This window comes from Oncorhynchus nerka, linkage group LG12 (genome assembly GCF_034236695.1).
Source record: "Oncorhynchus nerka isolate Pitt River linkage group LG12, Oner_Uvic_2.0, whole genome shotgun sequence".
In the NCBI taxonomy this organism is placed as follows: Eukaryota; Metazoa; Chordata; class Actinopteri; order Salmoniformes; family Salmonidae; genus Oncorhynchus; species Oncorhynchus nerka.
In genome coordinates, this window is record NC_088407.1 from 18,549,491 (window position 1) to 18,955,441 (window position 405,951).

The following is a 405,951-nucleotide window of genomic DNA, read 5'->3' on the forward strand; positions in this document are numbered from 1 at the left end:
TTTCCCTGTCTGTCCTCTCTTCAGTAGCACTTCAGTGGCGTTTGTGTCCTAATGAATATAATTATCATGTCAATTTGGCTATGTCACATTATAACAGCCGTTTGTATGGTTTGTCTTTTCTCTCTCTCAGCCCTCCTGGAGTTTAACCAGTCAGTGTTGGTAAACAGGAAGAATCCAGAATCCAGGAAACGGGCCGTCGTTCAGATCAAAGAGAGGCTCACCTCCAATGGCTACTGGCCACAGGTAAGCAGGGATCAGAGGGCCGGGGTCAAAGATCAAATTAGGCTCATGGGGGAACTGGTGTAACGTAGAAGCCCTGCCTGAGACATGCAAACCCAATTGTTGCTAGCAGACTACAAGGATTTCCTCTTGGTCTAATGGTTAAGACAGAAGACGCTAGTTCACATCCCACCAGTTACACATGAACCTCACTGCATCAGTCTTGCGTCATATAGCACTACAACTTTTTTGACTTGCAATACCAGTATGTCATGTTCGAATAATGTTACTGGCGGCCAACAATGAACTTTACTGATGAAGGGACGGCTTTCATAAAACTGGTTTAACACACCTCTTTTCATCAGTTCCTCCTCCGAATGAACCTTCCTGATGGGACAACATAGAACTGGTTCTACGAACTCCCTTGCTTTCTAAATTCCCATCGCTCTCATTGTCTCTCTTCATCAAACAGTCTCCCTTTCTCTCATGGCCAGATGCTGATGTTCCCAGAAGGCACCACGACGAACGGCACCACTCTCATAAAGTTCAAACCTGGTGAGATTTAGACCTGGGTTCAGATAATATTTGAAATCTTTCAAATGCTTTTTGCCTTTGCTTTATCCTGCCTAGGGTGCCAGATGGGCGGGGTTTGCACTTTTGTGACTATTCTACTGGTTCCATTGTGCCAGTCAAGCTCAATCAAGCCCAGATAAAGTAGTTGAGATAATTTAAAATAGTATTTGAACCCCGGGTTGGTGAGAACATCATAAAGAATGTCACTTGTTCTACACCTAAAGTAATGGATGGTATGTTGTGTTACATAGGGGGGTGAGCTGTCTGGTTTGCTGTTCTGTCTCCCTCCTAGGTGCCTTCCTAGCTGGAGTCCCAGTCCAACCTGTCCTGCTGCACTACCCCAACAAACTGGTGAGTAGACTGGACTGCGTCAGTATTGGGATACAGCAGAGAAATTGAGTGTCAGAACGGAGGGATGGGAGCGCTGGCTCCAGGGGTGCATGTTGTCAGGGGGAAGCAGCACTGTCACTCGTAGTTTACACACCGACGCAGCGGAAGGTGTAGGGTGAAGTCATACATACATTTGTACTGACTCTACACACATCCCCTCACATACAATCGCTTCTGCTACTCTGTTTATCATATCCTGTTGCCTAGTACCTTTACCCCTATACATATCTACCTCCATCTCTCCAGTATTCCTGCACATTGTAAATATGATATTGGAACTGACCCTGTATATAGTACCTTTACCCCTATACATATCTACCTCCATCTCTCCAGTATTCCTGCACATTGTAAATATGATATTGGAACTGACCGGGCTATTTGCTACAGTTTTTTAAATGTTCGTACAACAACAGACTGATGTTTGGGATTGTACAATAATTATTGATATAGTACCTTTACCCCTATACATATCTACCTCCATCTCTCCAGTATTCCTGCACATTGTAAATATGGTACTGGAACTGACCCTGTATATAGTACCTTTACCCCTATACATATCTACCTCCATCTCTCCAGTATTCCTGCACATTGTAAATATGGTACTGGAACTGACCCTGTAGATAGTACCTTTACCCCTATACATATCTACCTCCATCTCTCCAGTATTCCTGCACATTGTAAATATGGTACTGGAACTGACCCTGTAGATAGTATGCTTACTTGCTTCTTGTGTTTATATCTTGTTTTGTTCTACGTTGTTATTTCTAGTATTACATTGTTGGGGTTAAAGCTAGCAAGAAAGAAAGACTATGCACTGTACGTGTGCATGTGACATTGGCACTAGATGCTCATCTTGGGTCAGTTTTGCATTTCCCCCCCACTAATGGCTAAGGTTGGGCTTGTGGGATTTTAACCCGGAGCGCATTGGAATTGTGACTGAGAGCACCCTACCTTGTCGTATAAAAAAAATAATAGCATGTGGTTTCTAATCATAGTTAATGTTTGGATGTTGGAACTCTCCTGGCCCCACAGCATGCCTGTACAGTCAGACGTAGGCCCATGGGTGATATACTGTCTGCACATGGCAGTTCACCTTCTAGAGTTATTATTTCTATGCCTTTTTAAAAACATGCTTACTTTCTAGGATACTGTGCGCTGGACCCACAGGGGAACTACCTGGTAAGACACCATCTATATGAAATAAAAAGGTCTAATAATCATTCAAATCAATCTTTATTTGTTCCATGCGCCGAATACAACAAGTGTTGACCTTACCGTAAAATGTTTACTGACAAGCCCTTAATAACCAACAGTGCCGTTCAAGAACTAAAGTAAAACATAATTAAAAAATAAAACAAAACGAGGCCATATAAAAAAATAACAACGAGGCCATATAGAGGAGGTACCGGTACCGAGTCAGTGTACAGGTTAGTCGAGGTAATTTGAAGTGACTATGCATAGATAATAAACAGCGAGTAGCAGCAGTGTACAAAACAAATGGGGGGGGGGGTGGTGGCCATTTTATTAATTGTTCAGCAGTCTTATGGCTTGGGGTAGAAGCTTTTAAGGAGACTTTTGGACCTAGACTTGGCGCTCCGGTACCGCTTGCCGTGCGGTAGCAGAGAAAACAGTCTATGACTTGGGTGACTGGAGTCTCTGACAATTTTATGGGCTTTCCTCTGACACCGCCTATTATATAGGTCCTAGATGGCAGGGAGCTTGGCCCCAGTGATGTACTGGGCCGTACACACTACCCTCTGTAGCGCCTTACGGTCAGATGCCAAGCAGTTTCCGTACCAGGCGGTGATGCAACTGATCAGGATGCTCTTGATGGTGCAGCTGTATAACTTTTTGAGGATCTGGGGACCCATGCCAAATCTTTTCAGTCTCCTGAGGTGGAAAAGGTTTTGTCGTGTCCTCTTAATAACCGTCTTGGTGTGTTTGGACCATGATAGTTTGTTGGTGATGTGGACACCAAGGAACTTGAAACTCTCGACCCGCTCCACTACAGCCCTGTCTATGTTAATGGGGTCCTGTTCGGCCCATCTTTTCCTGTTGTCAACGATCAACTTCTTTGTCTTGCTCACTTTGAGGAAGAAGTTTTTGTCCTGGTGCCACACTGCCAGTTCTCTGACCTCCCTATAGGCTGTATCATCGTTGTCGGTGATCAGCCCTACCACTGTTGTGTTGTCAGCAAACTTACTGATGGTGTTGGAGTCGTGTTTGGCCACCCAGTCATGGGTGAACATGGAGTACAGGAGGGATTTAAGTACGCACCCCTGAGAGGTCCCAGTGTTGAGGATCAGTGTGGCAGACGTGTTGTTGCCTACCCTCACCACCTGGGGGCGGCCCGTCAGAAAGTCCAGTGCAGAGGGGTGTGTTTAGTTCCAGGGTCCTTAGCTTAGTGATGAGCTTCGTGGGCACTATGGTGTTGAACGCTGAGCTGTAGTCAATGAATAGCATTCTCACATAGGTGTTCCTTTTGTCCAGGTGGGAAAGGGCAGTGTGGAGTGCAATATAGATTGCATCATCTGTGGATCTGTTGGGGCTGTATGCGAATTGGAGTGGGTCTAGGGTTTCTTGGATAATGGTGTTGTGAGCCATGCCTTTCAAAGCAATTCATGGCTACAGATGTGAGTGCTACGGTTCGGTAGTCATTTAGGTAGGTTATCTTCGCATTCTTGGGCACAGGGACTATGGTGGTCTGCTTGAAACATGTTGGTATTACAGACTCGGTCAGGGAGATGTTGAAAATGTCAGTGAAGACACTTGTCAGTTGGTCCGCGCATGCTTTGAGTACACGTCCTGGTAATCCGTCTGGCCCAGCAGCTTTGTGAATGTTGAGCTGTTTAAGGGTTTTGCTCATATCGGCTACCGAGAGCATTATCACAGTCATCCAGAACAGCTGGTGCTCTCGTGCATGCTTCAGTGTTGCTTGCCTTGAAGCGAGCATAAAAGGCATTTGCTCGTCTGGTAGGCTCGCGTCCGGGTTTCCCTTTGTCGTCTGTAATAGTTTTAAGCCCTGCCACATCCGATGAGCGCCAGAGCTCATTATCAACTTCATTATCAAATCTCAATTTAACATACATATTATTGGAAACAAGTTGTCAATATATGATATTTCACTGATTGGTGGGGGTGTTTTTCCCTCCAGGGTTGAGGCATTGTGGCACACCTGCTCTCAGCTCTACACTAACGTTACTGTTGAGGTAAGGCCATATTGTCCATAATCAGAATGACCACTCACCGAAGAAGAATTTCCTGTTTTCTCATTGGCTGTAATACCTGTCAGTAAAAAATGTATGTTCTCTTATTGGCTACAGTACCTGCCAGTATACACCCCCTCCCAGGAGGAGAAGGATGACCCTAATCTGTATGCAGACAATGTCCAGAAACTCATGGCCAAGTGAGTCTACACAGCGTTTGTGTGTAGTTTGTGGACGTTTCCCACTGTTTGGCATGTTGTGGTCAATTTTGCCTCTGTATTTGCATAATGTATACTTGGCTATCTGTTTGCTTTGGATGCATGTATTTTATGAATGTGTGTAGATGATTCTAACATCTGTAACCTCTTGTGTCTATCAGGACCCTGGGCATCCCGGCGACAGACCATGTGATGGAGGGGCGTGTTCCTACCAGAAAACTGGGAGGGCTCTCCCTCCCCCTAGAACCACCTGCCAGAGAAACTCTCTCTCTGCTGCATAAAGACGGGTAAGAGACGTGTGTGTGTACACTACATGACCAAAAGTATGTGGACACCTGCTCGTCAAACATCTCATTCCAATATCATGGGCATTAATATGGAGCTGGTCGCCCTTTGCTGCTGGGCCCCTCTCTCTCTCTCTCCTCTCTCTCTCTCGCCCCTCTCTCTCTCTCGCCCCTCTCCTCTCTCGCCCCTCTCCTCTCTCGCCCCTTTCATCTCTCTCTTGCTCGTTCGCTCTCTCTGCTCCTCTTATCTCTCTCTCCCCCCTCATCTTTCTCTCTCTCTCTCCATCCTCAGTCTCAGAGAGTTCGAGGTGGAGGCAGCACTGAGTAAGATAATTGACAGGTGTCAGTCAGAACAGGGTTGGAGGGCTGGTGTGGATGAGCTGGCACCACTCCTGGGACTGACAGACAGACAGACTGCTGCTAAGATCTGTGGACTCTACTCCAAGGTAAACTACTCCAAGGTTAAACTGGCCACCACCAACCGGCGTCAAGTATGGTGTGTGTGTGTGCTTCTGTGTCGAGTACTGAAGTAGTAGATTTCCATAAGTATTCCTTGGTGTTGTGTACTTTGCATACTCTGTGTATGTGTTAACAGTACGTGTGTGTGTTCCAGGATGACAAGGTGGACCTCAGACAGATCTATTTAAGTGTGACATCAGTCTCTGGGCTTCTGGGATTTAAGTCCCTCCTTCACACTGCATTCACTGTAAGTTCTGCTCCAAGTGTGTGTAGAGTAGATGTAGAACCTAGTGTTTGTGTTTAGTAGATTTAGAACCCCAGTGTTTGTGGAGAGTAGATTTAGAACCCCGGTATTTGTGTTTAGTAGATTTAGAACCGCAGTGTTTGTGGAGAGTAGATTTAGAACCGCAGTGTTTGTGGAGAGTAGATTTAGAACCCCAGTGTTTGTGGAGAGTAGATTTTGAACCCCAGTGTTTGTGGAGAGTAGATTTTGAACCCCAGTGTTTGTGGAGAGTAGATTTTGAACCCCAGTGTTTGTGGAGAGTAGATTTTGAACCCCAGTGTTTGTGGAGAGTAGATTTTGAACCCCAGTGTTTGTGGAGAGTAGATTTAGAACCCCAGTGTTTGTGGAGAGTAGATTTAGAACCCCAGTGTTTGTGGAGAGTAGATTTAGAACCCCAGTGTTTGTGGAGAGTAGATTTAGAACCCCAGTGTTTGTGGAGAGTAGATTTAGAACCCCAGTGTTTGTGGAGAGTATACATGTTAAACTTGGTATGTACGATATGAAGTTATACGTTTGAACCTATAACTGTATGTACTATACGTAGCCTGGATCCCAGATCGGTTAGTGCTCTTGTCAACTCCAACATGTTTGGAATGACAATTCAATAAGGAGTTGGCAAGGGAGTAGAAATAGACTGGCACCCAGGCGGTATGTCCGGTTACTACGGTATAAAGAGGAAGCTTTAACCTATATACTACATGAATATATTTTACATAGACAGTATATAAATGGTGTATATTTACATAAATGTATATATTTGAACCCAGTGTAAACTGTCTGCAGCTGTATGACAGAGAGTGTAGTGGCAGTCTGACTGCAGTGGACGTGTCTGACCTGATGGGGGCGCTAGTGGGGAGTCCTCAGTACCACACAGAGGAACTGTACACTGAACTGTCCTTGAGAGGAGCGCCCACCGAACGTAAGCCCAGGCACCCATCCACTAACAATGTTGACATTCAAATACATGAATAACTTGAAACGTATCTTGATTATTAGTGGTGTGTTAGAAACTTCTCCGCCTGTTTGTTGGGCCCAAACCAAGTCTTGATTTGACCCTAGTTATGGCTGTTTTTCAATTCGTCTTTCTGCGATCCCTCGCAACCCATCTCCTCGCCTCCTTCCAAGGACCTTTTTCTCCAATGAGAAGGAGGCAAGGAGAGCAGATGCAAGGAATCGAGGAAAGATGAATTGTGAAAGCCATGTCCTGTTGTTCGTCCCACTGTCCCTTGGAACTGCACTGCAATGCTATGTGGTTGTATCTCTACAGAAGACCTGTTCAGTGTGCTGACCACCCACCCCACCTATCAGAAACTGATCAGTGAGTACTTCACACCTGAGGGGGTGGAGTCCACACCACCATCTTCTCCTCTGACCAAAGGGAAGGCAGGGAACAACAATGCAGGATCGCCTAGCGACAACAGAGCGGCCTTGCCTTACAAAACGGCTGATAACGGCTCTCCTCTGCCCAGTAAGAAGAACGACTAAGTGAAGGAACTCTGAAGCATACTGATAGAATTCCTAGAACGGACTGGGCAGTTATTACAGATTAATCTATATGGGTGGGCTTACTTACAAAATGGCTGCCGGTTATACATCGACTTGAATGGGGAGCCCCTTCTAGGAATTCTATTTCTAATGGGGCTTACGCCATTTTGTGAAATTGAAGAAAAACCTAAGGCAGCTCAACAGTATCGACAGTAATGCCAATATAACGCGCTGTTCTCTAAGAAATCAAAGGGAACGACTCCTAGTGAACTAGTGTGTATGTCTTTCAGATGGGTTATATGTGGTCTTTTAAGACTTGTTTACAATGTCATAGCTACATAGCTAGCTATGATTGTTACACAATTCTCTGGATCTGCCTGTCAAGATGCTGGGAAAATAGTATCACGGTAGTGTTTATTTATAAATGTAATACGATTTTAATCAAATTAAGAGTGTCTGTCTTATTTTGTACTGCTTGAAATGGGATGTGGTATGTGAATTTGTATTGTTTTAATGAACAAAATATACAAACCAAATGATTATGTAAATTACTATTCTCAGGATTTTGTATTGTATTTTACATTTAATCTATTAAACTGAACATTAAACATTGGACTCCTTTTGTTTCATTGTAGCCTTATTTTAAAGAGGCCTTCTTCCTTTTCCTTTGAAGTTTGTTTCTCCCATCCTTCCGCCCTCTCTTCTCACTCAGTCTCTGTCTTTTACCCACTCTCTGGCTCCATCTCGCTCTGTCCATCTCTGGCTTTCTCTTGGGTTCCACTTTCTCTCTCTTCTCCTCAGATGTGTGACCCTCTGCCTGTGTTGGTTCATCCTCCTCCACTTGACTGAGCTTGGCTGGGATGGGAGGATGAATGGTCTCTCCCTTTCTTTTTCCTCCCTCTGTTTTTCCTGCCCTCCGTTCAGTTACAGGGGACAGAACTATCTCCCTTTTCCCTTCACTGTGTTTGGTTCTGGATGCTGGAATGGTCTTTACCTCCATTTTGTTTTCTGTTGTCCCTCTGTTTCCTGTTATCTTAGCATCGGTTTCTACCGTCTCTATTTTTCCTTTGGAGGAGGTGGATTCCTCCGTTAGTCCTCTCCTGTTTTTAGTTTGAAGCTTTTTGAATCCTAAATGGCTCCCTTCTTCAGATTGAACCACTACTTGTCTTTCCTCCTTCCCTCCCATATCCCCACTCTCTCCCGCCTTCCTTTTCATTCCTTTACGGTTTAGACCCCTGTTGGTTACGAATGCATCATTCTCGATAGTCCCTTCCCCCTCGATAGTTTTACTTTTCAGATTTTCTGTCACTTGCTCTTCCACCTTGTCCCCTTGTTTCCCCGTCTTGTCCCCTTGTTTCCCCGTCTTGTCCCCTTGTTTCCCCGTCTTGTCCCCTTGTTTCCCCGTCTTGTCCCCTTGTTTCCCCGTCTTGTCCCCTTGTTTCCCCGTCTTGTCCCCTTGTTTCCCCGTCTTGTCCCCTTGTTTCCCCGTCTCCTCCTTTGTCTTGTCCCCTTGTTTCCCCGTCTCCTCCTCTGCAGTGTTTGTGGACTGTTCCTTCTGCTCCTTCCTGTCCATTACGGCTTTAGCATGCCTCGTTCTTGCCATGGGACTTGGAATAGGAAAATACTTTTCAGTCCTCTCCTCCTTTGTCTTGTCCCCTTGTTTTCCTGTCTCTTTCTCTGCTGGTTTTGGTTTATCCTCTTTCTTTCCCTCTACATCCTTCCTTCTTGCTCTAGTCACAGGACGTCTAAGACTAGGCTTCTCAATCGTCTCTCTCTCCTTTTTCCCCATCTCTCCATCTATCTCCATATTTGCTGTGCTCGGCTCCTTCTCGTCTTTCCTTTCGACGTCGTTCTTTCCCCATTTCCTTCTTGTCATAGGACTGAGCCCTCTCCACGTCACCTTCCCTGAGGTTGGCACGTCCTCCCTCTCTTCTCTCCCTCCCTCTTCCCTCTCTTTATCAGTGTAGATATTAGGGGTAGTAGCCAAGGACTCTTTTTGAGCTGTGTGCGGATTCTGTTCTTTCTTACATTCTTCAGCTCTCCAGTTCCCTCTAGTTGTGATCATACGGCTTGTCGCAGTACTAGTCATGGGACAGGGGTTTTCAGTCCTCTCCTCTACCTCATCCCTTTGTTTCTCTGTCTCGCCACCTGTCTCTTTCTTTGTGTTTGGCTTCCCTTCTTTTTTCCCTTCGGCATCTTTTCTTTTCTTTCTTGTCACAGGAGTTAGAGTTCTGGGCCTTTCAGGTCTTTGCTCTTTTCCCTCGCCGTCTTCTTCATCCATCTCTACAGATGTCACTTTATTCATTGTGTTTCCTGGTTTGGGCTTCTCCTTCTCTGCTGCTCTGCTCTTCCTTCTTGTGGTTATCATAGGACTTGGGATAAAACGGGGCTTTTCTGTCCTTTTTGCCTCATCCTCTTTCTCTTTCTTCGCCATTTTGGACGACTCCTCTTTCCCCTTCTCTGCAGCTTTGCTACTCCTCCTTGCTCTTATCATAGGTCCTGTCATGGTACTTGGCTTTTGTGTCTTATCCTTTGCCTCGTCCCGTTGTTTCAACGTCTCTCTGTCTGCCTCCGTTTTCTGGCCTTGACGCTGTTGAGGCTCTTTCAGTGTCACCTTCACTCTGTCAGTGTTAATATTAGGAGCAGTAGCAGCCTTGAACTCCGTCTGCACCGCTCTGTCACTCCTCTGTTCTTTCTCTTCAGCCTGTTCTCTATTCACAGCTTGTCTCTCTTGTCCTTTCCTTGACGGTCTCTGTTTCTTTTTCTCTGTTTTCTCTTCCATCTTGTTTTCGGTTGCTATTACTTCCCCCTCTTCTTCTTCTCTAACTGCTACTTCCCTCATTTCCATTTTCTCTGTTTTCTTTACTACCTCCTTTTCATTTTCTATTTCTTTCTTCCCCTCTTCTGTTTTCATGGTGTCCTTCCTCCGTCTACTATCTCTCTGTTTCTGATGTCTAGTTGACCTCTTGCTGTTTCTGCTTGGATTCGCCTTTGACGTCTCTTCAAGTCTTCCAACGATCTCGTTCCTCTCCTTCATTCTCTCTTCGTCTTCTTCTCTTTCTCTCCTCTCTGTATTCCCTCTATCTGCATCTGCCCGTTGACCGGTTTGGGTGGTCTCTACCTCCGACTCAGTCTCTCTCTTCTGCTGCTTTATCTCTTTCACCTCCATCTCCGCCTCCTCTGTCTCCACCCCGTCTTCTCTCTCTATCTGTCCCTCGGTGCCACCCAAAACGGTCTCTCCCTCTGTCCTTCCACGAGACGCTGGGGTGAGGGAGTGTTCCACCTCAACCTGCCCCAGGGTGAGGAGGGTGTGTGCGGTAGAGATGTTGGCCGTCTCCCTCGTGCTGTCCCTGGGCGTGTATGACTGGAGCTGGTCGTTGTTGACCCCTGTAGCCTCCAGACACAGGGGGAGTGGAGTGGACTCATCCCAGGCAGAGTGAGGGTGGAGCAGCCCAGGTATGGAAGCCTGACTATCGGACATAGACTCATCCAAGTTCACCCCTTCTATAGGCTGGTTCCATGTTTCCTCCATTCTAGGATAGGCTTCTTCAACGGTCTCACTCATACAGTCTGACAGTAGGGTTGATCCAGGATCTCTGCTGCTTATGGATGGCGGTGAGCTCTCTATGTCTGAGTCCACCTGAGTGATAATAGGAACTGTACTGAGGTCAGTGAACTCCTTCACACAGTCAATAGCAGGAGAGTCTGGCGACGGTTTGTTGCCACCAGCTGAACCACATGACTCAGTGATACCAGAGGCTTCGGTGGCTGTGATCACGTCTGTTAGCTTTTCGTTGACAGTGGCTGAACTTCCAGAGTTAGTAACGCAAGGTGCTTCAGTGATGCTTGTGTCTGTTGCTTGAACAATTGCACTGTTAGTTGCCTGAGTGTTGACATTGTCTGGAAGATTTGTTTCAGACACATTTGTCACCTTAAGATCAATTCTATTTAATGCTTTAACGTTGGCACGGTCCAGTCCTGAAGCTTGAGGACTGATACACATGTCTGAAGCTTGAGAACTGACACGCATGTCTGAAGCTTGAGAACTGACACGCATGTCTGAAGCTTGAGGACTGATACACATGTCTGAAGCTTGAGGACTGATACACATGTCTGAAGCTTGAGGACTGATACACATGTCTGAAGCTTGAGGACTGATACGCATGTCTGAAGCTTGAGGACTGATACGTATGTCTGAAGCTTGAGGACTGATACGTATGTCTGAAGCTTGAGGACTGATGTCTGAAGCTTGAGGACTGATGTCTGAAGCTTGAGGACTGATGTCTGAAGCTTGAGGACTGATGTCTGAAGCTTGAGAACTGATGTCTGAAGCTTGAGAACTGACACGCATGTCTGAAGCTTGAGGACTGATGTCTGAAGCTTGAGGACTGATACGCATGTCTGAAGCTTGAGGACTGATACGCATGTCTGAAGCTTGAGGACTGATACTCATGTCTGAAGCTTGAGGACTGATACGCATGTCTGAAGCTTGAGGACTGATACGCATGTCTGAAGCTTGAGAACTGATACGCATGTCTGAAGCTTGAGGACAGATACGTATGTCTGAAGCTTGAGAACTGATACGCATGTCTGAAGCTTGAGGACTGATACGCATGTCTGAAGCTTGAGGACTGATACGTATGTCTGAAGCTTCAGCTTTGTTGCCATCTGAAGCTGAACTATTCACACAGTCTAACGTTTTAGCATTGAAACTATCAGATGTTTCAGTGTTGGGCCCGTCAAATGACGAAGTGTCTATCACCCTCCATTCCTCCTCACCTCCCTTGTCAGATGCCTCCACCTCCATTCCTCTCCCAGTCACATCCAGTCTAGGACCTTCCTCCAGCTGAGGCCTGTGTTCCAGACTCCCTTCCCCAATTTGAGGCTCCTCTGTGGGGTCTGAGAGAGAGGCAGTGGCCCATAGAGGTAGAGGCTCTGGATCTCCCTCACCTGCCGGGTTCGGGGTGTCCCTAACCCAGCCTGTCAGGTGAGCATCCAGGAAGGGGTCGCCTCTGGGGGTGGAGCAGGAGACAGCCATGATGAAGGACTGGATGGGTACGGTGCAGGGGGTATCCCCATCCCCATGGCCTGAAGGGGGGGTGACCCTGTCCCTGTCCCGGGCAGGGTGAGACAGCTGAAAGGGGCGAGGATCCTGGGGCTTCCAGTTCAGTTGACCCTCATCCTTGTTGTCGTCTCCTTGGCCCTCCGGGGGCATTGAAGAGACAGAGTGGATGAGTGCAGCCATGGCTAGGAATCTCAGGTTAGGGGGGCGGAATGGTGGGTTTTCCGTCAACATCCTCCTGCCTCCGTGATAAGCCGCCAGAGGGAAAGGGCCGGGGGATGCAATCAGAGTAGGCGGGCCTAGACTAGAGACAGGAGGAGGGGAGGGGAAAGGATATGTCTGGATGGGTGATAGTACTACTCCTTCTTCTCTTCCTCCCTCTTCTTCTTCTCTCCCTCCCTCCTCTTCTTTCTTTTCCTCCAGATCCTCCTGTTTCGGCACGTCTCCCACTTGCCCCGCGGTGGAGTCGCCCGAGTCCTCTTCTTCTTCACTCATTCCCTCCATCACTCCATCTTCCTCTCTTTCCAGAGGCAGGATTGTGAAGGTTAACCCATCTTTACTCGTATTTAAGGGGACAGACAAGTTTGCCTCGTTCCGGGGGTTGTAGTTTTGTTGATCGGACTTAATCCGTTGCAGGTTGTTGAGTACCCCAGGCGTGGTTGAGGATGTGGCGGGCTCGGAGACTAGAAGATCCCCTTGCAAAGGACCGCCCTGGAGGTCAAGGACTGAAGTGATTGAGAGTGGGTCTTTTGATTCCTGAACCACAAAGTTTGAGGCTGAATGTCCTGTTCTATATTGACCACTGCTGCCCACAACAGGCAAGATGGCGGCGGGTAGTTCTATTGACGAGCTATGACCATGTGACAATATAGCTTCATAGGCTGTATTAAGCCCAGTTGTTATATAAAGATTCTGATTGTTTTCATTTTCTACAGGCAAAGCTCCTGGGGGATAGTAGACATCAGTCACAGCAATAGTATTGTTTGGATAATGATACTGTGTCTGTTGGGAAGTCTGGTTACTAGGAGTATAACTCAGGATTGGATGTTCAGAGAAAGGAAATGGGGAGGGGTTCATCATCATCGGAAGTGGTGCATTGTGGGGGACGTAATCTCCCATAGGAATAAACATGAAGGGTCCACCCTCAGGGCTGTCCTCACTGAACACAAAGTGCCTGGAACGTTGTGGAGGACACATCTGAAATGCATCCTGGCCTGCCATAGGGTTAGGGAGTGGGGAATAGTTTTCCGGTAGGACGAAAAACCCTTGCGGTGGTGGTGCGTTGTGGTAGTTGTCATTTTTGTGACTAACGGGTAGAGGTGGCAGAGGGAAGGCTCGGAGGTGTGGTGTGGGCATTGGGAATGGTGCATTGTGGGAGTAGTTGTTCCCAGGTTGAGGAGGAGGGCAGGGACCTTGAAGCTGAAACATGCCGTCCTGTGAGGTTGCCAGTTGGAAAGTTCCAGACGGTGAAGGGGTAGGAGGGATGAGGTAACTAACAGTACAACCGTCCTGGGTCTGTATGAACAATGGAGGCCCGTGGTCAGGTGCATTGTGGTTATCGTAGTTTGAAGTTGAACGGCTCTTACGATGAATACTGGTGGACATAGACCTGCAGTGCCTCTCGAATTGTAATTCATATGATGTCATAGGTGGGCTCAGAGCTTCTCTGTGTTCTGTGAGCGACGGGGCCTGTTGTTGTGCAGTACAGCCTTCAGATGCAGTGTGGGTAGCGTAGTCCTCTGGGTCACTGCAAGTAACACTGGCAGGCACGTCTGGCATCTCCTGATCCACCTGTGAGGAGAGAGGGACAGGAGACACACCAATGAAATAGGCTACATCAAAGGATTTCTTTGTTTGACTTTTATTGAGAGATCGAGCACATTGTAACACCTGTGCCTCCTCCTGTGCTAGGAGGTCGATGGTATCGGGGTCTGAGGTGAGGAGAGAAGACAGGTACTGCAAATCCAGCACTGCTCCGACCTGCGAGGGAAACACAGAGGGGAGGTGGTATCAAAACCCCACATATCAACCACTGCAACCTACAGGAAACACAGAGGGGAGGTGGTATCAAAACCCCACATATCAACCACTGCAACCTACAGGAAACACAGAGGGGAGGTGGTATCAAAACCCCACATATCAACCACTGCAACCTACAGGAAACACAGAGAGGTGGTGGTATCAAAATCCCACATATCAACCACTGCAACCTACAGGAAACACAGAGAGGTGGTGATATCAAAACCCCACATATCAACCACTGCAACCTACAGGAAACACAGAGGGGAGGTGGTATCAAAACCCCACATATCAACCACTGCAACCTACAGGAAACACAGAGAGGTGGTGGTATCAAAACCCCACATATCAACCACTGCAACCTACAGGAAACACAGAGGGGAGGTGGTATCAAAACCCCACATATCAACCACTGCAACCTACAGGAAATACAGAGGGGTGGTGGTATCAAAACCCCACATATCAACCACTGCAACCTACAGGAAACACAGAGGGGAGGTGGTATCAAAACCCCACATATCAACCACTGCAACCTACAGGAAACACAGAGGGGAGGTGGTATCAAAACCCCACATATCAACCACTGCAACCTACAGGAAACACAGAGAGGTGGTGGTATCAAAACCCCACATATCAACCACTGCAACCTACAGGAAACACAGAGGGGAGGTGGTATCAAAACCCCACATATCAACCACTGCAACCTACAGGAAACACAGAGGGGTGGTGGTATCAAAACCCCACATATCAACCACTGCAACCTACAGGAAACACAGAGGGGTGGTGGTATCAAAACCCCACATATCAACCACTGCAACCTACAGGAAACACAGAGGGGAGGTGGTATCAAAACCCCACATATCAACCACTGCAACCTACAGGAAACACAGAGGGGTGGTGGTATCAAAACCCCACATATCAACCACTGCAACCTACAGGAAACACAGAGGGGAGGTGGTATCAAAACCCCACATATCAACCACTGCAACCTACAGGAAACACAGAGGGGAGGTGGTATCAAAACCCCACATATCAACCACTGCAACCTACAGGAAACACAGAGAGGTGGTGGTATCAAAACCCCACATATCAACCACTGCAACCTACAGGAAACATAGAGAGGTGGTGATATCAAAACCCCACATATCAACCACTGCAACCTACAGGAAACACAGAATTCAACTGTTGTTGGAATAGTAGCTTATCATGTGTGAAAAAGAAACAATAACATCATCCATGATGGATGGAGGACCACACTGGAAAACAAGTCTATTGACTTTATTGTGTTTCCACCAGAGGCTAGTGGGAGGAGCTATAGGAGGACGGGCTCATTGTATGGCAGGAATGGAACGGTGGCTAGTGGGAGGAGCTATAGGAGGACGGGCTCATTGTATGGCAGCAATGGAACGGTGTCACACATGGAAATCACATGCTTGATTCAGTTCCATGAATTCAATTCCAATGTCTGGAAAACTAAAGCTCATCCCACCAGCCTCCTCTGGTTTATACCCTTTATACAGTTGTTGGTAAATGTAGCTGTTGCCAGGTGTAACATGTTTTTTTAAATTGTCAAATAAAATAAAACCAGCACATTATACTATTTAAAAGACTATTAGGAGACAAAATCCACTACTGATCTGTGTAAGAAAAGGAAAAAAGTGACATCAATTATTTTAACTGTTGTTCATTCAAAATTCAAAAGGCACTTGCACATTTGAGCTATCTTTGATGCAGGTGCCTGGTAACAGTTGAATAAGATTAGAAGAAATAAGGAACCCGCACACTGCTCTTGCTAGTATCAGTTATTTATTAAGCTTTATGTTTCGGAAAGGGGGATACCTAGTCAGTTGTACAACTGAACGCCTTGAACTGAAATGTGTCTTCCGCATTCAACCCAGCCCCTGTATCGGCCTCAAGGCCTTTCGTCGGAGCTTTTGTGAGTGTTTGTAATTTGCACCCTTATGTAGACATTGCTCCACCCACATCTGTTCAATGCAGCGAATGGGGTTGGAGTCGAGGGAAAATGAGCAAGTGTTACCAACCATGTGTGTTTCATAAGTATTCTAATAAAGTGCGTACATAAAACGTATTAAACACGTCTGTAAGCCACAAGTACGTTTTCATAAATCACCGGGTACAGAGCTAGAACAACGTCAGAGTCATCTGAAGTGGAGGCATTCATTCATGTTCACACATGTTATAACATGACATACAGGCATTTCATCATTAAGTCCTTTAGGAATTAATGTCTGGAGGGTGGAAATCCTAAAACATTCTCTTTTTCTCAGAGTATTATTTATATCACCTTCCCTGTGTGATCTCTTAACTTTCTCTATGCCACAAAATCTAAAGTTAGAAATGTCATGTTTTAGGTCATTAAAATGTACTGCGACTGGATAATCCCTGTCGTTTCTTCTGATTGAACTTTTATGTTCACTAATTCTCTGTTAGAGAGAACTATTTTTTTACCTACTTAACACAGCCCATGTGGACATTTAATAATGTAGATAAATGGGTGGTGGAGCACATAATAATGTCATTTATTTGGAACCGTTTTCCTGTGTGTGGGTGGCAGAAATATTCACACTTCATCATGTTGTTGCACTGTGCGCCACCTCTGCATTTATAGCTACCATTCAGAAGAGGGCGTTTCTTTTGGGGTTGGCTGTTGGCATGGAACAATTTGTTGCGTAAATTGCTACCTCTCCTATATACAATATAAGTGGTGGGTTCTTAAATTCAGCTGGAAAAACTGGGTCCGGTGATAAAACATGCCAGTGTTTCTTGACAGCATCTCCCACTTTGCGCGAGTTCAAAGTATGTGTGGTGGTGAACATTCCAGAGTGTTCTTTAGCTCTAGTGTTTTTTTTTTTGTAGCAGTTGATCTCGTGTTTTCCCTAATGCCAAATTAAGAGCTTCATCCACACATTGTGGAGTGTAGCTTCTTCCTAGAAACCTTATACACATCTCCGCTGCTGTTTCTAGACAGTCCTCGGTGGAGTGGAATATAAAGCAAAGTCTGAAAAACTGGCTTCTTAGAAGTCCTCTTTTTAATGGCCCAGGGTGGAATCTGTCTCTCTGTATTAGAGTTTTTATGTACGTTTTGTTTCTGTACTGAGTGGTAAACAGGGTTCCATTTGATTTCTCAATCCACATACCAAGGTAATGACCACGTTTAGTGTCACATTCAATAGTGAATTTGAGATTGAGGTCAATGTCATTGAGTAGTGCCATAAAGTCTGACAGCTCTTCTTCCGTTCCTTCCCATATGCAAAACATGTCGTCAATATATCAATACCACTTCAGGACTTTATTCAAAAATGGATTTTCATTTTCATTATTAACAAAACGTTCTTCAAAAAGACCCAAATAAAGGTTTGCATATCTCAGAGCGAATGTGAAGCCCATTGATGTTCCATTCGTTTGGAGGTAGTATTCATCATCAAACCTGAAATAGTTATACATCAAAACATATTCAGCCAGCTCTAGAATGAAGTTTGTTGGTCGGTATTTGTTAGTATCTCTGTCTCTCAAATAGTGAGCTAGTGCTGCCAGCCCCCCACATGGGGAATGCTGGTATATAGACTCTCGACATCTAATGTGTCCAAAATACAGTCTTCTGTTAAACCCGTTATTGGTGAAATCTTGTTTATGAAGTCTGTAGTTTTTCACATATGCTGGCAATGCTTGCACGTGAGCTTTAATAAAAGAGTCAACAAAGTTCAGCAATGGCTCTAACATTGGGATTATTCCTGCAACCACTGGTCTGCCTGGATAAATCCCTAATTTAGGCTAAATGTACAGGCATGGACGTATGGCACATTTGTAGCAAAGGTATTCATATTCAAGTTGTGAGATGATTCATATTCAAGTTGTGAGATGATTCATATTCAAGTTGTGAGAGGAGGTTGTTTAATCGGGCTCCAGATTAGAGCGAATGTCCCTTTGGAACACCTGTGTGGGATCAACACAAATGTTCATTACTGAGTTGTCTCTGTCTTTCTAAAACAACCACAGCACCCCCCTTGTCTGCAGGTTTGATAACCAAACATGTTCTTCTGTCCTGGTGAGGTTCTTCTGAATACGGTTTGTTCGTCTCGTATATACTGACATGGCTTCTTGTTCGACTAACCTACAATAGGTATTAATCGATGAGTTGTTAACCATAAAACACCATTTTCTTTTGGGCTTAAAATGGGTAACAGTTCTTTGTTGGGTTTCTATGCCAGAAATAGTGTTTGGGGAAAACAGATGTTTAATTTTGCAAAATAATTTAAACAGATCTACTTTCGTATCAAATGGTTTGTCTGTACATGTGGGTACAAAAGAGACGCCCTTAGATAAAACTTTTTTAATACGAAGGCCTTGAGGCCGATATGTAAAAATAGCAGGGATACCAGCGAGAGCAGTGTGCAGGTTTCTTATTTTTTCTCAACTGTTGTTCGTTACCTTAAAAATCCATCATCACACTATACGATTTATAAGACTGAACAGACAGAATCCACCAGGAAATGCTTATGATTGTAAGAAAAATAGACATCACATCAATTCCTTTGTCTGTTCATTACCTTAGTGACAAACTCCTTCTGACTGCACAGCTCATTTAGGTACTCTGTGAACGAGCCTTCCCCATCTCCTCCTCCCTCTTCTTCCTCATCATTCTTCTTCTCATCCCCCTCTTCCTCTTGATTTCCGACCTCTAACCTCTCCCTGACCCCGGTGGGGTCAATAAGGAGGGCCTCCATGGCTGCCGTGTACTCCCCGAGGGCACGTTCCTCCAGGACCTTAAGGAAAGAAGACAAATTGTTTGCCTTTGTTTAACATTCTACACGGCCATGCCAAATGAATAAAGTTTAACTGCAACTAAAGCATCTGACAAGAGTGACTGGGTCCTTTTGGGACAGTCTCTATATCCTACAAGTGTAGCTTCCAGTAACTTTTGTCAATACCTTGATGTCCACTTTCCCTAGTCTGCGACCACGGGACACTCTAGGACCACTGCCACTCTTAGTGGCCCTCTGAGTTTTGTCTTTGGCTTGGTTAACTCTTGTGTTGCATTTGGTTTCTGTCTCTTTGGCTGACGTGGTGGCACTGCTCTTCCCCGTGTAACCTGCCGAGAGGGGAGAGAAAGAGGAGAGAAAGAGAGAGAGAGAGGGGAGAGGGAGAGAAAGAGAGAGAGAAAGAGGGAGAGAAAGAGAGAGAGAGACCATCATAAAGTTGCCACACCATGTGGCTTCATTTGTTGATACAAATGATTAATTCACTTTTTGGTTAATCACTTTAACTATATATATAATTCACTATACACTACCGGTTAAATGTTTTAGAACACCTACTCATTCAAGGGTTTTTCTTATTTTTTTAAATGTTCTACATTGTAGAATAATAGTAAAGACATCAAAACTATGAAATAACACATATGCTAAACAAAAAAGGGTTAAACACATCTAAATATATTTTATATTTGAGATTCTTCAAATAGCCACCCTTTGCCTTGATGACAGCTTTGAACACTCTTGGCATTCTCTCAACCAGCTTCATGAGGTAGTCACCTGGAATGCATTTCTTAAAAGTTAATTTGTGGAATTTATTTCCTTCTTAATGCGTTTCAGCCCATCAGAAGATAGCCCTATTTGGTAAAAAACCAAGTCCATATTATGGCAAGAACAGCTCAAATAAGCAAAGAGAAATGACAGTCCATCATTACTTTAAGACATGAAGGTTAGTCAATCCGGAAAATGTTGTGAAATTGCTGGTGACCTATTGTGACCTCTCAGTGGTAGTTAGCATGCAGGAATCCTGACCTTTCAACTCAGCCTGGGCTCCACTCTGACCTGACGGTGACCTTTGTATGACCTTTGACCTTTCCTTAGCTGTCACCTCCTCCACCTCAAGCTCCACGAATCTAGAGTTGATCAAGCACACACACACACACACACACACACACACACACACACACACACACACACACACACACACAAGCACACACACAAGACACCTCAAATGACACCCTATTCCCCAACATACTTTATCGTGATCAAAATGTATGTGCACTACTATATTGGTCAAATATTATGAGAAACAACCAGAAACCGAGCATCAATTACCAGGTCGTCCCATTCTCATGTTTCGCATGCATAATGCTCTAATTTTGACTGGGCCAATAGGGCTCTGGTCAAAAGAAGTGTATAGTATGTACTACCACTTTATAGGATATAGGATGCCATTTAGGAAGCACCCATGGCATTTAGGGCCACAAACAGCATGTTTTGACAAGCTATGTGACAAGTGTTTGTAATCTAATTACATTCAGAGATACTAGAGAAAGAGGAGCTGATCGAGGGTGGAGCTAATCGCAGACGACAGGAAACAGGGGGGTAGAACACGCCCCCATCCACATTGACTGGGCTGCAGTGGAGCGGGTCGAGAGCTTCAAGTTCCTCTGTGTCCAAATCACAAAGGACTTAAACTGTTCCACACGCACACGCACAGTCGTGAAGAAGGCGTGACAGCGCTTCTACCCCCTCAGGAGGTTGAAAAGGTTTAGCATGGGCCCACAAATCCTCAAACTTTTACAGCTGCACCACTGATAGTATCTTGACTGGCTGCATCACTGCTTGGTATGGCAACAGCACCGCCCTCGATTGCATGGCGCTACAGAGGCTGGTGCGAACAGCCCAGTACATCACTGGGGCTGAGCTCCCTGCCATCCAAGACATCTATATCAGGCGGTGTGAAAGGGAGGCCAAGAAAGACTCCAGCCACTCAAGTCATAGACTGTTCTCTCTGCATCTGCACAGCAAGCAGTACATTAAGTCTGACACCAACAGGCTCCTGAACAGCTTCTATCCCCAAGCCATAAGACTGCTAAATATCTAACAAAATGACTACATGGACTATCTGAGTTGACCCTTGTATTTACATTTTTCATTGCACACTCACTGGACTCTACACACACACACACACACACACACACTTAATTTGCTCACACACGCACACAATTTGCTCACACACACAACATTCACACACATTTATACTGGCTCTACACACACGCACACGGACTCACATACAATCATCATATATGCTGCTGTTACTGTTTATCATTTATTCAGATGCCTAGTCACCTTACCCCTATACATATCTCCCTCTATCACTCCAATATCCCTGCACATTGTAAATATGGTACTGGAACAGACCCTGTATATATATATATATATATATATATATATATATATATATATATATACTGAACAAAAACATAAATGCAGCGTGTAGGCTGTATCACATCAGGCCGTGATTGGGAGTCCCATAGGACAATTGGCCCAGCGTCGTCCGGGTTTGGCCGGTGTAGGCCATCATTGTAAATAATAATTTGTTCTTAACTGACTTGCCTAGTTAGATCCCAGAAATGTTCTATACGCACAAAAAGCTTATTTCTATCAGATTCTGTGCACACAATTTTATATCCCTGTCGGTGAGCATTTCTCCTTTCCCAAGATAAGCCATCCACCTGACAGGTGTGGCATATCAAGAGGCTGATTAAACAGCATGATCATTACACGTCTGACACCAGCCACCCGGACAGCTGATGAAACCGAGGAGTATTTCTGTCTGTAATAAAGCCCTTTTGTGGGGAAAAACTCATTTTGATTGGCTAGGCCTGGGTCCCCAGGGGGTGGGCCTGATCCCTCCCAGGGTCCCCCATGGCAGAGCCCCTGTCCAGTCATGTGAAATCCATAGATTAGGGCCTGATGCATTTATTTAAATGAACTGATTTCCTCATATGAACTGTAACTCAGTCAAATCTTTGAAATTGTTACATGTTGTGTTTAGATTTTTGTTCAGTATAGTTTAAATACTTCTCGTGTTCTTATTTTTTATTTCTCATGTGTTTTTGTTCTACCTTGTGTTATTTTCAGTACTACATTGATATTGATTACAGCATTGTTGGGTTTAGAACTCGCAAGAAAGGTATTTCACTGCACTTGTGCACGTGACATTAAGACTTGAAACTACTAATGTAAATTGAATCTAAATGGATAAATAAACTCTTTCCACATGATTCATATCTTTATATCTTCAGTAGGGTATCTTTGTTAGTAGCCTTCAATGTAATTCCACAATGATGCAGTTACCCACTTATTTGATCATCTAATCAAACATTCCATCTTTTATGAGAACATTCTGTTAACGTTAACACGAAAAGTACATTTAAAGGAGCAATCTGGGGGATGGAATCAATGGCAATATCCGTATAGAAATGGATGAACCAATCCCAGATTGCTCTTTAGGTGCAGAGCTATGGGAGTTACAAAACTGTACAAACTGTGAGGGTTAATAATTGGATGGTATGTCAGTGTTAACACTTCTTTCAAAAGTTGTTTGTGTGTCTTAAAAAACTGTGCCAAAGTTGAATGACATCTTGTGTTTTGTGAGGACACACACAGACGCACTGACTGACTGACACTCACCACACACACACACACACACACACACACTGTGGACTCACTTCTGGGCCAAGTGATAGTACTCCATACGGTCGTAGTTAGAGAGCTTCCCCCATTCTCCCACCGCTATACTGATGCCCTGGGTGAAGAGGAGCGAGGGGTACTGGAGACAGAGGGAACGAATCACTGGACTGAAGAGAGACACACACACACACAGGGTTAGGGGTAGCACGGTCAATAACTATGTAGCCAAAACTGTAACAAAACCCTCTACAACTCTCACTCGCAGGTCCTCTACTCAGAGACTATTAGTTTTCAAGTTTTAATGTCACATGCACAAGTACAGTGAAATGTCTTTCCTGCTAACTCAAAACCATGCAATGCAGTAATCAATAACAGTGTAATACTATTAATAACAAGGTAGAACAAGAACACAAGATATAAAAATATGAAGAACACAAGTAGCAAGTAAGCATACTATATACAGGGTCAGTTCCAGTACCATATTTACAATGTGCAGGAATGCTGGAGAGATGGAGGTAGATATGTATAGGGGTAAGGGTACTATATACAGGGTCAGTTCCAGTACCATATTTACAATGTGCAGGAATACTGGAGTGATGGAGGTAGATATGTATAGGGGTAAGGGGACAGGGATACTGGAGAGATGGAGGTAGATATGTATAGGGGTAAGGGTACTATATACAGGTTCGGTTCCAATATCATATTTACAATGTGCAGGAATACTGGAGAGATAGAGGTAGATATGTATAGGGGTAAGGGTACTAGGCAACAGGATATAAGATTAACAGAGTAGCAGCAGTGTAGAGTGTGTGTAGAGTCAGTATAAATGCATATTATGTGTGAGTGAGCAGATGATGGTGTGAGTGTTTGTGTGTGTTGGAGTGACACTGTGTGTGTGAGTGTGTAGGGCCCTGTGAGTCTGCATAGTGACAGTGCAAAATTTTTAATAAAAGGTCAATAAGATACAAGGTTTCTATTTATATTCAGTTATTATGTAGTAATAAAGACTGTATTACCAAAACAATACACAGCACCAAGTCACTGAGCAAGAGTCTACATAAAAACTAGCTAAACAAGAATAGTTCAGGGAAAGGGGGATGGAAAGTGCCCTATAAGAGTGCACTCATTTTTGTCCAGGGCTCTATGAAAAATAGTGCATTACATAGGGAAAAGGGTGCCATTTCAGACGCAACCTCAAAACTCACATGAAGAAGCAGGCCAGGGCCTCTGCGTCAGGTCCACTGTCGGGGTAGATTTTGCTGGCTATGTCTCGGAGGTTCTGCCACCACCTGTAGTTCTCAAACATCCCCCGGGAGGAGGAGCCCTCGCTGAGACACCAGGCCTGGGGAGGTGGGGGCTGGCTGGGGATAGAACCAGGGATGGAACCAGCCATCCCAGGGAGATGACCGGGTAAGCCTGGGCCGAGCTGGAGGTCCGGTGGTGGTTGGAGGTGGTTCGGGCGTAGCTGGGGGGCCAGTGAGAGGAAATTAGTCCTCGGTTGGGGGGTCAGTGAAGGGTGATTAGGGCCTGGTTGAGGGCAGTTGTGGTTCATCTGGGGGTGATATAAAGGAAAGTCTGATGGGAGATCCAGGGGAGGGCAGCTGGGGATAAGGATTGAGTGACAGATCATCGGACAAGGGCCATTCGATATGGATGGAGTCTGCTGAGGCCGCATGGGTGAATATGTTGGCGATTGTATGGGTGGAAAGTATGGGAGAGACTGAGACTGTGGTTGGAGACATCGCAGGTGGGAACTTTCAAGGATTCTGTCCCTCCCCTGTGAGTCAGACTGCAGAGTCTCTACACCTGGTTCTTGTCTGATGTATGCTGCTGGATACAATATAGCCAGAGAAGAGAGACCGGGCTCAGTCTTGACAGTCAGTGAGACTGGGGCTGGCTGTTCTGGCTGTAGGCCTGTCTGTGCTGGGTCGGATTGATGAGGTGGCACCGGCTCAAATTCCTGCGAGTCTAGGTGAGGTAGAGGATCATTAGCCTTTATCTGGACCAGATCAGGACATTTTTCTATCTCTATCTGAAGTGGCTCTGAGGCAGGCATGGGATTTTCAGATCGCATCCCATTGCACAAGTCTGGTTGTCCAACACATGACACTGAACATGATACAGCTGGAGAGGCCAGGTCAACCTCCGATTCAGACATAGAGGTCAATGCTGTGGCCGGCTGCTCTGAAGGTATCTCGGCTGGGTCGGGCTCCCCTTGGAGCTCAGGCGGTGTCTCTGTTGTAGATCTTGGGTTTTCTGAGTCTGTGTCAGGGCTTGGGTCTGGCCACAGCTTCGGCGTAGCCTCTAGCTCTCTGGAATCTATGTGAAGATGAGGAGTAGGCCTGGGTATAGACGCCAACTCAGGGTCTGGTTCCACGTCTATCAGAGGTGGTTCTGAAGCAGATATGGGATCCTCAGAGCCCCTCATGTCATATGGGTCTAGTTCTGGTCCTAGACACAGTGCTGTCTCTGACACAGTTGGAAAGGAGAGATCAGTCAGCAGGATCAAACCTGGGACTGGATCTCGCTGCTCTGATGGTTTCTGTGCCGAGTCGAATTCCTCTTGTGTCTGACATGGAACTGAGTCAGAGTTTGTGTTTTCGGGGTCCACCTCAGGGCATGGGGCTGTCTCCAGCTTCAGAACTGACTCTGATTCCTCAGGGTCTATGTTAGGAAGTGGAGAAATAGACACCGTCTGTGCGGGGTGTGATTCCCATAGTATCTGAGGTGGTGGCTCTGACTCAGACATGGGCCTTTCCGAGTCCACCCCACAGTCTGGGTTTGCTCCCTGTGCCGTTACAGACTTTGATTCATCCGGGTCTGTATGAGGAAGAGGAGTTGGTATGGATGCTGTCTGTGTATCGCCAAGGTCCATGGGAGATGATCTTCCTTCTTATTCCTCCTGGGATAAAGAAGTGGGTTGTGGGGTTGTTTCCAGAAGTGGATCGGTCAAGAATTTGAATTTTTGCACCTGCCAAAACACACAGTATTTGATATCATGCTAAACTTACTGTAACTTTGGGAGTTTTTGTTTAGTGAGTGTCAGTGAGCGTCTCAATCTCTCCCTGAAATAGGACTATTACAACTAGTGGGGCGGGGAGAAGTATTGCTATTTTATAAATTAAATTCCTGCAATTCTACACATTTTGCCATAGGGTGGAGGCAAATGATTGCAGTTTTTAATATGATAACTGATGAATGATCAATGGGCCCCTGGTCGGTAATTCGACCATGCTTACTAGGTTACAAGTTTAGATAGCTGGCCGCTTGAATAATTGACCAATCTAAAAAATGCTGACATGGGCTAATTGAGTGACTGCTAACCAAATTTCGAAATTTCACCTTGTGTATTCTATTATTCTAACTAGCAATATTAAATTGAGACCCTGACTGAGTCGTCCTCGTCCCAGTCCCCCCGGTTGGACATCACTGATCTAGCTGCATCGAAAACAACTATGAAAACTATGTAATAAAACTAACTTTGTAAGTGTCATAAACTATCACAGACAGGCCGCCTCTTATGATAGAGACTGGCGAATCTGATGTATTTAAAGCCAGCATAATAGGGAAAATACATTGATATCCCACTGGGTAATTTGATTAATCATCAGAAAAACTTGAGAAGCTATATATATATAAAAACTCACCTGTTATGGCATTTGTTTTGGACGATGTTTTGCAATCTGTGCGCACACGCAAATTATAATTTTGCATTTTTCGTTCATTTTGTTTCAAAAATAAACATTTCGAGTTCTGATTCTAACTCAGATAGTTACGATGATCAAACATTATGGGGACAAAAAAAAACTATTTTATAAACAGAACATTATAATAATGTTGTACAGACTGTGTTTATAAACTATTATAATACGAAAACTCTTTCAAGTATGAGGACTGCAAATAAAACTCATTTTCCCGATTTGCTTTGCGGAAGAGCTATCCTTTTGCTTACGGATATCCGCTTTTTAGTTTCTACCAAATGACAAAAAGTTGCACGTGGAGCGCAGGAACGTTACAGATACATTTTCTGTAAAATAAAAGTGAACAAGTCCACTTTGGTCGGTGCAGTAAATTTGTTTATAACTTAAAAAGCACAAGTTATTTACCACGATGTTCCTGCAATTCTATTTGAACGAGAATGGGGAGAGAGTTTACACATTGAAGGTATGTTTAGCAAGCTACTTTTGATTTATTTAATTTAACTACTGTACTGTAACGTTTAGCAGTATTCAATGTGGAATAGAATCGTGTCTGCTCTATACACATTGGCTACATTTTCAGTATTTTAATGGATTTTTCACGGAACGTGTTATTACATTGTGTGTAGGCCGTTATATGGTGTTATTGTAACTAGGTCCTGATTTAAATAGCTAGTTAGCTAACGTTAGGGTTTTTATGTCCTGCTTAGATGGCACGTCAACTAATTACACAATTCATAATCTTCTCTAAGGATTGGTACACGTATCCAAATAACTTATTTTTCTGACCCTACAACTTGTATGTAGAAAATGTGCCTGTCCAACACTAAAATCCTAGCTATGTGACAAGTTATACAAGGCTACTTGTTCATACTATCTGTTATCTTCTCAACCCTCTTTCCTCACGTTCTCCCATGGCGTGGCTCAACAGAAGCTGGATCTATTGGGCCAGCCCACCAGCTCTGCCCATCCTGCCCGCTTTTCGCCTGATGACAAGTTCTCCAGGCACCGGGTGACCCTGAAGAAACGCTTCGGCCTCCTCCTGACCCAGCAGCCTAGACCCATACTATGATTGAAGCATGGAACAACACTTTCCCAATAACTTATGGCTGATTAATGCAATATGGCTGACCCAAACTGTAGGCTTGGATAAAAAAAATCTTCACGTTGTCCTTTTCAGCATGCTGTGATATGTAACCAGTACAGCTAAGCTTTGTCATGTATGTGTAAATCAGGCTTTGATTCACACATTATCAATTGATTTGAGAGGCTCGCTCCTCCATTGTTTGACAGACATGGGCCAAAGGGGTGCAGATGGCTATTGTTTGTTGACATCTGTTTAGGATGTTTGCCTTGGGGCTAGCCTGAGATATCTGCATGTGAAAGTCTCAGGCTGGCACCTATATAGGTTGTTTGATCTGCTAGAATGTATTTTAAAATTTTTTTTTGTTTGTTTCTGTCTTGTTTACAGAACACTTATAGTTTTGGACATCAAATTCTGCATTGGGATTCTCTTGTAATGTGGTTTCAGAGCTGTCAAATTGAGGTGTACTATTGTCAATATGTTCTGAAGATGTCTTGGAGATGGAGAATAAATTAAATGTGGAAAGTACATTGAGTTCTACTAGCTACTGTTTCACTTGCTTTCCCAACTCTTTTGGTTCATCTGGGACAAACCTTTTTGTCTAGAGATTTATTGTTCCACCCTACCCCGCATGCGTGAGTTCGAAATTACGGCAAGCGAAATAGGTATTGAGAGGCGGGGGCTGGCACGCGTTTCTGACTGTTGGACAAAGTGCCGACAAAAGGATGAGGCGAGTACATGCATGGAGCTACTATGGTTTCAATTCATTTTGAGGACCACTAGCAAGCCAAGCAGCTGGATATAAGGGACACGAGAGTACTATATACGCGCTATGTATATTCTTTGAAATATTTCCGTGAAGTTGCCGCAGAATTCTGCCAATTTCTAGCCGTTGAGCAAGGTACGTGGAGTTCTGTCACACGTTAGCGGCGTGGCTAACAGCTAGCTACTGTACCACTGTAAATTCAACGGACGACAGTCGACTGATACCGACAAGTAGCTAATGTACTGAACGAGTTGAAGGGATCCTTTCATGATAAACAAGACAAACGTAGTAGTGTGTTCGTCTAGTTTATTTCGATACCATGACTTGAAAGTTGACACAAATTACCATACACATTATGTTGTGTAATTCCAGAAAGAAAATGTTGTTTACTACAACGGAACATCTGCTTGCATACATTGATTGACATGCTAATACATTGTTGACATGCCGCATCGTTTTGCCAACAAAAACGCTATAGCTAGCTACCCATGCTAGTTGTAGTTTAAAAACATACTATTTTTTTCTAAATATATTTCAACCGCGGGATTGGAATATATTGATATGACAATTTTCCCTGACTGGTTCAAACTAGCTAGAAATTATAATTGGCTTAACGGTTAAGGGTAGTTACTAGTTAGCCAGCCAGCTAATGTTAGCATAACCGATACTAGCTAGCTCGTCGTACGATATTTCAAGCAAGTGCACCTAGGTGTAACGTTATCAGTATGTTTCATCTGGACAGTTGATGAGTCTTGCTCTGCGAACACAATCTTATTTCGCTTTACATATATATGCTCCAACTAGTTGCCAAGCGTTCATTATAATTTAAACGGCTGCAGTTCAATTCAACAGTCGCATACTGGCCAGTTTTACAGATGCTGGTCCTTGTCTCTACCATTTGTATAGATTCATGGGATGGCAATCAAGGTTCAAACTAGCTATGAGACTAAAATAATTTAATGCACTGTTAACTAGCTTCAGTTCATGTGTACCCCGCGAACTGACATGATTGCCCAAACAATTTGCCACCCCCTCGTCTAGCTAAAAATGTCTAGTATAAGACGAGTAGTACAACTCGAAATGTTGCGAAACTGATAAGCTACCATCCCATCTTTACATACGGGTAGCAGTCTACAATACAGCCACAGTACTGCACAAAGCCATATGAGTGCCTCCGCATGTGGCTCGGCTCTAGCTGCCGCTGGCCCAACCGGTTGGAACTGCTCTTGTATAATAATTAAATTATAAACCGCAACTACTCAACTGAACTACATGTAACTGCCAGAATAAAGGAAACAATTTAGTTAAATGGGGAAACAAAGCAGGTGCATCCACACAGGTGTGGTTCCTGAGTTAATTAAGGAATTAACGTCACATCATGCTTGGGGTCATGTGTATATCTATGAAGACACTTTATGTTGGTGTTTCCTTTATTTTGGCAGGTACTTGTACCTCACATAATTGAGTCAGAGCAAGGAGACTGTTTATCATTCAGTGTTCTCACCTGGTTAACTTTGCAGTTTGCTCCCCTGAGCTGTGTTTGTGAAAGCACATGATACTGTTCTGCTCTTTGTCAGGTTAGGTTACTGAGTGACCTACATGTCATCACTCATTAATCAAAACAAATGCCTTTTGTGTACTGTCACCTACCATACATAATTGAACTCTAATAGCAGCTATCCTCCTTTGCTCTTCTCCCTTTTTTCTCTCCTTTTGTCTTGGTTCTTACCCCTTCCCTGTCCCCCCAATCAATCCATCATTAGTCACTCATTGTCATCCATAGAGGAAATCTAAGCTATCACTGAGGTGCATATAACCACATAGAAAAAAACAAACCCATGTTTACTTGGGAATACGAGAGGAGAGGCAGATTTGAGACTAGGCGTACATATTGATAGCCAGTATTAAGTTCATTGTCAGGTCATTTGGGCATGTACGAACTAACCGTACTAATCCAGTTTCTGAACAAGCAATGAAATGCAATAATATTAATCGAAGTGAAAAGGGAACGCTACTTTGCTTCCCTCTTTTTAAAAATATAACCTGACTTGAAAGCTGAAGGGGAAGTTAAAAAAAATATTCTTAGAGACACCATTTACTCCTCAACCTAATTCATTTGTTTACAATTTTAAAGTGTAGGCTCTATGTTAAACCATTACACATTCATCAAATGGAAAAAAAGGCACACATATCTCGTGACATTCATCCCATATGTGCCATTAAAACCAGTCCAATTCAATGGGGAAGTGCAGATTCAAGTCTAGTAGGTGTCTCTGCACAGTCACTTGAACGTTAGCTTAGCATAGGTTAGCCTAGCGTGGGTTAGCCTAGTATTGGTTAGCCGAGCTAGCGTAGTTGGTGACCCTTGACCTCTAACCCTTGAACCCCATTCCTCCAAGACCCAATAATGGCGTCGGTACGGTTCACGGTGACGCCCACCAAGGCCGAGGACCTCCCGGGGCTGTCAGACACCTCGCCGGACATCAGTTCCCGGTCCAGCGGCCGCGGCCACGTACGTTTTGGCTCGCGGGAGAGTGTGAACCGCAGTGAACCGCTAAGCGAGGGTTCGGGAGGGCTCACCACAACTGGTGAAAACGAGACGCCTGACAGGACCAACACAGATCAAGGTGACACGTCACTTTGTGTGTGTGTGTGTGTGTGCAACAAGTTGACAACTTTAGGTTATTAATGGGTTGTATTCATTAGGCACCAAACATAAAAAAAACAGACAAACAGCGATGGACTGTCTGGGCTTGTCTAATAAGCAGCCCTCATTTTTGTTTTTCACTGCAAAAAGTGTCCCATTGCATGTCCTAATGAACATTACCCTGTTTTGGACTGTTAGCCTATTTGTTCAACTGTTTGTGATGTCGCCCTCTAGTGGCATGGTACTCTCAATCATTCTTCTGGACAGAATCAGCTTCTATGTTACAATAATAGTCTCAATGTTAATAAGCAATTACTGGCTCCAGAAATAGTCTCAGGTGGGTTATCTCATTGGTGATGCTTTGGTTATTTATATCAAGAAAGGAGAAAAGAAACACAACAAATCAAACAGGAAATTAACTGGCACAGGCTGAACTAAAGAAGCAGACATTCACGCACACATTTGAAATGCTGGTGGTGAGAACACCTTTCTCACCTAAGTAGGTACCAGCTCGACAAGGCGGTCATGTCTTGCAATGTACATGTCTTTGTATGAACGGCAACAATTAACAACATGTGCAACAGTCTCCATTACATTTAACTCTGGGTGTAAAACACAGAAGGGATCATGGTTTGCAGGGTACCAGAGTGTTAGGTTGTGTTTTGTGAGTAGAACTTACAGCCTCGCCTTAACAGTAAGTGTGAGAATGTCCTCGTCACTGGCAGTATTCTGATACATGAAATGGAAGACAGAAAGGTCAGCACAGTCCAGAGCAGCAAGTTTCCCCAGCAGCCTCAGGCCAGTCCAGAGGTGCTGTTGCTGCATCTGTCTAAAACAGAGGAGTGTTGTCATGCTTGACAGAAGCCTCCACGACAACACAACTGCATCACAGGCACTCACAGTCTCAGTCCGCGTCAGTGGAGGCTGCTGAGGGGAGGACGGCTCATAATAGTGGCTGGAACGGTGCAAATGGAATGGCATCAAACACGTTGAAATCGTTAATTGAGCCCGTCCTCCCCAATTAAGGTGCCACCAACCTCCTGTGGTCTGTGTGTCAGTTTTGTGTCCGGTTGTACAGCTCCTTGAGGTCTGACCAGACTCCAAAGCCTGCAGCACGAGTGTCCAGTTTTCCATTGGCCTTCCTAATGAAGCTCAGGAAGTTGTCCCTTAGTGTCATTGGCCAGTGGGACCTTCCTAGTCCAGGAGGAGGGAGGCTCTGGCTAAATGTCGCGTTGACACTGTTGAGCATGTTCGACAGGTGAGTCAGTCTGGTAGCAGTGTAAATCCACTGGACATTCGGGACACCCAGACCTTTTAGCTCAGGAAGATAATGTTTTATTTTTTATTTTATCAACACTTGACAAGTTTTGTTATTAATTTCCCTTAGAATGTTCTGTGGGAGAGGTACAGTTGATGTCGAAAGTTTACGTACACTTAGGTTGGAGTCATTGAAACTTGTTTTTCAACCACTCCACAAATTTCTTGTTAACAAACTTTAGTTTTGGCAAGTCGGGTAGGACATCTACTTTGTGCATGACACAAGTAATTTTTCCAACAATTGTTTACAGACAGATTATTTCACTTATAATTCACTTTATCACAATTCCAGTGGGTCAGAAGTTGACATACACTAAGTTGATTGTGCCTTTAAACAGCTTGGAAAATTCCAGAAAATTATGTCAAGGCTTTAGAAGCTTCTGATAGGCTAATTGACATAATTTGAGTCAATTGGAGGTGTAGCTGTGAATGTATTTCAAGGCCTACCTTCAAACTCGGTGCCTCTTTGCTTGACATCATGGGAAAATCAAAAGAAATCAGCCAAGACCTCAGAAAAAAAATTGTAGACCTCCACAAGTCTGGTTCATCCTTCGGAGAAATTTCCAAATGCCTGAAGGTACCACGTTCATCTGTACAAACAATAGTACGCACGTATAAACACCATGTGACCACGCAGCCGTCATACGGCTCAGGAAGGAGATGCGTTCTGTCTCCTAGAGATGAACATACTTTGGTGCGAGAACAGAACAACCACAAAGGACCTTGTGAAGGTGCTGGAGGAAACAGGTACAAAAGTATCGATATCCACAGTTAAACAAGTCCTATATCGACATAAACTGAAAGGCCGCTCACCAAGGAAGAAGCCACTGTTCCAAAACCGCCATAAAAAAAGCCAGACTACGGTTTGCAACTGCACATGGAGACAAAGATCGTACTTTTTGGAGAAATGTCCTCTGGTCTAATAAAACAAAAATAGAACTGTTTGGCCATAATGACCATCGTATTGTTTGGAGGGCAAAGGGGGAGACTTACAAGCCAAAGAACACCCATCCCAACCGTAATGCACAGGGGTGGCAGCATCATGTTGTCGGGGTGCTTTGCTGCAGCAGGGACTGGTTCACTTCACAAAATAGATGGCATCACGAGGGAGGAAAATTATGTGGATATATTGAAGCAACATCTCAAGACATCAGCCAGGGAATTAAAGCTTAGTCGCAAGTGGGTCTTCCAAATGGACAATGACCCCAAGCATACTTCCAAAGTTGTGGCAAAATGGCTTAAGGACAACAAAGTCAAGGTATTGGAGTGGCCATCACAAAGCCCTGACCTCAATCCTATATAATATTTGTGGGCAGAACTGAAAAAGCATGTGCGAGCAAGGAGGCCTACCAGCTCTGTCAGGAGGAATGGGCCAAAATTCACCAACTTATTGTGGGACGCTTGTGGAAGGCTACCCGAAACATTTGACCCAAGTTAAACAATTTAAAGTCAATGCTACCAAATACTAATTTAATGTATTTCTGACCCACTGAGAATGTGATGAAATGAATAAATAAAATCTGTAATAAATCATTCTCTCTACTATTATTCTGATATTTCACATTCTTAAAATAAAGTGGTGATCCTAACTGACCTATGACAGGGAGTTTGTACTAGGATTAAATGCCAGGAATTGTGAAACTGGGTTTCAATGTACTTGGCTAAGGTGTATGTGAACCTCTGACTTCAACTGTACATTGGCAAACCGATGTTGAATCTTTGCAAGGGCCATCTTTTTCACAGCCGCTAGCTTCATGACCACAGTCGGATGGGAAATGTCAATCATATCAAGCCTGCACATTTGGTGTCTTTCACTTCCAGCCCAGACCATTTCTAAAAGTTGTCTGTGCGAGAGAGCATGTTTTTGATCTGAACATCATCACCATTCCCCTGTACTGGGTTCAGTGACCACACATGGGTTTGGGTACACACACTGGCATAGCCATTTCAGCCACTGGATGATGGCTAGGATGAAGTTGACAGCAGTCTGTTTCTATGCTAACCCTGAGTGGGATTGGTTCGTTTTAGCTGCTTCCCACAGGTAACTTGGAGAAAAGAGCCTTTGTACTTATCAGATATAATGTCTACATAAGCCAGTGGTATTTCCTCAATGCATCTCTAAAGTCCAGAAACACCGTGTAAAACCTTGTGGATTCATGCTTGAAGCCATCAATTCCAAATGCTCATTCATGCCCTGTCTGTCTAATATACACAACATGACCAAAAGTATGTGGACACCCGCTCGTCAAATGTCTCATTTCCAAGGTCATGGACATTAACATGGAGTTGTTATTTTTTTATACACCTGTCAGTAATGGGTGTGGCTAAAGTAGCCAAATCCACAAATTTGAAGGGGTGTCCACATACTTTTGTGTACATATGGTGTATATGCCTGTTGTTTGGGAGAGGGAATGCCTGTATCTATGAGCCATGGTAGTGTGCAGGCGAGAAAGCATTTCATGAACACTTTATAGACCAAGGGTGACACTTTGGTTATTTATATCAAGAAAGGAGAAACGAAACGCAACAAATCAATTAGGAATTGACTTGCACAGGCTGATCTACCGAAGCAGACACACACACACACTGCTGAGACGATGCAGTGTAACTGGCTGAGCAGCCATAACAGACAAAAGCAGTGGAGAGAGTGAGGCAGCTGTGTTATTTCAAGGAAGGTCAAGCGCGAGATGGTTATTTTTAGTCGGTCTTGCCCACAAAGCAGTAATAGAATTTGACAGACTGGATCCATTCACATCACACATTAACTCCTGATATCACATTCTGCTCCATCAGACACACGCACATGCAGGGATACGCACGCGCACATGCACACACACACCTCAGGTGAGCACTATCTGGAGGGAGGGAGAGAGATCCCTACACCTCAGTTGAGCACTATCTCACCTGTCGTACACACATAAGGCTACCTTTGTGTATTGCTGGGGAGGATGTGCTTGCTGTGACGGTTGTGTTTGCCGCGTAGGCTGTACAAAACATTAGGAGACCTGCTCTTTCCATGACAGACTGACCAGGTGAATCCTGGTGAAAGCCATGATCCCTTATTGATGTCACTTGTTAAATCCACTTCATTCAATGTAGATGAAGGGGAGGAGACAGATTAAAGAAGGATTTCTAATCCTTAAGACTTTTGACACATGGATTGTGTATGTGTGCCATTCAAGGTGAATGGGCAAGACAAGAGATTTAAGTGCCTTTGAACAGGGTATGGTAGTAGGTTCCAGGCGCACTGGTTTGTGTCAAGAACTGCAACGCTGCTGGGTTTTTCATGCTCAATAGTTTCCCGTGTTTATCAAGAATGGTCCACCACCCAAAGGACATCCAGCCAACTTGGCACAACTGTGGGAAACATTGGAGTCAACATGGGCCAGCATTCCTGTTGAACGCTTTTGACACCTTGTAGAGCAACAACTCAATATTAGGAAAGTTTTCCTAATGTCTTGTACACTCTGGATAAGAGCGTATGCTAACTGATTAAAATGTATTTGTTTACTCAGCAAAAAAAGAAACGCCAACTGCGTTTATTTTCAGCAAACTTACCGTGTAAATATTTGTGTGAACATAACAAGATTCAACAACTGAGACATGAACTGAACACGTTCCACAGACATGTGACGAACAGAAATTGAATAATTTGTCCCTGAACAAAGGGGGGGAGGTAAAAATCTAAAGTAACAGTCAGTATCTGGTGTGGCCTGTAGTACTGTAGTGCATCTCCTCCTCATGGACTGCACCAGATTTGCCAGTTCTTGCTGTGAGATGTTACCCCATTCTTCCACTAAGGCACCTGCATGTTCCCGGACATTTCTGGGGGGAATGGCCCTAGCCCACTCCCTCTGATCCAACAGGTCCCAGGCATGCTCAATGGGATTGAGATCCGGGCTCTTCGCTGGCCATGGCAGAACACTGACATTCCGGTCTTACAGGAAATCCCGCACAGAACGAGCAGTATGGCTGTTGGCACTGTCATGCTGGAGGGTCACGTCAGGACGCGCCTGCAGGAATGGTACCACATAAGGGAGGATGATGTCTTCCCTGTAACGCACAGCGTTGAGATTGCCTGCAATGACAACAAGCTCAGTCCGATGATGCTGTAACACACCGCCCCAGACTATGACGGACCCTCCACCTCCAAATTGATCCCACTCCAGAGTACAGGCCTCGGTGTAACGCTCATTCCTTCAACGATAAACACGATTCCGACCATCACCCCTGGTGAGACAAAACCGCGATTCGTCAGTGAAGAGCATTTTTTTGCCAGTCCTGTCTGGTCCAGTGATGGTGGGTTTGTGCCCGCAGGCAACGATGTTGCCGTTGATGTCTGGTGAGGACCTGCCTTACAACAGGCCTACAAGCCCCCACTCCAGCCTCTTTCAGCAGCTGTGTGTCCTGTCTCCCTGTAGTGCTGTCTTAGGCATCTCACAGTACAGACATCTGCAGTCCTCATGCCTCCTTGCAGCATGCCTAAGGCACGTTCACGTAGATGAGCAGGGACCCTGGGCATCTTTCTTTTGGTGTTTTTCCAGAGTCGGTAGAAAAGCCTCTTTAGTGTCCTAAGTTTTCATAACTGTGACCTTAATTGACTACCGTCGGTAAACTGTTAGTGTCTTAACGACCATTCCACAGGTGCATGTTCATTAATTGTTTATGGTTCAATGAACAAGCATGGGAAACAAGCATGGGAAACAGTGTTTAAACCCTTTACAATGAAGTTTTGGGATTTTTACAAATTGTCTTTGAAAGACAGGTTCCTGAGAAAGGGATGTTTTAAATTTTTTGCTGAGTTTAGATGTTTGTGTGTATGTGTAGCAATGAATGAGACAAGGATGTCACAAGGATCATCCCTGTGTGTTTGTTTTCAAGACGCAGTGTGTTTGTAGACATGTCTGTATTTAACTATGCATGTCTGAGACTGTCACGTGCGTGCGTTTTGTGTGTCCTCCCTGGTGGTAGAGGAGAGGGAACTGAGAGTGCTGATTCAGGGCCCTGCTGACAGAGGTATATCTTTTCTCTCCTTCTTCCTCTCTCTCTCCCTTGTCTCCTTTCTGTCTCCCCTCTTTCTCTCTCTCTCTCTCCTGCTTCCTCCCTCTTTCTCTCCTTCTTCCTCTCTCTCACTTTCTCCCTTCTGTCTCTCCTCTCTCTCTTTCTCACTCTCTCCTTTTCTGTCTCTCTTCCTCCCTCTCTTTGTCTCTGTCTGTGTGTGTAGGAGATGGCAATGCCAAAATGTCCAATGTCTACATCAACAACAGTCATGGGGTGGACGATGATGACTTCTATGACCGAAACTTGGCTCTCTTTGAGGTTAGAGCATCAATTAATCAATAAATAGTGTTTGATGCACTCTGTTTTATGAGTGTCTCGTCATGTCTTCATCTCTTCCTATTTTCTCTCTCTGCCCCCCCCCCCTCCTGCAGGAGGAGATGGACACTAGGCCGAAGGTATCTTCTCTCCTCAACCGTCTGGCCAACTACACCAACCTGACCCAGGGGGCCAGGGAGCACGAGGAGGCAGAGAGCATAGGAGAGAAGAGAAAGGCCCACAAGGTACACTCCACTCTGACCCCTTTGCTCCCTTTGCCTGGCATGGTACTTTGATCCCTGGCAGTAATATCTAAGCGCTGTGATTCCCATGATGCTTTTAGGTTGTACTTTTGACTCCCTTGTTACTGACGACTCCACCCTTACTGCACTGACTTACAGCACCATACAGGTACTGTAGAAGAGAATAGACCCAGGGATGTAAGATGTCTGACCTAATATAATCGCACCTAGCACGTCATGGATATGATCAGGAGTTTTTATTTTTTGGAAAATGCTTTGCTACGGTGTTCACTAATGAACAGGACCCTCATATCTAATGCCATTTGTGTCTCCCAGTCTCCCCAAATGGGTACGTTCATGGGGTTGTATCTGCCCTGTCTGCAGAACATGTTTTTGTTACGTTGTGCATTAATGATCACTATTCTCCTGTGTGTCTATCCCAGTCTCCCCAAATGGGTACGTTCATGGGGGTGTACCTGCCATGCTTGCAGAACATCTTCGGGGTGATTTTGTTCCTGCGTCTCACCTGGGTGGTGGGAACTGCCGGTGTGCTGCAAGCTCTCTGCATCGTCTTCATATGCTGCTGCTGCGTGAGGATAATACACACACACACACACACACACAGAGTTTTGAGTCCACAAATCACATTACTGTCGAGAAGGATTCAAACATTTCCTAGGTCATGGATATATGGACACTTATGGATACAAGACGCACCTTCCTCTGACCTTTGCTGTATTAACAATGACCGTTACAACAGGTGGGCTTAAGTTTTATTTTAGTAGATTGCCATGTTTTGGTACAGAGCTGCAGCACACGTCTACTCCTGGCAAACACACACACACACACACACACACACAGTAGAGGCAACACACACGGACAGATGCAGACACACATACACACATTTTTACATTTTGGTGATTTGGCAGACAATTATCCAGAAAGTGTTTAAGATAAAGAGAACAGGAGATAATTGGAACAGGCCTGTTAAGAGCAGTGCCCTGTAGATCGTGATTAGTGAGTATCTTTATGTGTATCGATATATGCATGATACAGCTACTGCTCCTCTCTCATTCTGCAGACTTTACTGACTGCTATCTCAATGAGTGCCATCGCCACCAATGGAGTTGTACCAGGTATTCCCTCCATCCATCCATCCATCTCTCCCTACCTCCATCCATCCATCCATCCATCTCTCCATCCCTCTCCATCTCTTCATCCCTCTCTCATCCATCTCTCCCTACCTCCATCCATCCATCTCTCCCTACCTCCATCTCTTCATCCCTCTCTCCATCCATCCATCTCTCTCTTTCTCTCCATCCCTCTATCCATCTCTCCCTCCATCCCTCTGTCTTGTTGTCATCCAAGTATATGTTTAATGTTTGTTATTGTTTAAAAATGCTGGTTACTTTCTCCAGAATTCCCAGGTTTTCAGGAATTTTGGAAAAGTGATCTGAATTTTGCAACTCTGTCTCAGTGATGTCTGTATGTGTCAGACCTGGGTATTTAAAAATACTTGTAGCTTTTGGTTTAGTCTGCCTGAACTGCCGGGTGGGCAGAGTCTGGCAGTTTCCCAACTATTCTATCGCTTCCACTGCGCCAGGCAGGATAAAGATAAAATATTTCAAATGATATTTGAACCCGGGTCAGGTTTGTCTGTTCATTCTAACGTCTGATTTGCCTCTCCCCTCTCTGACTGTACACATTGAGACATGGTGTCCTCACCCAGAAATACCATTCACCACTAGTAAAACTATAGACATAGAATGAGTAATTATACACACATAATAAAATCATTCTAATTCTGAGTGAAACAACATTCACGCCGGAAATATCCCAAATGTCAAAGTTGTCATTGAACAATTCTAACATTCTTGTGATATTTGAATATGAAGCAAATCAATTTCAGTTGATTTGAACTATTCCATCTGATAACATTGTAGTTAGAATCAGTAAGGGGCTCTATGTCAAGACAAAACCCTTGCTTCTATCTGCAAAGTTACATTTCCTCCATTGATCTCCTCCCTCATCTATGGGCCTGGTCAAAAGTAGTGCACTGCATAGGGAATAGGGTGCCATTTGGGACCTATGCTTATTGGTACAATCTTAGTGTGTTGTCTCTCATTATCATAATACTGTACTATTCTACTTTCTTTCTCCTTCTCTCTGTTTTCCTCTTCCATAACGCCCATAATGATACTAACACCCATTCTTCTCTTTACTTCTCTCCCTCCCACCCCCTCCTTCCTCCCACCTCCTTCTCCCTCCCACCCCCCTTCTCCATCCCTCTCCTCTCTATCTCTTCCCCCCACCCCTTCCCCTTCTCTCTCCCAAACTTCTCCTCCCCTACCCTCTCTCTCCCCCCCTCTTCTCTCCTCTCCAGCGGGTGGTTCCTACTTCATGATCAGTCGTTCTCTGGGGCCAGAGTTTGGGGGGGCGGTGGGGCTGTGCTTCTACCTGGGCACCACATTCGCTGGGGCCATGTATATCCTGGGAGCCATCGAGATCCTGCTGGTGGGTGGGAGAGCCTTCGTTGCCCGCTCCTCTTCCTCACCGTCATCCTCATTATAACCATCATTTATAACCGCCATCAAATTACTCTGACGTTCATTATCATGGTTATTGTCATGTTCATGTTGTCTGTATAAGTGTTCACTTGACATGCACAGTTTTGTCAGCATGGACCTTCATATATATATATATATATATATATATATATATATATATATATATATAATATATATATATACACCATATGAAACTCCAGCATCAACTCACCCTCACCAATCCAATATATCGTTTGATTTTGATTGTCTGTTATCTTACCCTCTCTCGCTCTCCTCCTACTCCCAGATGTACATTGCCCCGTGGGCGGCCATCTTTGTCTCCGGCAGTCCGGACGGTGAGGGAGCAGCCATGTTGAACAACATGAGGGTCTACGGATCAATCTTCCTCCTCCTCATGGCATTACTGGTCTTTGTCGGCGTCAAATATGTCAACAAGCTGGCGTCAGTCTTCCTGGCCTGTGTCATCATCTCCATCCTGTCCATCTACACCGGAGCGCTGGTCTCCGCCTTCAGCCCGCCCACTTTCCCGTGAGTTCCTCCATTGTGATCGTAGAGCGGTTTGATTGATAGATTAATGGTGTAATTGGAATTGATTATGGGTCGCAAAGAAAAAAGAAACTAATCTGATGTGTTTCCATTGGCATGCCTGATTTACACTTTCACCACCGGTAACACCAGTGAGAAACCTGAGAACGTTGTAACCACTCTCATTGAGATATACACGTACCCGTATTGACCCATTCTCAAGACTTTCACACCACTCTTACTGCCAAACACTTCAACTTGACTGATGCCCTAATTGACCATCCGTTCACTGTCATCTCTGTGATTGACCAATCCCGTGCTCTAATCTTCTCCTCCGTCCTCCTCAGGGTGTGTATGCTGGGTAACCGTACCCTGTCAGGACACATCCTCCATGATGGTCCCTGTGCCAAGACCACCCTGCCCAAAGAACCACCCAGACCTGTGGATACCAACCTCACACTCGCTGGTAAAACCGTCAATATTACCTTTCAATTTGGAAAAATGACAGTCAATTATAAAGAGATTTTTTTATTTTATGTTAACCCTCATGTTCTCTCGGTCCATTCTGTTTCACATCTCACTATGGGACATGCCCACTTGCGGCTCATTTTCTGAAGCCTTAATCAATCACACCTAACAGGCCAATCAAGGCTTTGAAGGTGTTAGATCTGCCTGCCATTCGACCACTGTTAGAATTCCTCATTCTCCACCTCTTTGCTCGCTTGTTCATTATCGTCCCCAATATCAACTAATCAACCAATTCTTCTAGGAAATGGCACTGTGCCGTCAACCTTTGATCTCTCCCTGCCCTCCTCTGAGGCGACCACGACCCTGTGGTTGCAGTTCTGTGAAGGCCCAGACCTCAACGCTTCCTGTGACTACTACTTTAACCTCAGCAACATCTCTGAGATACCTGGCATACCAGGCCTGTCCAGTGGAGTTATCACAGGTACATTCTCTGTCTCTCACACTCTCTCTCTCGCTCTCTTTCGCTCTAATAATTAGTATTCTCTCCATAGAGAACATATGGAGTGTTTACCTCAGTAAAGGGGACGTCCTGGAGAAAGGGTCACTCCCCTCGCCCAGACCCGTCCACCCACCCACCAATCGGCTGCCCTATGTCTTTGCTGACATCACCACCTCCTTCACGCTATTGGTGGGAATCTTCTTCCCCTCAGTCACAGGTATATTTCCTCCTCTTTTCGTCTCTCCTGATCCCAGTACCTCCCGATCCCCTTGGACCTCTTGATGTTGGTAGATCTGAATCGGTAGAAGCAGTGCAGTGGTGGAGCTCCCACCACGGTGCTTACAGCTCTGCGGAAACAGAGACGAGCTGTAGGGAGAGATTTGGGACAGGCTGATCCAGCTGTAAAATAATTTGTCATAGATTCATACACCAACTCTGTCTCGCTCGCTCTTTCTTCCCTCCTCACAATTCCTCCCCCTTCTCCCCCCTCCAGGTATAATGGCTGGTTCTAACCGGTCTGGGGACCTGAAAGACGCTCAGCGCTCCATCCCCATAGGAACCATTATGGCCATCCTCACTACCTCCCTCGTCTGTATCCTTCACTGTGGACAATAAAGCTTTCAGATTTTTAATTGAGAATCTCTTCCATACTAACTCTGTTTGCGTCCGAATTGACACCCTAATCCCTACATAGTGCACTACATTTGACTAGGGCTCTTGTCAAAAGTAGTGTAGGGTTTAGGGGGCAATTTCAGACACCCAAGGACAACAAAGCTGTTGTATTTTTAATTGAAAATGTCACATGTAAACTCTGTCCTAGTCATAGAATTAGAATCATTCTAGTTACACACACCTGCATGGTGCTTACTGTGTTGTGGTTCAGGTGTGATGTGACTAGTAGGTTATTTACCTGAGTGGCCTGGCCAGACCTGAGCAGTGTGGTGCTGTTTGGAGCCTGCATCGAAGGAGTGGTGCTCAGAGACAAGTTAGTATATTGTTGTCTCTCTCTCTCTGTGTGTGTGTGTGTGTTTCAGGGTGGCGTTCATTTAAATTGAGTCAATTTAGGAAGTAAATTGAAATTGGTGTGTCTTGGCCTTCTTAGGACACATTCTGTGGTCACACTAACTGACCTGTCTGTTGTTCTGAAGGTTTGGAGACTCTGTAAAGGGAAACCTGGTAGTGGGCACCTTGTCTTGGCCCTCCCCCTGGGTCATTGTGATTGGCTCCTTCTTTTCGACGTGCGGCGCTGGCCTCCAGTCACTGACGGGTGCTCCCCGCCTCCTCCAGGCCATCGCCAAGGACAACATCATCCCCTTCCTCAGGGTGAGATAAATAAACAAGTGTTGTAGTATATATAGCTCTTTTTTCTCTCATTCTCTCATTCCTCTCTCTCCCTCTAATGTTCTGTTCTCTCTGTCCAGGTGTTTGGTCATGGCAAGGCTAATGGAGAGCCTACCTGGGCTCTGCTCCTGACAGCTCTGATAGCTGAGCTGGGAATCCTCATTGCTTCTCTGGACCTGGTTGCACCCATCCTCTCCATGTGAGTGTGTGTTTCTTGGAGAGAGAAAGTGTGTGTGTGTGTGAGTGATTGTTTGTTGTCTGAGTGTATGGATGCTGATTCAGTGCAGCCTGAGTCCCACATCTCCCTCTCTCTGTAGGTTCTTCTTGATGTGCTATCTGTTTGTGAACCTGGCCTGTGCTCTGCAGACGCTGCTGAGAACTCCCAACTGGAGACCACGCTTCTCCTACTACCACTGGTACACACACACACACACACACATTGCACAGCTAACCTTGTGTGGACATACGATTCAGTCCCATTCAAAATCCTATTTTCCTTAACCTGTACCATAACCTTAACCTATCCCTAGCTCTTAAGCCTAACACTAATTCTAACCTTAAAACCAGTTATGCATTAGGGGGCGCTATTAAAAGTTTTGGATGAAAAACGTTCCCGTTTTAAACAAGATATTTTGTCACGAAAAGATGCTCGACTATGCATATAATTGACAGCTTTGGAAAGAAAACATTGTCTGTGAGTGACACAGAACTGATGTTACAGGCGAAACCCAGATAAAAATCTAACCAGGAAGTGCCGCATTTTTTAAAACCGCCTCATGCCAATGACTCCTTATATGGCTGTGAATGAGCTACGAATGAGCTTACGTTTTCCACGCATTCCCCAAGGTGTCTACAGCATTGTGACGTCTTTTTAGGCATTTCCATTGAAGAATGGGAAAGTTTGGCGTTATAGTTGTAGCATTTTCCGGTTGATTTCTCAGCCAAGCATGATGAAGAAACGGGAGCTATTTCGCCTACAAAAATAATATTTTTAGAAAAAAGGAACATTTGCTATCTAACTGGGAGTCTCCTGAGTGAAAGCATCCGTAGTTCTTCAAAGGTAAATTATTTAATTTGGTTGCTTTTCTTATTTTCGTGAAAATGTTGCCTGCTGCCAGCATAGCATTATGCCATGATAAACTTACACAAATACTTGTCTAGCGTTGGCTGTAACGCATATTTAGAAAATCTGAGATGACAGTGTTGTTAACAAAAGGCTAAGCTTGTGTTTGAATATATTTATTTCATTTCATTTGCGTTTTTCATGAATTAGGAAAAGTTTCTAGGGGTATTTATGTCCGCTGCGTTATGCTAATGCGTTTGAGGCTATGATTACGCTCCCGGATACGGGATTGCTCGTCGCAAGAGGTTATTAACCCTAAACACCCTAGAAATAGCATTTGACCTCGTGGGGACCTCGTCAAATTTTTGTTTGTTTACTCTTCTTGTGGAGACTTCTGGTCCCCACAAGTATAGTTAAACACGTCCACACACACATTCCGTATACTCTATTTACATATCAACGTTTTATAAATAGAGAACTTTTCAAGTATGATTATTTTCTATTTCTCTCAAGTCTGAACTTTTTTAGCCACTTTTTTAGTCACAAATGATGTGGTCTGTAACAAGTGTTTTCACATCAATGTTTGATGCAAGGAACCACTTTACAAAATAAAATGTGTTACTTTTTGCCATAGACAATCGGATATAAATGTAGGCTACACTCTGTCCATTGGCTTCTCTGCATATTCTAGCCTGTCTCAAAACCCAACCCTGGCCATTTAAGACTCTCCTGCCGGATGGTTGACCACCCTTGGTAGCCTATAAAATATTACAATTGATCCCATTCTGATCAGTCATTTTTGATTTTGTGATTATTGTACTATATTATTATTATTTTTTACTTGTCTATTCTTCTTGTCCGACAATAAAAAATAAAATAAAAACTTGTCATAATGTTATTTTTCTTGTCCCGGACAAGAGGGCAAGCATTAATGTTGAGCCCTGCGTGATGATGGATTATTTTCTCTCTCTCGCTCTCTCTAGGACCTTGTCATTTCTGGGTATGATCATCTGCTTGGCTCTGATGTTCATATCGTCATGGTACTATGCTATTGTTGCTATAGTGATTGCTGGCATGATCTACAAATACATCGAGTACCACGGGTAGGTTTCCATGGGGATCTACTGGAACAAACCAGTTGTGTGTGTGTTTCAGATTTTGTGGTGTGTGTGGGCTTGTGTGAATGGAGGTCACAGAAATCCAATTATATATTTTGTGGAGGTGTTCATAATTCAAAAGGAAGATGAATATATTTATACAAAGTGTGTGTGTATGAATCTCTGAGTTGTCTTCATGTGTGTGTAGGAATCTCTAAGTTGTCTTCGTGTGTGTGTTCCAGGGCAGAGAAGGAGTGGGGAGATGGTATTCGGGGTCTGTCCCTCAGCGCTGCTCGCTACGCCCTCTTGAGGTTGGAAGAGGGACCACCACACACCAAGAACTGGAGGTAAAGTATAGCAGTATACCGTTAACAGCGACTCATGCACAACCACCCATGTATATACACCCAATCTCACACCTTTACAATCTCTCTCTCTCTCTCCCCTCCAGACCCCAGCTCTTAGTTCTATTGAAGTTAGATGAGGATGCCTATGTCAAGTCTCCCCGCCTGCTAACCTTTGCATCTCAGCTGAAGGCAGGTAAAGGTCTGACCATTGTAGGGACCGTCATCACTGGAAACTATCTCCACAGCTACGGAGAGGCACTGGCTGCAGAACAGGTTGGTCTCTCTTTTCTCTCTGTCTAGCACTCTTGGTGCGTTTCTCTAGAAATGTTTTTTTTTTAAATACCTCTTCTGATTTTCGCCCCTCTTCCTCTCCCTTCTTTCAGGCGTCTAATTTTGTCTTTCTCCTTCAGACTCACATGATGGATCTGTAGGTGTATTGTGTTATAACATCTCTCTCTCTCCATTCCCTCTCACTATCCCTCCTCTCTCTCTCTCCCTATTTCCCATCTCTCTCTCGCTCTTTATTCACCCCCCCTCCTGTAGACTCTGAAGCACCAGATGGACAAGGAGAAGGTGAAAGGGTTCTGTCAGTGTATTGTGGCTAACAAGGCCAGGGAAGGCATCAGCCACATGATCCAGTCCAGTGGGTTAGGAGGGATGAGGCACAACACTGTGGTTATGGGCTGGCCCCTGGCCTGGAGGCAGAGTGAGGATCCACAGTCCTGGAAGACCTTTATCAGTGAGTACAGGACAGGAGAGGTGTGCATGTGCGCTTTCTCATCAGGCTTCAAGGCAAAAGCCATGATGTGAAAGAGAGAGGGGGGGGGGGTGAAGCAAGAGGGAATCATTGAATGGTACCATTACTGCCATCTGTTTGTCAAACATTGCAACTGGCCCTTTGAATTTGACTACCTGCCATCTAACTTTGAGACGTTGTGGTTTGAATAAACAGCGCCCCCTCTCTCTGTGTGTTTCCTCCAGACACGGTGCGTGTGACGACAGCGGCCCACCTGGCCCTACTTGTGCCCAAGAACATCTCTCTGTTCCCCGGCAACAGTGAGCCGTGCGCGGAGGGATACATTGACGTGTGGTGGATCGTCCACGACGGGGGCATGCTCATGCTACTGCCCTTCCTGCTGAGGCAACACAAGGTCAGAGAAATATTTAGTCATATCATGTCATCATCTTCTCGTAGAGAGAAAGGTTGTGTACACATGTAGCTGACGACGTTGTCGTGTTTCCGTCCCCAGGTGTGGCGTAAGTGTGCGATGCGTATCTTCACGGTGGCTCAGATGGAGGATAACTCTATTCAGATGAAGAAGGACCTGGCTACGTTCCTCTACCACCTCCGCATAGAGGCTGATGTTGAAGTGGTGGAGATGGTAGGTTTCTGCATAGACCCAATAATAACTTGAGGCCCACGCACTTTACTCAAACGTTCATGTAAAAATGCCGTAGTGTACTGATGATCAAGAAATATCTTTTGATTTCAATATTGACCGCTAGCTAATAGCTATGTGTTAGGCTTTGTTCATTTGACCCATGAGAAACTGTCGTTCTCTCCTCCCTTCTCCTTTCTCCCCCTGCTCTCTCCCCTCTCCTCTGTACCCCCCTATTCTCTCCCTCCTCTGCTATCTCCATCTCCCCTCTCCTATCTCCTCCCTCTTCTCTCTCCACCACCTCCCCCCCCTCCTCTCTCTCCACCTCACTCCCCCCTCCCTATCTCCTCTCCTAGCATAACAGTGACATCTCAGCCTACACCTATGAGAGGACTCTGATGATGGAGCAGAGGTCTCAGATGCTCAGACAGATGAGGCTGTCCAAGTCTGACCGGGAGAAAGAGGTGCGGAGGCCTCAACAAGTGTGTTTGTTTCATAGTTCTGTTTCCATATGTGCGTGTGTGTGCGAAAATGAGAGCGAGGAAAAAGTGTGTGTGTGTGCGTTCATCTTCACCTCATCTGCCTATTGTTGTTTTCCTTAGCGAGTTCGCTGGAGTATAGATGAAGTAAGTTTGCTGTCTGCTCAGTTAGTAATTGACTCCGAACTGTCTCGTAGACTACGTAGTCAACTTCAGACGTAATGCCCTACTCTATCCTGCAGCCTACATATTGCTAATGTTGCTAGACGTAAGCTGTCCTGTGTTGGAGAGTGTATCAGGGTCATATTCATTAGGCACCGAACGGGAGAAAGCGGACTGAAACAGGGAGGGGATGACCTAAACTTGTCTTATAAGAAACATCCGTTTTTGTTTTCCGTTCCAAAATGTTTTGCTACGGTGTGCCCTAATGAATATGACCATATAATAGGGCTGGGCGATATGTCCAAAAAATTACAGCTACAATTTGTTCAAACTTCTGGCTGATTCACAATATATACCTCAATATTTTTTACAGTTTCTCTAAATAGCCTTTCTTTCACAATTAAAGGTCAATACACATCATTTCAGACAGTCAGGAATAATCTTATGAATTTTGGGTTTGTAAAATTATACCTAGGCTAAATATAAGCCTTCCACAACCATAAGACCCATTCATAATTGAATGATTTTATCAAAATAATTTAACCTGCTTTTTTACAATAGTTACTGATCTGGCTTTTAAATCTGTATATGAAAATGCCAATTTTCATTTTTACAAATGTAACCATGCACAATGCACGTCCACTAATGGTATCAAGCATTCTAGAAAATAAACACCGGTCTCATCTCTCAAGCACAAAACCACGTGCTAGTGAGTAACCAGGTGATTTTAATATTTAAAGTCTCGTCAACTTAGATCTATTTGCTTGCTAACAAGGTAGAACAGTCTAACTGTTATGAATGCACCTTTCAGTCTGTCTCCAACTGTTTGAACAACAGCCTGTTCACTTTTAGATATTTCAGTCAAGTAGCCTACCTGGATAAGATGCTTATTTTTCAGAATGAGGACAAGTTGCCAATTCCTTATATAAATGTGTTTTTTTTATGGTCATTGCACATTTCTAAAACCCAGACTAGGCAGCTAGCACATAACAGTCTGTGGTCATTTCTAAAACCCAGACTAGACAGCTAGCACATAACAGTCTGTGGTCATTTCTAAAACCCAGACTAGACAGCTAGCACATAACAGTCTGTGGTCATTTCTAAAACCCAGACTAGACAGCTAGCACATAACAGTCTGTGGTCATTTCTAAAACCCAGACTAGACAGCTAGCACATAAGTCTGTGGACATTTCTAAAACCCAGACTAGACAGCTAGCACATAACAGTCTGGACATTTCTAAAACCCAGACTAGACAGCTAGCACATAACAGTCTGTGGACATTTCTAAAACCCAGACTAGACAGCTAGCACATAACAGTCTGTGGACATTTCTAAAACCCAGACTAGACAGCTAGCACATAACAGTCTGTGGACATTTCTAAAAACCCAGACTAGACAGCTAGCACAGTTCAGTCTGTGGTTAAAATCCTGCTAGCGGTATGTGGTACTGCAATGCTGCACGCGACAACCTGACCATTAATTTTCCACAATCATGTTCATTGATACTCTCGTCTTAGTAGGGTCTGCTCGGTTCTACATTTTGGGAGTTGAGACATAAAAAGGGTATCGTTGGAAATGAAGTCTATTACAGTAAAATAATGTCTCTTAAGTGTTTAGGTGTCCATGTGACCGGTTCTGTTGGACCAAAAACCTCAAATGCAAATAGCGAGTTTAAACTGCTTGTTGTCAGAGAGGAAGAAGTGATCTTTAGGATTTTGTTGTTGTGGGAAGGTGCACAGAAGGAGGGGCTTTGTATCTGCAAGTGGGAAGATTCACAGAAGGAGGAGGGGCTTTGTATCTGCGAGTGGGAAGGTGCACAGAAGGAGGAGGGGCTTGGTGTCTGCAAGTGGGAAGATTCACAGAAGGAGGAGGGGCTTTGTATCTGCGAGTGGGAAGGTGCACAGAAGGAGGAGGGGCTTGGTGTCTGCAAGTGGGAAAATTCACAGAAGGAGGAGGGGCTTTGTATCTGCGAGTGGGAAGATTCACAGAAGGAGGAGGGGCTTGGTGTCTGCAAGTGGGAAGATTCACAGAAGGAGGAGGGGCTTGGTGTCTGCAAGTGGGAAAATTCACAGAAGGAGGAGGGGCTTTGTATCTGCGAGTGGGAAGATTCACAGAAGGAGGAGGGGCTTGGTGTCTGCAAGTGGGAAGATTCACAGAAGGAGGAGGGGCTTGGTGTCTGCAAGTGGGAAGGCACACAGCACAGAAGGAGGGGCTTGGTGTCTGTGCGAGTGGGAAGGCACACCGCACAGGAGGAGGGGCTTGGTGTCTGTGCGAGTGGGAAGGCACACAGCACAGAAGGAGGAGGGGCTTGGTGTCTGTGTGTGGGAAGGCACACATCACAGAAGGAGGAGGGGCTTGGTGTCTGTGAGTGGGAAGGCACACCGCACAAAAGGAGCGAAGGAGACGAGACCAAAAAGACAGAATGCTCAAACATTACAAAATAACCTTGATGAAGGCATTTGGAACATCACGTTAAAACAAAAATTCTAATCAATTGGATATATCGCCCAGCCCTACCCTGTACTCAGTGACTAAGTGTCTTTTGTAGGTGTATCTCTCTCAGAGGGAGGGAGGGGGAGAGAGGGAGGATTTCTAAACGTGTGTTACACATTCTCTCCCCCAGGCACAGTTGGTAAAGGATCGTAACTCCATGCTTCGGCTAACCAGCATTGGTTCTGACGACGATGAAGACACCGATGGGGGTGGAGGCCCCACAGGAAATGCCGAAAAGGGAGGAGGAGCAGCCGCCGGAGGAAGGGAAAGGGATGGAGGGATGTCAGCCTCAGAGAACAGACGAGTCCACATGACCTGGACTAAGGAGAAAGCCCTGCAGTACAGAGCTACACACTCCGGCTGTAGTACGCCAGAGGGCTTCAGAGATATGCTCAGTATCAGGCCGTAAGTCACACACACACACATGCATGGACACACACACACACACACACACACACACACTTGAATGGAGACACATACAAACGGATGACTGTTGATGGTTGTTGTTATTAATGATGTCTCTCTCCCAGGGACCACTCCAACGTGCGGCGGATGCACACGGCCGTCAAGCTCAACGAGGTCATCGTCAACAAATCCCATGATGCTCGGCTGGTCCTGCTCAACATGCCGGGACCGCCACGGAACCCAGCCGGAGACGAAAACTGTATCCTTCACTTCCTACTTCCTGTTGACTGTGCTTCTCTTCCTGTGTACCAGGGTTGGACTCAATTCCACTTCAATCGATTTATTTTTCACCTCCTTAATTGAGTGAATTGAAAATGAACCAATAGCTGTGTGTTCTGTCATAGCTATAGTAGACGCAGTTGTAGTAGTTACAGTATTATGCTTTTTATTGTTATTGAGAAAACGTTTCCAGACCAGTCCTTAACCGATGGTCAGATATGGAATTTCTGGAAGTTCTAACTGAGGGATTGGAACGCGTCCTATTGGTCAGGGGTGGAGGAAGTGAAGTCATCACCATCTACTCCTGATTTGCTCACACAAACCAGCTATGTCAGAGCAGCCAATCACGTGGAAGAGAATGCTAACGGAGGTGGGGCTAAGGAGCCCTGGGGGTGTGGCCCCTCTGTCAGACAGCGCAAAGATGGACTGTCATTGGCTGCATCTTGGATAAACCCTTCCCATCTCTCCGCTGTCAGTCATTATTCCTAGGCTTCCCCATTCCACTAAAGACAAGCTACAAATAGCCAACACGATTCCTCAAGTGAACATTGAGCGAAAGTTCTCATAATGTGTGTCTGTGTGTGTCTAAGTGTATGAGAGATATTCATCTCAACATATAATACAAAAAGGACCAGCCCACGTGACTAGACCAGGACAATTCCTGGTCCTGGTTATAGCTGATAACTAGGGCCCTAAATATTCCCCCTGATCAGGTCACATGGTCAGGAAAAACTTCTGGCCTCCCACATAATGCACAATAATATACAGCAGTTGGATCAGGGACCAGTGTTTATGTCCCAAATGGCACCATGTTCCCCATAGTGCACTACTTTTGCACTAAATAGAGAATAGGGTGCGATTTTGGACTTACAATGTGTAGTATGAGCGTGTATGGACCAATGGATGATAGTCATAATCTAGTAGACAGACAGACTATATAGAATCTAGAACATCGATATAAAATCGAGATCATTCTAGAACATTTATATAGAATCTAGAACATTGTAGAACATCTAGATAGAATCTAGCACATCCTAGAATATCTACATAGAATCTAGAATATTGATATAGAATCTAGAACACCCTGAAACAGTGAGTGTTCCACTGAGTGACTCAGGGTTTAGTTATAGAAAACGACAACAGGCGCGCTCTTCCAAACTCTACATGTCTAGCATGCTGGAGTGAAGCCGTGCATTCTACGTTGTATGGATTATTGGAACGCAGACCTGATGATGAGTGGATTGTGTGGTACGAGTGTGAGAAAATGTGTATGTTATGTATGTACAGTATGTATGTACATTGTGTAGGCTAGAGCTAGACAGAGAATGGACTTAGGTTCATATACTATTTGAAATCATTTTAAATACTTGAGCTATGCTTGATGGAACCAAAAGAATAGTGCCAAAACATGCAAACCCAACGTTTGGTATTGGTGTCTCCAACCAGGCAAAGCAGACAGACGCTCAAGAAGAAACATTTGAAATAGTACCCAGGTTTTGTGATATGTTATAATAGCCTGCTGGTCTCTGATCTGTATTTGGGTCATTATCATTAAAACGGTTTTAAAATGTCTGTACCAAATTGAGTTACAAAACCAGGATACATCTTAAAAAATCAACTATCATTCTGAGGAATAAGATGTCTAGTTTTGGGGAAAGTGTCTTATTTGAAATAAATTTCACATTTTCATCCAAATTCTCATTACCGAAATGCGTCTGGATTAAATTCTCTGGTCTATTAAAAAATAATCTTTACAAAAATGTAACCTATTTGAATAAAACACCAAATATGTTGCCATAGTTTGTCCATAAATCATACAAATGGTATTCTAGTTGGAGTTTACATTAAAGTATAATATTTATTAAGTACAAACAGTGTCTGTGGACTTCTCATTACTTATTCAAGTTCCTGTAAAACATTTTTAATAAAGTTTTATTCACCCATGATGCATCATCTAGAGGAGTAATCCTTATATGGGCACAAGTTGTTAATTTATTAGCTTGTATGCCTTCAGAATAAGGTTCTTATTCTCAAACACCCCCTTTACCCCACTTGATCTTCTCATTACTGAAATGGCTAAAGAGCTCAAATAGGGGGGGAAACTAAGATTTTATAGTAATTGTATAATTTTATTTTCAGTGTTATGTTTAACTCGGGCATTTTCATTAGGGAAGACATTTTTAAACAATATCTAAATATTGATTTGTTTATGACTTTTTTTTTTACTTTTAAAACTTATGGTAATGAGAATTTTGTGAAACTGTTGGTAAAATGCATAATATCTGATCAAAAAACATAATAATTATGAAATAGATAAGCACATATCCTAATCTCAGTGATTCAAGAGGATATTATGTGAAAAATTACACCATTTTTGGGGGACAGTTTTGTGAGAATGACCCATTTGCTATAGCCAACTCCTCTAACAATACAGCCATAGGAGTTGGTTACAGCATAGACAGATCTGGGACCAGGTTGTCCTTGAATAGAGAGAGGTGTGAGTAAGACATGTAGTTCAGGACTTGGACTGCAAAAAGGTACATGTGTTGACAGCAATGGCTCCTAGTTTAGGTGTAAACATCCCCTAGATGTGTTTTCTCAAGGCAGGGTGCCAAATCAAGGCCTACCAAGTCAATATCAAGGGGGTGGTTCACTTTAAACACAACGGTAGTCAATTGAAGCCAAATTATTTCAGGCCTGCCCTGCCTGGTAGGGGAAAACTTGAGTGAGAGAGGTGTGGAAGGAAAGGAATGGATTGAAGTATTGTGAATGAGTAACAGTGTTGTAGGTAGCCATATTAGGTGTGGGGGGGTGTTATTGTTGCACACTGGACCACTGTTGTAAAGAGACCATTACCCTGCATGCTGTTTAACATTTTTTTTTACATTGCACTGTCAGTGAAAGGGAGGGATTGGAAGTTTGCGTGTGCGCTTGTGTGTGTGAGAGAAGGAAAAAGGTGATTTAAAAATAAAATAAAAAACATCTTACGAGTTATCCTCCCCCTCACTACCTACCTATTAGTACATGCCTGTGCTGTTCCGTCAGCTTCTGCTGTGCTAACTGCCCATGTATTTCCCAAATGGCACTCTACTTCCTTTGTAGTGCACTATGTAGGGAATTAGGGTGCCATTTGGGGGACAAGCTGGCGGTATTTTATTCCACAATGCTTGTCTTCGATCTTCTCAATGTATTGACTTTATTGTACAGGGATGGATTATTTGTGTTCAATTGTTTTTCCTCCACCATTTGTTTTTGCTTGTACATAAAAACTAAGAGAAATCCCACGTTTTTTTTTTTATTACATGAATATAAAACAATTTTAAAAAATGTTGCTTGAGAAAATGTGAATAAAAACAATTTTCAAATAAAGATATCACCACTTGTCATGTTCTGTGTCTATTCTGACATGGATATAGTAGAACATGTTCAAATAACAAATATAATTCTCTATCATAATTGATCAATTGTAGTTAAAAAATAATAATACACACTTAACTTGACTCATTTGCATATTTGAAACTTGAACCCGAGCTACGTCAACGTGCTCACGTCGCTCCGTGGAAATGATGTCACTTCCTCATGTTATCCCGGAAGCCGGTGCCATGTTGTGATTTTTGACGAAAAACAAAAAAATCATCACGGGCGAAGTTCAGAAAAGTGGGACAGAGCACATTTCGGGGTGAGAATGGAGGTAAGAACGAGAGTAGAAAGTTTTCATTGGGGAATCACTTGTGTGGTCGGCATATCCAACCCTGTACAGGTTGGATCGCACAAGTGTCAACAATATTTGGTTTTCAAAACACAGCAATGAATACACGCTCAGAAAGCCTGACATCATTCAGACCTAGCAAGCTAACTAGCTATTAGCCAACTCTTTCCTAGTTTGTCAGCATTGAGTAGAGAGCTTTAACCTCTGCTTTCTAAAAGTCCCTGAAGATTGAGATTAACTAACTACTTTATATGATCTTTGTGAGAAAGCTTGCTAGTAAACAGCAAGGTGACAACAGGAAAATCATTTCCTCTGCCACTCTATTTGAGTTGTCTCTAAAATAAACGCGTGACAATTGCTGTTTTTCAATGTTATTATTGACAGTGGGATTTTCCAAAGATGTGAAAGGCAGTTAGTAGTGGTTGTTGTAACATTTCTTTTAGGTTTTGTCCAGAGAATAAACGGTTAAAGCCTTTAATTTGGCGTGGTCTTTACTAGGCCATTGGGATAAACCATTTGAGAAAAGTGTGAGGGAGTGAAAGTCCATGTTGGATATCAGATGTTTATTTAATTCAATAATATATTGGTTTGTTTGTCATAATTGAGCCATATGTGATTTTTTTTTAAATACATCGATTGTTACATGATGACAAACCGCTTTGAAATAAACTGTTTCTAAGCAAAATTCCGATATCCTACACCCTCCATTCCCAAACTGAAACCCGCCCCCAAGATTATGGCGATTCAATTCCAAATCCACAATTCTGGTTCCATTGATCAGCCTTGCTCGAACGCAGAGCAGCGGTGAGAAAGAACCGGACGAGCTAAATTCTTAAATGCATCAAGACAAGTCAAACTACGGTCATTTGCGGGATTCCATATATCGTATAATATTAGCCTTACGCTAGCTTGTGAGGTTAAGATAGTTTGAGTTTGTTCTAGTGTAGTAATTTAGGTGTATAAATATAGCTAGCACAGGATTCGGTACCACCGCCTTGCGTCAGCATAGTAGGATAGCCACGCTAGCTAGTAACTAGACGGGTTATTTTTGGTATGAGTGACCGAGCTCTGGCGTGCACTGAGAGAATTATTTCGCCATATGCATAGCAAACGTCCGCTTCGTTTTATACCTTGAAGTCGCTATGAATCCTGCATATTTCATGACAGAAATCTGAAGTCTGGGCTGTAGCCATTTTTGATTTATTCTTCATTGTTTGTACATTTTGTGATACTAAAACAGTCAGTGAGTGGTACAGTAGTTTTCGTTTATAGATTTGTTCCGCACTTCATCCAATTGCATTGTTTGAATGTCATACGAGGCGCCCTTAGAAAATGGACCTGAATTTTTACTCTGATCTAATGGATGGGACTGGGCAACACGGAGATCCAGAATTCCTGGACCCGGGGTCTTTCAATGGATTTGACAATAAGGTGACCGACAACAAGAGCTCTGTGTGTGTGTGTGTGTGTGTGCGCTCAATGGAGACATCTATGACCCCCACAAATACTCAAAGTCTTATAACTGCATATTAGGGCTTGGTTGAATATGTGGTAGCTACAACACACGTGTAATGTATTGGCTGATATGGCGAGGTGAGCTGTGGTCATTGGGATGTTTACTATGTGAAAAGTATGCCTAGCTGGGTGTGTGGTTGTTGTAAGGTTTGATGAGGTGTTGTTGATGCTATGCATGATGTCATTGACTTTATAAACATGATGATGATGCTGCTCATTGTTATGTGGTGATGATGGTTTGACATGCGTGTGTGCTTTGCGTTTCAGTTCCCTGGAGGCAGTGACAACTTCCTGACCATCAGCGGGGCAAGCCATCCGTTCCTCTCCTCCTCTGAGGTAGCTACTCAAACCTACCACTTCACTCTCTTTTCTAAACATGCTTTCCCTCTCTTTTTCCTCTCCCCTATCCTGTTTCTCTGTCTACAAATCTTCAAACAATCTGCAGTTATTCACACACCACTAACATACAGTATAGCAGGTGAGGACATCTCATACTTGACATTGTTTCATACTTACAATGACATACTTCTCCCCGCCCTCTTTCCTCTCCACCCCTTTCTTCCTTACCATCTCCCCCATCCCTTACCCTCTCTTCTCCCCCTTCTCATTCCTCTCCATTCTATCCCTCCCCTCAACAGACATTCCACACCCCCAGCCTGGGCGATGAGGAGTTTGAGATCCCCCCCATCTCCCTGGATCGGACCAGGCCCTCACTGTGTCTGATGTAGTGGCCCACTTCGGAGAGCTCTCGGACGGGGAGCGCGGTGGCCTGTCCACCCCTGGGAATGCGGTGGTGGGGGGAGACGACCCGTCCTTCGCCATGACCTTTGTCAACCCACATTCGGGGTCACAGGGGCTGGAACACCATCTTAGTCTGGGGGTCATCAGTCAACCTGGTGGAGGAGGGGCCATGCTGGGGTCTGCTCTGGGGATGGTGAGAACCATAGAGATACATTTCAATGAATAAATATCATCTGACCAATATGGCCGTCCTGTAGTGTCGTTGCCCGGAATTCCAATCACCATTCTAGTGTTTTATTTAATTCTGTGAGGACTACAATATTTTATTTAGCTCGTAATACTCAGCCCTTGTCTGTTTATGAACCCCACCTCTTTTCCAGGATCTGGGACACCCCATTGGTTCCCAGTTCAGCAGCTCCTCCCCAATGACCATAGACGTCCCGCTGAATGACATGGGCCACGGCCTGTTGGGCCACAATCAGCTGACCACCATGGACCAATCAGAGTTCAGCGCACAGCTGGGGCTCAGCCTGGGGGGCGGGGCCATCCTGGCGTGCTCGCAGTCGCCTGACCAACCACTATCGGCTGCTGCTTCACCCGTTGGTTCACTACAGGATGACGACATGGACGACTTCAGACGGGTCAGTCTTATTGGTCAATCTTTCTGTCACGTCTGTCTATTAGTGGATTACTCTCTGTCGGTCTTGTTTGTTCGTCTTTCTGTTGTAATGCAATTCTGCACACACTATCCCATAATGACATTTCAGCAAAAACAGGTTTAGAAATGTAGCAAAACTATTCAAAATAAAAAATATATTACATTAACGTAAGTATTCAGACCCTTTACTCAGTACTTTGTTGAAGCACCTTTGGCAGCAACGACAGCCTCAAGTCTTCTTGGGTATGACTCTACAAGCTTGGCACACCTGTATTTGGGGAGTTTCTTCCATTCTTCTCTGCAGATCCTCTCATGCTCTGTGAGGTTGGATGGGGATCGTCGCTGCACAGCTATTTTCAGGTCTCTCCACAGAGATGTTTGATCGAGTTCATGTCCGGCCTCTGACTGGGTCACTCGAGGACATTCAGAGACTTGTCCCGAAGCCACTCCTGCATTGTCTTGGCTGTGTGCTTAGGGTCGTTGTGCTGTTGGAATGTGAACCTTTGCCCCAGTCTGAGGTCCTAAGCAGGTTTTCATCAAGGAACTTTCTGTACTTTTCTCCGTTCATCTTTCCCTTGATCCTGAATAGTCTCCCTGTCGCTGAAAAACATCTTGACAGCATGATGCTGCCACCACCATGCTTCACCGTAGGGATGATGCCGGGTTTCCTCCAGACGTGATGCTGCCACCACCATGCTTCACTGTAGGGATGGTGCCGGGTTTCCTCCAGACGTGATGCTGCCACCACCATGCTTCGCTGTAGGGATGGTGCCAGGTTTCCTCCAGGCGTGATGCTTGACATTCAGGCTAAAACATTCAATCTTAGTTTCATCAGACCAGACAATCTTGTTTCTCATGGTCAGAGTCCTTCAAGTCCCTTTTGGCAAACTCCAAGCGGGCTGTCATGTGCCTTTTACTGAGGAGTGGTTTCTATCTGGCCACTCTACCGTAAAGTCCTGATTGGTTGAGTGCTACAGAGATGGTTGTCCTTCTGGAAGGTTCTCCCATCTCCACAGAGGAAGTCTGGAGCTCTGTCAGAGTGACCATCAGGTTCTTGGTCACCTCCCTAACCAAGGCCCTTCTCCCTCGGTTGCTCAGTTTAGCCGGGCGGCCAGCTGTAATAAGTCTTGGTGGTTCCATACTTCTTCCATTTAAGAATGATGGAGGCCACTGTGTTCTTGGACCTTCAGTGCTACAGAAATGTTGTTGGTACCCTTGCCAAGTTCTGTGTCTCGTCACAATCCTGTCTTGGAGCTCTACAGACAATTCCTTCGACCTCATGGCTTGGTTTTGGCTCTGACATGCACTGTCAACTGTGGGACCTTTTTATATAGACAGGTGTGTGCCTTTTCTAAATCATGTCCAATCAATTGAATTTACGACAGGTGGACTCCAATCAAGTTGTAGAACCCTCTCAAGGATGATCAAGGGAAACAGGATGCACCTGAGCTCAATTCCAAGTCTCATAGAAAAAGGATCTGAATACTTATGTAAATAAGGTATTTCTGTTTTTTTATTTCTAATAAATTTGCAAACATTTCTAAAAACCTGTTTTCGCTTTGTCATTATGGGGTACTGTGTGTATATTGATGAGGACATTATTTATTTAATCCATTTTAGAATATGGCTGTAACGTAACAAAATGTGGAAAGGGGGAGGGCTCTGAATACTTTTCTGAATGTACTCTATATTCAAGTACTTTGATCAATGTATAGGAAACTGTTTTTCTGTTTTCTCTCTGTATTTCTCGTCTTTCTCTCCCCATCTCTCTCGCCTCTCTCTCCCCATCTCTCTCGCCTATTCTAATTCAGCAGAGTGTGTTGGTGGAGTCCCCTGTCTCTCTCGGCGTCATCTCCCTCGATCCCTCTCTCTCCGATTCCCCCATACCTTCCTCCGCTCCGTCCTTCAGCACCCCTCCTACCCTCGTCCGGAGAGGGGGAGCGGTCGGAGGAGGAGGAGGGAAGAAAGGGAAGAGGAGGAAAGACCTCAACGAGCCCCAGAAGCCAGTGTCGGCCTACGCTCTGTTCTTCAGGGACACACAGGCAGCCATTAAGGGACAGAACCCTAACGCCACCTTCGGAGAGGTGTCTAAGATAGTGGCCTCCATGTGGGAAAGTTTGGGGGAGGAGCAGAAACAGGTACACATTCACGTGCAAACGAACACACGCATGCAGACATTCAAACGCACATGTTCACATTCACTATACAAGAACATATGTAGATATGAATAATGTATACTGAACAAAAATATAAACGCATCATGTAAAGTGTCGGTTTCATGAGCTGAAATAAAAGATCCCAGAAGTGTTCCATACGGACAAAAAGCTTATTTCTCTAAAGTTTTGTGCACAAATTTGTTTACGCCCGTTAGTGAGCATTTCTATGCTATAATCCATACACCTGACAGGTGTGGCATATCAAGAAGCTGATTAAACGGCATGATCATTACACAGGTGCACCTTGTGCTGTGAACAATAAAAGGCCAGTCTAACGTGCAGTTTTAACACACAACGCCAATGATGTCTGAAGTTTTGAGGGAGCGTGCAATTGTCAAGCTGACTGCAGGAATGTCCACCAGAGCTGTTGCAAGAGAATTTAATGTTATTTTCTCTACTATGTGCCGGCTCCAAAGTGATTTTAGAGAATTTGGCAGTACGTCCAACCGGCCTCACAACCGCACACAACTTGTAACCATGCCAGCCCAGGACCTCCACATCCATCTTCTTCACCTGCACAAACTGTCAGACCCACTCAGGGAAGCTAATCTGCGTGCTCGTCGTCCTCACGACAAAGCCTATTCCCCCTCAGGAGACTGAAAAGATTTGGCATGGGTCCTCAGATCCTCAAAAGGTTCTACAGCTGCTCCATCGAGAGCATGGTTGCATCACTGCCTGGTTTGGCAACTGCTCAGCCTCTGACCGCAAGGCTCTACAGAGGGTAGTGCGTACGGCCCAGTACATCGCTGGGGCCAAGCTTCCTGCCACCCAGGACCTCTATACCAGGCGGTGTAAGAGGAAGGCCTTAAAAATTGACTCCAGCCACCCTAGTTATAGACTGTTTTCTCTTATACCGCACAGCAAGCGGTACCTGAACGCCAAGTCTAGGTCCAAAAGGCTTAACAGCTTCTAACCCCAAGCCATAAGACTCCTGAACATCTAATCAAATGGCTACCCAGACTATTTGCATTGTCCCCCCCATCCCCGTTTTATCCTGTTGCTACTCTGTTTATTATCTATGCATAGTCACTTTAACTTTACCTACATGTACATATTACCTCGACTAACCTGTGCCCCCGCACACTGTATATAGCCTCCATATTGTTATTTTACTGCTGCGCTTTAATTATGAATATTTAAGAGAATTTACTCATCTATTTTTACTTAACACTTATTTTTCTTAACTGCATTGTTGTTAAGGGCTTGTAAGCATTTCACTGTAATTTTTACACCTGTTGTATTCGGGGTATTAGTATTTATAGTTTTTCAATTGACTTTTTGAACAGTTAAAATCTTCAAAATGGTTGCATGTTGCGTTTATTTTTGTCCAGTGTACTATCATCGGGTTCACACATTCTCTCATGATATCCCTGTATGTATTCTTCTCAGGTGTACAAGAGGAAGACTGAGGCAGCTAAGACAGGGGATCTCAAGGCTCTGGCAGCCTACAGAGATAATCAACTTCCTGAGGTGAGACAAGACTAGTGTTCCTAGAGAATGATATTCAGTTGTACTGTGTGTGTTCTTAGGCTTATTACGATGGCCAGTCTTTGTCAACGGGGTGCAGGTAGCCTAGCGGTTTAGAGCATTGGGCCAGTAAACGCTGGATCAAATCCCGAGCCATCTAGGTGAAAAAACTGTTGATGTACCGTTGAGCAAGGCACTTAACCCTAATTGCTCCTTTAAGTCGCTCTGGATAAAAGCATCTGTTAAATGAATAAAATGTAATGTGTAAACTAAATGTCCACTTTTACCTCTACCCCTCTAACTTTCTCCTCCTCTCTCCCAGCCAACCATAGAGCTTCTGGACACTGCTCTGTCACCTCCCTCTCCTCCTTCCCCCACCCTTCTCCCCACCCCCGTCGCCCACCATCCCCGCTCCACTCGTTCCTCCACCCCCACCTGGCCCCCGAGGAGAACACCATTACCAACATCTGCACCTCCAACATCATCCTAACAGGTGGAGATCTCCCTCAAGTCACCACCCGTTCCCGTACAGGGGCGCACAAACCGCCCGCCCCGGCCCCCAGCCCCCCCACCGTCACCAAAATCATCATCAAGCAACAGAAGTCTCCCTCAGGGGTGACGGTCGTGTCCAGTAGTACGGTATTGTTGTCCCGTCAACCACCGCCACTCCAACAGATGCAGAACACCCCTCCTCCCCCCCGTCTCCAGCAGATGGTACATGCCCAGGCCCCTCCGCCACTGCAGGCCAAACCAAGAGGCGGGGGTGCCGTTGGTACCACAGCACCACCCCCCCTGCAGATCAAGATGGTCCATCCCTCAGATTTGGACTCTCCAATTATCGTGACTGCTGCAGGGGGTTTAGCTGCGGCGGGTGGGTTCAATCCGAACTCGGGGAAGGTGGTACAGTCCTCTGCCATAGTAATGGCCTGTTCAACGGAGGCTGAGGATGGGGCTGAAGGAGAGGAAGGGGTAAGATGCTTCCTAGATATGGTGATGTCATAATATATGCTTGGTAACATGCCTGCTAATTCTATAAATCTAATATTTGCCACTCAACCCCCCCCACCCATCTTAGATGCAGGTAGAGTTGAATGTGTCTTCAGGGCCAGTTGTGATCCAGGCCTCCAGCCCTAACCTGTGCGTCAGAGCCGGCTGCACCAACCCAGCTGTCGAGAACAAGGACTGGGACAGGGAGTACTGCAGCAACGAGTGTGTGGCCACACACTGCAGGTACGGACGGATGTATACGTACACACACACACTGACATTACCACGTGAAACGCTTGGGAGTCAAGATAGATCATGTTCTTCCCAAAGAATGGAAAATGTCGATAAACCAAATTTCTGCTCCCAATTGTGATTTTAAAAATTGGTGTTGATCTATTGACGATCTCTATAGGGATGTCTTCATGGCCTGGTGTGCGATCCGAGGGCAGAAGTCCACCTCCGTCACGTAAGGAATGGACAGAAGAGAGGAGTGAGAGAAGATTATCATGATATAGACATGATAGAGGGAGGACTAGGAAGGAGAGAAGAGGAGTGTGGACTGAACAATGGACATGGTGGAGGAAGGAGAGAAAGGAGAATAGATTTGGCTTTTATTCACAGCAGACTTTGTCCTCTTAAGAAGAATCAAGTGGAAGACCAATACTCCTGTGATGTTAAATTATGAAGTTTAAATAATGAGAGTATTTTATATGAAATGTTTTTAATCATTTTAAGATGTTGGTGAAAAGTAATATAACGCTGCAGGGTACTATTGGGATGTCTTGCATTTCATAGCTTGGATGTTAGAGTTGGATAAAGGGTAAGATCAGGAGTTTCTTTTTCCTGATCACGTGACACAAGGAAAAACTTAGCCACGATGACCATATTCTTCTTGGCTAGGTCACGTGATCAGGAGAAACTCCTGTCCCTATCCATCAACCAATGAGAAGGCATGTTTATTTCATGTGTGCGTCCTCTCGTCCGACTTCCGTTGAAACGGAGATCACGGTATCAATGTTGTCCATGTTATCAATGTTGCCTGCGACTTAAAATCATTCTCACCCTCAGCCCTAGTGGGAAATTCCCTTCAGTCTAATCGTTAAGACCGTTGGTTTCCCAAGCAGACCTGGTTTCAGATCCCACCGTGACATACAAACCTCTGGGCTGCGTTCAGGAGTGTGAAAAATTCTGAACGTTGCTGATAGACAGGCCATGTATAGAATTGACATGATTCCTTTCTCTAGAACATGACAAAGAAGCATGTCTGTTTACATGTTGTATTTCTATCAGAATGGTTGTTCCACACTGAACATGATTGCCATTGAATGGGAAGGTTTCACGTATGCATATTACAAACATTCAGGATTACAGTTTGTTTTTGAAAAACCATCATGTTGGTGAAATAAAATTGTAGGAAAAATATATTTGAAAGAAAATACATAGTAATTTAAGTAACGCACAAAACAACACTAAACCAGCTTTTATTTTGACACTACATGACCAAAAGCATGTGGACACCTGCTCGTCGAACATCTCATTCCAAAATCATGTGCATTAATATGGAGGTGGTCCTCCCCCCTTTGCTGCTAATGTGGGAACATGGCTGCGGGGACTTGCTTCTATTCAGCCACAAGCGCATTAGTGAGGTCGAGCGCTGATGTTCGGCGATTAGGCCTGGCTTGCAGTTGTCGTTCAAATTCCTCCCAAAGGTGTTCGTTGAGGTCAGGGCTCTGTGCAGGCCAGTCATGTTCTTACATACCGATCTCGACAAACCATTTCTGTATGGACCTCGCTTTGTGCACGGGGGTCTTGTCATTCTGAAACAGGAAAGGGCCTTCCCCAAACTGTTGCCACAAAGTTGGAAGCATAGAATCGTCTAGAACGTCACTGTATGCTGTAGTGTTAAGATTTCCCTTCACTGGAACTAAGGGGCCTAGCCCGAATCATGAAAAACAGCCCCAGACCATTATTCCTCATCCACCAAACTTTACAGTTGGCACTGTATTTGGCCAGGTAGTGTTCTCCTGGCATCCACCAAACCCAGATTCATCTGTCGGACTGCCAGGTGAAGCATGATCCATCATTCCAGAGAAAGTGTTTCCACTGCTCCAGAGTGCAATGGTGGCAAGCTTTCCACCACTCCAGTCAACGCTTGGCATTGTGCTTGGTGATCTTAGGCTTGTGTGCGGCTGCTCGGCCTTGGAAACCCATTTCATGAAGCTCCCGACAAACAGTAATGTGCTGACGTTGCTTCCAGCGGCTGTTTGGGACTTGGTAGTGAGTGTTGCAACCGAGGACATATGATTTTTACACGTTACATGCTTCAGCACTCTGGGGTCCCATTCTGTGAAGCTTGTGTGGCCTACCACTTCGCGGCTGAGTAGTTGTTGCTCCTATACGTTTCCACTTCACGATAACAGCACTTACAGTTGACCAGGGCAGCTCTAGCAGGGCAAAAAAATTGACTTACTGACTTGTTGGAAAGGTGGCATCCTATGACGGTGCCACGTTGAAAGTCACTGAGCTCTTCAGTAAGGCCATTCTTACTGCCAATGTTTGTTTATAGAGATTGCATGGCTGTCAGCATTGGGTGTGGCTGAAATAGCCAAACCCAGTAATTGTAAAGTGGTGTCCACATACTTTTGTAGGTATATATGGTGTGTTTCTGGAGAGGAAAGGGAGAATATATATTTTTTAAATGTTTTAGTGTCTCGGAGTAGGAATGCTGATTTAGGATCAGGTCCCCCCCAATTGTGATCGTGTTAATTTGGATCTAAAAGGCTGAACTAATCCTAGATCAGCACTTCTACTCAGATGCTTTATGAAGACTGCAAATAAAGAAATTAGTATTTTAACCATTGAAATGTAATTACGAGAAAGGACATCTCCATTCACTAGTGTAACAATAAAGGGAATTCTCATTTAATATAAATTCTATTCAATAGTAATTATATTGATATGGTTTTACCACGTGCATCCATAGATTTACTTGGCATTGCATTAGTAAAAGGGAAATTATGGGTTGTGAATTATCACTTACTAGTTGTCATCACTACATTATGCATGTGGAACAAAAATGACATTAACATGTTAATGTATATATATAAAAAAGGAAATGAATGAAAAGGTAATTTTTTTTGTAGATAATTTTAACTAATGATCATAAATGTTTTATGGAAAAAAGTATGCTTTATGTATCATTAGGTAAGATTTGTGTGTGTTTTGGTTTATATCCCTAAAAGGTAAAACAAAAAATAAGGGGGAAAAATGGGGGAAAGTTGCAGAAAATTAAATTAACTAATCCAGTTAATTATTTTTTAAATCACTTTTTGCAAGAGCCATCCCTGCACATCCCATTTCAGCGGCAAGAAGAAGTTTCTGCAGTGATGTCAAAAACTTGTTTTAAATATACGTTTGTTTCCAGCGTGACGTGTCAGCAATTTCGAATTCTGGAGGTGGCGGGAAAATATGCAGTGGCGGGAAAAAAGCGCATGGTCACAGCCATGATCCGACGGAGGCGGGTTTTCAGATGTACCTTGGGAGGCGCTGTCGAGCAATGTAAAACAAATAAATGATACACTATGTGTAACAACACACGAGTACTGTCTTTGGTAACAATATGCATGAAATACACCAAATAGAACCCCCCCATCACGATTTTATGCACTGATATAAAAATAAACATGTACGTTCAATAAGGATAGAAATCAAGGCATGGGTCAAGAGAAAAACATAAGCAAACCACGTGTGGCATATACATTTTATAAAGCATTTTATAAACACATGGCGCTATTTTATCAAAATAATGTGGTTGCCTTTATAGGGGCGGGTGTGGTAATTGACCTATCAAACATCAACATGCACGACAGACTAACAACGGGGAGGGAGGGGGGGAAACTGAGAATGGGGGAGGGTATTCATTATTTCGAGTAGTTTATGCTTGGCACCAGTGTGGGCAACAAAACAGCTAGATGTCACATAATTCTTAATCAGAAGAAAAATTATGCATTTTATATTTGTATCGATTTTTAACAAAACGGGTGTATTTTAATGTGTATATATATATATATATATTTCAAAAAATATATACAAAAAAAAAAGGTAATATATCAACCATAGAGGCACATCTTGAGGAGAACTGAACGTAACCACCGTGCATATAACGAGAAGGAAAGAAACATCTCTTTTGATATAGGTTTCAAGGCGTGGAAAGTGCGAGAAAACAGCAACCACACTCATTCGGCCTGTGCTGCTCTGAGAAGCCAGGAGCTGGAGTTTGAAGGTGTAAAATACTCGTTATGGCGGTAAACTTGGACAAGGAAGCGTACTACCGCCGAATCAAGCGATTATATGGCAATTGGAAGGTAAGTAGCACGATATAAATATTTGTAAATCAAACTAGTAAAAGCTGGATGCTGGCACGGCGGGGAGCCACGTTTTTAAAGTGCGTTTTTTGACTTTGTTTTCAGCATGAGTGAGTGCTGTGGTTGGTTTTGTAGCTACAGAAGCGCAAACCGCAATGATCAATTTGATTATATAGACTTACATGTAGTTATGAAACACTTGTAGATTGAATACATTCAGGAGACATTACACATCCTAAAAATGATAGTTGCAACATGGCCACTTATTATGCATTATATATTATCCACCATGTCAGGCTGTTAACGTTAGCTATGCTAATATATAGTTAACTAGCTAACCAGCACTTTGTGGAACAACCACTTTAGCACGTTGCCAGTCCAGCAAAATATTAATTCATTCTGAAGTTTCACCAAAATACGTTGTCAGAAAGTACCATGGAATGTTTTGACAGATTGCTAACTAGTTGCCTCTTGTCCACATAACTAACATCGAAGTTTGACATTTTCAAGCTAGCATGCTACTGTAGCTAACTAGCTTTACATCGCGCCAAGCAGGCACGGATTTGTTGCATGCACTTCTTTCTTTTGAGGGCACAACGATTGATCTCATCATCTGCATTTGAATGCCAACCAGTAGTTCACTAGCAACTTTCTCTCAATCTTCATTGAGATAAAGCAATAGATATAGTTATCAACTTTAGCTAACATGTTCTTAACTGGTTAGCTAACTTTCCATTTATTCATACTTATCACCTGCACTTAAAAAGAACAAGCAACGTGTCGACCACGACTGTGGCTAACTGTACCTTTTTGCTCACTGGTTGGCTTAGAAATGTTTCACATTGTTCAAGCTATGTTAATCAACAAGTACCTATTTTTCTCTATTAGAAAGGAGAAGATGAGTTTGGCAAAGTGGATGCCATGGTGGTCTCCGTCGGGGTGGACGAAGAGATAGTGTATGCCAAATCCACTGCCCTGCAGGTAAAATTCATGGACTTAACCCTATCCAGGAGTTATTCCTGACTGAGCTCATCAGGGAAAATTGTGTGCACGTGTATAAGTGCATTCAGAAAGTATTCAGACTCCTAGACTTTTTTTTTTTACATTAGTCTTATTCTAAAGAATATATTTTTTAAATTCCCCCTCAATCTACACACTATCCCATAATGATAAAGCAAAAACTGGTGTAGAAATTTTTGCAAATGTAAAAACCGAACATATTTACATAAGTATTCAGACCCTTTTCTCAGTACTTTGTTGGAGTTCCTTTGGCAGCGATTACAGGCTCAAGTCTTCTTGGGTATGACACTACAAGCTTGGCACTCCTGTATTTGGGGAGTTTCTCCCATTCTTCTCTGCAGATCTTCAAGCTCGATCAGGTTGGATGGGGAGCGTTGCTGCACAGCTATTTTACAGTCTCTCTGGAGATGTTTGATCGGGTTCAAGTCCGAGCTCTAGCTGGGCCACTCAAGGACATTCGGAGATTTGTCCCAAACCACTCCTGTGTTGTCTTGGCTGTGTGCATAGGGTTGTTGTCCTGTTGGAAGGTGAACCTTAACCCCAGTCTGAGAACCTGCTCCAGAGCACTCAGGGCTTCATCAAAGATCTCTCTGTACTCGTCTCTGTTCATCTTTCCCTTGATCCTGACTAGTCTCCCAGTCCCTGCTGCTGAAAAACATCCCCACAGCATGATGCTGCCACCACCATGCCTAACCATGGGGAGGGTGCCAGGTTTCCACCAGACATGATGCTTGGCATTCAGGCCAAAGAGTTCAATCTTGGTTTCATAAGAACAGTGAATATTGTTTCTCATGTTCTGAGAGTCCTTTAGGTTCCTTTTGGGAAACTCCAAGCAGGCTGTCATCTGCCTTTTACAGAGGAGTGTCTTCCGTCTGGCCAACACCATAAAGGCCTGATTGGTGGAGTGCTGCAGAGATGGTTGTCCTCCTGGAAGGTTCTCCCATCGCCACAGAGGAACTCTGGAGCTCTGTCAGAGTGACCATCGGGTTCTTGGTCATCGCCCACACAAGGGCCCTTCTCCCCCGATTGCGCAGTCTGGCTGGGGCGGCCAGCTCGAGGATGTCTTGGTGGTTCCAAACTTCTTCCATTTAAGAATGGAGGCCAGCATGTTCTTGGGGACCTTCAATGCTGCAGACAATTTTTGGGACCCTTCCCCAGATCTGTGCTTCGACACAATCCTGTGTCGGGGCTCTACAGACGATTCCTTCGACCTCATGGCTTTGTTTTTGCTCTGACATGCACTGTCAACTGTGGGACCTTTTTATATAGTCAGGTGTGTCCCTTTCCAAATCACATCCAATCAAGTTGTAGAAACATCTCAAGGATGATCGATAGAAATAGGATGTACCTGAGTTCAATTTCGAGTCATAGCAAAGGGTCTGAATATTTACGTAAGTAAGGTATTTCAGTTTTTTACTGTTTTTGCTCTGTGTTGATTGAGGGTTAAAAAAAATGTAAATCCATTTTAGAATAAGGTTGTAATGTAACAAAGTGGAAAATGGGGGAAGGTGGTCAGAATGCACTGTATGTTATGGCTTCTGTTCTGAAGAAACCTCGGTAGTTTACACTCCAGCATAAGCATATTGCATGGAGTAATTCATATACCCTCTCATCCTTCCTTTCCAGACATGGCTGTTTGGTTATGAGCTGACAGACACCATCATGGTGTTCTGTGAGTCTAAGATAATCTTCCTGGCCAGCAAAAAGAAGGTGGAGTTCCTTAAACAGGTGGCTGTAACCAAGGGCAATGAGAACGCCAACGGGGTTCCACCAATCACACTGCTCATCAGGGAAAAGGTAAGCGTTGATTGGTAGACTCGGGATGTTCTATCCCTGATTCGCTGTCAATGCGTATTCCCCCATTTCAGGACAGTTCTTTAATGTGTGTGGCACAAGAAGTTGGTGTGACCGTTTGTGTGTTTGAAAGAGTGTGTGTGAGTGCATGCACTCATGTCAATGTGTTTGAGCAGAAGGATAACGCTTTAACACTCCTCTCCCCCTCCTTCCCTCAGAACGAGAGCAACAAGGTTAACTTTGAGAAGATGGTGGAGGCGATCAGGGCCAGTAGGGAGGGCAAGACTGTGGGTGTGTTCAGCAAGGACAAGTTCCCCGGCGAGTACATGAAGAGCTGGAACGACATGATCACTGCCGAGGGCCTGGAGAAGGTGAGCGGAAGGAGGAATGTGGGGGAAAAGGGAGGGAGGAAGGAAGGAAGGGAGGGGTGAGATGGGTTGATAATAAAATATCATTGTTTCCATGCGGTATCAATTTGCAGAATGGTGGGTAGCTGGTCTGTGGCGGGAGGCAGTGTTGCATTAAAGAGACTCGCATGTAGCTAGTTATTGGTCTGCAGCAGGTCACAATCCTTATGGGCTCTCCCTGCCTCCATCACTTTCTCACCCCCCCCAGGTGGACATCAGTGCGGTGGTGGCCTACACCATTGCCGTGAAGGAGGATGGGGAACTGGCTCTGATGAGGAAGGCTGCAGCCGTCACCAGCGACGTCTACTCCAAGTTCTTCAAGGAGCGGGTCATGGAGATCGTGGACGCAGACGAGGTAAGCTTTGTAGTCACACTCATTATCCGCTCCTCCATCGCCTGTAGACGGGTGCAACATCCCAGCAACCACATTCATATGATATAGCCATCCTGGAAAGCCACTGTTTTCATTCAGACAGGTGCAGTCAAATTGGGCCAGACTGACCCACTACCAATTTAAGATCTAGACTGCATGTCCAAATAGTTTTGAACCATCTCATTTTGTCCCCAAGATGACAGAAACAAAGCATTGCTTCCTGAATGTGTTCTCTCCTCTGTTCCCTAACAGAAGGTGCGCCACAGCAAGCTGGCTGAGTCTGTGGAGAAGGCAATCGAGGAGAAGAAGTATCTGGGGGGAGCAGACCCCTCCACGGTCGAGATGTGTTACCCCCCCATTATTCAGAGTGGGGGCAACTACAGCCTCAAGTTCAGCGTCGTCAGGTAAGCAGCTGCCTCCTGTTATGTTCATGTTTTATGTATATCCCTATATTTCTGTTGTTACGGTGCTGTCACTCTGTTATTAGTGCTCCTGCACAGGAGTCTCAGTTGATGGACCTGAGTGTAATGGCGACGATGTGCAGTAAACGTTGTTCAACTGGAGCCTAGTCGTTGTCATTTGGAGTTAACATCGGTAGCAGATGATGGCTAATAACTGCGATGTTGGAGGGAAAAGCGAGAGATACAAGCAATGTAAATATTAGTGTAGGGTTTGAACAAGGATGGCGGTATGGGGGCTTTGATCAGAGCACTGGATTCTGTGTGTAAAGAAGAGAAAGGCCTTCAAGGCATATTCCAACGCTGACAGTGTAGAGACATTTCGGGTTGCGATGACGGACTACATAATTGATTTGGAACAGAGGTACGATAGGATGCGCAAGTACGACATGGTTCTCCCGGATGCAGAGTCAGCTTTCAAGTTGCTAGATACTACTGCCTGTCTGGATGGTAGGGGGAACAGTTGGCTTTGACTGCTTGTACTGTGCTGACCTTCTGCGTCATTGAATTCGGCACTAAAAATGATTTTTGATGGAAAGAAGGATGGAATGCAAGTGAGGGACGCGGAATATTACACTGAGCAGCAGAGAAAAGGTGCCAACAAGTCACGTTCTCAAGACAACCAGGCGAGGGCGCCATCGCCTGGCACAAATCCACTGGACAGATATGAAAGGAGATCAAAATATGCTATTTGTCAGAGCACTTATCATTGGGTTAAAGACTGTCCTCATAAAAATGAACAAGTTAAACTAACAGAGGAAAATGTAAACACAGAGCGAGAGAGAGAGCAGTGTACCATTACACTGTTTTCAAACTAATCTGCTTTTGAGATAGTATAGTTTATATCTTTATAGTTGAATCCTTAGGTTCCGCTGTGAGTGATACTGCATGGACACGGACAGTGTGTGGCGCAAAATGGCTTGATAGCGTTGTCAGTGAACTAATAATGAAAGAAGTACAAAATATGACTGACACACTAAAGCAACATAGCTTTCAAATTTGAAGATGGGATAATTGTCCATTCTACCAAGAGTTTAAGATACCAGTAAACATTGGTCAGACTAAGAGACATTGAAACAGAGGTGGTCCCTACAGATATCCCCTTACTATTAAGCAAAGCTTCCCTCAAGAAGGCAGGGGCTGTACTAGACATAGAAAATGACACGGCAGTGATGTTTAAACAACCAGTGACCCTTGAACTTACTACATCGGCCCACTATTGTGTAAACATTTTAGACATACGTCAGAGTCCATGTAAAGAAATTAGATTGTGACGGACACAGAAACACAAAGTATTGTTAACTTCACAAACAGTTTGGACATGCTACAGTTGACAGACTTCAGAAATGACTCCACAGTTCAGGGAATAATGATGAGATTATTTCCATTCTACTGCAGATAGTTAACAGTTGTGAGACATGTCAGAAATACAGCAAACCTAAGCCCAAACCAGCTGTTGGTTTGCCACTGGCTTCCAAGTGCAATGAAACAGTGGCCGTAGAACTACATGAGCCTGGACCAAGTGTGTGGTACCGTCACATAACCCACCACTTCACACGCTTCAGTGCTGGTAGCCTTGTGGATACATAGAAACCCAGTGAAATGGTCAAGCACTTCATTCATTCCTGGATAAGTGTGCACGGCCCGCCCCAGAAATTATACAGTGACACAATGGAGGAGAATTCAATAATAATGAAATAAGAGAAATGGCAAAGAAATTCGACATGGAAGTAAAGACAACTGTTGCATACAGTCCATGGAGGAATGGACTTGTGGAGAGACACAATCAGACACTCAGAGATCATGCTGAAAGTGAAGCAAGACAATGGATGTGACTGGAAAACACCCCTAGATTGGACTTTGATGGCAAGAAACTCAATGCACAATGTTCATAGTTACAGCCCATAGCAACTAGTGTTGGGGCAGAACCCTACTCTTCCCTCTGTACATGCAGCGAGAAAAGCGTTCACTGAAGCTGAGTGTTCAGAGAATTCACAGGGCTCTGCGTAAACCGCTATGTCCCGCAGATGAGTAATACGAGACTGGAAACAAAGTACACTACAAATGAGTTGACTGTCAAGAGTGGAAAGGGCCGGGACTAGTCATTGGCCAAGATGGTGTGGTGATATTTGTGAGACACGGAGGCACCATTGTCAGGTTGCATCACTCAAGATTGCGGAAAGTAAATGATCAACAAGATGTAGGAGCTGTTGCTGAGAATCAGCCTCCCACTGAAAATAACAAAAAGGATTCATTAACAGACACAAACCTACCAGATGTCGGATCCAATGATACGGACACTGAAACTGACACAGGAAATGGAGCAGAGAACTTCAACCATGACAGGTAATACTGTTGGGTTCAAATTAGGAAAAACGTTCATCGACATATGTGTTAAGACAACGTGGTTGTTCCAGTCTGAAAACTGGACAAACTGTTAAATACATGGACAGAGAAAGTGGTATTCCACACACAGCAACAGTCATTGGACGAGCAGGAAAAGCCAAAGGAAAACACCAGAACTGGTACAACCTGCAGTACTCTGAACCAGCTACACTTTCTGGTATAGCAGGGTCAGCTGACCTGTCACTTGTAGATAATCTGATTTCATCCAATAGAAAATTGAGAAACAGAATGACATTCAAAATGATGTACTTGAAACAAAAGACGTGTCATTTGACTCGGCTAAACTATATGAGATCAGTAATTGGAGTGTTTTGAGGAAGTCAAAGACATTGGACAAAAATGTCTCAACAAGGTGGGTGTGTACCCTTAACCGGAATAGTGCCTAAAGCACATCTGGTGGATAGAGGTTTTAGAGGAGCTGGCTGCTAAAGAACTCCCAAACGACTCACTGGCATGTGCCTCAGTCACTCAGATTGCCGCTGACGGAGATCTGCCAGAAAAAATGGAAACTTCATTCCATAGACATCAAATCTGCGTTTTTGCAGGGAACGGAGCTGTCAAGGGACAGTCACATCTGACCTCCGCCTGAAGCTAAGAGCGAAGGAACACTTGAAACTTTTTTTAAAAAGTGTGTGAATGGCCTGGCAGATGCATCTATCAACTGGTACAACAAAGTGAAGGCAACCATGCTGAGTACAGGTGGAAACATGTCAAGTGGATCCTGCAGTCTTCTATTGGCTTGATCAAGACTGCAATGTGACTGGACTACTTGCCTGTCATGTTGATGACTTCATCTGGGATGGCTCACAGACCTTTGCTTCAACTGTGATTCCACACCTCAAAGCTGTTTTCCTGGTCCACCACAAAGGAACAGCCTGCTGACTGTCAGACTAAAAGGGAGCATCCGGTCTTGTGTTCCTAAAGTAATGGAAAGTGGCAACTTGAGTAATACAAATAAAAACCTTGTCACTCAACCCATTTGTAATGGGGAACTTAAATAATACAGGGGACATTTTAATTATTTTGTTTTATTTGTCTAAAGAAAAGTGGGAGATTGTTAAGTTCGTGTTTTAAGGATGCCTATATTTCTGTTATTACGGGGCTATCACTCTGTTGTTAGTGCGCCTGCGCGGGTAGTCTGTTGAAAGACCTGTCCTGAGTGTAATGGCGACGATGTACTGTGGTAGTACGGTGAAGTAAACGTTGTTCAACTGGAACCTAGTCGTTGTGTCACTTCCATGGCGACGTCTTCAACGACCGTCCCCACTGTGATGTATATTTCTTTAACCTAGTTTCAGTGCTCAACCATAACATGCAAAACGTTTCTTTTTATTAACGGGTTAATCCAAAATGTGACCCATTTTGATGATAAAGACCAACTTCTTTCTGTATCACACATACAGTACCTGTCACTGCAGACTCCTAAAACGTTATAACACCTTTTTATAACACTGCTCTAACTCTTCAGCGATAAGAACCACATGCACTTTGGGGCCATCACCTGTGCCATGGGGATCCGCTACAAATCGTACTGCTCCAACCTGGTCCGGACCCTGATGGTGGACCCCACACAGGAGATGCAGGACAACTACAGCTTCCTACTGCAGGTGGAAGAGGAACTACTCAAAGAGCTCAAACACGGTGAGGGATGGAAGGGAGATGCAGGGGGTTTGTGTTTTACGGGGTAGAGTACACATGATTTACGTAACCTGACTTTATTTCAAGTTCTTTCCCTTTTACCTTGTTCTCTGTAGGTATAAAGATCTGCGACGTGTACAATGCCGTGTTGGACTACGTCAAGAAGGAGAAGCCCGACCTGGCGGCCAAATTCACCAAGAACCTAGGGTAGGACACACGCACTTACCTTCTCACACACATGGCCTCCTGTATTGATCATTAGGCTTGGGCGGTAATCCAGATTGTCATACCTTCGTACCGACCTTGTGCCATTCCGGGATATTCTGTAATACCAGCGATGAACACACAGGACACTACTTTCAAACCCCACTGATCCTCTTCAATCCGAAGGTTAGCTATGCTAACAAGTACATGTGAAATCCCATAGAGAATGATAACTTAATGCTAATGAGCGCATAGCGTACATTTTATACAGTCTCTGACCTAGAGTATTTGCAGTCTAATAAAAAGCATGAGCTGGCGCACACCCCAAAAATGTTGGTCGATGTGCTGACTAACGGCGGGTCAGCTGTAGGCTATGTGGTCAGCTGTAGGCTATGTGGTCAGCTGTAGGCTATGTGGTCAGCTGTAGGCTATGTGGTCAGCTGTAGGCTATGTGGTCAGCTGTAGGCTATGTGGTCAGCTGTAGGCTATGGGGTCAGCTGTAGGCTATGGGGTCAGCTGTAGGCTATGGGGTCAGCTGTAGGCTATGGGGTCAGCTGTAGGCTATGGGGTCAGCTGTAGGCTATGGGGTCAGCTGTAGGCTATGGGGTCAGCTGTAGGCTGTGCCGCCTTCAAGATCACCCTGAATCTCAGTGCAAGAGGCGTCACTGTAGTACCTGTTTCGAATCCAGGCTGCATCACATCCGGCCATCATTGGGAGTCCCATAAGGCGGCGCACAATTGGCCCAGCATCGTCCTGGGAAGGCCGTCACTGTAAATAAGAATTTGTTCGTAACTGACTTGCCTAGTTAAATAATACAAATAAAAATAAGGTACAGTGATGCGAACACGTTGGTGGTTTACCCAATAAATGACTGTGAGCTTGTGTATATACAGTCTGCGACTCTTATCTGAAGTATTTGCAGGACAGACATCCCAGCTAATACACTTATACAAGTAACTCAAAAATGCTACTCAAGGCCTCCCGGGTGGCGCAGTGGTCTAAGGCACTGCATCGCAGAGACCCCAGAGACTCTGGGTTCGAGCCCAGACTCTGTCGCAGCCGGCCGCGACCGGGAGGTCCATGGGGCGGCGCACAATCGACCAGGTCGCTAGGTGTACTGTGTTTCCTCCGACACATTGGTCCGGCTGGCTTCCGGGTTATCATATCGACACCTAAACAAACATTTAAACGCAGGATGTTGTGTTGGTCCCATTTTTCATGAGCTGAAATAAAAGATCCCAGAAATGTTCCATACGCACAAAAACCTTATTCGTCTCTAGTTTTGTGCAGCAATTTGTTTACATTTGACTGCAGGTATTTACTTAAAGATATACAAACGTATTTTAAACTTCAAAGAAATAGATTCAACAGTATTGGAAAATACCATCCTGTGGCTATTTTCAAACAGGGTGGGACATGTACTTTTGGTCCACCAGCCGCAGTAGCTGGTGAATACCCTTATTTTACCAGTCACATTTCATTCTGAAAGAAATTATAGTGAAGATTAATCATAGAACACAGTACCTGCTTTCTCCACTAGGTTAGATATTTTCTCTTCCAGAGCTAACACTGTATTGTATAGGGAAGAAAGAAAAAAACTGCTCCCAAATGCTCTGTGTAACCACCTGCCAATTTGTCTGGTAAATATTACGGTATACTGCCCAAGCCTATTGAGGATAGAGTATGTATCGTGTTGATTTTGTGCGTCCCCTCTCCCTGCTGTAGATTTGCCATGGGGATAGAGTTCAGAGAGGGTTCCCTGGTCCTGAACAGTAAGAACCAGTACAAACTGAAGAAAGGTGAGCACTCAAGTCACTGTAGTGTCTTACTGACTATAAGTAGGATACTTTGTAGACATGGTGTTTTGTGAGTGTCTCATACAGAGGCCATTTTAAATGGTGTGTAGAGCGGACACTCATCACTGTGTGTTTTACAGGCATGGTACTGAGCATCAGCCTGGGGTTCGCTGACCTGGTGAATAAGGAGGGGAAGAAGGAGGAGCAGAAGAAATACGCCCTGTTCATAGGAGACTCTGTACAGATCAACGAGGTAGGAGAGGGGAAGGATGGGGGTGCGGTGGGTGGAGGGGAGGGGGCGGGCGATGAAGGATGAGGGGGAAAAGGAAGAAATGCGCCCTGTTCATAGAATATACAGATCAACAAAGTAGGATATATTTCAAACTCTTTTTTTTTTTATTTTTTTTTTACTATATGTTTGACAGTCACTTTATCTATCAATCACATTTGGGTTGTGATATTTGCTCAGTGATGGCAGTAAAGAAACACGTATAATGTATATATTTAAGGATGATCCAGCGACAGTTCTCACTCCGGTCAAGAAGAAGATAAAGAACGTCGGAATCTTCCTAAAGGTACGAAAGATGACCGCCGTCTCTGCTTCTTGATTCATTCTCTCCCTAACAAACCCTGAAAGATGCATATCCATTTTAAACGTTTAGTTAGGGCTCTGTCCCCTGTTTATATTTAAGCAACAAGGCCTATGGTATATTGTCTGACATACACAGGGCTGAAATACTGTTTCGGCCAATCAGTATCCAGGACCCAATTTACCCCCCCAAAAAATACGATTTGTTTCTACTTGACAGAACGATGAGGAGGAAGATGATGAGGAAGATGCTGACGATGCAGAGGAACTACTGGGAAAGGGAGCGCGTGGACAAGCTTTACTCCAGGACAGGACTAGGGTGGGTGTGTGTGTCTGTGTCTGTGTATGTGCTTGAGAGAAATTCACTATACTTACACCATCTCAGTTTGTGTGTATGAGCTGAAACGCTGTCTTTTTGATTGGTCAGAATGTGAGAAACTGTTATTTATTTGGGCAGAACGAGATGACGGCAGAGGAGAAGAGGCGGGCTCACCAGAAGGAGCTGGCCAATCAGGTGAACGAGGAGGCCAAGAGACGTCTGACGGAACAGAAAGGAGAGCAACAGATCCAGAAGTGAGTTAACGAGGAGAAAAGGGGAGGAGAAGGGATGATGGTATAATAATGAGATGGGAGACCAGAATGAGAGGAGGCTGGTGACTGTTAAAGGAGTGGAATGGAACGGAGGAGGAGAGGTGGTGGAATCTACATGATTGGGGAGAGGTGGAAGAACGAGAGAATTATGAGATATTTACAGTATTTATAGGAAGAACGAGATTTCTAGTATGTTGGTCTAAATTATCTTTCGTAGAAAACAACTAGAACATACATTTGCATGATTAAATAATTCATGATTTCACTCCCTATGTTTATGTAGATCGTCTTTCCAAAAATGTGTGACGTCACCAATGAATTAAATGATTAAATGCAGTGTTTCCTTCTCTTTTCCAGGTCCAGAAAGTCCAATGTCTCCTACAAGAACGGCTCTCAGATGCCTCGAGAGAAAGATATTCGAGACATGAAGATTTTCATCGACAAGAAATATGAGACGGTTGTTATGCCTGTCTTCGGTATCGCCACCCCTTTCCATATCGCTACCATCAAGGTACACCTCTCACACACACACACACACACACACACACACATCACAATTTGACTGAATTTGAGACTATACCTATCTGAGGATTTTTAAAAACAATTTCTGTGTCCCTCTGTCTGTGTAGAACATCAGTTCGTCGGTGGAAGGAGACTGGACGTACCTGAGGATAAACTTCTATGTTCCCGGCAGCTCTCTGGGACGCAACGAGGGCAACATCTTCCCCAACCCTGATGCCACCTTTGTCAAAGAAATGTGTGTCTGAGTGCCCATGTACTGCATGTTTCACTGTTGTCAACTATCAAGCAGATGGACTGATAGTCCGTGTGTGTGTGTGTTGTATCCATCTTTATCCACATGCTGCTGTGTCTGACGTTGCTCATATCCCCCCCACCCTCAGTACCTACCGGGCGTCGAACCTCAAGGCGCCTGGCGACCCAACAGTGCCGTCCACTAACCTCCAGAACGCCTTCCGCATCATCAAGGAGGTGCAGAAGCGCTATAAGACCCGGGAGGCTGAGGAGAAGGAGAAGGAGGGCATCGTCAAGCAGGACTCGCTGGTCATCAACCTGAACCGCTCCAACCCCAAACTCAAAGACCTCTACATCAGACCCAACATCGCCCAGAAGAGGATGCAGGGGTCGCTGGAGGCTCATACCAACGGTGAGGAAAAGGTTCCATTAACAAGGAATTGAGAGAGGAGAGGAATGGAGGAACGAACAGAGGGGAAAGAGAGAATGGTTGAGGTTCTTCGCAGATCACAGCGTTGCTGTAAAGACCGAGAATGCTGTGTGCTTTCAATCAACATTTGTCATTTAGCTGACTCTCTTACCCAGAGTGACTTACAGGAAATGCATCCATCTTAAGATGGCTGGGTGAGACAACTACATATCAGTCGTAGTAAGTGTATTTTTCTCTAAAAAGTGTGGTCTAGTAGGAAAAAGTGTGTCCCTCCAGCCTCAACGAACCTGGTAAATAACATGTCTGTCTTTCCTGGACAGAACCTGGTAAATAACATGTCTGTCTGTCTGTCCAGGACAGAACCTGGTAAACAACATGTCTGTCCAGGACAGAACCTGGTAAACAACATGTCTGTCTGTCCAGGACAGAACCTGGTAAACAACATGTCTGTCTGTCCGTCCAGGTTTCCGTTTCACGTCCGTCCGTGGGGACAAAGTGGACATTCTCTACAACAACATTAAACACTCCCTCTTCCAGCCCTGTGACGGAGAAATGATCATCGTACTGCACTTCCACCTCAAGGTGTGTGTGTAACCTTAGGCTAAGTACAATATGTCTGACTGCACTTCCACCTCAAGGTGTGTGTGTGACCTTAGGCTAAGTACAATATGTCTGACTGCACTTCCACCTCAAGGTGTGTGTGTGACCTTAGGCTAAGTACAATATGTGTGACTGCACTTCCACCTCAAGGTGTGTGTGTGACCTTAGGCTAAGTACAAGATGTCTGACTTTCTATGCATTGGTAATCAAGCTGTGGGTATTTGGGTCTATGCTTTCCCCCGTGGCACTTGGAGTGGTCTTGATTTAGTTTAGATGTGTTTGTGTCCATTTTGACCAATCCCTCCCCTCTCGTCCTCCATCAGAACGCCATCATGTTTGGTAAGAAGCGTCACACAGACGTGCAGTTCTACACAGAGGTAAATATGAGATTAAACATAGGATATCAACTTTATTTAATCTCACCTTATTATATTGTCTTGATATTGTCTCATCCTACCTTATCTCTTAGGTGGGTGAGATCACCACAGACCTGGGCAAGCACCAGCACATGCACGACCGCGACGACCTGTACGCCGAGCAGATGGAGAGGGAGATGAGACACAAGCTCAAGTCTGCCTTCAAGAACTTCATCGAGAAGGTGGAGACCCTCACCAAGGAGGCGCTGGAGTTCGAAGTGCCCTTCCGAGACCTCGGGTATGAGGGAGGGAGGGGGGGGGTGGAGGAAAGTGATCGGAGGGATATAGACAGGGTTAAGTCATTTTGAGAAAGTGAGTATTTAAAGGAAACGTTCACCCACTTTGAATTTTGTATACTTTTTGTGCCTCTTTGAGTGATGTTCTATTGATTCCCTAGGACATTTCATGTTTTAATGTGTATCTGAGCGATGGCTGAGTTTTGCATCATATGATGGGTGACTCTTTCCTTTAAGCACAGAGTTGGGTGTTCAAGTAATGAACTGTATGAAACTGTTGAAGTTACTGTGTGTGTTCAGGTTCCAGGGCGCCCCCTACAGGAGTACCTGTCTGCTGCAGCCCACCTCCAGTTCCCTGTGTAACACCACTGAGTGGGTGAGTGCCTGCTAGTACTGTTACCGCTCCTGCTGCTAGTACTGTTACCGCTCCTGCTGCTAGTACTGTTACCGCTCCTGCTGCTAGTACTGTTACCGCTCCTGCTGCTAGTACCGTTACCGCTCCTGCTGCTAGTACCGTTACCGCTCCTGCTGCTAGTACCGTTACCGCTCCTGCTGCTAGTACCGTTACCGCTCCTGCTGCTAGTCCCGTTACCGCTCCTGCTGCTAGTACCGTTACCGCTCCTGCTGCTAGTACCGTTACCGCTCCTGCTGCTAGTACCGTTACCGCTCCTGCTGCTAGTACCGTTACCGCTCCTGCTGCTAGTACCGTTACCGCTCCTGCTGCTAGTACCGTTACCGCTCCTGCTGCCGTTACCGCTCCTGCTGCCGTTACCGCTCCTGCTGCCGTTACCGCTCCTGCTGCTAGTACCGCTCCTGCTGCTAGTACCGCTCCTGCTGCTAGTACCGCTCCTGCTGCTAGTACCGCTCCTGCTGCTGTTACCGCTCCTGCTGCTAGTACCGCTCCTGCTGCTAGTACCGTTACCGCTGCTAGTACCGTTACCGCTGCTAGTACCGTTACCGCTGCTAATACCGTTACCGCTGCTAGTACCGTTGCTGCTGACCGTTACTGCTTCTAGTACCGCTCCTGCTGCTAGTACTGTTACCGCTCCTGCTGCTAGTACTGCTACTGCTGCTAGTACTGCTACTGCTGCTAGTACTGTTGCTGCTGTTGCTGCTAGTACTGTTACTGCTGCTAGTACTGTTACTGCTGCTAGTACTGTTACTGCTGCTAGTACTGTTACTGCTGCTAGTACTGTTACTGCTGCTAGTACTGTTACTGCTGCTAGTACTGTTACTGCTGCTAGTACCGTTACTGCTGCTAGTACCGTTACTGCTGCTAGTACCGCTCCTGCTGCTAGTACCGCTACCGCTGCTAGTACCGTTACCGCTGCTAGTACCGTTACCGCTGCTAGTACCGTTACCGCTGCTAGTACCGTTACCGCTGCTAATACCGTTACGCTGCTAGCTGCTGCTGACCGTTACTGCTTCTAGTACCGCTCCTGCTGCTAGTACTGTTACCGCTCCTGCTGCTAGTACTGCTACTGCTGCTAGTACTGCTACTGCTGCTAGTACTGTTGCTGCTGTTGCTGCTAGTACTGTTACTGCTGCTAGTACTGTTACTGCTGCTAGTACTGTTACTGCTGCTAGTACTGTTACTGCTGCTAGTACTGTTACTGCTGCTAGTACTGTTACTGCTGCTAGTACCGTTACTGCTGCTAGTACCGCTACTGCTGCTAGTACCGTTACTGCTGCTAGTACCGTTACTGCTAGTACCGTTACTGCTGCTAGTACCGTTACTGCTGCTAGTACTTCTACTGCTGCTAGTACCGTTACTGCTGACCGTTGCTGCTGACCGTTACTGCTTCTAGTACCGCTCCTGCTGCTAGTACCGTTGCTGCTGACCGTTGCTGCTAGTACTGCTACTGCTGCTAGTACTGTTACTGCTGCTAGTACTGCTACCGCTCCTGCTGCTAGTACCGCTCCTGCTGCTAGTACCGCTCCTGCTGCTAGTACCGCTCCTGCTGCTAGTACCGCTCCTGCTGCTGTTACCGTTACCGCTCCTGCTGCTGTACCGCTCCTGCTGCTGTTACCGCTCCTGCTGCTGTTACCGTTACCGCTCCTGCTGCTGTTACCGTTACCGCTCCTGCTGCTGTTACCGTTACCGCTCCTGCTGCTGTTACCGTTACCGCTCCTGCTGCTGTTACCGTTACCGCTCCTGCTGCTGTTACCGTTACCGCCCCTGCTGCTAGTACCGTTACCGCTGCTAGTACTGTTACCGCTGCTAGTACCGTTACCGCTGCTAGTACCGTTACCGCTGCTAGTACCGTTGCTGCTGACCGTTACTGCTTCTAGTACCGCTCCTGCTGCTAGTACTGTTACCGCTCCTGCTGCTAGTACTGCTACTGCTGCTAGTACTGCTACTGCTGCTAGTACTGTTGCTGCTGTTGCTGCTAGTACTGTTACTGCTGCTAGTACTGTTACTGCTGCTAGTACCGTTACTGCTGCTAGTACCGTTACTGCTAGTACCGTTACTGCTGCTAGTACCGTTACTGCTGCTAGTACCGTTACTGCTGCTAGTACCGCTACTGCTGCTAGTACCGTTACTGCTGCTAGTACTTCTACTGCTGCTAGTACCGTTGCTGCTGACCGTTGCTGCTGACCGTTGCTGCTGACCGCTCCTGCTGCTAGTACCGTTACTGCTGCTGACCGTTGCTGCTAGTACTGCTACTGCTGCTAGTACTGCTACTGCTGCTAGTACTGCTACTGCTGCTAGTACTGTTACTGCTGCTAGTACTGTTACTGCTGCTAGTACTGTTACTGCTGCTAGTACTGTTACTGCTGCTAGCACTGTTACTGCTGCTAGCACTGCTACTGCTGCTAGCACTGCTACTGCTGCTAGCACTGCTACTGCTGCTAGCACTGCTACTGCTGCTAGCACTGCTACTGCTGCTAGCACTGCTACTGCTGCTAGCACTGTTACTGCTGCTAGTACTGTGCTGCTAGTGCTGCTACTGCTGCTAGTCCTGCTACTGCTGCTAGTCCTGCTACTGCTGCTAGTCCTGCTACTGCTGCTAGTCCTGCTACTGCTGCTAGTCCTGCTACTGCTTGCTAGTACTGCTACTGCTGCTTGCTAGTACTGCTACTGCTGCTTGCTAGTACTGTTACTGCTGCTAGCACTGTTACTGCTGCTAGCACTGTTACTGCTGCTAGCACTGCTACTGCTGCTAGCACTGCTACTGCTGCTAGTACTGTTACTGCTGCTAGTACTGTTACTGCTGCTAGCACTGCTACTGCTGCTAGCACTGCTACTGCTGCTAGCACTGCTACTGCTGCTAGCACTGCTACTGCTTCTAATACTGTTACTGCTTCTAATACTGTTACTGCTTCTAATACTGTTACTGCTGCTAGTCCTCTTACTGCTTCTAGTACTGCTGTTACTGCTGCTAGTCCTGCTACTGCTGCTAGTACTGCTGCTAGTACTGCTGTTACTGCTGCTAGTACTGCTGCTAGTACTGCTGCTAGTACTGTTACTGCTGCTAGTACTGCTACTGCTGCTAGTACTGCTACTGCTGCTAGTGCTGTTACTGCTGCTAGTACTGTTACTGCTGCTAGTACTGCTACTGCTGCTAGTACTGTTACTGCTGCTAGTACTGTTACTGCTGCTAGCACTGCTACTGCTGCTAGCACTGCTACTGCTGCTAGCACTGTTACTGCTGCTAGCACTGCTACTGCTGCTAGCACTGCTACTGCTGCTAGTACTGCTAGTACTGCTACTGCTGCTAGTCCTGCTACTGCTGCTAGTCCTGCTACTGCTGCTAGTCCTGCTGCTAGTACTGCTACTGCTGCTAGTACTGTTACTGCTGCTAGCACTGCTACTGCTGCTAGTACTGTTACTGCTGCTAGTACTGTTACTGCTGCTAGTACTGCTACTGCTGCTAGTACTGTTACTGCTGCTAGTACTGCTGCTAGTACTGTTACTGCTGCTAGTACTGCTAGTACTGCTGCTAGTACTGTTACTGCTGCTAGTACTGTTACTGCTGCTAGCACTGCTACTGCTGCTAGCACTGCTACTGCTGCTAGTACTGCTGCTAGTACTGTTACTGCTGCTAGTACTGTTACTGCTGCTGCCGCTGGTGTGTAGTAGTAGTAGTAGTAGTAGTACAACACCTTCCCTGATATATCCAGCAGCACTGCTTGCTTACTCCCATGTGTTTTAAACCAAGTTAGGCCTTGAGGCAGATATTTGACTACAGATCTAATAATACAATTCTCAGTAGGTTAAAAGGGACATGCTCTCAGCAGTCTGTTTTCATTCCGTCCTCTCCCTCTCTCCTTCCCCTTCCCCGTCCTCTCTCCTTCCCCGTCCTCTCTCCTTCCCCGTCCTCTCTCCTTCCCCGTCCTCTCTCCTTCCCCGTCCTCTCCCTCTCCTTCCCCAGCCTCCGTTCGTGGTGACTCTGGATGAGGTCGAGCTGGTTCATTTTGAACGTGTTCAGTTCCACCTGAAGAACTTTGACGTGGTCATCGTCTACAAGGACTACAGCAAGAAGGTCACCATGATCAACGCCGTGCCTGTCAACTCACTGGACCCCATCAAGGAGTGGCTCAAGTAAGTACATCAATTAACCTAGACTAGTTTTTCTGACTAGATTACTAATCTACTGCCTTTCCTCAAAGTCCCACCCACTGATTGATTGATTGACAGGTTTGAAACCCTACCAACTCTGACTCACACATCCTGCCCCCTCATCTGAAAATTCCACCCACAGTGATTGACAGGCCTAACTCTGAGTGGTAGTTCACCCAAACTACAAAATGACATTGGTTTCTTTATCCTAGGTGTCGACAGCAGTAGATCCAATAACATACATCATTTTAAAGAACAAGCATTGTGGCAATTCATATTTTGCAGTAAAACTAAATATTACTTTTAATTTCAAGAGAATGGGTTTAATGTTAAAGGTTCTCTTCCTTACAAAATAGTCCTGATCATGTAGGTCTTGGCCTCTACTATATCCAAAACAAGTAACACACTGAATGCACACATTTTCAGTCATTTTAATTGTAGTCTTTCTACTGAATGCCACAACTCATTTTACCAATCTGGGAGGTAAAGTTGTTAAGCTATTTAATAATTTAGCTGTGCATTTTGGATGGAATCAAGGCATTAGAATGTACCAGATGCCACCACAAATGGACCTTGTTCTGCCCCTCAAATTCAGGAGACATACCCCCTCTGGCTGGCTACTTTTCTTCTGTTTGGCTGGCTACTCCATGAATCTACGGAAAACACGGATTAACCAATTAGTCAGTCCACTCACTGGACCCCATCAAGGAGGGGCTGAAGTACATCAATGAACTAATAAATACCTTAACCAATCAACTTATTAGCCGGTCTGTCAACTCACTCGACCCCATCAAGGAGGGGCTGAAGTAGATCAATGAACTAATAAATACCTTAACCAATCAACTTATTAGCCGGTCTGTCAACTCACTGGACCCCATCAAGGAGGGGCTGAAGTAGATCAATGAACTAATAAATACCTTAACCAATCAACTTATTAGCCGGTCTGTCAACTCACTCGACCCCATCAAGGAGGGGCTGAAGTCAACTGGATACGTGTGGCTCAGTTGGTAGTGTGGCACTCGCAACGCTAAAGTCGTGGGTTTGATTTCAGATCTGCAACCAATACGAAAATGTAAGCACATCTGTAAAATGCTCTAGATTGTGTCTGGTAAATGTCATATAGCCATCAATCACTTTGTGGATTTAGCCTCTTCCTTTTTAACTGTGAATTTGTTTCTGGGGGAAAGGAATTAGATTTTTAATTGTTTGTGTTTTAGTAGAGTTTTACCAAGTGTTGCTCCTCAAAATAAATAAATTATTTAAATACCTGTCTCGTTCTCCTCTGTGTCCCCCCTCTCTCTCTCCACCCCACATCTCTCTCCACCCCACCTCTCTCTGTGTGTCTCTCGATCTCTGTCTCTCTCTGTCCAGTTCCTGTGATATCAAGTACACAGAGGGGGTCCAGTCTCTGAACTGGACTAAGATCATGAAGACTATAGTGGATGATCCAGAGGGCTTCTTTGAACAGGGGGGCTGGTCTTTCTTAGACCCGGAGAGCGAGGTGTGTGTGTGTGTGTGTATGTTATTGCAAGATACAAAACAGTGTTAAAATGAAGATGTTGGACAAATGTATTTCTCTCTCCATCTGTCTCAGGGGGAAGGAGCAGAGGATGACTCTGAGTCGGGGGAAGACGAGACATTTAACCCCTCGGCAGACGAGAGTGAGGCAGAGGAGGAGGAAGACAGTGATGAAGATTATGACTCGGAGAGCGAGGACTCCGGTAAGGGTAAGAAGTCATGTTGAGACAGACACACACACACACACACAAATATACAGATACTTAGTAGTGTGTGTGACCGTGTGTATTTCAGACTACAGTGCGTCGCTGGGCAGTGAAGAGGAGAGCGGTAAAGACTGGGATGAGTTGGAAGAGGAGGCCAGGAAAGGTGAGTCTACTCTCCATTCTCCCCAAGGAGGGAGAAACCTGTCTTACCATCCCTGAAGCAAGAGGTACCATCGCTTGCTGCTCCATGGTAGAGGAACACTGGAAAATAATCCATCTCGGTTATCTGATGTGAATTGGAACTTCTTCGCTGACTTACAGTGCCTTGCGAAAGTATTCGGCCGCCTTGAACTTTGCGAACTTTTGCCACATTTCAGGCTTCAAACATAAAGATATAAAACTGTATTTTTTTGTGAAGAATCAACAAGTGGGACACAATCATGAAGTGGAACGACATTTATTGGATATTTCAAAAAAAATTAACAAATCAAAAACTGAAAAATTGGGCGTGCAAAATTATTCAGCCCCTTTACTTTCAGTGCAGCAAACTCTCTCCAGAAGTTCAGTGAGGATCTCTGAATGATCCAATGTTGACCTAAATGACTAATGATGATAAATACAATCCAGCTGTGTGTAATCAAGTCTCCGTATAAATGCACCTGCACTGTGATAGTCTCAGAGGTCCGTTAAAAGCGCAGAGAGCATCATGAAGAACAAGGAACACACCAGGCAGGTCCGAGATACTGTTGTGAAGAAGTTTAAAGCCGGATTTGGATACAAAAAGATTTCCCAAGCTTTAAACATCCCAAGGAGCACTGTGCAAGCGATAATATTGAAATGGAAGGAGTATCAGACCACTGCAAGTCTACCAAGACCTGGCCGTCCCTCTAAACTTTCAGCTCATACAAGGAGAAGACTGATCAGGGATGCAGCCAAGAGGCCCATGATCACTCTGGATGAACTGCAGAGATCTACAGCTGAGGTGGGAGACTGTCCATAGGACAACAATCAGTCGTATATTGCACAAATCTGGCCTTTTTGGAAGAGTGGCAAGAAAGCCATTTCTTAAAGATATCCATAAAAAGTGTTGTTTTAAAGTTTGCCACAAGCCACCTGGGAGACACACCAAACATGTAGAAGAAGGTGCTCTGGTCAGATGAAACCAAAATTGAACATTTTGGCAACAATGCAAAATGTTATGTTTGGTGTAAAAGCAACACCGCTCATCACCCTGAACACACCATCCCCACTGACAAACATGGTGGTGGCAGCATCATGGTTTGGGCCTGCTTTTCTTCAGCAGGGACAGGGAAGATGGATGGAGCCAAATACAGGACCATTCTGGAAGAAAACCTGATGGAGTCTGCAAAAGACCTGCGACTGGGACGGAGATTTGTCTTCCAACAAGACAATGATCCAAAACATAAAGCAAAATCTACAATGGAATGGTTCAAAAAATAAACATATCCAGGTGTTAGAATGGCCAAGTCAAAGTACAGACCTGAATCCAATCGAGAATCTCTGGAAAGAACTGAAAACTGCTGTTCACAAATGCTCTCCATCCAACCTCACTGAGCTCGAGCTGTTTTGCAAGGAGGAATGGGAAAAAAATTCAGTCTCTCGATGTGCAAAACTGATACATACCCCAAGCGACTTACAGTTGTAATCGCAGCAAAAGGTGGCGCTACAAAGTAATAACTTAAGGGGGCTGAATAATTTTGCACGCCCAATTTTTCGGTTTTTGATTTGTTAAAAAAGTTTGAAATATCCAATAAATGTCGTTCCACTTCATGATTGTGTCCCACTTGTTGTTGATTTTTCACAAAAAAAGACAGTTTTATATCTTTATGTTTGAAGCCTGAAATGTGGCAAAAGTTCGCAAAGTTCAAGGGGGCCGAATACTTTCGCAAGGCACTGTATGACATCTTTGTCCCCCGTGTGTTTTGATATTGACTCTTCCTGTAATGTGAAATCAGTTTCAAATGTTTTGGTATTGAGTGTCTGTCTCGCGCCTCCTCTCCTAGCCGACAAAGAGTCTCACTATGAGGACGCGGAGGAGACCTCGTCGGCTAAGCGGAAGGGTCGCTCGTCAGCCCCTCCTCCCAGCGCCAAGAAGAAACGCCGCCACTGAATGGCACAACCACCAGACTGTCTCACCTACGCACACACTGCCAAAAACATTGTTGATTCAATCCCCCTCTAATTCATCTTGGCTCTGTCATTTCCCTTCGTCTGTCTCTCATATACACACACACACGCGCTATACGATTTGTATATAGAGGTAGTAGCACCCCCATGCGTTTGTATTAGGCCGTGAGTGTCGTGATTAAATGGGCATATCGTACCTGACGGTAGGCGGTTCATTCCTCTCTCCATTCCTTTGGCAACTAATTTCCCTGTTTCCAAGGGCCAGGTGTGGTGTGTGTGTGTTGAAAGGGTTTTAATTGCAAACAATTGTTTTTCTGTTAAATTGTTTCTAAACCAATATAGTAAGCAGTGATGATACAGTATCTTCTGCTAAGCATTTTTACAAGATTTAGTCTAAACAAATAATCTTCCATTCCTCCTTTCTACCGTTCTATCCTTCTTGGACATAGTTTATTTGTTGAGAGCGATTGATGTGGGGGGGAGCAGATATCAATTCCGTTTTCCAATTCCTTTTTTTATGTGGGTTTGTACAGACTGACTGACGCTCAAGAACCTCACAATGTCTCTAATTTCCCCACCACTTTCCTCCATCTTTCTGTTAATCCTGGATAGGTAGACTGTTGAATTGTTAATTAAAAATCCTGATGTTTTTGTAATAAAAAAAAAAAATAGTGGTTATTTTGTCTTTTTCATTCATTTGAGTGTCACTGTCAATGGTGCCTATTAATAACTATGAGATTGATGAACCATTCTCTATGCTACAGTGTTCACTTCTGTGTTGGTCTAGCATGACCAGTCTTCTGTTAAGTTATTCTCATACAAAATGTGTATATAGTGCTTTGAATACAAGTAACAAAGTGCTTCACATCATGAAATAATGAACTGAAAGTACTAACAAATAAACACAGGACTGGAGAATGTTGTCTGGCTGCCATCTCTGCCAATAACCAGGTAAGTAACAATTGTCAGGTGGTATGAGGGGAAACTAACAATGAGACCAGGAAGTCAAATCTAAACTAAAGGAACATTTCCTTAATTCTTAGCTAACCCTCTTTAAGTATTTGGGCCACAATGAGCTCCACAGACAGAGGGGGTTAATTTAAATAACTTGCTGTAACTGAAGGTACACTACATGACCAAAAATATGTGGACACCTGGCAGTCGAACATCTCGTTCCAAAAATCGTGGGCATTAATATGGACTTGGTTCCCCCTTTGTTGCTGTAACAGCCTCTACTCTTCTGGAAAGGTGTTCCACTAGATGTTGGACTGTTGCTGAGGGGACTTGCTATCATTCAGCCACGAGCATTAGAAAGGTCAGGGTAATTGAGTCTGGCTCGCAATCGGCGTTCCAATGAATCTCCAAGGTGTTCGATGGAGTTGAGATCAGGGCTCTGTGCAGGCCAGTCAAGTTCTTTCACACCGATCTCGACAAACCATTTCTGTATGGATCCCGCTTTGCGCACAGGGGTAATTGTCATGCTGAAACAGGAAAGGGCCTTCTCCAAACTGTTGCCACAAAGTTGAAAGCACAGAATCGTATAGAATGTCATTGTTTGCTGTAGTGTTAAGATTTCCCTTCAGTGGAACTAAGGGGCTTAGCCTGAACCATGAAAAACAGCCCCAAACGTATTCCTCCATCAAACGTTACAGTTGAGAGAGACTGACATTTTTTCCCATTTCTCCTTGCAAAACAGCTCGAGGTCAGTGAGGTTGGATGGAGAGCATTTGTGAACAGCAGTTTTCAGTTCTTTCCACAGATTCTCGATTGGATTCAGGTCTGGACTTTGACTTGGCCATTCTAACACCTGGATATGTTTATTTTTGAACCATTCCATTGTAGATTTTGCTTTATGTTTTGGATCATTGTCTTGTTGGAAGACAAATCTCCGTCCCAGTCTCAGGTCTTTTGCAGACTCCATCAGGTTTTCTTCCAGAATGGTCCTGTATTTGGCTCCATCCATCTTCCCATCAATTTTAACCATCTTCCCTGTCCCTGCTGAAGAAAAGCAGGCCCAAACCATGATGCTGCCACCACCATGTTTGACAGTGGAGATGGTGTGTTCAGGGTGATGAGCTGTGTTGCTTTTACGCCAAACATAACGTTTTGCATTGTTGCCAAAAAGTTCAATTTTGGTTTCATCTGACCAGAACACCTTCTTCCACATGTTTGGTGTGTCTCCCAGGTGGCTTGTGGCAAACTTTAAACGACACTTTTTATGGATATCTTTAAGAAATGGCTTTCTTCTTGCCACTCTTCCATAAAGGCCAGATTTGTGCAATATACGACTGATTGTTGTCCTATGGACAGAGTCTCCCACCTCAGCTGTAGATCTCTGCAGTTCATCCAGAGTGATCATGGGCCTCTTGGCTGCATATCTGATCAGTCTTCTCCTTGTATGAGCTGAAAGTTTAGAGGGACGGCCAGGTCTTGGTAGATTTGCAGTGGTCTGATACTCCTTCCATTTCAATATTATCGCTTGCACAGTGCTCCTTGGGATGTTTAAAGCTTGGGAATTCTTTTTGTATCCAAATCCGGCTTTAAACTTCTTCACAACAGTATCTTGGACCTGCCTGGTGTGTTCCTTGTTCTTCATGATGCTCTCTGCGCTTTTAACGGACCTCTGAGACTATCACAGTGCAGGTGCATTTATACGGAGACTTGATTACACACAGGTGGATTGTATTTATCATCATTAGGCATTTAGGTCAACATTGGATCATTCAGAGATCCTCACTGAACTTCTGGAGAGAGTTTACTGCACTGAAAGTAAAGGGGCTGAATAATTTTGCACGCCCAATTTTTCAGTTTTTGATTTGTTAAAAAAGTTTGAAATATCCAATAAATGTCGTTCCACTTCATGATTGTGTCCCGCTTGTTGTTGATTCTTCACAAAAAAATACAGTTTTATATCTTTATGTTTGAAGCCTGAAATGTGGCAAAAGGTCGCAAAGTTCAAGGGGGCCGAATACTTTCGCAAGGCACTGTACCTCACTATATACCAATTAATGCTCTTTGTGATTCAACGTTCGTTGTAAATTCTGTATTTACAGATTTAATTGGTGTGGCAACTGAAAGGTTGCTGGATTGAATCCCCGAGCTGACGAGGTAAAAATCTGTCGTTCTTCCCCTGAACAAGGCAGTTAACCCACTGTTCTCCGGTAGGCCGTCATTGGAAATAAGAATTTGTTCTTAACTGACTTGCCTAGTTAAATGTAAAAAATATATATACTTTTACAACAAACTATATCCACTATATCAGCACTTATCTAAATGTTAATATTAGCATTTGTCCTGTCGCTATAGAATTATGATTTTCTTTAATGTAATAAAGGCAATAAACATGTTTCATACACAACATACATTTTTACATACACTACCTTTCAAAAGTTTGGGGTCACTTAGAAATGTCCTTGTTTTTGAAAGAAAAGCTCATTTTTTGTCCATTAAAATAACATCAAATTGATCAGAAATACAGTGTAGACATTGTTAATGTTGTAAATGACTATTAGCTGGAAATGGCAGATTGTTAATGGAATATCTACATAGGCATACAGAGACCCATTATCAGCAACCATCACTCCTGTGTTCCAATGGTCCAATGTGTTAGCTAATCCAAGTTTATAATTTTAAAAGGCTAATTGATCATTAAAAAACCCTTTTGCAATTATGTTAGCACAGCTGAAAACTGTTGTCCTGAATAAAGAAGCAATAAAACGGGTCTTCTTTAGACTAGTTGAGTATCTGGAGCATCAGCATTTGTGGGTTTGATTACAGGCTCAAAATGGCTAGAAACAAAGACTTTCTTCTGAAACTCGTCAGTCTATTCTTGTTCTGAGAAATGAAGGCTATTCCATACGAGAAATTACCAATAAACTGAAGATCTCGTACAACGCTGTGGACTACTCCCTTCACAGAACAGCGCAAACAGGCTCTAATCAAAATAGAAAGAGGACTGGGAGGCCCCGGTGCACAACGGAGCAAGAGGACAAGTACATTAGAGTGTCTAGAGAAACATACACCTCACAAGTCTTCAACTGGCAGCTTCATTACATAGTACCTGCAAAACACCAGTCTCAACGTCAACAGTGAAGAGGCGACTCCGGGATGCTGGCCTTTTTTAGCTAACACAACGTGCCATTGGATCACAGGAGTGATGGTTGCTGATATTGGACATCTGTACGCCCATGTCGATATTCCATAAATATAAAAAAACATTTACAACATTAAAACAATGTCTACACTATTTCGGATCAATTTGATGTTATTTTAATTGACAAAAAATGTACTTTTCTTTAAAAAACAAGAACATTTCTAAGTGGCCCCAAACGTGTGAACGGTAGTGTACATCCGTTACCATTTGGGGGCACTTTTGGAAAAAGTAACAATCACAGCAAAATATGATCTTATTTCTTTTCAAAACATCATTAGACATGAAAAATGACCAAAACATACTGTTATTTTAGCAAAATTGCAGTGAATTTGCATTTTCTTTCAAACAAAAATATGGATTTTTCCTTTATATAAAGTTCCGATTCTTTCCAAAGAACAATCTACATTACCATCATTTGATTATAGTATCATTTAGTTTTCATAATTTTGAAGAAAATATGAATTTTGTCATATGCATATGTCTAAGGTAATTTAAATGTTTTGCACTCATATCTAGTTATAAACAGTTATAACCAGACAAGTGCAAATGGTGCTCCATCTCTGCAGATGATCTATCTACCAGGTCAAGATCACTTCAACAGGTCCCCCTACACCAATATGCTTATTTCACATTAAATAAGAGCTAAATAAAAGCTTGTTAATAAATGTATTCTGTTGTGGACATCAGCTTGTTAATAAATGTATTCTGTTGTGGACATCAGCTTGTTAATAAATGTCCTCTGTTGTGGACATCATTCTGTTGTGGACATCAGCTTGTTAATAAATGTCCTCTGTTGTGGACATCAGCTTGATAATAAATGTCCTCTGTTGTGGACATCAGCTTGTTAATAAATGTATTCTGTTGTGGACATCAGCTTGTTAATAAATGTCCTCTGTTGTGGACATCAGCTTGTTAATAAATGTCCTCTGTTGTGGACATCAGCTTGTTAATAAATGTATTCTGTTGTGGACATCAGCTTGTTAATAAATGTCCTCTGTTGTGGACATCAGCTTGTTAATAAATGTCCTCTGTTGTGGACATCAGCTTGTTAATAAATGTCCTCTGTTGTGGACATCAGCTTGTTAATAAATGTCCTCTGTTGTGGACATCGGGATGCACTAACTGTTTTACCTCCTGTCCCCATTTACTGTAATGCTACATGTTTTATATACTATGAACTGAGTCCTAATGGCCATCTACATGTTTTATATACTATGAACTGAGTCCTAATGGCCACTACATGTTTTATATACAATGAACTGAGTCCTAATGGCCACTACATGTTTTATATACTATGAACTGAGTCCTAATGGCCACTACATGTTTTATATACAATGAACTGAGTCCTAATGGCCACTACATGTTTTATATACTATGAACTGAGTCCTAATGGCCACTACATGTTTTATATACTATGAACTGAGTCCTAATGGCCACTACATGTTTTATATACTATGAACTGAGTCCTAATGGCCACTACATGTTTTATATACTATGAACTGAGTCCTAATGGCCACTACATGTTTTATATACTATGAACTGAGTCCTAATGGCCACTACATGTTTTATATACTATGAACTGAGTCCTAATGGCCACTACATGTTTTATATACAATGAACTGAGTCCTAATGGCCACTACATGTTTTATATACTATGAACTGAGTCCTAATGGCCCACTACATGTTTTATATACAATGAACTGAGTCCTAATGGCCACTACATGTTTTATATACTATGAACTGAGTCCTAATGGCCACTACATGTTTTATATACTATGAACTGAGTCCTAATGGCCTCTACATGTTTTATATACTATGAACTGAGTCCTAATGGCCACTACATGTTTTATATACAATGAACTGAGTCCTAATGGCCACTACATGTTTTATATACTATGAACTGAGTCCTAATGGCCACTACATGTTTTATATACTATGAACTGAGTCCTAATGGTCTCTACATGTTTTATATACAATGAACTGAGTCCTAATGGCCACTACATGTTTTATATACTATATACCGACTTTGGAATGTGGTTGTCTCACCCAGCTATCTTAAGATGAATGCACTGACTGTAAGTCATCTAAAAGATTTAGATGCACTACTGTTCCACTGGATGTCATAAGGTGAATGCACCAATTTGTAAGTCGCTCTGGATAAGAGCGTCTGCTAAATGACTTAAATGTAAATGTAAATGTAAGTCGCTCTGGATAAGAGCGTCAGCTAAGTGGCTTAAATGTCAAATGTAATGCTCATCCCCAATGGTGTGGAACGTCAAGGATGACGTGAAAATACGCAAATAAGCACCTTCAGTTATTTACACCAAACCAGTTCTCTAACCCCTTCCTCCTCATCTGTGGAGTTATGGTGGCCTGAGAGCCCAAATGGGACGAAGAGGATAGTGGCCTTCCTTTCACACACTTAAGAGTTTATTCCAAAACGCTATATATCCATTTTCAGAAATGTTTGTAAATGAGCTTTTCTTGTTTAAATAAACTATGAAAGGGACTGGTGTATTTTTAAAACTATCATATCATGGCATCGGTTTGTTCACTGATGGTTTCATTTCAGATGCAAATAGTCATGTTTTTTGCTAAATGCTATACATACGCCCCGCTCTCAGATAAATAAGTAATTTTGCTAGGTTTTGTACACTCAAATGTAACAAATAACTATATTTTAATAAAGAAATGGACAAATGATACATTTGTGAAATCAATATTTATTTAAAAAATATATACATAATAATAATTCAATATGAGATCTGTATGTAAAAGATTTACATTTTACATTTTAAACATTTAGCAGATGCTCTTTTCCAGAGAACCTTACAGTTCGACTTCAGATAGCTAGATGAGACAACCACACACTTATTTTCACAAAATCTTAAGAGACGATTACTGTCGATCTTTGCAGACGATACTGTCTCATCATCATCACTGCATACTATATCTATTGGTTTACAAACAAAAACATGAAATTCATGTTGCAAACGCATGCGGCTGCAACCAATGTTCCCTCAAAATAAAAAATCAGCACTGAGAAAATGTCAGGTCTGCTGTGCGCAAACCTGAAAGTTGTGAAAATTCTGTGCAACTTCCAGCACGCGTTTACTGTGATAACTGAGGCTGTACCCGCTTTAAGTGTCACGCACTGATCAGTCCTTGTGCTTGTCTCCACCCCCTCCAAGTGTTGCCCATCTTCCCCACTTATCCCCTGGTTATTTATACCTGTGTTTTCTGTCTCTGTGCCAGTTTGTCTTGTTTGTTCAAGCCTACCAGCGTTTTGTCTCAGCTCTTGTTTTTCCCCAGTCTCTCTTTATCTCGTCCTCCTGGTTTTTAACCCTTGCCTGTCCTGACCCTGTACCCGCCATCCTGACCACTCTGCCCGACCCTGAGCCTGCCTGCCGTCCTGTACCTTGGCCTCTACTCTGGATTATCGACCCCTGCCTGCCTTGACCTGTCATTTGCCTGTCCCTGTTACAATAAACATGGTTACTTAACACAGTCTACACTTGGGTCTTACCTTGATTCCTGATACTAAGTTAGTTTTAACAGTGGTCAAGTAGGCTACTGTGGCTATTTGATCATAGTGTAGGCCCACCAGAGTAGCCTACCATTCTTTTTTAAACAATGAAGAAAAATCACCCCATAATATTTGAACATGGAAATTGCTGTTCTATCATTCAGCCTACAGTAGAATTCAATGTGTGGTGTTCAATGTAGGCCTACATTCCATGCGATATGAGGGAAAAAAACATGCAGGACTTGAAATGAACCTTTTTATTATTTAACCTTTGTTTTACTAGACAAGTTCATCCACTTTTCCTTTGGACAAAGAGCAGACAAAAATGTTTGTGTTTGATGCAAGAAACCACTTTACAAAATAAAATGCATTATCTCCATACCGTTAAGAGATTAAACAGGTCCATATATGACAATGGTCTATTTACATATAGGCCTACAACAGCTCTGATTGGTTATGTCGCACCATTATGGGCTGAGTCGTGCTCAATAGAGTCCTACTCTGAAGCATTCTGGTTACAGCAAAATATCTTGCATAGTTTGTTTTGTCTCGGTATGTTGCATTGAAAGTGGTTACTATTGTGTTGATTCGATCACAATTGCCACAGTAATGGGAAACGATAGTGACAACTAACGGCTAAATCTCCCGCTTCTCTCAGTGGGCTAATATTTCTTCTGTGCTCTGCAGGCAGTCCGGGGCGGCAGTCTAGGGGCTACTGCGCGCTAGCGCAAGCGCTCAGTTTAGAGGGAACATTGGGTGAAACCCATATGCACATTCTATAGTGTGTGTGTGTGTGTTCGTGTAATGAACTATCCCAGAATGTGACCATTAAACCTATTTTACTGAAAAGAAGACAAGGAAGAGAGGGGAGCCAGGAACTACAACAACAAAAGTGTTACTTCATTATAAGTATCTCCAAATGTCTGTCCTGCACTCATTTCAAATGATCCAGCTAATGGAGAGGATCTCTCGCCAATAGTTCTTCTGACACAGAGAATTGGTGGAAGGGAATTCAACTGTTAGATATGAAGAGGTGTGTGCTGTTCCTCCTGCTGCTCTCAGGTAAGCCTGTACACACACACACACACACACATACAGATAGTGTGCGCGCGTGCGTGCATGTGAAATCAAACTCCAATGGAGGCACTGGATTCTTGCATAGATTTCATTTTGTGTGTGTCCTGATGACCAAGGTAGTGGACAGTCTGATGACCAATGCAGTGGACAGCCTGATGACCAAGGTAGTGGACAGCCTGATGACCAAGGCAGTGGACAGTCTGATGACCAAGGCAGTGGGCAGCCTGATGACCAAGGTAGTGGACAGCCTGATGACCAAGACAGTGGACAGCCTGATGACCAAGGCAGTGGACAGCCTGATGACCAAGGTAGTGGACAGCCTGATGACCAAGGCAGTGGGCAGCCTGATGACCAAGGCAGTGGGCAGCCTGATGACCAAGGCAGTGGACAGCCTGATGACCAAGGCAGTGGACAGTCTGATGACCAAGGCAGTGGGCAGCCTGATGACCAAGGCAGTGGGCAGCCTGATGACCAAGGCAGTGGGCAGCCTGATGACCAAGGCAGTGGACAGCCTGATGACCAAGGCAGTGGTCAGCCTGATGACCAAGGCAGTGGACAGCCTGATGACCAAGGCAGTGGGCAGCCTGATGACCAAGGCAGTGGACAGCCTGATGACCAAGGCAGTGGACAGCCTGATGACCAAGGCAGTGGACAGCCTGATGACCAAGGCAGTGGACAGCCTGATGACCAAGGCAGTGGGCAGTCTGATGACCAAGGCAGTGGACAGCCTGATGACCAAGGCAGTGGACAGCCTGATGACCAAGGCAGTGGACAGCCTGATGACCAAGGCAGTGGGCAGCCTGATGACCAAGGCAGTGGACAGTCTGATGACCAAGGCAGTGGACAGTACTGTACAGTGATGAGAGACAATGGAAGGTGGAACGACGATCGTTGCGCAAACAAGGAAATCTTCTTCTGCCACGATGGTAAGAAATAACCGACTACATCAACCTATTATGCAGTTATTTTGGACGATACACACACCACTGGGCACACCAAGTCATTTCAATGTGGACAATTGGGTAATATTTGAAGATATGTTGATCAATGAGATTACAATTGATTTTCACCCACTCAAAAAGTTTGTTGAATTCCAAACATGTTTTCATGTTGCTTTCAACCATCTAAAAGAACCATCAAATTCCAATGAAAAAATAATGTCTTATTTTTGGTTTAGTTGTCACGTGTTACCACTGCACATTATAACAATTTAAAAGCGCAACCAAATTCAAGTGGGGTAGCAGGTGTCATTGGATACTTGGACCTTGTGACCCGTCTGTATTTATTTTCTTAGTCAACCTTGTGTTCTGTTTTCTTTGTGTTCTTGAACGTAGCCCTGTCTTTCATTTTTGTTCATTGATTTCACCTGTGTTAGTTACTCACCTGGTCTCATCAGCTCCTTATTTAGTTCAGTTCATTCTGTTTGTGCCTTTGTGAGGTACTGCTCATTTTGACTCTACAAAGCCGTTTCCTAGCTAAGTTTGTGAGAACCAGTTATAGCCTTCAGTCCTAGTTTGATTCACCTGCCTGTTTATGACCACGATTCCTGCCTTCTGCGAAGGCAAAATAAACACCTGCTGCGCTCTGCGAGCTAATCTACACCTTTTTCTCCCTCAGTATTCATTACAATGGGGATGGGCTCATTGGAATGGAATAAATGGACAGAGTGAAACATGTGGTTTATATATGTTTGATGCCGTTCCCAACTATTCCATTCCGATGAGCCTGTCCTCCTATAGCGCCTCCTCTGGCCACACACACACACACACACACACACACACACACACACACACACACACACACACACACACACACACACACACACACACACACACACACACACACACACACACACACACACACACACACACACACACACACACACACACACACACACACACACACACACACAGAGGTTTGTTCCCAATATCCTTTCCCAACAGGAGGGACCAATTCCTCAATTATTTCAGTTTGATTAATGAAAGCCAAAGTTGGTCTGAGGCGCAGAACTACTGTAGAGAGCATCACACAGACCTGGCCAGTGTGAGGAACCAGACTGAGAACCAGGAGATACAGGTTTATTGTTTTCTTCTATGTTTCGTCCCTAATATATGCCATTTAGCAGAAAGTTTTATCCAAAGAAACACAGTCATGCATGCACACAAACATTTGAACTTACTGTCTTGGCATTACAAGCACCATGCTCTACCAACTGAGCCACAAAGGAACAGAGGACCACTTGGGAGTCTTCCTGGCCACTGTGATCTCGCTTGCGCTTTGCTTTCTCTTTCGGGTTGTAGGCCGGGTTACAGTAAAGAAGTTACTTTGTGACAACTGCTGATGTAATAAGGCTTTATAAATACATTTGATTGATTGGTACAGACAGTGGCCAATGGTAGCAGCGTGTGGACCGGCCTGTTCAGAGACTCATGGAAGTGGTCAGAACAAAGCGACTCCTTGTTCAGATACTGGGTCGAGGGAGAGCCTAATAATTTCCAAGGAACGTCTGAGGGTTGTGTTGAAGTATGGATCACTAACAATGGACTCTGGAACGATATTATCTGCACTCATCCACAGTCTTTTGTCTGTTACTACACAGGTGAGTGACATGTGTGTTTGTGTACCCAAATATTATAGTAATAATGAGAGCATGAAAAGATTTGACATAGGTGTACAGAGGCCCATTATCAGCAACCATCACTCTTGTGTTCCAATGGCATTTTTTCGTTGTTGGGTTAACAAATAATCCAAGTTTATTATTTTGAAAGAAAAAATTTGTTGGCTAATTGATCATTAAATGAAAACCCATAGGTGTACAGAGGCCCATTATCAGCAACCATCATTATGTTAGCAGGCATTGCTGAAAACTTTTGTCCTGATTAAAGAAGCAATATAACTGGCCTTCTTTAAACTAGTTGAGTATCTGGAGCATCAGCCGTTGTGGGTTTGATTACAGGCTCAAAATTGCCAGAAACAAAGAACTTTCTTCTGAAAATCGTCAGTCTATTCTTGTTCTGAGAGATGAAGGCTATTCCATGCGAGAAATTGCCAAGAAACTGAAAATCTGGTACAACGCTGTGTCCTACTCCCTTCACAGAACAGCGCAAACAGGCTCTAACCAGAATTGACAGAGAAGTGGAAGGCCCCGGTTCACAACTGAGCAAGAGGACAAGTACATTAGAGTGTCTAGTTTGAGAAACAGACGCCTCAAGTCCTCAAGTGGCAGCTTCATTAAATAGTACCCACAAAACACCAGTCTAAACCTCAACAGTGAAGAGGCGACTCCGGGATGCTGGCCTTCTGTATACCTATGTAGATATTCCATAAAAAATCAGCTTCATCTAGCTACAATAGTCATTTACAACATTACCAATGTCTACACTGTATTTCTGATCAATTTTAATGAACATAAAATGTGCTTTTCTTTCAAAAACAAGGACATTTCTAAGTGACCCCAAACTTTGGAATGGTAGTGTATGTTCCGCCCCAATAAAGGTAAAATAAATCATTAAAAAATGACCATCCGCTCCAGAAACAATAAGCCTGCAACTGAATCTAGTTGATGATTCCTGATATACGCAGTTTAGCATACGATTTTATCCAAACGACTTACAGTCATGCATGCATACATTTAGATAGTCAGATCATGTGGTGATCCTTGTGTCTCTTAGCTACAAGATGAACTGAGACAGCGAGGGATATCCGACTCTGTCACCCTTCGATGGCAGAAAAATGACTGATTCTGACTGAGGTGGATGGAAGAAGGAGGGAGGAGGAGAAGGAGAGAGGAGAAGGATGGAGGAGATGAGTGGATGAAGAGAATGAAGAGAGATTCATGTATTTTTTGCATGGAAAATGTAGAGGAAATCCGGCACGGAAAGAAAGCTTTATTGTTCGATTTTTCCGACAAGGATAACAATGCATACTGAGTCCTTCACTAGGCTTATAACAAACTAATACCAATTAATTAATGCTATTTGTGATTGAAAATACACTGTAATAGCTGTAATCACTCATCTAATACATTTTTGAATATACTATATCAACTAAATCAACATTCTTCATGTTATTGCCATCTTATTATCATGTTATTGAAATGTTATTCGTCATGTTATTGAAATGTTATTCTTCATGTTATTGAAATATTATTCGTCATGTTATTGAAATGTTATTCGTCATGTTATTGAAATATTATTCGTCATGTTTTTGAAATGTTATTCGTCATGTTATTGAAATGTTATTCGTCATGTTATTGAAATGTTAATAGTCATGTTATTGAAATGTTATTCGTCATGTTAGTCATATTATCTAAATCACAGACAGTTTACACCAAGTTCAACACATAGGCAGATTTATTATTGAATCAGTACTATCATCAAGAACTACAGTTCTCAACAGACCAGAATCAATCAAATTACATGTGGCCCATTCCATCTTGATTTTTAACCAATCAGCCTGTCAGCCTCTATGACTGACAGGCAGAATGACAAATGGGGCAGAGTTCAAGAATCATAAAATACCATTTATGATATCGCATATATCATTACATTTGCATACTGGCAAACAGTTCAGCAGAAGCGTTTTTAGGAAGGACACAGATGGGGATGTTTTTTTGCAGGGTCTTAAAACAATGTGGCCTTTAATAAACGCATTTAATGCAATTCTATGTCATTTAAGCCTACATGACAGGAGACATTATCAGAATATTTTTTTATATTACCACACAAATGAACGAAATGAGTGGCTACTCTGACACTGTCAAACAGATGAATTAAAAATGACCTGGTCTTGACCTGGCCCATGGCTAATAAAAAGAAACGAGACAGATTGTACAACATTAGGAGGAAACGTATTATAGCAGGATTCTAAATCAACTTTCAACTGGAATTGACTCACCCAGTGATGAAGGTAGCATGAATATGTTTAGCCTTGTCAATGTACCGATGATCGTTTCAGGATAGGCCTTATCTACTTTAAAAAACAGTGCTGTTGGTCTGAGTTGGTAGCTCCGACAGACAGATTAGTCTTCTCTTTTCAGCAGTAGGCATTTGCTTTCCTAACATATTTCCCGCAATTGTATTTAGACATTTGCAAAAGGCCTTTCGCTATTCACCGACGGCAACGGAGAAAAAGAAAACCCATAGAAATACAATCCATAGAAGCACAATCCATAGAAGGAAAGTGTCCATTAAGTCAGGACTGGCAGCCATTTTAAGCTTACCCATGAGTTTACCAGTAAAATTGGCAAGGTGAGAATCCTTCTATGGATAATATCTCTATGGCCACAACTCAACATGCTGTTCAATATTTGGCGCACGTGCTGCACAAATTCAGTCAGTGTTCAGACAGAAGACATTATATAATTTTGGCAAAATTATTTCAATTTATCAGGGGTTGCGGCAGCCCTACTTCCCTTGGCTATGTCAAGAATCAGAGTTCTCAACACACCAGAACCAATCAAAATACATGTGGCCCATCCCATCTTGATTTCTAACCAATCAGCCTGTCAGCCTCTATGACTGACAGGCAGAATGACAAATGGAGCAGAGTTTTTATCATTGTCATTGACACTAGAGTTCAGGAAGGGGAAAAGTTTCTCATTGAAGGAGCACCCAGTGAAGGAATAGATATGAACCTTGGCTCCCGAGTCGTAAAAAGACACCAACCCTTCCTTGTGATCCACAAACACCCCCACCTTCTGGGGCTTCTCTCTCAGGGAGAGGAGGATGGAGCCAGAATCATCTGCAGCCCTGTACTCATACCTATTGGTCAGCCACAAGGTCCAGTAGCCAATCGCAGGGGTCGGGAGTGCCTTCCCCTTCCTGTCGATGGACTCCCTGGCCACTCCTAGGCCCCAGTCAGTCTTCCCAGAGACCTGCACCTTTAAGTTCAAATTCAAGTTTTAAAAAAACAAACATTTATAGTTATATTTTTGTCATTCAGCAGATGCTCTTATCCAGAGCGACTTACAGTTAGTGCGTTCATCGCTAGGTACGAGAACCACATCTTACAGTCATAGTAAGTACAACTTCCCTCTAATATACCCACAAAACTGAAACATCCCTACAATGATACTCTGAGGCTGATTTCTTACCTTGGAAACAATGATCTGAAAGGATTAGTGTGATTTTTTTGTCCAGTCTAATATGGTGGTATATATAAATATCTAAAAGCCCAAAAAGTCAAATATCCACCGATAATGTCAGTCAACCGATACATCCGTTTGGCTCTTCTTTATTGTACTGTATCTCACCTCGAAGTAGAATCTCCTGGAGGAGAACCCTGTCCTCCCAAGAACGCTGATACTGGTATTGAACCTCTTGAGGTTGAAAGGCAGGATCCTCCAATCGTTGATGTGTCTGGCCTGTTTCCCATCCTCAGACAGAACAAGGAAAGGATGAGCTGTGTCGGGGTCCAGAATCACGTTCACTATCGGAAAATAACAATAAAGCAGATATATCATTCATCCATTCATAAAATTAATTAATACATCCATCCATTCATTCATCCATCAATTGATTCGTTCATTCACCCATGCATTAATTCATTAATTCAGCCATCCATCCATCCATTAATTAATACATTCATTTATCCATCTATCCATTCATCAAAACATTCATCATACATTAATCCTTTCATCCATTCATTATTTAATCCATCCATTCTGTTAGTTGTAATTAGGGACAGGGGTCTTCCATGACCACCCTGTGGTGTCACCTGACCAGGCTATAGTTAGGATCAAAACAAGAACGGATAAATGACAGTTAAAATTTAAAATAATGAATTAAATGGTGTGGTAAATAATTCAATGGTGTGTTAAAAGGTTGAGAAACGAGAGATTAACGTGTGAATATGTGGATTGCAAATTGTAGCATGTTTTACCTGCATTAGTCTTCAGCAATTTCAACCCTGAATGAAAATAAAAAAACTCACAATTGAAAATGTCATTGTTCACGATGAAGATTTAATCTAATTAAATTATTGAAAAATCGAATGGGTCCAAATATAAAATTACTGTAAATGTGTAAAACACTGGTTGAATCAACGTTGTTTCCACGTCATTTCAACTAAATTACGTTGAAGAAATGTGGAATAGACGTTGAATTGACATCTGTGCCCAGTGGGTCATGATTCTACAGTATTTGTCAACTTTTATAAAATGTATCATTATAGATAAATAAAGAATAGTAACCTTTATCCATGACTTTCTTCATCTCCTCTCTGAAGGTATCCTCCAGTTGGGACACAATTCCCCAGATGGTTTTTCCACCACCGCTAGCACTGGTCTCAGAACAGATCTACACCAGAGGACAGTTGGGATCGAGTTTTACTAAGGACTGGTCTCAGAACAGATCTACACCAGAGGACAGTTGGGATTGAGTTTTACTAAGGACTGATCTCAGAACAGATATACAGCAGAGGACAGTTGGGATCGAGTTTTACTAAGGACTGATCTCAGAACAGATATACAGCAGAGGACAGTTGGGATCGAGTTTTACTAAGGACTGATCTCAGAACAGATATACAGCAGAGGACAGTTGGGATCGAGTTTTACTAAGGACTGATCTCAGAACAGATATACAGCAGAGGACAGTTGGGATCGAGTTTTACTAAGGACAAACTTCAACTAAATGTATTTTATACATTATTTGCATAAACATTGTCACAAAGTTTTTATTTTATTCATTTTTTATTTCTCCGTTATTTTACCAGGTAAGTTGACTGAGAACACGTTCTCATTTACAGCAACGGCCTGGGGAATAGTTACAGGGGAGAGGAGGGGGATGAATGAGCCAATTGTAAACTGCGTAACAGTAACCCAGCACAGAGCAGAAGAGAGAAAAACCTGATTCAAAGGAGTGGCTGGCTATACTGGATAGAGTCAGCTGAGTTGAGTTTTACTAAGAACTGATCCTAACCCTGGCTTCATGTCCACATCCCGTCTCAACGCTAAGCCTAATCTTAACCATAGCTTCAACCCTAACCATAACCCTAGCTTCATGTCCACATCCCGTCTCAACGCTAAGCCTAATCCTAACCATAGCTTCAACCCTAACCATAACCCTAGCTTCATGTCCACATCCCGTCTCAACGCTAAGCCTAATCCTAACCATAGCTTCAACCCTAACCATAACCCTAGCTTCATGTCCACATCCCGTCTCAATCCTAACTATAACCCTGTAGTCGACAACATTCAACTCGACCACAGAGAGAAGCAGTAGCACACCTACCTGTTGTGGGGTGGAACGGAGTTCCCCTTGTTTATTATTTCCACTCTCTAAATCTGCTACTTCCTGTTCCAGCTCCTTGATGAGACATTCAGCTTGTTTCTCCACAGCTCTCTGTTTCTCCTGGATCTCACCGACGACGTCAGCCTGGCTTCTCTCAATGGAGCGCAACAGCTCAGTGAAGACCTGCTCACTTTCCTCTATGTCTTTCTTTGAACTAGCCTGTGGAATGAAGTGAAATAGATTCAGACCAATTAATGTACTGTAAAAAATTACCTATTGTGAATCTGGGTCACAGGTGTTACTTTATGAGGGAATAAAGCACACAATCAGACCATTCAGACTGGGTGGCCCGGAACTATTTATCAGTTTTAATTTAAAAAATGCAGCTATGATGATGAAATTTAATTAATTAATTGAATTACTACAACTGCAGAAGACCTGTACCCTACATAGATGAGAACAACAGTCCGATGCTTATCAGGGCCTGTATTCATAAAGCATCTCAGAGTCAGGGTGCTGATCTAGGATCAGGTTTCCCCTGTCCATATTCATTATGCTGTAAAAAAGCTAAACTGATCCTATATCAGCACTTCTAAGACTCTTTATGAAAACGATCCAGAACTCACTCTGCTGATCTCCACTGAGTTTTTGATCTCCTCCACCTTCTTCAGTCTGGCCTGGATCTTCCTGTTCACTCCTCCATCTGTAGCATCCCCCTGTTCTGGCTATAGGGGGAATGGGTTGATTTGAACCATAATCACAATGTTGATGGACAATTGTTTAATTGACCATACCAGGTAAAACTCTGGGCCCTGGTTATAAGTTCTAAACAGGGCCTGGAATTTTCCTAGTAAGGTCACATGATCAAGAACAAAAATCTTCTAGCTTTTCAATTTTACTCAGCTGTCCCACACCACGTACCTCTCTCAATGGCAAAATGGTGTGTGGAGAAATGTCCTCCTGTGCCGATTTGAACTGGTTGATTATCTCGTTAATGAATGTGTTGACGTGGAGGTCAGGACGTTTCTTGAACGTCTCCTTACACAGAGGGCAGATGGCTTCCCTGATATCCCAGTAGTCAGAGATACAAGCTTTGATAGATAGATAGATAGATAGATAGATAGATAGATAGATAGATAGATAGATAGATAGATAGATAGATAGATAGATAGATAGATAGATAGAACTTTATTCATCACTTAGGGACAATTTTATGTACATCAGTGACAGACAAAAAATAGATACAATTTACTGTTTGAAACTTAATACAAAGTTAATATCCATAAAAGATGGCGTACATTTGCAGAAGTTGTGTCCACACGGAGTGGAGACAGGGTGGACGAAGAGATCCAGGCAGATGGAACAGCGCAACTGGTCTTCTGTCATGCTGAGAGACGCCATATCTACACACACACACACACACACACACACACACACACACACACACACACACACACACACACACACACACACACACACACACAAGGTTTACATTGCTTGAACCCTTTTCCCTTTGTAGTACATTTACATGTTAGTCTATTAGCTAGCAGACACTCTGATCCAGAGCGATTTACAGTCAGTAACATTGTAATAACCCAACCAACAGGATTGTATTAACATGTTGTTACATAATAGTGCAGAAATTGTCTTGACATAGTGTGTTCCTACCTTAATTCTTGAATGTTTTGCTGTCGACAGCGGAGAACAGTGAAGTGTAATCACCCAGTGTGTGGAAAGCAGACTATACCAACGGGTCTGGCTGTTCATCTGCCCAGATGAATTATTTGTAACGGTGGCGTTTACAAGAAATGGGGAGCTGGACACTTTCACTTTCACATAGAAAGAGGAGGGGAGCTGGACACTTTCACTTTCACATAGAAGTCCTCATGCATTTCTCCCTCAGTGCAATATAAATCTCTCTTAAAGGCACAGTGTGGGCTCAAATGTGGGGATATTGAAATAAAGTCTTCAAATCCTTCGCTAAGCACCTCATTTATCACGTAATTTACCAACAGGAACATTTCAGTAGGCAGGTCAATAGACAGGTCTCCACATTAGATGGCACAAATGTCATCCTCTGTGTGTCTCTATATTACTGTATAAATATTATTGGAATATTGCTTTTCTACTGGAAAAATAGCTCTTTCAACTAAAGTATATGTTTTTTTATTATAAAAAAAACAAAAGCAATTTTTCCAATTACAGTATGATTGAATACAAACAGTCCAGTTATGCCCTCTGTAAGGTAATACAACAGGCAAAACGTCAGTACAGAGACAAAGTGGAGTCGCAATTCAACAGCTCAGACACGACACGTATGTGGCAGGGACTCCAGACAATATCGGATTGTAAAGGGAAAACCAGCCACATCGCGGACACAGACGTCTTGCTCTAGGACAAGCTGAACACCTTTGCCCACTTTGAGGATAAGACAGTGCCGCCGACACGGGCCGCTCCTGAGGACTGTGAACTCTCGTTCTCAGTGGCCGACCTGAGTAAGATATTTAAGCATGTTAGCTCTCGCAAGGCTGCCAGCCCAGAATGCATCCTTAGCCCCGTCCTCAGCTGGCTGGCTGGCTGAAATGTTTACAGACATATTCAATCTCTCTCTATCCCAGTCTTCTGTCCCCACTTGCTTCAAAATGTCCACCATTGTTCCTGTACCAAAGAAAGCGAAGGTAACTGAACTAAATGACTATCTCCCCGTAGCACTCACTTCTGTCATCATTGTCACGAACCGGCTCGAAGTCCGTAACAAAAAGGGAGACCATGTGGCGATAAGGAATAACAAAAATATATTTATTTACTGAAGTAACGTAAATACAATTAACAATGGTGTGTGTAGTCAGTAATCAGTAGTGTAAGTGAATGGTTGCGTGCATAAATGTGATAATGAGGGGTGTTGAAAGGTGCCAAAGCAAACAAACAAAAGGGCCACAACCAAAATCTAACAGAGAGAGTTTCCTCGATGAATGGGGAAAAGGTGTATTTTTCCCGGGACACACCCGAACCCAGGGGTGTGCCATGGCGCTGACGATCCTCCCAGCTCCGCCCACCGACATCCTATTAAGGAAAACAAGAGCAAAGAGAAAGATTTCGGGAGACAGAGTGGGAGGGTCATCACATGAGAGGCTAGTTAAGGATCATATCACCTAACACTTAGACCCACTGCAATTTGCATACCACCCCAACAGATCGGATGATGCAATCACCATTGCATTACAGACTGCCCTATCCATCTGGACAAGAGGAAAACCTGCGTCAGAATGCTGTTCATTGACTACAGCTCAGCCTTCAACACCATAGTACCCTCCAAGCTGATCATTAAGCTCTGGGCCCTGGGTTTGAACTCCCTGTGTAACTGGGTCCTGGACTTCCTGACGGGCATCCCCCAGGTGGTGAAGGTAGGCAACAACACACCCACTAGCATATCCTCAACACAGGGGCCCCACAAGGGTGCGTGCTCAGCCCCCTCCTAAACTCACTGTTCACCCATGACTGCATGGCCACGTACACCTCCATCCAACTCCATCATGTTTGCAGACAACACAACAGTGGTAGGCCTGATTACCAACAATGACGAGACAGCCTACTGGGAGGAGGTGAGGGCCCTGGTAGAGTGGTGCCAGGACCTCTCCCTCAATTTCAACAAAATGAAGGAGCTGACCGTGGACTTCAGGAGACAGCAGAGGGAGCACGCCTCCATCCACATCGACAGGGCCGCAGTGGAGAAGGTCAAAAGCTTCAATTGACAATCTGAAATGGTCCGCCCACACAGACAGTGTGGTAAAGAAGGCGCAACAATGCCTCTTCAACCTCAGGAGGCTGAAGAAATTTGGCTTTGCCCCTAAGACGCTCCCAAACTTTTACGGATGCACCATTGAGATTATCCTGTTGGGCTATATCACCGCCTGCTACAGCAACTGCACCGTCTACAACCGCAGGGCTCTCTAGAGGGTGGTGTAGTAAGACCAACTCAGTTAATCCCTACCATTGTGACAATGAATCGTCATAATGCTGCATCAAATGTACATGATCCTAGGGGCATTGGCAAACACAATGTAAGTCACTTAATTTATGTGACCCTAATTGCACCGAATACCTCTGTTTATCCTACAGCTATTGTATGCAGTAATCATGAGCCTATGAACCAGAGTTATACTGTTAGCACTGAAGCGGTGTGCCCTAGTAGGAAGACCACTTTGTGCAGCTCACCCTGCACTACCAGCTCCAATGTAAATAACATGAGCGAGTCTACTTCTAATATGCTTCCCAGTAAAAGCATTAAAATCAATCAAGCAAACCAGAAAGGTGCTACTAATAGCTTATATTAACATATAAGAAACATCAGAAACAAGGTCCATGAAGTCAATAACTTGCTATTAACAGATGACATTCATATTCTGACTATCTCTGAAACTCACTGAGATAATACCTTTGATGTTACAGTGGTAGCAATACATGGTTATAACATTTCCCGAAAAGACAGAAATGCCAATGGAGGCGGTGTTGTGGTCTATATTCAGAACCACATTTCTGTAACGCTTAGAGACGATATAATGTTAAATACTGTTGAAGTAATACAGCTACAGGTTAATCTGCCTCACCTAAAGCCCATTCTGGTGGAAAGCTGCTATAGACAACCAAGTGCTAACAGTTAGTATCTGGATAATATATGTGAAATGCTTTATAATGTATGTGATATCAGAGAAGTATATTTTCTGGGTGATTTAAATATTGACTGGCTCTCATCAAGCTGCCCACTCAAGAAAAAACGTCAAACTGTAACCAGTGCCTGCAACCTGGATCAGGTTGTCAGTCAACCTACCAGGGTAGTTACAAACAGCACAGGAATGAAATCATCAACATGTATTGATCACATCTTTACTAATGCTGCAGAAATGTGCTTTAAAGCAGTATCCAGATCCATAGGATGTAGTGATCACAATATAATAGCCACATCTAGGAAAACCAAAGTTCCAAAGGCTGGGCCTAATATAGTGTATAAGACAGGCCTGGGCAATTATTTTCCATGGAGGGCCACATTAGAATATATTTTTGCCATTGCGGGCCAGAATCATATTACAGGATTATACATCATGTGTATGACTGTGTTGACATCTACTGTAAATCACGTCCAGATATGCTACTTATTTACATTTTTTGACATGCACAGAAATAAACCACATCCATGTTCTCCTTTTGGTAGGTATTTTCATTATTAAACATGCAAGGAACTACACAGGGGGAAAAGTACACTGTGCATTCAGCACCACGGACAGAACTCTTGCGGGTATGCACAAAAACACAAGAAAGAGAGAGAGCTCAACATGACATTTAAACTAATCAATCAGTGTGAGGAGTGAAGTCTCTGATGGGCATTGACTAGAGCAGTGAAGTCAGGTATAGTTTCTGACATCGATATGCGCAGGATTGCTGAGAGGTGAGTCAGTAAGAGATTGTATGTGCCTTGACTTGTTATATTTAATCAATTAACATTTCTGTTCACATACATAGGTTGACCCAAACTACAAACATATTCTGAGCATGATTCATAATGCATAGAATTCATAGAACCTAGTCAGTGACATTGTTTTGAATAGTTTTCCAATCACCGCATCAGACTGAAGATCGATAAACTCAAGTTGCAGGTCAGTGGGAGCGTTATCCACATTGAAGGTGAAAGGAGAGGAAACCAGCAGTATGTCATTTTCCAGCACTTTGAAATCCTCAAAATGACGAGAAAACTCACCGTTTAAAGCATGCAGCAGGATGTATACTTCTCCCGCGGGTCATCTGATAGGGAACAGACGAGTACAGTTGTTTCTCCTTTAAAAGTTGCATCATACTGCGACACACCTTCCATGCTGCCTCAGCATTACATGGCACGTCATTTAATTCTCAGCCATTTCTTCTGTTACTGCAAGTTTTTGCTAGTTTTACCACCAGAGGGCATATTTGAGAAGCATTTGATAGTCTTCCATATTCCAGAAACGCAGGAGACCGGGATTCAATCCCAAAAAGGGGAGGAAGGAGTAACTGTCCTTGTAAATAAGAATGAGTTCTTAACTGATTCCATATGTGTTATTTCATAGTTGTGATGTCTTCACTATTATTCAACAATGTAGAAAATAGTAAAAATAAAGAAAAATCCTGGAATGAGTAGGTGTACCAAACTTTTGCCTGGTACTTGCTTAATTAATTAGATTAATATTATGGTGTTTCTATTCCATGAAAAACGAAAAACCCTCTGGGTAAATTCAGACCGTTTCGCTCTCGGAGCTCACACTGGACGTTGGTGCAGAGGCAAGTCAAGCAACCAAGCTAACATTGGCTAGCTTGCTTGCTACTTCCAGACACAAATGAGACCACTCTGACCATTTTACTCTCCCTAGCAGACCTGGTTAGGCAGTTTTCGTGTTAACCAGAGCATTGGTGACTGTAATAGGCTGACCACACAGCTTGCGTTGCGTGCGCGAGTGTTGCAAAATACTTTTAGAAATCCATGTTATTAAATTATCGCACCCACGCTGCTCGTGCGCGCCAATGAGCGTCTGCGTTGCCAAGGGCTAAAATATAAATCAATTCTATTTCTGACTCAGATCGCACTGCAAGTCCTGCCTCCATCTCCTCATTGGTTTATAGAAGCAGGTACCCACGTGCCATCTCCTCATTGGTTATACCCATGTGGGTGATTGAAAGACAAACTGTTTTGCCGTTCGTCGTGGTAATGCTATGAAAGTTTAGATGACAATCACCATATACAGTGCCTTGCGAAAGTATTCGGCCCCCTTGAACTTTGCGACCTTTTGCCACATTTCAGGCTTCAAACATAAAGATATAAAACTGTATTTTTTTGTGAAGAATCAACAACAAGCGGGACACAATCATGAAGTGGAACAACATTTATTGGATATTTCAAACTTTTTTAACAAATCAAAAACTGAAAAATTGGGCGTGCAAAATTATTCAGCCCCTTTACTTTCAGTGCAGTAAACTCTCTCCAGAAGTTCAGTGAGGATCTCTGAATGATCCAATGTTGACCTAAATGCCTAATGATGATAAATACAATCCACCTGTGTGTAATCAAGTCTCCGTATAAATGCACCTGCACTGTGATAGTCTCAGAGGTCCGTTAAAAGCGCAGAGAGCATCATGAAGAACAAGGAACACACCAGGCAGGTCCAAGATACTGTTGTGAAGAAGTTTAAAGCCGGATTTGGATACAAAAAGAATTCCCAAGCTTTAAACATCCCAAGGAGCACTGTGCAAGCGATAATATTGAAATGGAAGGAGTATCAGACCACTGCAAATCTACCAAGACCTGGCCGTCCCTCTAAACTTTCAGCTCATACAAGGAGAAGACTGATCAGATATGCAGCCAAGAGGCCCATGATCACTCTGGATGAACTGCAGAGATCTACAGCTGAGGTGGGAGACTCTGTCCATAGGACAACAATCAGTCGTATATTGCACAAATCTGGCCTTTATGGAAGAGTGGCAAGAAGAAAGCCATTTCTTAAAGATATCCATAAAAAGTGTTGTTTAAAGTTTGCCACAAGCCACCTGGGAGACACACCAAACATGTGGAAGAAACTTTTTGGCAACAATGCAAAACGTTATGTTTGGCGTAAAAGCAACACAGCTCATCACCCTGAACACACCATCCCCACTGTCAAACATGGTGGTGGCAGCATCATGGTTTGGGCCTGCTTTTCTTCAGCAGGGACAGGGAAGATGGTTAAAATTGATGGGAAGATGGATGGAGCCAAATACAGGACCATTCTGGAAGAAAACCTGATGGAGTCTGCAAAAGACCTGAGACTGGGACGGAGATTTGTCTTCCAACAAGACAATGATCCAAAACATAAAGCAAAATCTACAATGGAATGGTTCAAAAATAAACATATCCAGGTGTTAGAATGGCCAAGTCAAAGTCCAGACCTGAATCCAATCGAGAATCTGTGGAAAGAACTGAAAACTGCTGTTCACAAATGCTCTCCATCCAACCTCACTGAGCTCGAGCTGTTTTGCAAGGAGGAATGGGAAAAATCTTCAGTCTCTCGATGTGCAAAACTGATAGAGACATACCCCAAGCGACTTACAGCTGTAATCGCAGCAAAAGGTGGCGCTACAAAGTATTAATTTAAGGGGGCTGAATAATTTTGCACGCCCAATTTTTCAGTTTTTGATTTGTTAAAAAAGTTTGAAATATCCAATAAATGTCCTTCCACTTCATGATTGTGTCCCACTTGTTGTTGATTCTTCACAAAAAAATACAGTTTTATATCTTTATGTTTTAAGCCTGAAATGTGGCAAAAGGTCGCAAAGTTCAAGGGGGCCGAATACTTTCGCAAGGCACTGTAAGTTCAAAGATGAAAAAGCCTGGAAGGAGGAGAGATGACTAGAAACGATTTGGTTGACCGTTTTATGTGTGGATTAATTGGCGGAGTAGAGGACCTTGTCCATTTCAGGTAAAATAACAACTTAGTGTTTATATCCCAGGACAAATTAGCTAGCAACAGCAAGCTAGCTAAATAGGACAAATTACCTAGCAAGTGCAAGCTAACTAGCTAAATTGCTATAAATGTTTAATGCTTTTCGACCTGTCCCCAAATTAATATAATTGGTTCAGAGTTTGTTTTGATATTTTAACCTGCGTGTCGTGATCGCGTTTGGTTTGGGGGGACAAAATACATTTATGCACGATGGCGCACGCGGTTTGGGTTCCGTTTTAAACGGAATTGAGTGTATGTAAACTTCTGACCCACTGGAATGTGATGAAAGAAATAAAAGCTGAAATAAATCAATATTTCTACTATTATTCTGACATTTCACATTCTTAAAATAAAGTGGTGATTGTAAATTACCTAAAACAGGAAATTTTTACTAGGATTAAATGTCAGGAATTGTGAAAAACTGAGTTGAAATGTATTTGGCTAAGGTGTATGTAAACTTCTGGCTTCAACTGTATGTAGCCTTGAGAATAAGTATAACTGGTGAATGTGATTGTGGGTATGTGGTTTAAGTCTCTCTGTGCACAACCATCACAAGAAACTGGGTGACGTGACAAAATCAATTACTTTTCAAAAACCTTTCAATTTCACATCCAGCAGTATATTTTAAACAAATGTTGTTACCTAATACCTCATCAGTGGGGTCTCAATGTCAGTGCTTCCTCTCGTTGGCCTTTGCCTCCCTGCCCTCGGTTGGGTTAGCCTGTCTGTCTATCATAAACGCTGGGACAGACAACGTCTCAGCCTTTCTCGTGTCCCTCCTCCTCACGGATACACTTGTAGCTGATTACCTCCCCTGTTATGTAACTGTTCTAAGAAGCATTATGGGTTGGTAGTATATTTGTTTGAGAGTTTTTTCCGGTCAAGATTCTGCGGTCTGTTTTAATCCCACCAAAGATAAATGTCAGAGTTTGAAGGTATTAGCAGTGGCCATGTCTACTTATTCATCAATAATACAACACCACAGGCCCTTGGACGGTTAGTTATGTTTTCTTCTACCTGCCGTGCCTGTGACCCATTACTGACTCTGTTCTGAGTTGGTTTGTCTTCAGGAACAGGGGATGTCCTGGTTGTCTTACCTACCATAGATGAATGCACTGACTATAAGTCACTCTGGATGAGAGCGTCTGCTAAATGACCAAAATGTAAATATATGTAGAGGCTAGTTGCAACTGAATAGCAGATGTACTTGTTTGTGATCCTCCTTGATTGGCCAACAAGTTTTCACTTTCTATCAACAACAGTTATTCTATTCATACTTTGGAAAATTGTGATGTTTTTAAAAAATGTTTTAAATATTGTAAACATTCTAATGTTCAATACCACATTGACCATAATTCATTCAACTATTGTTTACGAGCTACATCTTTTATTAAATGCTTTGGAAAATATCAAGAATAATTTAATCAGAACAAACAATCCAAGTCATAATAATATGACTAAATATTAACAATGAGGATGTAATTAGCTACAATAAAACCATTTTGGGGTCTTGATCATATAAACTTGATATCCTATATTTTCCTCATGAACATGTGAACAAAAAAGTAGTTTTCCTCACCATATCACATGTCCTTATTTAGGGCCTATAACAATACCATAAAGTTGGATAGAGGACACATCTTCACATCTTTGCAACAATGGCTTCTATGACAGCATGGACAGCGACATTGATCGCCATTGATGGTTACTGAAGGCTAATTGAGGGCTATTTGAAGGCAAATAATTATTTAAAGTAATAATAGCCCAATAATTTTAATCATAGAAAACAGTTTGTCTTTAATGTGTAACGGTAATGTTTTATAACTCTGGTCCAGGGTCACATTCCCAGTCCAGAGCTTTGGTCCAGGCCTCCAGGGAGTCTCACTCTCCTCCTGCTCCACAGTCACCTGGTAATGAAACATGACAGACAATAAAACATTAACACACTGCCCCCTACAGCTGAATCACAGGAACAACACTCAGAGATTGGTCAGTGTACAGCAGTACAGAACGCCGTTTGGGTCTTAAAGCACGTGGTCAAAACGCAATATTTTTAATGTTGAGTTTGTAAAGTAAGCAGATGCAGGCGCTAAATTAACGCGTGCTGGCGCTAAATTAACGTCTTCACGAGCTAAATTAACGCCCACACTCATCAAATAAGCACGTGCAAATGTGTTAAATAAATTGCTGCAAGTGGTCCTGCACACGTCAAATTAACACCTACAGCTGCTAAATATACACCTACACATGCTAACATAACGCATTCTTTAATATGATAATTTTACCAGCCAATTTCCCTAGCTCCTCCTTTCATTAAATCTGTGTACAGTCAGTTTGATGCAACAACACCACAATTAAAGATGGCGAGAAGGAACTTCAGCTAGCTAACATGGAGGACGGATATGTTTATGGCTATGCAGCTATGTTGGAGGCGTAGACACTGAGACAGCAATGCAAGTAACTTAGGCCTATGTGTCGCTAATATTGTAAGTCTGATTAGGCCAAGGGAGTATTTTATATTTAGCTAGTATATGTAGAATATATATATATATATATATATTTTGTTGTAATGAATGCTGGTATTTAAATGGCTGGATTGCTAAATTAGTTACTAGTTCGCTTGATAACGTTCCTTAGCCGCACACCCTGGCCATAGCCACAGTGTATGGAGCCGTCTTATAATATTTTTTATAGCCCTGCTTGTTACATAAAGGTGACTTATTATCGAGGAGTACTGACGTCAAACATGTTTGAGTCTTTTTTAATGAAAAACAACAACTGAAGGTCTAAAACTTCAGGCAGGCTGGCTGGCTATAATTTCAATGCTACCTAGCCTTAGCCGCACTAGCTCGCGATTAGCATGAAAACATTTACAAAGCTCACAAAGCTCATTTGACTTAGGACAACCCTGTAAAAATGTGTTAATATCTACAACATATCAGCTTTCCAACAGCACAGATATTACTTTTGAATACCTTTTGAAATATGAATATTTCATCTAAGCCTAGGATGTAGAAAGGAACAACTACATACATAAACCAGGAACGTTAACGTTAGTACAAGACAGTATGTTGTGCCTCACACTAATAATTTGATCTATTAACCACTCTTAATTTCGCCTACTATTCTGACTTGGTGGGGCACATGTAGCCTATAACCTATTTTAGAGAAATGTAATCATTGAATATTGTAAGAGTTTTCATTGTCTGCTTATATTCCCCCTTTAATTATCCTACAGTTCTGACTTCGTGTACAGGGAGAACACTGTAAGAACGGCCCATGTTCTGAATTCTGTTGCTGTACAAACAAATAGTTATATTGACTATGTCCGTCCTAGCTCGCTCATGAATGTCTTAATCGAAATCATGGATTGCCTCTTCTCCACTTGTCTTCCCCTTATGCCATAGTTTGTACAACTCAATTGTCATTAGAACCCACATTTGTTTAAGCAAGTCAGCCATATCAGCTATGTTTTCTTTAAAGGCAGAAAATGAGGCTGAATGAACTCTTTTGCTGCCAGAAAAGTATCCGCTGATAGCCAGGTGTAGAGTGGTAAGATGTTGGGACTGTTGTTGGGACAGCTTTATGTAGGCCCTAACAGTTTGTGGGCACCGTTTGTCACCGTTATAGTGCAATGCATGCATTGTTTAGGGTAGTGTTTTATAGTAGCATTGCTGGCATGCATCCCACAAATGTAAATTTTTTGTCCCACCAAGATTTTACATGCTAAAATCGCCACTGAGTAGGGTACTATGGAGCATTAAGGGAAGTGAGGGTATGAGGTCGAATCCCATTGAAGACACTATTTGGAATTTAGTTGTATGTGAAAGCACACTTTCTGTACTGTTGTTCAAATAATTAGTTTTATTTAGTATAGTATAAGCTTTTGTGTTTAGCGTTTTTGAAAAATAGTAAACTTGAAGGAAAAAACGGGAAGCATGATGTGAGATCTATTTATTGCTGACCAGCAGATGTCACTACTGTGCATTGTGAATGAAGCCCAGGGCAATGAACCATTTTCTGGCTCAAAATGATTAAAGCTCAAAAGCCTTCTGAAAGCCCCGGTTTCCCATTACGAATAGTTACTAGCCAGCCCACTCCAGACACAGCAAACGTTATCTGTTGAATAATACATGTGTGCTGCCATCCTGTTAGAAGGTAACAGATTATTTTATTACAATGGTTAAATTGGATTTTCATTGTGTTCAATGGTGTTATTTGCCCCCTAGTGGCGCTTTCTGGTACTTAGAAAGACAACGCAAACAGGAAGTACAGAATTAGTTTTGCACGCATAGAAGCAGCTACAAACAACGCTACGGTGCAGGTCTTTCAATGTAGTTATTTCTTGTCACGCTTCAGCCTTGGAAAAATATTTGTTTGTAAGTTCGATTCAAGCATTTAGCTAATGATGATAATCTTGTTATTGATAGAGTTTCTTACATATCAATGTTGGTTGCATTTACTCACAAATTGCAATGCCTTTAATGTATGTCGTTAGCTGTATTACTTTGCTCATGCGTCATGCAAACGAATTGTAAAATATACAATACTGTAGTTTTGTTACTGTTTCTAGTGTAATATGCGTTGTTATTCTACATAGATGGTTATACATTATTAGAGTAATGAAAGGAGCAATTACCATATGGTTAACAATTAGCTATATGGTTTGGCATCATGCCAGATGCATGGTACCTTAGCGCGTGCTTTGTATTTATGCAACTTCAAATGTTTTATGTACAGCTACAGTATGTCGGTGTGAATTGAACACTAAAGTATATTCTTTTCTGTATTTTGCAGTTTCACAACATAAACGTTTTCAATATATTCATTCAAGAAAAGTCACGCCTTGGGAGTTTTATTGAAGACTTAGTTGTTAGCTATCTGTCTAGTTTTGCATGGGAACGCAACTCAAGGGCAGAATAGTGAAAAAACATCATCACAGCGGGCTCAAGCACAAGAATAACTGCACACGGTGGTTATGTTTCTACGTTCATCAGCCAACAAAGCAAAGCCTCTTATCCTAGGGAAGACCAGCAGTCTACGATGCAACAACCAGAACCAGGTGTTCAACAGAGAGAGATGGAAGAGCCTCTTCAGCACATTGGGACCAAGTCTCAATCTACAAGATCAAGGTCATCAAAACAGTCAAGCAGATCCTCAACGGCGAGTTCTGCAGCCGTCAAAGCACGCGCCAAGGCAGACGCAGCACGCGCACAAGTCTCTTATGCTGAGAAGGAAGCTTCTGTGATGAAACAAAAGGCAGAAATAGAGGCCAGCTTGTTGAAGCAAAAAGCTGACCTCGAGGCAAGTTTATATGTTCTCCAAGTTGAGAGAACAGCTGCTGCTGCGTTGGCTGAAGCTGCAGCCTTTGAAGAAGTTGTAGGATCAGAACGCAGAGAGCTTCGAAAAGAACTAGACACCGGGACACAGCCCTTAAGTCCAGTCCAACGTACATGTGAGTATGTGCAACAACCTGCTAGGCCCTATTTTGCTGAACTTCCATTTGAAGTGGAGAAACAAGAGCTTAGTGTTGACCCAGCTACATGCCATAATCCAGAAAGTAGCAAACAACAGAACATGAGCAGAGACTCTCCGTTCAAAAGAAATGAACAGCAGCATGGTGGAAATGGAAAGCAAGCCCACTTCCAGTCACACACACACAACTTCCCTGAGTCACAAGTGGCACCAGACCTCACGAAGTACCTCCTACGACGTGAGATGGTGAGTTCAGGACTCCTGAAGTTTGATGATCGCCCTGAAAATTATTGGGCATGGAAAGCATCCTTTCTCAATGCGACCAGAGACTTGAATTTGTCAGCCAGGGAAGAGTTAGATCTAATTACCAAGTGGCTAGGGGCAGAGTCGTCTGAGCAAGCAAACAGAATTAGATCTGTCCATATTTTCAACGCAACAGCAGGGCTTAACATGGTCTGGCAACGACTAGAAGAGTGCTATGGTACACCCGAAGTGATCGAGAATGCACTGTTGAAGAAAATGGTTGATTTTCCAAAACTGGCTAACAAAGACAATCACAAACTAAGAGAACTAGGTGACATTCTTCTCGAATTGGAGTGTGCTAAAGTAGAAGGGTACCTTCCAGGCCTCGCTTATCTGGACACATCTCGGGGGGTAAACCCTATTGTAGAGAAACTTCCATTCAGTTTACAAGAAAAATGGATAGCACAGGGATCCAAATATAAGGAGGACTATCGGGTAGCATTCCCACCATTCTCGTTCTTCTCGCGATTCATCAGGAACCAGGCAAAAATTAGAAATGACCCCAGCTTCACCCTCTACACCTCAACTAACCAGGTGTCCATGAAAAGTGAGAAACCTGCCAGGTACAGCAGCAAGACACCTGTGACTGTATACAAGACAGATGTGTCATCTGAGGCCTCAGACCACCAAACCAAACCCAGTAAGACAAAGGTTGAAAACCCTGACCGTCACTGAACAATACATAACAAGCCTCATCCTCTTAAAAAGTGTTGTGGGTTTAGATACAAAACTCTAGATGAGCGCAAATCATATCTCAAAGACAATGGCATTTGTTTCCGATGTTGTGGGTCAACTCAGCACAGAGCTAAAGACTGTAAGGTTTCAATCAAGTGCTCTGAGTGCGACAGCGACAGGCATCTTGCTGCTCTGCATCCAGGCCCAGCCCCTACAAATACATACACCGCTGCAGCAGAGACAGATAATGGCGGGGAGCAAGGTGACGATGCTCTTCTATCTGTCACCTCAAAGTGTACAGAGATCTGTGGTGAGGCAGTCAATCCAAGATCATGTTCAAAAATATGCTTAGTCAAAGCTTATCCGGCTGGGAAAAGAGAGAAAGCTGTCAAAATGTATGTAGTGCTTGATGAACAGAGTAACAAATCTCTGGCCAAGACAGAGTTTTTCAGTCTCTTCAACATCAATGACATCTCTGCTCCATACACCATGAAGACGTGTTCTGGGGTAACAGAAACCACAGGCAGGAGAGCCGTCAACTTCATGGTGGAGTCTATAGATGGACACATGCAGCTCACTCTCCCTACTCTGATAGAGTGTGATATGATGCCAGACGATAGGATGGAGATTCCCTCCCCCGACATTGCGTATCATCATCCCCATCTGCAACCAGTTATGGACAGAATTCCAGCTGTGGACCCAGACGCTCCCATCCTCCTGCTCTTAGGACGAGACATCTTAAGGGTACACAAGGTACGAGAGCAAATCAATGGGCCCCACGACACTCCTTATGCACAGCGACTCGACCTCGGGTGGGTCATTGTGGGTGAGGTCTGTCTGGGAACGGCTCACCGACCAGCCAATGTTAACGTGTTCAGGACAAACATACTTCAAAATGGTCGCACATCCTATCTGAGCCCTTGCCCTGACATCATCCAGGTAAAAGAGAACTACAACAGCGTAGCTCAGAAACACATCTCTCCCTCTACAGTGCACTCGAGAGATCCAATCACAACTGTGAACACAGACAGCCTGGGATGTTCCGTGTGTGTTCGACAAAACACAAGACGATGATAAACCAGCACCATCAGTGGAGGACAAAGCCTTCTTGGACATTATGGACAAACAGGTTTTCCAGGATGATGGAAACAACTGGGTGGCTCCACTACCCTTTCGCCCCAATAGACGTCGCCTTCCTAATAACAGGGAGCAGGCCATGAACCGTCTCACATCACTTCGCAGGACTTTAGACAAAAAGCCTGACATGAAGCGTCATTTTATTGACTTCATGCAAAAGATGCTGGATAACGACCAAGCCGAACCTTCACAGCCACTAGAGGGAGACAAAGAACGTTGGTATCTGCCCATATTTGGTGTTTACCATCCACAAAAGCCTGAACAAATACGAGTAGTATTTGACTCCAGTGCTAAGTGTCAAGGCGTGTCACTTAACGATGTTCTGCTCAGTGGTCCAGACTTAAACAACACACTCTTGGGTGTCCTAATGCGTTTCCGCAAGGATTGCATTGCACTGACAGCAGATGTGCAACAAATGTTTTACTGTTTTGGTGTACGTGAGGATCACAGAGATTACTTAAGGTTTCTCTGGTATGAAGACAACAACCCACATAGAAACAACTGAGTACAGGATGAAAGTACATGTATTTGGAAACAGCCCTTCACCAGCCGTAGCCATCTACTGCATGAGACGAGCAGCGCTACAGGGTGAGAAGGAACACGGGTCAGAACCCAAGCAATATGTAGTGAGGAACTTCTACGTCGATGATGGTCTGACATCAGTAGCTACTACAGAAGAAGCTATCAATATTCTAAGAAAAACACAAGCAATGTTGGCGGAGTCCAACATGAAACTACACAAGATTGCATCCAATAGCAAAACAGTTATGGAAGCCTTCCCTATGGAGGACCGTGCAAAAGACTTAAAAGATCTGGACCTAGGAGTGGATCCTCTCCCCTTTCAACAGAGTCTGGGACTTTCCTGGAACCTGGAAACAGACAGCTTCTCATTCCAGGTGTCCCACAATGAGAAGCCTTTTACTCGGAGAGGCATCCTGTCCACAGTGAATAGTCTTTATGACCCCCTTGGGTTCATGGCTCCAATAACAATGCAAGGTAAAGCCTTAATCAGAGAACTCTCTTCTGATCAGAGTGAGTGGGATGTCCCTCTTCCAACAGAAAAAGATGAGAAATGGAAACAGTGGAAGCAAGTCCAGTGTCTCGCTGACACCTTTTGGAAAAGGTGGAGACAGGAGTACCTGACAACGCTGCAGAGACGCAGAAAATGGACAGCAGAAAAGCCAAATGTAAAAGTGGGAGATGTTGTCTTATTGAAAGACAGTCAGGCACACAGAAATGACTGGCCAGTCGGGCTTGTGGTAAAAACCTTTCCCAGTACAGACAAAAAGGTTAGGAAAGTAGAACTAAAAATTGTCAAGCAAGGAGCTGCTAAGGTGTTTCTGAGAACAATCTCAGAGATTGTTGTTCTTCTTTCTGAAGCATCCTAGAGACAAAAGATAAAAATAGAAAGGACATTATTTGTTTCTTGATATGTTTTATTTAATAGTGGCACAATTTCATTATACCAGGCGGGGAGTGTGCTGCCATCCTGTTAGAAGGTAACAGATTATTTTATTACAATGGTTAAATTGGATTTTCATTGTGTTCAATGGTGTTATTTGCCCCCTAGTGGCGCTTTCTGGTACTTAGAAAGACAACGCAAACAGGAAGTACAGAATTAGTTTTGCACGCATAGAAGCAGCTACAAACAACGCTACGGTGCAGGTCTTTCAATGTAGTTATTTCTTGTCACGCTTCAGCCTTGGAAAAATATTTGTTTGTAAGTTCGATGCAAGCATTTAACTAATGATGATAATCTTGTTATTGATAGAGTTTCTTACATATCAATGTTGGTTGCATTTACTCACAAATTGCAATGCCTTTAATGTATGTCGTTAGCTGTATTACTTTGCTCATGCGTCATGCAAACGAATTGTAAAATATACAATACTGTAGTTTTGTTACTGTTTCTAGTGTAATATGCGTTGTTATTCTACATAGATGGTTATACATTATTAGAGTAATGAAAGGAGCAATTACCATATGGTTAACAATTAGCTATATGGTTTGGCATCATGCCAGATGCATGGTACCTTAGCGCGTGCTTTGTATTTATGCAACTTCAAATGTTTAATGTACAGCTACAGTATGTCGGTGTGAATTGAACACTAAAGTATATTCTTTTCTGTATTTTGCAGTTTCACAACATAAACGTTTTCAATATATTCATTCAAGAAAAGTCACGCCTTGGGAGTTTTATTGAAGACTTAGTTGTTAGCTATCTGTCTAGTTTTGCATGGGAACGCAACTCAAGGGCAGAATAACATGCAAAACCAAACCAGCAATTATCTGCTGCATTCAACACAATTATGAGTCCAAAAACAGTATGAAATTATTTTAATAAAAAAAAAAGATAACTTACAATGTTGTGTATGAAATATACAAAAATTATGCGGGTTTGAGTGATGAAAGTTGGACAGAGGATCTCTAAATCTCTGCGCAAGAATAACCTGGATTAACATAAAAAAAAACTAATGTTAGTCTATTTTCTGCCAATAGTGATGTTATTATGAACCAAATGTTTAGGCTACAAATGGGCAATTTGCGAGATTGATTTATAATTTCAATAGGCATAGGCTAGAGACTAAACTCTGTGTTTATGATTGCAAACCTCATAGCAATTCAATTTTTTGTCTTTCAAATGTGAAAAATAGGTTTGCTCAGATAAAGACAGGCATTTACATACTAGCCTGGGAGGAGGAAATGGCCCCTGATTTATCAAGGCCTACATCTCATTTCAAATAGTCTATAGTAGCCTTGTGTTTTGACAAGATGCCTTCACGGCAAACAGTACAGATGTACAGACAGAACCATTAAGCTACAGCTTGCTCTTAATTAGCACTTCCAAACTTTCCAAATTTTTTTAACAGACTAATTTATTCAAAGTCTGGAGTTATGAATCAGGACAGATCTGAGGGTGATTAAAGATGGGCTTTGTTATTTTCATTGTGCTTTCGAGGCCAAACAACACCAGCATAGCCTGCTAGAATAGGCTATGTCGGCGCAAAACTGATCTTTCCTGTAATTTTTCATGTGTGAAAATATGTCCACAGCAAACGCAAAGTCACAAAGCCAGTTTGTGTCGCCTAGCTCGGGGAATTCTGAGGATGGGATGAATGATGCAGTGAAGTAAAATAACATCCTGGTCAGGTTTTCTTTCTTTATCCTTTCAGAAGCCCGATTTATCCTTTTCCAGTTAAATTCGATCCATTGCAGACATTGGCAAGTTTACACCAAGATAGCTTCATTTTCGATGACATAATTTTAATCACTGAATTAAATATTAATAATATGTAAACGAATATGCTTGTCAACAACAGCCAGTGCTAATTTTTTTTATGTGTTTCCCCTGCCTAACCGACTAATGTTACGATTCAATCTAATGCGTGAGCCTGCCTCACTGCCTGACAGTCAGCACCAGAGGGTCACAGTGAAAGGAATGCCATGGCAGCCGCTGTGTTCAACAGTGATTAGAAGTTATCTAGTTAATCCCTCGGATAAAAAAAATCTGCAATCCAGTGCTAGTGGCGACAAATATATTTTCAGTTCCACGCGAGGGACATTTTTCGTTTTCAAAGTGGCCCAACATTTTGCTAAAATGCCAGCAAATACTTGCCTTGGTAACACTGAAAAAGTTTTTGACTCTGTAAATTAGTTTGAAGCCCCTGAATAATATTGCATGCTTTAGCTGAAACTCCCCAGCTTCTTTTCAGAGGAACAGGGCAACTTTCCTTCTCTTTGGTCAATAACAATGTGGTCAACGATCCGGTCAAATGAAAGCATTGCAGGGAAAGGGGAAAAAAGGAGGTTTTACTATAATTTGGACAATGGGTTGAAAACCCTCCCTCTTGTTTAGTGAAATTTAAAGACAGGTTTGGCCCCTGATAGGCCTACATCTCATTTCAAATAGTCTATAGTAGCCTGGACATAAAACAATATTAATCCAGAACACTAAAATAAATTGACAAATATATTTTCACAGTACCCAAATTTTGTCATGAATATGGTAACACTGGTTTTTAGAGTTTGAAGCCCCTGAATAAATTATTAGGAAACCCCGTTTCAGAGGAACAGGGCAACAATAACAATTTTCAAAACAATATTAATCCAGAAACTAAAATAAAATTGTTTTAGCAAGTTGGAATTAAATATTAATTTTGAAAACCGAATAGCTTTTTTTTTTTTTTTTTTTTTACAGCTTTGAGATCAAATGACTGGCATTTAGATGCAGTTTGGAGTTTGGACATGTTAAACCTGAATAATTATCATTCATGATTGACAGGGATGATGGCCTATTTTGAAATAAGTATGCCTAACTTGGTATTTGAGGGTATTAAAGATATAATGATTTCTCGAGACAATATATGTGGGAATATGTAGACTTTGCAATGGACAGATGGTATTTTATGCATATTCTACAATGATATTCAATAGTCTACATCTATCTGTACAAACCTTGATTGAGAAATGATGATGTAATTGAAAAAAATATTTGCACTCCCACACCTAAAAAAAATAACACAACACCACTGATGTCATGTATGCCTGGGAAATGAACAATTGTTTAATTGACCATACCAGGTAAAACCCTGGGCCCTTAGCTATGAGCTCTAAACAATGCCTGGAGTTTTTCCTAGTCAGGTCACATGATCAAGAACAAAAACTCCTGGCTTTCCAATTTTACTCAGCTGTCCCACACCACGCACCTCTCTCAATGGCAAAATGGTGTGTGGCTAAATGTCCTCTTATGCCGAATTGAACTGGTTGATTATCTCGTTAACGAACGTGTTGATGTGGAGGTCAGGACGTTGGAGTCCCTGATATCCCAGTAATCATAGATACAAGCGTTTGATAGATAGATAGGGTATTTATTCCTCCCTGGGGGACAAATCAGTGTAAACCAGTGGCAGACAAAAAATATATACAATTTACTGTATGAGACATAATACGAAGTTGGGATCCATGGAAAGTTCCATAAAACATGGCGTACATTTGCAGAGAGTGGAGACAGGGTGGACGAAGAGATCCAGGCAGATGGAACAGCACAACTGGTCTTCTGTCATGCTGAGAGACGCCATATCTACACACACACACACACACACACACACACACACACACACACACACACACACACACACACACACACACACACACACACACACACACACACACACACACACACACACACACACACACACACACAAACACACAAACACATACACACTAATAATGTTAGGTATCAATTTACAGTCATTAACATTGTAATCACCCAACCAACAGGATTGTATTAACATGTTGTTACATAATAATGCAGAAATTGTCTTGACATAGTGTGTTCCTACCTTAATTCTTTAACTTTTTTTCTGTCGACCGTGGAGAACAGTGGAATGTAGTCCCTCACACAGTGAATGGAAAGCAGACGATACCAATGGCTCTCGTTGTTAATCTGCACAAATGAATTATTTGTAACAGTGTCACATACAAGAAATGAGGATCTGGACACTTCCACTTGGAGGTCATCAGCACTTCTCCCTCAGTGAAATATATGTATCTCTTAAAGGCTGTTTCACTTTAAACCCCGCCCCCAAACAATAATGAGTTGTGCATATACATTATGTATCAATCTGATATGTCACTCTTTTTCAATCCAACATTGTAAATTGGAGATATAATCGATTATATACTGTTGGCTGGAGTGTGTGCAGTGTGGGGAGACTGAAATAAAGTGAATTTTTCAAAGCATCCTAAGCACCTGCTTTATCAGGTAATTTACCAACAGGAACATTTCAGTAGGCGGTTCAATAGGCAGGTCTCCAAATTACATGGCACAAATGTCATCTATGTGTATATACATTCTGGAATGTTTTCCAGCTGGAAAAGTTTAAAAAATAGCTCTCTCAAATAAAGCGTATGTGTGTTTTGTGTTGAAAAACTGAACAGTGAAATGAAGAAAAAGTAACAGAAGAGAAAGGGGGAGATTGAGTGAGGGAGGGAGGGAAAGAGGGATATGTGGTGAGGTATTTTTCTAACCTCACATCCACTGAGAGAGACAGACAGACATACAGACCGACGACAGACAGACGGCCTTACCACAAAGGTTCATGCTGTCTGGAATGCTTGGGACATCCCTACCCCATTGAAGATTACATTTAAAATTGTTAAGGTAAGGGTTAAGGTAAGGTTTAAGGTTAGGGCTACGTAAGGTTTAAGGTTAGGATAAGGGTAGGGGTTAGGGTTTAGGGTAGTCCCGAGGATCCCGGACAGAACTTGCAGCAAATCTCTACACTAGAAACAGTTTCTCAGGCAATTCAGTTAAGTTCAAATATGACTAGTCATAGTTTGGAATTCAATATAATGTATGTAATATATGTAATTTTTCAAGAAAAAAAAAAGAATTAAATTTTTGCTTAATACTTTTCATGGAATTGAAAATAAATCTCACAAATGAGACTTTGTATTTTAATCTCACAAATGTCAAAGAAACAAAACATATATAAAATAGGAAAATCTCGAAGGGTGCTTATAATTTACACTTTCAATCAAGAATTCACTTTGTGTCAGTAATGGCCCACACTTGAGCACAGACTGTACCTTTAAGAGATATGTATAGTGCACCAAGGGTCATGTTTACAAGGGATCCAACTGTTGTCAAATTAACTTCAAAAGTTGAAATGTTTAGCATTTTAGCTAATATTGAATTCTCCTAAACTGCTGCATAAATTCTAACCTGCTACGAAAATGTTTATCTGACGTTCATTTGACTAAATCTGGATCCCTTCTAGGCGGGAGAAGTGCGTGATATCTCCCAAGTGAAAGCGAAAGTCTCCAGCTCCCCATTTCGTGTAAGTGACTGTTACAAATAATTAACGTGCGGTTACACTGGGTGAGACGACACTCTACTGTCGACTGCAAAAAGTAGAATAATTAAGGTAGGCCTAAAAACGCTAAACCCTATTTCAAAGCAATTTCTGCATTATTATGTAACAACATGTCAATATAAACATTACTTGGGTAATTAAACGTTACTTGGGTGATTACTCGCTATATAGTATTGATATCAATATAGTGTAAATAAATGAAATTATAATGTATTCAATCCCAAAACAAGACACAATCTGGAATATTTCATTGCAAAATATTTTGGGGGAATTGAAAATTAAACACAAATTGGAGATTTTGAATTTTAATCTTAGATAGATAGTGTGGTCGAGTCAAACTATAGTCCCGATTTTCATGACTTGTGAGTGGACTTGGATTGAAGCATTAGTGACTCAGACTTGGACTCGCTTTCTCGACCATTGGTGACTCGGATTCGCCTTCTCGTAGCTTGTATTTGCGCTTGGACTGGATAGGCTACTATGATAAACAGAATAGTAGAAGGACAGGGTGCGCGCAGCACAGCAGCAGTGGTTCCATTATCTAGCAGTGGAAAGCGCCACACCCTGCATTCGCAGAAAATAATGATTGTGGGCAGACAGGCAGGCTCTGCTCCGGATCCGCTTCCGATCATAGGCTAGACGTAGCGACTCTCTTACTTCTCTGTATCCACCAGCCTACTATTTAGCTTTTCCTGGTTAAAATGGTTAAGAAACACAAACTGCTTTAAGGAATTGAAAACAATACTAGTATTGAGTTTAATAGTAAAACAACGCTAACTTCTCTCTCTCCCCTTGAGTATAATGGAAAAGTAGATTGTCGCCGACGCTCGTTTAATGTGAGTGTGTCAAAGACGCAATCGGAGTGCTACGGATCTCGTCTTTGAGCAGTCCCAGACGTCCTGATATTTCCAAACAGGTTTGATTTTATCCGCACAAAATCTGTGATGCTCTTGTAGTGTGAGATGTGCTACAACAAGTTTTGAGAACGGTGATCAGCAATAGCCAATGAGAGCTCGCCAGAGAAGAAAACAGTAGGATCATAAGGTTGTTTCGCGTCACCCAGGATGAGTAGACTAGAGCAGGAGCGATGACTACTACAAGTATGCGTTTTTACTTGCCTTTAACCAAAGCCAAAGTGTCAAATCGTTACAGCTCTGAAGTTCACAACCAATGTTATTCAATTCAAAATGCTGGCTAGATATTTCAACTCTGTATGGCAAGCGTGAATATCTGACTGGACGTTTATGGGGCTGCTTTGAGCCACAGCTCGTAGCTACGTAAATCTAATCATATTATTGTTTTGGCGAGACAGCCTGGTATCGAGATTCCTCACGAACAAGTGAATAATACTGTAGTGTGTGATCCTCGTCTGTGCCACTACGTTGGCAACACAGAAAAGACGGTAGGAAAGACAGCTGTTTAATGTGAGAGGCTCAGCGATGTTAGGATTTTTGAAAGTCGTGTAGTGTCCACCTGGCTTCAGTGAAATATACAAAAAAATGTCAGAATCCGAATACCCATTCTAGAGTACTACATACAGTATTTAAACTGCATACTATGTACTCAGTGTGGCTGTATGGTAGAGTGGGTACAATTCCATTTTACTGTCCCTCCGGGTTATAATCTGTGGAAAGCATTGAAAAAATGAAGGTGGAATTCCACAAAAAAATATTTTCCATAGGGACTTATCATCAATCAATATTTAAGCTATAAACTATTTGCATTTCTAAACCATTAGCTGTATGAAAAACACAGTTTGTGTGTTTTGATGCGGCACTGAAACCCCAAAAAGTGTTTTCACACCACTCTCTTACAGAAACCTTCAATATTGTTTTCTTTTTTATGTGTTTTGTTTGTTTGCCAGTTGTAATATAAAAATACAAAATATCTCATTTGTGAATTTGATTTTTAAGTCCCCCAAAAAGTGGTAGCTGAGCACCTGACTTACCATTAATTTATGTAGTAAATAAGTATTGAAACACAAGTATTGAATAGAAATTCTGAGGTACTGATAAACAGAAATTGAGGTAGAGATAAACAGTAAATTAGTTTTCTAATGAGGGAGGGGTGGTATACTGCCATCTGATGGCGACCAAAAGCAACTGCGTAATAAAACCTATTATAAATTGATAGACTCGTGACTCAGACATGGACTTGACTCAGACTTCAGCCATATGGACTCGTGACTCAACACGGACTCGAGTACAGAGGACTTGGGACTCGACTCGAACACAAGGTTAAGTGACTCGACTACAACACTGCAAATAGCAAACAAACAAACACGAATAAAACAGAAACAATCCTGAAGGTTTCTTTAATTTTCACTATCAATCATGAAGAAAATGATGTAACATCAACGTGATAAGTTAGTGAAATTGACAGAAAAGTGTCTGTGTCCGAAAACCCATACTAGCATACTACATATTTAAACGGCATACTATATACTCATCACATACTATTTAGCAAGTACCTTTTAGTAAAAATTATGCAACATGCCACGGCCACAATGCAGTAGCAGCTCCTCACTGGCTGAGTAGGTGAGGTGGGGCAGGGCCAAGTGTGGTTGGATTTTTACAAATTCAACAGACATGCATCGCAATAACCAGCATGATAATAGCTCATTTTCAATTTGATTAGTTCCTCTAAACTTAATAGAATAAGAATGGAGTTGTAGGCCTACTCAGGCTGATTATAGGCAGACTACCACATTCGACCAATACTGTAGCCCACGTGTGAAATCCATTCCACGGAGGGCCGAGTGTTTGTCAGTTATCGCTCCTCCTTTGTACTTGATTGATTAATTTAGGTCACTAATTAGTAAGGAACTCCTCACATATGGTTGTCTAGGGCTTAATTGAAAGGAAAAAACAAAAAGCTGCAGACACTGACTAGGCCCTCCATGGAATGAGTTTGACAACCCTGCCATAGCCCATCTATCCTCTTTAAACAGGACTGAAGACAGAAACAGGTCATTTGGTTCCATTTCAACATATTTATGAGTGCAACCAAAGTGCTTTAACATATATACAGTGCAATAAATCAAATATCCTAGTACACATACCTAAACTTTTCAAATGTTCAAATCAAAAGACTATTGCACAGAAACATTTGTAAAGTCGGGTGCCTGACATATTCAGAACCGCTGGACAGCAACATACTAAACTAAAGCACTGATCATTGGGAACGAGATCAGAATGACTGCTACGGCTTTATCCATAAACAAAGTAATTAAATAGGTAGCCTAGCCTATAAAACTAAAACAATCCATATGTTCAAATCAAAAGGCCTGATTAACATGACATCAATAATGCAGGCACATCCAGAGTCCCTGGTGTTGACAGATTCACAAATCAAAAGATGAAGGCCAATAGAACAAGAAACACCCTTCAATGCGAAAACAGAAATCCACTCTAATTTTTTAAAAAGAACACCACCGCAGAAGCTTCACTATTTGGCATATTTCCAATTAAGTAACCTAGTTTGTTGTTTGGCTACTTCTCCTATCACTCGCAGCCCACGTCTTCAAATTAATTGAGTATAACATCCTGGCATTTAAACCATACTTGATTTTCGAAAAATGTACATGCTATAAAACATAATTTTCCATACTGAGAAAGCGTCATGCGCGATTGCATTGTTTCCCGGTATTCAATGACTTCTTCTTCTGTATCATAGCGTTTGCACATTTTGTTTGTGCAATCCGCCACCTAATGTGCGGTAGTGTGTATTAAATCACGTTACTTCAATCACGTTTGTATTTGTGATACAACATTAAAAAGGGGAAAACATTTATATTGCACCACCGAACAACCCTACGCCTATATACCACTATTTAAAAATAAAAATCTCAAAACATCTGAAATCTTCTGCAGTAATCTAGTACACCCAGGTACTTCTCTGCAGCTACCACCCTCACTCATTACATTTTTTTTTACCTTTATTTCACTAGGCAAGTCAGTTAAGAACAAATTCTTAATTTTGATGACAGCCTAAGTTGGTTAACTGCCTTGTTCAGGGGCAGAACAACAGACTTTTACCTTGTCAGCTCAGGGATTCGATCTTGAAACCTTCCGGCTACTAGTCCAACGCTCTAACCACTAGGCTACCTGCCACCCCCCTATATGCTCCTGTAACATGCCAATGACCTGGGAGGACGGGACACCACCCCTCAACACACCCTGTAACTCTTCTGAGGTCAAATCTCGTGTACCCAAATACTTCTCTGCAGCTGCCACTATATCTATTTTCTGTGATTTATGTTCAATTTCTATGGTACTGTTGATATCCATTGCTATGACTGCGAAGAAGCCAACCTTACTGAAGCATAAATCACTCGTTGGCCTATCCCTGTGTGCTGGCACAAATCTACTACTCACTGGGATCCTCTCAGGATCCCTCACCCTTGACCCATCTTCCTCTACAAAAGCTCTAACAGGACAACTGATATATCCTAACATGACTTTTTCGGGTAGAGACTCTGACTCAAAACTCAAAAGGACTGACAGTGACGTCGCACCAAACGGAGGGCGTCACAAACGCCAGGAATTTTCAACTTCAATTGCTCCACCACTTAACGCTACCCCAGGAATCACTCTTTTAAATGGTGCCCTGTTCATAAGAGCAAAGAAAAAATAGATCTTGACCCAAGATGCGTGACACGTGGCACCTGCACCCCCTGGTCAGAAGAAATACAAACAAATATCACAAGTCCAATACAGATTACCTTCACTGATTCAACTGCACCAAACCCCTTTCCACCCACCCTGAAACCACAAATGGATCTGCCAAAAGGAGAGGATCCACATTCGCCAAAAATGTCACTGCTACTGGAAAAGATTCTTCTTTATCATGTCCAACGATGCCAGGCTCGGGTTCCAAGCTCTTCACCACACCTTCCACTTCACTTAACTCTGCCTCATTCACTTCCATTTCCCCTACAGAACTCAGTCTGGTGCACAGCTCACTCTTTTTGCACTTGACACCAATCTTCTTCGACACCCCCTCTCCATCAAGCGCTATGATGAAACTGGCTCTCATGAGAACCGCCACATGAATGGAAGACCCAGAGTTACCTCTGCTGCAGAGGATAAGTTCATTAGTTACCAGCCTCGTAAATTGCAGCCCAAATAAATGCTTCACAGAGTTCAAGTAACAGACACATCTCAACATCAACTGTTCAAAGGAGACTCAGGCCTTCATGGTCAAATTGCTGCAGAGAAACCACTACTAAAGGACACCAATAAGAAGAAGACTTGCTTGGGCCAAGAAACACGAGCAATGGAAATTAGAGCGGTGGAAATTTGTCCTCTGGTCTTGAGTCCAAATTCGAGATTTTTGGTTCCAACTGCTGTGTCTTTGTGTGTATTTCCCAACGTAAAGCATGGAGGAGGAGGTGTTATGGTGTGAGGGTGCTTTGCTGGTGACACTGTCTGTGATTTATTTAGAATTCAAGGCACACTTAACCAGCATGGCTACCACAGCATTCTGCAGCAAATTCCATCCCATCTGGTTTCGGCTTAGTGGGACTATCATTTGTTTTTCAACAGGACAATGGTCTAACACACCTCCAGGCTTTGTAAGGGCTATTTTACCAAGAAGGAGAGTGATGGAGTGCTGCATCAGATGACCTGGCCTCCACCAAATTGAGATGGCTTGGGATGAGTCAGACCGCAGAGTGAAGGAAATTCAGCCAACAAGTGCTCAGCATATGTGGGAACTTCTTCAAGACTGTTGGAAAAGCATTCCAGGTTAAGCAGGTTGAGAGAATGCGAAGAGTGTGCAAAGCTGTCATCAAGGCAAAGGGTGGCTATTTGAAGAATCTCAAATACAAAATATATTTTGATGTTAACACTTTTTTGGTTACTACATGATTCTATGTGTTATTTCATAGTTTTGATGTCTTAACTATTTTTCCACAATGTAGAAAATATTAAAAATAAAGGAAAACCCTTGAATGAGTAGGTGTTGTAAAACTTTTGACCAGTAGTGTATATTTTCTAAAAGACTTCAAATAAAACTCACAAATGAGACAGTTGTTATTTTAATCCTACAAGCACATTACTCCTATTCACTGTTTATGATTGATCTCACATTTTTATGGTTAGGCTACTTGATAATAAGCATTTTAATTTAGACCTCCACTTGTAATACAGTGTATGAAGATTATGCAGAATATTTCAAACAAATGATGTTGCCCTATGTAGCATTTTGAAAACGTATTAGGTAGTAAGTAGTATCTACATGTATTTTCAATTTAGTAGCTTTACATTTACAATTTAAACATATTTTAGATTTAGAAAAATAACACAAGCTACTTATATGGCATCAATAAAAGGTTCCTCAAGCCCTGATAAATCTTTAATTATTCTCTTTTCCCTTTTTTTGTCACTTAGGAGACTGGGAATGTTAATTCTGCCCCCTAGCTTCAAGAGGTGAAAGAAACAGTGACCAAACACCACCATGGAAAACGACATGGACGATTATCCTCTGTATTCTGACGATGACCTTTACGTCCCTGAATCAGAGGATATTGCAGTGTCAGTGCTTCTTCTCCTTGGAATTTTCTCAATCCTCCCTGTCCTTGGTTGGATTATCTTGTCCTTCTATTGTAAGCGCTGGAAAATAATACCTGTCTCATTCTCTTTCGTGTCCCTCCTTGTCACTGACGCTCTGCAGCTGATCGCTTCCCCTTTCATTGTGGAAACTGTGCTAACCGGGGTTCCCTGTTGGCATGCTCATTGGTGGTGCATTACAGTATACACACTGTTCTCAGTGTCAAGATTCTGCGGTCTGTTTTTTCAAATAACGGTTGCTCTGGATAATATCTGCTCTCTGAAAAGGCATCTTCAGCAAGTTGACAGTCTATTGGTTCGTCGGTGGTGTTCCCTGTTCATGTCTGTCAGTGTGCATATTGTCAACAACTCTGACATGGTCACCTTCTTTATGAACTTCGGTGTGTGGTCCTTCTACCCTTTATTGACATGTTTTGCACATATATTTGATATGAACTACTTATTTTACTATGTTTTGAATACTTTATTTGGATTGGGTGCTGTGGTCACAGCTGCTGCAGCATGTGTGATAACCTTCATAACTGTGCCAGCAGTGAACCCCACCAAAAAGCAATGTCAGTGTTTGAAGGTATTAGCAGTGGCCATGTTTACTTTTATGATACTCTATGTTCCTGAGTTCCTCTACTGGATAATACAACACCACAGACCGGCTTGGATGCAGGGATTTAGTCATGTTGTCCACTATCTGCCGTGCCTGAGACCCATCACTGACTGTGTCCTGTGTTGGTTTGTCTGCAAGGACAGGGTGTGTCCTAGAGATCAGCAAACAACAGACCTAGCACGCAATTCACCTATCCTCGATTCCTCTCATCATGTCCCCTCGCTTTCTGAAAACACATCGGTGGTTTAGAACCATGGAGAGAAACCTCCAATACGGGAGGATGCGAGGAATCAAGGAAAGATAAATTGAGATAGAGCACAGTACTGAGGGCTAATAATCATATGATGGAGAGGAGGAGGCTGGTGGGAGGAGCTATATGAGGACTGGCTCATTGTAATGACTGGAATAGAATTAATGGAACTGAGTCAAACGTGGTTTCCATGTGTTTGAGACCGTTCCATTAATGCCATTCCAGCCATTACAAAGAGCCTCTCGTCGTATAGCTCCCCCCACCAGCCTCCACTGGTATAAAGTAACTTCTCACTCCTGTTTAAGAGTGTTAAGGGAATTTTTATCAATGATGACTAATTATGTATACATTTCAATCAGGACTGACGTGTCCAAATGCTATTATGTACTGTACTATATGAATTTTCTCTCTTATTCCCATTCCCAATTGTATATAATATAGTCAGGAGTTTAGAACAATGCCTTGGTACAAATGAATGAACTATCTCCAGATGGCAGGGACGGACTATCTCTAGACTGTCTAGAATGCTATCTACACAAACGGACCTTGGCTACAGGTGAGGAGGGAAGGCTCGAGAACTATAGGGCCTCTCTACCGGTGTCATGAAGAGATAGAACATTTAGAAAACGCTGACGTCATTTTCAGTTTATAACCTGTGGAAAAATGTGTATATACCCAGTACACTCTTGAATTAAACGCTGTTACCTGACCGGGGCTCTGTCCATTCTTATAAAAATATTGGGTCTTACAATCCCTTCGAATGCATTGACAGAGTATTTAATTCTGATTGGGAAACAATACAGAGGAATTTAGAATTCCTTTAACAAAGAGTCATTTGTAGGATGAGATTCAGAGGGAGAAGTGGGAGAATTGGTGAATTGGTGAATTGGGAATGGATGATACCTGTGTAAAATATGTAAAAAACTGTAAATATTTTATGAATGAAATAAAAACTCAATGTTTTGGTTTATTGTTTTGCTCTAAGGCCAGAATAAAATCAGACTGCAGGTTCTCTACAATGCAGCTTCGGAAGGCAATTTCTGATTGAGTCGACATATGCAGTGGTTACCGTGAATGAGATCTCCGTGACCGTGAGAACATTGAGTTATTAAAATCTGCATTGCTGATAATCTTGTCAGGATTTGGCCAGGGTTGTTCCGGTTTTTGTTCACTAGATGACCCCATTGTGCTTTTTGACCTTTTGTTTTCCCTTGATCCCCATTATTATTTGCACCTGTGCCTCGTTTCCCCTGATTGTATTTAAACCCTTAGTTTTCCTCAGTTATTTGCTCTGTGTTTGTATGTTAGCACCCAGCCCTAGTATTCTGTGAACTATTGTTGATCCCGGTGGACTCTCTTATGGAATTCTGTTTTTTTGTTCTTGTTTATTTATTTTTGAGTATCTTTTGAGGCTTTTTATGCTATACCTACCACCTTGTGGATTTACCTTTTTTGTCTTGGAGGATTACCTTTGTTCTTGTGGAATTCCTTTTGAGGTTGTGGAGTTACATGTTTTCCTGAAGGACTTCACTTTTTACTTCATTAAATACACCGTCTCAAGTACTGCTGTGTCTGCCTCATCTTCTGGGGTCTGTTGACTATTCGTGGCTCAGTTGGTTAAGTGACTGTTTCTCACTCCGGAGACCCGGGTTCGTAACCAGGTCCTGACAAATCTGAAGATAAATTGAATCCCGGGCCTAGCACTTGCACTTGTATTTTCACTGGGCTTTGCTGATAGCTGCTTTATTAGAGAACGTTTTTACTTTCAATGACGTTGATTTGTGGTTGTCTTACCTACAGTACCTTAGTTGAATGCACTGACTGTAAGTAAATCTGGATGAGAGAATCTAGAATGGGATTACAATATTTAAAAATTATAAAAAAGGATGAACAACATCACAATGTGTGAATAGGATAACTGTTTTTGATACAAAGTGACAAGTTATTGGCCTTCCAAGGAGGATTAAAAACAAGTACAGTTGAAGTCGGAAGTTTACATACACCTTAGCCAAATACATTTAAACTCAGTTTTTCACAATTCCTGACATTTAATCCTAGTAAAAATTCCCTGTCTTAGGTCAGTTAGGATCACTACTTTATTTTACGAATGTGAAATGTCAGAATAATAGTAGAGAATGATTTATTTCAGCTTTTATTTATTTCCTCACATTCCCAGTGGGTCAGAAGTTTACATACACTCAATTAGTATTTGGTAGCAGTGCTTTTAAATTGTTTAACTTGGATCAAACGTTTCAGGTAGCCTTCCACAAGCTTCCCACAATAAGTTGGGTGAATTTTGGCCCATTCCTCCTGACAGAGCTGGTGTAACTGAGTCATGTTTGTAGGCCTCCTTGCTCGCACATGCTTTTTCAGTTCTGCCCACAAATGTTCTATGGAATTAAGGTCAGGGCATTGTGATGGCCACTCCAATACCTTGACTTTGTTGTCCTTAAGCCATTTTGCCACAACTTTGGAAGTGTGCTTGGGGTCATTGTCCACTTGGAAGACCCATTTGCGACCAAGCTTTAACTTCCTGACTGATGTCTTGAGATGTTGCTTCAATATATCCACATAATTTTCCTCCCTCATGATGCCATCTATTTTGTGAAGTGTACCTGCAGCAAAGCACCCCCACAACATGATGCTGCCACTCCCGTGCTTCACGGTTGGGATAGTGTTCTTCGGCTTGCGAACCTCCCCCTTTTTCCTCCAAACATAACGATGGTCATTATGGCCAAACAGTTCTATTTTTGTTTCATCAGACCAGAGGACATTTCTCCAAAAAGTTCCATCTTTGTCCCTATGTGCAGTTTCAAACCGTAGTCTGGCTTTTTTATGGCGGTTTTGGAGCAGTAGATTCTTCCTTGCTGAGCAGCCTTTCAGGTTATGTTGATATAGGACTTGTTTTACTGTGGATATAGATACTTTTGTACCTGTTTCCTCAAGCATCTTCACAAGGTCCCTTTCTGTGGCTCTGGGATTGATTTGCACTTTTCGCACCAAAGTATGTTCAACTCTAGGAGACAGAACGCGTCTCCTTCCTGAGCGGTATGATGGCTGCATGGTCCCATGGTGTTTATACTTGCGTACTATTGTTTATACAGATGAACGTGGTACCTTCAGGTATTTGGAAATTGCTCCCAAGGATGACCCAGACTTGTGGAGGTCTACAATTGTTATTCTGAGGTCTTGGCTGATTTCTTTTGATTTTCCCATGATGTCAAGCAAAGAGGCACTGAGTTAGAAGGTAGGCCTTGAAATACATCCACAGGTACACCTCCAATTGACTCAAATGATGTCAATTAGCCTATCAGAAGCTTCTAAAGCCATGACATCCTTTTCTGGAATTTCCAAGCTGTTTAGAGGCACAGTCAACTTAGTGTGTGTACACTTATGACCCACTGGATTTGTGATACAGTGAATTAAAAGTGAAATAATCTGTCTGTAAGCAATTGTTGGACATATTACTTGTGTCATGCACAAAGTACATGTCCTAACAGACCTGCCAAAATCACAGCATGTTTTGGAACTACTGAACATAACATAAAATGAGATTTTGGGATATAAATATGCACTTTATCGAACAAAACATACATGTATTGTGTAACATGAAGTCCTATGAGTGTCATCTGAGGAATATCATCAAAGGTTAGTGATTAATTTTATCTCTATTTGTGCTTTTTGTGACTCCTCTCTTTGGCTGGAAAAATGGCTGGGTTTTTCTGTGACTTGGCTCTGGCCTAACATAATCGTTTGTGGAGCTTTTGCTGTAAAGAATTTTTGAAATCAGACATTGTGGCTGGATTAACGAGAACGTTATCTTTAAAATGGTGCCTAATACTTGTATGTTTGAGAAATGATTTATGAGATTTCTGTTGATTTGTATTTGGTGCCCTGCAATTTCATTGGCTGTTGACAGGTGGGACGCTACCGCTAGCGGAACCCCGTTCCCAGACAGGTTAAGCATGACGCATTGCGAAGTGCCTGGATACAGCAGTTAGATGTGGTATATTACCGCAAACCCCGGGGGTGCTTTATTGCTATTATAAATGGGTTACCAACGTAATTAAAAGAGTAAAAATTAATGTTTTGTCATAGCAGTGGTATATGGTCTGATATACCACGGCTTTCAGCCAATCAGCATTCAGGGCTTGAACCAGGTTTATAATTGTAAATAAATCCCCTTTGTGCATGTGCATAACTATGGATACATTAAACAGGAGGGTTTCAATGATGAAAGTTGGACAGAGGATCTCTAAATCTCTGATGAAGAAAAACCTGGATTAACATAAAAAACGAATGTTAGTCTATGTTCTGCCAATTGTGATGTTATTATGAGCCAAATGCTAAGGCTACAAATGGCCCATTTGCAAGATTGATTTATCATTTCAATAGGCATAGGCTACAGACTAAACTGGGTTTATGATTGTAATTCAATTTTGCCATGGTTTTCTTAGATAAAGACAGGTAGCCCATGGCCCCTGATAGGCCTACATCTCATTTCAGATGGTCTACAGTAGCCCAGACAATATGTAGGCAATATGTAAACTGAACCATTAAGCAGCTTGCTTAGTTCAGATTAATAGACTAATTTATTCAACAGGAATAGCGAGGCGATTAAGAGGTACGTTCTTGTGTTTCCCAATAGCCTGCTGGAATAGACTACTGAGGATGGGGTCATCATTTTAATCACTGAATTAAATATTAATAATATGTAAATGAATATGCTTGTCAACAACAGCCAGTGTTTATTTTTAAAATGTGTTTTCCCTGCCTAACCGACTACTGTTCAATCTAATGCGTTCTAACTGATCAGCATTTGCGAGCTTTGATCATTTCCAATTTAATTAACTAAACATGTCCATTAATAATTGCATAATAACACAAGGCTACAACAACAATAAACTGAAGTTATAGTATATTTATTACATTTGTTTGCCAACAAGTGGCACAAATTGATTTGCAATGACTCCAGTGATATCGTCATTTCAACATATTTATTGTATTAAATGGTAGCCTACAATGGCATATACATTAATAGGCTACTTGATGGCAAACAGAGGCGAATGTATCATTCTTCACATTTAGCCTAATGTCAGTTTCATTGAGAACTTTCCCCATAAAAAGAACCACGCCAGGGAGTCCCTTAACTTCTATTTCAAATTTCCACTCGGGCAGCTCCGGAGACCCAAGAACTGAGCATGCATATGTAACGGATGTGAAACGGCTAGCCTAGTTAGCAGTGCGCGCTAAATAGCATTTCAATCGGTGACGTCGCTCTGAGACCTTGAAGTAGTAGTTCCCCTTGCTCTGCAAGTGCCGCAGCTTTTGTGGAGCGATGGGTAACGATGCTTCGAGGGGTGACTGTTGTTGATGTGTGCAGAGGGTCCCTGGTTCGCGCCCGGGTATGGGCGAGGGGACGGTCTAAAGTTATACTGTTACACATAAAGTTTGCACTTCGCTTGATACCGTTTTCTTTAAGCAGTCAACATTCGAATGCAGTTTAAACCACCTCCTAACTAATTCATGTAATGCGCCCTAGTGCCCCCAAAGTTATTTTCGAGTGCTTTGTCGCCATTATTTATTCATATGCATCAGTTATAGCGTATTAATATGTTTTATGGAAAATGGGTTGGAAATAGGTGCCTCCGTATGACAAACTAGATAGCCTATTTACAACTGGTAAACAAAAAAACAAAAAAATTGTCACAACCTGCGCGCCTGCTGCTCTCGTCTCTCGCTCACGTGATTCAGCCAATATTAAAAACCATGAACTCTAACCACGCTGCATTTTGGTCCTCCTCTCCTTCGACGGAAGAAAAACGTTACAGAACCACCCACCACAACAGGACCAAGCAGCGTGGTGACAGGCAGTGGCAGCAGGAGCAGCACAAGGAGGAATGGACATGGGAGGTCGAGTTGGACGGAAAAGGACCCTGGGCACAGCCAGGAGAATATCGCCGCCCCAAAGAAGAGCTGGAGGCAGCGAAGGCGGAGAGGTGCTGGTATGAGGAGGCAGCACGGCGGCGCGGACGGAAGCCCGAGAGTCAGCCCCAAAAATGTATTGGGGGGTGGCACACAGGGAGTGTGGCGAAGCCAGGTAGGAGACCTGCGCCAACTTCCTGTGCTTACCAGAGGGCGAGAGAGACCGGGCAGGCACCGTGTTATGCTGTGGAGCGCACGGTGTCCCCAGTGCGGGTGCATAGCCCGGTGTGGTACATACCAGCTCCTCGAATCGGCCGGGCTATAGTGGGCATCGAGCCAGGTGCCATGAAGCCGGCTCTATGCATCTGGTCTCCAGTGCGTCTCCTTGGGCCGGCGTACATGGCACCAGCCTTACGCATGGTGTCCCCGGTTCACCTGCACAGCCCAGTGCGGGCTATTCCACCTCGCCACACTGGCAGGGCGACCGGGAGCATTTAACCAGGTAAGGTTGGGCAGGTTCGGTGCTCAAGAGCTCCAGTGCGCCTGCACGGTCCGGTCTATCCAGTGCCACCTCCACGCACCAGCCCTCCAGTGGCAGCCCCCAGCACCAGGCTGTCTCTCCGTCCTTTGGCTACAGGTGCTCCCGTCTCTCCAGAGCTGCTAGAGTCTCCCGTGTCTCCAGAGCTGCTAGTCTCTCGTCTCTCCAGAGCTGCTAGAGTCTCCCATCTCTCCAGAGCTGCTAGAGTCTCCCGTCTCTCCAGAGCTGCTAGAGTCTCCCGTCTCTCCAGAGCTGCTAGAGTCTCCCGTCTCTCCAGAGCTGCTAGAGTCTCCCGTCTCTCCAGAGCTGCTAGAGTCTCCCGCCTGTCCAGAGCTGCTAGAGTCTCCCGTCTGTCCAGAGCCGCTAGTCTGCAAGGAGCCGCCTGAGCCGCCAGTCTGCAAGGAGCAGCCAGAGCCGCCAGTCTGCAAGGAGCCGCCAGAGCCGCCAGTCTGCAAGGAGCCGCCAGAGGCGCCAGTCTGCAAGGAGCCGCCAGAGCCGCCAGTTTACAAGGAGCCGCCAGAGCCGCCAGTCTGCCAGGAGCCGCCAGAGGCGTCAGTCAGCCAGGAGCACCCAGAGGCGTCAACCAGTCCTGAGCTGCCCCTCAGTCTTAATCCTACAAACACATTATACCCATTCACTGTTTATGATTGATCATTACACATTTTTATGCTTAGGCTACTTGATAATAAGCATTTGAATTGATAGACCCCCACTTGTAGCACAGTGTGTGAAGATTTGGGAAATATGTCAAATCAATTACTTTTCAATTTCACATCATGCAGTATATTTCAAATAAATGATGTTGCCTTATGTAGCATTTTGAAAACGTATCAGGTAGTAGTATCTAAATGTATTCTCAATCTAGTAGTGTTACATTTACAATGTAAAACTATTTTAGATTAAGAAAAATAATCGGGTACTTACATGGCATCAATAAAAAGGTTTCCCAAGCCCTGATAAATATTTAACTATCCTCTTTTCTCTTTTCTTGTCACCTAGGAGACTGGAGTTAAAGAAACAGTGACCCATTGCCACCATGCAAAATGATGATGACGATGACCATTACCGCCCTGAATCAGAGAACATCGCAGTGTCAGTGCTTCTACTCCTTAGTTTTTTCCCAATCCTCCCTGCCCTTGGTTGGATTATCCTGTCCTTCTATCGTAAGTGCTGGGACAGAAAACACGTCTCAATCTCTTTTGTGTTCCTCCTCCTTGCTGACACACTGCAGTTGATTGTTTCCCCTTTCATTGTGGAAACTGTGCTAACCGGGGTTCCCTGTTGGCATGCTAATTGGTGGTGCACTACAGTATACCCCCTGTTCTCAGTGTCAAGATTCAACGGCCTGTTTTTACACCTGATGGTTGCTCTGGAGAAGATCATCTCTCTGAGATGTTCACGGGTTGTCATCCCACAGATTTCTGTTTTTGTACTTCAGTATGATGTTTTTCTACACTGGGTTTATATTTTTGGTACATGTGCTTGATATTTACTCATTTTCCTACAGAGTGAATACTTCCCTTGGAGTGGTTGCTTTGTGCACAGCTGCTGCAGCATGTTTGTTAGCTCTCAAACCATTGAACTGTCATTGTTTGAAGGTATTAGCAGTAGCCATGTTTACTTTTATGATACTCTATGTTCCTGAGTTCCTCTACTGGATAATACAACACCACAGACCTGCTTGGATGCAGGGATTTAGTCATGTTGTCCACTATCTGCCGTGCCTGAGACCCATCACTGACTGTGTCCTGTGTTGGTTTGTCTGTGTAGACGGGGAGCTTCCTAGAGAGCAGCAACCGACAGACATAGAATTCAATTCACCTATCCTTGATTCCGCTCATTCTGTCCCCTCGTCTTCTGTTAGAGGAATTAAATTCCTATATGTTTATTAACCTCTTAAGTCGACCCTCTACTTTTTTGAACATTCTGTTAAAAATCGTGCAACATTTCAGCGCCCTGCTACTCATGCCAGGAATATAGTATATGCATTTGCTTAGTCTGTGTGGATAGAAAACACACAGACGTTTATAAAACTGGTTAAATCACTGCTGTGGCTTTACCAGAACGGCATTTACATCGAAAAGCACAGGAAAAACTGATCACTGAAAATGGGAAAATATATCCATGCGCTACTTGAACCCTTTGATAAAGGTGAACCACAATTAATTGACTGAGGTTGCAGTACCTACAGCTTCCACACGGTGTCTAGAGTCTTGTCATTTCCCTTCGAGTTTTTTCTTGGTCAAACACATGCAGGGCACCGTATCTCCTCAGGTCTAGGACCGGATATTTTCGTTGAGTTTCTAGCCGGACATTTTTCCAGACGGACAGCTAATGATCTTTACATCGCCTCCTGATGAATTTTATCGCTTATTAACGTTTACTAATACCTAAAGTTGCATTACAAACGTATTTCGAAGTGTTTTGTGAAAGTTTATCGTCGACTTTTTGAATTTTAAAAAATGACGTTACGTTTTGAAACAATGTTTTTTTCGTTTATCACACAGTCTACATATAACGATATCTAGGCTTTATATGGACCGATTTAATCGAAATAAAGACCCAAATAGTGTTTATGGGACATCTAGGAGTGCCAACAAAGAAGATGGTGAAAGGTAATGAATGTTTTCTATTTTATTGTGCGGTTTGTGTAACGCCGAAATGCTAATTATTTTGTTTACGTCCCCTGCGGGTCTTTTGGGGTGTTACATGCTATCAGATAATAGCTTCTCATGCTTTCGCCGAAAAGCATTTTAAAAATCTGACTTGTTGCCTGGATTCACAACGAGTGTAGCTTTAATTCGATACCCTGCATGTGTATTTTAATGAACTTTTGAGTTTTAACTAATACTATTAGCATTTAGCGTAGCGCATTTGCATTTCCAGAGCTCTAGTTGGGACGCAAGCGTCCCGAGTAGAAGCAAGAGGTTAACCAATTCAATTAATACACTCAGCCAATTTATAAGGATTTGTAAGATACGTATTTGCAGAAAATGGGCAAAGACCAGTCTCAAAATCAAGCAATAGCATTTATTCTCCAGAGTACTGAACATGATACAATTTACAACAGGTTATAAACTGAAAATGACGTCATAGGTTTTAAACTGTCCCATCCCTCCTCCACTCCGATACAATGGCAGTATAGTTCACAAGCCTTCCTACATCGTCCACCACAGGTTTAGATCATTTAAGACCAGGCCATGGTCTCCCTGTGTAGATAAGCATTCTAGCCTGTCTGACGATAAGTTCATTCGTTTCTACCAAGGAACAGACAGTCTTTGTTCTAATTCTTGATTATAATTACACACATTATATTCAGTAATAGGATTAAAAGAAAATTCATACATCTATACCGTAACATAATAGTATTCTGATTAGTCAGTCCTGATTGAAATGTATACATAATTAGTCATTATTGATAAAAAAAATCCCTTAACATCTTCTCAAAACACATTGGAGGAGAAGGACCATGGGGAGGGACCTCCAATCCGGGAGGATGCGATGTCATTACATTTTACATTTCAAATTACCATAACCTCCCACAACATTGACCATAATTAATTCAACTATTGTTTATCAGTTACATCTTTCATTAAATGATTTGGAACATATCAAGACGTTTTTAGTCAGTACAAACATTCCCAGTTCATAATTATAATAAATAATGATGACATAATTAACAACAGGAAACTTTTTTATTTTGTTCTTTGTTATATTAACTTTATATCATATATTTTCCTCACACATGATCTGAGTAATTAGATTCACATTACTGTCTATAGACAATAGAGAGCAGCATTACTGTGAGGTGTAAATTCTAATCAAGTGAGAGAGACTGTCATTTCTTCAAACAATCAATCCTTATTTGATATTGATTAATTATTGCAATAATGGAGCTGGTCAACAAACCACCTGTAGGTGATTCAGTGAGATCCCAATGATTCTGAGTTGGGGCTTGCCTTTATATAGTGTCACTCCCTGACCATAGAGAGGCCTAGGTTCTCTATGGTGTTGTAGGTCAGGGCGTGACTCGGGGGTGTTCTAGTTTAATATTTCTATGTTGGTGTTTTGTATGGTTCCCAATTAGAGGCAGCTGGTAATCGTTGCCTCTAATTGGGGATCATATTTAGGTAGCGATTTTTCCCACCTGTGTTGGTGGGATATTGTTTTTGTGTGAGTGCATTCAGCACCACGTAGTTCACGTTCGTTGGTCTTTGTTGTTTTGTTAGAAGTTTCTCTATAAATAAATATGTGAAACTATAATCATGCTGAGCCTTGGTCCGTCTATCACAACGAACATGACATATAGCCTAACTTTGTAACATTTCCTTAATCCACCACAACTGTCTCAATGTGTCTAACCAACCGATATTTACTGGATGAGGTGACCAAATATTCTGTCCTCTGTTTTCTTGCGAGTACTAAGAACTGTTTGTCTTAGAATAGAGGATTATGAGAGACTTTGTTCGGAACAGAGATGCCTCGTTACGAATATGCAAGTTTCAGAGTACAGAGGGCGGGGGTAAGAACATGAGATGTGCACAGCTGTGGTGAATTAGGTACAGAGTTATGTGAAAACAGCAAATTACACAACCAGAGTAACAGGATTGTGCACGCATATAATTTATATAAACCTTAAAGTAATGCTAATACAATTTCCCTTACACTGGGTATCTGGGTTTTTACCTTTTCCTTTGTTTCTGTCCATTCCCTCTTCCTTCTGGTGAACGATCTGTCCATCCAGCTCCAGTGGAGTTGGAAATCAGACAACCCCTGTTTCATCATCTCTTCTTGCAGCTTTGAAAATAACAAGAATGGACTCTCTCTCTTTCATGCACACTTTAAGACCTGTTGATGGATGGTATGATTTGGTGGATCTTCATCCTCACCACAGCTCTCTTTCTCCCTGGGGGCTACAAGACACATCAGATCAGATTGACAAAACACTGTTCCTCTCATCACCACACAAGACAAAACACTGTTCCTCTCATCACCACACAAGATAAAACAGTCAGTGGAGCTCAGCAGACTAACTTATGATAAGCATCCTGACTGTTATTGTTCTCATCTATGAGGGGTTCCCCAGGGCTCAACTCTGGGTCCATTGCAGTTGTAATAAAGATGACATATTGGTTAGCCTGGTCCCAGATCTGTTTGTGTTCCTGCCAACTCCATTGCTGTCACTGTCAAGCCAAGTATGTTTGGGATGACCATGAGTGAAGGAGTTCACATGATGGCTCAACTATTGGGTCTACTGCAGTTATAATAACAACAGATTGGTGTGTTGTTACTCACCACCATGGCAAACAAAAGGTTATTTCAAATGACACAATAGACCATTCCATTTCCTTGCAGAACACAGCATGGCTGCAACACAGTTTCCGTCCCTGTTGAGATTGTTGGGCTCTCCCTCTATCCAGTATCTGAAGGAGGAGTCACTCTGGTCTGACCATTTCCAGGAGTCACTGAACAGGCCGATCCTCACGTTGCTTCCGTTAGCTTTTTCTGTATGCCTTGGTTCAGTTCTTCAGTCCTTACACTGGCCAGGTCCGTGTATCTGTCCCTGCAGTGGCTCTGAGCGTGTCAAGGCATGAGTTCTTATTAGGACATAACGACTGGTGTCATCTGCCTTTCCTGTAAAACATTATCATTAAATGTAATTCATACAACTGCGGAGGACCCAGAGTTGAGTCCTGGGGTACCCCACATAGATGAGAACAACAGACAGATGCTTATCATGGCCTGTTTTCAAAAAGCCTCTCAGAGTAGGAGTGCTGATCTAGAATCAGGTGCACCCTGTCCATGTAAATGTATTACTTATGAAATAAATGACACAACTGATCCTAGATAATTATTCATGAACACAGGCCCAGGAGTCGTGTTTAGAGAATTGCTAACTGTTTTCAGAGGAATGTCTGACATTTTCAGAAAATTAGAGAGAGAGAGAAAGAGAAAGAAAGTGAGTTAGTGAGAGAGAGAGAGATATCTCACCTTCATAGCAGATGAAAGATTGTGTGACACCGCATGGGCATTATTCCATGTTCCATTCAAATCAAGATAGTTTGGTTCTCCAGAGCCCCATCTCCTGAACCCAGCCTCTCCCTGTCCATAGGAATCTCTGTCTGCCAGAGACCACTGCCTCACTATGGTGTCTCCTCTCTCCAGCCCTATCCAGGCTGATCCATTATACCCACTGTCTACAGTAATGATCAGTCTGTTCATATCCTCCATGTTGTCTAATGTGACCAATTCAGTGTACTTATCTCTGCAGTATCTCTGTGCTTCAGTCCTGGTCTTAGGATCGTTGATCAAATCAAATGTTATTTGTCACATGCACCCGAATACAACAGGTGTAGACCTTACCCTTAACCAACAATGCAGTTTCAAGGAAATACCAAAAAATAAATAAGAGATAAGAAAAACAAATAATTAAGGGGCAGCAGTAAATAACAAAAGTGGGGCTATATAGGGGTACTGGTACAGGGGTACCGGTTCAGAGTCAATGTGTCAATGTGCGGGGGTACTGGTGTCGAGGTAATTGAGGTAATTATGTACATGTAGGTAGGGTTATTAAAGTGGCTATGTATAGATAATAACAGAGAGTAACAGCAGCGTATGTGGGTGGGTGGGGGGGGGTGCAAATAGTAGCCATTTGATTAGCTGTTCAAGAGTCTTATTGCTGGGGGTAGAAACTGTTTAGAAGCCTCTTGTGGTAGCAGAGAGAACAGTCTGTGACTAGGGTGGCTGGAGTTTTTGACCATTTTTAGGGCCTTCTTCTGACACTGCCTGGTATAGAGGTCCTGGATTTCAGGAAGCTTGGCCCCGGTGATGTACTGGGCCGTATGCACTACCCTCTGTAGTGCCTTGCGGTAGGAGGCCGAGCAGTTGCCATACCAGGCAGTGATGCAACCCAACAGGATGCTGTTGATGAAGTGATACTGTCTAGACATACATGAGGTAGGTAGTTGTGCATTGCCCTGTGGTACGAAAACACAAAGAAAAATATATTTAAATTACACAATTCAACATCATCAAAATTATATTGTCATATTTACCCACAGGATGAACAATGAATTGATGACTCTTTTTTGACCAGTAAAGGTGGTTTTTGTTATTTGGGTTACATTGGCTGACTTGTGTTGTTGTCACTGTAGAAGGAGACTGAGTCACACTATGTAGTTCTGCAGAGAGTATATGGGTAGACATTTATTGATTAATATATATATATATATATATATATATATACACACTGCTCAAAAAAATAAAGGGAACACTAAAATAACACATCCTAGATCTGAATGAATGAAATATTTTTATTAAATACTTTTTTCTTTACATAGTTGAATGTGCTGACAAAAAAAAACAAACACAAAAATGATCAATGGAAATCAAATTTATTAACCCATGGAGGTCTGGATTTGGAGTCACACTCAAAATTAAAGTGGAAAACCACACTACAGGCTGATCCAACTTTGATGTAATGTCCTTAAAACAAGTCAAAATGAGGCTCAGTAGTGTGTGTGGCCTCCACATGCCTGTATGACCTCCCTACAATGCCTGGGCATGCTCCTGATGAGGGATCTCCTCCCAGACCTGGAATTAAGCATCCGCCAACTCCTGGGCAGTCTGTGGTGCAACGTGGAGTTGGTGGATGGAGCGAGACATGATGTCCCAGATGTGCTCAATTGGATTCAGGTCTGGGGAACGGGCGGGCCAGTCCATAGCATCAATGCCTTCCTCTTGCAGGAACTGCTGACACACTCCAGCCACATGAGGTCTGAGGATCTCATCTCGGTACCTAATGGCAGTCAAGCTACCTCTGGCGAGCACATGGAGGGCTGTGCGGCCCCCCAAAGAAATGCCACCTGTGGGAGATATTGGTTATGTGGGAGAAATTATATACATGATTTTGGTAACACAAGAGAAAGATACACTAATGGGTTCATTTCCTGTTCTAGTAAAATGCATTGTCTATTGTATATGGCAGGAAGCAGATAAAGGCCATGGGGGTATGGGGCAGCTGGGAAACACTAAAAATGCAGACACAGACGCTTAGACCAGCTGGACATACAAAAGATCAGAGGGATAGAAAAAGGAGGGGGTCAGCCAAATGACCAACTGATGGATTACAGATATCAATTACATCACAGGGGAGACACAAGTCTGTTTGATCTTAGACAACCATATGAAGAGAAGGCGACCAGGGCAGCTAAACACACTAAAAACTAGAGATAAAGGACACATACAAAAGGGACACATGAAGTTAATTACAGGGTATAAACACAGGCCACAGGAAAAGGGGATGTATATTATCTTTAGGTCAAAGCAAGGGTCTTGTCATCATTATAATCTGGCCGAAAGCAGATGTGGGCGTTACTGGGCTGAACAAGCAGGATTGGGATGTAACTGTATTTGCATTGGGGGATGAACTGATGATGTATGGGTGGGTATAAAATGAAGAGTGAGAGCTCTGGAAAGGTGTGTGTTCCGCGGACCGCTCCGGCTTATGATACTGGTGTATTAAAAGTCTATATTGATTTTCACAAAGTTCTTGGTTGTGTCATATTTGAAACGATTGGCCACTACAGACTTGGCGAGCTTTTTCCAGGAGTGACGAGAGACCGGGGCGTTCCTGGCTGACGGCGGGGTCTTTTGAACGATCTGGCAAACAAGGGTGGCCACCTAACTATAACAAGGTAAGCAAAGAACTTACTATAGTTATAATGTTTGCATAGATTGTTTCGGAGATCCTGTCCCAGTAGGGGGAACGTCAAGTAGGTCTCTCTCTCTCTCAAATTTCCTAAAAACGATAGAAACGAAAGAACTTTTTGAAATTCAATGAATTTGCATGTGTGTGTGTAAGCTTGGAAATTGTATAAACAAATATGAATGTGCATGCATGTCTAGTAAATAAGTAAGCGGGGGCTGTGAACTTCGCTGGTGTCGGGTGCTCGTATGGAGGGCGCGGGCATTTGCTCTGGTCGGACTGCTTAGACGGACCTGTGTGTCTGGTTTGATTGGGGGAGTTGTTCCGTCTGATTCAGTTTGGCCGGGCTCGACCGTTTCAGGATCTGTTTTGAGATGTGCGTAAACACAGCTCATTCAACCTGAGCGAGCGACCCGTGTCGGGTGCGTGATTCGGACGGCCCCCCTCGTTGAGTCATTCATGCAGGGGACTGTTGTGTGAGCTGACTGGTGTGAGTGTTTAGCGCTCTCTGGCTGAGCGGTTGGAATCAGGCACAGGGCTACAGCCGTCTGCTTATATGTTTAGAAAATAAATAAGTAGTGAGATAGATAAAATATTCATGGCTACCGCTTCAAGGAAAAGGTCTGTACGGATGAGTATTTAGTAAATAAATACACATGGCTACCGCTTTGAAAAGAAGGTCTGTACGGGTGGATATTTAAAGCACAGGAAGAACGCTGGCCTGATTGTGTGACGTTCAACTAAAAAGGAAATCCTGCGAATATAAAACGCTCCGTCTAGCTAAACCGGGGTTTATAAATCAGTAGGTCGCGCCACGATATTGCACTAACGTAGAATAAAGATCAATACGGGGTGGATGAATAGGATATGAAGACAAACTGATCCGATTAGACAGTAGTTTTGTCATATCATAAAAATCTGGTCAAATTAGATTTATGTTGTGGAAGTGAATTAAGTCCAGAGGGAGAGACTGTTTTGTTTTTAGAGAATGCTTGTCATCCGGTCAAATTAGACTTATGTTGTGGGAAGTGAATTAAGTCCAGAGGGAGAGACTGGTTTCTTTTTAGGTAAAAACAAAAGTATTGAATGAATGAATGGAATTGAACGAATGAATGAGAAAGATGTTGTAATACAATTCTGTGTGAGGATAGAACCATAGGGACAATAACTTGATGTGGTTAGACCGGACGTCCAGAAGAGGGAGTGCGCAACCCTCCTGTGACAGAGTATATAGTTGACTTCTTCTGACTGGCCAAAAGTAATCCTCTATCACAGTTTGGTACAGTTACAGAGTGATCCCTATCATAGTTTAAATATTATTGGGTAGAGGGAACAAAAGTAAGGAACATCAAAATAAAATAAGTAATAAGCAAGGATAAAAACACTGATGTGATAAAGTGGTAAGCGAATGCGGTAAGAATAATGAAAAGGTGTTGAAACAAGTAATAAATAAAAATAATTAAAGAAGCACTACCCGAATAGTATAAAACGGATAGATAGAACAGTGTGTAACAAAGGAGAAAGCAGAATCACCAATAAACTGAAATGATACTATAACGTTAAAATAAGTCTAGGGTAATTAAGATAAAGATGAACGAATAAAATCCAAGACACATTAGTAATTCATAAAAAGTACGGGCGGTTTGCAGAGCTATAGAAAATATCTAAGCGTAAGAAGTTGTAGATCAGGGCTAATTAGTGTGGGGGAAGATGAGTGTAAGAACTTAATGTGGTAGCAGAGAATGCCGCTGTACAGGAATTTACACCCTTATCAAAAGAGCAACAACTAATCGTTTTAAGGTTAATACGAGTGGAATTTTCACCAAGCGGTGTATAGTTTCTGATTGGAAATAAGTGGTTTATATGTGATGAAATATGTACTAGATCACGTTTTACCTAATTTATAATAAGGTACCGATGTAATTTACAAATAGCCCTACTTTGAATCATTGTACATTAAAACAACAGTTTCAATGGTGATAAAATACGTGGAGAAGTTGTTATTAGCGTCAAAAGACGGAAAGTAAACGTATATGAGAATTCACAAGCGCTAGCAGAGTAAGAAGAAAAAACAGACGCTGGTCACTCTGTGTTCGCAGAGGCTACGGTCTAAAAATAGCCTAAAGGACAGAGGGGGGCGAAATATAGTGGACAGAGGAAGACAGAGAGGCTTGCCTCATTTAATAAATTGACCATAGGATCGAACAACTAGAATTTAGAGTAGAGATAAGAAGTATAGGTAATTATAACTAAATAAAGGTAAAATAAGACATTAGATATATTATCTTAAAAAAATAAAATTAAAAAAAGTTATTAGAACTGTAATAATAGAACAAACCAAACGAATAAAATGAATAAAACACCAGTAGAGATCTTAGGGGCAAGACATCCCTTGAGCAAAGAAGAAATAATAAAAACTTCCATAAAATGGGAAAAACGCACGAGAAAGCTAACCACCAAATGGCCAGCGGTGGGAACATTGGATGTCTCTGTGTGTGAGGAAATGGAGACACTGATAAAGAACTACAAACCAAAGGACAAGAAGAAAAAAAGGAGAGATAAACGAGAAAGAGAGAATGAAATAATAAAAATGTTCAAAGAAGAAGGAACGGGTTTGTTAACTCCTACCCCCTACTTTTTCGAACATTCTGTTAAAAATTGCGCAACATTTCAGCGCCCTGCTACTCATGCCAGGAATATAGTATATGCATATGATTAGTATGTGTGGATAGAAAACACTCAGACGTTTATAAAACTGGTTAAATCACGGCTGTGACTATAACAGAACGTGCGTTTCATCGAAAAGTGCAGGAAAATCTGATCACTGAAAATGGAAAAATATATCCATGCGCGACTTGAACCCATTGATAAAGGTGAACCACATTTAATGGGGCTGAGGTTGCAATACCTACAGCTTCCACATGATGTCTAGAGTCTTGTCATTTGCCTACTCTTTGTTTCTTGGTCAAACAGATGCAAGGCAGCGCAGTTCTTCAGGTCTCGGACCGGATATTTTGGTTGAGATTTACCCGGACATTATTTCCAGACGGACAGCTATAGAATATACTTCGTCTTGTGATTAATTTGATCGCTTATTAACGTTTACTAATACATAAAGTTGCATTACAAAAGTATTTCGAAGTGTTTTGTGAAAGTTTATCGTCGACTTTTTTAATTTAAAAAAATGACGTTACGTTATAAGACGCAATTTTTTTCCGTTTATCACACAGTCTTCATAGATCGATATCTAGGCTATATATGGACCGATTTAATCGAAAAAAAGACCCAATAGTGATTATGGGACATCTAGGAGTGCCAACAAAGAAGATGGTCAAAGGTAATGAATGTTTTATATTTTATTGTGCGGTTTGTGTAGCGCCGACTATGCTAATTATTTTGTTTACGTCCCCTGCGGGTCTTTTGGGGTGTTACATGCTATCAGATAATAGCTTCTCATGCTTTCGCCGAAAAGCATTTTAAAAATCTGACTTGTTGCCTGGATTCACAACGAGTGTAGCTTTAATTCAATACCCTGCATGTGTATTTTAATGAACGTTTGAGTTTTAACTAGTACTATTAGCATTTAGCGTAGCGCATTTGCATTTCCAGATCTCTAGATGGGACGCCTGCGTGCCAGGTAGGAGCAAGAGGTTAAAAAACATGAAAGCGTCAAGAGAAATGCTGAAGAAAGATGACAAAACAACGAAGGAAAAAGAGTGGGAGACTAGCCCACCACCTTATTCCAATGGCCAATTTCCAGTGATAACTGGACACGTGGAAATAAGGGGTGAAGTAGAACTGACTGAAGAAGGAGAAGAGGCTGTCACGCCTGGGGCAACATGTGCACCCTCTCACTCAGCGGACAGAAGAAAGAAAAGGAATGTGAAAAATCCAAGCACAGAAGAAGGTTTCAATTGTTATGCAGGCTTGAGAAAAGCCCTGGCCACAATGGAAACAGTAAAAAATTAAAAGGAAATGAAAGTAATGAAAGCAAAAGAAAGAAAGGAAGAATACTTTAGGAAAGGTTTGAAAATATTAGCAGAGTTCCAAGCAGAACAGAGTTTTAGTGATTCAGAAGAGGAAGAAGTGGAGAGCGGCAGATTGATAGAGGAAATTATAGTTGAAATGATTATTTATGTATACATTATTGATTAGAACCATTTATTCTAATACTATTATGTTATGGTATGAAAAGTATGAGTTCTTGGCTAAACTGTTGCTGAAAATGTAAGCAGAACGAATTAATTGTCTGTGCCTCTTGGGCATTTTAAGGGGGAGAGATGATATAGCTTTTCAGACAAAATAAGAATGTTCCAGATAAGAATGTTTGGGTTATGTTCCATTAGTGGGAGAAAAGTATATCTTTTAGACAGATTGGAATGTCTGGTTTATGAGTGGAGTAGAAAGCATCTCCGGACCTAAACAAAAAACAACGGGGCTATCGTGGGAAACTGATGATGTCATTTTCAGTTCATAACCTGTGGAAATCTGTGTATGTGGTTAGTACTCTCTGGAATTAAACGCTCTTACCTGGCTTTTAAGACTGGTCTCAATCTACTTCATGCATAATTAATGAACTTACAACTCATTAATGAATTAGATATGAGTGCGAATTGGTTTTGGCAATAAAACATACAGGAATTTAGAATTCCTCTATCACAGATACAATAGAAATGAAAAGGAGTTAGAAGATCAAAGGTCAAAGCTACAGGAGGAATGTGAAGGACCAGAATTTGAACTAGGAATAAGTGAGGGAAGGCGACAGCGAAGGGATAAGGATTCAGCCTGGGATACACATGAGGACATGTGTGAGTCTGCAGAAAACTATCTGAGGGCTCGTAGAAAAGGGTCGGAAAAAGAACCTGGTTACTATAAAAAACAGTTTCCGATTCTGATAAAAGGCACTCAGGGACACTATACACCATGGGCTACACAGGACCTGGAGGGGTTGGTTGCCCGTCTGCCAGATCTACATGAAGGGGCGGGTAAATGGATCAGAACCTTTGAAGAACATACTGTGGGGAAATTACTGGCGGTGGGCGACATAAGGGCACTACTGGCCAGGGTGACGAGCATGCGTACTATGGGTGAGATCATGCAGGACGGGGGCATCAATGGCGCAAATGGGGGAGTGATAACTGATGGATTAATGTTCAATGGATATAGACCAGCCATCTGGCGAGCCTTAAGAGCAGCATATCCAACAAAAGTGGATCCCAAAGCGCTACGGGGTGAAGCTATCGGGGCCACAGAAAACCCAGCCACCTACCTACATGGACAGTTGAAAAGGTGGCGGATGGAAACAGAACAAGACCCTGAGGGCAATGAACTAATGACAACTATGTTTCCGAAACTCAGTAATAGAAGCCATGCCTCAGCCAGTAAAGAGCAGGCTGGAGGATGTGGTGGGACTTACCTCAAAACCCTACAGGGAATTCTGTGACTATGTGGTCCATGCAGTAGAGAAACACAGAAAGGATGAACAGAGGCAGATGGATCAAGGAAGAGACATTCAGAGAAGACTGACCCAGCTGCAGTTGGATGAACTAACCAACAAAGGGAAGAAGAAAGTCCAGGCAGCTGTCACGACCCCTGAGCCAGAGATGGGAACAATGGCTGCTGTCTCCCCAGGAGAGCCACAGCTGTTCGGCCCTGGGCGGGCCCAAGTGTCAACTGCACCGCCAGTAGTAAATGTGTATACACAGCCTCCGAATTGGAATAGCGGGAAAAAACAACAGACAAACGTAAGATCTGATAAAGGCAAGGGATCTGTGGATCCTAGAGGGCCACCTGGCACCTGTTGGGGATGTAGGCAAACAGGACACGTCAGGCGAGAGTGCCCTACACACCCATGGCAGGATCGGACTGGGGGAAATAGAAACAGCAGACAGCCACCGGCGGGTAATACTCCAAATTATCAACCAAATCTGAATGGGTGGAATCCAAATAATGACTGGCGGGGCGACCCTAACCAACCTTCAGGCCCTGTGAACACATGGTCAGGGCCTAATCAACGAAACTAGGGATGCCCAGGGAATCCTAAAAGGGAGGGTCAGTTTCCAATATTAACAACAAAGGCTGACCAGGAACCTATACTGCAGGTTCAGATAGAAAATAGAGGCACGCCCATGATGATAGATACTGGAGCCACTTACACATGTGTGAGTCCAAATTATGCCTCTCATCTCCCCATGTCAGGTAAATATGCCAAAACAATAGGATTCTCGGGAAATACGCAGTTAATTCCAATGACAGCTCCAGTTCGTCTAACAACTTGCACTAAATCTGTCACAATTCCAATCTTAGTGTCAGATCAAACACCGATTAATCTGCTAGGAAGGGATGCACTATGCAATATGGGTTTACAAATCAAATGTTCCCCTGATGGAGTAATAATTGAAAGAACAGGATTACAATTACCGGTGATGAGTACAGAAGGAACGGCTAATGTATATTGGCTAGGAGGCATTGAATCAGATGTAGATAGAACTGTAAGGAAGTGGGGTAAATTCATCCAGGCCCAAATACCTAAAGCAGTTAGAGCTAAATCTGAATATCATTGCACACTGCAATTTGACCCACACCAGGACCCATTATTAGAACAACTTTGGGTTATGGGGGCAAATGGAAGGTAAGCACATATAATGTCTCAGTGTATAGTCATTGGAAAGCAGGGAGCCGCAATGGACGTGATGGACGGAGACGGGTCTGAATTTGTGCAGAAATGGTTTAATGTCTCTGACTCTGTCCCTCACATCACATTGCTGGTAAATCAGGGTTACACATCTAAAGATCTAGGATCAATGATGAAGGAAGTTAGGACAAAGAAATGGGATAAAACAGACAATCCACTAATCTTTCATTCAAAGGATAGATCATTTATCAAAATAGTTACTACTACTATGTTGATTGGTGATCCAAGGGAGGTAGAGGTTAGTGCAGGCCAGCAGGTTGTGTTAGGTGAGGGGTTAGGACTAATAAGTGATCTTAGAGAATAGATGAAGAAAATTATACCAACCAAGGTATGGTCGCAACACGATACAGACGTTGGATTAGTTAAATCTGCTAGTCCTGTTTGTGTAAAAATAAAACCTAATGCCAAATTACCATGGAAGACCCAGTATCCTATGAAGCCTGAGGCTGAAGAAGGAATAAAATTGACAATAGAAGGACTGCTCAGGGCAGGTGTATTGATAGAGATGCCCAGTTGTTGCAATACACCCTTGCTACCTGTTCTTAAAACCGATGGTAAAAAATGGAGACTGGTCCATGACTTAAGAGCAGTAAACGACATAGTTCAGGATTGTCCTGCTGAAGTCCCAAACCCTCACACGCTATTGACCAATGTTCCCCCGGATGCCGTTTTTTAGTGTACCCCTGGCAGAGGAGTGCAGACATTTGTTTGCGTTTAGATATAGGGGTAAAACTCTGTCTTATACAAGGACCCCACAGGGTTTTAAGGATAGTCCGCATTTTTTCAATCAGATATTGAGGGCTGATTTGGAGGAATTAATGTTAGATGGGACACTGATTCAATATGTGGACGACCTGTTGATCTGTGCCTCAACTTTGGAACAATGTCATTTAGACTCACTAAAAGTACTGCAACGACTAGCTGAGGGGGGACACAAAGTCTCTAGAACAAAACTACAGTACTGCCAACCTCAAGTTGAGTACTTAGGAAGAACAATAGCTCATGGGACTAAAGCAATAGCTCCAGGACAGTTAGAAGGTATTAGTAAAGCACCTATGCCACAAACAGTAGCTCAGATGATGACCTTTTTGGGAATGACAGGGTTCAGTTCAGATTGGATAGAAGAGTATGTAGTCAAAACAGCTCCCCTGAGAGAAATAATGAAAGAAGCTGGACAGCTTAATCTAAGAGCAAGACTAGATTGGAACACTGATGCGTTGGTTGCTTTCGAAACACTTAAGAAAAAGATACAAACAGCACCAGCTCTAGCAACCCCAGATTACACCAAACCATTCTTGTTATACGTAGCAAACAGGTGCAACAACTATGCAGCAGCTGTTCTTATGCAAGAAACATGTAGTGGTAGGAAGAAACAACCTATTGCCTATTACAGCTCTAAACTAGATCCGGTAGCCCAGGGATACCCACCGTGTTATCAAGGATTGGCAGCGTTGAATTATGCATATGACAAAGCGTCAACAATAACCATGGGATACCCTGTGATTATCAGCACTCATCATAAAATAGTGGAGTTGATAGAGCAGGGAAAATTTGTGTTAACTAATGCAAGGACGATGGATTATATGAGCTTGCTCACGTATCCAGATGTTCTCATTAAAAGATGTAGCACTGTGAATCCAGCAGAAAGGATTCCATTTGATTTTGAAGGAGAAGCACACGATTGTGTAGCCGAGGCTTTAACATTTACCAAATTACGCCCTGACTTAGAATCAATTCCTTTGATAGATCGAGAGGGAGATCATCTGGAAAGTTACTTTGTAGATGGGTCTTGCTTTAAAGATTATACAGGTAATCATGCAGGGTTTGCGGTAGTCAAGCAAAAGGGGAAAGCTTTCACGGAGGAAATATTAGAACATTGTCCTCAACCTTGCTCGGCCCAGCTAGCTGAACTACAGGCTTTGACTGCAGCATGTATGCTAGGAAGAGGTAAAACAGTTCATATCTATACTGATTCCGCTTACGCGCACGGCGTATGCCATTTGTTTGGTGCAGTTTGGAAACAGAGAGGATTTAAAAAGAGCGATGGAACTCCCATCCAACACCACGCACAAATTGTTAAATTAATGACAGCATTAATGTATCCTCGGAAACTAGCAGTAATCAAATGTCAAGCGCACAAAAAAGGCAATGATTTTGTAATTAGGGGCAATAATGCAGCAGATGAGGCTGCCAAAAAAGCATCCAAATGTGTTGTCCCAATTCTCATTGCTCCATTGATGGACATGGTTGCTATTGCACCTATTACATCTCCTGCTGAGCTAATTCAAATTCAGGCTCAGGCTGGAATAACTGAACAAAATACCTGGCTGCAGAGGGGGGCCTCTGTAGATAGACATGGGATATGGAGAACACATGATGGTGCCATATTAGCCACCACCACTCTCCTAACGCTACTTATTAATGATGCACATGATATTGATCATTGTGCAAGGGGGGAAGTGATGAGAAAAATAAAAAAACAAGGTTTTTGGTCACCTTATCTACAAGCAACAGTAGATGAGATTTTGTCAAAATGTGAAATATGTGCAAAAAACAACATAGGTAAAGGTATAACTACACCTACAGGTCACATACCAGTTCCAGAAGGCCCGTTTAGACACATCGTGATGGACTATGTAGACATGATAAAACCTATACGGGGTACATGTTAGTTATCATAGACAGGTTCAGTAGATGGGTAGAAGCAATACCATCGGTGGATCAGGGGTCAGGAACAGTGGTAAAATTCCTATCAACAGAAGTAATCCCCAGGTTTGGGATTCCGTCCGAAATTAGCTCAGACAATGGTTCAGCGTTTATACAAAAAGTAGTAAAAACAATAATACAGCAGCTAAGGATGAAACAAAGGTTGGGATGTGTCTATCATCCCCAATCGCAGGGGATGGTAGAAAAAGCTAACGGGATTCTGAAAAATAAGATAACAAAGATCTGTAGATCTACAGGACTCTATTGGGTGGATGCTTTGTCGCTTGCACTAATGAGTTGTCGCATTGAAACTAACAGAAACACGCACCTCTCGCCGCATGAAATGCTTACGGGTCGACCCATGCCAATACCAATGTTAGGAGGACTGTATAAAGGTCCCTCCTTAGATATATTGCAAAGTGAATTGAAATCATATGTGATGTATCTAACCAAAATACACAAAGCCATATACTTACAGGAGAAAAAGTCGGTGCCAGAGCCGGGTCCGGTAGGACCTCCCCCAGTGGTACCAGGAGATCTGGTCTACATCCGAGTGTTCCGGAGGAAGTGGGATCAGCCGAGGAGAGAAGGACCCTACGAGGTGGCAACAGCCACAAACACGGCCGTCCAAGTGAAAGGAAGCAAGACGTGGTATAATCTAAACCACTGCACTCGAGTCCCGACAGAGAGAAGGATACAACCATACAGAGATGAAGACACAGAGGATGCTGATTCACCAGGCAGGAGCCCGGAGGGAGCAGGAGCAGCGGAAACGATCAAAGCGCCAGAGAGGAATCAAGAAAATGGCAGACCAGATACAAGCCAAGGTACGACAAGTGCGCCAACTAACGCACTCAGAAAAAGCACCAGGGGAAAAGGGCCTGAAAAGGAAAAAGACAAACAACCAAAGTTTCCTCCAGTACGGCCAGAAAGCCCAGAAGTGGGGCGGGGTAACATGTCTGCTACTCCTGATGATATACCTGTTGGGGCAGACCTCTTTGACAGAAGCCCTCTACAGTGGGACCCCGAGGTATCGCCTAAAGAATGGGAACATCTCTTCCCTGAAATGGACGCCTTCCCAGATGGAAGCCCAGTTCAGCCTGAGGAGGGAACAACAGGCGAAAAAAGTGAAGGAGAAGCCTCACCAAGAGCAGAAGGAGAAATCGTGCAAGGAAAGACAGAAATTCACCAGGATGAAAGAGATGGGGATTTCCCACAATTGACTTTTCAGCTCTTACCTGATCTCCATAATGAACCATTGGAATTAGGACCACGAAAGAACAGTGACAATGACAGAGTAAGAGCAACTGAGGACAATACGAAGATGATGCACGCACTCACAATCAAGATAAATGATAAAAGCAGGAAGAGAAGAGAGGAACCTGTCGAATGAGGTAAAAAGACAGGACCTGTTGACAGGTTTATATTTCATGTTCCCCCACAACTTCTAACAGAACCAGGGTAACAGAGGACAGTTTCGGTATGGAAGAGGGAACCCCCACCAGGGGGGCCACTCTGTGGATGGACGCATCATATAACAAAGGGAGAAGTTTTATGGGACCCCAAAGGATGTGACCTGAGATTAACCAAATATGTGGAAGGCTGGGAGTTTATCATGAACAAGATAACACCAGCAGAAGATGAAGAATTTGAAATTGAAATAGCAAGAACAGGACTGAGTGAAGGAAACAGTTACGAATATGTTAAATTGGGTCCTATGCCAGCACCTGAACAAAAACAGCTGGTGACAACCAAAGTAATGACAACAATGGTGGCGGCTGCTGTAACGACCACAGCAACTACCACTGACACCAACTGCTCTTACCAAGCAGACCACGGCAATCACAAAGACACCTGACACATCAGAGCCAAAAGGATTCTTTAATGAGATTTGGAATTCTTTTTCAAACTCAAATGATCTACCTCATGACAAGAACATTGCCAAGATGACAGATATAGATGTATCAGACTCAGAATCGTTCAAAGACACCACACAGGAAGAAGAGGTGAAAAACGAATGGTACAAATGGGCTAAGTATACAGCAAACAAGCACAGAATGGACAATTGTATATTGTGTAGTAAATCACCTTTGTCGGATCTCATGATAGTTCCTGAACCAGCATCATTTAAAGACTGTGCAAATTGGAAAAATGATCATTGTACCAACAGAAAGTATTCTATTCCCTTGTGTGACATAGAATGTAGGATTGCCCAAGGGAGCATTAGAGGAAGAACCATGTTGAACGTGACTGGGTTGGGAGACAAGGATTGTGCTGCTTATAACATTAAAACTGAATTAAATGGACCTCAATTAGACAGAAGTACTGTGATTAAAGGAATATATGAATGTTTTTACAGCCATAACACCGAAGGTATTGATGTAGGTAACACCACTGTAGAATGTGATACTATTTGGGTACTAGAGACTGCAGGGGTTCGTAGAAATAAATATAAAGGGTTGGTGGCGAATAGAAAAGGGTTGTGTGGTAAAATAACTCAGGTTGCGCCATCTCTTATTATGCTAAAAAATCAGGACAGAGGTATTGCGGATAGTTTCTGGATGTGTGGAAATAACAAACTGTTGAATGTACTGCCAGATGGATGGACGGGTCTTTGTACCTTAGTTAGAGCAATTCAACAGGTAACCATTATTAAATCACCCCATGATGACTATGTTAACTCTAGAGTTAAGAGGGCGTATGAGAAAGACACTAAGGTATACCTTGATGCAATTGGACAGCCTAGAGGGGTACCTCGGGAGTTCAAGGCAAGAGATTAAGTTAAATCTGGATTTGAATCTATATTTTTGTGGATAACACCAAATAAGAATTTAGAGTGGATTAATTATATATACTATAACCAACAGAGATTCATTAACTATACTGACTCGGCTCTAACGGCGTTGGGGGAACAGGTACAGGCTACCAGTAAAATGTCTTGGCAAAATAGACAGGCTCTCAATTGGCTTTTGGCAGAGAAGGGTGGAGTTTGTGTTATGTTTGGGGATGATTGTTGCACCTTTATTCCCAATAACACTGTGCCTAATGGATCCTTTGCAATCGCTATGGCTAAACTTAAAGGGTTACGAGCAGAGGTTAAGGCAAATGCTGGAGTTGACTCTCATGTTTGGGATTGGTTGGATTTAGCATTGGGGAAATGGGGAGCTATGGTTGCCAGGATGGCCATTATGCTGGGTGGGGGGTTATTGGCTCTGGGTATTGTATTTTGTTGTGTTTTACCCTGGGTGAAATCACTTGTGATCCAGACAACGGTTAAACAGATGTTTGTGAGTAGAGCTGACCCTCAGGTGATAGTTAATCCTGTGCCGGGTAGCCCAGGCCACTATACTGATGTAAATGGACAGTTATGCAATGCGGTTGGTGGACCCCTTGACTGCCCCTTTGGTAATCCTAACTGCCTGTATGGAGTGGTCTCTGGAGGTGGTTACGCTTGCCATGGTTTTCATAAGGATGGTTTACATGTATATGCTGACATTCCAAATTCATAGGACAGTCAACTGATACGTATCCACAAAAAGGGTCACTTCCGTAGTAAGTACAACAGGTGCTATGTAAGGTTTTAATGTATCTACTTTTGCTCACGGCCTTGTGTTTTTGTATGTTTTGTTGAATGTTTTTATGGGTATATCAATGAATATATCTGGTTTCTTTTAATTAAAAGTTAGTTTTGCCTTCTGAATATTAGGTTAAATTCAAAAACACGTAGGTAACAGTGGGATGTCCCGGTTACAAGTGTCTACAGACCATGTCCTTAATCTTCTAACAGAGGTTGGTATCGCTGGTATCACAATTGTTGGAGAGGTGTCTGAGAGGGAGGATCATGTTGAAAGCCTAAATTTAGAATGATGTTGTGTCAATTTTATTTTGTAACTACATGGAGGCTTAGTGTTTTCTTTTATTCATTTTATTATTATACTCACTGCTTTATTATATATTTTTTCTTTTTACACATAACTGAGATAACCTCAGGCAAGGCTTTGTACCTACATGCTCATGCTTCAACAAAATGTTATGTATTTCTTTTATTGTTTCTAACTAGATCTTTTACTCTTATGAAATACTAGAGATGTTTGGTCTAAGTTAGGGTTTCTTTTATTGTTTCTAACTAGATCTTTTACTCTTATGAAACACTAGAGATGTTTGGTCTAAGTTAGGTGTTCTTTTATTGTTTCTACCTAGATCTTTTACTGTTATGAAATACTAGAGATGTTTGGTCTAGTTAATTAGGAAGCTTTATTTTTGTTAATCAACTGTTGATATTATGTTCCGTATATGTCCTTTGAAGTTTTTTGGTGCTTATTAAAGCACCAGAGGGGGGTTATGTGGGAGAAATTGGTTATGTGGGAGAAATTATATACATGATTTTGGTAACACAAGAGAAATATACACTAATGGGTTCATTTCCTGTTCTGGTAAAATGCATTGTCTATTGTATATGGCAGGAAGCAGATAAAGGCCATGGGGGTATGGGGCAGCTGGGAAACACTAAAAATGCAGACACAGACGCTTAGACCAGCTGGACATACAAAAGATCAGAGGGATAGAAAAAGGAGGGGGTCAGCCAAATGACCAACTGATGGATTACACATATCAATCACATCACAGGGGAGACACAAGTCTGTTTGATCTTAGACAACCATATGAAGAGAAGGCGACCAGGGCAGCTAAACACACTAAAAACTAGAGATAAAGGACACATACAAAAGGGACACATGGAGTTAATTACAGGGTATAAACACAGGCCACAGGAAAAGGGGATGTATATTATCTTTAAGTCTAAGCAAGGGTCTTGTCATCATTATAATCTGGCCGAAAGCAGATGTGGGCGTTACTGGGCTGAACAAGCAGGATTGGGATGTAACTGTATTTGCATTGGGGGATGAACTGATGATGTATGGGTGGGTATAAAATGAAGAGTGAGAGCTCTGGAAAGGTGTGTGTTCCGCGGACCGCTCCGGCTTATGATACTGGTGTATTAAAAGTCTATATTGATTTTCACAAAGTTCTTGGTTGTGTCATATTTGAACCGATTGGCCACTACACACCCCACACTATGACTGACCAAACCGGTCATGCTGGAGGATGTTGCAGGCAGCAGAACATCCTCCACGGCATCTCCAGACTCTGTCACGTCTGTCACGTGCTCAGTGTGAACCTGCTTTCATCTGTGAAGTGCACAGAGCACCAGTGGCAAATTTGCCAATCTTGGTGTTCTCTGGCAAATGCCAAACGTTCTGCACGGTGTTGGGCTGTAAGCACAACCCCCACCTGTGAACGTCGGGCCCTCATACCACCCTCATGGAGTCTGATTCTGACCGTTTGAGCAGACACATGCACATTTGTGGCCTGTTGGAGGTCATTTTGCAGGGCTCTGGCAGTGCTCCTCCTGCTCCTCCTTGCACAAAGGTGGAGGTAGCGATCCTGCTGCTGGGTTGTTGCCCTCCTACGGCCTCCTCCACGTCTCCTGATGTACTGGCCTGTCTCCTGGTAGAGCCTCCATGCTCTGGACACTACGCTGACAGACACAGCAAACCTTCTTGCCACAGCTCGCATTGATGTGCCATCCTGGATGAGCTGCACTACCTGAGCCACTTGTGTGGGTTGTAGACTCCGTCTCATGCTACCACTAGAGTGAAAGCACCGCCAGCATTCAAAAGTGACCAAAACATCAGCCAGGAAGCATAGGAACTGAGAAGTGGTCTGTGGTCACCACCTGCAGAACCACTCCTTTATTGGGGGTGTCTTGCTAATTGCCTATAATTTTCAACTGTTGTCTATTCTATTTGCACAACAGCATGTGAAATGTATTGTCAATCAGTGTTGCTTCCTAAGTGGACAGTTTGATTTCACAGAAGTGTGATTGACTTGGAGTTACATTGTGTTGTTTAAGTGTTCCCTTTATTTTTTTGAGCAGTGTATATACTGTGGGGCAAAAAAGTATTTAGTCAGCCACCAATTGTGCAAGTTCTCCCACTTAAAAAGATGAGAGAGGCCTGTAATTGTCATCATAGGTACACTTCAACTATGACAGACAAAATGAGAAGAAAAAAAAATCCAGAAAATCACATTGTAGGATTTTTTATGAATTTATTTGCAAATTATGGTGGAAAATAAGTATTTGGTTACCTACAAACAAGCAAGATTTCTGGCTCTCACAGACCTGTAACTTCTTCTTTAAGAGGCTCCTCTGTCCTCCTCTCGTTACTTGTATTAATGGCACCTGTTTGAACTTGTTATCAGTATAAAAGACACCTGTCTACAACCTCAAACAGTCACACTCCAAACTCCACTATGGCCAAGACCAAAGAGCTGACACCAGAAACAACATTGTAGACCTGCACCAGGCTGGGAAGACTGAATCTGCAATAGGTAAGCAGCTTGGTTTGAAGAAATCAACTGTAGGAGCAATTATTAGGAAATGGAAGACATACAAGACCACTGATAATCTCCCTCGATCTGGGGCTCCACGCAAGATCTCACCCCGTGGGGTCAAAATGATCACAAGAATGGTGAGCAAAAATCCCAGAACCACACGGGGGGGCCTAGTGAATGACACGCAAAGAGCTGGGGACCAACGTAACAAAGCCTACCATCAGTAACACACTACGCCACCAGGGACTCAAATCCTGCAGTGCCAGACGTGTCCCCATGCTTAAGCCAGTACATGTCCAGGCCCGTCTGAAGTTTGCTAGAGAGCATTTGGATGATCCAGAAGAAGATTGGGAGAATGTCACATGATCAGATGAAACCAAAATAGAACTTTTTGGTAAAAACTCAACTCGTCGTGTTTGGAGGACAAAGAATGCTGAGTTGCAATCAAAGAACACCATACCTACTCTGAAGCATAGGGGTGGAAACATCATGCTTTGGGGCAGTTTTTCTGCAAAGGGACCAGGACGACTGATCCGTGTAAAGGAAAGAATGAATGGGGCCATGTATCGTGAGATTTTGAGTGAAAACCACCTTCCATCAGCAAGGACATTGAAGATGAAACGTGGCTGGGTCTTTCAGCATGAAAATGATCCCAAACACACCACTGATTTTTTTTTTCTCATTTTGTCTGTCATAGTTGAAGTGTACCTATGATGAAAATTACAGGCCTCTCTCATCTTTTTAAGTGGGAGAACTTGCACAATTGGTGGCTGACTAAATACTTTTTTGCCCCACTGTGTGTGTGTGTATATATATATATATATATATATATATATATATATATACACACACACACACACACACACACACACACATTTGACTAATTTGATCATGACAATGCTACCATTGTGGATTCAAATTTAGAATGGGTCATTTGGAATAGGTGAATGAACTCTTGACTCATTGTTGTCATTAAAGGTGGAGCCTGACTGTTTTCACAGTTGAAGGAGGTGAAGTCACACTCTCTTGTACTGTGGATAGAATGTGAATAAAAATTATTTACTATTATTGGTCATGTCAATGCTACATTGTGGACATGTTTTTTTGTATTAAAGATTGAGTCTGTAATTTAGTTTACCTTGGCTGACATCTGTTGGGATTTTCACTGTATGAGGAGGTGGAGTCACACTGTAGAACTGTGGAGACAATGAACCAAGATGAGGACAGACATAAGGCAAAATATTTATTTTAATGGACAGTCTTTGAAGTAATGTCATTGTTTTTAACATGAACTAATTATACATCATACAATTTAAATGACTAAAAACACATTTAGTCTGAAAATGTTTGGATAAAAAAACATGGTTCTGCCAAGCCCTTTCATTTACAGACAAGTGCACGGGCAATACTTTTATAAGCCAATTCAAGTTATTGAATCCACCTTCTAGAGCTTGCTACACTTTTATACTTACTGTCGTAGAGGAAGCTGAGTGAGGCTGGGCATCTCCAATCATTCCTGTAAACACAGCGGTGATCGTTGTTATCATTAGTGGGTTGTGAAAGCCACCAGTATCTGAAGGAGGAGTCACTCCCATCCAACCACTTACAGGAGTGTCTGAACAGTTCGATCCACACTTTACTACCCTCAGACACCATCTTCTGTATCTCCTGGTTCTCAGTCTGGTTCCTCACACTGGCCAGGTCTGTGCGCTACTCTCTTCAGTAACTCTGAGCTTCAGACCAGTTCTCTTCTGTCAATGAAAACATGGCTGTTATTCTTACCTGAAAATACCATGGAAAATATAGAATGACTGCCTAAGACTGATGTTATATCTTATGTAGCTGTTATAAAGGCTTTATGAATGTATAAATAAAGGGCTACAGGAAAGTCTTACCGTCATAGCAAACAAAGAACATTTAATCAGAACATGCTTCATCTCTCCATTCTCCATCATCGATGATGCAAACACAATGTTGGGTTGACATGTTGTTGTTAGAGAGGATGGACTGAGTGGAGAAACCTATAGAACTCTTCCAGAGACCACCTCCAGCTATTAACATCATCATAGAGTCCTATCCAGATAGTGGAAGATACCAAGGACCCTAACTCTATGACCCTCTCCATATCCTCCATGTTGTCTATGGTGGACAGGTCAGTGTACCTCTCTTTGCAGTAGCTCTGTGCTTCAGTCCAGCTGGTTTTGTTAGTCAGAAGGATGTACTCTAGAAGACAGGAGGAGGAAGAACAGGGGCCTGCGGAGAACAAACTACATTCAATGAATACATGAATAAATGAACAAATGAATACATAAATGTATAACAAACAACATTAAATGGATACATGAATGAATACATTAATAAATTAACAAATTGATACATAAATGTAGAACAAACAACATTAAATACAAATGAATGAATGAATAAATGAATGACTAAATAAATAAACTGAATGGAGTACCTTCTGTCGAAGCCAGTGAAAGCTTAGCAGTGCCTAATCCTTCCACCTCACACAGAGTGAGAGTTTTTCCCTGTCCAGGGATGACCACAATGATGTAGCGACCCTCCATCTAGTTACACTGGAAAGCGTGGGTCTCTCTTTTACATTTATTTTGTATTTTTTTTAACTAGACTAGTCAGTTAAGAACCAATTCTTGTTTACACTGACGGCCTTCCGTCATTTGTCGGGATCCAGGAGATGATAGCACATCGGAAAGAGAGATCGAGGGCGAGGGAGAAAGCGAAGCGAGAGAGGGAGCGTAGGATTGGGGGATAAAGAGAGATGGAGTCGGAGAGAGAGAAAGAGAAGGGTTGGGGATAAAGGGAGATGGAGTCAGAGAGAGAAAGAGAGAAGGGTTGGGGGATCGAGAGAGATGGAGTCAGAGAGAGAAAGAGAGAAGGGTTGGGGGATCGAGAGAGATGGAGTCAGAGAGAGAAAGAGAGAAGGGTTGGGGGATAGAGAGAGATGGAGTCAGAGAGAGAAGGAGAGAGAAAGTGTGTGTGCAAGATAAAGTGAGAGAGAGACATGGAAAGCAAGATTATGATACTGTTTTGGGTTGATTCCTCACAAAACCAGGACAACACAAAAATCATGATTTGGGGGATTGTCATGACATTTAATTGAAAAAAATGCACCTTTAATTAACCAGGTAGGCCAGTTGAGAACAAGTTCTCATTTACAACTGCGACCTGGCCAAGATAAAGCAACGCTGTGCAACAAAAACAACAACACAGAGTTACACATAAACAAACGTACAGTCTATAACACAAAATCAAATAAAAATAGAAAAATCAATGTACAGTGTGTGCAAATGTAGTAGAGCAGGTAAGTAGGCAATAAATAGGCCCTAGAGGTGAAAATAATTACAATGTAGCATTAATACTGGAGCGATAGATGTGCAGATGATGATGTGTAACTTTAATCCATAGGATGGTCCTTCGGAGAAAGGATTGCTGACATATACTGAGTACATAAAACACCTGCTCTTATATGACATAGACTGACCAGGTGAATCCAGGTGAAAGTTATGATCCCTTATCGATGTCACTTAAATCAGAGTAGATGAAGGGGAGGAGGATTTTCAAGACTTGAGGCACACCATGGATTGTTTGTGTGTGCAATCCAGAGATTGAATGGGCAAGACAAAACATGTAAGTGCCGTTGAACAGGGTATGGTAGTAGGTGCCAGGTGCACTGGTTTGTGTCACGCTCAACAGTTTTCCGTATGTACAAAGAATGGTCCTCCACCCAAAGGACATCCAGCCAACTTGACACAACTGTGGGAAGCATTGGAGTCAACTTGGGCCAGCATCCAAATGGATGTTTTCGACACATTGCAGAGTCCAATCCCCAAAGAACTGAGGCTCTTCTGAAGGTGTTCTTAACGCTTGGTATACTCAGTGTATGCTTGACCACTTTGAATACATTTATCACATTCACTTTGTTAGTAATACTTACAAATGTGATCATAACTCTAAAAGTAGGCGAGATCCCACTCTGGAGCTTTGAGATCCCCGTAGAGTACATTATAAGACACATTAGTAGAAATCCTATGCAGCCATGTTACAAGTTCGAACCCTGGCATGTGTGATGTAATCTACACCTCGATTAGGCTGATATAAATCCTAATTACTTTGTAAAGAACATTTCCAGAGGAATTTGCCGCCCCTACTTCGATCATTCTAGTCTTAGAGCGGAAATGCTTGTTTAGGTTCCACCTCCGAATAATGACGCTGACTCACAAATTGTGAGTAGGAAGGAAAGTCATGGGGATTTCCTTGTGGAGTGGAGAAACATAAACAAATAGGGCCTTGACCGCTGTCAGTGTAGCTAGCTATCTTGCTAACCTTATCTAGCTAGCTATCTTGCAAACCTTATCTAGCTAGCTATTTTGCTAACCTTATCTAGCTAATCTTGCTAACCTTATCTAGCTAGCTATCTTGCTAGCTATTGTGCTAACCTTATCTAGCTAGCTATCTTGCTAACCGTATCAATCTAGCTATCTTACTAACCTTATCAAGCTAGCTAATGTTATACATTTTGTTTTACTACACCATATTCAAAAGATGGCTAGCTGGCTAGGCTAGTCAATCCGCCATTGAAATAGTTAGAAAGAATAAGATGAAGCTCATCTTATAATATAGATAACTATCGAAAGGTATGGGATAGAGATGCTTTTTTTCTAAATTTTAATGGACACAGTGCAGACTTTGGTAGGTAGGCTGATGGCAGGCTTCAGCTGCGGTACAGCAAAGCAAAGTCATCCCGTGCTCATGGTTCTCAAAGGGGAAGTGAAATGATAGGCTACAAAGACTTTGCTCACGATGCACACCGCAAATGACATGTAACAACACCCTGAGCGCATCAGACACAAAACACCAATATATCTGTAAAAACAACATAGATAAACAAGTTCCTTGAATTTTCTTTCGCGGTGCCTTTTCGTTCATTATAGGAGAGACACTTGTCGAGCGTGTAGTGTGTGGAGTGAAGCAAAACTTTAGTGGCTGTATCATGTATGAAATGCAGAGGGTAAAGTAAACATTGGACATTTGTACATTGACAGTATAGTTGTCAGACTCCCTTATTCACCCACGCATTTACGTGGTGTCAGAAGTGGGATTATGGCACAGGGATTGCGCTGTATCAACCACCTGGTTTTCAATGAAAACATTGTTGACAACTGGAAAAAGTTTGAGAAGGAATGGCGGATATACTGGCAAAGAAATGTGACTTTGGTCCACTAACTGACAAACTGGTGTCGTGGAAATGTCCTCATTACCAAATGATGAGAGCAAATCACACACCAGTCAGAGTTATGCTTAATCTTCACCTTTAATAGTAATTAAGCTTTTGCAATAGCATTTTGACTTTCAACATTTCAGTATCTCTAATGAAAAGTTGAGAGTGGTCAACATAATGGCAACTGAGATCTTTTATAGTAAAGTTCCACCCGCCTAGTCGACATGACAAACCACAGATCTTAGGAACATTACACAAAGAAAGACTTTACTTCAGAGAGGAGTATCCCCTAGCCAGACAGCATTGGCTATAAATTATCGTTCAGTTTGCCCTCTTAGACGAAGTTCTTATCTCGTTCTTGGTACCACTTAGGACCAAAACATTACCTCATCCAATGGCATATATCAATTATCAATCCTAGATACTCCCATCTCAAATACAATCCCTCCTGGACAAGCTCACGAAGAGGAGAGTGAGCCTCTAGGTCAAGATAAGGGCAACCTCAGAGGGAACATACAATGGTTCCAGACACTGCCATCCTCCTCTCCCCAATAAGTAAAGTAGGGAGTGACTGGCACACAGACATTGTGGAGCCAAGAGATAATTGGTTCCCCCTCAATCATCTCTTCACATGGTTTAAAAGATATGTTTACATATGAAGACAAGCCTGACCTCTCCCCTCTGTGTGGCCCCAGTAACTGAACCCTGACAGAGAAAGGATAACTGCAAACGGCCAACACTATAGTACAAAAAGATACATTCTAAATGACAAGTATCTCACAAGCATATTATGAAAATAAAACATCTTATCTATGTTACCCAACTAATTCTGATTCATCCCCCACATTGGTTAAAGACTGTATTGTGTGGTATACAAAGTGACACTGTGCTCAAGCAACTTCAACGTAAAAATAAATAAATAATCAGCTGTTAATCTGTGCATGCTAAATGAGCAGTAAGAAAGAGGTACAAAGGAACTGAGGAGGGAGGCAGAGGTTTTTGTCGTTCAAGGTCCTGATGTGCACATGTTGAACCAACAGGCCCCAGAGCTCCAGGAGTATAGTGACCTGTCTAACTACCAGTGGTATACCACATGAAACTGAACGAGTCAGTAATGCCCACAGTCTGTGCACCCAGAAAGGTGCCAGTGGCAAATGATTTGGAAAGGCACACACCTGTCTATATCAGGTCCCACAGTTGACAGTGCATGTCAGAACGAAAACCAAGCCATGAGGTCGAAGGAATTGTCCGTAGAGCTCCGAGACAGGATTGTGTCGAGGCACAGATCTGGGGAAGGGTACCAAAACATTTCTGCAGCATTTGAAGGTCTCCAAGAACACAGTGGCTTCCATCATTCTTAAATAGAAGAAGTTTGGAACCACCAGGACTCTTCCTAGAGCTAGCCACCTGGCCAAACTGAGCAATCGGGGTAGAAGGGTCTTGGTCAGGGAGGTGACCAAGAACCCGATGGTCACTCTGGCAGAGCTTCAGAGTTCCTCTGTGGAGATGAGAGAACCTTCCAGAAGGACAACCATCTCTACAGCACTCCACCAATCAGGTCATTATGGTAGAGTGGCCAGACAGAAGCCACTCCTCAGTAAAAGGCAGCCCACTTGGAGTTTGAAAAAAGGCACTCAAAGGACTCTCACACCATGAGCAACAAGAGACTCTGGTCTGATGAAACCAAGATTGAACTCTTTGGCCTGAATGCCAAGCGTCCCGTCTGGAGAAAACTTTGCACTATCCCTACGGTGAAGTATGGATGTGGCAGCATCATGCTGTGGGGATGTTTTCAGCAGCAGGTACAGGGAGACTATCGAGGGAAAGGCGAACAGAGCAAAGTACAGAGAGATCCTTGATGAAAACCTTCTCCAGAGCGCTCAGGACTTCAGACTGGTGTGAAGGTTCACTTTCCAACAGGACAACGACCCTAAGCACACAGCCAAGAAGGAGTGGCTTCAGGATAAGTCTCTGAGTGTGCTTGAGTGGCCCATCCATAGCCTGGACTTGAACCCGGTCGAACATCCCTGGAGAGACCTGAAAATAGCTGTGTAGCTACGCTTCCCATCCAACCTGACAGATCTTGAGAGCATCTGCATAGAATGGGGGAAACTCCCCAAATACAGGTGTGCCAAGCTTGTAGCGTCATACCCAAGAAAACTCAAGGCTGTAATCACTGCCAACGGTGCTTTAACAAAGTGCTGAGTAAAGGGTTTGAATGTGATATTTCAGTAGTTTTTTTAATACATTTTTTATACATTTGCAAAAGTTTTTTTTATACATTTGTTTTTTCTTTGTCATTATGGGGTACTGTGTGTAGATTGGAAATAATCAAAAAATATATACATCCATTTTAGAATAAGGCTGTAACATTACAAAATTTGGAACATTTGGAAGGGGTCTGAATACTTTCGAATGCACTGAATTTAAGGTGCCTTCGGGAAGAATTCAGACCCTTTGACTTTTCCCACATTTTGTTACTTTATATATTTTGTATATTATGTATTTATTGTTGAAAATCATGTTTTAATGGATGTATATGTTGACATGACAAGCTATATTCTCACTTGACTGAGGAGAAAGAAAAAGGCAACAAGTCCCTGCAAATAATCTGTTGTACTATCATTTATATTCGTGATTTTAGTTGAAGTTGCATTAGTAATGGAAGTTGTACTGGTAGTTGTGTTCAGTATGGTGATAACCAGATCAATTCAAAGTCTGTTGATAATTACTATTTGTGATTCAGACGATTTACTGAATTATACATTGTCATCCAATATTCACATGCAAATCCTCATTTACACTTTGTCATTTAGCAGACGATCTTATTCAGAGCAACATGCAGGGACAAATTACAGATTTGTCAACTAGGTGGCACTGGGATTCAAACCACCGACGCTCTTAACCACTAGGGTACTTGCCACCCTGTCATATCGTTGATAATAAAGAGATGTATAATAATGCTCACCACTGAAAAGTAGGGCTTTCCAACTCAACTCCTTGGGACTACAAAAAAGTGAGGTATGATGATGATTATGATGACTCATCCGTCTTTTACAGTTACACTGAAGAGACTCTTATCTTAAGCGACTCAAAGATCATTTTTAGAATTCTATCTAGTGGGAAACTCAAACTAGATCCTAAACTCTGTAAAAAATGTACTTTCTAAAATTCTCCTATCTACACTGTAAGGCAAAAGGAGGTTATCATCAAATCAAATGTATTAGTCACATACACAGTTTACAGCAGGTATAAAAGGTGCAGCAAAATGCCTACTATCAATACTTACAGCAAAAAATGTAAACATACCTGGATGCAGGGGGAGTCTCCTCCTCTCTGTCTGTGTCTCTCCTGAGGATGTCAAGTCTTTGTGGACACTTTCCAGGCCAACTACATTGCAAATGTTGCACTGACTGCATCAACCAATGGTTCCGTTCCACTTCATCAATAGCGCAGTCAGGCATCTATCCAGGCGTTGTGAGATCTGAGATCTGGTATTGTCTGCAATGTAGTCAGTCTGGAACGTGGCCAAAGTCTCAGGTATCTCCTCCTCAGCGTGCTAAATGTGTTCCTACACCTGTTTAACCCCAATATGAGTCCCAAATGGCACCCTATTTTGTATAGTGCACTACTTTGACCAGGGCCTTGTGGGCCTTGTGGGCCTTGTGTGCCCTGGGCAAAGGTAGTGCACTAAATATGTAATAGCGTGTAGAATAGCAGGGGATTAGCTTTAAAAAGGGAAAATTCTCTCAGCCTCATTACAAAAGATGTAGAATAGCAGGGGATTAGCTTTAAAAAGGGAAAATTATCTCAGCCTCATTACAAAAGATGTAGAATAGCAGGGGATTAGCTTTAAAAAGGGAAAATTATCTCAGCCTCATTACAAAAGCTGTAGAATCGAAGGGGATTAGCTTTAAAAAGGGAAAATTCTCTCAGCCTCATTACAAAATGTGTAGAGTAGCATGAGATTAGCTATAAAACTGCAAATGTTTATCTCTGCTCCATGACAGTTTGTGTGGAATTTCAGGAAATTAGGTAGTGCACTAATAGGGAGTAGGGTGCCATTTTGGTATGCAGTCGAAGGCTAGCATCAGCCAGGTGGTGTTTTTGGCTACTAATGGTCCATAACATAGGTGTGTGTCTATTTTCTCTCGCTGCGTGTGTCTGTATGTGTGAGTGTGTATTTGGTAATGTTCCACAAAGTCCCCCCATGGATTATGAACTGGTCATATGGTTACTTGAGGTCAGACCAAACCATCTAGATTAAACAAATTGTAAATGCAACAAGTACTGATACTGTATCATATAATAGCACTCAGCTTTGCAAAAAAAAATTATTTTAGACATTTATGGTGCTACATATATTTTAAAGGTTATTTATACAGCAAAATTTGTGTAAAACATGTATAATCTTTATTTATGATTATATGACAATATTTTAGGTTGACAATACTTATATAACACAATTTCTGATCAATTTTGTTTTATTTTCCTGTAAGTAAAATCAGGATTATGCCTCTACTGCCACCTTTCCCTCCTGTTCCCTGGGTGCCGATGACGTGGATGTTGATTAAGGCAGCCCCCAGCACCGCTCTGATTCAGAGGGGTTAAGTTAAATGCTGAAGACACATTTCAGTTGAATACATTCAGTTGTACAACTGACTAGGTATCCCCCTTTACCTTTTCCTTTCACTCCCCAGATAGGATATGAACACGTAAGCTAGGTCAAAAGTAAGTAAGATGGCGCCGACAAAGATGGTCGCCTTGCTTCGAGTTCTTAGGAAACGATGCAGTATTTTTATTTTTTATGTATTATTTCTTACATTGTTACCCCAGGAAATCTTAAATCATATTACATACAGCCGGGAAGAACTATTGGATATAAGAGCAACGTCAACTTACCAACATTACTGTTACGTTCCCCAGTTTCTGTGTTGTTGTGGGATTGTATGTGTGTGTATTTCAGGAAATGGCTTCCTGGATTCCTAAAGCAGCTGATTGGTCGGCCCCATCGCTGATTGGAGCTCTGACCCCTCCCTCTCGTCAGCGGATACAGCTGTCTTCAATTACCAAGTTCCTCCAAGAGGCGTACGTAACAATTACAACTTTCCTGAAGCGGATCCTCTGTTCGGACCACCACCCTGGGAAATGGATCTAATACCAGTAGTTGACCCAAATCAACGGCACCGCAGAAGAGGCAGATGAAGCGGCCACCTGTTCAATCTATTCTGAAACACATCCATCAGAAAATCAACCACTCAAAGCTCTGTCTTAATACAGTGCTCAGGGTATACCAGTGTTTTCATTTCCTGCTACACAAAGCAATGTAAAATAAGGTGCTAACAATGATACTTCCGGGTTGGAGCGAGCGGTCGCATCCGCACTCGGTCCGCAGGTAGTATTACATTTCATTACATTTCATTATAGTACAACGGTTTGATTTGTCTAATCTTAGCAATTTCTTCTTAGCTAGCTACATAGCCGTCTTTGTATCTTAGATAATTGCGTAATTATCGTATTTCGTCGTCCTAACGCAGTCTACACTGCTATCTGCCCTGCAGCTAGCCAGCTAGCTAACGTCCGTCTACCGATTAGCAGCACAACTATTACACTCAACTGAACGACTTGATTAGTGTAGTGTTAGCTAGCTACATAGTTGTCTTTGCTGTCTTCGTATCCAAGATAGTTGTGTAGTTTAGAGTGTGTAGTTTTAGAGTGATTATCTTAATTTACCGAGGTTAGCTAGCCAGCTATTTGTCGTCCTTAACGTAGGAGACACTGCTAGCTAGCCAACAGCTAGCCAACGTCTTCCGAACAGAACTTCCGCACTCAACAACCCGGTCGCATTTCGCTTCGCTCCACAGGTAGTATCACATTTTTCATTTCATTTCATTACAGTACAACGGCTTGATTTGTTTGATCGTAGCTAGCTACATAGCCGTCTTTGTATGAAAGATAATTGTGTAGTCTAGAGCGATTTCCTAGGTTAGCTAGCCAGCTATTGTCGTTCTTTTAACGCAACGTAACGTAATCAACACTGCTAGCTAGCCAGCTAGCCCCGAATAGCAGCACAGTAGAAACTATTACACTCAACGGAACGACTTGATTAGTGTAGTGTCAACAACGCAGCCACTGCCAGCTAGCCTACATAGTCAACAACGCAGCCGCTGCCAGCTAGCCTACTTCAGCAGTACTGTATCATTTTAATCATTTTAGTCAATAAGATTCTTGCTACGTAAGCTTAACTTTCTGAACACTCGAGACGTGTAGTCCACTTGTCATTCCAATCTCCTTTGCATTAGCGTAGCCTGTCAACTATGTGTCTGTCTATCCCTGTTCTCTCCTCTCTGCACAGACCATACAAACGCTCCACACCGCGTGGCCGCGGCCACCCTAATCTGGTGGTCCCAGCGCGCACGACCCACGTGGAGTTCCAGGTCTCCGGTAGCCTCTGGAACTGCCGATCTGCGGCCAACAAGGCAGAGTTCATCTCAGCCTATGCCTCCCTCCAGTCCCTCGACTTCTTGGCACTGACGGAAACATGGATCACCACAGACAACACTGCTACTCCTACTGCTCTCTCTTCGTCTGCCCACGTGTTCTCGCACACCCCGAGAGCTTCTGGTCAGCGGGGTGGTGGCACCGGGGTCCTCATCTCTCCCAAGTGGTCATTCTCTCTTTCTCCCCTTACCCATCTGTCTATCGCCTCCTTTGAATTCCATGCTGTCACAGTTACCAGCCCTTTCAAGCTTAACATCCTTATCATTTATCGCCCTCCAGGTTCCCTCGGAGAGTTCATCAATGAGCTTGATGCCTTGATAAGCTCCTTTCCTGAGGACGGCTCACCTCTCACAGTTCTGGGCGACTTTAACCTCCCCACGTCTACCTTTTGACTCATTCCTCTCTGCCTCCTTCTTTCCACTCCTCTCCTCTTTTGACCTCACCCTCTCACCTTCCCCCCCTACTCACAAGGCAGGAAATACGCTCGACCTCATCTTTACTAGATGCTGTTCTTCCACTAACCTCATTGCAACTCCCCTCCAAGTCTCCGACCACTACCTTGTATCCTTTTCCCTCTCGCTCTCATCCAACACTTCCCACACTGCCCCTACTCGGATGGTATCGCGCCGTCTCAACCTTCGCTCTCTCTCCCCCGCTACTCTCTCCTCTTCCATCCTATCATCTCTTCCCTCTGCTCAAACCTTCTCCAACCTGTCTCCTGATTCTGCCTCCTCAACCCTCCTCTCCTCCCTTTCTGCATCCTTTGACTCTCTATGTCCCCTATCCTCCAGGCCGGCTCGGTCCTCCCCTCCCGCTCGACGACTCATTGCGAGCTCACAGAACAGGGCTCGGGGCAGCCGAGCGGAAATTGAGGAAAACTCGCCTCCCTGCGGACCTGGCATCCTTTCACTCCCTCCTCTCTACATTTTCCTCTTTCTCTCTGCTGCTAAAGCCACTTTCTACCACTCTAAATTCCAAGCATCTGCCTCTAACCCTAGGAAGCTCTTTGCCACCTTCTCCTCCCTCCTGAATCCTCCACCCCCCCCCTCCTCCCTCTCTGCAGATGACTTCGTCAACCATTTTGAAAAGAAGGTCGACGACATCCGATCCTCGTTTGCTAAGTCAAACGACACCGCTGGTTCTGCTCACACTGCCCTACCCTGTGCTCTGACCTCTTTCTCCCCTCTCTCTCCAGATGAAATCTCGCGTCTTGTGATGGCCGGCCGCCCAACAACCTGCCCGCTTGACCCTATCCCCTCTCTTCTCCAGACCATTTCCGGAGACCTTCTCCCTTACCTCACCTCGCTCATCAACTCATCCCTGACCACTGGCTACGTCCCTTCCGTCTTCAAGAGAGCGAGAGTTGCACCCCTTCTGAAAAAACCTACACTCGATCCCTCCGATGTCAACAACTACAGACCAGTATCCCTTCTTTCTTTTCTCTCAAACTCTTGAATGTGCCGTCCTTGGCCAGCTCTCCCGCTATCTCTCTCAGAATGACCTTCTTGATCCATATCAGTCAGGTTTCAAGACTAGTCATTCAACTGAGACTGCTCTTCTCTGTATCACGGAGGCGCTCCGCACTGCTAAAGCTAACTCTCTCTCCTCTGCTCTCATCCTTCTAGACCTATCGGCTGCCTTCGATACTGTGAACCATCAGATCCTCCTCTCCACCCTCTCCGAGTTGGGCATCTCCGGCGCGGCCCACGCTTGGATTGCGTCCTACCTGACAGGTCGCTCCTACCAGGTGGCGTGGCGAGAATCCGTCTCCACACCACGTGCTCTCACCACTGGTGTCCCCAGGGCTCTGTTCTAGGCCCTCTCCTATTCTCGCTATACACCAAGTCACTTGGCTCTGTCATAACCTCACATGGTCTCTCCTATCATTGCTATGCAGACGACACACAATTAATCTTCTCCTTTCCCCCTTCTGATGACCAGGTAGCGAATCGCATCTCTGCATGTCTGGCAGACATATCAGTGTGGATGACGGATCACCACCTCAAGCTGAACCTCGGCAAGACGGAGCTGCTCTTCCTCCCGGGAAGGACTGCCCGTTCCATGATCTCGCCATCACGGTTGACAACTCCATTGTGTCCTCCTCCCAGAGCGCTAAGAACCTTGGCGTGATCCTGGACAACACCCTGTCGTTCTCAACTAACATCAAGGCGGTGGCCCGTTCCTGTAGGTTCATGCTCTACAACATCCGCAGAGTACGACCCTGCCTCACACAGGAAGCGGCGCAGGTCCTAATCCAGGCACTTGTCATCTCCCGTCTGGATTACTGCAACTCGCTGTTGGCTGGGCTCCTGCCTGTGCCATTAAACCCCTACAACTCATCCAGAACGCCGCAGCCCGTCTGGTGTTCAACCTTCCCAAGTTCTCTCACGTCACCCCGCTCCTCCGCTCTCTCCACTGGCTTCCAGTTGAAGCTCGCATCCGCTACAAGACCATGGTGCTTGCCTACGGAGCTGTGAGGTGAACGGCACCTCAGTACCTCCAGGCTCTGATCAGGCCTTACACCCAAACAAGGGCACTGCGTTCATCCACCTCTGGCCTGCTCGCCTCCCTACCACTGAGGAAGTACAGTTCCCGCTCAGCCCAGTCAAAACTGTTCGCTGCTCTGGCCCCCCAATGGTGGAACAAACTCCCTCACGACGCCAGGACAGCGGAGTCAATCACCACCTTCCGGAGACACCTGAAACCCCACCTCTTTAAGGAATACCTAGGATAGGATAAAGTAATTCCTCTCACCCCCCTTAAAAGATTTAGATGCACTACTGTTCCACTGGATGTCATAAGGTGAATGCACCAATTTGTAAGTCGCTCTGGATAAGAGCGTCTGCTAAATGACTTAAATGTAATGTAATGTAAATGTAAATGATCTTTATTGATTTTTAGTGCAAACAATGATCTGTAATGCTAACAATGATCTCCATGAGATGAGTCACAAATCCTACCAGTGTCACGTTTTTCCTTGTGTATATTGGTGGGTTTGGATGTCTCCTGTTTTAGCGAGGATGACGTTTCGGTAAACTTTGTTCTCATCTTTTTTTCCCCCAACCATTTTGTTATTTGGCGCAAGTGAGATTCGTCATCGTTCTTATCAAGACAGGAAAGAAGCCCAGGGAAAGTAAATGGCCTTTTCTTCTTTAAGCTTCTGGAGGGGTACACCTATTGCAGACTGAGTGTATAGGTGTGCATGTCACCACGTATTTGTGGTAGCAGTTCTTGACACCACTCAAAGTAATGTGGGTAATCTTCTGTTTCTGTCTTTGAGTAAGTCAGTTAATGGTTAAAAAAAAACTCCCCTCTCCCTCATCCCTGAGGTTGAGTGACTGTTTGTCCGATTGATGAAAAAGGAGTCAGCTGACATTTCCATGGTAAGGACCTTTTGCCAGTTTTTGTCGAGACAAGTGAGTCAAAAACAATTGTCAACCTGTAGATGACAGTTAAAGACGTGAGACTTTGGTCATAACATCTTGCATATCTGCTTCCTGATCATTTTCAGGAGCCCTTTGATCGTCTTTGAAAACCACAAAGGCGGTTTCTGCCAGTTCCGAAATGTCTTGTGCAGAGATGGGAAGAACTTGGACCCTGCTCTTCAAATGGTTGTTGATCCTGCTCTTCAAATGCTTATTGTATACGTGCCTGTCACGTTCTGTCCATCGTTCGTATGCGTTTTCCTTGTTTTAGTGTTGGTCAGGACGTGAGCTGGGTGGGCATTCTATGTTGTGTGTCTGGTTTGTCTATTTCTATGTTTGGCCTGATATGGTTCTCAATCAGAGGCAGGTGTTAGTCATTGTCTCTGATTGGGAACCATATTTAGGTAGCCTGTTTTGTGTTTGGTTTTGTGGGTGATTGTTCCTGTCTCTGTGTTTGCACCAGATAGGACTGTTTAGGTTTTCACTTTTCTTGTTTTTTATAGTCTGTTCATGTATAGTCGTCTTTATTAAAAACATGAATAACCAGCACGCTGCATTTTGGTCCGCCTCTCTTTCACCAGAAGAAAACCCTTACAGAATCACCCACCAACCAAGGACCAAACGGCGTGGTAAACAGAGGCAGCAGCAACAGCAGCAGCAGGAGAAGCGACAGGAGCAACAGCAGCAGCAGCAAAGGCAGCAGCAGGAGAAGCAACAGAGGCAGCAGCAGCAGTGGGAGAGGCTGCACTATTTGGATAAATGGACTTGGGAGGAGATCCTTGACGGAAAAGGACCCTGGGCAGAGCCAGGGGAATATTGCCGCCCCAAAGCCGAGCTGGAGGCAGAGAGGATGCAATTCCATGGATGGAATTGGAGTTGTCGGCGAAGCAGAGTGCTGAGTCTGAGAGTGTGGAGGATGTATTGGACAGAGTAGAAAGAAAGCTGTTGGTTTGGCATAGTATGCACGGCATGCCAGCACCACGCATCAGGCCTACAGTGCGTCCCGCCTGTCCAGCGCTGCCGGAGCCTTCCTCCTCTCCAGCGCAGCCAGAGTCTCCCGCCTGTCCGGCGCAGTCTGAGCTACCCGCCTGCCCAGCGCCGTCAGTGCCGCCAGTCTGCCCAGCGCCGTCTGAGCTACCCGTCTGCCCAGCGCCGCCAGTGTCGCCAGTCTGCCCAGCGCCGCCAGTCTGCCCAGCGCCGCCAGTGCCGCCAGTCTGCCCAGTGCCGCCAGTCTGCCCAGTGCCGCCAGTCTGCCCAGTGCCGCCAGTCTGCCCAGCGCCGCCAGGATCCGCCAGTCTGCCAGGATCCGCCAGTCTGCCAGGATCCGCCAGTCAGCCAGGATCCGCCAGGATCCGCCAGTCGGCCAGGATCTGCCAGTCGGCCAGGATCAGTTAGATCCGCCAGTCTGCCAGGATCCGCCAGTCTGCCAGTATCCGCCCGTCAGCCAGGATCTGCCAGAACTACCAGTCTGCCAGTCTGCCAGGATCCGCCAGAACTGCCAGGATCCGCCAGTCGGCCAGGATCCGCCAGTCGGCCAGGATCAGTTAGATCCGCCAGTCTGCCAGTATCCGCCCGTCAGCCAGGATCTGCCAGAACTGCCAGTCAGCCAGGATCCGCCAGAACTGCCAGTTGGCCAGGATCTGCCAGTCGGCCAGGATCTGCCAGTCGGCCAGGATCAGTTGGATCCGCCAGTCTGCCAGGATCCGCCAGTCTGCCAGGATCCGCCAGTCTGCCAGTATCCGCCCGTCAGCCAGGATCTGCCAGAACTACCAGTCAGCCAGGATCTGCCAGAACTGCCAGTTTGCCAGGATCCGCCAGTCTGCCAGGATCTGCCAGTCGGCCAGTATCCGCCAGAACTGCCGGTTGGCCAGGATCTGCCAGTCGGCCAGGATCTGCCAGTCGGCCAGGATCTGCCAGTTGGCCAGGATCAGTTAGGTCCGCCATTCAGCCAGGATCCGCCATTCAGCCAGGATCCGCCAGTCAGCCAGGATCTGCCAGTCAGCCAGGATCTGCCGGAACCACCAGCCAGCCAGGATCTGGTAGATCCATCAACCTGCCCGAGCTTCCCCTCGGTCCCGAGCTTCCCCCCGGTCCCGAGCTACCTCAGTCCAGTGGGGCCCGTTGTTAGGTTTCCTAGGCCAAGGTTAGCGGTGAGGGTCGCCACTCAAGGGACACTAAGGAGGTGGACTAAGACAATTATGGAGTGGGGTCCAGCGCCAGAGCCGCCACCGCGGACAGATGCCCACCCAGACCCTCCCCTATAGGTTTAGGTTGTGCGTTCGGAGTCCGCACCTTGGGGGGAGGGTTCTGTCACGTTCTGTCCATCGTTCGTATGTGTTTTCCTTGTTTTAGTGTTGGTCAGGACGTGAGCTGGGTGGGCATTCTATGTTGTGTGTCTGGTTTGTCTATTTCTATGTTTGGCCTGATATGGTTCTCAATCAGAGGCAGGTGTTAGTCATTGTCTCTGATTGGGAACCATATTTAGGTAGCCTGTTTTGTGTTGGGTTTTGTGGGTGATTGTTCCTGTCTCTGTGTTTGCACCAGATAGGACTGTTTAGGTTTTCACTTTTCTTGTTTTGGATAGTCTGTTCATGTATAGTCGTCTTTATTAAAAACATGAATAACCACCACGCTGCATTTTGGTCCGCCTCTCTTTCACCAGAAGAAAACCCTTACAGTGCCCCAGTGTATCAGCAAAAAATGAACTTTTAACTCGTTTTTTTCTTTCTCCTCTTCAACATAATCCTTCATCTCAATGTAAAAAAACGAGCAAGAGCTTGAGTGAAAAACGGGTTTGCATTAACTTCTCTGACGCTAATCGTAAAACAGACACACAATTTCATTTGGATCCTTTGGCTTCAATAACTTGAATCAACCTGAAACTTCCCACTTCTCCCGTTTCCCTTTTCGTTAGCATGTCTCTTCCAAAAAACAGTTTACAATCTGCGTTCTGACAATCATCCACAGTGATTTCCCTCTTAGTGTATCTTTGATGACGGCCAGCAAATATTGCTGCACTTCTTCTCCATAAGTTTGTCAGGAAGGTCCTTGCAGTATCACACCTGCCATAGCCAATAACACCACACACAGCTCTGCAATCAGTGGGTGAGCCATGCTGACTGCAGCAGACATTGAGACTCCAGAAGGTGGGATCCAGAGACGTAGGCATTCACCAGTGATAAGAAAGCAAGAAGTTAGTAGACCAAAAAATTCCTATTTTTCCTGACATCTCCCGAAAAGGTACACATTTTTTGAACATAATCTCCACTAAAATGTTCTCTCATTATGTTAATAAAGTCATGAAACCAGCAGTCGGAGCATAGTGTTCGGGTGGCCTTTTTCTGCCTGCAGTGAAAAGCTGAATCACCTGCTTGGCGATAGCGGTGATGTATGAGGTAGGGCCTCAGGAACAGCACATCTGAGTGTTTTCCTCATATCCCAGAGCACCTGCTTGGCCAGAGTGGTTCCTCCGCTGCCTGGCTGATGGAGCAGATTCATGGTAAAAGGCAGGTCACCCTTATGCCATTTCTGAATATTTTGTATCAACTCATCGTAACCATCTCTTTTGATAAAGGGTGTTGCTTTACAAGTTGACATTGCTTTTTCAGCCCAGTAGAGGTTAAGCCGTTGAGGTGGGGTTCCTCTGTATAAATCGACCTCGGTCTTCTTAGCTACTGCTGAGTCTATGTCCTCTTCTTCAAATGCATTTGAGTACAAAACATCCAGAAGTTCAATGGAATCCCTGATTTCACTTCCAACACACATTTCACGACCGCGGGCATTGGACAGAGATGACCCCTTGTTGTGTACCATCTTTACTGTGTCCCGCCTCAAGTGGAAACCAGAAATGAACAGTTTCCTGAATACTAGTTGTACCTTATGTGGTGGTATGGACTCTGATAAAGGAGACGGTAATGTTTCAGTAAGAATGTCGAAGGGCATTAACGGATATGAACAAAACGCTGATTTACAGTATATATTTGACTTTGTTGGGACTTTCATTGATATAGCTAATGGATTGACAATGGATGTCTCTGAAAATTACAGACTGTGTGTGTGCTTTTCTTCTTGTTGCTACCCTCTAATGATTAGTCTAATCTATTGTGCATTCGGAAAGTATTCAGACCCCTTAACCTTTTCCACATTTTGTTATAATACAGCCTTATTCTAAAATTGATTAAATAGTGTTTCCCCCTCATCAATCTACACACAATACCCCATAATGACAAAGAAAAATGTTTGCTAATTTATAAAAAAATAACAACTGAAACATTGCCTTTACATAAGTATTCAGATCATTTACTCAGTACTTTGTTGAAGCACCTTTGGCAGCAATTACAGAAGCGACTCTTCTTGGGTATAACGCTACATGCTTCGCACTCCTGTATTTGGGGAGTTTCTCCCATTCTTCTCCGCAGCTCCTCTCAAGCTCTGTCAGGTTGAATGGGGAGCGTCGCTGCACAGCTATTTTCAGGTCTCTCCAGAGATGTTCGATCGGGTTCAAGTCAGAGCTCTGGCTGGGCCACTCAAGGACATTCAGAGACTTGTCCTGAAGCCACTCGTGCATTGGCTTGGCTGTGTGCTTAGTGTCGTTGTCCTGTTGGAAGGTGAACCTTCACCCCAGTCTGAGGTCCTGAGAGCTCTGGAGCAGGTTTTCATTAAGGATCTCTCTGTACTTTTCTCCATTCATCTTTCCCTCGATCCTGACTAGTCTCCCAGTCCCTGCTGCTGAAAAACATCCCCACAGCATGATGCTGCCAAAGCCATTCTTCACCGTAGAGGTGATGTGAGTTTTCCTCCAGATGTGACGCTTGGCATTCAGGCCAAAGAGTTCAACCTTGGTTTCATCAGACCAGTGAATATTGTTTGTCATGGTCTGAGAGTCTTAAGGTGCCTCTTGGCAAACTCCAAGTGGGCATATGCCTTTAACTGAGGAGTGGCTTCCGTCTGGTCACTCTACCATAAAGGCCTGATTGGTGGAGTGCTGCAGAGATGGTTATCCTTCTGGAAGGTTCTCCCATCTCCACAGATGAACTCTGGAGCTCTGTCAAAGTGACCATTGGGTTCTTGTTCACCTCCCTGACAAAGGCCCTTCTCTGCAGATAGCTCAGTTTGGCCGGGTGTCCAGCTCTAGAAAGAGTCTTGGTGGTTCCAAACTTCTTCTATTCAAGAATGATGGAGGCCACTGTGTTCTTAGGGACCTTCAATGCTACAGATATTTTTGGGTACCTTTCTCCAGATCTGTGCCTCGACACTATCTTGTCTCGGAGCTCTACGGACAATTCCTTCGACCTCATGGCTTGGTTTTGCTCTGACATGCACTGTCAACTGTGATATATACAGGTGTGTGCCTTTCTAAAAGGTCCAATCAATTAAATTGACCACAGGTGGACTCCAATAAAGTTGTAGAAACATATCAAGGATGATCAATGAAAACAGGATGCACCTGAGCTCAATTTCGAGACTTATAGCAAGGGGTCTGAATACTTATGTAAATAAGGCATTTCTGTCAAACATTTCTAAAAGCCTGTTTTCACTTTGACATTATGGGGTATTACAGTATGTGTAGATTGAGCAATATTATTTAATCCATTTTAGAATAAGGCTGTAACGTAACAAAATATGGAAAAAGTCAATGGGTTTGAATCCTTTCCGAATGCACTGTGACTAACCATGGGACATACTAGTAACTGGGTTATTCACCATCACTTAAACCATCCACTTTATATGCATAGTTCTGCGCCCATATTTACAAGGCATCCAAGACTATGAGTGCTGATCTAGGGTCACATTTGCTTTTCAGATCTTGAAAAATAAGACACGGGGACCATATCATGAGTCTCAAAGTAGGAATTATATTGGATGCCATTAAACATTTTTTTTTAACAGTGATCTTTCACACAATGTTTTATATTTTACAGTTAGTCTAAATTCTGCATTTGAACGGATTTAGAAATCTGGGCAAAATTAAGACATCCCTTTTTTAATACTAGAGAATATCTGATCCTCAATTTCATTGTTATGTTCTTCTTCATAAGAAAGTTTAATAAGAATATTTGAATAATCGATTAATTGATTGTAATTCTTCAAAGTAAGATGTATTCTGAGTAAAAGCTCTTATTAAATAAACTACTGTTGACTTATTTCACCTCAGCGAGGGGTTAAGGTTGTATGAATGACTGATAATCAAATACACGCCGGAAGCAACACACACACACAGGGTGGTGGGCTACGGACCATTGCTAAACAAATACACCTCACCTTACCTTCCCCGTGTTTGGCTAATAGAGGGTTGTCTTCAACCCTGTGCTTTGGCAAAGTGGGTGGGGTTATATCCTTCCTGTTTGGCCCTGTCCGGGGGTCACCAATGAGAAATTGTAGGTAAAAGGAGGATTTTCTGAAATGCTGGACAGTAGCCGTAGTAACACAAATGATGGTAACACCAATGAGACATTTTAGGTAAAACAATTTCTGAAATGCTGGACACAAATGCTGAAATCTAAGGTCATCAATCATGAAAAAGTTGTTTACTGAAGTGATATGATTAATCATTTTACTCACAGTATTATTTCCCTTCAATTAATTTCACAAACACCAAATGACAGTTTGGATTTAGGCACACCAAATTATCAATGGAATCCACAATTAATGAAGTACGAAAAGGGTTTGATTAGCTAATAATTGTCTTGAATCTAGACCCCTCCACCGATAACATTTTGCCACTGGAGAGAATGCTCAAGGTCCTTGAATATATTTGGAATCAGTGATTTTTAAAGCAGTAACAACAATTAAATAAAACTGAGGTAAAAACCGGTATTTTAATAGCTTTCCATGTTTTTATTGATCCTTAAAATATAATAAATACATTTGTTCACTTTCTAGCATTCAAAATAGTAGATATCTCAAAATAGTAGATATCTCTAAATCCCAGAAACACACCTCTACAAATGACCAGTCGATCAAGACGATTTGCTAGTGCCCAGTCGTTTCTAGTTCATAAAAATATATGTTTTGCTGTATAAAGGACACATGTGTTTTCATATTAAATAACGGTTAAATGGGAAATGTATTATTTTTCATGTTTTTGTCATTTGAAAGTTTTTTTTTTTTACATGTCAAGGGACAGCATTTACTGCCACAATTCAATAATGACTCAACAGATTCACACAGTCAGTGATCATGAGACAGACAGGGACAGAAACGTTTGAAGTTATGTAACTATTGACACGTCGGGGAAGGGATGAGGTTCTATGGATGACTGCTAAACAAATACCCTAGAAAACAACACCACACGCACACACACACCACACCACACCACACCACACACATGTGGCAGAAGAATCAGAATTAGTTGTGTAACATAGATAATTAAGATGTCTTATCTGCATAATATTCTTATGTGATATACTTATTAGAATGTAACCCTTCAGACTCTGGTGTTGACAGTTGTACTTTCTCCCTCAGCTGGGGCTCAGTCACCTCGGACCCAGAGAGGGGAGAGGTCAGGCTTGTCTTTCACATGTCTCTGTTGCTATGCAGAATATCAGAAAAAGAAGAGGACAGGAGGGAACATTCTCTTCATATGTGAATGTGTCTTTACCTATTCTAAACCATGTGAATGTGTCTTTACCTATTCTAAACCATGTGAATGTGTCTTTACCTATTCTAAACCATGTGAATGTGTCTTTACCTATTCTAAACCATGTGAATGTGTCTTTACCTATTCTAAACCATGTGAGTGTGTCTTTACCTATTCTAAACCATGTGAATGTGTCTTTACCTATTCTAAACCATGTGAATGTGTCTGTACCTATTCTAAACCATGTGAATGTGTCTTTACCTATTCTAAACCATGTGAATGTGTCTTTACCTATTCTAAACCATGTGAATGTGTCTTTACCTATTCTAAACCATGTGAATGTGTCTGTACCTATTCTAAACCATGTGAATGTGTCTTTACCTATTCTAAACCATGTGAATGTGTCTTTACCTATTCTAAACCATGTGAATGTGTCTTTACCTATTCTAAACCATGTGAATGTGTCTTTACCTATTCTAAACCATGTGAATGTGTCTTTACCTATTCTAAACCATGTGAATGTGTCTTTACCTATTCTAAACCATGTGAATGTGTCTTTACCTATTCTAAACCATGTGAATGTGTCTGTACCTATTCTAAACCATGTGAATGTGTCTTTACCTATTCTAAACCATGTGAATGTGTCTGTACCTATTCTAAACCATGTGAATGTGTCTTTACCTATTCTAAACCATGTGAATGTATCTGTACCTATTCTAAACCATGTGAATGTGTCTTTACCTATTCTAAACCATGTGAATGTGTCTTTACCTATTCTAAACCATGTGAATGTGTCTGTACCTATTCTAAACCATGTGAATGTGTCTTTACCTATTCCAAACCATGTGAATGTGTCTTTACCTATTCTAAACCATGTGAATGTGTCTTTACCTATTCTAAACCATGTGAATGTGTCTGTACCTATTCTAAACCATGTAAATGTGTCTGTACCTATTCTAAACCATGTGAATGTGTCTGTACCTATTCTAAACCATGTGAATGTGTCTTTACCTATTCTAAACCATGTGAATGTGTCTGTACCTATTCTAAACCATGTGAATGTGTCTGTACCTATTCTAAACCATGTGAATGTGTCTCTACCTATTCTAAACCATGTGAATGTGTCTTTACCTATTCTAAACCATGTGCATGTGTCTTTACCTATTCTAAACCATGTGAATGTGTCTTTACTTATTCTAAACCATGTGAATGTGTCTTTACCTATTCTAAACCATGTGAATGTGTCTCTACCTATTCTAAACCATGTGAATGTGTCTTTACCTATTCTAAACCATGTGAATGTGTTTTTACCTATTCTAAACCATGTGAAGGGATGGCGTGATTAATGGGGAACCAATTACTTGTCTCTACAATGTCTGTGTGCTTGGGGAAGATAAGGTCTGAGAAAAGATGTGTGTGGTAGTGTCTGGAACCATTGTATGTCATCTCTGATGTTGCACCTATCCTGGTGTAGTGTATGACCTAGAGGCTCACTCCCCCCAGTCAGCTTGTCCAGGCGTGTGGTCAAGAAGGGGTTTTACTTGAGATGGGATTATCTGGAGTTGACAATCGATCTATGCCATAGAATGAGTTGGTGTTTCTGTGCTATGAAGTACCAGGAACGAGATCGGAGCCACGTCTAAGGGGCCAAACTGAACAATTAGAACAGTGTTCATAGCAAATGCTATCTGGCTGCGGGATAGTCCTTTCTCATATATCAAGTCTCACCTTGTGAGCCATTCCACACATCTGTTGATTGTCATGTAGACTGAGGGGTAGATCTTTGCCATAAAATATTTTTGTAGACTTTGTGTCGGGTCTCTCAACGAATCATCCGAGGGTGGTTCGGCGACCAGCCATCGCTATTGCAGAGCTCTCACTAATAAAGATTCAGTTCAAGTATAACTATCACTTGTGTGATAAGCTTGTCTCTCATTTGATAATACATAAATTAACCACCACACACACAAATGTAAACACACATGGGGTGGTGGGCTACGGACCACTGCTAACCAAATACACCTCACCTTACCCTCCCCATGTTTGGCAAATAGAAGGTTGTGTTCATAAGGCACCAAACGGAAGAAAACAGATTAAAACAAAGAGTGAGGGACTATCTGATCTTATCCAATAACAAACCCACATTTTTGTTTTCCGTTGAAAAAGTTGCTACATTTTTTCTGCTGTGTGCCCTAATGAACATGACCCAGGTTTGCATGTTTGCCAGACAGAGAGAGAGAAAAGAGAGTAAGAAGAATCCATCACGCACACTGAGACGGAGGAGAGGAGTGAGGGATTCAGCGGAGGACAAGATAGCCCTGTCAATACAGGTATGTTAATCTTATGTTTGGATATTGTGTTTTATTGTTCTAAACCTTGGCGAATACTATAATAAAGAATTATGATAATATATCAGTAAAGAAATGGGTTATTATCACATTAATATAAGGTTATTGTTGTGGTGGTATGTGTGGTAATGTCTAATGCTGAAAAGGACAAGAATAGTACATCCACATCCTATACATGGCAGGTGTTGGATGTCCAGAAATAGATCATATTAACTGATAATTTGAAGGGGGAATTGTTTTATGTTATTAATTCATATTGACTGATGAATATGTTGCTGCATCCCAGGTCCATGGAGTGGAGTAGGAGAGCTATCCCTGTCTCTGGTGAGAACTAAATCCCTACAAGGGTTCGGGTCAATTCTATTTCAGTTCCTGTCAAAACAGACAGTAAATCACATTCCAATTAACCTCTGAAAGATTCTTATGACATTGCCAGGAATAAGAATGAGTTGCATTTCCAAAAAGACAAGTCCTGTAGCTTTCAAATGAACCAATCAGAATTGAAAAGATCATTCAAATTTCAGTGCACTTCCTGAATTGACTGAAATGGAAATTGAGTTGACCCCAACCCTTTCATCTAAAAGTCAGAGATCTTTAATGATCAGCATTACCCTATAGCATGTTACACAATTTGTCATATAATGTTAAAGTGTATTCACAATATTATTCTCTATGACAAATGCATAATATTATTCATTCATAATATTGTTGTTTTTCAGGGATCTTCCTACTCTTTTGGAGGGTCACCATGCAGATAGGTAAATGCATTTTTAATAAAGCAGACAGACAGACAAACAGACAAAAACAAACAAACCAAATCAACTAATCAATGAATTAACTATCAGTATTGGCCACTGTGACAGAACCTAGGCCTAATAATACATTTTGTTCAGTTAATGTCCCAATTAACAGTTACTAATTACATTTGATAATGTTGGTGCAGGCAGGTGTGTGTGCAGGGGGTATTTCTATATATTTGAGGTGTATTCACTAGGAACCAAACGGAACAAAATGGCCGACACAGGGAGGGACTAATCTGAACTAACCTGTAAAATGTTGTCAGTTGAAAAATATATGGTTATGATATGCACTAATGAATAAACCTGTGTATTATATCTGTCTCTGTCACTCAAACAGACAATGTGGCATTGAGAGGAGTGGCTGCTCAGTCTTCCCTTTTTAATTGGGAAAATAGTCCAAGTAAAGTCATCGATGGAAACCGCAACACTAACTATAACTATGGTGGATCCTGCAGCAGCACTGCATTTAACACCAACCCCTGGTGGAGAGTGGACCTGCTGGATGTGTACAGAGTGACAGCTGTCAACATCACCAACAGAGGAGACTGCTGTCCTGAGAGACTTGATGGTGCTGAGATCCGTATTGGTAACTCACTGGAGAACAACGGCATCAACAACCCCAGGTGACACATACTGTAGACATTTGTGCATATGTATTTATTCTCTTGTAGGTGTTCAGATATGGTCTTCATTCTTCTGGGGCTGTTCTGTGTCTGTATTACACCGGCATCAACAACTCCAGGTGACAAATAGACATCAGTACATTTTTATGTCCAGTCTTGAAGGAGATTGGATACATATTCAGTCGCTATATATTTAACAGAATGACTGTATGGTACATTGTAGAGAGTCCTCATTCCCCCTCTCTCTCTCTCTCCCTCTCCCCTCCTCTCCCCCTCTCCCTTTCAGATGTGTTGTCATCTCCAACATCCCAGCAGGAAAGACCTACACCTTCCAGTGTAATGAGATGGAGGGTCGCTATGTTGTTGTGGTGATCCCTGGACAGAACAAGATTCTCACTCTGTGTGAGGTGGAAGTATTTGCCACAGTCAAACCTCCAGGTACTTCTTTACCAGTACATGTATTTATTCCGCCAGTGATGGTATGCCGAATAATAACTTTATTGACCAGAATTTATTTCCTGTCGAACACATTTAGTGGAGATGATAATTGTTTTCCAATGCATGTTTTTTTGTATTGAATGTTTTTGTGTGGGAGACAATGCAAATGAGTAGAAATCTGTGTAAAATAAACCGTAAAACTCATAATCTGGCAGTGTGACATTTTTTTGTCTTCAACAATGTGCGTTATAAAAATAACTCTGTTTATGCATTGCTCAGCTTACTAAACTCTAGTAAAACAATCACCTTTTGAGTTTTGTGGTATTTATGGTATTTTGCACCATGAAAAATAGCGCCAAATGTATTTCAGCCCCAAAGTCAAAGAGAACGGTGGCAAGGATGAAGATCCAATCAGATGCTGATCTGACGGACCAGGCAGTCGGTGACCAGCTCCTACAGCAGGTGAGAGAGATGGAGAGGGAAGGGGGAGGGAGAGAGAAAGGGAGAAATAGAATGTATCTGTGTATTTGAACATTTATCTAACCGCTTGAACGTTCATCTAGCTGAATGTAGAGCTCATGAAGCAGGGTGTGTCTGACTTTCAACTGCGCTGGAGGACTCAGCCAGATGGACAGATTTTCCACCGTGAGGAAGAAGAGAAGGAGGGTGGACCCACACAGACAGGTAACAACAAGGAGCATATTATACAGACTGTTGTCCTTATTGCAACAGACAGGCATTGAAGACATTGTGCTTTTATCAGAGTTGGGATCTATTCCATTTCAGAAAATAAATTGATATTTTAATTCCAATTCCAATTTTCCTCATTGTGTTTCAATTATGAAAATGTGGAAGTGGAATTTCAGTTTACTTCCTGAATTGACTGAATTGAAATGTAATCAACCCTAACTCTGGGTCTTATTAACTTATTGCCAAGTTGTTATTGTAAGAAGAGAACGTGTTAGCGAGTCATAACTAAATTAGTACATGAAAGAGTTTCTGTATGTCATTTCTCTTCCAGGTGTCTGTGGAACTGAAGGGGGCTAGCCTGGTGAGATACTCTAAGGAGACACAATAGTTTTAGGATTGGACTGCCTTGACGACATAATCTATCTACCATAAAACTTTAATTAAATGCAAAATCTCAAATAGCTGCCTGTCCCTTCTAATAGCCAATCCAGCAAATAAACGCCTGTTTCAAAGAAACACGGGGTCTAAATGAATTGTTTACAAGGTTACCATGAATTACTGATAGATATGAAATGGCAAGAACAAAAGCAGCAACAACTTTGGGAGTAGACCCCCAGAAATTGGCACCCCCAGTAAGAACTGACAAAAACACAGTAAAAGATGTGAATAATGTTTCTGTCAAGGATTTTTTTTTTTATAGAGGCATGCTGAGACAAAAGACATGTGACACAGTGTGTAAACGATAACACATTAGTGTAGGAAATTGATTAAAAGGCTGGAATTTAACAACTAACTATGCAAATGTGTAAAAACCTGTGTGCATTAAGGAAATAGATGCCTGGCTCAAATAGAAGCATTTATCTAATATGCGGCTGTTGTGTTCAGTGATTTAAGCAAATAAATGCCGGGGCGATAAATTGAAGTTGTCCTATATTTAAATGAATGTATAAACAACATTATTCCTTTCAACGTGTATAAGTTAATATGCAGTTTGGTTCATTTTTATTTCAAATAATAAACATGGTTTAGTCAAGTATATTACTTCAAGCCTCAATTCTTTTGACTTACAAAAGAAGCACCAATGACTTAGCCAGCCAACTTTGAAAAACAATCAAAATAAAGACTCATTTTCAGGTACATTATGTTTTTGGTTTAGACCATGCCCATTTCAAGCTTATCTTTCTAATATATATAGTTATTTCGGAAAATTTTGGCATGTTTGTGGCTAACGCATTGATTCTACTTGGCAGTATACCCAATCTGGTCTTTTCTAAATAGAAGCTTAGCTTTTGGTGTTTTAATTTAATTGTGCAGAAACCATACAAATGTGACAGAAATTCTCTACAAATTGATGTACTCCCCTGTTAAAACATTGAGACAGAGTTGGGAAATAATGTAAGTTAATGTATGAACATTTTATAGAATATAAATAAATGCAATAACCTGAGAAATATCACAGTGTATCGTCTGCTCTTGGAATGTACCTGCTGTATTACAATGGATATTCACACATTCATTACTGTATTTCAACAGATATTCACTCATTCATTACTGTATTTCAACAGATATTCACTCATTCATTACTGTATTTCAACTGATATTCACTCATTCATTACTGTATTTCAATGGATATTCACTCATTCATTACTGTATTTCAATGGATATTCACTCATTCATTACTGTATTTCAACTGATATTCACTCATTCATTACTGTATTTCAACTGATATTCACTCATTCATTACTGTATTTCAATGGATATTCACTCATTCATTACTGAATTTCAACTGATATTCACTCATAAGGGCCAGGATAGACCATAACTACTGTGATACTGAAGTGTTCTTTCTCACACCATGTCCAAGAAAACTAATATGTACATCTGCCCCCAAATAATAACTTGAACTAAATAATCTCACCCCTAGCGTGGTAACCTGACTCAGTTAGCCAGCTAACTTTGACAAAACACCAGATATAACTTTTGATTTTCTGGTTCATTTAAGAAATCTCAACTTAAATCTGTGTTTAAGGTTGTTGAGTTAATTACACCATGCCCATTTCAAACTTTCTCTTTCAAAAAATAAATAAAGTTATTTTGAAAATATTTTAGCAAGTTATCCATTTCTTACTATTGTTGTCAACATAGTAGAGGAGTTTGTTTATTTGAATCTATTTATGTCCCCAATAGGGCAAAATCTTCCAAGAGTCCATGAAAAACAGAAATTGATTAGAGGGCCATATTTTGTCCCCTTGACATGGCTGGGGAGGAGGCATAACCTCTTTGTTATGGCTAGCCTAAATAAGTTCACGAGTAAAATTGTGCTTAACAGATTCAACCACAAAGACCAGGGAGTTTGTCCACTGCCATGCAAAAATGGGTTAACATTATTTTGAATATCCCTTTGAGTATGGTTATTAATTACACTTGATGGTTATCAATACAACCAATTACGGAAAAAATGCAGGCATCCTTCCTAACTAACTCAGATGCCGGAGAGGAAGGAAACCACTCAGGGATTTTATCACGAGGCCAATGGTGACAATAAAACAGTTACAGTGATTAAACACTGTAACTGTTTTATTGTCACCATTGGCCTCGTGATAAAATCCCTGAGTGGTTTCCTTCCTGTGATAGGAGAAAACTGAGGATGGCTCAACAACATTGTAGTTACTCCACAATATTAACCTAAATGACAGAGTGAAAAGAAGGAAGCCAGTACAGAACATTAATATTCCAGAACATACATCATATTTGCAGTAAGGCACTAAAGTAAAACAGCAAAAATTGTGGCAAAGAAATTCACTTTATGTCCTGAATACAAAGAGTTGTGTTCGATTTGCTCCAAATATAACATCACTGAGTACCACTCCATATTTTCAAGCATAGTGGTGGCTGAATCATGTTATGGGTATGCTTGTCATTGGCCTCGCATTTGTAACTTGTTAGCGAACGTATCACATCAGCAACTGTAAAGCATTTTACTAGATACCTATGTAACATAATTGACGAGGGTTGACATTGGTTATGATTATGACTTTGGATGCATTTCAATCACAAAACTATAGGCATGACGCAAAACAGGATTCCAAACAGGATTCCAAACAGATGTAAATTACAAGTATTGGATATCCAGCAAGCAGGCTAGCTAAGTTTACTAGCAAACAGTGAGGTGAATCAATAGTACAACAATTTACTGTTGTAAATCTGTAAAACTGAAGCTGATTGTACTATAAAACATATTTGCCTAAGCATGCTTGATGGACATGGCTGTAGGTAGATACTGTCTGCCTACCTACCTAGGCTCATTTGTATGGTCTGGTCACTGCAAAGGTTGAGGGTTATGCCCCATTTCTTTCTATTAGGCTAGATATTGTTCTAAGTGTAATCTCTGTGCCTGTGCCCATGTATGCATGTTCAACTAGTCTACCCTAATGTTGAAGTTATGCTGGCACGGTTCAACTGTTGTTCAAACTGCACAATAGAGTATCATTTTGTTTGTTTTTTGGTTTTCCAGACGATATCGTGTGGTACCTGGGCATCATCCTGAATTGTATTCGAGATACAGAAACAGAAGGCCTTTACATGCGTCATTGTAGCAGAACTGTATCCCGTGAACTGTATCCCTCTCAAGGGATTAGACATTATGCTCGATTTCAAGCAGATGACTCATCAGGACCTGAACGGCAGTTTGAGCATCACACTCCTCCCACAACATTACAAGTATTCCCTGAACTTACTGCATGTTCCTTTGGAATTACAATTTCATAATGACCACCTCTCCCATCATCTGCTGATCACCAGTTATTTTAGCTACAGATGGTTACACCAGATTACTGGAATATACAGTATAGGTACTGTTTGGTGTAGCACAGCATGTTCTACCAACCTTAGCGATGCGGTCTTCATCCTCGATTTGGAGAAACAGGAGTCTCATAAAAGGTCTGTGTCCAGTTGCAGGGGGTCAGTTTGATTTTAGAAAATGCTCCATTATGAAATTAAATACTTTTTTTGCTCCATAAAGTAATCCAACAATACGTGCGCTGACATCGTGATCGAGACAGGTCTCAGTCATCATGACATGCAGCACTTTGGGGTGGACACCCACCTGTCTCGATCAATGAGAGAAGACTTGAAAAAGACAAGATGTCAGCAAAAACCTTTGGGTAAATCACATTAGATACAGTTCTCTGCACTTGTCTGTCTCTACACCTGAGACACACTCGGACAGGAATGTACTACATTGTACATAAATGTTTTTTGTATGTTACTTTTACCATTTAACATTGTTGTTCAATACCCAGTTCTCTTGAGTTAGCATTAAATAATGTGCATTGTCCTGTATTTTAGTTTGTTCATTTGTCAATCTGAATGTTTAGCATCTGTTTGATTTTACAGAGCCATGTACAGTTTACACATACATATATTCTGTGAATCCATACGGGCTGACACATTTCTAAGAGTGATAGAACATATCCAAACATATTTCATATTGGTTCTACATCAAGGCTCTCCAACACTGTTCCTGGAGCTCTACCATCCTGAATGTTTTCACTCCAACCCTAATCTTTCACATCTGATTCTAATAATTAGCTGGTTGATAAACTGAACCTGGTTAGTTACAACTGGGGTTGGAGCGAAAACCTACAGGAGGGTAGCTCTTCAGGAACAGGGTTGGAGACCCTGTCCTACATGGTCTTATGTCCTGGGGTCCCCAGGGTCGAGTTTGTGAAACACTGTCTTATCCTGTGCCACACTGGCTGCAATTACACAGGTAGACCAGACCAGTGCTGATATTTTTTCCACTAATTGGTCTTAATCACATCAGCTCTTTATCGGAACTAATTGGTCAAAAGACAAATTAGTGAAAAAATGAATATAATTGGGCTGCATGTGACCTCTGCCTGACAACTAGGTTTTCGCTCCATTGGTCAAATGACCAATTAGTGAAAAAATGATCATAAAATTGGGCTGCCTGTGTAAACGTAGCCATAGTCCTTTATCCGGCTTCGGTACACTGGCAATGGTGGGCTGGGGAAGCTGAGACTGTCACACACTGATCTGTTTCACGTGTCTTTGTGCTTGTCTCCAACCCCCTCCAGGTGTCGCCCATCTTCCCCATTATCCCCTGTGTGTTTATACCTGTGTTCTGTTTGTCTGTTGCCAGTGTGTTTTGTTTCGTGAAACCTACCAGCGTTTGTTCCCCTGCTCCTGTCTGTTCTTGCTCCTATTTTCTAGTTCTTCTATGGTTTTGACCGTTCTGCCTGCCCTGACCCTGAGCCTGCCTGCCATTCTATACCTTGCCCCACCTCAATGGATTATTGACCCCTGCCTGCCCTGACTGCCTGCCATTCTGGACCTTTTGCACCCTCTCTGGATTGCTGACCTCTGCCTGCCTTTGACCTGTCGTTTGCCTGCTCCTGTACTAGAAATAAACGTTTGTTTAGTCGACACTGTCTGCATTTGGGTCATATCTGAAACCTGATAGGACTCGAGGTCGACCGATTGATGATTTTTCAACGCCGATACCGATTATTGGAGGACCAAAAAAAGCAGATACCGATTAATCGGCTGATTTAAAATGGTATTTATTTAGTTGTAAATGACAATTACAACAATACTTAATGAACACTTTTATTTTAACTTAATATAATACATCAAATCAATTTAGCCTCAAATAAATAATGAAACATGTTCAATTTGGTTTAAATAATTGTGACGACCCTCCTACTCTGTCTGCCGTATTCTCTCTGTTATTTCCTTATTAGGATGCTGGTGGGCGGAGTTGGGAGGGTCGTCAGCTACATGGGAAACACCTGGGCCCGGTGTCTCCCAGGATAAATACACCACTTCCCCATTCATGGAGGAGACTCTCTCCATGCAGACACCCTCTGTAGATTGTGTTGTGGTTCTTGGTGGCCGTTTGTTTGTTTGTTTGTTTGTTTGTTTGCTTTGGCACCTTTCATCACCCTGCATTATCACATTCATGCATGCAAAACACTCACTTACACTACTGATTACTGATTACACACACCATTGTCTATTATACTTAGTTGCTTTAGGTAATAAATACATATTTTGCTACTCATTATCTCCACGTTGTCTCCCTTTGTTACGGGCTTTGAGCCGGTTCGTGACAAGTGGGGGCTCGTCCGGGATTTTTGAACTATTGGTTTGGGAGACCGTGGAGGTACGTGTTTGGGTTGCCTTTTGTTGTTTGGTTTGTGTGCTGTGTTGGAGAGACTATAATGGTTAGTTTCCAGGCCCTGCCTAGCCTGAACTCTTGTTCTACTTTCTGTTGGGACATCAGTCTGAGGTGAGTAATCTGCTGTGTACCTCGGTGGGAGATTTGGGTAGGGTAGTGGAACTTGCTACCCGGAGCTATAGCCTTTTTCCCCTGATAGGTTTAGCGACGTGTTTCATTTTTTGGAATATGTTGGGCATGGTTAATGTTTGTTATTTTTGTGTGGTGTCTGTGGACTGAGCAGTTGTCTCGGGGGCACATCCGTGGCTTGGTGGAATTTGCCAGCATGCTGGGGAGTTCTATTTCTTGCCAGCGGCTACAGTGCGTAAATTCCCACCGCAAATCTGCACGAAGACTAGGGTTGAGTTATTGTAGGTTTTGGGGAAGCTCCGTATCTCATCTCTCTTCTGTGGTACTCAGGGTGATTGTCAATTCTCGGGTTGTGGTCTGGTGTGCTCAGCAGAAGGGAAGAGCCAGAATTTTTTTTTTTTTGTGTGATTATGGCGTCTTATGTAGATAAGTTCATTCGCTCTCCATCAGAGGAATTGTTAGATTTAGGTACTAAAGAACAGCTGTTGAAGGTCGCGGAACACTACAAGGTTGAGATTAGTGATAAACGTCTAAAGAATTCTATTAGGTTGATATTGAAGGCCAATCTGATGGAGAGTGGTATTCTAGAAGTTACCACTGGGCCAGCCTCTGCTGAGGATTTGTCGTCTCCCCATAACGTTACAATGGACATTCCATCGGTTAGTCCTAGTAGCCTTCTTTTTGAACAGCAGAAAGAACTGCTTTTGTTACAGCTGGAGCATGATCGTGAGAAGAGAGAGCATGATCGGCAGCATGATCGTGAGAAGCTAGAGCATGATCGTGTAAAATATGAAAAGGAATTGGCATTTAAACAAGATATGGAGCGTGCTAAAATCAAATTGCAACAAGAACGTATAGAGTTGGTTAGGGAAGGAAAGATCTCAGGGGAGAGTTTGTTTTGGGAAGGTGACCCAGATTTACCTAGGGGTAGTTCCGCTTTTGGTCGTGCCCCAGAGACATTTGATATTGTTGGGAACTTACGGTTATTGCCTCGGTTTAATGAAAGGGACCCCGAGACATTCTTTTCGTTGTTTGAGCGGGTTGCTAACGCTAGGAGTTGGCCTGATTCTGACCGCACTTTAATGTTGCAGTGTGTGCTGACTGGTAAAGCGCAGGAAGCATATTCAGCTCTTAGTGTACACGATAGTGCCAGTTATGATAAAGTTAAAACAGCTGTGTTACAGATTTATGAATTGGTCCCTGAGGCTTACCGCCAACGATTTAGAACTTTAAAAAGGGATGATAACCAGACTCATGTTGAGTTTGCGCGACAGTTGTCTTTACAGTTTAATCGCTGGTGTTCCGCCTCTGCAGTTGTGACTTTCCAAGGGCTGTGTGATCTGATTATGTTAGAGCAATTTAAGGACACAATTCCTGATCGTATTGCCACGTATATTAATGAACAGAAAGTAAAGAATGTTGCTGAAGCTGCAGTTTTGGCAGACGAGTATGTGTTGACTCACAAAAGTGTCTTTGCAGAACCCCGTATTCGGAAAGAGTGGGGGCGTTCAGATAGATTATTACTACGGTAATAACCAATCATGCCCAAGAAACGCATCAGTTCCTTTTTAGTAGTTGGTGGTGGAAAAGCATCAATAGCCACCACTTTAGCCCGAACAGGACGCACTTCACCCTGCCCAACCATTTTTCCAAGGTATGTAACGGTCGCCTGAGCAAACTCACATTTTGCCAGATTGATTGTGAGGCGACCCGCAGCCAGACGTTCGAACAAGGCTTGAATACGGGACAGATGTTCTTCCCAAGTATCTGCATAGATCACTACATCGTCCAAATAAACAGCGCACCCGGTCAGACCGGCGACAACCCTGTTCATAAGTCGCTGAAAAGTGGCAGGTGCATTGCGCAGACCGAAACTCATAACTGAATACGAGTACAGACCAAAGGGTGTAATAAAGGCAGAGATTTCACGTGCCCTACTCGTCAGTGGCACCTGCCAATAGCCTTTTAACAGGTCAAATTTGCTCACAAACTTAGCTGCACCGACTTGATCAACACAGTCCTCCATCCGAGGAAGAGGAAATGAATCTGGCTTTGTGACACTGTTTACCTTACGGTAGTCCGTACAAAAACGGTTTGTTCCATCCGGTTTACTGACCAAGATACAGGGAGAAGCCCAACTGGAGAAAGAAGGCTCTGCTATCTTACTCTCCAGCATGTACTTGACCTCAGCATCCAGACAACGTAGTTTCTCTGAAGAAAATTTATAGAAGCGCTGACGAATGGGGTCAGCACCTCCAATGTCAATATCATGTTCTATTAAGTTTGTACGTGTAGGTGTATCAGAAAACAAACCTGGAAATCTCTGAATCAGACCAACTATCTCTTTCCGCCCATCAACAGGTAGGTGAGTGAGAAGACTGTCTAAAATATCCAGTGTTTCTGAATTTTTCAATCTACCCTGCAATATACAATCGTCAGGACCAGGAACATCTTCCTCCTCATGCACAGATCTAGCACGACAAGAACCCAAGGAAACAACGGTATCAGCCAAAAGAAGAAGATAATAACTTCTCTACTGTGGTCGCTCCCTTGACAGATATGCTGAAAGCTAAGGCTGTTTATGTTTGGTCTACTCGTTGTCAACACGCTTTTGAAGAGGCAAAGAGGTTGCTTACCTCAACTCCAGTGCTGGCTGCTCCTCGCATGGATTTGTCATTTACCTTGCAGGTGGATGCTAGTCATGTGGGGGCAGGTGCAGTTTTGCTGCAAGCAGATGTGTCTGGGATTGAGAGGCCTGTTCGTTTTTTTTCCAAAAAGTTTAACGATTATCAGTTGAACTATTCGGTTATTGAAAAGGAAGCGCTAGCATTAATTTGGGCACTACAACACTTCGAAGTGTATGTCGGGTCGGGGGTAGTACCTATTGTGGTCTACACCGACCATAACCCCCTCACTTTTTTGAGGTCCATGATGTGTCCAAACCAGAGGATAATGCGATGGTGTTTATTTTTACAATCATTCCATCTCGATGTGAGGCACATCCGGGGACTGAAAACGTGATTGCTGATGCGCTCTCTCGTGCGCCCTGTTCCTAATGTTTACGTGACTGACCATTGTTTCGTATTGTCATGTTCTCTCTGTCCTGTCTGCTCCCTCCTGGTCTTGTTTTCTTCTTTCCTCTTAAATGTTGCTTCCTGTGTGAAGGTCGCTGAGGTCTGGGGAGGAGGTTGGCTGGGGCAAATTGTAAGTGTGAACACGTAAACCCTCATAAATTTGTGGCGCAGAAGCTGTGTCAATTTGGAACTTAGAGGCTGGTATTTTGTTCCGGGGTCCTTGTTGGTCCCCGGTTTTATGGGGGGGGATGTGACGACCCTCCCACTCTGTCTGCCGTATTCTCTCTGTTATTTCCTTATTAGGATGCTGGTGGGCGGAGTTGGGAGGGTTGTCAGCTACATGGTAAACACCTGGGCCCGGTGTCTCCCAGGATAAATACACCACTTCCCCATTCATGGAGGAGACTCTCTCCATGCAGACACCCTCTGTAGATTGTGTTGTGGTTCTTGGTGGCCGTTTGTTTGTTTGCTTTGGCACCTTTCATCACCCTGCATTATCACATTCATGCATGCAAAACACTCACTTACACTACTGATTACTGATTACACACACCATTGTCTATTATACTTAGTTGCTTTAGGTAATAAATACATATTTTGCTACTCATTATCTCCACGTTGTCTCCCTTTGTTACGGGCTTTGAGCCGGTTCGTGACATAATGCAAAAACAAAGTGTTGGAGAAGAAAGTAAAAGTGCAATATGTGCCATGTAAAAAAGCTCATGTTTGAGTTCCTTGCTCAGAACATGAGAACATATGAAAGCTGGTGGTTCCTTCAGACATGAGTCTTCAATATTCCAATGTAAGAAATTTTAGGTTGAGTTTATTATAGGAATTATAGGACTATTTCTCTCTATACCATTTGTATTTCATATACCTTTGACTATTGGATGTTCTTATTGGGACTTTAGTATTGCCAGTGTAACAGTATAGCTTCCGTCCCTCTCCTCGCCCCTACCTGGGCTCGAACCAGGAACACATCGACAACAGCCACACTCAAAGCATCGTTACCCATCGTTCCACAAAAGCCGCGGCTCTTGCAGAGCAAGGGGAACAACTACTCCATGTCTCAGAGCGAGTGACGTATGAAATGCTATTAGCGCTCACCCCGCTAACTAGCTAGCCATTTCACATCGGTTACACAGGCCTAACCTCGGGAGTTGATAGGCTTGAAGTCATAAACAGCGCAATGCTTGAAGCATTGCCAAGAGCTGCTGGCAAACGCACGATTAGGTCATTAATATGGTAAAATCCGGAAATTATAATTTCGAAAAACAAAACGTTTATTCTTTCCGTATTTTCGAAAACAAAATGTTTATTCTTTCCGTATTTTATCTAACCGGTGGCATCCATAAGTCTAAATATTCCTGTTACATTGCACAACCTTCAATGTTATGTCATAATTACGTAAAATTCTGGCAAATTAGTTGACATCGAGCCAGGTGGCCCAAACTATACCCTGACTCTGCGTGCAATGAACGCAAGAGAAGTGACACAATTTCCCTTGTTTAATATTGCCTGCTAACATTTTTTTTTTCACTAAATATGCAGGATTAAAAATATGTACTTCTGTGTATTGATTTTAAGAAAGGCATTGATGTTTATGGTTAGGTACATTTATGCAATGATTCTGCTTTTTTCGCAAATGCGCTTTTGTTAAATCATCCCCCGTTTGGTAAAGTTGGCTGTCTTCACAGTTCGCAATGAGCCAGGCGGCCCAAACTGCTGCATATACCCTGAGTCTGTTGCACAGAATGCAAGAGAAGTGACACAATTTCCCTAGTTAGACGAAATTCATTTTAGCAGGCATATTAACTAAATATGCAGGTTTAAAAATATATACTTGTGTATTGATTTTAAGAAAGGCGTTGATGTTTATGGTTAGTTACACATTGCAACGACAGCTTGTTAAATCACACGTTTGGCGAAGTAGGCTATGATTCAATGAAAAATTAACAGGCACCGCATCGATTATATGCAACGCAGGATGTTACGAATCCCTTTTGGCCCGACAGTCTAGGGGGGATGGTAGCGAGACCCATAACATAACTCATGCAAATTATAATTGTGACAAAGTAAAAGTGAGAACGAAATAACCACGACTACTGAAATCTACCGTCAAACTCAGGGTTTATTAATAAACACACGGTAATGAGGGGAGCAGGAAAAGGGGCTGAGCTGGACCCAAGGAAAGAAACAATAAGTATTCAAAAACACCCCTAAGCTAGACTAGCCTACTTTAACAACAGCTAACTAACTAACCAAAAATACAGTGGGTGGTCCGCCCAGTTCTAACTAGTGTATTTAACAAAGTCTACCTACGGGTAGTGTATGCCCATGGGCGACTTGTCTTGGTTTCCCCTTTTCCCACCAGCAATCAAACACAAACACCATAACCAAAAACAATACTCACAGGTGATGACAAAGTACTATGGAGGTGCTCAAACAAAAGAGAGGTTAATACACAAAGAGAGAGTGAAACACAGAGACCTACAGACATGGCATTTACAGAGAGATTGAGCTCTAGAGCAAACAACTGATGGGGTTTTTAAACCAAGGGAAATGAACTGTGATTGGGTAGGAAACAGGAGGAGGTGTGTCTTCTGATTGATGATTGGATTGGTGACTGATTGGGGAGTGATGATTTTCACCTGTGAGGGGAGAAGGAGAGAAAAGAAACACACACACACAGGATACACTCACAGGATACTTGTATCCGTAACACAGGACAAGCTAGATAAACTAGTAATATCATCAACCATGTGTAGTTAACTAGTGATTATGTTAAGATTGATTGTTTTTTAGAAGATACGTTTAATGCTAGCTAGCACCTTACCTTGGCTCCTTGCTGCACTCGCATAACAGGTAGTCAGCCTGCCACGCAGTCTCCTCGTTGAGTGCAATGTAATCGGCCATGATCGGTGTCCAAAAATGCTGATTACCGATTGTTATGAAAACTTGAAACCGGCCCTAATTAATCGGCCATTCTGATTAATCGGTCGACCCTTAGGACAAACTGGCCATGTCTGACCCAGCAGACTCAGACCAGCTCCACAATAATGTCTCCCTGCAAGGAGCCACCCTTGGAAGACACAAGGAGTTACTTCAAGGTCCTATGGAGGGACTTCATACCCTGACAGGATGAGGCGTTCGATACCATGTTGGAGCAATTCTGCAGATTCCCACTTGGCAGCAGGATCACACCCATAATCTCCCAGCCTACCCCAGTGTCCCGAGAACCCAGCTTACCACCTCTGGAGCGCTATGCTGGAGATTTCGGAACCTGCCAGGCTTTTCTATCTCAGTGTTTCCTCATTTTTGAGTAAAGGACGATGCTGCAGCCCGGGAACTACCAGCGGATCTCGACTCACTAACCATTTCAATGGGCGACTACGGGAACAATGGAAGGAGAGGAGATTGGATTTCACTCACCAGTCCAAGGATTCCACCTCGCCTCCGAGGTATCCCGGAAGTCTCAGACGGCTCATTTGCCAAAAGAACACAAGGCTACCTGAGTTCCCCGAGAGCCTCTGAAGACTGACATGCCATCATGGTCTGGAGCTCGTTCTGCCACACCCATTGGCTGAAGTCAGTGCAGCCTGCCCCAGGACGTCTTCCTGGGGGCTCGGAAGTTGCCCTGGACCTCTTCGCCATTCCCGCGGTGTACCAGGACCTCCAGAGGTGTTCAGTAAGGCTCGGGCCACTTCTCTGCCGTCGCACCGACCATATGACTGTGGGATTAATCTTCTCCCAGGCACCACTCTGCCCTGGGGACGACTGTACTCTCTGTCGGGTCCGGAGACCAAGACAATGGAGACCTACATTGAGGACTCCCATGAAGCAGGCTGCATCCGTCCTTCTGCCTCCCCTGGCGGACAAAACCCTGCACCCGTGCATCAATCACCGGGGTCTCAACGACATAATTGATAATTATGAAGAACCACTACCTGCTACCTCTCATCTTCTTGGCCTATGAGCCGCTCCAGGGGACCACCGTGTTCTTCAAGCTGGACCTATGGTACGCCTACCACCTGGTGCGGATATGGGAAGGGGACAAGTGGAAGACTGCATTCAACACGGTCAGCGGTCACTATGAGTATCTGGTCATGCCATTTGGCCTTACCAATGCCCCTGCTGTGTTCCAGGCTCTGGTTAATGATGTTGTCTGCAATATGTTGAACAGTTTTGTCTTCCTCTACCTCGATGACAGCCTCGTCTTCTCCCGCTCCACCCAAGAACATGTGCTCCATTGGCCCCATCCTACGTCCAGAGTACAGCTGCAATGTTTCCTGGGATTCGCCAAATTTTATCACTGCTTTATCCAGGGCTACAGCACCCTGGCATCCCCCTTGTCTGCACTTACCTCTCCCAAGGTTCCGTTCACATGATCCCCAGCTGCTAACCAGACATTCCGGGATCTCAAACACCGCTTCACGACACCTTCCATCTTGATTCATCCTGACCCATCCCGTCAGTTCATGGTGGAGGCTGATGCTTCCGATGTCGGAGTGGGGGTTGCCCTGACCCAGCGGTCTGCCCTGGACCTCAAGTTACATCCCTACGCCTTCTTCTCCCACCGCCTCAACGCCACGGAGAGAAGTTACAATGTGGGGAATTGTGAGCTTCTCGCGGTGAAGATGGCATTGGAGGAGTGGAGGCACTGGCTGGAGGGGGTGGAACATCCTTTCATTGTGTGGACTGACCACAAGAAACTGGAAAATCTCTGCACCGCCAAGTGCCTCAATTCCAAGCAAGCTAGGTGTGCCCTGCTGTTCACCCGGTTCAACTTCTCCCTCTCATACCGGCTAGGATCCAAGAATGTCAAGCCGGATGTGCTGTCATGCCGCTATAGCCCCACGGACACTACCCCGGAATCTGAGACCATCCTTCTTACCTCGTGCCTTGTGACGGCACTCAGCTGGGGAATAGGGAATCAGGTTCGTGAGGCTCAGCATTCCGAGCCGAACCCCAGCGGGGACCCAGATATCCAAATGTTCATTCCTGGGGTGGGCCACTCCTCGTTCCTGGAGTGAGCCCATCCCTCCAGGCTTGCCTGCCACCCGGGCTCCCGTTGGACCCTGGCTTTTGTGCGACAATGCTTCCTGATGTCTCTGCATTCGTCACTGCACATCTCCCTGGACCCAGTCTGTTGGCAACACCGTCATCCTGACTGTGGAATATCGGATTTCCAAAGCCTCCCACTTCTTCCGGATCCATGGACTAACAGTAGACATGGTCTCCGACCGGGGTCCTCAGTTCTCGTCCCGGTTCTGGAAGGCGTTCTGCACCCTCATTGGGTCGTTGGCCAGCCTGTCCTCCAGGTTCCACCCCCAATCCAACGGCCAGTTGGAGCGAGCCAACCAGGACCTAGAAACTACTCTGTGCTGCCTGGTATCCGCCAACCCCACCACCTGGAGCCAGCAGCTTGTGTTGGTTGAATACGCCCGCAACACCCTTCCCTGTTATGCCACGGCCTATCACCCTTTGAGAGTTCCCTGGGGTATCAGATAACCCGTTTCAGTATGCCACTGTGGAATGACTCCAGATAACCTGAGTTTCACAGAAAGAAAAGGTCAGAAGAGAAGAGGGGTATATTAAATTGATAACATGGTTTGGAAGGTACTCTGTGGTCCTCAAGCTACCTAAAACCCCATAACACAAACCATACCCAATTCATGTTTATACTATGCTTATTGTAAATTTAAATCTCAGCTGTCAGCTTGTAAATTAGAGGTTGACCGATTAATCGGAATGGCCGATTATAACAATCAGTTTTCATAACAATTGGAAATCGGTATTTTTGGGCAATGATTTTGCAGATTTTTTTCAATATATATTTTTTTATACCTTTATTTATTTAACCTCGCAAGTCAGTTAAGAACACATTCTTATTTTCAATGGCGGCCTAGGAACGGTGGGTTAACTGCCTTGTTCAGGGGCAGAACGACAGATTTTCACCTTGTCAGCGAATGCAGTAGAAGCCAAGGTAAGTTGCTAGCTAGCATTAAACTTATCTTATAAAAAACAATCAATCATAATCACTCGTTAACTACACATGGTTGATGATATTACTAGTTTATTTAGCATGTCCATATGCGTGTGCATATGCAACGCTGGGGGATGATTTAACAAAAGCGCATTTGCGAAAAAAGCACAATCGTTGGACGACTGTACCTAACCATAAACACCAATGCATTTCTTAAAATCAAAACAGAGAAGTATATATTTTTAAACCTGCATATTTAGCTAAAAGAAATCCAAGTTAGCAGGCAATATTAAGCAGGTGAAATTGTGTCACTTCTCTTGCGTTCATTGCACGCAGAGTCAGGGTATATGCAACAGTTTGGGCAGCCTGGCTCATTGCGAACTAATTTGCCAGAATTTTACGTAATTATGACATAACATTGAAGGTTGTGCAATGTAACAAGAATATTTAGACTTAGGGATGCCACCCGTTAAATAAAATACCGAACGGTTCCGTATTTCACTGAAATAATAAACGTTTTGTTTTGTAAACGATAGTTTCTGGATTCGACCATATTAAATGACCAAAGTCTCGTAATTCCTGTGTGTTATGTTATAATTAAGTCTATGATTTGATAGAGCAGTCTGACTGAGCAATGGTAGGCAGCAGCAGGCTCGTAAGCATTCATTCAAACAGCACTTTTGTGCGTTTTGCCAGCAGCTCTTCACAAGCACAGCGCTGTTTATGACTTCAAGCCTATCAGCCTAATGGCTGGTGTAACTGATGTGAAATGGCTCACTAGTTAGCGGGGTGCGTGCAAATAGGGTTTCAAACGTCACTCGCTCTGAGACTTGGAGTAGTTATTCCTCTTTCTCTGCAAGGGCCGCGGCTTTTGTGGAGCGATGGGTAACGCTGCTTCGAGTGTGGCTGTTGTCGATGTGTTCCTGGTTCGAGCCCAGGTAGGGGCGAGGAGAGGGATGGAAGATATACTGTTACACTGGCAATACTATAGTGCGTATAAGAACATCTATTTGTCAAAGGTATATGAAATACAAATGGTATAGAGAGAAATAGTCCTATAAATACTATATTAACTACAACCTAAAACCTCTTACCTTGGAATATTGAAGTCTCATGTTAAAAGGAACCACCAACTTTCATATGTTCTAATGTTCTGAGCAAGGAACTCAAATGTTAGCTTTTTTACATGGCACATTTGCACTTTTACTTCTCCAACACTTTGTTTTTGCATTATTTAAACCAAATTGAACATGTTTCATTATTTATTTGAGGCTAAATTGATTTTTTAAAATGTGTATTATATTAAGTTAAAATAAGTGTTATTTCAGTATTGTTGTAATTGTCATTATTACAAATAAATTAAAATCTGCCGATTAATCGGTATCAGCTTTTTTTTTGGTCCTCCAATAAATCGGTGTCGGCATAAAAAAAAAATCATAATCGGTCGACCGAGCGTTGGGCCAGTAACCGAAAGGTTGCTAGATCGAATCCCTGAGCTGATTAGGTAACAATCTGTCGTTCTGCCCCTGAACAAGGCAGCACTGTTCCTAGTCATTGTCATTGTGAATAAGAATTATTAACTGACTTGCCTAGTTAAATAAAAACACACACACACTTGTGGGTTATGGACATGTGAGACCCCAGCACCAAGACCAGGGAGACAAAATAGTTTTAGATTAAACTGAATAGATTTAACAAATAGTAGAATATGTTATTCTTTCTTACTGGGAGAAAACATGTATAACTTAATTATAATGGATTTTTCTGTTTGGTTTTGTCTTTAACAAGTGTATGTCACCAGTTCAGGTTTGATAGTAGGTTTAATAAAAATACAACTTCAAAGTTGAATATACATTATTATACATTTGAGAAATATATTAATTGATTGTAATTCTTTAAAGTGAGATGTATTCTGAGTAAAAGCACTGATGTTAAATAAACCACAGTTTACATATTTCACCTCAGGTAGTACATGAGGTTCTATGGATGACTGCTAACCAAATCCCCCCGGGAAACACCACACATACACGCACGCACACACACACATGGGATGGTGGGCTACGGACCACTGGTAACCAAAGAAACCTCACCTTACCTTCCCATTGATTGGATAATACAGGGTTGTATTCATAAGGAAACAATGGAAAGAAAACAGATTGAAACAGTGAGTGACCTTATCCAATAACAAATAATCATTTTTGTTTCCTGTTGGAAAAAGTTGTTTTATTTATTTTGTGTGTCCTAATGAACATGACCCAGATTTGCATGTTTGCCAGACAGAGGGAGGAAAAAAAGAGCAAGAAGATCCATCACGCACACTGAGACGGAGGAGAGGAGCGAGGGATTCAAGCGAAGGACAAGATAACCCTCTCAGTACAGGTACAATATATGTTTATTTATATTGTTCCATAACCTTGGCTAATATTATAATAAAGAATGATGATAATATATAAGTTAAAACAATTAGGAGGTAAGGAGGAAACTGAAATAGAGAGCAGACTTGGGAGGGGAATGGAAACAAATAAAAAAGCTGCATTATTGTTAAAGTAGAAACGACTCATTTCAGCTTTTGGCTTTATTTCTGGTATTTGAATATTTACAATGACATATTTAATTTCCAACAGATTCACATAGTTTCCATCAGATTCACAGTTTCCAAAAGGGTTATTCTTGAGTTACGGTGGCAATTAGGCATTTAGAAATGTAACTTTTTACCTCCATTCTAAATCAACTAAAATCCTAGCTTAAATGACATGGAAAATGCTTTACCATTATGATAACATTGTGCCACCAGTAGCAGCAGTATCACCAATGAGACATTTCAGGTAAAGAAGGGTTTTCTGAAATCAATCATAAAACAATTATTGTCTAAAGTGTCATGATTAATAATTATGCTCAAAATCTTATTTCCCTTCAATTAGTTACAGTAACAACAAGTGTCACTGGATTTAGACAACAAATGATCAATGGAATCCTCAAATGTATGAAATACTAAAAGAGCTTGATTAGCTAATAATTGTCTTGAATCTAGACCCCTCCCCCGATAACAGTTTGCCACTGGAGAGAATGCTCAACGTCCTTGTATATATTTGTAATTAGTTATTCTGAATGCATTACACCAATTACACAAATGACACAAAACGGAGAGGGGAAAAAACAGTTAAATTAAACAGGAATTGTATTATTTGTCATGTTTTTTTCTTTTTTCTTATACATGGTGCCAAAGTCAAGGGACAGTTTAACACCAGAACTCAAGAATGACCCAATAGATTCAAACAGTATCCAACATATTCACAGTTTCCGTCAGATTTCCACAGTTTCCAGATTCAAACAGTTTCCATCAGATTGACAGTTTCTGTCAGATTTACACAGTTTCTGTCAGATTTACAGTTTCAATCAAATTCATACAATTACCATCAGAATTTCACAGTTTCCATCAGATTCACACTGATTCTATATAGCTGCGGTCAATGTCGTGTATGATGAGGGAGGACAAAAAAAATCACATGAACATGGCCTAATTTCTATTACAGCATATTGGATGAATCTCATTCATATCCCATTCATCCAGTTCAATGGAACAGCAATGGGTTCAGGCTACTTACTACATGATACTCAAATTTTCCTTATACCCATAACGAAGTTGCTACAACTTAACCTATGAATGAAAGTTTACAATGCAGGTGCACAAAGATCGAGAGACAAATTTGAGGGGGCAGACAGTGACACATGGACAGACAGTGACATTCAATACCGCCTTGCACAATATTGCTTGCATATTTTATTTATTTATTTCACCTTTATTTAATCAGGTAGGCAAGTTGAGAACAAGTTCTCATTTACAATTGCGTCCTGGCCAATATAAAGCAAAGCAGTTTGACACATACAACATATAACTGATATAGTGTGTAATCATTAGTCCAACAGTTGCAAAAGAGAGTTGCTATTGGACAAATTAATGTATGTTTATCCCCATTTTGTTCCGTTTAAGAAACTTTTTTTCAACAGAATCGGTGGAATGAATACACCCCTGATCATGCGTAAACACAGTTCACCTTTATAGCAGCCACAATGTATTCCTTCTATGCGCTCTCCTCCTCTCACCTTGTCCGTTCGCTTGTGGACTTCAATGCACAACACATCAGCTGTATGTGACCAGACGAAAACACTTTTCCAAACCAAACTGCTACACACAGCCTACATCCTTGTCACCATATTAGCTAAAGTAACGTCATAGTCAGCATAGCTAACAGAACTAACGCGTAAGTAACTCACTTGCCTAGTTAAATAAAGTTTTTAATAAATAAATAAAAATTGGAAGAGTTCCAGTGTTTGTTTCAGTATGATGTGTTGGATAAAGGAATAAAGACAGACACCAATGTCAAGTTCAATAGCCTTGGTTGTGCATTGTACAAATCAACTACACGTGGAGTCTGGGGAACAGTCCGAATAGTCGATTACCTATCAACTAGACTCCGTAACAGTGTTGCTAGTCATAGCCAGCTAGCTAACATAGCATCCCTCTCGTTGAGCAGGGTGTTTCAGTAGGCTAAACTAGCCAGGTAAACTAGCCAAGTATCTGAAAGTGAAAAAAATCTCTCTCTCTTGCTTCTCCTTCATTTTGTAATACATTAACGTAAACTCACGTAAACATCGCCCTTATTTTAGCGGCTATAAAAACGTAATACTTCCAGATCAACTGTAATGTCAATACCAGTGTAAAGCACAATTTCTCCCCTTTCCAACAGAATCTATTACATGACCTAAACGCTGCCCGTTTCTGCATAATTCAAGCAGGCAATGAGAGCCCCGTCGGGTCTTTTTAAAAATGGCGGGTGGGGAAGCGAAACTAATGCGTGGTAGTGAGACCGAGGGAATTATTATTTTTTTCACTCCATCTGTCCAATTTATCAGCTTATCGCCTCTAAAATGTAAATAAAACACTATAAAGAGTTTATATAATGTGTCATTACATACCTATTTGAATGTTTTTTTTACGAATTTGAATCAGGTTTTTAGGGCGGTGCTAAAGTGATCTTAGAAGTAAACAGTGGCTTTGAGAATGATGATGGCATGCAATGATGACGCAAAACATGACCAGGTATCCCCTCTTACCCCCGTCACTGTCCATTTCTTGTTTTTAAAGGATGAGAGAAGTGCTACACCTGGTGGAGAGAGATTGTAAGACATAAATAGTAGCTTTATGAGTGCTGTACGTTACGACATGACACGTTTAGATGTAACGGAGGGTCCATCTTTTCAACTTTTCTCCAATACTATAGAGCGATTACCATGTCGATCAACGCTTGAATAGAAACCTAGTTCACACCCCCGATTTTGAAGTCAACACAATCGCTACAGTCCCATTAGTTTTCTTTGTAGCTTCATTTGAATGTCGCGGTTACGCACATTTGTACGGAATGGGGTGAGTTTACTTTAATTTGTTCAAAACTGTTCAACCACCCGAACCAACAACTTCCGGCGCCGACTGAGATGGCCGCCTCGCTTCGCGTTCCTAGGAAACTATGCAGTTTTTTGTTTTTTTACGTGTTATTTCTTACATTAGTACCCCAGGTCATCTTAGGTTTCATTACATACAGTCGAGAAGAACTACTGAATATAAGATCAGCGCCAACTCACCATCAGTACGACCAAGAATATGTTTTCCGCGACGCGGATCCGGTGTTCTGCCTTACAAACAGGACAACGGAATGGATCGCATGCAGCGACCCAAGGAAACGACTCCGAAAAAGAGGGAAACGAGGCGGTGTTCTGGTCAGACTCCGAAAAAGGGCACATCGCGCACCACTCCCCAGCATTCTTCTTGCCAATGTCCAGTCTCTTGACAACAAGGTTGACGAAATCCGAGCAAGGGTAGCATTCCAGAGGGACATCAGAGACTGCAACGTTCTCTGCTTCACAGAAACATGGCTTACTGGGAAGACGCTATCCGACGCGGTGCAGCCAACGGGTTTCTCCACGCATCGCGCCGACAGAAACAAACATCTTTCTGGTAAGAAGAGTGGCGGGGGCGTATGCCTCATGACTAACGAGACATGGTGTGATGAGGGAAACATACAGGAACTCAAATCCTTCTGTTCACCTGATTTAGAATTCCTCACAATCAAATGTAGACCGCATTATCTTCCAAGAGAATTCTCCTCGATTATAATCACAGCCGTATATATCCCCCCCCAAGCAGACACATCGATGGCTCTGAACAAACTTTATTTAACTCTTTGCAAACTGGAAACCATTTATCCGGAGGCTGCATTCATTGTAGCTGGGGATTTTAACAAAGCTAATCTGAAAACAAGACTCCCTAAATTTTACCAGCATATCGATTGCGCAACCAGGGGTGGTAAAACCTTGGATCATTGTTACTCTAACTTCCGCGACGCATATAAGGCCCTGCCCCGCCCCCCTTTCGGAAAAGCTGACCACGACTCCATTTTGCTGATCCCTGCCTACAGGCAGAAACTAAAACAAGAGGCTCCCACGCTGAGGTCTGTCCAACGCTGGTCAGACCAAGCTGACTCCACACTCCAAGACTGCTTCCATCACGTGGACTGGGACATGTTTCGTATTGCGTCAGATGGAAATATTGACGAATACGCTGATTCGGTGTGCGAGTTCATTAGAACGTGCGTCAAAGATGTCGTTCCCATAGCAACGATAAAAACATTCCCAAACCAGAAACCGTGGATTGATGGCAGCATTCGCGTGAAACTGAAAGCGCGAACCACTGCTTTTAATCAGGGCAAGGTGTCTGGTAATATGTCCGAATATAAACAATGCAGCTATTCCTCCGCAAGGCTATTAAACAAGCTAAGCGTCAGTACAGAGACAAAGTGGAATCTCAATTCAATGGCTCAGACACAAGAGGCATGTGGCAGGGTCTACAGTCAATCACGGACTACAAGAAGAAACCCAGCCCAGTCACGGACCAGGATGTCTTGCTCCCAGGCAGACTAAATAACTTTTTGCCCGCTTTGAGGACAATACATTGCCACTGACACGGCCTGCAACGAAAACATGCGGTCTCTCCTTCACTGCAGCCGAGGTGAATAAGACATTTAAAGGTGTTAACCCTCGCAAGGCTGCAGGCCCAGACGGCATCCCCAGCCGCGCCCTCAGAGCATGCGCAGACCAGCTGGCCGGTGTGTTTACGGACATATTCAATCAATCCCTATACCAGTCTGCTGTTCCCACATGCTTCAAGAGGGCCACCATTGTTCCTGTTCCCAAGAAAGCTAAGGTAACTGAGCTAAACGACTACCGCCCCGTAGCACTCACTTCCGTCATCATGAAGTGCTTTGAGAGACTAGTCAAGGACCATATCACCTCCACCCTACCTGACACCCTAGACCCACTCCAATTTGCTTACCGCCCAAATAGGTCCACAGACGATGCAATCTCAACCACACTGCCCTAACCCACCTGGACAAGAGGAATACCTATGTGAGAATGCTGTTCATCGACTACAGCTCGGCATTCAACACCATAGTACCCTCCAAGCTCGTCATCAAGCTCGAGACCCTGGGTCTCGACCCCGCCCTGTGCAACTGGGTTCTGGACTTCCTGACGGGCCGCCCCCAGGTGGTGAGGGTAGGCAACAACATCTCCTCCCCGCTGATCCTCAACACGGGGCCCCACAAGGGTGCGTTCTGAGCCCTCTCCTGTACTCCCTGTTCACCCACGACTGCGTGGCCACGCACGCTCCAACTCAATCATCAAGTTTGCGGACGACACAACAGTGGTAGGCTTGATTACCAACAACGACGAGACGGCCTACAGGGAGGAGGTGAGGGCCCTCGGAGTGTGGTGTCAGGAAAATAACCTCACACTCAACGTCAACAAAACTAAGGAGATGATTGTGGACTTCAGGAAACAGCAGAGGGAACACCCCCTATCCACATCGATGGATCAGTAGTGGAGAGGGTAGCAAGTTTTAAGTTCCTCGGCATACACATCACAGACAAACTGAATTGGTCCACTCACACTGACAGCGTCGTGAAGAAGGCGCAGCAGCGCCTCTTCAACCTCAGGAGGCTGAAGAAATTCGGCTTGTCACCAAAAGCACTCACAAACTTCTACAGATGCACAATCGAGAGCATCCTGGCGGGCTGTATCACCGCCTGGTACGGCAACTGCTCCGCCCTCAACCGTAAGGCTCTCCAGAGGGTAGTGAGGTCTGCACAACGCATCACCGGGGGCAAACTACCTGCCCTCCAGGACACCTACACCACCCGATGTTACAGGAAGGCCATAAAGATCATCAAGGACATCAACCACCCGAACCACTGCCTGTTCACCCCGCTATCATCCAGAAGGCGAGGTCAGTACAGGTGCATCAAAGCTGGGACCGAGAGACTGAAAAACAGCTTCTATCTCAAGGCCATCAGACTGTTAAACAGCCACCACTAACATTGAGTGGCTGCTGCCAACACACTGTCATTGACACTGACCCAACTCCAGCCACTTTAATAATGGGAAATGATGTAAATATATCACTAGCCACTTTAAACAATGCTACCTTATATAATGTTACTTACCCTACATTATTCATCTCATATGCATATGTATATACTGTACTCTAGATCATCGACTGCATTCTTATGTCACTAGCCACTTTAACTATGCCACTTTGTTTACTTTGTCTACATACTCATCTCATATGTATATACTGTACTCGATACCATCTACTGTATGCTGCTCTGTACCATCACTCATTCATATATCCTTATGTACATATTCCTTATCCCCTTACACTGTGTATAAGACAGTAGTTTTGGAATTGTTAGTTAGATTACTTGTTGGTTATCACTGCATTGTCGGAACTAGAAGCACAAGCATTTCGCTACACTCGCATTAACATCTGCTAACCATGTGTATGTGACAAATAAAATTTGATTTGATTTGATTTGATTTGATTTATTGTCTTTCTCTCTCTTTGAGTCAACTACTCACCACATTTTATGCACTGCAGTGCTAGCTAGCTGTATCTTATGCATTCAGTACTAGATTAATTCTCTGATCCTTTGATTGGGTGGACAACATGTCAGTTCATGCTGCAAGAGCTCAGATAGGCTGGAGGACGTCCTCCAGATGTTGTCATAATTACTGTGTAAGTCTATGGAAGAGGGTGAGAACCATGAGCCTCCTAGGTTTTGTATTGACGTCAATGTACCCAGAGGAGGACGGAAGCTAGCTGTCTTCTGGCTACACAATGGTGCAACCCTACAGAGTGCTGTTGAGGCTAATGTAGACCTTCTTTGCAAACTAGTGTGTTTTAATCTATTGTTTGGTGACATGTAATTATATTTAATATACTAGTTGTATCTAAAAAAGATCACTTTAAAAATGTTACACCGTTTAAATTTGTATAAAATTCACCAAGGAGGATGGTCCTCCACTTCCTCTTCTGAGGAGCATCCACTGTTTCCATCAGATTCAAACAGTTTCCATCAGGGACGGAAAAGGCTGAAGTTGTGTAACTATTGACACCTCAGGGAAAGGATGAGGTTATCTGGATGACTGTTAAACAAATCCCCAGGAAACAACACCACACACACACACCCTGGCAAACACACACAGGGTGGTGGGCTACAGCTCACTGCTAACCAAATACACCTCACCTTAACCTCCCCAACTTTGGCTAATAGAGGGTTGTGTTCATAAGGCACCAAACGGAAGAAAACACATTGTAACAAGGAGTGAGGGACTATCTGATATTTTCCAATCACAAACACACATTTTTGTTTTCAGTTGCAAAAAGTTGCTACATTTTTTCTGTTGTGTTCACTAATGAACATGACCCAGGTTTGCATGTTTGCCAGACAGAGAGAGAGAGAAAAGAGAGTAAGAAGAATCCATCACACACACTGAGAAGGAGGAGAGGAGTGAGGGATTCAGCAAAGGACAAGATAGCCCTGTCAATACAGGTATGTTAATCTTATGTTTGGATATACTGTTTTATTATTCAAAACCTTGGCTATAATAAAGAATGATGATAATATATAAGTAAAGAAAATGGGTTATTATCACATTAATGAAAGGTTATTGTTGTTGTGGTATGTGTGACATGGAAATGCTGAAAAGGACAAGAATAGTACATCCACATTCTACAGCAAATTTCAGGTGTTGGATATCCAGAAATAGATCATATTAACTGATAATTAAAAGGGGGAAATGTTTAATGTTATTAATTCATATTGACTGATGAATATGTTGCTACATCCCAGATCCATGGAGTGGAGTAGGAGAACTGTCCCTGTCTCTGGTGAGAACTAAATCCCTACATGGGTTAGGGTCAATTCTATTTCAGTTCCTGTCAAATCAGAACGTGAACCGTATTCCAATGAAGTTCAACTCTAAGAGATTCTTATGACATTGTCAGCAGTAAGATTTTAGTTCCATTTCCAAAAAGACAAAGCCTGTAGTTTTCAAATGATGTGTCACTTCCTATTTTCATGTACAGGGCCCAAAACAACCACTCAGAGTTTAACAAATAATTTGAATTTCAGTGTGCTTCCTGATTTACAGAAATTGAATCGACCCCAACCCTTCCATCTCTAAGTCAAAGATCTTTAATGAATAGCATTACCTTATAGCACGTTAGAGAACTTGTCATATAGCGCATTCACATTGACTAATTATGACTAATCATTCATATGCTTATTGTGGCTTTACAGGGATTTTCCTACTCTTTCTGAGGGTCACGGTGCAAATAGGTAAATGCATTTTTAATAAAGCAGACAGAGACACAAAAACAATCACACAAAAAAGACAGACAGACAAAACAAACGATCTAAATCAATGAACGAAGTATCAGTATTGGCCACTGTGACAGAAGCAATACATTAAAAAATAATAAATGAAAACATGAATGAATAAGTAAATAAATCAACTAATCAATGCATGAAGTACAAGCATTGTCCGCTGTGACAGAAGCTAGGCCTAGTAATAACTTTCATTCAGTTAATGTCACTAAACCCCAAAACCTCAACTAAGTCTTGTAATAAATATTGTGGAAATTGAGCAAGTTGAGCAAGCTGCTTGGAGTAACACTAGATTGTAAACTGTCATGGTCAAAACATATTGATACAACAGTAGCTAAAATGGGGAGAAGTTTGTCTATAATAAAGCGATGCTCTGCCTTCTTAACAACACTATCAACAAGGCAGGTCCTACAGGCCCTAGTTTTGTCGCACCTTGACTACTGTTCAGTCGTGTGGTCAGGTGCCACAAAATGACTTAGGGAAATTGCAATTGGCTCAGAACAGGGCAGCACGGCTGGTACTTGGATGTACACCAGAGTGAGCTATATGAATGATATGCATGTCAATCTCTCCTGGCTGAAAGTGGAGGAGAGATTGACTTCAACACTACTTTTATTTATGAGAGGTATTGACATGTTGAATTCACCGAGCTGTCGGTCTAAACTACTGGCACACAGCTCGGACACTCATGCATACCCCACAAGAGTTCTCTTCACAGTCCCAAAGTCCAGAACAGCCTATGGGAGGCACACAGTACTACATAGAGCCATGACTACATGGAACTCTATTCCACATCAAGTAACTGATGCAAGCAGTAAAATTAGATTTAATAAACAGATTAAAAAAACACCTTATTATGGAACAGCGGGGACTGTGAAGAGACACAAACATTGGCACAGACACACACACACACAAATGATAACATACGCACTATACATACACATGGATTTAGTACTGTAGATATGTGATAGTGGTGGAGTTGAAAATAAAAGAGAGCTGCACGTGTTACGCCCCTGAAAACAGGGGAGAAATAATCACGACAGTGATACGGTGTTGTATTCTCAATTCAACGTATAGTTCAATCATTTCACAAAAGTAACACATTACAAAACAACAGAAAACCCATTATACAAATAACACAGCAAAATATCTTATTAACAACGTGCATGTTCATTCACAATCCATAAAATGGCAGCTACTCTCAGTACGATGCTATTCTTCACTTCAACCGAGCAGGGCTAATATTACTCTCTTCAAACTTAACTCTAACTTCCTCAAGACGTTACTAAAACACACTTTAAAACACTCTTGACATGTTAGCAAGTTATAACATTTAAATTACTATTTTTATCATCAATAAAGTACCTGAAAACAGGGGAGAAATAATCACGACAGTGATACGGTGTTGTATTCTCAATTCAACGTATAGTTCAATGAGAAAAGACCGCGATTTTCCCCAGGAATATGGGTGGAGACCAGAGCAATCGATCTCCGGCTCATAGATTAAGAACATTTCGTAGATCACAGATTAACACTTTTAGGCACTACAAAATAAAGTAATCAATATAACGTTTACACATTACTCTCACAATTCGTACCCTTTGACAGATTTGAACTTTAACACAATTATATGAACGTTATCAATCTCTATCAACTAATACTGAATGCATCTTTTTAACCTTAGATGTTTTAAGATCCCCACATACTATGAACTTACTAATACTTTTTAATGTATAACAGGCTATGAATATTTCCTTTAACCTGTCACACTCTCCCCGACAAAATAAATGTTGTCCCAACATTACCAACATTGTCTTCTTCAACAGTCCGTATGCACTGGACCTAGAAAATCCTCTTCTGTAAAGTAGTACTTGAGCAGAGGTCAAGGGTCACAGTTCAAATATAACTAACAAGTTATATTCACAGTCCATATCTGTTGACCAGCTATATAACATAAGCAGTATTTTCTCATACTATTGATCAACAGTCCATCAATTTTAATGATCTATATGCATAGTCTGCAAATTGTCTCTTTTGACAGTCTGTGAAATCAGACAGTAGTCCATGGTCAAACATGTCAACTCTGTAGCCTCATGTTTGCTGAAGCCCATACATGTAAGGTGGCTGAAAGTAACATTGCTGTAGTGATGGCAGCCATGGAACCAGTCCTGGTGCAGAGTAGACAGGGAACAACTGTGGCTGTGGCTGTATACTGTAGCAGGAAGGGATACCAAGCTGATCATAGGTGATACGTCTTGGAGGGTGTCTCTCTCTTTGTGGCAGCTGGTAGGCTGATTCCTCAGGTTCAGCAGCATCAGTATATGAAGGAAAGGCACTTGGTGGACGATCATCAGGCAAATTTACAGCAGGCAAGTTAATCTCCTCAGCAGGCAGGTCTTTAACTGTTGTTGTCTCCTCCAGCCGCTTTTCAACAAGAGGCTGTGCTGGTAGCGTATCAGGGACTGGCACTGCAACTGTCTGTTTCACTGTTGAGGGCCTGTGTTCCCACTCTCTCGCTGGTTCAGCATTCCTCTCCTCAGGTACTGTAGGAGATGTGGGAACCTGTAGCGGCTCATGATGAAGGTCATATTCATCCCCACTATCTTCATCAGAATCTAGAGTCTGTGATGCAGGCTGGTGTCTCCTCGTTTTCTGACTTTTGTCCACTTTGGTCATTTCTGGTTGTGTCTCAAAAGGTAAGTGGTCACAGGACATGAGCAGATTTCTGTGCAGGACCCTGGAGCGTCCCCTACCCTTTTCTGGTCTCAATTCATAAATTGGCAGGTCTGAACCTATTTGTCTCACCACTGTGTGAATTGTATCTTCCCAATAGTTACGGAGTTTTCCTGGTCCTCCTCTTGGTGTCAGGTTTTTAATCAGAACTCGCTCGCCAGGCTGTAGCACTGAACTCCTAACTTTAGTGTCATAGTACTTCTTACTTCTTTCAGCGGCTTTCTGAGCATTTTCATTTGCAATGGCGTATGCTTCTTCCATCCCTCGTTTCCAGTTCTCCACGTATTATCGCTGGTTACTGGAACCTGCCTCTGTGCACAATCCAAAGAGCATATCAACTGGAAGCCTGGGTGATCTCCCAAACAGAAGATAAAATGGTGAATAGCCAGTCACTTCGCAACGGGTGCAGTTATAGGCATAAACCAGTTTGTTCAGAGACTCCTTCCAATTTGACTTTTGTGTCTCAGTTAGTGTCTTTAACATTTGCAACAATGTTCTGTTCATGCGTTCCGCTTGACCGTTTCCCATCGGGTGATAGGGTGTTGTCCTGGACCCCGCCATGCCACTGAGTTTCTTTAACTGATGGAACAACTGATTTTCAAATTCTCCCCCTTGGTCATGGTGGATGCGGGACGGTAACCCAAACTTCAGGGCAAAGTCATTGAAGATGAGATTTGCAGCAGTTTTACCTGACTTTGATGTGGTGGCGTAGGCTTGAGTGTAAAATGATCAACAATCACGAGGATGTACTCATATCCCCCTTTGCATCTGTCGAGATGAAGGAAGTCAATACATACCAGTTCAAATGGCTGTGTTGTCATAATGTTTGTCAGAGGAGCTCTTGTTGCATGGGCTGGCTTTTTCTGCTTGACACAGCTACAAGTTTTAGTCACATAGTGCTCGATGTCAGATTGCATATATGGCCAGAAGAAGCGGTCACGTACTAGTGATACAGTGCGGTCAGTACCTTGGTGTCCCATGTTATTGTGCAACTCTTCCATCACTTTACCTTTGTACTGCTCTGGTAGAACTAACTGCTTGCAGGCTGTAGTGATTCTGTACAAAATGCCATCACTGTCTATTGTCAATTTGTCCCATTCTCTGAATAGGCATTTTGTCTTTGGACTGAATTTCTTTTGCTCTTTAACTGGCGGTTTGGAACCCGACAGTTTGAAATTGAGCACAGGACGGATGACCGGATCAGATTCTTGTGCTTCTCTTATCCCATCTTTTGGGATCGAGCTGGTTGTTGCAGTGGTTGTCTCACCTTCAGCTGATACTGACATCGATGCAGCTGAAAATGACCAAGGTACAACAGCCTCTTTCTGTACCTCAACTGCTTGTATCGTGGCGGCAATGGTGTCTGGTGGAAGCTCCTCAGAACATTCTCTCATTAGTGACTCTACATCCAGTGGCATCCTTGACAAAGCATCTGCATCACCGTTCTCTATGCCTGGCCTGTACTTTATTGTAAAGTGGAAATCAGCCAAGTCTGCAACCCAACTGGAAGTGGTTGCGTTCAGTTTTGCAGTCGACAGAATGTAGCAGAGCGGGTTGTTATCGCTGTATACAGTGAAGGTCGGAGCATAGTACAAATAGTCATGGAACTTATCAGTGATTGCCCATTTTAGAGCTAGAAATTCTAGCTTGCTCGAGTGGTAGTGATAGTTCTTCTCAGCTGCTGTTAAAGTTCGAGAGCCATAAGCAATGACCCTAAGCTTCCCCTCTTGCTTTTGATAAAGAACTGCTCCCAAGCCTTGGTGTGACGCATCAGTGTGTACAACAAATGGCTGAGTGAAATCAGGGAAACCTAAAACTGGTGGGTGAAGCAAACACTCAATCAGCTGTTCAAGTGCCTGTTGATGCTGGTCAGTCCACAGGATTGGCTTGTTTGAGGGCACCACATGACTTACTTTCTTTGTTTTTGTTTTCCGTGGGTGGTCAGGTAATTTCTCTGAATCTGCTTTCAGGAGGTCATACAGGCAGCTGGCACTCCTAGAAAAGTCTTTGATGTACTGTCTGTAGTACGTGAGTAAACCAAGCATTTTTCTGAGCTGGCCCACAGTCTCTGGTCTGATTTCTTTCAATGCTCTTACTGCTTCAAAATCGGCTGGGTCAACTCGGCTGCCCTCTGCAGACACTATTCTGCCCAAATAACGGACCTGGGGTTTAAAGAGATCACACTTACTTGGTTTGAGTTTAATGCCATACTCTCTGAGACGCTGCAAAACTTTTCGCACATCATTCACATGGCTGTTGAATGTTTTACTGAAAACTAGCGTGTCGTCCAGATAAGGAATGCAGATGTTATCCCGGAGCCCTTCCAAACACTCCTCCATACACCGCTGAAAAGCTGCAGGAGCGTTCATGAGGCCGAATGGCATACGTATCCACTCATAGAGTCCCCACGGTGTCACAAATGCTGTCAGTGGTCTGCTTTCTTCAGAGATGAACCCTGGTGATACGCTTTCCCCTGATCTAAGAGGGAGAACCAGGAATTACCACCTAAACTGTCCATGATGCCTTGGACCCGAGGGATGGGCTGGCGGTCGGGATGTGTCTTTCTGTTCAGGTCTCTGTAATCTATACACTTACGAACGCACACGGCAGGTGAAGAATATGAAGAGTTTGACTTCCTAACCCAGCCCTGGACTATGAGGTCATAAATGTAACCCTTCATCTCCTGATACAGTGGCCTGGGCACTGACATGTATGTGCGCTTTACTGGTTCAGAGTCCTTTAGAGAAATAGTCATTTTCAATCGTTCAATGCAGCCAATGTCATTGTCTGATCTGGAGAAGGAGTGACACTCTTCTCTAAGCATTTGCCTAACAACTTCTCTCTGTTCTTCGGTTAGGTGAGTTAAATCTACTGGTGGATCCCACTGTTCAGTAGCAGTACATGGGGTTCGAACGCTGGTTTGATTCACTGTGGCTGGGGTGACAGTTTTTTCAAAGACTTGGGCAGGTAACACAGTCATAATGGTTTGTACTGTACCGATTATTGTGCGTCCTAGCAGGGCAATGTCGTGGTCAGTGGGGTTAGAGACATCAAGCAGGATAACTGGAAAAACACCTTTCCTGACTCTGACTAGTGTGTCAAAGAACTCAAGGTCGTCTGGCCACTGCGGGTTCAGGTCTGGCTGGAAAAGCATTGTCATGTCATCTTTGAAAGGCTGGGAAGCTACACGGCACTCAATCTGAATGCTACTGTGTTTTGGTACAGCAACCTTCTCTTTCTTGGTTTTCACTGCGTATTCATCTGTCTGTTCTGCGCTAACAGCCTGTATAAAAGCTCTCACCTTGTTTCTTTTGAGGCTTCAGAAAGCTGTTTTTACTGTACTGTATCGTTTAGTCTTTTCGGTCATTGTCAGGATGTGCTCGATAACATTGAAACCTATGATGGGATGAGATAGGTGACAGCCTTTCATTACCAGCACTGGGATGATCAGTTCCTTTGTTTGGTCAGTTTCAGAGGCTAGCCGAAAAGTTGTTTCAATCCATCCCAGGTACGGCATTTCAGTCCCATTTGCTGCAGTCAACCTTAGATCATCAGGTGAGTCCAGGATTTCTGAAACATCTCTCAGCCTTGCGTTTGGGAGAGATTCCTCTTTCCATCGTTCATCAATGACCGATACCTGAGATCCTGTGTCCCATAGAGCTTGGAGGTGGTGGCGATTCAGGTGACACTCAATAAGGCACTGTCTGCCGACTAGCGAGGTGACAACCTTGAGCTAGGGATGGTAAGGAGTGGGCATTTTTCTCTGTGCAGGAAAACCTTTCACTGGTAGAGTCAATTTTCAGGTGAGTGCATTTTTTCTTATGTTTAGTCCAATGTTGGTTTTGACATACTTTGGAACAGGACAGTGTCTCTTTACATGATGAACATTGTTTCAGGTTCTCAAATGACTCTTCTCTGGCACAATTTGCACATTTCTGGGACTTTTTGGTAGCTACGGTTAACACTCGTCCCTCAGCGGTAACCCGTTTCCGTTTAAAGGGGCCTCCCTTGATGGTCTGTCTCCCCGGATTTTTACATCCAGCTTGAAAATGTTCTCCACTCCCACATCGGAAACAGTGTGTGCAGCGTGCATCTGTTCTGGCCTGCTGGCAGACAAAACACCTCCTTGGAGCTTGAGCAGAGTGGTTGGTATACCGGTTAGATGCATATTGATGCTGCACAGGGTCAGGTGCTTGGGACCGGCTGTAGTTGCTGAAATACTGCTGCTGGGAAACAGGTGGCTGGGGGTCCCTATCTGGCCTCCTAACTGGGGGTGGGGCATAGGCACAAGGCGGTGACTGAAACATAGGCTTCTGTAATGTCTCCTTAATCTGAGCAATCTCTGCACTGAGACCTTTTAGAGAGGCTACACCTGTCTTCAGTTCAGCTAACTCTGTTAACAGTTCTGCGGGTATTGTAGTTTTGGCTTCCTTCACAGGACACTTTGCAGATGGCGTATCTTCTAACTGGACTACACTTACAGTTGTAGCAGGCTGTGGGGCATTAAACCGCTTTTTGTTTCGTCTTTCTATCTCATTAGCACAAGCAATGTTAAGCTTCTCTAGCAAAACCTCATCTGATGTTTCGCTATCTAGCAGGAGAGGCTGCATGTCTATCCTGATACTGTCACTCTGGAGACCCGTAAGGACTATGTGAAAACACATGCTCTGGACTAGAGCAGGGTCATACTTAAGCCCTGATTCTGACTCCTGGGATGCAAACAGTACTTTTTGCCTCAAATCTAAAACGCGCATCAGGAAGCTTTGAGGGGTCTCCTTGCTATGCTGTGCTTCTGAAGCTAGCTGTTTGTAAAGCTCTGTTGCACTCTTCTCTTGGAAGTGGGAACGCAGGATACATCTAAGTGTGGGAAGAGTTAGCTGGGGTTTACCTTCCAAGTAGCTGCGTAGCTGTGAGCCTGGAGAAATAGCCCTGACTACTGTGTCTACTATTTCTACCTCAGGATAGCCTCTGTTAAGTCCATTTTCAATCTGATGGGCAAGGCTGGAAAAAATCAGTTTTTCTTTCTGGCCCAGTTCACCTATCTGACCAGAAATGTTAAACTCTTTGCGCCAGTATGAGCTGGGCTGTGCATTGGGTGAGAGCGGCACGCTCCCCTGAAGATTGGCATGGGGTTGGGGCTGACGCAGAGAATCACTGGCTTTGGCTGCAGTAATCTGCTCAGTTCCCACCCCTTGTTGTGGGGTTACTGTTCTCAGTTCCTCTATTCTGTGATGTGTTCCGGCTGGTTCAATATCATGGTCAATTTGCCCTGTTTTGTTATCTATGCCACTGATCATCTCTGTCATTTCGTCTCTAAGTAGCAACAATTCCGACAATCCGCCATCTTCTAACTCTGCGACTTCCTCTCTTTCAAGGAACATCATAATGCGAGTCATTAATGATTTGCGGGATTTGTCTTTAACATCTCTTCTCTGTTCGCCTGATATTTCAAGGAAATCACATATCTCTAGTAATTTGTCTTTAGTCAGGGTGTGCAATTCTCCTACTACCTCTTCCTGTAGTTCTTCCAAGGCGCTTGTCATGTTGACAGAACAGGAGGAACTTTTACTGTGCAGGAGTTGACTCTGAATTAGATGGTCCTTACTGTCTCTGATGGTCGATCAATGGCCTCAGTTGACACGTACTTAACCACTAACTTCCAACTTCCCTCGAACAGCAACACTTTCCTCACTGCAGCCTGCCTGAGTTGTTATGTGGAGATTTAGCTGGCTCGGAATTCAGCGACCAGGATGTGGAAACTGGACATCTGAGCAGCTATCTCAGCGGAGCCTCCAAAAATGTTACGCCCCTGAAAACAGGGGAGAAATAATCACGACAGTGATACGGTGTTGTATTCTCAATTCAACGTATAGTTCAATGAGAAAAGACCGCGATTTTCCCCAGGAATATGGGTGGAGACCCGAGCAATCGATCTCCGGCTCATAGATTAAGAACATTTCGTAGATCACAGATTAACACTTTTAGGCACTACAAAATAAAGTAATCAATATAACGTTTACACATTACTCTCACAATTCGTACCCTTTGACAGATTTGAACTTTAACACAATTATATGAATGTTATCAATCTCTATCAACTAATACTGAATGCATCTTTTTAACCTTAGATGTTTTAAGATCCCCACATACTATGAACTTACTAATACTTTTTAATGTATAACAGGCTATGAATATTTCCTTTAACCTGTCACACACGCTCTAGGCGCTCAGATGGAAAAATGTAATTACCAACGTTTTGACAGCCAAGCTGTCTTCATGAGGGTATAGTCACAAACACTGCGGGATGACTCGTTTATATAGTGTCAAAAAACACAGGTGTCTGTAATCATGGCCAAGAGAGGCCTAATGTCATTGGTTAATAATCAAATATTAAAATGGCATTACAAAGAACAGCATACAAACAACAAATGGATAGCATACGATCATAAATTCATTTTCGACTTCACAAGCTTACAAACATTTACAAAGTCACAATAATCACAAGAATGGCTTCAAAGTCTACTTGAGACCGAAGGGAGCAAGAGTCTTTAAGTTAAAGATCCAGGCAGCTTCTCGTTTTAACAATAAATTATGAAGGTCACCCCCTCTCCTAGGGAGGGTGACATGTTCGATGCCAATTTAACGCAGAGATGAAATCGAGTGGCCTGCCTCCAAGAAGTGGGGCACCTAATGGTGCTACGATGCTCTGAGATACATACTTTTAATTCACGCTTTGTTTTATGTTTTACCAACATAAATGTTACCACAAGGACAAGTTATAAGATGAATGACTGCCTTAGTGGAGCACGTAAAAACACCTTTGAATGGGTTCAATTTCCCTGTTTGTGGGTGTTTGAAGGATCTACATTTATAAGTGCCATTGCATTGAGCACAGCCATTACACTTGTAATTTCCATCCAGTAGGGGCGCAAAGAGACGTTGTACAGGAACATCTTGTGGTGGTAAATCAGAGTTTACCAATTGGTCTCTGGGATTTCTGCCCCGCAAGAATACGACCAAGGGAAGGTCTTGGCCATGATTACAGACACCTGTGTCTTTTGACACTATATAAACGAGTCATCCCGCAGTGTTTGCTATTATACCCCGATGAAGACAGCTTGGCTGTCGAAACGTTGGTAATTAAAATTTTGCGTGCAGCTCTCTTTTATTTTCAAGTTTTCTACTCCGCTAGCCAGCACCTCACCTAAATAGGTGTGCGTTTATTTTTCTTCTAGTGGTGGAGTAGGGGCCTGAGGGCACACAGTGTGTTGTGAAATCTGTGAATGTATTGTAATGTTTTAAAATGGTATAAACTGCCTTCATTTTGCTGGACCCCAGGAAGAGTAGCTGCTGTTTTGGCAGCAGCAAATGGGGATCCATAATAAATTACAAATACAAAGTGCCCAATTAAAGGTAACTATCTACATTTAATACAAGTTGATGCAGGTGTGTGTGTACAGGGGGATGGGGATGTGTATATCTGAGGTGTATTCACTAGGAACCAAACTGGACAAAATGGAGACTGACTAAACTGAACTAACCTGCAAAACGTTTTCAGTTGCAAAACGTATTGCTACGGTGTGCACTAATGAATAAACCTGTGTATTATATCTGCCTCTGTCACTCAGACAACGTGGCATTGAGAGGAGTGGCTGCTCAGTCATCACAGTTTTCGGATCGCAATGCTCACTATGCAATTGATGGGAACAGCAACACAAACTATGGATCCTGCACCCACACTGCACAGGACACCAACCCCTGGTGGAGAGTGGACCTGCTGGATGTGTACAAAGTGACAGCTGTCACCATCACCAACAGAGATGACGTTCCTGAGAGACTTGATGGTGCTGAGATCCGTATCGGTAACTCACTGGAGAACAATGGCATCAACAATCCCAGGTGAGTAGTGAAATCGAATGAACAGCATTGTACTCAAATCAAATCGTATTTGTCACATACGACGAACACAACATGTGTAGACCAGACAGAGAAATGTTTACTTACAAGCCCTTAACCAACAGTGCGGATCAAGAAATAGTTGTGAAAATACTTACTAAATAAAGTCAAAAGTAACACAGTAGAAATGCATAACAATAACGATGCTATATACAGGGGGCCCAGGTTACTCAAGGGGCACAGGTTAGTCGAGGTAATTTATACATGTAAGTAAGGGTAAAGTGACTATGCATAGATGATAAGATGATAAACAGCGAGTAGCAGCAGGGGGTAAATGTAAATAGTCAGGGTGTCCATTTGATTAATTGTTCAGCTGTCTTATAGCTTGAGGTAGAAGCTGTTGAGGAGGCTTTTGGACCTAGACTTGACGCTCCAGTACTGCTTGTCGTGCGGTAGGAGAGAGAGAACAGTCTATGACTTGGGTGACTGGAGTCTGACAATTTTATTGGGCCTTCATTCCCCAGACACCACCTGGTATATAGGTCTTGGATGGCAGGAAGCTTGGCTCCAGTGATGTATTGGGCTGTATACCTTTGTTATGATCTGGGGCCCAATCTAAATAGTTTCAGTCTCCTGAGGGGGAAGAGGTGTTGTCGTAGCCCCTTCACAACTGTCTTGGCGTGTTTCGACCATGATAGTTTGTTGGAGATGTGGACACCAAGGAACTTGAAACTCTTGACCAGCTCCAATTCAGCCCTGTCGATTTAAATGGAGTCCTGTTTGGCCCTACTTCTCCTGTGGTCCACGATCATCTCCTTTGTCTTGCTTACATTGAGGGAGAGGTTGTTGGTCTGGCATCACACTGACAGGTCTTTGACCTCCTCCCTATAGGCTGTCTCATCTTTATCGGTGATCAGGCCTACCATTGTTGTGTCATCAGCAAACTTACTGATGGTGTTGGAGTTGTGCTTGGCTACGCAGTCATGTGTGAACAGGGAGTACAGGAGGGGACTAAGTACGCACCCCTGAGGGGAACCGGTGTTGAGAATCAGCATGGCAGATGTGGTGTTGCCTACCGTTACCACCTGATGGCAGCCTGTCAGGAAGTCTAGGATCCAGTTGTAGAGGGAGGTGTTTAGTCCTAGGTTCCTTAGCTTAGTGATGAGCTTTGTTGGCACTATGGTGTTGAACACTGAGCTGTTGTCAATGAATAGCATTCTCACATAGGTGTTCCTTTTGTCCAGGTGGGAAAGGGCAGTATGATGTTTGATTTGCCATCTGTGGATCTGTTGGAGCAGTATGCGAATTGCAGTGGGTTTAGGGTTTCTGGGATGATGGTGTTGATGTGAGACATGACCAGTCTTTCAAATCACTTCATGGCTACCAATGTGAGTGCTACGGGGTGGTAGTCATTTAGGCAGGTTACCTTCACTTCCTTGGGCACAGGGACTATGGTGGTCTACTTGAAACATGTGGGTATTACAGACTCGGTCAGGGAGAGGTTGAAAATGTCAGTGAAGACACTTGCCAGTTTGCATGCATGCTTCAGTGTTGCTTGCCTCGAAGCGAGCATGAAAGGCATTTAGCTCATCTGGTAGGCTCGTGTCAATGGGCAGCTGGGTTACACTTTGTATTCCATAATAGTTTGCAAGCACCGCCGCATCCGACGAACGTCAGAGCCGGTAGTTCTGATTAATTGTAAAGTTTATGGGATTCAGTAAAAATAACAGTTCATTAAATGTGTTGATATTTTCAGTAATACTTTTGTGAAGAAGCATGTGAACTACAGCACCGCACTGTACAATAATCATGCATCTCTCTCTCTCCCCCACCCTCTCTATCTCTTTCAGATGTGATGTCATATCCCACATCCCAGCAGGAAAGACCTACACCTTCCAGTGTAATGAGATCGAGGGTCGCTATGTTGTTGTGGTCATCTATGTCAGGAAGGAATATCTCACTCTGTGTGAGTTGGAAGTATATGGCACTCCTGCAGGTAATCATCTGTCACTGTCTTCACATCCATCACCAAGTCAAGTTTACATTACTTTTATATAGTAGAACATCAATGTTCTGGAAGTATAAATAATGTGCTTGCTGACAGAACATCACTCTAGATTTCTGTCATATTCTTATTGGTGTTACTTGCTTCTGCATTCACACTTTTAATGTTGTATTTATGTCTTATATAGAGATTGTAATAATAACTTAACTCTTAACCTCTTATTTCAGACCCAGAAACTCCTCTTTCCTCAACTTCTCCCACCACTAATATCACCTCTCTTCTCTAACATCCACCCCTCTCCCCTCCACTCCCCCTCCTACCACTAATATCTCCCATCTTTTAAACATGTCAAATGTATACACTGTAAGATGATAAAGAATAACTTGCATTTCTATATTAAAACATTCTATGTCCCGGTAGTAAATGTAGCATTGAAAGGAGTGGCCAGCCAGTCATCACTGAATGGGTATGGCAATGCTCAAAATGCCATTGATGGGAACAGAGAATCAGACTATCACAAAAGATCCTGCACACACACTGAACAGGAGACCAAACCCTGGTGGAGAGTGGACCTGCTGGATGTGACCAGAGTGACAGCTGTCAGCATCACCAACAGAGGAGATGCTGTTCCTGAGAGACTTGATAGTGCTGAGATCCGCATCGGTAACTCACTGGAGAACAACGGCATCAACAACCCCAGGTGAGTAGTGAAATGGAATAAATAACATTATACTATAATCTGATTGATTGTACATTTTATGTGACAAAAAAAAAACTGTTATTCATGAAATATGTTAATATGTTCAGTCTTCCTGTAGTGAAGAGGCATTTTCACTATTTCAACACACTGTATAATAATCATGTCCCTCTCTCTCTCCTAATGATTGTCTATATTGTAATTGTTTTTAATAACCTGCCCAGGGACTGCGGAGAAAAATTAGCCGGCTGGCTAAAACCGGCACTTTTACTGAAACGTTGATTAATGTGCACTGTCCCTGTAAAAAATAAACTCAAACTCCACGCCCTTTCTTTCTCGACCCCACCCCCCACGTTCCCCCTACCCCCCTCTCTCCTCTCACTGCGCCTCACTCTCTCCCACAACCCCCACTCTCTCTCTCTCCCCCACTCCCTCTTTCATCTCACCCCTCTCTCCCCCCACCCTTACCTCTCTCTCCCCCCACCCCATCTCTCTTTATCCCCCACCTCCTCTCACCATCTCTCTCTCTTTCAGATGTGATGTCATATCCCACATCCCAGCAGGAAAGACCTACACCTTCCAGTGTAATGCGATGGAGGGTCGCTATGTTGTTGTGGTCATCCCTGGCAGGTCAGAATGGCTCACACTTTGTGAGGTGGAAGTATTTGCCACTGTCAAACCTCCAGAGTCTTCCACAGAAGGTACTTCTTTCCTGGTCCATTTATTTATTCTGTCAGAGAAGGTACGTTGAATAATAACTTTAATCAACATACTTATTTTCGTATCGGACTTCGGTTTAGTGGAGATGATACTTTTTCACCCCACAATTCATGTTTTGTTATATTGAATGTTATTTTGTGACTATGTGGGAGACATTTTCACAATGCAAATTAGTACAAATCAGTGTAATTTACACATTGCTCAGCTTACTAAACTTTAGTAAAACAATCACCTTTTTGTACAGCGCATTGTTAAAGAAATATGTTAAATAAAATCATACTGTCAAGACATATTCAGTTTTGTGGTATTTACGGTATATTGCACAGATTTGAACTATTCTGCACCATAAAAAATATTAGCAAATGTATTTCAGCCCCCAAGTCAAAGAGAATGGTGGTGAGGATGAAGATCCAATCAGATGCTGATCTGACAAACCAGGCAGTCGGTGACCAGCTACTACAGCAGGCGAGCGAGAGGGAAAGGGGGAGGGAAAGGGGGAGGGAGAGACAGACAGAGAGAGTGAGTGAGAAAATAATCTAACAATTTAACCTAAAAGCTTGTGCTTTAATCTAGCTGAATGTAGAGCTCGTGAAGCAGGGGGTGTCTGACTTTCAACTGCGCTGGAGGACTCAGCCAGATGGACAGATTTTCCACCGTGAGGAAGAAGAGAAGGAGGGTGGACCCACACAGACAGGTAACAACAAGGAGCATATTACAGACTGTTGTCCTTATTGCAACAGACAGGCAATGAAGACATTGTGCTTTCATCAGAGTTGGGGTTTATTCCATTTCAGGAAATAAACTTTATTTTATTTATTCTAATTTCAATATACCTTAATGAGTTTCAATTATGAAAATGTCAAAGTGGAATTTCAGTTTACTTCCTGAATTGACTGAATTGAATTGTAATCAACCCTAACTCTGGGTCTTATTAACTTATTGCCAAGTTGTTATTGTAAGAAGAGAACATGTTAGCGAGTCATAACTAAATTAGTACATGAAAGAGTTTCTGTATGTCATTTCTCTTCCAGGTGTCTGTGGAACTGAAGGGGGCTAGCCTGGTGAGAGACTCCAAGGAGACACGACAGTTTAAGATTGGACTGTATTGATGACAATCAATCTACCGTAAAACTTTAATTAAACCCAGTCTCATATAGCTATGCAACAACACATTTCAGCAACTAAACGCCTGTTTCAAATAAACTCAGGGTCTAAATCAAATCAATGTTATTTGTCACATACACATGGTTAGCAGATGTTAATACGAGTGTAGCAAAAGTGCAATACATGGTATAAAATACAGTATATACATGTGATATTTTTTTATTGTACTCGGCAAGTCAGTTAAGAACAAATTCTTATTTTCAATGACAGCCTAGGAACAGTGGGTTAACTGCCTTATTCAGGGTCAGAACGACAGATTTTTACCTTGTGAGCTCGGGGATTCGATCTTGCAACCTTTCGGTTACTTGTCCAACGCTCTAACCACTAGGCTACCTGCCGCAGAGTATGAGTAATGTAAGACATGTAAACATTATTAAAGTGGCATTATTTAGAATGCATTGTATAAAGTGACTAGTGATAAATTAATTGTTTACCAGGTTTAATGTTTGACTTGTTACAGTAAATCATTCAGTAATGACTCTAAAAAATGGTCAATCTTCTGTTTTTATTGCCAGTAAGAAACTGCTAGCCATTGGCTGCTAACAGTTGAGAACTGCTATGTATAAACTGTCAAGCCCAAAAACACTCAACAACTTCGGGAGAACAAACCCCAAGAAATGAGCAAGAACTGACAAACACATGTACTTGCAGTTTGTTTGTTACCTATGCATAGTCACTTTGGGCTTGCCAGTTTATACCTAGCAGCCCCACCTACATGTACAGATTACCCCTACTAGCCTGTACCCCTGCACACTGACTCAGTACCGGTGTCCCCTGTGTATATAGACTCGTTATTCTTATTGTTACTTTTTATTATAGCTTTTTATTTTAGTCTACTTGGTAAATATTTTCTTCTTCTTGAACTGCACTGGTTGGTTAAGGGCTTGTAAGTAAGCATTTCACGGTAAAGTCTACACTTGTTGTATTCGGCAAGTGGGAAATAGTTTGATTTCATTATTCTGTTAAGGATTTTATTTTATGGGGGCATTCTCAGACAAAATACATGTAACACAGTGTGTAAATGATAAAACATTAGTGCAAATAAAAAGGTTAAATGCTGGTAGTGAATGCTGGAATTAAACAACTAACTATGCTAATTAGTAAAAGCTGTGTGCATTAAAGAATTAGTTGCCTGCCTGGCTCAAATAGAAGCCTGTATCTAATATGCAACTGTCCTTTTCAGTGATTTAAGCACATGAACCCTGGGGCTTTTAATTGAAGTTTTACTGTATTTAAAGCGGTATACCGTATTTTATTATATACCGGTATTTGATGCAGGGACCGGTTTCGGTGTTTACTTTACCTTCTATGCCGGTATTTGAATGTTTGGTTTGTTAAATGTGATACGCCATGTATAATTTCAATTTGTATAGTTTTCTTCGCTACTAGTCATCTCTCTCCGGCACTTTCTCTCTGTGCCACTTTCCACACAGACCTAGCCACACCCCCTGTCACTCAAGGAGCACATTTGATGTTCCTCAACCACGAGAAACTTGTGTTCAGTCTGCATGGTCAATGCAGCACATGCAACAATGCTGTTTTCACTTTGCTTCTTAATATAAATCCACTAGCGTTCTATAATGACACTATTAGTTTGTGTTTCTTACATCTAGTTTCTCTTTTCTTAGCAAGTTGCCCTACATCTTGTTAGCCGCTAATGATAATAGCTAGCTAGCTAATAAATGTATTGACTAAGAGCGAACGTAGCTAGCTAATACAGCCTGATAATACCAGTGATGGTGTAGACCTAAATCAACATGCTGTTTGTGCAACAGTATATTCTAAATCAAAGAGGAATATGCAAAGCAAGAATGTTAGCTATATCAAGTAGCCAAGAAAAAAAACATGCAATGTAGCCAAAGTTCATAGGGCCCCTAGGAAACACTTATCAACAATTTAGTTCCTACCCTGTCACAACAACTCCTCCCTGACATTTTAGTTCATTGTCATCTCAAACAACACTGTATTCAAAGTGCCCACTATTATATTCTAACTATAGAATTAGAATAGTCATATGTCCATGATTCCAAAAGTTTTGCTCTAATTCGCAAGTCAAATCGCAATTGCAACATTTGGTTAAAAATAAATCCTTGATTATTTGCCCATATTATGCAGCTCTACATGGCAGTGTGGAAATCTCAACTGAGCAGTGGTGTAAAGTACTTAAGTAAAAATACTTTCAAGTATTTTTACTTAAGTCATTTTATTTTGGTATCTGTACTTTACTTGACTATTTTTGTTAAATTGGACTTTTACTTCACTACATTCCTAAAGAAAATACTGAACTTTTTACTCAATACATTTTCCCTGACACCTCAAAGTACTCGTTACATTTTGAATGCTTAGCAGGACAGGAAAATGGTTCAATTCACGCACTTATCAAGAGAACATCCCTGGTCATCTACTGCCTCTGATCTGGCAGACTCACTAAACACATGCTTTGTTTGTAAATTATGTTGGAGTGTGCCCCAGGCTATCTCTACATAAAAATAAAAAAAATGGTGCTTAATATAAGGAATTTGAAATGATTTATACTTTTACTTTTGATACTAAAGTACATATCAATTACATTTACTAATTAAAACCAAATACCTTTTAGACTTTTACTCAAGTAGTATTTTACTGGGTGTCTTTTACTTGAGTAATTTTCTATTAACCTATCTTTACTTTTTCTCAAGTATGACAATTGGATACTTTTTCCACCACTGCAATTAAGTGCAGGAAATGCAGAAATCATAAAAGTGCTGAAATTTGTTTTGGTTGAATTTGAATTGAACAGTATAAAACAATCAGAGTGGATAAAGACTCATTGAAATCACTTAGAATATATACGTGTTGCCACCCTGGGATCACTCACTACTCATAAAGCATCCTGGGATCGCTCACTACTCATAAAGCACCCTGGGATCACTCACTACTCATAAAGCATCCTGGGATCGCTCACTACTCATAAAGCACCCTGGGATCACTCACTACTCATAAAGCACCCTGGGATCGCTCACTACTCATAAAGCACCCTGGGATAGCTCACTACTCATAAAGCACCCTGGGATCGCTCACTACTCATAAAGCACCCTGGGATCGCTCACTACTCATAAAGCACCCTGGGATCGCTCACTACTCATAAAGCACCCTGGGATCGCTCACTACTCATAAAGCACCCTGGGAACGCTCACTACTCATAAAGCACCCTGGGATCGCTCACTACTCATAAAGCACCCTGGGATCGCTCACTACTCATAAAGCACTCTGGGATCGCTCACTACTCATAAAGCACCCTGGGATCGCTCACTACTCATAAAGCACCCTGGGATCGCTCACTACTCATAAAGCAAATGTAGAACTTTTATTATTCAAAAACTAAAAATACCGTCATACTGTCCTGTGATATAATATTTTGTCCATATCGCCCATCTAATTTAAATGTCTGTATAAACAACATCATTCCTTTCAACATGTATGAGTTAATATGCAGTTTGTTTCCTATTTGTTTCAAGTAATGAACATGGTTTAGTCAAGTATATTATTGCAAGCCTGCAATCTTTTGACTGATCAAAAGTCACATAAGGGGTAAACTATAAAGCATCACCAATGAGTTAGCCTGCCAACGTTGATAAACTAAATATAGACTGATTTTCAGGTACACTAAGAAAGCTAAACATCAATATGTTTTGGGTTGATGAGTCAATTAGACAATACCCATTTCAAGCTTATCTTTGAAAAAAAAAAAGTGATTTCTGAATATTTAGGCTAGTGAGTGGCTAACTCTGCTTGGCAGTATACCCAATCTGGTCCTTTCTAAATAGAAGCATAGCTTTAAGTGTTTTCATTTAATTCTGCAGTAACCATGTGACAGAAATTCTCTAGAACTGGATGTACTCCCCTGTTAAAACATTGAGAAAGAGTTGGCAAAGAACGTAAGTTAATGTATTAACAGTTTATAGAATATGAATAAACGCAATAACCTTAGAAACATCAGTGTTTCGACTGCTCTTTGAATGCACCTCCGACTACAATGGATATTCACTCACTCATAAGGGCCCGGGTAGACCATAACTACTGTATTACAACGGATATTAACTCACTCATAAGGGCCCAGGTAGACCATAACTACTGTATTACAACGGATATTAACTCACTCATAAGGGCCCGGGTAGACCATAACTACTGTATTACAACGGATATTCACTCATTCATAAGGGCCCGGGTAGACCATAACTACTTTATTACAAAGGATATTAACTCACTCATAAGGGCCCGGGTAGACCATAACTACTGTATTACAACGGATATTCACTCATTCATAAGGGCCCGGGTAGACCATAACTACTGTATTACAACGGATATTAACTCACTCATAAGGGCCCGGGTAGACCATAACTACTGTATTACAACGGATATTAACTCACTCATAAGGGCCCGGGTAGACCATAACTACTGTATTACAACAGATATTCACTCATTCATAAGGGCCCGGGTAGACCATAACTACTGTATTACAACGGATATTAACTCACTCATAAGGGCCCGGGTAGACCATAACTACTGTATTACACCGGATATTCAATCATTCATAAGGGCCCGGGTAGACCATAACTACTGCATTACAACGGATATTAACTCACTCATAAGGGCCCGGGTAGACCATAACTACTGTATTACAACTGATATTCACTCATTCATAAGGGCCCGGGTAGACCATAACTACTGTAATACAACGGATATTCACTCATTCATAAGGGCCCGGGTAGACCATAACTACTGTATTACAACGGATATTAACTCACTCATAAGGGCCCGGGTAGACCATAACTACTGTATTACACCGGATATTCAATCATTCATAAGGGCCCGGGTAGACCATAACTACTGTATTACAACTGATATTCACTCATTCATAAGGGCCCGGGTAGACCATAACTACTGTAATACAACGGATATTCACTCATTCATAAGGGCCCGGGTAGACCATAACTACTGTAATACAACAGATATTCACTCATTCATAAGGGCCCGGGTAGACCATAACTACTGTATTACAACGGATATTAACTCACTCATAAGGGCCCGGGTAGACCATAACTACTGTATTACACCGGATATTCAATCATTCATAAGGGCCCGGGTAGACCATAACTACTGCATTACAAAGGATATTAACTCACTCATAAGGGCCCGGGTAGACCATAACTACTGTATTACAACTGATATTCACTCATTCATAAGGGCCCGGGTAGACCATAACTACTGTAATACAACGGATATTCACTCATTCATAAGGGCCCGGGTAGACCTTCTGTTTTACAATGGATATTCACTCATTGATAAGGGCCAGGTTAGGCAATAACTTTTGTAATACTGCAGTGTTCTTTCTGTCACACCATTTCCTGGAAAACTCAAATGTACATCTGCCACTAAATAATGAGTGTAACTAAATAATCTCACCCCTAGTGTTTGTATCCTGACGCAATCAGTTAGCAAGCTAACTTTGATAAAACACCAGCAATAACTATTGATTTTCTGCTTCATTAAGAACAAATTCTTATTTTCAATGAATTAACTACATTGTTCAGGGGCAGAACAACCAATTTGTACCTTGTCAGCTCTTGCAACCTTTCGGTTACAAGTCCAACGCTCTAACCACTAGGCTACCTGCCATCCCTTGCTGGACAGAAACCAGCCCCTTGCCGGTTTCTGTCCTGCAATCTTATTGTCCCGCACAAGGAACCCTGCGGGCCGGCTGACTAATAAAGCCTTTCTACCTAACTCAAAACAGGTGCACTCAATCAACACATAAGGAGGGGGAGGAAATAATCAGTAGCAGCTAGTAGGCCGGCGACGACGACCGCCGAGCGCCACCCGAACGGGAAGGGGAGTGTGCTTCGGTCGGAGTCGTGACAACGAGAAGAAGATCCATCACACACTCTGTGTCACGACTTCCGCCGAAGTCGGCTCCTCTCCTTGTTCGGGCGGCGTTCGGAGATCGACGTCACTGGTTTTCTAGCCATCCCCGCTCCATTTTTCATATATCCATTTGTCTTATTTCCATACACACCTGGTTTTCATTTCCCCAATCAATCTACTTGTATTTAACCCTCTGGTTCCCATCATGTTTTGTGTGTAATTGTTTCATGTTATGTGGTGTTAGTTTATGCGCTTTACATTTATGGTCTGTTTTTTTGAGCGCGTTTGATTTATGGAGAGCTCTCGTTTTTGGAACTATAATAAAAGTGCGCCTGTTCATTATACTTTGCTCTCCTGCACCTGACTTCGCCTCCAATACACCATTGACACACTGAGAGGAGCGAAGAAGTCACCGGAGGACAAGATATATTATTTTATTGTTCATAACCTTGGCTAATAGTATAAAAATAATGATGATATAAATAAAGAAATTGGTTATTATCACACGAATTAAAGTTTGTGTTTGTGGTATGTGTGGTAATGTCTAATGTTGAAAAGGACAAGAATAGTACATCTACATGCTAAAGCACATGGCAGGTGTTGGATGTCCAGAAATAGATCATATTAACTGATAATTAAAAGAGGGAAATGTTTAATGTTATTAATTCATATTGACTGATGAATATGTTGCTACATCCCAGATCCATGGAGTGGAGTGGGAGAGCTATCCCTGTCTCTGGTGAGAACTAAATCCCTACAAGGGTTCGGGTCAATTCTATTTCAGTTCCTGTCAAAACAGACAGTAAATCACATTCAAATTAAGTTAAACTCTAAGAGATGCTTATGACATTGCCAGCAGTACGATTTTAGTTCCATTTGAAAAAAAGACAAGTCCTGTAGCTTTCAAACGATGTGTGACTTTCTATTTTCTGATTAACTCACCGGGCTCTGTACAGGGACCAAAACAACCACTCAGAGTTTAACAGAGAAATTGGAATTTCAGTGAACTTCCTGAAATTGAATTGACCCCAACCCTTCCATCTAAAAGTCAGAGAGATCTAATGATCAGCATTACCCTATAGCATGTTAGACTACTTGTCAATGCATGAAGTACAAGCATTTGCCGCTGTGACAGAAGCTAGGCCTAGTAATAACTTTCATTCAGTTAAAGTGCCCAATTAAAGGTAACTATCTACATTTAATACAAGTTGGTGCAGGTGTGTGTGTACAGGGGGATGGGGATGTGTATATCTGAGGTGTATTCACTAGGAACCAAACTGGACAAAATGGAGACTGACTAAACTGAACTAACCTGCAAAATGTTTTCAGTTGCAAAACGTATTGATACGGTGTGCAGTCCTCTCAACGTGGCATTGAGAGGACTGGCCTCAGTCTTCCCTTTGGGATTTATGGTGTAGGCCAAGCAAAGTCATTGATGGAAACTGCAAATCTGACTTTAACAGTGGTGGATCCTGCAGCAGCACTGCATTTAACACCAACCCCTGGTGGAGAGTGGACCTGCTGGATGTGTACAGAGTGACAGCTGTCAACATCACCAACAGAGGAGACTGCTGTCCTGAGAGACTTGATGGTGCTGAGATCCGTATTGGTAACTCACTGGAGAACAACGGCATCAACAACCACAGGTGACACATACTGTAGACATTTGTACATCTTTATTTATTCTCTTGTCGGTGTTCAGATATGGTCTTCATTCTTCTGGGGCTTTTCTGTGTCTGTATTACAATGGCATCAACAACTTTGTACATTTTTATGTCCTGTCTTGAAGGTGTTTCGATACATTGGTCTTCATCTATGCTTCTGTGGCTGTGTGTTTAACAGAGTGATTGTATTCTCTATGGTGCATTGTAGAGTGTCCTCATTCCCTCTAATGTGCTCTCTCTCTCTCTTTCAGATGTGTTGTCATCTCCCACATCCCAGCAGGAGAGACCAACACCTTCCAGTGTAATGAGATGGAGGGTCGCTATGTTGTTGTGGTGATTCCTGGACAGAACAAGATTCTCACTCTGAGTTTTTTAAATGTATTTATTTATTTTATTTCACCTTTATTTAACCAGGTAGGCAAGTTGAGAACACCTTTATTTAACCAGGTAGGCAAGTTGAGAACAAGTTCTCATTTACAATTGCGACTTGGCCAAGATAAAGCAAAGCAGTTCGACACATACAACAACACAGAGTTACACATGGAGTAAAACAAATATACAGTCAATAATACAGTAGAAAAATAAGTATATATACAATGTGAGCAAATGAGGTGAGATAAGGGAGGTAAAGGCAAAACAAAGGCCATGGTGGCGAAGTAAATACAATATAGCAAGTAAAACATTGGAATGGTAGACTCGCTGTTGGCTGGGCTCCCTGCCTGTGCCATTAAACCCCTACAACTCATCCAGAACGCCGCAGCCCGTCTGGTGTTCAACCTTCCCAAGTTCTCTCACGTCACCCCGCTCCTCCGCTCCCTCCACTGGCTTCCAGTTGAAGCTCGCATCCGCTACAAGACCATGGTGCTTGCCTACGGAGCTGTGAGGGAACGGCACCTCAGTACCTCCAGGCTCTGATCAGGCCCTACACCCAAACAAGGGCACTGCGTTCATCCACCTCTGGCCTGCTCGCCTCCCTACCACTGAGGAAGTACAGTTCCCGCTCAGCCCAGTCAAAACTGTTCGCTGCTCTGGCCCCCCAATGGTGGAACAAACTCCCTCACGACGCCAGGACAGCGGAGTCAATCACCACCTTCCGGAGACACCTGAAACCCCACCTCTTTAAGGAATACCTAGGATAGGATAAAGTAATCCCTCTCACCCCCCCTCCCCCTGAAAAGATTTAGATGCACTACTGTTCCACTGGAGGTCATAAGGTGAATGCACCAATTTGTAAGTCGCTCTGGATAAGAGCGTCTGCTAAATGACTTAAATGTAAAATTTGCAGTGGAAGAATGTGCAAAGTAGAGATAGTGCAAAGTAGAAATAATGGGGAGCAAAATAAATAAATACAGTAGGGGGAGAGGTAATAGTTTGGGCTAAATTATAGATGGGCTATGTACAGGTGCAGTAATCTGTGAGCTGCTCTGACAGCTGGTGCTTAAAGCTAGTGAGGGAGATAAGTGTTTCCAGTTTCAGAGATTTTTGCAGTTCGTTCCAGTCATTGGCAGCAGAGAACTGGAAGGAGAGGCGGCCAAAGGAATAATTGGTTTTGGGGGTGACCAGAGAGATATACCTGCTGGAGCGCGTGCTACAGGTGGGTGCTGCTATGGTTACCAGCGAGCTGAGATAAGAGGGGACTTTACCTAGCAGGGTCTTGTAGATGACCTGGAGCCAGTGGGTTTGGCGACGAGAATGAAGCGAGGGCCAGCCAACGAGAGCATACAGGTTGCAGTGGTGGGTAGTATATGGGGCTTTGGTGACAAAACGGATGGCACTGTGATAGACTGCATCCAATTTATTGAGTAGGGTATTGGAGGCTATTTTGTAAATGACATCGCCGAAGTCGAGGAACGGTAGGATGGTCAGTTTTACGAGGGTATGTTTGGCAGCGTGAGTGAAGGATGCTTTGTTGCGAAATAGGAAGCTAATTCTAGATTTAACTTTGGATTGGAGATGTCTGATGTGAGTCTGGAAGGAGAGTTTACAGTCTAACCAGACATCTAGGTATTTGTAGTCCACATATTCTAAGTCAGAACCATCCAGAGTAGTGATGTTGGACGGGCGGGCAGGTGCAGGCAGCGATCGGTTGAAGAGCATGCATTTAGTTTAACTTGTTGCTGAGATCTGCATCGGTAACTCACTTGAGAACAATGGCATAAAAAACCCCAGGTGAGTACTGAAATAGAATAAATTACATTATACTTTAATTCTGATTGACTGTAAAGTTTATGTGATTTGAAAAGGGCTAGCCTGTTGAGAGACTCTAAGGAGACACATTAAAAACTATGATTCATTAAATATGTTGATATTTTCAGTCTTCCTGGAGTGAAAAGGCATTTTCACTATAGCAACACACTGTATAATAATAATCATGTCCCTAGCTCTCTCCCTCTTTCTCCCCCACCCCCCACTCCCTCCCCTTCGTCTCACCCCTCTCTCACTGTCTCCTCACGCCCGCCCCCCCCTCTCTTTTTCTCTCTCTCTAATTCAGTTGTGCTGTCATCACCATCCCAGCAGGAAAGACCTACACCTTCCAGTGTAATGCGATGGAGGGTCGCTATGTTGTTGTTGTCATCCCTGGCAGGTCAGAATGTCTCACACTTTGTGAGGTGGAAGTATTTGCCACTGTCAAAACTCCAGAGTCTTCCACAGAAGGTACTTCTTTCCTGGTACATTTACTTATTCTGTCAGATAAGAATAACTTTAATGAACATACTTATTTTCGTATATCGAACTTCGGTTTAGTGGAGATGATAAATGTTTCTTATTTTGAATGTTTTTTTTGTGACTCGGTGGGATACATTTTCACAATGCAAATTAGTACAAATCTGTGAAAATAATACCTTGAAACTCATTATCTGGCAGTGTGACATTCTTCAACAATGTGCGATATAAAAAGAAAACTAGTTACGCATTGCTCATGTTACTAAACTTTAGTAAAACAATCACCTTTTTGGACAGCACATTGTTAAAGAAATATGTCAAATTAAAGCATACTGTCAAGTCCTAATGAGTTGTGGTATTCCCGGTATATTGCACAGATTTGAAATATTTTGCACCATAAAAAATATCAGCAAATGTATTTCAGCCCCCAAGTCAAAGAGAACGGTGGTGAGGATGAAGATCCAATCAGATGCTGATCTGAAGAACCAGGCAGTCAGTGAGGGAGAGGGAAGGGGGAGAAAGAGAGAAATAGAACGTGTCTTTGTTTAATGAACAGTTGTGTTTGAGTGCTGTGTGTGATTAATTATCAAGATCCAGAGAAGAGCAGTTAAATTCTACAACCACCAAAAATAAGTACTTCTCAAACTTTTCATAACAAAGCCTTCATATACGGAGAGATGAACCTGGAGGGGGGGAGCTCTTGGAACCTGGAGGGGGGGAGTACTTTCAACAAGTGGGACACAATCATGAAGTGGAACGACATTTATTGGATATTTCAAACTTTTTTAACAAATCAAAAACTGAAAAATTGGGCGTGCAAAATTATTCAGCCCCCTTAAGTTAATACTTTGTAGCGCCACCTTTTGCTGCGATTACAGCTGTAAGTCGCTTGGGGTATGTCTCTATCAGTTTTGCACATCGAGAGACTGAAATGTTTTCCCATTCCTCCTTGCAAAACAGCTCGAGCTCAGTGAGGTTGGATGGAGAGTATTTGTGAACAGCAGTTTTCAGTTCTTTCCACAGATTCTCGATTGGATTCAAGAGCAGCGGAAAGGTGGACGTTTTGTTATTGTTCAAACTGCAGGTTGTCCCTTTAATTGTTCAATTCTTAATATGTGATGTAACGACAATCACAGCGATTACTGGAAGGAAATTAAAGTAGAGTCACACCATCCTTTACAAATCCGTCAAGACAGCAACCATTTGAAAATTTTCAAAGTTTTAAATAAACTTGTGAATTTGATTGAATGTAGCTATGTTCCCCTGTTATATCTTAATGTAATAGCAAAACAATGTTCAGATTATCATCAATGACTCATCAACAGCTCTAACAAGTTGTCCACCACAGGACATCCTGTATGCATAACCACGGTAACAATTGAAAGGGAACACTTTTGGGATTATGGGGAAATTATCAGAACAAAGATGAGGACACAACAGATCACCTGAATACAGACTTTACACTTTTGACTGTGCGGTATACATTTTACTGAACTTTTCATAGCATTTGTTGATAACGAAATCTGGATTTACTCTGGATACATTCAGTAACATAAGAATATTGATGCATAATCTGGAGTAGGTGCAACATAAGATTAAAACAATGCAAGGGTTAGAGTGAGAGATATAACTGGTGTCTCCAAGTTGCCACACACCTCTCATAAGTGTGCACAGTCCCTAAGTAATTTCAATAAACTTTTATGACTCATGGAAAGAGCCTTCAACTGTTAGGTTCTCTCCTAGCTGTGCCGTTGAGGAAGTAAAGCAAGCACACTTGTATTTTTTTGTTTGGAACACAGACATCACACAAGCAACCCAGAAGCAGGTCCTTTTGGCTGAAATACTATTCACACACACACAAACACTTCATGTTTCTAAAGGATTTCTTTATTCAGACGAAGGGTACTTCTATGGGACCCCATATGGCTCCTAACTATGCTAATTTGTATGTGGGTTACATGGAGAAACATCCATTTTCAATCCCTTCAAAAATGTCAATGTACTGTTTCCAAATAATCAAAAAAATGAGAACACTTTTTGTTCTATGGAGGGGTGATGCAAAACAGATCCAGGCATTCCATGCTTTTCTTTTGTTCTGATCACCTGATATTTACTATGCAATCTGACACAAGTCAAATCAGTTTCCTTGATCTTCTGATTTTGTGTGAGGACAATGTTCTATACACTTATCTTTACAGGAAACCTACTGAACATAACAGTGTGTTGAGGGCTGATAGTTGTCACACACTTCCCCTTGAAAAACAGTTTGCCCTACAGCCAATTGTCGAATCAAAAGAATTTGCAAAAGAACTGTCAGATTGCGACAGAAATATGGCTGAGACGCAAAGAAAATTCAAGGAGGATGGTACAAAAATGGTCAGATTAATACTGACATTAAGAAAATTCTAAACAGAGACATGATCTCTTTCATGGACAGTCTCGCAAAAATAAGCATTCTAACTACCCGCTACTCAAAGTGCTCTGAACAAATTAAGGGAATTGTTCAAACATTGGCACATTCTAAGATCCGATGACAGTATCCGTAATGTGTTTTTGGACCCTCCCTTGGTTGGAATCTCACAGGGCAGAAATCTCAGAGATCAGTTGGTAAACTCTGATTTACCACCTCAAAATATCCCTTCACAACATGTATTTGCACCTCTACCAGATGGAAACTAAAAGTGTAATAGCTGCACTCAATACAATGGCACTTGCAAATGTAGATCCTTCAAACACCCCCTAACAGGAAAAAATATCCCAAAGAAAGGTGTTATCATGCGCTCCACTAAGGCAGTTATTTTATCTTATAACTTGTCCTTGCGGTAAACAAATTGAGTTAAACAAAGTGTGAAATAAAACTACAAATCTCCGAGCATCGTTAGGTGCAAAAACACGACTTACCCACTTTTCAATTTATTGTTAAAACGAGAGGCTGCCTGGATCTTTAATTTAAAGACCCTTGCTCCCTTCAGTCTCAACATCGGCTTCAGATCAAAGTCATTCTTGTGATTTTTCTATTCATTGTTAATGTTTGTAGGCGTATGTAGCCAAATTGTATCTATTATCGTATGCTATGTATTCATGTTTTTGTATGTTCTTATATCTGAGAATATACCAATGATGTCAATCCACCCGGTCATGATTAGACACCTGTTTGCGTCCTTTGACACTTTATAAACTAGTGACCCGCCCAGTTTGTCATGATACCCTGATGACGACCGCTTGTCTGTTGAATAGTTGGTTATTACATTATTGCATATGAGCTCCTAGAGTGTGCGGCTCTCCTTCTCTTTTTTAAAAACCCCAAACCCAGCAGCTTTCACGCTCAGTTTCCTGTGTGTATCAAGAATGGTCCACCACCCAAAGGACATCCATCCAACTTGACAACTGTGGGAAGCATTGCGGTCAACATGGGCCAGTATCCCTGTGGAACACTTTCGACACCTTGTAGAGTCCATGCCCCAACACATTGAGTCTGTTCTGAGGGCAAAAGGGGGTGCAACTCAATATTAGTATTGTGTTCCTAATGTTTGGTATACTCAGTGTGTATTGCACAAATGAGAAGGGAATGCTCTTTCTCAATTCCTTGCATCCTGACCGCCTTCTCGAAACTCATTGGAAAAGAAGGTCAGAGGAGAGGAAGCTTGGACTTCCTCCTCCAATATGGTTGAGGAGGCGAGGAGATCCGATTCAAGGAATTGAGAGTTATAGCATGGGTAAATACCTGAACAGGTTCTCATCTGCTTCTCCAGGTCATGGGGTAGTGATGGTGGAGTGGAGGGGTGCGGTGAGGTGTTCTGGAGGGGGTGGGTTGAAGTGCAACTGGTGTCAGGAACCTGGCCCTTCATAAGGAGTTGCTAGGGCATAATGAGCAACCCAGCCAAACCCGGATGACGGGGGAACAGTTGTGCTCCGTCCTATGGCACTCCCAGCCACAGCCGGTTGTGGCACAGCCCAGGATTGAACCCGGGGCTGTAGTAACACCTATAGCACTGCACTGTGCCTTAGACCGCTGCGCCACTCGGGAGGTCCCCCAACTTATTTTCATTTACAGTGAAATGTAACTTAAGTTAACAATGACAACTTCATCATCATCTAATCTGTCCAGGTCATCCAGTTTACCTTGGAAACTTGGCACAGACTGATTCACAGAGACTAACTACACAGGGGGAAAACATCAACCTGAACCGGTTTGAATGTGGGTGGCTCAACTCAAATTTGACTATAAAAGGACACATCATCCAGGGTCAGTCATTGCATTTCAAGAGCCAAGACAGGTAATAACTTAGCAACCTATGATTAGAAACCATTTCATGTATACAATACAAAGGTTGTACTTTCAGATGAACCTGATTTCAGATTAAAATTAATTGTTTCTCTGAAGTGTAAATATGATATGTTTCTTTCCAGACTCGGCCGTGATTCCCACAAAAATATAGAACCTTCTTCAAACAGACAAAGGTAAGAGTAATGTCTATTTTCCATGGAATATTTTATCTTGGTAGGGAATATCAAATGTACTCATTGAAGTTAGTCAACAACACACAGAATTATAAGATGATTGATTAACTTTACACTCGAGGGGAAAAGGCCAAATTTCTAACAGAATCAATGTATTTATTTATTTGTCATGGACAATGCACATCAATGAACTTTTCTGTAAATGTGTCAGATTTTGTCTGCTGGCTAATATGAATCTGTAGTCCCAGGGCAGATAGATACAAACATTGAGGAAAGCATCCTAAACATTTCACAATAAACTTCCCCCAAACATTCCAGTCCTTGGATCAGGGGTTCTCAAATTTGGGTCCATGGATCCCCAGGAGGTACTGCAGGGGGCCCGCTACCAGATCTTAAAACATAAAATATTTCAAAACATTTCATTCTCTGCCCCATGATAAAATATGTTGAATGGAAGGAAATTAGCTTGAAAACAGCATCACTTTCTCTCCAATGCCAAGAGGCAGGGCTTTAAAATGTTCTTTGTCTGGGCTCCGAGACATGGTTCATCCGGCCATGCACTGCCGAAGTCATAGTAAAACTCCTTGTATATATATATTTTTTATCTTACTCGAGTTGTGTTCTGATTTTGAAGGGGCTCCTGATAAATCACAAAAAGGGTCTCCGGACCCAAAAAGTTAGAGAAGCCCTGCCCAAGATGGCTGTTAAAATAATAGGAGAAAATAGATGTGAAAAAGAAAATACAAGAAAACAACCAACCAAATAGAAAAAACAACAAACAAAACATGCAATAAGTGGCTACAACCCTGCAGCGAAGAACAAAAGTAGGACAGCACTCCAGTGCTGGAGTATTTATATTGGCACACAAACGTTTCACTCCCTGGTTTTCAACCATCTTTTCATTTGTGTTTAAGGAAATACAGGAGTGCGATTATGAAAAACACATGATCATTTTACCGAATGGCATTGGTTCAGATGAGGAACTTAAAACTCGTGACTCTCTACTGCAGTGCCATTGATGTGGATCAGGACATGTTCCCTCCTCTTTTTCCTAAACTCAACAATCAACTCCTTTGTTTTGCTGACTTTGAGGGATAGGTTGTTGTCATGACACCATAGTACCAGTTCACTTACCTCCTTCCTATAGGCTGACGCTTGGTTGTTGGTTATCAGGCCTACAACCGTGGTGTTGTCAACAAACTTGATGATGGAGTTGGTGTGGTGCAAAGCAATGAATTCGTGGTTGAACAGGGAGTACAGCAGAGGGCTGAGGACACACCCCTGTGTTAAAAGTCAGTGTGGGGGAGGCGCTGTTTCCAATCCTCACAGCTTGTGGTCTGCCCGTCAGGAAGTCAATGATCCAGTTGCAGAGGGTTGTGTCCAGACCCAGGGTTCTGAGCTTGTGTTGGTGTTGTGTTGAGTGCTGAACTTTAGTAAATGAACAGCATTAGTTAAATAAAAGGTTAAATAAAAATAAATAAATAAAACATTCTCACACAGGTGTTCCTCTTGTCCAGTTGTGTTTTGGCTGTGTTAATAACGATGAAAATGGCATATTCTGTGGATCTGTTGGCAAATTGGAATGTTTCCAGTGTTCCTGGCATGCTGGCCTTGATGTGGGCCATGACCAGCCTCTCGAAGCACTTCATGATGAACAAAGTGAGTGGGACGGGGAAATAGTCATTTGGGCATGTCACCTTGTTTTTCTTGGGCACTGGAATGGTGGTCTCCTTGAAGCTGGTGGGGGACTACAGCCTGGGACAGATTGAAGATGTCTGAGAAGATGCCCGCCAGCTGGTCAGCCCACACTCTGAAGACGCGGCCAGGGATGCCATCTGGGCCAGATGCTTTGTGAGTATTCACTCTTTTGAGAGTTTCCGTCACATCAGGCTTGGAAAGCGAATGCACCTGGTCGTCCAGAGCAGCTAGAGCCTTCCTGGATGGCTCAGTATTGTCTGCCTTGAAGGGAGCATAGAATGTGATGCGCTCATCTGGGAGGGAGGTTTTGTGGGCACCACAACTGATGGATTTTCCTTTGTATTTTGTGATAATCTGTGGTCCTTGCCACAAGCCACGTGAGTCTGAGTTTTCGAACATCAATTCAAGTTCGAGTCTGTATTGTCTTTTTGCATCCCTAATGGTTTTGTGGAGGTCGTATCTGCTTGCCTTGTACACGTTGGGGTCTGTTCTGCTGAATGCAGTATGGGCTCTCAGTATTGTATGAGTATCTCCGTTAATCGTTTTGGAAGGGGTGAACAGGAGCTTGCAATGTTTTCCACTTCGGTACACCACACATTTTTGATGCGGAAACAGAATCCGCCGTTTGACCAATTCGGAATATGGAGAAGCCGGCTGGTTGAATAGCAGAGTCCAGTGTATTTTCCATAAGCCAAGTCTCTGTAAAAACAAATACATAGCATTTTCTGATGTCCCTCTGCGATGGAAGCCTTGATCTGAGTTCACAAATTTTATTTTCCAGCTATCGGACATTAGCCATCAGGATCCCTGGACGACAAGGCAGTGTAGCCTATCTTTTCAGCCTAGCTTGGAATCCCTGTTTCATTCCTCTTCTTCATCACCGACTTTGCCTTAGGTTAATCTCGGGCCAGGAGCAACAGGTACACCCACTGTGTGGGGAACAAAGTAGTGAATGTAGTATTTCAGATCTGGGAGGCTGCGAGATAAGCGAGTAGTTTATGATTCATGATCCAGAAGTGTTTGTTGGTCGTAGGAAAGTATTGCACAAACATTCTGAGCAAACAAAGTAATAATTAATACAAACATAGCCGTAAAAAAGCGAAATCGGACAGGAACCGTCAAGACAAGCGTCCTCCTCAGTGCCCCCATCTTTTAGCTTGTGAACCATATGTCAGATTTATTCCAGTTTTTGTATTTAGACTCATTACAGCAGTTTACAAAGTCCACACTCTGTAGATATCGAATTAGCATAATAGCAAAATCCCCATAAAAATCTGTCTGTTTAAGATAGAGATATGTGTTATTGCAAGGACTGGGTCTCAATCCACTGCATCGACTGCTTCAGCCTTCGACCATCAGACATGGCGGAAATCGGTCATCTCACGGAAATGTTTCTAGTGTTGTAACGGTTTGGCCCACAAACTACTATGACCCCTATATGCAACGATGAAGTCCTCCCGAACACGATGTTGTTCTTCGCTCTACGACCCACAGAAGCGCCACGGGACTCGTGTGAATTCGGTACCGCCGATCTGGCAAATTCTGTCTGTACCGCATGATCAGTTTGGGCTACACACTAATATGACCAATCTATGGAAAGGTGAGTTTTATTATGGTTGGTTATGACATCTACATACTGTAAGTTTCAAACCAACAAAACCCACCACACAAGGCAAAACATTCCATTACACCATATCATACTTGTCAATAGTATGATCATGTTATATAAAATGTTCTTACCGTATTAAATGATCATTGTAATTGTGCACACATTGATGTCAGACATGCACCGACCCCAATGCTCTGGTGCTGATGACTGGGATGAATGCAGGAGCAGATTTCAGGAGAAGGACACCCTCTTTTTGACTGATGACTGACAAGGACATGTAGTGACAGGCCTATTTGGCTTGTATGATTATGTTGGTCATAATGCTTCTTGACAGTGCGATAAAGTGCATTTTCTTAGTCCAATTAAAGGTATACAGAATGGTCATAATGTTAGTTTCTACAAGTCATTTCAAATATTATAGAAGAAAAAAAAAAGACTGCAAAATATTCATTACAACAACAACAAAATTGCAAACGAAAGGAGACTTCTTGGAAGGAAACAATACATTTGAATAAATGTGGGTTTTGACACTCTTATGTAGGTGGGGCGGCAGTGTGGCCTAGTGGTTAGAGCGGTGAGCTGATCCCCGAGCTGACATGGTACAAATCTGTCGTTCTGCCCTGAACAACTGTTCCTAGGCCGTCAATGAAAATAAGAATGTGTTCTTAACTGACTTGCCTAGTCTAAAGGTCAAATAAAAAAATAACCAGCCATGAAATAACGCAATACATACCAAAACAGATGTAAATATATGGGTCATGACAGTGTTAAGACCATATTATCACAGGTTATGACATGTTATGTCAGCTGTTATGACATACAGTGTTATGACATGGTTATGACCTGTCATAATGTGTTATAACAGGGTGGGTGTCAAGTAAAGTGTTTACAAAGTTTATAAAGACTCTATACCATTGGTTTTTTACCTTCCAAAGTAAATTCATGTCCGTTGATATATCCATGATGGAAAATATATAGATGTTTACAGTATTCAGCATTTCTCAAACTATATATGTAAACTAGACAATACAATTTTGGATCAGTAGTTAGCAGTTTTTTAGCAGTTTAATTAAGTCATAGTTAAATGTATTGTTAACAAAAGACAAAAAACGTATAAAAATAAATGTGAATATAACATTATGAAAAGCAGATACTTATATTGATATCTATATTATTATAATTTGTTTGAGTGATTTGTTGCAGGGAACAAGTGACTTTGTGCATTTCTTTACTGTACTCAGTCAATTGATTTATGTGCTAAAGGGTAGCACCAGAGGGTAGCACCAAGAAGCAAAAAACACATAGGCATGCTGTTGTATTTATCAGCAGGATGTAATGTCTGTAGATACATCCAACCAATGTCCAATCTATCAGATATATAAATTAAAGTCCAACAAAGTCAAAGATGTACTATAATCAGCCTTTTGTTTATAACCGTTAATGCCGTTTGACATTTTTACTGAAACATTATTGTCTCCTTTCTCAGAGTCCATACCACCTAATGAAGAACAACTAATATTCAGAACACTGGTTCAGCTTGGGACGGGAGACAACAAAGATGGCACACAACAAGGGCTCATCTCTGTCCAATGCCCGTGGTCATGAAAGTTGTGTTGGAAGTGAAACCAGGGATTCCATTTCCCTTCTGGATGTTTTGTACTCAAATGCATTTGAAGAAGAGGACATAGACTCAGCAGTAGCGAAAAAGGCAGAGGCAGATTTTTACAGAGGAGCCCCACCTCAATGGCTTAACTTCTGCTGGGCTGAAAAGGCAACATCAGCTAATAAAACTACCCCCTTTATCAAAAGAGATGGGTACACGGAGCTGATACAAAATATTAAGAAACAGCTTAAGGGCGACCTGACTTCTACCATGAATCTGCTGCATCAGCCAGGCAGCGGAGGAACCACTCTGGCCAAGCAGGTGCTCTGGGATATGAGGAAAACACTCAGATGTGCTGTTCTAACAGGCCCTACCTCAGACTTCACCGCTATCGCCAAGGAGGTGATTCTCCTTTTCACTGCAGGCAGCCAAGGCCACCAGAACACTGTGCTCTTACTGCTGAATGATGTGTGTATTCAGAAGAATCTGCAGGATGCCATCATGAAAGAGATTACAGACCGAAACATTACAACCCACATGCCTGTGGTCATCATTTTAAACTGTGTGCGTAAGGCAGTTATCAAACAAGAGGACCATAACAACTCAAGACATGTTATTCTCAGGGCGGAACTTTCTGAAGCAGAGAAACAACAGTTTGAGGAGAAACAGATTGAGATCAGTCGAAGCTACAGCAATGAACACAAACAGTTTCATGGCTTTAACATAATGCGAGAAAATATTAGTGGAGATTATGTGAAAGAAACGTGTGCCTTTTTAGATGTCAGGAAAAATAGAAGACCTAAAAAATCCCAGCTTCTTGCATTCTTATCACTGGTGAATGCCTACGTCCCTGGATCCCACCTTCTGGAGTCTCACTGTCAGGCATTCCTGGGGCCTCCAGATCCCATTTATGGAGGCCCTTCCTTTGAGCAGCGAATGGAGCCTTTCAGTCATCTGATAGTGACATTCCCTTCACAACAGGGACAAGACAAACACGTCCGCATGGCTCACCCACTGATTGCACAGCAGTGTGTTGAGTTACTGGCTACAGCAGGTGTGACCAGGAGTGATACAGCAAGGAACTTTCTGACTGACTTTTGTGGAGAAGAGGTGCAGCAACATTTGATGTCCGTCATCAAAGATATGCTAACTAAGAGGGAAATCACTGTGGATGTTAAGCAGAATGCAGAATGGAAACGAGACATGTTAACGAAAGGGGAAATGAGAGAAGAAAGGAAAGGCAAGTTTTCCAGGTTGATTCAAGATATTGAAGATACTGAAGGCCAAGAATCCAAAAGCAAGTGTGTATCTGTTTTACAACTAGCTTCAAAGAAATTCAAGCAAAACCCATTATTTCCTCAAGCTCTTGCTCGTTACTTTTATATTGTGAAGAGAGCCTATACTAAAGCGGAGAAGTGGGCAAAAATAGCAAAAGACAGAGATCCCAACAATTCATTTGTTGCTGACACACTGGGGCATGTATACAAGAACCATTTGATGAGCAGGATGACAGTAGAGCAGAGTTCCTTCAGGGTTCCCAAACAGCTGGGTTCCATCTCTGCACAAGAAATTTTGCAACTATCAACAATGGCCTTTGAGGCTTTCAAAGATGAGGAATGGGCTGCTGAAAATGAGCAGGGAGCAGACATGCAATACGATGGTATTAACAAAGTCTCACACATCTATAACAACAGGGGACTATTTGGTTATCTACAGGTTGCCAACATTGTTTTTGACTCACTTGTCTCTCTTGATAAAAACTGGCAAAAGGTCCTTACCATGGAAATATCCGCTGACTCTTTCTTCATATCAATCGGACAGAAAAAGCTCTTCAAGTACAAGCCACTCATCATCAGCCTCAGGGATGAGGTGGAGAGGAAATGTGAGTTTTTTGATGGTTACCTGACTTACTCTAAGCCCAACATTAAAGAAAATGAACCGCATTACTTTCAGACTGATGTCAAGAACTGCTACTGCAAATACGTGGGGACATGTACACCTATACACTCAGAGTCTGCAATAGATGTACCCCTCCAGAAGCTCAAAGAAGAAATGGCCATTGCCTTCCCTGGACTGCTTTGCTGTCTTGATAAGGGCTATGATGAATCTAACTTACGCCGAATAACAACATTGTGGGGGGAAATAAAAAATAAAAAAAACAAGAAAGATGGTGACAACAAAGCGTCCCAAAACTTCATCCTTGCCAACATCATCTTAAGCAAAGTTGAAGCAGCATCTCCAGTGCTTACCCCGTTGTCAAGCCTAAGAAGCACTCTGGAGAGACATCTAGTGGCTAATCTCAGTAACCAAACCCCAGAGTTTTACTTCTTAGTCCTTTTGCTGTTTTGGCCTGAGGAGCATAAGAAAATGGATTTCAATATTGACCTCAACAAATGTGTTCTGGAGATGCAAGAGTCCTACAAAAACACATACAAAAAGCATCTTCGCTCAAGGTACCTTCTCCCCCTTATTTTCCTGGGTAAGGGTGAGGGTTTGAGCAGACTGGTTCATAGAGCAAAAATAGACAACCTATTGGTAGAGGAGAATCCAATGGCAAGGCCAGAGGCAAGGCCAGACTTTATCTCTCAAAAGTGGAGCAGTGGTGAGGTGTGGAGAAAACCCAGTGTCCAGGACCTTCTTCTTCCAGTCAATGGAGTGGTTAGACAGCACAGGGTGTTTGCGCACGTTGATGGCAAGGAGATTAACGTTTGTGCCGGCCAACAAAGCAAAGTTTGGAAGTCCGGAGACGTCTGCTTCTACCTTGGCTTCACCATTAGAGGTCCTGTGGCCTACGACATCAACTACCCATCCTATTCAGGTAGGATTAAAGTATTGAAGTACCGGACATCGAATTGATCAAAGACCGGTATTTTTCAAATTTGTATCTCTATATTCTCTCACTCATGTACAGGCTCTTGATATTTTAATGTTCTAATACACAATATAATGACACGGAACGTCCAAACCTCCCAATCTACACAGGGGAGAGAGTGACGCTGGTATTTGTGATATCATTGATTTTTAAATGCTTTGTCTACCATGAAATGAAGACCACTGTATTATCACTGAGGTTAGTGCTTGGTTTGGTTGATTTTCTGATTGATGTGTCTTTCCCCAGGGCCAGTGAGAAGTTGAACAACATGCCAATGTGATGGTGAGTTAATGTTTGTTACGGTATTCATAAAGCGTACAATAGTAATAGATAAGTGTTTGACAAATGCAACTTTACCACCACCTATGTTGACTGAGCTCTGTATTTATGAATATTAAATAGTTTTCATGAAAATAACAAATATGGTGGGAAAATCCTACATTTTGCTCCAGTTTCACGGCTGGCAGCTGCATTCTTAGAATTCGTCATTTGAGTGCATAATTTGTCAAAATGGGAGGTGATGGAACAAAAAGTGAGCGCGAAAGGAGTGTTACCTGGTACCAGAACACATGAAAAAATAACTTTTATAATCATGCATTACATGCATTATCATCGCTCATTCACTACTCTGGACGGTTCTCATTTTGTCTGTCATAGTTGAAGTGTACCTATGATGAAAATTACAGACCTCTCTCATCTTTTTAAGTGGGAGAACTTGCACAATTGGTGGCTGACTAAATACTTTGTTGCCCCACTGTATATCGCACTGGTCATCCCCAAAGCCAACACCTGCTTCAGACAACTTTCATTCCAGTTCTCTGCTGCCAATGACTGGAACGAATTGCAAAAATCGCTGAAGTTTGAGACTTATATCTCCCTCACTAACTTTAAGCATCAGCTATCTGAGCAGCTTATACCGATTGCTGCAGCTGTTGCCTTGCGGAGGGAATAACTACACTGTGTATAGATCGACGTTATTATATGAGGCTTCCTGGAACATTTCCCAGTACCGTGCTCAATACAATCTTGAAGCGTGGAATCCGATTGGTCAGACCAGCATTGAATGATTATAGTCACAAGTATATCCTCTTTGAGTTTCTGCCTATAGGACGGTAGGAGCAAGTTGGAGTCGTGGTCGGGTTTGCTGAATTTGCTGAAGGGAAGGCGGGGTTGGGCCTTGTACGCATCCCAGAAGTTAGAGTAGCAGTGAACCAGTGTATTGCCCGAGCGGGTGCTGCAGTTAATATGCTGATAGAATTTAGGTAGCCTTGTTCTCAAGATAGCTTTGTTAAAATCCCCAGCTACAATAAATGCAGCTGTTTGCTCAATTTGCCTACTTGGAAGTTGATAGCATATTTGGTAGCCTGCAGACAAATTAGTCTTCTCTTTTCAGTAGAATAATTGGCTTTCCAACCAGTGCTTTCCTGAAACTTTTTATATTTGAAAGGCGTTTTTTTGCTACATGCTGTTCACTGGCAGATTTGCTGCGCTTCCCGACTGTAGGCCTTGTGATTGGGCTTCACACAATCCACAGCTAGGCTCTTTATTTTAAATAAGCTATTGCTCCTCTGTGGCTGAATTATAGGCCTACTCCTGGTGTAGTATTCTGAATTATTTCATTTATTTCTGAACAGACAGCAGTAATTCTATAACTTTGGCAAATGTATTTCAATTTATCAGGGGTGCTGCGACACCTCCAGCACCCTTCCGCGGCTATGACTCTATAAGGAAAAATATATATTATAAAGAGCAAAGTTCCAGATTCTCTACTACACCGATATGTTGCATTCAATTATAAACCTATATCGGCACACTCGATTAAGTAGCCTAACATGTAGGCTAATCTTAAATTAAAGTTGGCAAATCACCATAAATTATAGGCCTAGTCAACGGCTGCGGGATGAATGAACAATGAAGAAGGAGTTTTACGCATGACAACTCAAGGACTACAACTGCATCCGCAAACAAGCTAACCTGAGACGCTGTTTGATTCAAGGCTGGATTCTCCCTTTCTTGAAATAATCATTGATCTAAATATATGGCTATTAGATAAATGATGACATGCTAAAAATAAATAATCACTGATCTGACATGACTTGGTTGTAGCCTATAGCGCACGCATTCTATTATTTCACTATCCATCTTTTGGTGAAGCTTTCAAGGATGGGAGGAATGAAGGATACATAGGTTATCCCAAAACAGGTGCATCATCTCCATTATAGGCTATTTGTCTCAGCTATACTGTTAATTTAGACTACCACTTGTTCACATTGTAGAGTATTGTGGCTATGCAAGCTCCTTCATTAGGTTTTTGGGGGCAGCCCTTGATTCCGACAGGGATGCGCAATCGTTCTCTACGCAATCCTTGACCTACATTCACAAGATGATACTTATAGGCCTCTTCGCAGTCTTACAACGCTGACAATGTGTGTCTGTGAAGCCTGTTTGAACGAAGCCTGTTTGAACGAGTGTATTAGATCCCCCCACCAAACACACACACACACACACACCAGCATACACACACACACCAGCATACACACACAACTGTCTATGTATGTAGACACACAAACTGGGATGAAATACCTCATCCAATTCCGTGTGGCTCCTTCTGAAAATAATCTATGGCACGACAATCTATGGCACGATGTCTACTTTTAATAATATGGTAAGTATGTTCTAAAAGTGAAAGGATTTCCTTGTTACTAAAGTCAATTCTAAAGTATAGCTTCACCAGGTCATCAAACTGCAGGCATTTCAACGGTGGCGTGGACAGCAACAGGGAGCCAGGGAGACATGCACTTAACCTAATCCCCTACTTTAGCCTTGAATTATAACTGAATTTATACTCAAAATGTGGACTTTATTCTGAAAATTACATTTGGTCTATTCTCGAAACATTGCCACTTTATTCTCGAACTACTGCCACCTTATTCTTGAAATATTGATACCTTTTTCTCGAAATACTGCCACTTTATTCATGGAATTTAATTTAGACTATTCTCTAAATATTTATTCTCTACATTTTGACACTTTGTTCTCGAAATATTTCCTCTTTATAGTCTAAATATTGCCACTTTATTCACAAAATTTAATTTAGATTATTCTCGATTTAAAAAAAATCATATATCATTTAAAAAATATATAATAATCCAAGTACCACCACCTATTGCCGTTCAGTTATTTTTTATCTTCACTTGACCCTAGTAATCTCCAGTAGCATCCAAGCTTCAGCCCCATTTATCATGTTTTTAATGTCGTTTTAGTGTATTACATTTGTGAATGTAATTGTGTTTAAATGCAGTTGTTCTGCGACCAATCTTTACCTCCGACCTCAGGCCAGCACTTTGAGGACTTCACCGGACAGAACTGATCTAGAGAGTGAACCAGATGAAGCCCATCTTGGATAAACTCATCACTGACAAGAGCTAAAGTTCAGTACTGGCTGAACGCACCACACAGGACCAGATGGGGGAGCTCTCCACAGGACTGAGGGCAAGTGGCATCAGAGCAAAATATATTTTCTATGAAATCCTGACGGAGCTGGAGCCACTGCTAATCAAAGACCTGAAGGGTGAATGAGGAGCTGGAATGGTGAACTGGGGACATTTAAAGTTTGTTTTAGGGGAAAAGGGCATACATGACGGCAGTTCCGCTTTGTTTTACTACTTTGTGTTTACAATAAAACACAACCTAAGAGAGGTATAGCCTCATTCTTTTATCATTCTTATTTTTCTACATGTAAATATTAGTAGCCAGCAGAACAGCAACCAGCAACCTAGTGTTTTAGCCTTGAGGCTTTGCCAAAGATATAACATTTTGAGGGAGCTTGGGGTCTGGTAAAAGTTGGGTTGGAAGATAAATGCTCAACCATCTCACCTAGATACTCTGGATCATTTACAGACAAGAAAATATATAAAGAAAATATATAATGAAAATACAAAAATATACTGTGTAAAGAATCGATGATAAAAAGAACAATTCAATTATTTTGGCTACTAAATGATTGACAAGTCAGTGAGGGTAAGGAATACCAGCGATCTAAATACATGTATGATATGACTTTGTAAAGCTTTATGTACAAGCCTAATACAACTTTTTAAACAGTAATGATATGTGAGAATTTTTGTGACATTTTCACAACACAGGTTTTAGAATATGTATTGAAATAAATACCTACGTACAGATGTGGCTTTGTCCTGATTTAAATGAGACTAAACTGAAATGATGCTATTTTGTTAGTGTGCTAAAATGAATATATATTTGAGCCCTTGTGGCTCAGCTGATAGAGCATGGCACTGTGTTTTGGGTTAAATTCCCATGGTGGAGAAATACAAAAAATGTATGCACTCACTTACTGTAAATAGCTCTGGATAAGGGTCTGCTAATACATACAGTGCTTTTGGAAAGTATTCAGACCCTTTGACTTTTTCCACATTTTGTTACATTACAGCCTTATTCAATACCCAATACTGACAAACTCAAAATTAAATATATAGTACCAGTCAAAAGTTTGGACACTCCTACTCATTCAAGGGCTTTCTATATTTTTACTATTTTCTACATCATAGTAACCAAAATGTTTTAAACAAATCAAAATATATTTTAGATTATTCAAAGTAGTCACCCTTTGGCTTGATGACAGCTTTGCACACTTGGCATTCTCTCAACTAGCTTAATGAGGAATGCTTTTCCCACAGTTTTGAAGGAGTTCCCACATATGCTGAGCACTAGTTGGCTGCTTTTTCTTCACTCTGCAGTCCAACTCATCCCAAACCATCTCAATTGATTGGGTTGAGGTCGGCTGATTGTGGAGGCCAGGTCATCTGATGCAGCACTCCATCACCCTCCTTCTTGGTCAAAAATCCCTTACACAGCCTGGAGGTGTGTTTGTCATTGTCCTGTTGAAAAACAAATGATAGTCCCAATAAGCGCAAGCCAGATGGGATGGCGTATTGCTGCAGAATGTTGTGGTAGCCAGGCTGGTTAAGTGTGCCTGGAATTCTAAATAAATCCCTGACAGTGTCACCAGCAAAGCACCCCCACCCCATCACATCTCCTCCATGCTTCATGGTGGGAACCACACATGAGATCGTCAGTTCACCTACTCCCACAAAGACAGATTTCCACAGGTCTAATGTATATTGCTTGTGTTTCTTGGCCCCAGCAAGACTCTTCTTATTATTGGTGTGCTTTAGTAGTACTTTCTTTGCAGCACTTCGACCATGAAGGCCTGATTCACGCAGTCTCCTCTGAACAGTTGATGTCGAGATGTGTCTGTTGAACTCTGTGAAGCATTTATTTGGGTTGCAAACTGAGGCTGGTAACTCTAATGAACTTATCCTCTGCAGCAGAGGTAACTCTGGGTCTTCCTTTCCTGTGGCAGGTCCTCATGACAGCCAGTTTCATCATAGCGCTTGATGGTTTTTGTGACTGCAATTGAAGAAAGGTTAAAAGTTCTTGACATTTTCCGGATTGACTGACCTTCAGGTCTTAAAGTAATGATGGACTGTCGTTTATCTTCGCTTATTTGAGCTGTTCTTGCCATATGTAATATGAACTTGGTCTTTTACCAAATAGGGCTATCTTCTGTATACCATCCCTATGTTGTCAAAACACAACTGACTGGCTCAAATGCATTAAAAATGAAAGAAATTCCTGAAAATAACTTTTAACAAGGGACACCTGTTAATTGAAATGCATTCCAGGTGACTACCTCATGAAGCTGGTTGAGAGAATGCCAAGAGTGTGCAAAGCTGTCATCAAGGCAAAGGGTGGTTAGTTTGAAAAATCTCAAATATAGAATGTATTTTGATTTGTTTAAAGTATTTTGGTTACTACACAATTCCGTATGTGTTATTTCAGAGTGTTGATGTCTTCACTATTATTCTACAATGTACAAAATAGTTCAAATAAAGAAAAACCCTTGAATGAGTAGGTGTGTCCAAACTTTTGACTGGTACTGTACATTTCCTAACCCAAACAATGAGGCATATTTTTCTCATCCAAGTTGAATTAAGAGGTCAAACTGATCTGTGCATTTGTGTCCCTGCGTGTGATGATCCCTCCATTAAGGAGAAAGGGAGAGTTCTACACGTAGAACACTGTGGTGTGTACATAGAAAATGCAGATCAGTTCACCCACTTCCACCTCAAGATTCTCTATCCATCTTTCTGAAGGGAGTTATCCTACAGGAGGGTTTTCATGGTTTCCTGTACACTGTGACTTGCAGATCTATTGGGCTAGGACAGCAGCACACCTCACGCTCCGTTTACATCTGATGCCATGTGATAGTATCAATTCACCTGTTAATGTAGTATCAATTCACCTGTTAATGTAGTATCAATTCACCTGTTAATGTAGTATCAATTCACCTGTTAATGCAGTATCAAGTCACCTGTTAATGTAGTATCAATTCACCTGTTAATGTAGTATCAATTCACCTGTTAATGCAGTATCAAGTCACCTGTTAATGTAGTATCAATTCACCTGTTAATGCATTAACAGGTGTATCAATTCACCTGTTAATGTAGTATTCAATTCACCTGTTAATGTGAAGTATAACAATTCACCTGTTAATGATACTACATTAACAGGTGAAGTATTCAATTCACCTGTTAATGCAGTATGTTTATATCTGATGCCATGTGATAGTATCAATTATACTAATTGATACTACATTAACAGGTGAATTGATACTACATTAACAGGTGAATTGATACTGCATTAACAGGTGAATTGATACTAACATTAACAGGTGAATTGATACTACATTAACAGGTGAATTGATACTACATTAACAGGTGAATTGAATGATACTACATTAACAGGTGAATTGATACTACATTAACAGGTGATACTACATTAACAGGTGAATTGATACTACATTAACAGGTGAATTGATACTACATTAACAGGTGAATTGATACTACATTAACAGGTGAATTGATACTGCATTAACAGGTGAATTGATACTGCATTAACAGGTTAAACACACAACACAAGGACTCTAAAACAAAGACCAGAGAAGACCCATCGGTCAAAAAACATCCTGACTGATTCAGAGGGGTTGGGTTAAATGTGGAAGACCCATTTCAGTTGAATGGATTCAGTTGTACGATTGACTAGGTATCCCCCTTTCCCCTTCTAATGTTGACCCTTCTGTACGGTTTGAAGTCCTATAGAAAATGTATGAAATCCAAAACAAGATAGCAATGTATCTAGAATAAACTAAGAATTATCAGAAATGTAAATAACCTTGTGTCAGAAGAAACTGTCGGCTCCATGTCAGTCTTAAGCTACAGTTTTATAGTCTCTCTCTCTCTCTCTCTCTACCTCACACACACACACACACACAACAGGAAATAGTCCTGAGATATGTAAATCTAACACATTTATTTGAGGTGTTTATAGAAGATGCAGATTTTTACTTCAGGATGGAACTAATCCCTAAACTGAAAGGGGTACATCACATGGGCCCATACAATATGGAAAGGTTAGAAGAATATTATCCAGTGATTTGTGTACAGTACATGTCCTCAGATATAATTTCAATGTGTGTTTAAGGTCATTCAAGTCATATGTAAAAGGAATAGTAATTGTAATGGTTTTCCTCCCCTTCATCTGAAGAGGAGGTGTAGTATGGATCGGACCAAGATGCGGCGTGGTAAGTGTTCATGATGTTAATTTTAATAAAGACAAAGAGAACACTAGAATACAAAAACAATAAATGTAACGTGAATAACCAAAACCGAAAACAGTACCGTGTGGTGAATAAACACAGACACGGAAACAAACACCCACAAACAAACAGTGAAACCCAGGCTACCTAAGTATGATTCTCAATCAGAGACAACTAATGACACCTGCCTCTGTTTGAGAACCATATTAGGCCGAAACATAGAAATCCCAAAATCATAGAAAAACCAACATAGACTGCCCACCCCAACTCACGCCCTGACCATACTAAATAACGACAAGACAAAGGAAATAAAGGTCAGAACGTGACAGTAATTGTATCTGTTTCCTTTTCAGTTGATTACACAACGAGTACCACTTGCTATTTACAAAGTAAGTCCTGTAAACATTAGAATATCCTAAACTAAATCAGCTTAGTTTTTGTTATTGTTCTTATTTTGCATCCAAAATTAAACATAATATACTGTATATTCAGATGTATTTAATCATATTTAAAAGTTGTGCTTGTGCCCTTCACCATCTTTATCTCAGGCCAGAACTCTGTGGACCACCACCAGGCAGCCCTGATCCAGAGTGAGCCAGGTGAAGCACATCTGGATCAGCTCCTGGCCAAAAGAGTCTTCACTGACGAGGGCTACAGTGAAGTACTGGCCAAAAGAGTCTTCACTGACGAGGGCTACAGTGAAGTCCTGGCCAAAAGAGTCTTCACTGACGAGGGCTACAGTGAAGTACTGGCCAAAAGAGTCTTCACTGACGAGGGCTACAGTGAAGTACTGGCCAAAAACACCAGATACGATCAGATGAGGGAACTCTGCATTGGACCTCTGAAAGCAAGCGGCATCAAATATATTTTCTTTAAGAACCTGGAGAAGTATCTGCTAATCAGAGACCTGAAGAGTGAATGAGGAGCTGGGATGGAGAATGGGGGGCATTTGAAGATTATTTTAGGGGAAAGGGCGTGATGGCATTTAGGCTTTGTTTTATTTCTGTGTTTACAAGAAATACACAAATATAACAGGAGCATAGAATCGTTATTTTATCATCCCTTCTTTTACTTCTACATGTAAATGTTAGTAGCCAGCAGCACAGTAACCCAACATTTTAGCTTGGAATTTTGTCAATGATATACAGGAGTTGGCTTGGAATTTCCAGCAAGGAAGTCCTCTGAAAAGATAAATGCTCAACCATGTCACCTAGATGCCCTGGATTTACAGACAACAAAATATACAATAGAAATATATATATAAAAAAATAAAAATACACTCCCCTCAGTATGTAATTGGACAGTGAAGAAAAATGACAAGCCAAATGCTACAATGCATGTGAGTTGACAGCTCGTTGTCGTTCCAGTTACACTTCGACAAGAGATACTGAGGTTGGCTCATGATGTTACTATGGCAGGCCATCTTGGGGTCAACAAGACGTATGACCGTACTTTTGTTTCACAGTAGATTTGTTTAAGCCCACCAAGAAACACCTGATTTATCACACAGAATTAATTAATAAGCTGGGTAGAAAATGAATCTGTTTAAGTCATAAGTAAAGACCTTTCAAAAATAGGCTGGCATGATTGACTGTGACAGCCCCCACCCTGGAGAGCAGCTCTCCTACCTAGGAAAATCACCTGTTGTTTGGGTATCGTTATGTATATATGCCCTCCTATTGTTGAATTGTTTGGATTTAAAAAAAACATTGTTTCAAACAACCCTGCAGAGACACACACACACACCAGGATAGATCAAATGCCTACACATGCTTTAACATATACAGATGTTAAATAAACACCAACTAAAGCGTGACAGCTTCAAAGGAATATACACACTATATGCATAAATTAACACTCACTCTAAGGCGTGAGAACAGGAACAGGATGCCCATATATGGGCATAACCACGTGATAACTTCCCGCCAGGATGTCCTGACCGGATTCCCAAATATGAGCATTTACACGTCATCCGGACATAGGGTCATAAATCAAACGTTTGACGTGTGCTGTCTACTTTATTCTCTCTCATGTAGATAACATGGGTGGTGGAGCACATAACAATGTAATTTATTTGGAATCGTTTTCCTGTATGTACTGTGGGGCAAAAAAGTATTTAGTCAGCCACCAATTGTGCATGTTCTCCCAATTTAAAATATGAGAGAGGCCTGTAATTTTCATCATAGGTACACTTCAACTATGACAGACACAATTATGAAAAAAAATCCAGAAAATCACATTGTAGGATTTTTAATGAATTTATTTGCAAATTATGGTGGAAAATAAGTATTTGGTCAATAACAAAAGTTTATCTCAATACTTTGTTATATACCCTTTGTTGGCAATGACAGAGGTCAAACATTTTCTGTAAGTCTTCACAAGGTTTTCACACACTGTTGCTGGTATTTTGGCCCATTCCTCCATGCAGATCTCCTCTAGAGCAGTGATGTTTTGGGGCTGTTGCTGGTCAACACGGACTTTCAACTCCCTCCAAAGATTTTCTATGGGGTTGAGATCTGGAGACTGGCTAGGCCACTCCAGGACCTTGAAATTGCTTCTTACGAAAACACTCCTTCGTTGCCCGGGCGGTGTGTTTGGGATCATTGTCATGCTGAAAGACCCAGCCACGTTTCATCTTCAATGCCCTTGCTGATGGAAGGAGGTTTTCACTCAAAATCTCACGATACATGGCCCCATTCATTCTTTCCTTTACACGGATCAGTCGTCCTGGTCCCTTTGCAGAAAAACAGCCCCAAAGCATGATGTTTCCACCCCCATGCTTCACAGTAGGTATGGTGTTCTTTGGATGCAACTCAGCATTCTTTGTCCTCCAAACACGATGAGTTGAGTTTTTACCAAAAAGTTATATTTTGGTTTCATCTGACCATATGACATTCTCCCAATCTTCTTCTGGATCATCCAAATGCTCTCTAGCAAACTTCAGATGGGCCTGGACATGTACTGGCTTAAGCAGGGGGACACGTCTGGCACTGCAGGATTTGAGTCCCTGGCGGGGACTCAAATCCTGTGTGTCACTGATGGTAGGCTTTGTTACTTTGGTCCCAGCTCTCTGCAGGTTATTCACTAGGTCCCCCCGTGTGGTTCTGGGATTTTTGCTCACCGTTCTTGTGATCATTTTGACCCCACGGGGTGAGATCTTGCTTGGAGCCCCAGATCGAGGGAGATTATCAGTGGTCTTGTATGTCTTCCATTTCCTAATAATTGCTCCCACAGTTGATTTCTTCAAACCAAGCTGCTTACCTATTGCAGATTCAGTCTTCCCAGCCTGGTGCAGGTCTACAATTTTGTTTCTGGTGTCCTTTGACAGATCTTTGGTCTTGGCCATAGTGGAGTGTGAATGTTTGAGGTTGTGGACAGGTGTCTTTTATACTGATAACAAGTTCAAACAGGTGCCATTAATACAGGTAACGGGTGGAGGACAGAGGAGCCTCTTAAAGAAGAAGTTACAGGTCTGTGAGAGACAGAAATCTTGCTTGTTTGTAGGTGACCAAATATTTATTTTCCACCATAATTTGCAAATAAATTCATTAAAATCCTACAATGTGATTTTCTGGATTTTTTTTCTACTTTTAGTCCTTCTTACATCAGCTGATGTCTCAAAGTGCTGTACAGAAACCCAGTCTAAAACCCCAAACAGCAAGCAACGCAGGTGTAGATGCACGGTGGCTAGGAAAAACTCCCTAGAAAGGCCAGAAACTAGGAAGAAACCTAGAGAGGAACCAGGCTATGGGGGGTGGCCAGTCCTCTTCTGGCTGTGCCGGGTGGAGATTATAACAGAACATGGCCAAGATGCTCAAATGTTCATAGATGACCAGCAGGGTCAAATAATAATAATCACAGTGGTTGTCGAGGGTGCAACAGGCAGGTCAGCACCTCAGGAGTAAATGTCAGTTGGCTTTTCATAGCCGATCATTCAGAGTATCTCTACCGCTCCTGCTGTCTCTAGAGTTGAAAACAATCATGTCCCTCACTCTCTCCATTTCGTCTCACCACTCTCTCCCACCCCCTCTCTCTCTCTCTTCCCTCATCACACTTCTCTCTCCCCCCAACCCCCATCTCTCTCTATCCCTCCACCCCACCATCTCTCCTCCCTACCACCCTCTCTCACCCCCCCCCCCCTATCTTTTTCTCTCTCTCTGTTTCAGTTGTGCTGTCATCACCACCATCCCAGCAGGAGAGACCATTACCTTTCAGTGTAATGAGATGGAGGGTCAGTATGTTGTTGAGGTCATCCCTGGACAGAACAAGATTCTTACTCTGTGTGAGGTGAAAGTATTGTCAAAACTCCAGAGTTTCCACAGAAGGTACTTCTTTCCCGGTACATTTATTTATTCTGTCAGAGAAGGTATACAGAATAATAACTCAAATGAACATACGAAAACAAGTATCAGACATCGGATTATTGGAGATGATACATGTTTGTTATGTTGAATGTTTTTTTGTAACTCAGTGGGAGACATTTTCACAATGCAAATGATTACAAATCTGTGAGAAAAAAATCCATTTTTTTCAACAATTTGCTTTAAAAAAAGAACACTAATTTACGCATTGCTTACCAACCTTTTTTTTTTACTAATCACCTTTTTGTACAGCGCATTGTTAAAGAAATATGTTAAATAAAATCATACTATCAAGATATATCACAAGATGTGGTATGAGTAAAAGCTGTGTGCGTGAAGGATCTAGACGCCTGGCTGAAATAGTGCCTGTTGTGTTCAGTGATTTAAGCAAATAAACGCTGGGGTGATTCATTGAAGTTTTACGGTATTTGAATGTCTGTAGAAACAACATTATTCATTTCAACATGTATCAGTTGATATGCAGTTCGCGTCCTATTCATAATGAACATGGTTTTGAAAAGTATATTATTTCAAGCCTGCATTCTTTTGACGAACCAAAGCAGCACCAATGAGTTAGCCAACCAACTTTGAAAAACAACCAAAGTAAAGACTGATTTTCAGGTACATTTAAAAAAGCTAAACATCAATATATGTTTTGCGTTGTTGAGTCAATTAGGCCATGTCCATTTCAAGCGTATCTTTTTTTTATTTTATAAAAAGTTATTTAGGGAAGTTTGTGGCTAACTCATTAATCCTGCTTTGCACTATACCCAATCTGGTCTTTTCTGAATAGAAGAAAAGCTGTAGGTGTTTTCATTTCATTGTGCAGTGACCATTCAAATGGGTGACAGAATCACCTGTTAAAACATTGAGAAAGAGTTGGCAAAGAATGTAAGTTCATGTATGAACAGTTTATAGAATATAAATAAATGCAATAACCTGAGAAATATCACAGTGTATCGTCTGCTCTTGGAAAGTACCTGCTGTATTTCAACTGATATTCACTCATTCATTGCTGTATTTCAACTGATATTCACTCATTCATTACTGTATTTCAACGGACATTCACTCAGTCATTACTGTATTTCAACGGACATTCACTCAGTCATTGCTCTATTTCAACTGATATTCACTCATTCATTACTGTATTTCAACGGATATTCACTCATTCATTACTGTATTTCAATGGATATTCACTCAGTCATTACTGTATTTCAACGGATATTCACTCATTCATTACTGTATTTCAACGGATATTCACTCATTCATTACTGTATTTCAACGGATATTCACTCATTCATTACTGTATTTCAACAGATATTCACTCATTCATTACTGTATTTCAATGGATATTCACTCATTCATTACTGTATTTCAACGGATATTCACTCATTCATTACTGTATTTCAATGGATATTCACTCATTCATTACTGTATTTCAACGGACATTCACTCAGTCATTACTGTATTTCAACGGACATTCACTCAGTCATTGCTGTATTTCAACTGATATTCACTCATTCATTACTGTATTTCAACGGACATTCACTCAGTCATTACTGTATTTCAACGGATATTCACTCATTCATTACTGTATTTCAATGGATATTCACTCAGTCATTGCTGTATTTCAACTGACATTCACTCATTCATTACTGTATTTCAACTGATATTCACTCATTCATTACTGTATTTCAACTGATATTCACTCATTCATAAGGGCCAGGGTAGACCATAAGTAGGGCACATAGTTTTCCCTGGTCAGATCATGTTGTCAGGGAAAACTCAGGGCCCTACATGTAAGGGATAATCAACGAGGGTAATCAACGTTCTCTGAACAATAATTAGCGACTTGGATGGTGTGTTTCACGACGCGCTAGTGGAGTAAGAGCTGTCTCTTAATTCGTTGTTATTTGAATATGCTGGTAACAGTTTTATAAAAGCAATAAGGCATGTATCAGGAATACAGTCACAGGTAAATGGGTTGACAATCCGGGGGGCCGAACAACACCATTTGCCTGTGACTGCAGTCATGATACAGCCTCTTGTGCCTTATTGCTTAATTAACATTCCTATTACATCACAATAACTATGATTTAGAAGCTTCAATTTATGTGGAAGGAATGTGATGATGAGTATCTGCTCCTGCAGAGAGGTGGGTTGGGAATGTGAACTTGGCACATACTGCAGTGTTCTTTCTGTCACACCATTTCCAGGAAAACTCAAATATACATCTGAGACCAAATAATGAAAGTGTAACTAAGAAATCTCACCCCTAGCGCGGTAACCTGCCGCAATCAATTAGTCAGCTAACTTTGACAAAACACCAGATTTAACTATTGATTTTCTGGTTAATTAAGAAATCTAAACGTAGATGTGTTTAAGTTTGTTGAGTTAATTACACCATGCCCAAGCTTATCTTTCTAAAACATAAATTATTACTAAAAACTATTTAGTCATATTAGCTGGCTAACCGACTGATCCTGTTTGGTTGTAAACCCCTCAGGTCTAAAATCTGTGTGCGTTTTATCCAACTCTAACTTTACACTCGAGGGAATTGACCTAAATGGACAGGGTCAAATTTCTAACAGAATCAATGTATTCATTTATTTGAGATGGACAATGAACTTTTCTGTAAATGTGTCAGATTTTGTCAGCTGGCTAGTTCTCAGCTGTAACCCCTGGGGAGATAAATGTTTATATATATACTGTATATATATAATATATAAGAAAGCTTCCTAAACATTTCACATACACTCCCCCACAAAAATCCAGTCCTTAGATCATGGGTTCTCAAAGTGGGGTCCGAGGACCCCCAGGAGGTACTGCCGGGATTCACGCCAGATAGCAAGAATATAAAATATTAAAAAAATGTGTAGAATGGCAGGAAATTAGCTTGAAAACTGCAACATTTTCTCTCCAATGCCAAGAAGGCAGGCCTTTAAATGTTCCTTGTCTGGGCCTTAAGACACGGTTCGTCCGGCCATGCTCCGCCAAAGTCTGGGCCCTAAGACACGGTTCGTCCGGCCATGCTCCGCCAAAGTCTGGGCCCTAAGACACGGTTCGTCCGGCCATGCTCCGCCAAAGTCTGGGCCCTAAGACACGGTTCTCGTCCGGCCATGCTCCGCCAAAGTCTGGGCCCTAAGACACGGTTCGTCCGGCCATGCTCTGCCAAAGTCTGGGCCCTAAGACATGGTTCGTCCGGCCATGCTCTGCCAAAGTCTGGGCCCTAAGACATGGTTCGTCCGGCCATGCTCTGCCAAAGTCTGGGCCCTAAGACATGGTTCGTCCGGCCATGCTCTGCCAAAGTCTGGGCCCTAAGACATGGTTCGTCCGGCCATGCTCTGCCAAAGTCTGGGCCCTAAGACATGGTTCGTCCGGCCATGCTCCGCCAAAGTCATATTAAAACTTAATACAAAAAAAAAGTTAATGTGAAAAAGAAAATACAAGAAAAAAAAAAACAAATCGAAAAAACTACAAACAAGCCAGAAAGTTAACAAGTATCTACAACCCTGCTGCAAATAACATTTGTCATTCTAAATATCCTGAATAATGGAAAGGAATATAGCGTTGCGTCTTGCAGAATAACCTATCGGACCGCTTATCTATGTGCTCAGTTGTAGACTCATGTCTAGCTGCATTTCTCCAGTCCCATCCCTCAGCAGTTTACCAAAACAGAGGAAAGGTGGACGCTTTGTTATTGTTCAAACTGCAGGTTGTCCCTTTAATTGTTCAATTCCTAATATATGATGTAACGACAATCACAGCTGCGCCACTCGGGAGGTCCCCCAACTTATTTTAATTTACAGTGAAATGTAACTTAAGTTAACAATGACAACTTCATCGTCATCTAATCTGTCCAGTTCATCCAGTTTACCTTGGAAACTTGGCACAGACTGATTCACAGAGACTAACTACACAGGGGAAAACATCAACCTGAACCGGTTTGAATGTGGGTGGCTCAACTCAAATTTGACTATAAAAGGGACACATCATCCAGGGTCAGTCATTGCATTTCAAGAGCCAAGACAGGTAATAACTTAGCAACCTATGATTAGAAACCATTTCATGTATACAATACAAAGGTTGTACTTTCAGATGAACCTGATTTCAGATTAAAGTAATTGATTCTCTGAAGTGTAAATGTGATATAATGCATTTCTTTCCAGACTCGGCCGTGATTCCCACAAAAATTTAGAACCTTCTTCAAACAGACAAAGGTAAGAGTAATGTCTATTTTCCATGGAATATTTTATCTTGGTAGGAATATCAAATGTACTCATTGAAGTTAGTCAATCAATTCTGTGTGTTGTTGACTACGATTGACTAACTTTACACTCAAGGGAATTGGCCTATATGGACAGGGCACAATTTCTAACCGAATCAATGTATTTATTTATTTGAGATGGACAAGGCACATCAATGAACTTTTCTGTAAATGTGTCAGATTTTGTCAGCTGGCTAGTTTTCAGCTGTAGTCCCTGGGGATATATATATAATATATATATATATAGATATAAAACATTTAAAAAGCTTCCTAAACATTTCACATAACAACCCCCCCCCCACGCCACCCCCCATAGGTTCTCAAAGTAGGGTCCGTGGACAGATAGCAAGAATATAAAATATTTAAGAAAATTGCTCTGCCCCATGACAGGATGTGTAGAATGGCAGGAAATTGGCTAGGAAACGGCAACATTTTCTCTCCAATGGTAAGACGCAAATGTTCCTTGCCTGGGCCCTAAGACATAGTTCGTCCGGCCATGCTCCGCCAAAGTCATATTAAAACTCCTTATTACAAAGGTTAAATTACATGTGAAAAAGAAATTACAAGAAAACCTAATAGAAAAAACAACAAACAAGCCAGAAAGTTAACAAGTATCTACAACCCTGCTGCAAATAACATTTGTCATTCTAAATATCCTGAATAATGGAAAGGAATATAGCGTTGCGTCTTGCAGAATAACCCATCGGAACGCTTATCTATGTGCTCAGTTGTAGACTCATGTCTAGCTGCATTTCTCCAGTCCCATCCCTCAGCAGTTTACCAAAACAGAGGAAAGGTGGACGCTTTGTTATTGTTCAAACTGCAGGTTGTCCCTTTAATTGTTCAATTCTTAATATATGATGTAACGATAATCACAGCTTTTACTGGAAGGAAATTAAAGTAGTGTCACACGATCCTTTACAAATCCGTCAAAACAGCGATCATGAGAAAGTGTTTAAAGTTTTAAATAAGCTTGTGAATTTTATTAAATGTATCTACAATATATCACAAAATTGAGTATACCCCTCACATTTTTGTAAATATTTGAGTATATCTTTTCATGTGACAACACTGAAGAAATTACTCTGGTGAACTCCATGCCCAAGAGGGTTAATAAGGCAGTGCTGGAAAATGATGGTGGCCACACAAAATATTGATACTTTGGGCCCAATTTGGACATTTTCACTTAGGGGTGTACTTCACTTTTGTTGCCAGTGGTTTAGACATTAATGGCTGTGTGTTGAGTTATTTTGAGGGGACAGCAAATTTACACTGTTATACAAGCTGTACACTCACTACTTTACATTGTAGCAAAGTGTCATTTCTTCAGTGTTGTCACATGAAAAGATATACTCAAATATTTACAAAAATGTGAGGGTGTACTCACTTTTGTGATATACTGTCCCCTGTTATATCTTAATGTAATAGCAATACAATGTTCAGATTATCCTCAATGACTCATCAACAGCTCTAACAAGTTATCAACCACAGGACATCCTGTATGCATAACCATGGTAACAATTGAAAGGGAACACTTTTGGGATTATGGGGAAATTATCAGAACAAAGATGAGGACAACAGATCACCTGAATCCAAACTTTACACTTTTGACTTTGTGCAGTTTACATTTACGGGTTCATGGGGTTGGTTCCTGCATGTATCATCAAGTATCAATTTAGTTAAACATATTTCTCAGAAAGTGATTAGCTCAGTTGATAGAGTCACCGATTAGATTACTTCCCAATCTTAGTTTTAAGAAGTATTCTCGAATTAAGGTCAGAACTCAGCTTCTGAATGTCATAGAGACAAACCAAAATATAGAGTGGTAAGTGCATCGAAGGATTGCCTCATCAATTCCATGTAAAAATGATATGCATTAAAATCCCAGCTTTCTCATTTACAGCTTGTTTCTAGCTACAGCGTTTCCCACGGGGGACCAGTATGAACAATCACTACTGTAAGTCGCTCTGGATAAGAGCGTCTGCTAAATGACTAACATGTAAATGTCAAATGTAAAGGCCTTTCAGAGTTATGCATCGTTATAGGTCGCTTTATATAAACGGGATCGATTTTTCCATTTCAAAATCTAACAAGCGGTATACTTTTGACCTTTTTCTTGAACAAGGGGTATGGCAAACTCCCTTAATGAATGTTTCAGAACACATTGCATCCTATTGATTTACAGAATTCCTCTCACTCAGACACCAAATGTGCAAAAGTAACCCAAATGGCTGGAAGAATAGGGGCATCTTCTTGTTGCTGGGGTGCTCCTGCATAAAACTTCTGACAATTATATCCCATTAATAATTGTAAAGCGGAGTCCCAGAACTTGTATACTATGTTACAGTTCATCCCCTGCCTTCCAATTGAGTGCTTATCAGTCACCAAATCTGCCATTTTGATCTCATTTGAGTGTAAAGGGTTAATTAGTAGTAGTACTCAATGTGTCAGCAACTGTATCAGTTATACTGTGCAGATGAAGGTCAAATGGAATATAAACAGTAGTTCTTTATACTGGTCATGTTTATGTATCTAAATCAGTTCAGATAGTACTTACAGATATGTACTATTAACCTGTTGGGAAATGTTCCTATTCTTTCCTACCATTTGCATTGAAAACTGAAGCCAAGCCAGCTAAGACCATGTTGAATATCTTGAATGAAAGCTCAACAGTTTTAATGAAACATCAAATACATTTCTAACAAACTCTTAATTTTCATTATAAATGTATATGATGTCAATCAGACATTTCAGCATTGATGAATGCAATATTAAGTCATTACTAATGGGCACTTGAATAGCTGGATAGCGTAATAAAAAAATGCAATCCTTCTCTTCTCTACAGGATCTATCCGCATTCACTTTTATTACAACTCCTGAACCTACAACCTACACAACACTGGCATAGAAGAAAAACCGGTATCTACATTTCAAGCTGGGATAAACAAACATCCTCATGGCAACCGATAGAACACCAACCCTGCCTAATGCCTATGGTGGTAATATTCCATACCAATATGACTCCCTGTCACTTTTGGATGTCTTGTGTGAGAATGAGTTTGAGGGGGACACAATCAACCAAACAGATGCAGCCATGGCACAGGTCAACTTTTACAAGGGAGCGCCACCTCAATGGCTGAACTTCTACATGGCTGAACGAGAAGCAGCTGTGGATTCAACCTTCATAAAGAGGGATGGATACAGTAAGTTAAAAAGGCTGATTCAAAGTAAGAGAAAAAGTCCTCGCAGCATTGCCATTTTCAAGCTTTTGCACGAGCCAAGCAGTGGGGGGTCCACCCTAGCCATGCAGGTGCTCTGGGACCTGAGGAGAAAGCATAGGTGTGCAGTCTTAAAAGAATCAACAGGGGCAAACAGCACCGCTATCGCCGACCAAGTAATAAACCTTTTCAAGGCAGGAGATTCACAAAACACTGTGCTCCTCTTGCTTGAGGATGAGAACATGGCGGATTGCCTGATGAGAGAAATTGCAGAGAGAAAGATTACGTCGAAAGTTCCTGTACTCATCATGTTAAACTGTGTGCGCAAGTCTTTTATCGCAGAACATGACGATCCAACAACCAGAATTTCAGTGATCCTTAGAAGACAGCTCTCTGAAGAAGAGAAAGACAAATTCAGCAATAAGCTAGATGTGATCCGTAAGCGCTATGCAGACCAGCATACCAAGTTCCATGGTTTCAACATAATGTGTGGAAATGTCAGTAAAACATACATCCAGGATAGTGTTAAGGCTTGTGTTAATAAACATTTGTTGGAGCCCCAAAACCTATTCCTTCCATTTTTGTCATTGTTAAATTTCTACGTCCCTGGATCCTACCTTCTAGAGTCTGAATGTGCGGAATTCCCTGATGCAAGGTTTCAAGACTTTGAAAGTAGAATGCACCCTTTCAATGACCTCATAGTCACTTTCTCCGGACAAGAGGAAGACAATAAACGTATCCGGATGAAGCATCCAATGATAGCCAGTAACTTGACACACTGATCAGCTATGTCCCGTGTGAAAAGGGGTGCCACAACAATACATTTCTTGGAGTACTTTTGTAAGGCAGAGGTGCCACAACATTTAGTGCCCGTCATCAAAGACATGCTAACAAAGAGGGAAATCACAGAAGCAAAAGCACTAGTGGACGAACAGCAGAACGCAGAAGAGGTAACACAGGATTCCTTTTCCAAACTGATTCAAGATATAAAGAAGGATGAAGGATTAGGCATGTGTGAACACATTCTGAAAGAAGCAGTGGATAAGTTTGGGGCAAATCCTTTTTTCCCTCAAGCTCTAGCACGCCTCTACTACATTGAAATTCAAAACTACGAAAAAGCTGAATATTGTGCTTTAAAGGCTAAAAAGAGGGCTCCCAACAATTCCTTCATCGCAGATACTCTTGGGCAAGTTCACAAGGGCAATTTAAGAAAGAAAATAGGACACACACCGTGTCCGCCTGCATGTGAGATTTTGGAAATAGCAGGAAAGGCTATAATCGCATTCAAAGAAGAGGAGAAGGCTGCAGAAAAAGAAGTGGAACTAGAATCAAAGAGTTTCAATGACAGGGGAAGGTTTGGCTATCTACAAGTGGCTAACTATCTTTTTGAGGCACTCACAACCTGTGATAATAGGTGGAAAGACATTCTCACAGGGAAAAAGCAAACTCCCTACATAGCTGATGATTTTCCCGGAGGAAAACTCAATGAGTATTTGCCTCTCATTGCACAACTCAAAGACGGAGTGAAGAAAAGGTATGAGTTCTTTGAAAAGTACCTGACTTACTCAAAGCCCAAAATAGGAAAAGAGGAACCAGGGTACTTCCATGATGATGTTATCGGTTGCTACCAGAAATACACTGGAATGATGCCAATCAGCTTTCCTGGACTGCTCTCATGTCTTGATCAAAATAGAATTGATCCTAACCTGCAGTGGATAGAACAGCACTACAGAACAATCAATGGTGAAAAAAGGTCAGATGCCCAAGCTACTCAAAACTACATTCTTGTCAACATCCTTCTGAGCCAAAGGGGAGTAAGACGTCAAACGAGAACCATACCTCTACAAACCTTACAAGACATGCTAAAGAAATATGTCAGTGAACAGATTGACCAACCCACTGAATTTCATCTCTTGGCTTTGATGTTGTTTTGGCCTGAGGGTGGGGCCACCCACAACTTTCCCTATGAACAAACCATTGATCTCCTGAGAGGGTCCTTTGAGGGGGACCTCAGTATGTACTTCCGCTCCAGGTACCTTGTTCCATTGTTCCTACTCGGAAAGGGTCAGGGTTTAAGCAGACTGGTCCACAAATCAAGAGTGGACATTCTGATCATGAATAACCTTTCCCCAAAGCAGAAGAACAGAAAACTGGGTAAACTGTGGAGCAGTGGAAAGATATGGGAACTTGAAGCAATCAAGGATAGTCTACATAGGATCAGGGGCGTGGTCGAACAGTATGAAATATTCCTGAACATTGCAGACAACAGAATCAAGATTTTCCCGGATCAATTGGCCAGCATTCGGAATCCTGGACCAGTTTCGTTCTACCTTGGCTTCAACATCAGAGGACCCGTGGCCTTCAACATCAAGTATTAGGCCAAGTGAAACATTAACATCTGAGAAAATCTCAGTCAGTCTTCCATGTTAGACATCCAAACAGTAGAGTCTAACCCACTGTATATATTTTGGCATCAACAAAATGGTGTAGGGATCTTTCCTTATTATACCTAGTTTACTTATTATACCTGTAACAATCATGTGGTAGCATGCTTGTATTGTGAGACCAAAGACAAAATAAATAAAGTGACATGTAAGGGGAAGTTGTGAACATGTTATTGTAATATCTTTGAAATGTTGACATGAATGTGTTTATACTGTATTATGTGATAACTACAGCACTGCATTGTAAAAAAGAAAAGGGCCAGTAGGTAGCCCAGCTATCTGAAGAGTGTTCAGATCCTGACAACAATTCCCTACTGTTGGGCCCTTGAGCAAGGCCCTAACCCCACTACATGCTTTCTACGTAGAAACGCTGCACTGCAACTGTGTGTATGAGATGTGTCCTATCTGAGGGAGTTGAGCAATCAGAGGACAAATGTTCACTGTAACACGAACAAAGTTGCATTGTATGTGTAATCAATCACAGCATAGACCCACCATTTAATTTAATGTGTAAAAGAACAATGTACGGTTTGATATGAAAAGCTGACACTCATAATATTACCAATAAAAGTAAAGTACTTCAATTAAATAAACCAGTTATTTTGCATACTTTACTCCTATATCTGATGTCAATGGTGCAACAAAACAACACAATTACAAGTCCATATACAGTGCACTGCAAAGTATTCAGACCACTTGGATTGACACATTTTAATGTTAATATTTTATCAATGTATTTTACCTTCTTTTTTTACACTGACAGATTGTTGACCAATTTTTAAAAAAAAGACAAATCTATTTTAAGTCCACTTTGTAACACAATGTGATGAAATCAAAGGGGTCTGAATACTTTTGCAAGGCACTGCATCAATGCATGAATCTGTGGGAGAAACAAAAATATAGCAAATGATAACTGAATAATTATGATCAAATGAAAGTAAAGAGTCAGTGTCCAAACATCCTGACAGAACAATTCAATATTACTCCAAGAACTTCCTTCCACCAAAGAGTACACATGAACATGTATTTGGGTTCAATCACTTCAACAGAAAACATTGGCATCCGCAGATGGTGTTAGTGTATTTGTCTGAAAGAGACATTTAGTATGCTAGCTAGTAACTACACTACAGTATAGTACCATATGATCTGCCTAGGTAGGGTCAGGAGTGCTTCAAACATGGTTTGACCAGAGGAGTATAATACAAAGTAGGATCAAAGCCAGCTAACTTTGATAAAACCAGAAATAATTATTTTATCATTGATAAAAGAACTTAGACATGCATTTTTGGTTGTCGAGTTAAGTAGACCATGCTCATCTTTCAATTTTTGTTTTGTTATTTCAGAATATTTAGGCAATTTAGCAGGTTTACTCCTTGAGCCTGCATTGTAGTATAGCCCTCTGGACATCTAGGGCCCAGAATGTTTTCCTGATCAGGAGAAACTGCCTCAGTACCTAGGGGAATGTAAATGTCATACTCCTCGAGTACTCCGTAACAAAACCAATTGTAGGAGAAGGTCAGAGTGGAGGGACCTCTGGCTTTCTCATCCAATGGATTTTGAGAAGGAGGCACGGAGAGAGGACGTGAGGAATATGGAATTGAGAATCTCACATGGTGTTCTATAACATTATCAGTGTATGAGTACAACGAGGTGTGTTATCCATTGTTGTAAGGACCATAGTGTTCATAGTTATAGGTCAGCCATCTTAGGAAGAGGCATGCAAAACACTAGTTTCTAATGGTGCGTTCAAGACAACTGGGAACAAGGTCAAATCATGACATCAGTGATCTTAAAGGTCGGTTCTAGAAAGAATACGTGTTCCCGACTTGGAACACCGTAAAAAAAACTGACATGGAAAATTTGTTTTGATCACAATTTCCCAGTTGTCTTGAACGCACTGATATCTGACATTTCCGATCTCCGAATCGGCATAAGGCTTAGAGTATGCAACAGCCAGGCAGGAAAGACCTTTTCTCAACATCCTGGCTCATCATTCACTGTGTCAACAGCATCCAGCTCTAACCTTTCTCTCACGTACACACTTTGTTTTCAAAGTCTGTCAGCAAGTGGTTTTCCTGTGTACAATATGAAACATCTAAATGGATCTAACATGTTTTGAAGGATGGATCTACAACATATTGAAGGACTTTACACATGGTCATACCTTTACAGTTGAAGTCGGAAGTTTACATACACTTAGGTTGGAATCATTAAAACTTTTTTTTAAACCACTCCACAAATTTCTTGTTAACAAACTAGCTTTGGCAAGCTAGTTAGGACATCTACTTTTGTGCAAGTAATTTTTCCAACAATTGTTTACAAACGTATAATTCACTGTATCACAAGTCCAGTGGGTCAGAAGTTAACATGCACTAAGCTGACTGCCTTTAAAAAGCTTGGAAAAGTCAAGAAAATGACATTATGGCTTTAGAAGCTTCTGCTAGGCTAATTGACACCATTTGAGTCAATTGGAGGTGCACCTGTGGATGTATTTCAAGGCCTACCTTCAAACAACTCAGGGCCTCTTTGCTTGACATCATGGGAAATTCAAAAGAAAATCGGCCAAGACCTCAGGACATTTTTTTTGTGTTGATCTTCACAAGTCTGGTTCATTCTTGGGAGCAATTTCCAAACGCCTGACGGTACCACGTTTATCTGTACAAACAATAGTACGCAAGTATAAACACCATAGGACCACGCAGCCATCATACCGCTCAGGAAGGAGATGCTTTCTGTCTCCTAGAGATGAACGTGCTTTGGTGAAAAAAGTGCAAATCAATCCCAGAACAACAGCAAAGGACCCTGTGAAGATGCTGGAGGAAACTGGTGCAAAAGCATCTATATTCACAGTAAAACGAGTCCTATATTGACATAACCTGAAAGGCCGTTCAGGAAGGAAAAAGTCACTGCTCCAAAACCACCATGTAAAAAAGCCAGACTACAGTTTGCAACTGCACATGGTGACAAAGATTGTGCACTTTGGAGAAATGTCCTCTGGTCTGATGAAACAAAAATAGAACTGTTTGAACATAATGACCATTGTTATGTTCGGAGGAAAAAGGGAGGCTGGTAAGCCAAAGAGCACCATTCCAACCGTGAAGCACAGGGGGTGACAGCATCATGTTGAGGGGGTGCTTTGCAGCAGCAGGGACTGGTGCACTTCACAAAATAGATAGCATCATGAGGCAGGAACATTATGTGGATATATTGAAGCAACAGCAAGACAGTCAGGAAGTTAAAGCTCGGCTGCAAATGGGTCTTCCAAATGGACAGTGACCCCAAGCATACTTCCAAAGTTGAGGCAAAATGGCTTAAGATAATGTCAAGGTATTGGAGTGGCCATCACAAAGCCCTGACCTCAATCCTATAGAAAATGTGTGGGCAGAACTGAAAATGCATGTGTGAGCAAGGAGGCCTCCAAACCTGACTCAGTTACACCAGCTCTTTCAAGAGGAATGGGCCAAAATTCACCCAACTTATTGTGGGAAGCTAGTGGAAGTAAACAGCTGAAATATAACACTCTACTATTATTGACATTTCACATTCCTAAAATAAAGTGGTGATCCTAACTGACCTAAGACAGGGACTTTTTTTTTACTAGGATTCAATCTCAGGAATTGTGAAAAACTGAGTTGAAATGTATTTGGTTAAGGTGTATGTAAACTTCCGACTTCAACCGTAGTTGTAGATCTCTAGATAACACGAAGGTCGCCTACACTGCATCCCACTAAAGTATTCTATCCAGAATCTTCTACTATTCAGTCTTTCACTGTATTGGGGTGGTCTTTCATCTCAATGTCTTTATGTCTGGATGTCATGTGTCAAGTTCTTCCGCCCCTTGTTCCCAGAGGGAGCAATAGAAGACAAAAGTAGTGTAATACAAAAGGGAATAGGGTACCATTTTGGACTTGTTCTAACGGTTAAGACATCGGCCAGGGTGTGGGTGTGCGGTGGCCATGTGTGTCTTTAAGTTCTTTAGCACCCTGTATTTTTTCCCACAGAGGGTGCAGCCGAAGGGTTTCTCCCCTGTGTGAAACCTCATGTGGGTCGTCAGTTTCCCGTTGCACCGGAACTGCTTCCCGCAGTCTTTACAGTGGTACGGTTTCTCACCTGTGTGGGCCCTCTGGTGGTGCTTCAGATTCTTCCGGAGCGAGAACGCCCGGTGACACTGGGAGCAGCAGTACGGTTTCTCTCCGGTGTGGATTAAACGGCGGTGCCACCTCAGCTTCCGTTTCCGGTAGAAGATCTTGCCACAGTCCCAGCAGATGCGCAGAGGACGGTGGCAGTGTCCCACCAGCCGCAAGTCCTCAAGCTTCACTGGGGAGAATGAGATAAAATAGGATAAAATAGGATTATGAATGCAAGACTCCAGTAATTTGTAAAGTGGGAAACCTGGCAAATTTGGGAAAGTTACCAGAATTTTGCACCCCTGGATAAGATAAGACAGGACAAACTATCCACTGAGGTAAAACTGGGGCAGCAGGTAGCTTTGTGGTTAGAGCGTAGGGCCAGTAAGGTTTGCTGATTCGAATCCCCAAGCTAACAAGGTAAAAAAAATGTCATTCTGCCCCTGAACAAGGCAATTAACCCACTGTTCCCCGGGTAGGTGTCATTGTAAATAAGAATTTGTTCCTAACTGACTTGCCTAGCTAAATGAAATAAAAACTATACATTGAACACAACACATACAGGTCCTTCAGAAAGTATTTATATCCCATTTTGTTGTGTTTCAGTCTTCATTAGATTAAGTCAAAACTGTATCTCGGTCACTGAGGAACATTCACTGTGTAAGCAGCTCCAGTGAAGATTTGGCCTTGTGTTTAAGGTTATCGTGCTGAAAGATTAACTCATCTCCTGTTGTCTGGTGTAAAGCTAACAACCAGTTTTTCCCTCTAGTCTTTTGTCTGTGCTTAGCGCCATTACATTTATTTTTTTAAATCATGAAACAAGCCCAAGTACTTAAATTACAAGCACACCCAAGTATTACTTTAGTGCCTTGTTGCAAACAGGATGCATCTTTTGAAATATTTTTGTTCTGTACAGGCTTCCTTTTCACTCTGTCAAATAGATTAGTATTGTGTAGTAACTACAATGTTGTTGATCCATCCTCAGTTCTCATATCCAAACTATTAAACTTGGTTTTAAAGTCTAAAGTGAAAGTGAAAAAGTGAAAGTGAGACAGATTTTTTGTTTGAGGAATCTTTGAGTGTTATGATTCAAACAGGAACTGAGGAGCTGTTTCTGCAAAACTCCTGGACAGTCTGTGGTGCAACGTGGCGTTGGTGGATGGAGCGAGACATGATGTCCCAGATGTGCTCAATTGGATTCAGGTCTGGGGAACATGCGGGCCAGTCCATAGCATCAATGCCTTCCTCTTGTAGGAACTGCTGACACACTCCAGCCACATGAGGTCTAGCATTGTCTTGCATTAGGAGGAACCCAGGGCCAACCGCCCCAGCATATGGTCTCACAAGGGGTCTGAGGATCTCATCTCGGTACCTAATGGCAGTCAGGCTACCTCTGGCGAGCACATGGAGGGCTGTGCGGCCCCCCAAAGAAATGCCACCCCACACCATGACTGACCCACCGCCAAACCGGTCATGCTGGAGGATGTTGCAGGCAGCAGAACGTTCTCCACAGCGTCTCCAGACTCTGTCACATGTGCTCAGTGTGAACCTGCTTTCATCTGTAAAGAGCACAGGACGCCAGTGGCGAATTTGCCAATCTTTGTGTTCTCTGGCAAATGCCAAGCGTCCTGCACGGTGTTGGGCTGTAAGCACAACCCCCACCTGTGGACGTCGGGCCCTCATACCACCCTCATGGAGTCTGTTTCTGACCGTTTGAGCAGACACATGCACATTTGTGGCCTGCTGGAGGTCATTTTGCAGGGCTCTGGCAGTGCTCCTCCTTGCATAAAGGCGGGGGTAGCGGTCCTGCTGCTGGGTTGTTGCCCTCCTACGGCCTCCCCCACGTCCCCTGATGTACTGGCCAGTCTCCTGGTAGCGCCTCCATGCTCTGGACACTACGCTGACAGACACAGCAAACCTTCTTGTGACCAAAACATCAGCCAGGAAGCATAGGAACTGAGAAGTGGTCTGTGGTCAGCACCTGCAGAACCACTCCTTTATTGGGGGTGTCTTGCTAATTGCCTATAATTTCCACCGGTTGTCTATTCCATTTGCACAACAGCATGTGAAATTTATTGTCAATCAGTGTTGCTTCCTAAGTGGACAGTTTGATTTCACAGAAGTGGGATTGACTTGGAGTTACATTGTTTAAGTGTTCCCTTTATTTTTTTGAGCAGTGTATATATATATATATATTTTTTTTTCATGTCAGATTATATTTTCAATTTTTTTATTCAAATGGAATGGAGTAGAACAGCAAACACACACATGGCCACTGCACCTGCTACTCCTCTCCATTTCCATATGAAATAGCCATTGGCTGCTGTTCAGGGGAGGGCAGGCCCACAACAATGGCCGGAGTTGAATGGAACAGCACTTTACCTTAGTGACCGTTTCCTCTGCTCTATACAATACATATGTTTACTTTATGTGATGATAAAAGGCTCATACAATTTTTTAAATATTTTCTTTCACAGTGATAGCGACTCCGATTGGGAGCCCCCGTTGCCAAGCTGCCCGCTCTACCTGTGCCCCCGTGGTGTTCATATGCCACAGTTCATTACTGCAGGCATGACTGTGCCTCAGGGCCAAAAGAGCACAGCATGGAGGAGTCGTTGTGTTCTGTGTCGCATGAACTGCACCACTTGTTCAGTTTGCCTCTGCTTTACATCAGAAAGAGACTGCTATGGGACATGGCACAGGCAGCAAAATACTGTGACGAGGACTTCCAAAGGGTGTATTGTTTAAAAAAAAAATTTAAACATTTTTTCTAATATTTAAAAAAAACATTTGTGTGTTAGAATTGCTTTTTTATATGTTGTATATAGTTATAGGTAATTTCACCAATTTGGCCACTTGGGTACATTTGGGCAACTTGTGTGGGACACTTGGGTGACTTCATGCTAAATGTCATGTAGCTCACCCATTCCTGAAGTTATCAGTCTGAAACTTTGCACACCTACAGTTGCCCTCGTGTTATCCATCACAATTCTCCAGCATCCTATCTGACTGTGTGGCTATTCTAATACCTGTGAAAGATGATACTACAACAATAAAAGACAGAAAACGTATGCTCTTTCTTTCTCTTTTCTTGCACCAGATCTACTGTGTTAGATTCTCCTACCTTCTATTAACATTTCCACAAACTTCAGAATGTTTACATTCAAATGATACCAAGAATATGCATATCCTTGCCTCTGGGGACTGAGCTACAGGCAGTTAGATTTGGGTATGTCTTCAGGCGGAAATTGAGAACAAAGGGATGTAGCCATAACAGGTTAACAGCTCCTTGCAGAGTTGTGAGTTTCTCTTCAATCGTTTTATCCATTTCAATAAAATCATTTTCCAGCTGGTCAACAATTTGTTATTAAACCAATAGAACATGTTTTCAAGGTTTGCCGTTCTTGACACAAACCTGTGCACCTGGCACCTACTACCATACCCTGTTCAAACACACTGAAGCCTTGTCCTGCCCACTCACCCTCTTAACGACACACATGCACAATACATGTTAACTCATTATTTTAAAGTGTCTAGACCTCTCCTCCCCTTTATCTACACTGACTTGAAGTGGATTTAACAAATGACATCAATAAGGGATGATAGTATTCCCCTGGTTAGTCTGTCAAGGAAAGAGCAGTTGTTTAATGGTTTGTATGCTCCGTGCCATAAAAGTATTCACACCCATTGACTTATTCCACATTTTGTTATAGCATTCATTTGAAATATATTAAATAGATTGACTTTATTTTTTAAAGTGAACTCCAAAAGACAAGCTGAAATATCTTGAGTCAAGTATTTAAGGGAATACTTTAGCTCCCCTAATTTCTACTGAATGTGTAAGCTGCTCACCTGTACATTCTGACTCCTTTTAGAAGCAAGAATTACTTTGTACCTCCAGCCAATCACAAGCACTATTGAGACATTGCAGACTTTTTTAACCAGATGTTGGTAATCTCCTTAACATGTCCTTCCATAATTTACCAAAGGACGAACAATCTTTGCTTTACAATCTGATACCTCAAGTCCTTATTCGTCCTGCTGATAAGGGTGGGTCGGTTGTACTCATGGACTGGACATCGTATGTAAATTACTGTCATAGACAACTGCTTGACAACACCTTTTACAAGAAACGCAGAAGTGACCCCACTTCGCAATTTCAGAACATTATCTACCACTGTCCTAGATAGGCAAGTTCTGGTCAAATCACCAAAATAAGAACAACCTTTTGGCCATTCAACACCCTAAAATTGCCACTTTCTATACTTTGTCAAAATTACACAAGAATGTTACAAAACCTCCAGGGCGCCCTATTGTACGGGCTTTGATGCAGTAACGGCTCCCTTATCAATTTTATTTATTAGACCACTCGCAGAACAGCTCCCCTCCTTTGTAAAGGACACTAGTAGTATCATCTATATTATTGAATCTCTTGATCCTCTCTATGATAACACTTTGTTAGTTACTTTTTGATGTGGGGTCGTTATACACTAATATTCCACACTCGGCGGTATTGAAGCGATGGAACATTTTCTTCTGCAACGTGACCCTAATGAAATACCTTCCAGTGAATGCACTGTAACATTGGCTGAAATAGTACTCTCACACACACACGTTTCTAAAGGATTTCTTTATTCAGACGAAGGGTACTGCTATGGGACCCCATATGGCTCCTAACTACACTAATTGTATGTGGGTTACATGGAAACAGTCCATTTTCAATCCCTTCAAAAATATCAACGTACCAGTTTCCAAATAATAATGTTAGAAATTACAACACTTTTTGTTCTATGGAGGGGTGATGCAAAATAGATCCAGGCATTCCATGCTTCTCATCTCTTGTTTTGAGCACCTGATATTTACTATGCAATCTGACAAGTCAAATCAGTTTCCTTGATCTGCTGATTTTGTGTGATAATGTTCCATACACTGATCTTTACAGGAAACCTACTGACCGTAACAGTTTGTTGAGGGCTGATGGTTGTCACCCGCTTCCCTTGAAAAACTGTTCGACCTAAAGCCAATTGTCGAATCAAAAGAATTTGCAATAGAACTGTCAGATTGCGACAGAAATATGGCTGAGACACAAAGAACACTCAAGGAGAGAGAGTACAAAAACCGTTTGCTTAATACGGACATTGAGAATTTTTAACATGGAGACATCTTTCAAGGATAGTATCCCAAAAATAAGCATTCTAACTACCCGCTATTCAATGTGTGCTCTGAACAAATTAAGGGAATTGTTCAAACATTGGCACATTCTAAGATCCGATGACAGTATCCGTAATGTGTTTTTGGACCCTCCCTTGGTTGGAATCTCACAGGGCAGAAATCTCAGATCAATTGGTAAACTGATTTACCACCCCCAAAATATCCCTTCACAACATGTATTTGCACCTCTACCAGATGGAAACTAAAAGTGTAATAGCTGCACTCAATGCAATGGCACTTGCAAATGTAGATCCTGCAAACACCCAAACAGGAAAATAGATCCCAATGAAAGGTGTTATGTGCTCCACTAAGGCAGTATTTTTGTACATAATGCTTCTGCAACCGTCTCTTACGGCAGAAAAGAGCTTCTGGATATCAGGACAGCGATCACTCACCTCGGATTAGACAAAGATTTTTTCTACAACAACCAAGACACACAGGACATTCTCCAAACACCCGGCAGGGTCGACATCCCCGTTATTTGCAAGAGGAAACGACGCAGGTACAGAGGACAAAGAGCCGGATGCCTCGTCGGGACCCGCAGAAGGCGAGTGGGAAAGCTGCACCACATCAGTCACTGGCGTTATCAATAAGCGCACCGAGGACGTCGTCCCCACAGTGACTGTACGTACATACCCCAACCAGAAGCCATGGATTACAGGCAACACTCGCACTGAGCTAAAGGGTAGAGCTACTGCTTTCAAGGTGCTGGACTCTAACCCGGAAGCCTACCAGAAATACTGCTATGCCCTGTGACGAACCGTCAAACAGGCAAAGCGTCAATACAGGGCTAAGATTGAATCATACTACACTGGCTCCGACACTCGTCTTGTGGCAGGGCTCACTAACTATTACAGAATACAAAAAAGGGAAGCACAGCCACGAGCTGCCCAGTGACACAAGCCTAACAGACTAGCTAAATCACTCCTATACTTAGCTAAATCACTTCCATGTTCGCTTTGAGGCAAGCAACACTGCGGCATGCATGAGAGCATGAGCTGTTCGGGACAACTGATCTCGCGTCGGCCTTTAAATAGGTCAACATACACAAGGCTGTGGGACCAGACGGATGACCAGGACGTGTGCTCCAGGCATGTGCTGACCAACCTGCAGGTGTCTTCACTGACATTTTCAACATGTCCCTGATTGAGTCTGTAATGCCAACATGTTTTAAGCACACCACCATAGTCCCCGTGCCCAAGAACACAAAGGCAACCTGCCTAAATGACCAGACCCGTAGCACTCACGTCCTTAGCCATGAAGTGCTTTGAAAGGCTGGTAATGGATTACATAAACACCATTATCCCAGAAACCCTAGACCCACTCCAATTTGCATACTGCCCCAACAGATCCACAGATGATGCAATCTGTTGCACTCCACTGCCCTTTCCCACCTGGACAAAAGGGACACTTATGCGAGAATGCTATTCATTGACTCCAGCTCAGCGTTCAACACCATAGTACCCTCAAAGCTCATCGCTAAGGATCCTGGGACTAAACCTATCCCTCTGCAACTGGATTCTGGAGTTTCTGACAGGCCGACCCCAGGTGGTGAGGGTAGGTAGCAACACATCTGCCATGCTGATCCTCAACACTGGAGCTCCCCAGGGACAGCCTATAGGAAAGGAGGTCAGAGACCTGGCCAGGTGGTGCCAGAATAACAACCTATCCCTCAATGTAACAAAGACTAAGGAGATTATTGTGGACTACAGGAAAAGGAGAACAGAGCACACCCCTATTCTCATCGACAGGGCTGTAGTGAAGCAGGTTGAGAGCTTCAAATACCTTGGTGTCCACATCAACAAACTAGAATGGGCCAAACACAACAACTGCCTGGATCTTTAATTTAAAGACCCTTGCTCCCTTCAAGGTCGACGTTGAGACCGATCTGAAGCCATTCTTGTGATTTTTCTATTCATTGTTAGTATTTGTAGGCCTATGTAGCCAAATTGTATCTATTATCGTATGCTATGCATTCATGTTTTGTATGTTCTTATATCTGAGAATTAACCAATGATACCTGACCACACCTGGCCATGATTACAGACACCTGTGTGTGTCCTTTGACACTTCACAAACTAGTGACCCACAGCGTTTGTCATGATACCCTGATGAAGACAGCTTCTGTTGAAACGTTGGTTATTACATTATTGCATCTAGGCTCCTAGAGTGTACAGCTGTGTTTCTTTTTCAAAAACTGCAAACACAGTAGCGTTCATGCTCAGTTTCCTGTGTGTATCAAGAATGGTCCACCATCCAGACAACTGGGAAACAAGAATCAACATCCCTGTGGAACGCTTTCGAAACCTTGTAGAGTCCATGCCCCAACAAATTGAGGCTGTTCTGAGGGCAAAAGGGGGTGCAACTCAATATTAGGATTGTGTTCCTAACGTTTGGTATACTCAGTGTATATTGCACAAATGAGAAGGGAGTGTTCTTTCTCAATTCCTTGCATACTCACCGCCTTCTCAAAACGCATTGGAAAAGGTCAGAGGAGGCTTGGACTTCCTCATCCAATAAGGTTGAGGAGGCGAGGAGATCCGATTCAAGGAATTGAGAGTTACAGCATGGGTAAATACCTGAACAGGTTCTCATCTGCTTCTCCAGCTCATGGGGTAGTAGTAGTGGTGGAGTGGAGGGGGTGAGGGGAGAGTGGTGAGGTGACATGGAGGAGGTGGCTTGAAGTGCTGTGGAAGTGGTGTCACAGCCTTTTCTGCTTCTGGTCCCGCTCAACACTGGTCCCCCTCGGTCTCGCTGCTCTTCCTTTGCTGCTGGGTTTAGTATAATGCTTGCTTGTGTGGCCACATGTACATTGGGGTTTACTTGGGTGAGAATTGGCTCTTGTAGCGTGCTTCGTTGTGTTGTTGCTGTAATGTCATTGTACCGTTGTGTACTTGGTTGTGCAGTATGCCGGACCAGCTCAATCTCCTCCTTGACTTCCGGTTGTCCCAAGCTTCCTAGTGGCTCTTCTTTGAGAGCAGCACCACTGATGTCATAGTCAGTGAGTGCTTCCAGGTGTCCCAGAGGTGTTCTAAGCATGGGTTCTGTATCTATAATCCTAAGGGTGTTGGCTGGCTGTTGTTCCGAATCCACCGGCGTGCTGATGGCAATGGGAACAGGCTCCAGTTTCCCACTTTCTAATTCCACTTTTTTTACTGGGCTGACCGAGATAGGAAGAGGAAATAGAAGCCATTTCAGGGGCACTGGATGTGGGGCCTGGGAAGAACCCACCTGCACCTCCTGTTCAGTCAGTCTGTCTGTCGGGGAGTTAAACAATACGGTGTCATTTGAACACAGTGACAGGGTGGTGGTGGCACTGTCTTCAGTGTGTATGCAGTGGGGGCCCGAGACCTCTGAGGATGTCGATGGTTCAAACGTCAATTCAGAGACAAGACATTCATATTCTTGACTCTCTGGAACAAACAAAGAAACATACTGTTGGCCTATCAGTGAGAAACAAAGCACAAATATTGCCCTCCAAATGCACTTAATACAGAAAGCTATACAGTGCATTCAGAAAGTATTCAGATGACTTTTCCCACATTTTGTTACGTTACAGCCTTATTTCAAGATGATTTACATTTATTAAAAATATATATATATAAAATTTTTAAAAAGATTACATTTACAAAAGTATGACGCTACAAGCTTGGCACACCTGTATTTAGGAAGTTTCTCCCATTATTCTCTACAGGTCTCTCAAGCTCTGACAGGTTGGACGAGGTGAGTTGCAGTACATGTTCAATTGGGTTTGAGTCTGGGCTCTGGCTGTGCCCCTCAAGGATATTCAGAGACATGTCCCGAAGCCACTCCTGCTTTGTCTTGGCTGTGTGGTTAGGGTCATTGTCCTGTTGGTAGGTGAACTTTTGCCCCAGTCTGCTCTGGAGCAGATTCATCAAGGATCTCTGTACTTTGCTCCGTTCATCTTTCCCTAGATCCTGGCTGGTCTCCCAGTCGCTGTCACTTAAAAAAAAATAAAAAATAAAAGGGCATGATGCTGCCACCACCAAAGCTTTATCGTAGGGATGGTGCGAGGGTTCCTCCAGACATACTGCTTGTCATTCAGGAAAAATAATTCAATCTTGGCTTCATCAGACCTGAGAATCTTGTTTCTCATGGTCTGACAGTCCTGTAACTCCAAGCAGGCTGTCATATGCATTTTACTGAGGAGTGGCTTCAGTCTGGCCACTATCATAAAGGACTGATTGGTGGAGTGGTGCAGAAGTTGTTGTCCTTCTGGAAGATTCTCCCAGAACTCTGGAGCTCTGTCAGAGTGACCATCAGGTTCTTGGTCACCTTCCTGGCCAAGGCCCTTCTCCCCCCCCCCCGATTGGCCAGCTCGAGGAATAGTCTTGGTGGTTCCAAAGTTATTCCATTTAAAAATGGTGGGGGCCACTGCGTTCTTGGGCACCCTTCCCCAGATCTGTGCCTCGACACAATCCTGTCTCAGACGATTCCTTCGTCCCCATGGCTTGGTTTTTGCTCTGACATGCAATGTCAACTGTGGGACCTTATATAGACAGGTGTGTGCCTTTCCAAATCACCTCCAGTCAATTGAATTTACCACAGGTGGACTGCGATCGAGTTGTAGAAACAGCTCGAGGATGATGAATGGAAACAGGATGCACTGGAGCGCAATTTCAAGTCTCATAGCAAAGGATCAGGATACTTCTGTAAATAAGGTTTTTCATTTATGAGAAATAGATTGAGGAAAAATATTAATTTAATACATTTTAGAAAAAGGCTGTAACGTAACAAAATGTGGGGAAAGTCAAGGGGTCTGAATTCTTTCCGAATGCACTGTAGATGATGATTGTTTCACACTGACTGCACTATGAATGTCCCAATGGCAAAAATGCATAAAGATGGAAGAATTCAGATATGTCATCATCGTTTTAGCACTATCCACCGAGTTGGTAAACTACGTTGCGTGACATGGTTCGATAAATATCTAAATAATCTACCTTTTGCGGCAATTAGGAAAAAACCTCAAGATAGAATTGGGATCATGTATACGGTGCTAATGAACATACAAATAAATTATAAGGAGTGTGATGTACACTACGGCAAACGAGTCATTTGTGGTAAGTGCATGAGGGCCATCATCTTTATGCATCTCTACTACTGGGACAATAAAGGCATGACTTAAATTCTCTTTCCATCCACTACTCTGTCATTTCAATAACTCAAATCCAACGCATTTTATAAAGCCCTTTTACATCAGAAGTTGTCACAAAGTGCTTTATGGTTACCCAGCCTAAATCCCCAAATATCAAGCAATCCACTTGTCTGGTCCACTTACTTTGCATGCTTTTCCCAATACTGTCACCCTCCTCGAAGACACCAACCTTCACCACCTCCCAGTCCATGTCCAATCTCTACAGGCATAACAATGAATATACTGTTTACTTACATTAGCATTTAGATACTGCTACAGAAGGAAACTACTGACACTAAACATTTTAGGGGCCATTAAGTCAAATGGTCCACTAAAAGGGAGGCTGTGTTTCACACACAATCCAGAGCATTCTAACCACAGAACTAGGATGTGCAGAACGGGATTCCCCATTCAGGTCACTGATGCTGTTCCGTTTCATTCATTCCATCTTTTATTTTAACCATCTCACCTCATATTTAAGATTAACGTGCATGTCTTCACCATCATCACGTCTTGGCATAGCAACAGAGCCACTGGGGGCCTCACCACTATCATGTCGAGTTGCTAGGGTCAACACAACAGAAGATGAACCACACACACAGAACATATATATATATATATATATTTTTTTTTTACAAATAAACATACTTTTCTGTTAAAGAAAGGTCCAGTAAGCAAAATTACATTGACAAGACACTTCAAAAAACATATTCCCCGGACATTAACGTTATGTTAAATTTAGGTTCTGAGTGGCATTTTCCAGGATGTTGCAATCAGGCTCATTTTTGGTTCTTAACCTCTTCGAGATAGGGGGCGCTCTTTTAATTTTTGGATAAAAAACATTCCCGTTTTAAACAAGATATTTTGTCACAAAAAGATGCTCGACTATGCATGGAATTGACAGCCTTGGAAAGACAAAACTCTGACGTTTCCAAAACTGCAAAGATATTATCTGTGAGTGCCCCAGAACTAATGCTACAGGCGAAACCAAGATGAAGTTTCATACAGGAAGTGCCCCAGATTCTGAAGGCGCTGTGTTCCAATGTCTCCTTATATGGCTGTGAATGCGCCAGGAATGAGCCTGCGCTTTCTGTCGTTTCCCCCCCCCCATTGTCTGCAGCATTGTGACGTGTTTGTAGGCATATCATTAGAAGATTGACCATAAGAGACTACATTTACCTGGTGTCCCGCCCGGTGTCCTGTGTCGAAATTATTGCGTAATCTGTAGGTCCATGCGCATTCCATTTCTTCAGAAGAGAAAGTCAACTGCCAAGATGGATTTTATCGTCGATATGTGAAAAACACCTTAAGGATGGATTCTAAACATCGGTTTGCCATGTTTCTGTCGATATTATGGAGTTAATTTGAAAAATGAAAAAAAATCCTTACCCAAACGTGATGAACAAAACAGAGCGATTAGTCGACACAAATAATATTTTTTGTAAAAACTGAACATTTGCTATCTAACAATGAGTCTCCTCATTGAAAACATCTGAAGTTCTTCAAAGGTAAATGATTTTATTTGAATTCTTTTCTGTTTTTTTGTGGAAAATGTTGCATGCTGAAATAGAGGCATAATCCTATGCTAGGCTATCAATACTGTTACACAAATGCTTGTTTTGCAATGGTTGAGAAGCATATTTTGAAAATCTGAGATGACAGTGTTGTTAACAAAAGGCTAAGCTTGAGAGCAAATAGATTAATTTCATTTCATTTGCGATTTTCATGAATAGTTAACGTTGCGTTATGGTAATGAGCTTGAGGCTGTAGTCACGATACCCGGATCCAGGATGGCTCGACGCAAGAAGTTAATGGTTCTTAATGAAAGTGTGTCAAAGTGTTACTTGAAATGGCATTTTATGAACGCCCATCTATGAGTTAAGCCCAGTATTGCCAAATCCCCAGTAAGGACTAGAGGTCGACTGATTATGATTTTTTTCAACGCCGATACCGATTATTGGAGGACCAAAAAAGCAGATCCCGATTAAATCGGACGATTTGTATTAATTTATAATAATGACAATTACAACAATACTGAATTAACACTTATTTTTACCTTAATATAACACAGCAATAAAATCAATGTAGCCTCAAGTAAATAATTAAACATGTTCAACTTGGTTTAAATAATGCAAAAACAAAGTGTTGGAGAAGAAAGTAAAAGTGCAATATGTGCTATGTAAGAAAGCTAACATTTCAGTTCCTTGCTCAGAACATGAGAACATATGAAAGCGGGTGGTTCCTTTTAACACGAGTCTTCAATATTCCCAGGTAAGAAGTTTTAGATTATTATTATAGGACTATTTCCCCATATACCATTTGTATTTCATTAACCTTTGACTATTGGCACTTTAGTATTGATTTAATATAGCTTCCGTCTCGAAGCAGCGTTACCCATGCAGAGCAAGGGAAACAACCACTGCAAGGCTCAGAGCGAGTGACGTTTGAAATGCTATTAGCGCTTCGGTTACACCAGCCTCATCTCGGGAGTTGATAGGCTGGAAGTCATAAACAGCGCAATGCTTGAAGCACAACGAAGAGCTGCTGGCAAAACGCACAAGAGTGCTGTTTGAATTAATGTTTACGAGCCTGCTTCTACCACCGCTCAGTCAGATACTTGAAAGCTTAGTCATATTTTATGCAACGCAGGACACGCGAGATAATATCAACCATGTAAAGTTAACTAGTGATTATGATTCATTGTTTTTTTAAAGATACGTTTAATGCTAGCTAGCAACCTACCTTGGCTTACTGCATTCGCGTAACAGGCAGTCTCCTTGTGGAGTGAAACGAGAGAGCCAGGTCATTATTGCGTTGGACTAGTTAACTGTAAGGTTGCAAGATTGTATCCCCCGAGCTGACAAGGTGAAAATCTGTCTTTCTGCTCCTGAACGAGGCAGTTAACCCACCGTTCCTAGGCCGTCATTGAAAATAAGAATGTGTTCTTAACTGACGTGCAGTTAAATTAAGGTATATTTAAAAAATAAAAACAATTCCAACCCTCCGTTATCTGGGCTTGGGTCCGGCAAAAGTGACCCAAAAGAGACACTGTCAGTTACTTCGTTTTTATTTTATTTATTTAATTTGATTTTAACCTTAACCTTATTTTAACCTTATGGTCCACTTAGGAGCCTACAACAGGTCACATAGAATCTACATTAATAACATAGAATCTACATTAATAATCTAAATGGACTAAAAAGAGAATAGAAAAAAAAGTCGAGGCAATGTGAGAAAATTATGGTAATTTGTCTGGCCCTAATTCAGGATAAAAACCATTCTCTTTTTTTTTATGTAAACCAGGGCGGGATAAACCAGGGGCGGCTTCCCGCATGCGCAATTCATTTGCAGTCTGGACGTGGAGGAGTGAATATCTCCTGTTCTGACTACAGCTGGGAGGGACTGCTGCGCGAGGAGTGGGCCGCCTGTGAGTGCTTTGGGACGGGGGTGGGATCCACAACACCACCAGCTGCTCGTTGAGAAGAGTAAGAACGATACGTGCTTTCACGTCAGAGTCTCAAAGTCTCCAATAACACCAGAAAAAGTCCCTAGATATGTCGCTAGTCGCTTTTTAAAACATTTTTCGCTAGAGGGGTCTGAATACTCGCTAAATATAGCGACAAAGTCGCTAAATTGGCAACACTGGTTAAGCCTACCGTTTGGAAACCACACAAATAGACGTGTGCACGTGCAGCCTTATTCTACAGCCCATTAATTCAACTAACGCTGAGACTTCCTGGCAATGTTACATTAGGCCTACTTTAAAATAACGTATGTTAAAGTTACTCACCACGTGGTGTCATTTCAGTGGTTTCCCGTGTGTATGTGCATATTGCCATCTCCAATGCATTCTTCAGTCTGCATGCCTGCACCGCCTCTATGGTGTGGTCTCCGGCGCAAAAAGCAACGGGTAATACTGTATTCTGGATATTAGCGTTACCCGAAGTGCCTTGGAAAACATGCGTTATCTCCGATACGGCGACATTTAACAGAATATCCAAAACCATTTTAACCTGTGTTTTAAAAGTGTTCACGAAGTCTTCACGTTCCTCCATAACTGACCAGCTAGTGGAGTTTGGATTACAAATGGGAAGAAATTCTGCGCGCGCATTTCTTTTTGACTTTGTCCCAGGTGTCACGTGCCCCAGGTGTCACGAGGTTACGGATTGAGCCCACCTGCTGTTCCCCGGCAGGAATGGTCAAACAACAATTGTTAGTGCCTGAATCGTGTTCGCCTGAAATTTCGCTGACCAGGAACCAGAGAGACTAAATAAGAAGTTGTAAAATACGGTGTCTTCTGAGATCTAGGTAAGCGACCAATGTTTGTAAATAAGTTACCGTTAGTTGTCAACTGTAGCTAGTTAGCTCCACAAGGTGCGCTCGGGCTGCTATTATGCCACAGACTTGGCTAGAAGGGATCCACCTTTTGTCAAGTTAACGTCAGACTTTACATTTCATAGTAGGTTAGAATAATTTACGCAGCAGGTTAGTATAATTATGTTAAGGTTAGGAAAAGGGTTGGCGTTAGCTAAAATGCAAAAAATTAACTTTTGAATTCAATTTGACAAAAGATGGATCCCGTCTAGCCATGACCTTATCCCACCTTCTAAACTAGAGCAGCTAGTTAATTAATTCGATTCTCAGCCCTCTAAACTGGAACATGCCATCCATGTAGGTCAGCGTAATCTATTTAAAATATAAATACGTTTCAATTCAACTACGGTTATTTAGAAGCATTGCACTTGCATACAACACACCCCAAACCCACGGCTATATTTGCAGTGTCTTGAAAGATATATATAGATATATATAATATTGGTTATTATGGTGATTTACAGTGGTGTAAAAATACTGAATTTTTGGGGGTATCTGTACTTTACTATTTATATTTTTGACTACTTTTACTTCACTACATTCCTAAAGAATATACTCGATACATTTCCCCTGACATCCAAAAGTACTCGTTACATTTGAATGCTTAGCAGGACCGGAAAATGGTCTAATTCACACTTATCAAGAGAACATCACTGGTCATCCCTACTGTCTCTGATCTGGGGGACTCACTAAACACATGCTTCATTTTGTAAATCATGTCTGAGTGGCGGAGGTGCCCCTGGCTATCTAAATGTTTGCTTAATATAAGGAATTTGAAATTATTTATACTTTTACCTTTGATACTTAACTATATTTTAGCACTTACATTTAATTTGGATACTTAAGCTTATTTAAACTCTTAGACTTTTACTCAAGTAGTATTTTACTGGGTGACTTTCACTTTTAATTGAGTCATTTTCTAATAAGGTATCTTTACTTTTACCCAAGTATGACAATTTGGTACTTTTTTCCACCACTGGTGATTTATGAGGCTACTATTGAAATTGGCCTATTAGCAGTCTTGCAACTATGGCCACACATTACCTTTTGAACTTTAGGTTTACTTCAGCAAGTTCAGAGCTGGTCCAACATCAACATTGTTGATAGGAAAGGGGAAGTGAAAAGTTTAAAAATAGTTTTGTTTTAAACTGCCACATTGGTTACTTCTTAGATGATTACCTTATTATTTAGGCTTTTAGGTTTGTCATTGTTTTACTACTCTGCATATATATCCCCCAACATCAGCTTCCCCCTTCCCCCTTCCCATCATCAGCTCTCCCCTTCCCCCTTCCCATCATGGCTACCTCTATGGACCAGTCCACTCTTCTAGAAGACGAGCTCACCTGTCCCGTGTGCTTGGACCTGTTCCGGGACCCCCACCTGCTGCCCTGCGGGCACAATTTCTGCCTGCTGTGCGTCCGCCGGCTCAAACGCCAAGCGGAGCGAGGCCGCTTCCGTTGCCCCGAGTGCAGAGAGAGCCACCGCTGCTCCACGGCCTCCCAGAAGAACTTTAAGCTCGCCAACATCGCAGACGACTTCCGCTGCAGGGGACGGGTATGTGCTGTCTGGGGGCTGTATTCATAGCCTATAGGCCCCACCCAACAAACACGCTACCTCTCTTCCTCTTCCTTTCTCTATGATGTCCAGGCAGTATCGTCAAGACAACAACAACCAGACAGCAGCCCGACAACAGCCAAGACCCCCGTGTCCGTGCCGTGTGACTACTGCTCTCCAGGGGACACTAGCGAGGCGGGGAAAGGGGAACCTGGGGCTGGAGTGGTGGTAGAGGTAGCGGTCAAGACGTGTCTGAAATGCGAGGTGTCCATGTGTCAGGTAAAGATCTGAGAGGCATCCATAATTTTAGCATCCATAATTCCAAATTCACCCATGGTAAAGCACTGTGGAGCAGAAATATTCCAATATTCTTATTCCGTTATCTAAGCACTCTTTTTTTGCACAGCACCAGTATTCTCAACACATTCAAGTGTTGGATGTGCATAACACCTTTTTTAAAAACTTTTAAAAACTTTCTTTTAAAGCTTTGTTTTATTTTACATTTTCAATCAGCAGGTAAGTCAAGACAAACATGAACTTTTTCTTCATTTTGTCCATTTCAGGAGCACGTGAAGCCCCACCTGGAGCTGCCTGCGTTTAGGGAGCACCCCCTGACTGAACCCCTGGGGGACCTGAGGAAGAGGAAGTGTCCTGAACACGATGAGATGTACCGCTACTACTGCATGGACGACCGGGTGTGTGTCTGCAACGCCTGTACCATTGAGGGGGGCCACGCGGGACACACCATCAAGACCCTGAAGAACACTATGAAGGATCTGAAGGTAACAGGTCTAAAGTTATAAAACCTCTAAAACAGTGAATAGGTTAATGACTGTGTGTTTAAGTCACGGGCACAACTTTCACTGGGGACAGGGGTGACATGCCCCCACCCCACACATTCTGAAATTGCATTTTTGTCCGAGGCAAATGTGTGCTTTAGGACCATGCGGACGCCTCTGAGCGTGTTGGAGTGTTTATCTGATTGGATACCCCCACTTCTAAAACCAAAATTGCACCCCTGGTTTAGGTTAAATATCGTTATGGAGGAGTGGTAGAGTTAAGAGGTCTCTGTTTGTTGGTCTACTGGTCAGGAGGGGGATGTACAGGACTAAATGAAGCACTCTAAAAATGAAAGACCGTCACTTAGAACACACTCGCACACAATAAGTATGTACTCCCTATCACTTTCGATCAAACAAAAGGTACACACACAAAGAACACACCTCTATACTCTAGACGAGGCCTCCACAGAATGGCAATTGATGAGTCTAGAACACAGGTGAATGTCATTGTCACTGCTGTTGTCTGACATGGTTTAGCGAATGAGAGACAATGAGTGAGTCCCAAATGTCACCCGAAACCTAAATAGTGGGGAAGAGAGAGATCCCATAGGGCCCTGGTCAAAAGCAATGCACTATAACGGGAATAGGGTGCCATTCGGGACTGTGACAAAACATAATGTGATCTCACTGTTTGAATGAATTGTTCAAGCGGCTTCCTGAAGTGACTTGTCTGAACCAATGTGAAAAAGGGAGACATTTCCAGTTGAGTTCACCATTTACCCTCACTATAGTCTTGTTGTCATAGTGAATGTAATCTCTCTCCCCTCCCTCAAACCCACTCTCTCCCTCTGTTTCTCTCTCTCTCTCCCAAACTCCCTCTCTGTTCTCAGGGCTCTCTGGAGAACCAGCTACAGAAGGTGGACAGGAAGCTGAACAAAGCAGAGAAAAATCTCCAGGAGCAAAAGGAACAAGAACGACTGAACAAGGTGATATTGCTGATCTAGGATGAGGGCAGCCGGGGATTGTCACGCAAATAACTGCCGGTCTCACGGTAATTGACCGTTAATTAACATAAACACATTTCCCATCTCTTGGCTTCCACACATAGCCTATAAGCCAATGATGCAGAACTTTGGAACATCTACATAAAAAGTTAATACAGCCTACACCATCACAATAAATCCATTATTTATTTTAGTCTAAAGAAAAATGATATGAAGAAAATGAAGTCTTATTTCAGAAGAGCATAATCTGAGTTGTCTTTGTTAGGCCGTGATCTGGCTATGGCTGTGGGCTACCCTAGTTCATTTAGCAGACGAGATTTGTTTAGAATTCCGTGGCATTATTTTATAGTGTGAAAAATACAGTTGAACATAGCTGAATAAAATAGGAGTGCGCACATGGGCCTATTCTGTGTTGAGTGGTTAACAAAGAAACCGTTCCTCCTATATGCATCATTTAGAGTTATTTATGCAACTTTAGTTGTTCTACAAACGTTGGGCTATATGTTTTGATTTTTAATATATTCTAAGTCGCATCAAAGGCTTTGCTTTTGCTTTTGCTCTGCTTTGTTTATTGCTCAGGCTGTACACACTTAATCAGTCTCTCATTCACAATTTAACAAGCACTTGATAATGCCCGAATTTCCCGGCCGCATCTACTTTGTGTGGCCGTAATGCCCCCTAAAAAAATGTAATGCCCCCCCCCCATGCATTTTTTTGGCCGTTGTGCCCTTGTGCTGAATATAATATTTATAATTCCCTTCTCCCGGCTTCATGCTCCAAAGCACCTCACTCACATGGCTCTCTCAGATTACTCAATACTTATTGGCCAATGCCCGTCACGTGATCGGGTCTTTCTCACAGGCTAGGTGCATATTAAAGACATTAGAATAACTGTCCACATTTACTTTTTGGCATACTATTCTTGATTTAATCTTGTCTTTACATATACTAAATCATATAAGTGTGAAATTAGTTTTGATTTAGAATGGACCATTATCATGCACCTGTCTTGAAACAGGGGCAGTGGGAAAAAATACATGTCATCTATGCTCTTAAATAGCAAATGGAAGACGCTTTTCACGTGGTTCATTTTCATGCCAGCCAGTGTGTTCGATTAGATTTTCGATTACATTTGCATTGATGTCAGAGTGATTAGAAGGACAGTAGAGGCTACTAATGACCATCAGCAACAACAGAGTTTGGAGAAGCCTGATTACAGTGACTAAACTGTCACATGAAATGTGACTGCCATCATGACTTGTGACCACCCGTGTGGTGGTAATATGCTCACCGCAACAGACCTATCTAGGATCAGTTTTGCATTTAAGATTGTAATGAACAAGATTATGGACAGGTGTTCGCACCTGATCCTTGATCAGCACTCCTTTCTATAATGTAAGATGTCATGTATTTGTATTGTTTACAGAGCTGTATATTTTTTGTTTTTTTTGTTGTATTAAAATATATATATATATATATATATATTTAATCTATTTTCATGTCAGAAGATGAGGAAACTTTTGATCACTGATTAGTTTGTTTTTGGTTAAACACACACCTACCTCTCAACCCTCTCCCTCTCTCTGTGCAGAGGTTCCTGGAGGACTCAGACCAGGGGGTCACAGCCTTGGGAGAGGTGTTACAGGTCCACCTGGAGGGCTTCCTCACCTCCCTCAGGGACTGTTCCTGCTCCCACGGGGTCGAGTGTGGCCCCAGCATCCAGCGGAACATAGCCAAGGCAGTCCAGGACCAGTCCCGTCTGCAGGATGTCCACAGTGGCATCCAGACCCTCGCCCAGGAGAACGACCCCTTCCGCTTCCTAGAGGTCAGTGTGCGGATGAATTGATATACATGGACAAATGGATGTGCCTTTAACATTCTTTTTAAAACCGTCCTGCTGTTCCTAAGTAGCTTTATTGTTTTATTTTCATTAACTAAATGTTATAATTTTTTTGATGGGGATTGGAAAAGATGCAGACAATTACATTGATGGAAGCCACAATCCCTGCAATAGTAAAGCTGATCTACCCCCCCCAAAAATAAAAAATAAATAAATAATGAATGATGTTATTCTTTGCTTCTCTGATTTGCTGTTTAGGCATACAAGTCATCAAGCAAAAAGTAAGTGGGTTGTGTGTATGTCTCCAACTGTCTATGGGTGTTGCGCCATTTGCAGTGTGTTTGTGCGTGTGTGTGAGCTATGTCTATGGGTGACATTTCATTTGTAATGCATGTCTTTCTCTCTCCATCTGTCTATGGGTGATGTGCTAATGCGAGTGTGTTTGTGTGTGTTTGTCCCAGTGTCTGCAGGCAGTTGAAGAAGCCTCTGTTCCACCCAGAATGTGCTTATGTGGACTCAGACGGCCTGGCCGAGTCCATGGAGGCTAAACAGGAAGACTTCCTCACTGAAGTACACTCTCACGTCTCTCACCTCATCAACGAGCTCTGTAAGTAACAGACTGGTGTGTGTGTGAAATGGTAGAGGGAACAACGCTGTCGCACGCTCCTCTTCTCTGTTTCATCAACAAAACCAATAACAAAAGGCGCTAAGGCGAACAGTGGCACATTTTCACCAAATGTGGATTCTACCTTTAACAGTTTTGTCTTCTACCAGGTCCCGTAGTCCGGGAAGAGGAGGACAGCGGAGGAGAGGAGGAGGATGAAGATGATGACGACGACAGCAGTGATGGCGATGAGCAAGAAGAAGCTGAGGAGGAGATGAGGAGTGAGGAAGAGGAGGCTGTACACGACCAGAGTGAGTCAGCAGACGAACTTTACAGTCCCGAAGGGCAGGAAGACGAGGAAGAAGAAGAGGAGGAGGAGGAAGAAGAGGAGATTCATTCAGACTGATGAAATGACTTCCATTTAAGTCTGATTTTCAGTCAAAAAGTCATGCATTGATGTCAGTGGGAGAATGTGTGAAAAGGCTACTTTGGATTTTTCCATAAATTGCCAAAATAACCATTTTGGGAAACCTTTTAAATATTATACATCAAACTTTAGAAGATGAGCTGTTTGAGTGCATCCCAAATGGCACCCTATTTCTTATATAGGGCACTACTTTCGACCAAGGCCCTATATAGGCAATAGGGTGTCATTTGGAACAGAGACTATTTTTTTTTTGCTCAAGATTATACTGTAATAACTAAACACTTGAAACTGGGTTTCTCATTCTAACCTCATACGTTCTTTTTTTGACTAAAGCACTTCATGTGCCCAACCTCTTTTTTGTAGACCTGGGTTCAAATAGTATTTGCTATATATATATATTTTTTTAAATCAAATACTTTTCTGCGTTTGCTTTGTAATGTAATATAGTTTTGGATCTCTTCTATATTGCTTCCATTAAGCCAAGCAAGCTTGATCAAGCACTGCTAGAAGTATTTGTAATAATTTCACCTAGTATTTGAACCCAGGGTGTATTATACATCCAGTGAAAGCCACATCTTAAGTATTTTTTTTGATTCTCAGGAAGATGTATTACAAGGTGTTTATTATTTGATGGCACTTTGATAAATAATTATACATAATATAAATAATTGGAAGGTATTGCACTGACCACTTGCAGAAATGTATGTCTTCATAAACTACAATGGGCTACCTGACTAATTATACACTATTAGTGCATTTAGTTAGCATGGTCCCAGATCTGTTTGTGCTGTCTTGCCAGCACCAATATGAATGACCATCAGAGTTGGCAAGACAGCAGAAATAGATCTGGGACCAGGCTAGCATTTAGGTGTTCATGTGTGACCAGACAAATGTGAATTCTGATTGATGTGAATTTTATACCAATGAAAGTTAGATGATAGAAGACTTGTGGATGAGTGTGTGAAGTGTGGGTGTGTTTTTCAAAAGCTGTTTGAAAGTTATGTAAAAGTTGGTGAGCTATATGTTTATCAGTCTATCATTTAATAATTAATTGTTCTTATGGTATTATGTTTCATCAGTTGCATACCTGGGTTGTATTCATTAGGCACCAAATGGGGGGGGACAGACTGAAACAGAGAGAGCTCTACCAGCACTGGTCCAATAAGTAGCCCTTGTTGTCCTTTTCCGTTTGGAATAGGTGTGCACTAATGAACACAACCCATGTCTCATGACTTGTAGTTCTGAGAAATATTTGAAGGCCTACTTCTAGTGGTTGTAGCAATAGATAACTTGTTAGTTTAGACATGGTTTGTATCATTATCAATTTGCACAGTTCTGCAAAGAACATAGTGGGGATTGAAAAAAAAATGTGATCTGAAAAATCGATAATATTTTGGGGGGATTTTCATACTGGTGATTTTGAATGTGGTAAAATTGTCATTCTATCCAGCCAATAAACTCAGCATGAATGTTATTATAATAGCACATTGCATTGATATTTATAATATTTCATTGGCTTCTTTCAGACCCTCTATTCTTTTACATTAGACTGTCAAATTGCATTTGGATTGTTAATTATTTTCTTCCTTTCACTTTTATGAATTCTTGAAACTGTAATTCCAAGAAATGTATAATATGTCAGCCTGACCTCAAAGATGTAACATAGTATCTGTGACACAAAGGTTAAATAAAAAAATAATACCCATTAAACCTAGCGGTTAAACAGGGAAACAGTTTTTCCACCGTCCTTTTTTCCCATAAGGGATTTTAGAAACACAATATCAAATCAAATCAAATTTTATTTGTCACACACATGGTTAGCAGATGTTAATGCGAGTGTAGCGAAATGCTTGTGCTTCTAGTTCCGACAATGCAGTAATAACCAACAAGTAATCTAACAATTCCAAAACTACTGTCTTATACACAGTGTAAGGGGATAAAGAATATGTACATAAGGATATATGAATGAGTGATGGTACAGGGCAGCATAGGCAAGATACAGTAGATGGTATCGAGTACAGTATATACATATGAGATGAGTATGTAAACAAAGTGGCATAGTTAATAAAGTGGCTAGTGATACATGTATTACATAAGGATGCAGTCGATGATATAGAGTACAGTATATACGTATGCATATGAGATTAATCATGTAGGGTAAGTAACATTATATAAGGTAGCATTGTTTAAAGTGGCTAGTGATATATTTACATCATTTCCCATCAATTCCCATTATTAAAGTGGCTGGAGTTGAGTCAGTGTCAGTGTCAGTGTGTTGGCAGCAGCCACTCAATGTTAGTGGTGGCTGTTTAACAGTCTGATGGCCTTGAGATAGAAGCTGTTTTTCAGTCTCTCGGTCCCAGCTTTGATGCACCTGTACTGACCTCGCCTTCTGGATGATAGCGGGGTGAACAGGCAGTGGCTCGGGTGGTTGATGTCCTTGATTATCTTTATGGCCTTCCTGTAACATCGGGTGGTGTAGGTGTCCTGGAGGGCAGGTAGTTTGCCCCCTGTGATGCGTTGTGCAGACCTCACTACCCTCTGGAGAGCCTTACGGTTGAGGGCGGAGCAGTTGCCATACCAGGCGGTGATACAGCCCGCCAGGATGCTCTCGATTGTGCATCTGTAGAAGTTTGTGAGTGCTTTTGGTGACAAGCCGAATTTCTTCAGCCTCCTGAGGTTGAAGAGAAGCTGCTGCGCCTTCTTCACGATGCTGTCTGTGTGAGTGGACAAATTCAGTTTGTCTGTGATGTGTATGCCGAGGAACTTAAAACTTGCTACCCTCTCCACTACTGTTCCATCGATGTGGATAGGGGGGTGTTCCCTCTGCTGTTTCCTGAAGTCCACAATCATCTCCTTAGTTTTGTTGACGTTGAGTGTGAGGTTATTTTCCTGACACCACACTCCGAGGGCCCTCACCTCCTCCCTGTAGGCCATCTCGTCGTTGTTGGTAATCAAGCCTACCACTGTTGTGTCGTCCGCAAACTTGATGATTGAGTTGGAGGCGTGCATGGCCACGCAGTCGTGGGTGAACAGGGAGTACAGGAGAGGGCTCAGAACGCACCCTTGTGGGGCCCCCGTGTTGAGGATCAGCGGGGTGGAGATGTTGTTGCCTACCCTCACCACCTGGGGGCGGCCCGTCAGGAAGTCCAGTACCCAGTTGCACAGGGCGGGGTCGAGACCCAGGGTCTCGAGCTTGATGACGAGCTTGGAGGGCACTATGGTGTTAAATGCCGAGCTGTAGTCGATGAACAGCATTCTCACGTAGGTATTCCCATTGTCCAGGTGGGTTAGGGCAGTGTGCAGTGTGGTTGAGATTGCATCGTCTGTGGACCTATTTGGGCGGTAAGCAAATTGGAGTGGGTCTAGGGTGTCAGGTAGGGTGGAGGTGATATGGTCCTTGACTAGTCTCTCAAAGCACTTCATGATGACGGAAGTGAGTGCTACGGGGCGGTAGTCGTTTAGCTCAGTTACCTTAGCTTTCTTGGGAACAGGAACAATGGTGGCCCTCTTGAAGCATGTGGGAACAGCAGACTGGTATAGGGATTGATTGAATATGTCCGTAAACACACCGGCCAGCTGGTCTGCCCATGCTCTGAGGGCGCGGCTGGGGATGCCGTCTGGGCCTGCAGCCTTGCGAGGGTTAACACGTTTAAATGTCTTACTCACCTCGGCTGCAGTGAAGGAGAGACCGCATGTTTTCGTTGCAGGCCGTGTCAGTGGCACTGTATTGTCCTCAAAGCGGGCAAAAAAGTTATTTAGTCTGCCTGGGAGCAAGACATCCTGGTCCGTGACTGGGCTGGATTTCTTCTTGTAGTCCGTGATTGACTGTAGACCCTGCCACATGCCTCTTGTGTCTGAGCCGTTGAATTGAGATTCTACTTTGTCTCTGTACTGACGCTTAGCTTGTTTGATAGCCTTGCGGAGGGAATAGCTGCACTGTTTGTATTCGGTCATGTTACCAGACACCTTGCCCTGATTAAAAGCAGTGGTTCGCGCTTTCAGTTTCACGCGAATGCTGCCATCAATCCACGGTTTCTGGTTTGGGAATGTTTTAATCGTTGCTATGGGAATGACATCTTCAACGCACGTTCTAATGAACTCGCACACCAAATCAGCGTATTCGTCAATATTGTTATCTGACGCAATACGAAACATATCCCAGTCCACGTGATGGAAGCAGTCTTGGAGTGTGGAGTCAGCTTGGTCGGACCAGCGTTGGACCAGCGTTGGACAGACCTCAGCGTGGGAGCCTCTTGTTTTAGTTTCTGTCTGTAGGCAGGGATCAACAAAATGGAGTCGTGGTCAGCTTTTCCGAAAGGGGGGCGGGGCAGGGCCTTATATGCGTCGCGGAAGTTAGAGTAACAATGATCCAAGTCGCGGAAGTTAGAGTAACAATGATCCAAGGTTTTACCACCCCTGGTTGCGCAATCGATATGCTGATAAAATTTAGGGAGTCTTGTTTTCAGATTAGCCTTGTTAAAATCCCCAGCTACAATGAATGCAGCCTCCAGATAAATGGTTTCCAGTTTGCAAAGAGTTAAATAAGGGCTGTATTTCATGTAGGCTTACCTTGGTGTAACGTTTTGATAACAATGTAAATCTTTTGAGGACCAGATTCATTTTATCAATATATTTGGCTCTATTTACTCTCAGATTCGAAAATGCTAATTCACACCGGAGTAGACTTCATGTAAAACAACAAATCCCTGCAAGCTCCTGCACGTCATCTCTAGCTGACACCTTTGCTAACAGGTATTGTGTCAATTTAAAACTTGCACAAGACAGTTCACAGAATTGTCCATTAAAGAAATGTAGCCAAATGATCCATTACTACATTTAACTAACATTAGATAGTTAATCCAGAGATTCTTACTTTTGCCTCAAATAGGCTCTTACAGATCATTATGGCATTTGAAGTTCTTTATGATAGCCACATTAGCAGCTAATTAGCGTTTCGTGTTTTTTGGGGAAGGGTGGGGGGGTGGGTGAATACAGAAAATAAACATCACCTTGTCCTAGAGAGATTTACATGGTTATCAAAACATAACACCAGGCTAAGCCTACATGAAACACAGCCTTTGTTTAAGTGTTTCTAAAATTAATGGTGGAAATACGATTGGAACAATCTCCCTGTTTGACCACTGGGTATTATGACTCATACTGTGGTAGTATATTTGTATGATATGTTTGGTATGGTTACATAAGACAGAAGGTTACTTAAAACATCTTAAGGTTCTGACCCTTTTTTTCTCAATTTGCTGCATTCGACCATTAAGCCAAAAACGAAAGGAGGGAGGTTGGCCTGGGAGTATGGGTGGGTGTATAAAGTGAATGTTTGAATCACATCACAGACAATTTTAGCAACATTGCAACTACTTAGCATGTTAGCTAACCCTAACTCCTAAATTGAACCCTAAACTTAACCCAGCTAATGCAACAGCTGGAGGCAGGGCTTTCTCCTATCGAGCTCAATTTTTATGGAATGGTCTGCCTACCCATGTGAGAGATGCAAACTCGGTCTCAACCTTTAAGTCTTTACTGAAGACTCATCTCTTCAGTGGGTCATATGATTGAGTGTAGTCTGGCCCAGGAGTGTGAAGGTGAACGGAAAGGCTCTGGAGCAACGAACCGCCCTTGTTGTCTCTGCCTGGCCGGTACCCCTCTTTCCACTGGGATTCTCTGCCTCTAACCCTATTACAGGGGCTGAGTCACTGGCTTACTGGTGCTCTTTCATGCCATCCCTAGGAGGGGTGCGTCACTTGAGTGGGTTGAGTCACTGATGTGATCTTCCTGTCTGGGTTGGCGACCCCCCTTGGGTTGTGCCGTGGTGGAGATCTTTGTGGGCTATACTCGGCCTTGTCTCAGGATGGTAAGTTGGTGGTTGAAGATATCCCTCTAGTGGTGTGGCGGCTATGCTTTGGCAAAGTGGGTGGGGTTATATCCTTCCTATTTGTCCCTGTCCGCGGGTATCATTGGATTGGGTCACAGTGTCTCCTGACCCCTCCTGTCTCAGCCTCCAGTATTTATGCTGCAGTAGTTTATGTGTCGGGGGGCTAGGGTCAGTTTGTTATATCTGGAGTACTTCTCCTGTCCTATCCGGTGTCCTGTGTGAATTTAAGTATGCTCTCTCTAATTCTCTCTTTCTCTCTATATTTCTCTCTCCCGGAGGACCTGAGCCCTAGGACCATGCCTCAGGACTACCTGGCATGATGACTCCTTGCTGTCCCCAGTCCACCTGGCCGTGCTGCTGCTCCAGTTTCAACTGTTCTGCCTGTGATTATTATTATTTGACCATGCTGGTCATCTATGAACATTTGAACATCTTGGCCATGTTCTGTTATAATCTCCACCCGGCACAGCCAGAAGAGGACTGGCCACCCCACATAGCCTGGTTCCTCTCTAGGTTTCTTCCTAAGTTTTGGCCTTTCTAGGGAGTTTTTCCTAGCCACCGTGCTTCTACACCTGCATTGCTTTCTGTTTGGGGTTTTAGGCTGGGTTTCTGTACAGCACTTTGAGACATCAGCTGATGTACGAAGGGCTATATAAATACATTTGATTTGATTTACTGTTAGCTGCAACTGTTAAAACCGGTTAAAACAGTGTAGCCTACAGTAATTGTTGCATTTGTGAAATTATTTTTGATGTGATGTGAAAGTGTCGTGATTTCTGTTTCCAGAACCGTACCGCATTTGATAATAGATTCACCTTTAGATCAGGGGTGAAAATCTGATATCAACTTTGGAGGGGACAATTACAGGAAATTTTATCAAGAGCAATTCCTGAGGGACACACCAAAAGTAGTGCTGTAACACATAGCCTACGTTGTAATATGTTAAATGTATATTGAGGAACCATAATTACTACTACTGGATAATTGATAGGTACCGCAGTTAACTGAAGGGTTGTCCCAACTTGTTCAAATGTTTAAATTATTATAAGACTACTACTGGATAATAGTTATAGCAGTGTTCCTTATCAGTCCAGCATGTATGCAGGTATTTGTATTTACAACCAGCAATATGAAGAAAGGCCAGTAGGTGGCAATAGTACTGTACACTGTATGGGTGCAGTTTTTGTAAATACAATGAACATGTGATCTCATCTAATAGAATCTCCATTGAGAACCATCACAAAGTTGGCCTTTTAATTTGACCTTTTCTGATATTTATATAGTCTTATATAGTCATTAAATATGTCTACTACAATATTTTTACAAGAACAAAAAGCTCAAAATAAAGTAGTTCTAAAAGTGAAAGAACTACTTCAATGAATAACCAAAATAAATCAACCAAAATATCCTTCAAAAATACTTATTTATTGTTCAGTCAGTGTCTCAACTCTTCAAACAACAACTATGGACAAGTATATCATACCAGGTATGCAATTTGAAATAAAATAACAAAATAAGTAATTAGTGTGTACTGTCATGTAATAAAAACTGAAAACTACTAAACAAAATAACAAATATCATACTATACACCAGGGGTTCTCAAACAGGGGTCAGTGGACCCCTAGGGGTCCCTGGTGTAATTTCAAGGGGTCCGTGAAATAAAAAAGTGTAAAGAACATATTCAGCACCACAAGGTTTCCAGTAACTTTATATATACATAGTACTGAACATAAGAACCAAACATGTTTGTGGGTTTCAATGGACCCAATAAATTGCTGGCAGATATATTCCCTCCAGCCTGTCTTTATGTACATTACAGACAACTACGCTGTTCCGTCTCTTTTCGCCCATGCTAGCCCGTAGCCAAGTCTTTAACCTACGGAGTGCACTGAAACTCCTCTAAGCCTCACATGAAGACACTGGCACCACAAACAAAATCCTGATCAGCACCTCAACTTGGTCAAACAACCCCCGCACCTCCACTGGAACCTTCCTGAGGACCTCCGCTGCCTCTCCACTGCTGCTACAGGGGTATTTGTTATGAAATAGAGGCAACTGCACTGAAAGAGAATCTATGTTCAGCTCAGAGTACTGATCTAGAGACTCATCCAACTCCCCCGTGAGAAGTGCTCTTTCCATCTTGTGCAGGACGTTTAGACTGTCCTGGTCAAAACGGCCGAACACTGAACCTCCATAGCATCCAACACTTTAAAAAAATATGCCCTATAGTGATCCACGCTTTGCCAGCAAATCATCTTGAGTGTGTCTCAATGGATTCAATCAATGTTGTTGCTTTCTCATACAGTGCAAGGTAGCTTTCGTCATTTCTCTTGCACCTAAGAGATGACCGCACACACTCGACTGCAGCCTGCACACCAGAGACAATCCAAGTTTTTTTCTGCAGTGAAATGTTTAGGCATTCAAGTTCTCCAAGAACAGCAGAGGCAAGTGTGAGGCCCAACATACTCTTGCCTTTGCTGAAGTGCTCGAATAAGCCACTGGCAGTTGAAGCTGTCTTGGATGCAGTTTTTGCCATCTCCTCTAGGCTGCTTAGTACCTGTTCATACTGCCCTAGCACAGCTCTAATAGCAGTATTCCACACAGTCCACCTTGTTGGACATAGGGGTTTCATGGTGGTCAGATGTGTATCTTTGGGCGTGGCAATTGATTCCAACATGCTCTTAAACTTTCCTGACTGGCCATAGAGGACACCTAACTGATGGACCCAAGAAAGGGAATCCCGGATCAGTGGGGAGGCTGAGCAGACAGCCTGTGTAATCAGATTAACACAGTGTGCTCCACAATGCACATAGAGCGCTAATGGCTGCTGCCTCCTCACAATTGCCTGTGCACCTCTGTATGTTCCTGCCATGTTTGAGGCACTATCGTTACTCTGCCCACGTAAGTCAGACATGGGCAAATTGAGCTTCAACAACACATAATTTGCCACTTTCGCAATGCCCTCGCCTGTTGTCTCCGACACCTTGTATAGCCCAATAAACTCCTCGTTAGGGACACGGTCATGGTCAACATAATGCAGGCAGACACTCTCCTGTTCAGCACCAGAAACATCTTCAGTACCATCAACAATTACTGACAATTGTTCAATCGGAAGATACCTAATCTCAGCTGCAATGCCTCGAATGACTGTATTGGCCATGATGTACAGAACTTTATTCTGTACTTTGGGGCCTGTGTACATTGTGGTACGCTCTGTTAACCACTTCAGTAAAATGGGATCATCCTCTTCTGCCCTAAGTTTCAAAAGCTGGTATAAATTCCCACTGTCATCCGTGTGGCATCTAAAGGCTTGTCCCTGTCTTACTACATGCCACACCTATTGGAGATGCTCCAGTACATGTTATGCATCTTAGGGTAAGCAGAATCCATGTGAATGTGCAAAGCTGGTACGCAGAATCAATATAAGGGTTAACCATTAGACATGCGTAAGCAGAATCCATGTGAATGTGCAAAGCTGGATCAACACAGGCCTAACGATTCTGGGTAATGCCTGGTCTTGTGCAGGCCATTGTACATACACATTAGTTAATCATTTACAAGCACCATAAGACATGTACGTGCATGAAGAGCATGGGTTTGTATTGCTTAAGCACCATTAGACATGCACCAGCATTAGGAGTGTGCATGTCTGTTTATTTCTGTCGTTGCTATGGTTACGCCACGAATATAATCTATGCCCTAATGTCTGTGCCAATAAGAATGAGGAAACTAAGCTCAAATTAGTGCAAGTCAAAAAGATAATGGTGGCCAGTACCAGAGGTGATGAATCATTAACATAAAGAGGAGATAATGTGTGAGACGTAAGGATGAGATTTGAGCAGTTTTGATGTGCTGTGAATTTTACAATGGCTTTTCTCCAGTTCCTAAATCCTGCACTAATGAAGGCAGCATCCTCTCTTTGGCCAAAAGATGGCTGGCTTGAAAACAATTGACTACAGTGAAAACACAACACTCATTTTATTGATGGATTATAATGTAGCCAGGGGAAATCGCAAAACCATTTCTATTGAAACATCAACACTCTGTTGGCAAGAGTTTGCGGTTCTATAAATTGATATGGTTTTGTGCCATAACTGAGGTAACTGGACAATGCTGTGCCACTGTTCCATGTACTGGTGCTGCTGGCAACAAGGTTGACACCTGGTCCTGCCGTGGCTGCGACACTGTCCTCTGAAGTCTCTCTCCCTGGCTCTTTCACCACCCTCATTGCCTCACAGTCTGTCTCCTAGAAAATAAATGAGGTGTTTGCCATACTCCTAACAACAGATATCCAAAACTACACAATTAATCACAATAGCAATACCATTGCCTTAAACAAATCTTAGTTCAGTCACCAGTTTAAGCTGAGTAGGGGTATCCATGGTATTTTCCAATTATGTCCCTATTTTACAGGTCTAAAAAAGAGAGAACCTTTCATTATTTTGCCAAAGAAAGACTCAACAAACTTACCTGAGACTCCTTGTCTCTGCCAGTCTGTCCCTGCCGATCTGTCCCCAGCTCTGCTGTCTGTGTGCCATCTGTTGCTTGCTCTGCCTAATGACATCATTGTGAAACATTTCCATTAGCATTTCACTTCTTATTATGGCTAGACTTTAAACTCTCCTTCCAGACTCACATTAAGCATCTCCAATCAAAAATGTAATCTAGAATCGGCTTCCTATTTCGCAACAAAGCTTCCTTCACTCATGCTGCCAAACATACCCTCGTAAAACTGACCATCCTACCGATCCTTGACTTTGGCGATGTCATCTATAAAATAGCCTCCAACACTCTACTCAGCAAACTGGATGTAGTCTATCGCAGTGCCATCCGTTTTGTCACCAAAGCCCCATATACTACCCACCACTGTGACCTGTACGCTCTCGTTGGCTGGCCCTCGCTTCATACTCGTCGCCAAACTCACTGGCTACAGGTTATCTACAAGTCTCTGCTAGGTAAAGCCCTGCCCTATCTCAGCTCGCTGGTCACCATAGCAGCACCCACTCATAGCACACGCTCCAGCAGGTATATCTCACTGGTCACCCCCAAAGCCAATTCCTCCTTTGGTCGCCTTTCCTTCCAGTTCTCTGCTACCACTGACTGGAACGAACTGCAAAAATCACTGAAGCTAGAGATTCCCATCTCCCTCACTAGCTTTAAGAACCAGCTGTCAGAGCAGCTCACAGATCACTGCACCTGTTCATAGCCCATCTGTATACAGCCCATCTATCTACCTCATTCCCATACTGTATTTATTTATTTAGCTCCTTTGCACCACAGTATCTCTACTTGCACATCTACCATTCCAGTGTTTAATTGCCATATTGTAATTACTTCGCCACCATGGCCTATTTATTGCCTTAACTCCCTTATTTGACCTTATTTGCACTCACTGTATTGTAATGACCTGACTAGATCATAAATGAACAATTGTCCAGACAGAGGCTTGAGTTTGCGAATTGACGGTTTATTGAACCAACTTTACACAGGCTACTGTTTGGGCCGTAGCACACGCCAAATAGATAACAGATAACCCACAATCCAACCGTGACCTTCTCTTGTGAAGCCCAGATGTAAGAGAGAGAGAACAAAGGCTGAACCTGGTCTTAACTTCCAATGCCCAACCCCCCCTCCACGCCACTCCGCCAACCACCAGGATGCCCGGCATCAGAACATTCCAGGCATTCCCGTGATTGGCAGATAGCAGGTTGATTGACATGTCGGACCCCGCGAACACCGGGTACTGGTCAGTACAACACAACCACCTCCTAGCCTAGCACATAACACACAGCTGTCTGTGCGGGTCGCTACACAGCCCCCCCACCACAAAGTCCCTCGTCCCCGAGGGAACAAACAAAGTCTCTGAAGCGACCCGGAGGTCTCCTTTGCCTGCGTGGCCGTGATGGTCGCAGAGTGCCCCTCTGGGAACCAGGGGATGAAGGCAGGGATATGGGGGACAAGGAAGCGGGAACGGGTAATACAGTCCGTGGTTCTGGGGAACCACGCGGTGACACAGGGGGAGACAGGGGGAGTGGGCTGTCTGAGCCTTGTCTGCGGCACCTGAGGGTGGGTGCCTGGAGAATGTCATTGCCAGAGAGGGGAATTGTGGGGGTTCCTGGGGTTTGGGGAGAAGAGGCCCTCTGTATGGGGCTAACCTGTCCCGGTGCAGTGCCACCTTTCTCCCCTGGGAGGAAGCTGCACCCGGTACACAACCTCCCTACCCTCTCCAGGACACTGCAGGGTCCCACCCAGTGACTGTCCAACTTGGGGCATCTGCCTTTTTTCCTTAGGGGGCTGTAGACCCAGACCAGCTCCCCAGCCACAAAGTGCCTTCCCGGGTGTGCACGTCATAGTTCCTTTTCTGCCTCACACCTGCATTCACCAGCTGCTCTCTGGCGAAGGTGTGGGCTGTCTCCAGGCGGTCCTGGAGTCTCCGGGCATACTCCGGCCCCGGAGGAACATGAGGGCTATCCAGGGGCCGACCAAACGCCATCTCCGCAGGGGTGCGGATCTCTCTCCCCAGCATGAGGAGGGCAGGCGTGCAGGAGGTGGAGTCTTGGACAGCGGAGCGGCATGCCATGAGGACCATAGGCAGGTGCTTGTCCCAGTCACGCTGGTGTTTGGAAGAGACGATGGCCAGCTGCTGTCCAAGTGTTTTGTTGAAGCGCTCCACAAGGCCATCACTTTGAGGATGGAGAGGAGTAGTGCGGGTCTTGTGCATACCCAGCCTCTCACACATGGTGGCGAACACACGGGACTCAAAGTTTCTGCCTTGGTCGCTGTGGATGGACTCTGCAGCTCCAAACCTGCTGAACATCCCCGCTGTCAGGGCGTCGACGATGGTCTCTGCCTCCTGGTCAGGCAGAGCATAGGCCTCGGGCCATTTTGTGAAATAGTCCATGGCCGTGAGCACCCAGCGGTTTCCACTGTCTGTGGTGGGGAACGGCCCAACTACATCCACTCCCACCCTCTCCATGGGAGCCCCCACTGGGAACTGTTGGAGCTGAGCATGAGAGCGGCCTGGGGGGCCCTTTCTCGCTGTGCAGTTGTCACAGCGGCGACAAAAGTCCTCCACATCCCTCTTGTGCTGCCCCCAGTAGAAGCCCTGACGGAGACGGCGCAGTGTTTTTGTGACCCCAAAGTGTCCAGTCCCCACCCCCCCATGAGTACTCTGGAGCACAGCCTCCCGCAATGCTTTTGGGACCACCACCTGCCACCTCTCCTCTCCCGTAGCTGACTCCTTCCATGCCCGCTGTAGCACGCCATCAGCCAGCCGCAGTCTCTCAAACTTCGACCACAACCCTTTGGTCGCGAGTGAGAGCGCTGTCACCTCTTCCCATGGTGGCCTCACCTGCGCCTCTACCCACTGTAGCACTGGCTGTAAGTCTGTGTCCCGTCCCTGCTGCTGCCGCCATTCAGCCACGTCGACAGTCTGCAGCTCACAGCAGACAGGCCCGCTCGCCCGACACACTGTGGCACAGACACCCTCCTCTGCCCGCAGCTCTCTCTCCCCGTCCCTCTCTCCGTTCACAGTGGCGGCAGCCGTCTGCAGTACAGGGCCGACGGGACATGGCGTCGGCGTTGGAGTGGCGTGCCCCTGCCCTGTGCACCACCGTGAAGTCATACGGCTGAAGCTCCTCCAACCAGCGTGCCACCTGCCCCTCTGGCTCTCTGAAAGACATGAGCCACTGGAGAGCAGAGTGGTCAGTCCTTACAGTAAAGGGCAGACCACCCAGGTAGTACTTGAAGTGTTTGACGGAAGCCACAACAGCCAAGAGCTCCCGCCGGGTGACACAGTAGCGGCGCTCATGTTTGTCAAATGTTTTGCTGAAGTACGCCACCACTCTCTCCCCTCTGGCCCCACCTGGGCCAGCACCCCACCCATGCCCACATTGCTCGCGTCTGTGTCCAGGATAAAGGGCAAGGTGAGGTCAGGGGGCGAGCACGGGGCCTCGATCAGTGCACGTTTGAGGGTGTTGAACGCCTCCTCACACTCCACTGTCCAAGTGAAAGCCTTGTCCTTCGGCAGCAGGCGGTTCAGTGGAGCAGCAACGCTTGAGAAGCCCCGTACAAACCTCCTGTAGTACGAGGCCAGGCCCAGGAAGCTCTTCAGCTGACGCTGGTCGGTGGGGGTGGGCCAGTCTCTGACAGCCCCTACCTTGTCCTCCATGGTGCTGATCCCCTCCTTCCCCACTCGGTGGCCCAAGAAGGACACCTCTCCTCATGAAGTGGCACTTCTCGGGGTGGAGCTTCAGACCTGCGGCAGCCACCCTCTCCAGCACACGCCGTAGCGCCCCCAGGGCTGACTGGAAGGAGCTGCCATGGGCCAGGATGTCATCGAGGTATACCAGACACTGCTGTCGGGGGATGCCATCCAGCACCCTGTCCATCAAACGCTCAAAAGTAGCTGGAGCGTTGCACAGGCCAAAGCACAGGACCTTGAACTGCCAGTGTCCTCTGTTAGTGGAGAACGCAGTTTTGGCTCTGGCCTCTGGGGAGAGGGGCACCTGCCAGTAGCCACTGCGGAGGTCTAGTGAGGAGAACCAGGAGGACCCCTAACCAGGTCCAGCGACTCATCGATACGTGGTATGGGGTATGAGTCCTTCCTGGTTACCTCATTCAGCCGCCTGTAGTCCGCACAGAACCTCAGCTTGCCCCCCTTCTTCGGAACCATGACGACTGGCGCCGCCCAGGGGCTGTCTGAGGGCTCAATGAAGTCTGCCCGCTGCATCTCCAACACAGCCTTGTCTGCCGCCTCCTGGCGTGCCAGCGGGATACGGCGGGGACGCATCTTGATGGGTCGAGCATCACCTGTGTTGATCTCATGCTGCACCAGAAGAGTCTGACCCACCTCTTCCTCACTCAACGCAAAGCTGTCTCTGAATTCAAACAGCAACTGCCACAACCGTTCCTGCTGCTCAGGGTCAAGACCAACACAGTTCCTCCCCATATCTCCCTCACTGCAGACAGTGTCCTCTCCTCTCCCATCTGGGGTAGCTGGGCTGGGGGTGCGGCCCGGGCTCACAGAGGGCTGTGTCATGGAGGTAGCTGGGGGAATGTAACACACCGCCGTAGGTGACAGGGGACTGGGGAAAAGTCACACACAGCTGTGGGGAGGCGCAGCCATGAGTCTCTGCTGCTTTAACTGTTGGAGTAAAGGGTTTGTTGGGTTGAGTGAATGTGACATTAGGGGGGGCCATGGTGACTTCCGTCCCTCCCTGGAAGCTCAGTGTGCCCCTATTTAGGTCTAACTGGCAGCCTGTGCTCCTAAGAAAGTCCAATCCCAGGATACAAGGGTCCTGCACAGCCGCCACCCACACAGGATGACGCACAGTCCTGCCCCCTACTGTCAGAGTCATTATTCCCTTCCCTTTCATGGGTGCCAGCTCACCTGTGACTGTGCGGAGCTGCACAGTTGTAGGCTCACACTGAGTCCAACCTGGCACAATATCTGGCCTCACCAGGGTTACTGTGGACCCAGTGTCCACCAGGGCGGAGCAGGGCACCCCCTCCACAGTGACAGGGACATGACAAAAGTCCCCAACACAGGTCCGGCCCACCACAACAACAGGCTCCCTCCGCTTGCCCTCGTCTGCTTCTGGGGGAAGTGGAGCCTTGCTTCCCGTCTGTGCCGGTGGGCTCCTCCTGAAGATGATGGTGGTTGGGATAGAAAGCCAGGGGTCCGCACTACCCGGTCTATGCGGACCCCGAGCCGTTTCCCTGAGCTCTGGGGGACATGGGGCAATCTCGGCGCAGATGGCCTGGCTGGCCACAACCCCAGCAGACCCTGGGACCAGGGCTTGTGTTTCGTGCCGCCTGTAGCGACACAGCCCGAATGAGTTCTGTCATTTCGGCCACCCAAGCAGGCTTTTCCGGCTCCGGGCTGCTCTGCCCCCAGCTCGCACAGAGGGTGTGTCTCCCTGCACCCCCACCAAAGCCCCAGCTGAAGCCCCAGCCCACACCAGCTCCCTCTCCAAAGCCATATCCAAGGCTGTCTGCAATGACTCAGGATGAGCCAGCTGGGTCTGTATGCGCAGCTCCGTAGGGGAGAGCGCCTGTATGAACTGGTCCCGTGCTAGCTCGCTCTGCACGGAGGGGGCATGTGAGCATATGCCCGCCGAGAGAGGCTCTCAATGTCATTAGCTAGCACCCGTAGAGGCTCTCCAGGCTGCCTGCGTCTATTCCTCAGTTCGGAGCGCAGTAGCCCGGGCTGTACACACTGTCCATAGCGCCTCCTCAGTGCTCCCACTAGAGCACCATAATCATGCCTGTCCTCGGGGCTAATCAATATCAAACAGGACAGAGCTTCATCCGTGAGGCATAAAGCCAACTGCAGTGCCCTTTCTTCATCCGACCACCCCTAAAATGAGCTAACAGTTCAAACTGAGCATGAAAAGCTTCCCAATCCGCCTTACCGGAATACTTCGGGGTCTTAACAGATACGGACGCAGCCGGGAACTGGGCGCCGCCATGTTTGTTTACATCCTGAGCCCCAGATTCCTCGTCACGCCGCGGCCGACGTCGCCACTTCGGTCCGCCCACCAGAATCCGCGCGAAATACACTCGACGAAGCACTCATGCCCGCTTCAGCCACCATCACTCTAACGTCCTCCCTCAAGCGGCCTCTGCGCTCCGACGCCCTGGCGATCTCCTCAGACAGAACCCCCGACGTCCATTCACACGCACCTCCTTGGCCATAATCGTCCCCTACCTCCACCTTCACTTTCGGATTCCCTCGAAGCATTTTCAATCCCCGTTCTCACCTACGGTAGCTAGCCACATAAGTCAGCTAGCTAGCTGGCTAACTTGTATCAACGTTTTTACTTCTGACACCAATGTAATGACCTGACTAGATCATAAATGAACAATTGTCCAGACAGAGGCTTGAGTTTGCGAATTGACGGTTTATTGAACCAACTTTACACAGGCTACTGTTTGGGCCGTAGCACACGCCAAATAGATAACAGATAACCCACAATCCAACCGTGACCTTCTCTTGTGAAGCCCAGATGTAAGAGAGAGAGAACAAAGGCTGAACCTGGTCTTAACTTCCAATGCCCAACCCCCCCTCCACGCCACTCCGCCAACCACCAGGATGCCCGGCATCAGAACATTCCAGGCATTCCCGTGATTGGCAGATAGCAGGTTGATTGACATGTCGGACCCCGCGAACACCGGGTACTGGTCAGTACAACACAACCACCTCCTAGCCTAGCACATAACACACAGCTGTCTGTGCGGGTCGCTACAGTATATATACTTTTTTTCTACTGTATTATCGACTGTATGTGTTGTTTATTCCATGTGTAACTCTGTGTTGTTGTATGTGTCAAACTGCTACGCTTTATCTTGGCCAGGTTGCAGTTGCAAATGAGAACTTGTTCTCAACTAGCTTACCTGGTTAAATAAAGGTGAAATAAAAAATAAATAAAAACATTTTATCAACTAGTCTTTGTGATATTAGGCTACTAGGGTTCTTACTTTGCGTTTTGGTGTACTTAAAAATGTCCGTCTTTTTACTGTCATTTTTCTACCTGGCTGGCTGGACACACACATAGTGTGTAGGTTATTTACAGTAGGAGATGGGCTTCTATCATCTATTAGCTTCTATCATTCTATAATGGGCTTCGATCTACAAGGAAGCGAGCTGGTCAGCTAGCAAATGTGAACGGATTGCAGTGACAAGGGTTGACAGCTGTATGTATGAGTTCACCATTTACACAACGTAAGCTGCAACATTTTGTAATTTTAATATAGTTTATGTTGTCATTTTATATTTGCTGGCTTCCCACAATAGCTGCATTTGCAGAGCTAGCGAGCACCAATTCCGTTTCTGTGGTGTTTGTTATAATCTTTGCTATCTTCGGTTTACTCCAAGATCGGCACACAGGTGCTTCAAAGTCCCCCAGCGACAATTTAGCTTTTGCAACGAGACCATTTAAAGACATATAAGACAATGGTATCACAGGGACTTAGAAGCACTACAGCTGCATGCTGATCTTGGATCCAACCATTGTGAGATAAAGGGCGGGGGTCGCAATTTGTGAAACGTAAAAACGCGCTATTAAGTGTCTATAATCAGCACAAGTGGTTTCATTGCGTATTATTAATATTATTGAAATTAAATAGTTATGTTAACAGTGATATATTGGGGGGAACAAATCCATTTTTTCCGCAGGATAGGGAGAGTCGTGCCCCCCTTAAAATCCTATGGTTTAGATACAGTATTTGGTGGGCCAATTCTATTCACGTTAAGTAATAGTATTTTTCAAGAGTCAATTCGCCTGTAAACAGAACATTACCTTAGGCTTGTTTAACTTCCATTATTGGGCTACAATAACGTATACTTTGACATTTGTGGAACCTGGCCTGAGGAACCCGTCCGTAAAAACGCTTCTTGGTAGAGTGTGCGCATAGAATTACATATAACTTTAACGTACCTCTTAGGGGGTGGGGCGGTGGATATTTAGCTACTTTGGGTTGGGCTGCGCAACCAGGGGACTTTCCTCTTTCAGTTTACAGAAAGACACGTCTTTTGTGAGAAGCGAAGGAAATATAGAGGTCTGATACATGGAGAAAGGTGGTAAGTCAGAGGAAGTAGATTTTCTGCGTTATTTGCTAAAACTAGTCAGTAGCCTACAACTGAATTGTGTCATCAAAACCTCCGAACTGTTGAGTTGACTGGACTATATCGGCATGCTGGAGCGAATCTACTCTAGGATACAGTTTGCCAGATGCACGTGTCTATTACCACCTTAAATTGTAGTTGAACCATGTGCACCTTTGTAAAGGAGAGCTCGACATGTGCGCAATAGTTACCAGTAGTAAAATAGGGCAGGGTCATGCGTTTTCATTTTCAGCCAGAGGGAGGGTTTCTTATTTGTATTATATTTTTGAGTCCATGGGAGGGTAATGTAATTTGCAATCGATTAAATGTCATATCGCTCATTTGAGAATGAGTGGCTTATTATTATTATTATTACAATATCAAGTGCGCCTAGTGTGGTCTCCATAAAATGATGCATAGCCTATACTATAGGCCCCCTCAAACTCAAACCTGAACCTCGAAGCCAGTTCCGCTGCATTTTTCATTGGCCCCTTTACTCAGGGATTGATTTAGACCAGGGACACCTGGTGGGTGCAATTAATTATCAAAATACAACAGAAAACCAGCCAGCTCCTGACCTCGTAGTGTAAGAGTTGAATACCCCTGCTATCGACCTAGGCTATGCGAAGAGCGTGCTCAGAGAAACACAGGGCAAAGTTATATTTCTAAGAAAATGTACTTCCTTTCCGAGTGATTGCGGCGCACTGATGGTGTAGGCTATATAAAACTAGGCCACACTTCATTACATGTTGCAACTGATAGGCGTTCCTTATCCTGAACCCCGGCCTACCCTGCTCTTGCTGATGGAAGCCCCTTTCTGCTGCAAAGACTGTGCTGTGTACGGAGGCACTTCAGGAGTCGAGTCAATTTGTCCCAAATAATCTATATCTGTGCACGCAAACTAGGCCTACTGATGTCCCATTCGGTTTGAGAGGGAGAGCTTGAAGATGAGTTTAGGCTCCCGACTGGCGCAGCGGTCTGCATCTCAGTGCTAGAGGCGTCACTACAGACCTTAGTTCGGTTCCAGACTGTATCACAACCGGCCGTGATTGGGAGTCCCATAGGGCGACGCACAATTGGCCCAGCGTCGTCCGGGTTTGGCCAGGGTAGGCCGTCATTTGAAATAATAAGTTGTTCTTAATTAACTGACTTGCCTAGTTAAATTAAAATAAAAAATGAGGACCGGAGTTTTTATTATTTATTCCGGAACCCTAGTAGTTGCTGCCAAGTCAGCAGCTACTCTTCCTGGGGTTCAAAGCTTGCTACTGATATCATATATTTTATTAAAAATCAAATTAACCTGATTGATATAAAACGATGTATTACGACGCTTTAGCCCGCAATACTTTATCCTAAAAACAAGCTATAAAATGCCAGGGAAAGACGTGTCTCCGATGCATATGGGATTGGGATATTTTTGGTTTGTCCCTATGACATTCAGATGAAGCGTTACGACTTCTAATTGAGCTATTTTTATGCGAGGGAGCGCAAAAAAAGTTTTAAATTACAATCATTTCTCAAAGTTTGTAAGGACAGATTGAATATCGTTACAATATGAAATGCATCCTTCAATTGTAACGTCTGCCTATATGCCCACACATCTTGTCTCAAAAAAATGTTGTATTTTTAATAGGCCTACCCTCAAACACCAAGTTGGACATACTAATTTCAAGGTAGGCCATTATCACTGTCAATCGTTAATGATAATTCTTCACATTTTACCGGTAAAATGTCCAAAATGCGTCTGAATGGCAATAATTTGATCTCAATCAGTTTCATGGGAATGTGCTCTTGAAAAACTGTTTTGCGGGCGAATTAAAGCAAGTGCTGTTAACAAACTATTAGCATTTCTTGTAGGCATATTTTTTTCTACAATCAAAGCATAGCCTTCGCGCACGCAGGTTGTGTTTTGAAAATATTTGACTATTCAGCTTCAGATAAAAAATGACTGAGGTGTTTTTCGTGTAACATATTATAGGCATACTATGCTACAGTATGATTATTACATTCTGATCTGCTATGTAAAATACTAATGAATCATTATGTGATCTTGCAAGACATTAATTCACACTTTACTAAACGAACACCATTGCGAGACGTGATAATCTTCTATTTGTAATAATAAATCATGCGTAGAACTACTAGTAGGCAACATCTTTATGAGCTTTCTTTCTTTCTTTTTTACCAATTTGAGCGCCCTTCGAATCGTGGTGCTGAAGGGACAGCCACCCAGAAACAGTTGTGCATCTTTTTTGGCATTGTATGCATGTAAGAAAACTGTGGCAAGACATCAGTAGGTTTATAATTGAACACATTTATGAAGATTTTACACTATTGTGGAGAGATGTACTGTTTGGATTCTGTACATACAATAGAAATAAGCGCAATAATTTTTACGTAATTCATTTCATTATTCTTTTGGCCAAATTTCATATACACAAATGTACATTTACAAACAGAAAACCAAATTTTCGTACCCTACAAAAAGAAATCGAACTGTATTTTAAGACGGTTAAATGCTCTACTAACAAAAAAGCTGTTAGAATTGTAAGTATATGCATGTCCCTTAAGGTCCTTGTGTAATTGTAATGTGATATTGTACCCCCTAGCTCGATTGTCCATTGTTTGTAATCTATGTATGCTTGTGTTCCCTCATGTGCTTTATGTATTGATTTGATATTAATACAAAAAAGGGGGGAGGGGGTCCGTGGAGTTTAATCATCATGACAGACACGCAGTACATTTGAATAGTACATATCGTTGGTGTGATGATGTATTTGATGATAAGGTTCATGCGGTGGATCTGTTTGTCTGCATATGCAATAGAAGTGGTACGTTTCTGTAAGCTAACCACTCGGACAGTAGGGTGAGTGCAATACTGTTTTCGGCCCACTCAAAGTGGTCCCGTTGGTAATCTTTCAGATGTGAAGCTTTTCCCGCACTCGGAGCAGCAGTGTGGTTTCAGTCCGGAATGAAGGAGCTTTGTGTACGTTTAACTCTGTAAGACTCATCACCCCTCGGTTGCACGTGGTGCATCGGTGAGGTTCACTTCGTTCAACCGGTCTCTGCACACACGCCTTATGTAAATCATTCGTGCCACAGCCATAGAAAAAGAATACAGGGGGAAAACACGATTTAGGATATCTACAACTAGGCTGCTATAGCCTACACACTTATTATGTTTGTCATTCTATCGTTTTAATGGAATTAATTTTAGTGGTAATTAGGCTTAAATACACTGAACAAAAATATAAACACAACATGTTAAGTGTTGGTCCCATGTTTCTTGATCAGAAATAAAAGCCCCAGAAATGTTCTATATGCAAAATTGTATTTTTTCTCTCAAATTTGGGGCACACATTCGTTTACATCCCTATTAGTAAGTATTTCTTATTTGCCTAGATAATCCCTCCACCTGACAGGTGTGGCATATCAAGAGGCTGATTTAAAAAGCATGATCATTACACAGATGCACCTTGTGCTGGAGAGAATAAAAGGACACTGTAAAATGTTCCGTTTTGTCACACAACACAATGCCACAGATGTCTCAAGTTTTGAGGGAGCACGCAATTGGCATGCTGACTGCAGGAATGTCCACCAGAGCTGTTGCCTGAGAAATGAATGTCCATTTTCTACTATAAGCAGTCGTTTCTGTTCTGATATGTTGATCATTTGTATTTGCAGAATATCTACACTGTAAACTACCCCACACTGACACTGAGATGGATTCTCCCAGAGCCTCTGGACCAGATCCCCTTGTTGCTACGGTGGACACTGGGCAGATAACCAGTAAACCTAAATGGTCACAGGTTAAAACCGAGGATGGTGAAACGGAATGGGATTGTTTTCTGCAGGCGTACCTCACAAACCAAAAATGCCAAGATGGAGTGTTTGGGACTCTCTGGACATTTGCATCAATATGCCAGAGGAGGAGGACGCTGGGTTGGATCTTTTTGAAGACGAACCACATAATTCTGAATTGCTGTCGGACGTCGAGTGCGTCTCCAACAGTGTCTCCACTTCAGAGACAGGGACCAGTAGAGGGGACACAAGCCCTAAGACACAGAAGCACACATGGGGTCCTGACCCCCAGTATGGGAACTGCAGCACTATAAGTCCAATCGTGAATGTGTGAATATAAAACCTTCCAGAGAACATTGTGCAAGAACTGACCAACAACAGACTGACTCAAGTGAGTCAGTTGTTACCAAAAGCAGCCTTGTGATTGTTGAACTGGACAAGCGGGTCAGAATGGCTCCGGAGCAGTCATGTGACCAAAGTCAAAGGAATTGTACAGGTAGATATGACAAGGATCCATCTATCAGAGATATGCCCCGGTGTTATGTCCAGTGTGGGAAAAGACTAAGCAAGGCAGACATTTTGAAAATACAACAGCAAACTAGAATGCGAGGGAGACACAAATGTGACACCTGTGGGAAAACGTTCACCAAATCCACTTACTTAAAACTACACATCTTGACGCACACGGGAGAGAGGCCACACGGTTGTAAATTCTGTGGGAAACGGTTCACCCAGTCATCTCATTTAAACACCCACATGCGCAGACACACAGGACTGAAGCCATTTTCATGTCCTGTATGTGGGCAAACATTTATCGACTCAAAATCCTGCCAGATCCACCAGCGAACGCACACAGGTGAAAAGCCGTACCCTTGTTCTCAAAGTGGCCAGGCCTTCAGTCAGACCGGCAACTTAAAAAAAACACATGATGGCCTTCCATAGCACTGATGGTGCAGGGAAACCTCACCGATGCACCATGTGCGACCGAGGCTTCATGAGTCTTACAAAGTTAAATGTTCACAAGCTCCTTCATTCCGGACTGAAACCATACTGCTGCTCCGAGTGCGGGAAAAGCTTCCGACTTCAATCACATCTGAAAGATCACCAACGGGTTCACACAGTCGCCAAACCCTTCTCCTGCAATGTATGTGGCAGCAAGTTCTCCAACTACACCACCTGGTCCAGACACAAACAGATCCACACGGGCAACAAACCGCAGGAATGCTCGCAATGCGGGCTGAGGTTCCGATTTCTGGCCACCCTGAAGACGCACCAGCGAACTCACACCAAGGAGAAACCATACACTTGCAGTTTACCCGACTGTGGTAAACGGTTCAGTCATGCATTGAGTTTGCAAATACATTTTCGTACTCATACAGGAGAGAAACCATTTGCTTGTTCCACATGTGATTACAGAGCCGCGGACAAATCGTCGCTCAGAACCCACGAGAAGAGACACACTGGGGTGAAACCTTACTACTGTGATGAGTGTGGGAAGTCCTTTTTATTACCATATGAGCTTAATATCCATCAGAGAATCCACACAGGGGAGAAGCCATACCATTGTGACATATGCGGGAAAGATTTCACCCAGCTAAGTAACATGAAAACACATCAGCAAACACACATCAAGGAGAAGCCGTACGCTTGCAGTTTCCCTGACCGCAGTTAACAGTTCAGTCAAGACTTGAGTTTGGGAAGACATGTTCCGACACACACGGAAGAGAAATCGTTTGCGTGTTGAACGTGTGATTGCAGATCCGTGGACAAATTGTCACTCAGAACCCATGAGAAGAGACACGGGTGAAGCTTCACTACTGTGACGAGTGTTGGAAGTCCTTTTTTAAATTTGAAGTGGAGCTGGAAGTCCATCCGAGAATCCACACAGTGGAGAAGCCATACCATTGTGACATATGCAGGAACTATTTCGCCCAGCTAGGTAACATTAAAGGGCATCAGAAAACGCATCAGAAATAAATGAAGTTTGTATGCAGCAGGTGTAGCAGAGGGTTTGCTTTAATGCAATACTTTACAAGACACAAACAAAGCCACTCGTAAGAGTTTGTCATATTGATGCTTGGGAGGACACGCCTGCCCAGTACGGATGATAGAAACAGCTGTTATAAGCTGTTGAATAAAGCTTTACAATGTTATATATTTTGTATTTTGATTGACATGCTGATCACTGGTATTCCTTACCATCACTGACTTGTCATTCACATAGTTGCCTAAATTAAGTCATTACATTTTTCTTTAAAATCTTTCCTTTATATATTTTCTTGTCTCTAAATAAATAAATACAATTCTAATCAAACTCCAACCCACCATAAAAAAAGTGTTTTCTTTTAAACATTTGTGATTATTTTCACAAAGTCATTAACACACAAAGAAACAAAGTGAAATTGCCATCAGATTTCTGCCCTTTTTTAAGAAACATTTCACCACTCCTTCTTCATTCACCTATCAATGATTATAGGTGGTTTGTCAATGAATACTTCATCGATCAGGGATGATACAAGCTCCTCCAGGATGACATAGAAGGTGTCTTTGGTGCTTATCATAGCCCTCGTCAGCGATAACCCCTGTCTAGGAGTCTTGTCATCCGTGTCCTTTCCCCTAAAATTAAACTTCAAATGTATTCAGCTTCTCATTCACCCATCAATTCTCTGATTAGAAATGGCTCCTGCTCTTTCAGGATCTCTAAGAAAATATCTTTGCCTTTGGGGCCACATCCTTTCAGGGGCCCATCAAAGAGCTCCCTCATCTTCTTCTGTTTGGTTCTTTCAGATCTCACGTCACTGTAGCCATTGTCAGTGATGACTCCTTCAGGAGTCTGTCCAAGATGGGGCCTTGGCCTGGTAGAGCAGCAAGTCACAGTGTTCTTTCAGCGGAAAGCCAGATCTCACGAGAACTCCTTTTGGAGAGAAAGTTGGATGGAGGATCTTGACGTGGAAGCAGGTGACTTCATCCACTTGTTTTACGGACACACCACAGTCTTCTACATGTAGAACTCTCACTTTCTCTTTGAAGGAGGAATCATCACCTGCAGAGATAAAAACAGGCACATAAACATCAGGTTGACATCAACAACAAGGCTTTTTAAAAGTAGTTTGTATCAGTTATATTTTAGTTTTTTAAAATCTACGCCCATACCGAAACAGGCAAAATGTGGCAGATGCACTTCTTCCAGTTCTCCTGCAAGGATTGTGACGTCCAATAGGGGGCCTCCTTGCTTGTACCCCAAGCTTTTCATCATTGCACTGTGAGGTTCCCAGGAGCTGAATTGATACTGCAGACTGACATGGTCTTTACACACCCATCGGAGCCCTGATACTTTGCACTCGTAGCGCCCCGGGGGAGACATGCTAGGTACGGCATGAAAGAAGACAGAATGGATTTATTAAGTAAGTCATGTATTTAATTGTTTATCAGTAGTTGACAAACATAATAATAGTTACTTTACTTTGTTAAACTTTTCTGTAGATCCTCACATACTTGTATTTCCTACGTTTTTTACAAGTAGTTCAACAAATGCTATAAAGTCAGACTTTCTTTAAATAATGGATAGGAGGTTTATTCCATCTAGTTACTGTTATCTTAAAACAGAATTGTTGGATAGCAAAACTGAAAGCTTTTATCATTCTGTATATGGTGAGGGACTAATACATTCCAGGAGTGTACCTGAACATTGGGGCTTCTTCAGTGATGACCACAGGTTCAACCTGAACCCAGTTGGTAGACTCCTGAATAAGAGAACATTGATCTCTGATTATCACAGATGATCAAACTGTATTTACGACATCATTTTTAAAACATTGCAGTGTAAAATATGTACTTTGAAGGGTTTCTTTTCCTTCACTTTTGTAAACCTTATTCTATACATTTCTTTTTACTTGAATGAAGAATGGTTTCTGATTTGAACAATACACTCTTAGAAAAAAAGTAGCTAAATTAAACAATATAGGGTTCTTTGGTTGGTCCCCATAGGGGAACCCTTTTTTGTGCTAGGTAGAACCCTTTGCAGAGGTTTCTACCTAGAACCCTCTATGTAGGGTTTGTCATAGAACCCCCTGTAAATGGTTCTACCTAGAACCCTCTATGAATGGATCTACTTAGAACCCTTTTATTTTTGGAGGGTTCTTCCTTAGAACCCTCTATGAATGGTTCCACCAACCTTAACCAATGAAACTTTTTATGACAATACATTACATATATCATAAGGCCTTTCTTTGAATGCCTAGTTATACAATAACACAGTGGTGGTAGGAAACTCCTGGTTTACAGGCCACAGCAGGCCTGCAAGTCACATTATGCTCACTTGCAAAGTGATGTGTAATTCTAATTGGAATCCAGCCAGAGTGAGGATATCCAACAATTCTAATTTGTATCACCCACAACCTGCATTCAGAATAACTGTCAGGATAGGGAATATTGATAAATGAGACTAAATCTAAACTTGAACAACCATCCCAGTAACGGGTGCAATAAGTCCAAGGACTAACAGACTGTATTAGTTTAGGAAAATGTATGTTATTTATCTTTTTGTAGCACAAGATTAATCAACCAGTCAATGTACATGCAATAACACAGGTTTTGAAACAAACAATTCTTAAAATCAACCGGCAATAGAATATGCTGGGAAAAACACTGCTCAAAAAAATAAAGGGAACACTAAAATAACACATCCTAGATTTGAATGAATGAAATATTCTTATTAAATACTTTTTTCTTTACATTGTTGAATGTGCTGACAACAAAATCACACAAAAATTATCAATGGAAATCAAATTTATCAACCCATGGAGGCCTGGATTTGGAGTCACACTCAAAATTAAAGTGGAAAACCACACTACAGGCTGATCCAACGTTGATGTAATGTCCTTTAAACAAGTCAAAATGAGGCTCAGTAGTGTGTGTGGCCTCCATGTGCCTGTATAACCTCCCTACAACGCCTGGGCATGCTCCTGACGAGGTGGTGGATGGTCTCCTGAGGGATCTCCTCCCAGACCTGGACTAAAGCATCCGCCAACTCCTGGACAGTCTGTGGTGCAACGTGACGTTGGTGGATGGAGCGAGACATGATGTCCCAGATGTGCTCAATTGGATTCAGGTCTGGGGAACGGGCAGACCAGTCCATAGCATCAATGCCTTCCTCTTGCAGGAACTGCTGACACACTCCAGCCACATGAGGTCTAGCATTGCCTTGCATTAGGAGGAACCTAGGGCCAACCACACCAGCATATGGTCTCACAAGGGGTCTGAGGATCTCATCTCGGTACCTAATGGCAGTCAGGCTATCTCTGGCAGGCACATGGAGGGCTGAGCGGCCCCCCAAAGAAATGCCACCCCACACCATGACTGATCCACCGCCAAACCGGTCATGCTGGAGGATGTTGCAGGCAGCAGAACGTTCTCCACGGCGTCTCTAGACTGTTACGTCTGTCACATGTGCTCAGTGTGAACCTGCTTTCATCTGTGAAGAGCACAGGGCGCCAGTGGCGAATTTGCCAATCTTGGTGTTCTCTGGTAAGCACAACCCCCACCTGTGTACGTCGGGCCCTCATACCACCCTCATGGAGTCTGTTTCTGACAGTTTGAGCAGATACATGCACATTTGTGGCCTGCTGGAGGTCATTTTGCAGGGCTCTGGCAGTGCTCCTCCTTGCACAAAGGCGGAGGTAGCGGTCCTGCTGCTGGGTTGTTGCCCTCCTTCGGCCTCCTCCACATCTCCTGATGTACTGGCCTGTCTCCTGGTAGCGCCTCCATGCTCTGGACACTACGCTGACAGACACAGCAAACCTTCTTGCCACAGCTCGCATTGATGTGCCATCCTGGATGAGCTGCACTACCTGAGCCACTTGTGTGGGTTGTAGACTCCGTCTCATGCTACCACAAGAGTGAAAGCACCGCCAGCATTCAAAAGTGACCAAAACATCAGCCAGGAAGCATAGAAACTGAGTAGTTGCCTATAATTTCCACCTGTTGTCGATTCCATTTGCACAACAGCATGTGACATTTATTGTCAATCAGTGTTGCTTCCTAAGTGGACAGTTTGATTTCACAGAAGTGTGATTGACTTGGAGTTACATTGTGTTGTTTAAGTGTTCCCTTTATTTTTTTGAGCAGTGTATGATATTGATGGGTGTGGTTTTTAATGTTATACTCTACATAGAGGAAAAATGACAACCACTCAACTGGTTATTAATATCAACACTGGGGTTATTTTACACCACTATGTCAGTTACATGTCAAATGATAAAAGGGAATACCAGATATATGCACAAATATTCCCATATAGGTTTACTCACACCTATCTTTTTAAACTCCTGAAGTTAAAGTTTAAACACAAATGTCCAGGCACTATGTAAAATAAAAATTTACAATAAATAAACTCATTCAGATTCAGAAGGGGTTCTGTGTAGAAGGTTTCTTGCCTTCCAAAGAAACCTTCTTGCCTTAAAAAAAATCTAAATATACTTTTCTTCCAAAAATGGTTCTTTGCATGTTAATGGTTTTACGTAGAACCCTTTGCCTTACAAATATCCATTGTCTCCCAAAAAGGGTTCTTCAGATGACAAGGATTGTTGGTAGAACCCTACCCCTCCACAAATAACTATTTTATAATCCTGCTGTCAATTGGGTAATTGCATCTGAAAATGGAGCAAAATGTTTTGGATTTTCCCACCATATTTTCTTATTTTTCCTGAAAACAATTTACATTCATGAATTCCGAGCACAGTCAACATAGGTGGTGGTAAAGAATTTGGATTTGTCAAACACTTATCTACTACTATTGTACTCACCATGACATTGGCACATGTTGCGCAGCTTCTCACGGGCTCTGGGGACAGACATATCATTCAGAAAATCAAGTACACAAAGTACTAACCACTGTGTTAATACAGTCGTGGCCAAAAGTTTTGAGAATGACACAAATATACATTTTCACAAAGTCTGCTGCCTCAGTTTGTATGATGGCAATTTACATATACTCCAGAATGTTATGAAGAGTGATGAGATGAATTGCAATTAATTGCAAAGTTCCTCTTTGCCATGCAAATGAACTGAATCCCCCAAAAACATTTCCACTGCATTTCAGCCCTGCCACAAAAGGACCAGCTGACATCACGTAAGTGATTCTCTCGTTAACACAGGTGGGAGTGTTGATGAGGACAAGGCTGGAAATCACTCTGTCATGCTGATTGAGTTCGAATAACAGACTGGAAGCTTCAAAAGGAGGGTGGTGCTTGGAATCATTGTTCTTCCTCTGTCAGCCATGGTTACCTGCAAGGAAACACGTGCCGTCATCATTGCTTTGCACAAAAAGTGCTTCACAGGCAAGGATATTGCTGCCAGTAAATTTGCACCTAAATCAACCATTTATCGGATCATCAAGAACTTCAAGGAGAGCGGTTCAATTGTTGTGAAGAAGACTTCAGGGCGCACAAGAAAGTCCAGCAAACGCCAGGACCGTCTCCTAAAGTTGATTCAGCTGCGGGATCGGGGCATCACCAGTACAGAGCTTGCTCAGGAATGGCAGCAGACAGGTGTGAGTATATCTGCAGACACAGTGAGGCAAAGACTTTTGGAGGATGGCCTGGTGTCAAGAAGGGCAGCAAAGAAGCCACTTCTCTCCAGGAAAAACATCATTCTGCAAAAGGTACAGGGATTGGACTGCTGAGGACTGGGTTAAAGTCATTTTCTCTGATGAATCCCCTTTCTGATTGTTTGGGGCATCCGGGAGAAGGCAAGGTGAACGCTACCATCAGTCCTGTGTCATGCCAACATTAAAGCATCCTGAGACCATTCATGTGTGGGGATGCTTCTCAGCCAAGGGAGTGGGCTCACTCACAATTTTGCCTAAGAACACAGCCATGAATAAAGAACGGTACCAACACATCCTCCTAGAGAAACTTCTCCTAACCATCCAGGAACAGTTTGGTGATGAACAATGCCTTTCCCAACATGATGGAGCACCTTGCCATAAGGCAAAAGTGATAACTAAGTGGCTCGGGGAACAAAACATCGATATTTTGGGTCCATGGCCAGGAAACTCCCCAGACCTTAATCTCATTGAGAACTGTGGTCAATCCTCAAGAGGCGGGTGGACAAACAAAAACCCACAACTTCTGACAAACTCCAAGCATTGATTATGCAAGAATGGGCTGCCATCAGTCAGGATGTGGCCCAGAAGTTAATTGACAGCATGCTTGGGTGGATTGCAGAGGTCTTGAAAAAGAAGAGTCAACACTGCAAATATTGACTCTTTGCATCAACTTCATGTAATTGTCAATAAAAGCCTTTGACACTTATGAAATGCTTGTAATTATACTTCAGTATTCCATAGTAACATCTGACAAAACTATCTAAAGACACTGAAGCAGCAAACTTTGTGTAAATTAATATTTGCGTCATTCTCAAATCTTTTGGCAACGACTGTACAGTCTTAATTTCCTGGTACTCAAAGCAATGTAAAATCAATGATATGACAAATATCATAAGAATTATATTTAGTGCTAACAATAATCTCCATGATTAAATACTCCCAGCGTTACTGTTTCTCCCGTGTAAATTGGTGGTGATGGGTTCTGAGTTCTAAACTTGAAAATATGAAGTATCTGTATTCATTTCACTGAGGGAGAGAGGGGAATGTAGAATGTTTACATTCAGTCAGAATATGTTATTGTTAGACATGAGGGATCCTATGGGAAGAAGAATGGCCACAGTCTGGTACAAGTCAACATGACAGTTGTGACTTGAGGAGAAGTGAGGAATTTGAGCAGAGGTCAGGTTAGGTCAGATGAAGTGAGGAAGAACAGATATCACTAAAATGCTGTCTAGCAACAGAGGTGTATTGGATGTTCAGAGGTATAAGGGTAGGATCATAGGAGGAAGGGTTAAATACCAGTGACTGTGTGAAGATGTCTTATCCTTTGGGTGATTAAACTTGGTTTGAGCTTTACTAATCGTCAGTGGGTTTGGAAGTCTCTTGTGTCACTCGTGTCAAAAACGTAAATGAACTTTAATGAGAGACAATAGAGATGAAAATGAGAAATATATGACTATACAGTAACTTTCTTACCGTCTTTGATCGATTTGATGTCAGGTACTTCCAACATTTTACGAGGTACCTCCCCTGTCATCCTATCTGAATGGGAGAAATGTCTGTGATGGGATGGGTAATGTATGCCATAGGCCACAGGACCTCTAATGGTGAAGCCAAGGTAGAAGCAGACGTCTCCAGACTTCCAAACTTTGCTTTGTTGGTCGGCACAGACTTCAATCTCCTTGCCATCAACACGCGCAAACACCCTGTGCTGTCTAACCACTCCATTGACTGGAAGAAGAAGGTCCTGGACACTGGGTTCTCTCCACACCTCACCACTGCTCCACTTTTGATCTATAGTGTCTGTCCTTGCCTCTGGCCTTGCCATTTGATTCTCCTCTACGAATAGGTTGTCTATTTTTGATCTATGAACCAATCTGCTCAAACCCTCACCCTTTCCCAGGAAAATAAGGGGGCGAAGGTACCTTGAGCGAAGATGTTTCTTGTATGTGTTGTTGTAGGAGTCTTGCATCTCAATAATACGTTTATTGAGGTCAATATTGAATGCTATTTTCTTATGCTCCTCGGGCCAAAACAGCAAAAGGACTAAGAAGTAAAACTCTGGGGTTTGGTTACTGAGATTAGCCACTAGATGTCTCTCCAGAGTGCTTCTTAGGATTGGCAAAGGGGTAAGCACTGGAGATGCTGCTTCAACTTTGCTTAAGATGATGTTGGCAAGGATGAAGTTTTGGGAAGCTTGATTCTCACCACCACCATCTTTATTTTTTTCACATTCCTGTATTTCCTCCCACAATTCTGTTATTCGGCTCAAGTTAGATTCATCATAGCCCTTATCAAGACAGCAAAGCAGTCCAGGGAAAGTAATGGCCATTTCTTCTTTGAGCTTCTGGAGGGGTACATCTATTGCAGACTCTGAGTGTATAGGTGTACATGTCCCCACGTATTTGCAGTAACAGTTCTTGACATCAGTCTGAAAGTAATTTGGTTCATTTATTTTCATGCTGGGCTTGGAGTACGTCAGGTAACCATCAAAAAACTCAAATTTCCTCTCCACCTCATCCCTGAGGTTGATGATGAGTGGCTTGTACTTGAAGAGCTTTTTCTCTCTGATTGGTATGAAAAAGGAGTCAGCAGATATTTCCATGGTAAGGACCTTTTGCCAGTTATTGTCAAGAGAGACAAGTGAGTCAAAAACGATGTTGGCAACCTGTAGATATCCAAATAGTCCTCTGTTGTTAAAGATGTGTGAGACTTTTGTCATACCATCATCTTGCATGTCTGCTCCTTGCTCATTTTCAGCAGCCCTTTCCACATCTTTGAAAGCCTCAAATGCCTTTACTGCCAGTTGCAAGATGTCTTGTGCAGAGATGGAAGGATCATGGACCCTGCTATTTAAATGTTTCTTGTATACTTGCCCCAGAGTGTCAGCAACAAATGAATTCTTAGGATCTCTGTCTTTTGCTATTTTTGCCCACTGCTCTGCTACACCATATTCCCCCATCCTAAGGTAAAAGAAACGAGCAAGAGCTTGAGGAAAAAATGGGTTTTGCGTGATTTTCTCTGAAGCTAATTGCAAAACAGATACACAATCGCTTTTGAATTCATTGGCTTCAATATCGTGAATCAACCTGGAAAACGTGTCTTTCCTCTCTTCTCCCATTTCCCTTTTCGTTGGCTTGTTTTGTAAAACACATACATATCCTGTATTCTGCTGATGGTCCACTGTGATTTCCCTCTTAGTTAGCATGTCTTTGATGACAGGCATCAAATGTTGCTGCACCTCTTCTCCACAAAAGTCAGTCAGAAAGTTCATTGCTGTATCACTCCTGGTCAAACCTGCTGTAGCCAATACCTTAACACACTGCTGTGCAATCAGTGGGTGAGCCATGCGGACGTGCTTGTCTTGTCCCTGTTGTGAAGGGAATGTCACTATCAGATGAGTGAAAGGCTCCATTCGCTGCTCAAAGGAAGGGCCTCCATAAATGGGATCTGGAGGCCCCAGGAATGCCTGACAGTGAGACTGCAGAAGGTGGGATCCAGGGACGTAGGCATTCACCAGTGATAAGAATGCAAGAAGCTGTTTTTTTTTAGGTCTTCTTTTTTTCCTGACATCTAAAAAGGCACACGTTTCTTTAACATAATCTTCATTAAAGTTTTCTCGCATTATGTTAAAGCCATGAAACTGTTTGTGTTCATTGCTGTAGCTTCGACTGATCTCAATCTGTTTCTCCTCAAACTGTTGTTTCTCTGCTTCAGAAAGTTCCGCCCTGAGAATAACATGTCTTGATTTGTTATGGTCCTCTTGTTTGATAACTTCCTTACGCACACAGTTTAAAATGATGACCACAGGCATGTGGTTTGTAATGTTTCGGTCTGTAATCTCTTTCATGATGGCTTCCTGCAGATTCTCCAGAATACGCTCATCTTCCAGCAGTAAGAGCACAGTGTTCTGCTGGCCTTGGCTGCCTGCAGTGAAAAGGAGAATCACCTCCTTGGCGATAGCGGTGAAGTCTGAGGTAGGGCCTGTTAGAACAGCACATCTGAATGTTTTCCTCATATCCCAGAGCACCTGCTTGGCCAGAGTGGTTCCTCCGCTGCCTGGCTGATGCAGCAGATTCATGGTAGGTGTCAGGTCGCCCTTATGCCGTTTCTGAATATTTTCTATCAGCTCCGTGTACCCATCTCTTTTGATAAAGGGGGTTATTTTATCATCTGACGTTGCCCTTTCAGCCCAGCAGAAGTTAAGCCATTGAGGTGGGGCTCCTCTGTAAAAATCTACCTCAGTCTTTTTCGCTACTGCTGAGTCTATGTCCTCTTCTTCAAATTCATTTGCGTACAAAACATCCAGAAGTGAAAGGGAATCCCTGATTTGACTTCCAACATAAATTTCACGACCACGGGCATTGGACAGAGACGAGCCCTTGTTGTGTGCCATCTTTGTTGTCTCCCGTCCCAAGCTGAACCAGTTTTCTGAATATTAGTTGTTCTTCATGTGGTGGTATGGACTCTGAGAAAGGAGACAATAATGTTTCAGTAAAAATGTTGAAGGTCATTAATGGTTATAAACAAACGGTTGATTACAGTATATCTTTGACTTTTTTGGAGTTTCATTTATATAGCTGATGAGTTGGGCATTGGTTTGATTTATCTACTGACACTGCATGGAGCTGACAAATACAGACTGTGTTTTGCTTCTTGTTGCTACCCTCTAATAAATAGGCATCTATTGTAGCAACCCAACACCTAGCGACCTTGTGAAGAGGTTTGGATCTCTTCATGTAATGGCTAAGGTGTTGGGTTGAAAGTCGTGGGACCCGGGGTCATGTCCCAGGCAGGGCTACCCCCGAATTCGGTGCATTGGTGTCAGAAGTTAGATGGCATGGTATGGTTCACATCAGGCAATGATTCTTGTGAAAAGCAAACTCAAATTTTGTGAGTGTTTTGTAAAGAGCAGGGCAACTCTAACCAACATCTCCAATCTCATCCCATTGATTGGACTCCAGGTTAGCTGACTCCTGACTCCAATTAGCTTTTGGAGAAGTCATTAGCCTTGGGGTTTCCAACCTACACTGTGAACTTTTAAATGATGTATTCAAAATAGACAAGAGGAATACAATCATTTGCGTGTTATTAGTTTTAGCACACTGTGTGCGTCTATTGTTGTGACTTAGATGGTCAGATCAAAACTAGGGTGTAGATCAGCTTTTAAAATTGCAGATAGATTGTAGCTTCCATCAATGTAATTGTCTGCATCATTTCCAATCCCCATATCTTTTTTTGGTAATATATATATATATATATATATATATATATATACAGTATATCACAAAAGTGAGTACTCCCCTCACATTTTTGAAAATATTTGAGTATATCTTTTCATGTGACAACACTGAAGAAATGACACTTTGCTACAATGTAAAGTAGTGAGTGTACAGCTTGTATAACAGTGTAAATTTGCTGTCCCCTCAAAATAACTCAACACACAGCCATTAATGTCTAAACCGCTGGAAACAAAAGTGAGTACACCCCTAAGTGAAAATGTCCAAATTGGGCCCAATTAGCCATTTTTCCTCCCCGGTGTCATGTGACTCGTTAGTGTTACAAGGTCTCAGGTGTGAATGGGGAGCAGGTGTGTTAAATTTGGTGTCATTGCTCTCACACTCCCTCATACTGACTGGTCACTGGAAGTTCAACCAGGCACCTCATGGCAAAGAACTCTCTGAGGATCTGAAAAAAATAATTGTTGCTCTACATAAAGATGGCCTGGGCTATAAGAAGATTGCCAAGACCCTGAAACTGAGCTGCAGCACGGTGGCCAAGACCATACAGTAGTTTACCTGGACAGGTTCCACTCAGAACAGGCCTCGCCATGGTCGACCAAAGAAGTTGAGTGCACGTGCTCAGCGTCATATCCAGAGGTTGTCTTTGGGAAATAGACGTATGAGTGCTGCCAGCATTGCTGCAGAGGTTGAAGGGGTGGGGGTGTCAGCCCGTCAGTGCTCAGACCATACGCCGTACACTGCATCAAATTGGTCTGCATGGCTGTCGTCCCAGAAGGAAGCCTCTTTAAAGATGATGCACAAGAAAGCCCGCAAAACAGTTTGCTGAAGACAAGCAGACTAAGGACATGGATTACTGGAACCATGTCCTGTGGTCTGATGAGACCAAGATAAACTTATTTGGTTCAGATGGTGTCAAGCGTGTGTGGCAGCAACCAGGTGAGGAGTACAAAGACAAGTGTGTCTTGCCTACAGTCAAGCATGGTGGTGGGAGTGTCATGGTCTGGGGCTGCATGAGTGCTGCTGGCACTGGGGAGCTACAGTTCATTGAGGGAACCATGAATGCCAACATGTACTGTGACATACTGAAGAAGAGCATGATGCCGTCCCTTCGGAGACTGGGCCGCAGGGCAGTAATCCAACATGATAACGACCCCAAACACACATCCAAGTCGACCACTGCCTTGCTAAAGAAGCTGAGGGTAAAGGTGATGGACTGGCCAAGCATGTCTCCAGACCTAAACCCTATTGAGCATCTGTGGGGCATCCTCAATCGGAAGGTGGAAGAGTGCAAGGTCTCTAACATCCACCAGCTCCGTGATGTCGTCATGGAGGAGTGGAAGAGTGGCATCCTGTGAAGCTCTGGTGAACTCCATGCCCAAGAGGGTTAAGGCAGTGCTGGAAAATGATGGTGGCCACAAAATATTGACACTTTGGGCCCAATTTGGACATTTTCACTTTTGTTGCTAGCGGTTTAGACATTAATGGCTGTGTGTTGAGTTATTTTGAGGGGACTGCAAATTTACACTGTTATACAAGCTGTACACTCACTACTTTACATATTTCTGATCAATTTGATGTTATTTTATGGACCAAGAATGTGCTTTTCTTTCAAAAACAAGGACATTTCTAAGTGACCCCAAACTTTTGAACAATTTATTTTACAATAGTTATATATATATATATTTTTTTGTCCTGTCCTTCCTCTAACTTCCACCTTTCCCATCTATTGCTAATGTCCATCCAGTTTGATTTCTATTTGCCATATATTTGCTATTTCACAAAAGCTCTGAACCTATATACATTTTACAGACACAGTATATCTTACATTTGTTATCTTGTTGTTATTAGTCCGACCCTTCAGCTCAATTCAACACCTCCCATCTGTCTCTTAACACCATCCATATTGGATTTCTATTTGCCATATATTTTTCAACTTGCTCTGATACTTCACAAAAGTTCTGAACCTTTCTAATCTCATAGTTTCTACAGATTGTAAATTAATAAAGATATAATACTTTTAGCAAAAAGGTGTATAACAATGTCTTGGTTGCAAGAATTTTGTATAATTTAAATTGAAAAATTCTAAGTTTTGAATCCGGCATCGTTTTTCGTGTCAGTTTATAAATCATGTGCCATGGAATCGGTACTTTGAAAATATCTTCCCAACTATTTTGCAATCTATCTGGCACAGCTGTCCATTTTTTGGTTCTTAAATGAAACTGGTATATTAATCACAACCAATTCTGGTCTTTAATGCAGGGCTGACAGATAAGTTCCTCACTTTTCCTCCTTCCACTTGCCACTTCCATTTTTGCAGTAATGCTGCAATTAGTTCGTTGTAATTTTGGGTAGAGCAGACATTTCCATATATGTGTGTTAGATGCATGTGTGACATAACTCCACCAGTTCTATTTATGATATAATTTACAAAGATTATACTTTGTAAAAAAAAATTATCGAAAAATAAAGTTTTTTTAATCAATTAGTATATTTGAGTTTAATCACCATATTTGTTGTATTATTTGTTCTGTCTTTTCTGGTGGATTAAACTGAAATTGAAAACAACTTTCTATGGCTTGTTTAAAAATAACGCCCTGATCTGTTTCACCTGTTCCTGTGATTGTCTCCACCCTCCAGGTGTCGCTTATTATCCCTGGTGAATTTATCCCTGTGTTTCCTGTCTCTCTGTGCCAGTTCGTCTTGTATGTTTAGTCAAGTCAACTAGCATGTTTTTCCGCACTCCTTTACTATTCTCCTTTTTCTAGTCCTCCTGGTTTTGACCCTTGCCTGTTTTCTGGACTCTGTACCTGTCTGCCTGACCATTCTGCCTGCCATGACCACAAGCCTGTCTGCCACTCTGTACCTCCTGGACTCTGATCTGGTTTTGACCTTTAGCCTGTCCACGACCATTCTCTTGCCTACCCCTTTGGATTATTAAACATTGCAAGAATCCAACCATCTGACTCCTGTGTCTGCATTTGGGTCTCACCTTGCATCTTGATACATTGTAACTAATTTGCTAGAGAACCAGTTTGGATTTAAGTATAACTTTTGTATGACTGATGCCTTAAGTGAGAGGTCTAATGCTTTAATAATTTCTGCCCCGAATTCATATTCATTATATAAATAGGCCCTTTTAATTTTATATGGCTTGCCATTCTAAAAATAATGTATTATTCTTTACTCATTAATTTAAAAAACAGGACAGGCAGAGGTTCATAAACGGGTCAGAGTCTGGCAGGTACAGTACGGCAGGCAGGCTCGAGGTCAGGGCAGGCAGAATGGTCAGAACCGGAGAAACTAGGAAACAGAACTTGAGAAAGCAAGGAGACAGGAAAACACGCTGGTAAGACCTGACAAGACGAACTAGCAACAGACAAACAGAGAACACAGGTGTAAATACACTGGGAATAATGGGGAAGATGGGTGACACTTGGAGGGGGGTGGAGACAAGCACAAAGACAGGTGAAACAGATCAGGGTGCGACAATAATACAGTTTTGTATTGCTTGTAGGGTCAATAAGTTATCATATATATTTTCATAGAAATGTGGACCATCATTATTTGGACCGTATAGGTTATTGAGCCATATCTGTTTATGGTCCAATATCATATTTAAAATCACCAACCACCTTGAGGATCTGTTTGAACAATTTGCACATTTAGATCAGAATTACTGTTAATATCATCACCCTTTTGGAATTTATTTTCCCATGGGAGAAATATATTAAGCCCCCCAGTCCTTTTTCCACACAACTTCATCTAAAATGGTTGAATGAGTTTCCTGTAAACAATAGATCATATATTCCTTCTCTTTTTGCCAGGAAAATACTAACAGTCTTTTCTTATTATCTGCTAAGCCATTACAATTACAACTGGCTATACTTATTTCACCATTTACCATAATGAAACACAAGTTTCAAATCTATTTATCATAACATATGTTTGTAAACTCACTATTAAAAAGTACCATCGTGTTTGAGTGTCCATATAGCTGTACCATGACATTTGCATTGTTACTAAGTAAACCTTCAATTGGTCTCCACTATTCCACCTGTTAAAACCCCTCCCATCCCAAGTTGGGTTGTCATCCTAGTGACCGGCAGACCACCCCCGTCCCCCCGGATCCCAGGGCCCCCGAGAGATTGGGACCCCCTACAGGGGTCCTAAAATTCTAAATCAAATTGCTAAATTATCCATGGAATGACCATCTTAAAACAATTCCATATGTTAAGCTTAGCAAAAAAAAACTTAGACTTGTAGGGGTTAATTGCATTGTCCATGTCAAATAAATAAAATAAATAAAATTTGGCCCTGTCCATTTAGGTCAATTCCCTCGAGTGTAATGTTCATCAATCATTTTATAATTCTTCATGTTGTCGACTAATGGCTCAATTCAATCCGTAATTCTGAAGTTCTGCATTACAGCATGATTTGAATTTAAAGGCGATGTTCCCGTGTTCGTGGAGACTACATTCAGGCTAAATGCTGCATGAGTCGGCTCAACCACAAATTACTTTTACATTTCAAGTGCGATATAGCACTGAACTTCAGCAATACAAATGTATACCAATACAAAACGGAAAATACTGGCATTGTCCTTACCTTTTTCTGTTTCAAGACGGTTCTATCTTTTTGTGGGAATCACAGGCGAATCTGCAAAGGAAAGCATGATATCACAGTTACATTATCTGTAAAACTTCAGAGAATCAATGACTTTTTTTCTGAAATAAGGATAATCTGAAGGTACGACCTTTGTATTGCATTTTCTGGTTAATACTGTAGGTTGCTAAGTTATTACCTGTCTTGGCTCTTGAAATGCAATGACTGACCCTGGATGATGTGTCCTTTTATAGTCAAATTTGAGTTGAGCCACCCACATTCAAACCGGTTCAGGTTGATGTTTTCCCCCTGTGTAGTTAGTCTCTATGCATCAGTCTGTGCCAAGTTTCCAAGGTAAACGGTATGACCTGGACAAATTAGATGCCAGTGATGAAGATGTCATTGTTAACTTAAGTTACATTTCACTGTAAATGAAACCGAGTTGGATGGTTGTAAATGGTGCTTTGTTTCTGTACAGCAGTATCACAGGGAGATGCATGAAGGTATACATGTATTTCCAACGAAAATATGAAAGTTCCTGACTGTATAGCTTACTGGAGCCACAGCCATATCAAGGGTAGAAAATATGGTTCCCTGATCAATTTGTTATAATACTGTATTTTTTATGTTTTTCCGGGGACTTGGAAGATTATCCCCCACTGTGACATATTCAAATCAACAAACAAATGATTCTGTTGGATAAAATACACACACATTTTAGACCTGAGGGGTTTAAAACAAAGCAGGATCAGTGGGTTAGCCAGCTAATTTGACTACATATTTTTTTACATATTATCTTGTGGCAGATGTACATGTTACTTTTCCAGGAAATGGTGTGACAGAAAGAACAGTATGTGCCAAGTTCACATTCCCAACCCACCTCTCTTAATCTTCACACCACTTCCGCAATAGTGGAAACTTATAAATCAAAGTCATTATGATGTAATAGGAATGTTAAGAGCACATTTTAACATTGTGGGCAAGAATTGTATTACTCATCATTGTATTCTCTACCAGAAAGTTTGTTGGCCTTTGATGTCATATAGGTTGATACATTGCTATGTTTTCATTTATAAAGCCTTTTTTACAAAATGTCCCACTGTAGGCTACTAACCTCTTTGCTAAACTTTAGACATAGGAGTTACCACAGGGATGTCTAACTCTGGAAATTCCTTTGGTCTCTCATGAGTTAGCTAGGTAAATCAGCTATTCGTTTTCTTGAACCATATTTGTGGAACAATCTTTGAAATGTTCTTCCATTTGATGTTTTGGTGCCTCTGGGATATTCAGAAAGCTGATTGAGGACCTTATTACTGACGAATGTGTTCGACTCTCTTTGACTTGGAGGATGTAAATACCCCACCCCCCCTCTCTTTGACTTGGAGGATGTAAATACCCCCCTACCCCCTCTCTTTGACTTGGGAGATGTAAATACCCCACCCCCTCTCTTTGACTTGGAGGATGTAAATCCCCCCCTCTCTTTGACGGATGTAAATACCCCACACCCCTCTCTTGACTTGGAGGATGTAAATACCCCCCTCTCTTTGACTTGGAGGATGTAAATACCCCACCCCTCTCTCTTTGACTTGAAGGATGTAAATACCCCCTCTCTCTTTGACTTGGAGGATGTAAATACCCCCTCTCTCTTTGACTTGAAGGATGTAAATACCCCCTCTCTCTTTGACTTGAAGGATGTAAACACCCCTCTCTTTGACTTGGAGGATGTAAACAACCCCCTCTCTTTGACTTGAAGGATGTAAATACCCCCCTCTCTTTGACTTGGAGGATGTAAATACCCCCCCTCTCTTTGACTTGGAGGATGTAAATATCCAAACCCTCTCTTTGACTTGGGAGATGTAAATACCCCACCCTCTCTTTGACTTGGAGGATGTAAATACCCCCTCCCCTCTCTTTGACTTGGGAGATGTAAATACCCCCTCTCTTTGACTTGGAGGATGTAAATACCGCACCCCCTCTCTTTGACTTGGAGGATGTAAATACCCCCCCCCTCTTTGACTTGGAGGATGTAAATACCCCACCCCCCTCTCTTTGACTTGGAGGATGTAAATACTCCCCCCCCTCTTTGACTTGGAGGATGTAAATACCCCACCCCCTCTCTTTGACTTGGAGGATGTAAATACCCCACCCCACCTCTCTTTGACTTGGAGGATGTAAATACTCCCCCTCTCTTTGACTTGGAGGATGTAAATACCCCACCCTCTCTTTGACTTGGAGGATGTAAATACCCCCCACTCTCTTTGACTTGGAGGATGTAAATACCCCACCCCCCTCTCTTTGACTTGGAGGATGTAAATACCCCCTCTCTTTGACTTGGAGGATGTAAATACCCCCCCTCTCTTTGACTTGGAGGATGTAAATACCCCCCCTCTCTTTGACTTGGAGGATGTAAATACCCCCTCTCTTTGACTTGGAGGATGTAAATACCCCACCCCCCTCTCTTTGACTTGGAGGATGTAAATACCCCACCCCCCCTCTTTGACTTGGAGGATGTAAATACCCCCCCCCCTCTCTTTGACTTGGGAGATGTAAATACCCCACCCTCTCTTTGACTTGGAGGATGTAAATACCCCCCTCTCTTTGACTTGGAGGATGTAAATACCCCCCTCTCTTTGACTTGGAGGATGTAAATACCCCCTCCCCCCTCTCTCTTTGACTTGGGAGATGTAAATACCCCACCCTCTCTTTGACTTGGAGGATGTAAATACCCCCCTCTCTTTGACTTGGAGGATGTAAATACCCCCCTCTCTTTGACTTGGAGGATGTAAACCCCACCCCCCTCTCTTTGACTTGGAGGATGTAAATACCCCCCTCTCTTTGACTTGGAGGATGTAAATACCCCACCCCCTCTCTTTGACTTGGAGGATGTAAATACCCCACCCTCTCTTTGACTTGGAGGATGTAAATACCCCCCTCTCTTTGACTTGGAGGATGTAAATACCCCCCTCTCTTTGACTTGGAGGATGTAAATACCCCCCCTCTCTTTGACTTGGAGGATGTAAATACCCCACCCCCCTCTCTTTGACTTGGAGGATGTAAATACCCCCCTCTCTTTGACTTGGAGGATGTAAATACCCCACCCCCCTCTCTTTGACTTGGAGGATGTAAATACCCCCCTCTCTTTGACTTGGAGGATGTAAATACCCCACCCCCCTCTCTTTGACTTGGAGGATGTAAATACCCCCCCCTCTCTTTGACTTGGAGGATGTAAATACCCCCTCTCTCTTTGACTTGGAGGATGTAAATACCCCCCTCTCTTTGACTTGGAGGATGTAAATACCCCCCTCTCTTTGACTTGGAGGATGTAAATACCCCACCCCCCTTTGACTTGGAGGATCTCTCTCTTTGACTTGGAGGATGTACCCCCCCTCTCTTTGACTTGGAGGATGTAACCCCCCCCTCTCTTTGACTTGGAGGATGTAAATACCCCCCCTCTCTTTGACTTGGAGGATGTAAATACCCCCCCCCCTCTCTTTGACTTGGAGGATGTAAATACCCCCCCTCTCTTTGACTTGGAGGATGTAAATACCCCCCCCTCTCTTTGACTTGGAGGATGTAAATACCCCCCCTCTCTTTGACTTGGAGGATGTAAATACCCACCCCCTCTCTTTGACTTGGAGGATGTAAATACCCCCCTCTCTTTGACTTGGAGGATGTAAATACCCCCCCCCCTCTCTTTGACTTGGAGGATGTAAATGACTTGGAGGATGTAAATACCCCCCTCTCTTTGACTTGGAGGATGTAAATACCCCCCCCCTCTTTGACTTGGAGGATGTAAATACCCCACCCCTCTCTCTTTGACTTGGAGGATGTAAATACCCCACCCCCTCTCTTTGACTTGGAGGATGTAAATACCCCCCCTCTCTTTGACTTGGAGGATGTAAATACCCCACCCCCCTCTCTTTGACTTGGAGGATGTAAATACTCCCCCTCTCTTTGACTTGGAGGATGTAAATACCCCACCCCCCTCTCTTTGACTTGGAGGATGTAAATACCCCACCCCCTCTTTGACTTGGAGGATGTAAATACCCCACCCCCTCTCTTTGACTTGGAGGATGTAAATACCCCACCCCCTCTCTTTGACTTGGAGGATGTAAATACCCCACCCCCTCTCTTTGACTTGGAGGATGTAAATACCCCCCTCTCTTTGACTTGGAGGATGTAAATACCCCCTCTCTTTGACTTGGAGGATGTAAATACCCCCTCTCTCTTTGACTTGGAGGATGTAAATACCCCCCCCTCTCTTTGACTTGGAGGATGTAAATACCCCCCCCTCTCTTTGACTTGGAGGATGTAAATACCCCCTCCCCCTCTCTTTGACTTGGAGGATGTAAATACCCCTCCCCCCTCTCTTTGACTTGGAGGATGTAAATACCCCACCCCTCTCTTTGACTTGGAGGATGTAAATACCCCCCCCCCCTCTTTGACTTGGAGGATGTAAATACCCCACCCTCTCTTTGACTTGGAGGATGTAAATACCCCACCCCTCTCTTTGACTTGGAGGATGTAAATACCCCACCCCCTCTCTTTGACTTGGAGGATGTAAATACCCCCACCCCCTCTCTTTGACTTGGAGGATGTAAATACCCCACCCCTCTCTTTGACTTGGAGGATGTAAATACCCCACCCCCTCTCTTTGACTTGGAGGATGTAAATACCCCCCCCCTCTCTTTGACTTGGAGGATGTAAATACCCCACCCCCCTCTCTTTGACTTGGAGGATGTAAATACTCCCCCTCCCCTCTCTTTGACTTGGAGGATGTAAATACCCCCCCTCTCTTTGACTTGGAGGATGTAAATACCCCCCCCCTCTCTTTGACTTGGAGGATGTAAATACCCCACCCCCTCTCTTTGACTTGGAGGATGTAAATACCCCCCCCCTCTCTTTGACTTGGAGGATGTAAATACCCCCCCCCCCTCTCTTTGACTTGGAGGATGTAAATACCCCCCCTCTCTTTGACTTGGAGGATGTAAATACCCCCTCCCCCTCTCTTTGACTTGGAGGATGTAAATACCCCACCCCCTCACCCCCTCTCTTTGACTTGGAGGATGTAAATACCCCCTCTCTTTGACTTGGAGGATGTAAATACCCCACCCCCTCTCTTTGACTTGGAGGATGTAAATACCCCCCTCTCTTTGACTTGGAGGATGTAAATACCCCACCCCCTCTCTTTGACTTGGAGGATGTAAATACCCCCCTCTCTTTGACTTGGAGGATGTAAATACCCCCCTGACTACCCCCCTCTCTTTGACTTGGAGGATGTAAATACCCCCCCCTCTCTTTGACTTGGAGGATGTAAATACCCCCCTCTCTTTGACTTGGAGGATGTAAATACCCCCCCCTCTCTTTGACTTGGAGGATGTAAATACCCCTCCCCCCTCTCTTTGACTTGGAGGATGTAAATACCCCCCTCTCTTTGACTTGGAGGATGTAAATACCCCCCCCTCTCTCTTTTGACTTGGAGGATGTAAATACCCCACCCCTCTCTTTGACTTGGAGGATGTAAAATACTCTCTTTGACTTGGAGGATGTAAATACCCCCCCCCCTCTCTTTGACTTGGAGGATGTAAATACCCCCCTCTCTTTGACTTGGAGGATGTAAATACCCCACCCCCTCTCTTTGACTTGGAGGATGTAAATACCCCACCCCCCTCTCTTTGACTTGGAGGATGTAAATACCCCCCCCCTCTCTTTGACTTGGAGGATGTAAATACCCCCCCCTCTCTTTGACTTGGAGGATGTAAATACCCCCCCCTCTCTTTGACTTGGAGGATGTAAATACCCCACCCCCCTCTCTTTGACTTGGAGGATGTAAATACCCCCCCTCTCTTTGACTTGGAGGATGTAAATGCCCCCCCCTCTCTTTGACTTGGAGGATGTAAATACCCCCCCCCTCTCTCTTTGACTTGGAGGATGTAAATACCCCCCCTCTCTTTGACTTGGAGGATGTAAATACCCCACCCCCCTCTCTTTGACTTGGAGGATGTAAATACCCCCCCTCTCTTTGACTTGGAGGATGTAAATACCCCCCCCCTCTCTTTGACTTGGAGGATGTAAAATACCCCACCCCCTCTCTTTGACTTGGAGGATGTAAATACCCCACCCCCTCTCTTTGACTTGGAGGATGTAAATACCCCCCTCTCTTTGACTTGGAGGATGTAAATACCCCACCCTCCCCCTCTCTTTGACTTGGAGGATGTAAATACCCCCCCTCTCTTTGACTTGGAGGATGTAAATACCCCCCCCACTCTCTTTGACTTGGAGGATGTAAATACCCCCCCTCTCTTTGACTTGTAAATACCCCCCTCTCTTTGAGGATGTAAATACCCCCCCCCTCTCTTTGACTTGGAGGATGTAAATACCCCACCCCCTCTCTTTGACTTGGAGGATGTAAATACCCCCCCCCTCTCTTTGACTTGGAGGATGTAAATACCCCACCCCCTCTCTTTGACTTGGAGGATGTAAATACCCCCCCCTTTGACTCTCTCTTTGACTTGGAGGATGTAAATACCCCCCCCCCTCTCTTTGACTTGGAGGATGTAAATACCCCCCTCTCTTTGACCCCCTCTTTGACTTGGAGGATGTAAATACCCCCCTCTCTTTGACTTGGAGGATGTAAAAACCCCCCCTCTCTTTGACTTGGAGGATGTAAATACCCCCCCTCTCTTTGACTTGGAGGATGTAAATACCCCCCCTCTCTTTGACTTGGAGGATGTAAATACCCCACCCCCTCTTTGACTTGGAGGATGTAAATACCCCACCCCCTCTCTTTGACTTGGAGGATGTAAATACCCCACCCCTCTCTTTGACTTGGAGGATGTAAATACCCCCCCCCCCTCTTTGACTTGGAGGATGTAAATACCCCCCTCTCTTTGACTTGGAGGATGTAAATACCCCACCCCCCTCTCTTTGACTTGGAGGATGTAAATACCCCCCCCTCTCTTTGACTTGGAGGATGTAAATACCCCCCCCCTCTCTTTGACTTGGAGGATGTAAATACCCCCACCCCCTCTCTTTGACTTGGAGGATGTAAATACCCCCCCTTTGACTTGGAGGATGTAAATACCCCCCTCTCTTTGACTTGGAGGATGTAAATACCCCCCCCCTCTCTTTGACTTGGAGGATGTAAATACCCCACCCCCCTCTCTTTGACTTGGAGGATGTAAATACCCCCCCCTCTCTTTGACTTGGAGGATGTAAATACCCCCCTCTCTTTGACTTGGAGGATGTAAATACCCCCCCTCTCTTTGACTTGGAGGATGTAAATACCCCCCTCTCTTTGACTTGGAGGATGTAAATACCCCCCTCTCTTTGACTTGGAGGATGTAAATACCCCCCCCCTCTCTTTGACTTGGAGGATGTAAATACCCCCTCTCTTTGACTTGGAGGATGTAAATACCCCCCCCCCTCTCTTTGACTTGGAGGATGTAAATACCCCCTCTCTTTGACTTGGAGGATGTAAATACCCCCCCCTCTCTTTGACTTGGAGGATGTAAATACCCCCTCTCTTTGACTTGGAGGATGTAAATACCCCCCCCCCTCTCTTTGACTTGGAGGATGTAAATACCCCCTCTCTTTGACTTGGAGGATGTAAATACCCCCCCCTCTCTTTGACTTGGAGGATGTAAATACCCCACCCCCTCTCTTTGACTTGGAGGATGTAAATACCCCCCCCCTCTCTTTGACTTGGAGGATGTAAATAACCCCCTCTTTGACTTGGAGGATGTAAATACCCCCCCTCTCTTTGACTTGGAGGATGTAAATACCCCCCCCTCTTTCTTTGACTTGGAGGATGTAAATACCCCACCCCCTCTCTTTGACTTGGAGGATGTAAATACCCCCACCCCCCTCTCTTTGACTTGGAGGATGTAAATACCCCACCCCCTCTCTTTGACTTGGAGGATGTAAATACCCCCCCTCTCTCTTTGACTTGGAGGATGTAAATACCCCCCCCCCCTCTCTTTGACTTGGAGGATGTAAATACCCCCCCCCCCTCTTTGACTTGGAGGATGTAAATACCCCCCCCTCTTTGACTTGGAGGATGTAAATACCCCACCCCCTCTCTTTGACTTGGAGGATGTAAATACCCCCCCCCCTCTCTTTGACTTGGAGGATGTAAATACCCCACCCCTCTCTTTGACTTGGAGGATGTAAATACCCCCCTCTCTTTGACTTGGAGGATGTAAATACCCCCCCCTCTTTGACTTGGAGGATGTAAATACCCCCCCCCTCTCTTTGACTTGGAGGATGTAAATACCCCCCTCTCTTTGACCCCCTCTCTTTGACTTGGAGGATGTAAATACCCCCCCCCTCTCTTTGACTTGGAGGATGTAAATACCCCCCCCTCTCTTTGACTTGGAGGATGTAAATACCCCCCCTCTCTTTGACTTGGAGGATGTAAATACCCCACCCCCTCTCTTTGACTTGGAGGATGTAAATACCCCCCTCCTTTGACTTGGAGGATGTAAATACCCCCCTCTCTTTGACTTGACTTGACTTGGAGGATGTAAATACCCCACCCCTCTCTTTGACTTGGAGGATGTAAATACCCCCCTCTTTGACTTGGAGGATGTAAATACCCCCCCCCCTCTCTTTGACTTGGAGGATGTAAATACCCCCCCTCTCTTTGACTTGGAGGATGTAAATACCCCACCCCCTCTCTTTGACTTGGAGGATGTAAATACCCCCCTCTCTTTGACTTGGAGGATGTAAATACACCCCCTCTCTTTGAAATACCCCCCCCCCTCTCTTTGACTTGGAGGATGTAAATACCCCCCCCCTCTCTTTGACTTGGAGGATGTAAATACCCCCCTCTCTTTGACTTGGAGGATGTAAATACACCCCCTCTCTTTGACTTGGAGGATGTAAATACCCCCCCTCTCTTTGACTTGGAGGATGTAAATACCCCCCCTCTCTTTGACTTGGAGGATGTAAATACCCCCCTCTCTTTGACTTGGAGGATGTAAATACCCCCCCCTCTCTTTGACTTGGAGGATGTAAATACCCCCCCTCTCTTTGACTTGGAGGATGTAAATACCCCCCCCTCTCTTTGACTTGGAGGATGTAAATACCCCCTTTGACTTGGAGGATGTAAATACCCCCCCTCTCTTTGACTTGGAGGATGTAAATACCCCCCCTTTGACCCTCTCTTTGACTTGGAGGATGTAAATACCCCACCCCTCTCTTTGACTTGGAGGATGTAAATACCCCACCCTCTCTTTGACTTGGAGGATGTAAATACCCCCTCTCCCCCCCCCTCTCTTTGACTTGGAGGATGTAAATACCCCCCCTCTCTTTGACTTGGAGGATGTAAATACCCCCTCTCTCTTTGACTTGGAGGATGTAAATACCCCCCCCCTCTCTTTGACTTGGAGGATGTAAATACCCCACCCCCTCTCTTTGACTTGGAGGATGTAAAACCCCACCCCCCCCCTCTCTTTGACTTGGAGGATGTAAATACCCCCCCCCTCTCTTTGACTTGGAGGATGTAAATACCCCCCCTCTCTTTGACTTGGAGGATGTAAATACCCCCCCCCCTCTCTTTGACTTGGAGGATGTAAATACCCCCCCCTCTCTTTGACTTGAGGATGTAAATACCCCCCCCTCTCTTTGACTTGGAGGATGTAAATACCCCACCCCCTCTCTTTGACTTGGAGGATGTAAATACCCCACCCCCTCTCTTTGACTTGGAGGATGTAAATACCCCCCCCTCTTTGACTTGGAGGATGTAAATACCCCACCCCTCTCTTTGACTTGGAGGATGTAAATACCCCCCTCTCTTTGACTTGGAGGATGTAAATACCCCACCCCCTCTCTTTGACTTGGAGGATGTAAATACCCCCTCTCTTTGACTTGGAGGATGTAAATACCCCCCCCCTCTCTTTGACTTGGAGGATGTAAATACCCCCCTCTCTTTGACTTGGAGGATGTAAATACCCCACCCCCCTCTCTTTGACCTCTCTTTGACTTGGAGGATGTAAATACCCCCCCTCTCTTTGACTTGGAGGATGTAAATACCCCACCCTCTCTTTGACTTGGAGGATGTAAATACCCCCCCCCCTCTCTTTGACTTGGAGGATGTAAATACCCCCCCCCCTCTCTTTGACTTGGAGGATGTAAATGCCCCCCCCTCTCTTTGACTTGGAGGATGTAAATACCCCCCCCCTCTCTTTGACTTGGAGGATGTAAATACCCCCCCCCCTCTCTTTGACTTGGAGGATGTAAATACCCCCCCCCTCTCTTTGACTTGGAGGATGTAAATACCCCCCTCTCTTTGACTTGGAGGATGTAAATACCCCCCCTCTCTTTGACTTGGAGGATGTAAATACCCCACCCCCCTCTCTTTGACTTGGAGGATGTAAATAACCCCCCCTCTCTTTGACTTGGAGGATGTAAATACTTTGACCCCCCCTCTCTTTGACTTGGAGGATGTAAATACCCCCCCCCCTCTCTTTGACTTGAGGATGTAAATACCCCCCCCTCTCTTTGACTTGGAGGATGTAAATACCCCCCTCTCTTTGACTTGGAGGATGTAAATACCCCCCCCCTCTCTTTGACTTGGAGGATGTAAATACCCCCCCCTCTCTTTGACTTGGAGGATGTAAATACCCCCCCCTCTCTTTGACTTGGAGGATGTAAATACCCCCCCCTCTCTTTGACTTGGAGGATGTAAATACCCCCCCCCTCTCTTTGACTTGGAGGATGTAAATACCCCACCCCTCTCTTTGACTTGGAATGTACCCCACCCTCTCTTTGACTTGGAGGATGTAATACCCCACCCCCTCTCTTTGACTTGGAGGATGTAAATACCCCCCTCTCTTTGACTTGGAGGATGTAAATACCCCCCCCTCTCTTTGACTTGGAGGATGTAAATACCCCCTCTCTTTGACTTGGAGGATGTAAATACCCCCCCTCTCTTTGACTTGGAGGATGTAAATACCCCCTCTCTTTGACTTGGAGGATGTAAATACCCCCCCCCTCTCTTTGACTTGGAGGATGTAAATACCCCACCCCCCTCTCTTTGACTTGGAGGATGTAAATACCCCCCTCCCCCTCTCTTTGACTTGGAGGATGTAAATACCCCACCCTCTCTTTGACCCCCCTCTCTTTGACTTGGAGGATGTAAATACCCCCCCTCTCTTTGACTTGGAGGATGTAAATACCCCCCCTCTCTTTGACTTGGAGGATGTAAATACCCCCCCTCTCTTTGACTTGAGGATGTAAATACCCCACCCCCTCTCTTTGACTTGGAGGATGTAAATACCCCCCCCCCTCTCTTTGACTTGGAGGATGTAAATACCCCACCCCCTCTCTTTGACTTGGAGGATGTAAATACCCCCCCCTCTCTTTGACTTGGAGGATGTAAATACCCCCTCCCCCTCTCTTTGACTTGGAGGATGTAAATACCCCCCCTCTCTTTGACTTGGAGGATGTAAATACCCCCCCTCTCTTTGACTTGGAGGATGTAAATACCCCCCTCTCTTTGACTTGGAGGATGTAAATACCCCCCCCTCTCTTTGACTTGGAGGATGTAAATACCCCCCTCTCTTTGACTTGGAGGATGTAAATACCCCCCCCCCTCTCTTTGACTTGGAGGATGTAAATACCCCCCCCTCTCTTTGACTTGGAGGATGTAAATACCCCCCCCCTCTCTTTGACTTGGAGGATGTAAATACCCCCCCCCTCTCTTTGACTTGGAGGATGTAAATACCCCCCCCCTCTCTTTGACTTGGAGGATGTAAATACCCCACCCCCTCTCTTTGACTTGGAGGATGTAAATACCCACCCCCTCTCTTTGACTTGGAGGATGTAAATACCCCCCCCCCTCTCTTTGACTTGGAGGATGTAAATACCCCACCCCTCTCTTTGACTTGGAGGATGTAAATACCCCCCCCCTCTCTTTGACTTGGAGGATGTAAATACCCCCCCCCCTCTCTTTGACTTGGAGGATGTAAATACCCCCCCCTCTCTTTGACTTGGAGGATGTAAATACCCCCCCCCTCTCTTTGACTTGGAGGATGTAAATACCCCACCCCCCCCCCCTCTCTTTGACTTGGAGGATGTAAATACCCCCCTCTCTTTGACTTGAGGATGTAAATACCCCCCCCTCTCTTTGACTTGGAGGATGTAAATACCCCCACCCCCCTCTCTTTGACTTGGAGGATGTAAATACCCCCTCTCTTTGACTTGGAGGATGTAAATACCCCCCTCTCTTTGACTTGGAGGATGTAAATACCCCCCTCTCTTTGACTTGGAGGATGTAAATACCCCCCCCTCTCTTTGACTTGGAGGATGTAAATACCCCCCCCTCTCTTTGACTTGGAGGATGTAAATACCCCCCCTCTCTTTGACTTGGAGGATGTAAATACCCCCCCCTCTCTTTGACTTGGAGGATGTAAATACCCCCCCCCTCTCTTTGACTTGGAGGATGTAAATACCCCCCTCTCTTTGACTTGGAGGATGTAAATACCCCCCCCCTCTCTTTGACTTGGAGGATGTAAATACCCCCCCCTCTCTTTGACTTGGAGGATGTAAATACCCCCCTCTCTTTGACTTGGAGGATGTAAATACCCCCTCCCCTCTCTTTGACTTGGAGGATGTAAATACCCCCCCTCTCTTTGACTTGGAGGATGTAAATACCCCCCTCTCTTTGACTTGGAGGATGTAAATACCCCCTCTCTTTGACTTGGAGGATGTAAATACCCCCTCTCTTTGACTTGGAGGATGTAAATACCCCCCCCTCTCTTTGACTTGGAGGATGTAAATACCCCCCCCCTCTCTTTGACTTGGAGGATGTAAATACCCCCCCCCTCTCTTTGACTTGGAGGATGTAAATACCCCCCCCCCTCTCTTTGACTTGGAGGATGTAAATACCCCCCCCTCTCTTTGACTTGGAGGATGTAAATAACCCCCCTCTCTTTGACTTGGAGGATGTAAATACCCACCCTCTCTTTGACTTGGAGGATGTAAATACCCCCCTCTCTTTGACCCCTCTCTTTGACTTGGAGGATGTAAATACCCCCCTCTCTTTGACTTGGAGGATGTAAATACCCCCCCTCTCTTTGACTTGGAGGATGTAAATACCTCTCCCCACCCCCCCTCTCTTTGACTTGGAGGATGTAAATACCCCCCCCCCCCCCCTCTCTCTTTGACTTGGAGGATGTAAATACCCCCCTACCCCCTCTCTTTGACTTGGAGGATGTAAATGCCCCACCCCCTCTCTTTGACTTGGAGGATACCCCCCTCTCTTTGTGGAGGAAATACCCCCCCCCTCTCTTTGACTTGGAGGATGTAAATACCCCACCCCCCTCTCTTTGACTTGGAGGACCCCTCTCTTTGACTTAAATACCCCCCCTCTCTTTGACTTGGAGGATGTAAATACCCCTCTCTTTGACCCCCCCTCTCTTTGACTTGGAGATGTAAAACCCCCCCTCTCTTTGACTTGGAGGATGTAAATACCCCACCCCCTCTCTTTGACTTGGAGGATGTAAATACCCCCCCTCTCTTTGACTTGGAGGATGTAAATACCCCACCCCCTCTCTTTGACTTGGAGGATGTAAATACCCCACCCCCCCCTCTCTTTGACTTGGAGGATGTAAATGCCTCCCCCTCTCTTTGACTTGGAGGATGTAAATACCCCCCCTCTCTTTGACTTGGAGGATGTAAATACCCCACCCCCCCTCTTTGACTTGGAGGATGTAAATACCCCCCCTCTCTTTGACTTGGAGGATGTAAATACCCCCCCCTCTCTTTGACTTGGAGGATGTAAATACCCCACCCCCTCTCTTTGACTTGGAGGATGTAAACCCCCCCCCCTCTCTTTGACTTGGAGGATGTAGGCCACCCCCCCTCTCTTTGACTTGGAGGATGTAAATACCCCACCCCTCTCTTTGACTTGGAGGATGTAAATACCCCCCCCCTCTCTTTGACTTGGAGGATGTAAATACCCCCCTCTCTTTGACTTGGAGGATGTAAATACCCCCCCCTCTCTTTGACTTGGAGGATGTAAATACCCCACCCCTCTCTTTGACTTGGAGGATGTAAATACCCCCCCTCTTTGACTTGGAGGATGTAAATGCCCCCCTCTCTTTGACTTGGAGGATGTAAATACCCCCCTCTCTTTGACTTGGAGGATGTAAATACCCCACCCCCTCTCTTTGACTTGGAGGATGTAAATACCCCCCCTCTCTTTGACTTGGAGGATGTAAATACCCCCCCTCTCTTTGACTTGGAGGATGTAAATACCCCCCCCCTCTCTTTGACTTGGAGGATGTAAATACCCCCCTCTCTTTGACTTGGAGGATGTAAATACCCCCCCTCTCTTTGACTTGGAGGATGTAAATACCCCCCCCCCCTCTCTTTGACTTGGAGGATGTAAATACCCCCCCTCTCTTTGACTTGGAGGATGTAAATACCCCCCCCTCTCTTTGACTTGGAGGATGTAAATACCCCCCCCTCTCTTTGACTTGGAGGATGTAAATACCCCCCTCTCTTTGACTTGGAGGATGTAAATACCCCCCCCTCTCTTTGACTTGGAGGATGTAAATACCCCCCCCTCTCTTTGACTTGGAGGATGTAAATACCCCACCCCCCTCTCTTTGACTTGGAGGATGTAAATACCCCCCCCCTCTCTTTGACTTGGAGGATGTAAATACCCCCCCCTCTCTTTGACTTGGAGGATGTAAATACCCCACCCCCTCTCTTTGACTTGGAGGATGTAAATACCCCCCCCTCTCTTTGACTTGGAGGATGTAAATACCCCCCTCTCTTTGACTTGGAGGATGTAAATACCCCACCCTCTCTTTGACTTGGAGGATGTAAATACCCCCCCCTCTCTTTGACTTGGAGGATGTAAATACCCCACCCCCTCTCTTTGACTTGGAGGATGTAAATACCCCCCCTCTCTTTGACTTGGAGGATGTAAATACCCCCCCTCTCTTTGACTTGGAGGATGTAAATACCCCCCCCCTCTCTTTGACTTGGAGGATGTAAATACCCCCCCTCTCTTTGACTTGGAGGATGTAAATACCCCCCCTCTCTTTGACTTGGAGGATGTAAATACCCCCCCTCTTTGACTTGGAGGATGTAAATACCCCCCCCCTCTCTTTGACTTGGAGGATGTAAATACCCCCCTCTCTTTGACTTGGAGGATGTAAATACCCCACCCCCCCCCTCTCTTTGACTTGGAGGATGTAAATACCCCCCCCCCTCTCTTTGACTTGGAGGATGTAAATACCCCACCCCCTCTCTTTGACTTGGAGGATGTAAATACCCCCCCCTCTTTGACTTGGGAGATGTAAATACCCCCCCCCCTCTCTTTGACTTGGAGGATGTAAATACCCCCCCCCTCTCTTTGACTTGGAGGATGTAAATACCCCACCCCCCTCTCTTTGACTTGGAGGATGTAAATGCCCCCCCCTCTCTTTGACTTGGAGGATGTAAATGCCCCCCTCTCTCTTTGACCCCACCCCCCTCTCTTTGACTTGGAGGATGTAAATACCCCACCCTCTCTTTGACTTGGAGGATGTAAATACCCCACCCCCTCTCTTTGACTTGGAGGATGTAAATACCCCCCTCTCTTTGACTTGGAGGATGTAAATACCCCACCCCCCTCTCTTTGACTTGGAGGATGTAAATACCCCCCCCCTCTCTTTGACTTGGAGGATGTAAATACCCCCCCCCTCTCTTTGACTTGGAGGATGTAAATACCCCCCCCCCTCTCTTTGACTTGGAGGATGTAAATACCCCCCCCTCTCTTTGACTTGGAGGATGTAAATACCCCCTCCCCCTCTCTTTGACTTGGGAGATGTAAATACCCCCCTCTCTTTGACTTGGAGGATGTAAATACCCCCCTTGACTTGGAGGATGTAAATACCCCACCCTCTCTTTGACTTGGGGATGTAAATACCCCCTCTCTTTGACTTGGAGGATGTAAATACCCCACCCCCTCTCTTTGACTTGGAGGATGTAAATACCCCCCTCTCTTTGACTTGGAGGATGTAAATACCCCACCCCCTCTCTTTGACTTGGAGGATGTAAATACCCCCCCCTCTCTTTGACTTGGAGGATGTAAATACCTCCCCCTCTCTTTGACTTGGAGGATGTAAATACCCCCCCTCTCTTTGACTTGGAGGATGTAAATGCCCCACCCCCTCTCTTTGACTTGGAGGATGATTGACTTAAATACGCCACCCCCCTCTCTTTGACTTGGAGGATGTAAATACCCCACCCCCTCTCTTTGACTTGGAGGATGTAAATAACCCCCTCCCCCTCTCTTTGACTTGGAGGATGTAAATACCCTCCCCTCTCTTTGACTTGGAGGATGTAAATACCCCACCCCCCTCTCTTTGACTTGGAGGATGTAAATACCCCCCCTCTCTTTGACTTGGAGGATGTAAATACCCCCCTCTCTTTGACTTGGAGGATGTAAATACCCCCCCTCTCTTTGACTTGGAGGATGTAAATACCCCACCCCCTCTCTTTGACTTGGAGGATGTAAATACCCCCCTCTCTTTGACTTGGAGGATGTAAATACCCCCCTCTCTTTGACTTGGAGGATGTAAATACCCCCTCTCTTTGACTTGGAGGATGTAAATACCCCCCCTCTCTTTGACTTGGAGGATGTAAATACCCCCCCTCTCTTTGACTTGGAGGATGTAAATACCCCACCCCCCTCTCTTTGACTTGGAGGATGTAAATACCCCCCCCTCTCTTTGACTTGGAGGATGTAAATACCCCCCCCCCCCTCTCTTTGACTTGGAGGATGTAAATACCCCACCCTCTCTCTTTGACTTGGAGGATGTAAATACCCCCCCCTCTCTTTGACTTGGAGGATGTAAATACCCCCCCTCTCTCTTTGACTTGGAGGATGTAAATACCCCCCCCTCTCTTTGACTTGGAGGATGTAAATACCCCCCCTCTCTTTGACTTGGAGGATGTAAATACCCCCCCCCCTCTCTTTGACTTGGAGGATGTAAATACCCCACCCCCCCTCTCTTTGACTTGGAGGATGTAAATACCCCACCCCCTCTCTTTGACTTGGAGGATGTAAATACCCCACCCCCTCTCTTTGACTTGGAGGATGTAAATACCCCCCCCTCTCTTTGACTTGGAGGATGTAAATACCCCCTCCCCCTCTCTTTGACTTGGAGGATGTAAATACCCCCCCCTCTTTGACCCCCCCTCTTTGACTTGGAGGATGTAAATACCCCCCTCTCTTTGACTTGGAGGATGTAAATACCCCCCTCTCTTTGACTTGGAGGATGTAAATACCCCCCCCTCTCTTTGACTTGGAGGATGTAAATACCCCCCTCTCTTTGACTTGGAGGATGTAAATACCCCACCCCCTCTCTTTGACTTGGAGGATGTAAATACCCCCCCCCTCTCTTTGACTTGGAGGATGTAAATACCCCCCCTCTCTTTGACTTGGAGGATGTAAATACCCCCCCTCTCTTTGACTTGGAGGATGTAAATACCCCCCCCTCTCTTTGACTTGGAGGATGTAAATACCCCCCTCTCTTTGACTTGGAGGATGTAAATACCCCCCTCTCTTTGACTTGGAGGATGTAAATACCCCACCCCCCTCTCTTTGACTTGGAGGATGTAAATACCCCCCCTCTCTTTGACTTGAGGATGTAAATACCCCCCCCCTCTCTTTGACTTGGAGGATGTAAATACCCCCCCCTCTCTTTGACTTGGAGGATGTAAATACCCCCTCTCTTTGACCCCCTCTCTTTGACTTGGAGGATGTAAATACCCCCTCTCTTTGACTTGGAGGATGTAAATACCCCCCTCTCTCTTTGACTTGGAGGATGTAAATACCCCACCCCCTCTCTTTGACTTGGAGGATGTAAATACCCCCCTCTCTTTGACTTGGAGGATGTAAATACCCCCTCTCTTTGACTTGGAGGATGTAAATACCCCACCCCCTCTCTTTGACTTGGAGGATGTAAATACCCCCCCCCCTCTCTTTGACTTGGAGGATGTAAATACCCCCCCCTCTCTTTGACTTGGAGGATGTAAATACCCCCCCCCCCCACCCCCTCTCTTTGACTTGGAGGATGTAAATACCCCCCCCCTCTCTTTGACTTGGAGGATGTAAATACCCCCCCTCTCTTTGACTTGGAGGATGTAAATACCCCCCCCTCTCTTTGACTTGGAGGATGTAAATACCCCACCGCCCCCTCTCTTTGACTTGGAGGATGTAAATACCCCCCCCTCTCTTTGACTTGGAGGATGTAAATACCCCACCCCCTCTCTTTGACTTGGAGGATGTAAATACCCCCCCCCTCTCTTTGACTTGGAGGATGTAAATACCCCCCTCTCTTTGACTTGGAGGATGTAAATACCCCACCCCCTCTCTTTGACTTGGAGGATGTAAATACCCCACCCCCCTCTCTTTGACTTGGAGGATGTAAATACCCCCCCCCCTCTCTTTGACTTGGAGGATGGACCCCCTCTCTTTGACTTGGAGGATGTAAATACCCCCCCTCTCTTTGACTTGGAGGATGTAAATACCCCCCCCTCTCTTTGACTTGGAGGATGTAAATACCCCCCTCTCTTTGACTTGGAGGATGTAAATACCCCCCCCTCTCTTTGACTTGGAGGACTAAATACCCCACCCCCTCTCTTTGACTTGGAGGATGTAAATACCCCCCCCCCCTCTCTTTGACTTGGAGGATGTAAATACCCCCCCCCTCTCTTTGACTTGGAGGATGTAAATAACCCACCCCCTCTCTTTGACTTGGAGGATGTAAATACCCCACCCCCCTCTTTGACTTGGAGGATGTAAATACCCCCCTCTCTTTGACTTGGAGGATGTAAATACCCCCCCTCTCTTTGACTTGGAGGATGTAAATACCCCACCCCCCTCTTTGACTTGGAGGATGTAAATACCCCCCCCCTCTCTTTGACTTGGAGGATGTAAATGCCCCCCCCCTCTTTGACTTGGAGGATGTAAATACCCCCTCTCTTTGACTTGGAGGATGTAAATACCCCCCTCTCTTTGACTTGGAGGATGTAAATACCCCCCTCTCTTTGACTTGGAGGATGTAAATACCCCCCCCTCTCTTTGACTTGGAGGGTAAAGGATGTAAATACCCCCCTCTCTTTGACTTGGAGGATGTAAATACCCCCCCCTCTCTTTGACTTGGAGGATGTAAATACCCCCCTCTCTTTGACTTGGAGGATGTAAATACCCCCCTCTCTTTGACTTGGAGGATGTAAATACCCCCCTCTCTTTGACTTGGAGGATGTAAATACCCCCCCCCCTCTCTTTGACTTGGAGGATGTAAATACCCCCCCCCTCTCTTTGACTTGGAGGATGTAAATACCCCCCCTCTCTTTGACTTGGAGGATGTAAATATAGCCCCCCTCTCACCCCCCCTCTCTTTGACTTGGAGGATGTAAATACCCCACCCCCCTCTCTTTGACTTGGAGGATGTAAATACCCCACCCCCCCTCTCTTTGACTTGGAGGATGTAAATACCCCCCCTCTCTTTGACTTGGAGGATGTAAATACCCCACCCCCTCTCTTTGACTTGGAGGATGTAAATACCCCCCCCCTCTCTTTGACTTGGAGGATGTAAATACCCCCCCCCCCTCTCTTTGACTTGGAGGATGTAAATACCCCCCCTCTCTTTGACTTGGAGGATGTAAATACCCCACCCCCTCTCTTTGACTTGGAGGATGTAAAATACCCCCCCTCTCTTTGACTTGGAGGATGTAAATACCCCCCTCTCTTTGACTTGGAGGATGTAAATCCCCTCTCTTTGACTTGGAGGATGTAAATACCCCACCCTCTCTTTGACTTGGAGGATGTAAATACCCCACCCCCCTCTCTTTGACTTGGAGGATGTAAATACCCCCCTCTCTTTGACTTGGAGGATGTAAATACCCCACCCCCCTCTCTTTGACTTGGAGGATGTAAATGCCCCCCCCCTCTCTTTGACTTGGAGGATGTAAATGCCCCCTCTCTTTGACTTGGAGGATGTAAATACCCCCCCTCTCTTTGACTTGGAGGATGTAAATACCCCCCCCCTCTCTTTGACTTGGAGGATGTAAATAACCCCCTCTCTTTGACTTGGAGGATGTAAATACCCACTCCCCCCTCTCTTTGACTTGGAGGATGTAAATACCCCCTCTCTTTGACTTGGAGGATTGACTTGGAGGATGTAAATACCCCCCCTCTCTTTGACTTGGAGGATGTAAATACCCCCCCCTCTCTTTGACTTGGAGGATGTAAAAATACTTGGAGGATGTAAATACCCCACCCCCTCTTTGACTTGGAGGATGTAAATACCCCCCCTCTCTTTGACTTGGAGGATGTAAATACCCCACCCCCTCTCTTTGACTTGGAGGATGTAAATACCCCCCTCTCTTTGACTTGGAGGATGTAAATACCCCCCCCCTCTCTTTGACTTGGAGGATGTAAATACCCCCCCTCTCTTTGACTTGGAGATGTAAATACCCCACCCCCTCTCTTTGACTTGGAGGATGTAAATACCCCCCCTCTCTTTGACTTGGAGGATGTAAATACCCCCCCTCTCTTTGACTTGGAGGATGTAAATACCCACCCCCTCTCTTTGACTTGGAGGATGTAAATACCCCCCCCCTCTCTTTGACTTGGAGGATGTAAATACCCCCACTCTCTTTGACTTGGAGGATGTAAATACCCCACCCCCTCTCTTTGACTTGGAGGATGTAAATACCCCCCCCTCTCTTTGACTTGGAGGATGTAAATACCCCCCCTCTCTTTGACTTGGAGGATGTAAATACCCCACCCCCCTCTCTTTGACTTGGAGGATGTAAATACCCCCCCCTCTCTTTGACTTGGAGGATGTAAATACCCCACCCTCTCTTTGACTTGGAGGATGTAACCCTCTACCCCCCCTCTCTTTGACTTGGAGGATGTAAATACCCCACCGCCCCCTCTCTTTGACTTGGAGGATGTAAATATCCCCCCCTCTCTTTGACTTGGAGGATGTAAATATCCTCCCCTCTCTTTGACTTGGAGGATGTAAATACCCCACCCTCTCTTTGACTTGGAGGATGTAAATACCCCCCCCCTCTCTTTGACTTGGAGGATGTAAATACCCCCCTCTCTTTGACTTGGAGGATGTAAATACCCCACCCCCTCTCTTTGACTTGGAGGATGTAAATACCCCCCCCTCTCTTTGACTTGGAGGATGTAAATACCCCCCCCCTCTCTTTGACTTGGAGGATGTAAATACCCCCCTCTCTTTGACTTGGAGGATGTAAATACCCCCCCTCTCTTTGACTTGGAGGATGTAAATTCCCCCCTCTCTTTGACTTGGAGGATGTAAATAACCCCCCCTCTCTTTGACTTGGAGGATGTAAATACCCCCCTCTCTTTGACTTGGAGGATGTAAATACCCCCCCCCTCTCTTTGACTTGGAGGATGTAAATACCCCACCCTCTCTTTGACTTGGAGGATGTAAATACCCCCCCCCTCTCTTTGACTTGGAGGATGTAAATACCCCCCCTCTCTTTGACTTGGAGGATGTAAATACCCCCCCTCTCTTTGACTTGGAGGATGTAAATACCCCACCCCCTCTCTTTGACTTGGAGGATGTAAATACCCCCCCCCCTCTCTTTGACTTGGAGGATGTAAATACCCCACCCTCTCTTTGACTTGGAGGATGTAAATACCCCCCCTCTCTTTGACTTGGAGGATGTAAATACCCCCCTCTCTTTGACTTGGAGGATGTAAATACCCCCCCTCTCTTTGACTTGGAGGATGTAAATACCCCCCCCTCTCTTTGACTTGGAGGATGTAAATACCCCACCCCTCTCTTTGACTTGGAGGATGTAAATACCCCCCCCTCTCTTTGACTTGGAGGATGTAAATACCCCCCCCCTCTCTTTGACTTGGAGGATGTAAATACCCCACCCCCTCTCTTTGACTTGGAGGATGTAAATACCCCACCCCCCCTCTCTTTGACTTGGAGATGTAAATACCCCCTCTCTCTTTGACTTGGAGGATGTAAATACCCCCCCCTCTCTTTGACTTGGAGGATGTAAATACCCCCCCTCTCTCTTTGACTTGGAGGATGTAAATACCCCCCCTCTTTGACTTGGAGGATGTAAATACCCCCCCTCTCTTTTGACTTGGAGGATGTAAATACCCCACCCCTCTCTTTGACTTGGAGGATGTAAATACCCCACCCTCTCTTTGACTTGGAGGATGTAAATACCCCCCCCTCTCTTTGACTTGGAGGATGTAAATACCCCACCCCCTCTCTTTGACTTGGAGGATGTAAATACCTCCCCCTCTCTTTGACTTGGAGGATGTAAATACCCCCCTCTCTTTGACTTGGAGGATGTAAATACCGCCCCCTCTCTTTGACTTGGAGGATGTAAATACCCCACCCCCTCTCTTTGACTTGGAGGATGTAAATACCCCCCCTCTCTTTGACTTGGAGGATGTAAATATCCCCCCCTCTCTTTGACTTGGAGGATGTAAATACCCCACCCTCTCTTTGACTTGGAGGATGTAAATACCCCACCCCCTCTCTTTGACTTGGAGGATGTAAATACCCCCCTCTCTTTGACTTGGAGGATGTAAATACCCCACCCCCTCTCTTTGACTTGGAGGATGTAAATACCCCCCCTCTCTTTGACTTGGAGGATGTAAATACCCCGCCCCCTCTCTTTGACTTGGAGGATGTAAATACCCCCCCTCTCTTTGACTTGGAGGATGTAAATACCCCCTCTCTTTGACTTGGAGGATGTAAATAACCCCCTCTCTTTGACTTGGAGGATGTAAATACCCCCCTCTCTTTGACTTGGAGGATGTAAATAACCCCCCCTCTCTTTGACTTGGAGGATGTAAATGCCCCCCTCACTTTGACTTGGAGGATGTAAATAACCCCCCTCTCTTTGACTTGGAGGATGTAAATACCCCCCTCTCTTTGACTTGGAGGATGTAAATACCCCACCCTCCCCCTCTCTTTGACTTGGAGGATGTAAATACCCCCCTCTCTTTGACTTGGAGGATGTAAATACCCCACCCCCTCTCTTTGACTTGGAGGATGTAAATACCCCCCTCTCTTTGACTTGGGAGATGTAAATACCCCACCCCCCCTCTCTTTGACTTGGAGGATGTAAATACCCCGCCCCCTCTCTTTGACTTGGAGGATGTAAATGTAAATACCCCACCCCCTCTCTTTGACTTGGAGGATGTAAATACCCCCCTCTCTTTGACTTGGAGGATGTAAATACCCCAACCCCCTCTCTTTGACTTGGAGGATGTAAATACCCCCCTCTCTTTGACTTGGAGGATGTAAATACCCCACCCCCTCTCTTTGACTTGGAGGATGTAAATACCCCCCACTCTTTGACTTGGAGGATGTAAATACCCCACCCCCTCTCTTTGACTTGGAGGATGTAAATACCCCACCCCCTCTCTTTGACTTGGAGGATGTAAATACCCCCCACTCTCTTTGACTTGGAGGATGTAAATACCCCACCCCCTCTCTTTGACTTGGAGGATGTAAATACCCCACCCCCTCTCTTTGACTTGGGAGATGTAAATACCCCACCCTCTCTTTGACTTGGAGGATGTAAATACCCACCCCCCTCTCTTTGACTTGGAGGATGTAAATACCCCACCGCCCCTCTCTTTGACTTGGAGGATGTAAATACCCCCCCTCTCTTTGACTTGGAGGATGTAAATATCCCCCTCTCTTTGACTTGGAGGATGTAAATACCCCACCCTCTCTTTGACTTGGAGGATGTAAATACCCCACCCCCTCTCTTTGACTTGGAGGATGTAAATACCCCCCCTCTCTTTGACTTGGAGGATGTAAATACCCCCCCCTCTCTTTGACTTGGAGGATGTAAATACCCCCCCCTCTCTTTGACTTGGAGGATGTAAATACCCTTTGACCCCCCCCTCTCTTTGACTTGGAGGATGTAAATACCCCCCTCTCTTTGACTTGGAGGATGTAAATACCCCCCTCTCTTTGACTTGGAGGATGTAAATGCCCCCCTCTCTTTGACTTGGAGGATGTAAATACCCCCTCTCTTTGACTTGGAGGATGTAAATAACCACCCCCTCTCTTTGACTTGGAGGATGTAAATACCCCCCCCCTCACTTTGACTTGGAGGATGTAAATACCCCACCTCCCCCTCTCTTTGACTTGGAGGATGTAAATACCCCCCCCTCTCTTTGACTTGGAGGATGTAAATACCCCACCCCCTCTCTTTGACTTGGAGGATGTAAATGCCCCCCCCTCTCTTTGACTTGGAGGATGTAAATACCCCCCCTCCCCTCTCTTTGACTTGGAGGATGTAAATACCCCACCCCCTCTCTTTGACTTGGAGGATGTAAATACCCCCCACTCTCTTTGACTTGGAGGATGTAAATACCCCCCCTCTATTTGACTGGGAGGATGTAAATACCCCACCCCCTCTCTTTGACTTGGAGGATGTAAATACCCCCCTCTCTTTGACTTGGAGGATGTAAATACCCCCCACCCCCTCTCTTTGACTTGGAGGATGTAAATACCCCCACTCTCTTTGACTTGGAGGATGTAAATACCCCCTCTCTTTGACTTGGAGGATGTAAATACCCCCACCCTCTCTTTGACTTGGAGGATGTAAATACCCCCCTCTCTTTGACTTGGAGGATGTAAATACCCCACCCCCTCTCTTTGACTTGGAGGATGTAAATACCCCACCCCCTCTCTTTGACTTGGAAGATGTAAATACCCCCTCTCTTTGACTTGGAGGATGTAAATACCCCCTCTCTCTCTTTGACTTGGAGGATGTAAATACCCTATCCCCCTCTCTCTTTGACTTGAAGGATGTAAATACCCCCTGTCTTTGACTTGAAAGATGTAAATACCCCCCCTCTCTTTGACTTGGAGGATGTAAATACCCCACCCCCTCTCTTTGACTTGGGAGATGTAAATACCCCACCCTCTCTTTGACTTGGAGGATGTAAATACCCCACCCCCTCTCTTTGACTTGGAGGATGTAAATACCCACACCCTCTCTTTGACTTGGAGGATGTAAATACCTCCCCCTCTCTTTGACTTGGAGGATGTAAATACCCCCCTCTCTTTGACTTGGAGGATGTAAATACCCCCCCCCTCTCTTTGACTCTGAGGATGTAAATACCCACCCTCTCTTTGACTTGGAGGATGTAAATACCCCACCCCCTCTCTTTGACTTGATGATGTAAATACCCCCTCTCTTTGACCTGGAGGATGTAAATACCCCCCTCTCTTTGACTTGGAGGATGTAAATACCCACCCCCTCTCTTTGACTTGGAGGATGTAAATACCCCCCTCTCTTTGACTTGGAGGATGTAAATACCCCACCCCCTCTCTTTGACTTGGAGGATGTAAATACACCACCCCTCTCTTTGACTTGGAGGATGTAAATACCCCCTCCCCTCTCTTTGACTTGGAGGATGTAAATACCCCCCCTCACTTTGACTTGGAGGATGTAAATACCCCCCTCTCTTTGACGGATGTAAATACCCCACCCCTCTCTTTGACTTGGAGGATGTAAATACCCCACCCCCCTCTCTCTTTGACTTGGAGGATGTAAATACCCCCCTCTCTTTGACTTGGAGGATGTAAATACCCCACCTCTCTTTGACTTGGAGGATGTAAATGCCCCCCCCCTCTCTTTGACTTGGATGATGTAAATACCCCCCCTCTCTTTGACCTGGAGGATGTAAATACCACCCCTCCTCTCTTTGACTTGGAGGATGTAAATACCCCACCCCCTCTCTTTGACTTGGAGGATGTAAATGCCCCCCTCTCTTTGACTTGGAGGATGTAAATACCCCACCCCCTTTCTTTGACTTGGAGGATGTAAATACCCCCCTCTCTTTGACTTGGAGGATGTAAATACACCACCCCCCTCTCTTTGACTTGGAGGATGTAAATACCCCCCTCTCTTTGACTTGGAGGATGTAAATACCCCACCCCGTCTCTTTGACTTGGAGGATGTATATACCCCCCTCACTTTGACTTGGAGGATGTAAATACCCCCCCTCTCTTTGACGGATGTAAATACCCCCCTCTCTTTGACTTGGAGGATGTAAATACCCCACCCTCTCTTTGACTTGAAGGATGTAAATACCCCACCCCTCTCTTTGACTTGGAGGATGTAAATACCCCCCTCACTTTGACTTGGAGGATGTAAATACCCCCCTCTCTTTGACGGATGTAAATACCCCACCCCCTCTCTTTGACTTGGAGGATGTAAATACCCCCCTCTCTCTTTGACTTGGAGGATGTAAATACCCCACCCCCTTTCTTTGACTTGGAGGATGTAAATAACCCCCCCTCTCTTTGACTTGGAGGATGTAAATACACCACCCCCTCTCTTTGACTTGGAGGATGTAAATACCCCCTCTCTTTGACTTGGAGGATGTAAATACCCCCCTCTCTTTGACTTGGAGGATGTAAATACCCCCCTCACTTTGACTTGGAGGATGTAAATACTTCCCCCTCTCTTTGACGGATGTAAATACCCCACCCCCCTCTCTTTGACTTGGAGGATGTAAATACCCCCCTCTCTTTGACTTGGAGGATGTAAATACCCACCCTCTCTTTGACTTGAAGGATGTAAATACCCCACCCCCTCTCTTTGACTTGGAGGATGTAAATACCCCCTCACTTTGACTTGGAGGATGTAAATACCCCCCCTCACTTTGACTTGGAGGATGTAAATACCCCCTCTCTTTGACTTGGAGGATGTAAATACCCCACCCCCCCTCTCTTTGACTTGGAGGATGTAAATACCCCCCTCTCTTTGACTTGGAGGATGTAAATACCCCACCCTCTCTTTGACTTGAAGGATGTAAATACCCCACCCCCTCTCTTTGACTTGGAGGATGTAAATACACCACCCCCTCTCTTTGACTTGGAGGATGTAAATACCCCCCTCTCTTTGACTTGGAGGATGTAAATACCCCCTCTCTTTGACTTGGAGGATGTAAATACCCCACCCCTCTCTTTGACTTGGAGGATGTAAATACCCCCCTCACTTTGACTTGGAGGATGTAAATACCCCCCTCTCTTTGACGGATGTAAATACCCCACCCCCTCTCTTTGACTTGGAGGATGTAAATATCCCCCCTCTCTTTGACTTGGAGGATGTAAATACCCCACCCTCTCTTTGACTTGAAGGATGTAAATACCCCACCCCCTCTCTTTGACTTGGAGGATGTAAATACCCCCCTCACTTTGACTTGGAGGATGTAAATACCCCCCCTCTCTTTGACGGATGTAAATACCCCACCCCCTCTCTTTGACTTGGAGGATGTAAATACCCCCCTCTCTTTGACTTGGAGGATGTAAATACCCCACCCTCTCTTTGACTTGAAGGATGTAAATACCCCACCCCCTCTCTTTGACTTGGAGGATGTAAATACCCCCCCTCTTTGACTTGGAGGATGTAAATACCCCCTCTCTTTGACTTGGAGGATGTAAATACCCCACCCTCTCTTTGACTTGAAGGATGTAAATACCCCCCCCACTGTCTTTGACTTGGAGGATGTAAATACACCACCCCCCTCTCTTTGACTTGGAGGATGTAAATACCCCCCTCCTCTCTTTGACTTGGAGGATGTAAATACCCCTCCCCCTCTCTTTGACTTGGGAGATGTAAATAACCCACCCTCTCTTTGACTTGGAGGATGTAAATACCCCACCCCCTCTCTTTGACTTGGAGGATGTAAATACCCCACCCCTCTCTTTGACTTGGAGGATGTAAATACCCCCCCTCTCTTTGACTTGGAGGATGTAAATACCCCCCCCTCTTTGACTTGGAGGATGTAAATACCCCCCCCTCTCTTTGACTTGGAGAATGTAAATACCCCACCCTCTCTTTGACTTGGAGGATGTAAATACCCCCCCTCTCTTTGACTTGGAGGATGTAAATACCCCCCTCTCTCTTTGACTTGGAGGATGTAAATACCCCATCCCCTCTCTCTTTGACTTGAAGGATGTAAATACCCCCCTCTCTTTGACTTTGAGGATGTAAATACCCCCCCCTCTCTTTGACTTGGAGGATGTAAATACCCCCTCCCCTCTCTTTGACTTGGGAAATGTAAATACCCCACCCTCTCTTTGACTTGGAGGATGTAAATACCGCACCCCCCCTCTCTTTGACTTGGAGGATGTAAATACCCCACCCCTCTCTTTGACTTGGAGGATGTAAATACCCCACCCCCTCTCTTTGACTTGGAGGATGTAAATACCCCCTCTCTTTGACTTGGAGGATGTAAATACCCCGCCCCCTCTCTTTGACTTGGAGAATGTAAATACCCCACCCTCTCTTTGACTTGGAGGATGTAAATACCCCCCTCTCTTTGACTTGGAGGATGTAAATACCCCCCCCTCTCTTTGACTTGGAGGATGTAAATACCCCATCCCCCTCTCTTTGACTTGAAGGATGTAAATACCCCCCTCTCTTTGACTTTGAGGATGTAAATACCCCACCCCTCTCTTTGACTTGGAGGATGTAAATACCCCCCCCCTCTCTTTGACTTGGGAAATGTAAATACCCCACCCTCTCTTTGACTTGGAGGATGTAAATACCGCCCCCCTCTCTTTGACTTGGAGGATGTAAATACCCCACCGCCCCCTCTCTTTGACTTGGAGGATGTAAATACCCCCCCTCTCTTTGACTTGGAGGATGTAAATACCCTCCCTCTCTTTGACTTGGAGGATCTAAATACCCCACCCTCTCTTTGACTTGGAGGATGTAAATACCCCACCCCCCTCTCTTTGACTTGGAGGATGTAAATACCCCACCCCCTCTCTTTGACTTGGAGGATGTAAATACCCCACCCCCCTCTCTTTGACTTGGAGGATGTAAATACCCCACCCCCCTCTTTGACTTGGAGGATGTAAATACCCCCCCTCTCTTTGACTTGGAGGATGTAAATACCCCACCCCCTCTCTTTGACTTGGAGGATGTAAATACCCTCCCCTCTCTTTGACTTGGAGGATGTAAATACCCCCTCTCTCTTTGACTTGGAGGATGTAAATACCCCCCTCTCTTTGACTTGGAGGATGTAAATACCCCACCCCCCTCTCTTTGACTTGGAGGATGTAAATACCCCCTTCTCTTTGACTTGGAGGATGTAAATACCCCCCCTCTCTTTGACATGGAGGATGTAAATACCCCCCTCTCTTTGACTTGGAGGATGTAAATACCCCCCTCTCTTTGACTTGGAGGATGTAAATACCCCCCCCCTCTCTTTGACTTGGAGGATGTAAATACCCAACCCCCTCTCTTTGACTTGGAGGATGTAAATACCCAACCCCCTCTCTTTGACTTGGAGGATGTAAATACCCCCCTCTCTTTGACTTGGAGGATGTAGATACCCCCTCTCTTTGACTTGGAGGATGTAAATAACCCCTCTCTTTGACTTGGAGGATGTAAATAACCCCCTCTCTTTGACTTGATGGATGTAAATACCCCCCTCTCTTTGACTTGATGGATGTAAATACCCCCCTCTCTTTGACTTGGAGGATGTAAATACCCAACCCCCTCTCTTTGACTTGGAGGATGTAAACCCCCCTCTCTTTGACTTGGAGGATGTAAATACCCCCCTCTCTTTGACTTGGACGATGTAGATACCCCCCTCTCTTTGACTTGGAGGATGTAAATAGCCCCCCCCTCTCTTTGACTTGGAGGATGTAAATAACACCCTCTCTTTGACTTGATGGATGTAAATACCCCCCTCTCTTTGACTTGGAGGATGTAAATGCCCCCTCTCTTTGACTTGGAGGATGTAAATAACCCCCCTCTCTTTGACTTGGAGGATGTAAATAACACCCTCTCTTTGACTTGGAGGATTTAAATACCCCCCTCTCTTTGACTTGGAGGATGTAAATACCCCACCCCCTCTCTCTTTGACTTGGAGGATTTAAATACCCCCCTCTCTCTTTGACTTGGAGGATGTAAATACCCCACCCCCTCTCTCTTTGACTTGGAGGATGTAAATACCCCCCCTCTCTTTGACTTGGAGGATGTAAATACCCCCCTCTCTCTTTGACTTGGAGGATGTAAATACCCCCCTCTCTCTTTGACTTGAAGGATGTAAATACCCCCTCTCTTTGACTTGGAGGATGTAAATACCCCCGCCCTATCTTTGACTTGGAGGATGTAAATACCCCCTCCCCCCTCTCTTTGACTTGGAGGATGTAAATACCCCACCCCCTCTCTTTGACTTGGAGGATGTAAATACCCCACCCCTCTCTTTGACATGGAGGATGTAAATACCCCTCCCCTCTCTTTGACTTGGAGGATGTAAATGCCCCCCTCGCTTTGACTTGGAGGATGTAAATACCCCCTCTCTTTAACTTGGAGGATGTAAATACCCCCCTCTCTTTGACTTGGAGGATGTAAATACCCCCCTATTTGACTTGGAGGATGTAAATACCCCCCTCTCTTTGACTTGGAGGATGTAAATACCCTCCCCTCTCTTTGACTTTGAGGATGTAAATACCCCCCTCTCTTTGACTTGGAGGATGTAAACCCCCCTCTCTTTGACTTGGAGGATGTAAATACCCCACCCTCTCTTTGACTTGGAGGATTTAAATACCCCCCTCTCTTTGACTTGGAGGATGTAAATGCCCCCTCTCTTTGACTTGGAGGATGTAAATACCCCCCTCTCTTTGACTTGGAGGATGTAAATACCCCCCTCTCTTTGACTTGGAGGATGTAAATACCCCCCTCCCTCTCTTTGACATGGAGGATGTAAATACCCCCCCCCTCTCTTTGACATGGAGGATGTAAATACCCCCCTCTCTTTGACTTGGAGGATGTAAATACCCCCCTCTCTTTGACTTGGAGGATGTAAATACCCCACCCCCTCTCTTTGACTTGGAGGATGTAAATACCCCCCTCTCTTCGACTTGGAGGATGTAAATACCCCCCTCTATTTGACTTGGAGGATGTAAATACCCCCCTCTCTTTGACTTGGAGGATGTAAATACCCCCCTCTCTTTGACTTGGAGGATGTAAATACCCCCCTCTCTCTTTGACTTGGAGGATGTAAATACCCCCCCTCTCTTTGACTTGGAGGATGTAAATACCCCACCCACCCCTCTCTTTGACTTGGAGGATGTAAATACCCCCCTCTCTTTGACTTGGAGGATGTAAATGCCCCCCTCTCTTTGTCTTGGAGGATGTAAATACCCCCCTCTCTTTTAACTTGGAGGATGTAAATACCCCCTCTCTTTGACTTGGAGGATGTAAATACCCCCCTCTCTTTGACTTGGAGGATGTAAATACCCCCCTCTCTTTGACTTGGAGGATGTAAATACTCCCCCCCTCTCTTTGACTTGGAGGATGTAAATACCCCCTCTCTTTGACTTGGAGGATGTAAATACCCTCCCCTCTCTTTGACTTGGAGGATGTAAATACCCCCCTCTCTTTGACTTGGAGGATGTAAATACCCCCCTCTCTTTGACTTGGAGGATGTAAACACCCCCCTCTCTTTGACTTGGAGGATGTAAATACCCCCCTCTCTTTGACTTGGAGGATGTAAATACCCCACCCCCCTCTCTTTGACCTAGAGGATGTAAATACCCCCCTCTCTTTGACTTGGAGGATGTAAATGCCCCCCCTCTCTTTGACCCCCCCCCTCTCTTTGACTTGGAGGATGTAAATACCCCACCCACCCCTCTCTTTGACTTGGAGGATGTAAATACCCCCCTCTCTTTGACTTGGAGGATGTAAATAACTCCCCCCTCTTTGACTTGGAGGATGTAAATACCCCTCTTTGACTTGGAGGATGTAAATACCCCCCTCTCTTTGACTTGGAGGATGTAAATACCCCCACCCTCTCTTTGACTTGGAGGATGTAAATACCCCCCACCCTCTCTTTGACTTGGAGGATGTAAATACCCCCTCTCTCTTTGACTTGGAGGATGTCAATACCCCCCCTCTTTGACTCGGAGGATGTAAATACCACCCCCTCTCTCTTTGACTTGGATGTAAATACCCCCCCTCCCTCTCTCTTTGACTTGGAGGATGTAAATCCCCCCTCTCTCTTTGACTTGGAGGATGTAAATACCCCCCCCCTCTCTTTGACTTGGAGGATGTAAATACCCCCCTCTCTTTGACTTGGAGGATGTAAATACCCCCCCCTCCTCTCTTTGACTTGGAGGATGTAAATACCCCCCCTCTCTTTGACTTGGAGGATGTAAATACCCCCCCCCTCTCTTTGACTTGGAGGATGTAAATACCCCCTCTCTTTGACTTGGAGGATGTAAACACCCCCTCTCTTTGACTTGGAGGATGTAAATACCCCCCTCTCTTTGACTTGGAGGATGTAAATACCCCCCCTCTCTTTGACTTGGAGGATGTAAATACCCCCCTCTCTTTGACTTGGAGGATGTAAATGCCCCCCTCTCTTTGACTTGAGGATGTAAATACCCCACCCCCTCTCTTTGACTTGGAGGATGTAAATACCCCCCCCTCTCTTTGACTTGGAGGATGTAAATACCCCTCCTCTCTTTGACTTGGAGGATGTAAATACCCCCCTCTCTCTTTGACTTGGAGGATGTAAATACCCCCCTCTCTTTGACTTGGAGGATGTAAATACCCCACCCCCTTTCTTTGACTTGGAGGATGTAAATACCCCCCTCTCTTTGACTTGGAGGATGTAAATACCCCACCCCCTTTCTTTGACTTGGAGGATGTAAATACCCCCCCCTCTCTTTGACTTGGAGGATGTAAATACACCACCTCTCTTTGACTTGGAGGATGTAAATACCCCCTCTCTTTGACTTGGAGGATGTAAATACACCCCCCCTCTCTTTGACTTGGAGGATGTAAATACCCCCCTCACTTTGACTTGGAGGATGACTTTGACGGATGTAAATACCCCCCCTCTCTTTGACTTGGAGGATGTAAATACCCCCCCCTCTCTTTGACTTGGAGGATGTAAATACCCCCCACTCTCTTTGACTTGGAGGATGTAAATACCCCCCCTCTCTTTGACTTGGAGGATGTAAATACCCCACCCCCTCTCTTTGACTTGGAGGATGTAAATACCCCCCTCTCTTTGACTTGGAGGATGTAAATACCCCACCCCCCCCCTCTCTCTCTTTGACTTGGAGGATGTAAATACCCCCCCCCTCTCTTTGACTTGGAGGATGTAAATACCCCCCTCTCTTTGACTTGGAGGATGTAAATACCCCCCCTCTCTTTGACTTGAGGATGTAAATACCCCCCTCACTTTGACTTGGAGGATGTAAATACCCCCCCTCTCTTTGACTTGGAGGATGTAAATACCCCACCCCCTCTCTTTGACTTGGAGGATGTAAATACCCCCCCTCTCTTTGACTTGGAGGATGTAAATACCCCACCCTCTCTTTGACTTGGAGGATGTAAATACCCCCCTCTCTTTGACTTGGAGGATGTAAATACCCCACCCTCTCTTTGACTTGAGGATGTAAATACCCCCCTCTCTTTGACTTGGAGGATGTAAATACCGCACCCCCCTCTCTTTGACTTGGAGGATGTAAATACCCCACCCCTCTCTTTGACTTGGAGGATGTAAATACCCCCCTCTCTTTGACTTGGAGGATGTAAATACCCTCCCCTCTCTTTGACTTGGAGGATCTAAATACCCCACCCTCTCTTTGACTTGGAGGATGTAAATACCCCACCCCCCTCTTTGACTTGGAGGATGTAAATACCCCCCTCTCTTTGACTTGGAGGATGTAAATACCCCCCTCTCTTTGACTTGGAGGATGTAAATACCCCACCCCCCCTCTTTGACTTGGAGGATGTAAATACCCCCCCCCTCTCTTTGACTTGGAGGATGTAAATACCCCCCCTCTCTTTGACTTGGAGGATGTAAATACCCCACCCCCTCTCTCCCTCTCTCTTTGACTTGGAGGATGTAAATACCCCCCCCTCTCTTTGACTTGGAGGATGTAAATACCCCCCTCTCTTTGACTTGGAGGATGTAAATACCCCCCCTCTCTTTGACTTGGAGGATGTAAATACCCCCTCTCTTTGACTTGGAGGATGTAAATACCCCCCTCTCTTTGACGGATGTAAATACCCCACCCCCTCTCTTTGACTTGGAGGATGTAAATACCCCCCCTCTCTTTGACTTGGAGGATGTAAATACCCCACCCTCTCTTTGACTTGGAGGATGTAAATACCCCCCCCTCTCTTTGACTTGGAGGATGTAAATACCCCACCCTCTCTTTGACTTGAAGGATGTAAATACCCCCCCCTCTCTCTCTTTGACTTGGAGGATGTAAATACCGCACCCCCCTCTCTTTGACTTGGAGGATGTAAATACCCACCACCCCCTCTCTTTGACTTGGAGGATGTAAATACCCCCCCTCTCTTTGACTTGGAGGATGTAAATACCCCCCCTCTCTTTGACTTGGAGGATGTAAATACCCCACCCTCTCTTTGACTTGGAGGATGTAAATACCCCACCCCCTCTCTTTGACTTGGAGGATGTAAATACCCCCCCTCTCTTTGACTTGGAGGATGTAAATACCCCCCCTCTTTGACTTGGAGGATGTAAATACCCCACCCCCTCTTTGACTTGGAGGATGTAAATACCCTCACCCCCTCTCTTTGACGGATGTAAATACCCCACCCCCTCTCTTTGACTTGGAGGATGTAAATACCCCCCCCTCTCTTTGACTTAGAGGATGTAAATACCCCACCCCCTCTCTTTGACTTGGAGGATGTAAATACCCCACCCCCCTCTCTTTGACTTGGAGGATGTAAATACCCCCCTCTCTTTGACTTGGAGGATGTAAATACCCCACCCCTCTCCTCTCTCTTTGACTTGGAGGATGTAAATACCCCACCCCCCTCTTTGACTTGGAGGATGTAAATACCCCCTCTCTTTGACTTGGAGGATGTAAATACCCCCCTCTCTTTGACTTGGAGGATGTAAATACCCCCTCTCTTTGACTTGGAGGATGTAAATACCCCCTCTCTCTTTGACGGATGTAAATACCCCACCCCTCTCTTTGACTTGGAGGATGTAAATACCCCCCCTCTCTTTGACTTGGAGGATGTAAATACCCCACCCTCTCTTTGACTTGGAGGATGTAAATACCCCCTCTCTTTGACTTGGAGGATGTAAATACCCCCCTCTCTTTGACTTGGAGGATGTAAATACCCCCCCTCTCTTTGACGGATGTAAATACCCCACCCCTCTCTTTGACTTGGAGGATGTAAATACCCCCCCTCTCTTTGACTTGGAGGATGTAAATACCCCCCTCTCTTTGACTTGGAGGATGTAAATACCCCCCCTCTCTTTGACTTGAGGATGTAAATACCCCCCCCTCTCTTTGACTTGGAGGATGTAAATACCGCACCCCCCTCTCTTTGACTTGGAGGATGTAAATACCCCACCCCTCTCTTTGACTTGGAGGATGTAAATACCCCCCTCTTTGACTTGGAGGATGTAAATACCCCCCTCTCTTTGACTTGGAGGATGTAAATACCCCACCCTCTCTTTGACTTGGAGGATGTAAATACCCCACCCCCTCTCTTTGACTTAGAGGATGTAAATACCCCCCCCTCTCTTTGACTTGGAGGATGTAAATACCCCCCTCTCTTTGACTTGGAGGATGTAAATACCCCACCCCCTCTCTTTGACTTGGAGGATGTAAATACCCCCCTCTCTTTGACTTGGAGGATGTAAATGCCCCCCCTCTCTTTGACTTGGAGGATGTAAATACCCCACCCCCTCTCTTTGACTTGGAGGATGTAAATACCCCCCTCTCTTTGACTTGGAGGATGTAAATACCCTCCCCTCTCTTTGACTTGGAGGATGTAAATACCCCCCTCTCTCTTTGACTTGGAGGATGTAAATACCCCCCTCTCTTTGACTTGGAGGATGTAAATACCCCACCCCCTTTCTTTGACTTGGAGGATGTAAATACCCCCCCCTCTCTTTGACTTGGAGGATGTAAATACCCCACCCCCTCTCTTTGACTTGGAGGATGTAAATACCCCCCTCTCTTTGACTTGGAGGATGTAAATACACCACCCCCTCTCTTTGACTTGGAGGATGTAAATACCCCCCCTCACTTTGACTTGGAGGATGTAAATACCCCCCTCTCTTTGACGGATGTAAATACCCCACCCCTCTCTTTGACTTGGAGGATGTAAATACCCCCCTCTCTTTGACTTGGAGGATGTAAATACCCCCCCACTCTCTTTGACTTGGAGGATGTAAATACCCCACCCCCCTCTCTTTGACTTGGAGGATGTAAATACCCCACCCCCTCTCTTTGACTTGGAGGATGTAAATACCCCCCTCTCTTTGACTTGGAGGATGTAAATACCCCACCCCCCTCTCCCTCTCTTTGACTTGGAGGATGTAAATACCCCCCCCTCTCTTTGACTTGGAGGATGTAAATACCCCCCTCTCTTTGACTTGGAGGATGTAAATACCCCCCCCTCTCTTTGACTTGGAGGATGTAAATACCCCCCTCTCTTTGACTTGGAGGATGTAAATACCCCCCTCTCTTTGACGGATGTAAATACCCCACCCCCTCTCTTTGACTTGGAGGATGTAAATACCCCCCTCTCTTTGACTTGGAGGATGTAAATACCCCACCTCTCTTTGACTTGGAGGATGTAAATACCCCCCCTCTCTTTGACTTGAAGGATGTAAATACCCCCCCCCTCTCTTTGACTTGGAGGATGTAAATACCCCCCCCCTCTCACTTTGACTTGGAGGATGTAAATACCCCCTCTCTTTGACGGATGTAAATACCCCACCCCCTATCTTTGACTTGGAGGATGTAAATACCCCCCCTCTCTTTGACTTGGAGGATGTAAATACCCCACCCTCTCTTTGACTTGGAGGATGTAAATACCCCACCCTCTCTTTGACTTGAAGGATGTAAATACCCCCCCCCACTCTCTTTGACTTGGAGGATGTAAAACCGCACCCCCTCTCTTTGACTTGGAGGATGTAAATACCCCACCCTCTCTTTGACTTGGAGGATGTAAATACCCCCCTCTCTTTGACTTGGAGGATGTAAATACCCTCCCCTCTCTTTGACTTGGAGGATCTAAATACCCCCCCTCTCTTTGACTTGGAGGATGTAAATACCCCACCCCCTCTCTTTGACTTGGAGGATGTAAATACCCCCCTCTCTTTGACTTGGAGGATGTAAATACCCCCCTCTCTTTGACTTGGAGGATGTAAATACCCCACCCCCCTCTCTTTGACTTGGAGGATGTAAATACCCTCCCCCTCTCTTTGACGGATGTAAATACCCCCCCCTCTCTTTGACTTGGAGGATGTAAATACTCCACCCCCTCTCTTTGACTTGGAGGATGTAAATACCCCACCCCCCTCTCTTTGACTTGGAGGATGTAAATACCCCACCCCCTCTCTTTGACTTGGAGGATGTAAATACCCCCTCTCTTTGACTTGGAGGATGTAAATACCCCACCCCCCCCCCTCTCTCTTTGACTTGGAGGATGTAAATACCCCACCCCCTCTTTGACTTGGAGGATGTAAATACCCCCCTCTCTTTGACTTGGAGGATGTAAATACCCCCCCCTCTCTTTGACTTGGAGGATGTAAATACCCCCCTCACTTTGACTTGGAGGATGTAAATACCCCCCCTCTCTTTGACGGATGTAAATACCCCACCCCCTCTCTTTGACTTGGAGGATGTAAATACCCCCCCCTCTCTTTGACTTGGAGGATGTAAATACCCCACCCTCTCTTTGACTTGGAGGATGTAAATACCCCACCCCCTCTCTTTGACTTGGAGGATGTAAATACCCCCCTCTCTTTGACTTGGAGGATGTAAATACCCCACCCCCTCTCTTTGACTTGGAGGATGTAAATACCCCCCTCTCTTTGACTTGGAGGATGTAAATACCCCACCCTCTCTTTGACTTGAAGGATGTAAATACCCCCCCCACTCTCTTTGACTTGGAGGATGTAAATACCGCACCCCTCTCTTTGACTTGGAGGATGTAAATACCCCACCCTCTCTTTGACTTGGAGGATGTAAATACCCCCTCTCTTTGACTTGAGGATGTAAATACCCCCCTCTCTTTGACTTGGAGGATCTAAATACCCCACCCTCTCTTTGACTTGGAGGATGTAAATACCCCCCCCCTCTCTTTGACTTGGAGGATGTAAATACCCCCCCCTCTCTTTGACTTGGAGGATGTAAATACCCCCCTCTCTTTGACTTGGAGAATGTAAATACCCCACCCCCTCTCTTTGACTTGGAGGATGTAAATACCCTCCCCCTCTTTGACTAAATACTTTGACTTGGAGGATGTAAATACTCCACCCCCTCTCTTTGACTTGGAGGATGTAAATACCCCACCCCCTCTCTTTGACTTGGAGGATGTAAATACCCCACCCCCTCTCTTTGACTTGGAGGATGTAAATACCCCCTCCCCCTCTCTTTGACTTGGGAGATGTAAATAACCCACCCTCTCTTTGACTTGAGGATGTAAATACCCCACCCCCTCTCTCTGACTTGGAGGATGTAAATACCCCACCCCTCTCTTTGACTTGGAGGATGTAAATACCCCACCCCCCTCTCTTTGACTTGGAGGATGTAAATACCCCCCTCTCTTTGACTTGGAGGATGTAAATACCCCCCCCTCTCTTTGACTTGGAGGATGTAAATACCCCACCCCACCTCTCTTTGACTTGGAGGATGTAAATACCCCCCTCTTTTGACTTGGAGGATGTAGATACCCCCCTCTCTTTGACTTGAGGATGTAAATACCCCCCACCCTCTCTTTGACTTGAAGGATGTAAATACCCCCCCCCCCACTCTCTTTGACTTGGAGGATGTAAATACCGCACCCCCTCTCTTTGACTTGGAGGATGTAAATACCCCACCCCCTCTCTTTGACTTGGAGGATGTAAATACACCCCCTCTTTGACTTGGAGGATGTAAATACCCTCCCCCTCTCTTTGACTTGGAGGATCTAAATACCCCACCCTCTCTTTGACTTGGAGGATGTAAATACCCCACCCCCCTCTCTTTGACTTGGAGGATGTAAATACCCCCTCTCTTTGACTTGGAGGATGTAAATACCCCCCTCTCTTTGACTTGGAGGATGTAAATACCCCACCCCTCTCTTTGACTTGGAGGATGTAAATACCCCCCCCTCTCTTTTTGACGGATGTAAATACCCCACCCCTCTCTTTGACTTGGAGGATGTAAATACTCCACCCCTCTCTTTGACTTAGAGGATGTAAATACCCCACCCCCTCTCTTTGACTTGGAGGATGTAAATACCCCACCCCCTCTCTTTGACTTGGAGGATGTAAATACCCCCTCTCTTTGACTTGGAGGATGTAAATACCCCACCCCTCTCTCTCTCTCTTTGACTTGGAGGATGTAAATACCCCACCCCCTCTCTTTGACTTGGAGGATGTAAATACCCCCTCTCTTTGACTTGGAGGATGTAAATACCCCCCTCTCTTTGACTTGGAGGATGTAAATGCCCCCCTCACTTTGACTTGGAGGATGTAAATACCCCCCCTCTCTTTGACGGATGTAAATACCCCCCACCCCCTCTCTTTGACTTGGAGGATGTAAATACCCCCCCCTCTCTTTGACTTGGAGGATGTAAATACCCCACCCTCTCTTTGACTTGAGGATGTAAATACCCCACCCCCTCTCTTTGACTTGGAGGATGTAAATACCCCCCCCCTCTCTTTGACTTGAGGATGTAAATACCCCCCCTCTCTTTGACTTGGAGGATGTAAATACCCCCCCTCTCTTTGACTTGGAGGATGTAAATACCCCACCCTCTCTTTGACTTGAAGGATGTAAATACCCCCCCCCCACTCTCTTTGACTTGGAGGATGTAAATACCGCACCCCCCCCTCTCTTTGACTTGGAGGATGTAAATACCCCACCGCCCCTCTCTTTGACTTGGAGGATGTAAATACCCCCCTCTCTTTGACTTGGAGGATGTAAATACCCTCCCCTCTCTTTGACTTGGAGGATCTAAATACCCCACCCTCTCTTTGACTTGGAGGATGTAAATACCCCACCCCCTCTCTTTGACTTGGAGGATGTAAATACCCGCCCCTCTCTTTGACTTGGAGGATGTAAATACCCCCCTCTTTGACTTGGAGAATGTAAATACCCCACCCCTCTCTTTGACTTGGAGGATGTAAATACCTCCCCTCTCTTTGACGGATGTAAATACCCCACCCCCTCTCTTTGACTTGAGGATGTAAATACTCCACCCCCTCTCTTTGACTTAGAGGATGTAAATACCCCACCCCCTCTCTTTGACTTGGAGGATGTAAATACCCCACCCCCTCTCTTTGACTTGGAGGATGTAAATACCCCCTCCCCCCCTCTCTTTGACTTGGGAGATGTAAATAACCCACCCTCTCTTTGACTTGGAGGATGTAAATACCCCCCCCTCTCTCTGACTTGGAGGATGTAAATACCCCACCCTCTCTTTGACTTGGAGGATGTAAATACCCCACCCCCTCTCTTTGACTTGGAGGATGTAAATACCCCCCTCTCTTTGACTTGGAGGATGTAAATACCCCGCCCCCTCTCTTTGACTTGGAGGATGTAAATACCCCACCCCACCTCTCTTTGACTTGGAGGATGTAAATACCCCCTCTTTTTGACTTGGAGGATGTAGATATCCACCCTCTCTTTGACTTGGAGGATGTAAATACCCCACCCCCTCTCTTTGACTTGGAGGATGTAAATACCCCACCCCCTCTCTTTGACTTGGAGGATGTAAATACCCCCTCTCTTTGACTTGGAGGATGTAAATACCCCACCCTCTCTTTGACTTGGAGGATGTAAATACCCCCCCTCTCTTTGACTTGGAGGATGTAAACACCCCCTCTCTTTGACTTGGAGGATGTAAATACCCCCCTCTCTTTGACTTGGAGGATGTAAATACCCCCCCTCTCTCTTTGACTTGGAGGATGTAAATCCCCCCTCTCTTTGACTTGGAGGATGTAAATACCCCCTCTCTCTTTTTGGAGGATGTAAATACCCCCCCCCTCTTTGACTTGGAGGATGTAAACCCCACCCCCTCTCTTTGAATTGGAGGATGTAAATACCCCTCTCTCTTTGACTTGGAGGATGTAAATACCCCATCCCCTCTCTTTGACTTGAAGGATGTAAATACCCCCCTCTTTGACTTGGATGATGTAAATACCCCCTCTCTTTGACTTGGAGGATGTAAATACCCCACCCCCCTCTTTGACTTGGAGGATGTAAATACCCCCCCCTCTTTGACTTGGAGGATGTAAATACCCCACCCCCTCTCTTTGACTTGGAGGATGTAAATACCCCCCCTGTCTTTGACTTGGAGGATGTAAATACCCCACCCCCTCTCTTTGACTTGGAGGATGTAAATACCCCACCCCCTCTCTTTGACTTGGAGGATGTAAATACCTCCCCCTCTCTTTGACTTGGAGGATGTAAATACCCCCCCTCTCTTTGACTTGGAGGATGTAAATACCCCACCCTCTCTTTGACTTGGAGGATGTAAATACCCCACCCTCTCTTTGACTTGGAGGATGTAAATACCCCACCCCCCTCTCTTTGACTTGGATGATGTAAATACCCCACCCTCTCTTTGACTTGGAGGATGTAAATACCCCCTCTCTTTGACTTGGAGGATGTAAATACCCCCCTCTCTTTGACTTGAGGATGTAAATACCCCATCCCCTCTCTCTTTGACTTGAAGGATGTAAATACCCCCTCTCTTTGACTTTGAGGATGTAAATACCCCACCCCCTCTCTTTGACTTGGAGGATGTAAATACCCCCTCTCTTTGACTTGGGAAATGTAAATACCCCACCCTCTCTTTGACTTGGAGGATGTAAATACCGCACCCCTCTCTTTGACTTGGAGGATGTAAATACCCCCCCCTCTCTTTGACACCGAGGATCTAAATACCCCCTCTCTTTGACTTGGAGGATGTAAATACCCCACCCCTCTCTTTGACTTGGAGGATGTAAATACCCCCCCCTCTCTTTGACTTGGAGGATGTAAATACCCCCACTCTCTTTGACTTGGAGGATGTAAATACCCCCCCCTCTCTTTGACTTGGAGGATGTAAATACCTCCCCTCTCTTTGACTTGGAGGATGTAAATACCTCCCCCTCTCTTTGACTTGGAGGATGTAAATACCCCCCCCTCTCTTTGACTTGGAGGATGTAAATACCCCACCCTCTCTTTGACTTGGAGGATGTAAATACCCCACCCTCTCTTTGACTTGGAGGATGTAAATACCCCACCCCCTCTCTTTGACTTGGATGATGTAAATACCCCACCCTCTCTTTGACTTGGAGGATGTAAATACCCCCCCTCTCTCTTTGACTTGGAGGATGTAAATACCCCCCTCTCTTTGACTTGGAGGATGTAAATACCCCATCCCCCTCTCTCTTTGACTTGAAGGATGTAAATACCCCCCTCTCTTTGACTTTGAGGATGTAAATACCCCACCCCCTCTCTTTGACTTGGAGGATGTAAATACCCCCCTCTCTTTGACTTGGGAAATGTAAATACCCCACCCTCTCTTTGACTTGGAGGATGTAAATACCGCACCCTCTCTCTTTGACTTGGAGGATGTAAATACCCCACCCCTCTCTTTGACTTGGAGGATGTAAATACCCCCTCTCTTTGACTTGAGGATGTAAATACCCCCTCTCTTTGACTTGGAGGATCTAAATACCCCACCCTCTCTTTGACTTGGAGGATGTAAATACCCCACCCCTCTCTTTGACTTGGAGGATGTAAATACCCCCCTCTCTTTGACTTGGAGGATGTAAATACCCCCCACTCTCTTTGACTTGGAGGATGTAAATACCCCCCCCCTCTCTTTGACTTGGAGGATGTAAATACCCCCCCCTCTCTTTGACTTGGAGGATGTAAATACCCCCCTCTCTTTTGACTTGGAGGATGTAAATACCCCCCCTCTTTGACTTGGAGGATGTAAATACCCCACCCCCTCTCTTTGACTTGGAGGATGTAAATACCCCACCCCCTCTCTTTGACTTGGAGGATGTAAATACCCCACCCTCTCTTTGACTTGGAGGATGTAAATACCCCCTCTCTTTGACTTGGAGGATGTAAATACCCCACCCCCTCTCTTTGACTTGGAGGATGTAAATACCCCCCTCTCTTTGACTTGGAGGATGTAAATACCCCCCTCTCTCTTTGACTTGGAGGATGTAAATACCCCCCCCCCTCTCTTTGACTTGGAGGATGTAAATACCCCCCCCCTCTCTCTTTGACTTGAGGATGTAAATCCCCCCTCTCTTTGACTTGGAGGATGTAAATACCCCCCCTCTCTTTGACTTGGAGGATGTAAATACCCCCTCTCTTTGACGGATGTACATACCCCACCCCCTCTCTTTGAATTGAGGATGTAAATACCCCCTCTCTTTGACTTGGAGGATGTAAATACCCCATCCCCTCTCTCTTTGACTTGAAGGATGTAAATACCCCCCTCTCTTTGACTTGGATGATGTAAATACCCCCTCTCTTTGACTTGGAGGATGTAAATACCCCACCCCCTCTCTTTGACTTGGAGGACCCCCTCTCTCTTTGACTTGAGGATGTAAATACCCCACCCCCCTCTCTTTGACTTGGAGGATGTAAATACCCCCCCTGTCTTTGACTTGGAGGATGTAAATACCCCACCCCCTCTCTTTGACTTGGAGGATGTAAATACCCCACCCTCTCTTTGACTTGGAGGATGTAAATACCTCCCCCCTCTTTGACTTGGAGGATGTAAATACCCCCCTCTCTTTGACTTGGAGGATGTAAATACCCCTCCCCCTCTCTTTGACTTGGAGGATGTAAATACCCCACCTCTCTTTGACTTGGAGGATGTAAATACCCCACCCCCTCTCTTTGACTTGGATGATGTAAATACCCCACCCTCTCTTTGACTTGGAGGATGTAAATACCCCCCCCTCTCTTTGACTTGGAGGATGTAAATACCTCCCCCTCTCTCTTTGACTTGGAGGATGTAAATACCCCATCCCCCTCTCTTTGACTTGAAGGATGTAAATACCCCCCTCTCTTTGACTTTGAGGATGTAAATACCCCACCCCCTCTCTTTGACTTGGAGGATGTAAATACCCCCCCCTCTCTTTGACTTGGGAAATGTAAATACCCCCCCTCTCTTTGACTTGGAGGATGTAAATACCGCACCCTCTCTTTGACTTGGAGGATGTAAATACCCCACCGCCCCTCTCTTTGACTTGGAGGATGTAAATACCCCCCCCTCTCTTTGACTTGGAGGATGTAAATACCCTCCCCTCTCTTTGACTTGGAGGATCTAAATACCCCACCCTCTCTTTGACTTGGAGGATGTAAATACCCCACCCCCCTCTCTTTGACTTGGAGGATGTAAATACCCCCCTCTCTTTGACTTGGAGGATGTAAATACCCCCCACTCTCTTTGACTTGGAGGATGTAAATACCCCACCCCCTCTCTTTGACTTGGAGGATGTAAATACCCCCCTCTCTTTGACTTGGAGGATGTAAATACCCCCTCTCTTTGACTTGGAGGATGTAAATACCCCCCCTCACTTTGACTTGGAGGATGTAAATACCCCCCTCCCCTCTCTTTGACTTGGAGGATGTAAATACCTCCCCCCTCTCTTTGACTTGGAGGATGTAAATACCCCACCCCCTCTCTTTGACTTGGAGGATGTAAATACCCCACCCCCTCTCTTTGACTTGGAGGATGTAAATACCCCCCCCCTCTCTTTGACTTGGAGGATGTAAATACCCCCCTCTCTTTGACTTGGAGGATGTAAATACCCCACCCCCCTCTCTTTGACTTGAGGATGTAAATACCCCCCCCTCTCTTTGACTTGGAGGATGTAAATACCCCACCCCCCTCTCTTTGACTTGGAGGATGTAAATACCCCCCCACCTCTCTTTGACTTGGAGGATGTAAATACCCCCTCTCTTTGACTTGGAGGATGTAAATACCCCACCCCCTCTCTTTGACTTGGAGGATGTAAATACCCCACCCCCCTCTCTTTGACTTGGAGGATGTAAATACCCCCCTCTCTTTGACTTGGAGGATGGACCCTCTCTTTGACTTGGAGGATGTAAATACCCCCTCTCTTTGACTTGGAGGATGTAAACACCCCCCCTCTCTTTGACTTGGAGGATGTAAATACCCCCCCCCCTCTCTTTGACTTGGAGGATGTAAATACCCCCCTCTCTCTTTGACTTGGAGGATGTAAACTTGGAGGACCCCCCCCCTCTTTGACTTGGAGGATGTAAATACCCCCTCTCTTTGACGGATGTACATACCCCACCCTCCCTCTCTTTGAATTGGAGGATGTAAATACCCCCCTCTCTCTTTGACTTGGAGGATGTAAATACCCCATCCCCCTCTCTTTGACTTGAAGGATGTAAATACCCCCTCTCTTTGACTTGGATGATGTAAATACCCCCTCTCTTTGACTTGGAGGATGTAAATACCCCCCCCCCTCTCTTTGACTTGGAGGATGTAAATACCCCACCCCCCTCTCTTTGACTTGGAGGATGTAAATACCCCCCTGTCTTTGACTTGAGGATGTAAATACCCCACCCCCTCTCTTTGACTTGGAGGATGTAAATACCCCACCCTCTCTTTGACTTGGAGGATGTAAATACCTCCCCTCTCTTTGACTTGGAGGATGTAAATACCCCCTCTCTTTGACTTGGAGGATGTAAATACCCCACCCCCTCTCTTTGACTTGGAGGATGTAAATACCCCACCCTCTCTTTGACTTGGAGGATGTAAATACCCCACCCCCTCTCTTGACTTGGAGGATGTAAATACCCCACCCCCTCTCTTTGACTTGGAGGATGTAAATGCCCCCTCTCTTTAACTTGGAGGATGTAGATACCCCCTCTCTTTGACTTGGAGGATGTAAATACCCCCCTCTCTTTGACTTGGAGGATGTAAATACCCCACCCTCTCTTTGACTTGGAGGATGTAAAACCCCACCCCCTCTCTTTGACTTGGAGGATGTAAATACCCCACCCCTCTCTTTGACTTGGAGGATGTAAATACCCCCTCTCTTTAACTTGGAGGATGTAGATACCCCCTCTCTTTGACTTGGAGGATGTAAATACCCCCCTCTCTTTGACTTGGAGGATGTAAATACCCCACCCTCTCTTTGACTTGGAGGATGTAAATACCCCCCACCCTCTCTTTGACTTGGAGGATGTAAATACCCCACCCCCCTCTCTTTGACTTGAAGGATGTAAATACCCCCCCCTCTCTTTGACTTGGAGGATGTAAATACCCCCTCTCTTTGACTTGGAGGATGTAAATACCCCCCTCTCTTTGACTTGGAGGATGTAAATACCCCCACCCCCTCTCTTTGACTTGGAGGATGTAAATACCCCACCCCCCTCTCTTTGACTTGGAGGATGTAAATACCCCCCCTCTCTTTGACTTGGAGGATGTAAATACCCCGCCCTCTCTTTGACTTGGAGGATGTAAATACCCCACCCCACCTCTCTTTGACTTGGAGGATGTAAATACCCCCTCTCTTTGACTTGGAGGATGTAAATACCCCACCCCCTCTCTTTGACTTGGAGGATGTAAATACCCCACCCCCTCTCTTTGACTTGGAGGATGTAAATACCCCCTCTCTTTGACTTGGAGGATGTAACTACCCCACCCTCTCTTTGACTTGGAGGATGTAAATACCCCCCTCTCTTTGACTTGGAGGATGTAAACACCCCCCTCTCTTTGACTTGGAGGATGTAAATACCCCCCCCTCTCTTTGACTTGGAGGATGTAAATACCCCCTCTCTCTCTCTTTGACTTGGAGGATGTAAATCCCCCCTCTCTTTGACTTGGAGGATGTAAATACCCCCTCTCTTTGACTTGGAGGATGTAAATACCCCCCTCTCTTTGACGGATGTACATACCCCACCCTCCTCTCTTTGAATTGGAGGATGTAAATACCCCCCTCTCTTTGACTTGGAGGATGTAAATACCCCATCCCCTCTCTTTGACTTGAAGGATGTAAATACCCCCCTCTCTTTGACTTGGATGATGTAAATACCCCCCTCTCTTTGACTTGGAGGATGTAAATACCCCACCCCCTCTCTTTGACTTGGAGGATGTAAATACCCCACCCCCTCTCTTTGACTTGGAGGATGTAAATACCCCCTGTCTTTGACTTGGAGGATGTAAATACCCCACCCCCTCTCTTTGACTTGGAGGATGTAAATACCCCACCCCTCTCTTTGACTTGGAGGATGTAAATACCTCCCCCTCTCTTTGACTTGGAGGATGTAAATACCCCCCCTCTCTTTGACTTGGAGGATGTAAATACCCCACCCCCTCTCTTTGACTTGGAGGATGTAAATAACCCACCCTCTCTTTGACTTGGAGGATGTAAATACCCCACCCCTCTCTTTGACTTGGAGGATGTAAATACCCCACCTCTCTTTGACTTGGAGGATGTAAATGCCCCCTCTCTTTAACTTGGAGGATGTAGATACCCCCTCTCTTTGACTTGGAGGATGTAAATACCCCCCTCTCTTTGACTTGGAGGATGTAAATACCCCACCCTCTCTTTGACTTGGAGGATGTAAATACCCCACCCCCTCTCTTTGACTTGGAGGATGTAAATACCCCACCCCTCTCTTTGACTTGGAGGATGTAAATGCCCCCTCTCTTTAACTTGGAGGATGTAGATACCCCCTCTCTCTTTGACTTGAGGATGTAAATACCCCCCTCTCTTTGACGGATGTACATACCCCACCCTCCCTCTCTTTGAATTGGAGGATGTAAATACCCCCTCTCTCTTTGACTTGGAGGATGTAAATACCCCATCCCCCTCTCTCTTTGACTTGAAGGATGTAAACCCCCCTCTCTTTGACTTGGATGATGTAAATACCCCCTCTCTTTGACTTGGAGGATGTAAATACCCCACCCCCTCTCTTTGACTTGAGGATGTAAATACCCCACCCCCTCTCTTTGACTTGGAGGATGTAAATACCCCCTGTCTTTGACTTGGAGGATGTAAATACCCACCCCCTCTCTTTGACTTGGAGGATGTAAATACCCCACCCCTCTCTTTGACTTGGAGGATGTAAATACCTCCCCTCTCTTTGACTTGGAGGATGTAAATACCCCCCCTTCTTTGACTTGGAGGATGTAAATACCCCACCCCCCTCTCTTTGACTTGGAGGATGTAAATACCCCACCCTCTCTTTGACTTGGAGGATGTAAATACCCCACCCCCCTCTCTTTGACTTGGAGGATGTAAATACCCCACCCCCTCTCTTTGACGGATGTACATACCCCACCCTCCTCTCTTTGAATTGAGGATGTAAATACCCCCCTCTCTTTGACTTGGAGGATGTAAATACCCCCTCTCTTTGAATTGGAGGATGTAAATACCCCCCCTCTTTGACTTGAGGATGTGAATACCCCCCTCTATTTGACTTGGAGGATGTAAATACCCCTCTCTTTGACTTGGAGGATGTAAATACCCTCCCTCTCTTTGACTTTGAGGATGTAAATACCCCCTCTCTCTTTGACTTGGAGGATGTAAATACCCCCTCTCTTTGACTTGGAGGATGTAAATACCCCCCTCTCTTTGACGGATGTACATACCCCACCCTCCTCTCTTTGAATTGGAGGATGTAAATACCCCCTCTCTCTTTGACTTGGAGGATGTAAATACCCCATCCCCTCTCTCTTTGACTTGAAGGATGTAAATACCCCCCTCTCTTTGACTTGGATGATGTAAATACCCCCTCTCTTTGACTTGGAGGATGTAAATACCCCACCCCCTCTCTTTGACTTGGAGGATGTAAATACCCCACCCCCTCTCTTTGACTTGGAGGATGTAAATACCCCCCCTGTCTTTGACTTGGAGGATGTAAATACCCCAACCCCTCTCTTTGACTTGGAGGATGTAAATACCCCACCCCCTCTCTTTGACTTGGAGGATGTAAATACTCTCCCCTCTCTTTGACTTGGAGGATGTAAATACCCCCTCTCTTTGACTTGGAGGATGTAAATACCCCACCCCTCTCTTTGACTTGGAGGATGTAAATACCCCACCCCCTCTTTGACTTGGAGGATGTAAATACCCCACCCCCTCTCTTTGACTTGGAGGATGTAAATACCCCACCCCTCTCTTTGACTTGGAGGATGTAAATGCCCCCTCTCTTTAACTTGGAGGATGTAGATACCCCCTCTCTTTGACTTGGAGGATGTAAATACCCCCCCTCTCTTTGACTTGGAGGATGTAAATACCCCACCCTCTCTTTGACTTGGAGGATGTAAATACCCCACCCCCCTCTCTTTGACTTGGAGGATGTAAATACCCCACCCCCCTCTCTTTGACTTGAAGGATGTAAATACCCCACCCTCTCTTTGACTTGGAGGATGTAAATACCCCCTCTCTTTGACTTGGAGGATGTAAATACCCCCTCTCTTTGACTTGGAGGATGTAAATTCCCCCCTCTCTTTGACTTGGAGGATGTAAATACCCCCCTCTCTTTGACTTGGAGGATGTAAATACCCCCCTCTCTTTGACGGATGTACATACCCCACCCCCCTCTCTTTGAATTGGAGGATGTAAATACACCCACCCTCTCTTTGACTTGGAGGATGTAAATACCCCCCCTCTCTTCGACTTGGAGGATGTAAATACCCCCCTCTCTTTGACTTGGAGGATGTAAATACCCCCCTCTCTTTGACTTGGAGGATGTAGATACCCCCTCTCTTTGACTTGGAGGATGTAAATACCCCCCTCTCTTTGACTTGGAGGATGTAACTACCCCTCTCTTTGACTTGGAGGATGTAAATACCCCCCTCTCTCCTTGACTTGGAGGATGTAAATACCCCACCCCCCTCTCTTTGACTTGGAGGATGTAAATACCCCCTCTCTTCGACTTGGAGGATGTAAATACCCCCCTCTCTTTGACTTGGAGGATGTAAATACCCCCTCTCTTTGAATTGGAGGATGTAAAAATACCCCCCTCTCTTTGACTTGGAGGATGTGAATACCCCCCTCTATTTGACTTGGAGGATGTAAATACCCCCTCTCTTTGACTTGGAGGATGTAAATACCCTCCCTCTCTTTGACTTTGAGGATGTAAATACCCCCTCTCTCTTTGACTTGGAGGATGTAAATATCCCCCCTCTCTTTGACTTGGAGGATGTAAATACCCCCCTCTCTTTGACTTGGAGGATGTAAATATCCCCCTCTCTTTGACTTGGAGGATGTAAATACCCCCCTCTCTTTGACTTGGAGGATGTAAATACCCCACCCCCTCTCTTTGACTTGGAGGATGTAAATACCCCCTCTCTTTGACTTGGAGGATGTAAATACCCCCCCTCTCTTTGACGGATGTACATACCCCACCCTCCCTCTCTTTGAATTGGAGGATGTAAATACCCCCTCTCTTTGACTTGGAGGATGTAAATACCCCATCCCCTCTCTCTTTGACTTGAAGGATGTAAATACCCCCTCTCTTTGACTTGGATGATGTAAATACCCCCCTCTCTTTGACTTGGAGGATGTAAATACCCCACCCCCCTCTCTTTGACTTGGAGGATGTAAATACCCCACCCCCCTCTCTTTGACTTGGAGGATGTAAATACCCCCCCTGTCTTTGACTTGGAGGATGTAAATACCCCAACCCCCTCTTTGACTTGGAGGATGTAAATACCCCACCCCTCTCTTTGACTTGGAGGATGTAAATACCTCCCCCTCTCTTTGACTTGGAGGATGTAAATACCCCCCTCTCTTTGACTTGGAGGATGTAAATACCCCACCCCTCTCTTTGACTTGGAGGATGTAAATACCCCACCCTCTCTTTGACTTGGAGGATGTAAATACCCCACCCCCTCTCTTTGACTTGGAGGATGTAAATACCCCACCCCTCTCTTTGACTTGGAGGATGTAAATGCCCCCTCTCTTTAACTTGGAGGATGTAGATACCCCCTCTCTTTGACTTGGAGGATGTAAATACCCCCCTCTCTTTGACTTGGAGGATGTAAATACCCCACCCTCTCTTTGACTTGGAGGATGTAAATACCCCACCCCCCTCTCTTTGACTTGGAGGATGTAAATACCCCACCCCCTCTCTTTGACTTGAAGGATGTAAATACCCCACCCTCTCTTTGACTTGGAGGATGTAAATACCCCCTCTCTTTGACTTGGAGGATGTAAATACCCCCCTCTCTTTTGACTTGGAGGATGTAAATACCCCCCTCTCTTTGACTTGGAGGATGTAAATACCCCCCCTCTCTTTGACTTGGAGGATGTAAATACCCCCCTCTCTTTGACGGATGTACATACCCCACCCCCTCTCTTTGAATTGGAGGATGTAAATACCCCACCCCCCTCTCTTTGACTTGGAGGATGTAAATACCCCCCTCTCTTCGACTTGGAGGATGTAAATACCCCCCTCTCTTTGACTTGGAGGATGTAAATACCCCCCTCTCTTTGACTTGGAGGATGTAGATACCCCTCTCTTTGACTTGGAGGATGTAAATACCCCCCTCTCTTTGACTTGGAGGATGTAAATACCCCCTCTCTTTGACTTGGAGGATGTAAATACCCCCCTCTCTCCTTGACTTGGAGGATGTAAATACCCCACCCCTCTCTTTGACTTGGAGGATGTAAATACCCCCCTCTCTTCGACTTGGAGGATGTAAATACCCCCCTCTCTTTGACTTGGAGGATGTAAATACCCCCTCTCTTTGAATTGGAGGATGTAAATACCCCCCTCTCTTTGACTTGGAGGATGTGAATACCCCCCTCTATTTGACTTGGAGGATGTAAATACCCCCTCTCTTTGACTTGGAGGATGTAAATACCCTCCTCTCTTTGACTTTGAGGATGTAAATACCCCCCTCTCTCTTTGACTTGGAGGATGTAAATATCCCCCTCTCTTTGACTTGGAGGATGTAAATACCCCCCCCTCTCTTTGACTTGGAGGATGTAAATATCCCCCCTCTTTGACTTGGAGGATGTAAATACCCCCCTCTCTTTGACTTGAGGATGTAAATACCCCACCCCCTCTCTTTGACTTGGAGGATGTAAACCCCCCTCTCTTTGACTTGGAGGATGTAAATACAACCCCTCTCTTTGACTTGGAGGATGTAGATACCCCCTCTTTTTGACTTGGAGGATGTAAATAACCCCTCTCTTTGACTTGGAGGATGTAAATAACCCCCTCTCTTTGACTTGGAGGATGTAAATACCCCCTCTCTCTTTGACTTGGAGGATGTAAATACCCCACCCCCTCTCTTTGACTTGGAGGATGTAAATACCCTCCTCTCTTTGACTTGGAGGATGTAAATACCCCCTCTCTCTTTGACTTGGAGGATGTAAATACCCCCTCTCTTTGACTTGGAGGATGTAAATACCCCACCCACCCCTCTCTTTGACTTGGAGGATGTAAATACCCCCCTTCTCTTTGACTTGGAGGATGTAAATACCCCCTCTCTTTGACATGGAGGATGTAAATGCCCCCCTCTCTTTGACTTGGAGGATGTAAATACCCCCCTCTCTTTGACTTGGAGGATGTAAATACCCCTCTCTTTGACTTGGAGGATGTAAATACCCAACCCCTCTCTTTGACTTGGAGGATGTAAACCCCCTCTCTTTGACTTGGAGGATGTAAATACCCCCCTCTCTTTGACTTGGAGGATGTAGATACCCCCTCTCTTTGACTTGGAGGATGTAAATAACCCCTCTCTTTGACTTGGAGGATGTAAATAACCCCTCTCTTTGACTTGATGGATGTAAATACCCCCTCTCTTTGACTTGATGGATGTAAATACCCCCCCCTCTCTTTGACTTGGAGGATGTAAATACCCAACCCCTCTCTTTGACTTGGAGGATGTAAACCCCTCTCTTTGACTTGGAGGATGTAAATACCCCCTCTCTTTGACTTGGAGGATGTAGATACCCCCCCTCTTTGACTTGGAGGATGTAAATAACCCCCTCTTGACTTGGAGGATGTAAATAACACCCTCTCTTTGACTTGATGGATGTAAATACCCCCCTCTCTTTGACTTGGAGGATGTAAATGCCCCCCTCTCTTTGACTTGGAGGATGTAAATACCCCACCCCCTCTCTTTGACTTGGAGGATTTAAATACCCCCCTCTCTTTGACTTGGAGGCAAGGGAAAAATCGGGATAGTCACATTAGAAGGGGTGGGTGATGAGGAAATGTTGGATGGGCAAGCAGACTTAATGAAGTGGTGATTAAAGAGCTCAGCCATGTGCTTCTTGTCAGTAACAACCACATCATCAACATTAAGGGGCATGGTCAGCTGTGAGGAGGAGGGTTTACTCTCCAGGTCTTTAACCTTTTCCAGAACTTCTTGGGGTTTACTCACACCAATCACACCCCACTCTTTTTACAATCCTGATGTTAAGATTTAAACACTGAGGTAAGCACAAAAGCCCAAGCACTATGTAAAATAATGAAATTACAATAAATAAACTTATTTAGATTCTGAAGGGTTCTTCCCAAAAATGTTCTTAGCATGTTAAAGGCTCTAGGGAGAACCATTCGCCTTACAAAGAACCATTGTCTCCCAAAGAGGGTTCTTCAGATGAAAATGGTTCTTGGTAGAACCCTATCCCTCCGCAAATAACCCATTTATAATATTTTTTCCAGTGCTTAATTTGAGCCAGAACAGGATAGGATTCTTCAGTTTTGCACTGTTTCGTTCCGTAACCTATTTGCCAGGATCCGGTACCTCTGATGGCATGAACACTTATTTTCAATGTAATAATAATAATAAAATCAGAGTCAATACAAGTTGCCTCCTCTGTAATTCTCATGCCCCTTAAAAAACGTAATGTGAAAATGTGCCTGATATTCGAAGAATAGATTTGTGTTGGGCCGACCCGGGTTCATGGTTTGATTTTTGTTGGGCCGGTCCAACACAAATCAAACCATGAACCCGGGCCGGCCCAACACAAATCTATTCTTAGAATATCAGGCACATTTTCACATTACGTTTTTTCCTTTGTTTTGTCATTATTTAGTATGGTCAGGGCGTGAGTTGGGTGGGCAGTCTATGTTTGTTTTTCTATGTTTTGGGGTATTTCTATGTTTCGGCCTAGTATGGTTCTCAATCAGAGGCAGGTGTCATTAGTTGTCTCTGATTGAGAATCATACTTAGGTAGCCTGGGTTTCACTGTGTGTTTGTGGGTGATTGTTCCTGTCTCTGTGTTTTGCACCAGATAGGGCTGTTTTTGGTTTTCCACGTTTATTGTTTTGTAGTGTTCATGTTTATCTGTTTTTATTAAACATGAATCAATATAACCACGCTGCGTTTTGGTCCTCCTCTACTTCACCACAGGAAAACCCTGACAGAATCACCCACCAACCAAGGACCAAGCGGCGTGGTAACGGGCAACGGCAAAAGCAGCAGCAGGAGAAGGAACAGAGGCAGCAGCAACAGGAGCAGCAGCAGCAGCAGTGGGAGAGGCTGCACTACTTGGAGAAATGGACGTGGGAGGAGATTCTAGATGGGAAAGGACCCTGGGCAGAGCCAGGAGAATATTGCACGGCAGAGCGGATGGAAGCCCGAGAGTCAGCCCCAAAAATGTATTGGGGGGGCTCACAGGGAGTATTGCTACACCAGGTAGGAGACCTGAGCCAACTTCCTGTGGTTACCGGGGTGCTAGAGAGACCGGGCAGGCACCGTGTTATGCTGTGGAGCGCACGGTGTCCCCAGTGCGGGTGCACAGCCCGGTGCGGTACATTCCAGCTCCGCGTATCGGCCGGGCTAGAGTGGGCATCGAGCCAAGTGCCATAAAGCCGGCTCTAAGCATCTGGTCTCCAGTGCGTGTCTTTGGGCCGGCTTACATGGCACCAGCCTTGCGCACGGTGTCCCCGGTTCGCCTGCATAGCCCAGTGCGGGCTATTCCACCTCGCCGCACTGGCAGGGCGACCGGGACCATTCAACCGGGTAAGGTTGGGCAGGCTCGGTGCTCAAGAGCTCCAGTGCGCCTGCACGGCCCGGTCTATCCGTCACCACCTCCACGCACCAGCCCTTCGGTGGCAGCCCCCCGCACCAGGCTGTCTCTCCGGCTCATCCTTACAGAGGTTCCCGCCTCTCCAGCGTTGCCGGAGCTTCCCGTCTGCCCAGCGTTGCCGGAGCTTCCCGTCTGCCCAGCGTTGCCGGAGCCTTCCTCCTCTCCAGCGCTACCAGAGCTACTCAGTCCGGCGCTGCTGCCGGAGTCTCCCGCCTGTCCGGCGCTGCTGCCGGAGTCTCCCGCCTGTCCGGCGCTGCTGCCGGAGTCTCCCGCCTGTCCGGCGCTGCTGCCGGAGTCTCCCGCCTGTCCGGCGCTGCTGCCGGAGTCTCCCGCCTGTCCGGCGCTGCTGCCGGAGCCAGAGGCGCCAGTGCTCCTTAGCCCAGAGCCCCTGCCCCTCTGTCCCGAGCTTCTGCCCCTCTGTCCCGAGCTTCCGCCCCTCTGTCCAGAGCTTCCGCCCCTCTGTCCAGAGCTTCCGCCCCTCTGTCCAGAGCTTCCGCCCCTCTGTCCAGAGCTTCCGCCCCTCTGTCCAGAGCTTCCGCCCCTCTGTCCAGAGCTTCCGCCCCTCTGTCCAGAGCTTCCGCCCCTCTGTCCAGAGCTTCCGCCCCTCTGTCCCGAGCTGCCCCTCTGTCCAGTGGGGTCATTGAGAGGGGTGGCCATGGTTAGAAAGCCACGGAGGCGGACAATAAAGCGGACTAAGACAATGGTGAAGTGGGGTCCGCGTCCCGCGCCAGAGCCGCCACCGCGGACAGACGCCCACCCAGACCCTCCCCTATAGGTTAAGGTTTTGTGGCCGGAGTCCGCACCTTTGGGGGGGGGGGGGTACTGTCACGTTCTGACCTTTTATTTCCTTTGTTTTGTCATTATTTAGTATGGTCAGGCCGTGAGTTGGGTGGGCAGTCTATGTTTGTTTTTCTATGTTTTGGGGTATTTCTATGTTTCGGCCTAGTATGGTTCTCAATCAGAGGCAGGTGTCATTAGTTGTCTCTGATTGAGAATCATACTTAGGTAGCCTGGGTTTCACTGTGTGTTTGTGGGTGATTGTTCCTGTCTCTGTGTTTTGCACCAGATAGGGCTGTTTTTGGTTTTCCACGTTTATTGTTTTGTAGTGTTCATGTTTATCTGTTTTTATTAAACATGAATCAATATAACCACGCTGAGTTTTGGTCCTCCTCTACTTCACCACAGGAAAACCCTGACACTAAACCTCTTGTTAATCTAGCCAAGGTGTCAGATTTCAAAAAGGCTTTACTGCGAAAGCAAACCATGCGATTATCGATCAGCAGACAAAACATTACGTACAGTTACCAGCCAAGTAGATTAGTCACGAAAGTCAGAAATAGCAATAAAATTCATCAATTACCTTTGAAGATCTTCTTTTGGCAATACTAAAGGTCACGACGAAACAATAAATTGTCGCTTTGTTCGATATAATACATTTTTATAGCCTAACACGAAACATTTTGTAAACAGATTGTGTCGTAAATTCAGTGTCCTTCAACTTTGGAAGTAACATTCGATGTAATTGCTCACTCTAAATGGACGTTTATCGAGCCATGTTTGGTTTCATTGCAATCCTCTGTTTGTTAGTAACACAGCCATACTTCATGGTTCTTTTCCTGGGACATATTGACCAAAAGGGACTGATTTGAACACACCAAACTATGACCTCATTGCGCACCAATGATATGACCAGTTCTTTGTTGTTTGACTGTATTTCGGACCAATTACCACTGATCGTCTTGAAATCTAGCTTGGTAGATAGCCAATGAGCTGAGATAAATGGCAATATGTAATGGTTCTATCCGGGAAGACTGGCCTTTGTGGAAACTCGAGCGTAAACACAGCCATTCGCCATTGAAAATTCTACCAGAAGCAAGCCACGCTGGTTACGCGCAGCAGTATTGTTTTGAGAGTTTTTTCAGAGAAGAATTATGGCGAGTAAATCTATAAAATCAAAGACAAAGTCAAAATATACAGATCTACACAATATTATGGAAGAAATTGCTAGGGATAGTGACAGTGAATTACTCCAAGATGATTCGGACAGTGAGAATACTTTTGACTCTAAATCTGAGGAGATGTTCTTGCATGGAGAAGATTCAGTGTGGGATTGGTGAGTACCGTTGTTTGAAATTAATAATATCAAATATTATTAATTTGAGTTGTTTTGGAGATATTTTTATTTTATCTGCCATATATAAAAAAAATATAATCAGTAATGAAATGTGTAAAGTACACATTGCTCTACATTGTGGGTGAGTGTATGTCTGTGTGTCTGTGTGTCTGTGTGTCTCTATATATTAGATATTTTTTACATTTTATTTCATCTAAACATGGAATGGAACAGCTCCTCACCATAGTGATTGTTTCCCTACTCTATATATAATCTGTGTCTGTGTGTCTGTGTCTTTATTTCACAGTCCCAGCGATTCTGATTGGGAGCCCATACTGCCAAGGTGCCCATCCCCCACTGAAGCTGGTTCATCCAGCCGGACCCCTGCTGTCTCCGGCACCACACCTACCCCTGCCCGGCCATCTAGAGGTGTGAAGTCGGTGACAAAGAAGCGGAGGAAGGGAAGTGTGGAACCTGCTGGCAGAGCGGAGGAGGGTCGTTGGCACTCCACCTCCAAAATTCAGATCAAAAAGGCCACCAGGACCTCAGCTGGACATGACCAAGTACAGCCCCATGCAACTTTTTCAGTTGTTTTTCACCTCGGCAGTTGTTGAATCCCTAGTGTTGAACAGAAATAAGTAAGGAGCTAAGAAGCAGGCAGGCAAGAAAGAGACATGGAAGCCCATTTTCATGTCAGATCTTTTTTGTTACCTTTCTATGGTAATTTACATGGGTCTTGTAAAGCTGAAAACCCTGAAGGACTACTGGAAATCTGCACCCCTCTATCAACTCCCTTTCCCCACCACGGTCATGTCACCGTAGCACTCACTTCCGTCATCATGGAGTGCTTTGAGAGACTAGTCAAGGACCATATCACCTGCACCCTACCTGACACCCTAGACCCACTCCAATTTGCTTACCGCCCAAATAGGTCCACAGACGATGCAATCTCAACCACACTGCACACTGCCCTAACCCATATGGACAAGAGGAATACCTATGTGAGAATGCTGTTCATCGACTACAGCTCGGCATTTAACACCATAGTGCCCTCCAAGCTTGTCATCAAGCTCGAGACCCTGGGTCTCGACCCCGCCCTGTGCAACTGGGTACTGGACTTCCTGACGGGCCACCCCCAGGTGGTGAGGGTAGGCAACAACATCTCCACCCAGCTGATCCTCAACACTGGGGCCCCACAAGGGTGCGTTCTGAGCCCTCTCCTGTACTCCCTGTTCACCCATGACTGCGTGGCCACGCACACCAACTCAATCATCAAGTTTGCGGACGACTCAACAGTGGTAGGCTTGATTACCAACAACGACGAGACGGCCTACAGGGAGGAGGTGAGGCCCCTCGGAGTGTGGTGTCAGGAAAATAACCTCACACTCAACGTCAACAAAACTAAGGAGATGATTGTGGACTTCAGGAAACAGCAAAGGGAACACCCCCCTATCCACATCGATGGAACAGTAGCGGAGAGGGTAGTAAGTTTTAAGTTCCTCGGCGTACACATCACAGACAAACTGAATTGGTCCACCCACACAGACAGCATCGTGAAGAAGGCGCAGCAGCGCCTCTTCAACCTCAGGAGGCTGAAGAAATTCGGCTTGTCACCAAAAGCACTCACAAACTTCTACAGATGCACAATCGAGAGCATCCTGTCGGGCTGTATCACCGCCTGGTATGGCAACTGCTCCGCCCACAACTGTAAGGCTCTCCAGAGGGTAGTGAGGTCTGCACAACGCATCACCGGGGGCAAACTACCTGCCCTCCAGGACACCTACACCACCCGATGTCACAGGAAGGCCATAAAGATCATCAAGGACAGCATCCACCCGAGCCACTGCCTGTTCACTCCGCTATCATCCAGAAGGCGAGGTCAGTACAGGTGCATCAAAGCTGGGACCGAGAGACTGAAAAACAGCTTCTATCTCAAGGCCATCAGACTGTTAAACAGCCACCACTAACATTGAGTGGCTGCTGCCAACACATTGACTCAACTCCAGCCACTTTAATAATGGGAATTGATGGGTCAATAAGTATTCAACCCCTTTGTTATGGCAAGCCTAAATACGCTCAAGAGTAAAACTTTGCTTCACAAGTCACATAAGTTGCATGGACTAACTCTGTGTGGAATAATAGTGTTTAACATGATTTTTGAATGACTAGCTCATCTTTGTACCCCACAAATACAACGATCTGTAAGGTCACTCAGTTGAGCAGGGAATTTAAAACACAGATTCATCTACAAAAACAAGGGAAGGTTTCCAATGCCTTGCAAAGAAGGGCACATTTAATATCTCTGTGAGCCATGGTAAAAATATTAATTACACCTATAATGGTGTATCAATACACTCAATCACTACAAAGAAACAGGTGTCCTTCCTGACTTAGTTGCAGGAGAGGAAGGAAACCGCTCAGGGATTTCAATGGTGACTTTAAAACAGTTACAGTTCAATGGCTGTGATAGGACAAATCTGAGGGTCGATCAACAACATTGTCGTCACTTCACAATACTAACCAAATTGACAGAGTAAAAATTAAATATTCCAAAACATGCATCCTGTTTGCAACAAGGCACTAAATTAATACGGCAAACAATGTGGCAAAGCAATTAACTTTTTTGTCCTAAATACAAAGTGTTATGTTTGGGGCAAATACAATACAATGCAGTACCTGTCACGCCCTGGTCGTAATATATTGTGTTTGTCTTCATTTATTTGGTCAGGCCAGGGTGTGACATGGGTTTATTGTGGTGTGTTTTGTCTTGGGGTTTTGTGGGGTGTTGGGTGTGTGGTTTAGTGGGGTTATCTAGCAAAGTCTATGGCTGTCTGGAGTGGTTCTCAATCAGAGGCAGGTGTGTATCGTTGTCTCTGATTGGGAACCATATTTAGGCAGCCATATTCTTTGAGTGTTTTGTGGGTGATTGTTCCTGTCTTTGTGTTTGCACCAGATAGGGCTGTTTCGGTTTTCACATTTCATTATTTTGTAGTTTCTTCATGTATAGTTTTTTCCTTCATTAAAATATCATCAATCATCATCACGCTGCATTTTGGTCTGACTCTCCTTCACCACAAGAGAACCATTACAGTACCATTCTCCATATTTTCAAGCATAGCGGTGGCTGGATCATCTTATGGGTATACTTGTAATCGTTAGGACTGGGAAGTATTTCAATATAAAAAAATTATGAATTGCAGCTAAGCACAGGCAAAATCCTAGATGAAAACGTAAAAACCTACTTCAGTCTGCTTTCCAACAGACACTGGGAGATTAATTCACCTTTGAGCAGGACAATAAACTCAAAAACAAGGCCAAATCTACACTGGAGTTGCATGTTCCTGAGCGGCCGAGTTACAGTTTTGACTTAAATCTACTTGAAAATCTATGGCAACACCTGAAAATGACTGTCTAGCAATGACCAACAACCAATTTGATAGAGCTTGAAGAATTTTTCAAAAATATTTGGCAAATGTTGCACA

At 43.6% G+C, this 405,951-nt stretch overlaps 11 protein-coding genes, 6 long non-coding RNA genes and 2 pseudogenes across 21 annotated transcripts in view; 13 read left to right on the top strand and 6 right to left on the bottom strand.

The window, feature by feature from the left end:
- LOC115136157 (lysophospholipid acyltransferase LPCAT4-like) overlaps positions 1 to 7,732 on the top strand; it is a 26,600-nt gene extending 18,868 nt beyond the window's left edge. Inside the window, exons 3-13 of the mRNA XM_065025320.1 lie at positions 131 to 243; positions 714 to 774; positions 1,085 to 1,143; positions 2,327 to 2,361; positions 4,337 to 4,391; positions 4,506 to 4,588; positions 4,768 to 4,893; positions 5,183 to 5,336; positions 5,504 to 5,596; positions 6,416 to 6,551; positions 6,900 to 7,732. Coding sequence (XP_064881392.1) covers positions 131 to 243; positions 714 to 774; positions 1,085 to 1,143; positions 2,327 to 2,361; positions 4,337 to 4,391; positions 4,506 to 4,588; positions 4,768 to 4,893; positions 5,183 to 5,336; positions 5,504 to 5,596; positions 6,416 to 6,551; positions 6,900 to 7,117 — 1,133 coding nt within the window. The 3' untranslated portion in view covers positions 7,118 to 7,732. The remainder of the gene's footprint in view (positions 1 to 130; positions 244 to 713; positions 775 to 1,084; positions 1,144 to 2,326; positions 2,362 to 4,336; positions 4,392 to 4,505; positions 4,589 to 4,767; positions 4,894 to 5,182; positions 5,337 to 5,503; positions 5,597 to 6,415; positions 6,552 to 6,899) is intronic.
- Positions 7,733 to 17,844: 10,112 nt separating this feature from the next.
- On the bottom strand, positions 17,845 to 25,632 carry LOC135574104 (histone-lysine N-methyltransferase 2D-like). The gene is made up of 5 exons (XM_065024978.1): positions 23,875 to 25,632; positions 22,708 to 22,836; positions 20,003 to 20,196; positions 19,148 to 19,308; positions 17,845 to 18,982 (listed from the first exon to the last, which is right to left on the bottom strand). The coding sequence occupies exons 1-5, from the start codon at positions 25,542 to 25,544 to the stop codon at positions 18,743 to 18,745; spliced, it is 2,394 nt and encodes a 797-aa protein (XP_064881050.1). The 5' UTR covers positions 25,545 to 25,632; the 3' UTR covers positions 17,845 to 18,742.
- A 2,526-nt stretch (positions 25,633 to 28,158) lies between these two features.
- LOC115136140 (solute carrier family 12 member 6-like) lies at positions 28,159 to 54,212 on the top strand. 3 transcript variants are annotated; one of them, XM_029671634.2, is made up of 27 exons: positions 28,159 to 28,352; positions 29,981 to 30,023; positions 30,617 to 30,844; positions 37,406 to 37,500; positions 37,614 to 37,742; positions 38,183 to 38,329; positions 38,821 to 38,875; positions 40,123 to 40,253; positions 40,593 to 40,834; positions 41,179 to 41,297; positions 41,601 to 41,780; positions 41,851 to 42,015; positions 42,292 to 42,390; positions 42,726 to 42,783; positions 42,947 to 43,121; positions 43,220 to 43,338; positions 43,457 to 43,555; positions 45,186 to 45,305; positions 45,542 to 45,646; positions 45,751 to 45,919; positions 46,190 to 46,385; positions 46,628 to 46,797; positions 46,897 to 47,028; positions 47,382 to 47,507; positions 50,290 to 50,564; positions 50,690 to 50,823; positions 51,060 to 54,212. In XM_029671634.2, exons 3-27 carry the CDS (start codon positions 30,625 to 30,627, stop codon positions 51,149 to 51,151), a joined length of 3,552 nt encoding a protein of 1,183 aa, XP_029527494.1. In that variant the 5' UTR covers positions 28,159 to 28,352; positions 29,981 to 30,023; positions 30,617 to 30,624; the 3' UTR covers positions 51,152 to 54,212. The 3 variants fall into 3 exon arrangements, with proteins under 3 accessions (XP_029527494.1, XP_029527496.1, XP_029527495.1); XM_029671636.2 differs by having other exon boundaries at positions 29,981 to 30,844; positions 47,382 to 47,489; XM_029671635.2 differs by lacking the exon at positions 29,981 to 30,023.
- Positions 54,213 to 54,540: 328 nt separating this feature from the next.
- On the top strand, positions 54,541 to 65,730 carry LOC115136145 (TOX high mobility group box family member 4-A-like; annotated as a pseudogene).
- Positions 65,731 to 66,064: 334 nt separating this feature from the next.
- Positions 66,065 to 89,340, top strand: LOC115136141 (FACT complex subunit SPT16-like). Of its 2 annotated transcripts, none has more exons than XM_029671638.2 (25): positions 66,065 to 66,500; positions 67,389 to 67,481; positions 69,147 to 69,317; positions 69,533 to 69,685; positions 69,930 to 70,076; positions 70,347 to 70,498; positions 74,427 to 74,599; positions 74,713 to 74,803; positions 76,527 to 76,600; positions 76,738 to 76,850; positions 77,107 to 77,172; positions 77,407 to 77,505; positions 77,644 to 77,759; positions 78,135 to 78,288; positions 78,407 to 78,534; positions 78,680 to 78,942; positions 79,424 to 79,542; positions 79,884 to 79,937; positions 80,030 to 80,214; positions 80,513 to 80,588; positions 84,589 to 84,758; positions 86,148 to 86,277; positions 86,371 to 86,497; positions 86,589 to 86,663; positions 88,525 to 89,340. In XM_029671638.2, the coding sequence occupies exons 1-25, from the start codon at positions 66,435 to 66,437 to the stop codon at positions 88,629 to 88,631; spliced, it is 3,102 nt and encodes a 1,033-aa protein (XP_029527498.2). In that variant the 5' UTR covers positions 66,065 to 66,434; the 3' UTR covers positions 88,632 to 89,340. The 2 variants fall into 2 exon arrangements, with proteins under 2 accessions (XP_029527498.2, XP_029527497.2); XM_029671637.2 differs by having other exon boundaries at positions 66,066 to 66,500; positions 86,371 to 86,503.
- A 12,398-nt stretch (positions 89,341 to 101,738) lies between these two features.
- LOC115136151 (E3 ubiquitin-protein ligase TRIM21-like) lies at positions 101,739 to 107,461 on the bottom strand. Its single transcript, XM_029671657.2, has 9 exons — positions 107,304 to 107,461; positions 106,934 to 107,038; positions 106,557 to 106,726; positions 106,262 to 106,360; positions 105,636 to 105,854; positions 104,597 to 104,702; positions 104,287 to 104,313; positions 103,658 to 103,833; positions 101,739 to 103,285 (listed from the first exon to the last, which is right to left on the bottom strand). Exons 2-9 carry the CDS (start codon positions 107,034 to 107,036, stop codon positions 102,911 to 102,913), a joined length of 1,275 nt encoding a protein of 424 aa, XP_029527517.2. The 5' UTR covers positions 107,037 to 107,038; positions 107,304 to 107,461; the 3' UTR covers positions 101,739 to 102,910.
- A 10,814-nt stretch (positions 107,462 to 118,275) lies between these two features.
- Positions 118,276 to 123,902, top strand: LOC135574270 (uncharacterized). The gene is made up of 2 exons (XR_010465268.1): positions 118,276 to 123,443; positions 123,862 to 123,902. It is a non-coding gene; the product is annotated as an uncharacterized LOC135574270 (long non-coding RNA).
- Positions 123,903 to 126,570: 2,668 nt separating this feature from the next.
- Positions 126,571 to 127,390, bottom strand: LOC115136179 (uncharacterized). The gene is made up of 2 exons (XR_003864582.2): positions 127,066 to 127,390; positions 126,571 to 126,803 (listed from the first exon to the last, which is right to left on the bottom strand). It is a non-coding gene; the product is annotated as an uncharacterized LOC115136179 (long non-coding RNA).
- A 1,173-nt stretch (positions 127,391 to 128,563) lies between these two features.
- LOC115136163 (uncharacterized) lies at positions 128,564 to 137,587 on the top strand. Its single transcript, XR_010465265.1, has 2 exons — positions 128,564 to 128,652; positions 134,994 to 137,587. It is a non-coding gene; the product is annotated as an uncharacterized LOC115136163 (long non-coding RNA).
- Positions 137,588 to 147,328: 9,741 nt separating this feature from the next.
- Positions 147,329 to 156,306, bottom strand: LOC135574105 (uncharacterized). The gene is made up of 5 exons (XM_065024979.1): positions 156,211 to 156,306; positions 148,479 to 148,781; positions 148,155 to 148,180; positions 147,841 to 148,000; positions 147,329 to 147,400 (listed from the first exon to the last, which is right to left on the bottom strand). The coding sequence occupies exons 1-5, from the start codon at positions 156,304 to 156,306 to the stop codon at positions 147,329 to 147,331; spliced, it is 657 nt and encodes a 218-aa protein (XP_064881051.1).
- A 17,572-nt stretch (positions 156,307 to 173,878) lies between these two features.
- On the top strand, positions 173,879 to 235,393 carry LOC115136164 (uncharacterized). Its single transcript, XM_065024980.1, has 10 exons — positions 173,879 to 174,028; positions 174,147 to 174,277; positions 193,275 to 193,502; positions 193,789 to 193,940; positions 198,588 to 198,590; positions 231,164 to 231,434; positions 233,282 to 233,427; positions 233,857 to 234,136; positions 234,668 to 234,834; positions 235,227 to 235,393. The coding sequence occupies exons 1-10, from the start codon at positions 173,879 to 173,881 to the stop codon at positions 235,391 to 235,393; spliced, it is 1,695 nt and encodes a 564-aa protein (XP_064881052.1).
- Positions 235,394 to 235,396: 3 nt separating this feature from the next.
- LOC135574269 (uncharacterized) lies at positions 235,397 to 237,077 on the top strand. The gene is made up of 2 exons (XR_010465267.1): positions 235,397 to 235,547; positions 235,885 to 237,077. It is a non-coding gene; the product is annotated as an uncharacterized LOC135574269 (long non-coding RNA).
- Positions 237,078 to 243,026: 5,949 nt separating this feature from the next.
- On the top strand, positions 243,027 to 250,671 carry LOC135574106 (fucolectin-1-like). The gene is made up of 4 exons (XM_065024981.1): positions 243,027 to 243,031; positions 243,340 to 243,567; positions 243,837 to 243,963; positions 250,660 to 250,671. The coding sequence occupies exons 1-4, from the start codon at positions 243,027 to 243,029 to the stop codon at positions 250,669 to 250,671; spliced, it is 372 nt and encodes a 123-aa protein (XP_064881053.1).
- Positions 250,672 to 255,507: 4,836 nt separating this feature from the next.
- On the top strand, positions 255,508 to 263,033 carry LOC115115242 (uncharacterized). Its single transcript, XR_010465266.1, has 3 exons — positions 255,508 to 258,438; positions 258,739 to 258,774; positions 261,828 to 263,033. It is a non-coding gene; the product is annotated as an uncharacterized LOC115115242 (long non-coding RNA).
- An 11,664-nt stretch (positions 263,034 to 274,697) lies between these two features.
- On the top strand, positions 274,698 to 280,879 carry LOC115115243 (sterile alpha motif domain-containing protein 9-like; annotated as a pseudogene).
- A 69-nt stretch (positions 280,880 to 280,948) lies between these two features.
- LOC115115244 (zinc finger and SCAN domain-containing protein 5A-like) lies at positions 280,949 to 299,101 on the bottom strand. The gene is made up of 5 exons (XM_029643741.2): positions 298,747 to 299,101; positions 295,426 to 295,520; positions 295,101 to 295,176; positions 292,378 to 293,211; positions 280,949 to 284,777 (listed from the first exon to the last, which is right to left on the bottom strand). The coding sequence occupies exons 1-5, from the start codon at positions 299,009 to 299,011 to the stop codon at positions 284,374 to 284,376; spliced, it is 1,674 nt and encodes a 557-aa protein (XP_029499601.1). The 5' UTR covers positions 299,012 to 299,101; the 3' UTR covers positions 280,949 to 284,373.
- Positions 299,102 to 299,132: 31 nt separating this feature from the next.
- zgc:92594 (uncharacterized protein LOC436996 homolog) lies at positions 299,133 to 307,272 on the top strand. 2 transcript variants are annotated; one of them, XM_029643743.2, is made up of 9 exons: positions 299,133 to 299,264; positions 300,576 to 300,884; positions 300,978 to 301,163; positions 301,448 to 301,666; positions 302,557 to 302,652; positions 304,262 to 304,495; positions 304,769 to 304,791; positions 304,972 to 305,117; positions 305,285 to 307,272. In XM_029643743.2, the coding sequence occupies exons 2-9, from the start codon at positions 300,627 to 300,629 to the stop codon at positions 305,518 to 305,520; spliced, it is 1,398 nt and encodes a 465-aa protein (XP_029499603.1). In that variant the 5' UTR covers positions 299,133 to 299,264; positions 300,576 to 300,626; the 3' UTR covers positions 305,521 to 307,272. The 2 variants fall into 2 exon arrangements, with proteins under 2 accessions (XP_029499603.1, XP_029499602.1); XM_029643742.2 differs by having other exon boundaries at positions 299,134 to 299,264; positions 300,604 to 300,884.
- Positions 307,273 to 323,701: 16,429 nt separating this feature from the next.
- LOC115115247 (uncharacterized) lies at positions 323,702 to 330,162 on the top strand. Its single transcript, XR_003861338.2, has 2 exons — positions 323,702 to 324,017; positions 327,726 to 330,162. It is a non-coding gene; the product is annotated as an uncharacterized LOC115115247 (long non-coding RNA).
- On the bottom strand, positions 330,021 to 345,350 carry LOC115115246 (sterile alpha motif domain-containing protein 9-like). The gene is made up of 6 exons (XM_029643744.2): positions 345,297 to 345,350; positions 336,925 to 339,916; positions 334,646 to 334,683; positions 331,524 to 331,585; positions 330,996 to 331,207; positions 330,021 to 330,885 (listed from the first exon to the last, which is right to left on the bottom strand). The coding sequence occupies exons 2-6, from the start codon at positions 339,842 to 339,844 to the stop codon at positions 330,668 to 330,670; spliced, it is 3,450 nt and encodes a 1,149-aa protein (XP_029499604.2). The 5' UTR covers positions 339,845 to 339,916; positions 345,297 to 345,350; the 3' UTR covers positions 330,021 to 330,667.
- Positions 345,351 to 405,951: the final 60,601 nt, after the last annotated feature.

Excerpts from the sequence above, each read along its gene's own strand:
- LOC115136140 (XM_029671634.2), top strand. The coding sequence starts at position 30,625 with ATGGCGTCGGTACGGTTCACGGTGACGCCCACCAAGGCCGAGGACCTC. Across the intron at positions 41,781-41,850 it reads GTCCAGTGGAGTTATCACAG|AGAACATATGGAGTGTTTAC; the intron begins GTACATTCTCTG and ends TTCTCTCCATAG. Across the intron at positions 47,029-47,381 it reads ATGTTGAAGTGGTGGAGATG|CATAACAGTGACATCTCAGC; the intron begins GTAGGTTTCTGC and ends CTCCTCTCCTAG.
- LOC115115246 (XM_029643744.2), bottom strand. The coding sequence starts at position 339,844 with ATGGCACACAACAAGGGCTCGTCTCTGTCCAATGCCCGTGGTCGTGAA. Across the intron at positions 331,586-334,645 it reads CAACATGTGCCAATGTCATG|GAGTCTACCAACTGGGTTCA; the intron begins GTGAGTACAATA and ends TCTCTTATTCAG. Across the intron at positions 330,886-330,995 it reads GCCACATTTTGCCTGTTTCG|GTGATGATTCCTCCTTCAAA; the intron begins GTATGGGCGTAG and ends TTATCTCTGCAG.
- LOC115115244 (XM_029643741.2), bottom strand. The coding sequence starts at position 299,011 with ATGGAGGAACGTGAAGACTTCGTGAACACTTTTAAAACACAGGTTAAA. Across the intron at positions 295,521-298,746 it reads CACTGAAATGACACCACGTG|CAACTCGACATGATAGTGGT; the intron begins GTGAGTAACTTT and ends TGTTGACCCTAG. Across the intron at positions 284,778-292,377 it reads GCAGATGAGAACCTGTTCAG|TGAAGCTTGAGGACTTGCGG; the intron begins GTATTTACCCAT and ends CATTCTCCCCAG.
- LOC115136141 (XM_029671637.2), top strand. The coding sequence starts at position 66,435 with ATGGCGGTAAACTTGGACAAGGAAGCGTACTACCGCCGAATCAAGCGA. Across the intron at positions 76,851-77,106 it reads ACTCTGTACAGATCAACGAG|GATGATCCAGCGACAGTTCT; the intron begins GTAGGAGAGGGG and ends TATATATTTAAG. Across the intron at positions 78,535-78,679 it reads GCCACCTTTGTCAAAGAAAT|TACCTACCGGGCGTCGAACC; the intron begins GTGTGTCTGAGT and ends CCCCACCCTCAG.
- LOC135574105 (XM_065024979.1), bottom strand. The coding sequence starts at position 156,306 with ATGCCCCCGTCCTGCATGATCTCACCCATAGTACGCATGCTCGTCACC. Across the intron at positions 148,181-148,478 it reads ATCTTTCATCTGCTATGAAG|GACTCAACTCTGGGTCCTCC; the intron begins GTGAGATATCTC and ends GGGGTACCCCAG. Across the intron at positions 147,401-147,840 it reads TTGCAGCCATGCTGTGTTCT|CCCCCAGGGAGAAAGAGAGC; the intron begins GCAAGGAAATGG and ends TGTGTCTTGTAG.
- LOC115136164 (XM_065024980.1), top strand. The coding sequence starts at position 173,879 with ATGAGCAACAAGAGACTCTGGTCTGATGAAACCAAGATTGAACTCTTT. Across the intron at positions 231,435-233,281 it reads AATGGCATCAACAATCCCAG|ATGTGATGTCATATCCCACA; the intron begins GTGAGTAGTGAA and ends TATCTCTTTCAG. Across the intron at positions 234,137-234,667 it reads AACGGCATCAACAACCCCAG|ATGTGATGTCATATCCCACA; the intron begins GTGAGTAGTGAA and ends TCTCTCTTTCAG.
- LOC115136151 (XM_029671657.2), bottom strand. The coding sequence starts at position 107,036 with ATGGCGTCTCTCAGCATGACAGAAGACCAGTTGCGCTGTTCCATCTGC. Across the intron at positions 104,703-105,635 it reads TCCGTTCCACCCCACAACAG|ATCTGTTCTGAGACCAGTGC; the intron begins GTAGGTGTGCTA and ends CCTCTGGTGTAG. Across the intron at positions 103,834-104,286 it reads ATTGCTGAAGACTAATGCAG|TGAACGTGATTCTGGACCCC; the intron begins GTAAAACATGCT and ends ATTTTCCGATAG.
- LOC135574104 (XM_065024978.1), bottom strand. The coding sequence starts at position 25,544 with ATGGACCTTGGCGATACACAGACAGCATCCATACCAACTCCTCTTCCT. Across the intron at positions 20,197-22,707 it reads TACTATCACTTGGCCCAGAA|GTGTCTTGTGTGTGTGCTTG; the intron begins GTGAGTCCACAG and ends GTGTCATTTGAG. Across the intron at positions 18,983-19,147 it reads TAGGGAAAGTGGACATCAAG|GTCCTGGAGGAACGTGCCCT; the intron begins GTATTGACAAAA and ends TCTTTCCTTAAG.
- zgc:92594 (XM_029643743.2), top strand. The coding sequence starts at position 300,627 with ATGGCTACCTCTATGGACCAGTCCACTCTTCTAGAAGACGAGCTCACC. Across the intron at positions 300,885-300,977 it reads ACTTCCGCTGCAGGGGACGG|GCAGTATCGTCAAGACAACA; the intron begins GTATGTGCTGTC and ends TATGATGTCCAG. Across the intron at positions 304,792-304,971 it reads TACAAGTCATCAAGCAAAAA|TGTCTGCAGGCAGTTGAAGA; the intron begins GTAAGTGGGTTG and ends TGTTTGTCCCAG.
- LOC135574106 (XM_065024981.1), top strand. Across the intron at positions 243,568-243,836 it reads AACGGCATCAACAACCACAG|ATGTGTTGTCATCTCCCACA; the intron begins GTGACACATACT and ends TCTCTCTTTCAG.